The sequence below is a fragment of the Marmota flaviventris genome, chromosome 9 (assembly GCF_047511675.1).
Source record: "Marmota flaviventris isolate mMarFla1 chromosome 9, mMarFla1.hap1, whole genome shotgun sequence".
NCBI lineage: Eukaryota > Metazoa > Chordata > Mammalia > Rodentia > Sciuridae > Marmota > Marmota flaviventris.
The window spans coordinates 52749193-53325908 of NC_092506.1; the positions used below are offsets into that span (position 1 = coordinate 52749193).

Sequence of the window (576716 nt, forward strand, 5' to 3'; positions counted from 1 at the left end):
GGAAGGAAGGAAGAAAGAGGGAGGAGGGAGAGAAGAAAAAAGAAAGAGAAAGAAGAAAGGAGAGAGGAAAGGGGGGAGGGAGGGAGGGAGGAAGGAAGGAAAGAAGGAAGGGGCATGGTGCCCTCATTCAGAGCAAGTGCTTCTTTTAGCACAAAGTGTCCATGTGGGAGCTGTCTGAAAGTAGAGAACCCATCAGTTTTACTGTCCTAGGTCCAAGAGGGGCAGATGAACTTCGGTTGTTGACAGCCTCAGCTGCCTGAACATTTTGTGGCTGCTCCTCCAAGTTCTACCACTGAGCTACACGCTCAGCCTCATTTTTGCATTTTGACTGAAAGCACCAAAAGGAACATAAAAAGCAGCTCATCAACAACGAATCATGCCTAGTTTCCTTTTCATATGGTTATTATGTTGATGATTCACAGAATTCAATATCATTCAAGAAACATTTGTTGAGAGTCTACCACGTGCAAGGCATTGAGTCAGTGCCAGACTGCTAGAGGTGGAAATGTCAAGGGCAGTGTGACTTGATTTCATTAAGGTGTTCAATAAAGCATCTCATGATCCAGGGACGGCTAAGGTGGGAAAGTTGAGTGGTATAAAAATATTGAGATGATTTTGCAGCTGACTGAATAGCTGTACACACAGAGGGTTGATAAATAACTGGGTGTCCATTGATAGGAAACTGTCCATGTGAGTCATAGTCACCCCTTTATACCCTGACCTAGTCCACATTTTATATATGACTTGATTGAATAAGAAGTAAATGCAAAGTTTAGAGTAATAGCTAAAAGATAAAAGAAGGAAGATGCCAAATGATGTAAACACCAGGAAATTCAATGAGGATCACTGTAAATTTGTGTACTTAAGCTTCCAAAAAAAAAAAAAAAAAAAAAACCCAACAGTCCAGATTCATAGGGATTCCCAGCTTGGCAGCAGTTTGCACACACACATACACACAGAAAAAAAAAACTGGATTTTTAATTGAGCACAGATTCATTCTGAGGCATTAATGGAATGTGACTGATAAAAACAAAGACTAGGGCAATTCTTGACCACAGCCATAAATCTAGTGTGCAGATAAGAGGGTGGCAGTCAAATCCTGTTCCAGTCAGACCACACTGGAGTTTTGTTTTTACTTCCAGACATCCATTTCACTGTTGGAACATGGCACCCTTCACCCATCTTTGCAAAGTGAGATTTTCTTGCACCGTTTTTTTCATCCCATGTGCTGGCATACTCTCAAAAGCATTATTCTAAACTGGGACAAGTGAGCTATACAGCTATACCCTTCTTACACAGCAAGATGACTAGGCAATAATCATGTCATGAGGACCAGGTCCCTTACAGAGATTTCAATTACACTAGCTTGTTTGTGAACTAAATCTTTTATTGCAAGCCTCCTCTCCCTGGGGATCCGTAGGGGTGATTAAATGACTGGAAATGTGACCTACAGCCATTATATGTACTCCAAATTCTCTCCTCCCCCTTGTCATAAGATTCCAAGAGACCGACCTTGCCAACCTCCTCTAGAACTCTAAATTCACCTTTTCATCTGAAAACTGGAAACTCTGCTACAATTCAATGCAAAGAAGTCATCAGAATTAGATTGCAGAAGTTCCTCTTTCCCACTCCACATACTATTTCTCCTCCCTTGCCAGAGATCCAACTCAACTCTCACTTCTCCTTCTTCCCAAACCCTAGTGAGAATTGAGAGTGAGGAAAACTTTAAGGAAGAGAGCAGGATAAAAGAGAATAGAAGGAGGAAAGGAAGAGATTAACCCTGATCCCAAAGATAGGTCTTTATGTTATTGCTCCAGCATGCCATGCCTATTTCTCTTTTTTGTTCTTGTCCCCCAACCCTCTTCAATCCATTTACCTGCCCAAGGGTTAGAGAAAACCGAGGGTTATAGGGCCCACTTCATCCAAAGAGGCTGATATTAAAACTAGAACCAATCCAGAGGGAGCACCTTCCACCCAGGCAAGATGCCTGACCTCAAACCAAAGTATGGGGATATAGCTCAGTTGGTAGAGTGCTTGCCTCACATGCACAAGGCCCTGGGTTCAATACCCAGCCCCACTAAATAAACAAACAAAACAAGGTAATCTGCAGTCAAGATCTGCATACACCTTCTTCTTCCTTATCTAACAAATGGATACTGTGGTCTCTTTCACTAATGCCCTTGGAAGGGTGAGGGTTATATCCATAAGTCCAGGTTTGTGCTAAACACTGTGAATCCTTTATCTCATTCAATACCCACAGTAAATCCAGTGTTGAGGTGTATCAGTTAAGATGTCATCCATTTCAAGAAACAAAAAGCTCAATTCAAAATAACATGAACAAGGAAGAGGATCATTGGTTTACACATGTGAAGTAAAAGAAGTAGAACAGACATTAGTGGATTTCAGAGTTCAAAAACTTTGTCAAGGAGTCCTTCATCTTCCTTTGCTCCACCCTGCCATCCACAGTGAGAGGATCCATCTAGGGCTGACCCCTATTTTAGTCTCGGAGTGACCTTTCTTTGCTATTAGAACCACATCTTTTTTTTTCCTTTTAGTACTGAGGATTGAACGCCAGGGTGCTCTACCCTCTACCACTAAGCTATAACCCCAGCTATTTTTTGCATTTTTATTTTGATACAGGGTCTTGCTAAGTTACTAAGGCTGGCGTTGAATTTGTAATCCTCCCACCTCAGCTTCCCAAGTAGCTCCAATTACAGGTATGCCCATTCCTGACTAAAGAAACAAGACACCCACCCCTCAAAACAACCAGTAAACTTCTATAAGCTCATCAGCCTAATTAGGCCAGAACCCATGAGTGGGTCTACAATATTGGTTTGGAAATGGAATCATTTGAATCCCAAGCCCTCAGAAGTGGAATGGTCTATCGAGCAGAGAAGAGGATACCCTAAGTCATAGTAATCAACAACAGAAGGAGAACAGATGCTGGGGAGGCAACTGAAAAGCTCTCTTAAGTGGCTGTTATCCCGTTTTGCAGAGAAGACATCAAGCTCAGAGAGGCTATGCAACTCTGCAATGATGGAGCCAGGATTCTCAGTCTTCACTCCCCATCGGGATATCTTAAGGAATCAAACCATAGAAAAGGAAGAGTAGTCATCCCTTCGCCTTCAATATAATGCATGTAGGGAACAGGGATTTCATGAGGCTGAGATCTCAACCATTATATTGGTGCCAGGAGCCACTAAATCAACCATCCCAAAAAATTGAGGCAGTGTTGCATCTGCACATCCCCCTGGTACTGTGTCTAGCTCAGCAAATGTCTGTAAACTGAAGAGAAAAGACTATAAATGTATTGCCCATGATGGTGAGTTCTAGAGCGCTACTTTCCAAGTCCAATCTGGGTTCAGTCAGTGGTGTGGGCTAGCCTGGGAACCTTACCACAATGCATAATGTTGCACCTCCTGGGGAATGTCTTCCAGGTTCCAAAGGACAGATTTGCAAATAGACTTCTGGAGCACAGCCCCTTCCACTGCTGGGAACTGCCTTTATTGGACTTGTTTATTTGGGAGAGCTGCTCTGGACTTTCACCCAGCAGCTGCCTGGCAGGAGGTGACCTGCCTTTAGCCAACAGAGGGTGGGGTTAGCAGGAGAGTAAAGCTGATAGCCACTGCTCCGTGCTAACCGGGCACCAGGATATACCATGGGAGGGGAAGGGCAGAGTATTGAGAATCCAGAGTGCAGCTGGTCTCTGACAGAGGACCTCAATTAAGGAGAGTGAGTCTCCCCAGCCCACTTCCACTTAGTGGAAGAGAGAGAGACAAGGTTGACTCACTTGACGTGAAAGGCTTTTGCAATTTTCAAGGGCCACTGCATAAAATCTTTCCTATAAGCAGCTGCTGTTTCTCGTTCCTGTTGAGGTCTCTCACAAGGCAGCATCAGATTTTGAGTGTCATGGCCTGCCACAGCCACACTGGCCATGAAGATTTCTGTGATCTATTTTGAGCAATTTCACTGTTCATAGTTCTGGCAAACTTGTCCATTTTCTGACAATATTTAGAGTCTGAGGTAAGTGTGAAGTAGATAATGACCTTTCAAGTCATGGCACAATGTTCTTTTTAAAGCTTTAATTTCTTCCTCAGAGCATCTGCAAGGTCCTTTGACCCTTCTGCAGAGCCTCCTGGAGATTGCTCTGAGTTTCTCTCCACTCTTGTGTGCACAGGTCAGGGAAGGTGATGAACGATGGGCAGAACCTCCACGTATCTTGGGTCACGAGGCGCATCCGAGCCTATAGAAACCACTCCATTGTCTGCCGCCCTTGCAGCCTGTTCTGAGAGGCACCGCACTGACAGACTCCTCTGAGGCATTTCTTTCTCTCTGGACAATTAAGGATCATCCTCAAAACACATGTGAGAGCACACCAACTCCCCCCAGTGAGTAGTTAGGAGGACTTGGCTCACATTTCAAGCCTGCCGTGGCTGAAACAATACCATATCTGCATCTTAGCTTTAGTTGACTCACCAGAAGAGCTATTTTAAACAGAATTTGTAGCGACTAAGATTACATTTGTTCTAGGAAAAACAGACTGAAGGGACAAAAGGCTAATGCAATGTTTTTGAAATGCTCTTTTTGAGCTCATAGAAGCCCTGCTGTATTTTCTTTGCAGCATCCTAGTTACCAGGCACAACAGGAGGGGTGAGAACTGGTATCTAAAACACTCAAGAAAAGACCCTGCCTTGACACCATCCAGCAGGAGTGTGTTCCTCAGAAGCCAGGTCTGCTGAAGTAGTGATGATCTTGTCCATCTAGTCACCAGGGAGCCTAATACATACCCTTGAAAAATAGCATTGGTTGGGCTAGAGCTCTGAGTTTACCAGTCACCGATCCTACCCATGGTCATCTTCAGTTTTCTCAGCTATTACTGTCTCTACTTTCATCCCTACCCCAAAGTACAGAAGCAAATTGAGGCTCCTAGCTCCAAGTTTTTGAGCTAGGACAGGGTTTCTAGGAGGAGCAAGGAATTGACATACAAGGAATGTCCCATGCTATTCAACTCAAGTGCACAGGTAAAAACCACCTTCATTGTTCTCTTGAGAAGCTGCCTCCCTTCCACAGAACCATCAATGCCTAAGGATTGACAGGAGGGCGAGGGAAAGTGAAACCACTACCCCAACTTGTGTCACTGAGTTTTCTTTCCTACTTGGGGTCTTTCACTTCACTTCCCATTGCCTCTATTATATCAGTCCCCCAAGGGGATACTGAGATTTCTTTAGTGTTCTACAAACCCTTTTCCTAAACTCTTCTTCACTCAGCTGAGACAGGATAGATCTTTCCCAATGACTCTACAAAATGCTAAGGGAGAACAAGGGGAGATAAACAAGAAAATACTTAAGTATAAACATGGTCAAGCTTGTGTAATATATTAACAATGGTGAGATTTAAGGAATGAGACACAGAAGGGAGGAATTTTGTACATTGTAGCTTTTTTACATGATTGTTTCAACAGAGTCATATTTACTTTGTAAGTAATATACATGCATTTTGAAGAATACACAGTATTAGTTTGGGCCTTCCATGGCATTCTAGCTCTCATGGCTCATTCTACCCACACACTTTCCACTTGATTAATCCTGAAACCCTTCCTTGGCTCCTGTCTACCCTCACTCCTTCTTCAAAGGTCTTGCAGAACTTTCATGAAGAGAAATCTGTGATAAGCTTGATCATCCACTCAATATTGTGTTCCTCGTGCCAGCGGTAGTGCCAGACACTGAGTAGTAAGTCATCACATACCTTCAGTGCTTATCAGTACCTCTCAAATGCCTTTCTCCTTGATAACAGAAAAGATCAAGGGTCATTTCCTTAACACTTCATTCGGTGTCTAACTAAAAAGTCCCAGATCTAACGTTTTTTGGGGAAAAAAAGGCACTCAGAATTATATGAAAACACACGTAAGAGGCTCATTAGTCTCTGCCAATAAAAAGATCATGGTTGAAAGAATTCCTAAGTATAACAATGACAACAATGGAAAGGAACTCATTTGCATACAGATGGACCTTCCCGAAGAAGGCAAAGAGGAAAATCCCGCTTTCTGAAATTGTTGGAGCAGCAACAAGTTACTAATATAGTCAAGATGAGGCCATCTCTGTCCTCCGGGTTCCCCAATCAGATGACTAAGAAACCTTATCAGGCCCATCTCAGCTTATGACTCTCAACTCTCCTGCTCTTTACCTAGGTTTCAAGGAGCCACCAAGTCCTCCCTCTTGACGTCTAACCTGAGGTCAAGTACTCCCACTTGAGAGTGATTTAATTTGAGCTAACCTTCCCTGTCCTGGGGATTCCTCTTTCTTCATCTGCCTCAGTTTCCCCAAGGAAGACAAAGGTAAAACATTTGGAGATACCATAAAAGGACCCTCATGCCAAGGTTTAGAGACAATTTTACTGAGAAAACATGAGAGGGCGGGTTGGCCAAGGAACACCACTCATTGACACACCCTTCAAGGAACAATGTGTGCTTGGGGAATTTGCCTGCAGTTATGGCTCACATGACATCATTGACCCTTGAGGAAAAGACATCCAAACCTTCAGGCTCCTGGGCCTTGATCAGGGATCTCATTGGCCAAAGCCATCCATGTACTCCTGCCACCCCACCCCCCAAGGTCTGGGATCAGGAGTCTGTTTTTCTACTCGCTGAGTTCTACTTAGCTTATTCCAATGGATGGGGCAGGTGGAACTTGAAAGAGAGCAACCATCCATGTGGCCCAACAGTTTATGCTAGGAAATGGCAGGCAGCTGATATAGCATGATATAAACATGCATTCCCAAACCCCCCAAATTCTTCAGGGCACTTGGCTAAGACCAAAATACACAATCATCCTAAAATCATTTCAAGAATTTATTCCGAAGGAAACAGCAGGTGGCAGCAGAGTTTCATATATATATATATATTTTTTTTTTTTTTACTCTGCACTACAATGAAAAAGTATCAGGAAATAAGCTCCTCATCTCTGAGTCAGCTGGCCTAGAAATGGGTGCTCTGCCATCATTAATGTGGAAAGTATAGATTCTCTTCAGGTGGGCTCCGTGCATTTTGACAAGAGAAACTCCAAAAGTGTCCCACCCTTAAGTCAGAGGCTTGCCTGGTTCTGCAGGAGAGGCAAGAAAGACTGCAGCAGGGTGTCCAATTTCAAGGTGCTGCTTGATTGCAGTGGAAAGGCCCTCAAAGAAATGTGAGTTTGATTAAGTAGAATTATGCCTAAGAACTGAACATCAATCTCACAGCACATTTACCATCTATTAAAACATAACCCATGGCAGAAATCTGGGGACTAAGAAAGATGGGGGAAAGAAGGAAAGTTAATATGTTTCTGGTGCACCTAGTGATTTAGGCACCTCTGAAAGCTACGTCACCACCCCACAGCTGCTGTAGCTCTGGGCTAGAGAGTAGGCAGTGCCAAGACCACTCTGGTTTGGTCTCAGATGTCTTCCTTGCTTTAGTGTTATACTTGGCTCCTGACTTCAGGTTGTGGCTGGAAGATTTCCATTGCCACAGCGCAGACTTGGAGTTCAGAACCCAAGCTTTTACTGAATTGCTTTGCTGGGCAAATCCAGTTTGTCTTTAAGAAGTGACTGGTCGCTGGACATGGTGGTGCATGCCTGTAATCCCAGCTACTGGGGAGTCTAAAGTAGGAAGATTACAAGTTTGATCACAAGTATGCCAGCCTGGGCAACTTACTGAGAGAGTACCTGTCTGAAAAATAAGAAATAAAAAGGGCTGGAGATATAGGCCAATGGTAGAGTGCCCCTGGTTTCAATCCCTGGTACTGAATAATAATAAAAAAAAAAAAAAAAAGTGCCTAGTCAATTCATTTCATCCCAAATTGTGCTTTGAACTCTCAGACACAATTTAGATTGAGTCACTTCGTTTCCATCCAGGAAGTAATTCATATTCTCTCACCCCCCCTTCCCCTACCCCCACCCTCAGTACCAAGAATTGAACCCAGGGGCATTCTACCATTGAGCTACTTCCTCAGCTCTTTTTATTTCTTATTTTTTAGGTAGGTTCTTGTTAAGTTGCTGACTGGCCTTAAGCTTGTGATCTTCCTGCCTCAGCCTCCTGAGTAGCTGGTCTTACTGGTGGGTGCCACCACACCCAATCTATAATTGTCTTATTTTTTAAGGTAGGGATGCTGGAATGCAGAAGGAATGGAGGAGTTTGAGTCGTTATTTTAAAAGGTACAAAACATGTTAAGGGCAGGCGTGGGGAGACAAAATTGAAGACCTTGTTCCTAAGATCCTTCACAGATCTTGCAAACAGATGTGCTGTGGGTTTTCTTTTTGGAAGTGGCATTGACAGAAAAGTGAGTAGCTTTGGCCTTTTGTAAGTTATGTAACTGAATCCATGACACTTCAGCTACCAGTGATCAGTGAGAACATTCCTAAAAGGTACGTTGGAGGTGGGAGTTCATTTATTTACATACCATGGGGCTTCAGCCCCAAACACGTTTTATTTTGTTTTCCTCTCCTATAGGAAATATGATTTTATTCTGACAAGTTAAAGACAAACCTCACAGTTCTCAGCATGGAAAGGGCCATTTAAATTTATCTGCTAAGAAAAACATTCTGCAATTCCTTTGAATGTAATAAACGATATCTTTGGGGGCAACTTGCAGCAAATGTTCCAGAATTCATATCAACATTTAATTCTCCCTCTGTGTGTATGTTCTACACTCCCCAAATATGATGTTAAATCATTTAATGCAGAGAATTGACAGCACCAGGAAAATATTTGGATTGACTGTCTGGAGTTGCCATTATTGGCTTTAATTATGACCTACTGGCTCTTGGGTCCTGAAGCAGCCAGAAAATGAAATATGCGTGCCAAAGTATTCATTAGAATTCCCTTCTCAGTCATTGTTCAGAAAGAAAAAGTTCCCTTCTGGCTCCCATCTTCAGTATTTTAAGTGGAGTCATTAATATGCCAGATTTTTTAAAGGATCCCTCAGAAAACAAGATTATGTACATACCTAGTATTTTGTATTAAAAAACATCTTGAAAAGGGCAAAAGTCCCTTTGCTCTCATTCTATTACTGTGAAGAAAGAATGGTTTTTGCAGCCATGATGTTTGCTGGTATTCTCCACCCAGGCTTTCTCTTCCAAGCCTTTCTCTCTTGAATAGACTTGATCCTCTAAGCTTCGGGACTGGAATTTCTTGTGAAGCACAGCCTAATAGAGGAACTATTCATAAAAATGATTGAGGGGCTGGGGTTGTGGCTCAGTGATAGAGCTCTGAGTTTGATCCTCAGCACCACATAGAAATAAATAAATTAAATAAAGGTATTGTGTCCATCTGCAACTAAAAATATTTAAAAAAAAAAAAAAAACATGGTTGAATTTCTTCTGTTCTTCAATGTTTCTCTCAACCTGAATGTAAGATCTTAGAATGTTGGAGTAGAGGGGGAAGGATCTTAAAGATCATTGACTGCATGTCCTCATTCTATAAATGATGTATCTAAAGCGAAATGATCCATCTACTACCTCAGCTTTGTGTTCTGACATAGAGAAAGAGCAGATGTTTTGTTTTGTCTTTTAAATCAGGACATCCTAATTGTTACTATTAAAAAGAGTGGCCATCTAATGAGCAATAACTACACTGCCAACCAGGGAGTGTATCACATTGTATCATTCATCCTCACTACAAGCCTATAAGGTAAATATTATTATTCCCATTTCCTAGCTAATGAAACTGAGACTGAAGTTAAAGAGAGGGCCCACAATTACAGGGCTAGGAGGAGGGAGAACCCTATGCAAACTCAAGGTTGTCTAACTTCAAAACCCACGTCCTTTACTATCCCCACCCTACTGCCTGCCAAATGAACCAAGGCCACAGTATTAATCAGCTGGAATATCTTGGGCTCTCGAATAACTTTAATGTTTCAGACAACGAGGTGAGGGAAGAGTCCTCCCTAGTGATAAAGTGGAAAAGGATGCCTGTGTCCAAGCAGTCCCCACTTAGCAAAATTTGCAAAAAAGATCAAGAGGGATCATATAGATGCAACTATTTCCCACTATCTGCTTGTCATGTTGAACACGACAGTGTTCTCTGAAAGCTTTTGAAAGACTTCCCAGCTTTTAATAAAAGTTGGCTGATGTGGTGTTGACAATTTGTGTTTCATTTAATAAAAAGATGGTGGGGGGAATTTGGGACAGATGCTTATTTTGGGAAAAAATAATTGGGAGTTTTGTTGGTGTTTTTATGTCCAAGGTCATACAGGGCTGGGAGAGCAGATGTGGTATGAATTAGGGAAGTTGATCTGATTGTTGTCTACAGTGGCATAGATGATGGGGTTATTGCCTGGAAACGCTTGAGTTTTCCATTGAAACATGGTTTGGGAAAGAAACATTGACATTTTAGAAAAAAACTAATAAAGTTAAGATAAAGTTGGAATGTTACGTATAAAACTAAAGAACACAAGATGGGAACATTCCAGGGAAACATCTAAATTTGTTAACTTTGGTGCCAGTGAAAACTGTATACACTGAAATTTTACTTAACCTCAAAAAGAAAAGGCATATACCTGGGTTAGTTACAAATAACCTGCCTGGTTCCACAGTTCCCTTCTTTGCAACTGAGGTCACTCGAACCCCTCTGCAAGTAACTATGTACTTGGTCAGGGTGACTAAATAAGCATCACCTCCACATGGGTTGTATCAGTATCAAAACACCCCATTTACCAATACCCTCCTAATCCACATCAACCTTATGCCTCACCTGGGCTACTAAATAGCAGCACTCCAATGCCTGAAACAGGGCCCTGCACAGAGTAGATGGACAAACAAAAATATTGTTGACTGATTAACTTAATGAATGAATGAACAAAATCCTGTTTGTCCTGAATCAAGTGATCCCACATCCCTAACTCTATTGTATGGCTATTTCTCACTATTCTGAGACCCAGCCATGATACCATGTCCCTAGGACTGCAGCCCCACCCTGTTCTCACCAATCCCTTTGACAGATGTGTATTAGTTTATTAGGACCATCACAAACAAATAGCATGGCACTGGTGGCTTAAATGTTAGAAATGTATTGTCTCACAGTTCTGAAGGCTGGAAGTCTAAAATCAGGGTGTAGGAAGTTTGGTTTCTTTGAGGCCTCTTTCCTTGGCTTGCAGATGGTCACCTTTTCTATGAATTCTCACATGGTCTTCCTGAAGACTTTATTTTGTTTTAATTTACCCTTTAAAGGCAGTCACATTCTGAGGTACTGGGGTTGGGAGTTCAACATATGAATGGGGGTGCTCAATTCAGTCCATAATAAGCAACTCTAGTCCTCTCTCTGCATCCCAAAACTGGACTGCTTCTGAGCCTGCCTATGATTTGCTCCTAGAATGCACACTGCCCTTCTCTCTGCCATTCCCCCCACTCTCCAACCCCCAAATGGGGTCTCACAATGTCACCTAGACTGGTTTCAAATGCATAATCCTCTTGCCTCAGCACCCTGAGTGTATAGCACCCCGCCCAGCTTCTCCACCATTCTTGGTGCCCTGTCATGTCCTCCTGGATGCCAACACCCTCCAGCACGACCACCTGATATCTGATGCCTCATCCTCAGCTGGCCTTCTTTCCATCACTGTAGCTGGTCTTCTCGTTGAACACCTGCCCGCCTGGCTACAGTTAACCACCCTTCTATTTCTGTCTGTTTTACTAGATGCAACCTTATGTCTAAAGCAAAATAACATATCAATTCTTGTTCTTTGTCTCTTAGGGCCACTGAAGTGCACTTAAAAGTCAAATGGTGGTGTATGGACTGGAGGTGTGGCTCAGTGGTAGAGTGACTGCCTAACATGCATGAGACCCCAGGTTCTACCCCCAGGACCACAAAAACAAACAAATAATAATAAAGAGGAATGGCAATATGTGGGCCAAACAAAGTTGAGTGGCCTCACAAAGGTAAAATTTTACACATGATCACATATGGTATTAGGCCCCACTGACAGGGAACCGGGTTCAATTGTCTTGGAATGGACCTCATCTCAGTATTTTTTCCAAAGCTCCCTGATGGTTTTAATTGACAAAAGGAATTAAGGATCCATGCGCTAACTGGTGTCCATCAAATTGAGAGGAAAGATTACCAACTAGGCTAGAACAAAGGAGTAGCATGAGGCTGGGGGACCAAGTCAAATGTGACTTCCAAAGGTATTGGAATGTGCCTGTCCAAGTCCAGTCTCAGCTAAGACAGAGGAGGTGATTCTCCCTGCAGCTATAGCAGCCCTTTTGTGTTACAAGCCTTGCCCTTTGGTCTAAGAAATTGGGGGTGGCTTATTAGTGCCCCCCTGCCATGTCTCTGGATGGCACTCACAGTGACTCCAGCACAGGTGAATATCATTTGTGTTGGAGCATGACCTGTGGGCAGCTGTTGGTGAAAACCCCCAGCAGAGGTAGCAATAACAGTTACCATGGCCCATACAACAGTGAGACTCACTCAGGTGGCGCAAGATGAGTTCCAGGCATTTAACTGGACCAGCATGTTGCTGGACTGACCTGTCACCAGTGGCGGCTCCTCTCTGTGGGACTCTCCCTCCACTGTCCCTCCCCCTGCCCTCTACAGGCCTCCTGCCACCTCTTAGATCCCTAGAGGACTGGGTAAGAGGTCCTAGTCTGGGCTCCCTTTAGCCTCTTTCCAATGGGCAGAGCCCAACCCCTGGGGCTTCAGGCCTTCCCCCTTTTGATTCTCAAGAGCTTTTTCTTTTCTCAACAAAACCTGCTTCTCTGCAAATAAAAGGCTTTGGCTTTCAAAACTATTGTTTTTGATGTGGGCTTCAAGAGGCTATTTTAAAAATCAGAAAACTGAACACTGACTGTTTTATTCTGACTGTTTCTTTGTTTGCATCCGGTTGTACCACTCCTAATTCTCCTCAAGGCAATGCCACTGACTTACTAGGGGAAAGGTCAAGTGGAAAATGTGTAGCAAAGAAAAGCTGGAAGATTAACATTTCAAGATTCTCTCCCCACATAAGAAATAGTGCAACACCAATGGCTCCTCCCACCTGCCCCCCAAGTCCTAACCAGAGAGAGAGCCTGGAAGTCCTCACAGGTGGAATGAGGAGGAGAATCCAATCTATCTGCATAATGAAAGTTCTAAATCGCAATTATTAAAACTTTGTTTTTCTCAACAAGTCAATATCTTGAGAACAAGAGGAATGTTAGAGATATGACAATTTTATTTGGAGCCTGTTTTGAACAAACCATTGTTAAAAGACATTTTTTGAGACAATCAGGCCAATTTGATCCTGGACTGGGTATGAGCCGATACCACGGAATTGCTATTAAATGCTAAGTGTGACACATGCACTCTGGTTATGCAAGAGAATTTTGTTGTTGTTGTTGTTGTTCTTTTTCTTAACAGATGCATACTAAAATATGTGGGGATGAAATGATAGAATGGGGAAAAGAAAAGATGCGGGGCACAGGGGTACACACCTGTGATCCTAGCTACCCCAGAGACTGAGGCAGGAGGATTGCAAGTTCAAGTTTAGCCTTGGCAACTCAGCAAGACCTTGTCTCAAAATAAAAAATAAAAAGGGATGGGGGTGTGGCTCTGTGGTAGAGCATCCTAAATTCAATCCCCAGTACTGCCAAAGGAAAAAAAAAAATAAAGAAAGAAGGAAGGGGAAAAAAAGAAGGAAGGAAAGGAAAAGATAATCTGGAATAGAACAGAAAAAATAAAGTAGAAAAGAAAAAGGGCTAGGCATTTGTTGTGAAATCATAATTGTTGGATTTTAATAATGGGCATATGGAGACTCATTATATTATTATCTCTTTTATATAAGTTTGAAAAGTTTCATAATAATCTTTTAAATTGTTAAACTAGTACAGAAAAATATAGGCTGAGCAGTGGAAGAGAACAAAAGGCCAGAGATTTACTGTTCAAGAATTTATTATATTACTAATTTATAGACAGAGGAACTCTTTTTTGACATGGAGGCCTAACAAATAAAAAGAGTGGAAAAGTTCTACTGGAACCTGGGAAAATAGTCTTTTTTCCTCCTTGTCTCCCCATGAAACTTCAGAAGTAACTCAGAATATGTTTTGGACATTGAAAGATGTCCAAACTATGGTAGTGCACACCTGTAATCCCAGCAGCTCAGGAGGCTGAGGCAGGAGGATAATGAGTTCAAAGCCAGCCTCAGCAAAAGCAAAATGTTAAGCAACTCAGTGAGACCCTGTCTCTAAATAAAATACAAAATAGGACTGGGGATGTGTCTCGGTGGTCGAGAACCTGCGTTTAATCCCTGGTATCCAAAAAAAAAGAAAAGAAAGATGCCAAAGCTATAGGAATCAGAGTAGGAAAAAAGAAGCAGATAATAGACAAACATGATCCCACTTATTTTTTTTTTAAGAGAGAGAGAGAGAGAGAATTTTAATATTTATTTTTTAGTTATCGGCAGACACAACATCTTTGTTATCCAACGTGAGGATCGAACCCGGGCCGCACGTATGCTAGGCTAGCGAGCTACTGCTTGAGCCACATCCCCAGCCCCCACTTATTTTTAATTGTGTGGTCCATTAGGGAAAGTTCACACCACCAATCAATAAATGAAGATATGTCAAAATTCACTAATAACCCATCATGGATATTCAAACATATTGCTTTATTTATTTATTTAAGGCAGTGCTGGGAATTAAACCCAGAACCTTACATATACTAAGCAAGCATACTACCACTGAGCTACATTCTCAGCCCTGAATAATATTACTTTTACACCCATTAAGGTGGCAAACATCAGAAAAGAGGATCTATACTGTATTTATCAGGATTCTTCAGAGATAGGTAATTTAACATGGAAATTGCCTCATACAATTATGGAGGCTGAAAAGTTCCAAGATACACAATCTGGAGAACCAGGCAAGCCAGAAGTATGATTCAGTCTGAGTCCAAAGGCTTGAAAACCAGGGGAGCTGAGGGTGTAACTCCCAGTCTGACAGGGTGGGGGAAGGTGCTGCCAGTGTAAGTCCTAGAGTCTGAAGGTCCTAGAACTAGATCCAGTGGCTATAGGCTGGAGAAGTTGAATGTTCCAATTTAAGAAGAGAGAGGGAATTGGCCTTTCCTCTTATTGTTCCATTCCAGCTCTCAACAGATTGGATGAAGCCTGGCGAGGGCAGATCTTCTTTAATGCTGATTCAAATGCTAATCTCCTCTGCAAACACCCTCACAGACACACCCAGAAATAATGTTTTACCAGCTATCTGGGTATCTTTAAACCCAGTCAAGTTGACACATAAAATTAACCATTACACCTGCCACGTTGGCAAGGATGTGGAGAGATGGGAATACAAACTGGCACAGGCATCCTAAAAAACAACCTCACACAATTTGGCCTCATCTTATGAGGAAGGCTTCTGCACAAATGATTAAAGTTCATGATGCATTTCTTCAAAAACTTTTCATTCAGATCCATAGAGGTCACCAAACTAGACATTCATCTACACATTATTTGTAGCAGAGGCAACCCAAGTGTTCCTCATTAAAAAAGAAGAAGAGAGTAAAATGTGGTAGAATTTGTGTGTGTGTGTGTGTGTGAGTGCGAACATTAGAAAGCAACAAAAATGTCAACACAATAGATTTGTTTGTTACCAACATGTCTTGTGAAACAATACAGGTTTTACAAAATTCCATACACATAATTAGCATAGCTATCAAATATATTAGGGAGGATTCTTATGAAGAAGAGGAATGAGAATTAAAGAAGAAAAAAATAAAATGATTAAAACAGAAGACTTTCACAGACTGATAATAACTTGCCTAAACAGAACTGTGTTTAATTCAGCTCTCCCACCTGATTCCTTTTTTTTTTTTTCCCTTTCTTTCTTTCTTCTCAGTATTGGGTATAGACCCCAGGATCACTCTATCACTGAGCTGCATCCCAGCCATTTTTTTTTTTATTTTATTTTCACTCAGGTCTTGCTAAATTTCTCAGGCTGGCCTCTAATTTGTAATCTCCTCCCTCGGCCTTCGAAGTGGCTGGTATTAGGATTATAGTCATGCACCACCATGCCTAGTTCCAAGTTCCATTTTTAAAGAAGAGAAAATGTATTAAAATGTCTAAGGGGTATATAGTAAGATATTAATAGTGGTTATCTCTGAGAGTGGTGAGTGTTGTTGCTGCACTTAAAAAATATTGTATAACAAGCAAAATGTACTTTTTATTTTTAAAAATTCATCTTCCTACTCAGAATTACTTTCCTGCTGTTGGATAAATGTACAATAACCTACTAAAATCAGCTGCCTGTGTGGCCACAGTCATTTTATTGTTTTTCCAGAATGTTCCAAAATAACTCTGGAACAAGACCAGTGGGACCACCAGATAGCTATCTAGCCTCACCCTTCTTCCCATGCAAATGAAGACCAAGCCTCCAACCCAGCTTTGGCAGAAACCTCTGTGGGACTCAGGATAACAAGGCCCTCTCCTCAGCTGGGGAAAGGAGGGGCAGCACTCATAACTCTCAGAGTCAGCTCAGAACATCCTCTGAAAAACTGCCTTGAGCAGCAGTTGCCAAGACAAAAGGTCCCACCTCAAGGGTGGAAACACTATTTGCAGCTTTGTAGACACAGGTGTTCTTCCAGAGACTTAAGACCTACAGTGTGGGACAGTGTTTGGCCAGGAATAGCTCAGAAGGCCTTCCCCTCAAAAGCCAGCTCTTGAGGGCTTCAGTGTATGTTCTAACTATATTTGGCAATACAAACCAAAGAGGTCAGTGGCTTAGCTCAGGGGGAGAAAAGGCTATTCCTGAGTTATAATCCCTGCTTCAAACCAGGACCAAGAATTTAAAACTCACTTCACTTATTTATTCTGTATGCACTGAGCTTACTGTTGAAGCAATTCTTCCTCCCAGTCCTACCAGGCCTCCTGTAAACCCTATAGAACCACAGGTGTAAATCACCTACCCAAACCACCCAGTAGTAGGGGACTCATGGGGACATCTGGCTTGAGAACCTAAATATTAAAAGTTTTCCATTTTACTCCTTATGGCTCTGGAGCATCAAAATAGACCCTTGCACCTGAGTGCACATCCAGGCTCCCCCATTTATTAGTCACTGTGTGACCTTGGCTAAGTTACTTTATGTCTCTGAGGTTCAGTTGCCTTATCTACAAACAGAGATAATAACACCTACTTCACAAGGCTGCTGTGAGAACTAAATAAGATAAGGTATATAAAGTGCTTAGGAGAATATCTGACACCAAGCTCATGCTAAAAAAAGAATTGCTTTCCATTCCTCTCTGTCACTCCCCTCCAACCTTAGCTGTTTAGCTCTTAGAGGAACGGCCTGGTACCTTTGGCTGATTACAAATGGATAGTACCATCACACAGCCAGCAACAGTAGCTGCAGATAACAGCTACTTCTCAGCTGTGGACAGGTTGAATCAGTTCACAAATGACTCATCACTGTTGATAAATGATGTGTTCTTGGCATCAAGAGATACTATCCTGATAAGCTCAGCACCTTGTGGAAAAACAACAACAACAACAAACAAACAAACAAAACTCCAGAAGCCTTGCTGAATAGCTTACAAAGAAGCCTAGGATTTGATGGTGACCTTCAGCTAATCCTGACCATGTACCAGACTGGTCATAGGAGGGTCTCTGTCTCCTCAGAAATGTCTGCAGTCACAGGATTAGCAGTGGGAAGGACTCCAGCTGAGCAGCTGCCTCTCCCTTCTCAGAGCTGCACCATTTGAGCTGTACTCGCCTCAGATTCCCTGAAGTCATAAGACTCCTCAGGGAAGGCTAGATGCCTGTTCCCTGCTTACAACAGCCCCAAGCTGGTGCCCAACCTGCCTTTGGCAGCTTGGTCTGGTGGCTGAAGCTCTGCCAATGTGAGGTTTGGCTGGAGGGCCCTGTGGGGATGGGACAAACCCTGGCTGCTCAAAGAAGAGGGAAAGTGTTTAGTCTTTAGCCACTGTCTGTGAGGCTGAAGTGTTCACGGTTCTTTGCAGTTTCTGTAGCCCCTTCAGACCACCCCAAATTCACTCCTGGCACAGAAATTCCTTGATGGTGTTTTCACTCCTTCATTCATAATCCTGTACTTTCCCAGTGCCTAGCACAGAGTTCTCTCCAAGTGAATATTTATTAAGAGGTCCTTAAGGACACGATAGTCTGTGGCTGCATTCATAAACCCTTCAATTCTGGTGAACCTCACAAAACCCGTTAAGATCAACCAGGATAATAATCTGTATAAGATGGACACTCATCAACAGCCAGTTGCCAATAACTGAGGCCTGGTATAGAAATTTCATGTTCTAGGGTCTTCTTTCTCCTAAACTGAAACTGCAGCCAGTTGCAGTGTAATCCCAGCAAGTCTGTAATTCCAGTAAATCGGAGGCTAAGGAGGGTCACAAGTTCAAAGCCAACTTCATCAACTTAGTGGGACTCCATCTCAAAATAAAAATAAAATGGTCTGGAGGCATAGAGCACCCTGGGGTTCAATCCCCAGTCAAAAATAAATAAATAAAAATTGAAGAAGAAGAGGAGGAGGAGGAGAGGAAGGAAGAAAGAAAAGGAAGAAACTGCTTCAGAATCAGATTGTCTGTCGACTCAGTCCTAGGATCTACATGTTCATGTGTGTATGCATGCTGCTTCTGCAAGGAAGAGCCATTCTCAGAGGGGATCTATAATGTGTAATTGAAGCAAAAGCCCCAAAGGGAAGTAAGCCATTCTGGAAACATTTCCATCCTCCAAACCACCTTTAGACTTTCCTCAACAGGTAAATTTCTAAGATCCCTTTGAAGCTTTGAAGTGGAAAGGCTAGAGAAACTTTGTAGAAAAGACAGAATGAGGTCTTCAGGATGTTGGCTGAGACAACGGGGCAAGAAAATCAAAATCAGGTATGCCTCTTCCATAGTCATTGCCTCCCCCTACCTTCTCCTCCTGTCCTAACTGTTCCTGTGCCCCCTGTCCTAGTCACTCAATGTCTAGCATCTAGCCTCGAAACTGGGGGTAACTTCTAAGATGATAAGGCATAAAGAAAGGAGCAGGAAGGAAGGAAAGAGAGAAAGAAAGGCCAGAGAGAAGGGGGAGGTGAAAAAGGCTTCGGTAGGAGGAAGGAAGAGGAGAGCTGCAAGGGGAGGCGGAACAATGAAGGTCTCAGGCCGTCCGAGGCGCACGGTTCCGGCGGCACGTCCGTCCAGCCCGCCTGCGGCCAGCAGCTGCACGCTGCGCAGCGTGTGGGCGCTGAGTCACTGTCCCAGAACAGCAAGCCGCGGTGCAGGTCGAGGGGGGAGGGGGCTGGTTGGCATTTGCAAACTTTTTTTTTCTTCTTTCCTCTTTCATTAAGGCTGTGTGCTGACTCCCACGTAGGAGAACTTATTAAACCGCACGTACTGCCTCTTGGCTCTTGGGGCCAATCCGAGGCGGTCGGCAGGGGGCGCCACAGGCTCGCTTACGGGCCCACCAGCTTGCTGGGAGCTAGAGCGGAGAGAGGAGTAGGGTGCTGGTTCCCGAGATACACGAACATTTTGGTGGTGTAGCTTTTAATTTTGACACTCGCAGCTGCGGGAGTAAACTCCTCACTAGAAACCTCGAGACACCCAACTATCCCAGGAACGCTTTCACTCAGGGTTCCATGAGCAATTCCATAAAACTGGGCCTCGATTGCGCAAGACGGGGAGTCCAGTCTCGCCTCCCCACTAAGGCTTATCCTATCCAGCCGCTCCTGGCCGCCACGCTAGGCGGTGACCTCGGGCGTCTCCGCGAAACTGATTCGCACCCAGGACACGCGCTCTGAGCGCCCCTCATGGAGCTCGTGACAAGTAAGCTCTGTTAGGTCAGAGCTCTGACGGGTCAACTCGCACCTTCACTTCCATCCCTCCTGTCCAATACCAGCGGCTAGACCCCAAGTTTCCGAGCAATCGGGAGCAGGACCCTCCCTGCTTGGATGCGTGAATCGAGAATGAATCAGCATTGAGACAGTTTATTGGTTTGCAGTTCGCGTATCACCCATTTTATGTAAATAGATTATAGAGACACAATGTTTCCTTCTTCCACAGGCAGTAACCAGGCACTCTATTTTACACACGCACGCGCGCACTCACACACACATTCCACGAACCAAACAATGTTACACCTCGCTGAGACATTCACGTCTTAAAATAGGGGGAAGGGACAATATAATTGCTTTAAAATGCCCTTAATACAATATATAACGTACAAAAATATCTCTATATATTTGAAGTTACAAAAAAAATCTTGACAGCAACAAACTTAAATATTGATAGTTACCTCTGTATGTACAACACGCATTGCACTTTTCCTCTCTAGGTTTGTAAAGTTCAAGTAATATTGGGGCTTGCGCCCCGAAGGGTGACACCCCACGAGAAATAAGTTTGTGAGCGGGCAAAGCAGTGGCTCAGACCCCTGCTCCGAAGGTCTCAGCATTTATTTCTTAGTTTCTCCTCTCCCTGAGCCTGGCACTCCCTCGGATTCCTCTGCCCTCCCTGGGCACCCAAGTCTCATGGGGTGAAGAGAGCGCTCAGCCCCGAAGGAGAAGGGGCTCTGCAATGCCGGGGCTCGAGGCCAAACGGTGCCTTCTGGACTCCAGGTATCTGCAAGACTTTCTCAGCCTGTTCCCCGAAGTCCTCTGCTCTGGGAGGCGCCAGTGGGACGCTTGCGCGACTGTTCGATGCTGTCACGGGAGAGTGGAAAGCACTTGGTGCACCCGGGAGTCCCGAGATGCGCGTGCCTGTGGCTCGGAAGACACCAGAGTCCGGCCCTGGCCTGCCTCGAGCAAGGAACGACGGCGCCGGCGGCCATAGCCTTGGGGGCTGATCTTGCTTCTGGGGGCGACACCGTCCTTGTCCTTGTCTGTGAACTGGTAGATCTGGTGTGCCAACTTCTGCACGGTGCACGTCCCGAAACGGCAGCCAAAGCTCCGGAGGCCCTGGAAGTTATTCATACTCTGGCGGTAGCGCTTGACTCGAATGCGGGCGGCGTCCGGACTGCTGGGAAGGGGAAAGAAGGCTACTTGAGACCCCATCAAGCAGGGCTTTGGCCCCAGTCATCAGGAACGAGAGTTATTCTAGGACCCGAGGGAGTTGTAAATTGCTCCGACATCTGAGCTGCAAATCCAGTCCCTGTATGCCCAGGGCCAGGACAGAGGAAAGGGATAACTCCTCCGGCACATCCCCCTCCCTGCACGGGGCATAGTTACCTGATCTGAGGGCTGTGAGAAGCGCCCTTCACGTCCTGGGGCCGTATGAGAGTCTGGACACGCTCGGCCTTCAGGTCAGCGAGCCCGGTGGGGTAGCTGCTGGACACTCGCAGTTCCCTCTTCCCTCGACTTACAGCCCACTTATTCCATCTAGAAAACACAATCAGAGGCAATTCGGGTAAATTCAAGCGACTTCCCGCCCGTACTCATTCTCATTCACTCTTTTATTTTTTAAATTATTTACAGTGCTAGAGATCCAGGCCAGGGCCTCGAGAATGCTAAGCAAGCTCTCTATCCCTGGACTACATCCTCAGCCCTCCCACTCACTTCTAACCCCCGCGAGACCAACGATCAATTTTTCCCTCGTCTGCCAGGTATCATGACTGGGGAAGACGCTGCCAGGACTCACTTCTTTCTGAACTCCGATGCCACGTCGAGCCGAGCAGTATCGGCGCCTAGGAAGGCGAGTGAGCCCAGGAACATCAGAGCGACGGAAAACAGTTTCATTCTGGCAATGCACAGACACTGGAAAAGTAGAGAGGACGAGCATGAGCACCCTGGTCTGCTACACCTCCCAGGCGGGGCACAGCCGGAGGGCGGGGGGCCCCGGAGCGGGCAGTGTCAGCCTCTTGTTCTGCTTGGTTTAGACGCTTATCTCCCCTGGGCTCAGAGACGCCAGAGGTGTTTGCACCCGCCGATGACCCGCCCCACAGGGGAAGCAGCTGCACAGCACCAGGCTCCCAGAGGTTCCCTGCTCAATGTTTGAAACTTGGTTTGTGAAACAGAGGAGACTAGGTCTCTGGAGCTCCATCTGTATGCATGAGCGGGATTCGGATATGCGGGGTGTACCCCGCAGAGAATTACCCAAAGTGGGTTATTTTCCTCATCCAGCGCTCCCAGTTTCGGGTTTTGGCAAATGCCGCCCCCCCTCCCGCTTTAATTCGCTGGGCCTATGGCACCTACCTGCTGAAGGGGTGATTTGCCAAGTTCTTGGAGGAAAAGGTCCGAGACGTCCCTGTCAGGCAGTAGCAAAACACCGAAGTCCAAGACTGTGATGAGAAGCCAGAAGTGGTAAGGCTGAAGCTGTTCTGCCTAGTGTCACCAAGAAACCACTGAGTGGCCAGCACTGGTTCCTGCGCTTTATAAGAGCCGAGGGGGCGGGGCCTGTTCTGCCCTCGCGCCCTCCCTTTCCTCCCGCGCGCGCGCCCCAGCGCAGTGCTTTCCCTTGAGTGTGGAGTTGGGGGGACTCTTGTGCTTGTGCCCGGAGTGCTCAGAGATGGGCTCCAGGAGATTGGTGGAGAAACTGCCACAGACCTAATTCTCTGGCATGGGTACAGGTGATAAGCAGGGGCGAAGGAAGACCAGGAAAACTTTTTTGGGGGGTTGGGGGTGGGGTTCTTATCCCAGGACCTTTACAACTCAGTGCGGGGCCTTCTGGCATCGAGTTGCTAGAGCTAGAGCCGGAGGACCGTGCGCGTGGCCTGAGCCCGGGACCTGGGGAGCTGTGGCTTCAAGTGGACCGCGCCCCCTGCCGGCTCAGCGCCTGACCTAGACTCGACCCCAGACTCCCGCGGTGCCTCGGGGCAGGGTACGGATAAAGAACCCAGGAGAGAAGAGTGGGAAGCTAGCCCCCGCCCCAGAGAGCGAGAGCGGCTGAGGCCCGGAGGTTTCTGGATGGGCTACTGAGATTTCGCAATAAGGACAAAGCTCGGAAGGGCTGAATTGAGAATTGGGATTTGGAGGGGGTAGTTATCCGAAGTTTCAGAATTTACATGCCTATTTGGAAACACGGGAATAACCAAAATTAGGAAGAAAGATACCGTTTTATCTCCCTCCCACCTTTGTAATCCAATTATGCCTTATAAGGTTATAACCTGGCTGCCTTCATCCACCCATTGTAAACGTGAGGATTGACTGCCAGGGAGCACACGAACTCTTCACATATGTTAATCGCTTTACAGTTTAAAAGCACAACCACATTCCGATTTCCTTTGATCTTTATACTAACCCTTGAGTTAGGGAAGGAAGGTAACATTACTTTCCCCGTTTCACCATGTATAAAATTGAAGTTCAGAGAGGGGAAGTGTATTGGCTAAAGCGACACTAAATGTAGGAAGCAAAAGAGTCCTAACTCGATCCGGCAAGCAAGCAAGGTGCTTTGGGGCGCGGCGGCGTGGATTCTTCTAGGCTGGGGTCACCATTTCTTCAAGGGGGAGAGAAGAGTCCCAGCCCCCGCCCGAGGATATGTGCCTATTCATGATGAATCAGTTCAAACACGTTTGTCACCCATTTGTGCTATTCCCTCCCAGCTTCTCCACTTCACTTTCTTGCTTACTTTCTGGGGGCCAAATTAGGGAGGAAAGGCTCAGCCCCGTGGGGCTCCCTTTTTACATGTGGGTCTCTGATGTCCTGTCACTCACAACCCCAATCAAATGTCCTGAAGTCCAGCAACTAAATTGAGGCCCAGGGTGTGAGACCACTGACTAAATTGGCTTTTTGTCTTTGTTCCCTGACAATTCTGACATGGGCAAGTCACGGTCTCTCTTTAGTGTCCGCCTCTAGAATGTGTTCCCTGCAGATCTCCAAATCCCCCACCTCCCCTGCCATAATCAGTCTGAGATCCAGGGAACTGGATCCCCCGACCTTGTCCACAGTGTTCCTGGGCTGAGCATACTGGCTCAGCCTCCTTTTCACTCTCAGGACTGAACCATGGACATTGCACCTGGGGAAGAAATGGCGGAGACAAGGTTATTATGAGGGCTCTTGCCAGAGGGAATCACTAGACGTGAGTTCCAACTGAGAGCGGGGGACAGATTCCACGTTCTGGCACTGGTAAGGACTTGGAAAGCTCAGGGTTGGAGGGGTGGGTGCAGCGCGGCGAATTGTCCCGTTTCAGGTCGCCTGACTGGCCGCAGGACCGTCACCACAGAGACCGGCACGTCAGGCGGCTGGTCTGTCTGCACCGCAAACAGCAGGTATTACTGTTCGCTTGCTGTTTCCAGAAGCCTCCCCAGTCTAACTATTGTTTTTGTTGTTCTCTCCCATTTTCCGTCTCTTCCTTTCACTTCGTACCCAGGATCTTCTTCACACAGATCCTGTCTAAGATGATGGGCTGTCAGTCTCTAAGGATGCAACCTACCTGTCACCAGCTTCCAGCTGAGTCCGCACCAGATCAGGTTTTACTTTCATTTCCCCAGCGTGCGCCCAGGAGGTCAAGGACAGCTGGGCGTTGGCCCACTGCCAGGGAAGGTCCCGTGATCTGGACTCGTTCTTTCCAGTCCCTACCAACCCTGAGAGGTTCGGTCTGCAGAGAACTCTGCAGCTGTACCTCGTTACTTCCTCGCCATGTCCTTCAGGTAGACGGTGATGCTTTGAGGGAAACTGAACTCTAGCTTCCAGCCATGATCTTGAAACGTGCTCTTGGCTCAAACGTCTTTTTGAGCTGCAGGCGGCTTCAACAAGGAAAATAATCCAGGGGTGGAAACAGACTCGGTGGCTTGGCTCCATCAAGCTACAATGTCTGCGCCAGCGGCCTCACGTCTGTGTCAGGATTCCCACCTGAGAGCCTTGGCACGGGTCTTATCAGCCTGGGTGCTGTTTGCCTCTCAGGCAATTAGCAGGTCTGTCGCTTAAGAAAAAAGCCAATACTTTCTTTAACTCCTATATTGGCAATTCAGAGGATTTTATTAGAAAATCTGTATCTTGGAAAGTGTGTGTGCCTGAGTGGGGCAGCAGGGGTCAGATTGTCCCCCAAAACATCTTAGGGCCTAAGTCCAAAAAAGATAATGAATTTGCCAAATCTGGACATCCATCCCACCCCCCACCCGGTGGAAACTAGTTGCCTTACTTAATCATTCTTAAAGGAAAAAACAACAACAACAACATAAATGCAGCACACACACACACACACACACAAAAAAAAAAAAAAAAACACAGGAGTTCTCTTTCTGGTGATTTGTTAACACAAGAGTTTCCTCCATTCAAGTTGCAATGATTGTAGATTCCCACTGAACATGGACAGTACAAGGAAGGAAGGAAGGAAGGAAGGAAGGAAGGAAAGGAAGAAACATCTTAAATATCTTCCTGGCAGGAAAAGAGAAAGAAAAATAAAAGAAATCCTGGTTAATGAAGACCAACTAATTTTGTGTGTGTACACCAAATAATTTTGAAGGTGAGATTATAAATAAACTCCCAAAGCATTGTAATAAATGTGTATATCCTGACATGGTATGTACAAACATAAGTATACATACTGAAAGTTTGTTGAATGATGGTATTTCAGTTTCTTCTTTACATTCTCATTGAGTTTTTTAGGCCGTAAATTCAAGCATTATTCTCAATAATGTTTGGAATTTAAAAAATTGTGTGGTGGTGGTTTCTCAGTTAACACTGTGGACACAATCCCTAAAGTTAGGGTAATCACACTTAACTCTTTCAGAAAAGTAATGGGAAATAACTATTAATAAGAATAACTAAAACACAAGTAGTACACAAGTAGAGGAGTACATTGCATAGTGATTGCAGATGCCTCTTTTTTAAAAACAGGAAATTTTATGGTGCATTTAGTATTCATGTAGCTCAAAATGTCTGTAAAGTTCAGAGGTTGTTTACAACATTCTCTTGAAAACAAGTTTCAAGATGCATCCTGAAATCATAACATCAAGTGGTTTACAGAAAGGACACAATCAGCCTTGCAGATTTGGTCTCATAAGGAAAACTAAAGCAGGATATAAAGGCCAGGGAACTTTTTTGATATCTCTGACTTCTCAAAGGAACTAATAAAAATATAGATTCTTTCCATAAATGGACATATACATAAAATCAATTAAAGTATGAAACAGGCATACAAGTTCAGGAGATTGACCAAGTTGAAATCTCTGACATAATAAAAAGTACCATTTCTTTAACTTATATCTGCTTTGGAGTGGTGGGGTCAGGGAGTGCAGTTAACCTCTGCTTTTAGTGCACAATATTTTTCCGAGCATCAGCATGAAGAAAAGTATGTTTTTGGTGCTCCTTGCCCTTCTTTTTTTTTTGTGTGTGTGTGTGTGTGGTTGTTATTTTGTTTTGTTTTTGGTGCTGGGGATCAAACCCAGGACCTCACATGTGTTAGGCAAGTGCTCTACTACTGGGCTATATCTCCAAACCCATGCTTCACTTTTGTGTTTCTGCACAAAACAGACAGAAAGTCAGTCCTTGTCCATGATCAATCCAGAGGATAGATCTCTTTAAAGATTAGGGAAGTTAAATTGCTGGACAAATGAAAAAGAACACAGAGAAAGTAATAAGCATAAAAATATTATACTAAAAACATAACAGAACAAAATAAAATGACTTCAAGAGAAATTTTCTATGAATGTCCTTAATGAATGGATGATAGAAAGCATGATTAGACATTTAAGGTCACTTCTAGCCAAAGAGAATGGTGTTAAGGAGAGGTACCTGCCTACAGGTGAGGATCTTATACTATCAGATTACAAGAGAGAAGGAAATTTAATGTATGAGCCTGTATGATTTGAAAGTTTATTCATTCCTTCAACAAATATTTACTGCTCATGTATTAAGTGTACAGCATTCTGCTAAGTTCTGAACATACAGCAGCCATCAATGAAAACATCACTCTTGCCCTCAACAAACTTACAGCCTAGTAGAGAAGCCAGCTGTAATCACATACTCACAGGAATAAATACATGATTGATTATAAACTGCAGTAATGTTCCAAAGGAAAACCAATGACTCAGGTGACTTAATGTTCCAAATGGAGAAAATAGTATATGCCCAGAGATAGAAAAATTTTTAGTACATTAGGGCTGAAGATGTAGCTCAGTGGTAGAGCACTTGCAAGATCCTGGGTTCAATCCCCAGTCGGCAGAGTGGGGAGGAGAGTAAGCTGTGCTCTGTAGCAAAATTATAGCTGGGCATGATAGTGATGCCTATTATCCCAGTGATTCAGGAGGCTGAGGCACAAGGATCTCAAGTTTGAGGCCAGCAACTTAGCAATCCTGTCTGTTTGAGGTTGCAACTTAGCAACCCTGTCTCAAAATAAAATAAAAAGGGCTAGGGATGTAGCTCAGTGGTAGAGCACCCCTGCAGTTTGGTTGGAACTTACTGAGTAAGAGATAAGAGTGGTATGAAATGAAATTAAAGAGGTCATCAGGGTCAGAGTAAACAAGACCTTTTGGGAACACTGAAGATTTCACACTTTATTTATGGTTACATGGGAAGTTATTGACAAGTTTGAAGACAGGAAAGATATGATCCAATATACATTTATTTAAAAGATCATTTATTCATTTTAAAGATCATTCTGGGACTGAGGGTGTAGCTTGGTAGTAGAGCATGCTTAGCTTGTAGGAGGCCTGGGGGTCCTTCCCAGCACTGCAAAAAACAAACAAACAAACAAACAAATAAATAAATAAATAAAAGACCATTTTGATTATTGGCTATGGTAGATGAAGTAGAGAAGAATGAGAAGGGATGCCGTGCAGTAGGGGTACCCATGAGTGATTAGAGAGGGCCTAGTCCCACCATAATCTCTATTTATATCTCATGATCTGCATACACACACTTCACCTTAATTGCACCAACAGAGCTAATTTCATGGACATGCACCCTGTTCAGTTGCACAAGACCTGCACTCACAAGAGTCTGCACTTGGTTAAAAGTTTTGCTATAGCTGTTTGAAATTCTTAATAATTTTTGAACAGTAGGTCTAACATTTTCACTTTGCACTGGGCTCTGCAAATTATGTAGCCAGTCCTGCTCACTAAACATGCAATCTAGGAAAAAGCAGCCTGCAAACTCTGACAGTACCTATTTATACTGTAGTTACTAATGTCAGAGGTACTTCAAATGAATGCCAAGTTTCAATCTTTTATCTCACACATATGAAAGCAACAGTAGGACACTTTCCATCATTTATCTTTGAAGTTCTCTTTCCTGCACCTCAAACATACACTCAAGGCAGAAGTAGTGTGTTTGCTATACAAACTTAACTTTAAGAAAGGGCAATAACCAGCTTACTGTTTTTAAGTTTTACATATACAAAACCTGGAACCAGCTGGGTACAGTGGCACAGGTTTGTAATCCCAACAGCTGGGGAGGCAAAGACTGAAGGATTTCAAGTTCAAGGCAATTTTTGAGACCCTGTCTCAAAATTAAAAATCAAGAGGCCGGGGGTGTAGCACAGTGGTAGAGCAGCCCTGGCTTACTGAACTGCATTTTACATTATTTCAGAAGTATTTCAGTACAGGAGAGAAAAAGAAAAGAAAAAATAAAAGAGTCTGGAATCAATGAAGTACAGAAACCAGTTGGAAATGTATTATAATAATCTAGGTGGAAGATGATAATGGTTCAGACTACTAGGGGTGGTGTTAGGATGGGGAGAAGTATACATGTTTGGGAAGTAGGAGTAATAAGACTGAATGATAATGTGGGGCTGACAGACATGCAAGGGCAAAAATCTTTGTTTCTTGCTTAAGTAACTGAGTAGTTGGCAACAGATCAGGGAATTATTCACCACAGCTCTTAGTCTCCTTTGTTAGGGATTGTAGAGACAATTTGAAAGGACTCTAGCCCTGCCTATGGAAATTTGGTCAAATCCAACTCTCATACTGCCTCTCTGAACTGTAGTGGCTAACCACAGGAAACACTTAAAATGAATGTACAGATCAACCGCTTACCCCAACAACCCACTGTAGGAACATTGGGCTGATAAGCTTTGCTCACTAATTTTCAGCTTCATTTTGTCTTCTAAAGCAAAAAAGACGAGCATCTACTTTAGGTACTCTTCCATTATCGTTTTGCATAGCCTTGCTGCTTTTGCTAGCCTTTAGTGAAACAAATCTGGGCCTGCTTTACTCCCTCACTTTTTGGTGAAAGGTAATGGTGGTTATCTTGGGGGATGGTATGGCCTTCAGCCAGACTCAGAAATCAGGCTGCCTTGTCAGTGCTTATCAGTTTCAGCAGCTTGGCAGCTGTTGTCTGAAAAGCAAAGTACAGCTTTGGTGTATGCTAAATATGTTGACATGCATATAGGAACCCACAGTGCATTTAAATATAAACTTGGGATATTTGAAAATCCCTATGCTACGAAACAGTCATTTGCAAATGGCTAGCAGTCTACCGAAGACCTTAATAGATGAAATATAACTAAGGGTAGATAACATTTGATTCTAGGCTTGAAAGCAGTACAACTCTGATTTTTTTTTTAAAGTTAAGGGCTTAGCAGTAGAGCACTTGCCTAGCACATGTGAGGAGGCACTGGGTTCAATCCTCAGCACCGCATATGAATAAATAAAATAAAGGTATTGTATCCATCTACAACTTAAATTTTTTTTAAAAAAAAGTTAAAATAATTTAAACTAATACTTGCAAATAAAATAAGAATTTATTTAAAAGCAAAATGGGAAACTTACCACTACAAAGTTAACTCAAAATGGATCAAAGACCTAAATATAAGAACTATACAATGCTTAGATGAAAACATAGAAATAAATTTTTATAACCTTAAATTTGGCAATGGATTCTTAGATATGGCAGAAAACAAACCAAAAAAAAAAAAAAAATTGGACTTTATCTAAATTAGAAACTTCTGTGAGTTGTTGGGCTTCATGGCACATGCTTTGTAATCCCAGCAACTCAGGAAGCTGGGGCAGGAGGATTGCAAGTTCCAGGCCACCCTCAACAATTTAGCAAGACCTAAACTATTTAGGCCCTGCCTCAAAATAAAAACTAAAAAGGGTTGGAGACAAAACTCAGTGGTAAAGCATCCCAGTTCAATCTCCAATATGGGAGTGGCAGTGAAGGACGAAAAACTTTTGTAAGTTAAAGGACATTATCAAGAAAAGGAAATGATAATCTATAGAATGGGGAAAATATCTGCAAATCTTATATCTGATAGGGATTAATTAACCAGAATATGTAAATTCAACCACAAAATGACCAACAGGGCTGAGAATGTAGCTCAGTGGTGTAACACAGGAGGCCCTGGATTCAATCCCCAGCACTGAAAGGTTGAAAGGAAGAAAGAAAGAAAAGAAAAGAAAGTCAATCCCAAGTTCAAAGCCAGCCTCAGCAACTTAGTGAGGCCTTAACCAGCTCAGTGAGCCCCGTCTCAAAATAAAATATGAAAAAGGGCTAGGGATGTGGCTCAGTGATTAAGCAACCCTGGGTTAAATCCCTGGTATTACAGGAAAAAAAGGAAAGAAGGAAAAAGGAAAAGAAAAAGTCAAAGGACTTGAATAGACATATATCCAAAGACTTTGAAATGACCAACATACATATGAAAAGATGCTCAACATCATTACTCAGTAAGTCAGTAGAAAAATGTAACCACGATAAGGTACTACCTCATACCTACTAAGATGGCTATAAGAAAACAATAAACAATAAAAACAAGAAAACAACGAATGTTGACAGAGATGTAGAGAAATTAGAACCTGTGGGCATTGCTGATGGGATAAAGTGATGCAAACACAAAGTTAAACATAGGATTACCATAGAATTCAGTAATCCTACTCTTAAGAATATACCAAGAATTGAAAACAGATACTCAAACAATTATGTGTATAGGCATGTTCATAGCAGCATGATTCACAATGCCAAAAGGTAGAAATAATTCCCAAATGTCCATCAGTGGATAAACAAAATATGGTTTATGCATAAGGTGAAATGTCATTCAGTCATAAAAAGAACAAAGTGCCAATCCTTAGTAAGGTCTGATGTTGTAAGGTAGTACTGATGCTACAACATGGATAAAACTTGAAAATAATATACTAAAAAAACACTCAGACACAAAAAGTTACATACTTTTTAATTTTTTTTAAAATTTTCTGGTACTGAGTATTGAATCCAGGGGTGTTCTACCACTGAGCTACATTCCCAGACCTTTTTTTTTTTTTGACACAGGGTCTTGCTAAATTGCTCAGGCTAACCTCAAACTTGTGATTCTCCTGCCTCAACCTCCTGAATAGCTGGGGTTATAGGTGTGTGCCACCATACACAATTTATAATTCAATTTATATAAAACATCTATAATAGGAAAATCCATAGAGATAGAAAGAAAATTGGTGGCTGTCAGGACAGGAAAAGAAAATGGAGTAACTGCTTAATGGGTGGGGAGTTTTCTTTTAGGTGATGAAACGGGTTTGGAACTAGGTAGATGTAGTAGTTGTGCAACACTGAATGTATTACATGCACCTAATTGCACACTTCATTTTACCCCAATTTTTAAAAAGGAGGGTAAAATGGAGAAGGAACATAATTGTCCTTAAAATCTAAAAGGCTACATTATACAAAGATTTCTGCCACCTCTGGGTAGCTCCTCAGAGCAGACTCCAGGAAGTTACAGTAACATAACTCTGATATATTAAGGAAGAACTTTCTAACAATAGGGCTGTCCAGGAAGTAACATTACTCTTTTTTAATATTTATTTTTTAGTTGTAGTTGGACACAATATCTTTATTTTATTTTTATGTGGTGCTGAGGATTGAACCCAGGGCCTCACACTTGCTAGGCAAATGCTCTATTGCTGAGCCACAATCCAAGCCCAGTAACATCACTCTTTACTGAGAGTGATCAAGTTGGATGATGATCTCCCAGGGAAGTTATAAAGAGGATTCCATTTATGGGGTATGATGTGAAGATTTTTAAAAATTATTTTCAAGATCAATCTATTTTCCCTCTACCTCTGCAATTAAGCTGATTCAGTTTGAGGTTAGCTATTTACAAATGAGGTCCTAGACTTAAAGTATTCTTCAGTTTCAGCCTAAACTTCGCAATCTGATGAAGCATGGTACAGAAAAGGGAAATAGTCAAATAGATTAAATCTTTGGACTCTCAGTTCAGAGTTCCAGCATTTCAGCGGCCTGAAGATGACTAGGGGTGGAGGGTGGCCTGGGGTGGGCGATGAATTGCATATTTACTCACTAAAAACATTTGTTAAGCCCTTACTATATACTAGATACTTTAAGAGCTCTTATATGTAAATGTTAAGGATCAAATCCTCCTAAATTAAGAGTGAGAGATAAGCAACCACGAAGGAAGATTATTTCCAAACCAGAGAACCTCAAAACTTCAGAAGTCTATCATTTGTGCATATTTTACTAAAACTTCATGTGATATTAACAAATGACAAAGTAAGCTCATCTAAGTGACACACCAGCCAAATTCGAAATGAGGTGTAACAAAAAGGCAAATGATTTGGACAATCTCTAGACTCACTAATGCATTTTATTGCGTGCTGGTGCAGGGAACTTGGAAGTTACCACCTGCTTTAGGCTGCTGGAGCCCTGAAACCACTGAAAAGGAAGCAAGCCGAAGCAGGCGGGGATCCCCAGGGAGAGGGAGAGACCAGCACAGTTCAGGAGGATCCCGGGGAAGCCGCGTTCCTGGGTGGAATCCTGCTCCCCCGAGTGCTCCGGGGGAAGCCCAGGCTGACCGCCCCCGGCCCAACCAGCAATGAAACCCGAGGCGCCTTAAGATTGCTCAAAAGCCTCTTCCTCCCTCGCTTGCTCGTTGGCATGTTTCTAAAATTCCCATCTGCACAACACAAACAGGAAACGTGCAGCAAAAACCCTGGCGGTGCAAATTCCAAGCTTCCAGCCGAGGGCGGGAGAATCTCATCTTTGCTGGTGGTAGTAGTAAGCAGCAGAGAGAAAACTTTCGAAGGGACCCCTCAACTCTCCAAGTCCCCTCCCCCTCATAAAAAAAGAATAGACCCTCGCTTTAGGAAAAATAGGAAAGAGGTACCGCTAAGCGGCACGGAGGTCTCAAAGTCACGTCCCGCAGCTCAAGTGGCCGCTGGTGGCTGGGATACGCCCAGCCGCCCACTCCCGAGATCGCGGCAGGAGCTGCCCGCCGAGGGTGGGGGTGGGCTCGCAGCCTCGGCTCGGGGCCACGGAGCCCGTCTGGGTGGGGGTGGGGGAGGAGCGGGCGCCAGGCGCGGCGCAGGCGCAGAGCACGCCTCGGTTGTCAAACATGGCTGAAGTGCTGCCGCTGCCGCTGCTGCCGCTGCAGGGAAAATGCTGAGCCCTCCCGGGCCGGGTGGGCGGCGGCGGCGAGGGCGGCGACGGGGATCCGCTTCCCGGGCGCGGCGGCGGCGGCCATGGCCCGGCTGGCTGACTACTTCATTGTGGTAGGCTACGACCACGAGAAGCCAGGTAAGGGTGTGGGGCGGGCGCCGCCCCCGGGCCTCCTTGCCTCCGCCCCCCGGCCGCTGTCCAGTGGGCTCCGCGGGGCCGGGCGTCGCGGCTGGGAGGCGGGGAGGCCCGGGTCGGGAGGCAGCGGCGGAGCGGGCGGGCGGCGGCGGAGCGGGCGGGCGGCGGCGGGCCTTGTTGGCGCGGCCGAGCCTCGCGATGGGCATGGGGCACCCGCACGACGCAGGCGGGGATGGGGAGGCCGCGCCGGCCGGGCCCAGGTCGGGCCAGCCTCGGGCCAGGCTGGGGGCCGCGACCCTCTCTCTAGAGGCGCCGGGGGACCAGGGTAGCGCCCTTGTGCCAGCGGGATTGGGCCCTAGACCGCAGGGTTGGGAGGGCGGGAGCCGACTGTATTAAGTTCCTCAGGGATAAACTTCTGCCCTGCATCCTGAGTGAGTAACGAGTGACGCAGGGGGCTGTCTTCTCCAAAAGGAAGTGCTGAGAGTCCTGCGCGTTGTCGGGGGCATATAATAACCGCGCCTCTGAACGCGTGGTACCGGCGAAGGGGAAAGGATCTTTGAACTTTTAAACATTTCTGAGAAATGGTGCCCGTTTTTTCAGGACAGACGTGAAGGTCATTTCATTAAAGGCATCCTGCCCATCGCTGGAGATAATGATGTTTCACTTAAATGTGTGTTTTAATTGTTCTCTTCAGTCGTCATAAAATTTTCTTCAAGGAGCAATTTGGCTAATTCATTGCACTTTACATTTTAATTGATGGACTTTCACAATTTAAGAGAGTTAAAGGTCCATGCACGTTTATTTTTGTTTGCATTCCTTTGTATGACTATGTAGGTAAACAATGTGATAAAAAACTGAACTGGGGAAGCACTTTTTTCCCCCCCAGGGTAGTTCCAGCCTCACACTGACAAGGAATTTTACATATCAGTTCTATCTCCCTTCATTTTTCAGAGGAGATTCTGAGATTGTGTTTTGCTGATGGTCACAGTAGTGTCAGTAAACCATTGTTCCACCCACTCTCGATGGTCCATTGCCCTTCTCATTATTGCTGTCCTAAGAACTTCACCTCTTTTAGTGGGAATCTTTCATCTTTCACCTCTCAGTTATTTAACAGAAGGGGCTGGGCTATATTTAGAGTGTCTCCTGGTTTCAAAATTTCATTTATTTCCTAATAATTTTGCATAGTTTAGTGTCTCCTAACAAGATTAAGTGTGATAGGAGACACTTTTGTTTTTAACCTTTGTGATCTGGGATCAAATTTAGGGTCTTGCGCATTCTAGGCAAGGGCTTCACCCGGCTACAATCCCAGCCTGTTTTTAATCTTGTTTAGTTTTTAGTGACATTGTTCTGCCTCCCCTCCCCACTGGAGATTGAACCCAGAGGCACTCTACCACTGAGCTACACCCCAGTCTTTTAAATTTTTATTTTGACACAGGGTCTCAATAAATTGCTCAGGTTGGTCTGGAACTTGTATCCTCTTGCCTCAGCCTTCTAAGTAGCTAGGATTACAGGCATGTAGCACGTGCCCAACTTCCCCTCCCACCCCAACATTTTTAAACAATCATAACTTGAAGAAAAGTTGCGAGTATGGTACAAAGAATTTTTTTCCCTGCGTAATTTAGGAGGAAGCTATTGAACTAGTAATCTGTCACCCCAGTATGCTTTAGTGTGCATTTTCTCCAAAGATTATATTTTCCTACATAATCACAGTACAAGCATCAAAATAGGAAATTCATATTGATACAGTATAATATCTAGTTATTTTGTTGATTGTGCTGTTAATTTCTTTACTGGCAAAAGGATCCTTGCATAATTATGGGTTGCATTTGATATGCTTCTTTAGTCTCCTTCAATCTGGAACAGTTCCTGCCTCTTCTCTGTGACCTTGGCACTTTTAATGATTACAGTTTTGTTATTTTGTAGAATTTTCTTCATTTTAGAATTGTCCATTCTCTCGTGGTTAGATCCATATAGATTATGCAATTGGACAAGAATATCACAGAAATGATGCTCACTGCATCCAGTTAGGTGGTGCACAGTTTCACTTCATTATTGGTGATTTTCACTTTAAATATCAGTATCTGTCAGGTTTCTCCACTGTGAAGTTAATACTTAATAGTTTTTGTGAGGAGTACTGTGAAACTATGTAAATACTTGTTCCTCAACAAAATTTGATGGATTCATTTATCGACATCTATGAATTCATGGTTTTCTTGTTTATTAGTGGATTATATTCTATTACAGTTTGTTTTAATCTGTTACTTTAACAAAAATAGATTAAACTGAGCAATGTATAAATGACAGAAATTTATTTCTTAAAGTTCTAAACACTGAAAGTTCAAGATTTAGGCTCCTGCAGATTTGGTTTCCAATGAGGGTTTACTTCCTCATAGCCATGTTTTCACTTTAACCTCACATGACCTAAAGGGCAAATGAGCTTTCTGGGATCTCTTTAATAGAGGAACTAATGCCATTTATGAGGGCTCCACCCCCCTGACCTAGTACCATCACTTCCTAGTATCATCACGTTGGGGTGAATTTTTTGGGGGCGGTTATAAACATTCAGGCCATACCAATATTTATTTTGGTGTTCAAATTATTTCTCATTTGGCCAGTGATAGCCCATACAGCTGTTTTTTTTTTTTTTTTTTTTTTTTTTTATCTTTATGACATGTCCTTATCATTTTTTTAGTGTATCTTTACTTTTTGTCATAAGATATTCCTGGGCTGGTGTGGTGGCAAATGCTTGTTATCCCAGTTACTTAGGAGGCTGTGGTAGGAGGATCACAAGTTCAAGGCCAACCTTGGCAAATGAGCAAGTCTGTCTCAAAATATAAAAGTCTGGGGTGTAGCTCAGTGGTATAGGGCACCTGGGTTTAATCTGCAGTGCCACCAAAAAAAAAAAAAAAGATTTCCTGGATTATCTTTTTTTCCCCCTTGTTTCTTTGGTGAATCTCACCTAGGGGCCTCCTGCATGCTGGACCAGCACTCTACCACTGAGGCCCTGCCCCATAGCTTATCTTGTACTTCCTTGTCTTGGCCCTGGAATTAGCCATTAGCCATTTCTCTAGGGATCCCTGATTCCCTTTAATGGAGAATGAAATTTTCCAGTGCCACTGTCATATTGCTGAAAGATTGTTAATGGTTGGATCTGGGAAATATATGTATGTATCACACATACACATTTGCTTCCTTCTTTCTTCCTTTCTTCTATATGTGTTGCTGTTGTTAAATTTGCTTTTGTATGTGTTGCTGAGAATCCAACCCAGTGTCTCACACGTGCTGGGGATTGAACCCAGGGCCTTGTGCATGCGAAATAAGGACTCTACCAACTGAGCTGTACCCCCAGCCCCTCTATATTTCTTTACATAATGAAAATTGAATTCACCCTGATACCTCTGATTTTAGTTCAACACTCCAGGATCCAATCTAGTTTTCTCCTTTTTCAGGTTGTAATGTTCTTCATAGACAGCAAGTTATCTGGCTTTCTGGCTTTCATTATCCTTAATATGTTTACCTATTTGTTTGGTTTCTCCATTTAAACCAACCTTTTTATTTTTTTGCTGTGCCAGGAATTAAACCCATGGTCTCTCACACATGCTAGGCAAGCATTGCCACTGCCACCCCCCAACCCCAGCCCTATAACTGATCTTTCTTCTTCACTCCCATCCCCTTTTCCTGCTAATGCTCAGGTTCTTCATTTTATCTCTTCTTCCCTCAACTCCAGCCCTGTCATGATCCAAGAGCCCATAGTAGGATGGATGCACAGGGCCTTCCAGCATACTCTGACTTAGCACAGGGCTTTCCTAACCTACTCCCCTGCCGGGTTTCTGTTCTCTTGACTAAAGGGCTCAGGGTTCACTCTAGTTAAACTGGGCTAACTGGGCTGCACGAAATAACCACACAAGAGACACAAATACCTTTTTCTTTGGGGTTGCTGTGACGGCTCCTAGGACCTTAAGGGTCCACAGAAAGAGAGAGAGAGAGAGCACACACGCTGACCCCTTTTATTGAGGAGAAGCTATTCAAATGAGGCAAGGGGTCAGGTTTCAGGGGGCTGAGTCTATCTTCATGATGTCCACTGTCAGCAGGTTGACTGACACCTGGGTAGGCCACACCCAAGGGCACAGTAAGAGGAGGGGACACACACAAGGCACTTCCATGGAAGATTCTATCCTAAACAGGGCAAGGAGTTATATTACAAAGGAACAGGTGAGCATAGCTTCACCCATGGGGCTGTAGCAAGACACACCCATTTCTGTGACTGAGTGCCTCAGCACCCAGCTGGGGAGTAACTCAGTCACCCTTAAGGTTGGCCTCCCACACTCCCCACATTTGTCTCCCGTCTGTCTTTGTACACGCTTCTCACCTATTCAGGCTCTTACCTCCTTTGTTGGGCTGCTTCCTAGTGAAGACATCCTCTGAATGTGTCTGTACCTCAGTGCTACATACTGGTTTGATCTTTCTGCTTTGACCCATGGACTCTGACTCAATGTAGTCTGCTTTGGTCAGTTTCTTTTCACATAGATGATTTTTTTTTTTAGCTCAATTGGAATCCTACAAGCTTCTGCCCCAGGATACTCCCCTTCTCACAGCAAAGAAGATTTTTGTTTTAGTAACAAAATCTGGAAATTGTATAGATTGCATAATCTCAATAGTGAAATGTATAATTTTTTTTTCCTATTTGGGATGATTTTTTGTAGTTTATTCAAATATAATTTACGTGCAATAAATTTCACTGTTAAAACTTAAAAGTAGGGGAAAGAAGGGGGCTGGGAGGTAGGAAAGATAGTGGAATGAAATGGACATCATTACCCTAAGTACATGTATAAGACACAGAAAACAAACAAAACAAAAAACTTAAAAGTGAACTGTTCAATTTTTTTTAGTTTTTTAAAAAAATATTTTTATTAGTTGTTGGTGGACCTTTATTTTATTTATTTATTTATATGTGTTGCTGAGAATCCAACCCAGTGTCTCACACATGCTGGGCAAGTGCTCTACCACTGAGCCACAAACCCAGACCCTGTTTTTGTTTTTTAATACTAGAGATTGAACTCAGGGTTGCTTTTGATTTGTGGTTATAGTCTTCCTCTGTAAAAACTTACTGAAAGAAAATCTACTAAATCCATGTATTTATTTAAATTACAATTGAAGATTCAATCTAATTGATTCTGCAGACCTTTATTATGTAGTTTTCTTCAGGCACTAATATGATTTTATTATCCAGCTCTCTCTGAAAGTTAATCATACTACGATATGTTACCGGAATGTATACATTTAATACAAGAGTTCCTGTAATTACTAACATACTCTTTATTTTTGTTCCTAAAGTGCCTTTTCCACTCAGTTGAGGTTATTGATGTATCTATTTTAAAATTTATTGAAAGAAAAAACACTGTCTTGAAATTTGCTTTTAAAAAGTGGAAAAAAAAAAAAAGAGTTAGTATGTGCTATTCAAGTTACATAGAAAGCAGAGTACCTGACACTTAGTATTTAACAAATGTATATTGAGTGGACACACAGTTGTTAAAAATATGGAAAAAACAAAGGAGAGGGGAGATATGGTTATAAAAGGGCAACAGAAAGGGTTTTTTTTTTTGTGATGATAGAACTGGTTTGTATCTTCACTGGATGGTAGATACACGAAGTTCCATATGTGATGAAATTTTGGAGAACTAAATACCACTCATACAAACAAATGAATACGTTTGTTAGGGGAGATCCAAGTAAGAATGGTGACTTACAATAAAGTTTGTATCCTAGTGATGGTATTGTGCTATGATTTTGTAAGATGTTACAATTAAGGAAAACTAAGTAAAGGGTACATGGTTTCATTTCTGACAGCTCTTTGTGTGTATGTTTGTTTTCTCAGGGCCCTATACCATTGAGCTACGTCCCCAGCTGGTTTTTTGTTGTTGTTGTTTGTTTGTTTTGAGACAGGGTCTTGCTAAGTTGCCCAAACTGGCCTTGAACTTTTGATCCTCATGCCTCAGCCTCCCGAGTAACCAATACCAACCCCGGCTTTACAACTGTAAATCTACAATACCTCAAAATAAAAGGTTTAATTTGAAAAAAGCTATAAGGAAGATAAAAGATACTCAACTCCATATTTGTGGTGTAAGGATTTGTTGTTGTTGTTGTTGTTTTGTTACTGGGGATGGAACCAAGGTAGGCAGGTGCTTTCTGCTTCTGAGCTATATCCCCAGTGCAACATAAGGAAATTAAAAAAAAATTTTTTTTTAGTTGTTGATATACGTTAATTTTTTATTTATTCATATGTGTTGCTGAGGATCGAACCCAGTGCCTCAAACATGCTAGGTAAGCGCTCTACCACTGAGCCACAACCCCAGCCCCAGGAAATTTTTATGCTATAAAATTTCAGAAGAACATAATCTTCAGTGGTGGAATTATTACATCTTGTGTGAATATCAGTTTAACTTCATCATTCCCTTTATTATTGGACATTTACTTTTTTCCAATTTTGTGTTTTTATGATGCTGCTCTCCTGTTTAGGAAAACATAGTTTGAACCCCCTCTCCCCTTTTTTTTTTAAATAGCTGTTTGGATTTTGATAATTTGAAGTTAAGACTTTATTTTCCAGTCTTTATGTCTGCACAGAATAATTAGAAATATTTGTTTCTAGTAGTTAGTTATTTAGCCAACTATTTTTACTTTTAGTTACACTGAGATTTGTCAAAGAAAATTGATGACTATTGTATTAATTCCCTACATGCCTTTACTTTCATTTATTTTTTCCTTACTTCTGCTTTCCATTAATAAATTTAGAAATAATCTACTTATCTAGATTTTATTTAACCTAGAGTTAAGTTTGATAATCATTTGAGGTTCTTGTATTTTCAAATCAAAGTGTTCACATATATTAGAGAAAGCATTTGAAATACTTTGTAGGTACTTAATTGGTTTTATTTAAGTAGTATATTATAGGTGAGGTAGGCCAAAAGGAAAAATTATGTATAATACCTAAAATACCATGTTTTGAGACTTTTTCTTTTTTTTCCCTGAGAATTGAATCCAGGGCCTCCGTGCTTAGGCAATAGTTTTACCACTGAACTACACCCTCCCTGCCGTCCTCTCCATTTTTTTTTGTTACCATCGATTTAATCCAGGGGTACTTTCCCACTGAACCACATCCCCAACCATTTTAATTTTATTTTTGAGACAGGGTCTCACTAAATTGCTTAGGACCTCACTAAGTTGCTGCGGCTGGTCTTGTGATCCTCCTTCCTCAGCCTCCTGAGTTGCTGAGATTACAGGTCTGCCCCACCATGCCTGGCAGCCCTTATTTTTAAAATTTCATTTTGAGGTAGACTCTTGTTAAGTTGTACAGACTGATCTGGAACTTGGGATCCTTCTGCTACAGCCTCTTGAGTAACTGGGATTATAGGCATGTACCACCACAGCTGGGTTTGTGTGTGTGTGTGTGTGTGTGTGTGTATGCGATTGAACCCAGGGCTTTGTGCATATTGAGCACACACTGTACCAGTGAGTTACACCTAGGCCAGCCCCATAAGACTATCCATTTAAAAATGGATATTTGATTATTATTAAACCATTGGAATACATAGTTCAGGGTTCCTTTCTCATCCCCAATCTATATTGAAGGAGTTGGGATTTCCTGGTTATTGTTTTTTTTTAATTTAAAAATTATTATTATTTTTCAGTTGTTGATAGAACTTTATTTTATTTATTTATATGTGATGCTGAGAATTGAACCCAGTGCCTCTCACACATGCTAGGCTAGTGCTCTACCACTGAGCTACAACCCCAGCCCTGGTTATTGTTTTTCTTACAGACTGTCAAGAAATTTTGGATTAATTGATGAAAAATATTTATCACTTTATAGTCATTGTGCCAAGTGTGAGGCCAGTAAACAAATGAATAAATAGGTGAGTTTCAGAGCTGGGTATCTAGTTTCAGCTCGTGAGGAGATTCAGGAGGTAGGAGGATCACTTGAGTTCAGGAGTTCAAATGTCTTAAAAAAAAAGAAAAAGAACAATATTTTTAACTTAGTAATTAGTGGAGGAAGTCTTGAAGTAAGAAGTAATGATAAGAAGTTAGACCTATTTTCCTGAGAGAAAGAGAAGACTTCTTATGAGAGGTGATGTTTAAACCAGGTTGAGAATGATGAATAAGTCTTTGCTATATGAAAAAGAGGATAGAGATTATAGGCAGAGAGAAAAATGTGGAAGTATGTGTGTATCCTGTTACAGTAATGGAGAGTAGTGTAGTTGGAAATGGAGGTCAGCTTTGATGTTGAAGTGATTGGGATCAGGCTGTGAAAAGCTTTGTAGAATTTAGCATTGACTCTGTAGATAGTGAGGTTTTTGAAATGAATTTTTGAAAAGCAAGAATTAACCTAGAAAAGTAACTCAAATGGCAGTGAACAAGAGACAGAAAGACCAGTATCAGAATTCTGGAGCATTTACAGTGAAAATAGAAAGGAGTTTATGGATGCTAGAGAAATTTGAAAGCTCAAATTAGCAAAATTTAGTAATGAATGAGTATGAGGAGTAAAGTAGGAAGAATAGTTGAGGATAACAAAATCTCTAGCCTGAGTAATGAGTGGGTAATGATACTATAAATGCAATTAAAGCATTAAGGAGAAGGAATGAATTTGGATGAAATGCTAATCAAGATAGAGATACCATTTGGATGTTGTAAATATATGTCAGGTGGTAAAGACAGAGGTGAAGATTAGAGATTTGACAATTTTCAATAGCTAGTTGATTGTCAGATATGAAGAAAAGAATGAGATTCCTTAGGAAATGTATAGAATGAGAAGAGGAGTGACATAATAGTTGAACCCAGAGAAAAATCAATATTCAAGAGGTAGATAAAGTAGTAGCAGCCAGGAAACTGAACAACCAGGAAAGAGAACAAAGATTGTGTGGTATCATCGAAGCCCAGGGTGTGCCAAATTTTCAGGAAGATAAAATAGTAAATAAGTATGAAATGTTCTGAAGATGATGTGTATAATGAAGGCTAAAATAAGCTCATGGATTTGATAATTAGGATAATGATTTCAGAACATTATACAGTTGTCTCTTGGTATCCATGGGGAATTGGTTCCAGGACCCCTCCCCCAACTTCAGGACACCAAAATCTGAAGATACTCAAGTCCCTTATATGAAATGAATATTTGCATATAACCTACATATAACCTCCATCATCTCTAGATTACTTAAGAAATACAATGTAAATTCTGTATAAATAGTTGTTATACTATATCATTTAGGGTATACTAACAAGAAAAGTCTGTATATGTTCAGTACAGACAAAATATTTTTTTCCTGAATATTTTCAATCTGTAGTTGGTTAAATTTGCAAGTGTTGTTGAATGTGGAACCCAGAATACTTAGGGCTGACTATCAGTTTGATAAATGCATGTCCTGTGTCATGCTGCATAAATTTTATGTAGTCCAATATATTTAATTTCTTTTAAAAGTTTATTATTATTATTATTAGGTACTAGGGATTGAACCCAGGTGTGCTTTACCACCGAGCTACATTCCCAGCTTTTTTTGTTTGTTTTGTCTTTTGGTATGGGGGATTAAAGCCAGGGTCACTTAATGACTGAGCCATATCCCTAGCCCTCTTAATTAATTTATTTGTTTTGAAATAGAGTCTTGCAAAGTTGCTCAGGGCCTTGCTGATTTGCTGAGGCTGGTTTTCAACTTGCAGTTCTTCTGTCTCAGCCTCCTGAAGTCACCAGGCCTAGCACTTTTGATTTTTTTATTTTGAGACAGTGTCTTACCCAGGCTGGCCTTGAATTTGTGATCTTCCTGTGGGATCACAGGCGTGTAGCATTTCTTCTTGCTTTTACTCACATCTTGACTTCATCTCCTTATAAACTTACTTTTTCACTGATCCAGAAGCCTGGCTCTTGATTTTTTGTGCCATATTGTTTAGAATCTCTGCTTACTATTTTTCTTTTCTTTTTTGTGTGTGTTGGTGATCAAATCCAGAGTCTTGCTGCATACTAACCCCAGCCTACCACTGAGCTATACCTTCTGTCTCTGTGCATATCTGGTTTTCTTTTCTTTCTTTTAAAAATATTTCCTTTTTCTTTTCTTTCTTTCTTTTTAATTTTTTTAGATGTTGATAGAACTTTACTTTATTCATTTATCTATATGCAGTGCTGAGAATTGAACCCAGTGCTGCACACATGCTAGGCAAATGCTCTACCACTGAGCTCTAGCCCCAGCCCCTCATATCTGTTTTTCTGTTCAGCTTGACTCAACCGTTGTGGTTCTGTTGCACATTCCTGATACATGTTCCTGCATATTCCTTTGCATATTGCTTTAACTGACCTCCCTATTGCTAAACTGTTTTATATCTTACTTATTGTAGTAATACATATTTGTTACAAAAATTTCAAACATTACGAAAAGCTCCTGCCTTTTTGACTATAGTACCACTGTGACTTTGTCCCAGTGAATTTGGTTCTAAGTACCTGTATGGAAATTTTCTAGTTTCTTATTTTATTTTTTAGTACTGGGGTTGAACCCAGGGGTGCTTTACCACTGAACTACATCCCTACCCCTTTTTATTTAAAGATAAGGTCTCACTGAGTTGCTTTGGGCCTTGCTAACTTTCTGAGGATGGTCTCAACCTTGCAATCCTCCTACCTTATCCTCTGGAGTTGCTGGGATTACAGGCATGTACAACCATTCCCAGTTCTAGAACTTTTAATGAAATGAAACCCCAGTCTTTCAGAATTTACAGTGGACAGAAAGCCTCCACAAGGGAAAGGTCTGCTTAACCCCCAAACTTTAATTCTTCCATTTCTCTACTCCAGCTCATGAAGTTACTACTTTTTCTTAACATTCCCACCTAACTATCATCCTGTACCAAATAAATTTTCCCTTTATTTTCTGAGACACAGCTGAAACAAGGCTGAAATACTGAAATAAGACTTTTCTAGTTGGAAACAGTGGTACATGCCTATAATTCCAGCTAGTCAGGAGGCCCAGGCAGGAGGGAAGCAAGTTCCAGGGCAGTCTGGATAACTTAGCAAGACCCTGTCTCAAAAAAATTTACGTATATATAAACAGGGCTGGGGATGTAGCTCAGTGGTAGAGTGCCCCTCGTTTCAACCTCAGCCCTGCAAAAATAAATAAATAAATAAAATACTTTTCTAAGGGCTATAAAACACACACACACACACACACACACACACACACACACACACACCCCAACAAACAAAAGGTTTCCAAGATATAGTTTACTCCTATTGGGGCTGTGGTTTCTTAAAGGATATAGATAACCATTCCGCTTATTTTCTGGTCTACCATCATCTGATAAAAGTAATTTTTCCTTTCAACTTGTCTTACTTATTTTTATGGTATTAGGGATTGAACCCAGGACTCTTCTACCTCTGAGCTACATCCCAGCCTTTTTTATTTTTGAGATAGGATCTTGCTAAGTTGCAGAGACCTTGATATTGTGATCCTCTTTTCTCAGCCTCCTAAGTAGCTGGGATTATAGTTGTGCACCACTATGTCCAGTTTCAACTTGTCTCTCTCTCTTTTTTTACTCTTGACTTTATTTGTTCTTTTTAGATGTACATGATGGTAGAATGTATTTTGATGTATTTGTATTTGATGTATTTGATGTTGAATGTATCATGTACATACATGGAGTATGCCTTATTCTAATTAGGGTCCGATTCTTGTGGTTGAACATGATATGGAGTTACACTGGTCATTTATTCTTATCTGAATAGAGGAAAGTTATGTCCGATTCATTTTACTGTCTTTCCTATTTCTATCCCACATCCCTTCCCTTCATTCCCCTTTGTCTAATCTACTGAACTTCTATTCTTCCCTCCCCTACTTATTGTGTGTTAGCATCCCCATATCAGAGACAACAGAGAGAGCATTTGGCCTTTGTTTTTGGGGGGATTGGCTTATTTCACTTAGCATGATGGTCTCCAGTTCCATCTGTTTACTACTAAGTGCCATAATTTCATTCTTTATGGCTGATTAATATTCCCTTGTGTATATATACACCACATTTTCTTTATCCATTCATCTGTTGAAGGTAAGGTACCTAGGTTGGTTCCATAGCTATTGTGAATTCAGCTGCTATAAACATTGATGTGGCTGAGTCAGTGTAGTAGGCTGATTTTAGGTATTTGGGGTATATACCAAGGAGTGGGATAACTGGGTCAAATGGCAGTTCCATTCCAAGTTTTCTGAGAAATCTACTTTGCAGGGTGGTTGCACTAATTTGCAGTCCCACCAGTAATGTATCAACATGTCTCTTACATCTAGACCTAGGTGAGGGCTGGGCAAATAATCCATTCCTGTCAGGTCTAAGGTGACAAGAATGGATTATTTGCCTAGCCTAATCTGTCTCTTTTATGTATGATTGGTATCAGGACTGCTTCAGGAGATATTCTATTCCTTACCCTTAAACGCCAGCATCATTTGTATGCAATATTAGAAGTCTGCACAAGAAAGGATACTCACATACACTGGTGTGGGTTGGGACATCTTTGTTTTTGTACCTGTTTGCCACCCCTTGTCCTAGCATTGACAAATATTGATGTTACTTAGAAACATGGTTATAACATTCATGCATATATCAAAACACAGCTAAATAAGCATCATGTTTTTTGTTATTTTTAAAAAGAAAAACGAGTTCTATAAAGCTATGTGCTTGTGTATTTATTTTTGACATGTTATAATCTTTCCTGTTTGATTTTAATCTGAATAAATAATGATACCATTTTTCTTACTCCATAAATGTGAATGTTACTTGAAACAGTTTTAAAAAACAATGGTTTGATTCCAAAAACATCTAGATCCTAGACTGATTTAATTTGTTCAATTAGGTTGTATGATTTCTGAAAACTGTCCCATCATTTTAATTTTACTCCCTTATATAACATTTCTGTTTTTTTCCCTACTAATGATTAGACATTAATAGTTACCAAAGCACCTAATTAAAAAATCAAAACAAAATAGTCTTTTCTTCTATGTACATATTATATAGAAGCTCACTTTAGGGACTATTTTAAATGAATAATTTTAAAGAAATGGTATGTTGAAATCACTATGTTTACCAAGGGTTGTTTGTGCTTGTGGATCATGAGGTTTGAAGCTATTGAAGAAATTGTTACAAGACTCAAGGAAATTATGTGAGTAGTTGGTAACTGGCAAATAAGTAAGCATCAGCTACAGTGAATTACTTGTGTTCTCTTAAGGAGTCAAGAGTTGCTCACCTTAATTTTTAAATTTTTCTCTTGTTTATTTTGTATCTTTTTGATTTTAGCCACCCCTGGGGGTATTACCAAAGTGGCATACTGGTAACATTTTAACATATCTTTCTAGAGATTTTTATGTGCATTTATGTATAATATTTTTATCATTAGTATTTTATTTCTTACAAAACAAGTTCATAACATCTGTTCATTTATGCAGTATTTTTAAAAACAACTGCCAGATTTTTATATACTGTATATTTTATGTAGTGAAATTATTTTTTATTAACTAAGTATTTTATCATTTTAATATACAATTTAATGTTCTTACAGTAACTTTGCCAGTGAATCGCTTATGATGAGACATTTTGGTTATTTCAAAATTTCTGCAGTTGTAAATGGTGTTATGATGAATCTTAGGTAAATTTTTTAATTCATTCTCTATTTCTCTCGGTCTTTTTTTGGTACCAAGGATTGCACCAGGGATGCTTAACCACTTAGCCACATCCTCAGCCCTTTTTTATTTAGAGACAAGAGTCTCATTGAGTTGCTTATGGCCTCATTAATTTGCTGAGGCAGGCTTTAAACTTGCCATCTTCTTGCCTCAGCCTCCCGAGTCACTGGGATTACAGGCATGCGCAACTATGACTGGTTTGAATTCATTCTTAATTTCTTGGGATTAGTAAAGAGAGAGGTAGTAAAGTTTAGTAGTGGTAAAGTTAAAAGTGTGAAATGAAGCCAGGTGGTCTGGGTTTGATACCTGGTTTTGCCTCTTAATAGTCTGACCTTAGACAAGTTACTTAATTTTTTGGTCTCAGTTTCTGCATCCATAAAATGAGATAATAATAAATTGATTAGTATCAATAGTTCATTAATAATCAACAATTGATTACTGATAGTTTCTGCCTCATAGAATTGTTGCAAAGATTAAATGAGTTAATTCTTATAAAGCAATTAAATCACTGTTTGGCATACAATTATGGTGTAAATTTTAATCCCTGGAAGTGAACTCCCAAGTCAAAGATTATGTATGTTTTACAGACATATATTAATTTTATGTTCAGAAATTTTCTTTTGGGAACCTTGCCTTTTATTTTCTGTGGTCTCAGGCAAAGTGTCATTTCTAGTTACCCATACTCCCCTAGCTTTAAGTTGGGCTAATTAATTAGAGCCATCCTTGGATCTTCTTTTTTGGAACAAAGCCTAACTTTTTCTATTAGGATGACTAAGGATTCTAAGTTGAGGATGCCAAGGCAGCTTCCCTGCTGTGTTTAGAGAAGCTAGGAGAGTATTGGACACAAACTAAAGCAAAGATAGGCACAAAATGAAGATGGACACAGAACTTTGGAAACATACTTCTGGGTATAGCGTTCTGAAAGCCAAAGAACATTTAAATAGTTTAGAGGTGTATGATAAATAGTCTTCTAGAAAGATTGAGACAAATTAGTAATATAAGAATATACTCATTTCCTTAGGGGAAATTTTAATTAGGAAAAATAGTCACTTATCAGTAGAAACTGCATAGCTCCTGAAGGTGAAGATGCAAAGGGGTTAGTTCAGTGAGATCAGACTTTAAACCTAATTCAAATGCTATCTCTGAAACATAACTAATTGCTACTTATCTTTGATCATTATTGTATCCTAAAAATATTTGAAACCTGGAATCTGAGTTCTGAAAATCCTGAAGTCTTCCTTCTTGTATTTATCTAATTTATTCAAACTGAAATAGATATCTTTGCAGGTCTGGTCCATATAGATCCCAGTATTTTCTAAGTAGAGAAATTCTTGGAATTGGGGGAAACAAAATCCTTTTGGCAGAGATACTAATATTTTAGCAGAATACATACTATACAGTAAATAATAATTTATGGATTATTTATTATGTGGACAGTTGTAGGCTACTCTTTTCAGTGATTTCCCAAACAGATCTAGTTAGGAGAAAGAATTTGTGTCTTCCTTGGTAAGAAATGCCCCTGTTCTACTGATGAGACCTTTATGTAGATGTCATCTTTTTCTTGATCCTTTGTAGCTCTCTGTGTACTTTGTTAATTTACAAGGTCAGTTAGTAAGTACCATGATTTGAAGAAAACAACTTGACCTATCAAACTGTTTTCCTTCCAGAAAATATTTTATCATCATAGATTTACAATATAGATTTAAGCTGGATGTGGTGGCACATGTCTATAATTCCAGCTGCTTGGGAGACTGAGGTAGGAGGATCACAGATGGAAGGCCAACCTGGGCAATTTAGTAAGACCCTGTCTCAAAAAATAAAATAAAATATGCTGGGGTTGTAGCTCGGGAGTAGAGTACTCCTGGGTTCAATCTCCAGTACCACAGATTAAAAAGAGAGGGGGGGGGAGGGAGGGAGGGAGAAGAGGAAGAGGAAGAGGAAGAAGAAGAGAGAAGAGGGGAGGGAGGGGGGAGAGAAAGAGAAGAGAGAGGGGGAGGGGGAGAGAAAAAGATTTAAGAACTTGAAATGGAAGATAGATAACTTGTTTAAATAATTAATTAAATGGAAAATAATTTGTTTAAATAATTAATTTTGGGACAAATTTTAAGTGCAAAAACATCTGCTTGTAATTAATGACATTTGGTTGTGGATACAAATACATATTTTGTTTTTCCCAGCCTCAGCTAACCCAAGTAAGACTCAGAGAGAGAAATAAGTGTCAGAACAAACTTGGGAAATAATAAGAAGAAAATGAATTTGTAGTGGAAAGTAGCAATTAGGACTGGAGTGAATTTTACAGATATTTTGTATAATTGTCCCACACAGTCTTCTAGGGAATTTGAAAAGAATGTTACTTGTTTTCCTTTTAAGACAGATGTTTTACCAAATAACTTTAGCCTGAGTAAACCAAAATCCTCTCAAGATTAGAATTAGTAAAACTGTTTTTTCTTTTTTTCCCTTCTTTTTTTGGAAATGAGAAGTAACAACAGGATAAAATTTCACTTAGGGCAGTGAAAAACTGAATTTTGAAAATATAAATTAACCATTACCAAAAAGTTGTATTATTTCCATCTCCCCTGCCCCCATCCCAGTTCATTGCTACTATTTAGATTATGTGTTTGAAAATGTTGTAGAAAAATGAAAATTTGAAGAGTAAAGAAGTTGATAAAGATATTGTAATATGCATTAGGAGATGATTGTATTATAATAGTCTGGCTTTAATTGTGTGAAAGGTGGAACACATAATTCCAATTAATAATGGCTACTGTTTATCATATACTATGTCCCCAGACTTGATGGTCTAATTTCATTAACTTTTTACCACAACCTAATAAGATAAGTGAAGTTACTGAGACTTAAGTAATTACATTGCTTAGATATTAAGTAATTACTGAGACATTAAGTAATTTGCTGAAGGTTATATAGCTGATAATGTTGGTATCAGTAATTGATCCCGTATTGCAACTCCCTGTCAAAATATAGTTTAGTATCCCCAGATGTTTCTGTATGCTCCTTCCCATTCATTTTCTGTCCCCACCTAGAAGCAATCACTGTTCTAATTTTGTTCTGCCATACATTAATTTTGCCCACTCTAGAATATCTCATGTGTAGAATCATAGAGCTTGTTCCTTTATGTAAGACTTCTTTAACTCAGCATAATGTTTTGGAGATATATCCACATTGTTATGTCTGTCAGAAGTTTATGCCCTTTTTTAGCTGAATAATCTTCCATTGTGCAAATGAACAAAATTTACTTATCTATTCTATTGGTGGACATCTGCACTGTTTCCAGTGTTTGGCTAAAATGAATAAAACTGCTATTTATATTCTTATAAGAGTCTATGTGAAAATATATTTTCATTTCTCTTGGGGAAATACCTGCCAACTAAATTTCTAGGTCATATTTTGGTATATGGTGGAGGGTGTGGTGAAAGGAATTCAGGACATGACTCCTCACCAGGGACAAAATATAAACCCCAAAGACATCTCTCCAGTGACCTACTTTCTCCGGTCACACCCTACCTGCTCATTATCACACTTAATTCATTCAAGTGATTAGTCCACCAATAGATTACAACTCTCATAATCTAATCATTTCACCTTTGACCATTCTTTCATTGTTTTACACATAGACTTTAGGGGGACATCATGTATCCAAACCATAACATATGGATAATATCTTAGTCATATTGAAATAAAAACAAAGTAGACAATTGTATGAATATGTTGTGGGTGGTGGAGCATATTAATTAAAAAATTATGAACTTCAAAATTTTTGATATAACTTCTAAAGGTGATCTAACTAGTTTCTGTCAAGCAGGAAAACACAGACTATCCAAATCACAAGAATGATGTAGATAAATAATTTATTAATATAAGTATTCCTACCAATTAAATAACTATTTGAATATATGAAGGGAATTTAGTATGATTCAGACATTAGTAGGCCTAAAAGCAATAAATGCTAACAAGATCACTTGCCTCTGGATTTGGAATTGTTACTAAAAGGCCTCAGTAAAAATTACTTTATATTTATCGCCGTTGTATTTCTTGTTATTATAGTAGGTCTGTAGATTCATTCCAAATATAATAATCTTAGAATAAAACAAATAACTATTTTAGAAACTAGGTTTATTTTGTTGTGCTTCTAATAGTTATGTTTTGGTGTTAAAAGTATTGATGCTTTAGGTAAGGCATAGCTATTATTGATGTAACATTTTTACCCTGTTGTGGAAAAAAGATTTTGTAAGATCAAAAATACTTTTGAAGTATTTGATATTGTTAGTTCTGCAAAAAAACAAAACAAAACAAAACAAAAACACAAAGGTTGAGTGATTCCCTAAGGTTAAGGTATTGTGGCTACGGTATACTAGTACATTTTTTGAAAAGTGACATTTATCAGACTTTTCCATCCAGAAATAAGATCTTTTTTTCTTTTTTCTTAGCTATATTCTAATGACAATGTTTTTGGTTTGTTTGTTCTTTGTGTTAGGAGGATTGAACCCAGGGCTTCATGCATGCTAGGCTAATGCTCTTCCGTTGAGCTACAAGCTCAGCTCCATTTTTACATTTTGACTGAGAACACCAAAAAAAGAACAAAAGAGCAGTAGGAACCCAAGCAGCCTGTCAATGAATCATGTCTAGTTTCCTTTTCATATGGTTATTATGCTGATGATTTACAGAATTCAATTTAATTCAACAAACATTTAGCGAGAGTCTACCATGGGCAAGGTGTTGAGCCAGTGCCAGACTGACAGAGGTAGAAATATTAAAGGCAGTGTAATTTGATTTCATTAAGGCGTTCAATAAAGCTTCTCATGTTCCAGGGATGGCCAAGGTGGGGAGGTTGATAAAAGTTATTGTGAGACAGACTTGGAATGATTTCAGTCTTTCTAAATTTGCTAATGATTGTTTTGTAACCTAGCATGCAGTCTATCCTGGAGGTTGTTCAGTGTGCACTTGAAAATGTTATCTATTCTGTTGTGGTTGGGTAGAATGTTTTATATTATGTCTGTTATGTCAATTTGGTGTATAGTATTGTTTAAGTTTGCTATTTTCTTATTTTTTTTAAAGTTTTTATTTTAGTTGCAGTTGAACCCATACCTTTATTTTATTTATTTATTTTTATGTGGTGCTGAGAATCCAACCCATTGCCTCACCTGTGCTAGGCGAGCACTCTGTCATTGAGCCACAACCCCAACCCTATGTTTGCTGCTTTTGTATTGATTTTTCTGTCTGGGAGATCTATTCATTATTGTGAGCAGAGATTGAAGTCTTATTTTTGTATGGCTGCCTATTTCTGCTGTTAGATCTGTCAATATTTGCTTTCTATACTTAGGTGTGTTCTAATGTAGGATATATATATATATATATATATATATATATATATATATATATATATTTGTTCAATTTGCCCTTTTATCATTATGTATTGACTTTCTTTGTCTCTTTTGACAATTTTTGACTTAGTCTTTATCTGATGTAAGTATAGCTACTTTTGTTCTTTTTTGATTGCAATTTGCGTGGAGTATCTTTTTTCATTCTTCACTTTTAGCCTCTATGTATAGTAAAACTAAAGTGTATCTCTTTATTTTTTTATTTTTTTGGAGAGAGAGGGGGAGAGAGAGAGAGAATTTTTAATATTTATTTTTTAGCTTTCGGCAGACACAACATCTTTGTTTGTATGTGGTGCTGAGGATCAAACCCGGGCCGCATGCATGCCAGGCAAGCGCGCCACCGCTTGAGCACATCCCCAGCCCCTAAAGTGTATCTCTTTAGCATGTAGTTGAATCTTGCTTTTTTAAAAAAATCATTCACCCGTCTGTATCTTTTTTTTAACTGCCCAAATACTTTGATGTTTATTTCCTTTTGTAAAAATTTTTATTTATTTTTCATTTATATATGACAGCGGAATGCATTACAATTCTTATTACACATATAGAGCACAATTTTCCATTTAAATTTAGTGTGACTATTGACAGGTAAGGACTTACTGTTTTGTTTGTTTTTCTTTTCTTTTTTTTTTTTTAGTTGAGGATAGACATAATACCTTTATTTTATTTTTATGTGGTGCTGAGGATCAAACCTAATGTCTTATGTGTGCCAAGCAAGTGCTCTACCACTGTGCCACAGCCTCAGCCCTGGTTTTTTTTTTTTTTTTTTTTTTATGCCTGTTTTGTAGTTCTTTTGTTCCTCTTGTTCTCTCTTGCTATTTTCTTTTCAGATTTGAGTTTCTCTGGTGATATGCTTTGTTTTACTTGATGATATTTTCTGTTACATGTGTTTCCTTGTTGTCATGAATCTTGCACAAAACTTCTTAGTAGTTATATTAGTGTATTTTGAGATGATAAAAACTTCAATCTCGTACAATCTATGCTTTTACTCTTTCTGCCACCCACTTTGTTATCAATGCCCCTACTTCTATTTATATTGATATCTACCAGCAATGTTTTTGTGACTATAGATTTACGTCAGTACTTCTCTCCTTTAATTTTTATGCTTGGGTTAAAAGTCAGTGTGTGGAGCACGCCTATAATCCCAGAGGCTCAGAGGCTGACACAGGAGAATCTAGAGTTCAGAGCCAGCCTCAGCAATGGTGAGGCACTAAGCAACTCAATGAGACCTTGTCTCTAAATAAAATACAAAATAGGGCTGGAGATATGATTCAGTGGTCGAGTGCCCCTGAGTTCAATTCCAGTACCAAAGGAGAAAAAAAAAAAAGTCGGCATGTGTCAAATTTGGAGTATTGCTTATTCTGTATTTGTCAATATATTTACCTGTTCTAGTAAGATTTTATTTTAATATGCTTTGATGTTGTTGGTTAACACTCTTTTATTTCAACTTGAGGAATTCCCTGTAATATGTCTTATCAGTCAGGTTAGTGGTGATAAATTCAGTTTTTGATTGTCTGAGAAAGTCTTTATGTCTCTTCATTTTTAAATATAGCTCTATCAGCTATATTATTTTTTCATTTGCAGCTTTATTTTCCCCTTTTTTTGAGAGAGAGAGAGAGAGAGAATTTTTTTATAATTATTTTTTAGTTTTCGGTGGACACAACATCTTTGTTTGTATGTGGTGCTGAGGATCGAACCCGGGCTGCACGCATGCCAGGCGAGCGCGCTACTGCTTGAGCCACATCCCCAGCCCATTTCCCTTTTCTTTTAATACTTTAGATGTATTATCCTTCCATCTGCTGGCCTGCAAATTTTTTTCTGAGAAATCCACTGATAGTCTCCTGTGTTTCCTTATATATGATAAATTACTTTTCTTTTACTGCTTTGAAAATTCTTCTTGACTTGACAGTTCAATTATAATGTTTCTTGATATTGAACTCTTAAGAAGTTTGGAGTTTTGGGCTTCATGATTCTGGATGTCCATAGCCGCCTCTAGAATTTGGGAAATTCTAGCCATCATTTCTTTAAATAAGCTTTTACCTTTTTCTCTTTTCCTTCTGTGACTCTGTGATGCATATATTGGTTTACTTAATGATATCTAATATGTCCTGTAAATGTTCTTTATTCTTTTTCACTGTTTTTTCTTTTTCTTGTGTTTAGATAATCTTACATTACCTTTGTGTTTTCTCAGTTTTTCTGCTTGATTGATTCTGCTGTTGAAGCTGTCGATGTTTTCATTTCAATCATTTTATTTTTCAGCTTCAGATTTCTGTTTGGTTCTTTTGTTATGGTTTTTTATCTCTATATTAAACTTAGCATTTTGTTCATCTGTATTTTACTTGGTTTCATTTAGTTATATGTCCATGTCCTCTTATAAGTTTACTACAGTATTTTCCTGATTTTGTTTAATTGTCTGTCTATATTCTCTTACAGCTTACTGAACTTTAAGATGATTGTTTTGAATTCTTTTTTAGGCAGTTCATAGATTGATCGATCGAACCTTCCTTCCTTCCTCCCATCCATCTGCTCACTTAGGGCATTGTGGATGCTAATTATATCCCCTACCACTAAACTACAATCCCTCCAAACTCCTTAACCCTTTCTTTAAGGTCAATTACTGGAGCTTTATTTTTTCCTTTGGTGGTGTCATGATTCCCTGTTTTTTTTGTGTGTGTGTGTGATCTTGTTTTTGTATCTGCTCTAGAATAAGCAATAACCTCTTCTATTTTTTACAGATTGACAGATAAAACTCTTTACCAGATGTTCAGGTGAAGTGATTTTGGGTAGGCTCACTAGATGAAGGGGTGGGGGTGGGGGATTGGCAGGTCCTGTGCTGGGATGAATCAGCAGGCACATTTCATTTCTTTCCTTTGGGGGAAAATTTGTGGACCAGTTGTATCTCAGCACTCTGCTGGGAATGCTTCATTGTGAAGCTCTTCTGAAGATACTGTTGTTAGGCTGGATAATTGTTATATTTGTTTTACTATGGGGAGATGAGTACAGGAATTTCCTATTATGCCATTTTGCTGACATCACATCTCTGCTTCTCATAATTTTAATTTCTTGAAGTAGTTTTAAGAAAGTATTTCTAGTTTCATCCAGATTTGTAAATTTATTGCCTTAACATTTTTATTTTATTTTATTTTATTTGGTACCTGAGATTGAACCCAGAGATGCTTAATATTTTAAATATTTTATTTAGAGACATGGTCTTGCTGAATTGCTTAGGGCCTCACTAAGTTGCTGAGGCTGGCTTTGAACTTGTGATCATTCTGCCTCAGCCTCCTAAACTGCTGGGATTACAGGTGTGTGCCACTGTGTCTGGTGCTATGACATTGTTGATAAAATACTTTTATTATCTTTTTAAAGTCAATAGTATCTGTAATTTTTTTCTGATTTTGATTATTATTATCCTTTCTTCAAAATCTTTGTTTTGTGTTATTGGGAGCTTATCAACTTAATAGCCAATTTTTAGGTTTACGTTTCTTCTCTATTATATGATTCTTTTTTAAAATTTCATTAATTTCCTTTCCTGTCTTTATTTTCTTTTTTCTTTGGGTTTAATCTGTCATACTTTTTCCAAGTTCATAAGATAAATTTTTAGATAATTGATTTTTAATATTTATTTCTTTTTTATTATGCATTCAACACTATACATTTTCCTCTAAATACATTCTAATCTGTGATACAGATGTTAGTTTAATAGTCTGATTTATTAGTATTAATTAATTAATTAGTATATCTTTAAATGTAAAAAATTGATATTCCTTAAAAATATTCTCATATTGGGCTAGGGTTGTGGCTCATCAGTAGAGTGCTCGCCTAGCACGTGCGTGGGTTCGATCCTCAACACCACATAAAAAAATAAACATGTGAAATAAAGGTGTTGTGTCCAACTACAACTAAAAAATAAATATTAAAAAAAAAAATAAGCAGGGCTGGGGTTGTGGCTCAGTGGTAGAGAGCTCACCTCGCACGTGTGAGACCCTGGGTTCGATCCTCAGTACCACATAAAAATAAATAAACAAATAAAGATATTGTGCCCATGGAAAAATAAACAAAAGAATAACAAAAACCTTAAAGAAAATAAGCAAACAAAATAAAGGTATTGTGTCCAACTACAACTAAAAAAATAAAAAAATATTTAAAAAAATTCTCATATTCCTTAGGCAAATATTACTTATGCAAAAATATCAAAATTATGGATTTAACAAAATTTTCTCATGTAATTAAACATTTGTTGCAAACTTAAATACTTTTAAACATTGAAATAAAACAATAAAATTTCATAATCAGTATTCTTTTAAATTGTCTAAACAGATTAAACAGGAAAAAGATCATACCATATTTGTAAATGAGTATTCCAAATCTTTGTATCATTTAATATCATGAATTTAACTTTCTTATCCTTCTTGTAATATAGTCCTACTCTTGTAATATTTCTACTTTTTTAGGTATAATTTAACCAGATATAATTATATTTTGTGTTTATCTTTTCTAGCACTTAGTAATAACACTAAACTCAATGGTAAAAAGCATATAGTCTCAGACCGGCAAAGGGTACAGGTTCTGTGTTACTGTCCAGTTAAATTTTGAGTTAGGCATGAAAACTGATTTTCTAGTCTATGATAATTCAGGTTTTAGCTTTGTTCTCTATGACAGTGGTTTGTTTAATGTAGATACTATGTGTTATATCACGGTACTTTTACATCCCTATCTTTCATCTAAATTTATTGTGAAAATTTATTTTCCTTCTCAGAAATAAGACAGTTCTAAAATTTTGTTTAGCCAGACTTAACATTTTATGCTCTTGTTTTGTTCAAATGATTGTTTATCTTCTGACATGATTAGAAACTTAATGCCTATGGCATAGTAAAATTAATATGTTTATCTGAGTTTGCATTATCTGGGATATGAATTCTTAAGTCTGCATAGTTAGCTTACTTTCAGGTGATTTTGTCTTTTGTCTACTATGTTATCTTAGGTCATAATGAAGAATTTGTTTTAACTGGATACCTTGTATGATTACCCATGCCAATTTGTTGTTGAACTTACAAAGGGACTGACCTCTGATACTGATTGGTTCTTGTCAATAGTACAGTTCTTTCTTTTGGCCAGTGTTTGTTTCACTACTGATTTTGCTCATTCTCCTCTGCTTGTAAACACAGGTCAGGCACAGTGGTGCACCCCTGTAATACCAGCAATTTGGGAAGCTGACGCAGGAGGATCTCAAATTTGAGGCCAGCCTGGACAATTTAGTGAAACCCTGTCTCAAAATTAAAAATAAAAAGGCTGGGTATGTAGCTCAGTAGTAGAGTACCCTGGGTTTAGTCCTCAGTACCGCAAAAATAAAAATAAAAAAAAGATAAAAATGGACATATTTCTAGGTTTTATTTTTGTTTTGCAGTACTGGGTATTAAACTTAGGGCACTCTGCACAGAGCTCTATCCCTAGCTGTTTTTATTTTTTATTTTTATTTTGAGGCAAGGTCTTGCTAAATTACCAAGACTGATCTTAAACTTGCAATCCTCCTGCCTCAGCCTTTTGAGTAGTGAGGATTACAGGTATGCACCATTGTGACATTTATATATTTTATAAATGAACACATACTCAAAACAAAAATATCCATAACTCCACATACAGTGATTTACTTTTTTATGGATTAAAAAATCCCAACCTATTACATTTGCCATTATTGTTTATACAGTGTATTTTAACTTTTTGAGCTCTTTTCTAAATTAAAATTTCCAATTATTATTATTTAGATTTGTGTTTTTTGCCCAGTTCAAAATTTAGTCAGTAAAATTCCTTACTCGTATGTGTGTGTTTTAGTGCTAATTGTGATATTCTTCAAAGTAAAATTGTTTCCTATTTACAACAGTATATTACAGACCCATTCTTATTTTGATTCCTAATCCATGATTTAATTTCTTTGCCCAGGTTTTCTAATTGTTTCCTTCTAAATTACTAAATATCTGTTTGAATTGCTAAATATACATTATTAGGAATGAAACTTGTACTGTTTAAATTGAACATTTATTTTTGGATGTTCAGTGTTCCTTGTTATTTCTTTTATACCTTTCTGGTTATATGAGGATCATTATATTTTAAAAGAAAATCATTACCCATCTTACATGATGAATATCTAGATGAAGCAATGATTCTGGTTGCCTGTCATAGATTAATAAAGTTCTAGGGCATTGTCAATAACTCTAGAGTCTGGTTTGTGGTGGTCATAGAGGGTTATGAAGAACTAGAGAAATATTAGAAACATTATTGATGTGAAAGTATCTTTTCAAAAAAGGGAGAAGTTCATATAACCTAGGCTTGGCATTAGTGTTAGTCAAGGTTCTCAATTGTTTTTTTTTTTTTTTTTAAAGAGAGAGAGAGAGGGAATTTTTAAAAATATTTATTTATTTTTTTTAGTTTTCGGTGGACACAACATCTTTGTTTGTATGTGGTGCTGAGGATCCAACCCGGGCCACACACATGCCAGGCGAGTGTGCTACCGCTTGAGCCACATCCCCAGCCCCTCAATTGGGTTTTAAAAAATATTTTTTTAGTTATTGATGCACAAAATTTCTTTATTTTGCTTATTTATTTATTTATTTATTTATTTTTAAATGTGGTGCTGAGGCTCAAACCCAGTGCCTCACATGTGAGAGAAAGGCTCTCCACCACTGAGCTACAACCCCAGCCCTCAATTTGGTTTTAAAATAATAATATTTATGTGATAAAGAGAGTATAATTATTGTATATTCTTGAAAAAATATAAATTATCATGTATTGGATGCTTACAAATGCTGGCAGAGTAAATAACTTGATATTATTTTATTTAAATCTCATTTAAGTCTTTATGAGGAAGGTATTTCTTCCAGTGCTCATGCTTACCTGTTTCTCTCTCTCTCTTTTTTTCCCTCCACACAGAAATACTACCTCTGTAGCCCTTCTTGTGACTAATTTTAGCCAATGAAATATGAGCAAATTGATGTTTCTCATGTGGGTAGATAAGTTAAGACATATTGTATCTTTTTCTTTTACCAAGCTGTAGCCACACTGATTTTTTTTTTTTTTTTTCCCAGCAACACACCAAGCTTGTTTCCATTGTTCTTTCTATTTTTAATGTGTATGTCCTCTTCATCACAGTTCTTTTGTTATGGCTAATTAGTATTCTATTGTGTATCTGTACCACATTTTATTTATTCATTTATTCATTGGTAGATACCTTGGTTGATTTCATATATTGGCTGTTGGGAATAGTGCTGCAATAAATCATAGGAATCCAGATATCTCTTTGACATACTAATTTCCTTTCTTTTGGTATTTTGGTAGGGATTTCATTGAAACTATAGATCATTTTGGGTAGTATGGATAATTTTAAACAATATTAATTCTTCCAATTCATTTAGTTGGATTGCTAAATTATATGGTAGTTTTATTTTTAAGTTTTTGAGGATTCTCCATACTGTTTTCCATATGGCAGTATTAACATACATTCCCACAAGTGGTGTGTAAAGATTCTATTTTTCCATATCCTCATTCTCACCCATACTTGTCTTTTGTCGTGTGTGTGTGTGTGTATCTGTGTGTGTGGTTTTGAGGACTGAACCCAGGAGTGTTCTACCACTCAGCTACATCCCCAACCCTTTTTATTTTTTATTTTGACACAGGGTCTCACCAACTTGTCCAGGATGGCCTCTAACTTGGTGATCCTTTTGCCCTAGCCTCCCAAGTAAGTGGGGTTGTAGGCATGTACCACCCTACCTGGCTCTATTATTATTTTGATAATAGCAATTCTAACTGAAATTAGGTAATAATCCTATTGTGATATTGCTTTACATGTCCTGGATGACTAGTATGTTTTTATTTCCTTTGCTGTGCAGAAACTTTTAAAATTTCGTGCTATTCTATTCCATTGGTCCATGTTTCTGTTTTTAGGCCAACATCATGCTGTTTGATTACTATGCTTTGTAGCATATTTTGAAGTTGGGTAAATATGATGCCTTTGTGTTTTTGTTTTTGTTTTTATGTTTTTGTTGCTGAAGATCAAACCCAGAGATTTGTGTAAAAGTATACAAGTGCTGTGCTGCTGATCTGCCTTCTCAGCCCAAGCTTTGTTCATTTTGCTTGATTGCTTTGCTTATTTGGGGTCTTTTGATTCCATATGAATTTTAGGATTGCTTTTTCTATAAAGAATGTCATTGGTATTTTGGTAGAGATTTCATTGAAACTATAGATCTTTTGGGTAGTATGGATAATTTTTAACAATATTAATTCTTCCAATTCATGAATGTGGGATATTTTCCCATTTATTATGTCTTCTTTAATTTTTTTCACCAATGTTTCACAATTCTCAATGCCTAATATTTTATCTTGATTAAATTTGTCCCTAGGTGTCTTTTTTTTTCTTTCTATAACTATTGTAAATGGGATTTTTTTGGATTTATTTTTCAGATAGTTCACTATTTACCTATAGAGAGTCTACTGAAGTTTACATGTTGATTTTGTGTCTTGCGCTTTCCCTAAATTTATTTATTAGTTTTAACAAATTTATGGAAGTCCTCAGTAAATTTTCTTCTATATAAGATCCTGTCATCTGCAAATGGATAATTTGACACCTTCCTTTCCAATTTGAAATGTGTTTTATTTCTTTCTCTTGACTCACTTCTGTAGCATGGACTTTCAGTATTATTTTGTATAGAAATAGGCATTTTTGTCTTGATCCTGATCTTAAAGGAAATGCTTTCTCTGTTCAGCATGATGTTGGCTGTGGGTTCATTTTATATGGCCTTTATTGGGTTGAGGTACATATCTTCTTTATCTAATTTTTTGAGAATTATCCTGAAAAGATGTCGAATTTTGTTTAGTGCTTTTTCTGCATCCATGGAAAGGACCATGTGGTTTTGATACCTCTTTCTATTAATCTGATGTGTTACATTTACTAATTTGCATATATTGAACCATCCTTGCATCCCAGGATGAATCCTGCTTGATCATAGTGAAGATCTTTTTTTAATGTGCTGTTGAATTCAGTTTGCTAGTATTTTGTTGAGAATTTCCAAATAATTTCTGATCCTACCATTTGATAGAATAGAAATAACAAAGATAAGATCTAACAGTTGTAACTGCACATGAAAAAACTATGTTGTTGATGAAAATCTGGTAGCAATAAAATCCTCTTGACAAAATTCAGATCTTAAAAATTGGCTCGGAAAAAATAAACTTGGTTAAGAAAATGAAACTCAATATGGCAGAAGTTTCTCACCCCTCTCCCCTTCAAAATTCGCTATGATAGAAGTTTACCTTTTTATTTGTTTATTTTTGAGATGGGATTGTTCTCATTGCTCACGCTGGCCTTGAGCTCCTGGGTTCAAGTGATTCTCTGGCTTCAAGTCTCTCAAGTAGTTGGGACTACAAGTATGCACCGCTATGCCTGGGGATGTTTACATTCTTAAAATTTGTTTTGGATAGAAAACAAAATTAAATTAAATTGTTATTATAGAATGAGTATATTGAGGAATTGGTCTAGCAATTCCGTAAAATGAACTTATTTTTTCCCCCCTGAGATAGAGGTCTCACTGTTGTGCCCAGATAGGGCTTCAAATCTTAGGCTTAGGTAATCCTCCCACCTTAGCCTAGGATGAACATTTTTTTTTAAAAAGAAAAATGGTGTAATTATGCTATGCAGAAAATTCATCAAGTTATATCCCTTTTCATGACTACTTATGGAATAATCCAAGTGGGTATATAAATTAGTGGAGTACATGTTTATATCGAGATATTAGAATTATAATTTTGTATCTGGATTGTTAATAATAATATTGACATCAATATTAAATCATTGTGGATTTGGGGTCCTTTTGTGAAGATGGAGTTGAGGTGGCATTAGGAATGTAAAAGATTTATTAAGGAATAATGCCTGTGAAAGATTAATGAAAGTAGGATAAAGCCAAGAGAGTCTCCTCAACTTAATGCAGATCTGACAGAGTTTTAGCCAGTCCAGTTAGGGAGTTCTAGAGCAAAGATTGCTTGTGAAGGAGTCCCATGTTAGGCAGAATGGCCAGGCCCTTGTATCCCAGCTGTGCTTAGTCATGGTTGGGGGATTCTTGGGAAGATTTTGGCTTTTAATAGAGAGCTGAGGCAGAGCATAAATGCTGTAATAGCTGATTACCTTCACTGCAATTGATCCTAAATTCTTTTTTTTTGTTAGAGAGAGAGAGAGAGAGAGAGAGACAGAGAGACAGAGAGACAGAGAGACAGAGAGATAAAATTTCTTTTTTGTAGATGGACACAACACAATGCCTTTATTTTTTTTCATGTGGTGCTGAGAATCGAACCTGGGTCGCACTCTACTGCTGAGCCACAATCCCAGCCCGATCCTATATTCTTGAAAAGAGATCTGAATGACTCATTTCTTTGGCTTGCATACTAATAGTTATTTTATTTTATATTTTTGGAGAATTATCATAGTCATTCAATATATACATAATTTATACCTATGTCTAACTATATATATGTGTGTATGTATATATATCTTGTGGGCTAGGGATACGCCAAGGGATTAAGAAAAAATGAATTAGATACTTCTTAAATTTTTGTTTTATTTTTTGATGGTGCTTGGGAATTGACCCTAGGCCTCATGCAAGCTAGGGGAGTGCTTTACCACTGAGCTACTTCCTCCAATCTCTTCCCCCACTTTTCTTTCTTTTCTTTGCTTTACTTCTTTCTTTTTTTTGAGACAGGGTCTTGATAAGTTGCCCAGGCTGGTCTTGAACTTGCTATCCTTCTGCCTTATCCTCCCGAGTAAGTTTTAAAGAATCTCAAAATTCTGTAGTATAAGATTATGGATATGGATTACTCATGAGCATTGGGCAGGAGGATGATGTTTTTGGGGAGGAGGGAATTGTTGGCTGCAAAGTTGTTATGCTTTAAGATGGGGCTAGAGTAGTTCTTCCTATATAGTTGTGGTAATGATTAGAATATGATACTTATCATGTATGTGAAAAAGTTTTGGAAAACTGAATAAAAAAATGGGGAGAATTGATAGAAATAATGAGGTAACTACTTTGTTAGGGAAAATTTGAGTTGAATTTTGTGTATCAGCATGAAACTTTCAAAGTGATGACCTAGAGTAAATTGAAAGATGAAAGTCAGTAATCAAAATAGGTCTTTGTATATATAGCCAGTTAGCTTTTTTGGTTGGAAATATTTGTGTGAACCTTTTATGTTTTCAATATATTTTATATACTATACTCCTGACCCCAGGCATCTGGAGCTATCCAGATGGCAGATTTGTACTCTTGGTCACCCTGGGACTGGAGTTGGTAAATAAAAGAGCACATATTCATCACTGCCTACCGGAGAAAGTAACAAAGAAGACGACTTCTGAAGGACTTCATATTGCTACAGAGGTAGAAGAATTTAGTTTCAGAAATTTCATTGTAGGCTTGATATTTAGAAGTTAAATTTTTCTCAAATGAAAAGAACCCCCCACACACACTAAGAAAAATTCAGATAAAATAAAAATATAAACAAGAACTTCTATACTTAGATATAATTGTTAGCATTTTAGTATGTATACTTTCCAACTTCTTAAAATGGTTGTGAACCACAGATGCATAAAACATATGTTCCACCTTAAATAGTGGCTTTTAAATTGATAGCATATTATGTTATTTATGAACTTTATTTCATTAACTATGTTTTAAATATCTTTCTATGCTAATAAATAAATATACACATATATGTACGTGTGTGTGTGTGTGTATGTGTGTGTTTATATATATATATTATTTATTTATTTATTTTTCCTCCCTCTCCAGTACTGGGAAATTGAACTCAGGGCCTAGATTGTGCTAGGCAACTACTCTGACACTAAGCTATATCCCTTGCCCAGTATTAGTCACTGTATAATTTTTTTTTTGCATATAGTCCTTATTGTGGATGGGCTATAACTGGTTCATGAATATAATTCATTTAACCATTTGCCAGTGTCAAATATCAAGTGACATGTAGAGCACTTAAAAATTCTTTTAATATTATCAAACAGTATTGTGGCTTTTACATCTCTCTGTCTCTCTCTCCCTTTTTTTCACCTCCAGTACTGGGAGTTGAACCCCGGGGTGCTCTACCACTGAGCTACACCCCCAGTATGTTTTATTTTTTGTTTTGAGACAGGTTCTCACTAAGTTGCCCAAGCTAGCCTCCAACGTGTGATCCTCTTGCTTCCATCTCCTGAGTAGCTGGGGTTACAGGCATCTGTTGAAAGCTTATTTATGTTGGATGAAATTTTATACATGAAAATCCCAGTTTAAAAGACATGAATATTTTTAAAACTTCTGAAATATATTACTGATTGACCTTTATAAATTTTGCCAGTTTACTTCTAGCAGCAGGGTATGTGAATGTTTTGTTCTTTTTTTGTGGTGCTGGGAATGCACCAAGGGCTTCCTGCATGCTAAGCATGGTGTTCTACAACTGAGCTACACCCCTACCCACTATTGTTTTTCTTTTAATCTCTCAGCTGTAGATATTATATTTCAGTTTAACTTTTGCCAACCTAATAATAAATGGTGTCATATTTTAATTTACTATAAATGTTTGAATCTAAAATGATAAAATGTTACTGAGAAGTAGTAAACCAATTTCCCTTCAGATGGTAGAAGTAAGCTTCACAGAATGTTATTTTAGAACTTTCATGGTAGGATGGATGAATTACAGACTGCTTTTGAAAGAATTAGCAAAATGAAAGAAAAATTGTTCTTTCTCTTTAGAAATGATACAGTCATTGTCATGTAGAACTCTTGTAGAGATAATAAAAGAAATAAAAGTAGAACATGTATTAGGAAATACATTTCTATTTATAATAGCACAAATACAATTTTTATGACTTGTCTTTAGGAACAGAGAGTACTCCTTGTCTTGGATTCAGATGTTTACTATTTTCTCAAGAACATTCTTACACCACTTAAGATAACTTGCTTTTTTGATTGGGAATTGGGTTTTCAAAATGCTATAATATATTAAAAAATACATTTTCATTTATCTGGCATTATTTCATGTTCCATGTGGGTCTTTTTGATAGAAATAGGAATGTTTTTATTTTTTAAATGAAATTGTTAAATATTATCAGTAATATTCTCAAATTGATTCTATTTTAAGATGTTCTTAATATGGGTTAATTTGGAAGATTGCCAGTGATTTTTTTTTTCTTTTGGGTACTGGGGTTTGAATACAGGGGTGCTTTACTGCTGTGCTACATCCCCTGGCACTTTAGTTTTTAATTTTGAGACCAAGTCTCACTAAAGTTGCTGAGGCTGGCCTCAAACTTGTGTTTTTCATCCTAATTCTGAGTAATATAGAATATCAGGAACTATAAAGAAACATGTCCTTTTTGTTTTTAATAAAAATTATGTTCTTTTTATTTTTAATAAAATTACATCTGAACATTTATTTGTCATCAATTTCCTCATACATCCCTATTCCCAAAGAAAGTTAACTAAGAGGACATATATACTATCTAAAATGGAGCAATATGTGAAATCTTTGTCAACTTGAGCCCAGGTTGGGTTTTCAGTTAATAAATAAGAAATTTGTTTTAAATCATCAGTATTCTTGTTATATTGACTTTTGAGCATCCTGGAAAAACATGCAGATGTGGTCCTTGTTCTCATAGAGGTGTGTTATTCAACTATTTGTCACTGTAACCAAAATACCTGGCAAGAACAACTTAGAGGAAGAAAAAATCTTGAGCTCACTGTTTCAGAGATTTAATCTAGCATCAACCAATTTCATTGCTCTGGGCCTGAGGTGAGGTTGAACATCATGGAGGAAGGGCCTAGCAGAAGAAAGCTGTCAGTTTATGGCAGCCTCCCCAAGGGCATGCTCCCAGTGACTTACTTCCTCCAGCCATGCCCTACTTGCCTACATTCACCACCCAGTAGTTCATTTAGATTATTAATCCTTTAAATGAATTAATCCACCAATGCAGGCACAGGTCTCATAATCTAATCATTGCATCTCTGAGTGTTTCTGTATAACTCATGAGCTTTTAGGAGGACACCTCATATTCAAACCATAATATGGGGCATCAGATATTTGAAGCAATGCAAAACAAAAGCACTGTAATTACAATTTGTGATATGTACTATGAAGGAAAAAATAGCACAATATTAGAGAATAATGGAGAGACATATTGTGGACAGAGTGATCAGTATACGCACTCTGAAGAGATGTCGTATAAACAAATGTGAAAGATTAGAAGGAACTAGCCATGTAAATAGCTTCAAGAAGGACAAGGTAGGGGGAATTAATCAGTTTGAGGGAAACAGTATATGTACAAGAACTTTAGGCATAAAAGAGCTAAGAATGTTCAAGGAATGGAAAGGAAACCTCTGTGGCTGAAATATGATAGGTGAAGTTGAGACTGAAATGGAATGAATGAGGTTATAGAGGTAGGGGCTAGATCATGAAGATATTGTAAGCTTAGTAAATGAGTTTAGATTCTGTTCAACATACAGTGGGAAACCAAGGAAGGAGAGTGACAAGATCCAGTTTATTCTGAATAATGGATAAGGGGAAGGACTAGTAATTCAGGTAAGAAATGATGGTATTTTGATCTAGTATAGAGGCAGTAGAGACTGAGAGAAGCGGATAGTTTCAAGATACATTTAGGAATTGTAGCACAGGCCTGTAATCCTAGCTACTTATTTTTAGCTTTACCTTTTAATCAGGTCCTTGCTAAGTTGCCCAAGCCAGCTTCTCTCTCGTCTCTCTCTCTCCTCCTTCTATCTCTTTCTCTCTCTCCTCTCTCTCTCATGTTCAGCTTCATCTCAGGCCCAGAGCAATGGTACCAGCCAACCATGGAAGGAACCTCTGAAACTATGATCTTTCTGCCTCAGTCTCTCAAATAGCTGAGATTACGGGTTAAGTGCTACTGTGCCAGACACCCCTAGACCTCTTTTAATTTGTTATGATCTTAGTTTTCTCTACATCACTGGGCACAGGTATGTTAGAAATAAAGAGGTGCTGCAAGAAATGAAACACATGCTTGAAAGTAGGGGGGCAAGACAAACCTTTACTTCTGGCAGAAGGGCGTGCTATGTAACCTGGTTAGCAAGTGCTCCTTGGTGGGCAGTCTGCTTGCTTTTGTCTCAGACCTAACGCCTTGCTGCCCTTCACTCTGGAGGAGCTCCGGATTATAGTCTACACCATGGCTAATTTTAGAATTAGGGCAGGCAAAAGAGGGGAGGGGGTCTAAAATTTGATCCAATTAAGGCTGAATACTAGATTTTGAAAATGAACCACCAGACTTTCTGTTTCTCACAGTTATAATAGTTGCTTGAAAATCTTTTCAAATTCCAGCATCTGGCTCATCTTGAAATTAGTCTGTTTGTTGATTATTTTTTCTCTTGAAAAATAGGTCATATTTTCTAGATTGTTTTTTAGTTAAAGGAATTTTGGACTGTGTACTGGACTTTGTGAAAATGAATTTGTGGAGACTCTCAGGTCTGTTATATTCCTCCAGAGTGTGTTCATGTATTTGTTTAGCAGGTAGTTAACATGATTGGACTCAAACTGCAAACTCTATCTCTTAGGTGATAGCTCTCAGTTCAGTTCTTTTATTCTTAGCTGGATTCCTTATAATCTGTTCTTTACAACTGTGACTCAGGCGCAGCCTAGTATGTACCTAAATTTGTGTCTCTCCCTTTCTGGATGTTTTCTTTCTGAGATTCCTTTTTTAATCTTACAATATCTTTGGTCTCCCTGAACTCTATCCTACACTTCTTTAAAGTAGTAAGACTATATAATTTATCTGGATGTTTTAGGTACCTATGGTGCTGACTGGACTTGTTCTCAGGCTAAAACTTGTTTTTGATGGATTTGCCAAATAACACTCTCTTTGAATCATTGACTCTCTTCCAGTATTTGTTTGTTATGGTTACTCTTTAGGTAGCTAAAGATTTACAATTTTTGTAAATTGTTCAGAATTTAGAGTTGTTACTTTTGAAAAGATTAATTTGGTAGGTGGTTATTTAGTTATAGCAGAAGCAAAATTCTTTTTCATCACTTTTTGTGTGAGGAAATTCCATTCATTATTATGCTTCCTAATGTACATATATCTCATGCAAATTAGTTAAGAAATACCATTCTGAGGCCAGGTGTGATGGTGCATGCCTGTAATCCTAGCAACTTGGGAGGCTGAGGCAGCAGAATTATAAACTTGAGATCACCTTCAGTAATCTAACAAGAACCTGTCTCAAAAAATAAAAAGGACTAGGCATATAACTGAGTGATAAAGTTCCCCTGGATTCAATTTCCAGTACCAAAAAAAGGAGAAGAGGATTGGGGTTGTGGCTCAACAGTAGAGTGTTCTCCTAGCAACTGCGGGGCTCTGGGTTCCATCCTCAGCACCACATAAAAATAAATAAATAAATAAATAAAGGTATTATGTCCAACTACAACTAAAAAATAAATAAATAAATAAATAAAATAAAGGTATTGTGTCCAACTATAACTAAAAAATATATATTTTTAAAAAAAGGAAAAGAAAAGGTAATTTTTATTATTGCCTTGTAAATTTCCTGACTTAGAAGATTCACAGTTTCTGATCTTTTAACAGTGTAGTGGGAAGACAGTTAAATGGATCATAGTAGATTAACAAAAGGAGACGTAGTAGAGGAATAAATAGGATTCCATGAAGAGAAATTTAACCCAGTTTGGTAGGGAAGAGACAGGTAAAAAGATGAGGTTTCTGGAAGAGGGAATATCTGTGATGTATCTATGAGAAATAAAAATACTCCAGGTGAAGAATAGAATAAAAGGCTATTTACAAAAAAGAAGATTGAAAAAGAGCATATAGGGGCCTAAGAATAAATGACTTGTTAGAGGAATTACAAGTTTTGTTGTGGCTACAATAGAGGGTATATATGTGGGGAAATGTCAAAATTGGAGGCCATTCAGGTTGGACCTATTATTTAGGGCCTTGGATAGCATGCTAAGGACTTTGGACTTTATTTATTTATTTATTTATTTATTTACTTATTTATTTATTTTGAGAGAGAGAGAGAGAGAGAGAGAGAGAGAGAATGAGAGAGAATTTTCTAATATTTATCTTTTAGTTTTCGGTGGACATAACATCTTTGTTTGTATGTGGTGCTGTGGATCGAACCTGGGTCGCACGCATGCCAGGCGAGCGCGCTACCGCTTGAGCCACATCCCCAGCCCCGGACTTTGGACTTTATATTGTAGATAGTGGGACATGTTTTAAATTTGAGTGTCAAAATCAAATTTGCATGTTAGAGTGATTATTTTGGTAGCAGTGTACAGAAGAGGGAGAAATGGGAAGTAGGAACACCAAGTCATGCAAGAAATTATGAAGGCCTAAGTAAGAGGTGATAGAGAGGAGGAGATGAATCCAAGTGAGAATTTAGTAGTAAGAGCAATAGGCCTTGGAAAGAGAGTCGTTGTATGTGTTGTATTAGTTAATAAGGAGAGATTTATAATGATTGGAAATTATCCATTCTCCCAGAGATGATTAGAAAATATAGTAACATGTCTCTAGGGCTGAGAGTTTTTTCTCTCATAAATACTGTCAGGAAGCAGCAGAACTTTTGCTCCCTGGTAGAGACATCATTCATTGTGTCTGATTTGAGGCCATGAGAATTTTGCGATTTTATAGAAATCTTACTTTATAGCAACACAATTCACAATAGCTAAATTGTGGAACCAACCTAGATGCCCTTCAGTAGATGAATGGATAAAAACCAAATTTGTCATGTATATACAATGGAATATTACTCAGCAATAAAAGAATAAAATCATGGCATTTGCAGGTAAATGGGTGAAGTTGGAGGAGATAATGCTAAGTAAGTTAGCCAATCCCAAAAAACCAAATGCCAAATGTTTTCTCTGATATAAGGAAGCTGATTCATAGTGGGTTAGGGAGGGGGAGCATGGGAGGAATAGATGAACTCTAGATAGGGTAGAGGGGTGAGATATGAAAAATTGTGCTGAATATGTGTAATATAAATTGTAATGCATTCTGCTGTCTTATATAAATTTTAAAAAATTAATAAAAAAAAGAAATCTTACTTTAGTACTCAGAAGAAAATCTTCAAAGTTGTCAGTGGTTATTTGCTTTTTGTTTACTTAAGAGTCTATCACATAATAAGAATTGTAAGGCATTCCACTGCTGTTGAGTATTAAAAAAAAATAAAATCAATGAAAGATAAAAAAAAAAAGAGTCTATCACAGGGGCTGTGTTTATAGCTCAGTGGTAGAGTGCTTGCCTAGTATGTGTGAGGCATGGGGTTCGATCCTCAGCACCACATAAAAATAAATAAAGATATAAAAACACAATAACATTTTAAAAAAAGAGTATGTCACAGATTTTTAAATTTATTTTCTTCCATATTATATGCACTAGTAACTTTTATATTTAATAATTTTTTGTTTTTGTTTTAAACGAAAGAATAGGATATAAAGTTTCCCTTCTAAAAAAGGGAAGAGCCTGCCTTCCTTGCCTACCTTTAGTCCTTCATCCTCAAAGTAAACTTCTTATAAGTACCGCACGCTAACTGATTGCGCCACTGGAGCTCCCAAAGTAAACTTCTTTTTGTCTGTCTGCTCTGTTGATGGACACTTTACAGAAGAATAAAATACTGAACAACTTTAGACAGTATCTGTTGATTCTCCATTATGAAAGATGGTGAACTTAGTAAATTTAATAGCTATCTAGCTGTCTTCTCTCTTCACCTCCTGATTTCTGTTTGCTATGTGAATATTGTTAGTCTAGAGGATGGGTACTTTATTACTTTAATATCATTATATTTTTGTTTCCTGAATTATCAAATATAAAATGTCTGTTGATTACCAACTATGAAAGATAAGGAAATTGATATACTTTTTACCTGTTTTTAATGCCTGTATTATTTGTTGTGACATTAAAAAATACTGATTTAGACCTTAGTTTATTTATATAATTTATTATTTAAGATACTATGTCTGTCTTTTCCCTTTCTACTTTTAAATTCTTTTAAAATTTCTTATTCTGAATTAATTATTATTCTATACTCCTTAAATACTTCTAGTTGGACACTGTGTTAAGGTTTGAAGCATTCTATACTGGGAGAATTACTTAGTTTGTAAGGAAATAGGAGGGAGGGATGGGAGAATCATAATGCTCTTCACACAGTTAAACAGCTGTCATGTTAAAGAAGGTGTTTTACTTATTATCTCAGATGACATGAATTGGTGAGAGTACTTGGAGAAGATATTACTCATTGTACAGAAAAATTAAGTTTTTGAATTATTTAGATATAACAATCAACTGAAATAATTTCTTAGCTGCTTCTTAGCATCATTTCTTTTGTGTTTTAGAGCTGCTAAGTCCTGCTAAAGAGGATTATATAACTGCTTGAATTCCCCCCTCCCTTTGATATTTTAAAGAGTAAAATTTTAAGAAAGTATAGAAAAGTAAAACCCTTAGTTTTGGGGTAGAAAGTATCAGGAAACTTTTCTAAAAGGAGATGACATTTGAACTGGATCTTGTAAAATCTATAAGAAAACCTGATGACTGGGAAATAGGAATAAGAGGAAAGAGGAGAGAATATGTAGAAGGGACAGTGTATTCAGAAGTTGATAAGTTTGAATGGACTTGACTTGTTTTGGAATTATAAACAAGTTATTGAAACCAGCATGCTCATAAGGATATGAATGAGAATTGGCTAGGTTCACATTATTAGGAATTTTTTAATATTTATTTTTTAGTTGTAGTTGGACACAATACCTTTATTTAATTTATTTATTTTTATGTGGTGCTGAGGATCGAACTCAGGGCCTCACACATGCTAGGCGAATGCTCTACTGCTGAGCCACAACCCAGCCCACATCATTAGGAATTTGACTATTATTGCGAATATGGCAAACTTGTTAACTGGAGTAATAATGCCTTACAAATTATAGCAATGTTGGAGGAAAATGATTTGGAGTGAACAGTAGTGAAGCCAAGAATAGCAATTAGGAAAGTAATGCAGCAGTCCTTGCAAGAAATGATAAGGATCCATTGTAGTGGAGGTAGGAGTATCTTGAGGTTTAAAATCATAAGTACATGGTTATTATTAATATAGGGAATCTTCCTTTATGGAAGGCTAGATAGATATTCATGCAAAGAAGTTCCTACAAAGTGACATTTGCCTTAGTCTAGAATCAATTTCCAGTAGGCTCAAGAAACTGTATTATTGATAGGTTAAAACTCAATTTGTCTCTTGGAAAATATGAATTTTTAAAATGAAAATGAGAACTGTATCTTTCAGAAGAAAATTGTTTAATAGTCCTCCTGATCAGTATATTCTTTCCCTATAGGCTACTTTGTTTCTGGATATGATTTAGGTTCTATCCTTTGAATGCACTTTGGTTTTTTGTTTGTTTTTGGTACCAGAAATTGAACTCAGAGGCACTTGACCACTGAGCCACATCCCCAGCCCTTTTTTTGTATTTTATTTAGAGACATGGTCACTGAATTGCTTAGTGCCTTGCTGTTGCTGAGGCTGGCTTTGAACTAGAGATCCTCCTCCCTCAGCCTCCTGAGCCTCTGGGATTCCAGGTGTTCGACATCGCCCCTGGCTTCAGATGCACTTTGATTTGGAGTGGAACCATCTTGGGAGAGAGGTGGGATATAAGCTTGAGTTTTGCTGGTGTGGATCATGAGAGAGGTAGAATCCTTTGAGCTAGCAGTTTGTGTGTCAGCTTCCTAATTTAGTAATGACTTTCCAATTCTGCAGATTCTGCAGCAGCTTCCTTGTTTGCCAGCTTCCTGCAGGGATGGGACCATCTTTTGTGACTGTGGCCCAGACAGAATGGTTCTGTGGACTAATTGTGGTTTCTGGGAGCTTAGTTACTTTAGAGCTTACCTCTTCATTTTTTCCAGTGACTTTTTGGAGTATTTGATCCTTCTTTTAAGTCCCCTTTTGCTTAAATAAATCAGAGTGGATTCTGATCCTGGACCAATACAGTAATTGGTCATAACTAAAATTGATCATCTGTAGATCTTCAAGGAATATGAAAGGCTCACTGATAATCATTCTGTGGCACCTAGTGATAAAAGTTACTTAATATTTCACCTGTTGCTGGGTGTGGTGGTGCATACCTATAATCCCAGTGGCTCTGGAGGCTGAGGCAGGAGGACTATGAATTCAAAGCCAGACTCAGCAAGTTAGAGGGGTCCTAAGCAACTCAGTGAGACCCCATTTCTGAATAAAATATAAAAAAGGGCTAGGGATATGGCTCAGTGGTTAAGCGTTTCTGGGTTCAATCCCTGGTACCAAAAAAAAAAAAAGTTTTTTTACTCATGGTCACCTAAAATGAAGTACTAGTTAAAGGCAAAGCTTTGGTGGACTGAATGGTTGTGCATTTTAAGTGAAACAAGACTATAAAAAATTAGGGAGGATTATGGTTTTTGACTCATCTGCAGAATTTAAAGCAGTGGTTCTCAAACTAGACTGATTTTGCTCTCTAGGAATTATTTAGAAATGTTTGGTGAGATTCTTGGTTATCATAAATGAGGAAAGGATAGTGCTACTGAACCTAGTGCTTAGAGAGCAGAGATGCTGCTGCACAGGAACGCCATTCCAGTTATCTAACATAAAATGTCAGTAGTACTGAGTTTGAGAAACTGTTTACATAAAATGAAAGGCTCAGAATTTTTGTTTTTTCCTTTTTTGCAGTACTGAGGATTGAATCCAGAGGTGCTTTAATTCTGAACTACATCCCCAGCCCTTTTTAATTTTTGAGACAGGTCTCACCAAGTTGCCAAGGATGGCTTTGAACTTGGAGTCATCCTGCCTTAGCCTTCCAAGTAGCTGGGATTATAGGTACCTTTTAGCAAAGTGAGCTACTCTCATCAGTCAAAGTAAGAGGGTTGCTTCTGTTGGCAAGGGAGGATTGGGGAAAATTATGGATTAAGCTTGCCTGGAATTATTTAAATACTCCTAAATCTTACCATTCCAATTTTTGGAATTTCACTTTTTTTCCAGTCAGTGATCCAATGTATACCTAAGAAATCTGATAAAACTCTTGAGTTCAGTCTACTCTGTAGTTGAAAAACTTACTGGATCACACTCTGTACTTGATTTAGGCTATGACAACCCTGGTGTTAGAAAATGTGATTTTAAGCCACTCGTAAAATACCTTAGTTCTCTAACAACTTAGTCAAGAGTTTAAATCGTGGCTGCTTAGAGGTGCTATAATAATGTCACTCCTTAAAATAATAGCTCTTCTCATTTTCATTCCATCACACCTCTAGTATAGATGGAGTCAGATCCCAGAAAGTCCATGAGACCAACTTAATTGTTGAAAGACAACTTTTATACATCAAAAGAATTGCAAATGGCTGGGCACAGTGATGCATGCCTGTAATCCTAGCTGGAGGCTGAGGCAGGATGTTTGCAAGTTCAAGGTCAGCCTTAGCAACTTAGTGAGGCCCTAAGCAACACAGTGAGACTCTGTCTTAAAATAAAAATATAAAAAGGACTAGGGATGTGGCTCAGTGGTTAAGTGACCTTTGGTTCAATACCTGGTACAAAAAAAATTGCAAAATATTTTTACTAATTTATACTAACAAAAACCTAGGAAGTACATATGGAATTAGATTCTGAGACTGAGAGACCAGGAATATAATTTTAGTTTGTACTGAATTTATTAATGTAGGTTTACCAATAGCAGATTTTGGATTTGGTGGTTACTCAAGAAGCTAGGGCTGATTCTGTGTTTAATTGGTAGAAATCTGAATTCATCAGTGACATATGTTGACTAAAATTGAGATGGCAGACTTGGGAATTGAGGAATGTTGAGGTAGATTTATTATGTGCAGTTGGCTTCCTTACTCTCTAATTATGTCACCCAAGATGGATGTTCTCTACTACCTTTAAAAAAATATAGTAGTGAGGGGAATACTGGCATCTTTAAAAAATGCACCACTGGCAGTTTTACCTGGCTTTGATATGAAAGCCAGATCTGTGAAAGATTCCGCTGTTAAACTGCCTTTCTGCACTTAGTGGAATTCTGGAATGGCAGAGACAAGTAACAGAACTTAATCATCCTAGGCAGAGTGTATATGGTTAACATAGCACATGAATTGATCAAAGGTTTGGAGGACTGGCATGGAAGGGAAGCTTCCTAAAATCTTATTTGATCTGAATAACTGAACTCAAATAAAAACAAAACACATTAGATCTGATGAATGTAGGATTGATTTTAGGTCACTGCACCCAATCTCCCAATCCACATACCTTCATCACATTACAAATTTCTAGAATTCTACTTTGAAGAAAGGGGAGACAGTGTACCTTTCTTTGAGAGAAGACTTTGTGATAATATCACAAGTAGGTGCAATACATTTTCTTCATAGATTTCTGTAAAGAAAGGGACTTTGGGCCATTTACAAGTGTAATTGTGCATCAGGGAAAGGAAAATACTCACACCTTTCAGGGATTATTGAAACCTGAGCTAATGTTATTTTTAATGAGTGAAGATACCGATGTGTTTCATCAGGTTGGATGAGCTTGTGGAAATCAGTATGGACTAGAGTTTTAACTTAAATTTATTTCACATCAAGCCTTATGGAGGCCTGATGGATCTATGAATTCATCCTGTGGTTATTTCTTGTTTCCTATTGCATATATATTCAACAGTTGGGAGAATTCCTAAATTTGCTTCCATATTCAGGGATTAAGGACCATTGTGGTTAGAAGAGGCAAGTGTCTCTTGAGTTCTCCCTTTTTACCAAACCAGTTTCATTTTCTGAATTCCAGAGATTAATGCCATACAATAGACTTAGAAAGGTCCAGGTTTCATTTAACTCTCATTTTGCCTTTACAGAAGATAGATTTTTGTAAAATGCTTATCATAAGTGTCTTCTACCACTCCTGTTGTATCTAGATACAGGAATTGCATCTAGCATATCTATATGTGTGTGGTCCTTTGCTAGAAACAGAACCTGGCACCTGATGATTTGATATTGATCTATCAAATCCCTTAAAAACGTGAATCAACAGAGAACATCAGAATTAACCAACAACGTAGTGTGCATTGTCACCATGGCTAGGCCAATTTTTTAGCTCTTTGCCTTTGTGTATGTATGTATGTATATATACATGTATATATTGGGGTTTGAACCCAGGGGCAACACTGAGCCACATCCCTAGCCCTTTTTTTATTTTTTATGTTGAAACAGGTTTTCACTGAGTTGCATAGGGCCTCGCTAAGTTGCTGACACTGGCTTTGAACTTGCGATTCTCATGCCTCAGCCTCCTGAGTTTCTTGGCTTACAGGCATGTGCCACTGCACTCAGCTGTGTTTGCCCTAATTTGGTCTGTAGGGATTTTGATGATCTCATCATCCCATAAGGAGTTTATCACACTGGTCCCCCACAGTGATAACATCATACTGATTGATAGGACTTTGTGATAGAGAACTGGCACTTAAATCCTTTGTGAAGATACAGAAGATGGTAGGACGTGAAGCTCATAAAAAACTTAAGAACATGACACCTTAGTGAAGTTCTTGAGGTTACAGTATTTTGGAATAAAGCTACTACATCTTATATTCCTCACTGCCCAAAATAATACAATAACTGATAGATCTTTGGGGTTTGAAATTAGCGTGTATTACCTTCAAGTGTCCTACTACTAAAACCTCTTACTGATAACCTACAAAGCTACCTTAAGTTACTCTATGGAACTTGTAGCAGTCTCTGACAGAAGAATCATAGGACTCTTCCTTTGTAACTAAGTGTGTCTTCTTTGAAAAAGGCTATTGGCTTGCTGTTGTATCTGATAGAGAATAAATATTTAAATATACAGATACCAGCAATATGATCTACCTATGCAGGGCATGCTTAGCAGCATTCTTCCATCAAAAAGAAGTGGTATATGTGAAATTGGGCAAAATGCAAGTACTAAAAGCATACGTATATTGAACAAGATGGTCTTTCTAAACTGCTTTCACTCTTGCAACCACACACCTGTGACTTCATTCCTGGGGATTTCATTGTATTCCTTCCATTTCATTCTATTCCTAGAAGTTCTCTAATGTGTGTTGACACTCATCAGACAACAGGCAGACTCTGGTAGAAACTGCCAGCTGCCTCTTAATATCTATTCTTTTCTCCTTGTTTAGAAACAAACTTTTTGTTTGTTTGTTTGTTTGTGTGTTTTCTTCTTCCCCTTCAGCACCATTGTCACTTAACAGATACCCTTGCAATTGAGTTTGGTCAGTGATATATAAGCAAAATTTTTCTTTCAGAAATTTTCTTTAAGTAATTAATGCTCTTCTCAATTTCTATTTGAAATGTAAATATAATATTTGGATTTCTAGTAGATATATTAAATCATGAAATGAGGGCCACACTCTGTATAGTGAGATGATAAACCTGAAGAAGAAGGATCCCTGAGACCATAGGTATTCTTTTAGTTTTATTTAATATGAAAGTATCTTGTGAAAACTACTGATATTTTAGATTTCTGCATATGAAACTGAACATAATCCTGAGACATTGAATTCCTAGGTGGGAAAGGTACCATTCTCTGAGATAGGGAATGGAGTATGAAGAAAATACAGGTTTTGTAGGAATGATGGAAAATCCCACTTTTGGTCATGATTAATTGGCTGTGTTTGTGAAATACTCAATAAGGGGTGTATGTGGCCCTCATTTTCTTGACTTAATTAGTATTAATATTATAATCTTATGTTTTGAATATGTAATAGAATATATAATTATGACATTGTATAATGTTATAATAATTATATATTATATATGTAGTTATGTTACATATGATAAATTTTTAGGTGTTCCACATCTGGGACAATGGGACAGAATGGGTTAATGTGTGAGTATTTTTTTCTGCTAAATTATCAAGAAATAAAAATATTTTGTTACACAGTAGTAATATGTTTCTATAATTCCTTAGTTCACAGATAAAATATGGTAATACAGAAATTCTCATGAAAACAACTGCTGCTTTTTTACGGCCCTCTGCCCGTGTTCTTCTTTCTGCCCCATTTTTTCACCCCCATCTTGGTTTGTAAAGGTATTGATTTTTAAGGATTATACAGTAAGCATGTCTTTATGATACTCACTTTTTTGTTTCTTTTTTTTTGTTGTTGTTAATGTGGTGCTGGGGAACCAACCTAAGGCAGTAAGAATAAAGCAGGCACGCTAACTATGAGTTACATCCCTGGCCCATAATTTGATTTAGGATGACTTCAGCCAGTCTAGAAGGACACTAGTCTGGAGTTCTTTGTTGGTAGACAAGTTATTGAAACAATATAAATTGGTATAGTTTAAACTCCTATGATTTTCCTAGGAAGATAATCTTATCTGGAGGAAATTTTAATCTGCTTTTCAGGTCAGCAACCATAGTTTTATGCCCTCTTGAGGTAGATATGTAATTTTCACATGTTCTGGTGCTTTATTTACCATGCATAGAATTTTAGAGCCAGAAGGGACCTCAGATCAAAATAATATAGGTAGGAGATCAAGGCTCAGGGAGACCAAGTCTTACAGAAATTAGAGGACTTGCTTAAGGTTTAGACAAACTGCTGGGCTTGGGGTGGATGCCTGTAATCCCAGTGGCTTGGGAGACTGAGGCAGGAGGATCTCAAGTTCAAAGCTAGCCTCAGCAAAAGTGAGATCCTAAGCAACTCAGTGACACCCTGTTTCTAAATAAAATACAGAATAGGGCTGGGGATGTGGCTCAGTGGTTAGGTGCCTCTGAGTTCAATCCCTGGTACCTCCCTCAGACCCCGAAATAAAAGGTTAAGACTAACCTTAGATTTCCTATCAAGAAAATATTTTCAAAATATGGCATAGAAGTACATATGTGTGTCATAGATTGTTTTCTGTTGCTATTACTGAGTAGCATATATTGGACAGCTTATAAAGAACAAAGGTTTATTTAGCTCACAATTGTAGAGACTGGGAAGTCCAAGACCATGTTTCTGGCATTTGGTGAAGGCCTTCTTTCTATATCATAACATGGTGAACTGTAACATCACATGATGAGACTGAGTAAGTGAGCCAGAGAGAACTGACTTTTATAATAAAAGCCACTCCCATGATACCTATTAATTGGTAAGTGGGTTAATCCATTCATGAGGGCTTTGCCCTTGTGATCCAGTCACTTCCCAAAGGTCCTATTCAATACTTTTGCTCTGGGGTCCAAGTTTCCAACTTGAATTTTGGGGAGACACATTTAAGTCATAGCAATTTACAGTGCATCCTTGAGGACTTATTAGTTTGAAGATTTTAGTAGTAGGAAGTATTTATATTTTGGGGTTTTTGTTTATTTAGAATTATTATTGATATCTTTAATATAGTGATATTTTGAGAAATAGATCCTTGCACTTGGAAGAGTAACCAAGAGAGGAAGGAAAGTGGATATCATATTTACCTACGATAAGGTACAATAGTTATCTTTAAGTAGTTAAGGAACTGCTTATGGGAGGTTGAGCTTGTTTCAGCTTGTTATAGTAAGAACAGCAAATATTAATTATTATGTCTCTGGGTTTGCCCTGGAATGTTCTAGTTTCTTTCAGTAGAACAGAAGGATTAGGAGAGAGTCACAGTCCTAGATCTAGACTTAGCTGTTAGGGTCATACTCAGATTATGTTCTGTGTTGAAAGAACTTGATTCTGGCTGATGCACCTAGCACCCCCTCCATAGCATAGAACTAAAGGTTGCAAATCTGGCAAGCAGAAGCTTCAAGGATGTAGATATTTTAAGCAATCCCATATATTGTTTGAATAAGGATGGAGGATAGAAGATATTGCCCTGGGAAGATTTTTAGAGCCAGTTGACACCAAGACTCCAACCATTTAATTGGAGAAGCTTTTGAGTATCAGAATTAGTATGATTTACTTTTGCATTTGTGGTCTGCTTCTTATTTATACTCTGAGGCTTTGGGAAGATTATTGGACATCTAAGTATTTTCTTTATGAATTTTATTTTTTGTGGTGCTGGAGACTGAACTTAAGGCCTTTTGCATGCTAGGCAAGTTCTCTACCACTGAGTTATATACCCAGTTTTATTTCTTTATGTCTAAAATGGAGATTAATATTTCTGTTTTATAGGTTGTTAGGATTCAATATGTTATGCATAGTAATTGCACAGTATTGGTTGGATTTGGATCTGAGCAAAAACAAAATTGAAGTCCTAGGGAGTCTTGGGTCCTGAAAAAATATTTTAATTCACAGAAGCCCTTTCTAATAATTAGGAAATAGTGATTTAATTTTCACTGGGAGGTATTAAGAATATGAACCAACTCTTTGTGGATGTTGTAGATGGTATTCAAACATTGGAAGTATTTAAACAGTGAATTATTTTAATCATTAGGTATGAGGGACCTAATACCTAATGATTAAGTGTGGCTCTCCATCTACCTCCTTGGCCATGGTTGTGCTTGCCTTATATTATCAATAGAACTTCTATTTGATCTGGGACAGGAATGAACCTACCTGGGCTGCTGCCTTCTGCTAGCTTGGGGATTGGAGACACCAGGCCTGGATTATCTTTTTTGTTGGATAGAGAAACATAGGATGTCTTATCACTTAAGGCTGGGAGTGTAGTTCAGTGCTAGAGTGCTTGCTTAGCATGTTCAAAGCTATTGGTGAAGGTATATTTTATGTATCCATATTTTTGCATTGTTCATTGTTTTTCCTTCCTGATGTTCCAGTATTGCTTCTTTTATAAGTTCATGTCTGTCCCAACAGTTTCCTTGTTTAGGGTGAGTGACACATTTTTTAAGTTTTTCTTTATCTGTATATATCTGAATTTCTCCTTCATTCCTGGAGGATAGTTTTTCTGGAGATGGAATTCGTGGTTGACAGCTTTTTATTTTGGCATTTGAAAAATGTACAACTTATTACTGCTATGGTTTCTGATGAGAAATTTGCTGTTGTTTGAATTGGTGTTAATTTTTTAGGTAAAATGTGGTTTCTATCTGGCTTTTTAAAAGATTCTCCCCCTCCATTTTCAGTTTTCACATATTTAATAATGATGTGTTTTGGCATAGATTTGTTTTTGAGTTTATCCTGTTTGAGATTTACTCATCTTTTAAAATATTAGTTTTGTGCTTTGCCAGATTTGGGAATTTTGCAGCTATCACTTTGTAGAATACCCTTTCAATCTCATTCTCTTTCTTGTCTCCTTTTTGGGACATCAGTGATCTCAATATTGTATTTTTTGTTGTAGACCTAAGGGTTTCTCAAGGTCCTGTTTCCTTCCTTGCTTCCTTTCTTCCTTCTTTCTCCTGGGAATTCTGTTCTTTATATGTTATTTTTAGTTTGTTTCTTTCTGTTGTTCAGATTGGATATAACTGGATACCTCCTTATATCTTAAGAGTTTAGTAATTTTGTCTTATGCCACCTTTGCTGTACTATTGAAACCATCTGATGAGATTTTAATTTCCTTTAATTTTTAAGTTTTGTAATTTCCATTTGGTTTATAACTTCTATTTCTTTGCTGATATTTTCTGGTTTTTTTACTAGTTTTAGGAGAATTTGTGATTGATTGTTGATACATTTTTAACAGATGCTTTAAAATCCCTTTCAGATAATTCCCCTATCTGATTCATGTCTATTTTGGCATCAGTTGATTTTTCTTTTGTCATTTAAGTTGTGATTTTCCTGATTATTTGTATTATATAACATTCTTGACGTTTTGGCTATTATGTTAGTCATTGTGTTTAGATTTAGAACACAGTCCATGCTAATTTTGTGGACATTTTTCCATTAGCAGTTTTGATTTTCAGAGCCTTTGCATTGTTATTTTGGTCCTCTTGACCTATTTGGTACCTTGACTTATTTGGTACTTATTTTGCTCCTCTTAACTTATTTGGTACAACTTAGCTGGTGCTAAGTTGGCAGAAGGTGTTTCCCAAGTTGGGCTGTCCCATGTCTTTGATTGAGGAGGGTAATTTCAGGCCCACAGAAACAAGGAGATTTCACTGGACCAGACTGCTTTTTGTGGCATAGTCACCATTTCTGGTGCTATGCCACTGCCCTGGTGTGTTGGGAAGTATATGGGAGATTCTGACCCATGAGGACAAAGAGGCTCCCTGGGCTGCATGCTGTGATGGAGTCTATCTTGTGATGTCCCCCTCCCTCGCCCCAACCCAGTATCTCTGTGTTGGCAAGGGAATTCTCAGGCCCATAGGAACGAAGAATCTGGCTGGGTTACTTAATACAGTGGGATTCCTTTTGCTGATGTTGATCAGATACTCTGATATCTCTTGGATAGGAAGATCTTAGGCCTGTGGGGACAAAGGCTTTTCAAGCCTGGCCACTGAATGTGATAGGACTCACTGGTCACACTGCTGACTCTCTGGGAAGGGAGTCTTAGGTCCAGTGGGGAAGGAAAATTCATTCCCTGATTGCTTATTTTAGTGTGGCTCTCCATCTGCCTCCTTGGCCATGGTTGGGCTTGCCTTATATTATCAATAGAACTTCTATTTTGGGACAGAAAACAACCTACCTGGGCTGCTGCCTTCTGCTAGCTTGGGGATTGGGAGACACCAGGCCTGGTTGTCTTTTTTGTTGGATAGAGAGACATAGGATGTCTTATCACTTAAGGCTGGGGGTGTAGTTCAGTGATTGCTTAGCATGTGCAAAGCCATTGGTTTAATCTGGAGTACCACTCAAAAACAAATCCTAACAAGCTACATAAATGTTTGGGCTGGGGATATAGCTCAGTGGTAGAACATTTGCCTAGAATGCACAAGGCCCTGAATTCAATCCCCAGCGCTGAAACCACACATACACACATACAAATGCAGTGGTGTATGCTTGTAATCCCAGCAATTTGGAGGCTAAAGCAGTAAGATCACAAGTTTGAGGCCAGCCTCCATAGTATGTGAGTATAAAAAATAAAAAGGATCTTGGGGATGCAGCTCATTGGTAAAGCACCCTGGCTTAATCCCTAATACAGCCCTCCTTCCCCCCAAAAAAATCCCCCAAACAAAGAAACAAACAAGAAAACTACCACTGTGTTGTCGCTTCATTCCTGTGGTTCTAAACTAGTTCACTTTCATCTTAATCACCTTTCAGAGTCCTCCTCTTGTCACCTCCTAGGTTATTTACAGGTTTATACTTAGTGGAGAAGAGGAAAGAGAAATGAGTTTACATCATTGTCTGGACCAAAGACTTATCATTTTTTTCTTTCTTAATTCCTTTTTTGAGATGTAACTCACATGCCATCTCATCCTTTAAAAATGTAAAATGTAATAGTTTTTCATGTATTTCTAGAGTTGTGCAATCATCACCAGTATTTAAAACATTTCAGTCAAACCAGAAGAAACCCTATACCTGATAGCAGTCATTCTCCAGTTCCCCCTCTCCTAAAACTCTGGCAACCACCAATCTACTTTCTGTCTCTTTGGATTTTGCCCGTTCTGGGCATTTTGTATAAATGGTATCATCCAATAAGCTTTTATGTCTGGCTTCTTTCACTTAGTATTATGTTTTTAAGGATTATCTATGCTGTAGGATGTGTCAGTACTCTATTTTTATGTCTAAAAATAATATCTCATGTTTAGAAATACTCAGGGGTTTTTTTTTTGAGAGTTTTTTTGGGGGTATAAATGTTAATTGATAATTTTTATTTCAGTATTTTGAAGATGTTCCACTGTCTTATGACTTGCCTTGTTTATAATGAGAATTCAGTGGTCACTGTTATCTTTGTTGCTCTGTATGTAATAGATATTCTGGATCTTTTATTTCTAGCTGTTCTTCAGATTCTTCTCTTTTTATCTAAGTAATTTGATTATGATGTGTCTTGGCCAATTTGCTCCATGTATTTTTTAAAATATTTTTTTAGTTATAGATGAATGCAATATCTTTATTTTGTTTATTTATTTTTATGTGGTGCTGAGGATCGAACCCAGTGCCTCACATGTGTGAGGCAGGTGCTCTGCCACTGAGCCACAGCCCCAGCCCTGCTCCATGTATTTTTGTGTTTGGGATTTGATTTAGAGAGTTAGTATGATGAACCTACTGATCAGTAGGGTTATAGTTCTCAAGCTTGGAAAAATGGTCAGGCATAGTGACACACCCCTGAAATCCCAGTGGTTTGGGAGGCTGAGGCAGGAGGATTGCGAGTTCAAAGCCAACCTCAGCAACTTAGTAAGACCCTAAGCAATTTAGTGAGACTGTGTCTCAAAATTTTAAAAAAGGGCTGGGGAACTTTAGATAGGGCAAATGGGAGGGAAGGGAAAGGAGGGGACAAGGGGGTAGGAATGATGGTGGAATGATTTAGGCATCATTACCCTAAGTACATGTATGAAGACATGAATGGTGTGAAAATACTTTGTGCATAATTAGTGACTTGAAAAATTGTGCTCTATATGTGTAATATGAAATGATTTGCACTCTGCCATCATTTATAACAAATTGGAATAAATAAATAAATAATAAAATAAAATAAATAAATACATTATATCATTAAAAAAAAGTGCTAGGCTATAGCTCAATGGTAAATCACTCCGTGGTTCAATGCCTGGTACCAACAAAACAAAACAAAAACAAAAGCAAAAAAGTTTATTAAAATGCTATTTTCTTATTTACCTGAATACTTGTGTTACAATGTCAAAATTGCCAGAAAAATCAAAACTCACCAAAATAAGTACATCTAATTGTGTCAGTATAGACCAATTTTTTAATATATATATTTATTTTTTTTTTAGTTGTAGTTGGACACAACACCCTATCTATTTTTTTATGTGGTGCTGAGGATTGAACCCAGGGCCTCACACATGCTAGGCGAGTGCTCTACCGCTGAGCCACAACCCCAGCCCCTAGACCAATTTTGAAAAGATAGGGAAAAGAAAAACTGTTCATTCCCTGAAAAGAAAGCATGCAGAAAATCATTCTACAAAAGGCTTTCCTGTTTGAACCATTTTGCATTTAATGAAAGCAGTCTCTTTATTTAACTGAAACAAGTCTTTTTGTGGTTATTCAAAAGTGTAGGTAGGAATGTAATGTGATTTTCCTATTTTCCAGTATAATCTCCTGTTATTCAAAAGGTTTATTTGAAATGCACAAATTATTTGTTTTTCCAAGAGTTAAACTTAGCAAAGTTAACATGAAATTAAAGCATTTATCTAACATACCAATGAAGTTATTCAGATTGTGTGATTTTACTGAATTAAAATGCCTTTATTAATAGCAATGAAGAAAGTGATTGGAATGTTGTGAAAATTCTAAAGTTGGCTACCAAAAAATTTTAAAAGAAAATCTGATTGAATCTTTGTCCTGGAGGCAAAAAAAAAAAAAAAAAAAAAAAAAAAAAAAGTGGGGCAGAACCAAATGGAGGTTAGGAAAGTTCAGACCCAAGGGGTAGCTAACAGTTTTGGTATTTTGCCAAGACCTGTTTAGCATAGATTTTGACCAACAGCATTAGTACTTTTCCAAGACCTGTTTAGCATAGATTCTGACCAATAACATTGTTGGTACTTTTTCAAGGCATGTTTAGCATAAATTTTGGCCAATAACATTGATACCTTTCTAAGACTTGATTAGCACAGATTTTGATCCATGCCCCTATCCAATAGCTCTATAAGCCCCTAGACTAGTACTTTTAAGTGGTAACCTGCTGTCAGGTTCTCTCTATGCTTGCAGAAGTTCTTGTTTATTCCCACTTAAATTAAATCCTACTCCTTTCACTCTTGCCTTCCATTATTGTCCGTAAATTTGTTTGAATTTGAGACAAGAACCCAGAAAGAAATTGGCAGTGAGCTGCTTGGGTCTGCTGCAACACTGGAGGACCCAGTTGGCAATTAAGAGCTTCAACACACTACTTAATAGTATTGGAAAAGAATCCAGCTTTGCCAGCTATGTCCCTTGGAGCAGGCATCCCCTGCTGTGATTAGCTGCTAACACCAAAATAGGCTTTCTTGGCTACAGAGGTCTGCAGCAGACCCCACCCACCAGCAACAGCAGAGAATCTAGTTTCATCTCAGACTTCACTGTCACTATCAAATCTGTCCTCTAAATATGCACCAAATGTGCTCCCATCTCCAGCATCATTAATAATCACTCGGATAGCTCAAATGCTCATTATTTTTCACTGGACAATAGCAGCAGCTTCATCATGTCCCTAGTCCTATATCATTCCACTCTGAGAAAAGCTTAAGTTTCTAGCAGTATGGAAATAAATTCTGCAAAATCAAAGTTCATTATGCTAACTTCCTCAATCAGAATCATTCAATGATTTTCCATATGGCTACACAATAAAATAGTCCAGTCATTACCTTGGGGACTTCACCTTACCCAAGATGGGTTACATTGATTAAATTTACCCACCAACATACTAACTATAATTTTAAAAAGTGCAAAAAGCAGATTTATAAATCAAAATGGAAAACTTGGGTCTTGCAGTTTGAATAGTGCACTCAAGTTTGCTTATACATAGGTAAAATTCAGTTTCTTTTGATCAGCTTTCACCCTATCAAGATGAGCAAGTCAATCTGTGCACTCAAAGGGCCAGAAAGCTGATTTTTTTTTTCTAGCGTTGTGCTTTTGCTTCAGCCTTTTTCTCTGAGTTGATAGTCTCAATGAAGGAGAGAAGAATAGGTGCAAGACACCTTGCTGATGTTCTAAACAGACTGTTTTGGAATAGAGTGGAATAGAAGGAGTAGAGCCAAAGTTAGTATATATAGTTATATGTTACAATTTAGATAAGAGGTGTCCCCCAAAGCTCATGTGTGAGACAATGCAGGAATATTCAGAGGTAAAATGATTAGGTTACAAGATGTGGGGAGTCACTCCAAATGCACGCACCTTTAAGTCCTGATGCATCACTGGGATCTGAAAGATCACTGTAGTCTGGTGAAGTAGTGCCATGACTTGTGGCTCCGGCTTTTCACAAGGCATGGCCCTAAAGTAGGCCTAGGCGTCAACCAGAGGGGTTGAGATACACTCACTTGTTCCTTTGTAATCCTACACCTTTGCCCTTTTTGGGATAGAAGTTTCCATAGAACTTCCCCATGTGTGTTCCCTATATAAGAATAAAGAATTCCAAGAATAAAGAATTCCGGTGGCTGTCTCTCTTTCCAAGGACCATTAAGGTTGCAGAGCCATCTCCAGATTATTGAAAAAGTAATTCTGTATGCTTGCATGCTTTCTTTGTTGTTTTCTTGAGTTATTGGAATAGTCAGATTTTGTGAACACAGCATTAGGTTGCCAGCAAGGATAGATGGCGATAAAGAGAGCTCTAACCCAATCAGTGGATTAATATACTGATGTGGATTAACTGGGTGGTAACTATAGGTAGGTATGGTGTGGCTAGAGGAAGTAGGTCACTGGGGGCATCCCTTGGGGGTTTACATTTTGTCCCTGGTAAGCGGAGCTCTGCTTCTTGGCTGTCATGAATTGAGCAGCTTTTCTCTGCATGCCCTTCTACCATGATGCTCTGCCTCATAGGGTCAGCCAGTCATGAACTAAACCTCTGAAATCAAAAGCCAAAATAAAGTTTTCCTCCTCTAAGTTGTTCTTGTCAGGTCTTTTGGTCACAGTGATGCAAAACTGACTGAAATAGCATGTTTTAACCAAGACCTTTTTCCCTATTGAAAAATAGAACATTTCATCAGACTAATGCTGAAGTTGATGAAGGTTTTTTGGAAAATATTTTCTAGAGGAACTTTTTGAGTGATAATACAAAATTTTGATTTTCTCAATTTTTCTTTTTATTTTATTAAAATGGTTTTCACTGAGAGTTTGTCAGTATCCATCAGTCTGCTGACTTTAAATGATTGCATTTTATGATATCATAACTTAACAAAAAATAAATTAATAAAATAAAGATTGAGTAATATAAATATAGTAGGTGACAGACATAGGACCTAAATGAGTGTGTTTGAGTTGACTAACGAAGTTTAACAGGAATGTAACTTAAATCTGGAACATATTTCAAATAGGTACAAGTTAGCAAATGTTTTTACTTTAAAAAATTTACAAGTTTGATTCAAAGGTAACTGCAGTAAGAACTAATATGAAACCAAAAACACCTAATATGAAACCAGACTTCACTATTAGTAGCACACAGTTATTGAAAGTAATAGGTTCTCTTCTCTATGTAATTATCAGTCTCATCAGCTAATTTATCTCAAGTATTATATTCAGCCCAATATTACTGTGAGAAACTCATATGCTTATGCTAACATGCATTTTGTATGTATATTAAATTTTATTTTTCACTATAAGAACTCTGAAGAGGTATGTAATAAATAATAAATCATGGAGAAATAATGTTGTTTTCCCAGGATCATATAGCAAATAAATGGTGGAAATGGATTATTATATAGGTGGTCTAGATCATGAGCCCATGTTCTTTCAAAATTATCTACCGGATTCCAAGGCACATTTTGAAATATTTAGAGTTTCGCTTTACCTAGCATCAGTTACTCTATTGTCTTTTCTTGTGCAGAGTTTTAGGATATCATCATGTAAATTTGTTGTACAAAGGCAAGAAACTGATTCTTGCTCAAGCAACTTTAAGAAGAAACTGTATTGTGTTCACACCCCAGTGCTAGAAAAAGGCAGGGAGAGGAGAGAAGAGAGGAGAGGAGAGTTGAGGAGAGGAGAGGGTCTGGTCGGGTCCCAGCACCACCTCCCTGCAAAAAAAGAAAGAAAAAAAAAGCGAAACAGTATTTCAGATGTTTGAATATTTAATCTGCTTTAAGAAGAAATGACGGAAATTCTTTTGAACTCTTTCTGTTTTGCCTGGATAATAACTTATTTAATAAGCATCATATTTTTAAATAATTTTGGATCCAGAGAAAAGGCACAACTAAAGTACAGAGTGTTCTCACATCCCTCTGATCAGACTTTTAAAAAAAGAATGTCCCTTAATTTTAGTTTGTCTAATATTTTTTTTATGATTAAATCAGGGTTATTTGGGATGAGTACCACAAAAGTGATGGGCCATTTTATTGTATCATATTGAAAGGTACATGATATCAACATGACATCGCTGGTACTGTTAATCTTTATCACTTGGTTAAAGTGATGTCTGCTAGATTTCTCCACTGGAGTTGCTGTTTTTTCCTCTCTATAGTTTATTATTTGGAAGTGAGTCATTAAGTTTAGCCCATACTCAAGGGGAGTATAATTAAACCTTACCTCCTGGAGGGGCGTTAGTATTTATATTAATAAATTTATTTGCATATGTATAAGCCATATATATGTATATAAATTCTATTAATAATGTTTGTCCTTTCTTCATTAATTTGTTTATTCTATTTATATCTGTTATGGGTTTGTGTTTATTTTATACTTATTATAATCCCAGTAGACATTGTTTTATTACTTACATTGTCCTAATTTTGGCCACTGGAAAATCGGTTGACTCTTCTTCTCTTTTTTGTTTTGTTGTATTTTTATTTTTGAAACAAGGCTTCCCATTATTGCCCCGGCTGGTCTCAAATTCCTGGGTTGAAGTAATTCTCTGATGTTAGCCTCCCAAGTGTGTAAACTTTTTATGTTTTACATATAACTGTCATTTATTTATTTAAAAAATTTTTATAGTAGATGGACACAATACCTTTATTTTTATGTGGTATTGAGGATCAAACCCAGTGTCTCAGACATGCTAGGCAAACACTCTACCAACTGAGCTATAGCTCCAGCCCTGTCTTTATTTTTCATTAATTTCTATATATTATGTGAGTTATGTATCTTTTTTCTTTCTTTTTGCAAGCTATTCAATTGTTTGAGCACCATTTGTTGAAAGTATTTGTTTTTTCCTATTGTATGACCCTGGCATATTTGTTGAACATATATTAGCCACATATATTATGTTTAGGTGTGTTTCTGGAATTTTTTAATGTATGTTTTAAAAATCTGTTCTCCATCAGTACCATATTGTCTTAATTATACTGACTTTATTGTAAGTCTTGAAATTAGATAGGGGAAATCCTCTAGCTTGGTTGATATTTTTCAAATCCCTTTGGTTTAAATCTTTTTAACTCATAAATGTTTAATTAACTTCTAATTCTAAAATTAATTCTGCTGTTTTGTTTGCTTTTTGGTGCTTGTGGTTGGAAAATAGGGCCTTGTGTAGGCAAGGCAAGTGTTCTACCACTTCAGCACTCTGCCACCTACTGAAATTTTGATTAGGATTACATTGAATTTCTATATCATTTTGAAAAAATTGTTATCTTTACTGTATTGAGTCTTCAATTCATTGTGTGTGCTTTCTCAATATACTTATAACTTCTTTTTGACAGCCACTATTTCATATATAGGTATGGTATATATATATTTAATGAAATTTCAATCTAAATAGTTTATGACTTATGATCTGTTGCATATGGTATTTTACATTTTCTTTTTTTCAACTTTGAGTAAGAGTGACCCAAAATTTATTGGGTATTTTTTTAAAAATTTTATTGTTATTTTTTAAAATACATGACAACAGTGGAATGCATTACAATTCTTACTACAGATACAGAGCACAATTTTGTATTTCTGTATATAAAGTATGTTCACGCCAATTTATGCCATTATACATGTAATTTTTTTGCATTACAGTTCTTTTTTTAAAAAATATTTATTTATTTATTTTTGTTTTCGGCTGACACAACATCTTTGTTTGTATGTGGTGCTGAGGATCGAACCCGGGCTGCACGCATGCCAGGCGAGGACACTACCGCTTGAGCCGCATCCCCATCCCGCATTACAATTCTTAATACACATATATACCATAATTTTTTATATCTGTTTGTATATAAGGTATGTTGACACCCAATTCAAGTCTTCATACATGTACTTTGTATAATGATGACCATCACATTCTACCATTCTTGCTAATCCCCTTCCCTCTCCCTCTCCCTTTCCCTCCCAACCTCTTCCCTATCTAGAATTAATCTAATCCTCCCATGCTCTCCCTCCCTCCCCCACTATGAGTCACCCCCCCCCCTTATATCACAGAAAACATTTGGCATTTGTTTTTTGGGGTTTGGCCAACTTCACTTAGCATTATCTTCTCCAGCGCCATCCATTTACCTGCAGATGCCATGATTTTGGTTTTTTTTAATGCTGAGTAAAATTTCATTGTGTATATATGCCACTTTTTTTTTTTTAATCCATTCATCCACTGAAGGACATCCAGGTTGGCTACACAGTTTAGCTATTGTGAATTGTGCTGCTATAAACATTGATGTGGCTGTGTCCCTGTAGTATGATGTTTTTAAGTCCTTTGGGTATAGTCCGAGAAGAGGAATAGCTGGGTCAAATGGTGGTTCCATTCCCAGATTTCCAAGGAATCTCCATACTGCTTTCCAGATTGACTGTACCAATTTGCAGTCCCACCAGCAATGTATGAGTGTACCTTCCCCCACCATCCTCGCCAACACTGTTGTTGTTTGTCTTCATAATAGCTTCCATTCTGACTGGAGTGAGATGATATCTTAGAGTAGTTTTGATTTGCATTTCTCTGATTGCTAGAGATGATGAACATTTTTTCATATATTTGTTGATTGATTGTATATCCTCTTCTGAGAAGTTCTGTTCAGGTCCTTGGCCCATTTATTGATTGGGTTATTTGTTTTTTCGGTGCTTAGCTTTTTGAGTTCTTTATATACCCTAGAGATTAGTGCTCTATCTGATGTGTAGGGGGTAAAAATTTGCTTCCAGGATGTAGGCTCTCTGTTCACCTCACAGATTGTTTCTTTTGCTGAGAAAACACTTTTTAGTTTGAATCCAATCCATTTATTGAATTTTGTTTTTAATTCTTGTGCTATAGGAGTCTTATTAAGGAAGTTGGGGCCTAATCCCACATGATGAAGATTAGGGCCTACTTTTTCTTCTATTAGATGCAGAGTCTCTGGTTTAATTCCTAGGTCCTTGATCCATTTTGAGTTAAGTTGGTATTTTACATTTTCAATTGCTTATTGCTAGTAATAGAAATACAATCAAATTTTAATGTTGACCCTCTGAGACCTTAAACTCATTTATTCTAGGTTTTAAAATTATTTCATAGGGATTTCTAAAAAAATTGTGAATAAGGAATGTTACTTCTGCTTTTCATGTCTGTGTGTCTGTGATGTCTTTCTTTATTGCACAGGTTAGGACAGCAAGTGCAATGTCAAATAAAAATGATAGTTTACATCCCTTTTCTGAATCTTAGTGAGAAAGCCTTCAGTCTTTCTCCATTAAGTGTGATATTGGTCATATATTTTGTCTATGTGCTTTTTTTAGGCTTCTCCTTTTTATTTATTTAGTTATTTTTCTATATTTTTTATTGATATAGTATAGTTGTACATAATGGTAAGGTTTATTGTTACATATTTGTGCATACAGTAAAACAATATAACTTGGCTGATATCATTCTCTGTTATTTCCCTTTTCCCTCCCATCCTTCCCTCTCCCTTGTCTTTTCTCTTACTCTACTGATCTCCCTTCAATTTTCATGAGATCCTCCTGCACCACCTTTCTTTTTCTTTTCCCTTTCTAGCTTCCACATATAAGAGAAAATAATATGACATTAAAAAAATTCTGATTTGTTATACATGATGGCAGAATACAATTAATTTCATATTATACATATAGAGCACAATTTTTCAAGACACTGATTGTACACAAAGTATTTTCACACCATTTGTGTCTTCAAACATGTATTTAGGGTAATGATGTCTAAATCATTCCACCATCATTTCTCCCTCTTTTCCCTATCTAAAGTTCCTCCATTCCTCCCATTCTTCCCCACAATTGCCATTATACGTCTGCGTCCTCATATAAAAGAAAACATTCGGTTTTTGTTTTTTTGGGATTGGCTTGCTTCACTTAGCATTATGTTCTCCAACTTTATCCATTTACCTTCAAATGCCATGATTTTATTCTCTCTCTCTCTCTTTTTTTTTTTTAAGAGAGAGAGAGGGAGGGAGGGAGGGAGGGAGGGAATTTTTTATTATTTATTTTTTAGTTTTCTGTGGACACATCTTTTTATTTTATTTTTATGTGGTGCTTAGGATCGAACCCAGTGCCCCTCACATGCCAGGCAAGCACGCTACCACTTGAGCCACATCCCCATCCCCTTTATTCTCTTTTAATGCTGAGTAATGTTCCATTGTATATATATATACACCAAAGTTACCCTTTCCATTCATCTACCGAAGGGCATCTAGGTTGGTTCCACAATTTAGCTATTGTGAATTGTGCTGCTATACATTGATATGGCTATGTCCCTATAGTATGCTGTTTTTAAGTCCTTTGGGTATAAACTGAGGAGTGGAATAGCTGGGTCGAATGGTGGTTCCATTCCAAGTTTTCCAAGGAAATCTCCACACTGCTTTCCGGATTGGCTGTACCAATTTGCAGTTCCACCAGCAATGTGTAAATGTGCCTTTTCCCCACATTCTTGCCTACGCTTATTGTTGTTTGTATTCTTAATAGCTGCCATTCTGACTGGAGTGAGCTGAAATCTTAGAGTAGTTTTGATTTTCATTTCTCTAATTGCTAGAGATGTTGAACATTTTTTCATATGTTTGTTGATTGATTGTATGTCCTCTTCCGAGAAGTGTCTGTTCAGTTCCTCGGCCCATTTGTTGATTTAGTTTTGGGTTTTTTTGGTGTTAAGGTTTTTGAGTGCTTTATATATCCTAGAGATTAGTGCTCTATCCAATTTGCTTGTGGTAAAGATTTGCTTCCATTTTGTAGGCTCTCTCACTGATTGTTTCTTTTGTTGAAAAGAACCTTTTTATTTTGAATCCTTCCCATTTATTGATTCTTGGTTTTAATTCTTGCGCTACAGGAGTTTTATTAAGAAAGTTGGGACCTAAACCGACATGATGGAGATTTGGGCCTACTTTTTCTTCTAATAGACACAGTGTCTTTGGTTTAATTCCTAGGTCCTTGATTCACATTGAGTTGAGTTTTGTGCATGGAGAGATATAGGTTTAATTTCATTTTGTTTCATGTGGGTCTCCAGTTTTCCCAGCACCATTTATTGAAGAGGCTATCTTTTCTCCAATGAACGTTTTAGGTGCCTTTGTCACATATAACTGTAATCATTTGGGTTAGTCTCTGTGTCCTCTATTCTGTACCATTGGTCTACAAGTCTATTTTGGTGCCAATACCATGCTGCTTTAAAAAAATTATTTATTTTTATTTTATTTGATTTTTAAAATTATTTCTTACATGACAATAGTGGAGTGCATTACATTCATAATTTTTTTTGCATTACAATTCTTAATACACCTTTATACCACAATTTATCAAATCTCTGTTTGTATATATGGTATGTTGACACCAAATTCACATCTTCATACATGAATTTTGTATAATGATGACCGTCTCCTTCCACTATCCTTGACCATGCTGTTTTTGTTACTATTGCTCGGTAGTATAGTTTAAGGTCTGGTATCGTGATGCCATCTGCTTCACTCTTCTTGCTAAGGGTTGCTTTAGCTTTTCTGGGTCTCTTATTTTTCCAGATGAATTGCATGACTGCTTTTTCTGTTTCTATGAGGAATGTCATTGGGATTTTGATTAGAATTGCATTAAATCTGTATAGTGCTTTTGGTAGTATGGTCATTTTGACAATATTAATTCTACAGATCCAAGAACAAGGAAGATCTTTCCATCTTAAAAGGTCTTCTTTAATTTCTTTCTGCAGGGGCTGGGTTTTGGCTCAGTGGTAGAGCGCTTGCCTCGCATGTGAGAGACCCTGGGTTTGATCCTCAGCACCACATAAAAATAAGTAAACAAAATAAAGATATTGTGTCCATGTATAACTAAAAAAATAAAAAAATAATTTCTTTCTTCAGCATTCTGTAGTTTTCCTTGTAGAGGTCTTTCACCTCTTTCATTATGTTTATTCCCAAGTTTTTTTGTTTTTTTTTTTGAGGCTATTGTAATAGGGGTGGTTTTCCTAGTTTCTCCTTCAGAGGATCCTTTTCCTATTATGTACTTTTCCTCTTGCTGTCAGAATGCCACATTTAATATGTGATACAGATAGGAAGTACTTCCATAGCCCCTCTTGATTGATGTGATACTTTACCTGTGGGCATAAAGAAGAAATATGAATGTAGAACAGTTTTGCTTCACCATGGCTTGCTCTTCATTGTAAATGTTATCTTCTCAGAATTCTACATATAACTCGTACTGCCCATAAGATAGTTATCAAATAAAATGTTTACTGCAGATGCGAGGAAAAAGTTGAATTCATTGGGATGATTTTTCAAAAAGTGTATTAATAAATATACGCAGTTTTTAAGGCTTCCCTAAATTAGATGTGGAAATAATCAGAATATTGTTGCTTTCATCTTAGAGTAAGCTGGACAACATGTAGATATGTAAATCTATGAAGCATATAGCAAAGGGCTGAAATATGTAGCAAAGGGTGTAATCTCAATGGTAGCAAGCTTGCCTAGCACGATGGAAAGACCCTGGGTTTGATCCCCATGAACCACACATACACACACACAAAGTACAGTAAAAAACAATTTAGATCTGACATGTACTTTTCATCCCCAAATTACTCACAAGATTATATCCCCAAAGTTCAATAATAAGTTGATTCAGTCTTTGATGTCATAGGCTAACTTTATAACAATAGTTATAAAAACCTGTGGTTTTCAACCCTGGAGACATTTGGCAATGTCTGGAGACATTCTTGGTTGTAACAACTTGTTGGTGGTGGTAGGGTGCTGCTAGCATGTAGTGAGTTGAAGCTGGGGATGCCACATCCCGTAATATACAAGATAGTACTCTCTCCCCTACCCCATACACACCAAAAAATTATCCAGCCCAAATGTCAATAATCTAATGTTAAGGAACTCTGCATAGACATGGTCAAAGTTCCAGCACAGCCTAAAAAACTGTATTTAATCCTTAATAATTCTTACAAACCCTAACTGACGCTTAGCACCAACAGTACCATATCATTTATTGTTTAAAATTACTCTGTTTCCACAGAAAAGCACTCCTTAAATTTCAGGTTGGTATACTGAAGTTATTTCATTATTGGGGCACAGAGAACAGTTATTCTCATGATGTGATAGATTTCCAATACCTCTGTCTGTTTTTCTTAACTTTTCATATGTGTCAATCTTTGGCAGTCTATAGGATGGGGGATTGCCTGTTCTTTCAGTATTGTGTTTTGAAAATACTACTTTTATGTCCTTTAAAACTTAAAAATGTTTAATTGATATATCAATTTTTCAAATGTTAATTTAGAAATGAGAATAGTTTAATGAATCTTCAGTTTTTTAGCACCTTATAACTGATTCCCCCCCCCCCCCATTGGTACTGGGGATTGAATCCAGAGCCTTGCATATGCTAGGCAAGTAGTAGTACCACTGAGCTACATTCCCTAGTGCTTTTCATTTTTAAATTTTGATACAGGCCCAGGATGGCCTCGAACTTGTTATTCTTCTGCATCAGTCTCCCGAGTAGGTGGGATTTTAGGCATGTGCTTATCATACCCAGCTAACTTTGATTTTATTTACAGGCTCAGGAGAAGGTCTGGGGAAAATAATCCAGAGATTTCCGCAGAAGGACTGGGATGATACACCTTTTCCACAGGGAATTGAATTGGTAAGTTGATGTTGTATTATTATACTTTTATAATTATATTTTTCTTTTTCTGTTTACATTATTACATTTCTTATTAAATAATTTGATGATTTATCTGCAATGTAGTCTTAGAAATAATTTTCTTCCCTCCAAGATCTGTAAATATAATCCCCTTTAAATATATTGATTCTGGAATGCCTGTTATGCTATTCTTTTTTCCTACTTAAATTTATCCCTAACATTACAAGTGAAATTGATGATCTTTATTGCTCAGGAACAGAAAAATCCCTCTGATTCCTTAGTAAAAATCTTAGCCTAAGTAGTTTCAGGGATTATTTATCACTAGACAAAATTTATTTTATTATATTTCCTGGTTAGTGTTTTAGCGATCAACAAAATAAAAAAACAGACAAAAAGAAACCAAAAGTTTGTTTAATGGTGACCAGCCATGGTTTGAGTTTGGTCTTGAAATCATAAATCTAAATTCTTTTATTTTTAGCTACAGTGTTTGTAGGTTACTTTATTAATAGTGCAATTCAACTGACTTTGGGGGAGGAACAATTAGACATTTTAAAGGAACTCAGTGGTTGAATATAGTTTATGATAGCCAGGTCATTTTATCTGGTGGCAGATCCAAGGTGGTAAAACAAGGGACTAAAAAGACTTTGTAAGATGACTTTAAAGTTTGGTTCTACACAAGTTTGGTTCCATTCAAGAAAAAGAGAAGAGGGGGAGGAGAAGATTATTAATATTTTGTTTATGTACACACACACATTCAAGAAGTTTCTGTTGAAAGAATATATCAGTATAATGTGATAGAAGTGCAGGCTGCAGAGCAGATTGCCTGGGTTGAAATCCCAGTTGCATTGTATGGACTTTTGACAAGTTAATTAACTTCTTTAAATAGCAGAGTCTTCATCTGTAAAATGATAACTCATAGGGTTGTTGTAAAGATAAAGTGGAAAAGATGCATATACAATTCATAGAACAAGTGCTTAATAAATGGGGCAGATGTTATGACTCTTCTTCATCTCTTTCCACCTCACTCAGAGGAAGAATTGTTCATTCTTTTGTTAACTTGTATCAGAAAGGTCTATGAGGAATAAAATTGATGTTGAAAATTATAAATTTGCTCTTTCTAGCTGATGACTGTGCCATTCTGCTTTACTGAGGATGAAAAATATATTGCTGAACACTTAGTTTTGATGGTTATAACCCAGTCATGTAAAGAAGGCTGTGGGTTTGTAGGCCCACAGAGAGGGTAAATCTTGAATTTTTGCATTAAAAATAGGGAAGGAATGTAAGGACCCAAGGAAAAGTGACTGTTTGGAGAGCCCTTTGCATTCCTTTCTTTTCTCCCCCACATGCTTTCACATACCAGTAATTGGCCTTACCATGTAAATAAGCAGGCATTTTTATTATAATAGCTTTTAAACCTTGTTTTAGCTAACCCTTTTAGTGCTGACTGAAAAGGTAAATTTGGGGCTGGGGACATGTTGGAAAGTTTTTTGAGTTCCTTTACATCAAAATGTGGAGGACTAAAGAGGTATATCAATTTGACTGTATGAACAATGAACCACTTTCATAAGTTTCAAGAACAGACTTTATGGGGGTAGAAACAAATTATCATAGCTCTACAGCTAGGACTGAGAAAGGATACTTTTTATGTTTTGAGAGTCAAGGAAATAGATGTTTGTGATACCTCTGAGGCAAGGGAGAAACATATATTGATTTTACTACTTAGTAAATGGATATTTTTTATTTTTATTTTGTATGACAGATACTGGCATGTTCAAATGCTACAAGTGTCTGTCCAATAATGGGGTGGAGTTATGTGCTGCTGGATTAGTGAAATCGAGATGTCAAGAGGTAGATAGAATTTTTTCTCATCTAGATGACTTTTTGACTGATTCTTAGTATACCATTTAAAAAATTGGGGGGCCAGATTAATACTTAAATGATAAGTGATTTGTTGGATTATGTTGAAAATGTTCCTATTCCCCACAGTTTTTCTTCATTGATAGCAATTCTGATTCTTTTTTAAAAATTAATTTTATTTTTTATACAAATGGAGTACAACTTCTCTGGCTGTACATGATGTAGAGTCATACCATTTGTGTAATCATACCTGCACATAGGGTAATAATGTCCATCTCATTCTACCATATTCCCCCCCATAAACCCCCTCCTTTCCCTCCCCTCCACTCTGCTCAATCCAAAGTTCCTCCATCCTCACCACCCCAATTATGAATCAGCATCCACTAATCAGAGAAAACATTTGGCCTTTGGTTTTTGGGGATTGGCTTTCTTTGTTTAGCATGATATTCTTCAACTCCATCCATTTACCTGTAAATGCCATAATTTCATTCTTCTTTAAGGCCGAATAATATTCCATTGTGTGTGTGTTTGTGTGTGCATGTGTGTGTGTGTGTGTATGTGTATATATGCCACAGTTTCTTTATTCATTCATCTATTGGCAGTTCTGACTATTTATGTCTGTTGTGCTTTGTCAATACAAAATAGATTTATTTTGCATCTATTAAAGCTATTTTATTTGCATCTAATAGTTTTTTTTGTTTTTGTCTTTTCATTTATAATGTTATACTATTCTTTGATATTAGGTGTAATTTTTGCATATGAATAACAATAAGTTAAACAACTGTGGTATACTGCCGCAGTCTGGCTGGGCACAATCAGGAGCCACTTGTCAAAAGAAACTAACTTTATTTTTAGAACCACACACGCCAAACAAAACAGCCTCTCAGGAAAAACCCTCAGAGCCTCAACTGCCACCACCAGCTTTCCACAAGCCTCTCTCTCCCCCCCACAAGCTTCTTTCCACCTCCCACAATCCTCCTGCTCTTGAGGCCGATTGGCTGGGTCATGTGGGCGGAGCCAAAAAAGTCCCCCAATGAGCAGCTCCGTGGTCTGAAAGGGCAGGGAAACAGTCCAATGAGCATCACCGCAGAGGAGCCAATCAGCTAGATGTTGCTGGGGCCGAGGAGCCAATCAGCTAGATGTTGCTGGGGCCGCTGTGAGCCAATCATCAGCCGGCAGCTGGAAGTTTGCTGGGGCCCCTTCGGCTGTGGCTCTCAACATCTCCCCCTCTCTGTTTAAACAACAAGCATGTGGCTTAGGGACCGTGTCTGTTAGGCAGTCCAATTCAACATATGGTCCTTACCCGTCATCGGATGAACTGACCTCTAGGCGTCAGCCTCCTGTCTTAGGTTGGTACCACTGCAATTGGATCATACCCGTCACTGACTACCGGTCCAGCATACAGCTATACTTGTGGATAGGCCTTTGCACCAGTGTGGGGGGGTGAGGTTCTTTGCCTCACCTCTGTTGGCCCCCAAATTTTAGACCATCACTAGTAGAGGAGGATGCAAAATGCCATGACATTAAGCCAATTGAGGGCTCCTTTGAAAAATTGTACCACCGGTGACATCATCAGCAAAAATACCCCAACACTACCACAAGTCGCTGCACCAACAGATAGTTCACAATGCATACAGGTGAGCTCACAATGTGTCCAGGCAAGTTCTGCAAGCAGTTCAGTGATGGCTATTGCAGAAGCTGTAGATTGGTTTTATCTTTGACTTCACCAGCACTGGGATGAAGATAGGAATTCTGGCAATAATGGCTAAAGAAAAAATTATGTAACATTACAGAAGGCACTAAAAGAAAACAATTTTCTTAACAATTTACATTGTCTTCACCGGCACTGGGATGAAGATAGGAATTCTGGCAATAATGGCTAAAGAAAAAATTATGTAACATTACAGAAGGCACTAAAAGAAAACAATTTTCTTAACAATTTACATTGTCTTTAAGAGAATTATTAAATATAATGAAAAGGAAAGGTGAAAGTAAACAAACAGATCTGTTAACCTTCTTTTTTGTTTACATATTAAAACAATCCTCAACAGTTGTTACCCAATTTAAATTAAACCATATAAATCACGTGAAAAAAAAAATATTTGGATCCATTTTATCATGAGCGCTCATCATATATGATATATGGACATACATACATTCAAACATATAACACAAAACACAAGTGTGCACACATAATATAATACATACAACACATAACATTATAGTAAAGGCCTTATAACTTTTTACAGGTGAAATCTCCATTTCAATGTTTAAAAACTCTATAGTCAAAAAATAGAACTGATCAGCAAAACATTAACCTAGGTCTGTATGAGCTCAAAAAACAAAATAGAACTTCATGATATGGCAAAGGGCAATAATAAAATAGATATTGAAAAAAGCATCCTGGTTCTGTTGCAGATGTAAGAATAGCCAAACTGGAGTTTTGGATATCAGTTGTTATGGATTTGAGCCAAATCATCTTCTTTTTGGTCTGTAGAAATCGCTTTAGTTAATCTTTCTGGAATCCAAATCGGCTGCTGTTCTCCCTGTGGAAACACATAAACAGACCCCCGACTCCAGACAATCACTGGGTCAGGACCTTGGTTAATCTCTCTGGAATCCAAATCGGCTGCTGTTCTCCCTGTGGAAACACACAAACAGACCCCCGACTCCAGACAATTACTGGGTCAGGACCTTTCCATTGTCCTGTTAGAATATCCTTCCAAAGTACCTTGGGCTTATGTACATTTTTTGGACACATATGCCTTTCCGCAGCACTAAGTCCTGATGAATCCAAATTTAAAAAGTTTAGAGTAAAAAGGGTTATTTTAAGTTTATCTTTGGGGAATATATACCCCTTCCCAATTCCTTCTTTTTGCTTTAATAAGTACATTTTAATAGTTTGATGAGCTCTTTCAACTATGCCTTGTCCCTGTGGATTGTATGGGATTCCTGTTATATGAGTAATGCCAAATGTTGAGCAAAATTGTTTAAAAGAGGTAGAAGTATAACCAGGGGCATTATCTGTTTTTAACTGTTTTGGAACACCCACAGTGGCAAAATTTTGTAAGCAATGAGCTATAACATCTTTAGTTTTTTCTCCGGCATGAAGGGAGCCCATCAAAAATCCAGAAGAAGTATCAACTGTAACATGCAAATATTTTAATTTTCCAAATTCTGGCAAGTGTGTGACGTCCATCTGCCAAATATGGTTAGGTATCAATCCTCTAGGATTGACTCCAAGATTAATTTGTGGTAAAAAGGTCACACAATTTTGACATTGTTTTATTATTTGTCTAGCTTGTTCCTTAGTTATTTTAAAACGCTTTTGTAAAGTATTAGCATTGACATGGAACTTTTTATGAAAATTTATAGCTTCTTCTAGTGTGGAGAAAATATGTATGTCATGTGTAGTTTTATCTGCTAAATCATTGCCCAAACTAAGGGCTCCAGGCAATCCTGTATGTGCCCTGATATGTCCTATAAAGAATGGATCTTTTCTGTCCCAGATTAGACTTTGTATAGTGGAAAGCAAAGAGAAAACAGTAGAAGAAGGGGAAATCCTACCAGCATCTTCAAGAGATACTATAGCATTAACTACATACTGACTATCAGAAAATAAATTAAATACAGAATCTTTAAACATCACAAAAGCTTGTAAAACTGCATTAAGCTCTACCTTTTGAGCTGATTGTTTGGGTACTAAAAATGTAAAAGTTTGATCAGGGGTAACTACTGCTGCTGTACCATTATTTGACCCATCAGTGAATATATTTGGAGCATTCATGATAGGTGTTTTTCTTGTCATTTTTGGAAAAATTACAGGATGCAATGACCAAAAAGACAATAAAGGATTAGATGGTAAGTGGTTATCAAATGAAACATTAGATTTGCACATGATTATTGCCCAAGTATTTAACTCATTAGCTAACTCATCAATTTGATTCATAGTATATGGAGTAATAATTTTATTGGGAGAAATTCCAAACACTCCCTTTGCTGCTTTTATTCCTTTGAGTATTAATTGTCCTACAGCCTCAGGATACCTAGTAAGAATAGTGTTAGGAGAATAAGATAGATGTATCCATAATAATGGACCTTCTTGCCAAAATACTCCTGTAGGAATATTTTTTGTTGGTAGTACAATAAATAATAAAGGCAAACTTATATCAATTCTATCCAAATGCATATTTTCCATATATGTTTCAATGATTTTTAATGCCTTTCTTGCTTCAGGCGTTAACATTCGGGGTGAATTTGGATCTGATGGACCTTTTAGGATATCAAATAAAGGTCCCAACTCTCCTGTTGGTATACCTAAATAAGGCCTTATCCAATTTATGTCTCCTAATAACTTTTGAAAGTCATTAAGTGATTTGAGTTGATCTACTCGTATTTGAATTTTTGGTGGACGGACCATGGTTGAGGATAATAGAACTCCTAAATAATTAATTGGAAAATTTAATTGTACTTTATCTATTGCTATCTCTAGATTATAATTTTTTAATAAGTTTGTAAGTGTGGCATAACATTCTAGCAATGTGTTTTTATCTTTGTGTGCTAATAATACATCATCCATATAGTGAAATATTTGTAGTTCAGGATTTTGATTTCTAAGTGGCTGGATTGCTTTGTTAACATAAATTTGACACATAGTTGGGCTGTTAGCCATCCCTTGAGGGAGTACTTTCCATTCATATCTCTGATCAGGACCTTCATGATTCAGTGCAGGGATAGTAAATGCAAACTGTGGACTATCCTCAGGATGAATTGGAATTGAAAAAAAACAATCTTTAATATCTATAACTAAAACATACCAGGTTTTTGGCAAAGCAGACAACTGAGGAATCCCTGATTGAGCAGGTCCCATAATAACCATCTCATTATTAATGGCTCTTAAATCTTGCAATAATCTCCATTTACCAGATTTCTTTTTGATGACAAAAATGGGAGTATTATGGGGAGATACAGAAGGTTGTATATGTCCTTCCGCTAATTGTTGTTTGACCAGGTCATGGGCTGCTTGTATCTTTTCTTTAGTCAGGGGCCACTGAGGAACCCATACTGGTCTTTCTGATTTCCAAGTAATTTTTATTGTCTCAGTGGCCCTTTCTGAAAATCCAACCCATGTCTTTCTGTTCCTTGATCTATTTGTATTGGTGCTGCTATACCTTGTTCTTGTTTTTCTAATCTTTTTCCTTTCCTAAAACCTTGTCTAGTCATAATAGTGGGTGCATTTTGGTTGATGTTATTTGTTAATGTCAAACCTAATTGATCTAGGACATCTCGTCCCCATAAATTTACGGGAAGATGATCCAATACATATGGCTGTATAGTTCCTTCACATCCTTCAGGATCCTTCCAATCTAATACCATTGCACTTCTATGGGGATTAGTCGCCACTCCTAGGCCTCGAAGCGTTTGAGTGGCTTGTTGTAATGGCCAATGTTTTGGCCATTCTTGACGAGAGATGATGCTAAGGTCTGCACCTGTATCCAGTAGCCCATTAAATTCATGTCCTTGAATATTTAGTTTTAGCATGGGGCGAGAATCTAAATTTAAAGAAAGCATAGCCCAATCTACACCTGTGGAGCCTAATCCCTTGGAACCTCTTTCTACAGTACGACTGGAAAATTTATCATGTAGGCTGGGTATTATTAGTAACTGTGCTATTCTATCTCCTGGTGAAATTACTGATATACCCTTTGGAGAACTGGCTATAATTTTTATTTCACCTTCATAATCGGGATCAATTACCCCAGGACTTATCATAAGTCCTTTTAGAGTAGAAGAGCTGCGTCCCAATAATAAGCCTACTGTTCCTTTGGGAAGAGGTCCTTTCACCCCTGTGGGAATGATTTGAACTCCCATCTCTGGAGTTAGTACTGCTCTGGCGGAGGTGCAGATGTCCAACCCTGCGCTCCCTCTGGTTTGTCTGATGAGGGATCTGATGGACAATGTGTCCTGGGCACTACCCTGATGGGGTTGCTGGGTTCCTCCAGTGCTCCGTATATTTGTGGTTTTGGGCCCCGGAGCATTGGGCCCCCCTGTCCATTTTTTGGCAATGGAGCCCAATGCCTTTCTCCACGATATCGTGGATAAACACCTGGTCCTTGTTCGTTTTTTGATAATGGAGTACCCTCTATGGTGGTTTGAGAACGGCATTCATTAGCCCAATGTCTCCCTCTACGGCATCGTGGGCAAATACCTGGTATTCTACTCCTTTGATACCTAGTTTTGTTAAACCCTCCTCCAATGGGGCAATTCCTTTTAAAATGTCCTGTTTGTTCACAATTGTAGCATGTTCTTGGCCTGGCATCTAAAGCCTGTTTTACTGCAGCTGCCACAATTTGCCCTTGTTCATTAATGTCTCTGGCATCTAAAGCCTGTTTTACTGCAGCTGCCACGACTTGCTCTTGTTCATTAATGTCTCTACATAATTTAATATATGTGTTTAAATCTTCATGTTTCCATGGTCTAATGATATCTCTGCACCAACGATTCGCTTGCTCATAAGCCAGGTGTTTTAGTAATGGCATTGCTTGTTCTGTATTCCCAAAAATTCTGGTAGCTGTTTGAATAAGCCTATCTACAAATTCAGCATAAGGTTCATTAGCTCCTTGTATTACCTTAGATAATTGACCTTGTAAACCTCCATGTCCTTGTAAAGTCTTCCATGCCTTAATTGCATCTGCAGCAATTTGTGCGTATACGCCAGGATCATATGCAATTTGTTGCTGCTGATCCTCATAAGGTCCCTTTCCTAACAACATATCTAGATTTCTCTGAGGATAACCAGCTGCTGCATTTCGCCTAGCCGTCTCCTTGCAAAATTCCTCATTGGCAACCTTCCATAACAGGTATTGTCCTCCATTTAGCACAGCTTTACACATATTAGCCCAATCTGCTGGCGTCATGTTCAAGTTGTTAATGGATTCGACCATGCTTACAGTGAAGGGTGCTTGAGGACCATAGGTTGTTACAGCCTCTTTTAGCTGCTTCACTGTTTTGAAATTTAAAACTTGGTAAAATCGCTGCCCTCCTGCCTCAAATACAGGGCATGTTAATATTTGAGATCTTGTCTCAGGATCCCAACTATCAACTGCAGGGGTTGGGGACCTCCCAGCATATGGAGGTGGCCTTGTTAGTTGGACACTTACGCCCTCTGGTGATAGAAAGGTGTTAGTAGCAGTCTCCTGTAGAGGTGGTGCTGTTGGTTGGACACTTACACCCTCTGGTGATAGAAAGGTGTTAGTAGCAGTCTCCTGTTGTAACTTTCCCCCTGATGGCTTTTTCTGTTTTACACTTTCTTTCTCTGTCTGACTAACTTGAGAGGCCTTCTCTTTTACTTGAATCTTTTCCTCTGTCTGACTAGCTTGAGAGGCCTTCTCTTTTACTTGAATCTTTTCCTCTGTCTGACTAGCTTGAGAGGCCTTCTCTTTTACTTGAATCATTATGTCTTCTCCTTCCTCTACCATTGTCTGAACTGAAGGCTTTGGACTAAGCAAACAAGATATGAACGTCCACAATGGCAATGTGCCAACTGGCAGAGTCCCTGGGCTTTTCTTTTCTATTCTTTTTAAATCTTCACCAAGATGGTTCCATTGTGATATATTTAACAACTCCTCCTTAAAAAGCCATGGGCTACATTTTTGTATTGTATCAACGTATGCCCTGATTGTTCTTGATTTTACTGAGATGCCTCCTTCCTCTAACAATTTACTTAACACTCTTTCAGTTTGTTTTTTTACTAATTTCTGATCCCGTATTTCTACTATAATACAACCCAACAAGATAACGCCTAACAAAACTGAAACAGAGTGAAACAAAATTGGAACAACACAAAATCATTATAATAGCCTCCTGAAATGTCCATCTGTCCTTTCTCCCTATCTGTTCCTCAGATGTGAGCGGTTTTTCTTCCATCTTACACATCTCCAGGGACAGGCAACTTAAAACAAAAGTGAAACAAAATAACAAAAGAAGAATCTTAAAATGGCTACCCATCCTCTCGCCCTGCCCTCAGGGGCGAGCAGTTCACTTACCCTCAGTCGCTCCCCGTGCGAGCCACCAGATGCCGCAGTCTGGCTGGGCACAATCAGGAGCCACTTGTCAAAAGAAACTAACTTTATTTTTAGAACCACACACGCCAAACAAAACAGCCTCTCAGGAAAAACCCTCAGAGCCTCAACTGCCACCACCAGCTTTCCACAAGCCTCTCTCTCCCCCCCACAAGCTTCTTTCCACCTCCCACAATCCTCCTGCTCTTGAGGCCGATTGGCTGGGTCATGTGGGCGGAGCCAAAAAAGTCCCCCAATGAGCAGCTCCGTGGTCTGAAAGGGCAGGGAAACAGTCCAATGAGCATCACCGCAGAGGAGCCAATCAGCTAGATGTTGCTGGGGCCGAGGAGCCAATCAGCTAGATGTTGCTGGGGCCGCTGTGAGCCAATCATCAGCCGGCAGCTGGAAGTTTGCTGGGGCCCCTTCGGCTGTGGCTCTCAACAGTATACTATGTGATCCTGAGTAACTTTTTAAACTTCAAGAACCAAAGGCAGACGTAGTAAAAGTTTAGTCTTAATTGATCTGGTTTAGTCCCTAAATGGTTTGTTGATTCTAGGGTAATAATGACCCTTTTCTGAAGACATACAGAAAAAAAAAACATATCCTTTACAAGATGGATTGACTTTTACCATGTAGCATTAAGGTTAATATCTAACAGTTGTATAGCATTGATAGACTATGATATACTAACATAAATTAGATAAATGATAACATTATGTTAATTTGCAAATAAGTACACTGAGGCTTAGAAAGTTTAAATACTTTCAGCAAAGTCTAACAGGTAGAATGCAGCAGAGCTAGTATTCAAACCCAGATCTTCTGACTCTTAGTTTTAGCCAAGATGTGGGAATATTCTTGGAGTTACACATTAAACTATGTAAGCATTTGCATTTTAGTGTAAAAGCAGAAACTTTTACCCTGAAAACAGAGTTCTGTAATTTGTAAGAACTGAGATTGAAAAATGTTAAGAGAATTCTGATTCTGTTAGTCAAGTTTTCATCACTATAAAAAATGCATGACACAGGCTACTTATGAAGAAAAGAAATTTTATTTAGTTCACAGTTTTGGAGGTTTAAACTCCAAACAGTATAGCACAGGGTCTGTGGTAAGGGCTGCCTCTTGATTATATCACTTCATGGCACATATAGCCATGGGAGGAGTGCTTGCAGAAGCAACCCATTACAACTTCAACCAGGATCAGAGAGAATGAGAGGGGTCAGTGTTGTTCTTCTCATAACAACCCTCTCATGAGAAGTACTAAGGGCTTACATGAGAAATCCTCATGCCCCAGCGATTTAAGAACCTCCCATCATGACCCACCTCTTAAAGGTTCCATCACCTCCCAAAAGCAGTACCCTGTAGACTAAAGCTTCATTCACAATGAACCCTTGGGGGACACCCAAATTATATTCAAACCATAGCACTGCATTACTAAGTACAGATCAACTTTACCTGTTTATTTTATCTGAGGACAAATATGGGTTCAGAGTATAATATTTTATCGAAATTATTTTCTGTTGCCACCTCTTGTTCCCAGGCAGCATATATTTGATATCCTTAAATTCTAAATGAAAGATTATATGTTCATCCTGAAGATTAAACTTTATAATTTGTGAAAAAGGACTTTAGGCATTCATTCATAATAAATCAAATCTCAAGCTTAATTTAGAGGATGCAGAATTTATTCTTTCCGTTTTTACATAAAGAAATTGCCTTCTATTTAGAAATGGTGAACTTCAATTTGGACAGATTTTAAAAATAAAAATATGAAAATAAGCTAAACCAAACATAATGACTACTTTACCAATTCTAGGATATTTTTGTCTTTTTCTTGTGTTTTTTAGGTATACACAGAAACCACAGACAGTCATATAAATAAAGTTGCAGTTAATTTTAGTGACAGTATTTCAAAGAAAATTAAAGAATTGTTTTCCAGAAGCATTCTATGGCTAACAATCTATTTATGATCATGGGAACAAATGTTTTTATTGGCTAAGCCTTGTATGTCAGCAAAACAGTATTGTTTTGGCACTAACTCCTTTTTAGGATGCTGTCTCAGAAGTGAATATTTCATAATTCAGAAAATATGCCATAATCTTCACTGAACGACTATACTGAAGCATTAGTAACATATCTCATTTTCTTAGAACACTAAACTACTGTGATAAATACATTTTGTAGCTTGAGAAAAATAAACAGAATTTCCAGATTTGAGGTGAAAGTAATTAGTTCAGTTATTTAAATATACATTAATGATTTGAAAGTATTTAGTATGAATCCAGTCTTCTATAAGATAGCTGAGGAAGAAGAGAGAAATAAACTGGTATTCATCATTCTGCAGATATTGCTTCAGTATGAGATGCTATAGGAGAAATAAGCATAGGCACCATGTAATGCTTTAATTCTTTAAGCTGTTTAGAATGAGATGAATATAACAAATGGGATAGTAGTCATCCATTGACCTAGATATAAATTCTGTTTGGTCAGGGAACTGAGTGTAGAAAGGATGAAAGATAATTTTGTTTCTGAGGAGAAATATGCGTGAAAGGAGAATGAAAGGTTGTAAACATATTGCATGACAGAATTGACATTTACAAAGATTTTGAAAGTTTGGAGTTATGTGCCCTTTATCTAAGAAGATGAAATATAATAGGTAAACATGCAAGTTCCAGTAGGTAAATATAAAAAAACTGGCTGTACAAGTCATTACTTAGAATAAAGATGAAAAAGATGCCAGCCAGAGAGATTTGAGAAACACAAGAAGCTAGCTTTAAAAAATTATAGAAGGGACTGGGGTTGTGGCTCAGTGGTATAGAGCACTTGCCTCTCATGTGTGAGGACCTGGGTTTGATCCTCAGCACCACATAAACAAACAAACAAAAACAAATAAATAAAAGATATTGTATCCATCTACAACTAAATTTTTTTTTTTTTTTTTTAAATCATAGAAGGTATCTATGAAAGATACTGGTGGTAACATCTAGATCCTGTGTGCTGGAGTATGAGGCTAGGGGTTGAATTCAGTGTTAAATATGGTCCAGGGTTTAGTAGGAAGGACTTCTGGTTTAAAGGCTGAAAACATAACACTACTGGTATAAAATATGAAAATGTGGTTTTAAAAACATACTAAGGACTACAAAAAGGATTTTTAAAAGTCATGTTTACAACAAAGCAAGTGGGTATAAAGGGAGTTTAAGCTAGAAAGTGATAGTTGTAGCTCACATTTTTGTTTTCCACTTCCATGTTGTCATCTGGTTGAAATAATAGAACCACATTGCAGGGAACCTGGATGGAATCTACAGGGTACATCTAAAATAGTAAATCCTTTTAATATCTCCAAGGAAGAAAATAGTCTATCTTTATGATAAGCATCTCACACTCTTCCATACTCACTTAAGTTGTTAATTGTGTGTGTGTGTGTGTGTGTGTTACGGGGGAGTGAACCAAGGGCTTCACACATGCTAGTCAAGCACTCCACCAGCTAAGCTACTTCTCCAACCTCTAAGAAAATCTCTTGTTTGTATTTGTTACCTACTATCCTAGTTATTCTTCATTATAAAATGTTTCAAATGTTCCTTTTTTTGTTATCTCCATTTCTCTAAGAGACTAGTGTGGAGAAACAAAATGGAATTTAAAAACCTTGAGCAAAGTTAATTTAGTGCTTTATGATAATAACATTTTTTTCCTACACGGATGCTATCAAGTGATTGTCTATTAGTATTTTAATAAGTTATAATGTTATGATTTCTTGCCATCCACTCTCACCTCACATATCCATTTCACTTCCATTTCAGAGGACTACTCTCAAGTATATATCGTTTATGCCCTCTGCAATCTGAAATCACAGAGTTGAAGTTTAGTAATTTTTTCTGAATTGGTTGATACTAGCCATTTTAGAGTGGATAAACTTGAAAATTTTACTGTTTTATCATGATTGAACATACCCCACCCCACACCCTCCTCTTACTTACATGGAAGTTAATTAGTGGCAGTAGGGCAGATTAGGAGCGGGGGTTGCCATCTTCACACTGTGATCCTCAGGGTCATCTTGGGTACCAGCATTCAGTTTACAGAGGAGTAGGAGACAGGGAGGATGGTAAAAGTAGGTTTTATAGGATATGCCTAGAGGTGGTGTAAATCATTTCTACCCATAGTCCATTGATCAGAAGCCAGTCACTTGGCCACAGTTATCTGTAGTAGGAGGCTGGCAGACAAAGCCTAGAAGTGTGCTTAGAAGAAGACTAGAACCGATTTAGTGCAAAGAGAAAAGATCTTTCCATTATTATAAATTTTCTTGACCACTTTCTTTTTTGACATCACTAATAATAGTCTTTTTGATATAATAATTAGTAAATGTTTGGTGTTTGTTCCTATATCCTGGCACAGAGCTTCTTAAACTGTTGGAATTTACTGGCTGTGTGTGCTAATGAAGTAACTAATGGTTCAAGTGGACATAGAGAGCTTCAGGATGGGGGTTGGTCACCAGAGGAAGCAACTATGTGATTAGAAGGTTGGAACTTTTAGCCCCACTAGGTAGGGGAGAGAAAGAGATTGAGTTTAGTCTTCAACAGACAGGGATTTAATGAAACTTTTGGACATCCCCCCTCCCCCACTTCCTCCAAGGACAGGGTTCATAGAACCTTCAGGTTGATGAACACATTGATGTCCTGAAAAGGTGGCATACCCTGAAAGTGCATGAAGTCTCTGCACCACCTCTTTTCCCATCATACATTGCCCTATACATCTCTTCCACTGGACTGTTGTATCTTTTATAATAAATGAGTAAATGTATATAAAGTATTTTCTGGAGTTCTGTGAGTCATTGTAGTAAATTATTGCATCAGAGGCAGGATGTCATAGGAACGCCTGAATTTATGGGCAGAAGTATGGGTATCCTAGGTGCCCCATTATTGGCTGACTATATCTAAAGTGGGGGCAGTCTTTTGGGCCTAAGCCCTTGAGGTCTGTCTTCTCTCACAGTGGGTAGTGTCAGAATTGGATACACAATTGCTTTCAGACAACTGTGGTTGGGGCTGGAAAAACCATATATTTGGTATTAGAGAAAACTACACAGGCTTCATCATATTGTATATTTTCCCAGTTTCAGTTCCAGTTACTTTTCATTTTCCATCATTCATAAGACTTAGTTTTTAGTTTTTTTTTCTTTTCTTTTTTTTTGTGTGTGTGTTTTACTTTCTCTAGAAAATAGTGGTATCACTATTCTGCCAGTCATTTGTACTTGATTCCTAGTCATGCCTTGGTTTATTCTTCTCTGCATTTCCCATAACCTAACTGTATTGTGCTTATATGGCACAGGCAAAGCTAATCCATATTTTGGTCTCTTTTGCTAATACTAGATTTCTATTGTGGGGTGAGTTTTGGAACAGATAGCCTAGAAGGTTAAATCAAAGGTAGTTTTGGAACAGATAGCCTAGAAGGTTAAATCAAAGGTAGTTGTTGCCTAATTTCTCTTACTGCTTTTTTTCTTGTACTTGTATTCCAGTACTTAAATGTAAACTGGAATAACTATATATTATAATTTCAAATCAGAATGCTTTTGAGAATGAAAGGGAGAGAATTGGGAAAACATGTGTAAATGGGAACTATCGTGAGCAAATTGATTTGTACGAGTACTTATACATATGTTTGTATAAGGCTTTTTGTGGCAAAAGATTGGCAACTACATAAATGTCCATCCGAAGGGGACTGGTTGAATTAGTGCTGCTATAGCCATTCATCAAAACATATATCAGTGTTGAAAAGGATGACATAGAAGGAGATATACAAATGGCTAATAAGTATGTGAAAATATGCTGCTATAACTACTCATCAGGGAAATGTAAATCAAAACCACACAGAGATACCAACTCATGTCCATTAGTATAGCTGTTATCAAAACTCAGAAAATAACAAGTGTCAATGAAGGGGAAATTAGGATCCTAGGATCCTATCCAACTGTTTTGGTCTTTGTTCCTATATCTTGGCACAGAGCTCCTAAAACTGTTGGAATTTACTGGCTGTGTGTGCTAATGAAGTATGCTATGGAAAATAGTGCAGCAGTTCTTCAAAAAAAAGTTGAAAATAAAATTACCATTTGGCTCAGCAACTTCACTACTGGGAATATCTAAAAGAACTGAAAACAAGGACTTATGTAGATATTTGTACATATGTGTTCAAAGTGACATTGTTCACAGTAGTCAAAAGGTGGAGAGAAATCAATGAATGGATAAATGAAATATGGTACATACATACAATGAAATATTATTCAGCCCTAAAAAGGAAGGAATTCTGAACGTATGGTACAACATAGATGAACCTTGAGGACATTATGCTATGGAAAATAAGCCAGTTACAAAAATGCAAATACTGTATAATTTCACTGACATGAGTACATGAGGTACTTAGAGTAGTTAAATTCATATAGACAGAAAGTAGAATGAAGATTTTCAGGGGATAGGAAAAGGAAGGAATAATAAGTTGTTTAATGGGCATAGATTTTCAGTTTTGCAAGATGAAAAGAGTGCTGGAGTTTGGATGTCCAACAATGTGAATATACTTAACATTACTGAACTATACACAACATTAAGTTTTATGTTATGTATAATAAGTTTCACTGTCTGGTTTTTAGATGTACTGTAAAGCTTAATAATCCAGACCATATGGTATTGGCTTAAGGATAGATATGGAGATCCAAGGAACAGTTTAGAAGCAAGCCTATACATATATGGCAAATTGATTTTCAACTGAGTTGCCAAAGTAATTCAGTTGTGGAAAAGATAGCACAAATGATGATGAACAGCCAAATATCACTTGGAAAAAAAATTAGCCTTGACCCTTTCTTATACTATACACAAAGATTATTTTGAAATGGATCATAGACTAACTATAAAAGCCAAAACTTTAAATCTTTTAAAAGAAAATGTAGAACACTTTTGTGACCTTTTGTTAGGCCAAGATTTTCTAAATAGAGCCTTTAAAACCTGATTGAATAAAGTTTCTCTGGAGTAAAACTCTTTTTGGTGGGGGCAGGTACAGGGAATTGAACCCAGGGGTTTTTAACTACTAAGCCATATCCCCAGCCCTTTAAAAAACATTTTATTTAGATACAGGGTCTTGCTGAGTTTCTTAGGGCCTCCTTAAGTTGCTGCAGCTGACCTTGAACTCACCATCCTCCTGCCTCAGCCTCCTGAGCCCATGGGATTATAGGTGTGTCCTACCACAACTGGCTTGGAGTAAAACTCTTAAAAATAGTATATCACTATGCTGAGAAAGTAGAAAGTCAGATAGCAAGAAGCTTCATTTTGGTCTTATAGGTTTCCCTTAGGTTTATGGACTCTCAGAATATCATTTGGACCTTGTGTATTTTGCTTTTTACCTTTAATGAACAGGAGGGCAATCTAGCAACTGTTCAGCTAGGAATGCAAAGCTTTCCGAGGTGTTAAATGTTTTGCCTGATGCCAGGTCATCTTTTGCAAATCAAATTTTTGGTATTTTCAGATCTGTGGGATAATTTTGACAATAAGACTTTTTACTTGAAGTCTTGATTGCTGTGGATAGGAGCCAACCTTAGGTATTAAAAACATTATATGTGAAAGATTTTATAATATGGAAGAAAGAACATCGAAAGAACTCTGGGATTTTATGTATCTATTGGTGTGTGTGTGTGTGTGTGTGTGTGTGTATACATATAAACAATTTACTTATACAAAGCAGTAGCTTCTTAGCAGAGCATCCACTTTCTAGAATAATCTATTTTCAGAAGTATGTAGAGAATGATAGTTTTATACTAGAAGTTTTCTACCAACCCTCTCCCACCATTCTTGGTCTGATAAAATTCTTTAATGATACAGACGTCCTATTTAATATAAAATATGTCCACATATTTCTGAGTTTATTTTTGTGCAGTGTTCCCAGTTATGGATATTATTGTCATTCTTTACGATTTGGCCTAACTTAAAGTACCTTTAAACTCACAAGAATAACTTGCAGATGTGTCATTTTAAAAAGTAAAGTATTTGGTGGCCTCTAGTGGTACTTATGTGTCTATAAAAAGTTACTAATATCACCAATACATAAAATTTTAAAATTACTTAGGTGACATAAGCAAATGTGTTTATTTGTTGAAGAATTGTTTTAGTTTTTGAGAACTAAAATTTTATTAATAAGTTATAAATTTACCAGTGATGTGGCTATGTCTGTCTACTATTGTAGCAAATTATCATTTCTGGACTTCACTTACCTTCAAGAAATGCCTTGGAATTATACACGTATATCTTCATTGGAAGTATTTCAATATAGCTTATACTGAATGTTTAGTAATAGTTTACTATTGCATTGCACTCAGATGAAGGGAGACGATAGGAATGATTTCTGAAATCTTAAATAAAAGCTAAAAATAACATTAACATTACATATATTAATCATAAAGATAATAGTCCTTAGTAAAGTTTATTTAAATAGCTAATTCTGGGCTGGGGATGTGGCTCAAGCCGTAGCGCTCTGGCCTGGAATGTGTGCAGCCCGGGTTCGATCCTCAGCACCACATACAAACAAAGATGTTGTGTCTGCCAAAAACTAAAAAATAAAATAATAAATAAATAAATAGCTAATTCTGACTAGCTTAAAGCCATTTTAAGTTAAGCCAAGAATTATCTGGAATCCGGACTATATGTAGAAATTTAGATCATTTCAAAAGTTGGGAAAATTTGTATAGAGTCAATATTTAGAAAGCCAAAGAGAAAATGACAGTTTTAGGAATTAAATTTATTTAAAGTGCTGAAATTCATTTCCATTCTAAAAATAAGAAAATCTAAAGAGATTTAATAGCTTGTCCAGTCTCATATGGCTGTTTAGTAGTTGCTAAGGTGATAATAAAACCCTGGTCTTTTGACTCTCTGTTAAATTTTTTCTAACTAAAATAAAATACTCATTGAATAAGAGGAGGAAAGCTGATTTTGAAAAAAATTCCCAGCTACTTCAAATTTTTTAAAAATTGATAAGTCTTAGATTCTTACCCAGGGCCTCATGCATACTACGTGAACACTCAACTGTGAGCCACATTCTCAGCCCTCAACTAGGGATTCTTTTAGACTGATTTTGTCCTCCTTAAAATTCTTGGAAGATACTCAATTTCACATGAGTATTTACTTGCATTAATATTCTTCTACCTAGATACTGTCTGTAATTTTATCTCCTAGATCAGCCTATTGCTTATTGATGACAGTGACAACTTTGAGCAAAATGACCATGTCATTCTGGCAATTCTTCATAAAAGTGAATAATTGTTTTCTGAACATAAGAAAACACTAAGGGTGGAGCCCAGAAACTAATAATTTAAGGTCACTGGTGGTTTTTTTTAAAAAAGATCATTATATAACTGGCTTTAAAGAACTTATATTTTTTTGGGTAGTTTTCTCATTTGTCCAGAATTTTGCTTTAAAATTTACAATTATTTTGACTATTTAGGTATGATTTAATGTCACTTTATTCAGTTAGCAGGTATTTTTGAATGATTACTAGGTGTCAAGTATTGAGATGGTTCAGTTATTTAAGATAGAACTGAACCAAATAAAATTCTTTTCTTCTTAAAATTTCTACTGAGAGTAACTGGCATTGACCATAGCAAACAGGTAAATTATATAGTGTGTGATCAGTACCATAAAATAATTACTATAAAAACAAGAAAGCAATAATAGGCAGAATAGTGGCCTATTATTAATTTGTAAATAAACAAGGCAGCCAGTTGTTTGTTTCTGTTTGCTGCACAGAATCCTAGGAAAGGAGATGCAGTCGGTTAAATAGCTTTTAGCAATTTGTTTACTTTTTATATTATCGAGCAAATTAAAACTATATGCTTTTAAGCTTATTGAATTATTTAAAAAATCTTTAGTATAAAATATGGCATATGGAGTTCATAAATGATCAGTTTCTTGGCTTAAATTAGCTATTTCAGAGTTAATAGGTAGCCTATTTGTTATACAGATTTTTAAAAAATATTTGTATTCCATGTAAAGGTAGAGAAAAAGGATAGAAAATGCAGAGTCAAACTTTTGCAGTTTATCATTAAAGTAAGTTAAGTACACATATGAAACTAACTCTGTATCTGAGCAGTTGTTTAACTGGTAGGAGACTTTTCAACAGGGAATTTTATGGAAAAAATGATTCTTCATACTCTCAAGGGATTTCCCCCCAACTAATAATATACAAAATATAGCATTTGAGGATTTATCTTTTTAATACAAATCATAGATGTAATCACTCTTTTAGATTCATATAACTCTTAGTATATAATATACAGAAATATAGAAACAAGGTTAATTTATCCTTTAAGATCACTAATGTTGGATGATTCTCTCTCACTCATTTTTCCCCCCTGCCTGATAAGGATTTGTATAAAAAAGCTGACAGGAAGATTATGATGCAGCCTATGGTTATTGATAGACATTTCTTTAAAAGTCCTTCATGACACAGAGTATGAACCTTGCTTAAAATTATCACTGGGGTAATGATGAAAATGTTGTTGAGCATTAGGGTTTGGAAGAAACCTTAAAGATTTCCTGGTCAAATTCCAATCTTTTGATGATTAAATCAGTTTGTATGCAATACTCTTGCCAAGTGGTCATCTAGTTTTGGTTATTGTTAAATACTTAACAGTGATCTTTTCAACTTAAAGTATTTTCTTAGTACTTGTTACATTCTGGCCAAGGTGTTAGGTGCTAGGAATACAGATGTGGTCCAGGCTCATAAACTCATAAAAAGTAGTGTTTTCATGGTAATGATGAACTTTCTTTTGTATGTGTATTCAGCTTTATATATAGTCTTATATACATTATCTTCAAAGATCTTTTTTTCCCATGAATTTGAGAATTAACTTGATCTGTGCTAAAAGTCTAGTTGTTAGTTTGCTTGAAAGTACTATGAAATCTTTTCCCAAATGCCTGTTTGCTAGATTTGTATTAAAATACATACATACTCAAATTTCTCTAAGAGTTACAAGTCCTAAAATGTTTGGATGTGTCAAAAAGTTATAAATGTAGAGCTCTTAATGTAATTAAATTAAATTTTCTGAAACTTATACAGAGCAGAATGTAGAGTGTTATGGTCCCATTTAAGTACATTATGTGAAAGGTGAGATTTATTTTTAGATACTGTGTCTAGTTGAAGTGGTTAAGATGGGAACTTGATTCTGTGTAATGCTGGATTATTTATTTATTTATTTATTTATTTTTACTGTGACAATGTAATTTTAGCATTTCAAAAATAAATTCCAACTCTGGAAAATATTTGGACCTTATTTCTTCAGCCTTTCCAAATGATATTCCAACTCTGGAAAATCTTGGATATTGTTTCTGATTAGTTTTGTAACAGATCATATTCAAGACTGGAAATCAGTCTATTGCTAGTAGAGCCATGAGTTTTTGCTAGTGCTCTGGCAGCCAATTTTTAGAGGTATTAATTGCAGTGCTATAAGAGTATGAGAACATGGTACGGTATCTAATCCATATTATACTGGATTAATATCTGTGGTAATTTTTTTTCTTTGTGTTATGTAGGGAATAGAACTGAGGAACTTTTGTATGTTAGGCAAGCTTTCTACCATTGAACTCCTTGGGCAAGTTTCAAATACTAGTTGCCATGTATTTTATAATCTCAGATTACCCATAGCCTTTAGGTCACGTAGTAATTCCTTATTTATGGAGGCAGTTGTTTACCTAAAGACTAAAGTCATTTATTTATATTGTCAGTTACCAAGCATTGGGAAGAAGCATTTCTTCCAGATTAAAAACAGAGATTTAATTAATTAATTAATTATTTGGTGCTGAGGATTGAACCTGGTGCTTCACACATGCTAGGCAAATGCTCTACTACTGAACCACAACCTCAGCACCCCCAAACAGAAATTTTAAAAGAAAAAAAATTTAAAGGAAAAAAATAAATAAATAGGAGGAGCTAAGTTATAGGTCAGACTTCTCCATCACCTCTTTCTTTTTGCCTCTCAAGAGAAAGAACAGAAGATTTTTTGTAGTCTTTTTTTAAAAAAGTTTCAACTGTCTCAGTGACACTCAGTGGAATTAAGGAGGATTAAAGGAAGCACTGTGCTCCCTTGAAGGTTATATAAATTATGATTATGATAATTGAACTGACAGAACTCCACCCTCAAGTATAATAAGTGTTAAAAGGCTACTTGATCCAAATATCCTCCTTTCCTGTGGATTCTGTTTTCAGTGCTAAAATTTTGAAGACTCAGCATTTCATTTGAATAGAAATGTTAGTGATTTCTCTTTTGTTTACTTGAAAGTTTTGCTTATTTGTGTTTGGCATATACTGGAAGGGAAATAATAAATAGGCTAGAATGATAGACTCAATAAAATTAACTAATGGGAAAAGGCAAATTATTTTAATTATGTCCCATAAAACTGTGATCTATGCAGTTCATGTGAAAATGATCTAACTGTTTTATTAATAAGGTTGGCATGAGCTCTTAGCTTTTTAAAAAGCTCTTAGCTTTTTGACTGTGGAATATCCAGGATGTTGATAATAGGAGTGGAAAAGGAGTATTAATTAATGGGTTTGGTTGAATGGTCAAATGAATGTTGAATGTACGGAGGGACCAAAGTTATCTCACAGATTCAGATTAATGTACCCAAAAGAGTAGCAGCATCTTGACAGAGAAGTGAGAAAGTAGAAATAATTTCAGCTTTCTTCAGTTTAATTCTCTAAAAAAACTTAAGGTGTATGTAACACCTAGAAAGACAGCTTTGTAAAGTGGTTATGATCATGGACTCTAGAACCAGATTTATTAAGTCTTAGTTCTAGCTTTTCCATTTATAATTTTATAAACTTGAAGAAATTATTTAAAGGCTGTGTGTCTTTTTTCATTAGAAAAGTTTAAAAGAACTAAAAATAGTTTCTAATGTGTAAGCCTTCTGGGTTCCATCATTTGTATAGCTCCCCCATACTGTATCTCATAATCTTAATAGAATTGTTATGAAGATCAAATGAATTAATACACATAAAATATTTAGAATATTTTACATAGTAGCATTGTAAATATTAGCTATTGTTAATATTGTTGTCATGATTAAAGCATGTTTTCCAAAATAATGCTGTGATTTTAGTATAAAACCTAATAACAAAAAGGATTTTTTTCATTTATAATAATTCTGGGAAGCTTCATTTTCTTTTTTACCTGCCCTCTCAAATTTGTAGAACCAGTGTGTGCAAAATTAGTTGTGCATTTTAATTATTAAATCTTTGTTTATTTGGGGAAGTGAGAGAGTAGGTCGTTGAAAATGTGTTATTACTATAATTAAACTTTTTTTGATTATTTTGAAGTGTCATTTTGAAAATGATTATTTTCTGCTTTTTGTCACCCTCATCTAGACATGGTCCTAGCTTAAGTTCAAAGCTTTGATTTCAGCTTTCATTTTTTTCCTGTTAGTCTTTACTTCATGTCATAAGCTTTGTACTTCAGTGAATTTATCTGGTCCTTTGAATTGTTCTATACATTTTATGCTTACCTCCACTCTCAAGAATTCCCTAGTGTTCTCATGAAACCTATAGGAAGCAATTTACTTTTTCAGGGGAACTAAAATTATCCTAAAGACTTATCTGGAAAAGTGCCCACCCCCCTGCAGAAATTTGCAGATTAGTGGGATTTTTTGGGGATGGGGGTGGCGTCAGGGTAGCAGTACTGACTAAACCCAGGACCTTACATATGCTAGGTAAGCATTCTACTACTGAGTGATAAATCCAGCCCCTCAAAGGGACATTTTGAGGAAAGTTCTTAGATTCTACTTTGCATGAAGTGGAAAGGTTGAAGAACATTGCTATTTATTGAACACCATGGACTGTTTTTAAGCACTACACATAAACAGGACTGTCCCTCATTATTCTGTATGCTAACTCTTTAACTATATTTAACTATATGCTAAGGGTTTTTGAATTTGGGGATGGTGCTACTGGTATTTTGGTTCTGATAATTTAGCTACCAAAACTTGTGACTGTTGATTTTATAAAAGAAAGAGAAAATAGTGTATTTAAAATGGTTTCCCTGCAGTCATTCTCTTGCCCAACTACATTCTGGTATTCTTTGCTGAAGAAAAAGCAGTGGCACTTTAACCAGCTGCAAGGAAGAAGAGCCTTACACAGTTTTAAACCCTGAGTTCTTATTTCAGAGATACAGTAGAGAGATTACATTGAATCTGTAGTTTATTCTGGATAGTACAGATACTTCAACAAATTTTCCATTTGTGTCTTCACTCTCTTTCATTGGTGTTTTATAGTGTTCCATAAACAGACTTTTTTCATCTCCTTGGTTAAATTTATTCATAAGTGAACCTTAATTTCTTTTTCAGGTAGTTTGTTGTTAGTATATATTTGAAACACATCTGACTTTTTATATGCTGTAGTTTTACTAAATTTGTTTAATAGTTCTAACATTTTTGGTGAAGTCTTTAAATGTGTAAAATTATGTCATCAGCAAACGAAAAGGATTTTACTTCTTCCCTTCTAACTTGGATGCTTTTCATAACTTTTTCTTGTCTAATTGCTCTAGCTAGGACTTTTTAAGCCCATGTTTAATAGAAGTGGTGAGAGTTGGCATCTTTGCTTGTTCCTGATGTGTCAGCTTTTCACCAGTGAGAATGGTATTAGTGGTGGTGGGCTTGACATTTGTGGTTTTATTATGTTGAAGTACATTTCTTCTATACTTTATTTATTGAGGATATTGGATTTTGTCAAATGCCTTCTTCTTCTTCTTCTCCTTCTCCTTCTCCTCCTCCTCCTTCTCCTTCTTCTTTTTTTTTTTTTTTTTGGTACTGGGGTAGAACCCCAGGGCCTTGTGCATGCTAGGGAAGTGCCCTACCATTGATCCATATTTCTAACCCTTTGTAAATTTTATTTTGAGACAGGGTCTCATTAATTTGCCTAAGCTGGCCTCAAACTTGTGATCTTCCTGCTCAGCCTTTCAAATATAGAATTACAGACATATACCACTGAGCCTGACTTGTCAAATGCTTCTTGTGGGTTGTGATTGTGGCTTAGTGGTAGAGTGCTTGCCTTGCTTGCACGACACACTGGGTTTGATTCCCCAGCACCATATTAAAAAAAAAAGAAAGAAAGAAAGAAAAGAAAAGAAAAACTAAATAAACAAAATAAAGGAATTATGTCCATCAACAACTAAAAATATTTTAAAAAATGCTTTTTGAGTATTTATTGAAACAAACTTATATTTTAATTCTGTTAGTGTGGTATGTTACATTTATTGATTTGCATGTTGAACATCCTTCACCTCTAGGATGAATCCTACTGGACTATGACATGATCTTTTCAACACGAGTTGGTTGATAGCATTTTATTGAATATTTCTTTGTCTATGTTTATCAGAAATGTTGATCTGTAACTCTTTATTACAGTATCCTCATCTGAGAGTAAAGCTGGCCTTATAAAATGAATTTAAAAGTGTTCCCTCCTTTTCAGTTTTTTTTTTTGTGTGTGTGTGTGTGGGGGCGGTGTTTGAGAATGATTGGTATAAAATTTCAGTAGATGGGTTAGGGATATAACTCAGTGGTAGAGTGCTTGCCTAACATGCATGAAGTCCTGAGTTCAATTCCTGAGCACTATAACAACAAAATGTTGGTAGAATTTGTCAGTGAATCCATCAGGTCCTAGACTTTTCTTAGTTGGAAGATCTTTGATTATTGATTCAGTCTTATTGCTTATTATTCTTCTGCTTAGATTTTATGTTGTTTCATGATTTTATTCTAATGGATTTTTGTTTCTAGAAATTTATGCATTTCTTCTGGGTTATCCAATTTATTTTCATATACTTGTCCATAGTAGTCTCTTAAAGATTCTTTGTATTTCTGTGGTATCAGAAATCTTCCATTTTTTCTTTTATTTGAATCTTGTCACTTTTTTTCTTAGTCTATTTAAAGACTTGTCAATTTTGTTTTATCTTTTTGAAATGGTACCTGTTAGTTTCATTGATTTTTATTGTTTTACTGATTGCTATTTCATTTATTTGTTCTAAGTATGCTTGGAAAAAAATGTTTCTTCTGCTGCTGTATAAATAGTATATATGTTCTGTATATACTTGTTAGGTCCAATTCGTCTAATATGTAGTTCAAATTTAATGTTTTGACTTGCTGATTTTCTGTCTGGATGGTATGTCATCCTTGGGAGAGGAGTGTTGGAAATCTCTATTATCTAGTATTTTATTGTTGCCTATTGCTGTCTCTTTCTCCTTTCAGATTGTTAATATTTGCTTATGTATTTAGGTATTCTGATGTTTGATACATATATACTTAATAAGTACTATGCTCTTTTTATATATTGACCTCTTTATATAATGACATTTTGTCTCTTATGACAATTTTTGACATAAAGTCCAATTTGTCTGATTGATAGAAATATAGATACTCCAACTCGCTTTTGGTTTCCACTTCCCTAGAATAACTTTTGCCATTCCTTCACTTTCAGGCATGTGTGTCCTTACAGCTAATGTGAGTATCTTATGGACAGTATGTAAATTGGGTTTTATTTTTTAATCTACACTGTCATTATGTCTTTTGATTTGAGCATTTAGTCCATTTACATTTAAAGTAATTAGTGAAAGCTAAGCACTTACCGTTGCTATTTAGTTAATTGTTGTCCAAATATTTTCCAGTTCATTTGTTTCATTTCTTTTGTAACTAACTTCCCTTATGATTTGATGACTTTCTTTAGTGATATGCTTTGATTCTCCCTTCCCCACCATAGGTACAGTTGCTTTGTGGTTACCATAGAGCTTACATATATCATTAAAATTAAAATAATCTATTTCAAGCTGATAATACTTTTACTTCAATTGTGAACAAAAACTTACTTAGCCAAGTATGTTGGTATATGCATGTAATCTTATCTTCTCTGGTGGGTAAAGTAGGAGGATCACAAGTGTAAGTCCAGCTGGGCAATTTAGCTAGACCATGTCTCAAACAAACAAACAAAAAAAATTTTTTTTAAAGGAAAAGAACTGAGGGTATATCTTAGAAGTAGAGCACTTGCCTAGCATTTATAAGGCCCTGAGTTCAACCTCCACTATCTCAAAAACAAACAAAACACCTCTATACTTACATTCTACTACATACTTACTGAGTTCACAGTTTACTTCATTTTATATTTTGTATTAATAAATTATTATAGCTATTAAATATTTTTTCTTTCAATCTTCATAGTAGAGTTAAAAGTGATTTAAATACCACTATTACAATAGAACATTTTACTTTGGCTGCATATTTAACATTTACTAGGGAGTTTCATATATTTTCATGTTACCAATTAGTGTCCTTTTGATTTTGATTAAGAAACTACTTTTAATGTTTTTGTAAGAAGGGTATAATGGTGATTGAATCCTTCAGTTTTTGTTGTTGTTGTTTGTTTGTTTGATGTGATCTGGTAAAGTCTTTATCTCTCCTTCATTTCTGAAGGACATTTTTGCTAGGTAAAGTATTCTGTTTATCAGTTTTATTCTTTTAGCATTTAAATATATTCATCCCACTCTTTCCTTGCTGAAGGTTTCTGCTGAAAATTCCACTAATCCTTTGATGCAAAGTTTCCCTTTTATGTGATGAGATGTATTGCTTTTCCCTTATTGGTTTCATAATTTTTTCTTTGTCTTTCACTTTGACCGTTTGTTTACAATTTGTCTCAGTGAAATCCTCTTTGGGTTGTTTGTATCTGGGGGCATTTAAGACTCATTTACCTAAAGGTTTGGATCTCTCTGAATATTTGGGAAACTTCCAACCTTGTTTCTTTCTTTTTCCTTTTTTTTTTTTTTTTAGTTGTCAATGGACTTTTATTTTTATTTACTTATATGCAGAGCTGAGAATTGAACCCAGGGCTTCACACATGCTAGGCAGGTGCTCCACCACTGAGCCACAACCCCAGCCCCCAACTTTGTTTCTTTAACTAAACTTTCTACCACTTTCTGTATCTCTTCTGCATCTTTGATTCCATAATTTATATATTGTTTCTCTTGGTGGTATCACATTCATTCCATAAACTTTCTTTAATTCCTTTCATTCTCTTTTTTAAAACCTCTGACAAAATAATTTCAAATGACCTATTTTCAGGTTCACTGATTTTTCTGTTTCATCAAGTCTTCTATTGAAGCTCTCTGTTGCATTTTTATTTTATTAACTCTTCAGTTCTATAATTTCCTTTAAAAATGAGTTTTCTTTGTTTAACTTCTTATTTTATCCATGAATTGTCTTCCTGATTTTCTTGAATTTTCTGTGTTCTCTGTAGCTTGTCAAGTTCTCTTAAAACAATAATTTTGAATTCTTTGTCAGGCAGTTGTAGATCTTGACATATTTGGTGTTGGTTACTATAAAATTATTGTGTCCTTTTGATAATGTCACATTTGCATTTTTTCCCCATGTTCCTTGAAGTCTTGCGTGGCTATCTTACCATTTAAAGAACCAGCCACTTTCTCTAGTCCTTACTGATAGCTTCAGGAGAGAAATATCTTCATTAGTTATCCAGAATAGGGATTCAAAGGTTTCTCTCATAACCTTTTCTATAGATATTCCTATTCCATCCACCTTGTTCCCTCTTGAGGAACATTTCTTAAGATACTGTGCCTTTCTTGATCCCACAAAGACAGTCTGGGTATCAAAAACCTCTTATTTATTTCCTCTAGGGTGGTATCCTAAAATGCTCAAGTTTTTGTGTTCTCTCCTGATTCAACAGTCAAACCAGCTAACTGCTTGTTTATCTTCAAAGGTTCACATCTGATATCTGGGGAACACTTATAGGGAGCTGGCTAGTGTATAACAAGGAGTGTTAGGTATATAGAATATTTGAGCCGTCTATGGGTCTTTGGAGAGAGTTCTACCTGTCAGGTGTCCGAAGTAGCTCATAGGTGGGCCTTTTAATGGAGTCCATTATGTAATTAGTAGGATAGGGGACCATTTGTTGAGTTTCAAGTTCTGATTGCAGTGTATCTCCACCTTTCTTTCCTATTTCCAGTTTCTCCCAGTTCCTCATTTGTGCTTTTCTGTTCAGTATGCAGGGTTGTGTGAAGAAGAAGTAAACCTCTTGGTTAGCATCCTGCATAGTTGGGGAAGTCATCTGCTTTCTCACTATGCTGATGCTGTCACCTGTGGGAGGAATCATGGGCTGAAGACATCTCTCTTACACTGTCCTGCACCACCTTTAGGAGGGTAGATGCAGATAACATGAAACTTTTTGTCCTTTTCAGTGAGTGTGTTCTTGGATGTTTTGCTCCAGTGGTGTGCTGAAAGTTCTCAACTGGACTTCTGGGCTGCTCCAAAGGTATTCTTGTGTGTAGATGATTATAAAAAACATTGCGCTATGGGGAGATGATGGTTTAAAAAAAAATCCCTATTTTTCACCATATGGTGGATGTTACTTCCTTGGGTTTTTATTTACATAAAAGCTTTTCTAAGATATATTTGTTTTATAATATAATTATATAATAGAATTTTTAGAAACCAAAATGAGAACTTATAGTTTATTTAAGTTCTTCCATTTCCCTAGCTATTCTAATTTTCCTTGTCATTAGGGAAGGAGTCAGAGAGAAGAAAACTTTAAGAAAGCTCAGACTATACATAAGCTTTCCCTAGAGTTCCTGATTTTGAATGTTCTTTCCATTGGATGTGTATTGAAGAGTTGACTTATGTACCTCTAAGAGTTTCAGCAAAAAGGGAAAATCCAAATGGAACATGAAAAGGTTATTTAAATAAGTTTTGCTTACAATTAGCTGCTGATAAAATCAGATAAAGGAATTTGAGGATTTTTTGCTTTTTTGAAATTATTGTTTATTTTTAGAAAAGGAATTTAGGATTGTGATTATGGATCAGTGCTGGTTTGCAGTTATACTTCAAGAACCTACATTTAAAAACTGGGAGATATAGCTCAGTGGTGTAGTACTTGACCAGCATGCATGAATCCTGGATTGGATCCCCAGCACCAAAGAAAAATAAAAGAAGGAACCTGAATATATAGGTGATGGAATTTCAACTTGTTATATAATATCATAAAATATTTGGGTAAATATGAGAAAAATATTGTTTTTCATGAGAAATATTTCTTTTTTGGGGGAAGATAGACACAATACCTTTATTTATTTATTTTTTATGTGGGGTTAATTTTCTCTTTTCCAATTTCTTAGGGTGAAAGCTAAAGTCATTGATTTGAGATCTTTATTATTTTCTATTTTATTATTATTATTTTCTAATAAAGGTGTTTAGTGCTTTAATCTCCAAGCATTACTTTTACTGCATTTAACAAATAATAAGTTGTGTTTTAAATTTATTCAGTTAAAAATGCTTTTAGATTTCCATTTTTCATTATTATTTGCCCCATGAGTTATTTAGAAGTGTGTTTGAATTATGTGCCTTAATATTTTCGGATTTTGCAAAGACCTTTTAAAAATTGGTTCTTAATTTAATTCCATTGTGGTCAGAAAATGCATTGTGTATACTTCAAGTTGTTTTAAATTTTTGAATGCATTCTTCATGGCTCAGAATATGATCTATATTGTATGCTACTATGTATGTTTGAGGCTATTATTTTTGTTATTCTTGGTACTTATATTTATTCCCGTCTGGTTTTCCTTTAGTTTATCACTGCTTCCATTTGACTGTTACCAGAGTTGTCACCAATCTGATTCTGTCAGTCTTCTCTTCCTCGAAAAATTTCAGTGACATTGCGCCATCAGCAAATTTCATTATCTTTAACATGGGGGACAAAAGTCTTTCCTTATTTAGCTACAAGTAATCTTCCTAAGAAAGCCCCAACTAGTAGCATCATTGTTTTCCATGGCTGTTTAGATATTCTGTATTCCATCCATATTGACTTGTTTTTCTTTTCTAATAATTATGGATTTTCAGACTTTTGTGACTTTGTGCCTTTGGTCCTTTGTGACTTAGATTTCCATTTTGAATTATTCTTCCTCCTCAAATTCCCTCACTTCTCACTTTTCATCGCCCGATTCTGCTGCACTGTGGAACTTTCTTTGATTCCCTTTGTTAGAATCTATTTCATTCTTGGTTCATTGTTTATATTTTACCATATATTTTTACTTTGGGTGGCATATTTGTGTTACTGTCCCCACCTTAGTGTAGAAGTCATTTTATTTTTTAAACTAATCTTTATAGTCTTTGGAACACAGTAGGCATTTAGTATACTTTCAGATCTAGTTGTGAGAAAATTAAGACATTTTTGGGGATATTGTCTAATTAAATAAATTTAGTATCCTTAATTTAGCACCTGGATCAAGGTGTTCTGGAATAGTAAAAAATTTTAAGGTATATTTTGGAAGAAAGTGAATTCAAGATTGTAGATTCTATACTTTTTTTTTTTTTTAAATAAGCTTTCAGTCTTATGAATTCTTGGGAATGAAACAATTCTCAGCTCAGTTTTTACTAAATCTTATAGTAATTAAAGGACTGAATTTGATCATGCTATTAAAAAATAAAGAATTTGCAAAAAGAAATGAAAAATAATTTGATATCTATAAAATTTTACTATTTAGTAAAGATGACATTCAATAATTCATTAGTTTTGATGATTAGTTGGAAAATGAAATTATAAGTGATATAGAAATCATATATTATAGTAAAAATAGTGAATCCAAATACAAAGAGGAGGAAAAGTTGAAATTATGTATAAAGCTAGAAATTTATTCTGTGATATTCACAGCTGCTTGGCCCATAGTACTATATATTATATACATTATATATTTTAAATTGCATTACATTATGTTTACTTTTTGGAGTATTGGGGATTGAACCCAGAGTTCACTGGGGATCAAACCCAGAACACACTGGGGATCAAATCCTGGGCCTCACACATGCTAAGGCGAATGCTGTACCACTGAGATATATCCCTAGCCCCTATATTAAATTTAATAATTCAGTTAAATCATTATAAATTAAAATCTGCATTTCTTTTAAAACAGCTAATTTTTCATTGTAATATGTACATTTATGCTTTAATTTGAAATAAAGTTTCAGAGATGTTTATTATTTTTATGATTCCTAACTGATTACCTATTGTGAACTTCGTGATCTATGAGTGAATGAGTTATACTTTATCCAAGAAAATAAGCTCTGTATAATAACAATGTTGAATAGCCCTTTACTATTTTCAAAGATGTTTTAAATTCAGCATTTCTTTGACTTTCAACAACTTTGAGCAGAGAGGAATTAAAAATATGAATACTTGGAATCCTGCAGTCTGTCTACTTATTTTTCAATGAAAAAGAAGGATTAAGGGGGGGTGGCTAAGCAAGCAAAAAAAAAAAAAAAAAAAGTGCCAAGGGATTTTCTGTTCAGCATGACAGAACCTTTGTAGGACTCGACTATATTATGGACACCTTTAGAGGTGTAAAGTATGAGTATGTATGTGTGTGTGTTTATGTATGTATGTATACATACAGCTGAATGTAGACATTTTCAAAAGTCATGAAGTCCTTGAAAATTAAAGATCATGTATTTCAGAATATAAGATTTGATGATAAACATATGAATATGTTTTCCTCTAAGGGAAATACATGTCAACTTTTAGAATAGAAAGTTGGGAGGAACTCTTTATTATCTAGGAGTCTTACAAGAAATGCTGACTGGTGTTTCTATAATGATTTCACCCCAATTCCAGAAGGTTTAAGTCATATGTGATTATTAATTTAATACATTAGGTAACCGCTCCCGTTGTGCCTTTCTCCTTATTTGGTCATTTAATCTCCCATTTCATGCCTGTTCTTGTTTTTACATAGTTGACCTATTCATATACACCTGGTGAGGGGATGTGTACACACGTGTGTATATACACACACACACACACATAATGCTTCCATCTTAACTGCTATACTTAAAGAATATTTTTAAATAATTTTTGAACTGTTTGTTAAGCCTGAATTCCTTCATCCAGGTGTAAAATGTGGGGCATTTATTTTAAAGTAGAACTAAAACAGAGAATCAGTTATTTCTAGGTGAAGTGTTTCCAAGCCAACAGTTTAAAAACTAGGTTTTGTAGTCTATTTCCGTCAATAAAATATATTTATTACTTAAACAAAATGATTAACATTAATGTGTTTAAAACTTAATTTTTTTAAAAAAAACTTATGTCTGTTGAAATAGATTTTAAAACATTTCAGACAACTTAAAATAAATTTAAATGTTTAATTATTAAATTGATATTTAAGTACTCCCTCTTCCATCAATAATTCCTCTCTCCAATAAAAAGAATCTTTTTTTTAATTGTAGTTGGGCACAATACCTTTATTTATTGATTTATTTTTATGTGTTTATGTGGTGCTGAGGCCTGAACCCAGCGTCTTGCATGTGCTAGGCGAGCGCTGTACCGGTGAGCCACAACCCTAGCTCCCAGGAAAAAAGAATCTTTAATTTATTGATCTTAACCTTTTGTGTTAACATTTTATCATCAAATGAAAATGGTGTTCTGCCCTTAAAAAGGCAATGAGTTTTCTGTCATAAATTTTAGCCAGTTGTGCCATTCTCTCTTAATCATAAAGAATAGCTATGAAAAATGTTTGGGAGTATTATTAAGCCTAGGTGATTATGCCAGAATTATACTGTGAATTCTGAGGAGAGTAGCTAAATGACCTGTTGAATGTCCTATGTGTTATTCCCCATTTGTGCGCTAACAGAGGTCTGCTTAGGTTTTGTGGTAGGTAAATGTGCAGAATTTTTGTTAAAGGGTGGGCAGTGACAGAAAATGGATAGTTATTCTTCTATAACAATTATCTCATTTCCATGGACCACTACCAGACTGTACTTTTTAGTCTATTTTGTATTGTTATAAGAAAATAACAGAGACTGGATGTTTTAGTAAACAAAAGAGGTTTATTTTGTTGTTTGAGGCAAGGGTCTCACTATGTTTCTCAGGCTGTTCTCAGACTTTGGGGCTCAGGTAGTTCTCCAGCTTCATCTTCTTGAATGCCGGAACTATAGGTAATACCATGGTGCCTGGCTCAACATTTATTTTGATTCACAGTTTTAGAGGCTGGAAAGTCCAAGCTTGGGTCTCCACATCTGATGACAGCCTCATGCTATATTATAATATGACAGATGACATCACATGGCAGGAGCACATATGATAGCAGCCTGAGGTACATGTGGAAGAGGCCACATGGGTGGCCTCACATTATAACCTGTCTTCAGCAGGGTAATTAAACTATCTTTTTAAGTTCTACTACTTTAGTACTTTATTATTGGGGACCAGGCTTCTAGCACCTGAACCTTTGGAGGATAGACCACATCCAAATCATAACAACTTTCTCTTTAATTAGGTAGGGCTATGATACTGGCTTTTGAGAATGGAATGTAAGTGAGAATAATGAATATGACCTCTAGACCTAACTCTAAAATCTCCTAAAAACTTCCCCAAAGTCTCTCTGCTTATTGATTATCCATTTGCAGAGTATTTGGTTGGGGGAGATGTCTGAGGCCAGATATTAGACTAGATAATAGTAGATAAAATGTCATTTAATCACTAGTTGAAGACCATTTGTTCCTCTCCCAAATGGATTGGACATAATAGAGAAAAACTTTTGTTGTTTAGGACACTGAAGCTTTTTGGTTGGTTATTATAGCAGAGTGTTAACATTTTTTTTGAGATGGGTTGCTGCTGTAATGAAATCCTAAAATATGTGGTATTGGATTAAAGGTTGGGCTATGGGAACATATATAATATATTTGGGTGGCTAAAAATCCATGTCATATGATGAATATTTGCTAAAACTCTTAACCTTTGTAACTTGGAGACCATACCATGTTTCTGCCAAGTTTTAAGTCTTACAAAAAGAAATCATTACTAGTATGTGTTGGTTGTAATAGCATATATGAGTTTAGAAAAGAATTGCTCAGATTATAGGAATGAAAGAAATGGGAGCAAGAAACTCAATGCCTTGCAAAATTACAAAATGTGTTTTCTAAACTCCAAAAAATAAAAAAATAAATGGTGCTTTAAGGGGCTTTGAGCAAATAGGACCCAGTAAGACTTCCAATTGAAACAGTATCTCTGCATTGCTGCAAAGATCAGGTTAAGTCATGTAACTTTTCTCTCAAGCCTGAAAAACTTAAGTAGCTACCATTTATTTAAGGGATAGAAGAATAGTTGGGAAAAGAAGCAAAAAAATAAAGCAGATTTGAGAATGACATCTAAAAACTTTTTGGTTTGGTTATTGAAACATGGATCTGATTAGAAGTGTACTATGATTCTGATGGAATTTGGTTGCTCGAGAAACTGAAATTGATCTTGAAATTGATATTCAATGAACCCTAAAAGCCATCTTTAAGCAAGAAGGCAAGAGCCCATACTTCCCAACACCAACTTAATATGTGGCATAAGGAATTAATGGACAAGGAAGAAGGTAGAGGAAGGAGACATCAAGAACCAAGGACCATGGGCTGGGCTGGGCTGGGGCAGTAGCTCAGTGGTAGAGCACTTGTCTCATACCTGTAAGGCACTGGGCTCAATCTTTAGCACCACATAAAAGTAAATAAAAAAGATATTGTGTCCATTTATAAGCAAAAAAACAAAACAAACAAACCCCAAAGACTGGGGAGTTTCTTCCAGAAAACAAAATTGGAGCCTGATGAAGAATTTTTTCCTTTACAGCGTGTATATCCAATGGGATCTGAGAATGATGCAGATTAGTAACTACTAATATCTTCTAGTTTTTGCCTTTCTAAATGTGATTGCCTTTTTTCTTTCTCCAGAAAAGTTATGTGTTTTGTACAGGGGTATATGGGACAGATGTCTTGTGTTTTAGTGCTTAGGTTGTGGAACCATGAGACGCCACATTAGGATTTGATGAAGATGATGACATGAACTGTAGATCTTAGATTTTTGTCCTGGATGGGACTTTGAGTAATCTTTTTAGAGGATGGCTTGAATGTATTCCATATATAGGAGTAATAGTTAAAAAATGGCTATTTAGTGACTTTAATAAGGGATTATGAGAAATTAACTAGATTCTCTATGCTCTTCTTGGGCAAACAGATTATTTACATATGGCCCCTAGTATGGAGGTGATATCATGTGACTTTTCCTTATCAGTGGAATATGACTGATTAGGAAGATATTTTGAGGCAAAGGTAATGTGTCCTTTCTTTCTTTTCCCTTTTTGTGACGTTTTCTAAGCTAGGTCTTTGAAAAGTTGTTTCTTTAAATGACCATTTACAAAGTGTCTTTCTCTACCACAACCCCACCTCACAATTGTTATTGAATGAATATTAGACTTTTGTCATATAAAGACATTGATGTTTGGATTATCTCCTATAAAAATAAACTTACAATGTTCTACATAGAAAAGTATATAATATTTTATATTAATACATACACCAGTACCTAGCATAAGTGATCTATGCCAATGTCATTTGTTCAGTATTTATTTCACAACTACAACAAACTTTATTATCCACTAGTAATATGTAACAGTGAATAAGGTAGACTGTCTTTGCTTCTTAAAACACTGCTTATATAAACAGTGTTTTTTAATATAGCAAAGTATATATTATTTTATATTAATACATACATCTGCATGTTATATTAATAATGTTTTTTATGTCTTTTAGAAAATAGCATTTCTCAGTTACTTACTGTGTTCTAGACACCATGCTGAGCTCTTAACACATTATCATCTATTTTACCCCTTAAAATTTATTCATTGGAGTTAAAGTTGTTATCCCCAATTTAGGACTTAGGAATATAAAGCTTAGAACATTTATAATTAACTTGTCCTAGTAGCTGCTATTTATTGAGTTTTTATTTTTTATAATTGCTTATTTAATTTTATTCTAATGGACTTAGTGTTTTAAGAAGCAAAGATAGTCTGCTTTATTCACTGCCACATATTATTAGTGGCTAATAAAGTTTGTTGTAGTTGTGAAATAAATACTGAACAAATGTATCAGTGACATTGGCATAGATCACTTATGCTAGGTGCTGTAAAGGGACGTATAAATTATTATTATTATTATTATTATTATTTTTTTTTTTTTTAAAGAGAGAGAGACAGAGAGAGAGAGAGAGTGAGATTTTTTTTAATATTTATTTTTTAGTTTTCGGCAGACACAACATCTTTGTTTGTATGTGGTGCTGAGGATCGAACCCGGGCCGCACGCACGCCAGGCAAGCGCGCTACCGCTTGAGCCACATCCCCAGCCCCAAGGGACGTATAAATTATTAAGCTCATTGAAATTCCCTAGGGAATTTCAAATGAAAAATTATATTAAGTCCTATGACATGAATAACTATCAAATTCTAAGAATAAATTGATGGAGAATTTAAGTTTTCTTAGGAAGAATTTGTGAAGACTTCTTGGAGAAAAAACTTCAGCATGGCTGTGAAAGATAAGTGGTGTTTTTAAAAAACAGTCTTAAAGTTCTTTGACACTTCTGTAATCAAGGTATTTGTTTTTCTTATATTTTCTTGAATCTGGTTAGTCTCATTAGTTATTGAAACAAAAGAATGTAAACTTGTGAGGCAAGCTCAAGTGTTCCAGTTGTTCCCCTGTTCCCCCTGTTCCTTATAATTTTCACTTGAATTTCTGAGCCACAATGTAAAAGTCTGCCTACTCTGAGGCCACTGTCCTGTGAGGAAAGTAAGCAATGCAGAGAGGCTAAGGGTTGGCAGTCATAACCTTTTAGTCTCCTAGTCTAACTGTCAGGCATATGAGCAAACAAACAAACCTTCAGATGATTCCATCCCCTGTTATCTACATTTTCTCAAATTATCCTACCTGAGGCCCTGACGTTGTAGAGCAAAGACAAGCCATCCCCTCTTTCTGCAGTCTGAATTCCAAATCCACAGGGTTCCTGAGAATAATTAAATGGTGCTTTAAGCTACTATGTTTTGGGTTTACTTACTATATAGCACCATAACTGGATCATAAATGGACCTTGAACATGTATTAAAGAGAAAAAGTTCTGAAGTAGGATGTTAAGTTGCTTGACGCTTGGCATTTATTTTGGATTTTGAAGATTCTTAGGTTTTAACAGAAGAGAAAGCTGTAAGGGTAGTAGGGGCCAATTGTTTATGGCCCTTGGTATTTCATTAATAATTTTAAATAGACTCTTCTTTTCTGTGTGCCATGAGACCATAAAGATTTTCTAAGCATAAAAGAACATAGAAAATGAAAACTTAGGCAGGAGGATCATAAGTTTGAGCCTGGATTACTTAGCTAGACCCTATCTCAAAATAAAAAGGGCTGAGGATGTAACTCAGTGTTGGAGTGCTTGCCTAGCATGCACCAAGTTCTGGGTTTAATCCCCAGTATCAAAAAAGAAAAAAAAAAAAAAAAAAAAAGGAGGAGGAGGAAACAACTACAGAACTTTATGGAGCTTCTCTTTCTTTTATATCACCCCAACTTCCTGGAATGTGTTTAAGGTTTATTTAAGATGATATGTGTCCAACAGCAAACATTTGTCACATTTATACTTTCTACTGTGAGCATAGTTCTTGTAAATTGAGAAAAGGCTTGTGTTTGTTTTCTTCATGAAATTGTATAGAATCAGAGTAAGGGCTAATGAGAAAGTCAGTCATAATGTTATTTTCATCTCTAAATAGGGAACTAAAACTTATCTTGGCTCTGTGTACATTAAGTAATCATATTGAACATATAGCATTAATGTGGTCGAAAAGGCTTGAAGATTCAATGAAGATCGGGAAAATTATTTAGTGGATATACATATCTTTATACATTTGTTAAACTCAGTTGTTGATACCAACAAAAAACTTGCCAGGAATTAAATCTGTAAATCAATTTAAGGAGAATTGATATATTTTTTTAATTATTATTATTTTTTTAGTTGTTAGTGGACCTTTATTTTATTTCTGTATGGTGTTGAGTATCAAACCCAGTGCCTCACACATGCTAGGCAAGTGCTCTACCACTGAGCCACAACCCCAGCCCAAGAGTTGACTTCTTAATAATATTCATCTACCAGTTTATGAGCCCAGAATTTCTCTGCAATAATTTCGATCTCTGATTTCTTCATAAGTATTTTATAGTTATTCTGCAACTTTGCTTAAGTCACCATGATCTTATTTTCATTTTCTTTGGGTCTTTTAATTTTTTATTGGGTAATTTTCATTATTCTTATTTAGAAAATACTCTTGAACTTTCCGAATAATAATAGCCCATTTGTACCTGTACTATCTCGGTCAATATAATCTTTCAAATTTTTTCATCAAAATATTGTTTTGTACAGTATACATTTTGTTTCTCCCTTTGTTTTTACTTATCTTGAGTTTATTACTTACTATTTCCTGAAAAAAAAGGGGGCTCTCTAAAGGATTTGTAAATTTTTCCTTAAAGAAAGTATATTTTAATATATAAATTATGTGCCATCTAACAGTGTTTTAAAGGAAAAAGTAAGGCCAAGTACCATTATAGGAAAAAAATTGTAATTTAAAAAATACCATTTGCTCTATCATTAAAGAAATCTGACTTTGTTTTAGTGCTTTTGTGGATTATCATTGTAGAGAAGGAGTGGTGGTAACTGGTTGTACTTTTTTTAATCATATATTGTTTCACATGGGAATATATCACAGGGAACCAGAGGTTTCTCTCTGCTGTGCCTTTCTTTTATCTCATTTTACAGACAAAGACTCATATAATTAACTAAAGTATATAATATCTAATTAAATAGAATAGTAAATACAGAGGCCCAGTACACCACTATTTTATGGAGTAACCAAGGGTTGGTAAAATTAATAATAATTTGAGAAGACTCTCACGAGCCTTTTGAGTTATAGAGACAGGATATTTAATGTTTAGATATGTATTTGGTGTCTGCTTAATATTAAATACCCCTATGAATTCTGAGTACCCTAGGAGTGTTTGTGTCAATTATATGTGCTGTGATTGTATTGCCAAGTAGAACCTTTCTTTTATTTATTTTTTTCTTGTAGTAATATTGAACCTGAGTGTGCCCATCACTGAGTTACATCCCTAGTCCTTTTTATTCTTTGAGACAAGATATTGCTAAGTTGCCGGGCCTTGAGCTTGAGGTTCTCTTGAGTAGTTGGTATTATAGGTGTGCACCTTTCTTTAAATCATCATTCTCTTTGAAGATATTATAAATTATCAAGTTTTAAAATAGTAAAAATAAATTCTGAATATGAACACTTCCTCAAACTTTGACTAGTGAAATAGTGGTAATGGTTGATGGAAATCATTCTATAAGATTAATATGAAATTATTCTATAAGTTTAATATGACTTGTAGGGAAGTACTAATAGTGCTTTTGTAGTATTATTACGTATCAATTATGATATTTACCCATCAAAAGAAGTCATTTCTGTAGAGAATGGTGACTTTATGATATTTATATTAGAAGCTCTTTGCTTTGAGAAACAGCATATATAACTTTTGGAATCTTGTGAGATGGAAAATGTTTTGATTTAATATAACTAGTCTTGAAATACAAGGTTATTCTTAGAAGTTTTGGCTTTGTTTTATGTAAAAGACTTTCTACTATGAATCTAATTTTCAAATTAGTTGTGAGAGTCAGGCTTTGTATTAGTTTCACATCGCAGGAGGACCTGACAACATAGTTTCCTTAAATGTTGAAAAATATAGAACTAAACTGTATTCCCAAATTTCTAGCAGGTTTGGAAATTAATTTACTGCTAAATGGCAGAGGTATTATAAAAAATTAATTGCCTTTGTGCAGTATTTCCAGTTACAAAATTGATTATGTTCAATCTTTTTGCTAAGAGAAATTTCTAAAAGATTTAGAAATATTGTAGTTCATGTCTATGACATAAGTTACTCTTCTAATGATGATGAGTTCAGTATTTAATTCCTTTTCATAATTTTAGTATTTGTAATGAAAAAAAAATCTAGACTGACATCTTGGAGGAATGATGTTTCTAAGGAAAGTTTCAGTGTTGTAAGACTTAAGAGCTTAAAGATGGTAGTTACTCTTATTTCTGTTCTTACTAATCTGAATATTACATCCAAGGTTCTAAGAAGTCAGATTTGAATACCTTCAGGCTCAGAAACTTTATCATAGTTTCTCAATGAACACAAGTTTTGTAAAGGGTTGATGATGACTTTTTAAGGTTATGTTTGAATGATACATCAGTCAGGAATCTTGTTGGAGAACTGATTAGGTGCTTCACCATGACTTGCTTTTTGATAGGATTTCTAGTCCTATACTTTCTAGTATGTGTGAGGAAAGCTCTGAAACTCTGATATTTATCTCAGGGAAAAAGCATGTTTAATGTTTTATCAAGCAGCAACACTTCATTAGAAATCAGAGGTAAGCTACCATTTTGATGATTAGTTTGATGGATAATAACATTTATTGTCTTTTAAAAGATGATTTCTAGAATTCATCCAGATTAGTATAATTGTATTATCTAAAGGAACCACATCCTCTTCTTGTTCTAAAATCATTAGATATTTACAATCCTTTCCAGAGAAAGAGGGAGAGAGGTCCCTTGGAGAAGGAGGGGGAGGGCAAAAACAGCAAAAAGCACGAGTTGAAACTGAAAGAGATTATCTATTTGCCATCCACTTTAATCTTGATATTTTTGTTAATATCCCCATGAAGAAGCAGTCTCCATTCAGTTAGAATTATCATTTACTTAGAGACTTAAAATAACCTAGGTTCATGGGTATTAGGAAGCACTCTAATAAACCTGTTCTGAATTCAGAACATCACACTGAAGCCAAGCCCTTGTCCCAGAGTGGTGACATGGTAGACTGGAGCACAGGATAAGCACAGGCTGTGGCAGCATGGAGGCCACCATGCCAGTGTGGACCTGAGGCACAGTGAGCCAGGCCTGAGGCAAGCTGACTTGTAATGCCAAGGCAGCTCAGCCAGAGTTCTGTGCAGATGCTCACTCCACACAGTACTACAGCTCTGAAACTCCAAGCACCCAGGATCCACTGACCTCAACCTCCTGGGAAACTGGGATTGCTGGCCAACAGCAAGAAAACAGAAGTTGGGCAGACCTGAATGGAAGTTCAGACTCAAGGGTTAATCAGTAGCAGTAATACTTTTCCAAACCCCAATTGTCATAAATTATCATTGACCCAAGTGTTACATAAACCCCTAACTCTAGCACACTTATGTGACAACCTCTATTGGATTCCCTCTTACCCTGCAGGAGTTCTGTTTCTGTTCACACTTGAATAAATCTTACTCTTACACTCACTCATCCTTGTCTGTGGATTTTATTCTTAGAATTTGTTAGTTGGGAACCCAGGAAGAAGAAATTGGCAGTGAAATTCTGGTGTGTGCTGCAACACTGGAGGGCATAGCCCATCTTTAGGAGCTGTAGCATGTTTCTCAGTTACAGAGGCCTGAATTTTATGCAGATCCCAATGTCTCTGCCAGCAGAAGCAGAGACATTCTGGTTTCAACACGGCAGCCATTATGTGGTTATTCTTAGGTGTTGATATAAATCTGTATTTGGTAAAAGGAAAGTAAGCATTTTTGTTTTCCATACAATAAAGATATACATATCCCTAGGCTGAGTTTTTGTCATGTATTTGCCTTTAAATAAATGTGAATAAGAAAGGAAAAAACAGACTTTCTATACTAACAATATTTCTCTTCTGACAATAGATACATGGAAGTTTTTTTTTTAACATTAATTTCTAACTCTGTAGACACCAACAGGGTATTTTGTAATTCAGTTTAATTCTGACAGTAGCTGGGGTTAGCACAGATCCACAGGTTAGGGGCAGGGCCTTTAAGACTGCCTCCTCCATCTTCAGATGCCAGTCTGAAGATCATTACCCGTGCTTTTGACAAACTATCTATAAATTGGAGGTTCCTGGGACTTCTTCTTTAGGGTTTGATCATTTACTACAATGGCTCATATAACTCAGGGAAATACTTTACTCATGGGTACTGGTTTAATAGTATTTGGGAATAGCCAAGTTCAAGAGATAGATTGGGCAATATATGGGGGAGTTGCATGGAGTTTTCTTGCCCTCTGTAGACATGCTACCCCCAGGACCTCCTTGTGTTCACCAAAACCAGCCCTTTGTAGTTTTATGGAGGCTTCATTATGTAGGCATGATTGATAAATGAACTGGGGGTATAGATTAGTAGTACTATGTTTGCCTAGCAGCCTGGAGGCCCTGGGTTATATCCCAGGGACCAAATATTAGGACAAAAGATAGACCTTTATTTATTTACCTATCTGTCTATTTGTTTATTTATATGTGGTGCTGAGAATTGAACCCAGTGCCTCACACATGCCAGGAAAGTGCACTAACACTGATCCACAGCCATAGCTGCCCAAAGAGACTCTTATCACTCAGTAAATGACAAGGTTTCAGAAGTTCTGTGCAAGTAACTGAAGACAGATTCCAAATATATATTTCTTATTCTAAATCACAGTAATATAAGTTTAACCTCCTACTTAAATGTTCGGAGACCATTTATACATAGAAACCATTTCCCTTTTGAATCTCCCTAGAAAGTATCTGTGTCCTAGGTAACTTGTACTCTGCTAAACTGCATGCATGTGGTAGAAATAAAATGATCTGGGATTCCAGCTTGTTTTCTTTTTCTTTTTTTTTTTTGTTACTGAGTATTGAACCCAGAGGCAGTTTATGACTGGGCCACATCCCCAGGCCTTTTTATTTTTATTTTTTTAAAACTTTGAGACAGGGTCTCAGTTGCTTAGGGCCTTGCTAAGTTGCCCAAGTGGGCCTGGAATTTGTATCCTTCTGCCTCTGCTTCCCAAATTGCTGGGATTACAGGCATATGCTATTGTGCCAGACTTAAATGAGAGAGTCCAAAGGTTTAAAGAGCTGTGTGTTAGATTGAATACCACATATTCTCCTCTCCCTTCCATTACTCAGAAAGTTACAAGGGTTTTAGGAACTCTCAGTTCGAAAGCAGAAGCAGAAACCAAACATGTATGTTTCATGTATCACAGATACACAGGTCAGTGGACAAGAGTTACAAATCCAAAAGTAGCCTCAGAAAATCATCTGACTTTTGATAAAGGTGTTAAAACGAATTCTATAGAGAATAGTCTTTCTAAGAAATGAAGCTAGAGCATTTGATATTAATAGACCCCCACCTCCCCCCACCAAAAAAAAAGTCTTGACCTAAAGCTCATAGTTAGTACACAGATAATTTAGAATGGATCTTTGATCGAAGTTTAAAATGTAAAATTATAGCTGAGTACAGTGGTATACCATATGTAGTCCCAACTACTCAGGAGGCTGAGGCAGGAGAATTACAAGTGTGAGGTCCACTTGGGCAACTTAGTGGAGACCCTATCTCAAAATTAAAAAAATAAAAATAAAAAAGAACTAGAGATATAGTTCAATGGTAAAGCTTCCTTGGGTTCAATCCCCAGTCCTAGGGTGAGGGTGGGAGGGTAGCAAATAAAACTTATAAAACTTTTAGAAGGAAACATAGAGCATCTTTTAGAAGTAAACCTTGGTGAAGAATTCTTAGACATGGAACTAGGAATGTAGCTCAGTGGTAGAGTACTTGGCTAGCATGTGTGAGACCCTGATTTTGACCCCCAGTACTCTCAGGGGAAAAAAAAAAGAATTCTTAGACATGGCACAAAATATATGATTTATAAAAGAAAAATTGGTAAGTTTGCAATCACTAAAATTAATGACTTTGTTCCAATAACCCTGTGATAAAAAGGAAAAGATTGGGATAAAAGCAGACCACATACCTGACAGAAGACTTATAAATAGAATATATGAAAACTCAAATCTCAACCTTAAAACAATAATACACAAAACAATCTATTTAGAAAATGAGCATATCTGTCTCGTCAAACATTTATTATTTTTTATGGTAAAAACATTTAAAATCTTTTTTAAATGCAGCATGTTATCATTTTCTATAATCATTCTACTGTGCAGTACAACACCAGAATTTATTTCTTCTGTCTAACTTAGTATCTGTTGGCCAGGTGTGTGTGTGTGTGTGTGTGTGTGTGTATGTGTGTGTGTGTGTGTGCGCGCGCGCGCATATGAATCAAAACATCATGATACAGTATGTACAATTTTTATCTGTTCAAAAAATATAAAATAAAAATAATTTTTTATTAGTTGCTCAAGACAATACAATGATCTTGACATATCATATATTTGATTCAAATGGGGTATGAATTATTTTTCCAGTGTACAGATTGCAGGATCACATTGGTTTTTTCTTTAAAAAAAACAAAAAACAAAAAATGTGGGCAAAAGACACAAAAAGGTATTTCACCAAAAAGAATATTGGGATGGCAAATGGGTATAGAAAAGGTGTTCATCTGTAGGAAAATGCAGATTAAGACCCCAGTGTGATATCACTGCATACCTATTTGAATAGTTACAATAAAAATTAGTGTCAGTACCAAATGTTGGCAAGAATGTGGAGGTACTAAATCTCTCATACATCGCTAGTAGGTGGAAAGTAAAATAGTAAAATCACTCTAGAAAATAGTTTGGCAATTTTTAAAAATACTAACTACACACTCAGATATATTACTCAACAAATGTACTCCTGAGCATTTCTTCCAAAGAAATTAAGCCTTATTTCTACACAGAAGTCTATATATGGTTCTGTTTTCATTGGCCCCAAATTGGAAGCAACCAAAATATCCTACAGTAGTTTGGTTGAATAAACCATGGCACATCTCTACTATGGCATACTACTTAGCAATAAAAAGTAATGACCTATTGATGCACTCAACAGTTTGGATGGATCTTAGCAACATTTTTCTGAGTGAAGAAAAGCTAATCTCAAAAAGACACATACTGTATAATTTCATTTATAAAGCATTCTCAGCACAACAAAAAATATAGAGGTTTATCAACAAAGTACTGAATGCCAGAGGACTGTGGTTGGAGAGGGGGATGGGTGAAACTATAAAGGTGTGGGATTAAGAAAATTTGTTTTGTTTTGTTTTGTTTTGGAGCGGGTACCAAGGATTGAACCCAGGGACACTTAAATACTGAGCTACATCCCCAGCTACCCCCTGCCCCTTTGAGACAGAGGTTCTTTAGAACCTCGCTAAATTACTAAGACTGGCTTTGAACTTGTGATCCTTCTGTCTCAGCCTCCTAAATTGCTGGAATTACAGGTATGTGCCACCATGCCTGGCTGAATGTGGAGAATCTTTATGCTGATAGATTTTTTTAAATTATGATGTTATGACACAAATGTTATACAAGTAATAAAGTCACATAGAACTATATACAAATATTATGCCAAAGTCAGATTTCTGGTTTTGATATTATACAATAGTTATGTAAAAAGTAACTCCTAAGGAAACTAAATGAAGATTACAAGGGATCTTATACTATCTTTATAACTTGATAAGATTCTGTAATTATTTCAGAGTAAGAAATTTAAAAATAATGTTTTGCCAGAAGTATGTTGAAACTTAATGAAAAAAAATTTCCAGCTCCCTTTTAGTATATTTTATTAAAGAAGCTGTTCCTTGGTTTAAAAAAATAGGCATAGTTAATATTCTTAAGATAAAATTTTGAAAAGCCATTTTGGTATAATTCCTAGGAAATTAGAAACTAAATAATTCTTATGTCTGGGTGCACATTCTTTTGGAAGTTAGATCGTTTTCAATTAATTGCTCTCAAGAAAGTTAAAGAAGAATCTATGTAAGTTGTGAGCATTACCTTACTCATAACTCATTTTTTTTTAGCTTGACCAGTGCTTAAGCACAGTGCCTTGGCATGTGTTTAATAAATAGCTATTAATTCCTTTGAAGAGAGGAGAGAAATTACATGCAGTTAACAACAAAACTGTTTTTCTCAAGGCTTCTTACCATCAAGAATATAGCAAAAGAGCAAGAGATAGTATTTCATAGGAAGCATGACTGTTTTTTGCCTGTAGTCAACTTGTTTGGATACTATCTACATTGGTCCAGGTAGAGAGGAATTCCTGTTTTGATAGCTGAATTAAGCTAGGTAAGAAATCAAGCAGGAAAATAAACATTTATTCATATAAAATTATTTAAAAATATAGTTTAAAGATAACACAGTTATTTCCCCTGCTTGTTTTAAACTGATGAAATGTTTACAACTCTTGAAATTCACCGTCTTTTATTTTGTTGACCTTTCCCCTACAATTTGAATTTATAAATTAACAAAATTGCCAAAATATACTATTTGTCATTTTCATTCTAAGCAACAGTAGTTTGTTCAGGGCTTTGAAGTTTAGTACTGTAGTTTCATCTAATGCCACCATCATCAAAGTCTTTAACCAGAATGTGATGTACCCACTAAAGGTTCTTTTGCTTTGTTTAGCAGTGTGCTTAGGATTAGACATGTGGTAAAATAGTTGGAGACTGAAACAGATTGGTATTCTCTGGTGGCCTGTGTGAAAATGCAACCTCTGCTTTTACTGTTCAGAAGGCAGAATTGGTTTTTCTAAGGAGAGAAGGGAGTGATTGTTCATGCTATAAACTTCTGTGTAAATTCTTTGGATTCTGTAAAATATTAGCTATTTGATTCATTTATTCAGCAGTTATTTCAATGCCAAATTTGTGCAGTTATATTTCTCCCAATTTCTGTGCTAGGTGCTCTATAAGACAGACTTAATTCCTGACTTCCTGGAGTTTAGGTAGGATGATAACTAAAGAACTGGCAAACTAACAAGTGTGTGTTTAATCATATTACTTTCTAAAACTTTATACCAGTGTGTTATAGATTTACCAAAATTGAAAGTTTTATTTATAATTCAGCTTAATAGAAATTTGCTCAATCCATTTATGCTAAAGTGTGAGACACTTCTAATAGTAATACTAAAAGTTAACCATTATTGAGTGTTTATGTTCTTTTATCATTATTTAACCTTCATATGATGTTATAAAGTATAGATACTTTTATTCTTCCCATTTTGCCAGTAGGGAATGTGGGACTCAGAGAGATTAAGTAACTTACTAGCCTCACACAAATTATTTAGTGATAGAATTTATTTTTGTATTTAAGTAATGATAGGAGAGCTTAAGTTCTTAACCACCTTTGTATTCTTTTCTCTACTGTTTAGTACTATGTTAAGCCATGTAAGGCTATACATGTTTATATGACATTAATCACTTTCTCTTAAGGTTCTTTCAACCTTATGCCAGTGGATAAAGACTGTATGCTTAACTACCAAATGATGTTAATAAGTGAAATACTAATAAGTAAATTGATTCACTTTAGTATGAGCCTGTTTGAATAGGAAATAGAGATAGAAATGTCTCATGGAATTACAGTACCCGCTTATCTGTGGGTGATATATTCCAAAACCTCCAGTGGCTGCCCAAAACTTCAGATAGCGCTGAATCCTATATACAAGCACAGTGATACCACACAGTTCATCTGATAGCCAAATGACTAATGGGTGGATAGCATATACAATGTGGATAATGTGGACAATGGATGATTCATGTTCTGGGTGAGATGGTATGGGATTATAAAAGGCTGCACAAGATTTTATCATGCTACTAGGAGCAGTATACAGTTCAAAACTTATGAATTTCTTATTTCTGGAATTTTCCATTGAATATTTTATGGCCCATGGATGACCAAGGTTAAACAGAATCATGGAAGACAAAGCTGCAGGTAAGGCAGAGAACGTGCATATTTGGGAAGATTTCATGGAGGAGAACTGATCTTAGAAGAAGGGTGAAGTAGGATATGGAGGCAACAGAGAGATGTTTACAGCATGAGAAAAAGAAATAAGCATTGCAGGAATTAGTACAACTTTTTCAGGAGACTGTGAAGACAAGACTAATCTGATAGAGAAAACAGTTTGCTCATTCATTCTTTTTATTTTGACAGCCAGACACTTTGTGAGTAGAGAGGTATTTCAGATTAGTTATGTAGAATCATTAATTTCTGTTAAAAAGGAGTTTACTAATATATCTATTTTAATATTTTTGTTGTAATGAGATTTAAAAATCAAATTTACCATTTTAACTGTTTTTTAAGTATACTATTTAGAGGCATTACATAATCTTCACTGCTGTTCATCTCCAGAACTCTTTTATTATCCCATACTGAACATTTGTACTTGACTTCTCATTCCCCTCTTCCTCCAACCACTGGTAACTTCTGTTCTCCTTTATGTCTCTATGAATTTGCCTTTTTTAGGTTCTTCATATAAGCAGAATTATGCAATATCTGTACTTCTCTATTTTGCTTATTTCACTTAGCATAATGACTTCAAGACTCATTTATGGTGTAGCTAGTATTAGAATTTCATAATTTTTTTTTTTTTTTTTTTTTTGTGTGTGTATGTGGTACTGGGGATTGAACCCAGGGCCTTGTGCACGTGAGGTAAGCACTCTGCCAACTGAGCTATCCCCAGCCCAATTTCATACATTTTCAAGGCTGAATATCTCTCTATGTATATAGAGAGATATTCATATACAAAAACATTTTGTTTATCCATTCATCCTTTGTAGACATATGTAGACATTTGGGTTTTTTTTTTTTTTTTTTTTCCACCTTTTGTATATTGTGACTGCTGTGAGCAAGGTTGCACAAATATCTGAGTCACTGCTAATACTTATTTGGGATATATTATATACCCAGAAATGAAATTTTGGGATCACATAGAAATATTATGTTTAATTTTCAGAGGGGATCTATTGACTGTAATATTTTCTCAGTTGTTCATTGTTTTCATTCCTGCACATATTATATATTATAGTTAGGCCAGATTATGTGTCCCATATTTTCCAGTTCTTTGTTCTTTGTTGCTTTAGTCATCTGCCTTATTGCCTTCCCCTCCATTTTTTTAAATCTACTAATACTTTGTCCATTTATTAATATCTCCCCCCACTTTTTTGTGTGTATATGTGTTTTGTGGTGCTGGGTATTGAACACAGGGTCTTTACATGCTAGGCAAGCACTCTTATCACTGAGCTGCATATTCAGCCATTATCAAGATCTAAATATTGCTTCTTTGATAGATGGAGTTGAAAGGTGACAGTAAATTAGAAAATCAAAATATAATTGATGATCTTGGAGAGCTGACGTCATCATCGCCTGTTTTCGACTGATCGCAGCTCATTCAGCTATAGAACAGGTAATTTCAGGCTGCCATTCGCCTGCGTCTCGCAGGCACACTGCTCAGGCTCAGTGCTAAAGAACCCGCGGAAACTGCTTCTGGGAGCCTGCTCCTATCAGAACATACACCGAGCCCGGAGCGGCCGAAATCTGGCTCCCGTTCGCCTGCGTCTCACAGTCAAACTGCTCTGGCTCAGGGCTAAAGAACCCTCGGAAACTGCTTCTTGGTCCGGGTCCTGCTGAATACTGTGGAGGTAAATACCAACCGAGCCTTCATAGGCAGTGGCAACAAGATTGAGAGGGCCGGTCAGGACCCACCCGTTGCTTTGGTCACCCGGCAAAGGGAACGAAATGCTGCCATTCGCATGGGATACCAACATGGCACAGATCTGACGTCTTCAGAAAGCAGTGGAGGAGATAACGTCATTGATACCAGTGGCGACAGGTGTGTAATCCCCTAGCCCCCCTCTCCACTCAGCAGGGAAACCTCAAGGGCCCCTCCCAGCTCTCCCTTGAGCGCGATAGTCAGACTGAGGGATCCAGGAGTGGCGCGGGACCCCCGGGCTACCACTTCCACCAGCGCAGACAGCTGAGGTCTCTTGCACCAGCTCTTGGGGGCGTGGCTACCGGAGGGCAAGCAAAATACGCTGAGGGCTCTCAGCCCCAATCTCCACAACCTTAGGGGCTGAGGGATTGGCAAGCAGGGATAGGGTGCCCAGTTGTTCAAGAAGATAGGGCTCCCGTGAGCAGCAGACCTGGCGTGTAGCCAGCACTGTGGTGAGCGTCACCTGTGAACGGGGCCAGTTTAGGAAACGAATGAATCTACATTAAAGTGCAACAAAACTCATCATCTCTAGTCATAGTCTCCCATCACAAAAGTGAGACCCCAGAGTCACACAAAACCAAATAAATTTAAAGGAGTAAACAGTAACTTAGCAGTCAAACAGAGCAAGAAGTAACATAAACAGCATGAAAAAGCAAGGAAGAAAAGGAGTACAAACAATGCAGGACAGCCTAAATATACAGGAGGACCTAGAGGCATCAGAAAAATGGCCAAATAAAGAATTCAAAGAATACCTTAGACAGATGGAATGGAATCTTAGAGAGGATATGAGACAGCAAATTCAAACAATGAAAGAACTCATTGAAAATGAAATACACAAGCAAATAAAAGAAGCAAATAAGCATCTTTATCAGGAGATAGAGATTATAAAAAAATCAAACAATAATTTTAGAAATGAAGGAAACTATAACCCAAATTAAAAACTCAATTGAGAGTATCACCAACAGAGTGGAGCAAGTAGAAGCCAGAATGTCAGATAATGAAGACAAAATATATCATCTTGAAAAGAGTCTAGCCAACTCAGGAAGGCTGGTAAAAGATCACGAGAAAAACATCCAAGAGATATGGGATAATATAAAAAAATCAAACTTAAGAGCCATCGGGATAGAGGAAGGCATAGAGGCTCAAACCATGGGAATGGATAATCTGTTGAATGAAATAATTATAGAAAACTTTCCAGACATAAAAAAGGAAATGGATGTACAAATTATAGATGCATACAGGACACCGAGCATACAAAATCACAGTAGACCAACGCCAAGACACATTGTTATGAAGATATCCAATATACAGAACAAAGAGAAAATATTAAAAGCTTCAAGAGAAAGGAGGCAGATTACATTTAGGGGTAAACCAATAAGGTTAACAGTGGATTTTTCATCACAGACGCTGAAAGTGAGAAGATCCTGGAACAACATATTTCAAACTTTGAAAGACAATGGATGCCAACCAAGAATTTTATACCCAGCAAAATTAAGCTTTAGGTACGACAGCGAAATAAAAATCTTTCATGATAAACAAAAGTTAAAAGAATTTGCAGCCAGAAAACCAGCATTGCAAAGCATATTGAGCAAAACACTACACGAGGAAGAAATGAAAAACAATAACCAAAACCAACAGTGGGAAGTACCTCAGTAAGCCAGAGAGCAGGGGGAAAGCTAATCATGAGAAACAAACCAAATAAAAAAAAAAGATAAATAATCAAACATGGCTGGAAATACAAATCATATATCAATAGTAACTCTAAACATAAATGGCTTAAACTCACCAATAAAGCGACATAGGCTGGTAACATGGATTAAAAAAACAAATCCAACAATATGCTGCCTCCAGGAGACACATTTGATTGGTAAAGACATACACACGCTGAAGGTGAAAGGTTGGGAAAAAACATACTACGCACATGGTCCTCGTAAGCAAGCAGGGGTGGTCATCCTCATATTGAATAAAATCGGCTTCAAGATTAAGTTAATCAAAATGGATAAGGAAGGACATTATATACTGTTAAAAGGAACCATTCACCAACAAGACATAACAGTTATCAATATTTATGCACCAAATAATGGTGCTGCGACATTCATAAAACAAACTCTCCTCAAGTTCAAGAATCAAATAGACCACAACACAATAATTATGGGTGACTTCAACACTCCTCTCTCACCATTGGACAGATCCTCCAAACAAAAGTTGAATAAAAAAACAATAGAACTCAATATCACAATCAACAACCTAGACTTAACTGACATATATAGAATATATCAACCATCATCAAGTGGATATACTTTTTTCTCAGTAGCACATGGATCCTTCTCAAAAATAGACCATAAATTATGCCATAGGGCAACCCTCAGTAAATATAAAGGGGTGGAGATAATACCATGCATTCTATCTGATCATAATGGAATCAAACTGGAAATCAACGATAAAAGAAGGAAGGAAAAAATCATACATCTCATGGAAAATTAACAATATGTTACTGAATGATCAATGGGTTACAGAAGACATAAAGGAGGAAATCAAAAAATTCTTAGAGACAAATGAAAATACAGACACAACATATTGGAATCTATGGGACACAATGAAAGCAGTTTTAAGAGGGAAATTCATTGCCTGGAGGTCATTCCTCAAAAAAAGAAAAAACCAACAAATAAAGGAGCTCACACTTCATCTCAAAGCCCTAGAAAAGGAAGAACAAAACAACTAAAAATATAGCAGAAGGCAAGAAATAATTAAAATCCGAGCAGAAATCAACAAAATTGAAACAAAAGAAACTATTGAAAAAATTGACAAAACTAAAAGTTGGTTCTTTGAAAAAATAAATAAGATCGACAGACCCTTAGCCATGCTAACAAAGAGAAGAAGAGAGAGAACTCAAATTACTAACATACGAGATGAAAAAGGAAATATCACAACAGATGCTACAGAAATACAGAAGACAATTAGAAATTATTTTGAAACCCTATACTCCAATAAAATAGAAGATAGTGAAGACATTGATAAATTTCTTAAGTCATATGATTTGCCCAGACTGAATCAGGAGGATACACACAATTTGAACAGACCAATTTCAATGGATGAAATAGAAGAAGCAATCAAAGGACTACCAACCAAGAAAAGCCCAGGACCGGATCGGTATACAGCGGAGTTTTACAAAACCTTTAAAGAAGAATTAAAACCAATACTTTTCAAGCTATTTCAGGAAATAGAAAAAGAGGGAGAACTTCCAAATTCATTCTACGAGGCCAACATCACCCTGATTCCTAAACCAGACAAAGACACTTCAAAGAAAGAAAACTACAGACCAATATCTCTAATGAACCTAGATGCAAAAATCCTCAATAAAATTCTGGCGAATCGGATACAAAAACACATCAAAAAAATTGTGCACCATGATCAAGTAGGATTCATCCCTGGGATGCAAGGCTGGTTCAATATACGGAAATCAATAAATGTTATTCACCACATCAATAGACTCAAAGATAAGAACCATATGATCATCTCGATAGATGCAGAAAAAGCATTTGACAAAGTACAGCATCCCTTTATGTTCAAAACACTAGAAAAACTAGGGATAACAGGAACTTAACTCAACATTGTAAAAGCTGTCTATGCTAAGCCTCAGGCTAGCATCATGCTGAATGGAGAAAAATTGAAGGCATTCCCTCTAAAATCTGGAACAAGACAGGGTTGCCCCCATCACCACTTCTATTCAATATAGTCCTTGAAACACTGGCCAGAGCAATTAGACAGACGAAAGAAATTAAAGGCATAAAAATAGGAAAAGAAGAACTTAAATTATCACTATTTGCAGATGACATGATTCTATACCTAGAAGACCCAAAAGGGTCTACAAAGAAACTATTAGAGCTAATAAATGAATTCAGCAAAGTGGCAGGATATAAAATCAACACGCATAAATCAAAGGCATTCCTGTATATCAGCAACAAAACTTCTGAAATGGAAATGAGGACAACCACTCCATTCACAATATCTTCAAAAAAAAATAAAATACTTGGGAATCAACCTAACAAAAGAGGTGAAAGACTTATACAATGAAAACTACAGAACCCTAAAGAGAGAAATAGAAGAAGATCTTAGAAGATGGAAAAATATACCCTGTTCATGGATAGGCAGAACTAACATCATCAAAATGGTGATATTACCAAATTTCTCTATAGGTTCAATGCAATGCCAATCAAAATCCCAATGACATTTCTTGTAGAAATAGATAAAACAATCATGAAATTCATATGGAAAAATAAAAGACCCAGAATAGCAAAAGCAACTCTAAGCAGGAAGTGTGAGTCAGGCGGTATAGCGATACCAGATTTCAAATTATACTACAGAGCAATAGTAACAAAAACAGCATGGTACTGGTACCAAAACAGGTGGGTGGACCAATGGTACAGAATAGAGGACACAGAGAGTAATCCAAAAGTTACAACTATCTTATATTTGATAAAGGGGCTAAAAGCATGCAATGGAGGAAGGATAGCATCTTCAACAAATGGTGCTGGGAAAACTGGAAATTCATATGCAACAAAATGAAACTGAATCCCTTTCTCTCGCCATGCACAAAAGTTAACTCAAAATGGATCAAGGAGCTTGATATCAAATCAGAGACTCTGCGTCTGACAGAAGAATAAGTTGGCTCCGACCTACAGACTGTGGGGTCGGCCTCCAAATTTCTGAATAGGACACCCATAGCACAAGAGTTAATAACAAGAATCAACAAATGGGACTTACTTAAACTTAAAAGTTTTTTCTCAGCAAGAGAAACAATAAGAGAGGTAAATAGGGAGCCTACATCATGGGAACAAATTTTTACTCCTCACACTTCAGATAGAGCCCTAATATCCAGAGTATACAAAGAACTCAAAAAATTAAACAATAAGAAAACAAATAACCCAATCAACAAATGGGCCAAGGACCTGAACAGACACTTCTTAGAGGAGGACATACAATCAATCAACAAGTACATGAAAAAATGCTCACCATCTCTAGTAGTCAGAGAAATCCAAATCAAAACCACATTAAGATACCATCTCACTCCAGTGAGATTGGCAGCCATTATGAAGTCAAACAACAAGTGCTGGCGAGGATGTGGGGAAAAGGGTACACTTGTACATTGCTGGTGGGACTGCAAATTGGTGCGGCCAATTTGGAAAGCAGTATGGAGATTCCTTGGAAGGCTGGAATGGAACCACCATTTTACCCAGCTATTCCCCTTCTTGGACTATTCCCTAAAGACCTTAAAAGAGCGTGCTATAGAGACACTCCTACAACAATGTTCATAGCAGCCCAATTCACAATAGCTAGACTGTGGAACCAACCTAGATTCCCTTCAATAGGTGAATGGATAAAAAAAATGTGGCATTTATACACAATGGAGTATTACTCTGCACTAAAAAATGACAAAATCATGGAATTTGCAGGGAAATGGATGACACTAGAGCAGATTATGCTAAGTGAAGCTAGCCAATCCCTAAAAAATAAATGTCAAATGTCTTCTTTGATATAAGGAGAGCAACTAAGAACAGAATAGAGAGGAAGAGCATGAGAAGATCACCACTAAACAGGGATGAGAGGGGGGAGGGAAAGAGAGAGAGAAGGGAAATTGCATGGTAAAGGAAGGAGACCCTCATTGTTACACAAAATTACATATAAGAGGAAGTGAGGGGAAAGGGGGAAAAAACAAGAGAGAGAAATGAATTACAGTAGATGGGGTAGGGAGAGAAGACGGGAAGGGAGGGGATGGGGGGAGGGGAGGGGGGATAGTAGAGGTTAGGAAAGGCAGCAGAATACAACATACACTAGTATGGCAGTAGGTAAAAAAGTGGATGTGTAACCGATGTGAATCTGCATTATGTATATAGGGTAAAAATGGGAGTTCATAATCTGCTTGAATCAAATGTATGAAATATGATATGTCAAGAACTTTGTAATGTTTTGAACAACTAATAAAAAATATAATTGATATTAAAACTTAAAATAATAGAGGACAAAGTAGGAAAACCCCAAAGAAGCTTAAGAAGAAAACAAAGAAGATAATAGTATATGGTTTAAGATTGAGAAATGCAGTACAACCATAGTTGTATAGGATATTAAAAATAATGAGCAATAGGTTTTGTGCAGTTTTAAAGACACAGTTTTAAAATCCAGATAAGACATTTTTGTTGTTGTCTGGAGACTGATTCTCACTGTGTTTCCCAGAATGGCCTTGAACTCATGAGCTCAAGTAATCCTCCTAACTCAGCCTCCCAAATAACTGAGACTAAAGATGTGCACTACTGTGTTCAGCTGATGAGTGTAATTGTTTTTTTAAAGTACAAATTATCAGAAATTCAAGAATAGGTAGAAAATCTGAATAAACTGATAAGATGAAATTTAAAAAGCTGTTATTAACCAATTAATCAAAATTAATATCACCAGTAATAAGTCATATTGATAAAATGTACCACCTGATATGATAGTGAGAAGGTCACTTTTAGGGCATCCTTCCCCATAATTCAATCCAGGCATGGGAACACATTTAAACAAACTCAAACTTGAGGACATTCTATGGTATTTCTAACCATTACATTTTAAAACTGTCAAGTTTTATTGTTGGGGGGTACAGAACTGAGAAATTGCCACGGAGGAGACTAAGGGTTATGGCACTAAATGCAGTATGGTATCTTAAAACAGAAGAAAGGACATGAGTGGTAAACTGAGGAAATCTTGATAGAATCTGTGGTTTAATAATATTATATCAATGCCAATTTATTACTTTATTAGAGAAAACTGGGTGAAAGATATACAGGAACTCTGTACTTTATTTACAGTATTTTTATAAATCTAAAATAGAATAAGATAAAATATTTATTTAAATAACTAAGAAGAGTTGTTCAAGATCTGTTACACAAAGGGGCAGAAGACCCATGTGGTCTTACAGGTCTGCTGCTCTCTCTAGTGTAGCTTATTAAAAAGCAACTGAAAATTTTTAAATTGTTAAAACTATTTCAAAATATTGAAAATATGCCTCAGAGTGTATCTTAGTGATAGAACAATTTCTAGCATATACAAGGCCTGGTATTCTGTCTAGTACCTCAAAAATAAAATAAATGAATAAAAATAAATAATATTGAAAATATAGAAAGCAACACAGTTTATTATATAAAGGTAGTATTACTTTAGTACAGAAAACCTGAAGAAGATAGCAAAAAAAGAAAGAAAGAAAGAAAATGTAAATGTAAAAATCCGTTGCAAATTAGTTGAAAAGTTGAACTAAGCAGTTGAACTATGTAGATGTGCTATGTAGTTTTATTTTTGAAGGACAGCAGGTTAAACTGTAATGAAATATGTCAGTATAATTCATTACATATTGAAAGAATAAAACTGCATAGTATTTATAGCAAAATTGAAGTAATTTTTTTTTTACTTAAATAGAACGTACATTTTTATTTATTTTTATTATACAGAAGTGGAGATGGCCTTCTTCATTTAACAAAAAAGTTCAGAAGACTTATAGGGGAAAAAAATTGATAGTTCTATTTACAAAGAAATTAAATGCTCTGTCAATTCATAATTTTCAAATGTCAGAAACAACCCACATACAGATATAGAATGAGTATGTATCAGAACTCATTCAATCTTGAATTAATGCAGGAAACAGAAAGATTATAAATCTAGATACCAGAGCATTTAGAGAATGGAGACTTATGTATATCTGGAAACACATTTTTAAAAGGATGCCTTGAGAATGGCCAGAAGACAGATCTGGTTAATATCCTTTAACCTGTGGGTTTATGTTTTCTTTAGGAAAGGAATATAAAAGTTACATGGGGATTTCAGTGTCTGAGCTTTAATTAAATATTAAAGAAAGTTAAACAGGCATGTTCTCCTCAGGAATTACATAATCCTTTGGTGGACTTGTTAAATTACTTCCCTGATAGGACATTGACAGGGTATGCTATACTCTCCTCATTTTTTTCCCCTTATTTTCTCCTTCAAAGATGAATGTACAGAAGGCTGGGGTTGTGGCTCAGTAGTAGAGTGCTCACCTAGCATGCATGAGGCACTGGGTTCGATCCTCAGCACCACATAAAAATAAAATATAGTGTCCACCTAAAACTAAAAATAAATATTTTTTAAAAAAGATGAACATACATGAATTCAGTTTTTTAGTATTTTGTGACACTTGACCCCTGATGCCTCTTTGGATTTCAACAGGGAAAATAGGAAGAGTTTTCTTCAGTTGAGTCATGTGGTTGGAGTGGTAAGACTAGGCAGTAATGAGCTGCTTGCCTGGTGACTCATGAAATAGTCCTGGTTAAGTAGCTTCTGGCAAAAAAACACAGGAAAATGTAGACAAGGTAGAGGTGTGTTTGTATGTGTAACTGCAAAATTATATACCTGATAAGCTATACACATTTCTAAAAATATCTGTTAATATATTTAACTTTTATTTGGTAATTAAGGCTACTCCACAGGAATATCAGTTCTTGTCATCTGTTATAGTAAGTAATGCTTGCAAGGAATATATGAATGTGTAGGTATGAAGAGCTGACCTAGACTAGTGTGCTTGTTGAGACTTTATGATTCTTATCTCACCCCAATGTGAATGCATTTGTTTCACATTGGAAAGACACTTAATTGAATTTGCTGGAATTGTGTATAAAATGATTATATCTAATAACTCAGTAAGTGAAAGGGAAATCAAATGCTTTTTTTGTTTGTTTGTTTTTGGTACTGAGGATTTCACCCAGGAGTGCTTAACCACTGAGCCACATCCCCAGGTCCCCCTTTTTAAAAAATTTATTTAGGTATAGATGGACACAACACAATACCTTTATTTATTTATTTATTTTTTATGTGGTGCTGAGGATTGAACCCGGGCCCTTCCTGTGCTAGGTGAGTGCTCTACTGCTGAGCCACAATCCCAGCCCCCAGCCCTTTTAAATATTTTATTTAGAGACCGGGTCTTGCTGAGTTGCTAAGTGCCTCACTAAGTTGCTGTGGCTGGCTTTCAACTTGTGATTCTCCTGCCTCAGCCTCCTGAGTTACTGGGATTACAGGTGTGTGCCACCGTCCCCAGGGAGCTATATCCCTCTTTTAATTAATTTATTTTTATTTTGGCATAGTGCCTTGCTAAGTTGCTGAGGGTCTCACTAAGTTGCTGAGGCTGACCTCAAACTTGTGATGCTCCTATGTCAACCTCCCAGCTTGCTGGGATTATAGGCACCACACTGGAAAGTGCCTTTTAATAAAGATGTGAGATATTTAATTTTGTCCTTTACTGTTTGTTTGTTTGGCCTTCTTTCAGGACTTTGGCTGTATGCCACATGCTTGAATGTGTTGAACAAGTGAGATGTTGGAAAATTTTCATAATTCAAATGTTTAGCATATTTTCAAGGCTTGCTCTGAGTTCTAGCTCTACATTCTAAAATACATAAAAAAACCAGGTACCATGGTGCATGCCTATAATCCCAGCAACTCGGGAGCCTGAGGCAGGAGGATTGCGAGTTCAAAGCCAGCCTCAGCAATTTAGCAACTTAGTGAGACCTTGTCTCTAAATAAAATATTTAAAAAGGGCTGAGGATGTGGCTCAATGTTTGAGCACCCCTGGGCTCAATCCCCAGTACCAAAAAAATAAAATAAAATAAAATACAAAAGAAATATGTTTTATTCTATAGGTTGCCAATTAAGTGCTTGATTTGTATAAAAGCACATTTTTTATATCAATGTTGCTTGTTTTCTTTTCAAACGATGGTCATCTTTAGGTGAAGTAGGGAATTAGCTACTAGTCATCTTTAAAATTGACTGGGAGAGTACCAGCCCTTCATACTTTGCCTCATAGCTAAGGCTTAATTAAGTCTTTTCCCTGATTCTCCTTATTACCATGAGAGAGAGGTAAAAAGTCTTAGCTTATCTGAACAGTATATGTTCACCTTAAACTCTTTCTTTAGAAAGAAAGGTTTAGTGCTGGGAATTGAGCCCAGGGCCTCATGTATATTAGGTAAATGCTCTGCTACTCAGCCACATCCCCAGCCCAAACCCCTTCTTAAGAACAGAATAAGGTTGAAAGAATACTTGATAGTAAAAAGAAGCAGTTGGGGAGATTTCAAAGAAGGAAGCAATGTAGTTAATTCTCCAGGTTACCATTTATGTGCTTGGTTTGAAAGATTGGGGAGATTTTATAGAAGGAAGCAGGCTGAGTCTGAGAAGAAAGAAGCAAACCAGTTTTACCTGAAAATTTTGTGTGTTCTCTAATCGTATCTCAACCATTACCTCTCTGTACTTGCTTTATCTTTACTTCTGAGTGCTAATCCTATATCTGTCTCTGCCTGGATGATATTACTTGTATGTTGCTTAACATCACTAATCATTAGAGAAATGCAAATCAAAACCACACTGAGCTATCACTCAGTGTTAATAGCCAAACAAACAAAACAGAAAATAAGTTTATGATTAATAAACTTATTTCATTAAGTTTATTGTGTTAATTATAATATTAATACTAAAACAAGTTTTAGCAAGGATGTGGAGAAATTGGAACTACATTGTGCAGTATTGATGGGAATGTAAAGTGTGCAGCCACGTAATCCAGCAATTTCACTTCTGGATATTTTTCTAAAATAATTGAAGGTAGGATTTAAAAAAATATTTCTCATTGTAGATGGACACAATATCTTTATTTTATTTATTTGTTTTTTTATGTGGTTCTGAGGATCAAACCCAGTGCCTCACACATGCTAGTCAAGCACTCTGCCATTGAGTCACAACCCCAGCCCTGAAAGTAGGATATTAAAGATGTTTTTGAACACCCATTTTTATTGAATTGCAGCATTGTTCATAGTAGCTAAGAAGTGGAAGCAGTCCAGATGTGCATTAGTGCATGAGTGGATAAAGAAAATATGAAATATATAATGAAATATTAGCCAGCCTTAAAGAAGGAAATCCTGTCACATGCTTTAACATGGGCCAACCTTGAAAAAATTATGTGAAATAAGCCAATCACAAAAAGACAAATACTGAATAATTTTACTTACAAGAGGTATCCAAAGTAGCCAAACACATAGAAACATTAAGTAGAATGGGGTTTCCAGGGGCTAGGGGAAGGGGCAAATGGAGAGATGTTGTTCAGTGGGTATGAAGTTTCAGTTTTGCAACATAAGTTCTGGAGTTCTTTTTGTTGCACAGTAGGAAACTTGTTCAGTAGTTAACTGTGTTGAACTATATACTTAAAAATGATTATGATGGTACATTTTTGTTATTTTTTAAAAAAAATTTTGGTAGTTGTAGATGGACATCATGCCGTTATTATTTGTTTATTTTTATGTGGTGCTAAGGATCAAATCCAGTGCCTCACACGTTCTAGGCAATCACTCTGCCACTAAGCTGCAGCCCCAGCCCTAGCCCATTATGTTTTTTTTTAATATTTATTTTTTAGTTGTAGATGGACACAATATCTTTATTTTATTTATTATTTTTATGTGGTGCTGAGAATCGCACATGCGAGGGGAGCGCTCTACCGCTGAGCTATAACTCTAGCCCTGTTATGTATTTTTGACACAATTAAAAATTTAAAACAAATATTGATACTAAGGCCTAATTGCCACAATCTTCTAATGTATGTGATTTGAGATGGAGGTCTGGTATTTAATAATTTAAAAAGCCTCTCAGATGATTCCATAGTGTAAGGTCAGGCACCAGTGACCAAAAGGAGGTAGATTAAAAGCTGCTGAACAAGGCTTTATTAAAATTTGCTCCCTGCTGAGACCCTCCAGTCCAACTGAGCTGGTCTGGGGGAAGTTCCATCCAGGCTCAGCCAGGCTGGAATTTTATCTGGCTTAGGGCAGGAAGGGAGGGCTTAGGACAGGAAAGGGAGGTTTTTAGGGTCCCTCGTCCTCCTGGGGTTAGTCGGGGGATCTTGCTGAGCTTCATGTCCTTCCAGGACTAGCCAGGAGACCCCACTGATTGACAGGTGGTTATCACTACTTGTCTGTGGGCACCTGATTGGTTATTCTTTAGCCCCCCCACCCTCCACCCCATCCCCTTGGAGGGTTCCCCCCCCCCCCCCCGAGGTTGCCTGGTGTTTTGTTCCCTTAGCCACCTCAAACTGACCTAACACATAGCACAAAGAAACACTGAAATAAACATAAGAACATATGGAATTATAAGGCAAGTTAAAAGTAGATGATTTTACATGATTCCATAAGCAGTTTCATTCTAGGAGATTAAATATTCTTTGGCCCAGGTATGTATTTTTTTGTTTTTTTGTTGGGATGAACCCAGGTACTATTTATGACTATAAAGCTCTAATAAATTTTTAAAATTTTGATTCATATATTGCTAAACTCTTATTTAACGAAGCAATCATTTGTTATTTTAGTCATCAGAGTGGAATCAGAGGATCAATTTAATAAAAAAATTAATTAGATTTGTAGAAACATACTTATGGGTTCTCTAATGAATACTTTTCACCAATGTCTGTCGTATTTTGGACATCAATTCATTCAGAAATTTTACATCTACTTTTAACTCTGGAGTAGTGGCATTCATAAAATTGAGTAAACATTTATTTAGCTTAAACTTTTGCTTGATGGAAAAATTAAGTTCAGTTTGACTGTAATTGTGCTTATTGCTTATGCTTCTATTGTTTTTACCTATATGGATTTCTAAATTCTTACTTCCCGGATTTTTCTAAATGAAAATTCTCTTTAGTTTGTTCTTTATACAGGTTGAGTATCCATTATCCCAGGTTCTATGACTGGAATAATTTCACATTTCAGAGTTTTTTAAATTTTGGAATATTTGCCTAGGTTTTACTGGTTGAGCATCCCTAATCCAAAAATGTGAAATCCAAAATGCTGCGAAATGTATTTTAATTTTTACATTTTCGAATTAGGGATGCTCAATGTGTAGTTTATACATGGTAATCATCAATGGTAAACATCTGCAAAAGAGGGGAGGAGAGTACTGAGATAATTTTTCTTAAATAAAGTTTTAGAAAATATGGTACATATCAGAAACTTAGATGAAGAGGTATTCAGTAAAATATATTAATTAAGAATTCAGCTACTATTTTTATCTTCTGGGTCTAGAATTTCCACCTTAAATATATGGGCATTGTTCCGCTTTGAGTATTGCAAAATATCTACTGGCAGGATATGAACTTGGAAGAGCAGGCTGTTCTTTTTTTAGTAGCCTTTTTCCTGCAGATGTGACTTTAACAGAGGAAGATGCTCTTTTTATTTTTATTTACTTATTTTTTGTGTGTTCCAGCAGGTAATTAGCTGGAGAAAAAAAGACAACAGTCATTCACTAAACTAACTCTGGTTAATTTAGGCATAGAAGTTGTTCAACTGTTTAAAAATTTTATGATTTTGTAGTGTTCTTTTAAAATTATTAGTTTTAGGGGCTGGGATTGTGGCTCAGCAGTACAGCACTAACCTCGCACAAGCGGGGCCCTGGGTTCGATCCTCAGCACCACATAAAAATAAATAAATAAATAAAATAAAGGTATTGTGTCCAACTACCACTAAAAAATAAATATTTACAAAAAATAAAGAAAATTATTAGTTTTTAAAAAATATCTCTAGGGAAATTTTAGTACTAAATTTTAACTTGTTCAATTATTTCTGATTTGAGGGGGAACAGATTTTTTTAGCTTTTTTTCTAGAATAGGAGATGGAAAATTGATGGTAACATTTCTTTTATTTTACTTTATCATCTGTGATACTAGAAAGACAAGGTATGTGGTATGCTTATTACAGATTTGAAAAAAAATTTTTGTGAATACTTTCTCCTTAACATATGTCAGAAATATACACTTTCTGATTATCATATTTTAAGGTTTGATACTAAGCCAGAACTAAGTATCATTAAGCTAAAACAGATAGTATTTATTTAAAGGTTTTTTAAAAGTAAAGATTAATATCTTGTTGAAGGAGAGTTCAACTCAGCCTTACCTTTGTGTGTGTATAACTCTAAGTTTTGTTTTGCCTGACACTTGGCTTTTTGTGGTTTTTCTTTGTTGTACTTCAGTCCCTATTGTAATCTGGAATGCAAAGAGAACTTCCGGGAAGGACGTAAGTCTTACTTTAAAATGTACAAATAGAAATAGAGTCACAGTTATGACTAATGATAGTTGAATTCAATTTGCTTATGTTTAAATTGTCTAATGTTGTGTCTTTCAGTGAGACCAGCATTTGGCATTCAATGTTAGGGATTGTGGGTGAGGTGCAAGGAAAGGTGAATTCTAATAATGAATCAAGTCAGGAACCAAAGGAGGCTTTGTTTGTTTCTTTAAGTTGTTTTGCAATAAGATCAGTTTGTTTTAGTGAACAGCCAAGTTATAGTGACATGAGGAATTGCACGTTGCTTGTGAGATGCAGAATGACATTATAGAAACTGCCAAAATTCTTTTCATTTATCATGAATTCCAGAAGGAGAACTTTTGACCAGAAGTATCACATTCCTTTTTTTTTTCTTTTTTCTTTTTAAACTAAACACTCTTCATTCTTTAGGGAATACAGCATTCCAGTTTTACTTGAAATCCCAAATGGAATCATATTGCATGGATATAATCAGAAAAGAAATGTGTAAATAGCACCCAAGAGAGCCTTCTTAAGGCTGTTTTACCAAGTCCAAGTACATCTTTCTGTGTCTAAGCAAGTCCATAACTAATCCTTCCTTACTCTGTACCTCCCAATAATCACAGATAATTTGTATCAGAACTTCATTTCAAAGTTTATAAACTTCAGTCTGATTGGGAAAGTAAAATGTCAGTCCGTTAAAATGCAAGAAACAGAACTTTATACTGTGCCCTATTTGTGATTTTAATTTCTATGTTAAACTGAAGAACAAGTAGTACCATGGGGTTTGATAATACACCTTTTGTTTTGCTTCATCTTTTGTTAATATTGTGAAGGTAAAAATCACTAAACTGGATCTTTGACTAATTTGAATGATTTAACTCTTTGATCTGGGAATTTCCCTGAGATTTACTCTTCTTTTCAAAGTTGCTGTTTCTTTCCGCCCTTCCTTGTACAGGAGATTAAACCCAGGGCCTTCTGCACTTGTTTACATACATTGTACCACTGAGCTACACCACCAGTCCCTAAAGGCCTTATCAATTTAATAGAAACTTTCTTCTTAGTGGGGAAGAGATGGATAATGTTTTTCATATTCTCAAGACTTAAGATCTGTTAGAAAAAATAATTTAGAAAGAAAGAAATATTGCTATTGGTAATTTAGAAACTTAAACTGAAGTAGATTAAAACTTGAATTGGGCTAAAAGGGTGTTTAGGATTTTTTTCATTAGGAAGAGACTTGGGAAGTGAAGGGACCAAAGCAGGGTTATCAGAAAGATAGGGTCTTGCTTAAAGAGACTGATCTAACTGAACCACAGAGCTCAGTGGGGGAGAGTTGGGGGCCAGGGAATGGGAATTAAAACTATATAAATTTATGAAACCTGATAATACAGGGCCTTAAAACTTGTGTAGGAGTTTGTATTTGAAAGGGGGCAATAATCATTATTATAGATTCTTGAATAAGGAAGTAACATGACAAAAGCAGTGTTTTAGAAAGTTAATCAGTACTTTGTTGGGAAAGTTTAGAAGAGACTATCTTGAGGTTTTTGTTTTTTTTTTTAAATAGATGGACACAATACCTTTATTTTATTTATTTCTTTTTATGTGGTGCTGAGGATCAAACCCAGTGCCTCACATGTGTTAGGCAAGTGCTCTGCTTCTGAGCCTAACAATAACTCCTATCTTGAGTTATTCTTGATGCATAAACCTTCTCCTGGCATTGTAATTCAGCAACCAGAATTAAAGATTACACATTTTTTTACTGTATTTAATTGCCTTAACTGTATGTGATAATTAACTTTATACTTATATTCTTACTTTGTTTTAGAGCAACATAATTGTATATGTAATCTTTTAAAAAATTTGATAACTAGGGATTAAATGAGTTAAAATTTATTCACAATTGGCATTGTAAATGTAAATACTTTAACCAAAGTAACATTTAGATGAACAGATATTTTATGTGTACAATTGTATTGTGGTATTGTTATTAATCTTTCTACATTATCACCAAGTTTTTTTACATAAATTAGAAGATCTGCCTTGATTATATAAACATTAACAAGTGAAAGATAGTGAGAATTTAGAAAAAAAAAGAAGTGAGGATTGAGTTTTTTTAAAAATAATGCCTTTAGCAGTATTATGTGTCTAGTAGATAAGGAGTCTCAGTATTATATACTAATAACTGAAGCAGTAAAATAGGCAGACAGAGTTGCCTCATTTAATACCCTTACTTAGTAGGAAACAACAATAACAGCAAAGAAGAAAAGTTACTAATAAGAGAAAAGCAAACATGTGTACTAATGAACAGTTAGTATAAATGTAGTGTTTTCCTTATATGCATGTGACCCAATAGGTCTGGATCTCAGATCATTATGTCTAAAATGGAGGTTGAGTTAATCTTTCTTCCCAGGTTGGTTGTGAGGAACTAGTGAAAGACCCTCTTATTTCCCAAATATATTTAATATCATTATTACTTCTGCTGTGATTTGAATATGTACTCCAAAGTTCACGAGTTACAAACTTGATCCTCAGTGATAAGTTGTTGAGAGGTGGGGCCTAATGGGAGGTGTTTGAGTTGCGGGGGCATCACCCTCATGAACCTCATGGGTGGAGTAATGCCATTATTGAGGGAGTTTATTCATTATGATGGAAGTGCCCCCCCTTGCGCCCCCACCCCCCACCCCAGCTTGCTTTTTTACTTCTCGCTCTGTCTCTCTGTCTTCCTTACATAGGATGATGCAGTAAAAAAGCCTTTACCAGAATCTGGCACCTTGATCTTGGTCTTCTTCGTCTCTAACTTTGAGAAATAAATTCATTTATTATAAATTATTCAGTCTTTGGTATTTATTTTAGTAACACAGAACAGACTATAGCAACTTAAAACACAGAGCAATATATAGTTGTCCATTATTTAAAAGATAATTTATAGAAAAAATTATAACTGCTAATACATATATACATTCATATATGTGTATGTATATCTCTGGTATGATTTGACTATATTGTTCAGAGAAAAACATCTAAAATACTGTTATATTTGCTTGTTTACTGAAGCAACTAATTTCCTTAACATTGATGAAATAATTTATATTATAATTAGAAATAGTATAAAATAAACAGATTTATGTATATTTAAATAGTTCATACACATGAGCATACAGATGACCCTCTCCCATCATCCTGGTCTAGGACCAGTGAAATCTCTTGAGCTTGACAGAAAGAAATGTACATACATACCTTCCTGTGTGTTTTAATAGCTTCAACACAAAAGGTTCCCATGGAATAAAACCATCTTTGCTGAAGATTGTAGACATTATAACCATAGAAAAAAAACCATCATACAAGGGGATGAGCAGATACAACAAGTAAATAAATAAATAAACACAAAAGCTAGAGATAATAGAAAAAAACCTTGAGAAGACTATAAAGCAAATTTGTTTAACATGATTATAGATAAACGGCACAAAGACATAAAAAGAAATACATGTAAAAGATGTTGAAAACATGGGAAGACAAAATGTCAGGGTCCAGTTTATGTCTTATAAGGAGTTTTAGATACAGAGAATAGGGAGAATATCTGAAAGAAGATAAAGGATATAAATTTTCCATAATTAAAGAAAAACATATGAGCTCTCACATTGAGGATACATGTGAAGTTCCAAACAAAATGAATAAAAATACATCTATAGCTAGTGGTGCATGCCTTTAATCCCAGCTTCCCAGGAGGATGAGGCAGGAAATTGCAAGTTTGAAGCTAGCCTTGGCAACTTTCGGAGACCCTATCGCAAAATAAAGAATAAAAAGGGCTGGAGATGAGACTCAGTGGTAAAGCACTCTTGGGTTCTCTTCCAGTACCACCATACTCTCTTCTAGTACCACCAATCAATCAATTAACAAACAAGCAACAAATAAATAAGTTTAATGTGTGTATATATATTTACACTTTAATTTGCAGTAATGAAAGACTCACTATTCTTAGTTAATAAGAAGTTATAAAAAATGAGTATTGAAATTACACCTATTTACAATCGCTATATAATGATATGTGTGCACATTTTTTTTTTCCTGGAGAAAAGTAAACATCTCAACAAGTTGATCCAGTTTTCTGATTTGACTTTCTTTATATTTAAATAGGAGCTGTTAAGCATTTGAAAGATCTGTGGTGAGACAAATGAAATGTTTTGTGCTATAAGAACCATTTTTGCTTGTTGAGTTTTTAATATGATGGAGGTTGATTTCTGTGATATTAAATGCCTACTTTTGGACATGTATCATTGGCATTTTTAAATTATTTAAAACTTTTGAGACCATGCAGTTAGATGTATTAGTAATTTTATTAAATTTGCTATGATCATTATAGATCCATAGTTTTTGTGTATAGAAATGTATTTTAGATCTTGAAGTCATGATATTTTAGTTATAACTAAAAGTATATTTTTTCTTTAATAGTATGAAGATAAAAGTATTTATATGTTGTAAACAGTATGGCTATTGAACACTAAGAAAAATGGTAGATTATAAATTTTAAATTGATTGTTATCTATCATTTATTTTAATGTCCATTGGTAATGTAGCAACTATACATGTAGTTTAATTCACTTTGTAATAATTCAACAAATTACTTTTCTAAAGTAGTGGAAGACTCAAGATTTGTAGGATTTCCTATTTGCTATTTCTATCTAGTGTATTTTTAAGTGGTCTCAAATAAAGACAGTAAATAAATGCTTTATTTTTTCTCATATTTAAAAAATACATCTGGAAGAATAAATTCACATCTGGTTCATGGATTTCCTCCATGGAGATGATCCAAATTCAGTGTTAAGATTAGAGCTTGTACTCAAGGGTTTGCAGAATCTTGTGTGGAATTTGAAATATTTTGTTTGGAAGTAGTTGGGGAAACAATTGATTCAGATGTTTGTGTTAGGTTCTAATTTTAGATATATTTCCCTCATTAAAAATAAAAATGTTTTGTACTGCATAATATTATCAAGGTATGTGTAAACACTGTTTACATTTGACAAGATGTTTTAAGTGACCATTCTCTAATATTGATTTACAAAAGAGAGATCAATTAAATTGTTAAACTCATCAGGCCATTATCCGAATGTATTTTGTACATAGTATTGTATAGTCTGAATTATGTTGTCACATTTTGGTGACTCCAGTTAGAAGCAACAAGTCATTTTTAAAAATTCTTGTATTCTAAATATCTGCTCAAATGTTTCTGTAAGTTTATATTCTCAGAATATAATGTTGTATTCACTGATTGCCTCTCTCAGCCTCACAATGTTAACAAATGTATTTGTGTCTGAATGGAGTCCCTGGAGTAGCATAAAGTAGAAACATTTATGGATACAATCCAGGAAACATGTGAACTAAAAATAATGTTGTCAAACTTTTATGAATTATTTGTCTTATGCATTGAGACTGCCAAATCAAGCTGCTGATCATGTGAGTTAATGTCACACATTGGAACAAATGGGAGTTGCTTAATAAATTACCCTAATTTAGGAGGATGTTTGATCTTTTTCAGAAATTTCTTTTTTGGTTTTAATGTGTAATATATTTTCTATGTAACATTATACAATTTTATTTATAGATAAATATGCATCTATTTGCTTTTCATTTTTAACTTTGAACTTTCTGTGAAACAGTAAAGTGCATTTTGTATGTGTGTCTCATTTAGTGATTTCTAAACAATAGGGCAAGAATTTTTGTGTTTCAGCAGATTTTCTGGTATATTACTAAATCTTAGGTATTATAAGAGTCTTGGAAGGTGCCAACATTCGAGGGTTCCTACTTCTTTTCTCTTTATTCCTTCTTCTAATCTTTCCTCCCTCTTTAGTCATTACCAGATAAAATTTTATTCTTGGTAAATGAGAATTAAGGTGGAGACATTAATTTACTTGATGGTGTATATGCTAGCATTAAGTCTGATTTGTTCACATACGTACATTCTCTTTAAAAAGTTACTTGCTTTTACAACCTCTTTGAAGTTCTGTCCTTCCTTACTTTGTTCCACAGCAACCAAACTACTCTAGGTCTATAAATACCATTTGATATTTAACACAGTGAACTCTGTGAGTTAGTGCTTCATTGATTCATTGATTGACTCCACCAGTATTTATTGAGAGTCCCTGTAAAAGGCAATGTTCAGGGAGCTGACATTAAGCTGTTTTATTACTTTTTTCCCCTTTTGGGTAACAAAACTCTTTCTTCCTTAGGCTCTGTCATTTGTTAAATTTACAGTTCAGATGGTTCTACTTTTCTTTCTCAATTCTCATTTTTTAAAAACAACTGATAGTCAATTTATTACAATCGTTGACTTAGGCATCTACAGTGGTGACTTCAGTCTCCACTCCTGGCTCAGTATTGATGGGAGTGATCTGCTTAACAGTCTCAGAAGGACTGTGCAAGGCAATGAGTTGTTTCTGGGTTCTCATCTGGAAATGATCCTGTATCTTAAAACTGTCACTGTAAGGTATTTTTCCTATAGTGATTCTCAAACTCTTGGACATGCAAACAGGTTCTTTCACTTGGATGTTTTTGTTGTTGTTTGTTTGTTTTTCCCCTTTGCACCTTTCATCAAGTCAGCACATTCCTTCTGTAATTTCACATTGTGGCCAGTAGGGTAGTTCTTGGTGAATTACTATGTCTGGTTCCACAGTTGCCTTTCTATATCTTTAAATGTCATGGCTAATTCCATTCATTTGAAAACCCATTCTTGCAGTTTTGTTTTGAGTTTAGAATGCTTACTTAAGTCACTATCATTTTATGGTTGTATTTTGAAACTCAGATATGGAAATGATGGAGTTCTTATTGGAAAGTGTATACTTTGATAACTTTTAATGTTTATATTTATAAAGCCATTACTGTAATCAAGACAGTGTACATATCATACCTCAAAAGTTTTCTCAAAGCCCTTTCTCTTGCCTCTCTTCTAATCCCTCCCAATTCAGACAACACACCGATATTTTCTGACACTGTAGATGTAGGTTGAACAGTGACCCACCCCCCACCCCCAACAAGATATATCTATCTTTAACCTATGATTGTGACCTTATTTTGAAAAAAGGATCTTTGCACATGTAATTATTTAAGGTTCTCAAGATGCAATCATCCTGGATTAGGGCTATCCCTAAATTCAATGACAAGAATCCTTGGAAGAGAAGGACAGACAACACAAAGAGGAGATGACGCGATAGGGGTAGAGATTGGAATGATGTATTTACAAGCCAAACAATGCCAACTTTTATGGCAGCCAACAAAAGATAGGTGAGAAGCATAGAATGGGTTGTCCCTAAGAGCCTTCAGAATAAATCCGTCCTGCCAACAGCTTGATTTGGATTTCTTTAGAACTGTGACAGAATAAATTTCTATTGTTGTAAGCCACCAAGTTTGTGGTAATTTGTCTCAGCAGCCTTGTAAAACTAAGATCAGTTTATATTTTCATTGTCAGATTATAAGTATTTTGCTTTGATACTAATGTAAATAGCAAGTATATAGAAATGCATTTGATTTTTCTGTATTGACCTATCCTACCCATTCAAAAAACTCATTATTTTGATTAGCTCTGATAGATTGTGTAATATTTTCACACCAGGCCAGATATCCTTAAGCCATAATTATGTATTAGCTACCTGTTTTTGTAAAGTTTTATTGAAACATATATTCAGGGCTAGGGATGTGGCTCAAGCGGTAGCGCGCTCGCCTGGCATGCATGCGGCCCGGGTTTGATCCTCAGCACCACATACAAACAAAGATGTTGTGTCCGCCGAAAAACTAAAAAATAATATTAAAAAAAATTCTCTCTCTCTCTCTCTCTTAAAAGAAAAAAAAGAAACATATATTCATTTCTAATTGTATTGCCTGTGGATTGCAGAGTAGTATAATTGTGACAGAGACTGCAACCTGCAGCCTAAAATACTTATCATCTGCACATTTAAGGAAAAAAGTGTGCTCACTTCTGACCTAGATGATCATGTAGTCCTTTCTAGTCTGGATATCTTTTATTTCTTTTCTTGCCATTGTTGTAAGGCTTCCTGCCATTGTTGCAAATCACTACCCTTTTAACTGAAGTGAGTTCTAAGGATTTAAAAGGACTGGCATTCTTGTCTACCCTCCCTTTAATTTTTCTCTTTTTTCCCTTTTGGGAGCCAAACATTATGAACTACAACATTCAGAAGCAACTGCACCTATGGAAAAAATTAGAAGTTGACCACCCATGTCCTGGGAAAGACATACACTTAGAAAAGATCTAAGAAGACTTTAGATTATGCCTCAGACTGATCCTTGTCCCAGAGGTAGCCTACAACAATCAGATATCAAAAAAAAATATTTTAAAAACCTGCAAATTCTGTGGAAAAGTAGAGGCACTCATTTCCATAATTACCATACTATCGGATTCATATGTTCAGTTTTCAAGAAAAATTAAATCACAAGGTATACAAGGCCATGGGAAAGTATGGCCCATTCAAAGGGGGGAAAAATCAACAGAAACTGCCACTGAGAAAGACCTAATGGCAGATCTGCTACACAAAAATATTGAAATAGCTCTATTATAGATATTCAAATAATTAAAGGAAAATGTGGGAAAAGTCACAAAAATAAAGAGTGGATAAAGTGGAAATGTCAATGAAGAGGAAAAGGAAACCAAAAAGAAATTCTGGAGTTGAAAAGTATAGTAACTAAAATGAAAAATTCAATAGAGGAATTCAAACACTGATTTGAGCAGGCAGAAGATATGACTAGTGAACTTAAAGATAAGGAAAATGGAAATTATTGAAACCAATTAACAGAAAATGATTAAAGCAAAGTGAATTAAGCCTAATGGATCTGTGGAACATCATCAAGTGGACCAACATATGCATTGTGGGAATTTCAGAAGGAGAAGAGAAAGAAAAAGAGTGGAGAGAGTATTTGAAGAAATAATGGTGGAAAACCTCCTAAATTTAATGAAAGACCCAATTATAAACATCCAAAAAGCTCAACACACTCCAAGTAAGATGAATTTTAAAAGGCCTACATCAAAAAATGTATTCACACTTTTGAGAGAGAAAGAGAAAGAACCTTGAAAGCAGCAAAAGAAAAGTAATTTCTCATATAGAAGGGATCCTCAGCAACATTACCAGCAGCTTTCTCATCAGAAACTTGTAAGGCCAGAAGGCAGTAAGTTGATACATTAAAAAATGCTAAAATAGAAAAAAAAAAAAAACAAAACCCTTTTCAACCAAGAATCCTGTATCTGGAAAAACTGCCCCTTAGTAGTGAGAGAGAAATTGAGATATTGCCATATAAACAAAAGCTGATGGAGTTAATTACCTCTAGATTGTCCTGTAAGAAATGATGAAGGGAGTCATTGAGACTGAAATGAAAGGACACTACACAGTAATTTGAAGCAATAATGATCCCAATAAAGGTAAATTCATGGGCAATTATAAAAGCTAGTAGTATTATAACGGTCTATAACTCTACTTTGTATTTTCTGCATGATTTAAAAGATTAATACATTTTAAAAAATTGTCTAAAAACTAGTGTTATAACTTTAGTTTGTAATTCCACACTTTATTTATTTGTTTGTTGTTTTGGGTACTGGGATTGAATTTGGTCTCTCGACCACTGAGCCACATCCCCAGCCCTATTTTGTATTTTATTTAGAGACAGGGTCTCACTGAGTTGCTTAGCACCTTGCTGTGACTAAAGCTGGCTTTGAACTCTCAATCCTTCTGCCTCTGCCTCCTGAGCCCCTGGGATTACAGGCATGTGTCACTGTGCCCGGCCACACTTTATTTTTGACATAACTTAAAAGTAAAATAAATTCAAAACAATTTATGTTCTGGAGAACACAGTGTATAAAGATGTAATTTTTTTAACATTAATTAATTGAAAGAGTTATAAGGAGTAGAGTCTGTGTATTATTGAAATTCAGCTTGTATAAATTCAAATTAGAGTGTAGTAACATTCGAATGTTAAATGTAATTGCAACCAGGAAAAAAATAGCCATAGAAAAATAGATGTAGGGAGAAGAAAAGATGATGCACTAGAGCAAGGGTACATTTTCCATTTGCTCTGTGGCTTGCTGTGTTTAATCTCAACAGCAGGGTCTCTATGGGGTGAATTTGCAGTGTTCCAGTAGATTCTCAGCATCTTCTCACTATGTAAGGTAGGACAGAATATGAAGTACGCCAATTGGAGTTTTGTTTGGACAGACCAGATTGAAGCACCAATGTATCATTTTTTTTTAAAAGGATTCTAGCTGGGCACAGTATGCACACCTGTACTCCTAGTGGCTCAGGAGAGAGAGAGGCAGGGGGATTACAAGTTCAAAGCCAGCTTCAGCAATGTAGGCAGGCCCTAAACAACTTAGTGAGACCCTGTCTCAAATAAAAAAATGAAAAGGAGTGAGTTTGTGACTCAGTGTTTAAGTACCCCTGGGTTTAATTCCTGGTACCAAAATAATAAAATATTAAAAAATCCTTTGGCTGGCTCCTTTATCCTCTGGACCATTCCAGGTGGGTGTCCTTATTGTGTGCATATTTTAGACAAGGCTGCAGAAACAAAGCTAGTCAAAACACTTCTTAGGCCAGATTTGGTGGCTCACTCTTCAAATCCCAGTAACTCAGGAAACTGAGGCAGAAGGATTACAAGTTCGAGGCCAGCTTCAGGAATTTAGCAAGGCCCTAAGCAACTAAGTGAGACCCTGTCTCAAAATAAAAAAAATAGAAGAGGCTGGGGACATACTTCATTGGTAAAATACCTCTGGGTTAAATCCCCAGGACCAAAAAACAAGGAAAAATTTAAAAAAGCACTTCTAAGAAGATATCTTGAAGTGGTCATGCAGCATTTTTTTTTTTTTTTTTTTTTTTGGCTAGGGGAGCCTAGGAGATTATAACAAGCATTCCCAGACTGTCCCAGCAAGTGCCTGCCATAGGGTCTAGAGTGGGACTGGCAGTACAACTGAAATGAGCACAGAGAGGTTTGTGCCCAGGGTAATTCAGGCTGGAAATATGGAGGGGAGTGAGGCTCACTTTCCCTGGTGGCTCGTGAGACCAGCTGAGGAGAGTCCAGAAGTTGGACAGGTGGGCACATTTTCACTCGGGGTTTGATCCTAGGAAGATCATGTTCATGAGCAGTGGAGTATGTGATACCTGTAGAGGGTTACTTGCCCTTCCCTACAAGCAGAGTTCTTGGGAGGTTCCTGAGATCCAGATCTGCAGCAGAGATTAGTATCTGCTTGGTAATAGGAAATGTGGATCTAACCTCTCTAGAGTAGGTACTACTCCACAAAGTTCAAAAGGACAATCAGAGCTAAATATCAGCTTCTGGAGTTTCCCATTTAGAACTCTGCATCAATTTGGCTCTTGGCTGTATCAGTCTAATCCATCTGGATAAAACTCCAATTGTCAGTACTTCCTATTATGTCCTACTTTATATTGGTGAGATGGGAAGCTGAGAGCTTTATAACTAGCTTCCATTCCAGGCCACTCTAGGTGGCTGCTTGGTAAGCAACACAAAGAGGATAGGTTTTAACAACACCTAGCCCTTGATCCAAGATGTACATAGCCCAAGAAGAAGTGGAAAGAAGGGCACTATGTTATAGGCAATGAACATTCATCCTTTTCAATAGTTTTGACCACCTCAGCAGAGACAGTTCTTTCATTTTTCACTAATTTTAAGCCCCCCTTTCCTTTTTCCTGTGTGTGTATGTTTTCTTGGTATACTGATTGGTTCATGGACACACACACATACATACACATATATGTACACACACATTTTTTTCTTTAATTTATTAATTTATTTTTTTAGTTATACATGACAGCAGAATGTATTTTGACATATAATACATACATGGAATGTACATACATCAATAATATTGTCTATTCTATTCTGCTGCCCTTCCTATCCTCCCTACTCCTCCCCTCCTCTCCCATCCTTTCTCTCTATCCAATCTAATGTGACACACTTTTTTTTCTTTTTCTCGTCACAACATCATATATGTCTTCTGTATAACTATGAAGTTCTCCTTCCATCTTCCGTGCAACTCCCCTTCTCCCTCTTTTTCCCTCCCACCTCTCTTCCCTATTTAGTGGTAGTCTTCCTCCCTATCCCATTTTGAGTAATCCCCTTAACTTTTTCAACCTATTATTATTATTACTAGTACTACTACTACTACCAAGTGCACTCAACTACTGAGCCACATCCTCAGCCCTTTTTGTGTTTTATTTAGAGACAGGATCTGACTGAGTTGCTAAGGAACTTGCAAAGTTGCTGAGGCTGGCTTTGAACTTGAGATCCCCCTGCCTCAGTCTCCCCAGCTGCTGGGATTACAGGCCTGTGCCATGCCCAGCTTACCCATTATTTTATCTGATATTTTTAATTTGGTGGGTTAGGGTTTTTTAATGTGTCTTGTTTCTCTTTTGTTTTTATTTCTCTTATTACTCTTTCCCTCTTTCCTTCCTCTTCTAATAGCCAAATTTTCTTGTTTTCTCTTCCTTTTTCTCCTTATTTTTTCTTCACTTTTTTTATATCTGTCACTTTCTCTCTTTTGCTTTCCCTCTCTTCATATTTAAAACTTTCCTTAGCATTCCTATGCCAGTTTCTTTTCATTTAAGGAACTGTAGTTTTATTATCTTTTAGAACGAGTTAGTTTTGATAATATCTGCCCCTACTATCCATGGTGTTGTAGTTATCAGTATTGTGGATGGTGTAGTTGATACCTGCTGTTTACATTAATGCTGTATCTAGTTCATGGCTATTTATTGTTGCTGCGGTTGTTAATTGGTGACTCTGCCATTTCTCTTTTTGAAGCAATTAGTGTTGTAGATGTCATTGTAGCCTCTGGGCATTTATTTTAATGCTGTATGTTGGTCATTACTGTTATTGTTTTTTTTTTGTTGTTGTTGTTGTTGCTTGTTTCTCCTTTTTCTGAGAGGAGCTAATATGTGACTAGGACACTAAGAGTTCACAAAGTAGAGACTTTGCTACTGAGCTACACTCACAACTCAGCTAAGTTTTTCCTTGCTCCACACACAAACTAAATTTGCTGATGAAGCTTCAACATACTTTAACACATAAAACAGGGGAGAGAAAACCCCTAAATCAAGAACCAGGCCCCATGTGGGAACAGTTAGAGGGGAAGTTCCACATAAATCCTTATTAAGACATTAACAGATCACATTTAAAAACACACTTAAGAGGGCTGGGGTTGTAGCTCCATGCTAGAGCACTTGCCTAGCATGTGTGAGGCACTGGGTTTGATCTTCAGCACCATATAAAAATAAATAATAATAAAGATATTGTGTCCATCTGCAACTAAAAAAAAAATCAAAATAAAACAACAACAACAAAAACACATTTAAGAAATTGTACACCACAATCAAGTTGGATTCATCACAGGAATTTGTTTAATATACAAAAATCAGTAAATGTCATTGTCACATAAATGGAATCAAGTAAAAACCACATGAACATCTCAGTAGATACAGAAAAATCCTTTGACAAAGTGTAGCTACCATTCATGTTAAAACCCCCGAAGAAACTGCATATAGAAGGGACTTACCACAGCATCATAAAGACAGACAACTTCAGACTGAATGGAGAAAAACTGGAAGCATTTTCTCTAAAATCAGGAAGAAGACAGGGATATCTGCTCTCATCAATCCTATTTACTATAAGTCTTGAAACTCTAGCCAAAGCAATCAGGCAATAATAGTAAATTAAAGGGATATAAATAGTAAAAGAATAAATCAAACTGTGATGACATGCTTCTATACTTAAAAGACCCAAGAAACTCCACCAGAAGACTTCTAGAACTAATAAACAAAATTCACCAGTTGCAGGATGTTAGATCAACACAGAAAATCAATAGTTTTCCTATATTCCAATAATGGATCTCCTGAGAAAGAAGTCAAGAAAACTATTTCATTCATAAGAGCCTTAAAAAAGCTAACATACAAACAAGCAAAAAATCTTTGGGAATAAATCTAAGAAAGGGTAAGACCTCTACAATGAAAACTATAGAACACTGAAAAAAGAAATTGAACAAGACCTTAAAAGGTGTAAAGATCTCCATGTTCATGAATATGCAGACTTAGTATTGCCAAAATGGCCATATTATGAAAACAACCTATAGATTCAATGCTTTTCCCATCAAAATATCAGTGACATTTTTCACAAACTAGAAAAAACAGTTCCAGAATTCACCAAAGTCAAACCAGCAGTGAGAGTGAGGCTGGAGGAATTACCTCTTCTCAAATTATACTACTGAGCTAGTAAAAAGCAACAACAAAAATTATCATGATATTGGATTAAAAGACAAATTGAACAGATTAGAAGACACAGAAAGAAATCCACATACAATCATCTCATCCTTGACAATAGGTGCTGGGAAAACTGGATATTCATATGTAAAAGACTGAAACCAGATATCTGTCTCTTCCCCTGTACAAAAATAAACTCAAAATGTATCAAAGACCTAGGAATTATAACAGAAATAGTGAAACTACTAGAAGAAAACATAGGAGTGACACTGCAACATATTGGCATAGGCACTGATGTCCTTAAGACTCATTAGGCTTAAGAAATAAAATCAAGTATAATACATGGATGGTATCAAATTAGAAAGCTTCTGCACAGCAAAGAAAGGAAGAACATGAAGAAAGAGCCTACATAATGGGAGATCATTGCAAGTTACTCTTCTGATGTGATTAATATCTAGGAAACACAAAAACAACACCAGCAAATTAATAACCCAAACAATAAGTGTGCAAAAGATTCAAATAGACACTTCTTAAAAGAAGAAATAAAAATGATCAACAAAACCATGAAAAGATGTTCAACATCCTTAGCAGTCAGGTAAATGCAAATCAAAACTACACTCTGCTCTCACTCCAGTTAGAATGGCAGTCATCAAGAATACAAATAATAATTGCTGGCAAGAATGTGGCAGAAAAAATACATTGGTACATTATTGGTAGTACTATAAATTAGTACAACCACTTAGGAAAACAGTATGGAGATTCCTCAAAAGAGTAAGAATAGAACTACCATCTGTCCCAGCTATCCCACTCCTTGGTATTTATCCAGAAGATCTAAAATTAACATACTGTAGTGATATATGCATATCAGTATTTATAGCAGTGCAGTTCATAACAGCCAAGTCATGGAACTAGCCTAGGTGTCCATCAACAGATGATTGGGTTAAAAAATGTGGTCTAAATGCAAAATGAATTTAAAGAAAATATGGCACATATACACAATGGAATTTTGCTCAGCCATAAAGAAGAATTTTTCCAGTGAATGGATGGAACTAGAAAATCTAATGCTAAGTGAAATAAGCCAAACAGAAAGTCAAAGTCAAAAGTTTTCTATAATATGTGTGAGTGAGGTGGGGGAGGAGTGGAAAAAAGGGGAGATCTCAGGAAAATAGAAGGGAGACCAATAGGGTATAAGAAGGGGATCCAGAGGGAGGGAGGAGGGAAGGGCATTGGGAAGTACTAGGGAATTAAGTCTAACCAAATTGTGCTAGGTCCAATGTATTTTTACCACAATGAATTTATGCATGCGTATACACACATAGGTAAAATTGTAATACTAATTAAAATAACAATAACCATAGAAAGGAGAATAGCAGTAGAATAGACCAAGCCAATCTGGGGAGGGATGTGGGGAAGGAAAGTGAAGGTACTAGAGGAAGAGACTGATATGTTATGTGCATGTGCAAATATGCCATAAATGAATCCCACTATAATGCATAATTGCAATGCACCAATTTAAAAAATCTGAAAGAAAAATATCTTGAGTAAAGAAAATATAGAATATACAAAGATGGAAATAAGAAAGGAATATGAATATTTCATTACAAAAAAATCTGAAAGTGGGCATGGTAGTACATGTCTGTAATCCCACTCACTCAGGTGACTGAGGCAGAAGATCAGAAGTTTGAGGCTAGACTTGACAATTTAGTGAGACCCTGTCTCCCAGTTAAAAAGTCTAGGAATATAACTCAGTGGTAGAGTGCCCCTGGGTTCAATCCCTGGTACCAGGGTGGGGCGTAGGGAGTTAAAAGTCAGCAATTCAACATCTCTGGCAATTAGAGAAATGCAAATCAAAACTACTCTAAATTTCATCTCACTCCAGTCAGAATGGCAACTATTAAGAATACAAATAACAATAAGTGTTGGCAAGGATGTGGGGGAAAAGGCACACTCATACATTGCTGGTGGGACTGCAAATTGGTGCAGCCAATATGGAAAGCAGTATGGAGAATCCTTGGAAAACTTGGAATGGAACCACCATTTGACCCAGCTATCCCACTCCTTGGTATATACCCAAAGGACTTAAAAACAGCCTACTACAGGGACACAGCCACATCAATGTTTATAGCAGCACAATTCACAATAGCTAAACTGTGGAACCAATCTAGATGCCCTTCAGTAGATGAATGGATAAAGAAAATGTGGTATATATACACAATGGAATATTATTCAGTATTAAAAGAGAATAAAATTATTGCATTTGCAGGTAAATGGATAGAGTTGGAGAAGATAATGCTAAGTGAAGTTAGCCACTCCCCGAAACCCAAATGCCGAATGTCTTCTCTGATTTAAGGATGCTGATTCATAATGTGTTTGGGGCCGGGGCAAGGGAGGATTAGATGAACTAGAAAATAGGGCAAAGGGGAGGGAGGGGAAAGGAGGGGGAATGGGATAGGAAAGGCAATGGAATGAGTTAGACATCATTACCCTAAGTACATGTATGAAGACACTAATGGTGTGACTCTCCTTTGTGTACCACCAGAGATATGAAAAATTGTGCTCTATATGTGTAATATGAATTGTAATGCATTCTGCTGTCATATATAACAAATTAAAATTTAAAAAGAGAAGACAGTACTTCAAGAACAAGAGACAAAAAGGTATAAACTATATAGAAAATGATTAATAGAAAAATAACACAAAATAGTCTTCTTATTAGTCATTTTTTAAAAATATAAATGGATTAAATTGCCATCTATAATTTACATCTTAAAGGTCTCCTGGAGGCCCATATGGTAAAGGCTTGTCCCTAGTCCATGGTGCTATTGGGATGTCATAGAATCTTTAAGAGATGGGGCCCAGTTGGAAGTTTTCTGGTTCTGTGGGTGCTTTCCTTTGAAGGGTACATGTGACTCTTTCCTCTCATCTTTGTCTCATTTTTCCTGGCTGCTACAAGGTGAGTGGTTTGCTCCACCAGGAGTTCCCATCAAAATGTAGGGACTTGCCACAGGCCCAAAATCAATGGGGTCAACCAACCATGGACTGAAACATACCAAACTTTAAGCCACCACAACCTTTCCTGTTTTTAAGTTTATTATTTCATGTGTTTTGTTACAGTAATGGAAAGCTTGGGGTATAGCTCAGTGAGGTTTAAGCCCTAGTACTAAAAAACAAACAAACAAACAACAACAAAAACATAAAAACACACTCTTACAATAGACTCGCTTGAGATCCAAAGACACAAAAAGAATGGAAGGATGGAAGAAAATACTATATTGTAGATAGTGACCATAAGAGAGTGGAGTAGCTACATTAATATTTGACAAAATAGACTTTAAATAGAAAAGGTTATAAGAAATAAAGAAGGTCATGATGTATTAATAGAAGTTGCAATAAGCAAGAATATATAATAATTATGAACACTTATACACCTAATAAGAGGCCATCAAAATATATGAGTCAAACTGGGTGCAGTAGTATACACTTGTAATCCCATCAATGCAGGAGCTGAGGCAGGAGGATTGCAAGTTTGAGGCCTGCCTGGACCACACCCTGCCTGCCTTAATGACACACTGACTCAAAATAAAGTAAATAAAAAGGGTTGAACATGGACTTCAGTGGTAGGGCACTGTTGTGTTCAATCACCAGTACTGCCTGTCACCATATATATATATACATATATATATATATATATATATATATATATATATATATATATATTCATACTTACATAAACACACACACATATATATATAAAATAAAAAATTTTAAAAATTTTAGTGTGTGTGTGTTTGTGAAAACAGAAAATTGAAGAGAGAAATGGTTCTTCAATAAAAGTTGAAGACTTTAATACTCATTCTAAATGCATAGAATAACTGGATAGAAGATAAGCAAGAAAGCAAGATTCAACACACAGTACATCAAGTAGATTTAACTGAAATATGCAGAGCACTTTATCCAGCGTATACCATCTTTTCAGATTCACATGGAACATTTTCCAGGACTGACGGTTTTAGGCCACAAATTAAGTATCAATATATTTAAAAAGACATATCTGGACAGTGGTTGTGGCTCAGTGGTAGAGTGCTTGCCAAGCATGCATGAGGCTTTGAGTTCGATCCTGGCACCACATAAAAATAAACAAAATAAAGGTATTGTGTCCACCTATAAGTAAAAAAATATTTTTTAAAAATGAGATGTCCTACCAGGCATTTTTTTCCCAGATAGCAGAAGTAAATCTGGAAAATTCACAGATTTGTGGAAATCAAACAACATATTCTTAACCAATGGAACAAAGAAGAAGTCACAAGGAAAATTAGATAATACTTTCAGATGGATGAAAATGAAAACAGCAGACAAAAACTCATGGAATGCATTAAAAGAACTGCTAAGCAGGAAACTTAAAGCCATAGACACTTACCTTAAAAACTAAGAAGGACCTCAAACAACCAACCTAACTTTACAATTTAAGAACTAAAAGAGGGGGCTGTGGTTGTGGCTCAGTGGTAGAGTGCTCGCCTAGCATGCATGAGGCACTAGGTTTGATCCTCAGCACCACATAAAAATAATATGAAGATATTGTGTCCACCTAAAACTAATATATATATATATATATATATATATATATATATATATATATAAAATTTTTTTAAAGAACTAAAAGAGGAGATAGAGCAGGAAGAGGAGGACCAAACCCAAAGTTAGCAATAGGATGGAAATAAAGATTGGAGTGAAGGTAGACAAATGAGAGAGGAGAAAATCACACATAACAAAAGTTGATCTTTTAAAGGACAAGAAAATTGATTAAACCTTTAGTTAGATGGATTAAGAAAAATGTTAAGACTTACTAAAGTCAGAAATCAAAGTTGGAACATTACCACTGATTCTTCAGAAATAAAGTTCAAAGGAGAAGACAAGAACAGTTTTATACCAACAGATTGAATAGCTCATATGAGATGGACTAATTCATAAAACCAAACCCACCAAGACAAAGTCATGAAGAAGCAGAAAATCTGAATAAACCTGTAACTAGTAAAGAAATTGAATTGGTACTAAGAATCTTTCTTTGAAATGAAATCTTTTCATTTGAAATGAAATGGAAAGGCACTCAAACTGAAAGCTTCACTGGTGAGATCTATAAAATATTTAAAAAACTAATACATATTGTTCTCAAACTTTTCCAGAATGTTCAGTTAGAGGAAACTCTTCCTAACTCATTCTATCATGTTGGTATCAAAGACTGTATAACAAAACTACATACTAATGAAGATTGATGCAAAAATATTCAACAAAATACTAGCAAACAAATTTAGTAGCACATTAAAATGATTATATACCATGCCAAGTGGGATTTATTCTTGTAAGACAAGTTTGCTCCAATGTACAAAAACAGATCAATGTAATATCACAGTAATGGAATTAAAGGGTAAGAAAACCTCATAATTTTCTCAATTTTTACAGAAAAAGCGTGAGACAAAATTCAAAAAACTTTTATGGTAAAAACCACATAACAAATCATTGTGTCTAGATAAGATACTTGATATGATTTTAGTAGTCTTGAGTTTGTTAAAACTTGGTTTTATAGGCCAACGTATAGCCCAGAGAATATTCCATATGTGCTTGAAAATATTCTTGTGCCTTTGGATGGACAGTCCGATATCTATTTGTTAAGCCCATTTGGTCTAATTGTTGTTCACATCCGTGTTTACTTGCTGATACGTTGTCCAGATGATCTATTCATTGCTGAATATAGGATATTGAAGTGTTCTACTGTTATATTGTTGTTCTCTGTTTCTTCCTTCAAATCCATCAATGTTTGCTTTATAATTTTGTGCTCTGATGTTGGGTATTGGGTGCATAGATATTTACAATTGTTATGTTCTGTTTTATTATATGTCATCGTGTACTGAACTTGTTTGTTGCTATAGTTGTTTACTTAAAGTCTTTTTTGTCTGTGTTTCCTTAAAGCCTGAAAGCGAAGCAATAGAACAAAGATATTCCTTGCAAATGGAAACCAAAAGAGTTGAGTAGCTATATTTTATCAGACAAGACAGACTTTAAGTCAAAAGCTGTTCTTTTTGTCTCTTTAAATGCATATAGTCTGCTTTTTTTAATAGCAAGGTTCTGGTCTGTGTGTTAGACTCCTTGGTTCTCTCAAAGAAACTCGTCTCTGTGTTAAAATTGTTTCTGTAGAGGGATGATAGCTGAAAATTCCTATTCCTCCATCTTGGTGCCAAAAGTCCCGTTTTCTTGCCTTTACTACAATCTTGGGGTAAAAAATTATATACAGTGTATTTGGCCCAAATCCCAAATGATCAAACAGTTGCATTTTGACACATCATACATAAATGGAATATTATGCAAAATCAAACAGTTGTACCCCACTTGTGAGAATGACCCAGAAACCACTTTAAAAATTAGCAATAAGGGTAAATTGAGTGTGTAGCTGATGTCATATTTGAGAGAAACAGAAGAATCTTTGATAATGCCTATGTTTTGGGACCTAGATACATTGTATGTTTGGAGTAATTTCGTTTGGACTCTATTGAAATGAAAATTCCAAATGCAGATGCTAAATGGGTAACTTGGATTTGTGAGTCTGTGTTAGTAGATTAAAAATTATGTTATACAAACACATACATACATATATACACACATGTAAATAAATAAAACTTTAAAGCCTTGAAACTGAATAATCTAGAGAGTATTTCTAGAGTAGAGGGACTTGAAGTCATGCAGTTTTAATGTACTCCAATCCAACATTTAGAGTTTTGGTAAAATAGACCAAGAAGGAATTATCAGTGAGCTATTTGCAAGATCAGATGTCAGTGGTATCAAGGAATTCTGGCAAGGAAAGTGTTACAGGAAAGAGCAAGTAGTAAGTCCTATTAATAGTTTCTCAAAGAGCAAGTTAAAGGTAGAAGAGTCCTAAGTTTTCTGAGGAATCTCCATATTGCTTCCCATAGTGGTTGCACCAATTTGCAGTCCCACCAGCAATGTATGAGTATACCTTTCCCCCCATATCCTCACCAACATTTATTGTTGCTTGTATTCTTGATAATTTCCATTCTGACTGGAGTGAGATGAAATCTTTGAGTAGTTTTGATTTGCATTTCTCTAATTGCTAGTGATGTTGGAACATTTTTTCATATATTTGTTGATAGATTATATTCCTTCTTCTGTGAAGTGTCTTTTCAGTTCCTTAGCCCATTTATTGATTGGGTTATCTGTGTTTTTGGTGTGGGGTTTTTAAAATATCTTGGAGATTAATGCTCTATCTGAGGTAAAGATCTTCTCCCATTCTGTAGGTTCTCTCTTCATATTATTGATTATTTCCTTTGCTGAGTTTGAATCTATTTTTTTTAGTTTGACTCTATCCCATTTGACCCAGCTATTCCACTCTTTGGACTTAAAATCAGCATACTACAGTGATGGAACCACATTAATGTTTATGACAGCTTAATTTACAATAGCTAAACTATGGAACCATTCTAGGTGCCCTTCAACAGATAAATGGATAAAGAAAATGTGGTATATATACACAATGGACTATTACTCAGCCTTAAACCAAGAATGAAATTATGGCATTTGGCATTAAATGGGTGGAAATGGAGAATATCATGCTAAGTGAAATAAGCCAATCCCAAAGAACCAAAGCCCAAATGTTTGTTTCTGATATGCTGATGCTAATTCACAATGGGCGGGGGGTGCTAGGGAAGAAGAGAAGTACTTTGGATTAAGCAGAGGGGAGCAAAGGGAGGGGAGGATATATGAGAACAAGAAGGATAATCAAATGAATCAGACATTATGAACCTATGTGCATATATGATTACACAACTAGTGTAGTTCTACCTCATATACAACCAGTTGTATTCCATTTATGTATGATGTGTCAAAATGCATTCTGTTGTCATTTATAACTAATTAGAACAAATAAAAAAAATGGAAGAGCCAAATATTCTGGACTTTGCTTGTTATTAGGGTTTAGGCAAGTTAATTTCCTTAATTCTTAATTTCTTAACCAGAAAAAAAAATTGTGAGAATTTCTTCTAACTTTTTCTCTTATGGGTTTAAAATATTTTACATATTTATTTTGTTCTGTTGTTTCTGCCTGAATAAACAGGCACTTGGATAGAAAGTAATACCATTCCATTACCCATTTTTTAGCTGTTTAATCTAGAACCTAGTTGGGTCACTGTGTCAGCTCATTTGTGCTGGAATGACAAAGTAACACAGACTGAGCAATTTATAAAGAACGTTTTTTGTTTGTTTGTTTGTTTGTTTTTCTCATAGTTTTGGAGGTTAAGAAATTCAAGATCAAGGTGCCAGCAAGTTTGCTGTGCAGTGAGGGCATAGTCTCTGTTTCCAGGATGCTATCTTACTGCTGCATTCTCCAGAGAGGACAAATGTTTTGCTTTCACATCATTGGAAGGGTGAACTTGCCCCTCAAGCCCTTCTATATGGTTGTCAGTCCCATTCATAAAGGCCTTCAAGACCTAATCCTCTAGGCAAGTGCTTTATTACTAATCCCCTCCTCATGGCTCCACTGCTTAATACTATTACATTGGTTATTAAATTTTAACACGTGAATTTTGGGGGACAGTCAGATGATAGCAGTCAGAGTAGTGAGTTCTAGAGAGGGCTTTGTTGACTGAATGCTATTAATGTGCTGATTAATTTCTCCTTTCTTCATTCTGTAGGCTTCTTTTATATAAATATCCATTTTTTTCCCAATTTTAATTGATGCTGCCTGTAGTAGTATCTGGAAAATATGAATCATAAACTCTACATGGTGGAAAGCAAATTGTTTTGTACCTTATGAAAGAATTTTCTTCTTTCCCTTAAACCTTATGAAAAGAAATAGTGGACTTTATTGCTAGGCCATGAAAAAGTTCAGCATTACTATGAATGGTGTAATTCTGAGCTGCCTTTTGATTCTAGCAGAAAAGCAATACTTGTAAAGAATTTACATCTTTTATGAGATTCCTTGAATACTTTGTTCCAGATCTTAGGCAGTTCCTTTATTTTATACTTACATAATGACTTTCTTCTATTGTGAGAAGTATGATTATAAACATAGTATTTTAAAATGTTTTGTACAATAAATACCAAGTTAGATTTTTAGTTAATTTAGATTTTGAATAACTGATTCCTGAAAAATATAATGGATATTAAGGCCTTTTTGCTTGTTCCATTGCTTTTCTTTTAACAGAACTTTGATATAAGGTTAATCAAATTAAATATCGAAATACACATTTCCAGGAGAAATATTTTGTTTTATTATATACTAAATCTTACATGCTAAAAATGGAAAATTCTGATTCACCTGAATTTTTGAATCCAAGTATATATAAGTCATTTTGTTTGGAACCTTTGCTAATACAATATATACATTAGACTTGGCAATAAATGATCAGACATTTAGAAAAATGTAATTATCTGGCCTAAGGAAATTTCTAACATTTATTTGGCCAAATACTTTTAGAAACATGGCAAGATCAGTTTATAAGGTCTCCTTTTTGTTGAATCAACGTGGAATGAGAGATTTGTAATTATTAGGTGCTAGGGCATTCTATAACTCCTCTTCAGTTTACTTTTGAATTAGTTCACTATTTAATCAACTGAAGCAATAGTAGGTTAAAATAAAGATAACAATTATTTGTTCAGATATTTCCTTCTGATCTTAACCCGATACCCTCCAACCTCCTGCCCTAACTCTTCATGACTATTTTATTTAGGACATTTTGTTCAACTGTGTATAATACTGTTCTTTAAATCTAGAATCAGATAATACTAACTTTTTTTTAATCTTTCTGTCTAGTGCTTTGTTCTCTCAGATAAGAATTTGCATTCTTTTCTAATCCTTATGTAACTTTCTTTTAAACCATTGACAAAAGTTATCATTTGCTGTGGAACATGACATTTTATCAAATATACCATATACTTTTATTTTCTTATATTATGCCTTTTTTTTTTGAGCTGGTAGTAACTGGGTTTTCAAAAAAGTGAGCCTGTGGAGTTTAATGATGTTCCTTTATTTAGGGCATAAATGTATAATATTTTCATAGTTGGCTGTGAAAGTGCTGAATTGGGGTTTAACATCTGTTTTTTTTTTTTAACATTTTTTAGTTGCAGATGGGCACAATACCTTTATTTATTTATCTTTATGTAGTGCTGAGGATCAAACTAGGGCCTCACACATACTAGACGAGCGCTCTACTATTGAGCCACAACCCCAGTCCTAAAATCTGTTTTGATTAAACTGTTTTTATATTTTGTATCTTAAATTCATGGTATCTTACAGTCTCTGAAAATTTTTAGTGCTCAGTTCTTATTTAAGGAATTGTCATTTAGGTGTTAGTAAAACACATTCTATTACTTCATCATTAACATTATCTTGCATTTAAACATTTGTAAAGTGACTTAAAGGTTCTATCATTGAACCACTTAAAACCCCAAAGTAATAGCTTTAGCAACTCCAATTCTCTTTATGTCTCAGCTGGCCATTGCTATGCTGTTTAAAAATGGGAGTGCAATGAGGAGGCACATACCTGTAATCCCAGAAACTCAGTAGGCTGAGGCAGGAGGATCACAAGTTTAAGGTTAGCCTCAGCAACTTAGCAAGGCCCAAAGCAACTTAGGAGACACTGTCTCAAAATAAAAAATAAAAAACTGAGCCCCCTGGGTTCAGTTCCTAGTATATACATACATAGATAAATGGGAATACATAGGCAAACCTAGTTTTCAGCAGTATGTAATAGGATTACTTTCTTTTTGATGGATGATGAGTCTTATTAATGAGGCTTATTAATGATTCTCCCACCACACCAATCCCCATCCTCACCCCTGAAAATTGTATGAAATTGATACAAATATCTATATATATTAATATATAGATTTGGGAGAAATTTTTATTGTATGCAGGCATACACCCATAGAATCATATATCTATTTGTTGATAATGATTCTAAATGAAAGTGAGAAATTTCAGGTGTTATTTTGAATAAAAAGTTAAAATATTTATAAGAATTTTTAGAAAAAGCCTAGAAGTACCTATATTAGCTAATGTGTGACCAGATACTCTTGTTTATATTTTCTAATGCTTTTTAAATTTGTTTTGTTTTGATTTTGGGGGTACTAGATGGAACCCATGTCTTCATGCATGCTAGGAAAGTGCTTTATTACTAAACCACATCCTAGCCCCTCTCATGCTTTTAAATTTTTATGTTATGTGACCATAACTGAATGAAGTTGTCTAAGTTGTATCAACATAACTACTATGTGTAATTTGTAATTTAGGTATGACATATTGGTTTTATTTACTTATTTTCATATAGTTTATCAAGATTTTACTCTACCACAAAATGTCAGAAGTTAGTATTTACTGAGTATACTCAATGGTATTTGTGGGTAATTTTTTATACTTAGGAAAAAGGAACATTTTCAAAATATTGTTTTTGAAACAATCATAATTTGATGAGAGAATAGAAGTTATCTACCCATGATTTTATTGAATTTAAAAACTATTAGAATTGTTATTACGTTAACTATTATAGGTAGTTCTAGTACATATCATATGTGAGAATTAGTTTGTAAAGTTAGCATATAGGCACCCCCTCAGGGGATATTGGGACCCTGGTCCCTTCTTCCTTTTTTTCTTCCTGGAAGCCATGAGGTGAACAGAACTCCATCATACACTCCTGCCAATGTGATGTACTGTTTTGCCACAAGCCCAAAATAATCAGGCCAAATGATCATAAACTGAAACTTCTGGGAATGTGAGCTAAAGTTAACCTTTCCACCTTTAAATTGTTCATCTCAGGTATTTTGTCAGAGAGATGGAAAGATGACTAACACAGATGATAATTCTATTTTTAGCTTTTTGAAGAGCTGTCATACTGTTTTCCTTAGTGTATACCATTTTACAGTCTCACCAACAATGCACAATAGTTTGTGGTGGGGCCCTGGAACCAAATCTTTGACAGGGGTACTATATTTCATTTTACAAATACCACATTTTCTTTACCTGTTTATCCATTGATGGACACTCAGATCAATTTTGTATCTTGTCTATTTTGAATAATGCTGCAATGAACATGAAGATGCAGATATCTCTTAAAAATAAAAGATGGAGTTATCCCTTATGAAAAAATCTTGTAGTACCAAGGCTATCTTAAGAAATTTGATAAATTTTCTATAATATGATAAGTTATCTATAAATTATTGGAAATTATCTATATAGGGATAATATGCAATTAAATCTTACTTCTAAAATATCTGGTTTTTTTAATGTTGGAAGAAATTGATTTTGTTTTCCTAGCTGAGTACCAGATGAATTTATTAATGTATTTAGTGCATCCAGTCACATTAATTGAATATTATGTTCATAGTTTAAATACTTGGAGTATACATAGAGAAAATGTATTCTTATTTTCTGCCTAAAAGGCATTTTGAACTGAGGCCAACTATATGGATAATATGCTTTTTAAAAAAAATCTTATGCTCACTATAATCTTATAACCACTATAATCTTATGCTCACTTATAATCTCTATAAATGAAGTATCAGGTATAATTGCCACACTACATTTGTGGTGTTCTCTCAATCTACCATTATTCAGTCTCCTGTAGTTTAATTCTTGAATTTAAGTGCATGTGTTTCATGCCCTTCTCGTTATCATTAATTTTTTTGTTTTTTATTTTCCTTTCAGGTCACCCTTTTTCATTTTTATCACAGGTAGAAATTGTGGCTTCTTTACAAATAACAAGTTCACTCAAAACTGCCGGAGTTAATTTTCTAAAATATTAGAAAAAACATGTCTGTGTGATAAATAGTATAATAGAATTATACAATTACAGGATAGCATAGGATAGGATATGATTAATGCTGTGCTACTTTCTTATGATTGTATGGGAAAATGAGATTCTACTTTAGGGCAGTTTAAAGTTTTTTACTTAAAATTTCATTCTTCAGCTGATCACAACCACATATAGGCTACAAAGATGGCAACTGAAGCCTAAAACTTACACAACTCTCTCTTATTTAAAATAAGATATCTTAAAACTAAATGCAGCAATAAAAATGTTCTCTTTTCTAGGAAAAATTAAAATCATATAGTTTATATTATCTCCAATAAAAAAAATTGGGTATAGGGCTGGGTATAGCTCAGTGGGTAGAGTGTCTTTCATGCATTAGGGCCTGGGTTTAATCCCAAGCACCAAAACAACGAACAAACAAACAAAAAAAGATGTGTATTAGTTATAATTTTGGTTGACAAATGATAGCTCTTTCTAGGACTCTACTCTTACTGTTGTCTGGGGAATAATTGTTTTAATTTCTGTCTATTAAAATTACTAACTTTGCTTTTGCTCTGTTTTTGTATGTGATTGGAAAGTTATTTTCTCCAGATCATATTTGAAATCAATTTCTTCGGTAGTTGAATTTAATTGTCTTTGATAGTCTAGAAATTTTTAATTTCACATTTCTTAAAAATTGGATTATGATGATTAAATTGTATAATACATATAAATTGAGTTAAACTTTTACTTGACTACTCCAAAGTGAACCAATACCTTCTGGACCTGTTCCAGGAAAGAGAAATCATGGAAGCAAAACCCCAAAACTCCCTAGAATTCTACCAAGTACTAAAATTTCATCAGAACTGACAGTTTTCTTGGTTTTAGATTATTTCATGTTTCATTTAACATAGCTCCTTCTGCAACAGACCACAAAAGTATGCTGTAGGTCATCTAGAAAGTATAGAATTATTTTGAAACAAAAGTAGCAAGTAATTGTTGAATGCCTGCCATGTCCATAATGCTAATATTTTTTTTATAGGAAAAAAGAATAATCCCTCCGCTCTGCCACAGTCCTCCCCCCAAAGTTATCTGTGTTGGCAAATATTAAACAATAAATTTTGTATTTATTATCTTCACGGGACAGTACTTCTCAGTGCTTAACTTATGGAAACATTCATTTCAGTTCATTGGGTCTTCAAAGAATACTTCTTTATTTACTGAATTATAACAAGCAAAATGGATACTTTCTCTTGGCTCATAGCCATTGCTGTGATAAATCTGCTTATAAGAAATTGAATACAGATTATGGTGCATGGCACAGTAAATTATATATAGAAAGAGATATATAAAATAGAGATATATAAAATAACAAAGCAGAGAACTGATACTTTTTGAAATACACAGACTAGTTTATAGGAAAGTTACCGGGTGTGGTGACTCATGCCTATAATCTCAGTGACTTGGGAGGCTGAGGCAGGAGGATTGCAAGCTTGAAGTCAGCCTCAACAATTTAGTGAAACCCTGTCTCAAAATAAAAAGTAGAAGGGGCTAGAGATGTTGCTCAGTGGTAGAGTGCTCCTGGGTTCAATCCCTAGTACTGAGGGTCGGGGGAAGCTTATAGAACAGTTTTTGTCATATTTTTTTTTTCTGGAAATTTCTTCTTTCTGTTATCTTCTTTAAAATCTATTGTTTGTATCATCAATTTGCACCCAATGAATGTTGCTTTGTATTATATTTACCTTTGGATAGTATTATTCTTAATTTTTATTTAATTTGTAGAATACTGTTTTGAGTTTAGTAGGTGCTTGGTAATACTTAGTAGTTCTATCAGTCTTCAGAAGGTATGCCAAAGATTTTACCATAATTATTTTCTACCTAGAATTTTCTTATATTTTGATGTGTGAGAATTGCAGTAGTATAAAATTTGTGTTTTATAGTTGATGCTCCTTGTTCATAGCTTCTCAAAAAAAAAAAAAAAGGATATATTTGATTTAGTGTACCTACTTAACTCTTGGAATTTAGGAAGCTGGGAATTATCTTTTTGATTATTTAATTATACCAGGTTCTGATAGTTTCATTTGCTAATTTTTCATGGTAAACTTGTGTCCATTATATAGATATGTGTCATCTCTACCTGTCTACTCTCAGCACTGTTTATATACATTATTTTTTTTTAAATATGCATAACAAAACATTTATCATTTTAACAATTTTTAAGTGAATAACTCAGAGGAATTAGGTATATTGTAATTACTGTACAACTATCACAACTATCTATCTCCAGAGCTTTTTCATCATTCCTTAACAGAAACTCTGTATCCATTAAACACTAACTCTACATTCCTCTCACCCTGTTCCCTAGTAACTACTATTCTATTTTATGTCTATGAATTTGACTGTTCTAGATTCCTTATGTAAGTAATCAGACAGTATTTGTTCTTTTGTGTCTGGCTTTTTTCACCAATATAATGCCTTCAAAGTTCATCCAGGTCATAACATGTATAAGAATTTCATGCCATTTTAAAACTAAATAATACCCTGTTGTATATTTATGCCAGTTTCTTTACTTGTTCATCTGTGGAAGGACATTTGGCTTGTTTCTATTTTCTGGCTATTCTATGTAGTACTTCTGTAAACATTGGTATATTCAAATTTTTTTTTTTTTTTTTTTTTGTGGGGAGGGTGTTGCTGGAGATTGAACTTGGGGCTTAGGCATGCTGGGAAAACACTATACACCTCCAGCCCCTACTCTTTTGATTCCTGAGTATTTGCATTTTTCCCCATTTCTTCCCACTTTTTTTCTAGTTAATACAATTATTTTATATTAACATTTTTGTATGTATGTTTTGTATATACATATGTATAGATTTTTAAAGGCATTTTTTGTTTTGTTCTTGTACTTGGAACTATACCCAGAGGGGCTTGACCACTAAGCCATACTTCTAACTCTTTTTATTTATTTATTTTTTAAATTTTGAAACAGGGTCTTGCTAAGTTACTTAGGGCCTTGATAAGTTGCTGAGGCTGGCCTCAAACTGGCAATCCTCTTTCCTCTTGCCTCGGCCTTCTGAGTCACTGGAATTATAGGCATGTGCCACCACTCCAGCTTTACATATTTTGAAATTTCTCCAGATACCTTTAGCTTTATCTTGGTCTGGCTATGAGCCAGAATTTCTTCAGAAGTTGACTTTATTCTCTTTAATATACATAGCTTTTTACAAGTTTAACTTAGAGAACAATTATATTTCTTTCATTTTCAAGAGTTTTGGTACCCGAATGCTCTCTATTATACACATTTCCTTAAAAGGAATATTCGATAAAATATTCTGGGTTCCATTGGAAGTGATTTTAATTAATATAAATCCTGAAATAAAGGAAGTGTGGTTGAGCTAAGACTCGAAAGATTTTATAGTACCTTGATAAGCAGAGAATGTTGCACTTAGTCAACGAAGAAGTATTTCAAAAGGTACAGAATCAAGAAACAGTAAAGTTTTCTTAGTGTATAAATTGATTAGGCCAAAAAGTACAATGAGAGAGTGTTGAGAGCCACAGCCGAAGGGGCCCCAGCAAACTTCCAGCTGCCAGCTAATGATTGGCTCACAGCGGCCCCAGCAACTTCTAGCTGCCAACTGATTGGCTCCTCTGCGGTGATGCTCATTGGGCTGTTTCCCTGCCCTTTCAGACCACGGAGTTGCTCATTGGGGGACTTTTTTGACTCTGCCCATGCAACCCAGCCAATCAGCCTCAAGAGCAGGAGGAGTTGGGGAGGTGGAGAGGCTTGTGGGAAGCCGGTGGTGGCAGTTGGGCTCTGAAGGTTTTTCCTGAGGAGCTGTTTTGTTTGGCGTGTGTGGTTCTAAAAATAAAGTTCGTTTCTTTTGACAAGTGGCTCCTGAATTGTGCCCAGCCAGACTGCGGCATTTGGTGGCCCATATGGGGAACGAACCCGCGACCTTGGCGTTATCAGCACCAAGTTCTTCTCCCCCTCTCTGTTTAAACAACAAGCATGTGGCTTAGGGACTGTGCCTGCCTTAGGTTGTCCAATAGTACATATGGTCCTTACCCATTATCGGATGAGCTGACCTCAAGGCGTCAGCCTCCTGTCTTAGGTTGGTACCATTGCAATTGGATCTTACCCATCACTGACTACCGGTCCAGTATACAGCCACACCTGTGGATAGGTCTTTGTACCAGCGGGGGGTGAGGTTCTTTGCCTCACCTCTGTTGGCCCCCAAATTTTAGCTGAGCGACCATGACAAGGAGAAGGGAGGAAGATACACCAAGCCAATTGATGGCTCCTTTTGGAAAAATTGTACCACCGATGACATCATCAGCAAAAATAAGCCAACACTACCACAAGTCGCTGCACCAACAGATAGTTCACAATGCATACAGGTGAATTCACAATGCATACAAGTGATACATAGTCCAGGCAAGTTCTGCAAGCAGTTCAGTGATGGCTATTGCAGAAGCTGTAGATTGGTTTTATCTTTGTCTTCACCAGCACTGGGATGAAGATAGGAATTCTGGCAATAATGGTTAAAGAAAAAATTATGTAACATTCCAGATGGCACTAAAAGAAAACAATTTTCTTAGACTGCTGGGCACAATTCAGGAGCCACTTGTCAAAAGAAAAGAACTTTATTTTTAGAACCACACACGCCAAACAAAACAGCTCCTCAGGAAAAACCTTCAGAGCCCAACTGCCACCACCGGCTTCCCACAAGCCTCTCCACCTCCCCCACTCCTCCTGCTCTTGAGGCCAATTGGCTGGGTCGTGTGGGCGGAGCCAAAAATGTCCCCCAATGAGCAGCTCCGTGGTCTGAAAGGGCAGGGAAACAGCCCAATGAGCATCACCGCAGAGGAGCCAATCAGTTGGCAGCTAGAAGTTGCTGGGGCCGCTGTGAGCCAATCATTAGCTGGCAGCTGGAAGTTTGCTGGCAGCTGGAAGTTTGCTGGGGCCCCTTTGGCTGTGGCTCTCAACATGAGAGAAATCTGGAAAATATGTTAAGGCCAAATCGTGAAAGTTTTTTAATGTTAATCAATGGAATTTAGTTTCTTTTATTCTGTAACTTTTTTATTTTGGGACCTGGAATGAGTAACAAAATTTGTGAAGCTAAGAATGCTGAGTACTAGCAGACACTATGAAGTGGATTTACAGTTTAAGGAAATGTGAGAGATTATGAGATGAGAATGTAAGGGCTAGGAATGAATAGAGATTCAAAGTTTGATATCATAAAGATAGAACAACCCCCAATAATAATGAGTCTTAACATTAGGCCTTGCTGGTGAATAATTGAAGAGGAGCAATAGCAGAAAATGATTTCAGCATATGAATTTATTAACTGAATAAATATTTTCATTTATTGTGTTCCAGACAGTTCCCAATCTACTATAATTAGTAGATGAGTAGAATAGTTTTAAGAGTTTTGCTTTGTAAGCATACTTATATATTTATAATTTTTTTAATTCCTTAAAAGGCTGTGGGTTAATTTTTCAAGTAATCAGAAAAAAAGATCAGCTAGTTTATTATTTTTTTTTTATTTTTTGTGGTAGTTAATTTTTTTAAAACAATATTAGGCCAGTCACAGTGGTGCAGACCTATAATTCAAGTGAGTCAGGAGGCTGAGGAAGGATTGCAAGTCCAAGGCCAGCCTGAGCAACTTAGCAAGACCGTGTCTCAAAATAAAAAGTAAAAAAGAATTTAAAAAAAGCTCACTGATAGTGTACCCCTGGGTTTAATCCCCATTACTGTAAAAAGAAAAATAAAAAACCTTACTAGTTATTACAGTGATTTCAGTAGAGTGTCATTTAAAATTTAATTGGAGGAATTCTGTTATAAATTGATGTCACTTAACATTTACAAAAATCATAGTGCTATATAATTTCACTGTTGAAGGGGATTGTTTTTAGACCTCAAAGTTCTAAGACATTTTTTAACATACATTGTTTCCTTTCCATTTTTTTGCACATTTAAAGTGTACAGTTTGAGTTTTGTGGAATTCTTAGCACAATGAAGAAAATGAATGTACATCTATCACCCTCTGTTATGGTTTGGATGTGAGATGTTCCCTAAAAGCTCACATTGAGACAATGCAAGGTTCAGAGGAGAAATTATTGATTGGGAGAGTCTTAACCCAATTAATGAATTAGTCCCTGGATAGGAATTAACTGGTAACTGAAGTAGTAGGGTGTGGCTGGAGGAGGTAGGAATTAGGACATGGCTTTGGGGTATATATTTGTATCTGACAAGTGGAGATCTCTTTCTGCTTCTTGCCCATTGTGTGAGCTGCTTCCCTCTGCCACACTCTTCTGTCATGATGTCTGCCTCACCTCCAACCCATAGGAATGGAGCTGGCCTTCTATAGACTAAGACCTCTGATACCATGAGCCCTAAAATAAACTTTTCTTCCTAAAATTGTTCTGGTCAGATATTTTAGTCACAGCAGCAAACAAGCTGAGTAGAACAACATCCAAAGCTTTCCTTTCTCCTTTCTCTGCCTTGTAGTCTTATACTGTCATAGATTGGTTTGCATTTTCTAGAATATTTAATAGTAATAGAATCTTTCAGTATGTATTTTTTGAGATCTGTTTTCTTTATAAGCATTATTGAGTTCATATTTATTGTTTCATGTATCATTATAAATCAAGTCTTTTATGGCGAAGTTCCACCATAGTTTATTCAGTTCACCTATTGATGGACATTGGATTGTTTCCACCATTATTTCATTTCTATAAGGTAAATTGGATCATATCATAGGATTTTGTTTAACGTTTTTAAAAAAATATTCTTAGTTGTAAATGGACACAATACCTTTATTTTATTTATTTTTATGTGGTGCTAAGGATCAAACCCAGTGCCTCACACGAACTAGGCCAGTGCTCTACCCCTAAGCTACAACTCCAGCCCATATGTTTAACCTTTTAAGAAAACTGTCCATCTACTTTTCAAATACACATTAGTAGTTTGCATTCTTTTTAGCAGTATATAAGATTTCCTGTTCTGCTATATCCTGGCCAACACTCGTCCAAATCAGTTTTCTGAATTCTAACCATTCTAATAAGTGTGTACTGGTGCTTTATTGTGGTTATTAGCCATCTGAAGTGTTCTTTGGTGAAATCTCTGTTAGAATGTTTTGTTCATTTAAAATGAGTTATTTCCTTATTTTTGAGTTATAAGAAAGTTTTTATATAGTTTGTGCACATCAATACTTATAAATCTTACTCCCAATTTTCTTCTATTAGTTTTTTTCTTTTTTTAATTGATTTTATTTTTAAATACATGATAGTGGAATGCATTATAATTCTTATTTACACATATAGAGCACAATTTTTCATATCTCTGTATATAAAGTATGTTCACACCAGTTCATGTCTTTATACATGTACTCTGGATAATGATGACCATCACATTCCACCTCTCTCTTGTACTCCTACCCCTCTGCCTATCTAGAGTTCATCTATTCCTCCCATGCTCCCCCTTTCTACCCCACTATGAGTCAGTCACCTTATATCAGAGGAAACATTTGGCATTTGTCTTTTTGGGATTGGCTGACTTCATTTAGCATTATCTTCTCCATCTCCTCCATTTACCTGCAAATGCCATGATTTTATTCTCTTTTATTGCTGAGTAATATTCCATTGTGTATATATGCCACATTTATTTTTATCCATTCCTCTACTGAAGGGCATCTAGGTTGGTTCCACAGTTTAGCTATTGTGAATTGTGCTGCTATAAACATTGATGTGGCTGTGTCTTTGTAGTATGCTGTTTTTAAGTCCTTTGGTGTTGAGGGCCACAGCCAAGTCAGAATGATGCCTGGTTTTTTGCCAGAAGTAATGGTTGAGAGGCGAGCCATTAAGATGATGCTGGATTGAAAGAGGTTGTGTATTCAATTGTATATAGACCCCTGCTGTCTGCCTCTGGCGCCTGCTACTTTGGAGTTCTCGCAGGGATTCCTGGGGAGTTCGCGTTGGTTGGTGAAGTTCCGGTGGAGGGAGTTCCGGTTGGTGTGCCTAGGAGGGCTGCGTGGGTGGCGTTCTCGGGAGTTTGGAAAATAAAGTTTGTTCCTGCTTGAGTGACTCCTGATTTGTGCCCAGCCAGACTGCGGCACTTTGGGTATAGACCAAGGAGTGGTATAGCTGGGTGAAGTAGTGGTTCCATTCCCAGTTTTCTAAGGAATCTCTATACTGCTTTCCATATTGGCTGCACCAATTTGCAGTCCCACTACCAAAGTAAGAGTGTACCTTTTTTCCCCACATCCTCGCCAACACTTATTGTTGTTTGTCTTCATAGTAGCTACCATTAAGAATGAGATGATATTCTTAATCAATAAATGGGATGGACTCAAACTAAAAAGTTTCTTCTCAGCAAAAGAAACAATCTCTGAGGTTAATAGAGAGCCTGCATCTTGGGAGCAAATTTTTACCCCTCAGATAGAGCCCTAATCTCTAGGGTATATAAAGAATTCCAAAAGTTAAGCACCAAAAAACCCCAAATAACCCAATAAATAAATGGGCCAAGGACCTGAACAGACACTTCTCGGAAGAGGATATCCAATCAATCAACAAATATATGAAAAAATGTTTATCATCTTTAGCAATTAGAAAAAGGCAAATCAAAACTTGTAGTAGTTTTATAGTTACAGCTTTTATGTTTAGTCCTGTGATCCATTTCAACTTAATTTTTATATATTGTACAAATTATAGTTTAGGGATCATTTTTTTTGGACATGAATGTTGGATAAATAATCTAATACCTTATGTTGAGAAAATATTCTTTTTCTATTGAATTGCCTTTGTGAAAACAAAGTGTTCACATAAATACACATCTATTTCTGGACTTGATCCTGTGTATGTCTTTTAGCCAATATTGCTTTCTCTTGATTGCTCTATTTCTGTGGTAATAGTTGCTATAGTTCATTTACTGACATTTCTTTCTTTGTTGCTTTATACTTTTCTGCATTTATATCTTGCATATATTTAAAACAATTTCTTAAATTATCAGTGGACCTTTATTTTTTATTTATGTGTGATGCTGAGAATCGAACCCAGTGCCTCACACATGCTAGACAAGTGCTCTACCACTGAGCCACAACCCCAGCCCTTTGTTAGATTTTTATTCCTAAATAATTCATGTTTTCTAATGCACTTGTTAATAAATGGTACTTTAAAAATATTGTCCTCACATTCTGCAGTCATCTGAGTAATAAGCTCACTAATTAGTTCTATTTTTTTTTTTTGTAGATTCTTTGGAATTTTCTATGTAGAAAGTCATATCACCCACAAGTAGAGTAGATTGTTTCATTTCTTCTTTCCCAATCCTCTATGCCTCTTTCTTGGCTTCTTGCACTTACTGTACCTCTACTACAAAGTTAAATAGTAGTTTTTGCTTATCCCATAGGTGAGTGAGTACAAAAGAATTCATGTTTATCATCATATTATTATTTTTATGTGTGGTACTTAGGATTGAACTCAAGCTTAGCTACATCCTCATCTCTTTTTTGTTTTAATTTTTGAGATAGGGTTTTACTAAGTTATTGAGGCTGATCTTGAACTTTCGATCCTCCTGCCTGAGCCTCAGCCTCTAGAGTTGCTGGTATTAACAGCTGTTGATATTGTGCTCAGGTATTGATAATAACTTTAAATTTTGGATTGACACCTTTTTTGTTTTAGTGAGATTTTCTTCTAGTTTTAGTTTTCTGAGAGGTTTTATAAGTGAATGTCAGGTTTTTGTCAAATGCTTTTTTTCTGTCTAACTGATCATATGGTATACTTCAGCCTCTGAATATCGTGAATTACACTTATCAGTTCTCAAATATTGAACCAGACTTGCATTCCTTGGGTACATCCACTTGGAGTGGATTGCTGATTATACTTTGTTAATGTTTGCTTGGGAATTTGTAATGTTTGTTTATGAGACAGATTGTTCTGCAGTTTTCTTGTGTTGTCTTTTTTTGGTTTTAGCTTTAAGGCAGTACTCACCTCAAAAAAAAAAAGTTTGGAAGTATTTCTTCCCTTTTTATTTCCCTAAATTTTTAATATTATGTCTTCCTTATTTAAGTTTGCTCATGAGGCTCTATGGCCTATGATTTTTTTTTTTTTTGGTAGAAATTTTAAAACCAGTAATTCATAGCTATATAATCAATTAAGATATCTGTCTATTCATGAATGTCTTTCAAAATTTTTGTCTTTGAAAGAATTAAATTGTTTGAAATGCTCCCATATTATAATTTTAGTATGTGTAGGGCCTCTGGTGTTATCTTCTTTTTACTCTTTTTTTTTTTTTTTTTTTTAATTTTTTATTGTTGGCTGTTCAAAACATTACATAGTTCTTGATATATCATATTTCACAATTTGATTCAAGTGGGTTATGAGCTCCCATTTTTACCCCATATACAGATTGCAGAATCACATCAGTTACACATCCATTGATTTACATATTGCCATACTAGTGTCTGTTGTATTCTGCTGTCTTTCCTATCCTCTACTATCCCCCTCCCCTCCCCTCCCCTCCCCTCCCCTCCCCTCTTCTCTCTCTGCCCCCTTTACTGACATTCGTTTGTCCCCCTTGTATTATTTTTCCCCTTCCCCTCACTTCCTCTTGTATGTACTTTTGTATACCTCTGAGGGTCTCCTTCCATTTCCATGCATTTTCCCTTCTCTCTCCCTTTCCCTCCCACCTCTCATCCCTGTTTAATGTTAATCTTCTTCTCATGCTCTTCGACCCTACTCTGTTCTTAGCTACTCTCCTTATATCAAAGAAGACATTTGACATTTGTTTCTTAGGGATTGGCTAGCTTCACTTAGCATAATCTGCTCTAATGCCATCCATTTCCCTGTAAATTCTATGATTTTGTCATTTTTTAATGCAGAGTAATACTCCATTGTGTATAAATGCCACATTTTTTTTATCCATTCATCCATTGAAGGGCATCTAGGTTGGTTCCACAGTCTAGCTATTGTGAATTGTGCTGCTATGAACATCGATGTAGCAGTGTCCCTGTAGCATGCTCTTTTTAGGTCTTTAGGGAATAGACCGAGAAGGGGAATAGCTGGGTCAAATGGTGGCTCCATTCCCAGCTTTCCAAGAAATCTCCATACTGCTTTCCAAATTGGCTGCACCAATTTGCAGTCCCACCAGCAATGTACAAGTGTACCCTTTTCCCCACATCCTCGCCAGCACTTGTTGTTGTTTGACTTCATAATGGCTGCCAATCTAACTGGAGTGAGATGGTATCTTAGGGTGGTTTTGATTTGCATTTCTCTGACTGCTAGAGATGGTGAGCATTTTTTCATGTACTTGTTGATTGACTGTATGTCCTCCTCTGACAAGTGTCTGTTCAGGTCCTTGGCCCATTTGTTGATTGGGTTGTTTGTTCTCTTATTGTCTAATTTTTTGAGCTCTTTGTATACTCTGGATATTAGGGCTCTATCTGAGGTGTGAGGAGTAAAGATTTGTTCCCAGGATGTAGGCTCTCTATTTACCTCTCTTATTGTATCTTTTGCTGAGAAAAAACTTTTTAGTTTGAGTAAGTCCCATTTGTTGATTCTAGTTATTAACTTTTGTGCTATGGGTGTCCTATTGAGGAATTTGGAGCCCGACCCCACCGACTGTAGATCGTAGCCAACTTTTTCTTCTATCAGACGGCGCGTCTCTGATTTGATATCAAGCTCCTTGATCCATTTTGAATTCACTTTTGTGCATGGCGAGAGAAAGGGATTCAGTTTCATTTTGTTGCATATGGATTTCCAGTTTTCCCAGCACCATTTGTTGAAGATGCTATCCTTCCTCCATTGCATGCTTTTAGCCCCTTTATCAAATATAAGATAGTTGTAGTTTTGTGGATTGGTTTCTGTGTCCTCTATTCTGTACCATTGGTCCACCCGCCTGTTTTGGTACCAGTACCATGCTGTTTTTGTTACTATTGCTCTGTAATATAGTTTGAAGTCTGGTATCGCTATACCGCCTGATTCACACTTCCTGCTTAGCATTGTTTTTGCTATTCTGGGTCTTTTATTTTTCCATATGAATTTCATGATTGCTTTCTCTATTTCTACAAGAAATGCCGTTGGGATTTTGATTGGCATTGCATTAAACCTATAGAGAACTTTTGGTAATATCGCCATTTTGATGATGTTAGTTCTGCCTATCCATGAACAGGGTATATTTTTCCATCTTCTAAGATCTTCTTCTATTTCTCTCTTTAGGGTTCTGTAGTTTTCATTGTATAAGTCTTTCACCTCTTTTGTTAGGTTGATTCCCAAGTATTTTATTTTTTTTGAAGATATTGTGAATGGAGTGGTTGTCCTCATTTCCATTTCAGAGGATTTGTCGCTGATATACAGGAATGCCTTTGATTTATGCGTGTTGATTTTATATCCTGCCACTTTGCTGAATTCATTTATTAGCTCTAATAGTTTCTTTGTAGACCCTTTTGGGTCTGCTAGGTATAGAATCATGTCATCTGCAAATAGTGATAATTTAAGTTCTTCTTTTCCTATTTTGATGCCTTTAATTTCTTTCGTCTGTCTAATTGCTCTGGCCAGTGTTTCGAGAACTATGTTGAACAGAAGTGGTGAGAGAGGGCATCCCTGTCTTGTTCCAGATTTTAGAGGGAATGCCTTCAATTTTTCTCCATTCAGAATGATGCTAGCCTGAGGCTTAGCATAGATTGCTTTTACAATATTGAGGTATGTTCCTGTTATCCCTAGTTTTTCTAGAGTTTTGAACATAAAGGGATGCTGTACTTTGTCGAATGCTTTTTCCGCATCTATCGAGATGATCATATGGTTCTTATTTTTAAGTCTATTGATGTGGTGAATAACATTTATTGATTTCCTTATATTGAACCAGCCTTGCATCCCAGGGATGAATCCTACTTGATCATGGTGCACAATTTTTTTGATGTGCCTTTGTATCCGAGTGGCCAGAATTTTATTGAGGATTTTTGCATCTAGGTTCATTAGAGATATTGGTCTGTAGTTTTCTTTCTTTGAAGTGTCTTTGTCTGGTTTGGGTATCAGGGTGATGTTGGCCTCGTAGAATGAATTTGGAAGTTCTCCCTCTTTTTCTATTTCCCGAAGTAGCTTGAAAAGTATTGGTATTAGTTCCTCTTTAAAGGTTTTGTAAAACTCTGCTGTATACCCATCCGGTCCTGGGCTTTTCTTAGTTGGTAGTCTTTTGATGGTTTCTTCTATATCCTCAATTGATATTGGTCTGTTTAGGTTGTCTATATCCTCCTGACTCAATCTGGGCAGATCATATGACTTAAGAAATTTATCTATGCCTTCACTATCTTCTAATTTATTGGAGTATAAGGATTCAAAATAATTTTTGATTATCTTCTGTATTTCTGAAGTGTCTGTTGTGATATTGCCTCTTTCATCCCGTATGTTAGTGATTTGAGTTCTCTCTCTTCTTCTCTTCGCTAGCATGGCTAAGGGTCTGTCGATTTTGTTTATTTTTTCAAAGAACCAACTTTTAGTTTTGTCAATTTTTTCAATTGTTTCTTTTGTTTCGATTTCATTGATTTCAGCTCTGATTTTAATTATTTCTTGCCTTCTACTTCTTTTGCTGTTGTTTTGCTCTTCTTTTTCTAGGATTTTGAGATGAAGTATGAGATCATTTATTTGTTGGTTTTTTCTTTTTTTAAGGAATGAACTCCAAGCAATGAATTTTCCTCTTAGAACTGCTTTCAATGTGTCCCATAGATTCCGATATGTTGTGTCCGTGTTTTCATTAATCTCTAAGAATTTTTTAATTTCCTCCTTGATGTCTTCTATAACCCATTGATCATTCAGTAACCTATTGTTCATTCTCCAAGTGATATATTCTTTTTCCTTCCTTCTTTTATCATTGATTTTCAGTTCCATTCCATTATGATCAGATAGGATGCATGGTATTATCTCTACTCCTTTGTATTGTCTAAGAGTTTCCCTGTGACATAATATATGATCTATTTTTGAGAAGGATCCATGTGCTGCTGAGAAAAAAGTGTAACTGTTTGATGTTGGGTGGTATATTCTATATATGTCAATTAAATCTAGGTTATTAATTGTGTTATTGAGTTCTATAGTTTCCTTATTCAACTTTTGTTTGGAAGATCTGTCCAGTGGTGAGAGAGGTGTGTTGAAGTCTCCCATGATTATTGTATGGTGGTCTATTAGACTCTTGAACTTGAGAAGAGTTTGTTTGATGAACATAGCTGCACCATTGTTTGGGGCATTTATATTTATGATTGTTATGTCTTGTTGGTGTATGGTTCCCTTGAGCAGTATGTAGTGTCCCTCTTTATCCCTTTTGATTAACTTTGGCTTAAAATCTATTTTATTTGATATGAGTATGGATACTCCTGCTTGTTTCCGAAGTCCATATGAGTGATATGATTTTTCCCAACCTTTCACCTTCAGCCTATGTATGTCTTTTCCTATCAAATGCGTCTCCTGTAGGCAGCATATTGTTGGGTCTTGTTTTGTGATCCATTCTACTAGCCTGTGTCTCTTAATTGGTGAGTTTAAGCCATTAACATTTAGGGTTATTATTGAGATATGGGTTGTTCTTCCAGCCATATTTGTTTATTTATGTTACTAAACATGGTTTGTTTTCCACTTTGATTATTTTCCCCCCTTTAGTGTCCTACCTCCCACTGTTGGTTTTCATTGTTATTTTCCATTTCCTCTTCCTGTAATGTTTTGCCAAGGATGTTTTGAAGAGATGGTTTTCTAGCTGCAAATTCTTTTAACTTTTGTTTATCGTGGAAGGTTTTAATTTCATCTTCCATCCTGAAGCTTAATTTCGCTGGAAACACAATTCTTGGTTGGAACCCATTTTCTTTCAGTGTTTGAAATATGTTATTCCAGGATCTTCTAGCTTTCAGAGTCTCTGTTGATAGATCAGCTGTTATCCTGATTGGCTTACCCCTAAATGTGATCTGCTTCCTTTCTCTTGTAGCTTTTAAAATTCTCTCCTTGTTCTGTATGTTGGGCATCTTCATTATAATGTGTCTAGGTGTGGGTCTCTTATGATTTTGCACATTCGGCGTCCTGTAGGCTTCTAGGATTTGGGGTTCTGTCTCATTCTTCAAATCTGGGAAGTTTTCTCGAATTATTTCATTGAATAGATTGCTCATTCCTTTGGTTTGAAACTCTGTTCCTTCCTGTATCCCAATGACTCTTAAATTTGGTCTCTTGATGTTATCCCATATTTCTTGGATGTTCTGCTCATGGTTTCTTAACAGTCTTGCTGAGCTGTCTATGTTCTTTTCAAGTTGATATACTTTATCTTCATTGTCTGATGTTCTGTCTTCTAAGTGTTCTACTCTGCTGGTAGTATTCTCAATTGAGTTTTTAAGTTGGCTTATTGCTTCCTGCATTTCTAGGATTTCTGTTTGTTTGTTTTTTATAACCTCTATTTCCCTGTATAGTTGATCTTTTGCTTCTTGGATTTGTTTATGTAATTCATTGTTGAAGTGATCTTTCATTGTCTGATTTTGCTGTCTGATGTCTTCCTTGAGACTCCAGATCATCTGAAGCATGTATATCCTGAATTCTTCATCTGACATTCCATCAGCTGCAGCTATTACCTCTTCTAAAGTTGAGTTGACCTGCAATGCTTGTGGTCCTTTCTTTCCTTGTCTCTTCATACTGTTCGCGTTCCTTTCTTCTTGGTGAAACTGTTGTGCTATTGAATTTTCCCCCTATATATTTATATTGGTCTTGTATAGTTGCAAAGTCTCCCTCGCAGGCACGGGCGGCGGCTCTGCCCCTCCGCCAATTGGGGCAATGTGCCTACCACGCCGGCAGGCCGCTGGGCCTGCTCTGCCAGTCGGTAGCAGGTCCGCCGTCCTTGCAGGCGCGGGCGGCGGCTCTGTCCCTCTGCGGGCCGCTAGGCTTGTTCTGTCGGTGGTCGCAGTTCTGCCTACTTTGCAGGCGCAGGCAGCGGCACTGCCCCTCTGCAGGCCTCTGGGGCTGTACTACCAGTGGGTCGCAGGTCCGCCTACTTTGCAGGCGTGGGGGGGGGGGCGGCTCTACCCTTCCTCAGGCCACTGGGCCTGTTCTGTCTCTCGGTTGCAGGTCTGACCTGTTCTGATGGTGGTCTCAGTTCCGACTACCTTGCAGGCGCGGGGGGGAGGGGGCGGCTCTGCCTCCCAGCAGGCCGCTGCTCCTCTTCTGCCGGTGGGTCGCAGGCCCGCCTACCTTGCAGGAGTGATTGGAAGCTCTGTCCCGCCGCGGGCCACTGGGCCTTTTCTGTCGGTGGTCACCCTTCCCCTACCTGGCAGGCGAGGGGGGTGGGGGGCGGCTCTGCCCCTCAGCAGGCCGCTGGGCCTGCTCTGTCTTTGGTCCCAGTTCCCTCTACTATGCCGGCGCAGGGGCAGGGGGCGGCTCAACCTCTCAGCAGGCGACTGCTCCTCTTCTGCCGGTGGGTCGCAGGCCCGCCTACCTTGCAGGAGTGATTGGAAGCTCTGTCCCGCCCTGGGCCACTGGGCCTTTTCTGTCGGTGGTCACCCTTCCCCTACCTGGCAGGCGAGGGGGGTGGGGGGCGGCTCTGCCCCTCAGCAGGCCGCTGGGCCTGCTCTGTGTTTGGTCCCAGTTCCCTCTACTATGCCGGCGCAGGGGGAGGGGGCGGCTCAGCCTCTCAGCAGGCGGCTGCTCCTCTTCTGCCAGTGGGTCGCAGGCCCGCCTACCTTGCAGGAGTGATTGGAGGCTCTGTCCCGCCCTGGGCCACTGGGCCTTTTCTGTCGGTGGTCACCCTTCCCCTACCTGGCAGGCGAGGGGGGTGGGGGGCGGCTCTGCCCCTCAGCAGGCCGCTGGGCCTGCTCTGTCTTTGGTCCCAGTTCCCTCTACTATGCTGGCGCAGGGGGAGGGGGCGGCTCAGCCTCTCAGCAGGCGGCTGCTCCTCTTCTGCCAGTGGGTCGCAGGCCCGCCTACCTTGCAGGAGTGATTGGAAGCTCTGTCCCGCCCTGGGCCACTGGGCCTTTTCTGTCGGTGGTCACCCTTCCCCTACCTGGCAGGCGAGGGGGGTGGGGGGCGGCTCTGCCCCTCAGCAGGCCGCTGGGCCTGCTCTGTGATTGGTCCCAGTTCCGTCTACTATGCCAGCGCAGGGGGAGGGGGCGGCTCAGCCTCTCAGCAGGCGGCTGCTCCTCTTCTGCCAGTGGGTCGCAGGCCCGCCTACCTTGCAGGAGTGATTGGAAGCTCTGTCCCGCCCTGGGCCACTGGGCCTTTTCTGTCGGTGGTCACCCTTCCCCTACCTGGCAGGCGAGGGGGGTGGGGGGCGGCTCTGCCCCTCAGCAGGCCGCTGGGCCTGCTCTCTTCTTTTTACTCTTGATATAGAAAATTTGTGTCTTTTTTCTTCTTTTCCTTTGGTCAGCCTTGCTCTAGAGGTTTGTAAATGTTATTGAACTTCTCAGAGAACCAACTTTTAGTTGCATTGGTTTTTTTCCTACCCCCAATTATTTTTCTGGGTTTTTTTTGTTTGTTTGTTTTTCCTCTTTTTTTTTTTTTGGAGGGGGGGTACCAGGAATTGAACCCCAGGGGCACTCAACCACTGAGCCACATCCCTAGCCCTTTTTTGGAGGGTCTCACTGAGTTGCTTAGAACCTTTCTATTGTTGATGCTGGCTTTGAACTCTGCATCCTCCTGCCCCAGCCTCCTGAACTATTGGGATTACAGGCTGTACTACTGCACCCAGCCGTTTTTTCCTCTCTTATTTTTGTTTTTTCCTTTTACTTATTTTTTTTCTGTTTCTGATCAACATAATCTGTTGGATATCTGAAAGAAAGCTTTAGCAAATCTTTGAAGTTTTCTCTCTGAGGACTTCTTTCTGGTACTTTGTCCAGTAAGCACTACCTGCTTTGGTCTGTCTGGAGTGTTTTGTTTTTAAGGTAGTACTACAAATTCAACCCAGGACTTTGCCGATGCTAAGCATACGCTACACCACTGAGCTATATCCAGCCCTTTGCCTTTGTCTTCCTGGATCTCTGTCTTCTCAATTCATGGAGTCTATATTTTTCCCCACTCTCTGCTGTGACCTTTAAACTCTGAAGAAGCTGAGGCAATCCTTTGAGTTGCCTAATTTATTACCCATTTTTCTTGAATTATTGCCCTTTATTACCTGATGTCTACTATCTTGAAAACTGTTATTTCATATATTTTGTCCAGGTTGTTTTGTTAAAATGTCTTTCTGGTTGGAGATTAAATAAATCAGTTCCTGTTTTTCAGTGTGTTTTTTCTTGTCTCCCTATCTAAAAGTGGTAAGCTCTTGAGGGAGACTCAGCTGACCCAACTGGACTACTAAATCTTTAGTTTTATAAGATTGTATAAATTTGAATTACTGGTAAGATACTGAGGTAGGGAGAAATTTATGGGAAAATCACAGATTAAGAAACAATTTAAAGAAATTGTTTCTTGATGATGACTCCAAATATCCAGTTTCTTGTTAATCTGAAGATTTATTTTTCTTTTGTTCTAAAAAATTTCCAGCAATGGTTTCTTCATCATTTCTTTTAGTTTCCTTTTATCAAATTCATATTACATAAGAATTGGAGCCTCCCAATCTATCTTACATGTCTGTGAACTACAGTTTCAATTAAATACTTTTTCTGACTGTGTGCTGGATTTTTTTTTTCATTGGGGCATGTTAATTATACAGAATGATGAGTTTCATTGTGGTGTATTTGTACATATATAAAATTGTAATATGATCATCTTTACTCCCCAATGCCTCCTCTACTTTCCCCTCCTCCCTTATGCTGAGATTTTGGTGAATGTATCAGCCCTTTCTTGTAACTTAGACAGTGGAATGAATCTGACATAATTTTCCTATGTACATGTATGAATACACCACAGTGAATCCCACCATCGTGTACATCCACATGATTGGCGTCCTGATTAGAATAAGATATATTCCATGCTTGTACAATTATATCAAAATGGATTCTGTGATCATGTATAATTAAAAAGAACCAATTTTAAAAAAAGAATTCATTCTCTCTTCAGCTCTAACTGGAGAAAAAGTTTATCTCATCTAGTGATTAAAAACATTGTGCTGTATTTTTCATTTTTAAGTTTCCTAATTGGGTTCACTTCATATCTACATTTCTCTTCCTGCTTTTCTTTTCATCATTTCTTGTTCTTTTTCATTTTACCTGAACTTATCCCTTTTAACATTCATTTTATGTGAACTTATTTTTATAGTTATTGTTATTTAAATCTATACAATTATTGAATAAGTTAAAAATTCTGATGATTAATTTTTCTGGTTGTAATTTTTTGGATTATATTACTTCCATGTGATTTGTTTTTTTCCCTAGTGCTAGAGATCAAACATAGGGCCTCCAGGCATTCTGCCATGGAGCTGCACTCACCACCTCTCTACATGATTTTCACTATGGGTTTGCTGGCTCATTTCAGTATGGGTATTGTCTTTCTGCTGTTGTTTTCTCTCCCCTTCCTCCCTTCCTGCTCTTATTTGTCTTTAGGAATTGTTACCTTTCATTTTGTTATTGCCCTCTTCTTCTATCCAACCCAGAACCATTTCTTAAAATAAATTTCTCTGCAAACAACAGGCCTGAGTCTTTAACAATTTCTTTTCTGAAAATAAAAAATTCTGTTTTACAGTTTGTCATTGGAGATGTTTATTTTGGGTTATTATTTTCAAATGTTTTATATGTCCCGGCCATGTATTTGATGTAGTGTCAGTGATCGATAGTTAACTATCTACTATTCCTGACTTGAAGTTCTATTCTTAGATTAGTAGATTTTAGAATAAGTATGACTGGTTTAACTCCTCCTGATTCTAAATGGTCAAGGAAAACGCAGGATTACAAATCTAATATTCTTTTGTTTGTCTTCTGCGATAGAATATGTAAGTAGTATCTTTTAATAGAGTATTGCTTACTGGTAATTGCTTTGTTTTACTCTGAATTCTGTAAGTTCTCCATGAATTTCTGTTCCTCAAGTCTTACAAGCACTGTAATATAATCAAAGGGCTGTTAAAAATCCAGATCTGAGGTCCTGGAGCTTAACTGAGTCAATCTGTGTACAGTATTCAATATATTAGAATTCCAGTTTCTTCCTTTATAAAGCAGGTGTAATATCTATATATACCAGCTATATGTACCATTGTGGACATTGTAGAAGGTAACAGAGTGAAATTCAACAGAGTTTTATTTAGCACATATTTGGAGAGAGACATTTCATTTTAGAGTCTAAGGAAATAAAAATTGATAAAGCATAGCTCTTTCGTAATTTATAATATAATGATGCAAACAGCCTGTTTTATAAGAAGTTGAAATGCAGCATGGAGTATGACAAACCTTCAAATATAGATACAAACAATGAATTAAGAAGACATCCCGAAAAGCAATTTATACTTAAGGAAATGAGCAAAAATTTCACCGAGGAATCATTCTTTGATCAAAAGCCCTGTGGTATTGCCAGTGTACTATATAAATGTAAGGTGTGCTACTATTTTCTTTTATATATCCAAGTTATATTTCTTTTATATTATCCAAGTTAAGACTACAAGCAAGAAATCTCTTTTTTCAGATGGGTAAACTTATGTTTAAAATTATATGTATGTGATATTTTTAAAAGACTGTGGTCTTGGATACATAGTTCTTTTGGATAGTTCTTTCTTTGTTTTTCTATTTGCTGTGTCTGATCTTTTAAAAAAAATCTTGTAGTTGTATGCCTTTATTTTATTTGTTTATTTTTTTTATTTGGTGCTAAGGATCAAACCCAGTGCCTCACATATACTAGGCAAGTACTCTGCCACTGAGGCCCAGCCCCAGCCCCAGCCCCAGCCCCAGCCCTAGCCCCAGCCCCATCGGTCTGATCTTGCTATTAAATCTTCTTTCTTCTTGGGTCCTGATGCTTGGCTCTAGGCAGCACACTCTTCTAGGATGGCACTCAGTAAATAACTGATTTCAATGTTTCATTTTCAAGGGAAAGGTTTTCATATGTTTTATTGTTGATAATGTAATATTGAAAAGAAGATTTTCTCCTCCAGGCTGCTTTTCAAATATTGTTAACTCTGAAGTTCCAAGGAAACACCCATTTTGCTATTATCCAGATACATTTAGACTCAGCTTTTGCAGTAGAACATTTTGTTCCATTTGCAGTAATTTTTTTTGTCAAGGGACAAAGATAAACAGCTTAAACAGATAACCATCTCTGGTTGCTGCTTCTAATAATAATATTTAGCAGCCAGTGAATACTCTGCAAGTGCCTTTCTCAGAAAGGCTCCATTAAGTAAATAAGCAGTAAATATTCTGTGATTGATAGATGATAGAATTTAAAGTTAACCAACTGCCCATATCAGAATAAAACATTTTTTTTTTATTTTGGTAAACAGTACTCATCTTGTTTAGATAGGTCTTACCAAAAACAGTGTTAGCATTTTATACCAAACATATTTTTATGACGCTCAGAAGAGCTAAAACTAACAGTTTTAAACTGCTTGAATAATATTTTATCAGTTTTCTTTAGATATATATCTTTATTTCCAAATCACAAGGTATACTTTATCTGTGTTTTGAAAAAGTTATATAGCATTGTGCTGTATTCTGATCAGTTAGTATTTACAATAAAACAGCTTATTTTTTTCCTTTCAAATCAATCATACCTTGGGTTGATACTTGGAAAGTTATTTTCATTTAAATCTTGGATGTTAAAGGATGATTTTGTTTCAAGTGTTTTGTGAGGCTTATGTACTTAATGTTTGGGTGGTTTCTATATCAGGTATCATTGTAATTTGAAATGTTATTTCCTTTGAAAACTTTGTAACACCAGTAACTAAGGGATGTAATCATTTCTTTTATCCTTGCTTAAGTCTGCAGAAGAGATAGTTACTATATACCATATATATATTTCAAGTTAAGATATTTTCTCAACTTATTTTATGTTTCATTAACAACCATGCATCATCGGAACTGACAAGTCACTCCAGACAATAAACTGCTACAGGTCAGGAATTTCATCTTTTTTATTGTATTTTAGTTCCTAAAACAGGGTTGATATATAGTATAACTTAACAAACTAATTGAACTAATTACTATCAGCCCCTGACTCATCATCAGCACTCTCATTGGTTATATAAATGTTATACATAGGTTCTGGATCTTCTCGAAAAAATGGCACTCTTTTTACTATATTAAGTCTCAGGCTTAGAGGTTTCTTCTGTTCCATTATATAATAATAACACTAACATCAGAGAAGATAATACAGATTGCTAGTGCATTGTAGTATCACTGTGTGACTGGTTTAAGCTTCTATAGTAGTTTAGATATCAGGCAGTATGTTAAACAGTTTACTTGCATGTTGTCATTTAATCTTGAATGCAAATATATGAGATATTTAGGGTTCCAGAAAAAATGAGACTCGGAGAAATTAGGTAACTTCTCTAAAAATCATAACCTGAATTAGGGGTCAACTCAGAACCAAGTTCTTTATTGTCTTGTGAAAAAGGACATGAGATTATCAAGTGTAGCTTTCTTCATGAATCTCTTTATCATTATATCTGATAAATTGCCATCTAGTTTCTGGTTTATTATGTCCAATAACTAGTTCTCATTCTCTAGGAGACAAATTAATTTTATTGTTTGACAACTTTTATTATTAAAAGTTTCTCCTGCAGTTGACAATGCATGCAGTTCAGTGGTAGAGTCGTTGTCTAGCATGCACAAGGTTCTGGGCTTCATCTCTAGAACCACAAAAACAAACAGGTTTTTAATGTTATGGATACATTGATAAAATCTTTATGTAACTTTGTTTTTCAGGGCTATACAAGGTCTACCACTGAATGCCAACCCCAGCTTCTATTTTTCTACAGCTTTTAAATTATTAGGTCTTAACAAGCCCTTCTAGAAACACAGAGGATAGTCTCAATCTATCCTTACCAATATTGGTTATATTTAGCAAATTATATTTGTATGTTTTTTATGCACATACACAGTATTTGCTTGATTATGAGCAAGAAATCTCTTCTTTCAGATAGGTAAACTTATGTTTAAAATTATATATATATATATATATGATATTTTTAAAAGACTCCAGAGAGCTTAACAGATATACTTTAATTTTTTAAAATTCTGTATCTAGTCTACACCTAAATATCTATAACTAATAAAAAGAAATAGGTAATAGAATTTAGTGCAGATGTCCTCCAACTTTGGAACTGGGAATTGAATTCAGGGGTGCTTTACTACTGAGCTATATCCCTAGCCCTTTTTTACATTGATACAGGGTCTCCTTAAGTTCCTGAGGCTCGCTTTAAACTTTGCAGTTCTCCTGTCTTAGCCTCCTGCATTGCTGGGATTACAGGCACATGACACCATGCCTGGCCTGTGCAAATATTTTTAATCAGCCTAGGTGAAAACAGGAAACATTGATTACTAGAAGGTAAAAGGAATTGTAATGTGAGGAGTAATATTTTGCCATCACAGACTGAGATATTAAAATCTGCAGAATGAAAAATCAAGCACAAATCACAAGTGAGAGTTTTATAGAATTAAAAAAACATTTTGTTTCTGATTTTTGTCTCTTATCTTCCTTTGCCAGTCTAATTAGTTTGTTTTTAGTCCCTTTCTAGGTTGTTGTTACCTTGATGTTGATGGGAACTGCCTGTGTTTTGGAAATAAATAAAGATATATATATCTAAAGAAAACTGATAAAATATGATTCAAGCAGTTTAAAACTGTTAGTTTTAGCTCTAGATGTGTTTTGCGAACCCCTCATTTTTTATAGATGGGCCTTTGTTACAAGAATATTGATTATGTCTTTCAAAGCAATGTTTTTAATATTTACTGTGTATCATATAGATGAGTGCTTTAACAGTAAGCATTGGGCAAAAAAAAAAGGTGAAAAAATAAGCATTGGGCAAGGTATAATTATATACTATAGTCCTCTCCTTTAGTTTCTTTTCATTAAAAAGAGAAAAGTTAAAGCATCAAATTAGAAAATAGTGAATCCTCAGGTACTCTTGATCCAGGTACAATAATCATTCACTCTGGGTCACTTTTTTTTCTTCTTTTTGTTACTGGGGATTGAACCCAGGGTTGCTTAACCACTGAGCCACACACCCAGCCCTTTTTATATTTTATTTTCAGACAGGGTCTTCCTAAGTTGCTGGGGCTGGCTTTAAACTCAGACTCCTCCTGCCTCAGCCTCTCTCAAGCTGCTGGCATTACAGGTGTATGCCATTTCACCCAGCCCTACTTTATTTCTCTTAAAGTAACATTATTGGGAATTTGCTGTGTTCTAGGTACTGTTTTCAGCACTTTCATATTCACAGCAACCCTAAGAAAAAGGTTCTATAATTGACCCCATAGAATAATGTGATAACAGCTTCTCAGACTACATTATGTATAGGCCTTTTGAAGGAGTCAGTTGACAGCAAGATTCCATTTTTTAAAGATTATGGTAATAGAATTATGGGTAGAAAAGCCCCCAAATGATAGCATTCCTTCTATGTCTTATCCAAAAGTCAGTAAAATTCCAATGTTTATAAAATCTATCAGAAGGCATGACATATTAAGAAGAACTCATCTTATTTCCTCTATTGAAGCACTAAATTTTAAATAAATTCTTTAAAAACTAAGGAATTTGTATGACTATTTATTTGTTCATTTCAGTTCTTTAGAGAATTAGAAATGTATCTGTAATTTTCTAAGACATTATAACTTAGTGTTTCTAACTATTAAAAGGCAGTGAGCTTCAAGAAGTAAGCAAGTTGGCTGATTCTAAAAGATTTTGAAATGTCAACCCTTTGTCCTATCTAGAATCTTAATTGTCTCAAAATATACAAAGTCTTGATATGATTCATTTTTAGATGCTGTTTGTAAAATTTTGGTTTTAGTAACTACGATTTTAACAAATTTCTATCTTAGAAGATATAAGATAGATGAAATGCTGTATATTAAAAATCAAAGCTAAATATTTTCATATGGTAAAACACTGACAGTGAATATAGGTGTGAGAATAAAAGGGTTTCATTGTACCATTCAGATTATGTCTGAATATTAATATATTCATGTACATGTGTATGTATAAAGCATGCAACAATATTTGGAAGGAAATCCACAAAGCCATTACTAATATAGCTGGAGGTGAAGAATAGGGTGGCCATATTGTTGGGTTATCTAAGAGTTAGAATTCCTACAGTGATCTAATTTTCTTGTTTCTCTTCAGTTTTCCCTTTAGGGTACCTAATAGAACATTGTTTCAATTCCTTTGTTTATCATTTTTTATTATATCTCTCTTATTCTGTAAATGTTCTTGGGTTTATGATTCCCTGTCACCAATGTCCGCCACCCCCCCCCCCCCCCCCCCCCCGTGGTGCTTGGAATTTAACCCAAGGACTCAAGCATGCTAGGCAAGTGCTCTACCACTGAGCTGCACCCCAACCCCCTAAACTCCTCAATGTTCTTTATTTTATTTTATGAGAGAGAGAGAGAATATTTTTTTTAATATTTATTTTTTAGTTTTCGGCGGACACAACATCTTTGTTTGTATGTGGTGCTGAGGATCGAACCCAGGCGCACGCATGCCAGGCGAGCTTGCTACCGCTTGAGCCACATCCCCAGTGCAATGTTCTTCATTTTTATTCACTCTCCTGTGTTTGAAGTTTTCTGCTGCCTCTAGCATTAACTTAAGGCCACTTAGTTCCCTTTTTTGTTTGTTTCGCCTTCCCCTCATATTTGGTGACATTCTTACATACATGGTGCCTCCATTCCTTACGTTTTCCAGGAATTTGTAGTGTAAATCAGTTTTCTGGCTTCCAAAAATCTTAATATTTTAAACTTGTTGTTTTCTTCTTTGCTGTTTATTTGCAGTTTTTATTTTTAAATGCAATTTTAATGGGTTTTCAGAACATCTTAGAGTTAAAACTTTTGATCTGCCATGCTTAATCAGAAGTCATTAATAACTTTTCTTTTGTATTATTCATCTTGGAATTGTTTTACATTTGTAATTGGTTTGCAGTTGTTTTTGGTTTTTTTTCTTCTGTTTCAAAGCTTGATATTAGAAGCTATTCTAAATGTTCATTTTTCCTCTCTGGATTTTCTCTTGACAATTTTATATTTAAAACCTTATGTAGGAAGGGCAGCAGAATAGAATAGACATTATGATTGCTGTATGTTTATAGGTGACTCTATGACTAGTGTGATTCTGCTTTCTGTACAATTAGAAAAATGCGAAATTATACCCCAATGATTCAAATGTTAAAAAAAAACTTATATATAGGGCTCTTCATGAGACTGATATATTAAAATGTTAAAAGTGAGAAGGTAAGTTGGCTTATCCTGTGTTTTTGACAACATAGGAAGATTATGAGTAGGATTCTTTTTCTAATTGCTTATTGTCAGTATCAAAGGAAACTATTAATTTAAATTTTATCTATCTACCTAACTAAATAAAATCTAATTTAGTATTTTGTCAGTTTACGTGGATTTTCTAGGTAGACAATCATATTGTCCTATACATATTGAAAGTTATATTGTAATAATGAGGACAATGCAATATTATATAGTAGTAATAAAATACCTGGATATAAATTTTTACCAAGACCAAGGTAGGTGACCCATTGAAATTAAGCTGCATTTTATTTAAGTATATAATTAAAATATATTTAACTATATTTAAGTGTACATCATCAAAAGCTACCCATTAAAATTAAGCACATAAGTGAAACCAAATAACAAAATATTTCAGAGTTTCTTAGACTCTTAAATTGACTTCTCTTCGAAGTTCTTATACCTACTATATTTCCTTTGAACTTTTGAAAAATACATATATAAAGTATAGAGGACATCTGACACTCACCTAGCTTAGCTTGACTCAATTTCATCTCCTAAAGTTTCTGTTGCTTTATTTCACAAATTTATTCTTCTGTGGTCAGAATATAGTTCAGAATGTTCTTTTTCATTATTTCTTTTTTTAATTCCCTCTAGAAGTATACCAGCAAAACAAAATAATCTTGGGGTTGCTTAACATTAAAAAGGAATTTATAGGTAATTAAACATTTTTGTGCTAACCTGTACATATTCTGTAAAGCCAGTTATATTCCCCTAAAATATTTATAAATATTTATATGAAGATAAAATAATATTCCTTAATAATATCCATGCTTATTTTAGCATTAGTTGTAAAAACTGTAATGGCTAAGTTATGATATTTTTATGTAACTTACATGATGGTACAATACTCATTAAAAATACTTTTGCTAATCAGGCATGGAGATGCACACCTGTAATCTCAGCTACTTGGGATGCTGAGGCAGGAGTATCCCAAATTCAATCCAACCTGGGTAATTTAGGGGGACCCTGGCTTGAAATAAAAAATAAAAAGGGGTGGGGATGTAGCTTAGTGATAGAGTGCTTGCTTATCATGTACAAAGCAATGGGTTCAATCTTCAGCACTCAAATAAATAAATAAGAATTTTTGTTAAATATGTGTAAATAGATGGAAAATTCTTGGGTGTTACAGAAAGTTAAGAAAAGGGATTCATAAATGTATATGTGATTTGCCTCCTCTTATATAAAAAATATATAAAATTAGTGATGTGGCTGAGGAAGAGTACTTACCTAGCATGCTCAAGGCCCTGAGTTCCATTGTCAGTACCATTTAAAAACAAAAACACCATATACACATACATATGCACACCCTCTGGTTGCAAGGAAATGCAACGTGTTATAAAATTTAGTTCATGTTATTTAAATTTTTTCTGCCATTAATTTACATGAAGATAAAATAATACCCATAAGATGATTTATAATGATAATTCAGCAATTAAAAGAACTTATTTTTCTAAAGATGCAGAGAGTTGTATTCTAGTCCTGTCAGTGTCACCTACTAGCTACATGAATTTAATATCACATAACCTTGATTTCATTGTTTATAAAATGAGTCTTATGAGATACGATTATATATAAGGTATTTTAAAATATGAGATCTTTTTATATTTGTGCTTATCTTTTTTTCACAGATTAGTGGCCTGATCCATATATTTGGGCAATTAAATAGACAAATAACTAAAGTTGGTGTAGTGCATTAAGGTGTTGAGTCAAGCAGTCTAGCTGTTCTGCCCTATAACCTTGAAGTACCATTTGCCAAGTATATCAAGGTCTTAAAGAAAACTGAAGATGCACAAAAATAACATCCTGAAAAGAAATACTTCTCTTGGCTATTCCCAGATATGTTGTAAAAATTTTATGCATGATCTGTGTGAAATAATGATGTGAAGGTAGAGGGAGTTGTGAAAAACACAAGTTGTTGCATACACAGTGGTGGATGCATGAAAACAACATTATTTCTCAGCTTCCGTGGTGTGTTCATAGATAATGCTTTTCAAACAGATGTGTTTTCTCATCTGTTTGAAGAGGGCGAAATGTAAATTCATTAATTATGACAATGAATTCTAAACATTTTGGGTTCTGCACCTGTGATAGCATTTTCCTCCTGTTTGCCAATAAAGACACTGGGGAGAACAAAATCCTGATTTTATCCTGTTTGTTTAATGCTTATCATTCTGCTTACTGTCTTTTAGTGACTACTCTGTTAACAGCTGTCTAAACATTCTTTCACATTCCTGTCAGAAATATGATTCCAGCCAGGTTCAGGAATTGTAGTGACCACTCCTGTATTGAAATTACTTCTTCAAAACATTTTTAGTTAAGGATTGACATGACTGAACCAGCTAGCATTATTACATTTAAAATCCAATCCTATGGGAGGTACTTCTCATTCAATAGTGGGGTCATATTCTAATACCCAAATTCTTTTATTGCTTAATCATATGTATAATACAGTGAATTCTGAAAATAGATAACAGATTAGGACCATTTCTTTTCATGCTTTGAAAAAACATCTTTGTAAATTCAATTGTGTATACTGTTGTTTATTTTCTGAATATTGTATATTAATGTAGTTCATTTGAGAGTACAGAGTGCAATAATTCCTATGAAGTATGACTCTGGTATACTTTTAAATGCATAGTATAAAATAATTCCTTTTTTATAGTTGTTATTTTATGCTTGAAATTAGGGATATCATGTGTGACCAGTGTCTAGGTAACTCTCTTAACAAATATTTCTGTGAAAATTTCATAAAAAGTATCTGACCAAGTCAACCATGAATTAGCATTACCATTACTCTCTTAGTTGTGGTCATATTAAATTGAGCTATGAAGAACTTATTGAATCGACAAATGATCCTTGAAAATTCCCAAAAGTTTTAAGGTTACTACTTTTAAAAAAAAATCACAGAATTATTGTTATAATGTAAATTATGGTTATAATGTAACAGAGGGAATTGAGGCTGTTTAAGTAACTAAGGTTAAACTCTTGCATTCTTCTGCATGTTATATGTTTCTTATTTTCTACTAGAATAAGAAATTTTTATAAGTCTTTTTAGGGGCACATGTAATTTTTTAGTTTAAAAGTTATATGATAAAACATGGATTAGTAAATTATAATTTATGCATATGGATATATGTCTTGGGAAATATTAAAGGTGGCTATTATCTAAAGAACCTTCTACCGGGGCTGGGGATGTGGCTCAAGGGGTAGCACGCTCGCCTGGCATGCGTGCGGCCTGGGTTTGATCCTCAGCACCACATACAAAGAAAGATGTTGTGTCAACCGATAACTAAAAAATAAATATTAAAATTCTCTCTCTCCCTCTCCCTCTCTCTCTCTCTTAAAAAAAAAATAAAGAAACTTCTACCATGTCACCATCAAGAGATCATTTAATATAGTCGCATTAATGCTATGGATGGTTTTCATTTTTCTGGTAAATTTTTCTTATATTCTCTGTATTTGCAAAGCATTGAGAAAAGTGGTCACATTAACACTTGCTTTTTCCTAGTTTTGGGTGACAAAATATCATATTGTTCATCTCAGTAACGTATCTATTTGCTTATAAAATGTTATTTTGTTATTTATGAATTCTTCTTTGTGGTAGGTAACTTCAGTTTGAGAAGTCAAATACATTTGATAGAATTAGAACTAAAATACAGAGATTTAGATTTTCCTTCTTGAGAACCTGTAGTTTCATTTTGTGAAAATAATGTAGTCATCATTCTCTAGTGTATAGCTTTTAGGACCATTTACTAAGCTCAATGATCAGCTAATGATCATGAATGGCAAATGTCTATGAGAAAGGGATTATTCACTATTAATTCACAGAACTGATTTACTTTGTATCAGAGATGCAGTTTGTTGAATAAGTAATAGTAGTAGAATTGTTATTGCCAGTTGTATCATATTGTTTTATTAACAAGCTCAGATACTTCATTCCTGGTTCTGTAATTAACTTTAGATAATGATATACCTTCCCAGTGACTTGGGAGGCTGTGGCAGGAGAATCACAAGTTCAAGGCCAGCCTTGACAACTTAATAAAACTCTGTCTCTCTTTTTTTTTTTTTTTTTAAAGGGCTGGAAATATAGCTCAGCCATAGAATCCCCCCCTAGGTTCAATCCCCAGTAACACCACCACCACTACTGCCAAACACACACACACACACACACACACACACACACAGAGAGAGAGAGAGAGAGAGAGAGAGAGAGAGAGAATAAAATATGACTAATTTAGGAAAGAAGTTCGTTGAAAATAAAAAGATTTTTGAAAGACGTTTCTGGGTATGTTGTAATCTAATAGAATTCCCTGGTTCTATAAAAGTATTTTACCTTTTTGCTACCCAGAAATATTGTTTAAGCCAAGGTTAGTTACATGTTAGCACTCATTCTCACTAAAAGAGCAGTTTGCAGCTGGGCATGGTGGCACACAGCCTGTAATTCCAGGAACTCAGGAGGCAGAGGCAGGGGTATCACAAGATTGAGGCCAGCCCCAGTAACTTACTAAGGCCCTAAGCATATTGGGGAGACTCTGTCTGAAAAATTTAAAAAGTTATAAAAAAAAAAGTTGGGGATGTGGCTTAGTGGTTAAGCATCCCTGGTTTCAATCCCTGCTACCAAAAAATAAATAAATAAATAAAGGCAATTAATCACTTTTTAGCCTCAGTACCCTTTATATGTTCACAGATCATTAAGGACTACCAGTAAGTATTGCTTATATGGTTTTATCTGCTCATACATTAAAATTTGAAACTAAATTTTTTAAAATAAACTTATTCATTAAAAATTACATGTTAATATAAATGTGATATTTATGAAACTAGGTATATTTTCCAAAGTAAATGAAAAATATACTCTTTTACCTAAGAGAGTGGCTTTAAAAATATTTTTCTAAATATCTTGTATATTTGATATAATCAGAGGTATCTGGAATCTCATACCTGGTTCTGCTCTTGTGATTTTCTTCTTTTTTTACTTTAAAGTATATGAAGAAAATCAGAGAAGGGAAGAGTATTTAATAATCTTTTTGAATAATTAAGGATATTTTTCTTTGAATACTGTGCCAACATAGAACAAATAGTTTTTCTAAAAGTTAGTTGGAAGGTGGAATCTGTAAACACACGTTTTCATATTATGTTGTACTATATTGGTCTACCTATTGAATAGATTGAATAGATTTTTTTATCCATGCATGATTTGATAATACCATGCATTGATCATTTGGCAAATATGAATTCAATGAGTTATATAGGTCCTCCAGACATTGACATGTCATTAAATAATATTTAAAACATTACATTTGTTAATATTGCCATAATTTTTGTCTGGAAAATTTTAAAGTATTGCAAACTTTTCAGGCCCATGGTGGTGTTGGAAAGCTCAAGTTTTATCATTGGTAACAAATATTTGGTATTTGTGCCAGATACTGGCAGCAGATCTTTGTCTTGAAGTTACAGGCCTAATTAATTTTTTTTGAAAAAATGTCTGCCAAATACATGTCTGTATAAGCATATTTTGTCTGATACTCTCAAGTAAAAAATGATGTTCTTTAAAAAAAACATTCTAATTCAGTTCATAGTTTAAACCACCACACACATTTTTTTTTTCTAGACAACTATCCTATTTCCACATGTAGCATAAGTGCTTTGTACATACTATTTGATACATTGAAGAAGTTGTGGTCAAATGTGTCAAAATGAAATTTAAATATTTATTGCTTTCCCAAGGCTTTCTTAACTAAAACTGACATTATTATTATTATTATTATTATTATTATTATTATTATTATTATTATTTTATTTGTAAATGTGCAGCTGTGAAGAATAGAGTAACTACCAGTATAATTTGGTGCTACTGTTTAGATTCTGTTAAGACACAGAAATTTTACCTATTGTTGCTTTTGCCCAACCAATATAAATGTCAACAGGTGAAAGAAGCAGTGAACATCTTAGTATTATTATGAAAATAGTTTTGACTTCAGGAAACTTCTGCAATTCTGTTTACTACACTATACTGGAATGTGAAGGGCTTGCAGTGATCACAAGCCTGAGGTAAAATGATATAGAATTTAGTATAGGTGGATTCTTGAGAGAGAAATAAGTACATAAAGACAATGTTAGGAACTTCTCTGTATCAGATTAGTAGATAAGAGACAGAGGAGGAAAGGTTACTGTTATTGTTGTTGTTATTTATAATAAAAATAGTTTTGGTATATAGGACAGGAACTGCCCAAACTCTTTGGTTTGGAGGGAGCTAGAGAAACTGGGAATTTTCAGAGAAGACTTTGTAAAATGAATGGTATTTCAATGCTCAAAAAGTATTTGTTAAGTGAATTACTACTTTAAAATAAAGATTCAGTAGGAATGTTTTCATTTATTTGCTAATTAAGGTATCTTTAAGCCTTTCATGCCATTTCTTCATGTGTTGGCTATCCTGGTTTTTTGCCTCTTCTTATAAACTTTAGAATCAGGTTTTTGATAATATACAAAATACTTGCTGGGATTTTTATTTGGCTTGCATTGAATTTACAAATCAAAGTGGGAAGAACTGAAATTTATCAATATTGTCTTCCTATCCATGAACCTATAATATATTTTTGTTTATTTAACTCTTTTTTTGTTGTTCTTTTTAGATACCCATGACAGTAGAGTGTATTTTGACATATATACATAGAGTATAACTTATTGTAATAGGGTTCCATTCTTGTGCTTGTACATGATGTGGAGTTTCACTGGTGGTGTATTCATACATGAACATAGGAAGTTATGTCAGATTCATTCTGTCTTTCCTATTCTATCCCCCATTCCTTCCTTTTATACTTTGTACTTTATCTCCAACTAATCTTATTCCATGATTTGTTCTAATATTTGGCATAAAGTTCTTAATTTTGGTGCTATGTTCGTGCATATGAGAACCTTGGTCTGAGATATGGCATCACAGAGTGCCATCTGTGGAACATATAGGTGTCTTTGTAAAATATATATGCATTTTTGTGGAAGTTTTCTACATTATGAATTTGTACATGAATTTTTTTAAAAATGTGGCTAAAATGACATGCCACATCGGACAGAAATTTTTGAAGATAGAGGAAACTTTTAACAAAGTTTAAAAGAGGAAACTTTTAAAAAATTATTTCTTGGATGTTAATGAATAAATTTTCATTATACTTCATAATGTGACATTTTTTCCCCCTATTCCATTTAGTTTTGTCAGCCTGGTGGATGGCAGCTATCCAGAGAGAGGAAACAGCCAACGTTCTTTGTGGTGGTCCTAACAGACATTGACTCAGATCGACATTACTGCTCATGCCTAACCTTCTATGAGGCAGAGATCAATCTCCAGGTACAGAATATTTTCTAGCCAAAGTGTAGTCAGAGGGAAAACATACCTGCCACATTTGTTTTTTATAAAACTGCAAGTTTGAGTTTTATGGTCTACTTTAAAAATCATGAGGAACTTCTTATATTTTTGCATTTAATGTTGAGTAGGAGAGCAACAAGGTAAAGTTTTTTAAGAGTTTGATTATCTCTGATAAAAATATTTACCATAATCTGAATATTTCTAAGAATAGCTTATCCATGAATTGGTTTCTTAAGAGTAATATTCTCTTGTGGTGAACTTTTGATTTTTCCTTCCCAGTCCACCAAGGGGATCTTTCATAGAACATAAGAACATTTAATCCAAATGTTTATCACAATGCTTGACATTATTGTTATAGCTCCTAAGTAAATGTTAACTCATTCTTATTAGTGGTAATATTAGCAACATAATCGGTCCAAAATTCATAGGCTACAGTTATAGAAATTTAAAATAAACTTCTCTTTCAAAGTATTGTTTGAGATTCTTAGTTTTAACCTTTGACTGGATGTACTTTCTCTAACTTATGAAAAGATTTATGATAAAGTATAGAACAACTTATGGCATTTCAATGATTGAGTTTGCGAGATGAGGGACAAGTACAAAACCAATTCTGGATATGAAAAATAGTTCACTTGGTGCTGCTTTCGTAGAAACCACACTCTTTCCATGTTTTATGACCTGGCTCTTATGGTGCTGGATATAAGATTGGTATAACTGTCACCATACTTTCCCCAGAAAATCCCGTCTTCCATATGCAGTCATTGTCTCACACTGCTGACTTCTAGTTGTAAGTCCAAAATGTAAATCCAAAATGTTTCCTTGGTGGAGGTCAGATTGCTTTCTGAACCAACCTCTCTGAAAGTGAGTCAGAAGAACATAGGGTCTTTTATAGTTGTTTGGTTTGCTTTCCATGCTGTGTAATACAAGAAGGAAATTAAAGGTATTTGGTGATATTGGATGAGTGAATTTGCTTTATTTGCTGCAGCTTCTGCTACATAGAGATGAATATAAACCACCACTGAGGAAAGATGGGCTTGTTTTCTGAAATGGCTTCCCAGAGCAGTAGTTGTAGTTTCAATTATGTTTATTAAACTCTTAAGATCTGAATTTTCTGAATGTAGAAATCTGATTTTTCAATACAATAAGAGATAGATCACCTATCATGACACAGGTTTAAATTATGCAAGTTCATTAGATTTATGTATTAAAACAAATATAGAAGCTTATGTATTTACAGTGAATTAAAAAGTTGCATAGAGGGGTTAGGGTTGTGGCTCAGTGGAAGAGCACTTGCCTAGCATGTGTGAGACACTGGGTTCAATCTTCAGCACCACATGAAAAAAATAAAATAAAATAAAGTTGTGTTTATCTACTGCTGAAATATTTTTTATATTAAAAGTTGCATAGGTGCTGGGGTTGTGGCTCAGTGGTAAAGCACTCACCTCGCATGTGTCGGGCCCTGGGTTCTATCCTCAGCTCCACATAAAAATAAATAAAATAAAGGTATTGTGTCCAACTACAACTAAAAAATAAATATATATTTTTAAAAAGTTACATAGAACAAAATGTGCATTATCACAGGACTAGGATTGTGGCTCAGTGGTAGAGTGCTTGCCTCGCATGTGTGAGAGCCTGGGTTCAATCCTCAGCACCACATATAAATAAATTAAATAAAGGTAATGTTTTCATCTACAACTTTAAAAAAAAGTGCATTATCTGCATTATTAGCACATTCTATGTTGTCGGACCTTTGTGGGAAACTCACAATCTGAAGGTTTTTAATTATGAAATCAATCCAATACTTGATGTGAAGTATTTAACAACTGTTAGCATATTGCTTCTGTTTAAAGTAAGGATTTTGTTGTCAATGGGAACAGAAAATTTAGAAATCTTTCATTCTTCTGTCCTAGTGTTTATTTTTTTTATTTTTTTATATAGCATTTTTATTGAATAAATTAAGAACTTATAACAGATTTTAGAACAAAAACAAAACAGAAAATAGTATCCTGTATAAAATGGAATACTAATAATTAATACTATTCATGCTATTAATTCATAACTTACAAATTGCTACAACAGAATATTTGTTGATAATGAAAATTACTGAAGGTAATTTAACTAAAAAATTCTGTTTACTCATGCAATAAATGATAGTATAATTTTTATTATTCGTAAATTTATCTGTATAACTATTTGTATAAAAATTTAGTATCATATTCATTTATTTATTTTTAATTGGTGAATAAAGTTTTATACACATATGCAGTGAAACCATGAGGTTCTTATATAAGTCTACTTTGTGAAGTGTATAAATCAAACTATTTAACATATTCATTGCCTCACATATTTTTCTTTTGTGAAAACATTAAAAATATGCCCATTTAATAGTATTTAATTAATTAATTTACTTATTTATTTTAAAATTTTGATTTGTTATATATGACAACAGAATGCATTACAATTTTTATTACACATATAGAGCACACTTTTTCGTATCTCTGGTTGTACACAAAGTAGAGTCACATCCTTCATGTCTTCTTACAAGTACTTAGAGTAATGATGACTCCTCGCATTCCACCATGTTTCCTACCCCTATATCCCGTCTTTTCCCCTTCCTCTCCTTTCCCCCTTTGCCCTATCTAGAGTTCATTTAATCCTCCCATCCCTACCCCCACAGCATATTGTGGATCAACATCCTTTAATCAGAGAAATCATTCAGCATTTGGATTTTGGGGATTGACTAATTTGCCAATGATATGATTCTATACCTAGAAGACTGAAAAAGTTCCACCAGAAAACTTCTAGAACTAGTGAATGAATTCAGCAAAGTAGTAGGATACAAAATGAACACACATAAATCCAAGGCATTTCTGTATATCAGTAACAAATCCTCTGAAAGGGAAATGAGGAAAACTACCCCATTTACAATAACATTAAAAAAAAAAGAGAATAAACTTAACAAAAAGGTGAAAGACCTCTACAAGGAAAGCTACAAAATGCTACAGAAAAAATTAAAGAAGACCTTATAAGATGGAAAGATCTACCTTGTTCTTGGATATGCAGAATTAATATTATCAAAAGGACCATACTACCAAAAGCACTATACAGATTTAATGCAGTTCTAATCAAACTCCCAATGACATTCCTCATAGAAATAGAAAAAACAGTCATGAAATTTATCGGGAAAAATAAGAGACCCAGAAAAGCTAAAGCAACCGTTAGTAAGAAGAGTGAAGCAGGTGGCATCACTATACCAGACCTTAAACTATGCTACCGGGCAGTAGTAACAAAAACAGCATGGTATTCCAATGGTACAGAATAGAAGACACAGACACTAACCCACAAAATTACAATGATCTTATATTAGACAAAGGTGACAAAAACATGCACTGGAGAAAAGACAGCATCTTCAACAAATGGTGCTGGGAAAACTGGAAATCCATATGCAACAAAATGAAATTAAACCCCTATTTCTCACCATGCACAAAACTCAACATGGATCAAGGACCTAGGAATTAAGCCAGAGACACTGCGTCTAATAGAAGAAAAAGTAGGCCCTAATCTCCATCTGTGGGATTAGACTCAACTTCCTCAATAAGACTCCTACAGCACAAGAATTAATATCCTAGTATTTAGATGCCAATAAATAGATGATCAAATTCCTGTTTTTGTCCAATTCAGTCTAAATAAGGAGGGATTATCTCTTAACCTTAAACTTTTCAGTGTATATTTTGAAGGAACATAAACAGAACAGTTACAAATCTCAGGAAATTTAACATTGATATAATACTTTAATCTACTATACATATTCCATTTTTGTCTATTACCTAATAATTTTTTTGCAGGGGGGCAAGTCTTGCTATGTTGCCAATTCTGGTTTCAAACTCCTGGGTCCAAGTGATCTGCTTACTTCAGTCTCAGAGTAGCTGAGACTGTAGTCATGGACTATTATGCCTGACCTAAAAATATTCTTTGTAGTCAGTCTCCTCCTGTATTTTTTTTTCCAAAGCAAGTCAACATGCCTCCCAAAAATTGCATTTAATTATCATTTCTCTTTTCCTCTTTTCATCTGGAATAGTTGTTTAGACTCTTTGTTCTGTAACATTTTTTAAATAATATAATTTCTGTCCTCCTTTTTAATAAGATGTTTTTTATTTAGTATTTTCTGACGTCTCTCATTAGATCCGGGTTATGCTTCAATAGGTGGAAATGCTACACAAGTGTGTTCCTTCTATGTGTGTCCTTCTAAGTGTACATATTTGGAGGTACACACTGTGTATCTTTCCTTCACTAATGATGTTAATTTTGGTAACCCAGTCAAGTCATTGTCAGATTTCTCCACTGTATAGTTGCTTCTCCCTCCCCCCCATTTGCTGCTAATAAGCAACCTATAGGAAGACACTGAAAGATTGTACAAATATTCTACCACTCATCACTCATGCTCTCTAGATTTAGCATTTACCCATGATTCTTATCTATGCCAGGTTTTTGTATGGTTGCAAAATAATTATTTTTTTAACTCCATTCCAGTCAGCAGTTGACATTTCACTATAAGTAAGAGCTTTTCATTCTTGAGTGAGTTGTAGACTTTTAGATTCCAATTGTTATGCTTCTTTCCCCTTTACTTCAGTAATATATAATCCATTAATTTTCTTTAAAAATCATCTTGTACATATTATCCTGTATTGAACAGTGGGTACCTCTCAAGCTAGGCTGGTTCCTGTATTTTTTTTCAATAAGGCCCCATCTCTTCTTTAAACTTTCTATCCTAACAAAGCTGAACTAGGCTCATCTTATTCATTTTCAGCTCAAACCTTGAAATCATCCATTTCTTCAAGGAACCTTGGCTTCTTTGAATATCGAATGATAGTGGAAACCAAGATCTGAGTTTTTGTATATTTTGAAGGAGTGTTTTAAAAAATTATTTTTCTTTTGACATATAGTATTTTCCTACTTGTCATTTTAAGTGGAATAAATATTATAATTTAATTTGTCTTCAACTTACCAAAGTTTTAAGTTTGATTCACATGAGTTCTTCCAAGATTTCTGAAAATTTAAATAAATTGTGAGAATTTTGGCTTCTTTGTAGCTACTAGCCAGAATTTTAAGACTGCTTTTCTATGTTGGAAACAGAAAGTTTAATGTCTTTTGAGTTTGGTCCAATTGAGGGTAAAACAACGAGGTAGAATTTGGAAAAAATTTAAATAAATTAAAACCCAGAAGATATTCCTTTCTAGGTCGTCAGCAAGGTTGTTCTCATTTTTGGCATGAACTATTTAGCTATGTTCTTTTTAAAAAATGTGGTTTTCTTTTATTTTTGGATCATATCATCAGTTCAAAATAGATCTTTTAATTCTTGTTGTGAATTACTTCATATCACATATTCTGTGACACATTGTTTGGAAGCTGAAAAAGGAGGAACTTAGGGATGTACACCATCCAGAGAATAATTGTGCAACTTTAAAAATGTTGGCTTGATTACCTTTTCCAAGATACAGTAATACTGTCAGTAATCACAAGCAAACTTTGGCATTAAACTTTTGATAACATATTTCTAAAATTATTCAACTAGGGAATATGATACTAGATTTTTAAAATAGTAGTCAATAAAATATGACAGATTTGGTATGGGCTTTAATGGCTTAGATAAAATATACAATAGACTTAAGTTTTTTGTTTGTATCTTTTAAAAAGTGCTTTAATGTGATATATCAGCAAATTGTCATCAAAGAAATTGGGGGAAATAAATGATCATAATGTGGGGAGGTAAGAGGAAGAATAAAGAGGGAAGAGACAAAGAAGGCATAAGATATACTTCTTTATTTTAGTGGGTTTGAATTCTGGTTCAGGAGACAAAAATCAAAACTGATATACAAAATATCTCAAAGTACCATATGCTAAGTATTATTTAATCAAATATATAATAATTGAAGGCTGGGCAACTGGAATAAGTCTTCCAGAGTTTAAAAGATTGAGTAGACATTTAAAACATAAGAGATAATACTTAGAAAAAGGGAAAGATAAAGGGTAATCCAGACAAAAACTATGGATAGGAACAGAGATTTTAGAGCTTATGATAAATTAAAGACTTATCCTATTCTGAATACTATGTTAAAAGTTAAATAACACTTTTATTCCATTTTATTTAATTCATGTGTATGTTATTTTATTCTCACAAGAACATAATTTGATAGGTTCCTATTATATAGATAAGACTAAACGATAATATCCAGGGACATTCTATTTAATAAGTCAATGAGCTTGACTATGTTTACCTCTGAAGACCAAATACTAAAACATACACTATAACACTAAAAGTTATATCAGTGTGTTATTTGTTCAAGAAAAGACCAATTATGGGAACAGAAAAGGTGGTTGAGAATCTCTCTGGTGTGTATGAAAAAATCAGTATCCTACAATGGAAACTACATTTCAACAAGTATTAAATAGTGAACTATTTGAAAAAAAAATAAATGTTGATAATAGTGTATAATAATTCCATGCTCAAGGAATTAACTGGAAATTGAAGTAATAAAATGGATTTCTTAACTAATCCTTATATGGGAAAACTTGGAATCCCAGAAGAAATCACTTATAGAAAATTTAAAAGATTTATCTGAAGTACAACCTAGTACCACACCCTTAATCAAAGTTAACTGTGCTCATTATAGAAAATTTACAGAGTATCAGGAGAAAAGTAAGGGAACAGAAAAAAATTGACTGCTTTCTTCAAATGATAAAGATTTTTAAAAAACTGAAATGGCTATGCCCTAATTCATCATGCATATATTTAATCAGTCTCCTAATAGGCAATTGTTTCCCATTTTGTCAGCATTATAAATAACATTGTGATGAATGTCATCAGAAAAATTTTGGTTTCCTCAACAGGGTTTAGTCAACAATAATCTATCTTATGGAACTAGAAATTAAGAATAGTTAAGTGTAGGAACTGGGTTTTCTGATAATATAATCAACATTATACTTGATTACATTCTATACCTTAGACCTAATTCTTAAACCTTATTCAGCAAACAGGGTCTATGAAAAATTAGTGTAAGTTACATTGATTAAGACACAGAAAAAAATTGGGAGACTTCTGCATGCTGAATTTATTCTATTGTTTGTTTAATAATTTGCAACACATGCAAATACCCACATGGGTTGTCCTTATAGTACACATGGTGAAGATTATGCTTAGTCCTCAATCCCTTTTAAAAAATGGGTTGGTTGGTAAACAGGACGTTGAATGTCTCCTTTATCCTCCTCAGAGAAGTGTTTTGTAGGGCAAAACTATCATTGAATTAATTATAATTATTTAATGTCATATTCAGACTAGGGAAGGTTGAACTAAGAATTGCATGTTGTTATGACTATTTTAATTAAACATGGGAAAGATTATTATATTTGAATATAGTTAAGGGAAAAATGTCAAGTTCTTTTTACTGAGATATTTTTCTCTAAATCATCTTCTTTGAACTAATACCATATTATTTGTGTGTGTGTGTATATATATATATATATATATATATATATATATATATATATATATATATATATATATAAATGAAGTATTCTAAATGAGAAGACTCACTTTCTAATGCCAGTTGTGCCTTAAATAAGCTTTGTAAACCTTAGCAACTTATTTTATCTTTGGGCATGGTTGCTAGTTTGTAAAATGACATGTATCTAAAAACCTTCTATTACTATATTTTAATTATTCTGTTATATCTGATTTTAAATACATATTTTATTGTTCATAATAGACAAGTCATCTCATATGAATAAGGTGTGCATTTTTAAGATGATTGTGCTTCATAGAATTTACAGCATGATATCTGTTTATAAGTAAATGTTTGATTTCTTTATGAAATGTTTGACTATGTCATGTTTCTTTGTCATTAAAAAAGGTTTTGGCCTGTATTTCTCATGAAAACAAAGCTGAAATATTGATCTTTGTGTCCAGTTTATTATAAACTTCTCCATCAGGAATTCCAAGGAAGTGTATTTTATTTAATTAAAAAACTGGTGAACTTTTAAAGATCTTAATCGCTTATCAAACAATATTAATGTATTGTTTTGTCTTAGGAAAATAATTTCACACTTTATTGTTTTGTTTTTTTTCACTAATTTTATCAGGTAGCAAAAAGAACTTTAAAAGCGTTTATTGACTATGGTGGTTCACAAAATTATATTCTTAAATTTAATAGAGCCAAATTTTAAGGTGATTAACCTTGTTAGAAAGAGAATAAACATGAAGTTTACTTGCTGTTTCCCTACCTCTTGCAAAAGTTTGCACTCATTTCTTTTCCTTGAAATATGAAGATTAGCTTAATAGTATTTCTCATAATTTTTACTTTTTTCTTAAGTGGTGCTGGGTATCGCACTATAGGAGTCTTATTAAGGAAGTTGGGGCCTAATACCACATGATGGAGATTAGGGCCTACTTTTTCTTCTGTTAGACATAGAGTCTGTGGCTTAATTCCTAGGTCCTTGATCCACGTTAAATTAAGTTTTGTGCATGGTGAGAGATAGGGGTTTAATTTCATTTTGTTGCATATGGATTTCCAGTTTTCCCAGCACCATTTGTTGAAGATGCTGTCTTTTCTCCAGTGCATGTTTTTGTCACCTTTGTCTAATATAAGATCATTGTAATTTTGTGGGTTAGTGTCTGTGTCCTCTATTCTGTACCATTGGTTCACCAGTCTGTTTGGTGCCAATACCATGCTGTTTTTGTTACTATTGCTCTGTAGTATAGTTTAAGCTCATGCTACCTGCTTCACTCTTCCTGCTAAGGATTGATTTAGTTTTTCTGGGTCTCTGATTTTTCCAGATGAATCTCATCACTGCTTTTTCTATTTCTATGAGGAATATCACTGGGATTTTGACCATAATTGCATTAAATCTGTATAGTGCTTTTGGAAGTGTGGTCATTTTGATAATATTAATTCTGCCTATCACCACTTCTATTCAACATAGTTATTAAAACACTGGCCAGAGCAATTAGACAAATGAAAGGAATTAAAGGGATATGTATAGGAAAAGAATTTAAATTAGCACTATTTGCTGAAGATATGATTTTATACCTGGAAGACCCAAAAAACTCCACCAGAAAACTTGTAGAACTAGTAAATGAATTTAGCAAATTAGCAGGACATAAAATCAACACCCATAAATAAAAGGCATTTCTGTACATCAGTGACAAATACTCTGAGAAGGAAATGAGGAAAACTACCTCATTCACAATAACCTCAAAAAAAAAAAAAATAAGATACTTGGGAATCAACTTAACAAAAGAGGTGAAAGATCCATACAATGAAAATGATAGAACCCTAAAGAGAGAAATCAAATAAGACCTTAGAAGATTGAAGGATATACCCTGCTCATGGATAGGCAGAATTAATATTATTAAAATGGCCTTACTCCCAAAAGCACTTTACAGATTTAATGCAATTCCCATCAAAATTCCAATGACATTCCTTGCAGAAATAGAAAACACAATCATGAAATTCATTTGGAAAAATAAGAGACCCAGAATAGCTAAGGTAATTCTAAGCAGGATGAGTGAAACAGGTGGTATAGCGATACCAGATTTTAAATTATACTACAGAGGAATAGTAACAAAAACAGCATGGTACTGGTACCAAAACAGGCTTATAGACCAATGGTACAGAATAGAGGACACAGAGACAAATCTACAAAATTACAACTACCTTATATTAGACAAAGGTGCTAAAAGCATGCAATGGAGAAAGGATAGCGTCTTCAACAAATGGTGCTGGGAGAACTGGAAATCCATATGCAACAAAATGAAATTGAATCCGTTTCTCTCACCATGCACAAAAGTTAACTCAAAATGGATCAAGGAGCTAGGAATCAAACCAGAGACTCTGCGTCTAATAGAAGATAAAGTTGGCCCCAATCTTCATCACGTGGGGGCAGGCCCCAAATTCCTTTTTTTTTCGTTAATTTTTATTGTTGATTGTTCAAAACATTACATAGTTCTTGACAAATCATATTTCACACTTTGATTCAAGTGGGTTATGAACTCCCATTTTTACCCCGTATACAGATTGCAGCATCACATCGGTTACACATCCACTGTTTTACATATTGCTATACTAGTGTCTGTTGTATTCTGCTGCCTTTCCTATCCTCTACTATCCCCCATCCCCTCCCCTCCCTTCTTCTCTCTCTACCCCATCTACTGTAATTCATTTCTCCCCCTTGTTTTTTTCCCCTTTCCCCTCACTTCCTCTTGTATGTAATTTTGTATAACAATGAGGGTCTCCTTCCATTTCCATGCAATTTCCCTTCTCTTTCCTTTTCCCTCCCACCTCTCACCCTGTTTAATGTTAATCTTCTTCTCATGCTCTTCCTCCCAACTCTGTTCTTAGTTACTCTCCTTATATCAAAGAAAACATTTGGCATTTGTTTTTTAGGGATTGGCTAGCTTCACTTAGCATAATCTGTTCTAATGCCATCCATTTCCCTGCAAATTCTATGATTTTGTCATTTTTTAATGCAGAGTAATACTCCATTGTGTATAACTGCCACATTTTTTTTTTTCCAGATTTTTTTCAGCATGTTATATTTTTTATTTTGAGATAATTATAGATCACATATAGTTGTAAGAACTAACACAGAAAGATGTTGTATACTCTTTTTCTAGTTTTCCCAAATGGTAACATCTTGCAAACCATGCTACAATATCACAACCAGAATGTTCACATTGATGTACAAAATAAGGAACTTGAGCTGATGGATTCTTAAATATCGTCTACTCCCTTGTCCATGATTCTGAATTAAAGAGTCTAACTGTGAGATTTAGGCTGCCTGAGTGTCAGGATCATATCATGGAAACAGTGCTTCTCTTGTTTTTTCATTTACATGTGTCTGTCTTATTCAGAACATGAAACAGTAGACATTTTCTCTCCCTACTTTTCATTTTCTCATTTGGCATATTCTATCTAGTCCTGGGACATCATTAGAAGAAAAACTGGATGAAAATTCCTGATGCAGTAAGACCCACATTTAACTATATTGCATTAAAGCTTGTCACAAGAAACTCCATGGTCTATTTCCGTGAACAAGAGTGAAACTTTAATTTTTTTTTTTTTTTTTTTATTGTTGGCTGTTCAAAACATTACATAGTTCTTGATATATCATATTTCACAATTTGATTCAAGTGGGTTATGAGCTCCCATTTTTACCCCATATACAGATTGCAGAATCACATCAGTTACACATCCATTGATTTACATATTGCCATACTAGTGTCTGTTGTATTCTGCTGTCTTTCCTATCCTCTACTATCCCCCCTCCCCTCCCCTCCCCTCCCCTCCCCTCCCCTCCCCTCTTCTCTCTCTGCCCCCTTTACTGACATTCGTTTGTCCCCCTTGTATTATTTTTCCCCTTCCCCTCACTTCCTCTTGTATGTACTTTTGTATACCTCTGAGGGTCTCCTTCCATTTCCATGCATTTTCCCTTCTCTCTCCCTTTCCCTCCCACCTCTCATCCCTGTTTAATGTTAATCTTCTTCTCATGCTCTTCGACCCTACTCTGTTCTTAGCTACTCTCCTTATATCAAAGAAGACATTTGACATTTGTTTTTTAGGGATTGGCTAGCTTCACTTAGCATAATCTGCTCTAATGCCATCCATTTCCCTGTAAATTCTATGATTTTGTCATTTTTTAATGCAGAGTAATACTCCATTGTGTATAAATGCCACATTTTTTTTTATCCATTCATCCATTGAAGGGCATCTAGGTTGGTTCCACAGTCTAGCTATTGTGAATTGTGCTGCTATGAACATCGATGTAGCAGTGTCCCTGTAGCATGCTCTTTTTAGGTCTTTAGGGAATAGACCGAGAAGGGGAATAGCTGGGTCAAATGGTGGCTCCATTCCCAGCTTTCCAAGAAATCTCCATACTGCTTTCCAAATTGGCTGCACCAATTTGCAGTCCCACCAGCAATGTACAAGTGTACCCTTTTCCCCACATCCTCGCCAGCACTTGTTGTTGTGTGACTTCATAATGGCTGCCAGTCTTACTGGAGTGAGATGGTATCTTAGGGTGGTTTTGATTTGCATTTCTCTGACTGCTAGAGATGGTGAGCATTTTTTCATGTACTTATTGATTGATTGTATGTCCTCCTCTGAGAAGTGTCTGTTCAGGTCCTTGGCCCATTTGTTGATTGGGTTATTCGTTTTCTTGTGGTTTAATTTTTGAGTTCTTTGTATACTCTGGATATTAGGGCTCTATCTGAAGTGTGAGGAGTAAAGATTTGTTCCCAGGATGTAGGCTCCCTATTTACCTCTCTTCTTATTGTTTCTTTTGCTGAGAAAAAAACTTTTTAGTTTGAGTAAGTCCCATTTGTTGATTCTAGTTATTAACTCTTGTGCTATGGGTGTCCTATTGAGGAATTTGGAGCCCGACCCCACAGTATGTAGATCGTAGCCAACTTTTTCTTGTATCAGAAGCTGTGTCTCTGATTTGATATCAAGCTCCTTGATCCATTTTGAGTTAACTTTTGTGCATGGCGAGAGAAAGAGATTCAGTTTCATTTTGTTGCATATGGATTTCCAGTTTTCCCAGCAACATTTGTTGAAGATGCTATCCTTCCTCCATTTCATGCTTTTAGCCCCTTTATCAAATATAAGATAGTTGTAGTTTTGTGGATTGGTTTCTGTGTCCTCTATTCTGTACCATTGGTCCATCCGCCTGTTTTGGTACCAGTACCATGCTGTTTTTGTTACTATTGCTCTGTAGTATAGTTTGAAGTCTGGTATCGCTATACTGCCTGATTCACACTTCCTGCTTAGAGTTGTTTTTGGTATTCTGGGTCTTTTATTTTTCCATATGAATTTCATAATTGCTTTATCTATTTCTACAAGAAATGCCGTTGGGATTTTGATTGGCATTGCATTAAACCTATAGAGAACTTTTGGTAATATCGCCATTTTGCTGATGTTAGTTCTGCCTATCCATGAACAGGGTATATTTTTCCATCTTCTAAGATCTTCTTCTATTTCTCTCTTTAGGGTTCTGTAGTTTTCATTGTATAAGTCTTTCACCTCTTTTGTTAGGTTGATTCCCAAGTATTTTATTTTATTTTTTTGAGGATATTGTGAATGGAGTGGTTGTCCTCATTTCCATTTCAGTGGATTTGTCGCTGATATACAGGAATGCCTTTGCTTTATGCGTGTTGATTTTATACCTGCCACTTTGCTGAATTCATTTATTAGCTCTAATAGTTTTTTTGTAGACCCTTTTGGGTCTGCTAGGTATAGAATCATGTCACCTGCAAATAGTAATAATTTAAGTTCTTCTTTTCCTATTTTTATGCCTTTAATTTCTTTCTTCTAATTGCTCTGGCCAGTGTTTCGAGAACTATGTTGAACAGAAGTGGTGAGAGTGGGCATCCCTGTCTTGTTCCAGATTTTAGAGGCGAATGCCTTCAATTTTTCTCCATTCAGAATGATGCTAGCCTGAGGCTTAGCATAGATTGCTTTTACAATATTGAGGTATGTACCTGTTATCCCTAGTTTTTCTAGAGTTTTGAACATAAAGGCATGCTGTACTTTGTCGAATGCTTTTTCTGCATTTATCCAGATGATCATTTGGTTCTTATTTATAAGTCTATTGATGTGGTGAATAACATTTATTGATTTCCGTATATTGAACCAGCCTTGCATCGCAGGGATGAATCCTACTTGGTCATGGCGCACAATTTTTTTGATGTGTTTTTGTATCCGATTCGCCAGAATTTTATTGAGGATTTTGGCATCTAGGTTCATTAGAGATATTGGTCTGTAGTTTTCTTTCTTTGAAGTGTCTTTGTCTGGTTTAGGAATCAGGGTGATGTTGGCCTCGTAGAATGAATTTGGAAGTTCTCCCTCTTTTTCTATTTCCTGAAATAGCTTGAAAAGTATTGGTATTAGTTCCTCTTTAAAGGTTTTGTAAAACTGTGCTGTATACCCATCCGGTCCTGGGCTTTTCTTAGTTGGTAGTCTTTTGATGGTTTCTTCTATTTCCTCAATTGATATTGGTCTGTTTAGGTTGTCTATATCCTCCTGACTCAAACTGGGCAGATCATATGACTTAAGAAATTTATCGATGCCTTTACTATCTTCTATTTTATTGGAGTATAAGGATTCAAAATAATTTCTGATTATCTTCTGTATTTCTGAAGTGTCTGTTGTGATATTGCCTTTTTCATCCTGTATGCTAGTAATTTGAGTTCTCTCTCTTCTTCTCTTCGCTAGCATGGCTAAGGGTCTGTCGATTTTATTTATTTTTTCAAAGAACCAACTTTTAGTTTTATCAATTTTTTCAATTGTTTCTTTTGTTTCGATTTCATTAATTTCAGCTCTGATTTTCATTATTTCTTGCCTTCTACTTCTTTTGCTGTTGTTTTGCTCTTCTTTTTCTAGGATTTTGAGATGAAGTATGACATCATTTATTTGTTGTTTTTTTCTTTTTTTAAGGAATGAACTCCAAGCAATGAATTTTCCTCTTAGAACTGCTTTCAATGTGTCCCATAGATTCCGATATGTTGTGTCTGTGTTTTCATTTATCTCTAAGAATTTTTTAATTTCCTCCTTCATGTCTTCTATAACCCATTGATCATTCAGTAACCTATTGTTCATTCTCCAAGTGATGCATGATTTTTCCTTCCTTCTTTTATCATTGATTTTCAGTTTCATTCCATCATGATCAGATAAGATGCATGGTATTATCTCTACTCCTTTATATTGTCTAAGAGTTGCCCTGTGACATAATATATGATCTATTTTTGAGAAGGATCCGTGTGCTGCTGAGAAAAAAGTGTAACTGCTTGATGTTGGGTGGTATATTCTATATATGTCGATTAAGTCTAGGTTATTAATTGTGTTGTTGAGTTCTATAGTTTCCTTATTCAACTTTTGTTTGGAAGATCTGTCCAGTGGTGAGAGAGGTGTGTTGAAGTCTCCCATGATTATTGTATGGTGGTCTGTTAGACTCTTGAACTTGAGAAGAGTTTGTTTGATGAACATAGCTGCACCATTGTTTGGGGCATATATATTTATGATTGTTATGTCTTGTTGGTGTATGGTTCCCTTGAGCAGTATGTAGTGTCCCTCTTTATCCCTTTTGATTAACTTTGGCTTGAAATCTATTTTATTTGATATGAGTATGGACACTCCTGCTTGTTTCCGAAGTCCATATGAGTGATATGATTTTTCCCAACCTTTCACCTTCAGCCTATGTATGTCTTTTCCTATCAAATGCGTCTCCTGTAGGCAGCATATTGTTGGGTTTTGTTTTGTGATCCATTCTACTAGCCTGTGTCTCTTAATTGGTGAGTTTAAGCCATTAACATTTAGGGTTATTATTGAGATATGGGTTGTTCTTCCAGCCATATTTGTTTATTTATGTTACTAAACATGGTTTGTTTTCCTCTTTGATTATTTTACCCCCTTTACTGTAGTACCTCCCACTGTTGGTTTTCATTGTTATTTTCCATTTCCTCTCCTGTACTGTTTTGCCGAGGATTTTTTGGAGAGATGGTTTTCTAGTTGCAAATTCTTTTAACTTTTGTTTATCTTGGAAGGTTTTAATTTCATCTTCCATCCTGAAGCTTAATTTTGCTGGATACACAATTCTTGGTTGGAACCCATTTTCTTTCAATGTTTGAAATATGTTATTCCAGTATCTTCTAGCTTTCAGAGTCTATGTTAAAAGATCAGCTGTTATCCTGATTGGTTTACCCCTAAATGTAATCTGCTTCCTTTCTCTTGTAGCTTTTAAAATTCTCTTCTTATTCTGTATGTTGGGCATCTTCATTATAATGTGTCTAGGTGTGGATCTCTTATGATTTTGCACATTCGGTGTCCTGTAGGCTTCTAGGATTTGGGATTCTGTCTCATTCTTCAAGTCTGGGAAGTTTTCTCGTATTATTTCATTGAATAGTTGCTCATTCCTTTGGATTGGACCTCTATACCTTCCTGTATCCCAATGACTCTTAAGTTTGGTCTCTTTATGTTATCCCATATTTCTTGGATGTTCTGCTCATGGTTTCTTAACAGTCTTGCTGAGCTGTCTATGTTCTTTTCAAGTGGAAATACTTTATCTTCATTGTCTGATGTTCTATCTTCTAAGTGTTCTACTCTGCTGGTAGTATTCTCAATTGAGTTTTTAAGTTGGTTTATTGCTTCCTGCATTTCTAGGATTTCTGTTTGTTTGTTTTTTATAACCTCTATCTCCCTGTATAGTTGATCTTTTGCTTCTTGGATTTGTTTATGTAATTCATTGTTGAAGTGATCTTTCATTGTCTGATTTTGCTGTCTAATGTCTTCCTTGAGAGTCCAGATCATCTGAAGCATGTATATCCTGAATTCTTTATCTGAGATTCCATCTGCTACAGATATTACCTCTTCTAATGTTGAGTTGACCTGCATTGCTTGTGGTCCTTTCTTTCCTTGTCTCTTCATACTGTTCGCGTTTCTTTCTGCTTGGTGAAACTGTTGAGTTATTGAATTTTCCCCCTATATATTTATATTGCTCTTGTATAGTTGCAAAGTCTCCCTTGCAGGCGCGGGCGGCGGCTCTGCCTCTCCTCCAGTTGGGGCAATGTGGCTACCACGCCGGCAGGCCGCTGGGCCTGTTCTGCCGGTCGGTAGCAGGTCTGCCTACCTTGCAAGCGCGGGTGGCGGCTCTGCCACTCTGCGGGACGCTGGGCCTGTTCTGTCGGTGGCCGCAGTTCCACCTACTTTGCAGGCGCGGGCAGCTGCTCTGCCCCTCTGCAGGCCGCTGGGCCGGTTCTGCCGGTGGGTCGCAGGTCTGCCTACCTTGCAGGCGCCCAAATTCCTTAATAAGACACCTATATCTCAAGAATTTAAACCAAGAATCAACAAATGGGACGAATTCAAACTAAAAAGTATTTTCTCAGCAAGAGAAATAATAAGTGAGGTGAATAGGGAACCTACATCCTGGGAACAAATTTTTACCCCTCAAACATCAGAGCTCTAATCTCTAGAGTATACAAAGAACTCAAAAAGTTAAACAACAAAAACAAATAACCCAATCAACAGATGGGCCAAGGACAGACACTTCTCAGAAGATGATATACAATCAATCAACAAATACATGAAAAAATGCTCACCATCTCTAGCAGTCAGAGAAATGCAAATTAAAACTACTCTATGATACCATCTCACTCCAATAAGAATGGCAGCCATTATGAAGTCAAACAACAATAAGTGCTGGTGAGGATGTGGGGCGGGGGCATGGTGGGGTGGGGTGGGGAAGGTACACTCATACATTGCTGGTGGGACTGCAAATTGGTGCAGCCAATTTGGAAAGCGGTATGGAGATTCCTTGGAAAGCTGGGAATGGAACCACCATTTGACCCAGCTATTCCCCTTCTCGGACTACACCCAAAAGACCTAAAAAGAGCATACTACAGGGACACAGCCACATCAATGTTTATAGCAGCACAATTCACAATAGCTAGACTGTGGAACCAACCTAGATGTCCTTCAATAGATGAATGGATAAAAAAATGTGGCATTTATACACAATGGAATATTACTCAGCATTAAAAAATAACAAGATCATGACATTTGCAGGGAAATGGATGGCATTAGAGCAGATTATGCTAAGTGAAGTTAGCTAATCCCTAAAAAACTAATGCTGAATATCTTCTCTGATGTAAGTAGGGGCGGGGACTCAAAATGGGATAGGGAGGAAGAGCATGAGAAGAAAATTACCACTTAAGAGGTAAGAGAGGTGGGAGGGAAAATGAGGGAGTAGGGGATTTGCACGGAAGATGGAAGGAGACCCTCATTTTATACAGAATACATGTATGATCTTGTGAGGAGAAAAAAAAAAGTGTGTCACATTAGATTGGGTAGAGAGAAGTGATGGGAGGGGAAGGGTGGGGAAGGGGGGATAGGAAGGGCAGCAGAATAAAATAGACATTATTATTGCTGTATGTATATAGGTGATTTTATGACCAATGTGATTCTGCAACCTGTACAATCAGAAAAATGAGAAATTTTACCCCATTTGATTCAAATGTATGAATTGTCAAGATCATTATACTGACATGTTTAGCTAATAAAATAAATAATAATAAAATAAAAATAAAGAACAATCAGAATTAATGAATTAATCATCATATACTGGAGAATTGGAATTGTGAAATGTTTCTGCAATGTAGACATTTTAGAAAATTATTTTTCAGAGGGGAGTGACAGGAAGGGATGGGTGTGTGGGTAGGAATAATAATAAAATGAATCCAACATTATTATCCTATGTGCTTATATGATTATGTGACCTGTGTAACTCTACATCATGTCCAAGCAGATGAATGAAAGTATACTCTTTTTATGTATGATGTGTCACAATTAGAAAAATATATATATACATATAGTAGATCTTCCTAATTTGTCTGGTGAGAATGGAGAACATGCATGCCAACATAACTTCTTAGGTCTGCTTAGTTCCCTGGCTTACATACCTTGTCTTTTCAAATCTTGCCTTACTTTGTGAAATATGAGATTTAATAAAAGTAGAATAATCTGTTTCTGAAACAAACATTGAGTTTACCTATGCTCATATGATATAGAACATATGAACATATACATACTTGTTCAACACTTTTTGTATACTAGACTAGTGTAAGACAACCTTTTCCAGTATGTGTTCCAGAGGGCAAGAAGTCTGGAGTAAAGAGGAAAAATACTATATGCTATATACCTCATTTGCTTGAAGTTACACAGATAATATCTGCATATCAAAGTCTGAGAAATCCTGCAGTAAAGAAACCTTTTATTTTTATAAAACTTGGTTTACGTTATTGTTTCCGAAATTTGTGGGATAAGTAATGTCTATAAGCTTCCAGGAGAAAACACTTTGGAAATCGCTGCCTTGTAAGTATTAAAAACACCGCTAGTAGCAGCAAAATAAACTTACGAACTATATGCCTCTAACATAGGAAACTTTATGGGTGAATAAAAAATTGCCCTATAATTGAATTTGTCCTGCCTCTGAATACTGTATAGCCTAGTTGCTACGCTCTTGAAGGTACATATCTGTAGCATATTTTCTTTGCTAGAGGTAAACTCAATTTTAGGTAAACTCAAAATGAAGTGGCTTGATTTATCTGAAGACTTGTTAACCTAAAACTTATATTCCTTATGAAGTCATTATTTTACAGACCAATGCAAAGATAAAACAGGTTTTCCCATGTGACCATGCCATTGTGATTAAAAGATTATTTGGCAAGAAACGAGACAGCTTTTCTGGGGGAATTTTAAACCATAAAGAATTTTGTAACTACTAAAACTCCTATATTTCCAATTCTGGAAATTTTTAAAGCCCTTAAATTGTTTTACTGAGGCAACTTCTCCAAAATGGTACAGTGTAATAAATTATATTTCAAAAAGAAAACTTAGAACTGAAAATTTTTTTAAAGATAGAGAGGAGAGAGAGAGAGAGAGAGAGAGAGAGAGAGAGAGAGAGAGAATTTTTTAATACTTATTTTTCAGTGGTCACAACATCTTTATTTTTTTTAATAAAAAAATTTTTTAATTTATTTTTTAATGTGGTGCTGAGGATCGAACCCAGTGCCCCACGCATGCCAGGCAATCGCCTTACTGCTTTAGCCACATCCCCAGCCCATAGAACTGAAAGTTTTTACTTTCAGTATTCCTTTTATCCTTTCTTTAAAAACTGAGTGCTTAACAGAATGTTATGGGAAGAATTTTAGTGTGAAAGAGTACTTGTTGAAAAATGAACATAACACAGAAGATGTTAGTTGCAACAATTCTTGTGAGAATAGAAGAGACAGGACTTAGCAGCTGGTTTAATGTAAGAATCAAGCATCAAAATGAAATGATTATGAAGTTGAAGTATTTATTCAACCTGAGTGGTTGATAAGATAAACTTTCTAAAGCTAGTGCCTGTCTGCTTGGAAAAATCATCACATAAAATCACTCTCTAGGGCTTGGGGTTGTGGCTCGGTGGTAAAGCGCTTTCCTAGCATGTGCAAGGCCCTGGGTTCCATCCTCAGCAACACATAAAAATAAATAAAATAAAGGTATTGTGTCCATCTACAATTAAAAAAAAATCACCCTCTAGTACTTTCAGCATTTTATTTCAAACATGTTTGAAAGGTAATAGCACTTTGGGGGCAGATCAATATGGTGCGTTACTCTTGTAGCCCATATATGGAAGCACTGGGACTATCAACTCTACCAATATGAACTACACAGAGGCTCGGAATCTCTCTAGCAGATGTAGTTCACTGTAACAATTGTAGTCAAAGATACTCCAAAGGAGCAAGATGTGGCATGTGGTTATGATATGAATCAGAGATAAGGTGACCTTTGAAGTCAGTGTGAGATAATTCAGTAAACAGCATGTAGAGTAAATTTGTATTTAATTGGGTCTACTAAAAGCCAAGAATAATCTTAGAAGAAGGGTTTATAAATATTACTAAACTGGATAATAAGTAAAAATGATTTATACTATAAAATATTAAATTTCAAAGCATTATCTTAACATCTCTTAAATTCATTGACTGTTTTGAATTTCCCTGCTTATTTTTAAGTTTTTCACATATTTTCAATGCAAAAGCCTGCCACTGTAAAACATACATCAAATAAAGCCAGTATCATTATGTAATTATTATATAAAACAATCTGGCAACTATGTAGAAGAGACAGTAGTACACTTATATGATAAATCCTTTCTGGAAAATTTTGATTCAAAACATCACCTTATCATCTCCTGGAACAAACTTTATTTTATCTAACAACTTTCTGGGTTGTTTCTTTTATCACAACACTATAATTTTGCTTTGAAAAGTAGGAGCATGAATTTTTCTCTTATATTTTAGACATTGTATTCTTGTAGGAGAATTATTAGAAACAAAAATAATTTTAGGATTTACAAGTAAAAGTCAACATCTATAATAAAAAGTAATATAAAAGTGAAATTATTTTTACTTAATATTGAGTTATAGTGTATTGGACCTTTTTTTAAAATAACTATTCCTTTTTGTGGAGTGTTTAAAGAGCAGCTTTAAGAAATGACAAGATGTTCTATTTTGTTTTGGTCAAAGTAGGCTAATGGTTATTTATTGAAATGGTCATCTGCTCTTCAGGCTGTCTTTTAATGGTACTCTAGGGCATTTATCAGTCTCATAAAAATGTGGGTAAGTTTATCTCTTCCAGGAATTTCAGTCATCCTTTTGTCATGTTGAGTTTGTTTGTAATCCATGAAGAATATGATTCATTAAGTGTGGAAATCTTTGGTTAATTCATACTCATCACATTTTTATTATTTCTAAGGATTCCAGAAAACAACCAACCTAATTTTAGTTTTTGATTTGTAACAAATGAAAATCTTTCAAGAGTAGATGGGCCTTATTATATATACAGAAAGTTATCTTTGGTTATGTATATTCTATGAACAGTTAAGTCTTGGTTATATTGCATTCTATTCAAGACTAAATAGATTCTAAAGGAAAATGAAAATATAGTTATTGGCCTCAGTAAGTAAGGAGAAAAAGACTTCCCTTGGTAAAATATGCAGAGAACTATTCCAAGAAAAGTATTCCTACATTTATGCACTGAACAAATAGTAAGTATCAGTGGTGAACCCAGTCTCTATTTAGGAAGTCAGAAGTCACTATTTTTTTAGAGAGAGAGAGAGAATTTTTTAATATTTATTTTTTAGTTTTTGGTGGACACAACATCTTTATTTGTATGTGGTGCTGAGGATCGAACCCGGGCCGCACGCATGCCAGGCGAGCGCGCTACCGCTTGAGCCACATCTCCAGCCCCCAGAAGTCACTGTTGAACAACAACAACAACAACAAAAAACAGAAGTCCCATCTTTTAGGGAACATATTCTAGTGGGGGAAACAGACAAATCAAAACCCAAGATAAATAAAATGGATAATATGTTGTTTAGTGATGAGTACCATGGAGAAAAATAAAGAAGGAAAATAGGATATCAGAGTTTTAGGGCATTGCATTTTCCAGTCCATTGGTCACCAAAGTCTCATCAGAGCAAAAGTCTAAATGAAGGAGATGAGGGACATAACCATTAAGATATCAGAAAAAAGTATTCAGGCAAAGAACAAGCAAGTCCATAAATTTGTAGATGGGTACATGCCTGATGTGTTTGTAGGCAGCAAGGAAACAAAGAAGAGTTAAAGAATAAAGTAAGTTAATGTGACTGCTGGGGTTGTGGCTCAGTGGTAGAGCACTTGCCCCTGGGTTCGATTCTTAGCGCCCCATTAAGATAAATAAAATAAAGGCATTTCATCCAACTACAACTAAAAAATAAATATTTTTTAAAAAGAAGAATAAAGGAAATGAAGGGAGGCTGTTGTAATAATCCAGACAAAAGATAGTGGTAGCTCCAAGTATTGTGGTAGCAATGGAGGTGGTGAGAAATCAGGATTTCTTGACAGTTGGATATGGTCTATGAAAGAGGGAAATCAGGACTTTTGGTTTGCCTAGTGAAAAAAAGAATTGCCATTAATTGATGGACAGCTGAAGGAGGATAAGTTTAGGGAGAAAGATTGGAGCTATGTTTTGGATGTTTGTGATGTCTGCTTATCATTAACTGGAGGCAGCTAGATATAGCATTTTGAGGAAAGGTTGGCAGAAGAAATATATATAAGCAAGTCTTATATATTGGTGAATGATGCTGGAAAGTAAGAGAAAGAAAAAAAATAGGAAAGAAGGGCTTCAGGGAGGAAAGTAAATGTTAAGATGGACCTTTGATTCGTATAAAGGAGTAAGAAAGTAATTCTATTTAGGGAAAATGTCCGAGAATCTTAGAGCATCTAGTACTAAATCTGAATGCTTTACTGCCTTGCCCCTTACATTTCATAAAACTTTCACTGTGATTGGTACTATTGAACAACAGGTACACGGCAAATATTTGTTGAGTCAAAAATGAGAGTAGTATTTTTCCAAGTTTATTGATCAGTATTGAGTCATTAAAACTTAGGGGATTTTTTGTTTATTTATGGATTTTTGTTTTCATTTTTTAGTACTGGGCAATGAACCCAGGGCTTGCTGTGCAAGGGAGGCAAGCACACCAACCACTGAGCTACTTTCCCATCTGGAAATAGATTTTTTTAATTGTTGTTTTATTATTGTTTAGGACTTTCTTTTTTATTGAGTTAAAATCTACCTGCGATTTACCATTTTAGCCATTTATAAACATGCATTTCTATGGCATTAAGTACATTCTGAAACTTATTTTCTGCACAAACATGTTCTCTCAAAATATTAACACTGTTGTTTATGTGCAAAAGCAATTTAGAGCTCATTGCTCTTTACTCCCAAGAGCACTGAATATTCTGTAAGCCTTAGAATTCTCATTTGAAAGATTGGGCCAAGCTGAAAAATAAAAGCAAAAATGAATGCCTTATTTCTAAAAAAGATTTTTTTCTTCTCTTGAAAGCTGACGTCCCATTTATGTGAAAGTCATTTTTAATTGTTTGGGTACTACTTAAAATAATTTCAACTCGTCTTATTCAGTTTTTATTACTGACATCTGAAAAAGGAAATGCAGAAGGCCAACACACAGACCTATAATCCCAGCTACTTGGGAGGCTGAGGAAGGAGGATTGCTGGAGCTCAGGCGTAATAGACCAGTCAGGGAGACTGAAGACCCTGTCTTAGGGAGGGAGGGAGGGAGGAAGGAAGGAGAATCTGGAGCTTTTCAAAAATGAAATAACTATCTCTTACTTTATAATTTCTTTGTGAATTATATAAACTATATTTTGTAATTAATTTTGGATTCTTATAAATTATTTGGAAGGTGTGTGCAACATCTAACTTTTATGAATAATGAACTAAGAAAATTCTGTTGATTGCAATGTTGCTTTTTCTAGGGAACAAAGAAGGAAGAGATTGAAGGTGAAGAGGAAGTAGCTGGTTTAATTCAGCCTGCAGAAGTATTTGCTCCCAAAAGCCTGGTGTTGGTATCCAGATTAGATTATCCAGAAATTTTTAGGGTAAAGAACTCCTAGTTATTGTTATTAATTTATATCATTGAGTAAAATCTGTTTTGAATGAACCATGGCAACAAGTTATTTGTATCAAAAATATTGTTAGATTGATTTAGTGATTCATCGATTAGAGTGAACAGAATAAATAAATTCATGTTGGATCAAAGGAATACCTGAGTAAGTTAATGTGACTGCACTTCTAAGGATATAATGTTTGTTTAAAACAGGTTCCACGTTAATCAAGCAAAAATGTAGAAATCCTAAGGAAATAATTTGTTTATCTGTAGAAAATTTAAAATGCATTAATAATTTAACAACCTTGTATATGTTTATTCAGTTTATTAGGAGTTGAGTTGAAATAAGTAAAATTACTTGATATTTCAGTTAATTTTGATCATACTACTGCCAGTGCACCTTTAAAGTATTGTTTCCAGATTTTTTAGATACTCAGAATTTTCAAATGTAAGAAGAAAATTTAATCTTTAATAAATATGTATAGTAATATGTAACTTCTGAAAAACTCTTCCAGAAGGTGAGATTATATATTCTACAAAAATTAACTTAGTGTTAAGATTTCAGTGACAATCAGTAACTCCTAATTATTAACTTTTTGGTCACACATTTCAGTAAATTGAAAGATTTATAAAGATCACATTTTAATCTTTCATTTTACCACCTACTTTCTGCTGAACTTAAAGTGTTAATTATATCTTGCCTATAGAATACAACTGACACTAGGATTGCTATATGTATACACATGGATGTATAACCAATGTGATCCTGCAATCTGTACATGTGGAAAAAATGAGAATTCATACCCTATTTGAATCAAATGTATGATATGTCAAGATCATTGTATTGTCTTGAGCAACTAATAAAAAAATTCTTATACATTAAAATTTCCATTGAATAAATGTTCTGGATTAATAATGAATATAAAGCAAGACAAAATCTCTAAATTTTATCTTGAAATCTGGAGTTTCACAAAGTAAGTTGAAATAACTAGTTAAAACAGTATGGCAAAAACAGTGTTAGCCCTGCAAATTGTCTAGAGTAGTTATCTGAGTATAGATAAGACACCTGTTTTATAAATTGGGCTTTCTGCTTTCTGTAAACTCATGCCAGAAGCTCATTTAGAGGTTCTGGTCCTAGAAGGAAATTTAATAAACTTTAATAATATTTGCTGCTTAAATTTATTTCACATTCATTGTAGACTATACCTTACTTGGTTTAAAGAAAAGTTTTTGTAGAAGCTAATGTCATGACTATTTGTTTCTTGAACTTTTTCCATGACGTAACTACATGTATCTTTCCCTTTGCAGGCTTGCCTGGGTTTGATCTATACTGTGTATGTGGATAGTTTGAATGTCTCCTTGGAAAGTCTCATTGCAAACCTTTGTGCCTGCCTTGTTCCAGCAGCTGGAGGGTCTCAGGTAAATAGAATAGAAGGAAGATGGAGACTGTTCCACTTTCCCTCCAGTTAATTTAGTTTTTGAAGAAAGGAAAAGAAAGAAGTCTTCAAATATTTTTATTTTAATGAGCATCCGAGTTTAGTTAAGCATTGTCTCTATAGTCTCCTCCTAAATACTCAGGATTTCATTATTTTCTTAGGCCATGAGGTAATTTTAACACAGGGTTCACCTTTCACATAGTATAATTATTAGTCAGATTTTGTGTAACTTGAACTCTAGTTTATATTTTGGGGGGCATATAGTTTTTAGGCTGAACTCTTAAATATGCTCTTTCTACCTTTCTTACTTTTGTGTATAACTCATTATTAACTTAAAGAACGTTTGAGTTAATAATCTTTGTAATATTATAACTACTTCTGCATAGATTTCTTTAGTCTGTATGTCTTGAGATTTTTTTCTATGTCTCTGAAGTAGAATTTTAACAGTTATGATTTATTTATTACATTTATTACCATGCTTTTTTTTTTGGGGGGGGTACTGGGGATTGAACCAAATCACATCCCCAGCCTCTTTTTTAATTTTGAGACAGGGTCTCCTAAATTGCATAGAGCCTTTCTGAGTTACTAAGGCAGGCTTTGAACCTGCAATCTTCCTGCCTCAGTCTCCCAAGCCGCTGGGATTATAGGTGTGCACCACCAAGCCCAGCAGCAACCATACATTTCAAAGAATAAACCTTGGGTTATGGAATGTAGCTCAGTGGTAGAGTGTGTGCTTAGCATGCATGAGGCCCCAGATTCAATCCCCAGCATCCAAACAAAAAGAATATACTCTTTTCCTTAAACCCTAAAAATTATTAGTTGAACATTTATTTTTGCTGCTGCTTATATATTATTGGGGAAACCTGCTAAAAATCACACTGTTTGTGCTCAGTCTGATTAAGATGTTATGTATAGTGAAATTGGAATCCTTTTTTCCTTACTTGCCCTTTGTCTTTTAATTGTCCTCTGTCTTTTCCTGGTATCTTTTGTCTTAAATTGTCTCCCTCTTTTTGTCCCCCTCCTACTCTCTTCTTCATCTCCATTATAAGGGCAGAATATTAAATGGGAGTTTGGTCACAGATGGCCTAAACTTTAAAGAAGCAGAATTGTCTTATGACAACAACTAAAGTTGTTGTTAAGAAAGATTACAAAGAGACATACAGAAAATTTTTGAATGAAATTTGTATTCATAATCTTGATTGTGCTGATGGTTTTTCGGGTGCTGATGTGTGTCAGAATGTACAAAAAAAACAAGTATGATTATTCCAAACACTTTTATTTTTTAGTCAGTGATGATTGTCAGTGATATTTCTGTCTCATTTTTACTACATTTGAACTTTTAACAATTTTCTCATACCATTTTTAGTTATACACAAAGTATCTTGAATGTTTTAATTTATATGTTATTGCCCTTTGCATCTATTAATTGGCTCTTATGTGGTCATTTGCTCTAAAATTGAACTTCAGGGGGATTTTTATTTTTAGAAAATATCAGAAATCAATTTGTATTTGTGTGTTTCTCCAATTCTGCAGAAGCTGTTTTCCTTGGGTGCAGGAGATAGACAGCTGATTCAGACTCCTTTACACGATAGTCTTCCTGTCACAGGCACTAGTGTGGCTCTTCTGTTCCAGCAGTTAGGTATGTCTTTTCTCCCATTTTCAACGTCTTCTTATAGAAGCCCATGAAGAAGATTTTTTTTTTAAGTTTATATCATCTGACATTAATCAATAATATATAAAACAAACTATTAAATATTTCCCTGCTTGCAAGTGGGACAGGAGAAGAGTATAGAGCTTGCTTCCCAAGTACTGGTCTTGGGGGAGGCTGCCTGAGGGACTTGTTTCTGTGTCACTTCATTGGTAGCGTAAGAACTGGCATGTGTGGATATCTGGAAGCATCTGAGAACAATAAAGAGCATAGGGGGATTCTTGCTATGGCTTACATAGCTTTGTGCCTTTGTAAAAATTCACACAATTTGAGGCTTTTACCTCAAGAGGAAGAAAGAGGCATATCCAGTGTTCAAGCTTTTCAGAGATTTACTTGAGTATTGGAGAAGATACAGAAGAATTGGAACCATTATTCATTGCTATTAGGAATGTTAAGTGGCATAGTTACCTGGAACATGGTTTTACTTTTTTTTTTTTAAAGCTAAACCATATGATCTTTCTACTCCTAGGTATTTACCTAAGAAAAATGTACATGTCCTTAAAAGTATTTGCACGTGAATGTTCATAGTCATTTTCTTTGTGGTAGTAGAAAATTGGAAACAAGTTCAAAGTTCACCAGTGGTAATGGATAATTAAGAATGGAAATAGATATAAAAAAATCTGCAGTGTATCCATTCAATGAAATGCCAATGCAAAGGAAAGAATGAATTATTAATATATGCAGCCACATAGTATAACCTGAAAATAATTATGTTGATTGAAAACCACCAGACAAAACAGAATTCATACTTTACAAGTCAGTCTCTGTTCTAAAATGTACAGTCTAATCTGTGGTGACAGAAACAGGTCTCTGGTTGCCTTGTAAATAGAAAGAGAAAAATTACAAAGGGACATACAGAAAATTTTTGAATGAAATTTGTATTCGTAATCTTGATTGTACTGATGGGTTTTCGGGTATTGATGTGTGTCAGAATATATAAATTCTATCCAGATGTGATGATGCATGCCTGCAATCCCAGCAATTTGGGAGACCAAGGCAGGTGGAATCCAAGTTTGAGGCTAGACTCAGCAATTTAAGGCCCTGTCTCAAAATAAAAAAGATGAAGGGCTGGGGATATAGGTCAGGGGTAGAGTGCCACAGCACCCCTCCTCCCATAAAAGTATCAAAAAATTCTAAAAGAAAAGTGAAAACATACTCATTCAAAAACTTGTATATGAATATCCTTAGCAACATTAATACATAATAGGCAAAAATGGAAACAAGCCAGACATGGTGGCTCATGTTTGTAATTCTAGCAGTATAGGAGGTTGGAGAATTACAAGTTCAAATTCAGCTTCAGCAACTTAATGAGACTCTGTTTCAAAACAAAAAATAAAAAGGGCTGGGATAAACAATATCCACACATTTGAAACTTATTTAGCCATAAAAAGTAATGAAGTATTTTTGACACCTATTATCATGTTCATGAATCTTGAAAACATGTCAAGTGAAAGAAGCCAAATATAAAGACCACATATTATATGATTCTATATGAAATGTCCAGAATGGGCAAATCTATATAGACAGAAAGTAGACTAGTAGTTACCAGGGGCTGGAATAAGGAGGCAATGGAAATGACTGCTAATGGGTACAGGATTTTTATTGGGCAGTGAAATTGTTTTAGGTTAGATATTAATGATGGTTTATAATTTAGTTAGTTTTGTTCCCCCATACCTCCCTTTCTTTCCCCCTTCATTCCCCACTAAGGAGCCATCCCAAAGAGGCTTGATCTAAGCCAGGAGCTGTGGCACACACCTGTAATCCCAGCAACTCAGGAGGCTGAGGCAGGAGGATCAAGAGTTCAAAGCCACCTCAGCAAAAGCAAGGCACTAAGCAACTCTAAATAAAATACAAAATAGGGCTGGGGATGTGGCTCAGTGGTTGAGTGCCCCTGAGTTCAATCATCAGCACCCTCTCCCTAAAAAAAGAGGCTTGATCTAAGATGGTATTATAATTGCAGTTGAAACCCAGCCAATATTTTGAATTGCTTGAATACTTAATATTGAAAAGGATTTGTCACCTAAGAATATGACAGGGAACCAGTTTGTTATCTTGAAAACTTATCAATAAAAGAAAAAAGTCATGGTAACCTAATAGTAGATGAGGATAATTGTATTATAATTAATAAATGTGGAAAATGATGGAGTATCATCATTTTCAGCTCTCAATAAATGAAGATCTAAGCATCAACATGTGTGATCTAAGCATCATAAAAAGAAATTAACAGATATTAAGTGCCTATTCTTGCTACACACTACACAAGGAATTACCAGAATCTCATGACAAGAAATGACAGAAGGTAGAAGACCACATTGCATTGTACCAAAGAATTTAATTATCAAAACTATCATTCAACTGCCCTGGGTTTTGTTGTTGTTGTTTTCCCTTCTCTAATTCATTTTGCCCTGGGTTTTTTAACAAATAAATTATAAAGAAAAAAATGGAAGAAGAACCTCTAGTATAAAAGAGCTTTAAAAGATACACAGTCTTTTAAATAGAGTAAGACTGAACTGTAGTGCCTAAGAATGTACTTTTGGATAATAAAACTGCCTGTAGGAAATTTTAGGAAAGTGGTTAAGCACAAGTCTACTTATGGCAACAGAGGGGTTATGATTGGGAAGCAATTGAAAGAGGCTTTTGGAGTTGGTGACAGAGTTCTATTTCTTGATATAGTGTTTATAAGATAATTCATTAAGTCATTAATTTGGTGTGCTTTTCTGTGTCTCTTTTATTTTAGAACAAAAACTTAAACTGTAAAACTGCTTCTTTATGTGTAACTTTCCTTAAATTAACAGAAACTTTTAAAATACAATGGTTTAGCTATTGTGAATTGTGCTTCCATAAACATTGATGTGACTGCATCATTTTAGTATACTGATTTAAAATCTTTTGGACATATACTGAGGAGTGGAATAGCTGGTGCATTTGGTGGTTTCACTCTTAGTTTTTTGAGGGATCTTTGTACTACTTTCCAGAGTGGTTGTACTGATTTGTAGTTCTACCAACAATATAGGAGTATACCTTTCCCCCATGTCTTTGCCAACCTTTATTCTTATTTATGGTCTTAATAATTGCCATTCTGACTGGAGTGAGATGAACTCTCAAAGTAACTTTGATTTGCATTTCTGTGATTGCTACAGATGTTGAACATTTTTTCATGTATGTGTTGACCATTTGTGTGATCAACCTAGGGGCCTTTGACAGATGAATGGATAAAGAAAATATAGTATATACACAAAATGATGTATGATTCAGCCATAAGGAAGAATAACATCATGGCATTTGCCATTAAATGGATGAAACTGGAGACTGTAATATTAAGTGAAATAAGCCAGTCCTAAAAGTGAAGTGTCAAATGTTCTCTCTGTTATGTGGAAGCTAATTCAAAATAAGTGGGGGAGGGAATAAAAAAAATACAATGGCTTCAGATTTTATCCTTCTCATATTACAGAGATTCTAAAGGTAGGCAGTCTAGGGCTGGTATATATTAATTCCTGGGTATCTTTCAAATGGTGTGGAAAGTCTATCCTGTGCTTTCCCCCTTTTTATCTATAAGAAGTTTCCCCTTATGAGATGATGAGTTTCAAGAGCTACTGTCTTATTATGTGTCTACTATCTGGCACAGTGCTTTAGGCACAAAAGTCATCAATATTTATTGAATAAATAAATGAATATGCTCACCATGAAAAATGGTAATCATATCTCATAAGTATTTTGGAGACTGGGGATAAAGCTCAATAGTAGAATTCTTGCCTGGCATGCACACGGCCCTGGGGTCAATCCCAAGTACTGCAAAAACCAACCAAACAAACAAAAAATCGGTACAAATGAAGAGTGCCAGAATACAAGATGATTGTTCATTTGAAGATCAAATTTAGTTATTTTACTCTCTAGTATTTTGAACTTAATTATCCTTTTGAGATATATATATATATATATATATATATATTTTTTTTTTTTTTTCTAAATTCTTTTTTAGAGAAAGACTAGAAAAAAGATGAGGAAGGAAGACAGAAAGAAAGATGAATCACTATATGCAGAGTTTTATTTTTCCAAAGCGTGTGGTGATGCTAATTCTGGCTAGGTCATTCTCTTATCACCATTTTTGGTTAGGCTGTTCATTGTTGAAGGCCAATATTAGACCATTATCAGAGTACGCCTCCTGGGTTTAGGGTAAAGTGGTAGTGGTGGAATTTACCAAGCCCAAAAAAGGAAGCAGATAAGACTTCAGTATTCTTTTGTAGCCTTGACTTGTTTTCCTATGAAAAGTCTAAATGTAGAGATAGCATTTCCTTTGTTCTTCTCTCTTAGAATTGTTATGATAATCATTTTTTTTTCACAATTTGAAAAGTTTTTGTGTTTGCCTGAAACAGCTATGTGGAATACTACTATTCTGAGCCTCACTCCCCATAATTTTCTGTTAATCTTCTTCATCTCTTGCTTACCATCTTGTTTGTTTTCTTGTTGAAGCCTGTGTAAAGTGTTTTTGATTGCCTAAAGATTTGTGTTTTAAGTACAATAAACAGTATTTTAATGTTATTAAGTTTGTATTCACAGGAATTGGTTTTTATAGCCCCTCTGATACTTTAATCTAATCCATACCCATTTAACTTCAGTATCCCTCCCTGACCTAAATGATTTTGTAAGATTCTCTTGATATCCTTTGTCATGTCTGGTCATCTATAATTTGGACTTTAATTGCAAACACACTAGTTTTCGAATACTTATTCTCCAGTTTTTACAGTATACTCTTTATTAGACATTTTTAAAATCACTGACAAAAATGGTCTGGGCCTTCATCTATCATCACTCTATTTCCATAGTTATATCATATTAGTCTTTGTACCATCTGGGTTGATTCTTTTGTGTATGCTTACTTTGTTTTTGTGTGGCCATATAATTTTAGCCAGTTCTTCATTAGCTACCATTGGGCCAGTAATTCTCCAGTAATTCTCTGTGATACTAAATACATATTATTTTGAAATTATTAAAATAGCCTGAAGTGGGTTTTTTTTTTTTTTTGCATTTTTACCTTCAAACATTATTTCTACTTTGTACATAAAAATCCTTAAAATATTGATTGCAGCAGTACCTTTCTATTCAAAAAGTTATTTCTGCTTTTAAATATTTTAATGTAAAATCTTTGATATTTTCACATTTGTCTTCCTCTGAAAAAACTTCTATCTATAATACTATGTAATTATTTAAGTGTTATGTACCTACGTACTTTTGGCACTGGAGTTATAGCTCAGTGGTACAACATTTGCCTAACATGTGTAAGGCACTGGGTTCAATCCTCAGCACCACCAAAAAAATAAATAAATAAAATAAAGGTATGTATCTATCTACAACTAAAAAATATTTAAAAATAATATGTACCTAAAATAGAAAGATGAAAATATGCTAGAAGTTAACAGGAAAGCTTAGGATTCCAAAAACTATTTACCTTAAAATTAGTACTTTTTTAAGAAGCATAAGTTGATTGGTAAGTTTCTGAACCATTTGATTAATGTTTCAATTGGAGAATGTTTTTTGTCTTTTTTTCCTTAAAGGGTCAAAATCTAGTTCCTGGACAACATTTATATGTTGTCTGAATTTTCTCGCTTGTTCAGATAGCATTATTACTTGTTTTAGTCTTATTGTCATTTATAATGGGAAAAAATGAAGTAGCAATTCTCTTAATAATAATTAAGTTTGTATTCACAGGAATTGGCTTTTATAACCCCTCTGATACTATATGAATTATGGTTATGAAAAGATACTTTGGGAATTTGACTGCACAAGAATTTAAGATTATCACTATGAGTGGCATATTGTTCCCTAGGTAGAAAAGATGGAAATAGGAAATTTGGTTTACTATATCTATGATAATTATTTTTTGACAGCTTGAATATCAGCTAATATTCTTTAGGGATTTGAAACAAATTAAATCTTCTTGCTAGCCCATTGTGCAGCACTTTATTGAAGAAACTGCATATCATGTGTACTCTATTCCAGAAGCCTAGGGATCTCTAAAGAAGACTGTTCAATTTAATTTCTTAGAATAAACACCACAAAGTCTCTATTGAACTCCCCTTCTTATATAATGGCAGAAGTATAGTTTTTACAAAGCCTATTACCATGTGCCAGTTCCTGTACTAGTCACTAGGAATATAAATATGAACAAATCATAGCTCTTATTCCAGATGTACTTTTAGCCTAGTAGAGAAGCAAGTAGTCTTTTTAAATTATAGTATGTTATAACTAATGCAATAATGGAGAACTCTTACTAGCTATAAAATTGTAAGAGGAGTATCTCAGAAGAAAAATAATGCAAAAGAGCAGGAAGTAATGAAAAGCCTTTAATGGAATAATAAGATGTTTGATGAAGTCTCTCAATCCAGCCATAGGAAATAGAATGTTATTAAGAAATTGATGGGAGGAATGGAGGAACATTGAATAGGGAAGGGAAGGGAAGAAAGGGGAAGGGACATGGGGGTAGGAAAGATGGTGGAATAAGAGAGACATCATTACTCCAGGTACATGTATGAAGACACGAATAGTGTGACTCTACTTTGTGTACAACCAGAGAAATGAAAACTTGTGTTCCATTTGTGTACTATGAACTGAAGTGCATTCTGCTGTCATGTATAACAAATTAATTAATTGATTGATTTTTAAAAAAGAAACTGATTACTTGGCTAGGAATGTAGCTTAGTGATAGAGTGCTTTCCTAGCATGTTCCAGGGGCCTGGGTTCAATCCCCATTACCAGAAAGGAAAAAGAAAAAGAAAAAAAAGAGCCTGCTTCAGATTTCTTTATATTTATCTCTTCAATTAAGCAGTTTATGATATATCTCAGTAGTTTAACATGATTCAATAATAGAGGAAGGAAGGAAAGGGACAAAAAAAAAGGAAGACATTTTAATTGAAAGAGTTATTTCTGCCCAGGACATTACCCTCTTATTCATTTCTTACATAATTCTCCAATTAGTCTATCTTATCCTTCTCCAGTGTTTGTTACTCAGGTTCCTTTGCTTCCTGATTTAGAATTAAAATTAGATAAAAACCTGGTCAATCAGAATGGGCACAGACTAGGAATCTGGGCAATCTGGTATGATTAGCCTAGACCTCCCCTCAGACCCCAAAAAAGCAGTTACTATGTACAAGAAAGAACTAAATATACTATACCTGTTTTAGATTTTTAGTTGAGTTGTTCTTTTAACAATTGCTGTTTGGGAAATATTTAGATCTTGGATTTTTTTTTTTTTTTAAGATCTTGGATTTTATGTGACCATATATATATTTGGCAATTGACTTCTTATATTTAAAGATTCCCAAATTGCTAAGCTCTATTTATATGTGCATTATATCTTTCTTTCTTTCTTTCTTTTTTCTGTGTGTGTGTGTGGGGGGGTGGTATTGGGGCTTAAACCCAGGGTTGCTCTACCATTGAGCTATGTCCCCAGCGCTTTTAAAATTTTTTAATTTTTGAGACAAAGCCTCAAATTTGCAATCCTCCTACCTCAGCTTCCTGAGTAGCTGGAATTATAGGCATACATCACCATGCCTAGCACATATATTTAATTAATGTCACACTTCAGCCTTTGTTCATAACCATTAAACAATACCTCCTTTCAGTTGCTTAGTTCAGCTACGCTTCTTTTTTTGTAAATTTTCTTGTAGTTGTAGACAGACAGAATGCCTTTTTTTTTTATTGTATATGGTGCTAAGGATCGAACCCAGTGCCTCACACATGCTAGGCAAGTGCTCTGCCACTGAGCTACAGGCCAACCCCACAGCTACACTTCTTTTTTTTTTTTTAACTTAGCTTTGCCACATATGTGGAAATAGCAGGCTAACTTTATAGCAAATAGTACACATTGCCTCTTAATGATAATTATGAAAGTATATTTAAATCTTTAGTTGATCTGTGAATGCGATTCATCACATTAATAGACTTACAGATAGGAATCATATGATCATCTCAATAGATGCAGAAAAAGCATTTGACAAAATACAGCACCCCTTTATGTTCAAAACACTAGCAAAACTAGGGATAACAGGAACATATCTCAACACCATAAAGGCTATCAATGCTAAGCCCCAGGCCAACATCATTATAAATGGAGAAAAGTTGAAGGCATTCCTCTCAAAACTGGAACAAGAGAGGGATTCCCTCTTTCACCACTTCTATTTAACAGAGTTCTTGAAACACTGGCCAGAGCAATTAGACAGACGAAAGAAATTAAAGGGATACGCATAGGAAAAGAAGAACTCAAATTGGCACTATTCTATACCTGGAAGACCCTAAAAGTTTCACCAGAAAATTTCTAGAACTAGTAAATGAATTCAACAAAGTAGCAGAATATAAAATCAACACCCATAAATCAAAGGCATTTCTGTGTATCAGTGACAAATCCTCAGAAAGGGAAATGAGAAAAACTACCCCATTTTCAATAGCCTCAAAAAGAAAAAGTACTTGGAAATCAACTTGATGAAAGAGGTGAAAGATCTATATAACGAAAATTACAGAGCATTAAAGAAAGAAATCAAAGAAGACCTTAGAAGATGGAAAGATCTACCTTGCTCTTGGAGAGGCAGAATTAATATTATCATAATGACCATACTTCAAAAGCACTATACAGATTTAATGCAATTCCAATCAAAATTCCAATGACATTCCTCATAGAAATGGAAAATGCAATCATGAAATTTATCTGGAAAATAAGAGACCCAGAATAGCTAAAGCAATCCTTAGCAGGAAGAATGAAGCAGGTTGCATCACTATACCAGACCTTAAACTATACTGCAGAGCAATAGTAACAAAATCAGCATGGTATTGGCACCAAAACAGACTGGTAGACCAGTGGTACAAAATAGAGGACACAGAGACTAACTCATAAAACTACAATTATATTAGACAAAGGCGCCAAGAACATGCATTGGAGAAAAGATAGCCTTTTCAACAAATGGTGCTGGGAAAACTGGAAATCCTTATGCAACAAAATGAAATTAAACCCCTATCTCTTACCACGCACAAAACTCAACTCAAAATGGATCAAGTATTTAGGAATACAACCAGAGACCCTGTGTCTAATAGAAGAAAAAGTAGGCCCTTATCTCCATCATGTGGGATTAGGCCCCAACTTCCTTAATAAGACTCCTATGGCACAAGAATTAAATGAATGTAGTGATATTATCTTTGTTTGCTGCTATATTCTAGGGTATGGCATATAGTAGATGTTCAATAAATATTGGTTGAATGAAGGAGAAATCTCCTCTTTCATCACTTGTATTAAGCCATGACCAGCAAGTTCTACATTGTATTCTCTGTCATGGATTGACCAAAAAGAACTATTACAGATTGTGCAAGACCTTCTGAAAAATATCCTGAATTAAAAGCACGGTATTTTCTTTCTCACTTCACCCATTTGAGTGCTGAAATATAGTGTTCTGTTTGTGCTATTTGTAACTATTGTATGTTCTATTTGTAACTATTATTCAGTAAAGATGAGAATTCTGGGGAAAAAGTAGTTTTTTCCCTTTCTTTCAAAACAGGAAATAAATACATTTGTCAGTGTTTGAGGCAATGAATTTTAGCACTCTAACCCTCAAGAAAATTGAGATCAGGAAGTAATTTTTCAGAATTTTTTTTACTATTTGAGCAATCAGCAGGATGTGTGTGTGTTCCATTGTAGTGAAATCTGTAGTAATTATCACAGGAATGTTTTTCATATTGTCTTCTCTACTGTTATTGTGCAGCTCTGGATGGATGGCTACTGAAGACTAGAAAAACAATTCAAGGTTATAGAGAAAGCTGATTATGACTTGAGAGATTGAATTTCTGGTTAACTGTAGCCATAAACACAATGACAGACATTGTTACTTAGGAATAAAAAACATCAATGCAATTTCTTAAAGTTTCAGAGTAATAATTTTGTAGAATTTAAATCATGTGACATTTAAGAATATGAATTTATATAGTAACTCAATTAGGCATGGGATAATTCTTACGTATTACACTATTGATTTTTTAAGCACTAGAATATTATCCCTAATGCATTTTAAAATTGACATTTATCCTATGTTAGTAAGTATATTTTTCCCTTTGATAATATAAGCTGATTATTAAATATTACCAATCTAATTAGGGTAGAGTGCCCTTACAAATGCATGCCTGCCTTCTTCACAGTTTAGTTGATACTAAATGATGTTAGGAATTTTATATGTGAATGGGTTATTTTTGTTTGGGGGTGGACAGAGTTCAATTAGGAACAAATTCCCTCCTAAAGTCTTCATGAAGAAAAGTCTGGACTATTACTTATGGCATACAAATTCCTCATGAACTTGTCCTTGGCAGAATTACTTTTAAGTCTGTTAATGCCTTTTGTTCCCACAGTCCTCTGTTTCCTTAAACATGACCTTTTGTCAACACTGAATGCTAATGTTGTCCAACTAATGTTTATTCTTCAAAATCTAGCTCAAGGGTCCAGTTGCTTTAGGTAGATGCTACATCATGTAGGCCCAGTATATTCACAACGGCCTTCAAAGATGAAGGAGGGGGGCATAGGAATCAGTGTCAGAGTCATATGATTCAAGAAAACTCAACTGGCCATTGTCAACTTTGAAGATGGAAGATAGCCGCATGCTGAGGAATGTGAAGGGCCCCTATAAACTGGGAAAATTCAATTTTAGTTGGAATTCTGACCTTCAGAACTGAAAGATGTTTTAAGTCACCAAGTCTGTGGTAACTATGATAGCAGGCATAAGAATCTAATATATCCACAAAAAATATAACTTTTTATAAGTAGTTTAATTCATAAGAGATTACTAAGTTATTACAGAGAGTCCCCACATACACATACCCACCTTCCCCCAACAATAGTTTACATAATCATTACATTATAAAAACCAGGAATTGACATTTGGAAAAATACTTGTTTAAATTAATTTTTTAAATTTAGGCATGACAGCGGGATGCATTACAATTTTTTAAAAATTTGTAGCGATTTTTATTTATTTATTTTTAATTTATATATGACAGCAGAATGCATTACAATTCTTATTACACATATAAAGCACACTTTCTCATATCTCTGGTTGTATACAAAGTATATTCACACCAGTTTGTACATGTACTTTGGATAATAATGTCCATCACATTCCACCATCGTTTCTAACCCCATGCCCTCTCCCTTCCCCTTCCACTCCTCTGCCCTATCTAGAGTTCATCTATTCCTCCCATGCTCCCTCTCCCTACCCCACTATGAATCAGTCTCCTTATATCAGAGAAAACATTCAGCATTTGGTTATTTGGGATTGGCTAACTTCACTAGCATTATCTTCTCTAACTCCATCCATTTACCTGCAAATGCCAGGGTTCTATTCTCTTTTATTGCTGAGTAATATTCTATTGTGTATATATGCCACATTTTTTAAATCCTTTCTTCTATTGAAGGGTATCTAGATTGGTTCCACAGTTTAGGTATTGTGAATTGTTCTGCTATAAATATTGATGTGGCTGTGTCCCTGTAGTATGCTATTTTTAAGTCATTTGGGTATAGACCAAGGAGAGGGATAGCTGGGTCACATGGTGGTTCCATTCCCATTTTTTCAAGAAATCTCCATGCTGCTTTCCATATTCCAAATTGGCTGCACCAATTTGCAGTCCCACCAGCAATGTATGAGTATACCTTTTTCCTCACATCCTTGCCAACACTTATTGTTGTTTGTATTCATAATAGCTACCACTCTGACAGGGATGAGATGAAATCTTAGAGTAGTTTTGATTTGCATTTCTCTAATTGATAGAGATGTTGAACACTTTTTCATATATTTGTTGATTGATATCTGAGAAGTGTCTGTTCAGGTCCTTGGCCCATTTATTGATTCAGTTATTTGTTTTTTTGGTGCTTAGCTTTTTGAGTTCTTTATAGACTCTACAGATTAGTAAAATGCTTTTAATTCAGGAAGGGAGTGACACTTTTCTGAGTATACCTTGATGTATATTTTGATTTCTGGAAGCATGCTTTATGTCTTAAGTAACCAGAAACAAAATAAGATCAATCTAATAGATGGGAAGAAAGGAGAAAAAACATACCATCTTAAAACTAAAAGCATATGGAAACAACTCTACTGTCATTCAAGTGAATGACATAACCACACTATAGAGTAGGAAAAAACTAATCAAAATAATTTATAACACAGTGTATTAGTTACCTAGTATTACTACAGTAAAATAACCTGCAGAAACTAATTTATAAAGATGAAAGTTTTATTTAACATTATAGTTTTGGAGGTTCAAAATACAAAAGGTACAGCATAGGCTTGGCTGAGGCTGAATCTTTACTTTGACACTTCACAGGGCTGATGACAGTGGTGGCTGCACATACATATAGGAGTAAGTGTTCACAACTTGAACTAGGAACAAAGAGTGAGAAGACAGGAAGGGTCCCCTAATACCTTTGAGTAGCACTCTCCCAGTGCTAAGGACCTTTCCAGTAGGCTCCATCTCCTAATAGTGCCTCCTTGCAGATGAAGACTCATTCATGAACTTTTGGGGAATACTCAAACTACAGTACTCATTAATTGAGTATGAAAGTTCAGTTTTGGACAAGTTTGAGGAAAGAATTACAAACAGTGAACTTTTTTAAAAAAGTATTTTTAAAATTAGTTCTAATTAGTTATACATGGAAAACACTGAATTCTTTTGAGTTTGAATTGCTGAAATAATTCTGAAATTGTTTTGTATGTAATAATGGAATTTGGCAGATGAATAAGTATTGGTGTTATTAAGATACAGGGTTCCTCAGTGGAAGAAGAGACATACAAATATGAATTGAAATAGAGGAAATAAGGATGGACTGGATTTGAAAGTAATGGTGTTTCTGAAATATATGTGCCTTTATACATTTATTATGTTTATGTATTTATGTGTGTGTGTGTGTGTGTGTATACAGGCATATATTTCCTAGTTCTCTCTATATGTAGAAATAGTCTAGAAACAAAGACACTCACATAGAAGTGACCTAATATATACTCTAGTATATATAACATCTAGAATCTTGGTCTTTAATACCATTCTCTAGAGAAATGATTGATTTAGAACTGAGGCAGGGGAGGTACATGAGCCAATATTATTTTGTTAAACTAGAAAGTAAGTAACTATTCAGAAGAAAGAGGAAAAAAGAGTTCAGATCTCAAGGGCATAGGAACTATGTTCAAAGAGCTTCTACTGTTTAAATGTAGGCCATGGTTATCATCAAAAATAATTAAGGGCAGAAATACTTGGTGGGGGGAAGTAATACTTATAGGAGAGAAATAAGAATCCATGAGTTTGTGCTGTTAAGTAAGTAGGGGAGAAGTGCTAGATTTGGAAAATAATTCTGTAGTCATCATAGTAAAGACTTCTAGAAAAGGTCAATAAATGCTAACTCTAAGCAGACTTTTTGGTAAAGAACAGGATTACTTACATGGTTTTACAGTGTCATGCTATAAACGGCTTAAATGGAAAACACCATTAGTTGTAAGGAAAAATATTAGGTATACATTGGAGAAATTGGACAGCCTTTAGATAAGATTTTTGAGATCAAAATTGGTATCATCAAGGACAGTACTTCTGATTGTGGCAGTATGAAGAATTTAACAAATCCCCCACCCCTGCCATGAACCAGTACAGAATTAGACAGAATTGTCTATAACTATTTCATGTTTCAGAAAATTGTCCAAAAGCAAAGGATAAACTCAGAAACATCTATTAGTGTTAGAACAGCAGGAACCTGTAGCAGTAAAGAAAAAGCCAAACAACAAAAAAGATTTCAGGTATACTAAATGAGTAGCAAAATGATAAGACACGTATTTTCTTCTTTTTTAAATTTTTAAAATTGTTAATACATCTATATTTTACTTATTTATTTATATGTTCTGAGAATCGAACCCAGTGCCTTACACATGTCACAAATGTGAACACTCCAGTCAAAAGATAGAGGTATTAGACTGGATTAAAAATGGAATACCCACTGCTTTTGTATGGCTCATGAATTAAAGATGATCTTCAGTCTTCTAAAGAAAAGAAAAGGTATTCCATCAGTGAACAGTCTGAAAAGGAAATTAAGACAATTCCAAAGAATAAAATAACCTGGGAATAAACTTAACCAAGGGTGTGAAAAACTTGTACATTGGAAACTATAAGTCATTACATAAAGAAATTAAAGAAGACCCATGCCATGCACATGGATTGGAAGATTCTATATTGTTAAGATATCAGTCCTGCCCAAAGCAACCTGCAGATTCAATGCACTTCCTGACAAAATTCCAAAGAACGTTTTTTTTTTTTGGTAGAAATGGGAAAAGATGATTCTCAGATTTCTATGAACTGTTCAAAGTTCTCTTAAGAGCCAAAGCAATATTAAAAAATAATAGTTTGAGGACTCACTTCCTGATTTCAAAATTGATTTTCACAATGTGCCAAAACCATTAAATGGGGGGAAAATAGTTACTTCAACAAATGATAATGGAAAAATTGGATTTAATGAGTTTTTACCCTTACCTTAGACCATATACAAAAAATTAGCTCAAAATGAATCATTGACCTACATATAATACTTACTACCATAAATTCTTAGAAAAAAACACAAAAGTAAAACCTCATGACCTTGAATTGACAATTTATTCATAGATATGGCATGATAAACAAATATATATATATATACACATATATATGTATATATGTATATATCATCAAAAATAATAAAAACTTATGTGCATCAAATGATATTATCAAGAAAAAAAGGCAACCTTTAGAGCAATTTCACCTCAGATATATATCCAAAAGAATTGAAAACAGGTACTCAAACAAGAGGATCTACATGCATGTTCATACTATTCACTGAAGACAAAAAGTAGAAGACATACATGCAGAATATATAATTCAACAACAGAAATACAAAAAAAATTAAAAATTGAACTAGGGACTTGAATAGATATTTCTCCTCTAAGATATACAAATAATCAACAATCACATGAAAAGATGCTCAATATCATTAGTCATTAGGGAAATGCAAATCAAAACCACAGTGAGAAGGCTAGGATATAGGTCAGTGCTGGAACTTCTTCCCTGCATGCACAGGGCCCTGAAACTCATTTCCAGCACTGCAAATACAATCACAACAAGCAACAGCAAATGACTGACAATGAGAGACCACTTCATACCTACCAGGATAAGTATGATTTAAAAGGAAATATGAAAACAGCTGTGTTATCAAGGATGTGGAAAAATTGGAACCCTCACATATTGCTGTGGGAATATAAAATAGTTTGGCACCTGTATAATATAGTTTCTCAAAAGTTTAAACGTAAAATTATCATACAGTCTTGCAATTTCACCTCAGATATATATCCAAAAGAATTGAAAACAGGTACTCAAACAAGAGGATGTACATGCATGTTCATACTATTCACTGTAGACAAAAAGTAGAAATAGTCCTGGTGTCCATCAAGGAATGAATGGATAAACAAAATGTGGTATAAACATACAAAAGTAAGCTCATCAGCCATACAAGGAAATAAAGGGTTGATACATGTTACACAGCAAAGATGAACCTTGAAAATTTAAGTGGAAAACACCATCAGATGTAAAAGGTTACATATTGTATGAATCTATTTTTGTGAAATTTCAAAAACGTAAATTTATAGAGAATACAGATTAGTGATGACTAAGAACATTTTGTGGTGGAAATGCAGAGCCTCTGGTTACTGGATCTAGGGTTTCTTTCTTGGCCAATGAAAATGTCTTACAACTGGATAAAGGTGGTAGTTTTACAACATTGTGAATGTATTACGTGCCACTGAGTTGTTCACCTTTAGCAACTTAATTTTATATTACGTGACTTTTAACTCAAAACTTTTTTTAAAAAAAAAGAAAAGTTGTAGAAGTTCCCTCTCTTGAATGAGACTAAGGAAACATAAAAACTAAATGAAATATCTGATCCTAGAATGAATTTTGAAGAAAAAGTCTCTTAAAGAATATTTATTGGTTTGGTCATGGTAGTGCATACCTATAATCTTGGAGACCTGGAATCCTGAGGCAGAAGATTGCAAGTTTAAAGCCAACCTTAGCAATTTAGCAAAGCCCTGTCTCAATCTAAAAGGGATGGGGATATAGCTCAGTGGTAAAGCACCTCTGAGTCCAATCCCTAGTACCACACACACACAAAAAATTGGGTCACATGTTTTTCAAATTTAAGACTTTAATGGGCCAGTAACTTAGTGGGGTCTCACAAAGGATATTTTAATGAATTGTGGTAATCTACAACAGAAGATATCTTGTTTTATCATAATAAGAGTAATCATTTTTCAGGAAAGTTTGTTACTGATTATGTTTATATTCATATACATATTTACATTAGTGTGCATACATACATACACACGTGTACATGTATGGATGTATGTATGCATATTGGATTATATTATAAATATATTTTTATGTATAATATCCCAAATCCATAAAAGCTAGTGCCTATTGTCTTAGGCAATAAAATACAGACTAATGTTCAGTTTTTAATCATAAAAAAAAATTGGGTCAGTTGACAAAGTTGGAGTATAAATGGGAGATTAAATTTAAAATATTGTTTATGGTTGTTAAATTTTCTAAAGGCAATAACTCTACTCTGGTTGTAAAAGAGAATGTCTTTATTCTTAGGAATATACACTGAAGTGTCTAGGAGCAAATGTCATGATGTATGCAACTTACACTCAAATGCCTTAGACGAAGTGTCCTCTAGCATGTGGTTACAAATATTGAAGCAAATTGAACAAAATTTTAATAATAGGTTAAACACAATACATTCTATATGGATGCTTGATCTGTGTACTACTCAGACTTAATACTTTTCTATAAGTTTTAAATTGTTTCCAAAGACATATTTTTTTTAAATCTTTGTATTCCTAATGTACCTTAATACATATAAAATATACTGTGTATTTCTGTTCTTTTCAGAGATAAAGACCATGCTGAGTTTGATGTTTGTTAGTCCCAGACATATTTTTATACTTTCCATGTTTATATATATTTAAGCCATATACAGTAGAGTTTTGCATGGTTTTTACATTACATAATACTATGTAATCATTATGCACCTTACTTTCCTCACTAACAATTACATTTGAGGAAATTATTCATGGTAATGTATGCTGTGATCACTTACTCATTTTCACTGCTACATAGGAACACCAAAAGTCTTGTGGTTTTATTTAAGTATTTTCTGTAGTGCTGGCTTAGTAGTCCTGAATTCTTTTACTTTGTACTTATCTTGGAAGGTTCTTATTTTTGCTTCAATTCTGAAGAATAGCTTTGTTGATACAGCAATCTTGGATGACATCATTCCAAACCCTCCTGAATTTTAAAGTGTGCTGAGAAATTAGAAATAATTCTCAATTGCCTTGCCCTTAAATGTGACCAGACATTGTTCTCTTGAGGCCTTTAAAATTCTATCCTCGTTCTGAAACCTTTGAAATTTACTCTCATGTTTTTTAAGATATGCATTTTTATTGACTGTAGTTACCCTGCTGTACAATAGATCTCAGAATCTTATTTTTCTCATCTAACTAAAACTTTCTATCCTTTGATCACCATCTCCCCATTTCCCTGCTCCCTTCTCCCAAAAAAGAGGAAATACTATCATTTATTGTTATAGATGAACGTGGAAGACACTATTTTAAATAAAATAAGCCTGGAACAGAAAGTCCAATACTGCATGATCCCACTTATATGCAAAATTTGATGCCTTTTTGTGAAAGCTTTAAAGTCTTTTGATAGTGACTCACTGCACTATTCAGATGCTTTTCAGTTTAGTGAAACAGACTTGAGTGCCAGCTTTGTAGTAGTTATGTGCTAGGCAGAAGGGTTCAGCAGTATGTAAGGCCCAGTGTAGTTTTTGAGTAACTCAAATTTTAACAAAGAGAACATCAGACAAACAGAACATGAGCAAAGAAAGCAGAAATAGAAGGTGAAAGAAGAGTTCTGAGAGCTAGATAAGTTTCATATTGATCACATAATACTGAGGCTGGAAGGATGAGATGATTTTGGTATAGAGTGCAGACTTAATTTTGTATGTGTTTTCAGACATTTTTAGCATCAGAACCCTAATGGCAAGAACCACAATAATTACAATAATAATGTCATAACTTACATGTTGCATACTTATGTGTTATTTCATACATTTTCAGCTAATATGCATTGATAATTTATCAAGGTACTATGCTGAGAACTTATGCATTACCTCATTTCTTATGCATAGCAACCTTATGAGATAGGTATTTGAGGGGTTTTTTCCTTTTCATTTTACTTTCTGAGGTTCAGTGAGATTAGTATATAAAACAAGTTGAAAGCAAAGCTTCATTTGCTAAGTTGTTTGTGTGGAATAGAATACATTTGAAAACCACTGCCCAAAAGAATAGGAAGATATCAAAGGTTTGAGAAGTAAAAGTTTCATAATCAGTATTTTACTTCTATTATTCTAGACACTGTATGAAGTTGAAGGAAATAAAGACTGGATTAGGAAAACTAGTTATGAAACTTTTACATTAGTCTGGATTAGAGAATATTAAAATTAAGATTTCATCTCACTCTAGTCAGATGGCAGTTATCAAGAATACCAGCAATATTAAGTGTTGGCGAAGAGGGAAGGAAAAAGGTTCACTAAGACATTGCTGGTGGGATTTCACATTGGTGCAGCCACTCTGGAAAGCAGTATGGAGAGTCCTCAGAAAACTTGGAATGGGACCATTATTTGTTTCCCAGCTATTCCAATTTAAAATCAGCATCTACAGTGATGCAGCCACATCCATATTTAAGCTCAATTCACAATAGCTAAACTATGGAACCAGCCTAGATGCCCTTCAACAGGTGAATGGATAAAGAAAATGTGATATATAAACACAGTGGAATATTACTCAGCCTTAAAGAAGAATGAAATTATGGCATTTCAGGTAAATGGATGGATCTGCAGAATATCACGCTAAACAAAATAAGCCAAACCTCCAAAACCAAAGGCCGAATGTTTTCTCTGATAAGCGGATGCTACTCCATAATGTGGGAGTGGGTAGGGAAGATTGAAGGAACTTTGGATTGGACAGAGGGGGAGAGGAGGGGAGGGGTTGTTGGGGTGGGAAGAACAGTCAAATGAGGCAAACATTATTATCCTATATAAATGTATGATTACACGGCCAGTGTGACCTTGCACCATGTACAGCCAGAGGAATGAAAAGTTGTACTCCATTTGTGTATAATGTGTCAAAATGCATTCTACTGTCATGTATGACTAATTAGAACAATTTTTTTAAAAAAATTTGAACTAAAGGTTTTCACATATTCCATGGAATAAGTTGGAATTGATTAAAGGGAATAGCAGCTAATGGTGGACCAAGAAGAAATTTGCACATGTTACATGAAGGAGTAAGCTATGGCAAAGAGAAATACAGGAAATAGTGCACCTTGAAAAAAGGAAAGAGACTCCTTGATTTAATGGAACTGTGTTATTAAGGTTAAAGTGATATACAAAACACGATTTGGGTCAGTAATAAAAAGAAAAAGTAAGAAATGGTGTACTTAATTTAACTTCATCTTGGTAATTATGCATGGTATATTTTCTAGAGTCGCCACTTTTAGAAATTACAAGAGTAAAATTTAATTAAGAGTGCTTATAAAATTCCACACTAGTAGAGGGACTATAAAAAAGGCAATAGAAATAAAAAGAGGCATAACAAATAAATAGCATGAAATAAGCTACTGTGTGTATAGCTATCTTTATATAGTGTGTATGTCAATACTTGTAATTAGTAATTCAATTAGATCACCTAATTAAGAGACAAAGTTTATTAGACTGGATTTAAAAATATATCAGAGGCTAGGGGTGTAGCTTAGTGGTAGAGTGCTTGCCTAGCAAATGTGAAGCCCTGGGTTTATTCCCTAGCACTGGGAAAAAAAAAAAGCCATTTACAAGAATTAGAAGAAAAATTGAAATAAAAGGTGGAAAAAGATATACCAGGCAAATTGCAAAAGCAATAAAGCTGATGCAATTATATAATTGTGGTGTCACTTAATGACAGGAATACAGTCTGAGGAGTGCTTTGTTAGGCAGTTTCATCATTGTTTGAATATCATTAAGTATATATACCTGCACAAAACTAGGGAGAGAGGGAGAGGGAGGAGGAAAGAAACAATAGTTTATTATACCTAGGGCCATAATAAATAAACAGTAGAGATTAAATCAAGCACAAGAGAAAATGATAAAAGCAAAAGACACAGTAAATACAGGATGTATGAGGCTGCTGCAAGCGTAACATGGCTTACTATTTTTTAATTAGTAAATTATACACTAATAAAAAGTATGTTATAATAAATACGTGAGCCTCTTATAGTCATTTATTTTTATTATCAAGTTTTATATACTGTACCTAATTGAATGCTATACTTTTAATATGACTAGCAGCATGGAAGATTTGTTTTTGCCAGCATGATCACAAATATGTGAGTGATGTATTGTGTTACAGTGTTAGGACAGTTACAGTGTCACTAGGTAATAGGAATTTATAACATCTGTTATAATCTTAGGGGACTATTGTTGAATATTCAGTCCATAAATGACCAAAAAATCATTATGAAGCACAAGACTATATTAATATTAGACAAGTAGACTTGAGAGGGGAAAACATTAGAATAATGTCAACATCTAACACATGAACTTTAGTACAACCTTGGAGATGAATTTGGAAAGAAAATAATTGTGTATTTCCAAACAATTAATATGTTCAGTGAGTGTTGTTACACTGATTTGAAGAATAAAGACAAAACTAAAAGTCTGAGAAAACAAACACTCATAGTTTATGTAGAATTTATAGTTTAACCAAATATTTTCCTTCAGATAGCCCACAAATATTGACTTTTTCTATGTTATTTCAAGTCTAAGATTGTTGGCAACACAAATATAATTAAATGCATTTGGTAAGCCTTTGCTCTTGTATTTTCAGGAATTCAAAATGTCCTCAGCCTCTTTTGTGCAGTCCTTACAGAAAATAAGGTTCTCTTCCATTCTGCAAGTTTCCAGAGACTTAGTGATGCCTGTAGAGCCCTGGAATCATTAATGTTTCCTCTTAAATATAGGTGAGGTTTTTGCTTAATAATTTTATTTATTCCCAAATTATGCATTAGTTATTGATAAGTCAAAATGTCATGATACAATGATTTTTAATTACTCAGTCATATTTTATAGTTCTACCATATCAAGAGTCATGATTCTAATAAAATGTAGCCTAGAAATTGGGCTTTTCCATGTTGTCCCTTACTGAGTATTGGTTAACTTAGTGGGGAAAAAAACCTAATTTTTAATTTGAATGGTATTGTTACTAACATTTAATTCTCTTTGAATGCAGTTTGTGATAAAAGTCTTTAGTCACGGTTGTTTGATATTGAAGGATTATTGTTAATTTTTAGAAGTTATAATGGTACTGTTGTTCTATTAATAAAGAATCCTTGTCTTGCTGGGTACATTTGGCAGAAATTTAGCCACAAGCTACTTGGGAGACGGAAGCAGGAAGATCACCCATTAAGGCTACTCTGGGCAACTTATTAGCAAGACCCTGTCTCAAAAACTAAAAGGCTGGGGATTGAGCTCAGTGATAAAGCAGTCCTGGGCTTAGTCCCCAATACCCCCAAAAAAGTCCTTATTTAGATACCTACTCAAGTATTTAGATGTAAATATCTGGGGTTTTCTTCAAAATAATATAGTAAGGAAGAGAACAAAAGTATGTAGAAATATATATGATTGTGCATTGGTAATGGCCAAAACTTGATTGGATACATGGGGCTTCATTATAAATTTTTTCCTGTCTCTGTATTTTTCAGGAGTATGTTTGAATTTCCTATAATAAAAAGAAAAAAAATATATAGGCAGTGATGCCAAGTAAAAATTTTAAGACTATCTCCAGAATTTCTTTAAAATTTTTTTTCTATGTACTTTTATTTACCTTATAGATAAAATAGAATGTTCTTGGTGTGTACGTGTGTGTGTGTGTGTGTGTGTGTGTGTATGTGTGTGTGTATGTAAAAGAGAGAGAGCATGCCATTCTGACTGAATGCAAACATTAAGTATTGAAAGTGAAATTTGAATGAGTAGATTACATAGACAAATCATTACTTAGTCTTGAGAGAAGAGGTTCCATCAGTGTTACTCTGGATTGTCAAGTTTCTATTTAAGGAAAAATCTTTTCAAAAAATACTAACAGACCTAAAGAGACTACTTAATTAAGAGGAAGAAGGGATAAGGAAATTTGCCTTGGTTCCATTTACTTTGTGTCCTGTTATGTTTAATAATATCTTAAAGATTTTTTTTAAATTGTTTCTTTTACAATTTTTTTTTTTAATTTTAATATTTATTTTTTAGTTTTTGGCAGACACAACATCTTTGTTTGTATGTGGTGCTGAGGATCGAACCCGGGCCGCACGCATGCCAGGCGAGCGCGCTACCGCTTGAGCCACATCCCCAGCCCCTCTTTTACAATTTTAAGAAGCATGACACCATTGATAATTTCTAAATATAGTTCATCTAAATTTCATGCAACATAAAAAGTGAAAGAAAATGTGTTTATGTTGTGGAAAAACAAATGTATGACACATGTTTTTATTATTTCCAGTTATCCTTATATTCCCATTCTCCCAGCTCAACTACTGGAAGTTCTGAGTTCCCCAACACCTTTTATTATTGGAGTACATTCTATTTTTAAAACTGATATCCATGAACTTGTAAGTATTCATCTATTCATTGTTAAAATTTCTAGTTATTGATTTCAGAAGCCTTTTATATTTCTTTTAGTCCTGTAACATTTTAGCTAATTACTATTTGCAGATCTGTTGCATTATCAACAGTGAGAAGAACATCATTGAAGAGTCAAAATATATTAATTTTGCCTTATTGCATATATAGGAGAGTTTACAAAGGAATTCGTAAATATATTTAAATACCACTCTGAATATATTATTTGTGTTTTTATATATGAGAAAAGAAGATAATTTATTTATTAATTAATATTTTATTTATACTTATTAGAGCTTAATTTATTCATATTTAAAGTGAGACATATAACACTGAATGGCTGATAACTAACAAAGTAAAAGTATTCACAGAAGAGTTTAGTTTAAGTGGAACCAAGTTTGGTATGATCCCCCATCAAATTTTTGTATTCTTAATTCCATATGAATAGAAATACCAAAGAGGGAAAAAGCAGTTCTAGAACAATGTATTTAGTTCTGGATATTGAACTTTAAGAGGGACTAACAAGATAAAGCACTTCAGAAGAGGATATCCAGGATTGTCAAGAGTTTAGAAAACTATATTGTATGCTAAAATAAGGAAATGTTTAAGATAATCTGATACCATTCAATAGCTAAAAATAAACATTTAGGTAACTTTCATAGGTCACTTAAATATAAGCCATTTCTATATAAGCATTTGTTAAGCCACTTCAGTTTAAGCATTTCTGATAAAGTTGTGCAGTAATGGAATGGGTTTCCTTATGTGAGATGAAGAGTATACTTTCAAATTCTAAGTGGAATGTAAGGAAGGTTTATATGACAGTTTTTAAAGAAAGAAGAAAAGATTTACTGACAAGTTTAGATTACATTTGTGATTCACAGATCTTTAAGACTTTGTTATTCTACTTCTGTTTTATTTTCAAATGCTAGCAAGTAAATGAGCTCTGTTGAAATTTACACAGTAATTAAATTGTAATTATAATCAAATTAGAGATATGATTTAAATAAATAGAAGATTATTCAGCATTATAAACAAGACCCTCATTCATATAGGAATTATTCTTCCTAACCTTGTATGTTGATATCTAGTTCCTATTTAACTTTAGTATCACCATATAAAAAGAGAAATAAATCAGTAAAACCTAATCACTACTAAATAGAAAAATATCCATATAGTTTATAGATAATTTTATTACTACTAAATATAAGTAGTCACTGGAAATAGGACAAAGCAAATGTTACTAAATGTAAGATCTTAAATTTTTAATGAACAAATTAGAATGAATTACAATCACATTATCAGTGAAACAACTTCACTAATTTTGGTTAGTTTCCTTCCCATATCTTTATGTTTAAGTATTTTTCACTTATAAAATGGTTAAAAATTAGGTTTTTGCATAAGCACCTAAATGTTACCCTTTTAATATACTTTTTTTTTAAAAGAGAGAGAGAGAGAGAGAGAATTTTTTAGTATTTATTTTTCAGTTTTCGGTGGACACGACATCTTTATTTTTATGTGGTGCTGAGGATCGAACCCCGTGCATGCCAGGCAAGCGTGTTACTGCTTGAGCCACATCCCCAGCCCTTAATATACTTTTTATGTACCTTTTTATGTTGGTTAACTCTTATAATAAATATTAATTTATTTAGGATATATCTAAACTACTACAATAAAGCATCAAAATGCAATGGCTTGGACAAAATAAAATTTTATTTAACATTTGCAGCAGTCCATAGACATGTTCCATTATGCCAGGCCAGTTTGCTCTTTTAAGTCATTTAAAATCCAAGCTTCCTTCCTTGTTTCTCTACCAGAATCCTCTCAGGCATTGTCATAATCTGAATACTTGAGGCTAGGTTGCTGCCAGTTCATAGTTTCAGCCTATGGAAAGAGGACAGGGCATAAGAGAGCCTTAAATACCTCGTTTTGAGGGCTGGGGGTACACGTGTCATTTCTCATGTACCATAGGCAGAAATTTAGCTACAAACAACACCTAATTTCAAAGGAAGCTTAGAAACAGAGCGTAGCTGAGAAGCCATGGATCCAGAACTCTACTGTAGACAGCCAGGCGTCCCTTCCATAGTCAATTCTTCTCATTTTGAATTCATCAAGGCCATGTTAATTTGCTTAACAACAAATATACTTTATTAATTATGGGTTAATATTTTTTCATCTCTTTCAGTTAGATGTAATCATAGCGGATTTGGATGGTGGCACTATCAAAATTCCTGAATGTATTCATCTCTCTTCCCTCCCAGAGCCACTTCTACATCAGACTCAAGCAGCTCTTTCTTTGGTATGATATTTTTTAATAGTAAATTTTTCCTCATCTAAATCTGAAACAATTGGAATTAAAATTCATTGTCAGTGTAATTTAAGGAGAGTTATGTTTTTGAAACATGAATGTATTCCCTTCCAGTTTTTGGAATAGAATTCTTCATTTGCCAGGTAATTATCTAAGGACTATACTTTGAATACTAATTGAATATTCTATGTTCATTTCTTCACCCAGCATATTTATTCAGTAGCTATTATATACCATATACTGTGTTAAGATATTGGAAATGCCCATGTGAACACAACGATAAGACTGCCTCAAAACCCCTGATTCCCCTAACATCCCCCATTATAAGTTAATTTCTGTTTCCTAATGTCTGTTCTGGCATCTCATTCCTCTATGGTAGATGTGCTACCTGCAAAACAGGGTAATATTGCCTTGACAATGTTTTTAGGTTAGTAGAGAAAGATAAGACTTTTGAAACATTAAATATTCAATATACTATGCAGTCAAGTTCTAAATGAATCTTATGGCCAGGGCTTTTCACACTGAAACAAACTTAATTTTCTTATAGTTACATTATTTTACTTACGTTGATTTTTAAAAATACACTATTTTATTCTATTGACAGTCCTTTCGGTGATTATTTATCCATGATCAGTAAATCAAAAGTTAGAAATTCTGCATTCTGGCCAGTGGCTCATGCCTGTTATCCCAGCAGCTCTGGAGGCTGAGGCATGAGGATCATAAATTCAAAGCCAAGCTGAGCAGCTTAGTGAAGCCCAAAGCAACTCAGCAAGACCCAGTCCCTAAATAAAATATAAACAAAGTCTGAGGTTCTGGCTCAGTGGTTAAGTGCCCATGAATTCAATCCCCAATACAAAAAAAAAGAAAGAAAGAAATTCTGCATTCCTTTTCAAGATGTTAGTAGAACTAAGGCCTTCATATTCTTAATAATATTCCAATCTGCTGTTTTCCTTAAATAGAAACTTAGAAGTCAGGTGTTTACCAGGAGGGATTTTATTTTCAGAAAATTTGCAATTTGATATTATTGAATAAATTGCATCTCATTTCTAGACCTATTTCATGGTCTTTATCTATAGGATGAATGTCTTACACAGAGATAAGTACATGTCTATTTCCCAAAGTGAAACCAGGAGATGATTTTGGATGGGATATAGTCAACCTTTTTAAATTATAATAATTATAGTTTATTATAATGTATATTTAAAATATCATACAAAACCTGTGATTTCACAGATAATGTCATCTAAGAAAATCTAGGTTTTTAAAGGTGAGTTGATTTAAATGAAAATATTAACCATATAAATGCACAGATGGCATATTAATATAATAACACCTGAAAAAGTAGTATTTGAGTGATTCAGGAAAGTTTATTATTTCTAGAAATTTTTTAATGATTAAATCATTTTGTGAACATTTGACAGTGATGCTAATGATTTTTTCAGGGATTAAATATCAAAATTAACAATAATAAGAATTTTAGTTTTGAGACAGTGACTTCATAGAAATTTTGCTGCTTACTGGTATACTTTACCCTACAACACCCGTGCCACCAAATTTGATTAATGTTTAAAATCATTTTTGGTAAAACTGAGTATACCTGCTGTTATAGTCATCAAGCACAATGATGAATTATGTACCACAGTGTATAGCACTATATACTATGAATAAGAGATAAGAACATAGTGTACTGTCAAATTAGGACCAAAAAGATATCATATTTGATGGACCATATGGGAGCTTCAACATGTAAGTATATGAGCTTCATTTGGTTAGTAAATAATTGTAATCAAATGTCAATGCAGTACTTCAACAGTATAATAACCATGGATGATTTTAATAGATAACAAAACATTATCATAATGTAGTAGTGACTGAGTGATTTGTTTATAATTATTGTCAGTAGTTGATTTTAAGGGTAGTTTCAAGTCTTGATCTAACTATTCCATGAAAGAAAACCTTAGTATTTGAAAATGATTCTGCAAAGACAAAACATTGTTATACACTGATAAAGTATAATTTTTTTTTCTCTGTGCAAGTCCTTCATGGACCCTTCTTTGCGTCCTCCTCTCCAACATGCTTTACTTCAAAGCCTAACTCATACTTTAATCCTCTTATTCTTTTTAACTTTCCCCAGGTTGAATTAGTTATACTTTATATTTCATATGTTATAATATTTATATACTTAATAAGATTCTTCACATTGTATTATACTTTCCCATTCTGGACTACAAAGTTTAAAAGCTTATTCTCTTTCTCCTCAGTACTTTAGTTAATTTAGTTTTTAATTTTACTATGAAACATAAAAACAAATACCTGTTTTCTAAAATCCGTCTACATTGATAAAAAGCTCTGCCCCAGATTATTCTCTTCCCAGTAGTAACTAATATTTTATAGTTTGGTGTATATTCTTTGAGAACTTTCCATTCTCATTTTTTTTTTTTTTGTATATCAGCATGTACATGTCTGTGTACATCTAGGGTTCATTTTATAAGATCATATTATGAGGATTTTTTTTAGAATGGGTTTTCTCTTGGAGATCTTTCCACAAAAGTACATGAGAGGGCTGGGATTGTGGCTCAGTGGTAGAGTGCTTGTCTCGCATGTGTGAGGCACTAGGTTCTATCCTCAGCACCACATAAAGATAAATAAATAAAGATATTGTGTCCATCTATAACTAAAAAAATGAGCTACCTCAGCTAACTGAATTATAGTTTTGTATTTCATGGAGGGAATATAACATATTTTCTGTAATAACATTTCATGTTAATGCCATAAGGCGATTAAGGATCTTATTGATTTTAAGATATTTTTTATAACAAAGCTTTTTTGTTTTAGATTTTACACCCAGATTTGGAAGTAGCAGATCATGCTTTTCCTCCTCCACGAACAGCTTTATCTCACTCAAAAATGCTGGTAAGAAGTTAAATATTTAAATTTGGTATTTTTTCAAGAGACCTATATTTCTGTTTGTAGAATTGTTAAAGAAACTGAGTGAAGTTAGAGTTAGATGTAAAAAGTACCCCCAAAATACCTAAATCAGAAAATAGAAAAAACACTACCAACTGTCCTTGTGTTCTGCTCTAGAAGGTGCTAATGGCCCTGTAGGAAAGGGGCTATGAATGTTGCTGGAGGAGACCAGTTAAGTATAGGACAAAAATTGGAACCTGGTTTCTAGCTTGGAAAACTGCCAGATTGAAAGGGTCAGGGCAAGTATTTTTAACAGGAGGAAGCTTACAAAAGTGAAAACAGTGAATGTTATCATCAGAGAGAATAAATTGAAGAGTAAGTGAATAAGAGAGTTCTAATTCAAAGTCATAAAGTGGAGAGTGATAACAGAGGCCCCTTTTTATTTTTTTCCAGTTAGTTTCTTAGAGATAAAATTCATGGCCTAATAGGAGCCTCATAGAACTAGACAACTTTGACAACTACATTCATGACCTCCATTTCCTTATCAATTAAATAAATCTATAACTTTTCTTACGGTTTTAAAACCATGGTTCTATTAAAATGTAGATCATCAAAGCAGATTTTTAAATCACACTTTATTAAAATAACAATAGATTTTTATAAGTTAGATAAATTTTGGGAGGATTTTATAAGCTTTTAAAATTTAGTCTCTTGAGGCTTTTTCCCCCTTTTATATGCATTCTTTTGGTGGGCATAGAAGTCAAAGGACTTGGGAGATATGCCCTCCTTTAACATGGTACAAGAGAATAATGCATTATTTTTTTTTTCTCTAGAGGAAAATTGGACATACTAAGGCAAGTTTGGTTTGATTTAGTATGAAGAACTATTTAACAGCCTAAACTACCCAAAGATGGGAAACACAGACAGATTTAGTCTTTCCAGAGTTCTTTTTCATCTTTTTGACAAGTTTTTTTTTTAAAGAAATTAAATTACCTAATGTATTTCTTATATTTTCAGGATAAAGAAGTACGAGCAGTTTTCCTTAGACTATTTGCACAACTTTTCCAAGGATATAGATCATGCCTACAACTTATAAGAATTCATGCGGAGCCTGTAATACATTTTCACAAAGTAAGATACAGTACCAAATTACATCCTTCAAAAAGCAGACTCTGATTTAAATTTTTAAATCTAGTTCATTTTTTTCCAGCCATATTTTTTTACTTTAATTTATCAAATGTGACTAAAAAACCTCTGCTTTGAGTGCTTAGATGACAATTTTGTTGTTGTTGTTGTTTTGTAGTTGTATATGCACAGCATGCCTTTATTGTATTTATTTTTATGTGGTGCTAAGGATTGAACCCAGTGCCTCACACATGCTACACAAGCACTCTGCCACTGAGCTATAGCCCCAGCCAATTTTTTTTTTCAGTTGTTGATAGATCTTTATTTTATTTATTTATATGTGGTGCTGAGAATTGAACACAGTGCCTCGCACATGCTAGGCAAGTACATTATCGCTAAGCCACAGCCTCAGCCACTAGCCCTGACAATTTTTAATAATAGTAAGTTACTGACAATATTTTGCTTTAGAGCATGTTAACTTTAAATTTTTTTTAAGTTGATTGTTAGTTTCTGATTTTTCCTCCTGTTATATAGACAGATTTATTTTTTTATTTCAGGTATTAGACAAAAACCCTTTTTGAAAGAAATATATTTTATAGCAATGCATTGTTATTCATGGAGGCATTTATACAGACTTTGATCATTACATTGTAATTTTATTTTGACCATTTTTTCATTACCAAGTAATAAATTATCATTTCTCATTTTCTTTCTTTACAGACAGCTTTCTTGGGGCAGCGTGGTTTGGTTGAGAATGATTTCCTCACTAAAGTACTCAATGGAATGGCATTTGCAGGTTTTGTTTCAGAAAGAGGCCCACCCTATAGATCCTGTGATCTCTTTGATGAGGTATAATTCTTATAAAATGAATACATTATTTATAGAAGGAATTAGTATAGTAGTTAAAACTAGAGAAGCATTTTTAACCTTTGTTCAACATGTTATCAATTAAACATAATATAATCCAAATATTATTTATTATTATGCTTATAATCTTCATTTATGGTTAGAAAAATGTAAGTATAGGATGTCTCAGAAGTACATAAAAATTTTGAACAACTGAATTTTCAATAGTTGATTAAAATCTTTTTGAAAATTTGACAGGGATGGTATTAGTAGAACTCTTACTTGTAGGGAATAATACAGTGATTCCTCTATCAGTCTGCTAGAGAGAAAGGTCTAATGGATGCATAGATGCAAACTGTATTTACATTTAATCAGTACCATGGAGCCATAGTTTATCATTATGGCATTCTTATTAACCAACAATCAACATTTGTCTAGCTCCCTCTGGAGATGGTAAATATGTGAAAAACAGATTTCGTTTCTATTTTCAAGGAATTAGCCATATAAAAGGAGAAATCGAGCCAGTGTGACTCACAATAAAGATGCTGTTTTATAAACAATGAGTATTATTCCCACTTCAGTTTCTGGAAAGAGCACTATATTGGAACCAATAAATCTAAAAGTTCCTTGAAGTCTGTAAAAGAAAACAACCTGAACTCAAAACCATAGAGAATATAGTAGTGGTCATATTTTGCTCCTGGAAGTTTTATGTAGAGAATATAGGAATCAAAGATTTAAAGATTCTTCATTCGTAGGAGAAGAGTCCTTTAGTCTTTGTAAAGATAGGTAAGAATCAAAGAAATGAATGTTTCAGTTCTGAATATGAAGACCTGTACCAAATGCTTTCGTTAATAAAAACGTGCAAAGATTTAGGAGAGATTTTCCTGGTGTGGGTAATTCTTTCTTTCTTCCTTCTTTTCTTTTTTTTTTTCTTTTTAGTTGTAAAAAGACATAATACCTTCATTTATTCATTCATTTATTTATTTATTTTTATGAGATGCTGAAGATTGAACCCAGTGCCACACATGTGCTAGGCAAGTGCTCTACCACTGAGCTACAACTCTAGCCCCAATTCTTTATAATCAATTATTGGGTATTGCTTCTTTACTGCTAACATGTATTATGACTGACCATTGCTTATACAAACATTTATATCAGCCTTTAGATTCTGAACTAAACAACTGACACATAATGTCTAATGAAGTTAAATTAAATGTCCTCCAAGGTCCTTTCTCGTTCTTAAATTTTGTTAGTCTCTGAAGCTTTATTAATGGTAACCTTGGTGTATGTACTCTTTTTCTCTTCTGTCCAAATTTTCCTTACTTATTCCACTTGATTTATCACAACTAAAAAGGCAGATTTATTACTCGAAGAAAACTTGCTTACCACTGCCTCTATTTTTGTAGGTCCTCCTCTGGCCTCTACTTTTTACTCAGCCATGACCTCCTGTTCTTCATTTTCAGCCCTTATCTCAACACCTCCTTCACAATTTCCAAAACTCATTGACTGTAGGAACTACTAAACTGCATTTGTGTTAGTCAGCTTTTTGTTTCTGTGTCTTACCCCTATACTCCTATCAAATAGGCATCCAAGATTTATGAAAAAGTTTGCCTTTGATTAACAGTCTTTCTGAATTCTGGCCTAGTATAGGTAAAGCTATAGTTTTATATGTGTGTATGCACCTGTGAGTCTATTAGTTTCTAGAAGAAAGAATCTATATTGTTCCTTTTCTTTTTTATCTTCCATCTGTTTTTTTCCATCAGCATTCTTTCCTCCACTCTAAGTATGTGTTACATACTTAGACAGTTCTCCCAGTAAATTTTGTTAATAGGGAAATGGACTATCATCATGTTCTTCTATTTTAATTTAGAGATGAGGAAATTGAAGCCTAGAAATTTTAAATGATTTGTCTTAGATCAAACTGTCAGCAGAGGAAGGACTAAAGTCTGAATACCTTGACATAAACATTGGTTCTTTTATTGTGAGTTGGAAATATTTGGAGACTTTATGACTTCCTGAATTTCTCTGAGTAAGAGAATTCTCTTGCAAACAACCTTTGGAATTATAGGATCTCTCAGTTTCAGAAATTACTTTTCTCAAGAAGAAATCGGGCCCTAAATCATTGAGGAGGGTCCACCAGGCAATCCATGAATTCAGTAGCCCTTTATAATCCAGCATAGTGGTGAAACCAAGTAAAAATCTGCAATATTTTGTTTTAAAAATAATATATGTTTTTTGTTTTGCAAATTGTATAAAATTAGCACATAAATTTTTAATTCAGCATATTTTGGAGTTGATGTTCTACCATTTGATTCTTTTTCCAAGTTGGTAGCTTTTGAAGTAGAAAGAATTAAACTAGAAGAAAATAACCCATTGAAGATTATAAAGCATGTCAGAGAACTTGCTGAGCAACTGTTCAAAAATGTAAGTAAGTATATTTATTTAGATAGTGATTAATTTTAAAAGTATTAATAAAATATTTCCTTTGTAAAACTAAAAAGTTTAATATTTCTGGTGGTAATCTGTTTGCTCTGGACTATAGATTACAATATATTATAGTTGATACTCTATGTCGAAATAGCACATTTTCACCATGTTTTTCCTGTCCATTACTATTATGAAACATCTTAGTAACAATTTTTCTACTTATCATTTGCCCTCATTGTGATTTTCATTTTGATCTCATTTTTAAGACATAAAGAAAAGATTAAATGTATTGGAGATCAGAAGTATGTCAAATGGCATTGACTGATGTGCTCTACTTCAGTGTAGTACAGAGATTGTCAGCTAAATGATGAACATTATTTGAGTTGCGTTGTTTTGAATAGATAATGGAGGCTGAAAGAAGGAAAGCAAAATGACTGGTGACCACAAAAACCCAAAGGTGAAAATATTTCCTGGATAGAGGAAATGCAGTAAACCAAAAGATTAAGATGTGGTTAGGCATAAATTAACTGTGAAGTGACAGGGAACTTGAATGCTTGTGAAATAATGGATTTTGGCTAATAGTGATGGCAATTCCCTTGCTTGTGCAGCTTTGAGTCCTTTTGCTAAGAAAAGTAAAGTAAGTAGGTACTTCTTTGGTACTTCAAAGAGAAGTAGTGGGAAGATATATTCTTAAAGAAATATAGTTAAGAAGGACTTGGGGATCAATATCCAGGCCCCAGTAAGTGTTGTTTAATTCAGTTGTTTGGGCATTGAGTCATCAGTCACTACTTTTACATATTAATTTGAAATCTGAGAAGCAACTGGATAAAAGCAGGAATATTAAAATTTCATGACATATTATTCAATTGTCTTCCTTTCCTTTCCCCTTTTCTTTTCCTTTTCCTTTTCCTGTAATGAGAATTGAACCCAGGGGGATTTTCACATACTACAAACCCATTCTACTCCTAAACTATATCCCCAGTCCCATTCAGTTCTTTCTAAATTTCAAGTTTTACATTCAAAATCTGACCTTTCTTTGAGGGAAAGAGTACTTTAAAAAACAGATAATAAAAGCAAAGCTCAAAGGTTCTATATATGAGCAAACAAATCCTTTTATGAGTTTTCCTCATCTAAATCTTGCTTAATATTTGAAAATTTTATTTTAAGTCCTGTTTTATCAGTTGCTAGTGATTCACTATAAATTTGGCAATATATATGCTTTGCCTAGCATATAAAAGGAATGTTAATATCACTAAAAATGCAGAAATCATTAGGCATAGCATTCTTGTGCCTGTCAAAAGATTAATTTCCATGTTAAATTACTTAACACAGCGATACTTTGACTGTTTTTTGTAGATTATAAGTTGTTTTACTAAGAAGCAATATTTCATATTCCTAAATGTTACATCATAACATATTGGTTTAGCAAAAGCATAACTAAATGGTTTTCCTGACACTTTATATGCCAGAATCTGTTTCATGCATTTATTAACTGAACACATTTTTAGTTGTTTATAACTATGTCCAATATAATAAATGTATTTCTTCCTTAGAAACTGAAACTTAAAAAAAATTAAAAGAATTCTTTTAAGAGGAAAACTTGTGTTCTGTGGTAGTCTTTGTTATTTATGATGGATGTGTAGAACTAATATGTAGCCAAATGTCAAGAGAAATTTCTGGTTTTCCATTATAATAATAAATATTGAGTGGTTAGTGTAGTGTACCAGGTATGGAATTAAGCACTTTAAATACATCATCTCTAATGCTTACAACACTATAAAGTAGGTGTCATTATCCCCATTTTACTTCAGTATTTGGTCCTAGGCTACTAAGGGTTGGAATCCAGATTTTTTTTTTTATTGGTTGTTCAAAACATTACAAAGCTCTTGACATATCATATTTCATACGGAATCCAGATTTTAAATTCAAGAATTTTCATCTGGGGCTGGGGATGTGGCTCAAGCGGTAGCGCGCTCGCCTGGCATGCGTGCGGCCCGGGTTCGATCCTCAACATCACATACAAACAAAGATGTTGTGTACGCCAAAAACTGAAAAATAAATATGGAAATTCTTTCTCCCTCTCTCTCTCTAAAAAAAATAAAAAAGATTTATTAAAAAAAAAAAAAGAATTTTCATCTAATTCTTATCTTTAATCTGTCAGCTTGACTTACCTTAAATTTGAGAAAATAATGATCTTTCCAATACATGTCACAACGTATTTTGACATACATTCTCCCTTGACCTTAGAAATGACCCTCTGAGATAAATAGGGCTGGTATTGAATATATGAGAAAACTGAAAATTAATTAGTTTTTTTTTTCCTTGTCCCAGGTAAGAATGATTTATTATTGGATTTCAGAGAAGAACAAATGTCAAATGGGAATTAGTTAAGTCAAATCGTACTGATCCCTGATTAACTAGATTTTTATTTTTAGGTCTTTTACAACTATTCCAGAATTTCAAAGTGTTATAGCCAGTTAGTGAATAGAGTTTGGGTTTTGGTGTAGGTTTGTCTCCATTACATGAGTGCTCAATGCATACAAAGGCATGTGCCAGCCTGCTTTATTGTAAAGACAGATTTTTTTTTCTTTTCATTCTAGTACTGAAATTTTATGATACATATATTTACATTAAACCAGTACATAACTGAAAATTGCAATAAAATGAATATGCAGCCAGGCGAAGTGTTGTATACCTATAATCCCTGCAGCTTGGGAGGCTGAGACAGGAGGACCTTATGTTCAAAGCCAGCCTGCAATGACCAGGCATTAAGCAACTCAGTGAGGTCCTGTCTCTAAATAAAATACAAAATAGGGTTGGTGATGCAGCTCAATCCTTGGTACCAAAAAGAAAAAAAAAAAATCCCAGTAGTTATACATTATTAAAGGCGAATAAAAATACTACACATTTCTTTAAAAATGACACTTCTAAAGAAATGATAATGAGTTATTTATTCTACTACTGTATAAAAGACTGGTTAGGTAAGAGCTCTTCAACTATGCTTTATATTTCATGATTCCTGGGACTTTGTCCCCAGTATATTTCATTTAATGTAATTAGTTACATTTATTCAATATGTACTTAGTAAGAACCTACTAGTGCCAGGAATTCTCTAGGTGCATGATTTTCCTAATACCTTTCAGAAAAGAATACATATACATATGAGAAAGAGAGAGAGCGTGCGCAAGAGAGCGGGCACGCGCAAGAGAGAGAGCGCGCGCACATACTCATACAAGGATCACAGTATCCCCTTCAAAGGCACACCTCTAATGACCTAATTCTTCCATCAAGCCCCACACCCTAAAGGTCCCACCAGCTCCCAATAACAGCACAGGCTAGTGACTGAGACTTAAATACATGGACCTTTGGGGAACATTCAAGATTCAAATTATAGTAGTGATAAAGTTGCTTTTTTGGGTTGATGCCAGTTCAAGATATCCATATGGTTCTATTTCTAACTAGTCAAGTTTTTTTAAATCACATTTCTAAAATTTCCTTTTGGTAAGCAAGAACCAACCATATAATTTGGCTATTTCCTATTATCAGGTTAAAATTGAGACCTGGTGATCCATTTAAATGTTTGTAAATACTTTATTGTACTGAAGTCTGGTATGTGTATCTAGCTTTTCTCCTTCACCTCCCTTTAAAGAACCTCAAAAAATCTAGATTTTCTAGTTTCTTCTCACCACTGAGGTTTTGCCAATGTGAGTATCCAAATTATAACTGGAGCAGCTGCTCTTCTATCTTTCAGAAGCTTCCTGAATTATTATTTAAAAAAAAAAAAAGAATTTGCGAACTTTGGTGCAGTGGAAAGGTGGAATAAAGGAGAAGGAAAGAACTAAATCCATTAGAGACAAGTTATATAAGTAGTGTCAGAATTTATACAATGAAGATTTTTGGCAACACATTTATATATTTTTTTCTGTTCCTATTAATTACGCTGAGTACTGCCCACTTTGGCTTTCAGAATCTCCCATGTTTACATGAGCACACATTTAGCTACTTATCTGCCTCATACGTATGCTCCTTACATACACTTATAAAGGACTACTGATGGTATGCAAAATGAGAGCATTAAAAGGCCAAGATAAGAATTGTATAAATTTTCCTTCCAGTACATTAAGCAATCAGTGGGACATATTTGTTTTGTTTTGTTTGTTTTGTAGTTGTAGATGGACAATATGCCTTTATTTTATTTGTTTATTTTTATGTGGTGCTGAGGATCAAGCCCAGTGCCCCACGCATGCTAGGCAAGCGCTCTGCCACAAAGCTACACCCCAGCCTCAGTTGGACATACTTTTAATCTAGTACAATCTTTCTAAATGGCTTTGCATCTGCAATATTACATAAATATTTGCTAAAGTATGTAATTTGTCTGAAAGTTTTGTTAAATGTTAAAAGAAAATTGGAAGACATTTTCATATAAACATGATATTTCTAATTGAGGTTTATATATATTTCATTGCCTGGCATTGAATCAAATAGGTGTTAAAATCAAAATGGCATCCTAACACCACCAAAAAAACCCCAAAATCATATTTGTACTTTTTTCCAAGCATGAATAAAGGGATTTTTTTTCATTAAAGGAAGTAAAATATTGTAAGTACCTATAGTTTAGAAAGTCAAGACATAGACATAAACAACTTACTTGATTATGATAATGAAATAAGTACCCTAAACCAAACTTTAGACCTATCCATCCCATCTAGTTTGTTCATTTGTGTCAAGTTTCTTGTGATTTAATTTATCCATAGTAAAATTAACTTTCTTCAGTACATTTTTGTAGGTTTTCACAGATGCATGTTGTCATGCAACCATTAGCACCATAATGAGTACATAGAACATTTCTGTCACCCCAGAAAGTTAATATCCTTGCTGGCAACCATTTGTCTGTTCTGTCTCTGTAGTTTTGCCTTTTCCATAATATCATTATGTAGGGTGGGTTTTTTTTATAGTTGGCTTTATTAATTTAATATAATTTATTTCACATTCATCCATGTTACTGCATGTATTTATGGTTAATTACTTTCTATTCCTGAGTAGTATTTTATTATATGGATATAACAAAGTTTTATTTTATCAATAAAACTACCATAAACATGTAGGTTTTTGTGTGAATGTAAGTTTTCATTTGTCTTTGATAAATATTTATGAGTGGGATGCTGGAGTATATGGATATGACATTTAACTTTATAAGAAACTGTCAAACTCTTTTTTCAAGTATCTTTATTATTTTGCATTCTCACAGCAATATATGAGGATTCCAGTTTGCTCTACATCTTCACCAGCACTTGGTATTATCAGTTTTTGTTGTTTGTTTTTGTTTTAATCATTCTAATAGGTGTGTGGTAGTATTTCATGGTGCTTTAAATTTGCATTTCAGCAGGCAAAGGAGAATATAGGTCTCTTAGCTCATCATTGTATGCTCCCTTGGTGCTTGTGACAGAATTACTTGTCCTAGAATAGAGAATCTCCATCTGGAGTCTTGAGTGAGAGTATGACTCTCAGCACCGGGCAAACCTCCTCTGCCCCACCTCATGAAATGTGACAATGTCTGGAGACATTTTTTATTGTTGTAGCTGGAGGGGATGTGCTACTGTTAGCTAGTGGGTATAGGCCAGAGATGCTTCTCAACATTTACAATGCACAAAACACTCCAACCCCACTCCAATCTTAGAATTATCAAGATCAAACGTCAGTAGTGCAGAGGTTAAGAAACAAATGCTTCTTTAGGACAGTCAACACACTAGATATACTAAATACAAATTTATTTGCATTTAAGGATAAGACATTAATTCAGCTGGGTGATCATTGAAAGGCCTATGAGGTAGCAAATTTGTTGATGTTTCATTACATTGTATACACTGCCAGGCAACTGGAAAGAGTCCAGTTACATTTTGACAGTGTTTTAATGATTTACTCCAGTGTTAGTATTATCTTCAACTCTTTGAAAGGATGTGTAAAATTTACTAACCCACATAGCTCTAGGTGTAATTGTACATGCTAAGTCATTTAAAACATCTGAATTAATCTGGGAAATTTGGTAACCTCTAACAAGCTCACACTAATTTGTCATTCACTGCTAAGACCAATGTGAAGAAAGATTTTTTTTTCTCCATTTGACTGTTGCCTACTTTGAAATTTCTGGGGGGCTAGGGGTTTTTGCTTTATTTGGCTTTGTTTGGCTTTTATTTGGAGCATATTCTCAGCCCTACACATTCACAGCTAGTCTGCTAAAGGGAAAGAAAAATGAAAAATCATTGAATTTCCCATCACTGTACTTTACTCTTTTTTTAATTTTTATTTTTAATTGTAGATGGATATGATACCTTTATTTTATTTATTTATTTTTATGTGGTGCTGAGGATTTGAACCCAGTGCCTTACACATGCTAGGTGTGTGAGTGCTGAGCTACAATTCCAGTCCCTGTACTGTACTCTTAATCTGGATTACAGAGACCATTCTTGAAAATCATTATCCAAAATTCTGTCTTAATGATAGTTCATTTTCACCTATAATCTCAGTGATTTACAACCCTGAGGTAGGGGGTTAGAAGTTCAAATCCAGGCTTGGCAATTTAGCAAGATCCTGTCTCAAAAATAAATAAATAAATAAATAAATAAAAGAAAGAAAAGGGTTTGGGAATGTGACTCAGTAGTGCAACTTCCCTGGATTCAATCCTCAGAAACCACCACATACACACACACACACAAAAGATAGTGTATTGTGCCAGGCTTTCTTGGGTACCTCATTTTGGTGGCCTTGGACAAAATTGTTCCTGGGTTTATTATAAGTGTTTTGTTCTCTAAATTTTTGGTTATTACTTTGTATTTGCATTTCTTTGGCATCAAAAGTTTTAAAAATTGGCTACTACTTTGTACTGTTGAAAAAGAAGGGATTTCCTTTTTTCAACAAGGAAGTTCAACAAAGTTGGGCTAGTTTTTAATGAGCTTACTCACTTTCAAGGGACCAGTCCAGATTCATTTGGAGCTACAAATAAGAGGAGATATTCCTAAGAATATGTAGAGTTTGATGAACAATAACCTGATTTCCCTCTCATTGACATCTTCTCAAGAAGTCTTTGGGGGGAACTGGGGTTTGTAGCTCAGTGGTAGAGCACTTGCCTCACATATGTGAGGCACAGGATTTGATCCTCAGCACCACATAAAAAATAAACACATAAAATAAAGGTATTGTGCCCATCTACAACTAAAAATATTAAAAAAGAAAAGAAAAAGAAGAAGTAGTTTTTTGGGGACCAAGTTAGTTTTAAGTTGGCAAATGCAATCCTTTACATTTATCATGCAGACCATTAGAGGGCAGCAGTGCACAGACACAGCCAGAAAACCAAACATGAGATTTGAGGGCATCTTTTTTTGAATCTTCTAAAAACAATTGGAATTACCATAATTTAGCAGATTTAACCTATGGTCTGTATTTTAGTGTAGAATTTTTATACAACTACAAGTTGCCTCAACTTTGAACTTTAACAATTTTAATTGGCTTGTTATTCTGATTGTGTATGAATTTGTTTTGTAGTATTTCTGATTGCATATGGAAAGGCTGTTAATAACATAGTACCATCAAAGGTGATATATATTTAAACTCTTACTGGGTACTACTACTAATATTACTGTTGTCGTTATTATTAAAATATAAGTAGCTGATGATGTGATGAGACTCTTGGTAGGAAGGAATGCTTTTAATTTCAGAAGTATGATGCCATGCCAAAGAATATGCAATGAGTAAGTATTTTTCAAATAAATTCAATCTAGATTTTTAGAAAACAGCTTTTAGTTTTATTCTGGGAAGGGGAAAGAGAGACACTGTATCTGTGTTGGAAGAGCTTTCCTGTAACAGCTTGCAACAATCCTCACAAGAACCTTATGAAGTAGCTACCACAGTATTATCTTCAGTACATGTGAGGAAGCTAAAACACAATGGGGTAAGTGAATTGACACTGTACCAGCTCATAATAATAGAAAGCAGCCAAGCTGGAATTTGAACCAAGGCATTCTGAAATCAGAGACATGAACTAGAAGTGGACTACCTTTCTCCCTGAATTGTAATGACATCTGTTTCTATCACATTTTCACGTCTAATCTTATTTCTGAGCTCTTTGGTTATTCTGTTTGTTCATTTAGCCCTTCACTAATGTTAATTGTTGTACTTTGTTAATTCTTTTTATATAAGTTTTATATAAATTTTGATATATGGAAAGCTTGACTCTCCTCTTACTTTTATTCAGAATTTCCTTGACTAATTTTGCATCTTTGTTCTTCCCTATTAAGTTCAGGACTAATTTGTCATATTGCATAGCAAACTCTTTAGGAATTTTGCCTACAAGTGTTATATGCAATCTTAACTTTCTGAATCACCCTAAGTCATTTTTGGAACAAGATATAAGGTAGACAGATAAAATATAAGTATAAAAGATATTGGCATAATTAAGGAGATTTCTACTTTTATGTTTTCATGTTTTAAAACTTATAGTGAATATTGTTTTTATGGTAAACATTTGAATTTTGATTATTTTTATTATAAAAATAGGTATAAATTAGATAGAAGTAGTAGAGAATATACTTTAAATGATTCGTGCCTCAAGGTCAACATGAATTACCTTTCCAGCCTAGAGAAAAATCTGCCCAATATGTTTTAGGAAATTATTAATTACAGTTTTTGATAATATATGGGTAGTAATTGTGTCTAATGAACAGAGAACAAATGTACCATTTTTTGGATAGAACAATTTCAGTTACAAACCAGTGGTGTTTGAAGATTTTTCAACATATGCTTTAGAAAAAATAACCACTGGAGTAAGAATTTACTTATTTATTTTTCCCTGTCTTTGCAAATGATGTAGAGTGTTAGTAAAAAGCATTCATGAGGGCTACTTTGGTATGAACAAATTTTGTATCTGATTTTATCTTATCAGGAATCTTGTAAGATAACCTAAGTACATATCTTAGGCAAAGTTATTTGTCCAGCATCATATAATGAGTAAAGCAAAAACTAGAATCCAGACCTTTTACACTTAAGGCAATCTTATTTTCATTATATTGCTGATATTTCCTTACTGTATCATCTGCCCTAGTCCAGCCAAAAAGAATTGTGGTGAGCAGTTCTAATAAAGGATGACAGTTGGCCATTTTTAACTGTCAGGAGGATGTATGGGTAATATATTGAGTTTAATCTACAACATGATTACAGATTCAGTGGGAATAGGCACTTTCTGGTTTTAAAAGATAACTAATGCTTAGCTAATTGGCTTAAGAAGGGTTGTAAAGCAACCTTCTCTAGAGAACTTTATAGAAAGGCTGAATTCCATTCTGTCTATAGTATTTGAAATATAATTCCACTTAACTAGGTGCCAAATAAAAGTTCATGCCAGTCTTAAATCTTTTAAAATATTAGCTGATAGGGTTTGGGGATATAGCTCAGTGGATGTATGCCTGAGGCCCAGCACCAAAAACAATAACAATAATAAAAATTAATTAGCTGACACATTTAATTAAATTATTGCAATTTTGATGTGTGTTTCATCTTTTGTACCACTCATCAGAATTCAGTAGGAAATCATTTAGAATACCTCCTACATGCAGACAGTTTCTTGATGTAACCAGTGTACAGCAGAAGACAAAAGAATATATATTGTTTTAATTGAATGAAACACCTGCCCTCATGGAGCTGCATTTTAGTGAGAGAAGAATAAATAAGTTAAATAAAATTCTTAGTGATAAGCACTAAAGAGAAAAATATAATAAGGAATAAGCAATGTATTTGGGGGAGAGTATAATTTTTAAAAGGATGGCAAGAAAAGATGGCATTTGAGCAAAGAAATGCACTCCAAACAGAAGGAACAATTAAGTGCAAAGGCCTTGAGGCAGGAACAAGAAGGTCTGTGCATTTGGAGCAGAATGAATGAAGGCAAAAAATTGTGTAGAAAGGCCAGATCCTATAGGACCCTGTAAATAAGAACTTTTGAGTTTTACTCTGATTGAGATGTAGAATCATTTGAATGAAAAGAGGAGTTATGTGACAAATCGACATACTTTTTAACTGGATCACTCTGTCTACAGAGTTGATGGAGGGAATAAGGGTGGAAGCAATGAGACCAGGTAGGAGACGATTATATTGTTATAGTAGGAGAGGTATTGGAATGAAACAAGGTGTCAATGAAAGATGGAAAGATTATAAACATATTTGTAAAGTAAAGTCCGCAAGTTTGCAACGGAATGGATAACTGGATATTAGAGAAAGGCATTAAAGATGACACAAAGCTATTCACATGAGTGATTAGAAAAAAATAAACATAACACTTACTGAACTGGGGAATACTAAAGAATGCAGATTTAGAGATAGGTAAAGATTAAGAGCACCATTTTAGACATACAGTGAAGATTTTATTTTAAATCCAAGGGCTACTTCATCTGGATAATTCATTAGATTGGTATATAGTTCAGGAGAGAGCTTGATTGGAAGTAAGAATTTGTAACTTATAGGGTGTTTTATGATTAACAGATAGGAGATTGCAAGTGATCACCAAAGAGGTAAGTTTTAATAGAAAAGAGAGTCAGGGACTGAACCCTGAGGTATTCACATTGTTAATAGATTAAGGTCATAGACAAAGAAGTAGCAAAAAGACCCAGAAATCAAGTAAAGAAAATGTTTGTGGAAGACGAAGACAAGTTACCAGGTGTCTCAGATGCTGCCAATAGATCATGGAAGAAGTTTGGTTCTGATACTCTGTGTTTTTGGCATATATATGTATATATATATGAATGTATATAGTATAATCACTGATCTGTCTGATTTCAGTATGTGTCCCTCTGTGCTCCTCTGCCCTTTCTGACTATCTGCCATTGTTATTTTAACTTTTAAATAATTTACTATTTTGATGTTGCAGGAGAATCCAAATCCTCATATGGCATTTCAGAAAGTTCCACGCCCAACAGAAGGATCTCATTTGCGAGTTCATATTCTTCCTTTCCCCAAAATTAATGAAGCTCAGGTTCAGGAATTAATACAGGAAAATCTTGCTAAGAACCAGAATGCACCTCCTGCTACACGAATGGAGAAGAAATGTGTTGTGCCAGCAGGTCCACCTGTTGGTATGTATTTGTCTGTTTTAAAAGTAAATTTTTTATCAAGATACAAGACACAAAAAAAGAAAAGTATATTATTTGATGAATTTTCACAAAGTGAACAAAGTCACATAAGTAGAATCAGAACATTATCAACACTGAGAAACTCTCTTCTATTCACTGCTCTCACAAAGGATAATCATTAAACTATGCTACCACTTTAAAATCTTTTCTTTTTATGAAATAGCTTTTTTTGAGATACAATTCACATATCATAAATTCTCCCATTTAAAGTCTGCAATTCAGTGGTTTTTTTAGTATATTCACAGAATTGTTCAACCATTACCATTAGTTTGAGAACATTTTTATAAGCCAAATAGAATATCTTGTACCTACTAGTAATTTCCCATTTACTCACCAAATCACCTCCTTTCCAGATTTAGGCAAATAATCTGTCTTCTGTCTTCATAAATTTGCCTCTTCTGGCCATTTTTATAAATAGAATTTTATAAATAGAATATGCTATTTGATCTTTTGTGACTAACTTCCTTCGTTTGCATAATATTTTCAAGGTTTATCTTTGTTTTAGCTTGTATCAGTTCATCATTGATTTTTCATAACTGTATAATATTCTATGGTAGTCTTTAGATATGTGGGAGGTGAACAGATTGTGCCTTTAGATTCTAAAAAATAGCCATATATACAAGTCTTTCTTTTTGGCTTCATTTATTTGACTTTTTGTCTTCATTAATACTTCATTTGCACAAAAATATGGTATAGTTCTTTGTGAAAATATCCTTTTTTTTTTTTTTTTTGTACCAAGTTTTGAACCCAGGGTCTCTTAACCACATCCCCAGCCCTTCTTTGTGTTTTATTTAGAGACAAGGTCTCACTGAGTTGCTTAGGGCCTCACTAAGTTGCTGAGGCTGGCTTTGAACTCAAGATCCTCCTTAGCCTCTCGAGCTGCTGGGATTACAAGTGTGTGCCATCACGCCTGGAAAAATATCCTTTTTATTTTATTACAGTATTTTTTTTACAAATACTGCTTTCATTTATATCTTTCTAATATTCTTTTAATAAACTAAATATATTTGGATAACTTTAAAGATTAGAATTTTTCAATTCTGTGTTAAAAGAAAATTTGCAGAAATTAGAAGTGACTTTCTGCCAGACATGGAGTATATGCCTGTAATCCCAGCTACTTGGGAGGCTGAGGCAAGGGGATTGCAGGTTCAAGACCAGCCAGGCAACTTAATAAGACCTAGTCTCAAAATAAAATAATAAAAAGGGCTGGCAGCATAGCTCAGTGGTAGAACATGTGTCTAACATGTGGGAATCCTGAGTTCAATCCCCAGTACTGGGGGGAAAAATGACTTTCCTGAGCCAGAATAGCCATACATTGGCCATAATCATTTCTTTACTTTTTTTTTTTTTAACACTACTTCTTCCCTTCAAGTCCCATATGCACAAATTTGTAGTATCTAATTTTTTTGGTATATACTTTTTCCTTGGTAATATTTTAAGACTGCTTTTTCTGTTGGTATTCCTCTTGTACATTACCTATTTTTGTTGTTGTCCCGTACCCCAAATATTCCATATCAGAACAGTTAGTTTACGATTGAAATTTAAAATAGTTGTTTACCTTTACAGTATAATTTGCTTAAGAGTTAAGTGTAACGTGAAAAATCTATCCTGTGGAATTATCCATTAGTCTAACATTTCAAAATGTGAAAATGTAATCAAATAATGAATTGGAATACCTTCAGTTCCATATAACAAGAGAAAAAAAATTCTGAATGTTGTTTATAAGTCTTTTTTTTTTCCCCCATACCCGGGATTGAACCCAGAGGTACTTAAGCCACATCCCCAGCTTCTTTTCAGCTTTTTTAAATTTTGAAATAGGATCTCATGAAGTTGCTAAGGCTATCCTTGAACTTGAAACTTTCCGCCTCAGCCTCCTGAATCTTTGGGATTCAGGATGTACCACAGGCATGCACCACCATGCCCAGCATGTTAACAGTCTAGAAGTAATATTCCCCTTGCTTTTGTAATTGCCAAAGAAGTTTAATTCAGTTGTATTTTCTTTATATTTCTTTACTAGTTTCAATAATGGATAAGGTGACAACAGTTTTCAACAGTGCACAGAGACTGGAAGTTGTTAGAAACTGTATCTCATTCATATTTGAAAATAAAACTTTGGAGACTGAGAAGGTAATAAAATGCCATTTTCCCAAGTAAATATTTATCATCTCCTGTTTAGATTTACATGTTAAAGTAACTGGTCTTTCCTCTGATTCTATCCCTTTTCCTACTAAAATGTCCTTTCATTATTATAATCCCTTTAAATGAGTAGTGATTAAGATTTTAAACTGTAGTATAATGCTAATTATATGGCTATAAGAAAAATATTGATGATAATTTTTCCCTGATATTTTAAAACATTGTCCTGAAAACATTATTCTATATTTTAAATATAATTTTATTTATTGTAGAATGTAGCTAGATTTTATAATGGATTAAAGAAGCCTGTACTAAACTTTAAATGACTACTCAGCCCTTTTATGTTTGAGGACTTTGTTTCCATTTCTTCTTATGGTTGAAATGTTGCAGATTTCACTTCTCTGCTTTCAGCTTTCACCTACTGTTTCTTATACCTGCCTATAACATTATTATACCCTCTTATACTTGGACTTTTTCCCTTTCCTTTTTATTTGCTCCTTTGTTCTGTTCTTTAGGTTTCCCAAATCAAATAAGCTTGTTATGACTTTGCCTTACATGGAAAACTGGAAGAGGCATTCTTGAGTTTCTTGTGAAGAAGTCAAAGAGTTTTAATGCATAAACCTAGAGATATCTGTTGAAGTTTTTCTGAGTTTTTTTTTACTTATTTTCATATTGAAATGAGGAGAAGAGATTGTAAAACTATCTAGTCATCCACTAATATTGAGTAGTGATAAAATAGCTGACCAATTTAAAAGTATGAAATTGTTTGTGGGGTTTTTGTATGTTTGGTTGGTTGGTATTGGTACCAGGGATTGAACTCAGGGGCACTCGACAACTGAGCCACACCTCCAGCCCTATTTTTTGTAGTTTATTTAGAGATAGGGTCTCACTGAGTTGCTTAGTGCCTCAAAGTTGCTCAGGCTGGCTTTGAACTTGCAATTCTCCTGTCTCAGCCTCCCAAGCCCCTGGGATTACAGGGGTACACCACTGCGCCCCGCTTGTGGGTTTTTTAAAAATCTGTCATCATAATTTTTCCTTCTATTCTTACTATGGATACTTGGCCAGTTATAGAAAGTATCTATCTGTATGTAGCTTTGTGTTGTGTTCTGAAGCAATCGTCAGTTTGGTAACTAACATCTTGTTAAGTCTCAGGGAAAAAATTAATGTTTTTTCAATTTACCACATAAGCTCATTCTGCTTATTTTTCATGCTGGCTTACAAATAAATAGAACTATAAACCTATCTATTTATTAATCATCTTTCTAGTAAATCACTTCTTCCCTAGGAATTTCATTTTACTAATAACTTTGTTAAATAGTTGATAGGATGCATTTGAATTTTCAGTGTTAGTGTTTGAAAGATTTTGGTTTTTTCATTTTGTTTTTTCCCTGTGGTACTTTTTGGTCACTTGTGTCCCTCTTGTCCTTAGACCCTTCCTGCCGCGCTGAGAGCCCTTAAAGGAAAAGCAGCAAGACAGTGTCTCACTGATGAACTGGGCTTGCATGTACAGCAAAACCGGGCAATATTGGACCATCAACAGTTTGACTATATAATAAGGATGATGAATTGTACTTTACAGGTAATTTTTAGTCCTTCCAGATTATTCCTCTTATTTGAGGATACTTCCCACCACCCCACAGGAGATTAGTAATTACCAACGTATTAAATTCTTGAAACTGCTACAGCTAATAGGATGAAGACCCAATATTCATACCATTTCTTTCAGAAGCTTGTACTCATTACTTGACATAAATATTAAGATTCTCTATTTATTTTTTGTTTATCTTGAAAAATATCATTTTATTAGTTTTGTAATATAAGCAAGCTCTGTGAAAATGGAATGTTATCTTTAAAGCACTGAGTTATATATTACTTAATATCTATAGTCACATCAACCCTTTTCAGTCAGTTTTTAGGTAAGGCAGAGGGCAATTAATGATGGATAATCCAAATGATAAATGAGTTAGTTATTAAGCACTTTGTAAGTGTAGAGCACAAAAGAAAAAGTTTATAGTGAGCTTCAAAACATATCATATCTTAAAGAGAGAAACTTTGAAGACCCAAATTAGGAGAAGCAAATACTCTGGTTTCCTTATTAGGTATTCTGTAACATTCACATCCTGTTCTCTATTGCTGATGCAAAAATCCTTTTTCAAAGAGAAAATTTAATGAAATATGGAGAGTTCAAAAGTATCTGTGGGACCCAGATAAAATAAACAAAATAATGTATGTTAAACATTATACACATATCAGAAAGAAAGAATTATAGGGTATAATTAGTTTAAAAATTATGAATGAAAGAGGGCCTAAGTAAATAAAATTTACCATGTCTATGGATTGAAAGTCTTCTATAATAAAGATATCAGTTCTCCTCAAAATAATCTAAAGAGAAAGTGCAGTTCCTATCAGAATCCCAAGTAGATGAGCAAAAGCCTTATAATTACCAACATGCTGCTGAAGAAAAACAACTAAACATAAGAATTTGCCTTTTCAGCTATTAAAAATTTTGCTTAAGTTTATAGTAATTAAGACAGTGTGGAATTTGTACAGTCATAATTAAATTGACCAATAGAACAGTATAGAGAGCCCCAAAACTGATAGATTCATATGTGGAAATGTGGTTTAAGAGGCTTGGCATCTTAGACTAGTGGTAAAGTGATAGAGCAATTCATTAAATAGTGATGAGAAGTTTGGATGAGTGCATACACATAATATATCATTGATACAACGATTGTACATATATCTCACAGCATATACAAAAATCAATTCCACATGGATTGAAAACTTAATATGAAGAGCCAAAAAAGCTAATCTGAAAGCCTAAACTGTTCAAAACACAGTACAAGAAATAACGTTATGACTCTGAGGGAGGGAAGGATTTTTTAAACACATCACAAATGGTGCTATTCTTAAAAGAAACACTTAATACATTTGACTTCATAGTGTTCATGAAAAAATATACCATAGATAAAAAATACAAACCAGAATGAGAGATGTTTGTAAAACATATAACTGTCCAATGGTTTGTACTGAGGTTACAAGAACTCCTACAAATCAATTAAAAAAAAAAAAAAAAAGGAAGAAAAACCTAATTTTAAAATGGGCAGAAGATTAAAGAAACCCACTTGGTTAAAAAGTGTATGAAAATCATCTGTAATGATCTATATCAGTAAGTGAAGAAATACCTTTTATTTTGTCCTGGAAACTGAACTCAGGTGCACTCTACCACCGAGCTACATCTCCAGCCCTTTTTATTTTTTGAGACTGCATCCCATCAAGGTGCAGAGGATCTCACCAAGTTAGTGAGGCTGGCCTAGAATCTTGTGATCCTCCACCTCAGCCTTCAGAATTGTTGGGATTACAGGTATTGCTCACCTAAAAATAGCAAGATAGGCTTTTACAATTCACTGTTTGACAAAAATTTTTAAATTTGTTGTTATTAATTATTGGCAAAGTTTTGAAACAAATAGAACATATAAACTGTATTAGTGAATGTATAAGTTGATGTAACCACTTTAGAAAATTTTATGAGCTATAAGAAAATAAATAAGATCATTTGTCATTTTCTAATAAAACTGCCTATGTGGCATAATCTGTGACCCAGAGACTCCTTCCCTAGAGGAGCTCTTGCCTATATACACCAAGAAGCATGCACAAAAGTGTTCATAGCAGCATTGTTTTAAATAGCAGAAAACTCGAAACAACTCATAATGCCAATCAGCATAAGAATGAATAAGTAAATTATGATATCTTCTTATAATAGGAGATTATTTAGCAGACAATAAGTGAATTGTAATTACAAGTGATAATGTTGACAAACCTTAAAGAAGATAATTTTGTGCAGAAATAAAAATAGCTCAATTACAACATGGTTCCACTTTATAAAATTGAAAAATACATATTATTTAGAGAGATTTAATTTAGTGATACTTATGTGGTAAAAATATAAAGAAAATCATAGTAATAAGAAGCAAAATATTTAAGAAAATTACCTTTGGGACATAGAGAGGAAGGGTGGTGAACATGGGGCTCTCTAACAGTGAGGGTAATATTTTATTTTTGATATTAGGTATATAGGTGCTCATTGTATCACTATTCTTTATAACTTTATAACATACATATTTTATGTCTTAGGGTACTCCTCTTAGTTTTTTTGCATGACATATTTATCTTCCCAAACTCATTCCAAAGGATATCTTTCTTATAAATTCTTACTTAAATATTTGTAGTGATCTAGTCCACAATGAAAAATGTAATCTTGTAAGAAGCACTGTGTAGTTTGTGTAAGTGATTTGACAAAATAAGAAATGGATCACCTTTACTGGAAATACATTCTTCCTTAAGAGTATAAGATACTTGATATTAGAGTTTATAACAGCAAAAAATCCAAACAACCTAAGTATTTACCATTTGGATATTGATTTATTTAATTAACATACAACTCTTCTTTAGAATACTGTTTGATTACTAAATAGAAACAACTTTATATATGTACTGATGTGGCAAAACTTGTTATATATATGCAGGAAGGCATAAAGGAAGTTAAAATAGATACAATATGATTCTGTTTTTGATCTACACTTACATATATATATGAATGTAGATGATAGTAAAAATCTAGACAGATATTTACACTAAATTCTTAATAGTGGTTATTTCTGAGATATGGATTACAAAAAATTTGATTTCCAACGTAAACACTTCTCTGTCTGAAACACACATAACTATATTATGCAAAATTAATTACCAGCATATATTAATTTATTATTGTTAATATACTAGTTAGCATATACTAATTAATTACTGTTATTATAGAGAATAAGAAATTGGGTTAACAGATCAAGGTCTCCAGATACCCTAAAATTAGGCAGTTCCATGATTGCCTAATTATTGTATTAAAACTATAAAAACTATTTTAGGAGCTTTTATCCATTAGTGCTTTCATTACTGTTTATTAATAAAAGAACAAAGTTTTAAGATCTTCTCAAAATTTAGCACGTAGAGTTTAGTAGGTCACTTGTATAACAGTAGATTCTCTTAGGCTACAGATATTTTTCTTTCTTGTTTGAATAATCATATTTCTGGAAAAGAAAAAGTATGTGAACATTTTTTGCTGCTTTCAAATACACTTGGATTGATGGGTATTTAATATTCTATAATTTAGTATTTCATATATACATAAAAAATCCTGTGCTACATCAAGCACCTGCTATTTAAGTCCTTCCCAGTTATGAATGGACTTGCATGTGATATTCTTTTCTTAATAATGAGTTTTTTATCACCAACTTGGGATTTATTAGTATTCATATTCCTGTTGCAAGAACATACTTATGGGGATTTAACATGACATTCTGAACATTTTTTTGCAAAAGCATAAAGGTTCAAGGCAGAGAGGCAAAAACATCTGTGTTCATGTTTTTAGAAAGAAATATTAAATGAGCTAATTTTTAAGTATTGATTCAAAAATCTCAGTAAATTTTTACTTTTCATGACCTAGAAGTTATTCTGTCTTTCCCGTCCTCAAGAGAGAATTAAAATGGAACATGAGTCCTGCCAAAGGCTATTTTGTTTATCAGGTTTATTCACTGCCAAGAAAACTTTTTACAGCATTGTTTTATAGAGGTTATAGATTAATTCAACTACACATCATGTCATTTCAAAGAACTGATCATATTTTATTATTTTTTAATTACCAAAAATCTCGCCCATAAATTCATGATCTTAACTCTCCATTTTACCAGATACACAAAGTCTTTTATTGTATCAACCTCTTAGCTAATGTCTTTTAAAAATAAATTATAATTTGAAAATCTAGTGAAGGCCTCCATTTTAAGCATCATGATAAACTGCATGCTCTGAGGAATCCTCTTATTAATGTAGAAATAGATTTTAGAAAATTGCAAACACACACAAATCATGATTTTGATACATTGTTTCCAAGAAGAAAAGAAAGTCAGTCTCTAAATATACCCTCCCTAGAGGAAAGACAATTAGGAAAAATCAAGTCCTGTGCAATGAGTTATTGGTAAAACCAGATTTATGAACAAAATTAAGCCTTGAAAAGCTGGTTGAACTGGAAAGTTTTACATTTCAAGCTAGAACACTGAAAAAGAATAAAGTAGTCCCTATTCAGTAGCATGCCCTCCACCTTTGCCCCCAGAAGAAGCAATTGTGAATCATTTTTGGAATAATGCATCCCTAGTTTAGGTAGTCAGGATGCCCATAGATTAAATTCAATAAAGTATTGATTTGCAATTTTAAAATGACCAAATGCCAAGGAAATGAGTCAAGAAGGAATTAGTGTCAAAAGAAACAAACAACAGCAAATTTAGACCTCCAAAGACTATATTTATAGGAATTATCCAATTTGAATAAATAGTAATTGGAGTTATTAAATAAATAAGCCAGGCACAATGGCACAAACCTGTAATTCCAGCAACTCTAAAGACTGAGATAGGAAGATCACAAGTTCAAGGCCATTCTGTACAATTGGGCCAGACTCTGTCTCAAATTTTTTTTAAATAAATAAAAAGGGATAGGGATGTAATCAGTGGTAGAAGACTTGCCTAGTACGTGTGAGGCCCTAGGTTCAATCCTCAGTAGTGGAGGGGGTGTGGTTTGAACACAAATTGAGCAAATAACAGGAGATTAACAATAATGGTCACGTAAAGTTAAATTATATAATCACTAAAAGCAAAAACTGAATGTGGAAGACTTAGTATTGTTCTCTATAAATTGAACTATAGATTAAATTAGTTTAAATCAAAATTGCAAGTGAATTTTTTTTAAAAATTGACAAAAGTGATTCTAGAATTTATATGGGAGTACATAGGACTGAGAATGCCCAAAGCACTTTTGAAAAAGAACAAAATTGGAGGATCTGATTTTAAAAATCTGTCAACCCACAATAATCAGAACATTGTTGTATTGACCTAAGTAAATATCAACAAATAGGTGAGTGGTAAAGAATACTAAGAAACAGCCCCACATTTATGGCATTTTTGACAAAGTCATCAAAATAATGCAATAGGGAAAGGAAGGTTTTTTTAAGGTTTTTTTTTTTTCCCCCTTATAAATAGCATTGAAATAGCTAGCCAGGCAAACATTAACTCTATCAGCAAACAAGAATAACTTGAAATAGAGCATAGACATAAAATGTAAAACCACACTTTTACTAATTTAATTGTTTGGTGGGGTGGGAATGGAACCCAGGGCCTTATTGCATATTAAGCAGATTCTCTAAGCTATAACTCTAAACTCCCATAAAACTTAGAGGAAAATATAGAATAGTTTCATGATTTAGAAATGAACAATTTCCTATATCATAGAAAGCAATAGAAAAAAATTAAAAATTGTAACTAGATTTTATCATAATTAAAACTTAAACTTATCAAAAGATACCATTGAGAAAAACAAACAAGCGAAACTAGAAAAAAATGTCCAAAGTATATATCTGACAAAAAAACTGGTATCATGTTCATCTGAAGAACTTCCTACTAAAACCAAGGGATGGGGTGTATCTTAGTGGTAGAGCATTTGCCTAGCATGAACAGAGGCCCTAGGTTTGTTTGCCAGCACTTAAAAAGGGGGGAAAAAAGATGAAGAAGAAGAGGAGGAGGAGGCCAGGCATGGTGGTACATATCTGTAATCTTAGTGACTGGGAGGCTAAAGCAAGAGGATTGAAAGTTCAAGGTCAGCAATTAAACCATCTCAAAATAAAAAGGATCAAGGATACAGCTCAGGGGTAAAGCTCCCCTAGAGTTCAGTCCCCAGGACCAAAAAAGATATAATCCTAGTTCTCAAGGAGTTCAACAATCTAGAAGAAAAGTTTCATGGATTAACTAATATAATTGGATAAGTGCTGACAGAGATCTAAAGAAAATACTGTGAAATATGAAAGGTCTTATGGGGCTTCCGGATTGGAGTGGAAAGGATATAGTTACAGAAGGCATTTGTCAATCAAGAACTAGGACAGAGTGTTGCTGATAGATGAAGCTGCTAGAAAACAGAAGTATGGAAAGGGCCTGTATTTTTGAAAACTAGAGAATATTTTCATGTCATTGAGTATGAAAATGCAATTGTAGAAGAGAGGAGAGAAATACTCGACAGAGTAACTTCTATTAAAGTGAACAGATTGCATACATGCATTTAATCTGCACACCTCCCAAACCCCACTAAAATAATAAGATTTGTCTTTAAATGCATAAATCCATAGGAAAGGAAGAAGAGGAGACAGAAGACAGCATTTTGGAAAGTAGAAAACTGAAGGATAAGTATTTTTACTTAGAAGACCCAAGAAAGCCTTTCCCAGTTGGCAGTGGGAAAAACTTTAAAGCATCCCAGTTTACAGAATCCCAAAGGACTCTAGGATTAGATATCCAAATATCTCTAAAGCAGGAGGATACGGTTGGGCTAGAACATTAAAATCAAGGATTGGTCAAGTCTCTGAGATGTAGTGAATGAAGTCCCCTCCCAAATCTTTTCCTAATGTTGTGTAAATAGCCAGTTGCCTTTCCTTTCTTTTGGCAGGAATTGGATATTTATTTGTTTATGTAATTATTTTCAAGAAAGAGAATATCACAGGGGTAGGGAATAACTGGGTCTGGTGAGAGAAATTCTATCTTGCTGCAAACAAAGGGTTTAAGTAAATGCCAGATACATATTAAGATTGCCAGCAGGCTTTCCCTCTTCAGTTCCCAGAACTCTGGCAGCCTTCCCTCAAGGCAAAGGATTAGAAGATTGTTCACTGAGAAATGTGACCAGCCTAAGAGAAACTTTATTAAAGACACTAACCTTAGGAGTTTCTTAATAACAGCAGCTCTGCCGGGTCATGCTATAATGACCCTCCCAGCTTTGTCCATGTACACGTTCTGTTCTTTTGCCATTCATTGGTTTACTTCTCCTTGTGATGGACAACCTAAACAAAAGGGACCTTTAAACAAAGGTAGTGCCTTCTTCCCACCTTTGTTCCCCAACTCTACTCCCATTCTCCACATCCCCATGTTAAGAATCATCTAGTCACAATCTTAACTCTTCTGTATTCTTTCTTCTTGTGTACCTATGTGACTCTGGACTGCTTTAGATAATCTAAGCCTTTTTTTGGCCCTGAAAGTGAGTCAACCACAATCACCATTATGCTCTAGAAAATGGCTCAAGAAATTACCTGATTTTCCCAAATCACACAGCTAGTAAATTGATGAGCTGAGTTCAAATCCAGGATTTTTTTTTTTTTTAAATAAACCCTGTGCTTTTACCTGACTGATACTATGTTCTTCAAAAACTATGCCAGTAGGTGCTCTATAGTTAGATTTAAATTTAGATCAGGAATCTGTACTCTGGACACTTGTGAATCTTTATTTTTACTTCTTCAAATAACAATTGCTATTGAAAAACTCCAGGATTAATTGAATTAAAACAGAGATCTTGTTTGTATTGTTCATCTTGTTATACCCAACATCCAGCATAGCACTTCACATACAGAAAACATTCAGATATTTGAATCATGAATGATTACCATAACTTCATGGAAGTAGTAGTTATTGAAATAAGAAGCTACTTTTCTATGGTACTTATCAAGGAACTAACTTTGGCTGTCAATGAATTTGAGTTTCAGATGTAGGAGAAAGTTTATTAAATAAGATATTCTAACATCTGAAAGATTTACTGCCGCTCTTTTGTTACTATCACTCAACCAAGTGATTGATAAAACCTCATTTTATAAAACCTCATTTATAAATGTAGTGGAAACTTTTCAGTTCCCATTTTAACTGTGATTGATAGCTTTTGATGATGGCCATTACCACCTCTGCAAAACCCTCTTCCCTTATTTTTTTATTTTTTTTTCCCTAATTTTTCCACTTCCTTCTAATCGCATTTTCAGTATTTTTTTTTATATTTTCGTAATTTCTCCCATCCTTAAAATGGTGATCATTTGCATCTTTGGATTGATGTCTCAGTCTAAGAGTCACCCTGGGAAATTTTATTCATCTACATTACCATTTCTGATATATGCCTTCCAAATCTGTATCACAAACCCAAATTTACCTCCTGAATTCCAGAACTGAATATCCCAATAGTTACTGTTTATCTTTGCTTGAATGTCCCAAAGCTATTTTGATGTCAGCATGTTCCAACTTAAATACTAGCTGAGTCTCCAGTTACCTTCCCAAACTACTTCCTCCTTAATTCCTAGTTCAACAAATGGCACTAATAAGCAAAAACACAGGAATAGTTTCTATCTCTTCATATTACCCTATATCTGCCCAATCACTGAGTCCTATAGATTGCACTTTTCTAAATGTATGTATGTAGATGCTCCATTGTTTAAGGCATAAATATTTATGATTGGTATGTCTTATTGATTTGTAAGTCCCTTAAGCCATAAAATTCCTTCTTTGTCCCTTCTGTTTACTCTGGCTTGAAGTCCACTTTATCTAATATGAGGATAGATACCCCTGTTTGTTTATGAGATCCATATGAATGATATTTTTCCCATCCTTTTACCTTCAATCTGTAGATATCTTTGCCTATGAGGCGAGTCTCTTGGAGATAGCATATTGTTGGGTCTTGTTTTTTAATCAAATCTGCCAGCCCATGTCTTTTGATTGATGAGCTTAGGCCATTTATATTCAATGTTATTATTGAGAAATAATTTTTATTCCCTGTCATTTTGATTTATTTTTAATTTAAAATTAGTTTCTCCTTTGATTGACTATTCTTCGAGTGTAGCTCTTCCCGTTGCTGGTTTTCACTTTTATTTTTCATGAAATATCTTATTGAGTATGTTTTGTAGTACAGGCTTTAATTGTGAATTCTTTTGTTTATCATGAAAGATCTTTAGTTCATTGTCAATTCTTTTTTTTAATTTTTTTTTTTTTTAGTTGTAGTTGGACACAATACCTTTATTTTATTTATTTTTATGTGGTGCTGAGGATCGAGCCCAGGGCCTCACACGTGCTAGGCGAGCGCTCCACTGCTGAGCCACAACCCCAGCCCCTCATTGTCAATTCTTAAGCTTGATTTTGCTGGGCATAGTATTCTTGGATGTCATCCATTTTCTTTCAGAGCTTATTCCAAGACCTCCTAGCTTTGAGGGTCTGAGTTGAGAAATCAGCTGAGATCCAGATTGATTTACCTTGAAAAGTGACCTGTCGCTTTTCTCTGGGAGCCTTTAAAATTCTATCCTTATTCTGAGGTACTTTCATGATAATGTGCCTTGGTGTGGGTCTGTTGTAATTTTTGTATATTTAGGGTCCTGTAAGCCTCCCATATTTGATTTTCCATTTCATTCTTTATGTTGGAGAAATTTTCTGAAATTATTTCATTGAAAGATTATGCATTCCTTTGATTGTATCTCTAAGCCTTCATCTATTCAGATAAATCTTAAATTATATCTTTTCATGTTATCCCATATTTCTTGGAAGTGCTGTTCATGGTCTTGTGACATCTTTTCTCCACAGTCAGCTTTGTTTTCGAGATTATATATTTTGTCTTCATTTCCTGAAATTCTGTCTTCCAGGTAATCTAATCTGTTGTTGATATTTTCCATTGAATTTTTTTTGTTTGTTTGCTTGTATGTTGTTTATTTATTCTTCATTTTGAGAATTTCTGCTTGATTTTTTTTAATCTGTATCTCTTTAATAAAGAGATCTTTCACTTCCTGTGTTTTCTGTCTCTAATTTCACTCCTTTCATCATCTCTTACCTTACAGATCAGTTTAACTATATACATTGTAAACTTTTTCTCTGGCATTTCTTCCACTGTAGTGTCGATGGATTCTGTTATTGGAATATGTTGGTTTGTTTGGGGCAGTTTCTTCCCTTGGTTTTTTATGTTGTTTGTGTATATACCCATATAACAGTATGGATCTTAAGCAATAGTGTTTCTACCCTGTGGACTTACAGTGTCCTTGAAGGTTTCCAATACCTCACCATTTATGGGAGACAAATAATAACAACAACCAATATATAGCATTAAACCAAATAGTTCCTGCTGTGATGTCTACAATGTTAATTGTCCCAATAAACAGAAATTATACAGTCAATTATTGCCTACAATAAAAACAGTAAGTTTGAAAAAGGGTTTACAATTTCTAATGGTGAACAGGGAGGGAACAGAAGTGATATAGGATGTGATAATTATGAGGAAGGAGGAGACAAGATATAAGTAAAAAATTAAAGGAAGAGTAAAAGAAAGAACAATAGACATTGGTTGTTAGAAGAAAAGTGAGAAAGAGAATCAAGGAAGACAGCTGAGAGAAAACTATATAAAGTAAAATTTTAAAAAGTAAAAATAAACAAATATAAAACAAAACTGAAATATACTCATATAACATTATAGTCATCAAAAAACTGATCCATGAAAAATAACTGGATTCAAAAATGCTAGAAATGAGAAAAAAAATATGAGTATGTATAAATGCCCAAGGACCATTAATGTCAGAATTGAACAGAGAAAAGAAGAAGAAAATCTCAATGAAAAGTTAAAGAATTGTTTTCATTGAAGTTAAAAAGATTCTCAGCTTCTCTTATTCACAGTGTTAGGTGGGGTCATCTGGAGTGTGATGCCCCACCCTCCAGGTGGATTTTTGGAGTAAGAGAGGTAATCCCCTAAGCAGAATTCTTAGAGGCAGGGGTAAGCTTAGGTGGACTCCAGGATCCTTGCTGAATGCTAATTTTTCTGGAGATTTTAAATCAACACACCTCCAGGAACCAGCCAGTCTGTGCTGGAAGACTGCACCCCAGGATCTCCCCTGAGTTCCACTCATGTGATAATGGAGCTGTTTCTTAGTCCTCTACATCACCTGCAGACCCCCCATTTCCTAGTCTTGGGTTCAGTCTCTAAACTCAATCTCTCCTGCCCCTGCCCATTCAAATTCCCAGCCAGGTGCATCTCTCCAAGCTGGTCCTGCAAGCAGCCAGATTGGAGGGGGAAAGTGAGAGCCAGGTGGGTTTCTATGACCAGTAGTCCCCTGTTTAAATCTCTCTCCACATTTGATTTTCTCCTGATCACTTAGGCACTCTATGTCATGCAGTGTGAGTTTGCTAGGCCTGTATTTTGGGACCAAGTGGGGTTTGCCAAGAATCGTCTTCCCCAACTGCTGCTCTGGTGCCTTGGATGCAAAATAGTTTCTCCTCTGTCCTCCGTACACAGGTAGGAGATATTTGGCTTCTTTTCCACACAAGGGTATTGTTCAGTGTGCTCTTCGGTTTAGTCAGGCACAGTCTTTGATCTCTAAACTCTCTGTACCCAGACAGACACATCTCAGGCCTCCTGAAAAATGTGGGATCCTTTAATTCCCTTATTCCTCTGTTGTGGGCCAATCATTCAGAAAACACTCTTTAGCAGAGAGTCTTTAGCTGGCCCATGACTGCCCCTCAGCAAGACATATTCCATGATACAGTGCCCACCTTTGTATATATAAGCCATTTAAAGATAAAAACCACTTCCCCTTTGCATAGGGGTTCTGCAATTACACAGAGCTGGCAAGCTCAGTTAATTAGCAAGCTTAGTTACAGAAGCTAATATTAGTGATTAGGTGAATCACTATAGTGTTGCAAGTGTCTGTAGCAAGCGTGAGGACTTTATATTAGGCATAGAGTTGACATTTGCAGTAGGGCAGGGGTTGCAACAATTAAAGTTTCTTAATTAGGTTAACTACCCACTCTAATCAAGATGATCCCTTTTTTTTTTTTTTTTTTTTTAAGAGAGAGAGAGAATTTTTTAATATTTACTTTTTAGTTTTCGGTGGACACAACATCTTTATTTTATTTTTATGTGGTGCTGAGGATTGAACCCTACGCCCTGCGCATGCCAGGCGAGCGCGTTGCCGCTTGAGCCACATCCCCAGCCCAAGATGGTTCCTTTTTAAAATGGAGTTACTTTGGCTAAGTTCTTTAACTTATGATCAGAATAGCTTATTATCCTATAATTTTACCTTATTTATTGATAGCCTATAATCTATAGGGTGCTTACTGAATAAGCTAGGTCATAGCATCCCTTACTAATTTTAAGAACATATAATCAAATCCTTGATTTACAATTTGTCCTCAGTACATAATGGATTATAATGAATAAGGAGGATCATTAGTTTAACAGATTGGACTTTCTGTTAAATTAACTTAATTACACGATTTAAGATAAAGAGTCCAATAAGTAGTCCCAAGAGGATTAATACCAATGGGCCAGGTACTGCGAAATATGTTGTTTTAGCAGCTCAGACCTTACAACAATTTTTGGACCCACACTAGCCTCCATTTTGTGATTTGACCTGATTACCTATTGACATTGATTGTATTTCCCCCTCTAATTTTAGGAATCTCCTCCTGCTGTAAGGAAAAGGGCCATGATCACTCTTGCTGCTTTTGTGGGGCAAGCAGTTTGGATTCCCTTTTTAGAAATTGGGTCAATCAAGGGGTCCATGATGAAAGTCTGGTACAGGAAAAACAGGTTGTAAATTTACCTGGGGGTGGATGCTTCTATGAGAGAAACAAAAAGACATGAGTACTGAAATGAGATTAATACAAAATAAATATTGCATCATCTGGAACCTGTCGATGAATATTATGAAGATATAGAAATTAATAATCTCTCAGCACCAGGTGCAAGAACTGAGAAATTATCCCTATTACAAGGCCTAACAAAGCTTTATAAGGCCTTTATTTGGGATGTAAACCTTTAATATTGCCTGAGTTATCAGGAATGTAAGCACAACACTTAATTAAGTTACTTAATGTCATCTGATTTTTAAAAAATATCTTTTTATTGGCATGCTTTTCTACTTAGTAGAGATCCCTTTATCTTTGTTACTTAGGACTAGAGAATCATACTAGCAAATATTGATTAAGCCTACTTGTGTAGGAGGTTAGGAAGATCTGTAGGCCTTAAACTGACTAAAAATTTCTGTCTCTGGCAGTTTCTCTTGGTCTTACTTATACTTGGGTGGGGGGAACTAACACAAATTTGCATCTTAAATTACATTAAATGTCCAAGAATTGTATTGTTTTGGTTTTAACTGTTTTTGCTAGGTGTTTAAGATCAAAATGGTCAAATGGACCTTACCTATTGTTAAGAGTTCCTTTGGGGGGACACTCTTGCAGAACTTGTGAGCAGCCTTTTAGTTCCACTAGTGCCACTAGTTCCACTAGTTCCACTAGTGACTAGGATGGGTCGAGGTCTCACTAACCATGTGGCTTCCCTTGAAAGCATCAGGAATGTCTCCCCTTTCCAACCACCCTCCTCTTTTGTAGCATGCACACTGACTGGCTTTCCATTCTCTAGTGGTCTCATTAGCCTCCTGATCAGGAGGTTATAAGGCCCAGAGTTGCAAAGTTCTTCCCCTTGTTCCCTGGGTTTAAGGTGACTCAGGGCAAGAGCCAAATATTGGTTAATCTTAATATTTAAGCCTTGGCTTTAAACACCCATCAAGTCAGTCTTACTAGTCTTAAAGTAAGAGTACTGGGTTTTAATATTTATAACTTTTCATTATTTTTACCTCCTTTATTTACTATCTTTCTGTAGATGATGGCCTAATATCTCGAATTAACTTAGATTGTTATAAGGAATTAACAGCAGTAGTTACAGTTTACAAGGAAAACTCAAAACTAAATTAACAAGAGTAAAAACATATTTAGTTTGTACATAATCTTGAACCTTGGCTGAGTTATATTTATATCCCTTGTTTGAGATCACAGTAATCTTTACAATAAAATCAATCTTTTGTACACAACTTTAAATGAGCTGAAGTCTGGCCTATTTTGGAACCATTTTAACATGTAATATGGTGGGAGGCAGAGCCTTAGCTCAGGTAAGGTAGAGCTCTTCATAAATCTTAGGTAAAGTGTTTCAGTTTTGAAGCTGGTCTTTGCCTCTTTCTGTGATAATTTTCCTTGTCATGTGGAAAAGTGGCAAAATGTTTTACAATATTAAACGTTAAATAGATCAGGCTCTTATCTTTTAGAAATACCTTTAAATAAATCCCCAATAAAATTTGCCATCCTTGTAAGTCTAAAATTACCATTACAAACAACTTTAGTTAGAAAATACCAACCAGCTTGATGAAATGTTTTCTTAAACTTTTTACTTTAAAGACTTGTATACCTGGAAGATATGAACACATTATATAAAGAAGTGTAATAGTACCACAATTATATTGATGTTTTATATTAACCAAGTTTAGCTTTTAAAGAAAATTTAGACTCTGTAATGTAGTATAATACTCTAAAATAACAGTTGTCGTTTAACCAGAGTTGTACAAACTTTAATTTCTTTAAGACTAGTTGCTCTAGAAAAATAAAACTTAACAAACACAATGTTAGGAGTAAATAAATGTTTTAAGAAATCCTTGTCATTTTAACAGATTAAATTTTGGTTTCTCAAGTACATTAATATTTGACCTTAGGGGGAAAACCTTGAATACATATATAACCAACTTAGTTACACACAAACCTTTTAAAATTTACCCTTCGTTTATATAGACCTTTTTATCACCTAATTAGACCCTCTTGTTGTTTACTTAGATGTATTACCACATAAAGACTATTTTTACACAGACATTTTTTTACTAAATATATTTTTATATCTGAACCTTTTAATTTTCTTTTTATCTCTCAACCACTTTTTTATACTCTGAAATAACCCTTATAAATTTTTGAATTTAGAAAAATTACTCCATTTTAAAACAAAGTAATTTTAAACTCCTTTTTTTAAATTTACCAATTTATGAAAACACCAATAATATTTGAGTATATTACCTTAAGGAATTGTTAAGAGTACTTGATTTTGTATTTAACAGTATTTTAACTTTGTAGATTAATCAGATGTCTCTAACAAACACATTTATGATTAATCCCATATATGTTAAATCTAATTTACTTATTTTTAAAAACCAAGATATCAGACATGTGCATTGAACAGCATTTCTTTACTGTTAAAGAAAAATCCTAGAAACAAAAGATATTAGACATTTTATAGACATTAACATTTTATTAACAACTGACCACCTAGAGAAGCTTATGAGTAAGTAACTTTAAAGATATTTTTATTTTTATTTGTTTAGCCAATTTAAATTGAACTCTTTGAATCACATGAACCAAAGGTATTCAGACCCATTTTTTAATTTTAATTTATGAGCTCATTATGCCAATTTTGGTACCAAACATATGTAGACATGGCAATATACAAAACAAACAAACAAAGGCCTTTTTCTGGAATTCCTGAAATTGGGACAGGACACATTGAAGGGGTTTACAGGAAGAACAGGAGGTGGACTGACTTTGACTCATAATAACCAGACAAAGACAAATCAGTATCCTAAACACACAAGTAAGGAACCAAAGACAGATTTAATTGACAGAAGATCAGACCTGTACCAGTGGACTGAGCAATGTCTCACCACAGCCCCTGGAGTCAGGAAATAATGCTGAATCCAGCTTTCCCTGAATATCCCCTTAAGCAGACCAGACTTACTTTCCCCTGGGGAAGAACAGGTAACTCTCAGGAAAGCAATTTGTGAGTTGTCAGGAGCCAATGAGGGAGAACCTGGGGCTGAGGAATGTCTCTCAGAGGCCTTCCCCAAGGTTGTCTCCTACTCACCAGACCTCGTGGGTGTCACTGAGGAATCTCCTGGCTGCAAGAAAAATGGATCTCACTGGGGCCTCCAAATGTTGTGGGCAGATAGCTCAGAAAACACTCTCAGTCTGAATTTTGTCCAAATTGGAGAGTCTTTATTAGCCAGCTGGCAACTATACCCTGAACAGCATCTTGCTGAGGAGCAGTTGCCAGCTGGCAAATAAAGATTCTCCAATTTGGACAAAATTTGGAATGAGAGTGTTTTCTGAGTGATGGGCCCACAACACCTCCACTTTGCTTGTGGAGAGACTGCTCTGGCTCATGCCTCCAGCCATGTTGGTGGCCATGTCACTTGGAATTTCTTCCTTATTTTATTATATCCAACCTCCTGAGTTTCTGTTCTGTTTTGAATGTTCAGTTTTAAATTCCAGTAAAGTCTCCCCACTCCCTCCCTTTTTTGTTGTTTTCTTTTGTTGTTGTTGTTTTGTTTACCTACTTTGCCAAGAAGTTGCCTATGTTCTTTCTTGGTTTTACACCAGGGAGCAACCAGAAAAGTTACCTCTCTATTTTGCCATCTTGAAACCTCCTCCCCCAATACCGACTTCTTAACTGGTCACTCTACCTCCATCCTAACTTCCTAATCAGTATCCTAATTTAACATAAGAGGTTGTGAACTCAGTTTATTTTGAAACTAAGTTACCTATAAATAGACTTTGTGTGTAGTAGACATCTCAACCCTATAGCTACTGGATCTTTCCTGATGTGTCTTTAGAGCACTCACAGAAGTGTTCTGGTCCCTTTCCTGAACTTTGAGGAAGAAATTTAAATTGATCTTTCTTCATATTCTCTAGCACACTACAAAACAATGGATTAGCTTCATTTTTCTTATTTGAACTAACATTTTATGGTAACAACTATTTGGTTATCTATAGGCACTTGATTATAGTTGTCTCTAGGTGATACTTTAAGTAATGATTTTGTCTTTACATACTCTGGAGTACCCCTTTCTCATTAACTTCTGGTAAAAGACTTATTGATGCTTTTGAATCCAATCAAATCAAATAACTAATTTCATATTCTCATCCTTAGATTTGTTTTTCCCTAAAACAACTGCAACAGGTCAGGAAAACATTTAAGTAATAGTCTTCACTTTCTGCAAGTGTATTCTATTTTACCTACCTTGGTAACTCATGTGTAAGTGTACAGAAAAAACCAACAATGGTTTCTAAATATTGTGGGCAATAAAATAATTGATTTTGCAAATGAAATTTAAAATAGTATGTTTTAGTCACCTTTTTTGCTTCTGTGACTTAAAGAATGTCCAGCACAATTGTTGGGGAGGAAAAGTTTATCTGGAGGCTTATAGTTTCAGAGGTCTTAGTACATAGAAGGCTGGCTCCATTCCTTGTGGCTCAAGATGAGGTAGAACATAATAGCTAAGAGTGTGGCAGAGGGAAGTAGCTCACATGTTGATCAAGAAACAGAGTGAGGGACTGGGGCTGTAGTTCAGTGGCTGAGCGCTCACCTCACATGAGTGAGGCACTGGGTTCAATCCTCAGTACCACATACAAAAATAAATAAAACAAGGATATTTAAAAAGAAAGAAACAGAGTGAGACTCCACTATACAGGTACAAAATATATACCCCAAAGTCACACCACCAATTCCCACCTCCTCCAGCCTCACCCTATCACTTTATTTACCACTCAGTCCTTGTCATGGGATTAAGTCACTGATTGGGTTAAGACTCTCACAACCCAATCATTTCTCCTCTGAACCTTCTTGCATTGTCTCACACACGAGCTTTTGGGGGACACTTCACATCCAAACCATAATAGTATTTTAACCTAGTATGTCAAATTTCATTGAGTCTTTATTATATTTTTATGAGGGACATTTAAAGGAAAGGTAACAGAATATTAGCAATTGCATATTTGACATTCTCTCTGTTGACTATTTCAGAACAATCCATGGTATATAGTAGTTTTCGTTTTTGCTGAAGCAAAAATTTGAGTTGTACATATAATGCTAGTAAAACACTTACATAGTGTATAAATTTTGCTAATCAATATTCATCCCACATCTCAATTTGACATTGTTTTCTAGTAGTCATTGTGACTCACGAAGTTCTATTTTTAAAATATATATATTTGTGACATATGTATTTTTTTAGCTTCCATTTTTTTTTAATTTTTATTATTGGTTGTTCAAAACATTACATAGTTCTTGACATATCATATTTCATACATTTGATTCAAGTGGGTTATGAACTCCCATTTTTACCCCGTATAAAGATTGCAGAATCACATCGGTTACACATCCACTGTTTTACATATTGCCATACTAGTGTCTGATGTGTTCTGCTGCCTTTCCTATCCTCTACTATCCCCCCTCCCCTCCCCTCCCCTCCCCTCTTCTCTCTCTACCCCATCTAGTATAAGAACCTATCTCAAAATTAAAAGAGCTGGAGATAAAGTTCAGTGGTAGAGCATTCCCAGATTCAATCCCCCTACCACCACAAAAAAAAGGTAAGCCAGGCATAGTGATCCATTGGTCCATGTCTGTGATCCCAGCAACTCAGGAGACTGAGGAAGAAGGATTGCAAGTTTGAGGCCAACCTCAGCATCTTAGTGCAGACTCTCTCAAAATAAAAAAATAAAAAAGGCTGGGGATATAACTCTGTGGTAAAGTCCCATGGGTTCTCTCCCTAGTTTGGTTTATTTGCCTTATTTTGACCTTCCTATAACTGGAATCATCCTGTTTATGTATTGATACAATAAGTGTAGATTGAACGCTGCTCATAACACTCACCATGTCAATGTATGTGGTCATTGCTTTTTATTATTATTTATTTATTTTTTATTCCAGGAATTGAACTCAGGGGTGCTTAAATCCTGAGCCATATACCCAACCTTTTTTATTTTTATTTTTTTTATTTTGAGACAGTGTCTTGCTAAATTGCATAGGGCCTTAGTGTTGCTTAAGCTGATCTTGAACTTGCTATCCTCCTGCCTCAGCTTCCTGAATCACTAGGATTACAGGTGTACACTACCACACCCAGTCATATTTTATTTTTTAATTTTCCCTAATGGATAAGTCCATTCTGCTATTAAAGGATATATCATTGCCTGAGCAATGAAAGCAGTGGTATTACTAAACAGTATTATAATAACCATTCCTAATACATGTCTTCTCATGCACTTATGCAAGAGTTTCTCTTGGATAAATACATGAGAATGAAATCTCTGAGTCAAAAATATGTAGAACTTCAACTGTACTAGGTTATAGCAAATTGTTTTCCTGAATGGTTTTACAAATTCATATTTTTACAGAGTGTATAAGAGCTTCTATTACTTTATATCCCTGCCAACTTTTGGTTTTAAAATTCTGAATTTTAAAACTGCCAGTCTTGTGATTATGAAAAGGTGTATCATTACTGTTAATTTGCATTTCCCTCATGACTACTGAGTTAGAATAATATTTCCTATTTATGGTTTTGCATATTTTCTACAGAAGGAAAGGCATGTTTGCTTCTTTTGCCCTTTGTCTTTTGCATATCTCTTTTTCCATTAATTTATGAGTTTTTACTGTGTTCTGAATGCCAATCTTTTGATAATTGTACATGTTGAATCCATAGATTAATGTAGGAAGAATTGACATTTTTGCAGGACTTCCTATCCATAAATGATACTTTTTTTCTTAGTGTATATAGGCCTTTAATATCTCTAATAACATTTTATGATTTTCATGACATTTTTTAATTTATTTCAAGTTACCCTATTTTTTGTTGATGCTATTATAAGTGTTGTCCTTCAAAATTACACATTTGAATGCTGGGATATAACTCAGTAATAGAACACATGCCCTGGGTTCAGTCCCCAGAACCAATAAATTCATTAATTAAAAGCAAAAAATTGCTGTTTTAGATTTATAGAAATATAATAAACTTATGTATTAAAATTATAAACTTCCTTAATTCTAATAATTTGCCCCAATATTTTTTCATTTCTTAATGTCAGCAATCATATTATTCAGTATTAGTAATACTTTCATTTTCTAAACTTTATATGTTTTCTTTTTTCTTGGCAAGGACCTATAGTATAATATCAAACAGAAGTGATAGTACCTTTCTTTTGAAGTTTAATCATTGAACTTTATCTTTGTTTAAAATTTTTTTTGGTAGAGATCCAATTTCAGGTTAGAAATCTCTCTTTTATCCTAGTTTAACAGTTTTTGTCATACTAGGTATTAAATTTTTTATTGATTTTTTTAAAAATAAATGACAGAAGAATGCATTACAATTCTTATTACACATATAGAGCACAATTTTTTATATCTCTGGTTGTATAGAAAGTATGTTGACACCAATTCTTGTCTTCATACATGTACTTTGGATAATGATGTCTATCACATTCCACCATCCTTGCTAATCTCCTGCCTCCTCCCTTCCCTCCCACCCCTCTGCCCTATCTAGTATTCATCTAATTCCTCCCATGCTCCCCCTCCCTACCACACTATGAGTCAGCCTCCTTATATCAGAGAAAACATTCAGCATTTGGTTTTTTGGGATTGGCTAACTCTAGGTATTCAATTTTATCAAATTCTTTTTTTTGCAGCTTTCTATTTTGAGGTACACTTGTTTTCAAGGATTAGTGGGCTTGACAGGCTAGGATCAGTCTGTATTGTCTTAACCATTCTTGACTGAAATTTGAGCAAAGTTAAACAAGTATCAAAAAATGAAATACAGAGTATTCCTTTCTATCTCTTCTGTAAAAGATTTAGTGCTAGACTGAAATTGTGTTCTTTGAAAGTTTGTTAGATCTCAATAGTACAACCATTTGAATCTACTGTTTTCTTTGTGAGAATATTTTTAATTTCTAATTATATACTATTCAGATTTTAATTCATTCTAGAGTTCAGTTTGGTAATTTGTTCCCTAGAAATTTATCTATTGTTGATTTTTTTTCTTTTTTAAAATTAGTTTTGTTCATTTTTCTATTCTACAAACCTTGTACCTTTGTTTCTTTGTTTTGTGTTTAATTTCTGCTCTTTGTTTTCTTTCAGCTATTTTTCATTTTGTTCTTTTACTTTTAACTTCTTAAGTTACAGGTTCAAGAGGTTCCAAACTTCCTAAGTCAGAGAATTGTTAATGTCGTAGCAGTTTCTTTTCATACAAAATTTTACTTCATTAGTCTCTCTTATTTTTAAGCCCCCCATGAGTTTTTATGATTAAAAAGTAATATATGATCTTTACAGCAAATTTAGAAAATGTAAAAAAGTATTAGGAAAAAAATCCATTATCATTCGTTTGTTCAAAATTTCTACATAGAATCATTTTTTTTATTCCACATTTTTATTGGTATATTATACTTGTACATAATGATGGGACTTGTTATATTTTCCTACATGCCCACAATATAACAATTTGGCCAATATCTCCCCAGCACTGATCACAGTATCACTTTCCCCTTCCCTCTCTACCTCCAACCTCTTGGTCCTTTTCCTCTATTATGTTGTTCTCCATTTCAATTTTCATGAAATTTGCACCTCCCCTCACCCCACACCGTGACCTTTCTTTCTCTTTTTCCTCTCTAGCTTCCACATATGAGAGAAAACACATAACCCTTGACCTTCTGACTTATTTCACTTAACATGATGGGGTTCCTGCAAATGCAAATTTCATTTTTCTTTATGGCTGAATAAAACTTCGTGTGTGTGTGTATGTGTGTCACATTTTCTTTATCTATTCATCCTTTGATGGACACCTACACTGATTCCCTAGTTTGGCTATGGTGAATTATATGTTTCAGCAATTTTTTCTTGATGTCACTATGGTCAAAGAAATACCTGATAGTTTATGCACAGCTGTAAACTGTGTGTGAACTAAAATGATGTTGAAGCCATTGGGTTGGAAAGCCTCGTATTGGGAACTTCCAGCAGCAACCCCACTGTTTGAGAATGCCTGGTTCGTGTGGCTCATTTGCCTAGCACATGTGAGGCCCTGGGTTTGATTCTCAGCACTGCATATAAATAAATAAAATAAAGGTCTATTGACAACTAAAAAAATATTAGAAGAAAAAATATTTAAAAACAAAAAATATCACGTTTTGGTCTTTGAATCTGCTAGGCGTTCATACTTTTGAAGCTCAGGCTGATATCTTCTTTTATCTATGAATGATTTTATATAAAACACTTTATTAACATGGTTCTGACCTACCTCCTTGTTTTTTAGCCTGGAGAGGCTGACATTTTTTAGTTGTTCTGGGAGAAGTTTAGTGCCCCAACTTGATGTCCCCTACCATAAATTTTCTTAATCATTATTACATAATAGCAACCAGAAGTCCAGGGAAAGGGCAGTTGTGAGAAAAAAACAGAAAGAACTGAATAGTTTCTGTTACTTTGGAACTCCAAGACCCAGATAGTAAGGGTATTATACTCTAATACAGCATTACTTCCATGACATGAGGAAGTAGATACGTGTTTGAAATGTGACCAGTCTAAACTGAGATGTGCTTGTATTGTGAAATACACAGTGAACTTTTTCAAACTACAACTTAGTGTGAAAAAAAAGTGTAAAATATCTCATTGATGATGGTTATATTGATTTGAAGGTGGAATGATCATATTTCAGCTGTATTGGGTTAGATAAAATATATTATTAGAATTAGTTTTACCTGTTTTTCTTTTACTTTTTTTTTAAACAGGGTCTACTAGAAAAAAAATTGAATTCACACTTTATAAAGCTCACATCATGTTTCAATCAGGCATTGTTCTAGAATCCCATGCTCAAAACTCAACCCAAGACACTGGTCTTGCTTAATTTTACCTACATTCAGTTTTATTTGACCTGATAGAAAATTTTGGGTGGTTGGTGGGGTGACATATAGAATAATTGAAAACAATGGCAAATCCCTTACACAGATTTAGGAAAATTTACTTTTTAATTAATGGAGCTAGCATAAAACCTTCTAGACTTTTGATTCTACGTCTTCCTCACACTTTAATGAAGTCCACTTAGCTTGGATCTCATTGCATTATTTGGCTGGCATTTTCAGGGACCAGGAATTAGGAATGTGCTTTTAAAAGGGTGAAGAAAAGCAATTAAGTACAAATAAGCCAGTAAGGTAGTTCATTTCTCCTTATTCTTCCTACTTCCCTCCTCCTGCAGTTTACAATACGATTTCCATTTGCCAGGAAGAAACTGATTAGAAAATGGTGAAGATCTGCAACCTGTTTTAGAGTCAAGAAAACATAACTTTTCATTTTTTTAAGGTCACTTACTCAAACAACTTTTGACAGGCTCAGAATTACACAACTATAGTAAATAGTGACCATTGTGTTCCTGTGTACTAAGAATTGCATTTGGACTAAAATATTCTAGCCATGTTTTTAAAGAGTCTCATCTCCCACTAAAGTCTGTTTCACTGTAGCCAAAATAGTGTCTACTGGATTTAAATTGCTTATACTGTCCATTGTGGACCTCAGTTCTGGCCTTAATCTCATGGTGGTGGTGGTAATTAGAGTATGTTTCAAAGCAGGTTTTGCCATTTAAGGAATGCCTTTTCTATCAATAATACATCAGAAAGTTGTTCAGCCAAGGTTTTGGCCACTGCCATGGTCTCTTGAGACACATTTCTTTAGAGATGAAGTAATGTAATTTTAAGGACACTCTTTCCTAATGTCTGTCATGAGCACATATTGAGCCTAACATTGTGTTCTGTAAACTGAATGCAACTAGCTTCTGGAATTCACTCTTGTATCCAGAATATTTGCAAAGAATATCTGCCTAGATAACCACAAAAAAAGAGGCATTCCCTTTCTTGATATTTTAATTGTATGAGTTGAAATAAAAAATAGAATTTCAAAGGGTTTAGACAATTGAGAAATAAAAATAAAGGTCAGGAGGCTCAGTGGTAGACCACTTGTCTGGCATGCATGAGGTCCTGGGTTTGATCACTAGCATTTAAAAAAATTTAATTAAAAATAAAAACTGAAATAACATAAAGGTCATTACAGATAATTGAGTCTATACTCTTTTCTAGATATAGAAAGTAAGGTCCACTGAGACTCAGTGATTTGTTCAAGGTCAGAGCATCAGATAGTATCATGCTAGGGTTAAGAATATAGATCTTATATTCAATTCTGCATTTTTCCAGTCTACTACAGAAGGTCTTTAAACAATAATAGCGTATGATCTATAAAATAATAGAATTTTTTGAGATTATTTAAAAGAAACAAAGTTTAATTCACATTAATAAAGATAAACTTTTTTTTTTTTGGTGGTGCTGGGGATTGAACCCAGGGCCTTGTGCAAGTGAGGCAAGCACTCTACCAACCAAGCTATATCCCCAACCTCTGAATAAAGCAGTGTCTCTTCTATGTAATTAGCCGTACAACCCTTTGGACCATAAATATTTACTATAATTATATCTTCTTTTTGGATTTTTCCCTTTACCAGTATGGAGTGACCTTCTTTGTCTCTCATGATTAATTTTGACTTGAATTCTGATTTGTTGAGTATGTGAGTAGCTACTCCTGCGTGTTTTCAGGCTCCATTTACACCATATATTAATTTCCGTCTGTTAACTTTCAACCTTTGCTGAAAGGAGAGTCTCTTGCAAACAACATATAGTTGGGTCTTATTTTTTAACCCATCTGCCAGTTTATGTCTTTTAATTGGAGAATTGAGACCACTTGTTTATATTTAATGTTATAATAGAGAGATTTTTATTAATTCCTGCCATTTTGATTTATTTTTCAATGTTTATTTTGGTCCTTTTTCTAATTTACCTAGGTACTTTTCAAATAAGATTTGTCCATTTGTGAGTTCCAGGGTTTGTTTTTTATTTCTTTTGTGTGGAGTATTTTTTTTTAATTTTTTTAGTTGTAGTTGGACACAATACCTTTACTTTATTTGTTTTTATTTTTATGTGGTGCTGAGGATCGAACCCAGCGCCTCACACTTGCTATGCAGGCGCTTTACCGCTGAGCCACAACCTCAGCCCCCAAGTATGTATGTATGTATATATATATATTAGTTGTCAATAGACCTTTATTTTATTTATTTATTTTTATGTGATGCTGAAGATCAACCCCAGTGCCTCACACGTGCTAGGTAAGCACTCTACCACTAACCCACAACCCCAGCCCTTGTGTATTTTTTAAAGTAAGTTATGCATTGCTGGCTTGTTAGTAGAATTCTTTTTATTTTCTCCTCTTGGAAGGTCTTTTATTTCTATCCTTTGATTTTGTAGGATAGCTTTGCTGGGTACAACAATCTTGGTTGGCAGTTATTTTCTTTCAGTACTTGGGACACATTTCAAGTAGAGTTTGTGCTGAGAAATCAGAAATAATTCTGATTGGTTTGACTTTAAATATGATCTATATTTTTCCCTTGATGTTTTCAAATTCTATCTTTGCTGTGTATGTTACACATTTTAACTATAATGAGTCATAGAGATGTTCTTTTTTGATCTTGTCTATGTGGGGCCAGTATCTGAATATCCACCCCATTCTCAAGGTTTAAAATTTTTTCTGTTATTATGTCTTGGAAGAGATTATCCATTTCATTAGCCTACAACTCACAACCCCCTTCAATTTCAGTGACTCTTTAATCTGCTCTCTTAATTTTATCCCAGAGTTCTTGTATATTTTGATCATGGTTACTTATTTTCTTTTATTTAATACTGTCTGAATGTTCAAGGTTAGACACTTTTTAAAATATATTTTTAGTTGTAAATGGACACAATATCTTTATTTTACTTATTTATTTTTATGTGTTGCTGAGGATCGAACTCAGTACCTCACACATGCTAGGCAAGTGTTCTACCACTGAGCCACAACCCCAGCCCTCAAGGCTAGACACTTTTGTTTTCCAGCTCTGAGATTTTGTATTTAGTATGGTCTGTTAGACTTTCAACTGAACATTTTCCTTGATCACTTTTGTCTTTCATTTCCAAGATTTCTATTTTATTCTTTTTCAGTACTTCTATCTCCTTTTTGAATTTCTCATTTATATCCTATATTGACATTCAGTTGTTTTTCTGTGTTCTCATGGAATTCATCAATCATTTTATAATCATTCTATTGAATTGTCTAATATTTCATCCATTTCATTATCTTCGGAATCTGTTGCTGGTGAATCATGATCTTAAGAGCCATTGTGTTACACTGTTTGTTCATTTTGCTTGTATTGCTATGTTGGGTTTTATGCATCTTGTTGAGATGGACCTTTTTAGGACACTGCCTTCTCTTGCCAAGGTGTCCTAGAGTCATCTAAATTGAGATTCCCCTCATAAGTGTGGTATTTATAGCCTTTGTGTTAATTCTCTCTTTTGACATAGGAGTGGATTCTGTGAGACCTGGGACCTATCCCCATCTGTTACTAGTTGGGGCCTAGTCATTGGTTTGGGTTTTTGTCTCTTCTGTTTTTATGTTAAAGTATAACTAAAGTTTGAGTAATTTGTGTGTACAAAAAGGTACATTGTCAAAATTTTGACTGATCAACAGAGTCTTTACCCAGTGCACTTGTAGTGTCTATAAATTTCCAGTACCTCACAGCAAATGATGAAATAATAACAACAATTGATGCAAACAATATGCAGCATTAAAATAAATACCTGGTGCTTACTATGATATCTACAATACTAGTTTCCACAAAAATAAGAATGGTGAGGTCAGCAGTTGCCAACAGCAGAAACAATAATATGAACTAGATCTGACATTAAAGTTAACAGGTGTGAACTATATCATCTACAGCAGTAATAATTGAAACAACATGAATGGTGAGGGCAGGAGTTATATAAACCAAATAGTTCTAAAAGATGATAAAAATACAGTTCATTAAGAGAAAAAGAAAATATGACAGACAGGTAGAAGAGTCTAGAATTTTCAAAACATGGACAGAGAATGCGGAAGAGTTGTAGCGAGTGATGGTTATAAAGGAGGAGGAGAAAAATAGGAAGAACAATGTAAAGGGAGAGAGAGAAAAAATAAGAGATTTGGTCTGTTAGCTGGAAAAGAAAGGCAAGAAAGAGAAGCAAACAAACAAAATAAACCAACCAAAACCCAAGCCCTCAAAAGAGAAGGCAAGGTAAAATAGCTACATTAAAAATTGCTTAAAATGGGAGGGGGGGGAATACATATATTTCACAAGCCAATCAGTATGGCAGAATACTGAGGGGGGGGGGGAATTCTTAATCATCTCTGCTGAGGTGGTCAGAACAGTCAATGGGAATTGATGGTCTCTGCCTATACCCAACTGCTCTTCTTTCCTGCTTCTTCTTGGCCTGCATTCTGGAGGGATTGTTAGGGGCTGATTCTTAACCCATTCCATTTTTGTGTTGTTCTCTGAGCTGGCAGTTGGAATGGCCTAAAACTAAGTTGGTTAAAATAGCTCTCAGCTTTCCTTCTCACCAGTATAAGGTAAGATGAACTGGGAAATACTGTCCATTGGAGTTCTATCCAGACAGACAGAGTAGGACTGCTGCAGTATTTTGTGGGGGGAGTCCTGGAGGATGGGGCTTAGGTCTAATCAGGCCTTAGAGGCTTTGCAGGGTAGCATCTCCTCTGGAGAGATTAAGATCTATAAACCCCTAGGGCCAGGCAGATGCTGATCTCTACTGGGGGTTTGGATTTCAGGAGCCTACCACGAATTTTACTTACAGGGTGGGAGAGCCCATCCTCCACACACACTCTGCTACCCACAAACACAGCCTTCCCAGATTTTAGTTCCTAAGTGTATTCATACCCACCTGTTCAGATTCCCAGCGCTCTTCAACCAGTCACATGAACCATCTGACTCAAAGGGAAAGCAACTTGGATTCCCTTGTATTTCTGACTCTAATTCCCCTGGGTACAATCTTCTTTATGCCTGTTTCACTCATGTTCTTCCAGGTACACCCTATACCATGTTACTATACCAACTAACACTCATGTTAGTTGCTTGCTAGGGCAATAAAGCTTGGCAGTATATGCTATGATCTCCTGGCTCCCTCAACAGCAGCTGCAGTGTGTCCTCTTCAAGATGGCTCCTGCCTCAGTTTTTTGTTTGCCAGTTGAAATACAGAACACTTTTCAAACACCAGTTCACTGTGCATTCTCAGGATCAGCTAAGTTCAGACTGCTTTTCTGAACTACAGGTGTTTCTGAAATACAGGTTTTTCTATACCAAATATTTCCATTGTGTTTCTCTATGTTATCCTGCACCTCTGTGGTGAACCAGCATTGCTGCTGCAGCAGGCCACTGCCACAACTAGCTTGGATTCATTGCACTCTTTCTTGTTCTTTGTTCAATGCACCAAAATTTTATTATACATGTTTACCTTGGTGTAATTTGATGGGGCTTAATTGACAGAGGCCAATGTTAATCTAAAATTGATATCTAAATAGTGATTGATAGTGGTGTGAAAGTGATGATGGTGTTGAGAGTGATGACTAATGACAGTGATAGTGGTGATGATGTATTCTTGATTCTTTGCATCAAAATTGTTTCTGGCATTTGGTAGTCACATATACAAATGCATGTATAAATGTTTAAATTACATTCTAAGCCACTCACACATATGAATTAAATTTATGATGTTCTCTTATTATTTTTTTATTGCAGATAATAAAAAATGTAGTAAGCTTTTAATTTTTTTATTGTGTTTGGAAAAACTCATCCAGTATATTGGATACAGCTGTAATTCACTTGTTTTCATTTTATATAGTATTCCATTGTATCACTATATATTTTATTCATTCAGCCAAATAGGAACATTTGGGTGTTTCTAGGCTTTGATTTTTTTAAAACAGTGCTGTTAAGAACACTGTTGCTATATAATCTTAATATATGTGTATATAAGTTGTAGAGATTATACCTCCTAGGTCATGGGATATGTATATGTACAACTTTATTAAATGAAGTCAAATGCTTTTTTCTTATTCATTCCCAATAGAAACTAACTATTTTATGTCCCCATCAGCACTTCTTTTGTCACTTAATTTTTTCCAGTGTGGTGGCTGTATACTGCTGTCTCTTTGTGTTTGTAATTTGCATTTACTACTGCAGTTGTACTCTTTCATGTTTATTGAACATTCTGGTTTTCTCTTTTTTGAAGCACCTATTTACATTTTTAATCCAACTTTTCCTGATTTATTTCTTTCATCTCTGTTTTAGAGTAATTCTTTATATATTTTGGATATTTGTCCACTATATGTTAGAAATATTCTATTATGGCTTGTATTTTAATTATTTATGTTGACTTTTAAAATTAATTTTCTGAATTTTAATATTGAATTTTTTAATCTTTATATGACTGTGATTTTTTGTATCTTAAGAATTATTCTTGTGTGGACTTGGAAGTAGCCCAGCCATGAAGCACATGCCTAGCATGTGCAAAGCCTTTAGTTTGATTCCCAGTATTGAAAAAAAAAAAGAAAGAAAGAAAGAAAAGAAATACTTCCCTAACCAAACTCATGAACACATTATTTTATATTATTATTTATCTCTAATATACTTAGAACTAGTTTTTGTTTTTATTTTGAAAGACTACAGTTTTGTTTTTTGTGTGTGTGCCCAGTTGTCTCAGCACCATTTATTAAAACCACTAATTACTATTTTTTCTTTAATCTTCCATGCCACTTCTGTCAGAAGTAGCATGATTTTTAATGGGAAGACCTAGATCTAGAATTATGCCAATAATTAATAAAGATTCTGAGATATGACTGTTAATAAGATAACTTCTGAAAGAGAACATATAGAGTACAGCTGTTTACAACTTAATCTCTTCATATATTTGAGTGTTTTTACTACAAGAACCTTAAGATAGGTTATAAGTCATGTTTTATTATCTTCCCTCAAAGAGGCGGGGAAAAATATAAAACCAACATAACAGAAAGCAGAAGCCCTCCAAAATAAATGGTGGGAATAAAGTGAGTTCTTTAGCACAAAAATATTATATATTTGAGAAGTGTTTTTATTTTTTAAAATTGCCACTATTCTGTCATGAGAACAAACTGTGCCATTAACATAGACCAAACACATTTGTGTCTTCCTACAGTGTCAGAATTTATTGAATAACGATAAATTCACAAGCTACACCACTTTCAGTTGCTATTCATTCACAGGTACTTGTGGGTCACCTGAAAGTCATAAACTGGGCAATCACAGGTTCTTTTATTCTAGTCTTAATTGCTAATATCTATAACATTCAATACTTAACACAATGATATTATATAGAAAGGCTAAGAAAGGGTTAAAGTGGCCATAGGAGGTCTCGAGGCTAAATTGGAAGCAAAGGCAGAGAACAAATACAAAAGCAAGAATCGTTGCAAGTAATTAGTTACAATTATGAACCAGCTGAAGGACTTTAATATTTAGAGCATAGAGCCATTAAGGCATGGAACTTATTCTAGACCAGAGTCCAGACTAGTGGCAGTTTTAGAGTGTCAGCCTGAAGTAGGCCATGTGTCATTGTTGTCACAAACAGAAGAAACCACATTGAACTGAAGCCCGGGGACAGCAAATTATAGGTAGTGTAGTTTCTGGTCTCATTCCAAGGTCTTTGATCCATTTTAAGTTGATTTTTTGCAAGGTAAGAGATAACAATCTAGTTTCATTCTTCTATCTATGGAAGACCAGTTGTCACAGCACCATTTGTATAAAAGGCTATCTTTTCTCCAGTGTATGTTTTTGTGGGCCTGATTTTTCTGACATGGGTTTGATGCAGTCCTGAATCCATGTGCTTTTGATTTAATTGGATAAATTCGCATATGGTTATTTTTATTAGCAAAATTAATTTTTTATCAACTTGTGCTGTATGGTTGTGCTAGGCAGATGTTGATTGTTGACTTCTATAAACAAGGTTTAGGGTCGTTTTACCTCAGCATTTATATTCAGAATAGAGAAACTCATGGTAAACCACTGCTTTACAAAATGCAGTAACTCAGGCACAGTCTGAAAATAAATGTTCTGTACATTCACGGAGTAACACAGAGCAGGGCACAGTCTGTTCTGTATATTTATACTTTATTTTTTTGATTTAACTCTATTTGGTGAAATAACTTTCACTTCCTTTTTTGAGAAATTATTTTTTAATATTTTTATTTGTTCTAATTAGTTATACATGACAGTAGAATGCATTTTGACAGGTAATTCATAAACGGAGTATAATTTCTCACTCTTCTGGTTGTACATGATGTAGAATCACACCGGTCATGTAGTCATATGTGTACCTAGGGTAATAATGTCAGATTCATTCTACCATGCTTCCTACCCCATATCCTTCCCCTCACCTTTGGTGCTAAGGATCGAACTCAATGCCTCACCTGTGCCAGGCAAGTGCTCTACCACTAAGCTACAACCCCAGCCCAAGAAATCATTATTTTGTTTAGTAATATTCATTGAATATCTATTGTGTATGACATGATCCTTGATCTGAAAAGGGCATGTGACTTATTAGGGAAGCCATGCAGTTATTTAATACAAGGTAAGGAGCAATAACAGACGGGAGATAATGAAGAAATGGCATTTGGAAGGTAGCGGAGCAGCAGCCGTAAGCATGTTATTTACCATGTGCTGCTTAGACATTTATGAGGTCACCTCCACCAAGTACATATGGAATATCTATAAAGAGCACCTTATCTCTTTGGTGCTCACTCTTCACAGGCTTTAGAGTCCTTTTCCTCCTACTGTGGGTCAGCTTCTGTGTATAAACTCCCAAAGAGGTACCAACATGCGACTTCACTGAATCTCTGCTTTTGTAAATTTAAGTGTTTTGTTGTTGTTGTTGTTTTGTTTTGTGTTTTTACTGTTGCTGGAAGTGTTCTACCTACTACTCACAATAAAGGCAGATATGTGACCCTCCCCCCGCAAAAAAAAAAAGAAAGAGAGGCATCAAGACTAAAAATTGAAATAAAGGGAAGATTTGAATATTGAGAGATGAAGGAAGGCTTATCAAATAGAAGAGTAAGGGGTGGGAGTTGTGGCTCAGTGGTAGAGTGCTTGCCTAGCACATGTGAGGCACTGGGTTCAATTCTCAGCACTACATGTAAGTAAATAAATAAAATAAAGGTCCATCAAAAACTAATAAAAGTATTTTTAAAAAATACACAAATAAAGCAAAGACGGGAGTTAGAAAAGCATGTTTCTCTCCTGTATCTCTCTGTCTGGAATGTAAACTCTGCCATAACCAGGACTTTGACTTGCCCACTACCTTATATATAACACCTAAAATAGTAGTTAGCACATGGTAGGAGCTCAGTATTTGCTGGATGGTTGAATATGTCCCAATACTGGCTCTTTATTCACACTATTGACAGAGTGATCATTCTAAACAACAAATTGGGTGCAGTTATACTTCAGTTTAATAAATTTCTTTCACATTATTAGCAAAAATTCTAAGAAAATGTTAACATTTAGGTGACTATAAAAATTTTATTGATATTCAGGAAGTTATAAATATGATAGAAAACTATTGAGAAACCCAGTCCTCTACATATTGGGAGGTAACCATGAAGGATGTGCTTTCAGTGATTAGTACACATGTATAGACTCTATAGTACTTTGTCTGCATGGACCGTATAGAAATGTTAATTCAAGTTCCAAAGGGACAGTGCATTTTGTGGCACAATTTCCAGAAATACGTCCATTAGTATAGTTTGTATGCTATTTAAGAACATACTCCATATCTTTAAAAAATCTGTTTGAACAGGGTGTTTTTAGTACATTCTAGATATTACCAGGAATGAGTGATAATGTTTTCCTTTGGTAATCAAAATCAGTTACTTTGAATCAATAACAAGGATTTTGAAACAAGTTCATGAATTATTCTGTATGTCTTATGAAGTGAAAATAGTTTTATTTATTGCCCCAGATAATTTTAGCAGATCAAATAAATGAAACTATGACTAGTGAATTTTAAATAATAAATATGATGTTGGTGAATTATATCAAACATTCAAGAAAAAGTTGATATAGCATGACAAAATCTCAGTAGACATTGATGTAGATGGAGAAAGAAAGGATATAAGTTCTTATTGGATAGTTTTACCAGTATTTTCTCCTACTATATGGTTTGTACTTTGATTTTCAACTTTGTGTGGGGTGTATATGTATATGTATATTTGTATTGAGAATTGAATCCAAGACCTTGCATATGCTAGGTAAGTGCTCTACCCCAGAAACACATCCACAGGTCAACAGTGTCTTTTGTAGAGCACAGTTTAAAATTTGATTAAGTCCAATTTATTACTTTTTTCTTTATGGCTTTAAATCTGTGCCTTACCCATGGCTCACAAAATTTTTCCCATTTTCTTCTGAAGTTTTATAACATAAGCTCTTACATTTAGGTCTCCGGTTTGAGTTAATTTTTATAAATGGTATGAGGTAATAGTTGAGTTTTATTTTCTTCTATGTGAATATCCTGTTGTTCCAGCACCATCTATAGAAAAGACTATCTTTACACCATTGAATTATGATAACGCCTTTCTTAAAAATCAGCTGTCTCTGTATACCTTGTTTCTCCCCTCCCTATTTTGTTCATTCATAGATGTATAAATTTAAACTCTCCTGAGCATATTATTCATAAATTATTGGAATATTTTCTATCTTGCCTGAATTATATCTTTCCACAGATGTCATTTTAGAATTAATTCAATACCCTAACACATTTGAGAGGCAAGAGAACAAAGAGGTTTAAAGCAAAAATAGTAGAGTAAGACTACTTAATTTGAAATTTTAACTTTGCAATTTGTGGCTATAATCTCAGGCAAATAATTTAACCTTCAGAGGCTCAGTCCCTTCATCAACAAAATGGATATAATTATAGTGTCTAGCCTACAGAAGTTTATGAAGATAAAATGAGCAGGCATGGTGGTGCATGCCTATAATCTCAGCAACTTGGGAGGCTGATACAGGAGGATTGCAAGTTTAAGGCCAGCCTCAACAACTTAGCAAGACCCTGAACAACTTCAAAAAGGGGGCTGGGGATGTAGCTCAGTGGTAAAGCATCCATCAGAAGAAGAAGGAGGAGGAGGAGGAGGAGGAGGAGGGGGAGAGGGAGGGGGAGGGGGAGGAGAAGGGGAGTTGTTTATAAAGATATAAATGAAATGATTTACGTAACTTCATATTTAGAGTATGTCTGATATTTACTAAGCACTCAATAAATGTTAGATATGATTACCATATACCAGATATAGTGCTCTAGTTTCCATGCAAATAAAATTGAAACAGACAGTCAATTCAAAGAACTTAAACCATATCTTGATATTATTTGTCAAGGCCAGCATTCGCCTTCTATCTTAGCAAGTGTTATGGTGCCTATAGTGTTCAAAATTGCAATACATCCACTATGATTATATAATTTTATTTAATGTTAAAATATATTCTGAGGATAAAACTGTAATAAAAATTCTTTTGCCTATTGTGTATGTAGCATTGTACTTGGGAAAAAGTAGAGAAATATGGGGCCACACCATATGGAAGTACCATGGAAGGAAAAGAAAAGTGTATATGACAAAGCAATTCATGAACAGTCTTCTTAGGGATACTAATGTAATAGGAATAAGTATAATGTGGAATAGAAGATGATAAATAAAACTGCTAACTAAACTGCAGCTTGTAGCAGGAAGAATATGATCCCATGATGTTGAGGTGGGTTCATACCACAGTCAACACTATGAAAGGTTTACAAGCCTGGCAAAAGAGTTTGGTCATTATCCTTGTAACAGTAAGAACATGACTGAGATTTTTAACAGAAGAGTGAAGAAGTATTTTTGGTTTTTATTTTTGTTCATAAGTAGAAAATACAAATGTTTTCAATGTCTCGGACAATTCAAAACATTTTTGCATGAGCTTTGTCTAATTAAATTCTAAAGGAAAGTCAGTTCTGTAACACGTTGTACCTTTCTATCTCATTTTTTTTAATGTTTAAATATAACTTTTTTAGAAATTCCAAAGTTCTATGAAATAGGAATCTTGGCTATAACATTTCAAAAGTATGTAGGTTAAAGGTATGAAGTAATTGAGGATAATGAGAAAGTAAGATTACAGGGCTCACACTTCGATTTTAGCAAGAAAATTAAAGGTAAATTACACAGCAAAGTTCAGAATGAAACATGTATAAGTGTACAAGTCCTTGCAAGTTTATAAATTACTTGGTATGTTTGTAACTACAATGCTATTATGTAGCCAAAGCACAGGGGACTTCAGGAAATGTACTTATGGACAGATCCCCAACAGATAACTGCAGTCTTCTGGAATGCAATTGCTTTGTCAATAGTTAAAGTCTTATTGTTTTAAAATTTTTCCATCTTTCAACCTAATTAGCTTAGAATGTCTCTAACGTGATTTGCAAAGAATTTCATATTTATATTTTGCAATCAGTGTTTGACTGGTGCACAGGTTTTAGACATGCACTACAATGTGTAAACGTTTTGTAAGATAATAAATAGCTCTTTCTAGTCTAAATGTTTTATGATTGCTTAGTCCCTGCTAATTGGTCATGGATTGAAATCTCCCATTGTTTAATTTTTTTAATTTGTGGGAGATTTTTATAAATGAGTATGTGGGGCTTCATATCACAGCTGTTGTCATTTAAAGTTTGGACAGCATCATTACAAATGAAGCCCTGCTGTGAAATCAAAGTCAAAAGGCATCTTGGCATCCCAACCATTTCCTTGGGAGAAGATTACAGTTCAAGTCTGTTGAATTTTATTGCCTTGGGCCTCGTGACAGTCTTCAGAAACATGCAAGGCATTTCTGTTAAGGAAATTCAGATGTGCTAGGACACAGATGACATTCTTGTGCATAGCAGTGTCCTAAGGGGGTGAGGAATGAATATCCACAGTTTTTGCTGTGTTCTGGGATTGTTTTCTAAAATCTATGGAAATGTTGTAGAACCATCAGTGTAGGAAAAGGTATGGTGTTTTCTGCATGCCCTGACAGTATTTTAAAATAAAAAAACTGTAAACATGACTGACATAATGACTATCTTCACATCATCTCCCCCGTCCCCATGGTGCTGGGGATTGAACCCAGGTCCTTGGCCTACTAGCCAAAAAGTTGTATTTCAGATGATGTTATCATTCTCCTTGAAGGAGGTTCTTTTATTAATTGATATTTCTTTTCTCCTCCAGTCCTGTCTGTAACACATGTGCCAGAGAGACATTACTCAGGTATCTGAAGCTAGTATTTTTCAATTTAAAACCAAAGACAACTTGATCCAACTTAAAATCTATACACCCATTAATCAGATTTCAACAACAGTTTCCACAGAGACATCAAGAAGGTCATGGTTGTCCCTCAAATTGTGAGTCCCATTCAGCCATGAATCTGTCTCAGTCATTTAAAATGTGTTCTTAGTTGTCATCTGTTTTCCCTCTTGGGATACTTTCCTGAGTTCTTTAACTACAACATGCCTGGCACATAGTAGGTACTCATTAAATATTGGTAAATGAATGAAAATTGTTATTCAAAGGTTGATCCTTTAATTTACTCTCAACACTCATTCTGGAAATCTAAGACCCAACAATATCATTAGTTTCTACTAATCTTTTGACTTTGAGACATTCTAAAAAGGCATGACTTATTCAACAGCTTGCCATAAATATTGATACTGCTTCTTATTTGCTACAGCAAAAATGCTGTCGAGCCAGGCATGGTGACATGCATCTATAGTTTCAGCTACTTGGGAGACTGAGACAGGAAGATCACTTGAGCCCAACAGTTTCAGGCCAGCCTGAGAAACCTAAGGAGATCCATATCATTTAAAAAAAAAAAAAAAAAAAGTTGTCAAATCACTTAAGAGTTTAAAAAGGAGACAGACAAGTAAGTAAATAATTACATTATTGTGTGAGATCCTAAATTGTTCCTTGCCTTAGTGATAATAACATTTATTGAGTTCACTGTACCAGGCATAATTTTAAGTACTTTACATGCATTTTTATTTCTAACCTAATTACACTGTGGTCTGATCACTGTAACTATGATATTAATCTTTTGAAGTTTACTAATACTTATTTATGGCAAAATATGAATTCAGTTTTTCTAAATTCATCCAGTTGGTAGCATTGGCATGCAGAATACAGTAGATCAAAGAGGATTTTGTATACATTGTGTGTGTGTGTGTGTATGTCCATTAGCTCCAACTTTTGAAATAGTTCTTTAAATTTTTTGTAAGATTCCAAAGTTTTCTACCTGTTTGACTTGTCAGCTACTAAAACTGATATATTAAAATTTTTCTGCACAATTACGAATATATTTTTCTTTCAGTTTTGCTTTATATATTTTGAGGCTAATTTATTAAGTTTATACACGTTTAAAATGGTTACATCTTTCTAGTAAATTGAGCTATTTACCATTATGTAATGCTTCTTTTTATCTCTAGGAGTGCTTTCTGCTTTTTTTTTAAAACAACATATCCTTGGATTCTTGTTTTTGATTCAGTGACAGTCTTTGTGTTTTAAAAAGAACACTGGATCCATTTGCGCTATTATTTTATTTTTATTTATTCTTTTCTAATTATTTCTATGGGTTTCTTTTTCTCTTATTTCTTATTTGCCTTTGGATTGTGTGTGCTTGTGATTGTCATTGTTTTTCTAGAAAGCATTTCATTTTTTTTACCTCAATTGAAATGGAAGTTATAAACCTATTTCTATTTTGTTGGTGGTGATATAATCTTTTTCTTTTTTATTTTTTTTCTTTTTTATTACTGGGGATGGAACCCAAGGTCATTTTACCACTGAGCTACATCCCCAGCCCTTATTATTTTTCATTTTGAAACAAGGTCTCACTAAGTTGCTTAGGGCCTTACTAAGTTGCTGAGGATGGCTTTGAACCTGCAATCCTTCTGCTTCAGCCTTCTGAGTTACAGGAATTACAGGCATGAGTCACCAAGCTCAGCAGATAATGCATAATTTTTTTAAAGATTATTTAACTTATTAAAATCCAACTTCAGTCTATTTCCTTACCAAATACTGAAAAATCATGGTCTGTGCTACCATAATTGTATGTATTATTTATATCTTAATTTTATTTAACACCCCCCCAAAAGATGTTGTTGACATTGATTAATAGAGTCAAAGTGTGTTTTAGCTAGATGTGGTAGTGCATGCCTCTAGTACCAGCACTCAAGAGGCTGACGAAGGAGGATTACTTGAGCCCATGTGTTTGAGACTAGCCTCGGCAACATTGTGAGACCACATTAAAAAAAAATAATAAGCTTCTTTCCTCTCATGTTATATTTGCTGATATTGTCAAGGATCCTGCTTTCAATACAAATTCTACATATTTGCTTTTTACGAAAATAAGATGTTTCCAAGCCATAACCCTGATTTAGAAATGAACACAATGTTGACTTCCAGGTAATATCCCAAAGACCTTATTCTGAACTTTCTTTTTCATCTCTCTTGTTCATGGGGGCTGGGGTTATGGCTCAGAGGTAGAGCACTCACATGTGCGAGGCCCTGGGTTCGATCCTCAAGACCACATAAATATAAATAAATAAAATAAAGATATTGTGTTCAACTACAACTAAAAAATAAATATTAAAAAAAAAAGCTTATATCCTCTACTGCATTTTTCCCCTTGGCATATTTGGGATCCCCTCTAATTCTCAAAGCATCAAAGGATTGCAAAGGATTGGATAAAATCTTAGCATTCATTCGGTTCTGCCCACTTTTCAAGTGGCTGATTAACCATTTTTTCTTTTTTAATCTACTCAACTGTACCCTAATCATGTCAGAAGCCACCAATGGCCTCTTATATTTATCTTGACTTTTTCTCAAACTTTAACAAATTTCCTATGAAGCATTCAAAACTACTGGTCTTTCTTCTCCTGACATCTATGATACTGCTGTCTCCTAATTCTCTTTCCCCATCTTGATTTTCCATTACTTCATCTTTGTAAATATGTATGTTTCCAAAGTTTCTATTTTTAGCTCCCTTTTCTCATTACTCTTTTGCATATATACCTTAATCCATTCACTTACTCATTTATACAATAAACATTAGTCAATATAATGAATTAATTGGAAGTATTCTATCTAGTATAGTATAGGAAATTTGAGCCTCTCTTTTAGTTATTTTTTTTTTAATTGGTCAGAGAATATGAGCAAATGAAAATGATTTTTTAATTACAGATTTCTCTTATTTTAGTACTCATTGGAGTTGAATATACAATGCATTCTAAAACTTTTTCAGACTAACAATGCATGAAATTCAATCGAGAACTCTTTTAGCGGATCTTAGTACCAAATGTACTCATGCCAGGCAAGATTTGCTTTAAGGTAGATGGACACTTTTAGGCCATGACTTATGAAAGAAAGCTTCCTTTTGTCCTCAGGGATGTACTACGCCCTCCCTGTTCTCATTGCTGGCCCTGCCAAGCCCCATTAGTATTTTGAAATAGGCCAAAGCTGTCTGTGATATGTTTCCACTTTGCCTTTTGACTCTTTCTTCTGCATTCTAGAACCCTTGTCCCTGATAGTATCAGTGCACTTATGCAGCTCTAAGCCTCCTACTGTTCTCCAGTTCAGGTGTCTTCTCTCCCACCTTCCCTCCTTCACACTCCAAACTTACTATTGGAAGCCAAAAAAAAAACTCGTATCCTGGGGGGGGGGGGGGGCGGGGCTGGGGTTGTGGCTCAGCGGTAGAGCACTCACATGTGCGAGGCCCTGGGTTCGATCCTCAAGACCTCATAAATATAGATAAATAAAATAAAGATATTGTGTTCAACTACAACTAAAAAATTAATATTAAAAAAAAAAGCTCGTATCCTCTACTGCAAGAATAGGATGAAAACAACCAAGAACAAAAGGCAATGTCTAGAGGAAAAAGCATCACACTGATAAGTGGATAAATCTAGATTCTAGCTGTGGCTCTGTGGCTGACTTCTAAGCTTCATTTCTGTCATTTGGAAAGTGGAGAAATTGCACTGGAATAATTGATATCTAAGGTACCAGCTCTTTAAAGTTTAAAGGTAGTTCACACGAATATGAATAACTGATGAATGAGGGATTTGCATTCTGATGAAAATAGCTACATTGTTTAAGGTTGGAGCTTTAATCGTTATATCTAACCCTCTTGGTAGGTGTTAGTTCAGCTTTTGCTACGCTTAGGTACTGTTCCAAGTCCTGCCTCTTTATGGCTCACTTTGTGTTTCACTGCCAATCAGGAAGGACTGATTAGTATCACTATACAAATATTCACCTGGTATAATGGCCCTGAGGTTCATCCGTGTCATAGCATGTGTCAAATTTTTAAGGCTGAGTAATATTCCATCCTATGTGCAAATGTTATGTGCACACACCACATATATGGAGTGTCCACTCCCTCACCTGTTTGCATTCAGTTCTTATTTTTAGTTCTTTTGGGTATATACCCAGAAGTAGATATGCTAGAGCATATAGTTATTGCATTTGTCTATATATATTCTGTTTTCTCATTCTGTAGTTTTGTTGTTTATTTGTTTTGAAGACCTGCTGTACTTTCTTCCACAGCAGCTGCACCATTTTACATTCCCACTGAGATTTTTCTGTCTATATCATTCCCCAAAATTTTACCCAATGGGTTTTAGATTCAGTGATATTTCTTGCCTGATCAATAATAACAAGATACCCTTTTTATATAACACTAAGAAGAAGAAATACTTTGAGTCTGTTATAAATGCATTCCAATCTCAGAGATGATAAAATCTGAGATGAAAAATCTTAGACTCAATGAAATGCAGTAGGTAAATCTGCTATTTAAAAAACCCTCTAAATTTTTTGTGTATAAATTATACAAACTTTAACTGTCATTATAATAAATGAAGGTAGCAATAGTATATAAAAATGATGTCCTCCTCAAATGTATTTCTACTACATTTTTCTAAAATAATATACTTCAGGGAGAGTATCCTACCCCTCCTCCAACTTAGCTACTATGCCTTAGTGACAATTTGGAATAAAAGTAAAAACCTCACAGAACATTAAATAGTATATCCCCCTATTTTGGTTTCCATATATTTGTGATTTCTGGTGAATATCCCATAATTTTCATTTGTCTTTGTTTCTTTTTAAGGATTGTTCAAGTTTAGAAGAATATAACATTGCAGCAGCATTACTCCCTTTGACCAGTGCTTTCTATAGGGTAAGTCTCATTGGTCTATATATAAACTTGTTATGATTTGTATGAGTGTATCCAGTTTGATTCCTCATGGAACTAAATAAATCCTGTCCTCTTAGTATACCTAAGACATAACCATGGTTATATTTATTATAACATTTATTGCATGCTATGTATAGGAAAAGTTACATGGAACACTAAATCATCTCCTAATGCAACACCTGCACCCATTTTACCCTGTTTTCTTTTTCCTTATAACACCTGAAATTGTATTATATATTTATTTGTTTACAAGTTTTTCCCTTGACCGCAGAAAGTAAATTCCATGAGACTAGGATATTGTCTCTTGTCTTTGCCACTATATCCTAATGCTACACAGTAAATAGTTATTAAATGAATGAATGAATGACATAATTAGAGTTTAATGTAGTTGGCAATTTCTGTCAACCTTCTGAGAATTTTCTGGACTGTCCAAAGTGATTTTTAAAATTCTGTCATTATAACTTTAACACAAATATATTAGCTCTTACAGCAAACAAACCCAGCAAGTTCTCTTTATTGTTACATCCTATAAAGAACTAAATAACTACATTCTGAACCATGCATTTAATACATCCTTCTGAAATGTGTAATAGGAGATATTAAATCTGTGACAACAGAGTGACTCACTGTTGATCCATATGCAGAGTCAGCTTTATAAGGCAGTAAGTTAACAAGTTTGGCCAAATGCCATGCTGTTTTTCAGTATTATCAAACTTAATAATACCGTGCTATGTTCTAGAGGTGGGTTTATAGATATGATTGTTTTTGTCTTAGTTTTTTGGTTTGGTTTTCAGGTAAACCAGTCAAGGCCCAATGGACAGCCAGAAACTTATCAGTAATTCAAGCAGATAGCTTTTAATATAAGGAGCTATTAAGTAGTAATGATTAATTACTAAAAGATACAGAGAATCTAAAGAATATAGGAATAGAATTTGGGGAGCAGCTACTATCTCTAGAGCTCCAGAAGAGTACCTAAGAGAGAAATAAACTTGGAAAGTGCCTCCTCACCTCTGAGCTGATTCACAGATCTTTTTGGAAAGGTATTACTGTGGCCAGTGATGGCTTAGACATTCACTGAGGTACCACAGAGCAAGACTGGCAAGCAGAAAACTGCCTGCCACAAGACATACTGGGAAACCACCTACTAGGGTACTAGTGAAATTAAATAGAATGCCACCAGTTGGGATAGTACTAAAACTTCTTCAGTAGCAAACACCTGTAGGTGTCCCACATACAACTAATAGGTGATGCCACAGGAATAAAAAGGAAAAAGCACACCAGAACCAGGAAGAGAAGCCAGTTTCTACTGCAGTGTCCCTGTGCGCTTTTTACTGACAAAGCTTAATATCATGCCCAGTGACAAAGGAAATGTTTATAAGGCCCAGGTTTAAGATCAGAAAGAATAGAAAAGAGGGATGGCTTTGGAACAAAGAGTGCATTGATAATTGGTTCAGAAGAGTTAGGGAAGGCAGATCACACTGATTTTTAAATATTTTCGAAATATATATCTTACAGAAAATTATTTCTTGTGCAATGTGGATTTTTTTATATTTATTTTTTCACTGTAGTTGGACACAATATCTTTATTTATTTATTTATTTTTATGTGGTGCTGAGGATCAAACCAGGGCCTCGCATGTGCTAGGCAAGCGCTCTAATGCTGAGTCATAATCCCAGCCCCATAGTGGATTTTTTAATTCAGGAAGTAGATATAAATTGCATTAATCTGGCCACAAATTGCAAATGAGCCATCCTCATAACTGTCTAGCCAGTATAAACTCTTGGGACTTGCACAGCATTACTTCAGAGAATGGTCTCAGTTGTTTCTTACTTTTAAAATATTTTAGTAACATACTCATTTTTTTTTTCAATGCAATAAAAGTTTATTGAGCATCTGGATATACAAAGTTACTATGCTGGGCAATATCATGGACAGCAACATAAATAAAACATCAACATGGCCTTAGGAACTTGTATTGTACTCTTTTTAAATTTTTTATTTGTTTTAATTAGTTATACATGACAGTAGAATGCATTTATGCAATTGGATATATCATACATAGATGGGATATAATTTTATTTTTTTGAGTGTACATCTTGCAGAATCATATTGGTCATGTAGTCACGTATATACATACAGTAATAATGTTTGTTTCATTCTACTATTTTTATCCCCACATCCCCTCTCCTTCCCTCCCATCACTTCCCTCTACCTAATCTAAGGTAATGCTATTCTTCCCTAATGCCCCCGGCCTTATTTTGAATTAGCATCTTCATGTAACTCCAACCATTTACTGGCAAATGCCATAATTTCACTCTTTTTTAAAGCTGAGTAATATTCCATTGAGTATATATACCACATTTTCTTTATCCATTCATCTATTGAGGGACACCTAGGTTGGTTCCATAGTCTAGCTATTGTGAATTGAGCTGCTATGAACAATGATGTGGCTGTATCACTATATATGCTGATTTTAAGTCCTTTGGGTATAAACCAAGGAATGGGATAGTTGGGTCAAATGGTGGTTCCATTCCCAGTTTTCTGAGGAATCTCCATACTGCTTTCCATATTGGCTGCACCAATTTGCAGTCCCACCAGCAATGTATGAGTGTACATTTTTCACCACATCCTCGCCGACATTTATTGTTGCCTGTATTCTTGATGATTGCCATTCTGATAGGAATGAGATGAAATCTTAAGAGTAGTTTTGATTTGCATTTCTCTAATTGCTAGAGATGTTGAACACTTACTCATATATTTGTTGATCACTTGTACTTGTTCTTTGTGAAGTGTCTGTTTAGTTCCTTAGCCCGTTTATTGATTGGGTTATTTGGGGGGGGGGGGTTTGGTGTTAAGTTTTTTTTGAGTTCTTTATATATCCTAGAGATAAATGCTTTATCAGAGGTGCATGTAAAGATTTTCTCCCAATCTGCAGGCTCTCTCCTCACATTATTAATTGTTTCCTTTGCTGAGAAGAAGCTTTTTAATTTGAATCCATTCCATTTATTGATTCTTGATTTTACTTCTTGAGTTTTAAGAGTCTTATTAAAGAAGTTGGATCCTAGGCTGACGTGGTAAAGATTTGAGCCTATTCTTTCTCCTGTTAGATGCAGGATCTCTGTTCTAGTGCCTAAGTCTTTGATCCACTTTGAGTTGATTTTTGTGCGGTTGAGAGATAGAGGTTTGCTACATATGGATTTCCAGTTGTGCCAGCACCATTTGTTGAATAGGCTATCTTTTCTCCAGTGAATGTTTTTGGCACCCTTGTCTATTATGAGATAACTGTATTTATGTGGGTTTGTCTCATGTGTTCTCTATTCTGTACAATTCGTCTACAAGTCTATTTTGATACCAATATCATGCTGTTTTTGTTATTATAGCTCTGTAGTATAGGTTAAGGTCTGGTATTGTGTTGCCTATTGCTTCACTTTTCTTGCTAATGATTGCTTTAGCTATTCTGGATCTCTTATTTTTTCAAATAAATTTCATGATTGCTTTTTTCTATTTCTATGAAGAATGTCATTGGGATTTTAATAGGAATTGCATTAAATCTGTATAATACTTTTGGTAGTATGGCCATTTTGACAGTATTAATTCTGCCTATCCAAGAGCATGGGAGATGGTTTCATCTTCTGAGGTTTTCTTCAATTTCTTTCTTTAGTGTTCTGTGGTTTTCATTATAGAGGTCTTTCACCTCTTTTGTTTGATTGATTCCCAGGTATTTTATTTATTTATTTATTTGCAGCTATTGTGAATGGAGTAGTTTTCCTAATTTCTCTTTCAGTGAATTCACCACTGATATATAGGAATGTTTGATTTATGGGTATTGATTTTGTATCCTGCTATAAGATGAAGAAGGAAATATCACAACAGACATGTCTGAAATACAGAAGATAATTAGAAACTATTTTGAAAATTTATACTCTAAAAAACAGAAAATATCAAAGACATCAACAAATTTCTAGAGACATATGACCTACCCAAACTGAATGAGGAGGTCACACATGATTTGAACAAATCAATTTCAAGTAATGAAATAGAAAATGCCATCAAAAGCCTACCAACCAAGAAAAGCCCAGGGTCAGATGGATTCTCAGCCGAGTTCTACAAGACTTTCAAAAAAGAATTAACACCAATATTCCTCAAAGTATTCCATGAAATAGAAAAGGAGGAAACCCTTCCAAACTCATTCTATGAGGCTAATATCACTTTTAGACTAAAACCAGACAAAGACACATCAAAGAAAGAAAACTTCAGACCGATATCCCTGATGAACATAGATGCAAAAATTCTCAATAAAATTCTGGCAAATCGCATACAAAAACATATTTAAAACATACTGCACCACGATCAAGTGGGATTCATCCCAGGGCTGCAGGGGGTTGGTTCAACATACAGAAATCAATAAATGTAATTCATCATAGTAATAGTCTTAAAAACAAGAATCATATGATCATCTCAATAGATGAAGAAAAAGCATTTGACAAAATACAGCACACCTTCGTGTTCAAAACACTAGAAAAACTAGGAACATACCACAACATTGTAACAGCTGTATATGTTAAACCCAAGGCCAGCATCATTCTAAATGGAGAAAAATTGAAAGCAATCCCTCTAAAAACTGGAACAAGACAGGGATGCCCTCTTTCACCACTTCTATTCAACATCATCCTTAAAACTCTAATCAGGGCAATTAGACAAAACGAAGAAACTAAAGGGATACAAATAGGTTAAGAAGAACTCAAACTATCACTATTTGCTTATGATATAATTCTATATCTATAAGATCCAAAAAAAATTCTACCAGAAAACTTGATACTCTTTTTTAATTACAGCAAATTATTTTTTAAAAAAATCAAACTAGTTGAGAGGAAATGCTTTCAGTTTTTCTCCATTCAGTATATGGCTTTGAGTTTGTCATCTATAGCCTTTATGGTATTGAGGTAAGTTTCTTCTATCTGTAGTTTCTCCAGTGTTTTTAACATGACTGGGTGCTGAATTTTGTCAAAGGCTTTTTCTGCATCTGTTGAGATGATCATGTGATTTTTGTCCTTTATTTTTGTCCTTGTGATGAATTACATCTATTGATTTACATATATGGAACCAACCTTGTATCCCTAGAATGAATCCAACTTGGTTATGGTGTACATTCTTGTTAATGTGTTTTTAAATGCTGTTTGCTACTATTTTATTAAGAATTTTTTTAGCTATGCTCAACAAGGACATTGGTCTGCAGTTTTCTTTCCTTGGCATGTCTTTATCTGGTTTTGTTATCAGAGTTATACTGATATTGAATGAATTTGACTGTTCCTTACCTTTCTGTTTCATGGGATAATTTGAGGAGAGTTGGTGTTAGTTATTTAAAGTTCTGGTATAACTCAGCCAAGAATCCATCTGGTCCTGGGCTTTTCTTTGTGGGAAGGCATTTTATTACTGCTTCATATTATTTTATTATTGCTTGATATTGGTATGTTTGGGTTTTCTATATTCTCATGATTTAATTTGGGTAGGTCATATGTGTTTAGGAATTTATCAATATCTTCTAGATTTTCCAGTTTATTGGCTTGTAAGTTTTCAAAATAGCCAGAGTGCCACAAACCAGATGGATTTTCTTAAATATACATGGTTAGGAAATTCAGGTAGTATAGAAAAATACAAAATGCAAAGCAAAAGCTCCCTTTCCTAGCACTAACCCATCTCCTCTAAATAGTCAGTTTCCTTTGGGGAATGGAAGGAGTTATAAATTATTGCATATCCAGATAAAAACTGTTCTTTTTTTTAAGGAAAGGATTAAACCATTGACACTATTTTTTCCACTTTGTTTTTTTTTAATATGTGTGTGTGTGTGTATTTTAGTTGTAGTAGGACACAATACCTTTATTTACTTTTTTACGTGATGCTGAAGATCAAACCCAGTGCCTTGCATGTGTTAGGCTAGCGCTGTACCACTGAGTCACAACCGCAGCCCCTAACCTTGTTTTTTTATTCAGTTAGGAGTACATACTGGATATACTTCCACAATAATACATAGACTTGTTTTTATTGTTTTGTGTTTTGCAGTGCTAGAGATCAAACCCAGGTCTTGTACATGCTAGACAAGCACTCTACCACTGAATTACATTCCCATCCCTACTCAATTGTTTTTAATGATTGTATATATTTTTTCTTTTTGCAGTTCTGGTGTATACATACTTACTATTCTTGTAAAAGTAGTATATTTCATTGGTCCAAACAAAAAGTGATACTTATCTTTTAGAACTCTACTTAGTATAAAAGTTTCCAAGAGTTTCCATTTGGAACATTACCTATCTTAGCTCCTTAGGAATCTGTAGTACAATAACCATCCACAGATTTAGGGGTTTTTTTTCCCCCCTAGATTGAAAGTTAATAGTTCCTTTTCACTTTTCTTCAGTTTTAGTAAGTTATGTGTAATTAATGCTAACTTAACTCTTATGAAGGCTTCTTTGGCAGTGGTACCTTATTAATAGCTTTAAGAGTTTAAACTCCCCCTCCCCCCGCGCCGGCAAGGTAGACGGAACTGTGACCACCCACAGAACAGGCCCAGCGGCCTGCTGAGGGGCATAGCCGCCCCCCTTCCCCCGCGCCTGCCAGGTAGGTGGAACTGTGACCACCAATGGAAAAGGCCCAGTGGCCCGCGGAGGGGCAGAGCTGCCAACCACACCGGCAAGGTAGGCGGGCCTGCGACCCACCGGCAAAACAGGCGCAGCGGCCTGCTGAGAGGCAGAGCCGCCCCCTAGCCCACACCCCCCGCGCCTGCCAGGTAGGCGGAACTGTGACCACCGACAGAAAAGGCCCAGTGGCCCGTGGAGGGGCAGAGCTGCCAACCACTCCTGCAAGGTAGGCGGGCCTGCGACCCACCGGCAGAACAAGAGCAGCGGCCTGCTGAGAGGCAGAGCCGCCCCCTCCCCCCACGCCGGCAAGGTAGACGGAACTGTGACCACCCACAGAACAGGCCCAGCAGCCTGCTGAGGGGCAGAGCCGCCCCCCACCCCCGCGCCTGACAGGTAGGCGGAACTGTGACCACCGACAGAAAAGGCCCAGTGGCCCGCGGAGGGGCAGAGCTGCCAACCACACCTGCAAGGTAGGCGGGCTTGCGACCCACCGGCACAACAGGAGCAGCGCTCTGCTGAGAGGCAGAGCCGCCCCCCCCCCCCCGCGCCTGCAAGGTAGGCGGAACTGTGACCACCAACAGAACAGGCCAGACCTGCAACCGACAGACAGAACAGGCCCAGTGGCCTGCGGAAGGGTAGAGCCGCGCCCCCCCCCCCCCCCGCGCCTGCAAGGTAGGCGGACCTGCGACCCACCGGCAGAACAGCCCCAGAGGCCTGCAGAGGGGCAGTGCCTCTGCCTACGCCTGCAAAGTAGGCAGAACTGCGACCACCAACAGAACAAGCCTAGCGGCCCGCAGAGGGACAGAGCCACTGCCCGCAACTGCAAGGTAGGCGGACCTGCTACCAACCAGCAGAACAGGCCCAGCGGCCTACCGGCGTGGTAGGCACATTGCCCCAATTGGAGGAGGGGCAGAGCCGCCGCCCGCGCCTGCGAGGGAGACTTTGCAACTATACAAGACCAATATAAATATATAGGGGGAAAATTCAATAGTACAACAGTTTCACCAAGCAGAAAGAAACGCGAACAGTATGAAGAGACAAGGAAAGAAAGGACCACAAGCAATGCAGGTCAACTCAACGTTAGAAGAGGTAATAGCTGCAGCAGATGGAATGTCAGATAAAGAATTCAGGATATACATGCTTCAGATGATCTGGAGTCTCAAGGAAGACATCAGACAGCAAAATCAGACAATGAAAGATCACTTCAACAATGAATTACATAAACAAATCCAAGAAGCAAAAGATCAACTATACAGGGAGATAGAGGTTAAAAAAAACAAACAGAAATCCTAGAAATGCAGGAAGCAATAAACCAACTTAAAAACTCAATTGAGAATACTACCAGCAGAGTAGAACACTTAGAAGATAGAACATCAGACAATGAAGTATTTCAACTTGAAAAGAACATAGACAGCTCAGCAAGACTGTTAAGAAACCATGAGCAGAACATGCAAGAAATATGGGATAACATCAAGAGACCAAATTTAAGAGTCATTGGGATACAGGAAGGGACAGAGTTTCAAACCAAAGGAATGAGCAATCTATTCAATGAAATAATACGAGAAAACTTCCCAGACTTGAAGAATGAGACAGAATCCCAAATCCTAGAAGCCTACAGGACACCGAATGTGCAAAATCATAAGAGATCCACACCTAGACACATTATAATGAAGATGCCCAACATACAGAATCAGGAGAGAATTTTAAAAGCTACAAGAGAAAGGAAGCAGATTACATTTAGGGGTAAGCCAATCAGGATAACAGCTGATCTTTCAACACAGACTCTGAAAGCTAGAAGATCCTGGAATAACATATTTCAAACACTGAAAGAAAATGGGTTCCAACCAAGAATTGTGTTTCCAGCGAAATTAAGCTTCAGGATGGAAGATGAAATTAAAACCTTCCACGATAAACAAAAGTTAAAAGAATTTGCAACTAGAAAACCATCTCTTCAAAACATCCTCGGCAAAACATTACAGGAAGAGGAAATGGAAAATAACAATGAAAACCAACAGTGGGAGGTAGGACAGTAAAGCGGGGAAATAATCAAAGAGGAAAACAAACCATGTTTAGTAACATAAATAAACAAATATGGCTGGAAGAACAACCCATATCTCAATAATGACCCTAAATGTTAATGGCTTAAACTCACCAATTAAGAGACACAGGCTAGTAGAATGGATCACAAAACAAAACCCAACAATATGCTGCCTACAGGAGACGCATTTGATAGGAAAAGACATACATAGGCTGAAGGTGAAAGGTTGGGAAAAATCATATCACTTATATGGACTTTGGAAACAAGCAGGTGTGTCCATACTCATATCAAATAAAATAGATTTCAAGCCAAAGTTAATCAAAAGGGATAAAGAGGGACACTACATACTGCTCAAGGGAACCATACACCAACAAGACATAACAATCATAAATATATATGCCCCAAACAATGGTGCAGCTATGTTCATCAAACAAACTCTTCTCAAGTTCGAGAGTCTAATAGACCACCATACAATAATCATGGGAGACTTCAACACACCTCTCTCACCAATGGACAGATCTTCCAAACAAAAGTTGAATAAGGAAACTATAGAACTCAATAACACAATTAATAACCTAGACTTAATTGACATATATAGAATATACTACCCAACATCAAGCAGTTACACTTTTTTCTCAGCAGCACATGGATCCTTCTCAAAACTAGATCACATATTATGTCACAGGGCAACTCTTAGACAATATAAAGGAGTAGAGATAATACCATGCATCTTATCTGATCATAATGGAATGAAACTGAAAATCAACAATAAAAGAAGGAAGGAAAAAGCATACATCACTTGGACAATGAACAATAGGTTACTGAATGATCAATGGGTTATAGAAGACATCAAGGAGGAAATTAAAAAATTCTTAGAGATAAATGAAAACACAGACACAACATATCGGAATCTATGGGACACATTGAAAGCAGTTCTAAGAGGAAAATTCATTGCGTGGAGTTCATTCCTTAAAAAAAGAAAAAACCAACAAATAAATGATCTCATACTTCATCTCAAAATCCTAGAAAAAGAAGAGCAAAACAACAGCAAAAGAAGTAGAAGGCAAGAAATAATGAAAATCAGAGCTGAAATTAATGAAATCGAAACAAAAGAAACAATTGAAAAAATTGACAAAACTAAAAGTTGGTTCTTTGAAAAAATAAACAAAATCACATACCCTTAGCCATGCTAACGAAGAGAAGAAGAGAGAGAACTCAAATTACTAGCATACGGGATGAAAAAGGCAATATCACAACAGACACTTCAGAAATACAGAAGATAATCAAAAATTATTTTGAATCCTTATACTCCAATAAATTAGAAGATAGTGAAGGCATAGATAAATTTCTTAAGTCATATGATCTGCCCAGATTGAGTCAGGAGGATATAGACAACCTAAACAGACCAATATCAATTGAGGAAATAGAAGAAACCATCAAAAGACTATCAACTAAGAAAAGCCCAGGACCGGATGGGTATACAGCAGAGTTTTACAAAACCTTTAAAGAGGAACTAATACCAATACTTTTCAAGCTACTTCAGGAAATAGAAAAAGAGGGAGAACTTCCAAATTCATTCTACGAGGCCAACATCACCCTGATACCTAAACCAGACAAAGACACTTCAAAGAAAGAAAACTACAGACCAATATCTCTAATGAACCTAGATGCCAAAATCCTCAATAAAATTCTGGCGAATCGGATACAAAAACATATCAAAAAAATTGTGCACCATGATCAAGTAGGATTCATTCCTGGGATGCAAGGCTGGTTCAATATACGGAAATCAATAAATGTTATTCACCACATCAATAGACTTATAAATAAGAACCAAATGATCATCTCGATAAATGCAGAAAAAGCATTCGACAAAGTACAGCATGCCTTTATGTTCAAAACTCTAGAAAAACTAGGGATAACAGGAACATACCTCAATATTGTAAAAGCTATCTATGCTAAGCCTCAGGCTAGCATCATTCTGAACGGAGAAAAATTGAAGGCATTCCCTCTAAAATCTGGAACAAGACAGGGATGCCCACTCTCACCACTTCTGTTCAACATAGTTCTCGAAACACTGACCAGAGCAATTAGACAGATGAAAGAAATTAAAGGCATAAAAATAGGAAAAGAAGAACTTAAATTATCACTATTTGTGGATGATATGATACTATATCTAACAGACCCAAAAGGGTCTACAAAGAAACTACTAGAGCTAATAAATGAATTCAGCAAAGTGGCAGGATATAAAATCAATACACATAAATCAAAGGCATTCCTGTATATCAGCGACAATTCTTCTGAAATGGAAATGAGGACAACCACTCCATTCACAATATCCTCAAAAAAAAATAAAATACTTGGGAATCAACCTAACAAAAGAGGTGAAAGACTTATACAATGAAAACTACAGAACCCTAAAGAGAGAAATAGAAGAAGATCTTAGAAGATGGAAAAATATACCCTGTTCATGGATAGGCAGAACTAACATCAGCAAAATGGCGATATTACCAAAAGTTCTCTATAGGTTTAATGCAATGCCAATCAAAATCCCAACGGCATTTCTTGTAGAAATAGAGAAAGCAATCATGAAATTCATATGGAAAAATAAAAGACCCAGAATAGCAAAAACAATGCTAAGCAGGAAGTGTGAATCAGGCGGTATAGCGATACCAGACTTCAAACTATACTACAGAGCAATAGTAACAAAAACAGCATGGTACTGGTACCAAAACAGGCGGATGGACCAATGGTACAGAATAGAAGACACAGAAACCAATCCACAAAACTACAACTATCTTATATTTGATAAAGGGGCTAAAAGCATGCAATGGAGGAAGGATAGCATCTTCAACAAATGGTGCTGGGAAAACTGGAAATCCATATGCAACAAAATGAAACTGAATCCCTTTCTCTCGCCATGCACAAAAGTTAATTCAAAATGGATCAAGGAGCTTGATATCAAATCAGAGACACGCCGTCTGATAGAAGAAAAAGTTGGCTACGATCTACATACTGTGGGGTCGGGCTCCAAATTCCTCAATAGGACACCCATAGCACAAAAGTTAATAACTAGAATCAACAAATGGGACTTACTCAAACTAAAAAGTTTTTTCTCAGCAAAAGAAACAATAAGAGAGGTAAATAGGGAGCCTACATCCTGGGAACAAATCTTTACTCCTCACACTTAAGATAGAACCCTAATATCCAGAGTATACAAAGAACTCAAAAAATTAGACAATAAAATAACAAACAACCCAATCAACAAATGGGCCAAGGACCTGAACAGACACTTCAGAGGAGGACATACAATCAATCAACAAGTACATGAAAAAATGCTCACCATCTCTAGCAGTCAGAGAAATGCAAATCAAAACCACCCTAAGATACCATCTCACTCCAGTAAGATTGGCAGCCATTATGAAGTCAAACAACAACAAGTGCTTGCGAGGATGTGGGGAAAAGGGTACACTTGTACATTGCTGGTGGGACTGGAAATTGGTGCAGCCAATTTGGAAAGCAGTATGGAGATTTCTTGGAAAGCTGGGAATGGAGCCACCATTTGACCCAGCTATTCCCCTCTCAGTCTATTCCCTAAAGACCTAAAAAGAGCATGCTACAGGGACACTGCTACATCGATGTTCATAGCAGCACAATTCACAATAGCAAGACTGTGGAACCAACCTAGATGCCCTTCAATAGATGAATGGATTAAAAAAATGTGGCATTTATACACAATGGAGTATTACTCTGCATTAAAAAATGACAAAATCATAGAATTTACAGGGAAATGGATGGCATTAGAGCAGATTATGCTAAGTGAAGCTAGCCAATCCCTAAAAAACAAATGCCAAATGTCTTCTTTGATATAAGGAGAGTAACTAAGAACAGAGTAGGGTCGAAGAGCATGAGAAGAAGATTAACATTAAACAGGGATGAGAGGTGGGAGGGAAAGGGAGAGAGAAGGGAAATTGCATGGAAATGGAAGGAGACCCTCAGGGTTATACAAAAGTACATACAAGAGGAAGTGAGGGGAAAGGGAAAAATAATGAAAGGGGGACAAATGAATGACAGTAGAGGGGGCAGAGAGAGAAGAGGGGAGGGGAGGGGAGGGGAGGGGGGATAGTAGAGGATAGGAAAGGCAGCAGAACACAACAGACACTAGTATGGCAATATGTAAATCAATGGATGTGTAACTGATGTGATTCTGCAATCTGTATATGGGGTAAAAATGGGAGCTCATAACCCACTTGAATCAAAGTGTGAAATATGATATATCAAGAACTATGTAATGTTTTGAACAACCAACAATAAAAAATTTTAAAAAAAGTTTAAACTATAGTATTTTCACATGAAAAATAATGTAATCTTTTATATTTATATGTGCTTATTTTTACATTGTTCTTTAATTTCCAATTTACAAACATTTATTAGATCTGCCAAGCCTTGGTCTGTGCCTGATGCAGAGTCACAGTTCAGTAACATGCTTCTTACCCTCAAGAAACACACCAATGGCCTCTCTATCCATTAATCAGCTATTAACAGTAGAGGATCATTTACAAATGAATAACATTGGGCTACTCTTTTTTTAAGTTATTTTTCTTTAAATGTTGTTAAATTAAGAGCCAGAGTATGTCTAACTATTACATTTTAAAAGAAAAAATTTATAAAACCCAATAGGGCAGGATAGAACAAAACTAGGATATATTACATCAGGTAAGATAGATGAAGTTTCCTGCTAATCTATGAAATTATGACAAATCCCTCCCATTACTTTTTTGAGGCACATCTGTTGGTTATTGATATTCAAAATGACTCCCAGGAGAGCTAATATTCTCCTTTGATACTATCATTATAGTTTATTTTTGCCCTGGGAAGAAAAATAAATACCTTATTTACCTTAAATTCAAGCACCCTGAAGCGAAACCTTCACAAATTCCAAAGATCTCCCATGTGTACATAGCACTTTGAAGAAGTTTTGTTGATCAAAATAGACCCTTACTTAAGAATGACAGCATTATTCAGGGAATAATTCTCAGTAAAAACAGATTTTTCTTCAGAATTCTCACTTCATTCAGCGTGTCAAAACTTCCTTTCCAATATTCAGACATTTGAAAGACTTGTTTTTATTAACAGATTTATGAAGTATAATTTACATACCATAAAATTCACCTATTTTAAGTGTACATGTCATGATTTTAGTATACTTACAGACTAGTACAACTACCACCATAATCTGATTGTAGACATTTTGTCATTCCCCCCAAAACCCTCCTCATGCCCCTTTATAGTCACTTCCCTTTCCCAGGCAACATAATCTGCTTTCTGACTTTATAAATTTGCCTTTGGGAGTATTTCATATAAATGGAATAATATATTATATGTTCTTAGGTGTCTGGCTTCTTTCACTATGCATAATGGTTGTGGGATTCACCCATGTTGTTAGGTGATTTCTTTAGGACTCTTAAATAATAATTAACATACCCAGAACATTAAACCTTCTATATTATTTGAAGTATATCTAATTCAGTATGTAATACATAGTTAATCTTCTTGGTACATTTTATGTAAAGCATGATTTCTCAGTATGAATAAATATAAATTTTACATTTCTATCTAAGTGATTTTACAGTTCTTTAATTTCTTTATTGCTCAATTTAATTTCAGCTTATACATTCTGTGAGTATACACTAGCTAGTCCAAGTGCAAATAAAATTCTTAGGCCTCGATGTTATTTTCAGTTCAAAATATTAATAGCTCAAGGCAAGTAAATTCAGTGGGTATGATAGAAAAATCTTTCAAAAGGTATTTGTATAAGACTAACTCACCTAAATTTGGTGTCAACATACCTTGTATACAGTCAGGGAATAAATAAATCGTGATAAATCGTGGTATAAAGGTGTATTAAGAATTGTAATGCAAAAAAAAAAAAAAAACTTACCTAACAGTCAGAAAAGCAGAAAGTAAATGTTAAATAAAGCATGAAGAGCCACCAAATCACCTAAGCAGTGATCTTTCTGCCACCACCAAACTCTGCCAGTAATTCTTTCTCAAACTACTGTCCACCACAATGAATAAACTAAAAATCTGCTTTTTTTTTTCACATCAAAGCCTGTCGTTATTTCCGTGTACGTCTACCTACCTAATAGAACATGGTAGAAAACAGAGACTCAGAGGATAGTGATAGGAATAATAATGAGAACTAATATTTATTGAATTTTTACCATGTACCAGATGCTACATTTGACTTTGTAGTATCTAACCCACCTCAGTGAAGTGTTGTTCCTATTTTAAGGTAAAGGAAATATGGCTTAGGAAGAATCTGTACCACATAACTAGTAAGTGCCAGAGCCAAAACTTCTCTGTTCTGTCTAAACTGTTCTGTCTGATCCCAAATCTTATGTTTTTGTTAGTTTTTTTTTTTAACTAAAATAGCTTTCTCCAGATGAATCCCAGTTAAATGCAGCATACCTTCAAGAATTTTTTTTGTTGTTGTTTTTTTTGCCTGGAGATATTAAATTGGCATCACTCCTACCCTCTCATTTCCCCAGACATTTTCACATGTATATCCAGCAAGGATGCTTCAATTAAGCTTTGGTTTGGAGGGGGCAAGGATGGGAAATGATGATTAATATGGATGATTTCAACAGTCATCACATAGTATTATTTATAAGTCTCCAATTTCTACATATTTCTAACAGAAAACATATTAACTTTCAAAATGACACCAAATACATTTTTTAAATTTCTCAGATGATTTAGAAGTTACTTAAATACTGACCTTGCCTCTTAGCCATTAATATGGACCCTTGTCCTATTATACATATGACAGTTTGTAGGTAATTCTAGCTGCTGGAATTCAAATAACCCTGCCTTCTTAGTTTTATGATTGCTGCTAGAAGAAAAATCTTATAGTAATATGAAAAACAGACATTTTATTAATCATTTTTAATTAGCAAATGATATCAGAGGTTATTGAAAACCTACAAAATAAGAAAAGAACTTTGTTTTTCTCAGGCTTCTTGGCCTAGATAGATTGCATTTCCCATCATGGGTATCAAAAGATTTTATTTTTGGCCAAAAGAAAGGGGAGAATGATAAAGGGTATCAAATCTGATATAAAATTGAATATTAGGGGCTTGGGCTGGGGCTGTAGCCCAGTGGTAGAATACTTGCCTAGCATGTGGAGGCACTGGATTTGATCCTTAGCACCACATAAAAATAAACAAGTAAAATAAAGGCACTCTGTCCATCTACAACTATAAAAAAAAATTTTAATTGAATATTAATTTTTAAATAATGTATCAGAAAAACATCTGAGAGTAAAGACAGGCATCAATACTATCTGAATCTAAATTTGGCTTGGAAGAGATATTAATGTGTTTATTACAGCAGATGCCTCCAACAAGGAAGAATTTTAAAATAGCAAGAGAATTAGTGTCTTGCTTTTATTTCCTCCCTTTATTTTCTTCTTGGTCTTTAGGTCAATTTAACATTCCTTCCTCCTCATCTTCCTCCTCCCTTTCAGCACAACTTCTCCTGTGTCTCTCAGTGGTTTTTTTTTTTTTTTTTCAAGTTTTAAAACACTGCTTTTTTTTTAAGTACTCCTGAAAAACCTCTGCCACTAAGAAACTGTGAATTATAATCAGTTCAGAACTACAATTTTCTTAAGATTAGTTTATATTCACTGTTTAAACTAGTTATATAGACTAACTATGAGGTAATTTGCTTATTAACTTCAGAACAGATGCTAATTATTGTTTTTTAGTGAATAAATAACAGTATTTTTAATTTTATTAAATTTATTGTTTTTATTAACATTGGTATTTATTAATTTTTAATTTAGAATATTTTTCTGAACTTTTGTAGTTCTTTCCCGTGATGGTCAAATGTTTGGGAAATTTTGTTCATTTTTCTGAAAATGAAGCAACCTGCTATGATTCTGGTTCTTCCTCTGTTCCAAAAGAAATTTAGTACCATTCAGTTCCATAGACACTAAACTACTACCATGTCCCAAGCGTTAGGAATACAAAGGTGAACAAGTTGAGGTCTTCACCCTTGAAGAATACAGACACTTTCAAAGAAGATACTTAATAAAATAAATTACAATATAAGTAATCTAAAAGAGATATAATCTAAGCACCATAAGAATATATTAATTCCTGGTGAACTGAGAAACACAACAAAGAAGTTGTGAGATTTGTGCCCATGAAAAATGCATTTGTCTTATGATACTGAGGTAAAGAGTGAATGAAGAATAGGGAGATACAAATATTATAGGTAGAGAAAAGACTATGAATCCCTTAATGGGAATTGTTATTGAAGATGGAAGCCTAACGAAAGATAATCTATGGCCAGACTGTGAATAACCTTGTGTACCATAATAGGGAATTTAAATGTTGTATAAACAACAAGGATTTTACTTCTACTCTCTGTGATTAAAAAAAAAAAAAGGTTTAAATAAATCAATAGCACAAATAAGATGTGAAGGAAGATGTTTACTTATAAATGTAAAGTTATAGATTAGAAACTTGGAAAAAACCTGTAGACAAACGGAAAAAAAGAGAGAATGAAACCAAATCAATAAATGGACAAAGAAACGGAACAAACACTTCTCAAAAGAAGAAATACAAATGGTTAATAAACACATGAAAAAATGTTCAACATCTGAGGGGCTATAGCTCAGTGGTAGAGCACTTGCCTATCATGCATGAGGCACTGGGTTTAATCCTCAGCACCATATAAAAATGAACAAATAAAATAAAGGCATTCTGTCCATCTGAACTACAAAAAAAAAATTTAAAACTACACTGAGATTTCACTAACTCTAGTCAGAATGCCAATTATCAAAACTACGAATAACAATAAATGTTGGAGAGGATGTGGGGAAAAGTATACATTCATACATTATTGCTGGGACTACAAATTGGTGCAACCAATCTAGAAAGCAGTATGGAGATTCCTAAAAAAAAAAAAAAAAAAAAATAGGAATGGAACCTTCATTTGACCCCGCTATCCCACTCCTCAGTATATATCCAAAGGATTTAAAATCAACGTAAACAGTTATTCAGCCGCATCAATGTTTATGGCAGCATAATTCACAGTAGCTAAGTTATGGAGCCAACCTAGTTGCCCTTCAACAGATGATGGATAAAGAAATTGTGGTATATATATTCAATGGAGTGTTACTCAGCCATAAAGAAGAATGACTTTATGATATTTGCTAGTAAATGGATGGATCTGGAGACTATCATGCTAAATAAGCCAATCCCCCAAACCAAAGGTCAGATGGTCTCTCTGATATGTGGAAACTAACCCACAATAAGGGGGTGGGGAGAAAGAATAGAAGTTCAGTGGATTAGACAAAGGGGAATGAAGGGAAAGCAGAAGGGATAGGAAAAGGAAAGACGGTGGAATGAATCTGACAATTTTCCTGTGTACATATATGAATATACAACAGTGAATCCCACCATCCTGTACATCCACAAGACTGTGGTCCTAATTAGAATTAAATATATTCCATGCTTGTATAATTATATCAAAATGGATTCGACTGTCATGTATAACTAAAAAAAAAAAAGATATAGCACAAGAGAATCACATGCAAAAGATAAGTGAATTTGTAAAATTTCTACTTTGGAATAGAAGTTAAAAGAAAATTGCTAATTTGAACAATCTTTTAGTAGATTGTTTAGTACCATTAAAAATCAACTGGTTGGGCTGGGATTGTGGCTCAGCGGTAGAGCGCTCGCCTAGCATGTGCAAGGCCCTGGGTTCGATCCTCAGCACCATATAAAAATAAATAAAGATATTGTGAAAAAAATCAACTGGTCATTTATTTTGCAAGAAAACAGTGAGAAAAGAAATACAGTTATGACTAAAGCCAAGACTCTAATTTCTTCTATAGTAGCATGGAATTTGATTTACTCCATTGGTCCCTCCAGGTATATTTTCTTTTTATGAGATAGAGACAGACAGATAAAAGGACTGTGTGTTAACCAAAAAACACATACTCTCCTCTCCCTAATTCTGAGACAGTAGGAGGTGAGGGTAAAGGTAGCACTGGAGGCCTCCCACTTGCTAAAAAGTTGAACAGAAAGATAGGTGGTTGTCCTGCAAGGCTTGATTCCTTTCTGATTTTACCTCACTGTAGTGCACCCAGAGTCCTGGATGCTGCTGCAGAAGGATTGAAGGGCAGAAGGATTTCTCGATGATCTAGAATCAAGAGACTTGTCTATTATGAACTTTAATCCTTTGGCCTGGATCTATAACTCTTAGCCCTACTCCTGATGCTTTTTAAAGACAAACAGATTCAAAGCTCCTTATCAAACAACAGCTGGCACCAAAATCTTTGGGGCTAAGGCCTGGATACCAATGTCTTAAAAATTCCCCAGTTATTGGAAATAGAAGTATTTAAGGATCTTGAAACCCTGAGAGTTTGTCTTTCACTTTTGTGTCAATGCTGATAACGTAATATAGTTTAATGACATGCTTCACTGGTGTAAACTGGTTATAAAGACAGTACTTTCTAGATGGGCAGTGGTGTGTGTGTGTGTGTGTGTGTGTGTGGAGATTTTAAGGTTCAAAAAATAACTTAGTACCTTTTTTGTTTTTCAAATCAATAAATTTAGAATTCTGAAAGATAGGTTAATGAAAATGAGGCTCTTTTCATTTTTTGCACCTATTGATTCATATAAAAACTATTCATTTCTCTCTGTGTTCAGAACTCTTTGGAGACAAAATGAGGAACCTCAACATGAAAGATATGGCCTCTGCTTTTGAAGAATTTGTGATTTACTATACTAGAATTGAAGTAGGGAAAAATACTCATAAAATGGAATAGTAAGGACTAGGGACATAGTTCCATGGTAGAGCACTTGCCTAACATGCATGAGGCCCTGGGTTTGATTTCTTGTACTATAAAAAAATAATAATAATACCACCTATCATTGACTTAAGCACTTCCCAGGTACTTGGATGGTGTACTAAGTTCTTTACATGTACTAGTGCATTTAATCCTCACAATCATTACCTTGAGAGGTAGTCTGAGTTCAGAACCCATACTCTTGCCAGTGAATCCATATAGCTAGTGAAAAATAATCAAATGGTTGGGTTTTTTTATTCTTTTTTAGTCATATATGATAGTAGAGTCTATTTTGACATATTTATACAAACATGGAATATATCTTATTCTAATTAAGATCCCAGTCTTGTGGATATGGGTGATATTGAGCCACTGTGGTGTATTCATATATATACATCGAAAAGTCATGTTACATTCATCTACTTCATCCATTCATCAGTGGAAGGGTACCTAGGTTGGCTCTATGGCTTAGCTATTGTGAATTGTGCTGCTATAAACATTGGTGTGCCTGAGTCACTATAATATGTTGATTTTAAATACACACACACACACACACACACACACACACTGAGGAAAGGGATAACTGGGTCAAATGGTGCTTTCATTCCTGTTCTTTTGAGGAATCTCCATACTGTTTTCCAGAGAGGTTTCACCAATTTGCAGTCCCACTGATAATGTGTGAGTGTACCCTTTTCCCCATATCCTCTCTAACATTTATTGTTAACTTGTATTCTTTACAGTTGCCACCAAGTGGTTGGTATATATATGATTGTAGATTGAGACAATACATTTATTTATTTATTTTTATGTGGTGCTGAGGATAGAACCCAGTGTCTCACAAGTGCTCTAACAACCTCGGTCCTAAATGGTTGTTTTTAAACCACTAAGTTTTGGCTCTATTTTTACACATCAGTAGATAAATACAAATGCTAGCATATAATTAGGTACAATGGAAGTATTAGCTAATATCATTATTGGCATTATGTAGATCTTTGAAGCCCAGGTTGTGAAGTTCATATATGATCAATAGGGAGCTATTATAGGTAATTGGCCAAGACAACCAACATTGTAATTTTTATTAACTTTGTAATGGAGTCCAGCTTAAAGAAATTATTGATCAGTACAAGAAAATTTAATTTTCAAGCCCTGTATTCAGAAAAACAGAACATCATATACAGAAGTGCTAATCAATGATCCCATGCTAAATTATTTTACATATTACAAATATCTATGGAAGTTATGCATAGATAACTTCTGTGGCTCAGAATATTATATCATTATTTATAATTATTGTGTCATGATTCATAATTTTTCCTCAATGTTATAATCAAATTTTACTAGCTTCATCCCAATACCTGTGAATTTCATAGGAATTTTTCTATAAAATAACAATAAAAGTAACATTCAAAATACTCAAAGTTAACAAATAGTGAATAGATTTGCTTTTATTCCAACAGGCCCTAGGATACTTTTTCTGAAATAGTCTCTGGCTTCTGTTTGCAATTTTGCTATCTCTCAAGTTAAAGAGACATTTATATTAAACCAGAATTCTTGTCTATTTACTAAGTAATTGATTTCCCAATTGCGTCTTTGATGGCTTGACTCACTGTGTTGTAAAGATCTGTGGTATTACAAGGAAGGCTGTGGAAAAACAACACATTTTTGCTTTGTTATTTTCCTTACAAAAACAAGTTCATTTGTTTAATTGGGGGAGGTGGGAAGAATTGTATAAACTATACTTGACCAGATCAAAATCTGTTCTCTTTTCCATCCAAGAAAATTAACTAAGGCTGACATGACTTCTGGGAAGAGCATTGCAGCTGACATCTGGGTGTGCCCCATGCCAAAGTGTTATCATTAGAAATCAGCCCAACAGGAGTGTTATTTGAATCCTCTAGAAAGATTGATTTTAAATTAATAAACTAAAATTTTATAGCATAACTCTATAGTTAAAAGCAACAAGATGCTGTGTAACAATGAGTAGTTTACTTATCCTTCCATAAATAATCTGTTTAAGTGGTCTTATATCAATGTTTTAAACTTTGTGTGTGAGAGTACATTTTAGAATTACCATCCAGCCCCCAGAATAGTGCTCAATACCATTTGTACTCCAAAAAACGCTCACAGTTGTAGGGTAATTTATTCTTAGGTGCCAGTGCTTTGCCAAGAACCTTTTGTCCGCATGCAAATCTTATGTAAACATTGCTTCAATTCATTTATATCTTTTGTCATCTGGTGAAAAAATGAGATTCTAGATCCAAAAATACTTAAGGATTGCTTACAGTAATGCTACAGAAAGATAAAGGAACCCTTTGTGTTAATGATTGGCACGTGTATTACCTTTAAAAATCACCACTGACCCCATGTTTTGTTTTTCTATAGCGAGTACTTGCTAAAGACTTGTGTAGACAGTAAAAGGGTTAAGGTACACATCTCTGCAAATGAATATAAATGAATTATAGACATTCCTTTTTCCTTACACTTAAATTTGAAAATCATACTTCTTGCAATTCAGGTCACTGATTAAAATGTCAAAAAGGGTAAAATTTTATAAAAGATCACTTGATACCTCCTTTTAGGGTAGCATTAATCTATTTAGTCAGTAGATAGGGAAAATATGATGAAAAAGATAATTTGGAATCAAGTCACAGAATGCCTAAAATGTCATGTTAAGGAGTTTAGACTAATATTATCCTCTCGTCACTAAGTAGTATACAATGAGCAGGACAGTGACATGATTGTATTTCAGAAATTTAAAACAATACAGAAGAGGATCGGGAGGATTGAGAAGTTGTAGCAGCAGAGGCTCTTAGTAAGCTACCATAACAGACAAGTGAAAATGAGGGGGTTTAGGGAGAGACAACATCAGAGAGGTACAAAATGCCTAGTGAGTCCAAACAAATAATGCAAATAAGTCAAGCAGGCCAAAGGAAGAGTAGACATTACTACCTAAAGGGCAGCCACTGCTCAGCTGTAGCAGTTGTTAACAATACAAGAACGTTGTTACACATCTTTCAATTTTTCAAGAGAAACAGGAAATTTAGATTTTTATGTTAAATCTCTTCATTTGTAAAGGTTGGTTTCATTTTTTAAAATCCTATGCAGCCAAAGCAAAACGTATCTGCAGCCACCTGTAGCTAATAGGATGCCCGCTTTACAACCTCTAGCTTTTAGATTCTGGTTGTAAATTTCTGTTGTACATTATAGTGGGAAGTCAGAAAGATCTGTATTTGAACTTTGACTTATCTCAGATCTTAAACAAATGTCTGAAATGAAGATAACTAAACATGAAATTATAAAGCACCCAGCTTAGTGAATGGCATATATAGTAAGTACACAATATTTGTTAAACGAAATACAGGACATGAATTCAAATACAAATTGAACCTCTGCTTTATCAGTCACTGACTATACATTGAAGTGTAAGAAGCCTCAGAGCTTAGTCAAGGTCCTATAGTGGATAAATGGCAAGACTGTGTTGACTCAAGTTAACACTCTTAAATACTGTCCTATACTACCTGTTACCTGGCATTATATTCTGTCTCACAAGCTATCTGCAACTCCAGCTACAGCTGGAAGCAAAAGTCTTTAATAACTTTCATCCCCGGGGAAGGTAGAAGCAAAACCTTAATAAGCATACTTTCTGCTTAGCTTCCTCTCTGTTAAACAGCTTTTCCTATACTAACCCTAAAGTTATGATAGCAGCAAAGGTAATAAATAGCCCTTCACAGTGCTAAACATCTTGACCCAAATCAACAGTGGGCAAGAACTGTTCTTGTCAAGAAGTGAGCTCTAGTCCTATGGGTTTTTCTTTTTCTTCTTCTTTTTTTTTTTTTTTTTCAAGTTCCTCTGCCTCCTTGGGGCCCCTCAAGGGTCCTCCTGGTCCATTACTGGGGAAGGGAGTCAAAAGGCACACTTGATTCTGTTGATTTTCAGTAGGCTTTTAATATTTTCATTTAGGGGAGGAACTCTCTGGCTTTAGGATAGAAATTAGAAACCTTTGGTGAGGTACAACCTGATAAAGTAGTTGAAAAGAAAAAAGAATATGCAAAACTTGCTGTCTTTATATTATCATTGTCCCATAAAGACATATTGCTGTCTTTATGGGTAACAAAAGTGAAGATAATAAACTACTATCCCTAAAGAGAACTTTATAGATTGTTATTCTTATTTAATTTTGCTTATGCAGCACTGTTTCCTTTGTATTAATCAGCATTTTTAACATTTTTGAAAAGTCATAGACTTGATGGGGATTTGTGGAGGAGCTGCTGAATTACAGAAGAAAATGAATTATGTGGTACTATAAATATTACAGCAGAAAATGAATTATGTGGTACTATAAATACTCAATTCAGTGACTCAGCAAATTCCCTTTATGTCTAAAGTACAAATATTTTGTATCTACTTCATGAGACCTGTTTTTAATTTCTGCACCTTTGTAGTTGTCCTTATTTGTCACTGTTATATTTTCACATTACATGAAAAATATAAAGAGAGAGCACTTTCAGAGGGAGGTTTAAGTTTTGGGGAAATGAAAGCAAAGGAAACCATGCTTTAATATGATGGTGGGGATTACCATGAAGAAGTCAAAGAACCATCTGGAATGTCTGTGAGAAATTTGTTGTTTTTATTATACTCTTGAGTGACCTTTCCAACTAATAAAATTAGATTTAGAATTGTAATTTTATAAGCAAACCTCTAGAAAATATATAACTAACCTTTTAGAATTTGACAAGCAATCTGTGTACCTCCAGTTCCTGGAAGGAGTAAAAGGATTAAGGCACACATCTCTAAGAGTGGACACTGATAAATTATAAAGATTTCCTGGACTGGGGCTGTAGCTCGGGAGTAGCATGCATGTTTAGCATGTATGAGGCCCTGGGTTTGATCCCCAGAACCACAAGTTTTTTGCTTTGTTTTGTTTTTTTTAATCATTAAAAAAGAAAAAAAGATTTCTTTTTCTTTCACTTAAATTTGTAATCCAAACCAATGACAAATATGTTTAAAAGGGCAGAATTTTGTAGCAGAACACTTGACATTTCCTATTAGGGTACCAGTCTACTCAGCTGTTATTATACTTCCAATACAAAATGTAAGTTATGTTAGGCAGATTTTCAGAGTTGATGCTGAGACGTGCACAACATGGTCTCTATACTCAAAAGCTATTGAGCAACTAAGTATACACAATTTTTTTTCATTTATTTATGTTTAATTAACAGTTTTGCATTCAGCTTTTAAATCTAAAAAATTGTTAGCACTTCCATAAATATTTATTATCATCTCTTAATGACTATGCACAAAATAGAAACAGTATCAAAACTGGTTTTACACAACACATTTTTTTCTTTTTTAATGGACACAATGCATTTTTTTTTTAATGTGGTGCTGAGAACCATATCCAGTGCTTCACACATGCTAGGCAAGTGCTCTACCCTGAGCTACAACCCCAGCCCAACAACACATTTTTTTTCTATAAAACAATAGAGTATTATTTATTAAAAATAAAAAAAAAAACCTCTGTACCTTGGTAATTTTTGTTTTAATACAAATATTAATATTCATTATTACATTGGCAACTAAAAGCTATTAAATGCCATTTTATCTTGTATTATCCTGAGAAAGGTTCTAACATTGCATTTGCATTTCAGCACATTCTTGAGCAAACAGAGTCCTAAATGTAGTACAAAATAGAATGTAATAATTGTTATAGGCGTATAGACAGAGATATACATAAGATACTGTTTTACTCTGCTTGGACTACCATAACAAAATACTATAGGCTGGGTGGCTGAAACAACAAAAATTTATGTTCTCCGAGTTCTGGAAGCTAAAAGTCCAAGGTGAAGGTTCTGGCGATTTCTGTTTCTGGTGAGGTTTCCCTTTTTGGCTTATAGACAGCTGCCTTATTGCTATGCCAATTGGAAAGAGAGATTTAAAGTGGAAGAAACAACTTGACCAGTGTCATGGCAGTGAAGAAGCAGCTGCATTCAGCTGCATTTACCTGCATTCAGCTCTTTTACCTACAATATAATATCTGCATGATACAATAACTCAGGAAGTCAAGAAAGGAAGGATTGGACCATAGTACTTAGTATCTTATGAAACACTAATTTCTGGTTTCATTACTAATCTAATTATGTGGCCTTGGTTATGTTCCTTTACTTCTGTTTCTTCATCCCCATGCATCAGTGAAAAAATAAATCAATTCTCTGATGTTTCTTCTAAATCTGAGTCTATTCTTCAAAACAAGCAGCTGATTTAACAAGCACTATATGTTTGTGTGTGCCTGAATATTTTCACTTTTGTGCCCTCACCAGCAGATGTGCAACTTCAATAAATGTTTGATGATAGGCAGAAAAGTCTGCCACTTATGTAAGTTTCATTTAAACTCCTCCCACCATCCATGATTGGGAAACTTATTCGGCATATCCTAAGCACCCAAAATGGGTATCCCAGGGAAGAATGAACAAGTCAGTTGAGGAAGTATATGACTTTCCCCTTCTTCACAGGCCCTCAAATTTTCTCCTGTTTTTGACTTTCAATTTCCCTCGTGACTTGACTGCTCCCTCTATGGAACCTTAATCTCAAAGCCTTCTTTCATGTTTAATTATGGACAACTGGTTAAAGTTATCACCAAGCACATAGTAATATTTGATTCTTGGTAAAAATTAGACCTTAAATTATACAAATGAAACACAAATAGTAAACTTTCAGATATTAGTAAGTAGAAGAGCTGGAGCTGTAGAAGGGAGGGAGAGTTTGTGGCATTCCTAAAAGCCTTAGAAGTGGAAAATGATCCCCTAGAGCTTGAAAACCATTTCCAGTCCTAAAACAGTTTGATGTAGCATTACAGGCATTCGTTCTTAGCACTGGACCTGTCTTGGTTATTTTCAACCAGGCAATTACCACTGTTTGCCTATTTTCTAGAGTTCTAGGCATAATTGTTGGCTTACTCATACAAACACTTGGATAACTTTAACATAGTCTTTATAAGTAGATAATTCTTCCCCCTGGAAAATGACTACTATGTGTACAGCTTATTCCTCATACTCAAGGCTCAGTTGTAATGAATCTTTCCAAAATAAATAAGAAGCAGTAGAATTAAAATTGAAGATATTGTCCTCAAAACAGGGACATATTTCTCAGGAAATATATTTTCTTTCCTCACTTTATAAAGTCAGCTTACGACAATACTAAGTCTTTCTTCTCAAAAATAGATTGACTTACATCTGTCAGATGTACATGCCGATTAAGAAGGTGTATCTTCATAATAAACATAGGTTTAGGAGCTTAGGTGACTTACCTTATTTCAAGGCCCACTGCCCATATTTACTGCTCTGTGGCCTCCACTTTGCATAGGCACCACCTCATTGAACCACACTGACTTGTCAGTCACTCATTCTCTCAAGGCACAGCTTCAAAATAAAACCTTTAAGAAAATGTAGCAACTGAAGTAATAGTTACAGCAAAAATGCACCCATGGTTGATGTGCCATGGATACAACCTGCAGTTGAGTCTTTATTTGGTCATTGACGAGAGTCTTAAGTTTTTGAGTCAAAACATCATGAAATTTGGAAAATTGGGCTTCAGGTTGTTATGATTTTGTTGTTTATGGGAAATCCTTTTAAGACCCTGCTTTTTGTAACAATTTTTTTAGGTCTATAGAAAAGTTGAGTAGATAAAATCTAAGGAAGGAAGAAATGTACTACCAATTTGTAATTCAATAGTACTGTGATTACTGCTTTTATCTAGTAAAAAGCAGGAAATAGTAAAGGGAATCAGTTCATTCTTCTTCCTTTTACTATTATTTGTTTGGTAATAAAAATTCAAAATTAAAATCAGAGCTTGCTAATTATGTTTTTCCTCCAGATTCTTGTCATTAAAATAGTCTCTAAGATACTTAGAATATTTAAGTGTTAAAGTTTAATCAATAGTAACATATTAAATACAGCACATTTGGAGTTAGATGGTAATAGTCAGCTTTCTAGGTGCCTGTCTGCCTCACTGCCCATTAGATTCCTTAAACTATAAACTGTTCCTCTACCTAGGCAGCTGCTTCTATTTTCCAAAGATGTCCGTGAGCTTTCTGATGTTGTACTATGTCCTTGTACAACTGTTATTGCCCCCAATACGTCTATGAGCCCTTGGCTGCTTCTACTATCTACTAAATATATATTAAGTATTATATACTGTGCTGAGAGTTTTATTTATTGGTTTTCCCATCTTCATAAGGCAGAACTACTCTGAAATGAAGTTAGCACAGTACAATGTAATCTTAGTTTTGCCTTCATAGTATGTCTTCTAAATTGTCAGACTGTGTTGAAAGATTACACCTACTATTTGTGGCTTTATGCTAATTTTTTTCTGTACTAATCCATTTTCTTTAAACTTTTTTGACAAACTGCATCAATTATTTTTTAATGATTGCTTCTGCTCACTGAAAAGACTCCCTAAGTTCTAAAAAGGCCATTTTTTGTACTTAGAAAGAGGAATCCAAGAATCTTTGGCATCACCAAAGTCATTTTTAGGGTACCTTATTTATTTATTTGTCTGTTTGTTTATTGGTACTCAGAATTGAGCCCAGGAACACTTAACACTGAGCCACATCTCCAGCTCTTTTTATGTTTTATTCTGACACAGGTTCTCACAAAGTTGCTTAGGGCCTTGTTAAATTGCTGAGATTGGCTTTGAATCATCCTCCTGCCCCAGCCTCCGAATCGCTGGGATTACAGGCATATGTCACCATACCCAAGGTGCCTAATTTATTATTTTAATCTAGAAACAGTTTTCAGTTCCATCAGCAGAGAAATAAGAGTTACTTTAGAATGTATGCTGTTTTAAATAAACATATAGCCTCTTTGTATTTGTTATTCCATCTCTGAAATTTCCCTTGCCAATGGGACTTGGGTATCAATCCCTCTTCCATACTTACTTGTTATCTCACTACCTTATTATGAATTTGCAACTCTCCCAACTAACATCTAGTTGATAGTTTCCTTAGAAAATTGCCTTTGCTTCAAGAGGAATTATGTGCATACTAATGAACAAGGAGAAACAGGGTAGTTTCTCCTTGTTCATTAGTATGCACATCTACTTAGCACAGTAAAATTTTCAGAAACAGCCACTTGTGAGTTAGATTTCAGTTAACGGGCATTCCCTTGACCCATCAGCCTGTCCCGTATTGGGGATTGAACCCAGGACTTCAAGCATAAGCCCTCCACAATTGGGTTTTGTTTTTGTTTTTGATGGGGGAAGACAGGATCTGTCTAAGTTGCCCAGGCTGGCCAGTCGTCCTGCCATAGCTTCTTAAGTAGGTAGAATTACAGGCATGTGCCACCATGTCCAGCAGAATATGCATTTCTTTATCAAAATATATCCTAATCTCAATTCTATGAGATAGAGGCCAAATCAAATAATTTCAATATCAGCAAAACTTTACAATGTTCTGTTAACATTTTAATTACTCTAAGGTTAAAACCTAAACATTTCATTTTAAACCACATAGTTGGAAATTGATTTTGATCCAGTTTCCTGTCTTAATAGATACAGTAAAAATAAGCTCAATCAACTAAACTTCTCACATGAGGGTTTTTCAGGGCTTTAGATTTGTAAATTCTCACCTAGGAGCAAAGATCCAGGAAATAAAGGTTCAATAGATGGTGCTGAATCTTGGCCAAGTCTATATACCCTGGCAGGTTTGAAGTGAATTTGTTATATTTCTGCAATTTTTAAGGTGCTAAGGGTAAATATTCTAGCTAGACAGTGAAAAATTCTACCTGACATACAGAAGTATTTCCAAGCCACTTAAGGACCCATATATTTCGTAAGAATCAAATTCTAATTTGATAAAAGAACTTGAAACATTTGCTCAAGGTTATTATAATAAAAGTTGACCTATTCACTAACTTAATCTAAACATTTTCTTATCTCCACTGGTAAAACAAATTTGATAAGAACATTCTTCTTCGAGAGGTAAATAATAAAGGTTATCTTATTTTCTGTTTAATTTTTATTCCATATATAATAATCTCATTTTAAAATATTTTGATAATCAAAACCAACATTTGTAGACATAGAGTCTAGCTATAAATGTAGTAATAAGGAAAACGTGTGCTTAGATGATGTACTATTGATATTGAGAACTGATAACATTGTCTTTCTCCACAAAAGGAAGACTTTGCAACTATACAAGAGCAGTATAAATATATAGGGGGAAAATTTAATAACACAACAGTTTCACAAAGCAGAAAGAAATGTGAGCAGTATGAAAAGACAAGGAAAGAAAGGACCACAAGCAATGCAGGTCAACTCAACGTTAGAAGAGGTAATATCTGCAGCAGATGGAATGTCAGATAAAGAATTCAGGATATACATGCTTCAGATGATCTGGAGTCTCAAGGAAGACATTAGACAGCAAAATCAGACAATGAAAGATCACTTCGACAATGAATTACATAAACAAATCCAAGAAGCAAAAGATCAACTATACAGGGAGATAGAGGTTATAAAAAACAAATAGAAATCCTAGAAATGCAGGAAGCAATAAACCAAATTAAAAACTCAAATGAGAGTACTACCAGCAGAGTAGAACACTTAGAAGATAGAACATCAGACAATGAAGACAAAGTATTTCAACTTGAAAAGAACATAGACAGCTCAGCAAGACTTTTAAGAAACCATGAGCAGAACATCCAAGAAATATGGGATAACATAAAGAGACCAAACTTAAGAGTTATTGGGATACAGGAAGGTATAGAGGTCCAAACCAAAGTAATGAGCAATCTGTTCGACGAAATAATACGAGAAAACTTCCCAGACTTGAAGAATGAAACGGAATCCCAAATCCTAGAAGCCTACAGGACGCCGAATGTGCAAAATCATAAGAGATCCACACCTAGACACATTATAATGAAGATGCCCAACATACAGAATAAGGAGAGAATTTTAAAAGCTACAAGAGAAAGGAAGCAGATTATATTTAGGGGTAAACCAATCAGGATAACAGCTGATCTTTCAACACAGACTGAAAGCTAGAAGATCCTGGAACAACATATTTCAAATGCTGAAAGAAAATGGGTTCCAACCAAGAATTGTGTATCCAGCGAAATTAAGCTTCAGGATGGAAGATGAAATTAAAACCTTCCATGATAAACAAAAGTTAAAAGAATTTACAGCTAGAAAACCAGCTCTTCACAACATCCTCAGCAAAACATTACAGGAAGAGGAAATGGAAAATAACAATGAAAACCAACAGCAGGAGGTAGTACAGTAAAGAGAAAAAATAATCAAAGAGGAAAAACAAACCATGTTAAGTAACATAAATAAACAAATATGGCTGGAAGAACAATCCATATCTCAATAATAACCCTAAATGTTAATGGCTTAAATTTACCAATCAAGAGACACAGGCTAGTAGAATGGATCAAAAAAAAAAAAAAAAAAAGATCCAACAATATGCTGCCTACAGGAGACACATTTGATAGGAAAAGACATACATAGACTGAATGTGAAAGGTTGGGAAAAATCACATCACTCATATAGACCTCGGAAACAAGCAGGAATGTCCATACTCATATCAAATTAAATAGATTTCAAGCCAAAGTTAATCAAAAGGGATAAAGAGGGACACTACATACTGCTCAAGGGAACCATACACCAACAAGACATAACAATCATAAATATATATGCCCCAAACAGTGGTGCAGCTATGTTCATCAAACAAACTCTTCTCAAGTTCAAGAGTCTAATAGACCACCATACAATAATTATGGGAGACTTCAACACACCTCTCTCACCAATGGACAGATCTTCCAAACAAAAGTTGAATAAAGAAACTATAGAAATCAATAATACAATTAATAACCTAGACTTAATTGACATATATAGAATATACCACCCAACATCTAGCAGTTACACTATTTTCTCAGCAGCACATGGATCCTTCTCAAAAACAGATCATATATTATGTCACAGGGCAACTCTTAGAAATTATAAAGGAGTAGAGATAATACCATGCATCCTATCTGATCATAATGGAATGAAACTGGAAATCAACGATAAAAGAAGGAAGGAAAAATCATGCATCACTTGGAGAATGAACAGTAGGTTACTGAATGATCAATGGGTTATATAGAAGACATCAAGGAGGAAATTAAAAAATTCTTAGAGATAAATGAAAACACAGACACAACATATCGGAATCTATGGGACACAATGAAAGCAGTTCTAAGAGGAAAATTCATTGCTTGGAGTTCATTCCTTAAAAAAAGAAAAAAACAACAAATAAATGATCTCACACTTCATCTCAAAACCCTAGAAAAAAAAGAGCAAAACAACAGCAAAAGTAGTAGAAGGCAAGAAATAATTAAAATCAGAGCTGAAATCAATGAAATTGAAACAATTGAAATAATTGACGAAACTAAAAGTTGGTTCTTTGAAAAAATAAATAAGATCGACAGACCCTTAGCCATGCTAACGAAGAGAAGAAGAGAGATAACTCAAATTACTAGCATACGGGATGAAAAAGGCAATATCACAACAGACACTTCAGAAATACAGAAGATAATTGGAAATTATTTTGAATCCTTATACTCCAATAAAATAGAAGATAGTGAAGGCATCGATAAATTTCTTAAGTCACATGATCTGCCCAGATTGAGTCAGGAGGATATACACAACCTAAACAGACCAATATCAATTGAGGAAATAGAAGAAGCCATCAAAAGACTACCAACTAAGAAAAGCCCAGGACCTGATGGGTATACAGAAGAGTTTTACAAAACCTTTAAAGAAGAACTAATACCAATACTTTTCAAGCTATTTTAGGAAATAGAAAAAGAGGGAGAACTTCCAAATTCATTCTACGAGGCCAACATCACCCTGATTCCTAAACCAGACAAAGACACTTCAAAGAAAGAAAACTACAGACCAATATCTCTAATGAACATAGATGCAAAAATCCTCAATAAAATTCTGGCAAATCAGATCCAGAAACATATCAAAAAGATTGTGCACCATGATCAAGTAGGATTCATCCCTGGGATGCAAGGCTGGTTCAATATACGGAAATCAATAAATGTTATTCACCACATCAATAGACTTAAAGATAAGAACCATATGATCATCTCGATAGATGCAGAAAAAGCATTTGACAAAGTACAGCATGCCTTTATGTTCAAAACTCTAGAAAAACTAGGGATAACAGGAACATACCTCAATATTGTAAAAGCTATCTATGCTAAGCCTCAGGCTAGCATCATTCTGAACGGAGAAAAATTGAAGGCATTCCCTCTAAAATCTGGAACAAGACAGGGATACCCACTCTCACCACTTCTGTTCAACATAGTTCTCGAAACACTGACCAGAGCAATTAGACAGATGAAAGAAATTAAAGGCATAAAAATAGGAAAAGAAGAACTTAAATTATCACTATTTGTGGATGATATGATACTATATCTAACAGACCCAAAAGGGTCTACAAAGAAACCACTAGAGCTAATAAATGAATTCAGCAAAGTGGCAGGATATAAAATCAACACACATAAATCAAAGGCATTCCTGTATATCAGCGACAATTCTTCTGAAATGGAAATGAGGACAACCACTCCATTCACAATATCCTCAAAAAAATATAAAATACTTGGGAATCAACCTAACAAAAGAGGTGAAAGACTTATACAATGAAAACTACAGAACCCTAAAGAGAGAAATAGAAGAAGATCTTAGCATATGGAAAAAAATAAAAGACCCAGAATAGCAAAAACAATTCTAAGCAGGAAGTGTGAATCAGGCGGTATAGCGATACCAGACTTCAAACTATACTACAGAGCAATAGTAACAAAAACAGCATGGTACTGGTACCAAAACAGGCGGGTGGACCAATGGTACAGAATAGAGGACACAGAGACCAATCCACAAAATTACAACTATCTTATATTTGATAAAGGGGCTAAAAGCATGCAATGAAGGAAGGATAGCATCTTCAACAAATGGTGCTGGGGAAACTGGAAATCCATATGCAACAAAATGAAACTGAATCTCTTTCTCTCACCATGCACAAAAGTTAACTCAAAATGGATCAAAGAGCTTGATATCAAATCAGATACTCTGCGTCTGATAGAAGAAAAAGTTGGCTCCAATCTACATATTGTGGGGTCGGGCTCCAAATTCCTTAATAGGACACCCATAGCACAAGAGTTAATAACTAGAATCAACAAATGGGACTTACTCAAACTAAAAAGTTTTTTCTCAGCAAAAGAAACAATAAGAGAGGTAAATAGGGAGCCTACACCCTGGGAACAAATTTTTACTCCTCACACTTCAGTTAGAGCCCTAATATCCAGAGTATATAAAGAACTCAAAAAATTAAACAATAAGAAAACAAATAACCCAATCAACAAATGGGCCAAGGACCTGAACAGACACTTCTTAGAGGAGGACATACAATCAATCAACAAGTACATGAAAAATGCTCACCATCTCCAGCAGTCAGAGAAATGCAAATCAAAACCACCCTAAGATACCATCTCACTCCAGTAAGATTGGCAGCCATTATGAAGTCAAACAACAAGTGCTGGCAAGGATGTGGGGAAAAGGGTACACTTGTACATTGCTGGTGGGACTGCAAATTGGTGCGGCCAATTTGGAAAGCAGTATGGAGATTTCTTGGAAAGCTGGGAATGGAACCACCATTTGACCCAGCTATTCCCCTTCTTGGTCTATTCCCTGAAGACCTAAAAAGAGCATACTACAGAGATACTGCTACATCGATGTTCATAGCAGCACAATTCACAATAGCTAGACTGTGGAACCAACCTAGATGCCGTTCAATAGATGAATGGATAAAAAAAATGTGGCATTTATACACAATGGAGTATTACTCTGCACTAAAAAATGACAAAATCATGGAATTTGCAGGGAAATGGATGGCATTAGAGCAGATTATGCCAAGTGAAGCTAGCCAATCCCTAAAAAACAAATGCCAAATGTCTTCTTTGATATAAGGAGAACAGAGCAGGGAGGAAGAGCATGAGAAGAAGATTAACATTAAACAGGGACGAGAGGTGGGATGGAAAGGGAGAGAGAAGGGAAATTGCATGGAAATGGAAGGAGACCCTCATTGTTATACAAAATTACATATAAGAGGAAGTGAGGGGAAAGGGAAAAAAAACAAGGGGGAGAAATGAATTACAGTAGATGGGGTAGAGAGAGAAGATGGGAGGGAAGGGGAGGGGAGGGGGGATAGTAGAGGATAGGAAAGGCAGCAGAACACATCAGACACTAGTATGGCAATATGTAAAAAAGTGGATGTGTAACCGATGTGATTCTGCAATCTGTATATGGGGTAAAAATGGGAGTTCATAACCCACTTGAATCAAATGTGTGAAATATGATATGTCAAGAACTATGTAATGTTTTGAACAACCAATAATAAAAATTAAAAAAAAGAACATTCTTCTTCGAGAGGTAAATAATAAAGGTTATCTTATTTTCTGTTTAATTTTTATTCCATATATAATAATCTCATTTTAAAATATTATATGTATTATATATATATGTTAATTTTAGAAATTAAAAAAATATATAGCTTATCACAATAATAGCAGTCCCAGCCCTACTTCCAGAAATCTATGTACTTTCCAGGGACAACCATGTTGAACATGTTGAACTCTTTAGATATTTCTTTTGGTATTTGGGTTAGCATTTCTAACTAATAAGCTTTCCCGGCTATTTCTTAATTTTACAATGTTAGACATTATGAAGTGACTTGAATTGTAAAGGTTTGGGTCTCTTACATTATCACCACATCTGCCCATCCTCTTACAAATTTCTCCCTCCTTTCATTCCACACAGTAACACATCCCACCTTGTCAGTCTGACATTAAGTCTGATTTCTACTCTTTTGTTTGTGACCCATTTTATCTCTATGCTCCCTTATAGAATTGCCCTTTATGGATTAAATGTTCATAATGTCATGCCTTATGCATAACATTATGTAGGCATAACATCATTAGGTAGGCATTAGTTGGATCTTTCAAACTGAAAAATCTATGACCTTAGGTTCTGCAAAATGCTAATAAGAATATTCATTTATTTGATTATTTTCTCCTCTTAATTTTCTCTGCTTCTCTTTAGAATTCCTACTAATTGGATACTTACTAAATTTTTTTAGATTTATCCATGTTGTTCCATGTGTCAATAGTTCATTCCTTTTTATTATTGAATAGTAATCCATTATATAGATATACCACAGTTTGGCAATCCATTAACCTGTTGGTAGAAATTTGAATTGTTTCCAGATTTTAGCTATTTCAAATAAGGGTACTATGAATAGTTATATACAAAATTTCTATAGATATGCATTTCACTTTTTTTTTTTGGATGAATACCTGGAAATGGAATGTCTATATCTAATGATAGGTGTATGTTTAACTCCTTAAGAAATGGCCAACCTTTTCTCCAAAGAGCTAACATTTTCTATTCCTTCCAAAAGTATGAGACTTCTGGTTCCTCCGCATCTTCATGTTAGTGTTTTAGCTATTGTTAATTTATCTTCATGTTAATTTTAGCTATTCCAATAGACAGGAAGTAATATGTTGTTGTGATTTTCATTTGTATCTTCCTAATGACCAATAATAATGAGTTTCATTGCGGGCGCTTATTTGCTATCCATATGTCATCTCTGGTGAAGTGTCTATTCATATATTTTGCCCGTCTTTTTTAACTGGTTGGTTGTTTCTCTACTTGAGTTTTAAGAGTTTATTACATGGTTTGCATACAAGTTGTTTAATAAATATGGGATTTTCTATTATTATCCTAAAATAGTGTCTTTTTATTCTCAAGTTTCTTTAAAAAATCAGAAGTCTTTGCCTAGTCAGAGGTCATAAAGCTTGTTGTTGTTGTTGTATTTTCTTCTAGAACTGTTACATTTGAGTCTATGATTCTTTTTTGAGTTAATTTTCATATATGATATTATATATCACCAATGATCCAATTGTTCTGACACCATTGATTGCAAAGATTATCCTTTCCCTCCTGAATTGCTTTTGCATCTTTGTCAAGATATTTATCCATATACAGTGGCATCTATTTCTGAACTCTTTTTTGTTGTTATTCCATTGATTTTTTTATATCAGTCTTAAGTATCATAGATTTATAATAAGTCATGAAACCAGATAATGTCATCACTCTTTGTTTTCCTTTTTCAGAATGCTTTTGGCTATTCTCTGAACTTAAGAGTTTCTGTGTGAATTGCAAAATGAGTTTTTCTATGTCTGTAAGGGCAAGAAGCTTGTGGGGTTTACATTGAATTTTTAGATTGATTTAGGGAAAATTAACAATTAAGCAACATTGAGTGTTTCAGTCCATGAATAAAATCAATCTCTCCATTTGTTTAGGTCTTTAGTTTCTTCCAACAGTACTTTAGAGTTTTTAGTGTCCACGTTTTGTCAGATTAACCTCTATAGTAATTAAATTTTTGATGCTATTGTTAACGTTATTATTTTTTAAAGATGGTATTTTCAAAATTTTTATTTTCATTTCTAGTTAAAGAAATATTTTTATATTATTCAAGTATCCCAAAATCTTTTTAAATTCATCCTAGTATTTTTTTATAGATTTTGGCAGATTTTCTATGTGGACAATTTACATTACCTACAAAAACAGACAATTTTATTTCTTCCTTTCCAACATGGATACTTTGTATTTTTTTCTTGCCTTATTTCTCTGACTAGAACCCCTAGTACAATGTACAGTGCTGAGCAGACAGCAAGAATGGACATCCCTGTACTTTTTACAATCTCCATGGAAGATGTTAAGTCTTTCCTCATTAATTTAATGTTTAACTGTAGGATTTTCATAGATGCCTTTAAAGGTTGAGAAAATCTCTTATTATTTATAGATAACAAGAGTTTAGGAAGAATTTTGTTAAATGCTTTTTCTGTATTTTGTTTGGTCAGTTTTTAAATGTCTTTTATTCCTAATTAACACATAATTGTACATAATTATAGGGTACAAGTGTGACCTTCAAACCCTCTCTGCATTACTAAAATAGTCTTATGATTTTTCTTTCTTAGTTGGGGCAGATTTTGTTAACTGATTTTGAATATTAAATCTGCCCAGCAGAACTTCCACTGTTGGTGGTAATGTAAATTAGTACAACCATGATGGACAATAGTATGTTGTTCCTCAGAAAACCAGAAATAGAACTACTGTTTGATCCAACCAATCCTACAACAGGTATATCTCGAAAGGAATTAAAATCAGTATGTCAAAGAAACATCTGCACTCACGGGTTTATTCCAGTATTGTTCCCAATATCAAGATATGGAGTCAGTGTTGGTGACTATCAACAGATGAGTAGATGAAGAAAGTGTCTTATATATACACAATAAAATATTATTTGGTGAAAAAAAGAAAGAATGAAATTTTGTCATTTGCAGCAAATGCATGTGACTGGAGAACATTACTTTAAGTGAAATAAGCTAGACACAGAAAGATAAATACTATGTTTTCTTTCTTTTTTTTTTTTTTTTTTTTTTTGTACCAGGGATTGAACACAAAGGTACTTAGCCACTGAGCTACATCCCCGGCCCGTTTTATTTTTTATTTTGAGAAAAGTTCTCAGTAATTTGCTTGGGGACTCACTAAATGGCTGAGGCTGACTTTAAACTCCTGCCTCAGCCTCCCAAGCCACTGGGTCACAGGCATGTGCCACCACACCCAGCATATGTTTTCACTTCTGTGTGAAAGCTAAAAGGTTGACCTGAAAGAAGCAGAAATTAAAATAGTGGTCACCAGAACCTGGGAAGAGTGTGGAGGAGGTTGGAAGAAGAGGAGGACTTCAGTGAGTACCGGGGTGCAGCTGGATAGGAACAATAATTTCTAATGTTCATAGCAGGATGACTATGGTTGACAACAATTAATTGAATATTTCTAGTAAGTAGAAAAGAGGATTTTGAATGTTCCTAATACAAAGAAATGATAAATGCCTAAAGTGATATATATACCAGTAACCCTGACCCAATCATTACATATTGAGTACATACATTGAAATATCACACTGTACCTCATAAATATGCACAGTTCTCTCTCATATGTGGAAGTTAGAGATAAAAATATTTATAAAAGGGACTTCATGAAAATAGAAAGGAAACCAGTAGAATAGAGGAGGGGAGGGAACAAGGAAGAAACTTGAAAACTAAATTTATCAAATTATGTCACATGCCTGTATAATTATGTCACAGTAAATCCCACTATTGTGTAGAATCTTAATGCCCAATAAAAATATTTTTTTAAAAAAACCTGTCCTGCATTTCTAAGTTACACTTCACTTGGTTGTGATATATTATTTTAATATATTGCTACATTCAAGTTGCTAAAATTTTGTTTTGAATTTTTACGTCTATGTTCATGAAGCATATTGGTCATTTTTATAATATCATTTTATTGTTTTAATGCTAATTAGAATAAGACTGGCCTTAGAGAATGAGTTGGGAAGTATTCTCTCCTCTTTAATTATTTGGAAGAATTTATATTGAATTGGTATTTTTTTCTTTTTTATTTGTTTGTTGAAAAGGTACTAGGGACTGAACTCAGGGGTGCTCTCCCACTGAATTATATCCCCAGCCCATTTTTTTGTTGTTTGTTTTGTTTTGTTTTGTTGTTTGAGGCAGGGTCTTGCTAAGTTGCTCAGGCTGGCCTCAAACTTGTGATCCTCCTGCCTCAGGCTCCTGAGTAGGTACCTTTGTTACCACACCCAACTTTAATTTTCATTTTAATTGAGACAGTATTTGTACATCTTTATGGGGTACATTATGGTCATTATGTGGAAACATTGTATAATAATCATATCAAGGTAATAAGCATTTCCATTTCTTCAAAGATTAATCATTTTTATTTATTGATTTTCATATTCTACTTTTCTAGTAATTTTGAAATATATCATAGATTATTTTAATAAATAGTTACCCTACTGTGTTATAGAAAAACCAAAACTAATTCCTCCTTTCTAAATTTTCAGTGACCCTTATTGACTTTCTTTCTGTTCCCCATCTCTTTTTGTTGATTACATTCTCCTAATCAGGTCTTTTATCCTCCTAGTTTATAGTACAATCCTAAACACAATTATTAATTTTTATCTCTCACCACGTGGGATATAATTCTTATATTCCTGTATAGATAATAGACACTTTGTAGACAAGTATCTTATGGTGCATGACATTAAGATAATGAAAATCACAAGTCTCCACTTATGAGTAGATTTAGAGGTGGATTGTTTCTAAATGTAGGTTTAAAAATAGCTTAAATTAAATCAAATATATTTTTTAATTCTTGAGTTCATAAAAATATTAATTTAAGAAAAACAAAACTAATGCTCCTCCATTGTGGTAAAAAATAATATATAATTCATTGTTTGTAACTTCTTATTGGTAGTAAACTCAAAGGCAAAGTATATGTCAGATGACACTGCTAGAATGTTTCCACCAGACTAGTGGAAACTCAGTAGGACAAATGATCCTGTTTCTTCAGAAAATAAAGTACAAGTGGGAAAAGAATCTATAGAATAAAACTGATCTTAGGGATAAACAAACTAATGTTATAATGTAGCTTTATTTAGATCCTATCTAAATTGAACAAACTGATTGTAAAAATAACAACAAAAAAATAGAGGAGAATTATATTTATAAAGCAACTGCAAATTTGAACACCAAGTCAATATTTAATATAAAAGAATTCTTGTTAATTTTTTTAAAAGTGTATTGCAAAATAAATCTACATGAATAATTTATTACTGGAAAATTAACCCCAAAATGCTTAATGGTACACATAACAATGGTAATTATCATATTTGGGGAGCCCCCCTCTCAAGTACTTCCAGGCCCTATTAAGTGGTACCAAAACAATAATTAAAAGCTGATAGTTAGCCAGGCATGGCACACACCTGTAATCCCAGAGGCTCGGGAGGCTGAGGCAGGAGGATCATGAATTCAAAGCTAGCCTCACAACTTAGCAAGGTCCAATGCAACTTAGTGAGACCCTGTCTCAAAATTAAAATATAAAAAGAACTGTGGATGTGACTCCATGAGTAAGCACCCCGGGTTTAATCTCCAGTACCCACCCACCCCAAAAAAAGTTGATCGTTGACTTGTATCATAATATTCATTTACCATTATTTATTATAGTCAAAAGTTAGAAACAAGCCAACTGAAAACAAGGAAAAACTATATATTCATACAGTGAAATCCCATACTGTAGTTTCATTGTACAGTAGTCCAAAACTAGACTCCAGCCAAACTGTCTAGGTTTGAATTCCAGTTCTGGCTCTACCACTTTATAGAAGTGTTCTATGAATGAGCAGATTACTTAACTTCTTAGTGTCTCATCTTTAAAAAGCTGGGCTTAGTGGCTCAAGCCTATAGTTCCATCTACTTGGGAGGCCGGGGTGGGAGTATTACTTGAGACCACAGGTTTGAAACCAGCCTAAGCAATACAGGAATATCTCATTACAAAAATAAAGACCAGGGGCTGGGGATGTGGCTCAAGGGGTAATTCGCTCGCCTGGCAAGCACGGGGCGCTGGGTTCAATCCTCAGCACCACATAAAAATAAAATAAAGATGTTGTGTGCACCGAAAACTAAAAAATAAATGTTAAAAAGTTTTCTCTCTCCCTCTCTTCTCTCTCTCTCTCTCTTTAATAAAAAATAAATAAAAATAAAGACCAGAGGAAATAATAGTACTTATCTCAATGGGTCATAAGATTTCTGTAAGGTTTAAATGAGTTTATAAATATTGGTAGTAAAAAAAATCTCCACAAATTTAAGATAGTCTCTGCATTCTACATTATTCTTTAAGATCATCACATATTTATGAAAGGAGTCCTGCTTTCCATCCTGAAATCTAGTGTCTCTCTGAGTCCCCCAAAAGGAAACTCAGGTCTGCGTGGCAAACATGTAGCCAGATAAGATTTAGACAGGCACTTTGTACTTACATCTAAACCTTTCCCTTGACAATCTATCTGGTCTCTCAGATGATTTCTGTCCATTTGTTTGGATTTTAATCTGGCCTGCTGTTTGGTGAGGCCCATAAATTTATTCTCCACATCCTGCCCCATGCTGGGTTTCCTTTGAAAGCTTTGTAGAAAATGAATGGCATTCCTTAATCTAGTACTTTCAGGGCTATTTTTTCTAGATAAGGAAGGAAATCAACACATTCTTAAATATCTCATAAAACTGCATGACAAAATAGCACTTGTTTCTTTAGGACAGAATCATAAGAATTATTATGAAGTATAAAATAAATATTAGTGCCAGAATTGAAGGGAAAAGGAGATGTCATTTGACATCAGCATTCCCTACCACTACTCTCAGTATGAATTGAATCTCATCTTTGTATAAAATAAAATATCATGAAGCTAGCAATATATACCAGTTTGAAAAAACATCTTGGAAACATTTTTGCTTAAAGCAAAAGAAGTGATTAAAGTTGGGAGATAGTTTTATCCATAGGTGCTTTTTTTCTCTATTTAAAAACACTATTATTTTGGCCAGGTGTGGTGGCGCACGAGAGGCAAAGGCAGGAGGCAGGAGGATTGGGAGTTCAAAGCTAGCCTCAGCAATTTAGCGAGGCACTAAGCAACTCAGTGAGATCCTGTCTCTAATAAAATACAAAATAGGGCAAAGGATGTGGCTCAGTGGTAGAGTGCCCCTGAGTTCAATCCCTGGTACCAAAAAAGAAAAAGAAAAAAAAAAAAAACCTACTATTTTCACAGATTATACTGAATCAGAAACCCTAAAAAGTCTCATTTCATCTTTCCCTCCATAATTATATTACAATTTTGTTTTGTGGGAAAGTATCCTAATTTTTATATCTTACAGAATTTTTGTATTCCAGTGTAATGGAAAATCATATTTCTGTTCCCATCTCATCAGGCATTCTTGGACAAATCCATTCTTTATAGGGTTTCTCAAATGTGCAGTGAAGACATGCAATATTCAACTTTTGCAGTCTGCTTTGCAGCCCAACCAGACTGAAAAGTTCCATTTTTACAATTTCTGTCTGAGGGAATCTAGGTAGAATGAGGTGCTACTGCCCTCTGCTGGTCCTGAGAACACACCTGCCTATTCAGTGCAGTGGCCCTGCCCATTCTAACACAGGGCCCCAGAGTCCTTGCCCACAGTTGAACAAACAGCAGGAAATCACAAAGAAAGGCAGATTTCATGTTTGGGAAAATAATAATTTTTTAGCATCTGGAAAATTGTGATTTCTTGTACATATATCAGATACCATAGCCACTCATGACTGTCTTGCCACTGAAAGTATTTATCCTATAATCATTTCACCTGGCTATAATCCTCATCTAGTAAACAAGCTGAGTGTTCTGACCGTTTTGGATCACTGTTACTCTCTTTTGCACCATTTTTCTACTTGAAACATATAGAGTCCATAGATTTACAGAAGCTTTTGCATATTCATTTTAGTTTTTGAATACACAGGAAGATAATGTCAATGAATATGTGCCACAGATAGGGAGTGTGCAGCATCAGTGAGGAAAATGCCAAAGGAGAAAAGAAGGGCTTCATTAGACTCTCAGAGTCCTGTAGAGCTTTGTCAATTTTTTATTAAGAGATTTATAATTCATAAGTTTTTTGGTGTGTGATTTTCCTTTAAAAAATAAACTGATAGGATCCTAAGGAAACTAATGAGGATTTGTTAAGAGCTCAGTTTTCCTGAGCTTGACTATATTAATGTAATTTCAAGACTCCAGAGTTTTTGGAGCTGCTGTTCTGTACACTGTGCAATTCATCTGTATTAAAAGGTGCTGCTACCCAGGCTGAAGATATACCTCTATAATGGAGAGTTTCCCTAGCATGTGCAAGGCTGTGGGTCCAGAGAAAGAAAGGAAGGAATAGAGGGAGGGAAGGAGGAGAATAGAAAAGAAAGAAATAGTACTACCTCTGATTCTTCTTATGGGAAAGGCAGTTAAGAATTATGTTTTTATCTTATTTGAACTTCTTGTCTTTAAAATCTTTTTCAGAGTAGGCCTATGCAATGCTACTAAAGCAATGGTCAGTTCTTAGAGTGAAGGACTAAACTGTGAGTGGTAGTCCACATCTCAATTATCTTCGTGCTGATGTATAAGGAACGTGTGACTTGCTGTTGTGGCTTCTGCTTATATACTTTCAGCACCAAACATTTGTCCATGATTTTCCATGGGTAGAGAGTAGCTGTTCCTCAAGCACTTTGGTCTCAGGGAACTGCTGAATTTTGCTTCATGGTCATCCCTATTTACCGTTAAATAACAGGGAGAATAGGGGTGGAAGTTCACCTCAGCAGCACTACAAAGAGCCTCTGAGAAGCAAAACCACAGCTACCTTGCTTCCAATTATACAAGTACTACTTTTTTTAATTATTTTGTTGTTGTTTATATGTGGTGCTGAGAATGGAACCCAGTGCCTCACACATACTAGGCAAGCACTCTACCACTGAGCTACAACACCAACCCCACAAGTACTACCTTTTTTCCATTTTATTCTTTTTAATTTGGTTTAATTATAAATTAACAAATTACAGTTGTATATATTTATAGAGTACAATTTGATGTAAGGATTTGTACATACAGTAAAATAATTAAATCAAGTAGTCAACATATCCATCTTCTAAAATGCTTATCATGTTTTGTGGCTGAGAACATTTAAAATATACTGTCTTAGTAATTTTGAAATTTACACTATATTCTTATTTACAGTATTCACCAAGCTGCACAATGTTATCTCAAAGGAAAATAATCTAACTCTCTTGGTCTAATTGGAGCTTTTTTTTATTCTAATCAGTTATATATGACAACAGAATGCTCTTCAATTCATTTTACACAAATGGAGCACAATTTTTCACTTCTCTGGTTATACACAATGTAGGGTACCCCATTCCTGCAATCATGCATGTACCTAGGGTAATGATGTCTATCTCATTCCACCATCTTTCCTACTCCATGCCCACTCCCCTCCCCTCCCTTCCTCTTTGCCCAATCCAAAGTTCCTCCAATTGTCCCATCCCCCCCCCATTATGTATTAGCATCCACTTATCAGAGAAAACATTCCACCTTTGGATTTGGCGGATTGGCTTACTTTTCTTAGCAGGATATTCTCCAACTCCATCCATTTGCCTGAAAATGCCATAATTTTAATGCTACTCTTTTAATGCTAAGTAGTATTCCCTTGTGTATATATACCACAGTTTTTTTAATCTATTCATCTATAGAAGGTCTTTTAAGTTGGTTCCACAGTTTGGCTATTGTGAATTGTGCTGCTATAAACATTGATGTGACTGCATCACTGTAGAATGCTATTTTTAAGTCCTTTGGGTATAGACCAAGGAGTGAGACAGTTGAGTCAAATGGTGGTTCCATTGCATGTTTTCCAAGGAATCTCCATACTGCTTTCCAGATTGGTTGCACCAATTTGTAGACCCGCCAGCAATGTATGAGTGTGCCTTTTCCCCCACACTCTCGCCAACCCTTATTATTGCTTATATTCTTGATAACTGCCATTCTGACTGGAGTGAGATGAAATCTTAGAGTAGTTTTAATTTATATTTCTTTAATTACTAAAGATGTTGGACATCTTTTCATGTATTTGTTGATTGATTATATATCTTCTTATAAGAAGTATCTGTTCAATTCCTTAGCCCATTTATTGATTGGGTGGGTTGTTTGTTTTGGTGTTAAGTTTTTTGAGTTCTTTATATATCTTGGAGATTAATGCTCTATATGATGTGTGTGTAGTAAAAATTTGCTCCCATTCTATAGATTCTCTCTTGGCGTCATTGATTGTTTCTTTTGCTAAGAAGCTTTTTAGTTTGAATTCATCCCATTTATTGGTTCTTGATTTTATTTCTTGCTCTTTAGGAGTCTTGTTAAGGAAGTTGGGGCTTAATCACTCATGATGAAGATTTGGGCCTGCTTTTTCTTCTATTAGGTATAGGGTCTGTGGTCTAGTTCCTAGGTCCTTGATCTACTTTGACTTGAGTTTTGTGCATGGTCAGAGGGATTTAATTTCATTTTGTTACATATGGATTTCCAGTTTTCCCAGCACCATTTGTTGAAGAGGCTATCCTTTCTCTAATGTATATTTTTGGTGGCTTTGTCTGGTATGAGATAACTGTATTTATGTGGGTTTGTCTCTGTGACTTCTATTCTGTTCCGTTGGTCTACCTGTCTATTTTGGTGCCAATACAATGCTGTTTTTGTTACTGTATCTTTGTAGTATAGTTTAAGGTCTGGTATTGTGATGCATCCTGCTTCACTCTTCTTGCTAAGGAATGCTTTTCCTATTCTGGGTCTCTTATTTTTCCAAATGAATTTCATGATTGCTTTTTCTTTTTCTATAAGGAATGATGTTGGAATTTTAAGTGATATCACATTGAATCTGTACAGCACTTTTGGTAGTGTAGCCATTTTGACAACATTAATTCTGCCTATCCAAGAGCATGGGAGATCTTTTCATCTTCTAAGGTCTTCTTCAATTTCTTTCTTTAGTGTTCTGTAGTTTTCGATGTAGAGGTCTTTCACCTCTTTTGTTAAATTGATTCCCAACTGTTTCATTTTATGTGTTTTTTTGAGACTACTGTGAATGGAGTGGTTTTCCTAATTTCTCTTTAAGAGGATTCATCACTGATGTATAGAAATGCATTTGATTTATGGGTATTAATTTTATATCCTACTACTTTGCTGAATTCATTTATTCTAGAATTTTTCTGGTGGAACTTTTTGGATCCTCTAAGTATAGAATCATATCATCTGCAAATAGTGATTGTTTGAGTTCTTCTTTTCCTGTTCATATTTCTTTAATTTCTTTCATCTTTCTCTGCCTTTGATGTTAGGGCTCAGTTCCTATTCCAGCTTTAGTTTTAGTATACTCTGTAACAAAAAGGAAATTAGCATATATTAAGCATATAATTTTTCCAAGTATTTTTTACATCTGCTATGTATCTCTAAGTAGCAACCAACTTTTGCTACCTAATTGTTTTCTATAAAACATTAATAATAATCCTTAGTGTCTAACATTTCAGAAAAGAATTTTTTCAGTTGCTTCAAAAAAAAAAATTTTTCCAAAACTTTTAGTTTTACTCACAGAAAACAGATTCTAAAGAATAAAATGGACCCCCCCACACACAAAAAAAATGCCTATTGAAAATCTAGTCTGCTATTTTCTAAGAAATAATGATAAAAAAATTTTTCTAATTATTTATACACAGTACTGAGAATTGAACCCAGTGCCTTACACATGTGAAGCAAGCATTCTACCACTGAACCACAACCCTAGACCTGAATAAAAATTTTTGAAGCACCTTTAACTTTTAGAAGCGAAAGCAATAGCTATGGAAAGATAACTCAAATCATTTACTGAAATTTTTTTTTTTTTTTTTTTTTTTTTTTTTTTTTTGGTACTGGGGATTTAAACCCAGGGGCACCTAACCATTGAGCTACATCTTCAGCCCTCTTTTTAAAATATTTTTTATAGAGGGAGTCCAATATCACCCTGATTCCAAAATAGAAAACTTCAGACTAATATCTCTAATGAATATAGAAAATCCTCAATAAAATTTTGGCAAATTGAATACAAAAACAATATCAAAAAGATTGTGCACCATGATCAAGTAGGATTTATCTCAGGGATGCAAGGTTGGGTCAACATACGGAAATCAATAAATGTAATTCATCACATCAATAGACTTAAAAATAAGAACCATATGATCATCTCAATAGACATAGAAAAAGCATTTGACAAAATACAGTACCCCTTTATGTTCAAAACACTAGAAAAACTAGGGATAACAGGAACTTATCTCAACATTGTAAAGGCTATCTATGCTAAGCCTCAGGCCAACATCATTCTAAATGGAGAAAAGCTGAAGGCATTCCCTCTAAAATCTGGAACAAGACAGGGATGACCTCTCTCACCACTTCTGTAGTTCTTGAAACACTGGCCAGAGCAATTAGACAGACAAAAGAAATTAAAGGAATAACTATAGGAAAGGAAGAACTTAAACTAGCACTATTTGCTGATGATATGATTCTATACCTAGAAGACCCAAAAAACTCCACCAGGAAACTTCTAGAACTAGTAAATGAATCCAGCAAAGTGGCAGGATATAAAATCAAAACCCATAAATCAAAGGCATTTCTGTATATCAGTGACAAATCCTCTGAAAAGGAAATGAGGAAAACTACCCCATTCACAGTAATCTCAAAAAATAAAAAAATAAAAAATACTTGGGAATCAACTTAACAAAAGAAGTGAAAGATCTATACAATGAAAACTACAAAACCCTAAAGAGAGAAATAGAAGAAGCCCTTAGAAGATGGAAAGATCTACCTTGCTCATGGATAGACAGAATCAATATTGTTTAAATGACCATACTACCAAAAGCACTATACAGATTCAATGCAGTTCCAATCAAAATACCAATGGCATTCCTCATAGAAATAGAAAAAGCAATCGTGAAATTCATCTGGAACAATAAGAGTCCCAGAATAGCTAAAGCAATTCTAAGCAGGAAGAGTGAAACAGGTGGTATCGCTATACCAGACCTTAAACTATACTACAGAGCAATAGTAACAAAAACAACATGGTACTGGCACCAAATAAGGCTGGTAGACCAATGGTACAGAATAGAGGACACAGAGACTAACCCACAAAATTACAACTATCTTATATTAGACAAACGTTCCAAAAGCATGCACTGGAGAAAGGATAGCATCTTCAACAAGTGGTGCTGGGAAAACTGGAAATACATATGCACAAAATGAAATTGAATTCCCTATCTGTCACCATGCACAAAAGTTAACTCAAAATGGATCAAGGATCTAGGAATTAAACCAGAGACTCTGTGTCTAGTAGAAGAAAAAGTAGGCCCTAATCTTCATCACACGGGGCTAGGCCCCAACTTCCTTAATAAGACGCCTATAGCACAAGAATTAAACCAAGAATCCACAAATGGGACGGATTCAAACTAAAAAGTTTTTTCTCAGCAAAAGATATAATCTGTGAGGTGAACAGGGAGCCTATATCCTAGGAACAAATTTTTACCCCTCACACATCAGATAGAGCACTAATCTCTAGGGTATATAAAGAACTCAAAAACTTAACACCAAAAAAACAAACAACCCAATCAATAAATGGACCAAGGACCTGAACAGACACTTCTCATAAAAGGATATACAATCCAATCAACAAATATACGAAAAAATGCTCATCAGTCTCTAGCAATCAGAGAAATGCAAATCAGAACTACTCTAAGATACCATCTCACTCCAGTAAGAATGGCAGCTATTATGAAGACAAACCACAAGTGTTGGTGAGGATGTGGGGATGTGAGGATATGCAGGTGGGACTGCAAATTAGTGCAGCCAATTTGGAAAGCAGTATGGAGATTCCTTGGAAATCTGGGAATGGAACCACCATCTGACCCAGCTATTCCTCTTCTCGGACTATACCCAAAGGACCTAAAAACAGCATATTACAGGGACACAGCCACATCAATGTTTATAGCAGCACAATTCACAATAGAAACTGTGGAGCCAACCTAGATGTCCTTCAGTGGATGAATGGATAAAAAAATGTGGCATGTATACACAATGGAATTTTCCTAGCATTAGAAAAGATTAAGATCATGGCATTTGCAGGTAAATGGATGGCATTAGAGAAGATTATGCTAAGTGAAGTTAGCCAATCCAAAAAAAACAAATGCCGAATATTTTCTCTGATATAAGGGGGGGGTGATTCAAAGTGGGGTAGGCAGGGAGAGCATGGGAGGAAGATTACCTCTAGATAGGGAAGAGGGGTGGGAGAGAAAGGGAGGGGGAAGAGGGGTGGGAGAGAAAGGGAGGGGAAAGGGGAATAGCAAGGATGGTGGAAGGTGATGGCCATCATTATACAAAATACATGTATGAAGATGTGAATTTGGTGTCAACATACCTTATATACAAACAGAGATATGATAGATTGTGGTATAAAGGTGTACTAAGAATTGTAATGCAAAAAAAAAAAAAGAGAGAGAGAGAGTTCATGTATAATGGCGTAATTTGGCATGAACATACTTTATATACAGAGTTATGAAAAATCATGCTGTGAATGCATAATTATGAATGTAATGCATTCCACTATTGTCATGTATGTAAGAAATTAATAAAAAATATTTTTTATTTAGAGGCAGGATCTCACTAAGTTGCTGGCTTCAAATTTGCGATCCTCTTGCCTCGTCCTCCTTGGCTGCTAAGATTGCAGGCATGTGCCACTGTGCCTGGTGTGAATTCTTTTTAAAAACACAGCACTAGGGTTATAGCTCTTGCCAAGCATGCATAAGGCCCTGCACTCAACCCTCAATATCACCAAAAAATAATTTTAAGTACGTAAAGTATTATCAGAAGTTTCAAGACAAAATATTAACTTTTGAGAAACACAGTCCTAAGTGAGGAGGGGGCATAGTAGTGCAGATTGGCAAATAATTTATTTTCTAATTTGTTTTCAGTTGTTTTTGGAAGACCATTTGGTATAATGAAAAGGTCAGGGGCTTTGGAACCAAACTTTAGGCCTGAAACCCTGTTCCATTACTTACATGATTGCTATATGGCCTTAGGCAATCATGTAACCTTCCCCAACCTACTGTTTTCTCTTCCTTAAGTTGTGGATATTAATGTTCATCTTACAAAATTTTTAGTATTAAACTAGATATATAAATATATATGAAGTACCTACCAAGTACCTGCAGTTAGTTTTCCTTCCCTCTGAAAATTACCTTTATTTATTTATTTGTTTGTTTGTTTGTTTATTTATGTATTTATTTTGGAGTTGCGGGGGATACTGGGAATTAAACCCAGACTATATGAATTACATCCCCATCCCTTTTTATTTTGAGAAAGCATCTCACTAAATTGTTCAGGGTGACCTCAGGCTTGCAATCCTCCAGCCTCTGCCTCCTAAGCAGCTGGGATTATAGGTGGCATACTGCTATTAATTACCTCTTAAGTATACCCTAATGCTAAAGCCCAGCAAAAACTCCAGGAAGGAATGGTTACTTTCCCATACTCAGATTTAGTTACTAGAAAATTCCCTTGAAACCCAGAAAAGTCTTCTTGGGAGTATGCAAGCCAAACAGCAAGCAGCCAGTTGAGAACGTAGTGGGCTGGAGTGAACAGTAGTGAGAGAATAATTCCGTGAGCCACGAATTCAAGATTTGCCCTCATTCTGTGTGTAAAACTAAAGTTTCATATATTCTCTATGTAGTATCTTTGATTTTTAACTGTTACTAAATGCCCATTTTGATAGGTTAAGTAGGTAAACTGAGACCCTAAAAAATTTGATAACAAGCTCAAGTTTGCCAGTTAAAAGTGAGTAGGATGCTGATTGCTAAACCTTTGGAGAAATCCTTTGACAATCTCTCCAGTTGACTGTGGCACCTGTGAACTTCTGAACTGTTTACAACTCTTGCAACCACATGGTGATAAATATTGTGTGTTCTTACAGAAACTAGCCCCTGGAGTCAGCCAGTTTGCCTACACCTGTGTGCAGGACCACCCCATTTGGACAAATCAGCAGTTTTGGGAGACAACTTTTTATAATGCAGTGCAAGAACAGGTTCGCTCCCTATATCTCTCAGCAAAGGAAGACAATCATGCCTTACATCTGAAGCAAAAGGTAAGAGAAAAGAAGGGTACTTATATGAGGCTAGAATTTTGATATTTAAGAATACTTACACAGATATTCCAAATCTAGTCATTTCCTACTACTGTATATTGGGTTTACTTTAGATACCCTGTGGTATCTTCTTTTTTGTTGATTTTGGCATATTTTTCCATAATAACTTCCCTACAATCATCTTAATCATATTTTAATAAATAAGAATTCTTTGGAAACAATTATAGGAAAGTGAAAAGAAAGAACAAACCTAAAGTATAACTGTATGCAACTTGCTTTCTTGAAGAAATGTCAAATTAAATTTAATTTATTCTAGCTTGTGGTCCAGTGGCAGAGTGCTTCCCTAGCATTTGCAAAGGTCCTGGGCTTGATCCCAAGCACCACAAAAGAAAGGGAGGAGGTGAGATGGCAGCAAAGAAGAAAATAGTTAATTTACTCTAAAATATATGTAAAATTAAATATGCCAGCAATAAATTTAGGTTTTCTGTTAGGAATATTTTGTATGTTTCTGTATATCCCAATAGCATATAATTTTTTCAAGAACAAATTTAAAAAATTGTTTTTAATTTGAAAAAGTAGTTTAAATAGTTTGAAATTTTAAAATTTACTAGCTTTCTGGTATCATACAAGTCATGTTACCTCTGTATGCCTTATTTTCTCATTCATAAAATTAATAAATATGATTATTGTAAGATTTCAATATTTAGTACTTGTTAAAACTCATTGAAGAGTACCTGGCACATAGTAAATAATAAGTGGTTTTATTTGTTTATTTGTGGTACTAGGGGTCAAATTTAGGACCTCATGCACATGCTAGTCAAACACTGTACCATTGAAGTACATCTCCAGCTCTAAAAAATAAGCATTAGAAGTTATCATCCTCATGAATTTGAACTTAAAGCAGCCTAAAAATTAACTAATTATCAATTTTTATTCACTTAAGAGTAATTTTTAGTTCTACTTGCTGGGCAAGTACATCACTGCTGATCCTTTCGATCATTTTTCATTTTAAGTTAGCTTTATACAATATAAAATAAATTTTTTTGGTATTTTAACAGACCCTACCAGTAGTATTCAAATATTTCTGTGCCTTATATTATTTTAAATATAGTATTTGTCAATTATTTAATATAAGAACAAACAGCATTGACATCTGCCTGGTATGCCACATTGTTCTTCACGACCTATAAGGTGCTATGCAAATGTCAATCACCGTTGTTATCACTTAACTCTTCAGCCAACTAGGAATACCCTCTTAAAAATCCTACTGTTAGGACTAGGATATAGCTGCAGTGTGTGCCTAGCATGCACAAGGCCTTGGGTTCAATCCCCAGCTCACATCACACATACAAAAAAAATCCTACTTTCACCTACCAACTCATGTGTATAATAATGTTTGACTCCCACAATTACCAGGAAATCTAGCTATATTTTTTGTGACCTTAGTTAATCTATCATCATCTCCCAAAGAGCAGAAGAAGAAACATATTATCATACTATTAGCAAATGTTACTGGAAGAACTGTGAGTCAGAATTTATTGTAACTAGTAGCTTAAAAGAAATCAAGCCATAGAGATAAATAAATACAATGAAATTTTAACAATGAGAAATATCCATCTGTGTTTTGCTTCTGCTGCCTTAAGTCTGTTTCTGAGATTCTAAAGACTAGGTTTTGTTCTGTAGTAATTGTTATATTTTATGTTTTCATTTCTGCTGCTATTGATATGTAATAGAAGATGTTTTCTTAATTTTTAGATAATCCATTTTTTTGATTTTTAAATATTTTCTTGATATTTTTGTCAAAAATAATGAATGCTTATAAAATATATAGAAACATATAGAATATTCCTAAGAGAAGACCTAGATTTAAAATATCATTCTGGTTTTTAAAGCTCATATGAAGTGATGGATGTTCTTCTTTGGCTTGTGTTGCTCTGTTTTCTAGGATAAGCTTCCTGATGACCAATATCAGGAGAAGACAGCAATGGACCTGGCAGCCGAGCAGCTACGCCTTTGGCCAACTCTGAGCAAATCAACTCAGCAGGAGCTAGTGCAACATGAGGAGAGCACTGTCTTTAGTCAGGCCATTCACTTTGCAAACCTCATGGTCAACTTGTTAGTTCCACTGGACACAAGTAAAAACAAGCTCCTGCGAGCATCAGCACCTGGCGACTGGGAGAGTGGGAGCAACAGTATTGTCACAAACAGGTACTGGAAAGTAAAAGCACAGAGACCCTCCTTCTGTTTTTTTTTTTGGGGGGGCAGTCTTGGCTTAGCAGAAAGTGTAAAGTATTTTGGACAAATATTATTGTTACTATTTCAAAAATTAACCATTTTTCCCCATCTTCAGCTCAGCTTTTCTCTACTGAAATACCTTTACTTCATTCTACTATTCTTAACCTTCTCCCACATACTCTTCTCTTCCATGATCTAATTTTCCTAAAGTTTTACCCACTACTGATCCAGCCCTTCAGTTAAATTCTGCTAAAGCAATTTATAGAAAGCAACCTGAAAAATTACTAGTAGCTCTTGCTTACCAAAGTGATTATTGGCTTCTCAGCCCTCCTTTACCTCAGCTTATCTGTGGAATATACCTAATCGTGTGCTCAACCGTGCCTTCCCCTCTACTCTCCAGTGACTTCCCATACCACTGAGAATAAAACCCAAAGTCTTTATCATGGCCTTCAGGACCTAACAGGACCCTGATTATAGCTTTGACCTTCTTTCCTATCATTCTTCTGTCAACCAGCCTGCTAATACTTGGTTTACCTACTCATACTAGTTCCAGATGCTCCAAGCATAGTACTACCTTAGGGCCTTTGTACTTTTTATTTCCTTATACTTTCTCTGAAATAGCTACAAGAATCACACTCTTATTTAGGTTTTAGATCAAATGTCATCTACCAAGAGACTCTCCTGACTTCCCTATCTCAAGTATCACCTCTAACATTCCATCTCCACCTTGCTTTTATTATTCTTTCATGATATTTTCTACAACCTGATTTATTTTCTTGTATTTTCTTATTGCATATCTCTTGTCTATTTTGTTCAATGCTATATCTCAGCTTCTTTGCAATATAGTAAATACTCATTAATATTTTGTTGAGCAGATGATTAAATGAATGAATAAGTGAACTAATCAACTAAGCAGTGGTAAAATTCTACCCTTTTTGATCTTCATTGCTAGATGTTGCAACATCCTGGTGGTTCTTCTAGCTCTCCTAAATTCCTCTTCTCAGGCTCTTTCAGGCAGTTCCTCTTCTCTTTCCATTCTCAGTCCTGCTATTGCTCTTCACATTCTGTTGGAAAGCTCACTCACAGTCCTAACTCTTTGGCCCTGAACTCTGAATCTTCCTATCCAGATAATTTTTTTTTTTTTCCTCAAAAACATTTCAGAGGGCTGTGGTTGTGGCTCAGTGTTCACCTAGCACACATAAGGCTCTAGGTTCAATGCTCAGCACCACATAAAAATAAAATAAAGGTATTGTGTCCACCTACAACTAAAATATATATATATTTAAACACACACACACACACACACACACAAACACACACATACACATACACACACACACTTCAGAATTTCTGCTCTCCCAGGCTAGACAGTGTGGATCCAGAATTTACATATACAGTCATCTGCTCAGACCTCTTATTTCATCCTGTAAGGTTCTAGTTCATCCTTTGGTTATTTTATGTGAACAACCTAGCTTAGGCCTTATTACTTCAAGCCATAATTATTATAATAGTTTCTTAGTTGTTTCATTTTTTTCCTTCTTCTCCTTCAGTATTTATCTCATTGTTTCATTCCTCTCTTTCTGTAATTACTACCACAAGAATCTTCCTGAAATGATGCTTCCACATTCCTTTACTGTTCATAATCTTACAGATTATTTTATCAATTCTGGACTCACCTGCTTGATTTTTAAGATCTTCCTTAGTGTGTACCAGCTTTATCTCTCAGTGCTATTCAAGTTGATCTCCACTATGACTGTCAATAACTGTATTTTCCTTTTTCTTTAAAGATGTCATTAGATGATCATGATCTTTCAAAGTCTGCATAGTGAGTAGATAAGGCATCTAAGTTCTTTAATGGTTTGGGATAATGTGATGGCCATATTCTCTGCTAAGCTTTACTTTAATAGTTTTCAACTGATGTGGTTGGTTTTGGAAGAAAGAAGTGAGTAGGTTAGAACAGACAAATGAGTCTTTTCTGTGATTAATAGTCAATTTGTTGAATAGTGGGAGATGAAATAATTAACAAGGTCATGGATTGAGCTTTCATATCTGCTTCATTTCAAGTTTGTTCCCCTTTCTTGCATGATTTTTTTTGCATACAGAAGAATAATGGTTTCAGGGTGGCCCAACGGGTTGTGACTCACTCAGAGAAGTGCCAGCAAAAGAAAGGGTCATAGGATAGTTTGGTTCTTCCTTATGAAAAAATATGCAAGTTGCTAAAAGAAGTTCTTTTACTCATCCTTCTAGGGTACATGTTCCCCAGTTGCCAAAGATAGCCACATTACTTTGTCTGGTTCTGTGTAGTAATTAACTTAAGAGAACAAGTTATTTTGGAAGATTCAGGCAATAGATAGTAACTGAGACAGTTCTCTGTTAATTTTTTTTGTGGTTCCTGAGTTCTTTTTTTGGAGAGTCACAGAAGGTATTCCCTACAGAAACAAATCTGGGTCCAAAGGATAATGCTAGACAGTAGTTTCCAAAAGTAGGCAAGTAGAACATCATGTTTTACTACTGTCTTTTATATAGAAGTCATGGAGTTGAGTGAACCCCTTCCTACTTCTAGCAAGTTTCAGTTGCTCTGTAAATCAACTTATATAGTTGTCATTTGTTGAATTTGAGTACTGACCATGACTTCTGCCTTTGATTTTCCTAGTATTGCAGGAAGTGTAGCTGAGAGCTATGATACAGAGAGTGGGTTTGAAGATTCGGAGAACAATGATATTGCCAACTCTGTTGTGCGGTTCATTACTCGATTTATTGACAAGGTTTGTACAGAAAGTGGAGTTACTCAGGATCACATCAAGAGCCTTCATTGCATGATACCAGGTAATCACTTTGCAAATATTAAAAATTAAGAATATTGGAGATAATTGAATTCAGGATATTACCTGTAATACCTGTCTACAAGTAATTTGGCCATGTTATTTATCTTCTGGTTTTTTAATATCTTTAAATTGTGATAGCATATATATGAAACATAAAATTTGCAATCTTAACCATTTTTTTAATTTTTTTTAGTTGTAGATGAACACAATGCCTTTATTTAGTTTATTTAGTTTTATGTGGTGCTGAAGATTGGATCCAGTGCCTCACACATGTTAGGCAAATGCTCTACCGCTGAGCCACAGCCCCAACCTCTTAACCACTTTTAACTATATAATCCAGTGGCATTAATTGTGTTCACAATGTTGTGAAACCATCACCACTATTTCCAAACCTTTTTCATTACCCCAAGTAGACACGACAGTAAACAACAACTTTCTGTTTCCCCACTCCCCAGTCCTCCATAATATCTAATTTACTTTCTATCTCCATGAATTTGTCAATTCTAGATATCTTCTATAAGTGGAATCATACAATATTTCAACCTTTGTGTCTGGCTTATTTCATTTATTTAATGAATTTTGTTCATTTAACATTTTCAATATTTGCGCATATATCAGAACTTCCATCCCCTTTTAATGGCTACATGATATTCTATTTATGGATTTGCCAAATTTGTTTACCCATGAATATTCACATACAAGTATCTTTGTTTTCAATTCTTTGGAGTATCCACTTTAGAATAGAATTGCGGGGTCATATGGTAGTTCTGTTTAACTTTTGAGGAACCACCAAACTTTGATTAGTTTTAAATTCGAAAATAGCTTTGATTGGTCTTTATTCCACTTGTGCGCTCTTTCATTTTGAATACTCTGACTCATCCTAGGAATTGTAGCTATGCATATTGAGACCCTAGAAGCAGTGCATCGGGAAAGTAGAAGACTTCCACCTATACAGAAGGTAATTATTCCAGACTACATGCCTTCATCTCTTCTCAAAATCTGCAGCAATAGTTGTGTTCCATAAATTACCTTCTCCAAACCTCTTACAAATGCAATTCTGATGATACATTAACTCTCAGAGGAGTTTGTCATGTAGAACCTTATAAAAAGGATAAAGTAGGAATAGTATCCTTTCTTGGATTCAATAAAAGAACACTAGTAACCTCTTTTGAATCTTTATAAGGGAACAGAATTATGAATAATCCTAACTTCCAAACCCAACCCAAGATTTTATGCCCTGCCTACTTCTCCCCTACCCACCTCCCTCCAAAAAAAAAAGAATTTAAGCAATTATCATAAAAGCAGTCAGTTCCCAAGTCTGGCTGTACATCACAAGCAGCTTGGAAGTCTATTAAAAATTCAGAGTCCTGAACTCAACTCAGCCTCCAGGAATCAGAGTACCCTGGGACATGGCCTGGAAATCTGTATTTTAACAAGCTTCCCAGATGATTATTTTGCAGTTAGCTTGATACTAATCTGAGGACTAGGGTTCAGGACCCTCTTGCCTATGAAACAGAACTATTAAAAATAAATTCAAAGAGAGACCAGAAGACAGATAGGAAAAATAATTGTATCAGAAAATTCAGACACAATACTCATTAATAGTTACATTTACATTTATATTTAGCTTTAAGCCTCCTAGAGCCAGCAAAAAGCATAGTGTTATTTTATATAATTTTTATCACTTAGTAAAATATAAATGTATTAGACATTTAGGAGAGATTTCTTTTTTCTGTGTTCTGATCTCTTCAGAAGAATGGAACATATAATTCCTCATAAAAAGGATACTGAGTCCAAATTTCTCAAGGTGTATAAATGTTTATTATTTGGCCAAGAATAGGTCTTTTTTAAAACATCCATATGTGTGTGTGTGTGTGTGTATTTTTTTTAAGTTGTAGATGGACACAATAACTTTATTTTATGTGGTGCTGAGGACAGAACCCAGTGCCTCAAATGTGCGAGGCAAGTGCTCTACCACTAAGCCACAACCCCAGCCTCTAAAACATCCATTTTTTAAATATTTGTTAAGTAATAATGCTCTTCGTATAAAATTTAAATGTGAAAGAAGCATACATTGTTCAAAGTGAAAGTCCCCCAGTCCTCCCTATCCTATTCCTACCTCCACCATTAACCATTAAACTACCACCTTTAACAAGTTGGTTCATATTCTTATTTTTTTCTTTTCGAAAATGGGATTATAATATGCAACTGATTTGTAGCTTGCTTTTCTTAATGTTACAGGGACTAGGGATGTAAATCAGTTGGTTGAGTGCTTTCCTAGAACATGCAAGGCTCTAAGTTTATTCCCCAGCACTACAAAAAACAAAAATAATGTATGTATTCTGGTCATCTTTATTTTAATACATAGAGAGCTCTGTCATTTCTGTTAAGTAGAAAAATGATCCATTGAATGGATCTGTCAAACATGTGACTTATTTCCCAGTGATTTTACTGTGAACAAGCAATGCTGGAAAGACTTGACAATTGGATACAGAAACTTAACTTCTGCCTCTTCCCTAATCTGTTTTCTCATTTGGCTACCTAGGAAATCTGGTTCAAAGTTTTTAGGTCTGTACATAAAAAGATAACCTTGGTCTAAGTGTTAGAAAACCCTAAGATTTGTGTTTAAAATACTTTCACTGTTGTTAGCCCAAGATTCTTAGACCTGCTCTACTGCCAGGAGAAGAAATTGTATGTGAAGGTCTTAGAGTCCTGCTGGATCCTGATGGCAGAGAAGAAGCTACTGGAGGTCTTCTTGGAGGCCCTCAGCTCCTGCCAGCAGAAGGAGCCTTGTTCCTCACCACATACAGAATTCTCTTCAGAGGGACGCCCCATGACCAGCTAGGTATGACTCATACATTGTCAGATCATGTTTTTTGTTCATTTGTGTGGTGTTAGGGATTGAACCCAGGGCTTTGCACATGTTAGACAACACTCTACCACTGAGCTACATCCCCAGCTTGCTATCAGAACATGAATGTTTATGTGGCACAGTAGGTTTTCATTCTGTGCAGTGATTGCAGATCATTTCAAATCTAGAATAAGATTTTGGCCATACAGGTATTTTGGGAGGATGCTTTTGTCTGTCATAGTTAATGATAATTTAGGTAATAAATTTTTATTTGAAAAATAAAGGGTATCTTCTAACCAGTAAATCAAGGGTTCATTTGCTGAGGCAATTATAATTGTATGGGGTGAGTATTATGACCTAGAAATATTTACAATATCTAGATTCTTAATGTGTACACTGCTGATTGGCCCCAGCTTTTTGACTCCTATGGTCAACTATAAAGCTGTGATCGTTTTTGTGGAAAGATGAGCTAAACAACATAGGATTGTCTGGTACACTCTAATCCACTTCAGTCTTATCCCATTTCAGTTACTCTTGCTTCCCTCTTAGCAGAAAACTTCTCTTCTACTCATGAAACTCTCATAACGTCTATTTCTATTTTCTACTACTCTATATAGCCTTTTTTATTAGAAAGGAATAGGAAGATCTCTCCATAATTAATCTACATTATCTTCTTTAAAATCACTGTAGTCTCTACATAAAATTTCTTATTAATTGGAAAAATGCCTAAGGTTTAGGGCAAAACTTTTAGACTCAAAGTGAGAAAGCTCAGGTCTGGATTGCTTTTGACTAATCTTGATAGCTTAAGTCAGTGACCTAACCTCTCTTGACTTCATTTTCCTCTTTTATAAAATTAGGGAATTGGGGGCTGGGGTGGTGGCTCAGTGGTAGAGCACTTGCCTGGCATGTGTGAGGCCCTGAGTTCAATCCTCAGCATTGCATATAAATAAATAGATAGATAGATAGATAGATAGATAAATGTCCATTGACAACTAAAAATATATATATTTTAAAAATTAGTGAATTGACTTTCGTTGATGATAATTTGGTGGTTCTCAACCTTAGCTGTTTATTTGAAAAAAAAAAAATTACCAATTTCTAAGACTGGGGATGTAGTACTTGCTCAACACGTGTGAAGCCCTGAGTTAAATCCCCAGCATCCCCACCCCCCCCCAAAAAAAAAATATATATATATGTATACACATGTGTGTGTGTGTGTGTGTGTGTATTTGTAGGCCCAACCCTCCAACAATTAAAGAGTAGAAATGGAGAGACTGCAGGTATTTCTTCTGTTTTTGTTGTTCTTGTTGTTATTGTTTGGGGGTTTTTGTTTGTTTGTTTGTTTGTTTGTTTTGTGGTTCTAGAGATTGAACCATGGTCCTTTACCACTCACTCAGCTATATTCCCATACCTTTTTATTTCTTTGATTTTGAGACAGAGTCTTGCTAAGTTGCTAAGGCCAGCCTAAAACTTCGAATTCTCCTGAGTAGATGTGATTATAGGCATGTGCCACCACCTGGAATATCTATGTATTTCTTAATCCTCACAAGTGATTGTGATAAATATTGAGGATTGAGAACCCTTTTGTGTTAAATGGCCACTAAAATTTCTTCTTTGTCTGAAATTATTCATTCAGTAGCATTTGACGATCATGCACTACATATGTACTGTGTATTTTGTTGCAATGAAATTCAGACATAAAAAACATAGAGTCATTAAAATCTTAATCACCCCTTTAAAGGCTCTGCCTTTATATACAGTCACATTCTGAAGTATTCAGAGTGTCAGAAAATGAATTTTGGAAATACACAGTTCAGCCTCTAATTGTATTACTGATTTATCCAACAATACTATAAGAGAGAGTCATTCCTTATTTTACCTCTGAAATGTACCCTTCTTTAAATCTTTACAGTTGCATTATTCCTAAGCTGGATAGAATCAAGATGGTTTAGTATATTGGTCATAAAAGATTATTTACCACATAATGAGCAAAAAGCTCATAAGTTTCAAAAAAGATAAGTCTATAGGAATAGTTGTGCTTATTTTGAAAAAGTGAAAAATAAAGCAAAATTTCTTAGCCCTGTTGGCATGTTGCTGTTCCTAAATTACATTTAAATGCAAACATATTTTTTTAGATATTTTTATTAGTTGTTGATGGACTTTTATTTCATTAATTTATATATGGTGCTGAGAATTGAACCCAGTGCCTCATGTATTCTAGGCAGGCGCTCTACCACTGAACCACAACCGCAGCCCACAAACATATATTTTTTTTAATTTTTATTGTTGGTTGTTCAAGAAACTAAATATTGAGTACCGATTGAGTATCCTATGTTTAACCTTTGAGTTTAAGCTTCATATAAAAGGATAATCAGAGTTTTTCATTTTAAGGATTGACAGATCCAGGAAATGAGAAATTCTGATGATGATAATAAGTTTATGTTTATAAACCCAGAAGTGTGGCACACACCTATAATCCCAGTCACTGAGGAAACTGAGGCAGGAAGACTGCAAGTTAAATAACCTATCGCAAAATTTAAAAAGGTCTGGGGATGCAGCTTAGTGGTGAAGTGTACCTAGGGTCAATGCCTAGTGGTGGGGGTTGGGGCCAGGGGCAGTGGAGGACATTCAGGTTTTTAAGTCAAATAAACCTAGTTTAAATCTTATCCCTTCTTTCTTTCTAGCTGTGAGAACTTATTTATTATTCAGTACTGTTCTTATAATGTTACCTATTCCTGTTCCACTGCTTATAATGCCCTCCTTCTTCCCTCTACAAATCCAAATTCTACTCTCTATTCAAAGCTCACTTTCACTTCCACTTCTTACAAGAATCATTCTCTATTTATCTAGCATTCAAAAATCATCTCCTTTTCTGAAATATTTCAATCCTTGAATAGTCGATTCCCTCAAACCTAGGAGCTAATCACACATTATTATATTCTGCATGTGACTTTCCTCCTTTAGGGAAGTAGGAGCTGCCCAAGCAGAATTTGTGAGTGCTACTTCTTTTCTAGGCCCTCATCTTCATAACCTAATGGTTGATATTTTCCTATTCTTGCTATAATATTTAAACTTCTAAAACTCTTAGGCTTAAGTCTAATCTATCTTCCAAAGACATATATTCATAATATAGCAGCCTTTGCCACATATTGAAACTTTAAAACCTGTTCTCTTTTACTTTATCCTTACAATAAATATCTTGGATGTCTTTTCAATAATTACAAATACTTAAAACTAACTGATCTTGTGTAACACATAGTTCATAGGGGAGATAGAAGTGCTATTGCTGAGTCTGTGTCCTATCATCCTACAGTTGGTGAACAAACAGTTGTACGAAGCTTTCCCATTGCCTCTATCACTAAGGAGAAGAAGATCACAATGCAGAACCAGCTACAGCAGAACATGCAAGAAGGACTACAGATTACATCAGCAACTTTTCAGGTATAGTTCATACTCCTTGTCTGAAATGCTTGGAACAAGATGTGTTTCAGATTCTGAAAGGTTTTAGATTTGAGGATATTGGCATGGCCTTTACCAATTGAGCATCCCTAATTCAAAAATATAAAATCTAAATCATTCTGAAATTGAAAATTTTTTGAGCATTGAAGTTTCAAATTTTGGAGTGGTTCAATTTCTTATTTATGGTTTAGTTATGCTCAACCTATATTAAGAAAAGAAACCATTCTTCTAGTATTTAAAAATTTTTTCTGAGTGGGCATGTTGGCACATGCCTGAAATCCCAGCAGCTCAGGAGGCAGAAGCAGGAGAATAGCAAGTTCAAAGCCAGCTTCAGCAACTAAGCAAGGCCCTAAGCAACTTAGCAGACCCTGTCTCAAAATTTTAAAAAGGGCTATGGATGTGGTCAGTGGTTTAAATGCCCCTGGGCTCAATCCTTGGTAATATATAAATATATATCAACCTAGTGATATTGTAGCTACTTTCTGTGGTCGTGGAGTCAGAATGTCTGGGAAAGTAAATCTTCAGATGACTAAACTCATGAATAGTTTCATCCTTCGATTCATGAGTCCCTGGCCAGCCTAGAGTATCAACAGATTATCAAATTTTAGTGTTCTTTGAAACTCAGACACATGAGGGCTCTTTTTCTCTGACAAGTTATATCTCAATTCTTTAGATAAAAATCAATTCCTCTAGCATCTGTTTCAGAAAGAAATTCCCTATGGCTGGCTCTTCTATGGAAGAGGTAAAACTCTTGAGAAGTATAACTTGGGCTAATGTACTGTTGGTACTAACTGCGTAATCCCTGATAATGCAAGGGTTTTTTCCAGGGGACTCTGAACATACCAAAACATAGAACTACTGATAACAAACCAATTCCTAGAAGAAGCAATCTTTTCTTAGTTTTTCTTTTTTTTTTCCCAAAGTTCACAATCTATATATCTTTTGTTTTTCCTATTCTTCCTGCCTTGTCTTTGACTTTGCAGATTTCCAATGATTCCAATTCTTACCTCATTTCTTCTAGACAAGGAACCCTCCCCTGTACCTTCTATGCTCATCTCATGAACTGTGAAGCTGTTGATATTTAGACTCCAGACCTTCTTACGTCACCAAGAGTACTAACTATCCCAGCTGCCAAAGAACACTATACTCAAATAATGCCTGTCTATTCTGGTTAAGATTATAATCAAACTGATTTTTTTTTCCCTAGATTTGATGTATCCCTAGGTACAAAGGGACATTATTAGGTCAAATTCCCTATCTAGAACCAGCAGTTAAAAAATAAAAAGGGCATGCTTGCTACTTCAGACATTACAAGTTTATTCCTCATCCCATGGTAGAAAAGATAGTCTTAAAGAAACCCAACTTCAAAAATCTGATTTTCCTTGCCAGTTAACCATACATGACAAGGTAACTTTTCTGGGCCTTTTTTCACTTTCAAAATTAAAAGCCTGTATTGTACATTATCAAGAGTTCCTACAGTCTCCAAAGTCTTGCCATTTAGTTTTGTTATTTTTTTTCTGTATGTTTTGTTTGTTTTGTTTTAGTAATTTGGGGGGAGTTGTCTGGAAATAGTACTTCTGATATGTTTAATCTCTTTTGTCTCTAGTTGATTAAAGTAGCATTTGATGAAGAAGTCAGTCCGGAAGTAGTAGAGATCTTTAAGAAACAACTAATGAAGTTCCGTTATCCTCAGTCCATCTTTAGCACCTTCGCTTTTGCTGCTGGACAAACTACCCCACAAATAATTTTACCCAAACAGAAGGAAAAGAACACTTCCTTTCGGTAAGAATAAAGACTGGTCTCTTAATTTCAACCCTCCGTAACTGATTGTCAGAGGAAGTACTTTATGTCCAGGTGTAAAATGATTGCTCTTTTTAATTTCTGTCAAGACCATTGGGCCAAGCTCAAGAAGCTATGGAACAGCAGCATTGATATGGGTAACAAGTTTGAAGATCTTAAAAACTATAAGAGGCTTTGACATCCATTGCTCATGATGCATTTTTATGACATGAAATTCTGTTTTCTCTTTTTTTTCATATTAATCTTTAACTGCCTTTGAACAGTAGCCCTTGCATCTTTTATTAATATCCAGACTGAGTGGACAGTTTTGTTTTTTGATCTAGAAACAGGAGTTTTTATTTTTCTTTTTTCTTTTTTTTTGTAACTTTATTTTGAATAATTTCAAACTTATAGAAAATTGACAACAGTAGTTCAAAGAATTCTTTACCCAGATTAACCAGTGGTTTATATTTTCATTATATTTATTCTGTGTGTGTGTGTGTGTGTGTGCGTGTTTGTACATTCATAAAATCACTTCAGGTGTAACTTAATGGGTGGTGGTGGTGGTAGTTTGAGGGTTTTTGTGTTTTGTTTTGATACTGGGGATTGAATCCAAGGGTTCTTTACCACTGAGCTATATACCCAGTCCCTTTTTATTTTGAAACAGGGGTTTGCTAAATTTCTGAAACTGGTCTCAATCTTGCAATCCTCCTGCCTCAACCTCCTGAGTCACTGAGATTATAGGCATATACCACAGTGCCCAGCTTAAGGATATTTTTTGAAAAATTTTTCCCAGCTAGGGTGACAACATTTTTATTTTTTCATACTAAAGGCAATTCTTAAAATTTTTAAATTGCTGTATCTTTCTTAAAGCTGATAAAACAGCTACATACGTATGATTTATATATATTATATACACACTCAACAGCTATGTATTTATAACACATATTATATATAAATTTTTTAACCACTATGTTAACATACAAAATGCCCTTATCCTTGAACATCAATATACATTTTCTAAGAGAAAAAAATCATTATCTCAACCTAGATATAGTAAACAACCAAAAAATTTGTCCAGGTGCAGTGACGCATACCTTTAATCCCAACAACTCAGGAGGCTGCAGCAGAAGGATCATAAATTTGGGGCCAGACTCAGCAACTTAGAGACCCTTCTTAAAATAAAAAATGAAAAGAGCTGGGGATGTAGCTCAATGGTAGAGTGCCCCTAGGTTCAATCCCCTGCACTGCCCAAAAAACAAAAAAGGAAAGAAATGTAATTAATGTAAAACTTTTACCTAACATACAGTCTGTATCCAAGAGTGTAATGACTCTTCTTTATTGCTATTTTGTTTTTTTGTTTGTTTTTGTTTTCTGATTCAGAATCCAATCTAGGATCAAGCATTGCATTTAATTGTCATATGAATCCTTATTTTCTGACAAAAATTTTTAGAAATCAATACTGAAATTTTCATCAATTTTAACTCTTAGAAAATAACAATTGATTTAAAATTCCCTACCGTTAGTGATAAAATATAGAACCTGATTTTTTACTTCACTCACCATTAATAACCTAAAATATGGGCATCTGCTGGCACAAATTACATATTAGAATGAGCTTTGCAGGCTTTTTGCCTGAAAGTTAAGTAGATTGGAGATATGGAAGATTTGAGGTTCCCAGCAGTATGTCATTTTCCCAAATGCATAACTAGCCACCAGTATTACATATTACCTGGTAAGTGAAGGGGACCATAGATAGCATGAACAGTTTCCTAAGGATTTATAACAGTAAGTAAAGCATTTTATCTTAGCACTGCAGGGTCACACAGACAATCCTGCCTATGATCTTTGTTACGCTAGCCCTCAGTGGAAGAAGCAATGCTTGGCATAGTGTTTTAGAAATGCTATACAGGGGCTGGAGTTGTAACTCAGTGGAAGAGTACTTGCCTAACACATGTGAGGCACTGGGTTCAATTCTCAGCACCACATATAAATAAATAAAATATAGATCCATCAACAACTAAAAAATATTTTTAAAAAAGAAATACTATACAAACTCAGAAATATGTGCATGTGTGTATGTGTGTGTGTGTGTGTGTGTATATATATTATATGAGTTTCAGAAATATGTAACTGTATCAAGCCTGTTGTACCAGCTCAAGAGATATATAACAATTTAAAATTTTAAGAATTGAGCCAAGCATGGTGGCACATGCCTATAATCCCAGCAGCTCAGGAGGCTGAGGCAGGAAGATCACAAGTTCAAAGCCAGCTTCAGCAACTTAGCAAGGCCCTAAGCAATTCTAAATAAAATACAAAAAACGGCTGGAGATGTAGCTCAATGGTTGAGTGCCCCTGAGTTCAATCCCTGGTACACGCCCCCCCCCCAAAAAAAAATTGCCTGTGTGTATGAAAAAAAAGCTCTAGCTGGAAAAAAAAATTCAGAAATACCATTGAGTTTAGGTTATACCTGAAAAAAATTGCAATACCAGTATTTTATGATTCCCAACAGTTATCTTAAGCATGTTTCATTTCATAATCTCCAGGTTTGCACTGCAAGTAACTAAAATGGTCTGGTAAATCTATTTGACAATAAAAGAATCCTTATCATTTTCACAGAACGACAAGAAAATACAAAAAAAAAGAATTCTTTATCAGAGAAGAACATAATCAAGAACAATCTTACTTAAAATCTTCTTCTCTATCTGATTAATGAGGAAATTGCTTCTTTAGTTAATTCACTAGAGTATAAATACTCTGGATTTTCTATCAGCAAGAAAGGGAAAGCTATTTGAATAAATAAAATATTTTTAGGTCCAAATAACTTACATCTTAGTTTCTCTCTAATTAAAGCTGATTCTGAAAAGAATATTCAAGTTTCTGTTTCTTTCTTTTCTCCTCTCAAAAGGGGAGCATTCTTATATCTTATAAAGCCTACAGCTTTATAAGATAAAACTACATGTGAGGTAGGACATCACATGTACACACTTAAAGCATTTAGGAGATAAGTCATGGAGACAGTCATGCTAAGTGAAATAAGTAAATCCCAAAAAACCAAAGGTTGAATATTTTTGCTGGTATTTGGAAGCTAACCCACAATGGGTGGGGGGCAAGGCAAAGTTCAGTAGATTACACAAAAGGGGAATGTAGGGAAGGAGGGAGATAGGAAAAAGAAAGATAGTGGAATGAATCTGACATAATTTTTCTATTACATATATGAATATACCACAGTGAATCTCACTATCATGTACATCCATAAGAATGGGGTCCTAATTAGAAGAAGATATATTTCATGCTTGTATAATTATATCCAAATGGATTCTTCTGTCATTTATAATTAAAAATAACCAATCTTAAAAAAAAAAAAAGGAAAAGAAGCCCAAAGTGCTGCCAACTGTAATTGTCATATGACCTCAAAAAATGTCTTAATTGGCAGAGAAGGGGTCAGGTTGGCTTTCCAAGTAGGGAGACTTCTGCAAGCATAATTTTGTGGGACTTTGGTGGCATGGAGAATCAGAATGGGTTCAGGCTGTACTTAACCAAAAAAGGCTACCCCAGGGAGTTTAGATTTAGGTGATAAGCAGTTTTTTGCCTAAGTGTCCTCCTGATGACAGTGGAGTCTTATATGAAGTTTGTCTACTGCCACATCTAAAGAAGGAGAAGCTTAACAAAAGTATGTATAATACAGTAGACTGTACGTATGGCTGTGGGAACAGAGAAGAAAAAATTTGAGCTATGTGGGTGTCAAAACTATAAGTGTACCTTTATATTAAATTGACATTCTCCTTGATTTTATTACTTGTAGCACTTTCTCAAAAACAATTGTGAAAGGTGCCAAAAGGGCAGGGAAAATGACAATTGGGCGGCAGTATTTATTGAAGAGGAGGACAGGAACAATTGTGGAAGAGAGAGTAAATCGTCCTGGATGGAATGAAGAAGATGATGTATCTGGTATGTTAAGAACCATTTTTCATGATTTAGTTTTTTTATTCTTATTTGAATAAGAAATGACAATGTAGTTGCACTTAACCTTTTTAATTTTTTTAATTAATTTTTTATTTGTTTTAACTAGTTATACATGACAGTAGAATGCACTTATATATTTTGATATATCATACATACATGGGATATAATTTCTCATTTTTCTGGGTATACATATTGTATAATCATATTGGTCATACAGTCACATATATACATAAAGTAATAATGTCTGTTTCGTTCTATCATCTTTTTTATCCTCACATCATCTGCCTTCCCCTTCTTTCACTTCCCTCTACCTAATCTAAGGTAACACTATTCTTTTTTTTTTTGCCTTTATACATGTACTTTGTTTTTTGTTGTTGTTGTTGTTTTGTATTACAGTTCTTTTTTTTCCCCTTATACCATCTCTTTTCTTTTTGATTTTATTATTTTTTTAAATATACAACAACAGTGGAATGCATTACAATTCTTATTACACATATAGAGCACAATTTTTTGTATCTCTGTATATAAAGTATGTTCACGCCAATTTATGGCATTATATATGTACTTTTTTTCATTACAATTCTTAAAAAACATATATATATATACCACAATTTTTATATCTCTGTTTGTATATAAAGTACGTTGACACCCAATTCAAGTCTTCATACATGTACTTTGTATAATGATGTCCATCACATTCCACCATCCTTGCTAATCCCCTGCCCACTCCCTTTCCCTTCCACCCCTCTGCCCTATCTAGAATTTATCTATTCCTCCCATGCTTTCCCACCCTACCTCACTATGAGTCAACCTCCTTATATCAGAAAAAATATTCAGCATTTGTTTTTTTAGCATTATATTCTCCAACACCATCCATTTATCTGCAAATTGCATGATTTTGTTCTTTTTTAATGCTGAGTAAAATTCCATTGTGTGTATATGCCACTTTTTTTTTTGATCCATTCATCCACTGAAGGACATCTAGGTTGGCGCCACAATTTAGCTATTGTGAATTGTGCTGCTATAAACATTGATGTGGCTATGTCCCTGTAGTATGCTGTTTTTAAATCCTTTGGGTATAGTCCGAGGAAAAGAATAGCCAGATCAAATGGTGGTTCTATATCCAGTTTTTCAAGGAATCTCCATACTGCTTTCCAAATTGGCTGCACCAATTTGCAGTCCCACCAGCAACATATGAGTGTGCCTTTTTCCCAACATCCTCGCCAACACTTATTGTTGTTTGTCTTCATAATAGCTGCCATTCTGACTGGAGTGAGATGATATCTTAGAGTGGTTTTGATTTGCATTTCTCTGACTGCTAGAGATGATGAGCATTTTTTTATACATTTGTTGATTTATTGTATATCCTCTTCTGAGAAGTGTCTGTTCAGGTCCTTGGCCCATTTGTTGATTGGGTCATTTATTTTTTGGTGCTTAGCTTTTTGAGTTCTTTATATACCCTAGAGATTAGTGCTCTATTTGTTGTGTGAGGGATAAAGATTTGCTCCCAGGATGTAGACTCTCTGTTCACCTCACAGATTGTTTCTTTTGCTGAGAAGACACTTTTTAGTTTGATTCCATCACATTTGTTGATTCTTGGTTTTAATTCTTGTACTATAGAAGTCTTATTAAGGAAGTTGGGGCCTAATCCCACATGATGAAGATTAGGGCCTACTTTTTCTTCTATTAGATGCAGATTCTCTGGTTTAATTCCTAGGTCCTTGGTCCATTTTGAGTTAAGTTTTGTGTATGGTGAAAGATAGGGGTTTAATTTCATTTTGTTGCATATGGATTTCCAGTTTTCCCAGCACCATTTGTTGAAAATGCTATCTTTTCTCCAGTGCGTGTTTTTGGCACCTTTGTCTAATATAAGATAATTGTAATTTTGTGGGTTAGTTTCTGTGTCCTCTGTTCTGTACCATTGGTCTACTAGCCTATTTTGGTGCCAATACCATGCTGTTTTTGTTACTGTTGCTTTGTAGTATAGTTTAAGATCTGGTATAGAGATACCACCTGTTTCACTCTTCCTACTAAGGATTGCTTTAGCTATTCTGGGTCTCTTATTTTCCCAGATGAGTTTCATGATTGCTTTTTCTATTTCTATGAAGAATGCCATTGGGATTTTGATCGGAATTGCATTAAATCTGTATAGTGCTTTTGGTAGTGTGGTCATTTTGATAATATTTATTCTGCCTATCCAAGAGCAAGGTAGATCTTTCCATCTTCTAAGGTCTTCTTTGATTTCTCGTTTAGGGTTCTATAGTTTTCACTGTAAAAATCTTTCACCTCTTTCATTAAGTTGATTCCCAAATATCTTTTTTTTTTTTTTTTTTGAGGTTATTGTGAATGGGGTAGTTTTCCTCATTTCCTTTTCAGAGGATTTGTCACTGATATACAGAAATACCTTTGATTTATGGGTGTTGATTTTATATCCTGCCACTTTGCTGAATTCATTTACTAGTTCTAGAAGTTTTCTGGTGGAGTTTTTTGGGTCTTTTAGATATAGAATCACATCATCAGCAAATAGTGCTAATTTAAGTTCTTCTTTTCCTATACACATCCCTTTGATTTCTTCTGTCTGTCTAATTGCTCTGGCCAGTGTTTCAAGAACCATGTTGAATAGAAGTGGTGAAAGAGGGCATCCCTGTCTTGTTCCAGTTTTTAGAGGGAATGCCTTCAATTTTTCTCCATATAAAATGATGTTGGCCTGAGACTTAGCATAGATAGCCTTTCTGATGTTGAGATATGTTTCTGTCATCCTTAGTTTTTCTAGTATTTTTAACATAAAGGGATGCTGTATTTTGTCAAATGCTTTTTCTGTGTCTATTGAGATGATCATATGGTTCTTATCTTTAAGTCTATTGATGTGATGAATTACATTTATTGATTTCTGTATGTTGACCCAACCTTGCATCCCTAGGTTGAATCCCACTTGATCATGGTGCACAATCTTTTTGATATGTTTTTGTATTCGATTTGCCAGTATGTTATTGAGAATTTTTGCAACTATATTCATTAGAGATGTTGGTCTGAAGTTTTCTTTCTTTGATGTGTCTTTGCCTGGTTTTGGGATCAGGATGATATTGGCCTCATAGAATGAGTTTGGAATTACTGCCTCTTTTTCTATTTCCAGAAGTAAATTGAAGAGTATTGGTATTAGTTCTTCTTTAAAGGTCGTGTAGAAATCGGCTGTGTATCCATCCAGTCCTGGGCTTTTCTTGATTGGTAAGCTTCTGATGGCTTCTTCTATTTCCTCACTTGATATTGGTCTGTTTAAGTTATGTATATCTTCCTGACTCAATCTGTGCAAATCGTATGACTTAAGAAATTTGTCGATGCCTTCAAAGTCTTCTATTTTATTGGAGTATAAGTTTTCAAAATAATTTCTAATTATCCTCTGTATTTCTGTAGTGTCTGTTGTGATATTACCTTTTTCATCATGTATGCTGGTAATTTGAGTTCTCTCTCTCCTTCGTTAACATGGCTAAGGGTTTGTCAATTTTATTTATTTTTTTAAAGAACCAACTTTTTGTTTTGTCAATTTTTTCAGTTGTTTCTTTTGTTTTGATTTCATTGATTTCAGCTCTAATTTTAATTATTTCTTGCCTTCTACTGCTTTTGCTGCTAGTTTATTCTTTTTCTAGGGCTTTGAGATGTAGTGTGAGGTCATTTATTTGTTGACTTTTTCTTCTTTTAAGGAATGAACCCCATGCAACGAATTTACCTCTTAGTACTGCTTTCATAGTGTCCCAGAGATTTTCATATGTTTTGTCTATGTTCTTATTTACCTCTAGGAATTTTTTTAATCTCCTCCTTGATGTCTTCTGTAACCCATTTTTAATTCAGTAGCATATTTAGTCTCCAGGTGATGGAGAAATTTTTATTTTTTATTTTGTCATTGATTTCTAATTTCATTCCATTATGATAAAATCATAGTACTATATCTACTTTTTTGTATTTGCTAAGAGTTGCTTTGTGGCATAGTATATGGTCTATTTTAGAGAAGGATCCATGTGCTGCTGAGAAAAATGTGTTTCCGCTTGATGCAGGTTGAAATATTCTATATATGTCAGTTAAGTCTAAGTTATTGATTATGTTATTGAGTTCTATAGTTTCTTTATTCAACTTTTGTTTGGAACATCTATCCAGTGGTGAGAGAGGTGTGTTAACATCACCCAAGATTATTGTGTTGTGGGCTGGGGATGTGGCTCAAGTGGTAGCGTGCTCGCCTGGCATGCGCGCGGCCCGGGTTCGATCCTCAGCACCACATACAAACAAAGATGTTGTGTCTGCCGAAAACTAAAAAAAATAAATAAATATTAAAAAATTCTCTCTCTCTGTCTCTCTCTCTGTGTCTTTAAAAAAAAAAAAAAAACGATTATTGTGTTGGGGTCAATTTGACTCTTGAACTTGAGAAGAGTTTGTTTGATGAACATAGCTGCACCATAGTTTGGGGCAAATATATTAATGATTGTTGTGTCTTGTTGGTGTATGGTTACCTTGAGCAGTACGTAATGTCCATCTTCATCTCTTTGATTAACCTTGGCTTTAAGTCTACTTTATTTGATATGAGTATGGAAACCCCTACTTGCTTCCACAGTCCATGTGAGTGGTATGATTTTTCCCAGCCTTTCACCTTCAATATGTGTATGTCTTTTCCTATCAGATAAGTCTCCTGGAGGCAGCATATTGTTGGGTCTATTTTTTAATCAATCTGCTATGTCTTTTGATTGGTGAGTTTAAGCCATTAACATTTAGAGTTATTATTGAGACATGGTTTGTATTTCCAGCCATATTTGTTTATTTTTGTTATTTTACTTGAATTGGTTTTCCTCTTTGATTAGTTTTTCCTTTAGTGTCCTACCTTCCTCTGCTGATTTTCATTGCTGTTTTTCATTTCCTCCTCATGAAATATTTTGCCAAGGATGTTTTGTAGTGTCAGTTTTCTAGCTATATAGTTTTCTTTTAACTTTTGTTTATCATGAAAGGTTTTTATTTCATCTTCAAATCTAAAGCTTAATTTTGCTGGATACAAGATTCTTGGTTGGCACCCATTATCTTTCAGAACTTGGTATATATATATGTTGTTCCAGGATCTTTTAGCTTTAAGGATATGTGTTGAAAAATCTGCCGTTATCCTAGTTGATTTTCCCTTGTACGTAATTTGATTCCTTTTTCTTGTGGCTTTTTTTTTTTCCTCTCTCTCCTTATTCTTTATGTTGAGCATTTTCATTATAATGTGCCTTGGTATGGGTCTGTTGTGATTTTGTACATTCGGAGTCATGTAGACTTCTTGAATTTGGATTTCCAATTCATTCTTCATGTTTGGAAAGTTTTCTGATATTATTTCATTGAATAGTTTGTTCATTCCTTTGGTTTGGACCTCTGTGCCTTCCTCTATCCCAGTAACTCTTAAATTTGGTCTTTTTATGTTATCCCATATTTCTTGAATGTTCTGCTCGTGGTTTCTTATCATTTTCACTGTGTGGGTCTATGTTCTTTTCAAGATTATTTACTTGATCTTCATTGTCTGATGTCCTATCTTCTAAGTGGTCTTCTCTGTGATACATTTCATTTTTAATTTGGTTTATTATTTCTTTCCTTTCAAGGATTTCTGTTTGGGTTTTTTGTATAACCTCTATCTCCCTGTTGAGGTGATCTTTTACATCTTGGATTTGTTTGTGTAGCTCATTGTTAAAGTGATCTTTCACTGCCTGTATTTGTTCTCTTATGTCTTCTTTGAGATCCCAGAACATTTTAACCATATGTATTTTGAAATCTTTCTCTGTCATTTTTTTCTGCTATAGCTTCCAATTCTTCTAATGTCTTGATTTGTTTGTGGTACTTTCTTCCCTTGTCTTTTCGTGTTGCTCATGTGTCTTCCTTTCCAGCTCTGTGGATCTGGTGTGTTATTGTTTTTACCCTATAGATTTGTAGTGCTCTTGTAGGCTACCAAGATCTCTCCTTTGTGGGAAAGGACAATGTTAACAGACCAATATCAACAATACATCACCTGCTCAAATGGCGATCCGATCTGATAGCCATGTCCACCACAAAATGGCGAGGAAGGTTTTCCAACATGGAGTTGTTCTGCTTTCACTACCGGGGTGACTGGTGATGTAGGGGGAGCTGGGCCATGACCTTGTGCTGTGGGTAGGTAGCAGCCAAGTGACCTGTGTGGGAGTGGCACACAGTCTGGAGTTCTGCAGAGGTGCTGATAGGTGTTTCTGCTTAGCTGCTCGTGAGCCGTGCATGAGCTAGAACTGTGGGCTTTAGGTCCGGAGTCTGGAGACGAGTTACTCGAGCTCAGAGGCTCTGATTTCTGCGCGGGTAGTCGCAGCCCTGGTGATTTCTGCAAAAATCCACTGGCCCCTGGAAATCCAATCTGGGAACTGCCCCCACCTAATATGGCCAGAATGTTGAGCCAAGATGGCAGCGGTTTGATTTCAGCACTGGGGTGTCTGGTGAGGTTGGGGGAACTAGGTGATGGCGTTGTACTGTGGGTAGGTAGCAGGTGGGAGCAGAGCGAAGTCTTGGCGATCTGCAGATGTGTTGATAGGTGATTCTGCTAAGGCAATCGTTGGGTCTTGCATGAACTGGAACTTCGGGCTTTGGGTCCTGCTCGAACACTGAGGCCCCAGAGTCCTGCGCGGGGTCACAACGTGATTTCTGCAGAGAGTAGCTGTATAGGGATTCTCGAACATTCTCAGAGATGCAGTATTCCGACTAGGTGAGATCTGGATCACAGAGCAACACAGAATGCTGCCTCCCTCAGGTCCACCATCTTGAAACTCTTGCACTTAACCTTTGATGTACAAAAATCTAGATCTTATGAGAAGACTGAAAATACCAAGTTATCAGAACTGGAAAAAATATAATCATTTTCCTCATATTCTGTTATTTAGATAATATTTTATTAAATTATACTTCTTTACTAAATTTATACATTGACATTTTCATGTGGGTCTTATAAAAAGGAGTTAGAAGGAAACTCCACTGCATAGAAAATTTGGGTACAGGGTACTCCACTGTGCTTTATTCTAACATAATAAGAATAAGGAAGTAAAGATATTAAATATTCAAAGTTAAAGATTGGGCTTTTGATAAAAATATTTGTGAGTCCTCTTAATCAAAAGGGAGACCTAAGATGAAGGAATTCTTAGGTGATAATAAAAAATATCTGCTAAATATTTTAAAAAATTCACAGGCTGGGGCTGGGACTCAGTGGTAGAGTGCTTGCCTCGCACACACGAGGCCCTGGGTTTGATCCTTAGCACCACATATATAAAAATTTAAAAATAAAATAGATAAAAAATATTTTTAAAAAAAGAATATAGTTGAGGTAGCCAATATAATGCTTAGTTGGGAAAACAGAAGAAAGCCAGTAGCCAAATATCATATTGACTGATTTTTTTTCCTGTGTAACCCAATATCTATATACTATGGAATTAATACTACAAAGAATCTGATCTAATGTGGGAGGGATGTCATTACATGATTTTCCTATCAAAATTTTAGATCCACTTAGTGATTATACAGTAACTACTACCTGTAACAGTAACGACACATTTTAAAAGAAACCTTGTTTTTAGGGATAGCTCTGGTCTCCCTAAAAGGTCTCCATTTCAGTTTACTGGGATAAAGAACTTATGTAGTTTTGTGTGTCTGAATACATGCCCTCCCTATATGAGAAGGTGTGCTTACGTTCTTCCTCTGGAAGCAATGTAAAGATCCATCATTTCATTACTGAAGTGACCATTTGATGGAACCCTGTCCTTCTCACAGTCATATGTAAATCCATAAAAAATTACTGTTGCCCATCCTGATGATTTTTCTAATTCAAAGATTTTATGATTTCATGGAACGAAAAACATTCTGTTAACTGGGCACAATGGTTTGCACCTATAGTCCCAAACATTGAGGAGACCAAGACAGGAGGATGGTTCAGCCCAGGAGTTCAAGGTCAACATAGGCAATATAGTAAGACCCTGTCTCAAAAAACAAACAAATAAACAAAGAAGTATTATTCTATGATAATGATTCCATGAAAAAACCAAATTATGTAATGCTCTTTGCTCCTCTGAAAATTAAAGGCCAACACAAAACTAGCACTTGATTATCTTCCATTGCAAAGTTCACAGATTGAAACACAAAGTCTTATTTTTTCAAGGGTAGCTGTTGGTTTTCATCTTTTTTTCTTTTTAATTTTAATGGAAGAAAGCCATCTCTTTTCTTTACACACTGGTACTTTGAGTGTATTTCCATAACCTTCAAAAGTTTTATTTGACATCTCTCCCTTTAAAAACAAACAGAAAAGTAAAGTAGGATACTTTGAGTATATTTCCATAACCTTCAAAAGTTTTATTTGACATCTCTCCCTTTAAAAACAAACAGAAAAGTAAAGTAGGATAGTTATTAACATGGATTTTTATCTTTTTTTTTCTTTCTTTTTTTTTTTTTTTTTTTTAGAACATACAGTGTCAGTTAGGAATATCTTTTGTTTTTAATCCTCCCTTAAGATACTTGATTATTGAGTAAATTCTTTCACATCTAAAATCGTAAAGAGGCCTGTAACCATGATTGCAAAACTGTGAGGGAGTTTTTCATGTACACCACATCATCCAACAAAATAAAAAAATATTTTCAGAAAAGAACTATAACTTCTTTATACCACTCTAAGGGGGGAAAAAAAGGTTCTTCCCTCTAGTGAGCTTCTGCTTACTCTAGAAATTTCTAATAAAATTTATGCTCTGAAAAGTAAACTGAAACCCAAATGATGAATTTAGGTAATGATCTTTCCTACTAAAGATAAACTTACTGACATGACAGTTAACTTCTGACAACATTTGGGTATTTTTATAGTTATATATAGAAATCACTGCAGTTTGGCATTAATGAGAAGATTGATTAAAAATAGAAAAATATTGGCAATTAATTCAGAATTATTATTTTTAGAAATTACTTAAATGCTATTATTCCTCTGACATTTTCTAGTTAACTGAATTACTACTATTCGTTTCTTGACTGTCCACTGCTATTTTAATTCATGTTTATTTATAATTCCTCATAGAAGTTACATGGTTTAATTTATGATATACATAATACCTAAGCTCTAATGTAAAGATTCTTTTCAAAATTAAGTTTGAATCCTAGCTGAGTGCAGTGGCAGCAATTTGGGAGGCTGAGGCAGGAGGATTGTGAGTTCAAAGCCAGCCTCAGCAACTTAGTGAGGCCCTAAGCAACTCAGTGAGACCCTGTCTCAAAATAAAATACAAAAAAGGGCTGAAGATGTGGCTCAGTTAAGCACCACTGGTTCAATCCCAAGTACAAAAAAAAATTAATAATAATAATAAATTTTGAATTTTTTACTTTGAGTTAATTATTTCTTCAAACCCTGTTGTTGCCATTATAGTTTCAGATGATAGTGAACTCCCGACAAGTACCTTGAAGGCTTCGGAGAAGTCTACAATGGAACAGTTGGTGGAAAAAGCTTGTTTCAGAGACTATCAGCGTTTAGGTTTGGGAACCATAAGTGGCAGCTCCTCCCGATCAAAACCGGAGTATTTCCGAATCACTGCCTCCAACAGGATGTATTCACTGTGCCGGAGGTAAGTATCACTGGGCTCCAAAAAGAAACCTTTCCTTTCTTCCTGTTTGAGTCATCAATGGGCTGTTTACATCCGTAATCCAGAGATAAATAAAAGTGCCAGAAAAGAGATATAAATATTTTAGAGATACTTTTTATGCAGAATGAAAAAGCATATCATTGGTATTCTTAAAACACGTGTATCACCAAAAAGTGCTATGCTAGGTCAGACAGTGAAAGCCAAAGTGTTTATCTCCTCTATGGATATCCTTTATGTCTCTCTTCTCAGTTTGGTTTTTTTCTAGCATGCACAAAGATAACATGAAGCAAGGGGCTGGGGTTGTGGCTCAGTGGTAGAGCACTTGCCTAGCACGTGTGAGGCACTGGGTTTGATTCTCAGCACCACTTGTAAATAAATAAATAAAATAAAGGTCCATCAAAAACTAGTAAAAATATTTTTTTAAAAAAATATAACATGAAGAAAGAAAAGGATGTGCTCAGACACATGAGCAAAGTAAAGTGAAGTCTGCTACAGGCCTGGGATCCCAAAACCTTTTCTGTAAAAGGCCAGATAAAATAATTTCAGGTTTTTGAACTATAAAGTCTTTCATTGCAGCCCCTTAGCTCTGCGACAGAAGTGACATTAAAGAATGAGTGGATATGACTGGCTTTGGCCCACAGTCTGTAATTTGCTGACCCAGGTGTAGGCACGACTTTTGTATGCTGTCTAATTAGAATATTTATTAAATTATATTAATAATATAAATGAACACATTTTTTTCTATTCTTGTTGCCTCTTGCTGCTTTTCAAATGTTAGGCTCTGTTTCATTCTTTACTATATGTAAATATATATTCTCTAAAACTATATTCCACCATTCTACAAGTTCAGTCACTTTCATCTCCTGGTAAGTCGTTTTCTTTTATGTATGTATATATTCCTGCTTGGATTAAATAGCTTCAAAGCCACTTTGTAAATTTTAAGCCTTGTACATATTTTAGAAAATTGTCTTCATGTTACTATTAGTTTCAGCCCTGCTGCTCCAAAAGAACTATAGGTATGTCATTTTAAATGGCAACTTAAGTGTACAAATACCAGTGTGACAATTGAGAAACTAATTGAGAATATAATTTGAGATTGTGGACAAAAAAACATTTTGCATGAAGTACTAAAAAGTTGGGACTGAATATGCAGCAATTTTTCTGAGATTCTTATTTCTCTTTGTAGATAGGTATTAGTAGTGTTGTCAGGATGTGATGTCCTGATGATTGGGAAACTTGCTATCAGGATTATGCTCACCAGTGAGAAAAGAGATTTTATTTATTATTTTAGTCTGTCAGAAGCAAAGTAAAATCTTCATAGACAATTTATTAGAAGACCTGTTATAAAAACATTTACGGTAGTGTAAAATATATATCTATCAAATTGTTAGAATGAAATAGAATAACAAAGAAATCATAAGAATGCATGAAAGGAAAGAAAAGGAAACATAGGACAAACAGAATACAGGTAATAAGATGGTGAATTTATATCAATAATTGTAAATATTTCAATATTTCAATATTTACATTAAAGAAACATAAAACCTTTAATAAAAGCTGTTATACAAACATCAAAGTATAAAGCTTTACTTTAAAGTATAAAGCATTACTAGGAATAAAGAAGATTAACAAAAGATTCATTTCACACACAGAAATTCATTAAGACTAAGAAGAGTTTATTTCTTTACAGAAATACAGAATTGGCTTAACATTGAAAGTAAGCCTCCGAAAGATCAGTAGAATAGAGGGAAGGGAGCAATGGGTGGGGTGAGAGGAGAGGAAGGAGAGGTGCTGAGGACTAAATTAGAACAAGATACATTCCATGCTTTTATAATTATGTAAAAATGAATTCTACTATCATATCTAACTAAAAATAACCAATAAATAAAAAGAAAGTGAGCCTGGAGATGTGACTCAATAGTAGAGTGGTTACCTGCCATGCACAAGGGCCTGGGTTTCTCCCTAGCAAGAAAAGTCAAGGGAGAAGGAGATAAAGAGGCAGATCAGTCAGTGTATCTGACTGTATTTGGTACTTTAACAAAATTAAAGAGAAAAAATATGTGATAAGGTTTTATATATAGGAAAACATTTTATAAGATGTAATATACACTTATGATTTTTTAAAAAGAACTGAATAAAATCAGACATGAAGGGATAGCTCCTTAATCTGTCTTATAAACCTTACAGCAAAATTTACTTAATGGTAAAAAGCTTTTCCTCTGAGATCAGATGACAAGGATGCTCTCTATCACCACTTCTATTCAGTGTTGCATTTGAGGTCCTGGGGAGTGAAAAAAGAACTAGAAAAATAAATGATAAAAGGATAAAGGTTGAAGAAAAAAAATAAAGTTGTCATTAATCACAGGTGACCCGAATGTACATGTAGAAAATCTGAAGAAATCTAGAGGTAAAGTAGGTTACTGGTATAAAGTCATTCTATTAGTCATGTATGTATCCAAACCAAACCATTGAAAAATGAAATTTTAAGATGATGCTATTTGATATTTTAATGATGCTGTTTTACTGATACTATTTACAGTTGCACTAAGAAGCATCAAATACTTAGGAATAAATCCAATGAAAAATGTGCAACACCTCTATATGGAACACTCACAATAATATTGAGGATCATTACAGCTGTAAATAAATAGATATTTCATGTTTTAGATTCAAATATTCAATATTTTCATAATTGTAAGTTCTCCTAAAATTGGTCTATAGATCCAATGAAATCACAACTAGAATCCTAGCAAAAGGTTTTTGGAAATTGAAAAGGTGATTCTAAGAGTTATGTAAGAATGCAGAAGGCCAGGAGTAGTAAGGATAGCCTTACAGTATAGTACTACAGTATATCAAGACTTTTTGTAAAGCTTCAGTAATTAAGATATTATGCAATTAGCACAAGGATGGACAAACAGACCAGTGGAACAAAAGAAGGAATATAGCAATAGCCCAACATTTGTCTTGGTTTAGGGTAAAAGTTGCACTTAAGAGCAGTGAATGGAAAGTTGTCAATATATGGTGCTGGAGATATAGATATAGATATGGATTAATCTTTATCCCAAGCTTATAATGTAAACAAAATCAATTCCCATTAACCTGTAGATCTTCATATGAAAAATTAAAAGTTCCTGTCTGGCTGCAGTGGCACACACCAGTAATCCTAGAGGCTCAGGAGGTTGAGGCAAGAGTATTGCAAGTTCAAAGCCAGCCTCAGCAAGTTAGCTAGTCCCTAAGCAGCTTAGCAAGACTGTCTCAAAATAAAAAGGGCTGGGGATGTGTCTCAGTGGTTAAGTGCCCCTGAGTTCAATCCCTGGTACAAAAAAAAAATTAAAATTAAATTAAAAAGTCCTAAAAAATAGAAGAATATCTTTATGACCTTGAGGTATAGAAAGATGCCTTAGGACAGGAAAAGCATTATCCATAAAGAATTGATAAATTAAGGAGTGTTGTACACTAGATTAAAAGGTGATTCTAAGAATAAGAATTCTAAGAATAAAAGGCAATAAAAATGTCAGGAGACTTGAACAAACACAAAAGAGAATATTTTGGTAGTAAAAAAAAATAGTATCTGAAAAGACACTCAACTTACTAATCTTCAGATAACTAAAAATTAAAATCCCAGTGAAATAACTATATAAACCTGCCAAAATGGCCAAAATTTAAGACTGACAATACACAGTGATAGTAAAGATGTTGAGCAATTAGACTCTCACTTATTACTGTTGGGACTGTAAATTGGGTAAACAACTTCAGAAAGTTACCTGGTAGCATCTACTAAACATTGAAGCAGCTACTGAACATGTTCATAACCTATTACCCAAAAATTCTCTCTTAGATAGAGTAGAATTTGTAACAGAAATACACATGTGCTCCCAACAGATGTCTATAAGAATGTTCATGGCAATGTCATTGTTATTATTACTACATGTTTGGGGGGAGTGGTTTCTGGGGTTTTTGGTTGGGGTTTTTGTGGGGTTTGTTGCTGTGAATTGAACTCAAGGCCTCATGCATAAGTATGCACTCTACCACTGAGCTACACCCCCAACTCCTGCAACATTATTCTTAACAAAATCAATATATTTTCACAAACTGCACAAAAATCAACATAAGGACAGAAAAATAAATAGTAATATACTATACAGGAATGAAAATGAATAAATTATATCTTTATATAGTAATATGGGTGGATTTCACAATATTAAGCAAAAGAAGCCAGAACAAGAGAACAAATTCCATTGATTTCTTTTATCTGGAATTCAGAAATCTATCCATATTGTTAGCAATCAGGAAAGGTAATCTTTAAGGAAGAGAAACAGTGATTGGGATGAAACACAGGGGGTCTTCTTAGATGCTGATAATGGTTCATTTTTTGACATAGGTGGTAGTGGCATGAGTTTCATTTTTGTGTTAACCGTTCGTGTTTTGAGCACTTGTGTGAGCTATTCCTTGTTTTAAAAATTTCCACGGCAGCTTTTGAAGCCCAGTCTATCCCGTGAGGCTTATTACTCTTGAGCCTACATCTGAAGGCTCTAGGGGAAGTTTGATAGAGTGGTAGCAGGGTAATTGGTATATTTCATTACTAAATGAGAACTGTTACTAAGAGTACTCTAATGATCTTCAGTCTTACCACTCTTTGCCCCAGCACCAGGAGCTATCAAGCTGTCACTCCAGCATGTGTGGGAGCAGGAGAGCCTTGGATCCTATATGTAGCACAGCATGGTCTGTGGTACTCAGGTCCAGTGGAAGGAATGGACAGCCCTATTACAGGAGGCAAGGAGTGAAGGAGTGTGCTTGTTCTGTCTCTGTTACTAAGGCAGCCATTACACATTATTCCCTTTACCTAACATACATTATCATGGTATATAGAAGCAAGTTAGGGGAGAACAGACATTAAAATGGTACTAGAAATAAAGAGTTCTAATAATGGAAGTGCTTTTTCAGTCCTCCTGAATGATTAATGGTGTCAACAGCATAGTCTTCTCAACAGTTTTTGGTATGAATAAAATACAGGTTACAACTTCCTAGAATACCAGAGTACTAGGAGTGCTAGGCTTTTAAAAGGTGGGGTAAGTTTTAATTTGGCATTCACTAAAGTAGTTGAAGGCTGTGATTTTCATGACTGTAAACTGGATTATATCAAGCTAAATAATTAGAATTTTTAGGAATGATATTGGTGGTGGTCATACAACAGTGTAAATATACTTTATACTACTGATTTGTACACTTTAAAAAAAAGATAACATGGTGAATTTTATGTAGTTATATTTTACCACCACAAAAAAATCACCAAATAAATAAATAAATAAAAGATGCTAGATTAGTGGTTGTGAATGTATAAAATCCCTTTAGTGTAATATTTCTAAATAAAGAAATGGCTCTGAAGCCTGCTTATCTTCTTACACTTACTAATCTGTAAAACAAGGTATTCTTACATTTTTTATTTCCGCAACATCATATCCTACAACTTTATGAGCTAATCTTTTTAAAGTACATATCAACATGTAATGTTAATAAAATATTTAAACTCATTGTGATGTTTGAACATTTCATTCTCATACAAAAATCATTTAGTTTTGATTTTTAATCATTTCACCATCTCAGGCAGGCTAATTATTGGTGTGCTTTGTTCTCTGTTGTCATTTCAGTAATCTGTAAGTTGTTGATAATTTGACTTGTCATTCACATAAAGTTGACATTAATTCACTAATCTTACAATTTTTATTTCAAGTTGAGGAAAAGTAGTGTATGAGGACAGGGAAATATTCAGCTCCATAGAAACCTTTTAAATATTATGTAATTTTTGTTGTTGTGAAGTACAAATTCTTTTTGAAAACCATAGGAATGTCAAATAAAGGGGTGGAAATCATTTTTCCAAGTTGCATATAAGTAAAATATCTTTTTACATAGTTTTTTAAAAATAAAAAAGGCCCATGTATTTTATATTCACATTACTACAAAATATTAACCCTGGTATATGAGAATAGGAAAAAACCCTGAAATTTTAAACTTTTCAAATACTATATATAAAATTTCCTTAGTCTTTTTTTACCATATGTGTATATCACTTTTTATTCTTAGAAATCTTTTCTCTTTTTCTAATTAATTATACATGACAATAGAATGCATTTTGACACACTGTAGACAAATGGAGCACAACTTCTCCTTCCTCTGGCTGTACATGGAACAGAATAAATATTATATAATATTATTTTTATTTTCTAAACGTAGGTTATTCACAAAAGTCTGTAGTATCATTGTATGAGGCTCATTTAAAAAAAAAGAAAGAAAGAAAAGAAAAACTACAGACTGGTGGGTGAGGGTGAATGAGTTAGCTGTTTTCATATTTTCTTCTCAGCCCCAGAAGAATCAAGGAGTTGAAATGAAGTTTCATGTTTAAAATATGCCTTACCCCTTCAACCAGTGTGTTTTTGAATCTTAGAAAATTACTGTGCTAGTATGCTATTCATACTCTTGTATCTTCTGTCTCCCCCCACCCATTTCTTTCTTCCTCTCCAACCCAAACACTCCCTTTCTCCCTTCCACATCCCTAAAGCTATCCTGGCCTTTTAGTTGTACCTCAAGCTGTACAGGACAGTAGTTTACCAAGAGTAGCCCGCTGCTATCGACACAATCGCCTGCCTGTTGTATGTTGGAAGAACTCAAGAAGTGGTACTCTGCTCCTCCGATCTGGAGGATTCCATGGGAAGGGAGTTGTTGGTCTTTTCAAATCTCAGAACTCCCCTCAGGCCGGTAAGCATCTCTCTAGAGCACAATTTTGACCCTTTTACTAAATGTATTCCTAAAAATAAGCTGTTAAAAAATCTGGGTGTGGCAGTGTACACCTATAGTCCCAGCTACTTGGGGGGCAAAGGCAAAAAGATCACTGGAGTTTGGGGGCCAGCCTGGGCAACTTAGCTTTCTCAAAAAAAGAAAAGTAGAAAAGTGAAAACCTGCAAATGCCAGCCATGCCCTTTCATCAAGCCTGTCTCACATCAGCTCTCCCACTGTGCTGCTATGTACATCTCATACAGCCGAAGTAAGAATCGTATCTGGCAGTGTGGGCTCCACCTTGAATTTTACATCTTAATATATCTGGCTTACCTTTGATTTTAATGAAAATTAGTATAGTAAAGTCTAATTAGGCTATTTTCATTCCAGCAAACCAGAGCATCCACTGATACAAACTAGATTGTATCAACAATTTTCCTTTCTGCTGAGAAGCATCCAAATATATTTAACAGCTTGAGAGGCAAGTAGAGATTCTGACCTAGGTGATATGAGATTTCCTATCTATCCCTACAACACACACACACACACACACACACACACACAAATGCAAAACAGCAGCAGCAGCAATCTAACAACCAAAATGCTGCCTTAGGAGCTCTTAGAGCTTTTTTTAGAAAACTAGGGAAATAAGTGCTTCTGTCCCTTTTGGGGATAATATTGTGAGTACTGTGTCTAAAGTCAGAGTTACATTTGGCTTACTTTACTCAGCTTCTGCCTCATAATAGATGTTCAATAAGGTAAACCATGGGCCACTAAGATATCAGATCCAATTGGGGATGACAGCATTCTTCCCCCCTTTGGAAATGAAATAAATTCAAAATCTATGGTTGAGCAGATAGAACCATGTGCTTTTTACAGTTTCTCTTTTATTATCCTTTTCCTTCCTAAAAGTTGGCCAGTGTATCCTTGATCATTTGGTTGACTGAGGTCAACATACACATAATGCTATATTCAGCCAGGCTTAGTCTCAGCACAGATATAAAAAGGCAGTTGACTTGTACCAGTTTCTGCTCTAAGGAATCTTCCCAAGCCACATAGTAGGTATAATAGAAAATAAGCATATGTAAGTTACATAAAGTATCATTTCAGGAATACTGGTGACCATCTCACTAAGCTTGTAGTTGAAAAAAACAGTGAGGCTTATTCCACAGGTTTTTGGGGGGGGGGGGTTGTTTTAGTTTGGTTTTGGTACTAGGGATTGAACCCAGGGATACTCTACCACAGAGCTATATCTCCAGTACTTTTTTATTTTTTATTTTGAGACACAGTGTCACTAAATTGCTGAGGCTGGCCTCAAACTTGCCACCCTCAGCTGGGATTAAAGGAGTGTACCACCACATCTGGTTTGATTTCTTTTTTTAATATTTATTTTTTAGTTGTAGTTGGACAAAATGTCTTTATTTTATTTATTTTTATGTGGTGCTGAGGATCAAACCCAGGGCCTTGCATGTGCTAGGCAAGTGCTGTACCACTGAGCCACAGTCCCAGCCCCTGGTTTGATTTTTTTTAATATTAATTTACTGAATTCACACATTTGCTCACATTTTAATGTATTTGAAATTTGGATACATCTTAGAATGGATGTAATGAGAAAGAAATAGTATAGTTTAAATGGCAGTGTTGTTTTTTTTTTTTCATGGTACTTAAAATGACAATGTGTCATATCCTTGTTGTCATATTAGAATGTACAAAGTACAACCTTGGGGGCTGGAGTTGTAGCTTATAATGGAACACTTGCCTACCACATGTGAGGGACTTGGTTCGACCCTCAGCACCACATAAAAATAAATAAAATAAAGGCATGTGTTTTAAAAAAAGGATAATCATAGCATCAGAGTTGGTTTAGACTGTCAATTATTTTCTGTACAGGTTATAAAGAAAATTCGTGCATAAGTGACTGAGCCAATCTCATTGATTCTGTTTAGCTCCACACAAACCAGGCTAATATTCCCTCCAACTCAAATTTGTTCTCACAGTTGTTTTTAATCTGTGTATATTTTTGCCTCCCCACTCCCCATTTTTAAATTTACTTTATTTTGTATTTATTTACTTTTGCAGAACTAGGAATTGAGCTCAGGGCCTCATAGATGGTAGGCAAGTACTCTACCACTGAGCTACATCCTCAACCCCTTACTTTTTTGAGACAGGGTCTCACTAAGTTGCCCAGGCTGACCTCAAACTTGTAGTCCAGAGTCTCAGCCTCTAAGATTACAGGTATACACCACTATTCCCAGCTTTCCCTTTTAAAAAGACCAAGGAATCTGTTAGTTGCTCTTATCTTCTCTCCATTTTCCTCCACTCTTCCCTTAAGCCCTTGCAACCTCATATACCCTGTTAGACCTGCATGGCAAAGTTGGAATAAAGCTGTGGTATTAGGAAATTCCTGCTTCTGCCCATTCTGGGATGCCAAGGAAATCCACTCTGTCCTCTGCTCCCAAAAAATAGCATGAACAGGATGTTGAAGGAGATTATCAAGGAAATGTTGTTTGTGAATCTTCATTTTGAGTTACTTGGGTAATGAGAAGCTACACCAGTGCTTAGAAGGATAGCCCTGTGCTGGTTTTCCATACCTGGACTCTGTCTGGGAGGATGATGAAGCAATTGAGAAGTAGGTGTGGTGAAACCATAATCATGGGATTAGCCATTTAATTGATTGGGGCTTTAAGTGGGGCTGGTTTCTATATTTGGGTGTGGTAACACAAGACTATGTAGAGAAAGTATAAGCAAATATATGTAGAAGCTTGTTTTATTAACATAGAGACAGTTTGTTTTATCCAATATCTTTTCCTTTTATAGCTCCTACCTCCTCTTTAGAATCTTCCAGTAGCATAGAACAAGAAAAGTACTTGCAAGCCTTACTGAATGCAGTTTCTGTCCATCAGAAACTCAGAGGCAACAACACCCTTACTGTCAGGCCAGCACTTGCCCTGTCTCCAGGTAAGAGTCATTAATACTTTTCTCTTTGATAACTACTTTGAAAGGTCAGATTGTTCCTAGTGTTAGTCTCTTCAATTACTTGCACTGTTCCTTCCACATGACCTCTTAAAAGTTTTAACCTGGAGGGTCTTTTACTTAGAATGCAAGATTATCACTATTAATATTTAGTAAATGGTAACCATATTTAGAGATTCAGTTATTCCCTTTTTAAAATAGTATAGGAAAGGGAATAGGGAAAATAAAGTCATCCCTTCTTATTCCAGAATCTTCACCCAAACTTTATAATATTATGAGATTGAATGTATAAACTGAACATCAATTCATTAAATGTGTGTTTATTGCAATTATGTGTAAGTTTGAAATTCCCAAAATTTCCATAGCCTTTTATGATTTTGCAGTACAGTTTGTTTTCTCTATATTTGGATGAAGACATTAAGACTTGTACTAATATTCTGTTTCAGTCATCATGTGATGGAACCCCAAAGGGTTCATGTAGAGGTAACCCTAATGTGTTAGACACAGGAGCATGTGACTTGAGAAGTTGGTCTCTGGCTTAATCAGCTGTTTGAATTAGCTCAACATAAGCAGAAAGTGGCTTTTCTTGTAAAGTAACACCATGCATGCCTTGCTTCATTTATCATTAAATTCTCTGATTGCACTTGCCAAACCTAATTCCCTGTAATCTTGCAAATGTGTGTTATCTTTGATGAAATAATAACATTGCCTTGTTATCTCTAATAAAGCTTTGGGTACTTAAAAAGTACAATGTTTGGCAGCAATTAGACATGCTACACATAAAAGATAAATTTTGTCATTTGAGTAATGTTAACCCAAACGACATGGTTTTTGTTCTTCTTTTTGGCTGACTTTAGGGACTGAAAGGAGGACTTCAAGAATGTCCACTGTGCTTAAGCAGGTAGTGCCAGGACATTTGGATGTAAACCCATCCAATAGCTTTTCTCGAGGAGGTTAGTAAGATTGATTTTATAACTGAGCACTGATACAAGGTTAAAAGCAGAAAACATTTTTCTAGATAGTAGAGTTTTAAAAATCAACTAATTATGGTTCAAATGGTTCTCAGTTATCTTCTAAATGAATACTAAGAATTTATTAAGTTTGTTACTGTTAGTATGATGACAAAAGAGTTTAGACTCATGGGATAATATGCATAATCATTGCTGGTGTCTTCATATTGAAGAGTCTGGGAGCATAAGGGGCTGAGGGTAATATGTCTAAGTGGGGAATTAGCTCTGGGAATGCTCCAGGCTTACAGGGTAGAGAAGTCACCTCTCTGTTGCTGTGACAAAATACCTGAGATAAACAACTTTTAAGGAGGGAAGATTTATTTTGGCTCACAGTTTCAGAGGTTTTAGTCCATGGTCACTCGGCCCTGTTGCCTTTGGGGCTGTGGTAAGGCAGAACATCATGGTGGAAGTGCATGGTAGAGGAAACTGCTCACCTCGTGGCAACAGGAAACCAAAAGAAAGGGAATGAGGTCCCAATAGTCCCTTCACGGGCATGCCCCAGTGACCTTACCTTTTTCCATTAGGCTCACTTTCTAAAGTGTCTACCATCTTCCATTAGCACCCCAGATTGGTAACCAAGCTTTCAATACCTGGGGGACATTTGAGATCTGTGCCATAACAACTGACCACAGAATTATAAACATATACGGAAAAGTGATACCAGACCCTAAGCTATGCCTCCAAAGAGGAGGATAAGATGCAATGAGATCATGTTTTCTTTTTTTTCTCCCTAGGCTATAGCTATTAGAATGAAAAAATAGAAGAAAAAAAAAATAGTGGCTCTTTTAAGCTCCAAACAGTGGTTCACTTTGGTCTCTGAAAGCTCACGTGAGATTCTTTCACTCTGCAGAGGAAATTCCAGGCCAGTTTTCTTGAATATAAAATCCTCCTGCTTCACAGTGCTGTTATACAATCTTAGACTCTTCCTCTTATTCCCATATAATGCTTAATCTCCTTGAAAACATACTAACTAGATGAACTTGGTTCTGCTTAAAAATCATCAATAATAGGTAACTCATTTTCCCCCAAATAGCCCTTTGCCTATGATAGCAACTCTAGTTAAAAAGTTCTTTCTTATTTGATCTAAATATCTACCACGTAACTTACATGTTGACCCTAGGTCTGAACTCTGAAATTAGAAACCAAGTCTAATTGATCACATCAGCTCTTCAGACTTAAAAACTCTTCTCTTGTTTTCTAAAAACTTTAAATTATGTAGTCCATTCATCATCCTCATCCATCTGTGGATTATCCACAAAATCAAAACAGAACTCTAAATGTTCTTGCTACCTAAAGTTACATTAACTATGGGGAGAATCCCATAAGATTAACCCAGGTTGGGATTAATAGCACTTGAAATCTCTGTCTGCTTTGCATGTGTTATTGTTCTTAGTATACTGGCATTGAGGGTTGCTCTTTGACCCTAAGTTACTATAGCTATACCTACAAAATATCATCTTTGGTGACTACTTCAGACTTTTGGATCCCAACTCTGCCTACTAGCATATTAAATGTTTTTACAAACCCATTCTCATATATAGATTTGATCACTGTTATCATGTGATTTATTGCTTTAAACAAAAATGTTGACTAGGGTTGGGGTTGGGGCTCAAGTGGTAGAGCGCTCACCTAGCACGCATGAAGCACTGGGTTTGATCCTCAGCAACAAACACATAAAAATAAAATAAAGATATTATGTCCACCTAAAACTAAAAAATAAATATTAAAAAGAAATGTTGACTAAGGACAAAGGCCTATAGCAAAATAATATAAGTCTCTGGAGAAAGAGGTTGGTCTTTATTGGCTATGAATCTTTCTACTAAAATTTACCTGGCCCATCCATGTATTTCTAATTCTCTGGTAATCTTTTCCTCCCCCACCTTCTCTTTTTTTCCTCAGTACTAATAATTAATTGGACCCAGGGCCTTGTACATGGCAAGCCAGCACTCACCACTTAGCTATATCCCCAGCTCAGCCTTTTTTTTTCTTTTCTTTTTTTTTTTTTCTTGAGACAGGGTCTTGCTAAATTGCTGAGCAGAGGAGGCTGGACTTCAAACTTGCAATCCTTCTGCTTCAGCCTCCTGAGTAGCTGGGATTATAGGCAGGCACTGCCACACCAGACTCTGCTAATCTCTTTAACTGAAGATCTGTTAATCTTTTGAAATATTATCTGCATCACAAAAATTTATGGTTGTTTTGGCATGACTTGAGAGTTTACTAATAATCTATTATAGATTTAATTTAGGATAAATATAAACTCTTTATCTTACAAAGTTTACTTTTTTTTCCCTTTTGAAAATCATGTACATCTCCTGATAATCATACTAGATACTTTTTTACCTACATCATTAGAACTTTCTGTAATTTCAGGATTTCTGAAGAGCTTTCACCTATTTTAAGTTTTCTTAGGTCACTGTATTAATTTCCTACAGCTATCATAGCAAAGTACCACAAATTAGGTGACATGTCATTTCACAATTCTGGAGGTTAGAAGTTCAAGATCAAGGTGTCATCAGGTGTTTCTTCTGAGGACAGTGAAGGAGAATCTGTCTCATGTCTGTCTCCTAGCTTCTGGACATTTGCAGGCAATATTTGACATTCCTTGGCTTTTAGAAGCATCACCTAAATCTATGTCTTCATTTTCACAAGGATTTCTCCCTTTGTGTATGTCTCTAAATTTCCCCTTTTTATATGCATACCAGTCATATTGAATTAGGGTCCACCCTACTTCAGTATGACCTCATCTTAATTAATGATATCTGCAGCAGTCCTATTTCCAAATGAGGTCACATTCTGAGGTGCTAGGGATTAGTGCTTTAATATATTTCAATCATAATAGTAATAAATGGCTTTTTTCTTTTTTTAATATTTTTTTAGTTGTAGTTGGACACAATACATTTATTTTATTTTATGTGGTGCTGAGGATCAAACCCAGGGCCCCACATGTGCTAGGCAAATATTCTACCACTGAGCCTCAACCCCAGCCCCATAAATGGCTATTTTCTGACCCATTGTTGTAGTTTAAGATAAAACTTCATACTCTCCATCACTATTTTCTCAGCGAATTTGAGCTTAAAATTTAGTAGTTACTTTCTCCTTAGGTTCCTGGTATCTCTGTTGGTTCAAGATTGCAGTTCCCTTATTGCTTCATTTGCAACCTGTACGGGTTGAGTACCTTTTATCCCAAATCCCAAATGCTTGGGACCAGAAGTGCTTCATATTTTGGAGGGTTTTTTAGATTGTTTTTTGTTGTTGTTTTTGTTGTTTGTTTTTTGTTTCATTTTGGAATATTTGAAAGGACTTTACTGTTTGAGCATCCCTAATCCAAAATCAGAAACTTTCTGAGCATGTCAGCCCTCAAAAATTTTATAATTTTGGAGCATTTTGGATTTCAGATTTTCAAATTAGGGATACTCAATCAGTATTTTCAGAAAGGCAAGCTAGGAAATTTTCCATTCATCTTTTGGAAGAATTCCAGATCCAGCAGATGTCTAGTTAGTTGAAGCTCTCCCATGCAACACCCTGCTCTTGTATTTAGCCTTTGTTAAATTTTAACAAGAACATGTTATCTATTCCTGTGTTTGGCTAAGTGGCCTATGTACAAATTTTAACTTATTTCTCCTTTTATGTTTTTACCTAAGACTCCTAGATTTTCTATCTGTTTCAACTACAATATCTTCTTTTTTATATTGGCCTCAGGCTCATGGCTTCCTTCATACAAAAGGATGCCCACTAGTGGTTATATTCTTATCATGAATCCATTCTTTGCTAGTCACAAAGGTACCTAAAAGGCTGTTCTAACTTCTTTGGATTACATCTATTTTATTTGTTTGTGACACATTCTGTGCATGTCTGAGGCTATAGTTATTATTTCTGACACCCTTCCCAAATGTTTTCTGCTGAAAAAATTACCGTGAACTTAAGGTATTTCCTTGTCACAATTTTTTTGCTCCTAACCAAGTACTTATCCTTCTGGCATCTTAAGCTTAATGCAGATCTCATCCTTTCCTCCATCTCTTAAGTCTTCACTCCCCAAGCCTCTTAGATCTTCCAGTGTCCCAAGGACTAATCAAAAGAAGTACTGCTGTTTCCTGACAACTTCAACATCCTCTGTGATCCCTAGAGCTGCATTTTCTCTCTTCTGGGTCTGGTTCAAGCAAGGTCTCAAAAGATTCCCTATTACATGAACATCACAGATGATCCAGAGCAAGACCAGTTATAGATGCCTCCATGCCCTATAAGCAGTTCATTTCTTTATACCTACCTACAAGTACAGATATCCAAAGAGCTGAATACCACTTCCCCAGAAATTTCAATTTACCCTGTATGGGAAGAGCCTGCTATTTCATAATTCTCCCTCTTAACCTTTTCCTTTTTTCTCTCCTATTTTCACTGTTTTTTTTTCATTCTGTTCATTATTATATATTCTTAATTCTTTGTTTTCTTCTTATGATATGTATACTGTGTTCCTTTCCTGCTCTGATGAGTCAGAGATTGACTGCCACCTTTTTTCAATTAGGGTGATCCCTTTGCATTCAGCATGCTTGTTGGTGAGCTCATAAGACAGGGGCTTATATCCCTTTTTTAAAAGAGCCACTTAAAAATGAAGATGTTAATTACATCACTTTTCATTTAAAGTTAAAAGAGCTTTTGAATTCCCTGGAGAAAGCATATATACAACTTGGAAATTGCATTCTTGAGTAGAAAAATACCATGAGAAAATTGGTAATGCCTCTTAAATACCAAAATTTAATAGAGAAGTAGCCATGAAGGCAGCTTTTTGATTTTCCATCTTTTTCATCTGCATGTATTATTTTATCCTTGAAGTAACCTCCAGGATAGGTGTTTCAAGAGGCTGAGAGAGATTAAGTGACTTTGCCAAGGTCACACAGAAAACAACTGGTACTAGAATTAGCTCAGTATTGTACCATTTCCGTGCAGCATTTACTGAATTTATCTTGTGTCATGCACTTGGCTAGGTGTAAGGTTACATTATCCTACCCCTCCCCCACCTCTAACCTAGACATCTCTTTTCCTTCTCTCCTTTGTGTGGTCTAAACAGGGTAGAGAGAAAACACCAGTGCTTAGAGAACACTCCTGCTCTGAACAACAGTGTATTCCCATGAGGGAAAGGAACTGCATTATTTCTTCTTTGAAGCAGTCCCCTCAGCCAGTCCCTACTAGACAGGACCAGGACCACATAATTGCTCAGATCACAATATGTTAAGAGTTCATTCCAGTTACATTCAAATCAAAACTGCAGCCCCACTACTGTGATATTAAGCAATTTAGGAAACATCTTGATTTCCAGCCCTCATCTGTGAAGTGGAGATAATAAATAATAATTAGCTTTAAGGTAGTTACATGAAATAATACTTGTAAAACATTTAACATAGTAATTAGCTTATAGTAGTACTCTAGTAAATATTAGCTACTGTTATTGCCATTGCCTAATAATCTGCTGAAAGGGGAAGAAATTCTACTTTTGCTTTTAAACTGCAATGAGCTTCAGCCAGGCACAGTGGTGCATTCTTATAATCCTACTGGCTCAGGAGGATGAGGCAGGAGGATCACAAGTTCAAAGCCAGCCTCAGCAATTTAGTAAGACCCTATATCTAAATAAAATATGAAAAGCGGCTAGGGATGTGAAAACTTCAGTGAGCTTCACTGAAGGCCAATAACTTTGAAACTTTTTATCATAACTCACAAATAAAGAAATACATTTTCTATCTATATGGGTACATATTCATTTTATATCACAATTCAGGTGATATTAAGCCACAATGCAAAACGCATATATACTAAAACAAGTTTCATGGAGCAATGTTTATCTTTACCTCATGCAGTGCATATAGTATTTTCAATTATAATGTTTCACTTTAAAAAAGAAAAATACCGATTTGACTTACTACAGTGATTTCACAGGCCACTAAGAGGGAATCCTGCAGTTTGAAAAAAACATTAGTCTAGACCCTTGATTGGTGTTAAATGTTCAGGTCATCTAGGAATCACTTGGAAAATATAAGTATCCCTTATCACCACCAATGCAGTACTGATTCCTGCGGTTAAATGACTTCCAGATGGGACTCCAGTTCTCAAAATCTTCTACTGGCCCCGTATCAATACAGGCCATTTTATCATTGCTGATTTTATGCTAAGTAAATAAGCACTTGTCAGTTTTTAATTAATGACTCTTTAAGAACATGCTTAGTGTTTTCTGTTCAATACTCCTCTTTTCACTTTTTCAGTGCAAATAATTGAGTTGATATAGTAGAGACTGATAACAGTCCACAATATGTTGATTTGCAAAACAAAGTCATCAACTGCTTTGAGTGCTTATATGTTGGACTCTCAGCATGCATACATGAATAAACATGTTAGGTCCCTGCCTTTGCAAGAACACAATCTTGTAGAATAAAAGAATAAACAGATAATTATAATTTAAATGTGATCTGAGTTTAAACAGAACTGCTTACAACTCCAGAAAGTCAGGAATGCCTTTCAGAGGAGTTAACCTTGTACCTGAATCTTAAGGGATAATATCAGTTAAAGAAATGGGAGAAATTATAGCAGTCAGAGAGACTAGCATAAGAAAGTATGATGTGCTGAGGGACTAGTATCTTGGAATCAGAAACTGCTCAGACTTGACTTCACTGTAATCATGTAGTGTCCCACATTCCAGTAGGAGCACTTTGGCAGAAAGAATAGAAGTCAGACAGCATGTAGGAGGCCCTGTGCTTTTTCCATGCAGTCCTAGGCCCTTGTTCTGTCTGTCCTGTAGTCACTTCCTTTGTATCATTAGCTAGCACTTCTGCAGTCCTTATCTTCTGACTTCCTTTGGTCACTAAAGCCGTGTTCTGCTTTCAAAGGAGTGAGATAGAAATGAAAATCACTTTGAATAATATTTCTTTTATCATATTATTATGTTATATTTTATGCAATTTGCATTTTATAGCTTAATAATGCTGCTATTAAAGCTAGTAACACTGAATAAATACAGAATAATTTCCCTTAATTGACTTGAGCCATTTCTTTGCTCAGTTGATGGTGACTGATCACCATTTTTGTTATTACCAGGTAAAGTTTGTGATCTTAACAAAACTTCATGGGGGAAAAAAAAAAACAATATTACTCAAATTACAAAAGTATTATCTCTACTACTGCTGATCATTTTGGTGCCAATAGGAATTTTAAGAGAAGTCATTACTTCAGTCACCACAAGCTGTCTTATTAGTAGTATTAGTCATTGTCACAGGATCATGAATTCTTGCTGCTTATAACTATATTTATTTATGGAAAATAAACATAATTTCTACATGAAAAGAACAGAAGAAAGATAATGTGGCAATGTTTAATGCTTTGCTGCAAAAACATGATCTTAGTTAACCCAAATGGTTGCTAGAGCTTTCCTGGTATGATGACATTTCTCAAAGAATACATCACACAGCATTTGCCAATCAATCTCCTTCAAAACTAGGGCCAGTGTATCCCCTACGTTTACATACACATTTCAAATTCCTTAATTTTATTCCATAAGCTTGTTTCTGACTGAATGACAATCTTCAAAAGCTTAATCCATTTGGTATAATTTTTTAGTGGCACTCTCTGCTGTGCTGTCCATTTCATTGCGCTTACAGCATTTATAAACAGGTGCTGAAATTTCATTTAACAGGCACTCAATTCATCTTTTTGGTGACTATGCAGCTTTTTGTTAATTAAATAGTTTAATTTAATCGTATTTACATTTTTCCCATTTGTTAACTTAATCTTAAAAATTACATAGACTGTTCTTCCCTTACTCAACCTGCTGTCATGCTTGCTGCTGTATACATTTCATTTCTCCTCTGACTTTAATCTTACCAACCAGTGCATGGGTACAGAGATAATTGTTTACTCAGTCAGATTCCAAATCTTCAGCTAAGGGAAGAGTCCATAATCAAGGTACTGTATTATGTGTCCTAATGTGTCACGCTTTCAAGTCATCTTCATATGAAAGTATGTCACAAGTGACTTTTTCACGTTTGTCAAATTATATCCTTTATTCTCATTCACATTCTGAATTTGTGATTCCATTTACATAAAAACATACTTGCTATAATATGAAAGAAAAGCTTATAGATTATATATAAAGATACATTCATATTAAGGACTCCTGACCCCATAAATACTGATAGCAAAGCAGATGTGACATTATCATGGTGATTTCTAGTCACCTAGAAATACAGTTTGATTTGTCATTGAGAAAAGATTAAAGGTTCTCAAACAGTCTTTCCAGACCTGGAGAAGAAACCCCACTTTTAGAGATGTCCTCCACTTGTGACTTGTCACTGGGATGAACTCAGTGCGTGCTACAGGCATTTATGAGGGGCTCTGTTGTTTTGAAGGTTTGGCAGTTCTTGTCAGAATGGAGGATTAGCCTGTGTGTTTGGATATTCAATGTTTATGGTTTCTCTTATATAGAGAGAACCTTGATTTTTCTAATTAATATAAGGTCAATTTTTATCACAAAAATCTTGTAGCTATTTAACTTGGCCTTTCTCTTAGAAGACATCTACTTCCTAAGATTCAATGAAATGCATATTATTGAATGTACAACATTATTTTTCATACACTGAAAAACCTACAGTATAATCTATACTTATTTAAAGTTACATTATTTAGACATGGTATACAAATGTGAGTTCTAAATCCAACCTTTAATTTTAGATTTAGTAAGTTTCTAGTTTACATATTAACCTAGATTTCTTGTTAAGTAAACAGACAGTAGAATGTTTCTCCCCTCTTTCATGAGCCCTGAAATGTTGAGTTCCTCAGTGTTCTCCCTTCTAGGCTTCATTATTGCCTCCTGTCTGCATTTTGTTTCCAGTGTCAGTGCACTCTTTCTACTTGTGATTTTAATGTTATTTATAAATACTGAATTTATATCAGCATATAAAAATAGGATGTGACTACTTAAGTCCTTCTGAGTCTAAAATAAATGTTATTTTGAATAATGCTAATTTTGCAAAAATAAATGCCAAATGACCATTGTGATTCATAAATAACTCACTATTACCTCTAAAACTGTGGCTCTGAAGCATGCATCTGTTTCTTTACTCAATGGCATTCCCACATTAGATTATCTCATTCAATTCTTTTGACTTTTGTGAAGGTGTATGGGCAAGTCTTCGCTCCAGCACTCGTTTGATCAGCTCTCCAACATCCTTCATTGATGTTGGGGCCCGGCTGGCAGGCAAGGATCATTCAGCCTCCTTCAGTAACAGCACCTACCTACAAAACCAGCTATTGAAACGCCAAGCAGCCCTTTATATATTTGGTGAAAAGTCACAACTAAGGGTAAAATTTTTTTTTCTCACTTAGAAAATTTATGGATATACTAAGGCAGTTTATAGAACTTGTCACAAGCCAACTTTTTTGGAAAAAATTTTATAGTATGATTTCTAATCTGTAGTTAATAATCTCAAAAAATAATTCTCTCTTTATGTTTATATATATGTATATATATATATATATATACACACACACACACATATCTATACATTTATATGTATATAGATATATATGTGCTTATTTATTGGCCATGAAAATAAATATGTATTCATAATATCTAAAAAATCAACCTATATATCAGGAAATATTAGGAAGCATTCATTCAAAAAAGAAATAAGGCTTATTCAGGCTATATTTTCCATTATCTTGAGTCAGTTTCCAAAGGAATCAGTGTCTGTGGCAAAACAGATGTTTTATTATTATAAACCTATCAATACAGAAAACTACAGAAATGCAGAGAGAATGGACTAGGGTTGTGGCTCAGAGGTAGAGCGCTTGCCTAGTATGTGTAAGGCCCTGGATTTGATCCTCAGAACCACATAAAAAAATATAATAAAATATATTGTGTCCACCTATAACTAAAAAATAAATTCTTAAAAAAAAAAGCAGAGAGAAGGGTAGAAGGAGACTATTCCACTGCACATGAAGACAAGGGAAGGCCAAGGCTAGGTTTTCTAAGTAATTTTTTCAAACTTTTTGAGGTCATATTTATAGAAACACAAATCTTAAAATATGTCAGAAAATTCAAAATATTAGATGCTAATTGGTTTCATTCTTTTTGGAAGGGGTGAGCACTTGGGATTGAACCCAGGACCTCACGCGTGATAAGAAGCACTCTGCCACTGGCTATATGTCGCAGACCCATATTCTCACTATTTTTCTGCTAAAGAGTTTCCCTATGCTGCAATCTCAAAGTAAAGATAGTCTACCTCTAAAAGCAATAGGAATTCTTCAAGTTTAATGTTTCCATTAATCATTATATATAATCATAAATCATTAGAAAATAAATTTTATCTCTATTGACAAGTGTATAGGAAATGAAAGTATTTGTTTCAGAAATCCCCTCAAAGTTTAGCATTGGACCTACTCAGACTTTTGGCTGAACCATAGAGCAGAGACTGAGCAAGATGCTCTCAACAGGATCCCACATGCTCAGGTGTAAAGATGCCAGTGACTGCGTCATCTCTTCTGTAGCATGCTGGCATTGCTAGCTCTTTTTCCACTACCTGGACTGCTGCAATCACTTAGTCACTGACCTTTAGGGTAGAGGGCACAAAACTGCTGGGTAATGCTCAATTTTTAAATCTGCATAAATGTTTTCTAACTCAACAGATAATTTTATATCAAGAAAATGGTTGGAATTTTCATCAGCAATCCAAGGTTCCCTACACAGCTTCCTTGGCACCAGTGTCCTTTCCAGAGTACAGGTTTCCACCCTTCAGCACATTTAACATTTTCCAAACTTTGACTTCTGAATGCTCTCCTTCTCTATTCCCTGTCTATACTAGTTCTCAAATTAGCTGTGTGATCATGCATATTTGAGTAAGAAAGATGGACTCTTGGGACCCTTTCTTTCTACCTTCCCTCCTTTTACTTGCTTCCTTCCTTTCTGTCATCAATAAAGTATTCTAATTTAAAAAAAATTCCAGCCAGATTTATTGGCACACTCCTGTAATCCCAGGGATTCAGGAGGCTGAGGCAGGAGGATTGCAAGTTCAAGGCCAGCCTCAGCAAATTAGCAACTGTCTAAGCAACTTTAGCAAGATCCTGTCTCAAAACAAAAAGGGCTAGGGATGTAGCTTAGTGGTAGAGCATTCCTGGGTTCAATCCCCAGAACCAAAAAAAAATTAATTGGTTAATTAATTTAAAAAATAAAAGTACCAGGGATGTGACCCAGAGATAGAATGTTCCAGGGTTCAATCCCCAATACGACAAAAATAAAAAATAACCAAATTCCACCATCATGGCACAAGAGTTGCTAAAAAGGGCTGGGATGGAATTCAGTGGTAGAGCCACCCTGGTTTTTGTTTGTTTGTTTTTTCCTTTTTTTTTTGGGGGGGGGGGGTCCCAGGAATTGAACTCAGGGGCACTCGACTACTGAGTCACATCCCCGACCCAATTTTGTATTTTATTTAGAAACAGCATCTCGCTTTTTCTGAGGCTGCCCTTGAACTTGCAATCCTCCTGCTTCAGCCTCTCAAGCCACTGAGATTACAGGCGTGCACCACTGTACTCGGCAAACTTTTTTTTCTTGATGCATATTAGAAATGCTGTTTCCTGGGCTGAGATTATAAGCTCAGTGGTAGAGCACTTACCTAACACATCTGAGGCACTGGGTTCAATCCTCAACATGACATAAATATAAACAAATAAAATAAAGGTATTGTTTCTGTCTACAGCTAAATATATATATATATATATATGAAATATCATATATATATAAGCATATATATATATGCTATTTCCTAATATCATGATAATATTTTCCTTTAAAAATTTAAAAAATAATTGAAAGAGCCCATATATGTCGCTAGGTTCTTTATCTTAAGCCTTAACATCATATTTCCATGTTGTATAATAGTTTTTGTTTTTTGCAATTCTGGAATTGAACCGAGGGGCTTGTGCATGCAGACAAGTGTTCTATCACTAAGCTACATTCATACTTCTTTTTTTTTTCTTTTCTTCTTTTTTTTTTTTTTTTTTTTAGTTATAGATGAACAAATACCTTTATTTTGTTTATTTATTTTTATGTGGTGCTGAGGATCAGATCCAGGGCCCTGTACATGCTAGGCAAGTGCTCTACCACTGAGCCACAATCTCAGTCCCTCATAGCTCTTTTTCATAATTATTTCAGTCCCTACTTAACATCCAATATTTTTTGATATATAGGTTTCTTTCTTTATCCTCTGTATTCAAAATTGGTCACATTTTCTAGCATATAGAGGTGTTTTGTTATTTTTTATTGATATATAATTTAGTAGGGTTTTTTCCGTATATTTTGATTTTTCTTTAGAGTTCCTAAAAATATAGTTATTAAGACAAAGAAGCCGGGTGTGGTGTTGCTTGTCTATAGTCCTAGCAACTCAGGAGTCTGAGATAGGAGCATCACAAATTCAAGGCCAGCCTGGGCAACTTAGTGAAACCCTATCTCAGAATAAAAAATAAATAAAATGGGCTGGGATGGAGTTCAGTGGTAGAGCCTCTCTGGGTTCTTGGTTCAATCCCCAGTACTAGAGCCAGTGGGGGAGACAGACTCAGACTTTTTTTTTTTTTTTTTTTTTTGATGCATATTAGAAATCCTATTTCCTAATATCATAATAATATTGTCCTTTAAAATTTGGGGGATTTTTGTTTCCTTTCAAAAATTTAATAGGCCTTAAAAAAAACTAGTCAATATAAAACATTGTTCCTTGGCAGTGGGGTTTTTTTAATTGTAAAATATATATAAAAAATTTACTATCCTAATCATTTTTAAGTGTACAATTTGGCATTAAGTATATTCACATTGTTGTACAACCAGTCTCCAGTAGCAGTTCTACTTCTTTTTAAAAAGAAGTGACCCAATTAAATAATTTGAGCACAATGTAAAGAAAATGGAAAGAATCTGAGAAAATTAATTCATTCTTTGGCATGAGAAGTTAGAGGGTTTTGGGAGGGAGTAAGGGCAAGGTACCAGGAATTGAACCCAGCAGCACTTAACCACTAAGCCACATTCCCTGCCCTTTTTATGTTTTACTTTGAGACAGGGTCTTGCTAAGTTGCTTAGGGTCTCAATAAATTGCCAAAGCTGGCTTTGAACTCAGATCCTCCTGCCTCAGCTTTCTAAATGGCTGAGATTACAGGCATGTATCACTGAAGTTGGCAAGTTAGAGAACTTTTAAATTTTCTTTAGAACTCAGCAACTAGACTATCAAAATGAAATACGCCAATGGGTCAGCGTAGCATTCTTTAATTACAAATGCAACGTTCATGGGCTGGGGATGTGGCTCAAGCGGTAGCGCGCTCGCCTGGCAAGCGTGCGGCCCGGGTTCGATCCTCAGCACCACATACAAAGATGTTGTGTCCACTGAAAACTAAAAAAATAAATAAATAAATAAATATTAAAAAAAAAAAAAAAACAAATGCAACGTTCATACTTCACCCAGAATAAATTCCATGTGGATTAAAGATAAAAATGAAAAAGGACTCAAACATAGGTGATACCTGTTTCATATTGAGTTATGAAAAAAAATAGTATCCCAAAGCTGAAAACCAACAATGTTTTATTGTTTTATTTTCATGTTTTATTGCATATACTTTCTTAGTTGTATACTTTTTTAAAGTAACCATAATGTTAGAAGATTCAGTGCAATGAGATAGTGATTTTTATTTTTCACAAGGTTTATTTCTACTTTTTTCATTTTCATAATGAATAACGTTTTACATGCATAATAAATTAATACCTGGATGTCTACATAATTTAACTTATACAGTTAGGGAACCCCACAGTACAATACCTTTCCATCACAATGTGCATCTTGGGAAAGCCAAATTTATACTGTTGGATTAGCCATGCTGTCCATGTGTCATTAGCTCTCTAGGTTCATGACCTCAGAATTGGTTATATTGGTGTTATCAGCTGCATCAAATTCCTAACAGTAGTCTCTTCAAATTTCTAGAGTGACAGCATCCCTAAGCTAAATAGTCTTCCTCTAGAAAGGACTAGATTTGCCATTCCAGAAGAACCACTAGACCTTTCACTCTGCTGACATATGAGCCACACAAGTTTGACCTTCTTGACCCCTTGCAACCTCTATAACTGTTCAGCCTCAACTAACTTTCATCAGCATTACCCTGTTGAAAACTTTGATCTTTTACTTATAATATTTCATCTGCCTAATTCTCTGTCTCTTTATCCACAGAGCTTCAAGGTAGAATTTGCTTTAAATTGTGAGTTTGTTCCTGTTGAATTTCATGAAATCCGACAACTGAAAGCCAGTTTTAAAAAGCTAATGAGAGCTTGTATCCCAAGCACCATTCCTACTGACTCAGAAGTAACCTTCCTGAAGGCTCTGGGTGACTCTGAGTGGTTCCCTCAGGTGGGTAGCTTGACTTATAACTCAAAAAGAAGCTGAGTAGATGTGCCAAACCAATATTTGAGAAAAAAAAAATATTTCTTTCCTCACCCCACTCCTTATTCTCCCCCTTTGTTGTGAGCTATCTGAAAAGGCCTTTCAATTTCAGGAAACAGTATGAAATAGAAGGTGAGGAATAGAATTCCTTGATCACTGGTTTTTATCTCTGTGTAATTGCAAGTGTGGTATCTGTAAGATGCTAAGGAGGAGAAAATTATTTTATGTGAGATTTTTTTTTCATTTTTTTTAGAGAGAGAGAGAGAATTTTTAATATTTATTTTTTAGTTTTAGGTAGACACAACATCTTTATTTTTATGTGGTGCTGAGGATCAAACCCAGCGCCCCGCGCATGCCAGGCAAGCGCGCTACCGCTTGAGCCACATCCCCAGCCCCATGTGGGAAATTTTTATGTAGAATAAATTTAATCAGCATATATTTACAGGGCTCCTGCTCTGTTGTCAAGACAGTGAGGATCCAGGACAGAAGGCAATTTCTGAATAACTCCAAGAGCCTTTTCCTCTTGCTTTTTCACCTTCCATTTATCTTTGCCTACTACATGTCTCTAGATTTTAGATTCACCCCCACACCAGCCACATAAGACACATTGGATGCCCTACACTTCAAAGTCATACTTATATATCCATTATTCAGCCAAGTCAACCATTGAATATTTTTAATTGTACCTTTATTGAAAAATTAAGGGGAAATTGATATGACAGCACAGTACACCCACATTTCTTCCAAACCACACAAAGAAAGATATTTATGACATGCATATTTTAGACATGGATACAGACATTTGGCAAAAAGCAATATAACCTTCAGCTTTGTCTTTAGGCCCTGATGCTATGTCCATTATCCCTTCTCATCCTGAAGGAATTTTCAGGTTTTTTGTTTCCTGCCCCCATTTACCTACAAGGATCTTGCCTCTCTTGAGAAGGAAAAAAAAGTTGTTTTCCATAGTACTTTGGACTATGAAAAGCAAAGAAGCCAAGAAACAATGTTGGTACTAAAGGAAGGTACTTTGAATATAGAGAGACAGTGACAGATGCAATTGGTTGTAAATACATATCAGAGTATGTTATGTTCATTTCCCTTAAGGCAATTCGGTATATGTACCCTGGCTACCCAAGGAAGAAGCTGGACCAATGCTTTCTTCCGTCTCTATCTAGGAGTCCCAGCCCCAAACCATCCCTTCCACTCAACTACCTACTCTACTTCTTGCTGGAAAGTAGATCTGTACTAGAAATTAGAGACTAAAGACAGTGGAAGATATTGCCCCATCCAGGATAGTGACATTTAAAAAGTTAACTGTTGCAGCAAACACTAGGTTCAAGAGAATTCAGGTTTAGTGCTAACTGTGTTGTAGGAACAGCAAGTAAGGAGCCTCCCACTGCTGGGTAGGGCACATGTCTTGCTCCTGTGCTTAAAAACAGCCTCACTGTTTAAAATATAGGTTATTTTAGAACAGTTGGATTCACACTGCAAATTAGGTCATATTATGCTTAAAATGTTTTTTAAAACTACAGTCTTATTCATTTGGTTTTCATAGCTATGTGCTGTGCTCATACCCTAATTAATTGTTTCTGAAGGACTTAAAACACTGAATACAAGTTTCTTTCTCATGTATGTATAATTCACTTACTATAAAATTTGGGTTTTTTAGGGGCTGAGGTTGTGGCTCATATAGCACATGTGGGGCCCTGGGTTCGATTCTCAGCAACACATAAAAATAAATAAATAGGGCTGGGATTGTGGCTTAGCCGTAGAGCACTCGCCTAGCACGGGCGGGACCCGGGTTTGATCCTCAGCACCACATAAAAATAAAGGCATTGTGTTGTGTCCATCTACACCAATAAATAAATAAATGTTTAAAAAATAAATAAATAAACAAAATAAAGGTATTGATTGTGTCCAACTACTTCTAAAAAATAAATGTTAAAAAAAATTTCCTCCTTTTAAACTGGTACAAAGCAGTACTTTTTTAATTCCAAGAGCATCTGAAATAGAACTTACTATATCATGGAAAAACAAATTTTCAGTTGGGTAACTATTGAGAAGGCCACTTAGAATCTGTCTTTTTGACTTTATGGAATTATGGTTTTTCTACTTTTGGAGGAATTATATAAGGCCATTTTCTTTCTTTTTTTTTTTTTTTTTTTTAGTATTTATTTGCGGGGGTGGGGTGTTGTTGGACACAATACCTTTATTTTATTTATTTATTTTTATGTGGTGCTGAGTATCAAACCCAGGGCCTCACACGTGCTAGACGAGCACTCTACCACTGAGCTACGACCCTAGCACAAGGCCATTTTCTTATGTATTGTCTGAACACCCTATTTTAAAATGTGTCTACCTTTAAAATGTGTCAATGTTTAATCTTGATTTAGCAAGAACTTTAAGTATTTAAAACATTATATGAGCCAAGCACAGTGGAACACACCTGTAATCCCAGCAACTTGGGAGGCTGAGGCAGGAGGATCCAAGTTCAAGGCCAGCTTTAGCAACTTAGCAAGGCCCTAAGCAACTTAGTGAGACACTGTCTCAAAATAAAAAGAGCTGGGGATGGGGCTCAGTGGTTAAATGCCACTAGGTTCAATCTCTGGTATGAAAAAAAAATTATGTGGTTTTTTTTTTGTTTGTTTGTTTGTTTTTGTCCAATCCTTCATGCCTAATTTGTATTTTTATCAAGTCTCTCTGTCTTCTGTGCCCAGAAAGGCTTGGTCTAATTGCAGCCTCCTGTCTTATCTCTTAGCTTCACAGAATAATGCAGCTGGCTGTGGTAGTATCAGAAGTACTCGAGAATGGTTCCTCAGTTTTGGTCTGTTTGGAAGAAGGCTGGGACATCACTGCCCAAGTAACTATTACACATATTCTCAGATATTGTGTTTTATATTTGTATTTAAATTTTCAGACAAATATTTTGTATAATGACTTATGTTTTTATGTACAGAAAAGGTTCCATGTTAAACACCACCTTGTATCCGTCAGGAAGCTCTGTGCCATGAGCTGTCAACTCCTCCATTACCTGGAGCTCTGGCTTAGGGCATCAGGCTCCTATATTCACAGATGCACCCTGCAAACTTGCTCTTGACCAGCAATTTGGGACATGGACCATCCTTCCTGGATTTTGTTCATCCTTTTTCTGGTTCTTCTTAAGCCCCTCCCTTACTCCAGAATGAAAATTATGAATATAAACCACATGAAGATTAACCTGTGCCTGCCCAAAAGAAAAGGTTTTAACTAATCCCCTGACCTCATTAATTAATCTAGAAAATGACCACAATCTGCAAATTGGCAAATTCAGAATAAAAATCTTAATTCCTTGAAAGAAAACATGTAGCCAAAATAAATTTGTGTTTTCTTTTTACTGGAAAGCTTGTGGAATTCATTTGATTTACCATCCTGGAGCAGTTAGTGAATAAATTTGCTCTACAGGTAACTTTGCTTATGAATTAGCTGTTTAAAAAGGAAATGCTTTATCTTAGCACTTCAGAACTGAAATTAATGAAATATCCATCCTGTTTGTGCCCTAGGTGACATCCCTTGTGCAGTTACTCAGTGATCCCTTTTATAGGACACTTGAAGGCTTTCGGATGCTGGTTGAAAAAGAGTGGCTCTCTTTTGGTCATAAATTCAGTCAGCGGAGCAGCTTGACCCCCAGCAGTCAGGGTAGTGGTTTTGCTCCAGTCTTTTTACAATTCTTAGACTGTGTACATCAGGTAAGTAGAGCCAATTTAAATTGACTTAATATGAAGGAAAGAAAAATACTAGCATTTTTTAGCTTTGTAGTGCTGTGCCAGGTACTTTACTGTCATAACTCAACCCTAGGATATACTGAAGTCTTGGGTGGTAGAGAGACAGTGGAGTACTAGGAATTGAATCCAGAGGCACTTTACTACTGAGTTACATCTCCAGCCCTTTTTTCATTTTTAGACAGGGTCTCAGTTGCTTAGGATCTCACTAAGTTGCTGAGGCTGACCTCAAACTTGCAATCCTCCTTCCTCAGCCTCCTGAGTTGCTAGTATTACAGGTGTGTGCCACTGTGCCCAGCCTGAAATCTTCTTAAAAATGAAGAAGAAAAAGAAGCAGTTGATTCTGAAAGTAGGTCTGCTGAACTAGCTGTTGAGCTGGCCCCCAAATGAAGTAGTCAGCACTCTTAAATTACATCTCCAAAGAAGGGGAAAAAACTTGGGATCATTTGGTAGAGTTTTGAATAGAGTAGTTATAGCAAAAATTTCTAGGTAGTGACTTTCCTGAAATCCAGCCTCTATGCCCAGTTTCAAAGGGCCCTACCATGTGCCTGGGAACATCAGAGATAGAGGCTAATCTCTCAAGAAATCATGAAGGCCCAGCCAGGCAGGCTTCTAGAGTTTGAGAATACTGGCTCAGTTCTACAGGGCAACCTCATTGGGACTAATCAAGAGAACAGAGAAAAACCCAGATACATGTAATCCAGTGAAACTCAGGGTATGGAGAGGTAAGCACTATAGGTGCCCTCCTGTCTTCATCCCAGGCCCATCAATAACAGACACCTATTTGTGGGGCTTGCTCAGGATTGAGCTCAAGAATTAGATGGCACTGGATTTTCAAACAGAAAGCTAAATTTGCTTAGGAAAAAAACAGAGTTGACATTTCCAGTCTTGTTTCATCTTCACCACAACCCCAGGGGTAGATTAATAGATTTGGGCATGACTTTTTGAAATACATTGGCCTCAAGTATCTGTTAGAAGGAAAGGTAAAAGTGTTCTCACAAACCAGAAATGGAACTAGTCTCTTGACATATGGTTATGTTTTTGTTTGTTTTTATTCTATTAATAATTTGATTTTTAAATTAACAGTTTTATTGAACTTTAATTTATAATTATACAGTTTATCTATTTGAAATGTACAGTTCAGTAGTTTTTAGCATATTTGTAGAATTGTGCCACAATTACCACAATTTTGGAGTACCCATTAACAGTTGATTTTCCATTCCTGCTCACCCCCCATGTGTACACACACACATACACAACACTCTCAGAGAAAGTCATGTTTTTACTTGCTCCAATTTGCTTGTTAAAGAAATTAAAAAAAATTAAAAAAGAAAAAAGAAAGAAAGAAACAGTGTTAGAAAAGTGCCTTTAGCACTTTGAAAATGGGCAGCGTCCAGGGTTAAGAAGGAATGGGCAACATTCAGCTTCCAGTTTATTCTTTTTCCCTAACCCTCTCTGTGATTAATATAACTTAACCTTTGGAAATACATTTTATGAAAATAATAAATATATGAAGGGGCAATGCATTGTTTATATTTAGAAGGAGGGAGGGAAAAAAAGAAGAAAGAGAGGGAAATGAAGAAGGATTTATCTAAAAGCCTACCTATCTTTAAGAGACCTTTCAGTAACTGGTGTAATTCTACAGAACATATTATTTTGATTCCATTAAAATGGTTTTGACAAGAGTGCAACAAGATGGAAAACGCTTATTGTATGACTCAGGAGGAAAATCCAGAATACTAGAACATTATAACCAAACAACTTTGGGAAAAGCAGAAAAGTATAAAGACAAAAGGAACACAAAAATTAATAATCCAATCACTCAGGGAACTACTATTAATATGAATGTTTTCTTCCAGTCATTTTTTGGATCATGTATATACATATATACACAAACATGTATTTTAGTAAAATTTTAAAAAAAGAGAGAGAGAGAGAGAAAAGACCTGTTAAATAATTTTAATCCATCTGCTCAAGCAGCATCTGGGGGCATTGATAACACAGTTGAATTTATACTTCTAAACTCTTTGCAGCTAATGGTATCTTTGTTTTCTGTTTGAATATTATTAGCCTTTTTCATATTCCTTTGGCAAATAGATGAGGGAGAAATTTGGAGACCATTCAGTATTCTTAGAACCTTTCCCTGATCTCCCTTATTTATATTCCTGATGAGTCTTATACAGACTTCTTTGGTAGCATCTGTAAGACTAAAAAATAATGTATTTATTTGTATACATGTCTTGTCTTCTACTTAGACTGAGAAGTCTTGTGTACAGGGACTTTGTCATTAGTTTTCACACCTCTAGTATCTTACACAGCATAATTTCAGTCTCTGGAATATAACAAACAGTAAATAGGTATTATCAGTATATTAATGCAATTTTACAAGTTCTCTTCATATTTTTAACACCCTTGATCAAGACCATCTAGAATATCCTAAGTCAGATTGTTAATGTAGTCTTCTGAAAGCTCAGGTACTATTATTCCCCGGGGCAAAAATCTTCAGGGCAAACAAAAACCTTCAATGGGTTCACATTTCCTAAAGGATCATTCTTCCTCATATCCAGTTTAAATATAATAATGAAGTCAATACCTCATCAAGATTTCCCTTGAAATTCTTCAGAAGGTTTTTTATTTGAGGCTTAGATTCTGAATAAGTACACACAATCCATTTTTACCCTTGCCTTGAGATCATATCATTGATAAATCAGTTGAACACTAGATGAAACCATCAACTTTCTTTTAGGGTCTTTGTCTTAATAAGCTGTTTATAATTAAAGAGAATGTAGGAACAGAAACCGAATAAGGAAATATCAGAGTCACATCTCCCATAAATCTGACTCGGAGGCATAAAGTCATTGAGAAGAATAGCAGGTGGAAGTATCCATATAGACTTTTTATTGTAATAAGAATCAGACGGGGTGGGGTGGGACTGGGGTTGTGGCTTAGTGGTAGCAAGCTTGCCTAGCATGTGTGAGACACTGGGTTAGATTCTCAGCACCTCATACAAATAAATTAAAAAAAAATAAAGGTCCATCAACCACTAAAAAATATTTTTTAAAAAAAGAATTAGACTAAATCCATTTTGGCTTTTGTGTGTGTGTGTGTGTACATATGTGTGGTGCTGGGGATTGAACTCAGGGCTTGTGCATGCAAGGCAAGCACTCTTACCAACTGAGCTATAACCCCAGCCCCAAAAGCTCAGTTTTTATAAATAAATGTTTCATAAGCAATATTGGATTTCAGTTCCAATTGTACTGAATTAAATATTTTTATAATCAAAATTAATTTTTAAAAAATTTGCCTGAACCCTCCTTTGACTTGGTACCTCATACATACTAACTTGGGTGCATGACAAGTCATGACAAAAGGAGTATGTGATCTTAATTGCAGTATTTTAAGGATGCCTGGCTGCAATAGTTATCAGCTTTGGTTAGGCAAATTATTTTGTGCTGAAGAGGGATTGTTTATTCATTTGAAAACAGAGGAACCTAAGAAGTCTATGCTTAACAAATAGTGCAGACTTAATTATAAGGTAGTGTTTCATCATTGCTTACATACTGGTCTCAGGCATTAGAAAATGCCTTCTTTGAATACCTTTCAAGTGAACACTAGTGCTTTACATGATTCTGGCTTCTGCCAGATAATTCACGTTAGTGTGTCCTCAGTCTCTCAGGGACACAAAAAATGGAGCCAAGTCCAACAATATTAAAAAATAATAAGTTCAGAATTACACTGCAGCAAGCGAAACTGTCCTTGGGTAGAATGGGTTCCCAGCTTGTTAACCATTTCTAACATGCTGAATGCCAAAAGGCAATCCATGGACATGTGCGTAGACTTGTCCATTAGTACTAATAAAGTTACAAAGAAAACAGATGAAGCACTGATCTTAAATTAGAACTGCCTCATCATATAAAAAGCCATTGTTTATGCCAGTATATCCAGGTGTCAGATGAATTTTAAATGCTAGATCACTATTTCATAATAGCAACATCTGGCAGATTTTTTTGTTGCTTCTAAAAGAAATTGGCTTAGCTCAAAAGATATCATTACAGGATGCTTCCTTTCTTAAAACAGTATGGCCAAATCTTTCAAAAGGAAAATATATCCAGAATATAAAAAATGAAGTTTTTACCTAAATTTTTTTTAAATACAATATCAAAGGGGAAAATGTGTATAATATGAATGGAAACATGAAGTGAGTAAGCAATCTCTTTATTTTAACATTCAAGTGTATCTTTGAGAGCATCCTAGAACTTTTGCTGTTTCCTACAAAACAACAGTTTTGACTTGCCTGAAAAGTTTATTCAGTTTGTAAATTGGCTCCCTCTAGCCTGGCTTGGTGATGTGATTTCTGTATGCCAGCACTGTACAAGGTCCTACTCCAAAGACAAAAGCTCTTTGCCTTTTGAGTATGGAAGTCTTCCTTATGAGCTCATGTTTAAGCAGCTAAGCTGCTCCATAGAGATTGTTGCTCTAAAATTTATCCATTCATACTGGCCAAGTAGCTGCAGCCGATGGATGTACAATATATTCAAGTGTTCCTGGCATTTGCCTGATTCCCATTCAACTGAAAACTGGCACTATTTTCGTAATCTAAGTAATCCAAAAGCAATTTTGTGCCCAATTAATGTTAAATCTTTTTTTTTCAATTATATTCTTTATTTTTTACTTCTTTGAATATCTGACTTAGCTATATTGGGGTATCTAGATTTGCCATCTTATATTTTAAAGAAACAAGAAAGCAAAAGCAAAGTTAAAATTTCTTTCTGAATTTCATATATATTTTTAATAATCATCTTATTATTTTAAATTAGGTAAACCTTTCTGCTACAATTAGAGGCAAAATATAGATTTTGGTATTTAAATGTAATTACGATTGAGTCTAGAGATTGTTAATATAAATCTTACCAAAAGAATTACAACATTATGCCAATTTACACTGTAGGAATTCTGAGGCACCTACATATGTTTTTGTGGACATGATTAATAATGTTGGCACTGCAAAATGGTGTAGAAAGTTTTATCTTTTTGATAAATTGTGTTAAGAAAATAGCATTGTTATAAAAAAATAAATCTGATCCAAGCACAAAAATTCAGGTAGATTTTAGACCTTAATTTTAGAAGTTACAATATAGTACAATAGATGGAGGGGAAAGATGGCGGCGAGGGGAGTGCATTGCCCCCGTGTGCTGCTTCACTGTGTGGGAGTATGACAAGTCAGGACGGCTAAAGGATATCTTGTTAGGAATTTCCAGCAATAGTGGGGTGCTCCGGAACCTGGAGGAAGGATTTCCATCGCATGAGGATCAGCTACGGGGACTCAAACGCGAGAGGTTTGTCGCACTGCTTATTCAGCAAATCGGCCCGAGGCTAGAATCTGCAGCGTGCGCTGGGATAGAGACGCAGGGTTACAGCGCTGCAGTTTCTGCCAGCCGCGCAAGCACCGTACTCAGGGCTGAATTCTGGGTTCGAGACGGGGGAAGGAAGCGGTCCATCTCGGTTCTCCACACCGGTCAGACCACAGAGGAGGCCAGCAGCCACCATGTTGGTAAACTGACGTCACCACCGCTGTTTTCGACTGACCGCAGCTCATTCAGCCATAGAACAGGTAATTTCAGGCTGCAATTCGCCTGCGGCTTGCAGACAGATTGCTAGGGCTCAGCGCCTGGGTGCTTCTTAGAACCCGATCTTATCGGAGTGAATACCCAGCGCGGGGCGGCCGAGTTCCGGCTCCCGGAACCGCCCTGGCCCAGGGCTGCTGAGCCCGCGGAGGCTGCTTCTTGGACCCTGCGCCTACCAGAGCATACAACAAGCACTAAGCAGCCGAATTACAGCTCCCGGAACTGAGCCCGCGGGGACTGCTTCTTGGAGCTTACATTTATAGGAGCTTACACCGAGCACGGAGTGGCCGAGTTCCGGCTCCCAGAACTTCCCTGGCCCGGGGCTAGGAGCCCGCGGAAACTGCTTCTCGGTCCGGGTCCTGCTGAGGGCCGGTCAGGACTCACCCGGTGCTTTGGTTGCCCAGCAAGGGGAACGAAATGCTGCCATTCGCATAGGATACCAACATGGCAGAGATCTGATGTCTGCAGAAAGCGGCGGAGGAGGGAACTTCATCAATACCAGTGGTGACATAAGCAGTTGGTCTCCTGGTAGGGGGGGTGAGGCACAGTCACCCGAGTCTCCTCAATTTGTCGTCGAGCCAGAGGGAAGGAGCCGGGCCGCCGCCAGCGCCCGGAGCAGGCCCGGCGGCTCGCCAGCGTGGTGACCGCGTGACCCCAATTGGAGAGGGGGCGGAGCGGAGCCGCCACCCGCAACCACAAGGTGGGCAGACCCGCGACCCAGTGGTACATGGGCGTGGTAGGAGGGACAGGGCAGAGCCGCGGTTCGCGCTGTGACGAATGAGCGTGCAAGGTAAACAGACCTGTGACAGCCTGGCAGGTCAGGCCCAGTGGCCTGCCAGTGTGGTACACACGTCACCCCAACTGGAGTAGGGGCAGAGCAGATCCTTCTCCCACGCCCGGATCAGGCCCTGCCGGTGTGGTGGTCACGTGACCCCAATCGGGGGCGGAGCAGAACCGCCACCCGTGCCCGCAGGGTGAGCAGACCAGTGATCAACCTGTAGATCAGGCCCAGGGGTCCGCAGGCGTGGTAGGAGGGGCAGGGCAGATCCGCCGCCCGCGCCTCCAAGGTAGGCAGACCTACAACAGACCTGCGGATCAGGCCCAGGAGCCTGCCGGCGTGGTACAAACACCACCCTAATTGGAGTAGTGGCAGAGCAGAGTCGCCGCCTGTGCCAGGAACAGGCCCAGTGTCCTGCAGGCGGGGTAGTCACGACACCCCAATTGGAGTAGGGGCAGAGCAGAGCCTCCACCCGTGCCCGAAAGGTGGGCAGATCTGCGACCGACCAGCGGGACAGGCCCAGTGGCCTGCCGGTACGACAGACACGTCATCCCATTTGCAGTAGGGGCAGAGTAGAGCCGCCACCCGCGCCTGCAGGGTAGGCAAACCTGCAACCGACCGGCGGATCAGGCCCAGTGGCCTGCCGGCGTGGTACACTCGTCACCCCAATTGGAGTAGGGGCAGAACAGAGCCGCCGCCAGCTCCCAGAACAGGCCCAGTGACCTGCCGGCGTGGTAGCCACGACACCCCAATTGGAATAAGGAGAGAGCAGAGCCGCCGCCCGCACCTGCAGGAAAGATACGCAAGCAGTATGAAAAGACAAGGAAAGAAAGGACCACAAGCAATGCAGGTCAACGCAACTTTAGAAGAGGTAACAGCTGCAGCAGATGGAATGTCAGATAAAGAATTCAGGATATACATGCTTCAGATGATCTGGAGTATCAAGGAAGACATTAAACAGCAAAATCAGACAATGAAAGATCACTTCGACAACGAATTACGCAAACAAATCCAGGAAGCAAAGGATCAACTATACAGGGAGATAGAGGTTATAAAAAACAAACAAACAGAAATCCTAGAAATGCAGGAAGCAATAAACCAACTTAAAAACTCAATGGAGAATACTACCAGCAGAGTAGAACACTTAGAAGATAGAACATCAGACAATGAAGACAAAGTATTTCAACTGGAAAAGAACATAGACAGCTCAGCAAGACTGTTAAGAAACCATGAGCAGAACATCCAAGAAATATGGGATAACATTAAGAGACCAAATTTAAGAGTCATTGGGATACAGGAAGGTACAGAGCTCCAAACCAAAGGAATGAGAAGTCTATTCAATGAAATAATACAAGAAAACTTCCCAGACTTGAAGAATGAGACAGAATCCCAAATCCTAGAAGCCTACAGGACGCCGAATGTGCAAAATCATAAGAGATCCACACCTAGACACATTATAATGAAGATGCCCAACATACAGAATAAGGAGAGAATTTTAAAAGCTACAAGAGAAAGGAAGCAGATTACATTTAGGGGTAAGCCAATCAGGATAACAGCTGATCTGTCAACACAGACTCTGAAAGCTAGAAGATCCTGGAATAACATATTTCAAACACTGAAAGAAAATGGGTTCCAACCAAGAATTGTGTATCCAGCGAAATTAAGCTTCAGGATGGAGGATGAAATTAAAACCTTCCACGATAAACAAAAGTTTAAAGAATTCGCAGCTAGAAAACCATCTCTTCAAAACATCCTCGCCAAAGCATTACAGGAAGAGGAAATGGAAAATAACAATGAAAACCAACAGTGGGAGGTAGGACAGTAAAGGGGGGGGGATAATCAAAGAGGAAAACAAACCATGTTTAGTAACAGAAATAAACAAATATGGCTGGAAGAACAACCCATATCTCAATAATAACCCTAAATGTTAATGGCTTAAACTCACCAATTAAGAGACACAGGCTAGTAGAATGGATCACAAAACAAGACCCAACAATATGCTGCCTACAGGAGACGCATTTGATAGGAAAGGACATACATAGGCTGAAGGTGAAAGGTTGGGAAAAATCATATCACTCATATGGACTTCGGAAACAAGCAGGAGTGTCCATACTCATATCAAATAAAATAGATTTCAAGCCAAAGTTAATCAAAAGAGATAAAGAGGGACACTACATACTGCTTAAGGGAACCATACACCAACAAGACATAACAATCATAAATATTTATGCCCCAAACAATGGTGCAGCTATATTCGTCAAACAAACTCTTCTCAAGTTCAAGAGTCTAATAGACCACCATACCATAATCATGGGAGACTTCAACACACCTCTCTCGCCACTGGACAGATCTTCCAAACAAAAGTTGAATAAGGAAACTATAGAACTCAATAACACTATTAATAACCTAGACCTAATTGACATATATAGAATATACCACCCAACATCAAGCAGTTACACTTTTTTCTCAGCAGCACATGGATCCTTCTCAAAAATACATCATATATTATGTCACAGGGCAACTCTTAGACAATATAAAGGAGTAGAGATAATACCATGCATCTTATCTGATCATCATGGAATGAAACTGAAAATCAACGATAAAAGAAGGAAGGAAAAAGCATACATCACTTGGAGAATGAACAATAGGTTACTGAACGATCAATGGGTTATAGAAGACATCAAGAAGGAAATCAAAAAATTCTTAGAGATAAATGAAAACACAGACACAACATATCGGAATCTATGGGACACATTGAAAGCAGTTCTAAGAGGAAAATTCATTGCTTGGAGTTCATTCCTTAAAAAAAGAAAAAACCAACAAATAAATGATCTCATACTTCATCTCAAAATCCTTGAAAATGAAGAGCAAAACAACAGCAAAAGAAGTAGAAGGCAAGAAATAATTAAAATCAGAGCTGAAATTAATGAAATCGAAACAAAAGAAACAATTGAAAAAATTGACAAAACTAAAAGTTGGTTCTTTGAAAAAATAAACAAAATCGACAGACCCTTAGCGATGCTAGCGAAGAGAAGAAGAGAGAGAACTCAAATTACTAGCATACGGGATGAAAAAGGCAATATCACAACAGACACTTCAGAAATACAGAAGATAATCAAAAACTATTTTGAATCCTTATACTCCAATAAATTAGAAGATAGTGAAGGCATCGATAAATTTCTTAAGTCATATGATCTGCCCAGATTGAGTCAGGAGGATATAGAAAACCTAAACAGACCAATATCAATTGAGGAAATAGAAGAAACCATAAAAAGACTACCAACTAAGAAAAGCCCAGGTCCAGATGGGTATACAGCAGAATTTTACAAAACCTTTAAAGAAGAACTAATACCAATACTTTTCAAGCTACTTCAGGAAATAGAAAAGGAGGGAGAACTTCCAAATTCATTCTGTGAGGCCAACATCACCCTGATACCTAAACCAGACAAAGACACTTCAAAGAAAGAAAACTACAGACCAATATCTCTAATGAACCTAGATGCAAAAATCCTCAATAAAATTCTGGCGAATCGGATACAAAAACATATCAAAAAAATTGTACACCATGATCAAGTAGGATTCATCCCTGGGATGCAAGGCTGGTTCAATATACGGAAATCAATAAATGTTATTCACCACATCAATAGACTTAAAAATAAGAACCATATGATCATCTCGATAGATGCGGAAAAAGCATTTGACAAAGTACAGCATCCCTTTATGTTCAAAACTCTAGAAAAACTAGGGATAACAGGAACATACCTCAATATTGTAAAAGCAATCTATGCTAAGCCTCAGGCTAGCATCATTCTGAATGGAGAAAAACTGAAGGCATTCCCTCTAAAATCTGGAACTAGACAGGGATGCCCTCTCTCTCCACTTCTGTTCAACATAGTTCTCGAAACACTGGCCAGAGCAATTAGACAGATGAAAGAAATTAAAGGCATAAAAATAGGAAAAGAAGAACTTAAATTATCACTATTTGCAGATGATATGATTCTATACCTAGCAGACCCAAAAGGCTCTACAAAGAAACTATTAGAGCTAATAAATGAATTCAGCAAAGTGGCAGGATATAAAATCAACACACATAAATCAAAGGCATTCCTGTATATCAGCGACAAATCCTCTGAATTGGAAATGAGGACAACCACTCCATTCAAAATATCTTCAAAAAAAATAAAATACTTGGGAATCAACCTAACAAAAGAGGTGAAAGACTTATACACTGAAAACTACAGAACCCTAAAGAGAGAAATAGAAGATCTTAGAAGATGGAAAAATATACCCTGTTCATGGATAGGCAGAACTAACATCATCAAAATGGCGATATTACCAAAAGTTCTCTATAGGTTTAATGCAATGCCAATCAAAATCCCAACGGCATTTCTTGTAGAAATAGAGAAAGCAATCATGAAATTCATATGGAAAAATAAAAGACCCAGAATAGCAAAAACAATGCTAAGCAGGAAGTGTGAATCAGGCGGTATAGCGATACCAGACTTCAAACTATACTACAGAGCAATAGTAACAAAAACAGCATGGTACTGGTACCAAAACAGGCGGGTGGACCAATGGTACAGAATAGAGGACACAGAAACCAATCCACAAAACTACAACTATCTTATATTTGATAAAGGGGCTAAAAGCATGCAATGGAGGAAGGATAGCATCTTCAACAAATGGTGCTGGGAAAACTGGAAATCCATATGCAACAAAATGAAACTGAATCCCTTTCTCTCGCCATGCACAAAAGTGAATTCAAAATGGATCAAGGAGCTTGATATCAAATCAGAGACGCGCCGTCTGATAGAAGAAAAAGTTGGCTACGATCTACAGTCGGTGGGGTCGGGCTCCAAATTCCTCAATAGGACACCCATAGCACAAAAGTTAATAACTAGAATCAACAAATGGGACTTACTCAAACTAAAAAGTTTTTTCTCAGCAAAAGAAACAATAAGAGAGGTAAATAGGGAGCCTACACCCTGGGAACAAATCTTTACTCCTCACACTTCAGATAGAGCCCTAATATCCAGAGTATACAAAGAACTCAGAAAATTAGACAATAAGAAAACAAACAACCCAATCAACAAATGGGCCAAGGACCTGAACAGACACTTCTCAGGGGAGGACATACAGTCAATCAACAAGTACATGAAAAAATGCTCAACATCTCTAGCTGTCAGAGAAATGCAAATCAAAACCACCCTAAGATACCATCTCACTCCAGTAAGATTGTCAGCCATTAGGAAGTCAAACAACAACAAGTGCTGGCGAGGATGTGGGGAAAAGGGTACACTTGTACATTGCTGGTGGGACTGCAGATTGGTGCAGCCAATTTGGAAAGCAGTATGGAGATTTCTTGGAAAGCTGGGAATGGAGCCACCATTTGACCCAGCTATTCCCCTTCTTGGTCTATTCCCTAAAGACCTAAAAAGAGCATGCTACAGGGACAATATAGTACAATAGTTTTCTGAACACATTATTCATTTCCCTGTCATACTTCTACACTGGCATGACTTGTCTAAACCTGTCTTGACCATAGCTTGTTGGTGATGCAAACTTTTACATAAACTGTACTACTGTAAGCCACAGGCCAACCATAGGCTTCTAGGGTCTGCTCATAAATAGGTGAGAATGGTTGGTTGCATTTTGAATTAAGACTCTAAGAATATATCACTTAGCAAGTGATTTGCTCCTACTTATATCCCATTGATTAACTTCTAGAAAGAAAATTAAATCAGGTTCAATTTAAAAGTTGTTTTCTTATTCATGCTTCATATGTAGGTGCCTCAGAATTCCTACAATATAGTGTGAAATCTTAATCTGTGAAATAACAAATTTAATATTAGCTAATTATTTTTCTTTAGTGCATTGAACCATACCCACAGTTTTCCACATATTGGTACCATTCTACATAGTGTCTCTTATAGCTTAATATTTCTAATACCTCAAAGCAGAGTCCTGTTTTATCATATGTTATTCCCCAAACATTAATCTTTCCTGGGATTAGAGTCATAGCTTCTTTTCATGAGCCTTTTTAAATTTTACAAAAACTTGGGCTGGAATTGTGGCTCAGTGGTAGAGCGCTTGCCTCACACCCTTGAGGCAATGGGTTTGATCCTCAGCACCACATAAAAATAAATAAATAAAATAAAGATATTGTGTTCATCTATAACTAAAAAAATATTTTAAAGTAAATAAATAAATTTTACAAAAACTTAATGGCACATGAGCAAAAAAATAAGACCCTATAAATTCATGATTTTCCAAATTCCATTTTAGATTCACTTCTTATATAAAAACTGGCAGATTTCACTCCATATTGGAAAATAAAACTAAAATGCCTCACACAGTTTAGTCTTTTAAATCTGTTCTTTTCTCTCTCTCTCTCTCTCTCTCTCTCTCTCTCTCTCTCTCTCTCTCTCTCTGTCTTCAGCAAGATAAATAGAAAATTATTTTTGAACAACAGAATCCAGATGGTGCCTCAGAGATGCCTAAAACTCTATTCAGCATCTTAGGGAAATGCTTATGTAGAATTAATTTACTGGGGGCTGGCAATATAGCTCAGTTGATAGAGAGCATGCCTTGCATGCACAAAGTCCTGGATTCAATCCCCAGCACTACACACACATACACAAAAAAAGAATTCATTTTCTGGCTTAGATGCCTGTCATTCCCAACTTTTAATAATGATAAGATTAAATTTATTTGAAACTCACTTACATTAGGCCCTAGAAATCTTGTGGTCAATAGTAAAGAAAAGTAATGAAACCAAAAGCTCTTCTATCAGATCAATAAAATTGATAAGCCTCTAGCCAGTCTGACTAAAGAAAAAGAAAGAAAGAGAATACAAATTGCCAATTTTGAAAATGAGAAAGATGACATCTCCACAACTTTATGTCAAAAACTAACAATTTAGATAAAACAGACAAATTCCTTGAAAGATATAAACTATCCAAATTACTCCAGAAAAAAGACATAACTTGAATAGGCCTATATCTGTTAAGAAAGTTGAAACTGTAATTAAAATCTTTGCACAATGAAAAGTCCAAGACCAGGTTCAGTGATAAATTCTACTAAGCATTCAAAAAAGAAATACTAGCACTTCTACAAAGTCTCTTCCCTGAAAATGGAAGCAAAGATAATACGTCCCAACTTAGTCCATAAGGCCAGCATTACCTAGGACCTGACAAAGACAGTAAAAGAAAACTGTAGATCAGTGTCCCCGATGATCATAGACACATTCAGATTTTCTAAACAAAATGTTAGCAAATCAAATCAAATAGTATATAAAAAGGATAATATGCCACAGTTAAGTGGGGTTTATCCCAGGAATGCAAGGTTGATTTTATATTCAAAGTCAATAAATGTACTTAAACTTAAAAAGAAGAAAAAAGCATATGGTCATCTCATTAGTTACAGAAAAACATTTCACAAAATATAACATCTGTTTCTTAAACAAAATTTTTCAGGAAATTAGGAATAGAGGGGAATTTCCTCAAAGTAATAGAGAATATGTATTTTTAAAAATCTACAGCTAATATTACAATAAAACAATGAATGCTTTTCCCTGAGATCAGAAAGAAGATATTGATGTCTGCTTTACCATTTCTATTCAACATTGTATTGAAGGTCCTAACCAAGCACTAAGGCAAGAAAAATAATAATAATAAAAGACATCTACATTGAGAAGAAAATCAGACTGTCTTTATTCATAGGCAGCATCATTATCTATGAAATCTACAAGAAAAAAAATTATTAGAATCAGTGAGCATAACAAGGCTATAGTACATAATCAGTATGCAAAAATCAATTATATTTCCACATACTGGCAATGACTCATTGAAATTTAAAAATCAGTACCATGGAACTTGAGATGAAGCTTAGTGGTAGAGCACTTGCCAAGCACTTGCCTAACACATGTGAGACCCATTCACTCCCCAGCAGCACCAGAAAGAAAAAAGGTATCATTTACAATAGCATCAGAAAAACATAGAATAATATAACAAAATATGTTAAGGACCTGGACACTGAAAATTACAAAACATCCCTGAAATAAATTAAAAATATTTAAATCAAAAGATATCTCTTTTTCATGGGGTAGAAGATACAACATTATTAAAATGTCACTTCTCCACAGTAGGGTTTATCTAAGCAATCTGTGTAGTCCCAGTGTCTCAAAAAAGCTATTTATAGAAATTGGCAAGCTAGTTCTAAAATCCACATGGGAATAAAGAAGACCTAGGATAGCCAAAACAACTTTGAAAAACAATAAAATTAAAGGACTAGCACTATCTGATTATAAAGTTTTAGTAATCAAAATTTTGATCATTGGTGTAAATTAGATAGATTGATGAAACAGTTTGTCCAGAAATGGACTCAACACATATCTGTGAACTGTTACTTTGTCAAAGATATAAAAGCAATCAGTGAAGAAAGGATATCTTTTCAATAAATGGTATCCTAACAACTGGATTTCCAAGGGGTGAGGGGGATTCCCCTAGCACCTTATGAAAATTTATTCAAAAATACCATAAAACTTCTAGAAGAAAAATAGGAAGAAACCTTTGTAACCTAGGGATAAGCAAAAATATAAGAGAACAAATTGATAAATGGGACTGTGAAAGTTAAAAACGTATTCTTTAGAAATCACTTAAGAAAATGAAAAGACAAATCACAGAGTGGGAGAAAACATTTGCAAAGCTATATCTGCCAAAGGACTGTGTTCAGAATATATAAAAAATTCTCAAAACTCATTAAGAAAACAATCAAGAGCAAGAGCACGCGCTTGCGCGTGCTTGTATTCTCTCTCCTTCTCTCCAAATGAGCAAAGCATGACTTAATAAAAATGGACTAATGAGAAATAAACACATGAAAATATTTGACATTGTTCTTTTGTTAGGAAATAAAAATTGTAACAGAATTCCACCACACATCTATTCTTCTTAATGAATGAAAATTTTAAAACTGACCAAAGTTTTTTTCAGGGGTATGAAGAATTGACCATAATACTACCATTAAGAATTATAAAATAATGGAACTATTTTAGAACAGTTTGGCCTTTTCTTTGAAAGTTAAACATACACCAACCATACTAATCAGTCTTTTGTACATAACTCTTCTTAGCAGTTTTATTTATAATAGCCAAAAATCTGCCAGGCACCGTGGTGCACACCTGTAATCCCAGAAGCTCAGGAGGCTGAGGCAGGAGGATTGTGAGTTCAAAGCCAGCCTCAGCAACATAGCAAGGCCCTAAGCAACTCAGCGAGACCCTGTCTCTAAATAAAATATAAAAAGGGCTGTGGATGTGGTTCAATCCCCAGTACCAATTAAAAAAAAAAAAGCCAAAAATCTGGGGGAAAAAAAACAATGTCCACCAACAGGAGAATGAATAAATAAATTGTGGTATATCTATGCAGTAGAATGTTACTCAGAAATAAAAAGGAATGCATTATTGATAACCCAGCAATGTGATTGGATCCTGCATAATTATTCCTAGTAAAATGAGGCAGACAAAAAGAATCCATACTTTCAATTCCATTTATATAAAGTTTGAGTGCAGACCTACCTACAGTGGCAAAATCAAACCAGTGTTTGGTTGCCTAGGGAGTGGGAGTACAAGAAGAGGCAAAAGGGACACAAGGAAGTTTTTTTGATTGTGTTGATTGTGTTGTGTCTATGTATGTCAAACTTTATCAGATTGTACAAAGTAATTACAGTCACTTATACCTCATTAATACTATTTACTACTAAAACAGAATCTTGTGGTAAACAAACCTCTAAACTCTTAATCACCCACCCATATATCATAAGACCTTAGAGAAAATTGTCTCTGGTCTAATCTCCTTTATTCTATTAAAATAATACTAAATAATCAGTGCAGTTCCAGCATCAGCATATTATGGACTGTGCCTTTTTGGATACCACCTGGTATGGTACAGCAGAAGAGTACATTTGTCCCACTTGACAAGGAAGAAAAGAAGCCAATGTACTAGACAAACTGAGTGCCTAGGATATTGGATTAAACAGACACAGTGATTTTTCTTGCTTACTGAAAATCCAGTCACCAGATTTCATTTTATGAATTCAATCAGCTCTTCATTTCTCCCTGCATTATGGTAGAAAGACATCTCAAAAAATTTCTTATTTCTTAATATCACATTCCAAATGTGGTATCTGGGTACTAATCAACCCAGCATCCAGGCACATCTGACTTATTTTTTCCACTGGAGAAATTCTTACATGCTTTTTACTTCAACTGTTGCTAAAGAGTGAAAAACAAAGTTGATCTGCATCTTCTTTTCCATTTCTAGTAGACTGGGCCATGAACCTCAGTTTAGGGGCAGATTTTTCTTTTTATCTCTTTTTCAATCCCAGGCAGTTAGCAACTGCAGGCTCCCCTGTGGCACACACACAAGAACAAACACTTATCCCTTGATGCTAAGTACCAATTCCAATCCTAGAAGGGGCAGTACCAGAGGCTTCAGAAAAGTGACCTCTCTGACATAATTATGGAGGGCAGGGTTTGTGGTGAGGCCAATCCTCAGTATAGTGGTCTGTGAAAGAGGTTTTTTTCTACTTGTAGAGGAGGCTTGTGGTCCTAACATGATCCCTGAAATGCCTATAGGTTCATCTTAAGGTCACATTCATTATCGTTTCCATTCTACTTTACTTCAGAAGTGAGTTTTCAAAATTATATTCCTGAGCATATTAACTATCAGAACCAACAAGAAAAGACACAGTTGTGAAGCAAGAGGTTTCTATGGAAATAATCATTGAGAAAAGTGTTATTTGGGGCTTAGTTTAAAAAGGTTTTATAAGTGTTTCTAGAACTAATTGTAGACTAGGTCAATAGAAAAAAAAAACCCTGAACTCTTCTTCCCCAGAAATGATCTGAGGGCTGGCTTTAACTGCAGGTTTATTCCAGGCACTGTGGGGGCAATTGTCCTTTAAGTGCACCCTGCCTGAGTTTACTGTAGATTTCTCCTCTCAGATGATTGGCAGCCAAGTACCATCTTCAGTTGCCCTGTCTCCTTATCTTTCTGGGCTGCCACTATCTGATCATCCCCCTCTCCATCATGTGTACACTGGCTCCATGGAAGATGACCATTGATTGCAAACAAGGAGCTCAAACAAGAAAGCTTTATATTACAATAAAGGATAGGTTAGGGGGAGACTTGAGTCTGGGCACCTCTTAAGGAAGTGAACACCAGAGAACTAGGCCAAGTGGAATTCTAACCCAGGGCTATCTTCTAGTGTACCTGTATATCAATAGGGGCAAGCATTTGAATGAGAATTATGTATTAAAGGATATGGTTGACAGTTGATACAAACATCTAACAAAGCAAGGAAAGAAAATATTTTGTGTTTATTTTTCCTTTATGGAAATAGAAGAAAGTATTACTAATTCTAATAACCACTTTTTTTTATTTTTATGCCCAGAGATAATGCTGCAAGGCAATAATGTTGAACCTTAAATGTGTCAGATTGACTTAAGTTTTATTTAATTATAACCACAAACTCTTCAAGTGTACTTAGACTTTATAATTGTTGCTCATATACCATAATCACAGGAAACCCATGGTATCTAATCCCTTCATTTTCACTGGTGAGAAAACTGAATACAGATGTTTATAATTCTAACAGTCTAGAGGATGACACACTACCCAACCATGGAGAACCAGGCCGGGAAACAGCCTCACTGTATGCAGGCCTGTTGCCTAGGTTGCAGACTCTCTAATCTTCCTAAAAACCAATTTATTTTACATTGCTTACATTAATCTAAAATTTTAGATTAATGAAAAAGCCAATAGGAAAATTTTATAAAAAAAAAAATATTTTGCTCATCACAGAAAACTAGGTTTTAAAATGCCTACTGTTCTGTTGGACAATCAACATATTATACACATGGCTGCTCATCTCAGCTGATTGCATGTGGGTCTGTATGGCCAAATTAAACATGGAGAGGAAAGCTAACATTTATTCATTTGAAATAGCTCTTAAGCAAGAACAATTATGATTGGAACTTAACCAATTTCAGATGATCATGAGAGATTGCTTGAACATTGCAGCAGCAAGATCACCCAGTGGACCAGGGAGTGTCACAAGGTCATTATCCTGCCTTCTGCCAATATAAGAAGGCTCCATAGCATCTGAATATAGCTGGTCTAAAATATGCTATAGACATGCGGTGACCCAGTGACTTCCAAACATTGCTTTGCCCTCTCCCTCTCATATCTTTCCTTTGTCCTTGTTCCTGTGTCCAGTGACCTTGCTGCCTAATTTACAAATGAAAAATAAAGTTAAAAGGCATAAGCTCCTCCCCCTTCCTTTGGCATATGAACATACCTTTACCTACTCCCCCATCCCTCCTTGTTTCTAAGGTTGTTCCTATATCTGAGCCTCTTCATTCTTGCTTTTCCAGGGCCTTACTCTCTTGGTTATTATATTAACTCTTTCTCTAAAATTGTTCTCTCTACTGGCTCCTTCCAAGTTGCACATGTTTTGTTGTTGTTGTTGTTGTTGTAATTGTTTTTTGTTTTTGTTCTTGTTTTTTGTCTAGAAAATATCTCTTACTTTCCCCTTAAGCCACCACTTTCTCTTCCCAGTTCTCTCATTACCAAAATTCTGAAGTACAGTTTTTCTTACATTTCACACTATAACACCACAAATGCCTGGAAAGCAAGAACTCTAACTTACATTACTTTCTGTCAGCATTGCTTCTCATGGTGTAGTGTGGGAAGTGGACACAGACTTGAAACATAACAAATCACGATTCCCATTTGGACTCAGTAGTTACTATTGAGTAACTTAATCTTGCTGATCCCAAGCCTCCTCAAATGTAAAATGATAGCAGTAATGCCTGTCCTACAATGGTGCAAAAAGTAAATAAGATTTTTTATAAAACCTTTCATATGGTGGCTGGCATATAGTAGATGCCCAGAAGAGCACCTGCTTCCCATCTCTACCCATAGTGGAGATTCATTTATTGAATGAATAACCCAATGATGATCTCAGCAGGCATTTGTTTTTTGTTTTATTTGATTCTTACTCTTCTTGCCTTGTTTCAGGTTCACAACCAGTATCCAGCTGAGTTTGAATTCAATCTCTATTACTTAAAGTTCTTGGCCTTCCACTATGTGTCTAATCGTTTTAAGACATTTCTCCTGGATTCTGACTATGAAAGATTAGAGCATGGTACGTATTTATATGTCCTTGTTCTATCCGTTTTATTAGTTTTGCATGTTTTTAATGAAAACTCTAAACCAGGAATGGTGGCACACACCTGTAATCCCAGCGGCTCGGGAGGTTGAGACAGGAGGATCATATGAGTTCAAAGCCAGCCTCAGCAATGGTGAGGCACTAAGCAACTCAATGAGACTCTGTCTCTAATAAAACACAGAATAGGGCTGGGCATGTGGCTCAGTGGTTGAGTGCCCCTGATCTCAATCCCTGGTGCCCCCGCCCCCCAAAAAAACCTCTAATGATGTAAGTACTCCCAAATGAGACAGTTAAGAGTTACGATTTTACTACAAACTATCAATGTAGAGTGGATATGAACAACTGCAAGATTCTGAGATTGTGGTCTGTGTTAGTTCTTAAGAACAGCAGATGCTCATTCCTCTGTAGCACCTTTGTAAAGTTAAATCTGCTTACTATTTTGATACCTCTAAGTGATACCATGTTAGGAAAAATGTTTGACTCAGTTTTTTCTTCCAATGGTACACTTTGATAGGAAGGGTTACATGACCTGTTTGAATAACAGCTAACACTGGGAACTCTGAAACAAATAAACCAGGGTTAAATTCCATTGCTGCCAATTACCAGCTGTGTATTTTGGGGGAATTGGGTATGTCTCTGAGCTTCAGCTTCTTCATCATTAAAATGGGGACAGTTATAGCCCACCCTTTAGGACCATGATGATAACATGAGGAAATAGTTGTAAATGTCTTAGCACAGTCACTAGCACATAGTAAGCACTCATCAAATTTTAAATGTCACTATCATTACTATAATTTGTAACAGTTATAGTAGTAGCACAAAGTAGATTCTGAAAGCCCCAGTGAAAACATTTCCCAAGGGGATTTTATATTCTTCTTTTGTTGTTATGGAGCCAGGAAAAATACACATGACTAAAAAAAAAAGGCGATATTCAGTACATTAGATGTACTAGAATATTCACAAAGAGGACTCTTAGTGACAAAATATTTACTGATGTTCTCAGTTTAAAATCTGAAATTATGAAATACTGTTTTCCAGGGTGTGCTTATTACAGTTGTCTAGTATGATATTTCATACTTTTGGTAAGGGAGACAACACTGGTCAGACCACTTCCCATCCTGTTTATACTTTCAGACCTTTGTTGACTCATAGAATTGCCATTCCTCACATCACAATAAGAAACAAAATTTCTTAAGAACCGTGTCTTAGAAAGATATTCATTACAGCTAGTTAACAGCTGCATGGGGCCTGGTCTTTAAGCCAATTGATCTGTGTGACTGAGGGGGTCACCAGTCACTCAGATTGTCACTGAAAGGAACAACATATTTTAATATTGTTGTGAGTAAAGTACAGTTGTACAGAATAGTTTGTTTTGATTTTTGGTTTTTTAAATAAGGTAGTTTGTTTTGTTAAATTAAGCTTAGTAGCATATTACCTTTAGCCACATGCAGATGTGGCCAAAACCTTCTTCTGTGGATTATGACTCTCTTCATTAAAAAAGCAACAAAGCCTACTGTACTGGTTCTCAGAGTCAACTGAACATTAGAATCACCTGGGAAACTTTTAAAACTCCCAGTGTCCAGGCAGCACTTCCCAACAGTTGAATCAGAATCTATGATGATGGAGACTGGACACCAACAGCTTTTTAAAGCTCCCATGTGCTGCTAAGGTTGGGAACAACCACTGGCCCAGTGAGGAGAATGCCAAACTAAGGCAGAAAATGATTGGGGAAACTACTTCATCTCACCTTAAAAGACCGCTCTCCAACCCCTCAGTTTCCTCTTCTAGAAACTGGTCAAGGATATTTGCTTTCCTGTCACACAGAAAAAGATTAATAAATAAAATGAAGTGAATAGAAATTTGATATGTATTGAAAGATGATCATAGTTGTTTGATATGATAATTTTGTGTCCTAGATATGTTTTCTCTTAAGACACATAATTGCATTTAGAATCCTAGAGTGATTATTGAAGGGTCCTTAAAGTTCATTTGCCCAGTCATCTCTCTGAATAGATGGGCTACCCAATAGCCACTCACCTAATTAGCATCAAAGAAGCCTGGTTTTATGTCTCCAGTCCAGACTGGGCTACCTACTTTGGAGGCTGTTCCTGCTGTGTTTGGGTGGATGCACTAATTATCAAGCCTACACGGTAAAACATCATTTAGGAACAGCTGTGGCAACTACCTCCACATCCAAGATCAACAATTAGAGAGTAAGGCATCTCAGCCAGAGCTGGAGGAATTCATCAGTCATAATACTTAAGATTTCATCAGAAAAGCCTGAACACCATGAACTCTCCTGTGTCCCAGAAGGGTAATTTGTTGATTATTATATACTGGATTATAAAATTATAATTTGATAGGATCTGACACTAGTGCCTGATGCTTCAAATTGTTCTTTTCTTTCTTTCTTTTGTTTTGTTTTTGATGTTGATGGACCTTTATTTTATTCATTTATTTAAATGTGATGCTGAGAATCAAACCCAGTGCCTCACAGATGCAAGGCAAGTGCTCTACCACTGAGCCACAACTCCAGCCTTCAAAAACTCAAGAATCTTAAGATGTTCCCTATATAGTGCACATGCTGCCCTAAGACAGTCATCTGGAAGGCCAGATCTCACACCTTCTCTTCCAGTTTCAGCTCATTTTCCTCCTATCTACATCAGTATCCAAAGTCTATTCCACCTGGAGCTAACTGCCCCACAGCCCTTCAATATAATCCTTGCCTCCTCCCAAATGGAGCTGTGAAGGGACCTTAAAAGTTCACTCTCCAACCCATAGAGTAGTCTGAATTTTGAACACTGGACTAACTTGGAGAACTCCCAAAATGAATAATATCTGGGGACTGTCGCAAAGATCCTGATATAATTGAACTGGAGTAGACTAGAGCGTTGGGGTTTTTTCTTTTTTTTTAAGCCCCTGATTTTTCTAATGTGTGACGAAGATTGAGAACTACTCCACTGGACCCTGCATTTATAAGATAGAGGGGAGAGAAAAAAATTAGAGAAGAAAACATTCATTAGTTTTGGAGGCCCCATGTATTATAGGATTTCACATAGCCTTGGACTTGAGGCATTCTTTTCTGATAAACTGGTAAAATGCTTGTTGACTTTTGACTGAGTCATTTCATTCAAAGCAAGACAGCACTGCTGAGACACCCTTCCTGGACCTTTACAGAAATCCCTCCTGTCTCACCCTGACACATCTTCCTCCTTGGTTTTTGGGGAGTTTTTTGTTTGTTTTTAGGGGGTTTTTTGTTTGTTTGTTTGTTTGTTTAAAGGCTCATGTGAGCAATCAAGTGACTTTTGAAAGGTACAAAAGTGAAGTAGTACCCTGAGTTCTGCTTTCAGGTTACCTAGTGATATAGAACATGACCTTCTGTCATCCCAAGTCTCTGTGACCATAATTTGCATATATATAAACTACTAACATTTTAAATGGCTTTGTTAATAAACAGCCAACAACTTTAAAAGGAAAAATAAAATTATGTTTTTAACAAAGTTTCATCAGATAAATTCATAAGGTCTTCCATTTTCTATTAAAAAATGTATAGAATGTCTCCTGGCAGGACCTCTATGACTATAGATGCAGATTTTACAACATAGAGTGAAGGAGAATAACTTCCTAGGAAAACCTTGCCTATGTTTTCCTTCCACTTTGATTTGTTCTCATATAGCTGTGAAGTTCCTTTCATCTTTAGTTTTCAGTTATCTTCTAAGGTTTCTGCACATATGTTGCTGTTTTTAGAGTCATAAGAAGTGTTTCACTTTTTCATCTCTCAATGCATCACACTTTAGGCAAAAGTTAATGTATTTAACTTTAATTTTGTTGGATTTTTTTTTTTTAATTTACAGGAACTTTATTTGATGATAAAGGAGACAAGCATGCCAAGAAAGGAATTTGTATTTGGGAGTGTATTGATAGAATGCACAAGAAGAGTCCCATTTTTTTTAACTATTTATATTCACCAGTGGAAATAGAGGTAAAGTAAGAAATCATTTGTGTTTCATTTTCTAAATATTTTGTGTTAAAGTTTTCCTTCGTTTTAGTGTATATAAATTTTTATAAATATTTGACAAGGTTTCATGCCAAAAGCTATTTTAGTTTGGGTTTGGGTTATGATGGAAATGGAGAATGAATGCTAAATTCTTGCCACAAAAATTAGGATCTGGCCCCTAAAGTCTAGAAAGGATGTCAGAATCAAAGAAAGGCAAATTCTCTTAGGTGGTTTAGGCTGAAAAATCTAAAAGCTTCAGGAAAAGCTTTCCAAGTCCATCTTACCAAACCCATGGAAATACTCCTTTGTGATACAGAGATTTTTGGTGCCCAATGCAAGAAGGATGACGTATCTCAGGACAACAGTGTTTTGTTGTGTGCATCTGTATGATAAGGCTCTAAGATGGAACAGGAGCATTTGATAGGCAGTACTATCCTTATTTAGGAGCAAAAGAAGTCCCTTCCCTGGGTGCCCTGCATTAGAATCCCAGTTGTACCCTCCTCCCCTCCCAATTACCTTGGAGTACAAGAAACCAAGGCACATCTCTCCTCATCTAAGCCATGCTCTGGGTACCTTGAAATTCCCAAATTCAAGGAGTTTGGCTACTCACCAGGCTACTTTTCCCAGTCTAGGCCCAAGGTTGATGTGAGAAGTAGCTCCTCAGCAGAGGGAAGACAGAGTCTGTACATAAACATTCATGCAAGGCCAGGATGGGAGGAAAAGCTTAAGCCAAGGACTGGGAGCAGAGGCTAGATCCCCCAGTGCTACCACTTCCTAGGGTACAATTCATCTTGATGTATGACTTTTAATGTTCAGGTGAATGATACTTGAAACTCCATTTACATGCTTGCCCAGGCCCCTGCAAATGTTAGAAAGCTTGGGGTACTTTGGTCAATATGAAACTATATTTCAGAATTTTCTTTAAACAGGCCCTGAAGCCCAATGTAAACATCTCCAGCCTCAAGAAGTGGGACTACTACACAGAGGAGACCCTGTCCACAGGGCCTTCATATGATTGGATGATGCTGACTCCCAAGCACTTCCCCTCTGAAGAGTCTGATTTGGCTGGAGGAGCGGGGCCCCAGAGCCAAAGGAGAACAGTGTGGCCATGCTATGATGATGTCAGCATCATTCAGCCGGATGCTCTCACCAGACTTTTTAGTGTAAGTCAGCTGTGTGCAGGCACACAGGGCTCACCCTGGGAACACACGGGGCCTTAGGAACCAAGCAAAGCAAAGGCTGGCTCATAAACTTCTGAGCATGGCTTTCCTGGTGTCATAGGTAGCACTCCAAAAATCTGAAGAAACCAGACTTGCTCCCCTATGTCAGTGGGGTACAGGCTTAACCAATGAAAAGATTTTCAATAAAAGTCAGCTTCCTGCATTTCAAGGAAGCAGTTGACCAAAAGGAGTGATTTGCTCCTTCTGAGAGCAGCTGTTTTAGCTGCCCAAGCATCCTGAGTCAGGCCTAGGCTATGGCTTTTGTGGGTGCTTTACTTCCTCTGGTCAGAAGTGTGGGTAGCTGATGGCCTGATGGGACTGCTGCCAACTACCTTCTGCAGGGAAAATTCTGGAGCACAGCCATCCTGGCAGTAGCTACCCTGAGGAATGGTTTTGAGTCCTCATGTGGTCCAGACGGTTCCTAAAGAGTGCTCTCCCTCTGGTTTTCTGGGCAGGTACAGTATGCAGCAGTGATAGCACTGTACCAGACCCCTATCAGAAGGAAATCAGTCTCTTTGGGCATTTCTTGGTTCATTCTTTTCACATCTACTTTGAGTCATCAGAGTTGAGGGGCTCCTCTGTCAAGGACAGACTTCACATCTATCTCAGCCATTAGGGTTAGGACACAGGCCCAGTGCTTGACCATTTATTTTGCCCATCAGATTTCTCATGGGTTGCCCAAAGATGAAGGTGAATAGGATATATATTTTATCTCTTGCTATTTAAGCCTGTATTTAAAAAAATAACCTGATTATGAGTCCTGATAGATCATCTTCATCACAGTGAATCATACCAACTCATGCGCCTACCACTCTTCCTGGCTTGGGAAACCTCTGAGGCCCCACATATATGACTTTTTTTTAACTGTCCTCTGCCATGCTGCTCATCTGGGCCCAATACAGAGGAAATATGGCTCTGGGGCACATCCTGACTTCTATGAAGTACTGATCTGTCAGAAAACTTCATTTATTTGCAGGAAATTGAAAAATTAGAGCATAAATTGAACCAAACCCCTGAGAAATGGCAGCAGCTGTGGGAAAAAGTAACCATGGACCTTAAAGAAGATGCAAGAATAGACCGGGTGAGTTGGCAGAGCCCCTGAGGAGCTAATTCTTAGCTTTTGAGGGTACTAGGTCAGGTGGGACCCACTGCCCTGCCAAGGGGACTCTGGATTTATGGCCAGAGGGAAGATGGAAAAGGGAGGGGTCATGCCCTGGGGGTCCAGGGCAGAAAGTTCCAAATGACTGAATACTTCCTGAGTATCTCACCATACCACAGTGACATAATACTTAATGTTTCAGGGCACTGAATCCAGGGAAAATTACTGGGTTCTTTTCTATCCCGGTGTCATTGTGGTTTCAATTGATCTTCTACCACATGAGGGAGGAGGGGAATGCCAAGGCCATGTTTGCTCCAGAGAAATAAGCATAGAAAATGAAAATATTTTAAAATGACAAAATAAGCTGCTTTCTGTTCCTCACACTTCCTTTTCTGTTTCTGATTTAAGAAGCATTTATCATAGAAATGTTTTTAAACCAAATACTCTGTTTTCTGCTTCTCACATCCCATTTCCTGTTTCTGATTTAAGAAACATTTATCAGGCACATAATATGTGCAAGGGACTGTGCTTAGTAGCAGACACATTCACATCCTGTCCAGTCCACAGTGAGGAGGGTCCTACCTCATACATGAGGAAGCAGGCAGAGATCTCACAGCTAGTAATTGGTAGTAACACCATTCAAATTCACATCAGATTGATTCCAAACATATCAGAAAGGAAATTAGAACAGATGAGTATTCACAAGAGCATTTCAGAAAGGAGAGGTCAAGAGGAGTGGAGTGAGAAGAAAACCTTTGGTAAGGAGGGACCCTCCAGGCTCTGTCTCGAGCCTCAGCACTTAGGTGCTGATAGCACATAAGCCATGGGCAATGCCTTTATGCTTTTTTCCTCAGAAAGATAGTTTCTTTATATTTTTCTGATTATTAAAGTAAGGTATTTTTTAAATAAGTCACAGCAAGTTATAAAACAGAAGATGAAAATCACCCATAATTTATAACTTGAAATAAACCACTGTGCTCTCCCAACTGTTTCATCATTCTAAGCCCACAGACAAAAGCGATTGACTTTTACATACTGTTTTTTAACCTGCCTTCTTTTTTACTTAATGTTGGCATACGTGTCCTCTATTTGCCACCATGTATAAGTCAGCAGCATCATTTTAGTGACTGTCTAGAACATCATGTACAGAAATAACATTTTAACTGGTCCCTTGATAATGGATATTAGAGAGTTTACAGTTTTTATTTTTAAACAGCCCCAAGATAAGTGTCTTTGTACATACATCATTGCTCATAGTCCAGTTTTTTCTCTTGAGATAAATTTGCATAAGTGAAATGATCAGGTCAGTTGCTTAAAGTCTCTATAAAGCTTTCTTAGCACCTGTTCCTTTGTTTTCAGCCCCAAAGATACCCATCAGGGTCCCCAGGAATTGTGTCTACGAACCTACCTTCCTATCAGAAGAGGCCTGTGTTGCACCTCTCGGACAGTAGCATGGGCGAAGAGCATAATGCCAGCATCTCCCCATCCAATGGGGTGGAGCGAAGGGCAGCCACCCTCTACAGCCAGTACACCTCCAAGAACGATGAGAACAGGTGATGTGCTGAGCTCTGCTGAGTCTGCTAAGACTCCCCTTGCTGCCCTAAGCTAATCCACAGGCCTCTGTGACAGCCTGTGCACTACAGCCTTTTGTAAACTTGAAACAGATTAGCTTGAATTCTTTTTTTTTTTTTCCTAAATGCTTTAGATGGTTCTTTGAAGAGGAAAAAAATGAACCTTACAACTAAAAATAATGCCAAGAGGTTATAGTTATTTGTGGTTGGTTCCTGATTGTTATTATCTCATGTCTGCCAGAGCTTTTGAGGGAATGTGTGTTAGTCAGCACTTTTTTTTGTGGCACACATAAGAAATCCAGCTCATGCTAGCTGAAGCAAAAGGAATTTACTCACAGAACCTAGGACAGCCAAAGGCATGCTGGTTTCTTACACAGTGTCTTCAGGCTCTGTCTGTTTCCAACTGTGCTTTTCTCTCTGTGTTACACTAATCCCAGCATAGCACAGAAGGTGGCTGTTAACAGTTCCTAACCTCACAACTGTGATGAGCCCAGCAGAAAAAGGCAGTCCCTCCCCAAAGGTCTAGTACCAAATTCCAGGGAGAATTCTGACTGTCCTTTTTGTGGATCACATAGAGGAAATAGAGACCTAGCAAAAACAATAGATGTCTCCTTTACCACATTTTCTAAGTAAAAAATCAAAATTACTTTGTTGTCATTTCTCCTAGGTCCTTTGAGGGAACACTTTACAAAAGAGGGGCCTTGTTGAAAGGTTGGAAACCACGTTGGTTTGTTTTGGATGTAACAAAACATCAGGTAATACTGTTAACGCCAGAAGAAATTACTTCTGTGGGGCTGGTCTCAATCCCTGGCTATTATTTGGCTCTCAACAAACAGATACATTCCTCATGTACAGATTGCTGTCCTAGAGTCTCTCAGATGCAGCCTGGGGGCTCCTCCAGGGCCCCTGATTTCCCTAGTAACCTTCTGAGGGAAATTCCAAAGTAGAGGCACATTCACTCAGAGGCAATGAATTGAGTCCAGAGCACTCAGAGAGCACAACTCTTTTTAATGCTTGAAAATCTCCTGTGTCCGCCCTTAAAGCCCAGGTCAGGAAGCACTGAGGTCTCAGCCTGTTGCATGTGTACCATATGCACAAATAGGCCTGTGCGTGTGCCACAGAATTCAGATATCTTTCATCCTCACAGCAAACATCTAGCCATGACTGAGGGTGTTAAGTTACTCAGGAGATGTTTACTGCACCCCACTTCTGTGCCCATCACTGTACTGGTTACTGAAGAAGGCATTGCTATCCCTCAAAGATGGTAGCAACAGGAGAGGGGAGGGGAGGGGAAGAGGAGGCCCTACCCAAACCTGGAATTCACAGTGGTCAGGTATTAGACTTGATCTTGCTGACCACATTAGGGAACCTTCTTCCATTGTTAGATTCTTAGCTGTTATTCTCATAACTAAAGATTATTAGCTTTAGTGTCATAATCTTTGCTCCAGGGGTTTCAAAGGAGAGAGATCCATACTCAAACCTCCCACCTCTCCTCTCTGCACCTTTTATTACTGAGAGCTATGTGGCCTCTCCTTATGACCAAAGGCCAGACAGCCTGAGGCAAAGGGTCGGTGCTCATTCTCACCTATTCATCCAGGCAGACTTCGCGAAAGTACTGAACTATTACCCTCTAATGCTCCCATGGGATCTGCAGCTAGAAGATGATTATATTTGGGGCCCACTTTTTCCTCTGCTCAAGGGGTTTCGCAAAAGTTACAGAGTCTTTATTTGATAACTTATTCTCACATATACAAATGGAAGCCCCCTTAGGGAGACTGTACTTTAAAGGTGTCTCTGAAATCATAAGCCTACACTGTGCAGAAGAGTCCATTAAATCACTAAATACAACATAGGAGAATGTTACAATTTTTCCATAATTTAAAATTACACCAAATTATACTTGCATTCTTACCAATATTTTGGATTTCTTTAACATGAAAGGTAAATAGTTTTTCCATTTAGCTCTGCTCATACCACTTCTGAGTGGAGAGACAGAAAAGTCTGAGGCCAGAACAGCAGTGACAGAAACAGCAGACACATTCCTGTCATGCACAGTGAAATCCACGGGCTGTATTTCACCAGCAGGCTCTTTAACTTTTAAAATATTTTTTTCTTTCTTTCTTATTCCAAAACCAATGCATGTGTTATTACACCAAATTCAGATATTTCATAAAGATCCAAAAGTCCCCAATGCAATCAAGTGTTAAGCTGTTGTGTTCTACAGAAATTATTTTATATCTATATGCCGTTTGGCAAACTTGCTTTTTAAAAATAATGTATCTTGAACAATTTTTCTACCAGTTTATAATAGAAGTCTTCCTTGTTCTTTTTGGAAAGCCATCTAGCATATTCTATTTTATTAGTGGTTATTATTTAATCAACCAAGGTTCCACTGAAAGAAAAGGACCTCTTTTCTGATGCTAAGCTAATGAATGCAGTGGGGAAGAAAAGCCCTTTATTTCTGTGTCTGTAGGATAACTTTGTAGAGCTGGGAAAGATGTTCAACAGACACAGACATTTTCAGTTTTAGTTGATATTGCCAAATCGTTTTCCACAAAGATTTCTAACAAATTATATACCCATTAACAGCATTCAAGAGACCTCATTGTCTTGCTGGGTATTATCAGCCATTTTTAATATTTTTCAATCCAAATGAAAAGTGAAATCTTAGTCATTTCATTTACTTTTCTCTGATCAGCAAAGTTGGTTATCTTTTCAGATGTTTATAGGTCTTTGACTTTCTTCTCTGACTTGCCTTTTTTTGTACTAGCATAGGACACTAAACCCCTTTGTTATATGTTGTATATTTCTTAATGGTTGTTAGCTCACTATTTTTTATATGTAACATATTTACCTGCTCAAATTTCAAAGAAGTTCATGTATCTTGTGCCCACTTCCTTCTCCCAGCACTGGTTCTTCCTAGAGTCAATCAGTGTGCATTTTTTTTGCAGATAAAAGCACAAGACAGAGAAAACAATCAGATACATTTTGGAAAGCCATGCCATTTTCCCTTTCTATGTCTTTCACATCCTATCTGATTCCCTTTGATTCTAGCTGCGATACTACGACTCAGGTGAAGACACGAGTTGTAAAGGCCACATTGACCTGGCAGAAGTAGAAATGGTCATCCCTGCTGGCCCCAGCATGGGAGCCCCAAAGCACACGAGTGACAAGGCCTTCTTTGATGTAAGTTGATCTTATTTCTCTTTTGGTGATTCAGCCTGCACATCATTCCATTGGCCTTCAAGACACTATGGGGCCCCCAGAGCAGTTGGTGGTGACTGCAGAGGAGTAACAGACCTTGGCTGTGGGGAGTACTGAATTTGAAATCAGCACTGTGAACCCAAGCCTGATCTCTCTGAGCTGTCCATGCATCTCAGATCCACACAGGGAAGCCAACAAACTCTTTCAAAATGCTGTTGTTAGTCATCTCAGTAACCCTCACTTTCAAGGACAGATGCCGCTTCCTCCATATCCAGTGGTCTTTCAGCTTGAACCTCCACAGAAGGCTGTCCTTGGTCACACATGATAATTGTCTGCCCTAATATCTTCAGGGGCCTGAAGGTGGGCCTTAGGGCATTTTATGGGCCACAGGACAGAAGGCGACTTGTCTAATCCCTGGAGTCAAGCAAGTCTTCATAAAAAGCAGAGGTCATATTCCAGGGTCCCGATCAGGCCAGGAGACCATTTCCTTGTCTCTTGGCTTCCATTATGGCCCCAATTGAAGAAAAGGACACAAAGGCCAACTTCATAATAAGGATGACTCTTGGGCTTTCCCCCTGAGCTCCCTCACCTATACTACATTGGTGTGATATGTGAGAGAGGCCAGAGACTCCAGCCAGTTCTGATCCTTACCCCCAGTCAAAGGTGGCCCCAGGAATGCATACAGTCTCTCTTGTGTCCCCAGTACCTATCTATTAACATCCCCTGTGACTTTGGGAACTAGAAAAGTAAAGAGACCATAAAGGCAGTGACAGTGTGGTAATGGAGAAAGAAAAAATAGAGGTGCTGGGGCAGTATGGAAAGGAAGGTTACAGGGATTGATTTGCCACTTGCCAAAGCCATAAAACAACCCTGCCCTTCATCTCTGGTTATCTGTCATTTGGTTTTTTAGCTCAAGACCAGCAAGCGTGTGTATAATTTCTGTGCCCAGGATGGACAGAGTGCCCAGCAATGGATGGACAGGATCCAGAGCTGTATCTCTGATGCCTGATACGTTGGTCAACCCAAGAAAAAAGAGGAGAGGAATTCCGGCTGCCAGATAGAAAAAAGGCATGAATCCTTGAAGAGCAGGCAGCGAGTCATCCCAGGGCATGGCCTTCTCCTGCCTGGTCTTACCCAGGTCCTCCTTACAGCAGTTACTACGTCCATTTCACCTGAATGGGTGTGTCACACAGCCTGGTCAAGAGCACCAGGCCCTTCCTATGTCTTGCACTGAATTGTTCTAACAGGGTCTTAGTGGTTAGGGATCAGAAGAATTCTCCTGAACCTGCTCTCATCCATCCCCTAGGCAAAATGGCCACCACCTATTTGAGTCCTTTATGAAGGTCCTTTTTGTTCTCCAAGGTCATAATTTCCTTGGAGAACTCTTTAATAAGCAAAAATCAAAACCCTCCAAAGATCATCTTACATCCTACATAGAGTAGGTTTCCCATCAAGACACCTACTCTTATGCCTGACCTTTGAGATGCTCAGTTCTCTGGTGCTACCAAAAGGTGCTTCCTTGGTCCTTGCTCTGCCATTGAGGTTCCCAGTGAGAGACATTATTGATCATTAACAGGCAAAGAGGGAGCTCACAGGATTATCCTGATAGAAAAAGCTTGCCCAGGGAATGATGCAGCGATGACCAGGCCAATGCAGGAAATGCTGCTTCCAAAACACAGAATCCTCTAGACTAGAGGTGGTCCAAGGATGCAGGGCCTGTGTTCCTGTGTGTTCTTCTGCTCCCTGACAGCTTCTTACACAAAATAACATGCAGAAAGCTGCATGCACTAACCCACAAACCCTTGCACTGAGCTCCTAATTAAGTGAAGATGTTGGAAAGATGGCAGCCAGCTACTTAGAGCCACACACCCCTGACAAGCACATGCTGCGGCAGGGCTGACACCCACACAGCACTTCTGCACATGAAAATAAGAACTGCCCTTAGGTTCTCTTTATTTTGACAACCTTGTGTTTGTTCATCCTGAGACCCAAGGATCCTGTTTGCTCTTGGTGAGCAGGAACAGCCTCTGCTGCCTCAGCTGCTGTGTTCTAGGTAGCTCCATCACTGCGTTTGTTTTGAAATGTTAATATGTTAAATACCAAACTAATATTTCAAAAATATGTATATATGATTTCTATATCTTTGTTTTTCAGATAGCCTGCTTATAATTTAATATAAAATTAACTAAACTGATTCATTCATAAGATTTTAGTAATGAAAGGTTCCCTTTCTAAGAAAAAGCTACTTTGTAGGTTAAAATAAGTCAGATTTTCAAATTTAAAATTGCCTATACAGTAGGACATAGAAATGTGTTAATATATAAGAAATTGGGGAATAATAAGAATGAAGGACTTTTTTATCATACTCATTTTATAAATTTGCCACCTGTGAAAATGGTTTTGCACATTATTTGTACTTTTCTTTGTATATGAAATAATTTTTTGTACTTTGTAAAATATGGAGCCCATTGTACTTTCAGCAATTTGAGAACTGTACACAGTGCTTCTTTTGTAACTGGATTATTTTAACTTTCATGAAGGCATTACATGCCTTACGTTCACTAACCACCTTGAATTAAATTTATTTCTTAAGAAACAGCATCCTTCTTGGACTGTGAAGTGACATTTGTTCTGCAGTGCACAGCCCTCCAAAGGGAAATGTTCAGGCCTTGTCATGGAATGGAAGGTTCAAGGATAAAAAATAGCCCACTTGGGCCTTGGTTCTGCCAATGTCATTGCTACCCTTTGCTCAGGAGTAACAGATGCTGGACACACTGTCCTGAGCTTCTGGGTTCTGGACACTCTTCTGCAGTGTTTAAGAAGACACTTCAGGCCAATGTTCTCACTCCCACTGTCACCCTACCACCTGCTCTCCTGAGCTGTGAGAGACTGGAAGAGTCCCTTACCTCCTCTGGGTCACAGTCTTACCACCTATGGTAGGTGACCATTTGTGAAGATTTTCGGCATAAGCCATTGGAGTCTTGCTGGGTAGCAGACTGCTGCTTCCATCAGCAACACAAAGAGTGGTCAGGGATTTCAGTTCTGGTCGATCTTCCTCCGGCTCAGTCCTTAGAGTTCCCTCATGTAGCCAGCAGAGAGGCCCCTTCTCACCTCAGAGCTGGACCTTTAAGGAGACCTCCCTAAACCAGGCAAGAAGACCTCCAAGAGCCACAGGGGCCCAAGTCAAGGCATTGGTATCCCCCTCCTTGGGCCTTCAGGCTTCCTCAGTCTAGAGGTCACATGTGACCCAGCCAAGAAGCCCCAAGCCTCCTCCCTAATGGCCAACCCTGGGACATGCCACTGTACCCTGCTCTGTCCCTGAGGTTCAGTCAGGAGGGAAACATCTGAGATTGGGGGTTGAGCACAAGCCATATGTACAGTGTCAGTACCTGGATGCCCTTCATTCCTTGGGGCGGAGCTGAAGGGAAGGGACACTGGGTTCCAAGGAGGACAGACCCTGATTTGTGCCTTGCAACAACCTGTAGCAGGCCCCTCCCTACCTGGAAGAAATGCACAGAGCAAGAAGTATAGTTGGTGGCATGGCACCTTGATGGCCATCGATTCAGAAGCTCTCCAAATCTCTGTTCATGAGTTTTTATAACCCAATGCTCTCCATCCCCTGAAGCTGAAGAGCCCAAAATCTCCCACCCTCTATTCACTTGTTCTGTCTTTCTGGTGACCAGCCCCCATCCCAAAGCTATCGAGGGGCCCTACCCTAAATCATCTTACAGCATGAACTCAGGTGGGGTTGAAAAGGGCACATTTTAAATAACAAGACAACAGAGGAATGTTTAAGAGTTTTAGCAACTGTGTCCTAGGAGCCCAGGACAAAGACCAAATTTTTTTTTCATATACCTCATGTTTTCATAGCAATGTATACTGTAAGCACATATTTCAATACAACCATATTTCCACGGCTATCATTCTAGACAATAGATTTAGAGCAATTAGCCTGCTCTTAGCAGAGCCTGCAGTGGGAGAAGCTGGGTTCCAGTGCTGGCTCTCTTGTAATTCACTCTGTGACCTTAAACCAGTCCCTTCATTCTGCTGTGCTTTGGCCTATGAAATAAAAGACCCAGGGGTTGGGGGTGTAGCTCAGTGATAGAGCACATACAGTCCTAGATTCAATCCCCAACACATACACACAACAAAAATGAGGGACCCAGATGGTCTGTCACATTGTGATTCCAAATGTTTACCTTGACAAGGACTCAAATTCCAAACTGAGATTTAAAAGATTTGCTGGAGAAAAATAAATAAATCAGTGCTTCTCCAATGCTAATGCTCTTATAAACCATCTTGTTAAAATGAAGATTCTAGGGCCTGGAGGTGGCAGAACATGTGCTTAGCATGCACAAGGCCCTGGGTTCAATCCCCAGCAGCAACAACAACAAATGATCTTAATAATTAAGTCTGGGCTGAGACTTGACCTTCCATAGTTCTAACAAGCTCCTGGGTGATGCATTTGCTGCTAGTCAAAAGAGCACACAGGTAGTAAGAGATGTGTTAGTCTCAGTCCTCTGAGAAGCAAGTGGCAATGAGAAGGAAATGAGGGGAAGAGCAAGAGACCACAATGCAGATGTGACCCTTGGGTCACCTTCCAGGCATTCTGGTTATGTACTGCCTTTTCTGACCACAGAGCCTCTGTCAGCACTATGTTCTAGGGCCTTACAGAATGCATGATCCAAAGTATGGAATTCCACACAGCATAGCATTCAACGATGATTTATGGCTGCCACCAGGGCACTTTGGATTCTTTGTGTCCATAGGCCAACAGACATGAAGGGGAGTCACCCTACTGCCAGGAGTAACTGACCTTGATGAATCATGGGCCCTTCCATGATGGAAAGAGCCCAAGGCAGTTGGCTTCCTCAAGGAGTAGAGCCACACTAGGGGTCAGCATCGGCCTCTCTTGCCAAACCCTGGACATTCCAAGGCAGGAGTGTCTAGGTTTGCCTTGGTATGTGGGAGTCCTTGCTGGGGACCTCTGTCAGCCCAGGTTTGGTTTTCCGCCACTCCATAGGAGAGCCATTGTGCTGGTTCCCACTTGGCAGTTGATGAGGGCTAGCTAATGTCAGCAATGCAGGTCATTTTCCTCCCTTGCTTATTCACTGCTTCCTCTGTGTTGGGTGCTTTCAGGTGAGCATTAATGTGCTACAAAAACACCCAGCATGCTTTCCCCACACACCCACCTCCAGCCACACACCTCTGCCACACCACGGCTCATTTCCAGTCTTCCAGTCCCCTGACCGAACAATCAGGCAGTATAGATACCTACTGCTTTGGACACTTCTTCTTGCACACAGAGCAGACAGCCAAGCACTCTGCTCACTTCTCTACCCCAGGGGGTGAATTTCTCCTGGACAATCAGGGAGACACTGTCCATCTTCACCACATTCCCATGTACCAAGTAACCCATCAGTAAACAAGGCCCAGGCTTTTTTCTTTTCTTAGCTGGTTACACAGGACCCTCCATATGTCTTAGGTATAAGGGCTGTAGGGGACAGGCCCTGGCTACCTCCTCTGATCCTGCAAATTCAATCCCAGCTGCAGTATTTCTATCTCACAATAGACTCTGCCAGGCCCATCTGACTTTACAACTTGATGCCTCTGACAGAACTCAGCCCATAATAGACAATTTGGGGCTTCCCACTTGGTATTCCATAGACAGTGTTCTGTCACCACCAGGGACTATTTCTCAAAAGGTATATAGTCACTGGGCATGGTGGTGCACATTTGTAATCCCAGCAGCTGGGGAGGCTCAGGCAGGAGGATCATAAACTCAAAGCCAGCCTCAACAACTTAGCAAGGCCCTAAGCAACTCAGTGAGACCCTGTCTCTAAATAAAATATAAAAAGGGCTGGGTTCAATCTCCAGTACAAAAAAAAAAATTATCTAGTCCTCTGCTGCTGATGGTGCAGCCTTGCTGCAGGATCCCAAAGGCCCATGTTGTGATTTTGAGTTGGGACTCTCCATCAGCTCCCTGCTACATCTTTCCCCTTTATCACTACTGACATCTCCAACACCACAGAGTCTGCCAAATCATATGACCAACAGCAGGGCTGCTCTCACTGCAGTCTTAGGCTTCCTCAGAGCCTTTCCTGGCAGGGCACCCAGGTTTCTCTGTCACCCAGATTGACATGTTGCCTCGGACCCCAAAGGAGGTTGCCAGGCACCATGCTTTCTTCACTGTGACAAGAGATGCAAGACACGGTGATTTCTTTTATGTAGGAGGAGGTATCCCAGCATACCCGACCCCTAGGCCCTTAAAAACTTCAATACAGAGGCAGCTCCTTGAATCTCCGTGGCTTTCACACAACACACTCGACTCGATCTCCTGCATAATCGGCATGATGTCACGGCTACAGTGAATCAATGTGATGATGTGTGGGATGTCCAGAGGGTCCTCCTCTCTTTGATGGCACTGTAACAGGGGGAAGAGAGTTGACACAGCTTGAGGCAAAACTTCTGACAAACATGTTGTCCATCCCAAGTGAAGGTGAACTGTTTCTGATCCTCTTCTCTAACTGTAATAGGAAAGAACACACTTGCCAAATGGCTGCATCCACAAACCCAAAGCCTGATTCATCTTCACCAGCAATGATTCTGCCTCTGACGCAGCAGTTACAGGCAGGGCTCCCCCTTGGGTGAGCCTCAGGGGGTCTGCAGTCTTTCTCCAGGGCCCATCATTTTTCTGCAAGGGTCACACTGATAAATCAAATGGAGGACTGTTAGGGACCCCTAACCCTTCATCCTTTAAATTGTTCATGATGGCATTAATCTCTGCCACACCCTCTGGGATGAGATGTCATTATTTTTATCTACTCTAAAAGGTGGCAAGAGCCACAGGGTGAAGGAGAAGGGAGAAGAGAGTTCCAGAAGTACCCACTGGGGAGCTAGAGTCGTGGCTCAATGGCAGAGCACTTGCCTAGCACATGTGAGGCACTGGGCTGGATCCTCAGCACCACATAAAATAAATAAAACTGTGTCCATCTACAACTAAAATACATAAATACATACATATATATATATAAAGTACTGACTGTCCCCACTTGGCCTTCTCTATGAAAGCTCTTACCCAAGAGACCAGGGATTACTCCCACTGTCAAAGAGTATCAATTCCAATTAAATCCCTGGGTGCAAGGAACTTCTGGGTGAGTGTGAGTGCCTTCTCGGACCCAGTGGGCCCACAATGAGCCAGACTTCTGCTTATTACCTGGCCCCTGTACTGACCAGCTTTCTACCACTATAACAAATACCCAAGATAATCAACTCAGGAAGAGAAAAGGTTGACTTGAGCTCACTTTCAGAGATTTTGCTCCCTGTTCTATTGGCCCATGGTTTGGGGTGAGGCGGGGGTGGGTGAAAGAGCAAAACCACTCACCTCTTAGATGGAAGGAAAAGAGGGTGAGGAGGGAGCCAGCGTCCCATTCTCCCCTTCAAGAACAGGCCCCCAATGACCTGGGGGGACACTTCAAATCCAATTATAGCAGCCCTCCCGAGGGACCATGATCATGCTTTTAGCTCCAGATATTAATGTCAACTCAAACTCCGTGTCTACTAAACTTCAGGATATGAATAACTTCAGCCATTTCCCCTTTTCTAGTGAGCAATCATGCAAATCAGCTGCAGGTCCCTTTGGGGTTGGGGGGAGGAAGGGCACTGAAGAAATCATGGTAGGTACTTGCTACGATTTGGCAGGGCCCTGCCTCCTGAAGAGGGGTACATCTCTTCAGGGGGTGGTTCTCTTTCTGGAAATGAGCTTAGGTCTGGGACCTGAGCCAGGGATTGCAACTTTCCATTGTCTCTGCCTCCTGCTCTCCATTTCTGCCTTTATTTTTGTACAAGAGTCTTGGTGGATATCGGTCTAGCTTGTCCTTAGGGGCTCTGCACTCCATTAACCCTGTCTACACTTCGTGTGGGCCAAGCCCTGTGCCTTCTCCCCAGTAATGGCCAGCCTTGCCTAACATATTCCTGCAGGTGTTCTTGTTGCATGTGGTTGACCCCCGGGCCTCCCGCGTGCAAGCATTCCACCCTAAGCGAGGGCTACGTCCCCAGCCCCATCAGCCCCACCAGCCCCACCAGCCCCACCAGCCCCACCATCACTATTCATTTGCAGCCCTGGCAAGGGAGCCCAGGGCTCAAGCATGCCAGGCGAGCATTCCAGGTCTGGGCTACACCCCAGCCCTCCTCAGCTTTTTTTGATTTCCTCTCTGCTACCCCCCTGGGGGACTCAGGTATTCCCACCTCACTGAGGGCTGGCTATCACTTGTGCCAAATTTCTAAAAACCGTTCCTGCAAAGAAGGTTCCATTCCGGCTGCGGTGATAACCCTTCCATCTCCAGAAAGCAGCCTCCTGTTCATGGCTTGTGGTTTATCCAGGGCACATTTCAGCCTTAACCAAGCCCTCCCCAAGTCCAGTCCCAGGAGTACTCGCTCCCCTGGCTCCTGCAGCATCCCCGGGATTTAATTCTCACTATTCTTTCACAGTATAATCTCTTTTCTTTTTTTATTAGGCTCAGCACATCCCAAATTATTCTGGAATTCAATCCTCATTAGTGCCCTTGGCAGCCAGAAGAGGAAGTGGGGCAGCTCTGGGAGGTGCAGGGGGCTGAGGCCTTGCAGACCACTCAACACAGCACAGGCTCTTACTAGGAGAGAGGCTACTCCGTGGCTCAGAGGGCCAGGGAGTCTGCAGTGCTACATCCTTACTTCCTGTTTCAGAATTCCAGATCTTCCCCACCCCAGTCCCCTAGGGTGACTGTAGCACCAACAATTCGATCTTAGCTGCCTCTTGGCGGTGACCCCTGCTCCTCAGGGATTCTTCCAAGCCTCCGCAGAGCTCTCTGGCTCTCACACCCCTTTGAGGAGCCTCCTCATTGGCCCTCACAGACACAGAGCTCACGGTAACGAGGGGATGTTTGAAGGCGCCGTCCCCCCCATAGCTCTGCAATGCCTGCATCATCCCACCAGCCACAGCATCCCTTCCCTTGGAAATCTCCCCCAGGTCACTACTAGCGAAATATTCAGCATTCATTCTGGGGCTGCATGTGTCAACCTTCTCTGAGCGAGAAGGTTCCACATGTCCCTCTGCCACCATCCTCTCAAACCAAGAAGCAGATACCAAGATGGGATTAGGTGTACAAAAGATTCCTAAGAAATACCTGTGAGGGACGACGGGCAGAGGGGGCCCTCAGATCGCGATGTGTGAGCCCTGCGAGGCTCAGGGCAAGGGGAGGAAGCTTGTGGGGAATCAGGTAACCGTAAGATTCAAGAAAGCCACAAGACCAGCAGAGAGTCCTCGGGCCAAAGCTGTCCTTGAGGTGGGGAGGTCTGCATCTCTCAAAATAGATGTGCCTTAGCCATTGCTGGGAGCAGTCCACAGGCCACATGCAAACAGTGATGGACATCAGAGCAGCTGGGCCATAGGATGGTAATAACCCTCACAGTCTGACACCTGAGCGGTGCATTCCCAGAGCCACTCCAGAGGTCTAGGGATTTATCTCCTGTGGAGCTCTAGACCCAAAGGAACAGAAAGGTGAACATTTTCTACCCGGGGCCAATTTATACTGAAACTCCTAGCTCAATCGCTAACTTTCCGGCCTTGGATGGTTCCTAACATCTCTGAGCCTCATTTTCTTTACCTATAAATGATAAAAACTAAAATGATGTACAGATGGTCCCCAACTTAACCATGGCTCAATGTAATGTTTTTTGTTTTATCTTTTAACTTTATGATAGCACAAGAGCAATAGGAATTCAATAGAAATTGCACTTCAGACTTTGAATGTTGACCTTTTCCCAGGCTTGTGGTATATGAGTGTGTCCACACTCCACCCCAGAGCTCCAGTGCGGGATGGAACCTACTGCGAGTAGCTGATCACCCAAAGCCACACGGTGTCCACCTTCCCTGGCACCTACCTGCCCATCAGTCATTCAGTCAACACATTTATTCATGCTTGCTCTGAGCTGATTTCTGTTCTGGATATTTCTTTTCCCAGGCTGGTGATATCAGATCACTTACCAGATATACAAGAGGTTCTAGAGAGAGACCAGAGATGACCTTGGGTCTCCCCTGTCCTGTGAGGTACTGGCAGCAGCAGGGGCTCAGCTCCTAGTCAGCTCTGTGATCCTGAAGGATCTACAGCATCCTGGTTACTAACCTGGGATGGTCAGTGGGTTCGGAGTCATAAATGCATCTTGACTTACCATGTTGTCAGCTTATGATGGGTTTATCCAGAGAAATTCCCACAAGTCAGGGAGCATCTCTGTGTGAAAGTACAGAAGAGGTTCTCCAAGTGCCGGCTGAGAGGGCTTACTCAACAACTGTGCAGAAGACACCCAACTTGCTGGGCACTGACTGCTCCTCAGGACTCTCTGGATGAGTGAAATACCATTGGGGTCCCAAAGAACAACCTAGAGACAGACAATTTGTGGCAGCTAGCCTTGAAGATGAAAGGACATGAACCAAGAATGTGGTGACCTCCAGACATTGGAAAAAGTAAGAAGACAGATTCTCCTCAACAGCCCCAGGACGGAACACTGACTCCCAGAGAGACCTATTTTGGACTTCTGTTCTCCAGAACTGTATGAGAATAAATGTGGGGAGTAGGTGTTTTTTTTTGTTGTTGTTGTTGTTTTGTTTTGGTACCAGGGATTGAACTCAGGTGCACTTAAACACTGGGCCACATCCCCAGCCCTCTTTATTTTTTATGTTTTAAAGCATTTCTTTACATATTTCTTATAGTTATAATTGGACAGAATGCCTTTATTTCATTTGTTTATTTTCCTGTGGTGCTAAGGATTGAACCCAGTGCCTCTCACACTCTTGGCAAGCACTCTGCCACTGAATTACAGCCCTAGCCCTTTATTTTTCATTTTGAGACAGGGTCTAAATTGCTTAGGGCCTTGCTAAATTGCTGAGGCTGGCCTCAAACTTGTGATCCTCCTGTCTCAGCCTCTGAGTTGATGGAATTATAGGCATATCACCACACTGGGCCCCATAAATGTGCTGTTTTAAGACACTAAGTTTCTAATAACCTGTGACAACAGCATTAACAAACTCACACAGCATCATACAGATCAATCAGTCATGTGCAATGGGAAGCCCAGCAGGGCAGAAGCCCAGGATGGGAAAGCGGAGTTGGGGTGGCCTAGGAGAGATAAGATCGAGGCAGAGGGGCAGAGGTGCTGTGGAAGGTGAGGACTGCTGCAAGGCCCTGGTAGGGGGGCACCCCCAGACACAGGCACAGTCTTGCACACACGCAAAGTAACACATACAAGTGCATGAGAGAGTTCACACGTGTACGGGACACACCCTAGTGACGTCAGCACATACACAAGCGGTCTTTTGGACACATGCCCACCCATACCTGGTTTGCACCTGTTTTGGGTGACCTCTCTTAACACCAGCTGAGTTTAGAAAGTGGGAGTGGGGAGTGATGTGTTCCATGGCCCCATCACTGGCCTGTGACTGCGCAGAGGGACATTGGCACCCTGAATGCACGTGCTCCTTCCAACCCTCAGCCTCTTTACTGCGGAGTGCAGGACGGCATCTCCCCTGAGTGCGCATCTTCCAGAACCACAGAGGGCACCTTCCCAAGCTTCCCTATTCATTGTTCCCTCATTTGACATACATTGATTGATGCTTGTGCTGATGTCTGTTCTGGGCACCTGGACCCCCAAGTAAAAGTGGCAACTGACTACACCTGCAAGGTATGATTTCTAGTGTGGCCAGAGCTTGTGAGGTGTACAGGCTCTGGCCTGCACACCTACAGTCAGAGCACCTAAGAGGTCCCTCCTAGTCTAGAGGCAAGGGCTCCTGGCTCCTTTTCAGGAGAGGCCCAGGCCCAGGCCAGCCAGGCCTGTCCCTTCAGCCACAGCTGGGTCTTCCAGGAAATCCAGGCCTGGGGAAGAGGAACCAGTTGTTCGGGGCTCCGGATGAGGTTCTGTGTGATCCTGGTGAGGCCCTGACCTGCTTCCTCACCCGAAGCATGAGGCTAGGCTCATTTCTTCACAGCTCCTGCAGCTGCCACTGCGCCCCGATGCAGAACTCGGCCTAACCCAGGCCTGGGGATTGAACAACAGATGCCTGGTCCCTGTGGACAGCCCCTGACTCCAGCCGCAGCAGATCCACCTCCTCATTCCCTGCAGTCTCCAGAGGCTCAAGGTTTGGAGCAGCCCCAGCCAGAGGAATGTGAGCCATTCCCGGCATCTCCTCCCCTGCGGCCAGCCCAGAGAGGGGCTGGGGCCTCCGGGCCCTGCTGACAGGAAATTAGCTGGGCCTGGCCTTCCCCATTACCAGCTGCTCTGCTGACCCTGACCCCATGTTTTCTGAAACTTGATGCTGCAGATTTCAGAGCCTCTACTCCATTCCCCAGGAGGCCTGGCTGGGTTCTGCGTCTAGCAGGCCTCCAGCCCACATGCAGGTCTGTCTTCCTGCCCTGGAGAGGGCAGCGACCTATTGGAGCCGAAGGGGCAGGCCTGGGGCTCAGCCCAGCTGAGACCCTGAGCAGACCTGACCCCTCCTAGGATCAGTCTCCCATCTCTGAGCAGGGAGGCAGACCTAGAGTGCTGCACTGTGGTGGACGAGTTGGAGGGCAGTGGAGGGGCCATCTACAAGGCTTATGATGGTCTAGCGAGGTAGTGGTGTGGACGAGGGTGGGATGGCAGAGTGTGAAGACTCCACAGAGTCAAGGTCCAGGGTGAAGGCGGAGAGAAATCGCTGACAGTGAGGCTAAGGAGACTGAGGACCAGAGGTGTCCAACCCAGGTTCCTGAGCTACACTGCTGGCTGGATGGGGACACGGACACCATGGACATGGACATGTTCTGTACACCTGGCTGTATACCTGTACACCAAGCTGACATGGAAGGACGCCTAAGGCTGGGGTCGGGAGGGTAAAAGGTCCCCAGTGAGAGAGTGGACGTGCAGAGTCTTTCAGATGCTCCAGGGCAGAGGTCAGGCGTTTGGGGATCCAGAGAGGAATGACCAGGAGACCCACCTGAGGACAAGGACAGAACTGCGAAGAGGGAATGTATAGAGTAAGAAGAAGAGAGAGCCCCACCTGGGCCTTAAGGCCACTAATATCTAAAGGCCTAGTGAGTGGGGGAGGAACCTGGTGCAAAAGGGAACAGAAAGAGCAGCCATGTAGCAGAAGAAGCCTGTGCCATGTGAGGACTGGAGACAAGAAGCAAGTGGCCACACCTGTCATCCCAGTGACTTGGAAAGCTGAGGCAGGGAGATGGCAGGTTCTAGTCCAGCCTCAGCAACTTAGCCAGGCCCTAAGCAACTTGGCAAAACTCTGTCTCAAAAAAATGAAGCGGGCTGGGGATGTGGCTTAGTGGTTAAGCCCCCCTGCGTTCAATCCCCAGTATCAAAAAAATAGAAGAAGAGCAGCAAGGGAACTTTGAGGATGTTGAGTGCTGCGGGAAAAACTAAGATAAGAAAAACACGTACCGTGGGGACTTGCTGTCCTGGCTCAGGGGTGGGGGGGGGGGTGGCTCTTTGAGTGGAGAGAGGCACGAGGACGACAGTGGAGGGGAGGCATGTGAGAGGAGGGAGACAAGGACCTGCGTGTAGACAACTAACTCTGGAGGGATTTCGGTGTGGACAGGAGGAGAGCTGGAGCAGCCCCTGGAAGGGTGTGGACTTGAGGAGAGGGGCTTTCATTTGCTTTAAAGACCAGTGACACTTGGGTATATTCAAATGCTGAGAAGGATCCTGCTGAGATGAGAGGTTGACAATAACTGAGACAGCAGGGATGACAAATAGAAAAATATTTCTGAGAACGCAGGGGTCCGTGCTAGGGTCACTCAGCAGGGCAGTGGCTGAGCTAGAGAGAACACGCTGGTCACCCCCAGGCAGGCAGGGGAAATCCTGAGAGTCACCCCCTCTTAGTCTGGCCCAAGAGGAAAAGCTTCCCTGGGATGCTGGATTTATGGAAGGTAGGAGCTGCTTCCAGCAATTCAGAGGGCCATTGCTGAGGCACAGTGGGCACCAGGGGCTCAAAGCGAACATCTCTAACTATGCAAAGATGGCTCCTGGACACAGGTCTGGCTGTGGCCCTGCCGAATTCCTGTATACACCCCACAATCAAGGCCCAGCGCCCTCAGATGACCACACACACACACACCCACACACACACACACACACCCTTGCTGAGGGCAGGAGCTAAGAATAGCTGGCTGGACAATGGAGGGGCCACAAGGCCCTAGAGAAGGTACTATGTCTCTGAAGAAGAGCCCTGGGCTCTGGGCCTAATGCAGGCGTGGGCCCATTGCCAGTGACAGAAGTCCAGAGACCTGCAGGATAACATACCTGAGTCTAAAGGCCCCAGGTCTTTCCATCTAGCCTAGTGACTCCACCCTACCTCTCCTGGACTGGGACAATCCCAGCATCCCATGGGGCAGTGGTTCCAGAGAACAACCCCCCACAAGGAACACGGTTTTACCTGGATGTTGTGAGAAATGCAAACTATCTGGGGGTAAGGTCCAAAGACCTGTGCTAAACGAACCTTCCAGGTGACTCTGAGGCCCCACTTCCATAGGGGTCAAACCATTCACCCCTCCATTTGCCGTCCATCCATTAACCTAAAATTCACGTATCCATTTCTCAGTCCATTCTGAGTCGGTTCAGGAAGCTGTGACAGGATGCCACAGTCGACAAGGCTTATGGGAAGCGCAGATCTGTTCCTCACTGTTCTGGAGAATGGGAAATCTAACTCAAGGTGCCTGAATCCTCTGTCTGGGAGGGCCCCTTCCTGGTCTGTGGAGAGCCAGCCACCAACCACCCACTTTATTTTTTTTTTTTTCATTATTTAGAGAATACTTTATTAGTTTCTGTAATCAAACCCACGTAGATAAGACCTTACATATTTAATACAGTGCGTTACCCCTGTGCCACAAGCCCTTGTCCATGGCTCATGGGATCAGGGGCTCCTCCCTTAAACGAGAACCTGGCAATGCTGGCCCGGTGTGAGCTAAGGAGCTGCTGTGCAGCCACTGACTCGGTTGTCATCCTGCTGGACCCTTCAGGGCTCTGGACACTCTGGCCTCCTTCTCATCTCCTTCTCTACTCCACCCTCCCTGCCCACGCCTCCTAGGTCTCTTTTGGTGGTGATTCTTGCCCCAGAATAACTCTGGCTGGGCAGAGGTCAGTCCTCAAACCTCTTCTCCATTTACACTCTCTCTTCAGATGACCTCATTCACTCACATGGTCTTGAACGTCATCGAAATGGCAACAAGTCCCAAACTATAACTCCACCTCAGCCCTCTTTCCTGAATCCTAGACTCAAGTCCAACTACCCTCAACATCGCCACTGAAGGCATCATGACCTGAACCTGATAAAATTAGGTTCCTGCCCCTGCACCCCTAACATTCCCAAAAGAAGACTTTCTCTTCTTCACAAGTCCATCTTTACAGCTGCCCTAGCCAAAATCTTAAAGGTGTGTGCGCCTGAATTTTCCTTTCTTTCACACCGAAATCCCATCCTTCAGCAAATCAAACCCCCCGGCCCATGACTCTACCTTTAAAATCCATCCTAAGGGCTGGGGTTGTGGCTCAGTGGTAGAGCGCTTGCCTAGCATGTGTGAGGCACTGGGTTTGTTTCTGAGCACCACATAAAAATGAATAAATAAAATAAAGGTGTTGTGTCCATTTACAACTAAAAAAAAATTTTTTAAAAAAATCCTTCCTAAGCCAGGCACAGTGGTGCACGCCTATAACACCAGCAGCTCAGGAGGCTGAGGCAGGAGGATCTCGAGTTCAAAGCCAGCCTTACCAATGTCGAGGCACTAAGCAACTCAGTGAGACCCTGTCTCTAAATAAAATACAAAATAGGGCTGGGGATGGGGCTCAGTGGTCGAGTACCCCGAGTTCAATCCCCAGTACCAAAAAAACAACAAAAAACCCATCCTAAACTAGACCACGGAGTCCCCCACACTGCCACCCTCACCCAAGCCGCTCCCTGTCATGGGGGATGCTACAGCCTCCTGGCCACTCTCCCCATTTCAGTCTTGTCCCTTCAGCTACGCAGCACAGTGGCCAGAGAGCTCCTTTGCAGAACACACAGCCACAGTGCTCCCCTGGGGAATGCCCTCCAATCAAAGTCAAAATCCTCACCATAGTTAACAAGACCCCTCACAACCTGTCCTCTGCCACCCTTCTTGTTCATGAGGCATTAGCCACCCTGGCCTCATAGATGCTCCTGAAACGTGACAAGAGGCCTCACCTCAGGACCATGGCTCTTGCCACACCCTCTTCCTAGAGCATTCCCCCCCCATGTCCTCATGTCCTCAGGGCTCACCCCTCACTTTCTTCAGATCTCTGCTCCAACACTCCTGGTAGAGATGCCCTCTGAGCATCCACCACGCAACAGCAACCCACCCTCTCCACGCACCCCACACCCCCACGTTCTTCCTTCCAGGGCCCTCGCCACCACTGCTCACCCCAGGTCAAGCCCGTCGGCTCCTAAGGGCAGTGACTTTGTGCTGTTCACAGTGTACTTTTTAGCACATAAAAGCTTTGCAGACGTACAAACAGGCACATTAATAAGCTCATGGGACCAACCTGGGGAGGGCTGAGAGGGCGGCTGCCATGCCACAGACGGCTGGACAGTGGACAGCAGCAGAGAGGAGCAAGCAGTGGAAAGAACAGGTGTGGGAGAACTTGGGGTCCTCCAGGGACAGACAGAAGAGTCATAATCCCTGATTTCCCAGTCCCCATCTCCACTGAGGCCTGAATGTCGATGATGTCTACAAGGTGGTCCCTGTATTCCCACAATCATCCTCCCCTTTCCTGAAGATATTTGGTTCTTTTGTTCCTTGTAACAAAAATAGCCTTGACCTGAACTGCATCCTTCCAACCATCCATCCACCCATCCCTCCACCCCTATGTCTGCCCTCCCTTCATGCATACCTCTAATTATCTGTCTGCAAACCCAATAGCCCACTAGTCCCTTCACCTCTAGGCCCTCATCATCCTAGAATCCACCTGTCACCCATCGATCCATGTGACCAACTGTCCATCCACATGTCCGCCTTTTAGAACACTGAGGTAGAGTGAAGCCAGGTTAGGGTGGGTCTTGAGGTGAGTCTGAGGCAATTTGACCTGCTTCTTGTGCAGTTGGAGAGCTTTGAGCAGATTTTTGAATAGAAAATTTGTAGTCAGACCTGTATCTCAGAAAGATAACTCTGGCAGCTGTCTGCAGGATGGATTAGAGGGGGCAAGTCTAAAAGTGGGAAGACCAGTTGGGGTAATACTGCCACAGTCAGACGAGCTAGAGCAAAAGGGCTCAAGAAGATTTAAAGTAGAGACAAAGGAGCAGCCCTGGGATCAAGCCCAGGCCAGAGGGCAGGCCCTGCCCAGATGAGGGAGTCTAGCTGGGGGCTTCTGTTTTGCAACCGGCAGGTCAGCTTGGGCACTGTTTGCCCCGGCTCTCAGGTAGCACTGTGCCTCCTGCACATCAGCCCAGGGCAGGGAGTTCCTGGGAAGCCCAACCCAGAACCAGTACTCTCTGAGCCCATATGCAGAGCTCTCTGTTCTACAGTTTAAGACCCTGAGCAAATAACATTTCTAAATACACAGTCCCCCACCAACTCCAGTCTCATAGCTCAGCCCTGGCTACGGAAACCTGGGGCCTCTTTGTGAATTTTCTGCAACTTCTTAGAGGCTGGGCCTCAGGCCCAGTGAAGTCACAGTCTGGGACGCAGCCCTGGCTCCCTGCCCGCCCACGAAGGCTATATTTGGAGCAAGACAACTCCCTACAGACACAGGGCTTGGGACCCACCCTGCAGAGCCGCCTGACCAATTTTGCCAAGTATCCAAGCAGCACGGCTATCACCCGTATTTCCACTTGTTTGTCCGTTTGCACAATGGTTTATTCATTCCACAAGTATTTATTGACCCCTAGTACAATGTGGCCATCATGAGGACACACTGGGCCCACATCCGAATGTGTACATGTGGGTATCTGCGTCTAAACGGGATGGCAGGACACACTCTTGGTGCCCTCCCTAGGGTTGATTGGTTTGGTGACTCAGAATCAGGTGCACAGACGTCTGTGGTACCTGTGCGCACATGCATGCAGGCACGTGCTCTCTGAGCAGGGAGTGGTGACTCAGCTACACACGGCTTCCCCGGGCACCTGTGTGGAAGCGCCTGTGTGTGCAGGAGAGAGGCTCCCACTGCCCAGGGGGTGGAGAAGTGGCTATGACTCAGCTGCACATGGCAACCAGTAGCCCAACCAGCCTGCCTCACTTGCCAAACCAAACAGCCTATGTTGGGTGTAAATATTCTGTCATGGAGCATGCATGCTGAAAGTCCTGAGCCGGGTGACCTCAGGAGAGCGGGAGAGATTTAGCAGTCTAGGACCAATAGCGTTTGCCTCCAGGGTCCTCTGCCACTGCCCCTCCACCACAGGAAAAGGGGTCCCATATTGCTTTCCCAGCCTCTCTGGTCTGGCCACCTGGACACTCAGAGACCATCTTCTGTCCTGACTCCACCATCACCCTGTAGTCCCAGGGACACACATCTTGAACTAGGCTCAGGAGTTCAGAATTGTGGCCTTTGAGCTGCCAGCCCAACCCAATTTCTGCTGTACCAAAAACCTCTCTGTTCCACTCCTCACAATAACATTGTTCTTAATGATCCAGAAACATTTCTGAGCTCTGGGGCTCCAGACCCACTGCTTCCCCGCAGCCTTTGCCCCATCTTCACCTCTGTCCCTGCTCTCCCTGGCTGTCTCTGTCCTTATCTGTCCTGTGTCTATCTTTGTCTCTTCCTCCAGTCAGGCTGTCTGCAGCAGAGGCTTCCCAAGAGCCGAGGTGCTGACAGAGTGGGGGTGTGGAGAGGACACTCCGTGTCCCTTCTTGAGTCTTATCGAGAAAACTGAAGCCGCTGCTGGGGGCTCAAGCTGGAATTTCGCCCTAGATGACCTCGCTGGTTTGCTGGGGCCTCCTCAGGGACAACCGGGGTCAAAGGAGTCAGGAAACAGGCCCCTGCTTTCTAGCTGTTCCTCTCTCCCTCCCCCTCCCCCACCACCTCCAGCTGCAACCTCTGGAGAGGAGGGCACTCTCAGGGACAGAGCCAAAGGCTGTGGGGACTCGTGTCATGAAAGACCAGACCTCCTCGACTTTCCAAGGAAAATCCCTAGGAGCTCCAGGGACAGGGAGGCCACCCGACCCTACCTGAATGACAACCCCACATCCTGCACCGTGGGAGTGGTGGGGACGTCCCAGGGCCTGCACTGCCTGTCTGTGTCTCTTTGGGCAACTGCCTGGCTCCCTGAGCCTCCTTTTCCGCATCTGTAAAATAGGAAAATAGCGCCATTCTCTGGAATGTGAAGATAAAATGACGAATCAGCCTGGCTCCCAGCAGGCGCTCCGAGCCTGCGGCTATCTCATGGTGCAGGAACCCGGGCCACCACCTTCCGCCCTCGGAACTCCCAAGTCCAACAAAAACTCGCGGACGCGGCGCACGCCTGCCACCTGGCGGCCGCCCGCGCCGGTCCTAGCAGGTTGCTTATTCTCGTTGCTCACCTACCTTTTCTCACTTCGCCACACTGGGTAGGATTACTTTGTGATACCAATAAAGCTAAACAAGTTACTTTTTTCTTTTTTAATCACATGGGTAGGAAGAAAAGGGGCCAAATCAGCCTGACTTATGAAGGAAATTCTAGAAATATCTGGCTTCCTAATAACTGTTTGCATGAAGATTCCCAGGACTCCCCAAGAGAAACAGACTAGGACCTGAGGCACAGGGTTGATGGTCCATTTTTCACCTGTGCTGGGATTAATTTTTTTTAAGGAAAAATTGTCGCCATCCTCCTGGTAAAGTGGGGCAGATCTCCAAGTAGACCAGACAGTCTTGAGAGAAGAGTTGAGGTGTAGGTCAACCTGATTCAAGCTCAAAAGGACCCCCCTGGAGGGCTAGCTCCAGGACATATTTGCAGGCAAGACATTGACATTAGAAATGGAACATTCAAAAGCATTTGCCATGACCTACTTAGCACATGTGCTGGGTAAACAGCAATGAAATGTTGGGAGCTCAGTGCAGGGTCCCTGCAGCTGCTGAGGCAAAACAGCAAAAGCATCCCAGGGGCGAGGGATGAGCCTCGTGGAGTCTGGATGCTGAGAGAATAGCTCCTGCCACCATGAGAGAAACTGCCACGGCCACCAAGGAAGAAAACACAGGACCCCTGAACAGGGAGTAGAGGCCTGGGTCCTTGGGGGTCTAATGGGAGGTGGCAGCCAGAGTCTCTTGAGATCCCCTTTGCAGCCTCATTGGGACCTTGCAAAGAGCAGTGTGGCTAGGGAGGTGGGGTGTTCTGGGCCATTGACCTCACCCTAGGACCTCATTTCTTCAGTTACCTACTCAGACATTGGCCAAATACATGCCTTAACAGGTCACCTCAGAAGCTGCAGACCTGCCTGGGAATACAGCAAGCACCCGAGGTATTTCCCTAACTCTCCAGAAGCTGTGCATGATCAACCTACCCGTCACCTGCTGGATTTTCTCAGAACTTACCAGTCCACCAACCAAAATCCCCACTCTATGACCCAGCAGAGATGGAAAGTCCCCTTCATGTGACTCTCTGAAGAAAATGTACCCTAACAAAACATCAGATGGGGCAGGGAGTGTGCCTCGTACCGTGGAAAAATCTTAACGTGTTATGCATTCCCTCACCTATGAGGGGCAGATGGCCAGTGTCCTTCCAAGTGTGACACTCTGAGAAGGGCTTCACCTGTGTTGTACCCTTCTGAGAATGCACAACCTGCATCCAATCCACTTGGGGTGATACAATGAGGTGGAAGCAGGACTAGAACTCAGGTCTGTTTGACTCTGAAGCCCAGGCTCCTTTAGCTTAGTACTCCAAAGGCCAGACTGGGGTCAGGGAGGGAGGTGCAAGCACTGCCCGCTCTGAGAGTCCCTTCACTGTCCTGCAGCCATCTGCCAGCTAACCACAGTGAGGACTGAGGTGCTTTGGAGCTCCTCTATAATTTTTTTTTTGGATAGCCCATGTGTTCCCTGTGAACAAATATTTCAGACACAAATGCCTTCCAATCCAAGAGAGAGCTCAGTTTAGCAGCTGGGGACAATGACTCTTCTTTCGTTGTCAGGACTTCCAGGGGAGCTGGAGAACAAGTGAGCATAGAGGTGACAGCAGTGCTGGTAGCCCCCAAACCTGCCTGTGACAGACAGTCTTCCTGGGGGAGCTGGATGGCATCCCTGTGGGATGCTCTTGACTGAGCAGAGGAAGAAAAACACAGGAAGTGGCGTTCAGAGAGGCTGCTCTCTTAAACCCAGCCTGGGCTCCTGGTCAAAGCAAAAAATGTTGCCCAAAGGAGAGAGGCAGGGACGGGAATTGGGACGGGATAGAGGACTTCAGATGGGGAAGGGGGATGGGCTACAGGGCATGGGGGCTGGGCAGAGCTTTCCTCGGCCTCTCCCACAGTGCTGCTGGCCCTCCATTGGCCTGTGGACTGCTATGGAGGAGATGGCATAAACAAAGAGGAAGGCCTGCATTCCTGTGGTGGACAGCCCTGTGAGACCATAGAAAGCATCTGTGTGGTGGAAACAGGAAAAGGAGGCTGAGTCAAGCCCAGGGCTGGAATTTAGTGTCCACCACAAATGTACCCACTACCAGGGCCAAAGACTCAGCAACCCCAAAAGGGTCAATGAAAGCTGAATACAGGACTAAAAAGGGTCAAAGTTCTCCCCTGCCTGTAGGAGTGATGCATGGACATGACAATTCACTGAGCAATAAAATGATTGACATCTTAATGTAAGGAGGGGACCTGAGAGAAGGCAGGTGGTGTAAGGAGCAGCATCTTAGAAGAGGGTCAGGAATTTCAGTATGGATTTGGCATGCTACGTCCTTCTCTGCCAAGAGAAAGTCCTGGACCAGCTGATTTCTAGGGACCAGCCAGTTTTAGCATTCTACAGGCTTCAGCCAACACACTCACAAATCTTGAGTCTAAAGTTAAGACTTCTTTAAGGTCCCTCCCCTCCCAGTACTTGGGGGGGAGGCATGGGAAACCAGGGACGTTCTATCATTGAATTATATCCCCAGCCCTTTTTGAATTTTTGAGACAGGGTCTTGCTAATTTGCTGAGGCTCACCTTGAACTTGTGATCCTCCTGTTTCAGTCTCCTATATCACTGGGATTACAGGCATGCACCACTGCACCCAGAAAATGGGCTTTTTAAAAATTAATAAATTGTGATTTAGTCTTATAATGGAATGCTTTATAGCACTTGCTGTCAGCCAACAGACATCTACGTATGTAACCACCACCATTTCCAGCATGCCAGAAAGCTCCCTTGTGCCGTTTCCCACCACCACCACCACCCACCCTAGGTAACTTCTCACTACAAAATCCAGATTCATGTCTCAACTTCTGGAAAGGAATATAAGTGGAATCATATAGTGTGTGCTATCATGTGTGGCTTTTGCTCCAGAGGATGTCTGTGGGATTCTTCCATGTTGCTGCATCTCTTAATAACAGGTTCTTTTAACTGAAGTGTAGTATCCATAGGTCATTTGCCTCTGCTAATGGAGATTTGGATTGGTTATGGTTTGGGGCTATTTTAAACAAAGCTGCTATGAATTCTCTTATATAAGAGTCTTTGGTGGTCACAGGTCTCATTTCTCTGGGGTGGAACTGTTGGGCCGCAGGTAGTTGTCTTAAGCTTTAGTAGATGTTGCTGAATAGCCTCTGAAAGTTGAAAGGTGACTTTTACAGTCTTGAATTGAACATAAAGGAGTAGTGGGTGTGAGAGAGAAAACAGGTATTCCTTAAGAACACCTCAATATTCTCAAGATTGGTTCTTCCAACAAATTGTGCACACTGACTCCACACTGGCGGGAGCTGTGGTGGAGCCAGCACCTCTTTCTGGAGGCCGATCATTGTTCACCTGACCCTTGCCCCATTGGGGCAGTTGTACCTGTTGGCATTATTTTGCAGGTAAAATTAGGGCTTTGCCAGTTAGGACAAGCACCTGTGCAGTGCAGGACACCTCACTGCCCGGGCGGCAAATATTCACATTCACTCCTCACCAGCAGCAGGCAGAGCCCTCAGACCCGCCCTGCGCCTCACACTCAAAGGGGAGAACTCAGGGCCAAGGCAGCTCCTACCCTTCACACCTAAGCATCCCATATCACAGACTTTAAAACATACACAAAGCTCTTGTTTATCATGTGCATGTACAAATGTGTGACAATAAATCCCACTATTATGTAAAATTATAATGCCCCAAGAAGAAATTTGGAGAAAATAAAACTGTCACATAAAACCTACAGAGCAATTCCTTTCTGATCTCTGTTGAAAGGCCTCCGTTTCTGCCCAGTGCCCCACTCCAGGTTCTCTGCCAGCTCTCAGAATGAAGTCTCCCTTCCAGGGGGGCCCCATTTACACTGAAGGGTCAGCGACTCCCAGGACTTAGTCCTTTTTCTGCTAAAACAGAAGACCAAGGACTAAGTTATTTATGAAGAAGAGTAAGCTGTCCCTCACAGTTCTGAAAGCTGGAAAGTGGCACGACATCTGGTGAGGGGCTTCCCGCTGCATCACCCCAGGGTCAGAAGCAGGACAGGAGATGAGAGAGGGCCCAGGATGCTTTTATTACAAATTCACCCTCATGATATGGGACCCTCTCTCATGATAACACTAATCCACTCACTCGGGCAGAGTCCTTGTGGCCTGATCACATAGTGTTAAGTACCACCTGCCAATAATATCTACTAAAGCTGGGGACAAAGTTTCCATTAGAAGCACCTTGGGGGAGACATTCAGACCACAGCAGACCCAGTGGGGGAAACCCTGACTCTAAGAGACTATTGTATTCTGGATAACACAATATCCATAGAGATTTCTATAGAAAGTTGAATAAACTCTTCCAGGTGTGCTCCACTTACACCAAAGTGATCACTGTCAACGCCTAGGACTCTTCAAAGGGAAACCCTGACTCCCAAAGCCTGCTGTGTTCTAGACAACAGAACCGGCCTTTCTGCAGAGCAGGATTTCTTAATCTCATCATTACTGACACTTTAGGCCAGATAATTCAGTTACAGGGAGCTGGTGTGCACATTGTAGGAGGTTTTGCAGCATTCCTGGCCTCTCCTACTAGATGCCAGCAACACTCCTACCACCTGTGAAAACCCAAAAAAAAAAAAAAAAAAAAAAAAAATCCCTCCAGACATTGCCAATGTCCCCCAGAGGGCAAACCTGCTCCTGGTTGAGAACCACTGTTTATAAAGTGTTTATAGAAACACCAACACCAACCTCTCCTTCTCTCCCTTGCTCTAAAAGGGAAAGATCAGCTTCCCAATACGTAATCAAGCTGAACTGAGTGGGCTTGCTTCACCCATTGCAGGCGTTTTAATGTAGGCAACCACGTAAAACAAAACAAAAAACCACATTGTTTATTCTGGTGAGGGAAAAACTGAAAGGCATGGAAAGAAAATCTGAGAAAACAAAGGTAAGGGGATTTGGAGGTAAGAGCAACAATGAGGGAGAGATCATCTCTGTAAGTTCCCGCTTGTGAGCTGACACATCACCCATGGTTTCCCCACATTCGTGACTCAAAACACCAAACAAGAGGCCATAGCTAACTTCTGGGGGTCTTAACCCTAAACTCAGTGTTTTCAGGAAGTGTCCCCAAACCAAAGTCCATTTCATTATATGAAAATACACATACAGACACACAACTGTACCCCATTGTTTTATTAAACCAGACAGTTGAAAATGTATGATGTTCTGGCACATTTAATTTTCTTACTGGGTCCATTTTACTACAAAAACAAACAACAAACAAAAAAATATAAAAAACTTTTAATATATCTTAGAAAAATTAGCAAAAAAATTAAGAAAGTTGAGCACATTACATTACACAATGTTTAGATAATGATGTTTGAAAATTATATTTTGTTCCCTGTCCATACTGCAAAAAACAAAACATATTTTTAAAACTTTTTTCAGGTATAATTCCTGGAAATGATCATGTCTACGTATTAAGGAAAAGGCCTGATTATGACAAGCATTCAAACACTCCTGAAATTTTCTGTACAGTAATTACAAAAGTAAAACCAAGGGGTCTATAGGTATTTTGACAGCTGAAACCATTTTAAATATTAAGAGGAATTTGATTAATATAAAAATATCATCCCAAATAGGACTGACAGAGTTCATTTCTGTGCTGCCGTTTTATCATTGTTTAAAGGGGCTCTTCCCTCCTGGATGTAGTGCCATGGAAGCCAGGATGTCGACACTATGCAATAAATACAAACTTTTTGCACCAACCTAGGAGTGACTACTTAGTCAAGTCAAGGCCCACATGTGCCCAGAAAACAAGCAATCTTCAGGCTCGTGGCCCAGGCCACAAAGTGAGGTCCACTGGAGACAGGAATGGAGGAGCTAACCCCAGGTCATGTTTTCATTTGCAGCTATGCAACAAGCTGGATTTTAAGAAGGGACGTTCTGCAAGGATATATATGGCCTATCTCAGCACTTCCCCAAAGCAGAAATTCACACATTCCACCCACCCCATGCACAGGCTATCCAAGTCCACACTGTTTCTACTCCAGAGATGTCACATGGCTCATTGGCTTCTTTGTAAAATATCTTTTCCTCATCCGTTATGAGGGAGATTGGGGGTCCCTAGTGTGATAAATCAAACCACAAGAAAGGTTCCATTCCCATTGGTCTAATATATCTGCCAGTGACATAATAAAATAACAATACTTATAAGTGGCTCAGCAGAAAACAATACCCAAAATAGCTGTTAAATTTGGAAGGCATAATATAAAAGATATTTTAGATAAAAATCTAAATTTTATAAAGACAACTATAAGAGATCATTAAATAAAGTTATATTTTTATCAAACAGTCCTTAAGACAAGTTTCTAAAGACCATTTCATTGGCAAATATTTTCCAGTCATAAAAGATATGTGGAATTATATTCCAGTTTCCACTCATGTAAATAAATACATGCACTGAAATCTCTTAAGACCATCCACTCTAGATGTACACATCTTTTTAGAATCGCTTCCTCACTGCTGTTATGCAAGCACTTAAAGAATGCCCGAGTTCTTCTTCACGTAATGCTTGTTGGCGAGGACCAGAACCATGAGGCTGAATTCTGCCTTTGTGTGACAACTGAATTACCCTTGTTTGTTCTCCCCCCCCCCTCACTTTTCCTTCTTTTTTCAGTACTGGGGACTGAAATCAGGGGCACTCTACCACCAAGCTGCATTGCCAGCCCTTTTTATTTTTTTTATTTGGAGACAGACTAACCTCAAACTTGTGAATTTCTTGCCTCAGCTTCCTGAGTCCCTGGGGTTACAGGCACGTACCACCACACCCTGCTACCCCCATATTTATGCTTTTCAATTTTAAGCATCATGGCTTTCCATGGAGTTACTGATGTTTATAAATTAATAACTAGTGTTGGAAGGCTTGACTTCATAAATATTCTTACTCAAAAACAAATTATACATGAGAAACTTCCTCAATTTTCTTTTTGAATTAGACTCTGATCCCAATTTCCTTGCTGCACTTATTTATACTGGATATTTCTTCCCTGATACACACAGGAAGGGAAAAGGCAGAAAAGCTGCCCTCCTAATGAGAGCTATGGTTGGGCTAATACAATGACATGTTATCATCCTCATGACATTTTCCCCCCTTTATAACATTTTAAATCTAACTACACACATATGGGCAACTTCCCACTGCCCATGTGCATATAATCTGCTTTATAAATCAACAAAATAATTTTTATTTCAAATTAGCTTTTTTCTACACTCAACATAATCCTCTTACTGCATGAAGTACCCTAGTAGCACATTATTTGCTAGAGAGAAGGGGAGAGAACACCCGAGATAGAATTAGGTTGAGTATGAGCCAGGAGGATGTTTTTCTTTGAGGTGAGGGAAAGGAAATGGGATTGATACATGCCAAATGTATGATGCTTAGGGAAAGAACTATCTCAGTAGAAGCTAAGAAACCTCAATTGCCAGATCTATCCAGAAGGATGATTGAGAAATGGCAGAGACTCCATGACCTATCCATCAGAGCACCTATGGTCAAAGGCCTGCCAGTTCAACTGGCACGGATGCCAAGAAGACAGGCCAATCTCACTTAAAACACACAAAGAAGGAAACATGCTGCCAAAGGAAGAGCTGGCACCCAGTCCAAAGAGGTTCTGACTCCCCAGAGATATTGAGCACTCAGACGCCATGCTCTCAACCCTGCAGATACAGAGCTGACCATGCTCTGCCTCTCTCACAAAAGAATCTGAGCCTAATGCAATTTTCAGAAGCTGAAGTTTTCAAAGAGAGTAAATAAAGAGCTTGACAACATTGACTTTTTTTGTCCTTTTCAGAGAAGCTTGCATTTGCAGGAAGGGCTCCTTAGCACACTGACCCCATTAGAGGCACCAAGAAAAGAGTTAGAAGCAGCGAAGCCAGTTTCTTTTGTCTTTAGCATAAAGCTCTCCAGCCACACTTGGCATCTGCATAACTGAGGGGACTTCTGTCAGGAGTAGTCACTCCGTGGTCTTTTTTTCTTTCCAGTTCTTTTCTCTTTCCTCCAGTTCTGCCTGGGTAAAAGCGGCAGGTCCCCAATTAGTGATCAGGTGAGGGTTCTTTGAACCTAAAAGACAAACATGCTTTAAACACAGGTAGTATTACATTCTTCAGTTTACATTATCATTTCTCCATGGACAAAATAGTTAACTTTTCACCTTATTTCTTCTCTGAGGAACATCTAAAAAAGTCATACCATCCAAAGATGAGAAGCTGTGCATACAGGAGACTATCTGGGCCCAAGAGAAATGTACTCTAAACAGCTTAGGGCTTATACATTTGGGCCAAAAATGATTTTTAAGCACAATTCAAATACACAAATAAAACGAAATTAAAATTAATGTATGATTACTTCAAAAAACCTATTACCTGGTTCTATCAATCGAATTAATCCTTCATGATGGGCCACTTTGTCCTTCCAGCTCTTGGTCTTATTAGTTGCCATTTCTAGCTTCTTTTTAACCCCCTGAAACAAGAATGGAGTTTGGACTTTGCAGACACATAGTAAGTAGTTCGAGAATCAAATAACAACAACTAGTTACTTACTATGTGTTCATGGGTTATCTCAATAAACTCTATTAAGAAGCAGGAACTGTTGTTATCCCAGGGTACAGCAGTAGAAACCAGAGGTTAAGCAACCTGCCTAAGTCACACAGGAGGAAGTGGCAGAGCCAGGACTAAAACCCAGGCCATCCGGTACTAACGCCTACCCTTCCACCACATCCACCACTCTCAGCTCCAAATAACCATTCACTGCCTTGTTAACTAGAATAATTCTCCCTCATTAGCTGGCTCCATTTCGATAGTAACAGGTGCTGAAGGAAGGAAGCTAGCACTCAAGACACTCGTGCTGTCATCCCAGTGGGTTTTAGTGGCATCTCCCTGGAGTGACCAGTGCCTGGGAACAATTTCCCTGGGAGTTCTGCTGGCCCAGCAACTCAGCCACTTCTCTGCCACTGTGGTGTCCCCCAAGAAGGCCTGGATCACAATGCTGAGTCAGGGACCAGGAGCAAGGGACTCCTGCTGTGCTTTGCCTCAGCCTGGAGGCAGTAGCTGTTTCTTGCATCTGCCACTCTTGGTAGGTAATCCCCTGTTATAGTTTATAAGTATATATATTAAACTTTTGCTGCTCACATTACTATGTAGTTTCTGTCTCCTGAGTAGACTCTGAAGGATACACCTTATCTCTTACAAAAACTTCCTCTTTCCTTTCTACAGCTAAGATTCTTGCTACAGCTGTGTACTAACAGATAAACATTACTAAACAATTTTTTTCTGAACAATGTGTGTTTTGGAGGTGGGAGGGCCTGGGGATATAGTTCAGTTGGTAGAGTGCTTGCCTCACACGCACAAGGCCCTGGATTCAATCCCCAGCACCACCGCCCCCGCCCCCCAAAAAAGTATGTTTTAAAAAAAAAAAAATTAGTTCTAGATGGACATAATACCTTTACTTAATTAATCAATTTATTTTTATGTGGTGCTAAGGATTGAATCCAGTGCCTCACACATGCAAGGCAAGCGCTCTACCACTGAGTTACAACCCCAGCCCCCTGAACAATGTTTTTAAGGAATCAAATTCAAAAGTGTACGGTGACCAGCCCACTCACCTCATACTGCTCCAAAGCCTGCTTCCGCTCAAGCTCAAGCTGCTCCAGCTGTGCCATGGCCTCCTGAAGGGCCTGCTCCTTCATGACACGCTGGTGCTCCAACTCCTGCTTCTCTGCCTCTGTTGTCTGAATGGCCTGCTGCTGTACCAAGTGCCACTTTTCCAGTTCTGCCCTCTTGGAAGACTCTTCCTCCAACAACCTGCAATGCAAAGGAGACTCAGATCACCTCTGCCCAGGCACCACACCTAATCTAGCAGATGAGGGAAGAATTTCAGAAGAGAACATTCAAGGTCGTTCAATGTACCTCTTATGTCACAAAAAGGAGTGGAAGCCAGAGATGTTAGTGTTCACAAAGTTAGTAAACAACTCCCTATTTTACCATTTTTTGAAAAGAAAAAAAAAAAAGGAAAATAACATTTATGCAAAGCTGAATGTGTGCCAGGAACTGAGCTAAGAATCAAATCTATCTCTATCAATCCTCACAGTAAACTTAGGTGCTATTAATGTTCACATTTTAGAGTTGAAGAAAGTGAGGCACAAAGGGGAAGTGACATGCCCTTTACAACCAGTAAAGAAGACCAGGCTTTGGGTCATCCACCTGCCAGGTGCAGGGGACCAAGTTTTGAAATTTGGTTGCTACACCTTTAAATGTTTCTTCACCTAATAAAGACCTATTAGCAAGGGGAAAAAATAAAACTGATAATTAAAGTAATACAGATGAAGGGAGAAAGAGCTGACTGACACAAAGGAGAATAATAGATTCTATTCACTGAACAATTACTACATGCCAGACACTTTAACTTCATTATTGCTAATCCCCCAACAATCCTGCAAGGTATTATCCCCAAGTTATAGATAAAGCAATGGTTTACAACTATGTTGCATAGGTCATAATGGATTTCAACCTTAAGTATGTATGATTCCAAAATGTTATTTTCAATAACAGGCTACCTATTTGAGATTACCCAACTGCGTAAGTGTTTAAAAACATAAACCAGCACATAGCCCAAACCTGCACTCCAAGTGCAGATGGTATACTGAGATGCCAGGCCTGGTCAAGACACAGATCTCATAGCGAGCTACATGGTTTCAACTCACATGGCAAGTCAGTTACTACAGCATTTGCTCTTCAAGGGAAAAAGAATAACAGACCACATAGCCCTTGCCTGACCCTGACTCCTGAAGCCCCAGCTCCCACCCATGCCAACAACAGAACTCCCTCCAAGCCTTTCTCAAAGATGACCGTCCAACTGTGCTGCAATACCCTAGTCAAGGGGCCACTGACACTCTCATGAGTCAGTCAGTATATCTATGGGCAGCTTCAATCCTTAGGAAGTTCCTTCTTATACCAACATGAGCTTCCCCATCCACTATCCCTAATTCTACAAATGATCAATCTGCTCCCTCTTTGCCATGATCACCTTTCAGCACAGGAAGGTGGCTCTCCTTCCTGCTAAGAATGCCTCCCCAAGTAGACCAGATCCAGCCTAAAGATGGGGCCCAGTGTCCACATGCAATATCCTTCCTGACACACACACTAGCTCCTTTCAAGTCTCTTGGAGTAAGATGTACACAGCTGAATAAAGCATTGCAGATGTAGTCTGAACAGTGTACAGTTTATCCCCTCATTCAATCTGAATTTATTATACACCTTCCAAGTGCTCCTCTAGGAACTGGGATAAACAGTGAGCAAGACTAGAAGGGCTGTTTCTTCATTCTAATAATAAAGTATGGGAGGAAAATGGACATTTTCTGGGAGATTGTGCTGCCCAGAACCTGAACTCTGTCTCTCAGGTGTCTAGGGAATCTACCACGTTAGGAATCTTGATGAGAGGTGGAACTATCTCCCACTGTAGATGCCGCAGGCCAGAAAGCTACCTTTCTGCTCCTTGGAAACCAGGGCACAGGGAAGACAAGGGCTGAGCTTGGCTAAACAGATGCCTCTCCTGGAACTTGGACTCAGAAACTATTGACACACAGAACCCGAGACAGTGCAGAATTTACTTTGCTGGTGGCAGCAATATCTAGTGTAGAGTGGCAGCAGAAGAAATGGTACTACTGTCACCTAGTACCAATGTGTGGTGTCCTTTCTCAAGTCTGGTTTGAGCTGTAGTCCAGGTTAATGAATTTTCCCAGCCTGGTTGCTGCTAGTGTTCAAAGCCTGCCCACCTGCCTTTCTGTGGAACCGGTGAACTACTTAAGAACCTTTCAATAAATTATTTTATTGCTTCAGCTAATTCAGGCCAGTTTCTGTGGTATGCAAACAAACCCATGAATGAAGTCTAGTGCCTCACTCTCTTTTTGCATTTCAGGTTCCTCATTTATTTAATAAGAAAAGGAAAGAATAGCCAGGTGTGGTGATACACACACATAGTCCCAGCTACTTGGAAGCATGAGACAGGAGGGTCACTTGAGCCCAGGAATTTGAGGCCAGCCTGGACAATACAGCAAAACTCTGTCTCAAAAATTAAAAAAAGAATTACCATAAGAGGTGTGCTGATGAATCAAATGTGATGATGCATGTAAGGTACTTACACGGCTGCCATGTAGCAAGTGCTGAGTAAACAACAGCTCACGTTATTACTGTGAGACTATTACTTCATTTGCTCTGGACACTTCACATTTATTAAAGCTGCCTAATAGTACCTGAGGTTTTGGCAACCACATCACAGGGAAGTGAAACCCTAGATCTTTCAAATGAACTGCTATTAGGCCAGTACTTGTTCTTTGATATTTTAAACTATCTTATTAGTCTAAAACTATCACTGTAGCCTGTCAACATCTTTTTGAATGCTTATTTTGAAATTATATACATGAAGTATCTTCCCCATCTGCAAATCAGATAAAGGAACAGAAAGCATCTTATACTGTGTGCCCACAAACATTATGCTAAACACTATGCCTAAAATATCTCATTTCATCTTCACAGCCCTACAGAGTTGGCAGTTACTTTACTTTATAGATAAGGAACTGAAGGCTCAAAGTAGTGAAGCACTTCTCTAAAAGTACACAGCTACAAAGTTTCATATCTGGGAATCAGTACCCACATCTCACTCTGGAACCCAGTCCCTAACTGCCTTCAAACACATAGAAAAATATTTATAACACTTGGAAGACAGACTCTGGGTCCACAAGGCCACAGTAGGTAAAACTTCAATCCATCCATCCATTCAAAAAGTATTCCTTTGGGCACTCAGCATGTGCTAGGCACTGCACCGGTTACTAGGAATGCAGACATGACCAAGGATGCTCCTAGACCTTAGAGATCCAAAATTTCAGTGGGTAAAAGTTACAGTGGGACATGGCTCAGCCTCCAGAACTTTTCAATACTTGATTTTTCCACACATTAAAACAGTTTTCTTCTGAGTCTCCATTCAAAAGCACCTAGATAACCTTCAGGGTTACACATTAAAATTTTAATGATAAAAAAATTACAAGACCCAGATGGGGGGCTGGGGTGTGGCTTAGTGGTAGAGTACTTGCTTAGCGTATGTGAGGCACTGGATTCGATCCTCAGCACCACATAAAAATAAAAAATAAAGGTATTGTGTACACCTACAACTAAAAAATAAATATTTTTTTAAAAGACCCAGGTGGTTCAAGTCAAAGTTATTACATTTAAACAATTTACTATAAAAGCTATCTTGGAGAAACTTATGGCACTACAGAGAAAGGACCAAGTATATTAGTTCCAGGTACTTGGGAGAGTAAGGCAGGAAGGTCACTTGAATCTGAGAGTTAAAAAGTCAGCCTGGACAATATAATAAGATCCTTTTCAAAAATATATTTATCCTCAAATGTAGATATATTGTTATGACTTTCTTTGTTTTTTTCCTACCCAGGCCAATCCTGAGAAGCAAGGTGCAAATCCCCTCTGCCAATCTGACAGTCAGTCTCTGAATCAGGCCCAGTACTCAGGGACTTCATGAAAGAAAGAACCCACATCTTAAAAATGACCACTAGATGGGGCAAATTTGTCCATCTCAAGTTCCAAAAACTAAGAAGAAAAATAATTTAGAAAAAAGAAAATAATTATATTCATAAAATAGATTTTGTACACGAAGAAAAAGTTTAAATTTTGTACTGAACTTTTAGCTTACTGGTGCAGAGAGCTACATATAGTGGTTACATTTACATTTAAAATCATTTTGCTATTAAAACCACTTTGCTATTTCAAGTAGTACTTACTACAGTACTATTCTGAATGACCAAATGGAAACTGCACATGTACTCTACACTGTAGCTGCAACTCTGGCCTAAGCCCAGCCCTGTCCCTATATTAAGGGCTGTCTCTTGTCTGCAACACGAAAAAGTCAACTTCTCACCAAGCTGATCATGGATATTCTAGAGTATGATTAACAGGACTCCATCAAACATACCCACAGACTGCTCTAAAACAGATAAGGTCCTTCTTTAGCTTCCTAAGCAAGGGTTTCAGTGCCCTAGGATGAAGAGAAACACACTAGTAGGCCAAATCTCCAGAGTCTATCCAGCCTGGACAACACATAAGCTCTGTCACTGCCAGAGTGAGAGCCTCCTCCCCTTCCACCAGTATTAGCTGACCCAAGAAACCATCAGTCCAAGGCAAACATGTAAAGGCAAAGTCTGCAAACTGATATGGCACCTGGCCTGAAGTTTCCGCACCATCTCTTCATCTTGCCGGGCCTGCCTCTCATCCTCAAGAGCCTCCTGCAGCTTTAGGTACATGTCTTCCAGCTCCCGTACTCGCTGTAGATACTGTTCCAGTTCAGAGGACTTTTGGGCAACCTGTTCTTCCATCTGCTGTCTGATCTGAAGGTATAAAAGGGTCATGGTCATGCTGAAATGCAGGCTGACTTCAACTTTGGGGAAAGCCTCCCACCCCACCTCTATCCTGGGAGCTGCCCACAGTTCACCAGTGTGGTAGCCCCTGCCTTCAGTTCTTGAATTAAATATGAAAAAAATGAGAGCACAACATCCAATTCCAGCTGTAAAAGACTCCAACCCAAATGCTGTGTTCCTGCTTTGGTATATTTTTCATACTTTCCACTCCACATTTTTTTTTTTGTACTCAGGGGCGCTTATCCACTGAGCCACATCTCCAGCCCCTTTTACATTTTATTTAGAGACAGGGTCTCACTGAATTATTCAGGGTCTTGCTAAGTGGCTGAGGCTGGCTTTGAACTTACCATCCTCCTACCTTAGCCTCCCAAGCCGCTTAGACTACAGGCGTATGCCACCACGCCAGGCTGTACTCCACCTTTTGAGTCAAGTCAAAAAAAAAAAAAAAAAGTTTCCCTATATAATTTTTCTTTAAATTCCTTTCTGACAGCCACAACTTCTTTAACAACAGTCTTCACTGAAAGGAATGAATGAACTTTTGCCCACTCAGAGCAACCTGCACGTGAAAACAAATGGAGAAGGGAAACTTGGTCTGCAGGAGACTCCTCCTGCATTTGCCTACTGTCACCCCTCTTCTCCCCTCCCTAAGACACCTCTAGCCAGGGAAGAACTCCAGTAGTTAAGTCAGTACCTTAAGAAGTGTGTGGTTTCCCCACTTCTGGGTAAGAGTTTTGATCTCTGCCTTAAAGATTATCCTAAATATAACATCATAAATGTTAGCAGATGTTTTTTCAGCTTATAAAATATTTTCACTAGCAATAGCTAGTGAAAAGAGCCAGGAAAGACCATATGATAACCACTATATTTAAGAGAAAACTACAACTCAGTGAGAAGGAACAGAAAGGAAGAAAGACTAGGCCTCCACACTGTGAGTGCATGATTACCTCCCAACTACACGTCTGCCCCCTGTGCTTTCCTCTCACAACACAAACAAGCGCTTTAAATGACGACAGGAAATGTCATGAGCACATAAAGGCATAGGGCTCCGCACTTTCCCACATAGCATGGCTCAACAGAACAAGACCTATTAACCAGCTGATGATGTCCTGGAGCCACTCGGACCTTTGGGGCCTCTAGGATGAATCAGAGCTGCCAGGAGTAGCAAACCAAAATGCAGATGTTCTTGCAACTTAAGATCCCTCCTCATAGTTCATTATAGAGGAGAAATGTGATAAAATCTATGCTCACTTTTTCAAAGCTATTTATTTTCCAAATAACTTCTGAGAATGAAAATAGATATTAATAATAATTTTACCAAGAGGACAAAGATAGTCCCAGGAAAAAAATCAGGACATACAGTCACAAGCATTCAATATTCCATCCCATAAATATCTGCTTAGCAGGTCTTTAAAACAATATTCATATCTTTCACCTTTACATCTTTGGCACAGTGCTTGGAACACAGGAGGTGCTCAATAAAGGACTAACGAATGAACGAACACATAATTTCCCCAGTAATCACTGCATGTCAGTAGCAGAAGATGGCCTTTCTCCAGCCTCCCAGGCCTCCCTTTCCCCTCATCAGGCTGGCCCAGTGAACTCAGGCCATAGCTCTCCTAGCCATGGGATCCTCACCAGCTTCTCACGCTCCAGCTCTGTGCTGAACCTGGCTTGTAGCTCCACTTGAGTTTGCAGGCGTTTCTTTTCCTCTTCTGCTGCACGAGATGCTGCTTCCTCCAGTTTCTACCCAATTAAAAACCCATCCCCAGAAAAGCAGATTTGTTACAGTGGAACATTTGAGAGAAAAAGCCAAGCTTATGAGTAAAGCCAAACATTCAATAAAAATAGAATAAAGCCAGGCTCGGTGGCACATGCCTCTAACCCCAGCAGCTAGGGAGGTTGAGGCAGGAGGATCTAGAGTTCAAAGCCAGCCTCAGCAATTTAGCAAGGCATTAAGCAACTCAGTAAGACTCTGTCTTAAAATAAAATACAAAAAAGGGCTGCGGATGTGGCTCAGTGGTTGAGTGCCCATGGGTTCAATCCTCAGTACCAAAAAAAAAAAAAAAAAAAAAAGAATAAAAACTGTTAGACCCATTGGAATTCCATCCCAGCAATTTGCAACAAATTTTAACATGCAAAACAAATTTGATAAATGATGAATGAATACTGGTATGTCTGAATAATATTTTGCAGAGGAAGTTGTAGTACAGCCATTGAATTATTTTCATTTGCAATTCTTTGCACCAGGTTTGAGATCTAATCTTGCAGTTCTTTTTTTTTTTTTAATCTTTATTTATTTTATTTATTTTTACGTGATGCTGAGGATCGAAACCAGTGCCTCACATGTGTGAGGCAAGCCCCTAATCTTGAAGTTCTTTATCTTGCACATTATTCCTTAAAACTTTTACAAGAGCTCAACTGCCAGAAGAGGGGCCTGAGGAGCTCCATGGATCATTTCCCCAGTGGAAAAATAGATGATAAAAATTACTTATTAAAAAAATGGGGAAACAACCACTTAAAGTCTCTGGAAATTATCCTAAACACATAAAGAAATGGAGAACATTTATCTAAGAAAATCTACTAAGGGCTGAGAATGCAGCTCAGTGGTAGAGCACTTACTAGCATGCACAAGGCCCTGGGCTTGATCCCCAGAACCACAAAACAAAAAACAAAAAAAAAATCTACCAAATCTCAGCTAAGAACAGTGAGTCTATAGCTTTTGGGACACAACACATTCCATCTGCCCAATCTACTTCTGGCAGATGAAACTAAGATTGAAGGCTCCTCTCCTCTCAATTCACAGCCCAGGGCTGCACCAACTCCCTAGGAGGGATAGAAGCCAGTATTCCTCACCTTCCCCAGCTCTATGCTGCAGAAACTCTATTCCAGGCAAGCACGGCTAAGAGATCTGGAGCTCTCTTTCCCTCAGCCCCCACTCACAGCGGGGGCAGGTTGAGAGGACTAGACCTGATTACCCTTGTCCCAACTCATTTATGGGGCAGAAGCTTCACAAAGGGAGAGGCAAGCAACAAAGACCAAAGGCCACCTTCCCCCATCAATTGACAGGCTCATAAAGCAGGAATGCTATTCCAAGCAGAGTATACTGTTATCTCCACAAATTCCAGAATGCTGCACAGAAGTTTTGTCCAGGGAGAAAGACAGGTTTGGAAGTGACTTTATTTGAAATTGTGAAGAAGAATAAGCCTAAGGACACTTGATAACAACGGACAGTTTGGTGGTAAGGAATTAGGAGGAGGCTGGTGGCTCCATGAGAGCAACAAACTAAACTACAGACCAGTCAAAAGCCTGACAGAGAAAACCAGGGGAAGAGACAGCTTAGGCAGAGCCCTCACATGGCAAGAACAAATCTTAAGGACTAGTCTTGACTACATATAGACCTGAATTTAAATGATATTCAGACCAAAGGGCAATTTAGGCTCTAAGGTATTGTGAAAAACAGAACATTCTGTCAACCAGAAATACTGAGACCTAACAGTTTGTGATACCAACAGAGGTAGATGGCTTAACAGAGAGAGTAGAAAAAGAAACATCTAAAGAGAGCCCTGCTAAAATCGGGGTCATCTCAAGGTGACTATGTGCATGCCCAAGGCTTGCCTCTGAGAAGCACAGAGGCAACACACTGTCAGAAAACAGTCCAGGAAACAGTCTAGCCAAATCACTAAACAAATAAATGAGTCCTAAGACAGACAGTGTTAGAATCAAAATCCAGAGTTGCTATGGTTTTATAAAGTGTCCAGTTTTCTATAAAAAATTATAAGACATGAAAAAGAAACAGGAAACCATAACCCATACATGGGAAAAAATAATAACAACAACAAAAAGAAAAAGAAAACAGGAACTAGAAACTGCCTTTGAAGAGGCCTGGATGAATATCTGCCAGAAGACTTCAAAGCAGTTATAAATATGTTCAAAGAAATAAAGGAAACTATGCTTAAAGGAGTAATGGAAGGAATGATGATATCCCATCCCACAGACAATATCAATAAGAAGAAAGAAATTATAAAAAGAACCAAAAAGAGATTGTGGAATTGAAAAGTACAATAACTGAAATGAAAAATTCACTAGAAACTCAATAGTATATTTGGGCTACAAGAAGACTCCCTGAAAAATAAATCTATATAAATTATGCAATTAGAACAGAAAAAAAATGAAGAAAACTGAACACAGTCTTAGAGAAATGTGGGGCATCATCATGAACACCAACATCTGTATAGTAAAAATAGCAGAAAGAGGAGAAAGGAGTAGAAAAAAATTTTTTAAATATTTATTTTTAGTTGTAGTTGGACACAATACCTTTATTTCACTTATTTATTTTTTTATGTGGTGCTGAGGATCGAACCCAGGGTCTCACACATGCAAGGCGAGCGCGCTCTACCGCTGAGCTACAATCCCAGCCCAAGAAAAAAAAAATTTGAAGAAATAACTAAAAATTTCTCAAATTTGATGGGGCAACATTAGCCTACAAACCTGAGAAGTTCAGCAAACTCAATAGGATAAATACAAAGAGATCCACAGCCACAAACATCACAATAAACTGTTATAAGACAACCTCAGAAAAGAAAATCTTGAAAGCAGCAGAAGAAAAATTATTCCCCACACACAAGGAACCCCAGTAAACCTGACAGCTGGCTTCTCATTAGAAATATGTGACTAGTTCTGATTAAAATATTGTAAATAGGAGTGATATGGGACATCTCTAGGCAGGAGCCCTTAACTGCCAAGCCCTAGAATACTTTTCACCTTGTGGAATAACAGCAGCATTTAGCATGGCAGCTGTTCCCTCAACCTGGATTTCATACTTCTGGCCCAGAAATTCTACTTCTGAGAATTATTTTACAGAGATACCAGAACATGTATGAACATATACAAAATGGCACAGGTTCAAGATAATGCCCTACAGCACTGTCTATTAAAAGAGTAAAAACAACCCAAATGTTCCTCAATGGGGTAATCAATTAAATAAGTAATGACACAGCCATGCAATGGAATATTAAACAGCTATATGACAGAATGTCAGGCTGTCATAAAGAAGAATAAGGAAGCTCTCCTAACACTGATTTAGAGAGATCTCAAAAATACATTCAATGAAACTAAATGCAGAACATTGAGGTTAGTATGTACTTTTTTTAGAAACAGATAAGTGATTTCCAGGATTTAAAGGTGAAGACAAGGTCTAAATACAAAAGAGAAGCACAAGGGAATTCTCTGGGGGTATTAATTGTTCTATATTCTGTCCATGGCTGTTACAAGAATCCAAGCATATGTTAAAAATAATAAAAAAAAAAAACAATATACAAACTGTTAATCTTAACTGTTTGTAAATTTTTAAAAATTAAAAAGGGGGGGAAGCTTCAAAATATTGGCAAATCCTAATTAGAATAAATTATACTCCATGTATGTATAATATGTCAAAATATACTCTTGTCATTTAAATCTAAAAATAATAAAAAATACTGGCCATATTCTGTCTTAACCTTGGTAGTAGTTTCATTGGTATTAACTGTATGATAACTTACAATACATATTTTACGCTTTCCTCTTCAGGTATGGCCTATTTCATAAATTTAACAAAGTACAAGGGAACCACACCCCAGCTTCCCACCTCACCTCTACCCTCATAACATTCATTTCTAATGTATGCACAGAAGGGAGGAAAGAGTGGGTCTATATTGCAGGTGCTCAGCCTAGCCTCTCAATGAACTTGATACGGAAAATGTTTTGTAGCAGAAAGAGGCAAGATGTAAGAGTGATTTGGAGAGAAGAGCAATCAAGGAGCTGCTTTTGTAAAGTATTTGGGCTGCCTAGTAATGGCTGTTTCTAAGATGTATGATCACATAGTACCTAAGATTGTAAATGTATTTTTAGAAAATACTTATGGGTCTACTTGGTTCAGTGTACAGTGTGGCATTTCCCTGGGTTGTAAAAGGAGAAGCCCATGAGGAATGTGAGGCCTCAAACCACGAGTCACCCCTATATCCAGTGTAAAGGTATTGCAGGCAGGCGGCGGGGGTGGGGGTCTATAAGCTTATGGTTAAACAGGCTCAGTCCTGAAATGTCCCAAATAAAGACCATGCCCACACAAGGGGGACTCACTGCCACTCCTATCAGGGAACAATGTCACCCTGTGAGTGCCAACTATCCCATACACTCTGTAGTACTTGACAACCTAGCCTTGATGGAAGGAGAAGCTGACTGACTAGACTATAACTCTGACATCAAATAGTATAAAAACCTCAATCCACATTAAGAGTCTTTGGAGACACTCATAAATGTGCACGGGAGCTGGGGGGAGGGGTCCTGCAGTGGTCACCCCAAAATAGCCTTCATGTTCCCAAAAGGATGAAATTTCACATCTTTCTTTGACAAAATTAAAATGTACTCATTTTTTTAATAAATATATCTTCTTTTTCAATGAGATGTTTTTGCTGACCTGAGACCTTCATGCTATTTAGGCTGGGAAAACCAAAGAGCCTCACAAGTGATCTGGATACACTTGAGAACACAGTTCACCAAACCTCTCCTGAAAATTGTATTAGCCTACTGTTGGTGGAACCAAAGTAAGTAAGGTGGCTGTGGCTTCACATTGAAATGAAGAGTGCTCCTCCAGCCCTGAGCCCACACACACCTTCCTCACAGTCTCCAGCTCCTCCTGCTTGCTTTCATTGGCGGCCTGGAGCTCCTTCATCTGCCGCTCCAGCTCCTCTTGCTCAGCCAATAGCTTCTTTCGCATTTCTTTCCGACGCTGACGGGCTTCTTTGTGTGGTGGAGGGCTGCCCAGCTTCAACAAGTGGATAGTAGAATGAATGGCTGCAAAAGGTAGTGGAGAAAAATGGGAAACATACTTTATTCTTTACATGTCTACCATACAAGCGACACAGCAGGAAGAAAACCAGAGGACAGAAGACCCAGCATGGATTCTGATTTTGCCAGTAAGCCATGTTATAACCATGAGCAAACATCCAGTCTCTTGAAGCATGGGCTTCCTCATCTCCAAAATGAGATCATAAAATAAGAGATGATCTTTTAAGTCTCTTCTAACTCCAAAAATGCATGGTGATACACCTGTTCTGCACATATTTTAAGAACTTCTAACAATACTTTCAACTCCCTTCTCTCTACTTCTCTAAAAGTTAAATAAGAATAAGGCACAGTAAGGGCAGGGAGTCAAAGTTCCTGATGTCAGATCTGCAGCCAGCTGTATTTAGTCTGTCCCTCATCTGTGCCTGAAAACCATCTCCCTGAGATAACAGATCACATTACATTAGCTGACATTTATTGAAAATTTAGGAGTGGGGAAGTGGCTCAGGGGTAGAGGGCTTGCTTAGCATGCATGAGTCATAAGTTCGATATCTGGCACAGGAAAAAAAATTATATAATGAATGCAAATATATAATATATATAATATAATATATATAAAAATTATATAATGGAAGATGCATATATATTCAATATGCATTTCTTTTACATAAATTATCTAATTTTCATATAAACCTGATTTCTTTCCTGGAATTTTTAATTACTTAAATTTTATTTCTTGACTAATATACATTGCTTAAAATCAAAAAGCATTAAAAGACATTTTGGAAGTCTTCCACTTACTCCTATGCCCCAGGTACTGGGTTTCCTGCCTGATTAGCAACAAATGCTAACAGTTTCTTATGTATTTTTCCTGAGGTATTTTAAGCAAATGAACATGTATATACTCTTCTACTTTCTTTTGACACAAATGGTGACACAACATGCCCTTTGAGCCTCAGTGTTTTCACTTTACTTATCTGTATAAGTTATCTCAAATATCCATAACAGTGGAGCATACAAGTGGAGCACTTGCCTGGCACACTCAAGGCCCTCAGCTCAATTGCCAGTACTGCACACGCAAAAGTGTACATGAAGTACTAAACAATGAGTACTGCAAAAGTGCTCCACTGTGTAATGCTATCATAATTTGTTCAACCATTTCCCAATTAATAGACAATAGGATTGTTTGCAATCTATCACAAAAACTTCTGTAAGAATGTCATTTTGAAAATGTGTAAAGTATATCTGTCATCTAACTTCTAATCCTCACAACAACTCTGAGAAGTAGGCACTATTATTCTCTCCATTCCAAAGAAGAAGAAAGCAGCTACAGAATTAATCATTCAAGTTACATGACCCAGGAAAGTAGACTCAAGATTCCAATGCAGTGTAATTTCATTTATGTTCAAGACTATTTGGAATCCCCTTTCAGTTTAAAATAAAATCTCACATGTAATTCTTTACTAATTTGAATTAATTCCAAAGTTTATGTTCTTAAGATTATTATTCTTTTGGAAATTAATAATTGACTTGAAAATCACTTGAAGTATTTAAAAATTACTGCATTAATTCCACTTTTGTTTTATATATGACCAAAAACATAACAAGACAGTCATTTTAACATTCTTCATAGTCCTAAAAGGGGAAACTCCATGGGCTTTAAGCAGTAAATAAAACCTCAAATTTCCTATTTATAATTTCCTCCCAAGTTCATTATGCAAATTAATTAATGAAAAATTGAGAATTCATCTTAAGTTGTTTTCCTTTTGGTTACTATGTCACAAGTAGATATAACTATAAACAATAAGGAAACAATATTTTAGCATCTTTCATGAGATTAAAAAATATTTCTTAATCATCTTTATCATGGCATATAATAAAAATTGCCTTACCCTGAATCCACTCTTGTTTCTTTTTCTTATCTGAAGCACTGATTTCAAAGGTCTTATCAAAACATTTTATTATAAAGAGGCATTTCTTTCCATCTTTGTCAGGCAGAGACTAAAACAGAAAGTGTTATAAGTTCTTTAAAATTTTACTTTTTTTAAAATATATAATTTTAGTTGTAGGTGGACACAATACCTTTGTTTTATTTTTATGTGGTACTGAGGATGAAACCCAGTAGCCCCTCATGCATGCCAGGCAAGCACTCTACAACTGAGCCACAACCCTAGCCCTAAAATGTTATTAAGTATTTAAGGGCTGGGATTGTGGCTCAGTGATAGAGCGCTTGTCTAGCACGTGTAAGGCCTTGGGTTCGATCCTCAGCACCACATCAAAATAAAGGTATTGTGTCCAACTACTTCTAAAAAATAAAAATATTAAAAAAAAGTATTTAAAACTTATTTACACAAATCTGACTGAAGCTCAATGTCTGTGGAAAACACCTACAAATGCAAATTACTGATTTACTAATGCTATTCCCCTAGGTTGCATTACTTATGGTAACAATAACCCTAACTGGTATACCACGTCTGCCTGGAGAAATACAAACAACTGATGGGGATGTGGGGTTGCCATGCTTTATTTAGAAGCATAGCAACTCCTGCACCCAAGCATATTCCACCCTGTAGGAACCCTATAAGGTACACACATGGGATCATTATAAGAAGTACTGATTCCTATGACATAAAAGACTTCCGTGTCAGGATGAGTCCTATTGTACCTCCGTCTACTGTGGTTTCCTCTCCTAGCACCCAGGATGTTATTGCTGGCAATCTGTGGTTTCTTCCCTATATTCTTATGAGTAGAATGACAAAGACTACAGCAATCTTGTGATCTCTCTTCAGTTAAATCTAAACAGCCCCCTTTGTGGGCACTGCAGTCCTATATGGTAAGTATAATGGTATAATATATCTGTAACATTTCTTTCATCAAAATGCTCTATGAGTGAGAGCTCAGTTATTCTACATGTTCTTCAACAAATATAAACATAATACAAGTTAAAAACTCAAAATTTATGTTCTTGAGAATTTCACCTTTGGGGAGGGTGGGTACCAGGGATAGAACCCAGGGGCACTTAATCACTGAGTCGCATCCCTAGCCCTTTTTTTACATTTTAAAATTTTAAGACAGGGTCTCACTAAGTTGCTTAGAGACTCTCTAAGTTGCTGAGACTGGCTTTGAACTCATGTTCCTCAGGCTCCTGAGTCACTGGAATTATAGGTGTGTGCCACCGTACCCAGCTAGGATTTCACTTCTTAACAGAATTTAGTAGCTGTGAATGAAGTGTCCTGAAAGTCAAATTTTTCAAATACAATGCTTAATCTTGTTTTACTTAATATATTCAAAATGTCCCCAGATCTTTCAGTATATTCATGATTTCAAACACTGCCTTGCTTTTTTCTTTTCTTTTTTATAACTTCATTTTATTTAATAAATGATTCCTTAAATGTACAAAGGTTGAATCTCTATATACTTTGTACAAAACATTCATATCAGAAAAATCTTGTCAGCTATCTTTAATTTTTGGTTCAGAAACTATGGTGACTGTATGCCTATATTATTTTGGAAATGTGAATTTATGATTATTTCGGGCTCTAGAGACTAAAAGGGGGACGGAGAGGAAACTCCTTTGACAGCAGGGGGCAGCAGCAGGTAATCCTGCAAAGAAGTAACAGTAGACGTACCTCTACACAGCAGTTTTCATCCAAGAGAATGTCTCCTTTCTTATCTTTCAGATCCTCACTTACATAATAAGAAATTATGTTGGGTTTTAGTACAAACCAGCGTTCAGTCCAGTTTTTCCGTCTATGGCCTTTTTTCATCATGTAACCCTAGGAAAGATTAAATCTGATGTAAATGCTAAATGCTTGTGGAGTTTTTTGGTTTTGTTGATGGTGGTAGTATGTTTTTGTAGTGCTGGGGATTGAACCCAGCACCACACAAAAAAACAGGGTCTTGTGCATGGCGGGCAAGCACTCTACCAACTGAGCTATATCCCCAGCCCAATGCTTGTTTTTGTATGTGTAAAAGTTGATATTTCTTTCTTAGCAGACTCATCTACTCCACTGTCTGATCAATGATCCTAATACATAAATGTCAATGATTCTTGCCCTTTGAGAATCTATGAAGGCCAGGAGCATTACACCCAAATTCATGCAAGAACACGCAGATAAAAGTTTGCATACAATTTCAAACATTTCAGAGACAACCTCCACAAAGTGATACAGGTATCAGATTTAGAACTCTTGATGTTAAAACATTGTGAGTTTTTAAAATTCCAGGCCTCTTGAGATATCTATTGAAATATTTACAGATAAAATGAAATGTCTAGAATTTACTTCAAGAAAAACACAGAAGAGGCACGAAGTAGATAGAGTAGGATTATCCATGTGTTGTTGGGGTTGGGTGATAGGTATACAGAAGTTCATTATACTATTCTATTTCATTAAAAAATAATAAAATAAAAAAGACCCTCTAACAATAATTCTTCGTAAATTAAAGTTTCAATCAATGAAAATGTCAGAGTATCAACTTGGCCAAGTCTATCCTTTCAATCAATACTAGAGGATTTCACCCTCTAGTAGCAACCTCTCTTTGCACCTAACCTCTCACTACACAGGAAGAGGAACTCTGCTCTGCTCTGGACAAGCAGAAAAGAACTGGACCAGGAGTTAGGATACTACCTTCTAAGCTCACACTCTAAGCTCTGAACTTCCTTTCCATATATTAGCCCCAAAGGTGTATAATTCAAATTTTTACTTTAACAAATCACATATTATTATAGACTAAAGTCTTTCAGAGTTGTACAAAAAAAAAAAAATCAATGAAATTTTTAATATTAAATCTACAGATGCTGATAGGCTACAATAGACTATACCATCAAATGTATGATATTAACTTGGCTGCAAAGTTCATTTGATCATTATACTAAATTCTAATCATATAACTCGTTCGGTTTCTTAATCTTTGGACATTTAAGCAAAAGATATCTCACAGTACAATTCATTAGTAGTCCTATATCCTGCCATCTTAATGGGCCTTTAAGTCTTTAGAGACCATGTCTCATACCAAAACCTACACAAGTTAAGCATTAATTGATGTTTACTGATACACTCCATGGGGGGGGGGGCAAAGACAACAATATCACCTACTGAACAAATAAAGGAGCAAAACACGTAAATAAACAATCAGTTATTGCTTCATATAAAAATGTAATAAGTTTGAAAGATCCACTAAAAATATATACAAATTCTATGTATCAAGCATTAAGCTTCCCATGTATATATCAGATACTAGACTAGGTTTGGAGAAAACAAAGAGTAAAATAAGAAAAAATGAACTCTGTTATATGGAAGTATCATTTTCTAAAAGTAAGAATATTTTTTTAATGTTTAAAAATAATATAAAATCATGTAGAAAGTCCAATAATACAGAAAAGGAATAAAAAGGAAAACATGATTTCAAAAAAAAAAAAAAATCACACTTTCCGGAGGCAATCACTGTGAATGTTTTGGTGAATATCCTTTCAGACTACTCCACACACATATATCACATGCTACATGAAAGAGATCACAAGGTACCCCATGTTCTGCAGATTGTTGCTTTTTCACTGAACAATATGCTATGAATATCTTTCCAGATGAACGGGTATGAATATGCACATAATATGGGAAACGTAATTATTTAAATAGTTACTTTAAAATAGTAGCATCTCAATTCTTAACCATATTTCAAAACTGTACCAGTAATTCTTTTAAAATGAAAGCCTAGGGCTAGGAGTGTAACTCGGTAGAACAGAGCTTACATAGAATGCAGGGGGCACTGAGTTTGATCACCAGCACTGGGGGAAAAAATAAATGAAAGCCTAATAAAAAACTAGAAAAATAAGAGTATTATTCTTTTTTTTTAAGAATCTATAGCATTTATTTATTTATTTATTTGTTTATTCATTTTAAATTTATTTTTATTGCTTTTTTGCATTATTCTTGTTCTAAATCTACAGTTTAATGTATAATTGGCCAGGCACAATAATATATACCTATAATCCCTGCTACTCAGAAGACTGCAGCAAGAGGATCACAGTTTGAGGGTAGCCTGGCAACACTGCAAGACCCTGCCTCAAAATAATTTTTCTTTTTTTTTTTTTTAAAGGCTGGGGATGTACTTTAGTGGTAGAGCAGCCCTGGGTTCAATCCTTAGCACCACAAAATTTTTAAAAAAGAGTATGTGACTCATATCATCTTTACAGAAAAAAAATTACTACTTTATTTCAAACATGTCAAATTCTAAAGATGAGGAAAAATACATAGTTATAGGATCCTTACCTGTTTTAACACATCTAATATAAGCTCATTAAAAACTTCATTAATTGCCATAGATATCGTCTGCCGATCCATGCCTTTACTAAACTGTCCATTTCCAATAAGCTCAATAAGTTCCCACGCAGAAAGGCCATCTTTACTGTCATCAAAATTGATTTTATAATGTTCAAATTGTTCTTGTTGCCAGCCTCCTCCCATAGCTTCTGTAAGTTTCTTAAGCAGGTATTCAATCTGTGTAAAAAAAAAATTTAAAAAAATTTTTAAATTATTTCCTACTTACTAATGGTCAACTTAGAAAATATTATTTGGAGTTCCAAAAGTATATTTCTTTAAAGAAACTATTATTAGGGAAAGGGATATGGATAAAATGCCAATGGTTCTTTCTTAGCCTAGAGTAAGCAAAAGAATCAAAAGTTGATAACCAGGAGGCTGAGGCATGAAGATCACAAGTTCAAAGCCAGCCTCAGCAAAAGCAAGGCATTAAGCAATTCAGTGAGACCCTGTCTCTAAATAAAATTCAAAATAGGGCTGGGGATGTGGCTCAGTGATTGAATGCCCTTGAGTTTAATCCCCGGTACTCAGCCCCCCCAAAAAAAGTTGATGACCCTCTAATAGTGTATTTATATACAGAACTAAAGTAAACTACAAATACAAAACCACACACAAATTTATTATTGTGATCTGATTACTCTCTGTTGGCTATTTCAATGTCAGAACAATAATCTTTTTTAATTGTAGTTGGACATAATACCTTTTTTTTTTAGATGTTGATGGACCTTTATTTTACTCATTCATTTATGTGCAGTGCTGAGAATCAACCCAGCTCCTCACACATGCTAGACAAGCACTCTATCACTGAGCCACAACCCCAGCCCCAGAACAATACTCTTACTAAACTAACATACAAGAGCTAAATTAAATAAACATCTCAAAGTAGAATACAAAAGTTAACTCCCAATTTACAAATTTTCTGTGTAAACCAGTTATTTGATTCACGCTTCCTCTTTCCATTAGAATATTGGGAATAATGGCTGAATTACCAGCCTGAGCCAAAGCAGCTTACTAAATCCTGAATCACACCTATATGTAGAAAATACTACTATTGAAATAATAGCAGCTAAACAAAACAATGAGGCAGTAATACTAAATGAGACTTTGGTATCTCTTCTGGAAAGACTGGGAATCCTACAGAGCTCTCAAACTCAGCATGTTCAAAAAGGAATAAATCACCTCTTTTCAAATTGTTTCCCCTTTATTCTTGATTTCAATTGGAAGCAACAGCATTCACATGTTTATCCATAGCAGGATTCTTGTTCCTCACCCTTTACATCAAACTAGTGACAAATCTTGCTGATATTACTTTCCTAGATCAGTGTTTTCAAACTGTGGGTTATGGTCCACTATGAAATCAATTCAATGGGTGGGCAATAACCAGCAATTTGGGGGATAAAATGAAAAATACTTGTGTTCAACCACAATTAAGACAAATACTGCTTTGTAATAAGTTTTATTCTATTTATGCTGGTCATAATATAAAATGTTTCTCTTGGGCTGGGGTTGTGGCTTAGCGGTAGAGCAATCAATTGCCTTGCACGTGTGAGACCTGGGTTCGATCCTCAGCACCACATAAAAATAAATAAGTGAAATAAAGGTATTGTGTCCAACTACAACTAAAAAATAAATATTAAAAAAATAAATAAAATGTTTCTCTTCTTATGGGTTGAAATCAAAAGAAAATGAAAAACTTTGTCAAAAATATTTCTACCATTTGCCTTGCTTTGGGCCTCCTATTTGTCTTCCCTGCCTCCAATGTGGCCCCTTTTCAGTCTATATTCTGCCAAAGGGATTTTTTTAAAACAAAAACTTGAGGCTGTCACTCTCCTCTCTAAATCTTCCTTGGCTCCCTATCATCTCAAAGATAAAGGCTATGCTTTCCATCCCTGGGTAATCATCCTCCAGCCTAATTTCTCTAGCATGCCTTCCCTTAAGTCCCAATTCACCACCTCTATCACAGATCACAAGTTACAAACTTTAAAGGGCTGAATGATAAATATTTATTCATCTCTATCACATGTTCTTCTCTGTTTTTACTTTTAGCCCTTTAGAAATACAAAAAAGTAAATGCAGGGACTTTACAAAAATAGGCTATGAGCTGAGTTTGGCCAGCAAGCAGTAGTGTGTCAACACCTGCATGGATTTTAACTTGGGTACCCATTTAACATGCTGCTTCTATGCTTCTATGCCTTGTCTCCTGTCTAGAACATATTTTTCATTTTTCTACCTTTGTTAAAGTTTTGTTAGAGTTCTACATCCACCTCCAGGATATTCCTGCTCAAAGTAAGGTCTGTGCTTTGGCATCACTCAGGAGCCTGCTCAAAATGAAGATTCTCAGGTCCCACCAAAGATTCCAAATCAGAATCTGCATTTTAACAAGTAACCCAGGTATCCACACCTGCACACTAAAGTTTGAAAAGCACTGTTCTAGCAAACCTATTCTGACCAACCCTAATACAGGTCCAGCAATCCTCTTCTAGGTCACTGTACGTAACATATTGTAATGAAGTGTTTTCACTCATTTGCTTTTCTACCATTTTTTTAATTCCTTGTAGAAGGGAAGATGTCCCACTCTCATTCCCAGTTTTCAGCACAGTACCTAGAACACAGCACGTCTAAACTAATAACTGCTAAACTAAAATAAGATAAGCCTCAATTTTTTCAACTATGAAATGAGCATAACAATATGAATCATATAGAACTACTATGGGGATAAAAGGAGAAAAATACAGAGCAATTTTCACAATGCCTGGCATATAGTAGGTACTCCAATGTTGTTTCCCCTCTTCACTGAGTAGAATATTTGTCAAAAACAGAAAAAGTAAATTTTATTTGCTACAAACAGAATTATGATTTAATTTTTTCCTTATCCTTTGCACACCATTAACTTGGTTATAATGTTGTTCATAAAACAATATATTTTAATAGAAAAAGAAAGAAATACATATGTGCAAAGAAATATACATTTACAAAATATCAGAAGATTAAAAATATCAACAGTTCTTCTGATTAAATTCAATGAGATATAAACTCCTTTAGGAAAAATTATCTTATACCTTAAAACAGCACATAGTGGGTGTTCAACAAATGTTCACTTTTGGTCTTTCCCTCGCTGTATCTTGCTGAGATACATTGCCTACTGTTATGTCTATCAGATATTAAGTAGTTTCTTGGCTCTGAAGTAGAAATAACAGGGATAGACAGTGGAAGAAAGAAAAGGGAAATGGTTAATAAGGGGGATGAGCAGCGGGAGATACAGCTCAGTAGCAGAAGGTTTGCTCAGCATCTGGAGGCCCTGGGTTCAATCCCCAGTACAGAGAGGAGGAATAGTAAGAAAAAGAAAAGGACAGAAAAGATGAAGGGAACAAAAAAGATAATAGTCAATAAGAGACTGAAGAGAGCCAAAAAAGAAAATAAGAGTTAAAAGACACTAACATACACAATTGCTCAAGGTAAAATAACTTAGCGGAATTAACATGTATAAAAATTCAAGCTTAATAAAGACAGCAAAAAGTGCCCAGGCTGCCAGATTATATAACTCAGGGTTCAGGGAGTACAGACTCAACTAGAAATTTGGCAGTACAGCCAAAAGAAGCACATGTGCATGCCACGTGTGTGCACAGAATAATGGATGAGTGGGTGTGACAAGATGGTGCAGCTCACTGACCACGAGTACAAGTCAGGAAATTGCTTCATCTACCACTATGAATGAGCACAAGTCTCTCACATTCCAAGCTTCAGTTTCCTTTGCAGTATCAGAGATCTTTTATAATGTCTGCAACTCAGAAATTGCCTGTTAACAGTCAATCAGCTCTAGAGGCATCTTCCCAGGTTCACCCTAAATCTTTCCAAAGGTACCCTCCCAAGCCTAATGAGGCTCTCAGCACCCAGAATCTACCTGCTCAGCAACCCTAGTGACTCTGAACAGACAACTAATCTAGATGCACTCCTGTTGACTTTCAACACAATCACATACTTACCATAACCAAATAACTTGAGTTACTTTTGTTTCATTATAGTGGGCCAAGGAAAGACAAACATTCCCATTCTAAACTATTCAATTATACTAAATAATAAATCACATGCTGCCGTGCTAGTCTCCAGTGGCCTGCACCAATTCTGAGAGCTCATTCAATTTCAGGAAGCAGCTTACTTCCTCCTTCCAAGCAAGTTTCACCAAAAATAACAAAGAATAAACTTTTAATCTGCGTGTGATTTTCTAGGTGTTCAGCTCAAAATTTTATTCTGTTAAAAGTTCTTTCCTTGTCATCATCAAAAGGGGCATTTATAGGCTTAAAACAATTCAGGTTTTATTTCACTTAGAGCCTCTTAAAACTATTTCAGGTTTGACCTTCCATTGCATCAAGGCAATTCTTCCAAATAAGTCCACAAGAGACACATCCTGTTTTATTCTTAGTGCTGTGGGAAATGAATACTAAGTAAAAACTATACAGATACACACTTCCAGGAATATCATCTGAGGAAAATTACGGAACCAACTCAAATGGGATCCTATTTTCTGACATCTATGTGAATCATCTTAACTCTGCTTTAAGTTGTTTAAATATTGATTTAACATTCTTGACACTACTTTCTGTTAGTTTTCCATTAACTGAATCAAATGCAAATTTACTATCACTCAACATTATTCATACAAATGTCCCTATAGTATTAACTAAAATAGAAGGAAAAAAATCTTCCTTAAAAACACTCACACTGGGGCTGGGGCAATAGCTCAGTGGTAGAGTGCTTGCCTAGCACATGTGAGGCCCTGGGTTTGATCTTCAGCACCACATACAAATGAATAAATAGAATAAAGGTATTTAAAAAAATTCCTTCCTTAAAAAAAAAAAAAACACTCACACTGCTGGGGTTGTGGCTCAGAGGTAGAGTGCTCACCTGGCATGCATGAGGCACTGGGTTTGATCTTCAGCGCCACATAAAAATAAAATAAAGGTATTGTGTCCACCTAAACTTAAAAAAAAAAATAGAAACAAAAAAGAACTTATTAAAAAAAAAAAAAAAAAAAAAAAACCTCACTCACACTGAGCCAGGCATGGTGGCACAGGCCTATAATCCAAACAAATTGGGAGGCTGAGGCAGAAGGATCACAAGTTCAAAACCCGCCTCAGCAACTCAGCAAAGCACTTAGCAATTCAGCAAGATCCTGTCTCTAAATAAAATATAAAAAGGGCTGGGGGATGTGGTTCAGTAGTTAAGTGCTCCTGGGTTCAATTCCTGGTACCAAAAAAATAAAAAAATACTCGCACTGGGGGCATACTTGGTGGTGGAGTGCTTGCTTAGTATGTGTAATGCTCTGGGATGGATCCACAGTACTGAGGGGGAGTGGGGGGGTGGCGCAGACAGTAGATACATTACTGAAAGCAAGATTATTTTATAAGGCCTAAAAACTGTTGACAAGATTACAAGTTAAACCCAGATGTACACTCATTACAAATTAAACCATTTTGAAATTTATTTTTAAATATATGTTTTCACACTTTATTAAAATCTGTAAGTCTAAAACTAGGTTCAAATACAGTTTTTATAATGCTATTACATCATTTAGAAAGGAAGCAAAACCTAATGTGATGTGTTTTCCATGATGTAGTGCAACCTTGGGTTTGCTATGCCTAGCCGAAGGTGATAGATACACTAAGAGCTCAGTAAGTACAAGTCCACGCGTTTAAACCTCAGGAGCCTGGTTCAACAGCCAAAGCAGTTCCCTATTCATCTGTTCCAATGACCCTTCTTTCCCTGCATAAGCATGCCTGTCCACAGAGGAATAATCTACAATGCTAATTCTAATTCTACTTCTGGGGAGAAGAAATGCTGAGGCAATTAAAAGCCCAAAAAGTACAAACAAAAACATGACAAGGTACGCTGCCTAACTATTCTAATGAATCAAAGAGAGGCTGTTCTTTTTTCAAATGAGATGAACTGTTTTTCAGAGAGACACCAAGACATTCATTTCAGCCTTCAATGAAGTTAAGTCCTCTGAAAAGTCTGGGCTGGGCTCTGGGCTGCAGAAAGGATAGTCATGACACACATTGAGGCCCATATGGGTCCTATTCTTCAGGCCACCTGCAGCACAAGTTTTTTTAAGTTTCTTAGAGTAGTCAGGAGGCTGATGTTGTCTGGTTCCCTTCACAGATGTGGCTCAGTGATAATTTAAAGCCCATGACAAGTCTCCCACATCAAGCAAGTACTGTTACATCAAGGAATAAAATTGTCTCCTTTCTCACTAATTTCTTTTTTTTTCCTCTTTCCACATTTTTTATTAGAGCATTATAGTCACACATAATGAGGGGACCTGTTGTTACATATTTGTACATACACACAATATAACAATATAATTTGGCCAGTATCACCCCCCCCCCAGCACTTCCCTTCTTACTAATTTCTAATTCTGAAATCAGGACAAGGTCACCATAAATATTTTAGTGATGGAAAAAAAAAACAAAACATCAATGGTAAAGACCAACACCATCTCCAGTTCTAAAACACTATATATATATATATATATATATATATCTGGAATACTGAGTGTAATTATAAAATGTCTTTAAAGACAATATTGGAAATCTTATTTGAACAGTTTTTCCAATCAACAGTCAAGTTTTTAAAATACAATTGTATACCTTTTTCTACATCTATCATCACTCCATTTCCCTCATGTCTCTGTATTAAGCTAGACAATTTCCTTGGACAAATATTATATAGCATGTTATCTTTTTTATTTACCCTTTAGCCTACATACACGATTAATACATCACTACTGTTATTTAACACTAAGAAACATTCCTTCTACCACAGTGATACTGCCTTTTCCTTAATTACCAATGACCACCAATAGTTAATCCAAAAATTATCACTAATTTTTCTGTAGCCAGTAATCATCCTTCTGCTTCTTAGAACTTTTTGTTTCTTTGACAACACTCTCCCAATTCTCCTTCTATCTCACAGCCTGTTCAATTCAGCTTCCTTTACCAAATCTACTTCCTCCTCCTGCTATAGAAACAGTCCCAAGGTTCTGCCCTTGGCCCTCAAAATTCCCACTGCAATCCCTTCCCCCGTGATTTAATTTAATTTACTTCCATGGTTTCCCTACCTCTATCTCCAGCTCTGGCCTCTAATAAGCTCTAGATTGTTTACTTTCAACTGATTACATTCCACAAGGATATCCCACCTAAAATGCCAAATGTAGCACATCCATCATGTCCTCAATCTGTTGATCATCCTGTCACTTATTCTCTGTATTCCCTCTGTCACTGTCTCCTCCCACCTACACACATGCATACTTCCTCCCACCCTCCCCCAACACCTCTTTTCATGAGCACTCGTCTTGGGTCCAGGCACTATGTTAAGTGCTTCACACATGTTCAACTTTTTTCAGTCCTCACAAAGTATGCTGAAGAAAGTAGGCATCCCCATTTTAATGATGAAACCCAAACAGAGAGATTAAGTCATGTGTCACATAGCTAATAAGTAAGTAAAGTTGGGTTTCAAACCAATCAGTCTGATTTCAAAGACAAAAACACTATATTATCTCCAGTTGCCCAGGCCTGCTACCTCCCCACAGACAGGCACTATGCACTTGATCCTGTGACCCCTAGGATCCTTCCATTTGGTCTTCTTTTCCATTCTCACTGATACTACACCATAGTCATCAGTGCCACTTACCTTTTCTTAGCTTCCCATCTCTCCTTATTTTATTATTCACCTATTACTCTCTTGTTCAGAAACCATGAGTGGCTCACAGCTACCCACTGTGTACAGGAAAAAGTCAAAATTCTCCAGCCTTGTCCACCACTCTATTCTTCAATGTCATCATGTTCCACTTAGATAGGACATGTGGCATTCTTCTGTGACTGCCCAGCATCTAACTCCCTTTTTTAAAAAATTGTTTATTTAGTTGTCAATGAACTCACAGTCTCTTTATTTATTTTTATATGATGCTGGGGATTGAACCCATACAAGGCAAGCACTTTAACTCTGAGCTATAGCCTCCGCCCCCTAACTCCCTTCTTAAGCCTTGGGAATTCCCTACCTCCACAAAGTAGAAGCTGAAAATACAAATGCGCCCTTTCCAAGCCTCCTTTGTAGCTAGCACTAGTGCTTCACCAAAGCCACACCAATTAGATGCATCATGCCTGATTCTGAATTTAGACAGGATTCTATAGAGAACTCTCCCTGGTAGCAGGAGCTATGTGAGTTCCTAGGCAGCACAGTGTCCAGGCCAGAGGTATTCCACAGTTCAAGTGTAATACCTGCCCTCTGGTGGCTGCAGCCATTTTCCTGTGGCTCTTCATTGGAGTAACTGGTACAAACTAGGCTACATAGCCTCTGCACCCGATTTTTCAGTCATCATGATGTTCTATGAGCTACCCACAGTATCCTTTTAAAAAAGAAAAAAAAAATTTATTTTAAATTGTACTAAATATAAGTGTTCTTTGACACCCACATACCAAATTATAGGTATTCAAAATTTACACACATTGATTAATGTTGGTTGGTTTCCTTGGGAAGGAGACTGTGGTACAGACTTTGGGGTGACAAATTTATTGAAAGGGATCAGCATCCTTTTTAAAAAATATTTTATTTTTGGCTTACATCAGCCAAGTTGGCTGTTTCCAAGTAAGCATATTCACTGGCAATTCACTCATACTGGGTATCTTGCCCATTTCAAACATACTCTTTGCTTCTCTACCTTATATAACTACAACTATTTCTTCTATCCAGAATTATTATTCTCTGCCTTCTCCATTAATTGAAATCTTCCCCATCCTTTAGTCCAGTATAAGTTCTACTTTCCCCATAAATAAAATAGCTAATGCTTAGTGACTGCTTTCCTTAGTCTAGGCATTGTCTCATTAGATCTTCTTAAAAACACTAGAAAGAAGACAGTAGCATTATCCCTATTTTAAAGCTCAGGAAATTGCAGCAAAAATACAATAAGTAAATTGCCCAAGGTCACACAGCTAGTGAACAGAGATGGAGCTAGGAAATTTGACACTTGAACTTGTTAGGAAATGAGCATGTTACAAATTGCAGTTCATCAGCCAAATCTGACTCATCATCTATTTTTATACACCTATGATCTAAGAGTAGTTTTCACATTTTTAAATAGTTGGGGGGGGGGTCAAAATAGTATTTCACAATCCACAAAAAAATACATGAACTTCCAATTTTTTAAAAAATATTTTTATTAGTTGTTGATGGATCTTTTTTTTTTTTAATTTATATATATGCGGTGCTGAGGATTGAACCTAGTGCCTCACACTTGCTAGGCAAGTGCTCTACAACTGAGCCACAACCTCAGCCCCATGAAATTCCAATTTTAACTCAATAAATGACAGTTTTATCAAGAGACAGCCATGCACCAACTGTGACACTTTCATGCTACAACAGCAGAGCTGAGCACGTCTGGTATGGGTTTAAAAGCCCACAAAGCCTCAAATACTTAATGTATGGCCCATGACTAAAAGAGTTTAAAATATTGTTTTTAACCACTACATTATATTGCCTCTTTTTAAAAAAGACTTCCCTGATCCCTTAATTCCCCCAAGATGGAATAAAGTTTTCCCTTTGGTACATTTGCACCACATTTGCTTTTCTAAAGGGCAGTCTGTTTTTGCTTTACATTACATTTGACTTATTATTCTACTCAGTAGACTGTAAATTCCTTGAAGATAAGCAGTAACCATTACTACTTTGTATTCTCGTTGGTGCCTCACTTATTGTTGGCAGTCAGGAAAGGTTTACTGATTTAAATAAAAATATGACAGTGCAAACTTTTAAGATTTCAATTATTTTCTTAACATGAACATGAATCATAAAAGTCAGAAATTAGGGCTACAGATGCAGGTCAGTGGTAAAGTGATGGCCTAGCATGCATGAGGCCCTGGGTTCAATCCCCAAGACCAAAGGGGGGGAAAAAAATAGAGGCTAACCTAGCCTGAATGGGTAAAAATGGGCATTCTCAACCACTTCTGTGAGATGTATAAATTGGTACATATAGTCTTTCTGGAGGGCAATTTTCTCTTGTTCATGTGATGCCTTAAAAATGTTCATTTTTTAGGATTTAGAATTATTCTGCTAGAAATTTATTTTAAGGAAATAAGTAAGCTAGTAAGCAAAAAATGTACTCAGAGGAGTCAACACACTTAATGAGTTCACATTACATGCTGGGCACTGAGCTAAATCCTTAAATGCAGAATCTCACAACCCTTAGCACAAACACTATTATTAACCTTATTTCATGAATAGGGAAATTAAGACACAAGAGTAATTTTTGCAGGGTCAAGTGATTACAGATGACTTTTTTAAAATGAGAGGACTAGCTGATTTTAATTTTGCACATTATTAGTCTTCCACAAATCTACCACCGCAATGAGCGTGAATTACATGTATCAATTTTGGGGTGGTAATGTAGCACAGATACAATACTTCTATTTTTCCTATTTTCTAAGAGTTCAAGAAAAATAACCCAGAACAAAACAAGCAGATGTCCTTTTTCATTTACTTTGAGAAGTACTGTAAAAAGTCATACTCTTAGACTTTAAAACAAGAACAGTATTTATTGGCTGGGGTTATAGGTCAGTTGGTAGAGCACTTGCCCAGCACATCTGAGGCACTCGGGTTCGATCCTCAGCATCACATAAAAATAAAATAAAAGTATTGTGCCCATCTACTATAAAAAATATTTTTAAAAAAACCAAGAAAGAATAGTATTTACTTATAAAACAACCGTGAAAACAACATTCTGGATCCTCTTACCCACACAGCATCACTCAGCCAGGTGTTATGGTTTTGCCAATATGGAAGTAGACAGAAAATTACGTTGTCACTTATACTGAACAAGACTTTGGACGCAAGGATGGCATTTTAAACAGGAAAAATTCCATCCTCTCTACAAATCTCCAGAGGTTTTACATACCCTCAAATCACTTAAGTTTGGGGCTTTTCTGGAGACAAGCTGTTTTACCTCTACTCTAAAAACACTAGTCAAGGTTCTCCTTCCATATCTACATTAAATCAACACAAATACTTCCAAGTCAGATCTAATCAATGCTAAGATGGCCATGTAAAAATTCCCCAAAGCCACACCTTACCTCTTCAGGAACAATAATTAATGGATACTTGTCCTCAGATAAAAAGTTGAAAATAACCCATACTTTAAATGCATCTTCTTCTGTAATAAGCAGAGGGCTCTTTGTGAGGTTTTTTTTTACACAGAGGGTCCAACACATTCTATTGAATTCAATCTTGTCAAAGTTATCTTGGACCTAAAAAGGAATGAGAAAAAACTCCAATGAAACAGTTCAAAATAAGGGTTATATAAGCCAAGTAAAATAGAAGGAAAAGCCTACTTCAGGATTCTATGTTAATCAATTCAACTAACCAACAGCCATACCCCACATATTTGCTCTAAGTAATGCACTTTCAATTGTTCAACTGAGAACATTATGTTTATCCTGACACTGAAGCAATGTCTGTCCACATCACTAACTGGGCAGTTATTGTTTGGGTTTTTTTTCATGAATACACATTAGCTTTTATATAGATTAGCAACCTAATAAAAAGGAGGAGCTGAGAATGTCATTACTCCGTGTTAGCCACATCAGAAACCTCATCTATACCTATATGGTCAAAGAAGAGTCCATCTTTTAGAAACTCTAAAAAGATAGCCTTGTCATTCTTCACTCATTCATTTAAGCAATCAATATTCCCTCAGCATTTACTATGAGCCAAATATTATGCTATAAATTAAGGATACAAAGAAATAAGAACTTGATCTTAGAATGTGCTCTTAGAATGTACACAGTTTATTAAAGAAAACTTATGTAGCTGGGCGTGGTGGTGCACAACTTTAATCCCAACAGCTTGGAGGCTGAGGCAAGAGGATCACAAGTTCAAAGCCAGCCTCAGCAATTTAGCTAGGCCCAAAGCAACTTAGCAAGACCCTGTCTCAAAATAAAAAATAAAAAGGGTGGAAGTAATTCAATACCCAATACCAAAAACAAAACAAAACATAGGTAAAAGATGAAGTATAATGTAACAGTGTATGATTCAAAAGATTTTTTTCACTATTCAACAAGTAAAGTTCAGAGAGCAATTATTATTTGCCAGGAAAAGTGCAAAGACACCCAACATAATACTAGTCCATGTCTCCGAGGAACATAAAAACAAGTACTATGATAAACAGAGAATTCCATGGGAACACAGAAGAACTAATTCAATCTTAAGATTCAAGGGAAGATTTGCAGAATGAGTGCTATGACAACAAAGCTGAGTCCCAAAGGTCCTTCAAAAGTCCAACAAATTAAAAATGGGATGTAGGGTATTCCAGGTAGTAAAACAGAATGTGAAAAAGTCCAGAGGTAAAGACAACTATGGTTAGTTTGGAAGGACCATAGTCAGTTTAATGTGAAGGGTGCACTTGATGCTGAAGGTTGATATCAGAAAGGCTCCTTATAAACGCAGCGAACAGAAACCATCTTGAGTTCCTTTAAATAGAAAAGAAATTTATTGGAAAAACAATTGGGCAACCTCTTAGATCCAAAATGAGAGCTGGAAAATGGAGATGCTGATATCAGGTTACTACCAAGGCAGGGCAGGGAACCAGAACTATATCCAAAAACAATCACAGAAGAGTCTGGGAGAGAGGTGAGGATACCACCATTGTCCACAGGGGTTGTCACGCCCTTCTTGATTCTCTTGCCACTCTCTGCAGTGGGTCTCCACTAAGCCTGGGCCACATTCCTGTGCTCTGGCTGCCAAGAAGCAGGAAAAATGATGATCTAAACTTTTCAGCTCTCAATGTGAGACAGGTTCTGTTTCCCACCAAGACCCTACTGGATTTCCCAAACAGAAGAAAAACTTTTAAATGCTAGAAAGACCCAAAACGGCAAATGTCCACTACATGGAACATAATGAAAGGTGAAGCTAGAGAGGTAGATGAAGACTGGGTCATAAAGAGCCTGATCATTCAACTTTCTACTGATGGAGCGGGTGGACCCACAATCCTCATTTTCAAAGCCATATTTGGGGACAATATGAAAGATGTCCTTGAGGAGGCAGGAATGGCCAGCAGGACATGAGCTTTTCATTTTTAGAGAGAGATGAATAAAAAGTGCTGTGTACTCTGTAGGGAAGAAATCACTAGCTGGCTGCAGGGAGAAGCTTCTTTTGATCTCTAACTAGAATTTCTGGTTGGCAAACCAGTCCCCCCACCCCCACCCCGCAGGAGTAGGAAGATCTCCTTTTGTTTTGCCTTCAGAACCTCATCTCTGTGGCACTATTTTCCATGCCTACATCACACACAACTGACTCGATAGAGGGAAAGCAGCAAGGGCAACAGTAATTGCTGCTGCTAAAGGTAAATATCATCCCTATTTCACAAATCAGGAAATACAAGTTTGGAAAAACTGAGTACTTTTATCAGGTTCACATGGCTAGTAAATGTCAAAACCAGAGTTTCAACAAAAGCTCAAATGCCAGTTTTTTTCAAACTGCTGGCTAAACTCAATAGATGGAGACCATCTATGTCATAGAGGACACCTATGCAGAACTAGTATCAAAGGCCACTTCCACCAGCTCCACCCACACCGTGAAAACACTAAGTGGAAGATATGCCACACAGGGGAAATGACATGTTCATGAAAGCATATCTTGCTCTGAGGAACAAGAAGTGATTCTATGTGGAATATGTGGTGAATCATAGAATTCCCAAAAGGGAGGAGCTAGAAAAGTGGCTGCAAAAGCAAAGAAAGACCAAATCATGAAGGATTTAATAATTCTAACAAACAGCCTGTACAAAAACACCAGTTTAAGGGTTTTAGAACAGAAAACAAGCAGTTCATAGGCAGCCCAGGTTAGTACTTTGTAGAAAAGATGATATTTAAAGTGAACTTTAAGATATAGAGATGGTTCTAAAGGGCAGGAGAAGAAAAGCCATGAGCCAAGGCACAAAGGCAACAGGTGCCACCTGGGTATAGGGAATGGTGAGTAGCCAAGTTGGGTTGACAAGGCTGCAGGAATAAGTTAAAGGCAGATGTATGCTATGCTTTGGAATTGACTTTATTAACACAGGAGGAAATCAGCAAAGATTTTTGAGTAAAGAGCAACAATTAGTTCTATGTTTTAGGAAAATTATACAGACAAAATTACACTAGGTGGGTTTCAGTAGGTAAACGACCATATAAAGAGGAAAAAAACAAAAAGATCAGAAAATTACTGCAAAACTACCAGGCAAAAGGAATTAACAACCCCAACTAGAGTAAGATCTTGGTAAAAATGGATAGAAGGGATGAATATAAAACAGATAAGATTTGGGGACCAGATCAGTGTCTTGACAAAACAAAGGAGAGGGCTGGGGATGTAACTCAATGGTACAGTACTTGCCTGGTATGTGCAAGGTACTGGGTTCAAACTCCAGCACTGCAAACAACAACAAGGGGAGAGGGAAAGGGAAAGTATTCAGTTATGGACATCCTGAAGTTCTGCCAAGACATTTAGACACAGGTATCCAAAGACAACCAGAGAAGTGACATGCAACCTATAAGAGAGGCAGATTTATGAATCAAATGCAAAATGAAAATGACTGAAGTCACAACTGCCAATGAGATCACTGAAAGAGAACATAAGGCAAGAAAAGAAATGAGGTCAAAAATGGAACTTCAGCGGCTGGAGTTGTGGCTCAGCGGTAGAGGGCTCATCTAGCACGGGCAAAGCCCTGGGTTCAATCCTCAGCACCACGTAAAAACAAAATAAAAAGGTATTGTGTCCAACTACAACTAAAATTTAAAAAAAAAAATAGAACTTCAAGGTACACCTGAAGTTCCATTTTTACAAAGGGAGAGGAGGAAGTGTAATTATAATGAAAGAATCAAAGTGGTAGAAAACAAGAAACAATGAAAACTGTGAGAAAATAGTTAAGAAAAAAAATTTATTAATAGTGCCCAATGCCACAGAGAGGTCATAGGAAAAGGGAGTTTAAAAAAGACCACTATGGGCTGGGGATGTGGCTCAAGTGGTAGCATGCTCGCCTGGCATGCATACGGCCCGGGTTCAATCCTCAGCACCACATACAAACAAAGATGTTGTGTCCGCCGAAAACTAAAAAATAAATGTTAAAAAAAAATTCTCTGTCTCTCTTTCTCTCTCTCTCTTAAAAAAAGACCACGATTTTGCAATTCTGAGATCACTAGTTACCTCCAGACTGCAATTGGGGCCGGAAACCAATTATATTCTCCATATGTCAGATTGCCTAAAAAAGAATAGTAGCTTTTTGAACCAAGTTCACTATATCTTACTTATTTTTAATAAGCTGTCTGGCTCATTTCTTCTCTAAAGCCTAATCGACTACTTTGGTTTATTCTTGTTCAAAGGTATATTAAATGATGGAATTTACACTTTTAAAAAAGTACAATATTGCCAGGCACAGTGGCACACACCTGTAATCCCAGCAACTCAGGTAGCTGAAGCAAAAGGACAACCTCAGCAATTTAACAAGACCCTATCTCAAAATAAAAAATAAAAAGAGATGGGGTGCATGCAGTTCAGTGATAAAGTGCCCCTGGGTTCAATCCCTAGTACTATAAAAAGTACAATATCAATTCATATAAGAAAAGTCCACAGCAACCTTTATACTTGATGGTGAAAAAACAAAAGCCTTTCCTTATAAAGTTCCTCAAGGAATAAGGCAAGGGTGCCCACTCTTGCCACTTCTCAACACAGTACTGGAAGTTCTAACCAGAGCAATTACACACTAAAAGAAGTAAGAAGCATACAAGCTGGAAAGGAAGAAGTAAAATTACCTTTTTGTGTATGACACGATCTTATATGTAGTAACCCCTAAAGTTCCACACAAACACCACTAGAATAAATGAATTTAGCAAAGTTGCAGGACACAAAAATCAACCCCCCCAAATCCGTTACATTTCTATATACTTACAATGAATAAACCCAAAACAAAAATAAGAAAGTATCAGTTACTGAACAGAGACACTTCACATAAGAAGAAATACAATCAGTCAACAAATATATGAAAAAATGTTCAACAACTCTAGCAATTAGAGAAATGCAAATTAAAACTTCACTGAGATTTCCTCTCACTCCAGTCAGAATGGAAATTATCAAGAATACAAGTACCAATAAATATTGGCAACGATGTTGGGGGAAAAGTTACACTCATACATTCCTGGTAGTACCACAAACTAGTACAACCATTCTGGAAAGCAATATGGAGATTTCTTAGAAAACCTGGAATGGAACCACAATTTGACCCAATTATCCCACTCTTCAACATATATCCAAAGGACTTAAAATCAGCATACATAATGACATTGCCATATTAATATTTATAGCAGCTCAATTCACAATAGCTACATTATGGAAGCAACCTAAATGCCCTACAACAGATGACTGGATAAAAAATGTGGTATATACACACAATGGAATATTACTCAGCCATAAAGAAGAATAAAATTATGGCATTTGCTGATAAATAGATGAAACTGTAGACTATCATGCTAAGTCAAACAAGCCAATCACCCCCCAAAAAAAAAACAAAGGCCAGTTCTCTCTGATGTGTGGAGGCTAACATAATAAGTAGGGTAGGGGGATAGAAATTCATTGGATTAGACAAAGGAGGGGAATGAGGGAAGGATGGGGGATGGGAACAGGAAAGACAAAATGAATCAGACATAACTTTCTTATGTTCATATGTGAAGATACAACCAGTGAATATACAACCATATCATGTATAACCTCAAGAATGGGAAATTATACTCCATATATGTAAAATATGTTGAAATACACTCTACTGTCAAGCATATCCAAAAAGAACAGATTTTTAAAAAGAAAATATCAGTTACAATAGCATCAAAAAGAATAAAATGCTCAGGAATTAAATTAACCAAGAAGGGGAAAAGACCTATACAATGAATACTACAAAATGCTGCTGAAAGAAAGTTTAGGAGATACAAATAAATGTAAAGACAACCCACGTTGTTGGAAGACTTAATACTGTTAAGATGATCACACAACTTAAGCAATCTATAGATTCAATGCAATCCCTATCAAAACCCCAATACACTGTTTGCAGAAACAAAAACATCTGAAATTCATATGGAATCTTAAGGCACCCCAAAATAGCCAAAAAAAAATCTTGGGGGGGAAAGAAATCAAAACTGGAAGCCACATACCTCCTGACTTCAAGACATATTACAAAGCTATAGTAATCAAAACAGCATAGTACTGACAAAAAAGACAGATATATAGACCAGTGGAACAGAATAAAGAACCCAGAAATAAACCATCATGCATATGATCAAATGATCTTCAACAAGGTTGCCAAGAATACACAACAGGGAAAAGATAAGAGTCTTCAACACATAGTACCAAGAAAACTTTATATTCATATTGACAGTAAATGAAGATAGATCCTTACTTAACATCACTTACAAAAATTAACTCTGAATTTATTAAAGACCTAAATCTCAGACCTAAATCTCCTAGGAGAAAACACAGGGATTTGAATGCTTGATGACACTGAACTGGCAATGACATTCTTGGATGTGATATATTAAAAAAAAAAACAAGCAACAAAATCAAAAACAGAAATGGAACTACAACACGCTTAAAAACTTCTGTACCACAAAGGAAATAATCAACAGAGTGAAAAGGCAACCTACAGAGTGGAATAAAATATTTTTGAAAACCATATATTGGATAAGAGAGTAATATCTAAGCTGGATGCAGTTGTGAAAAACCTGTAATACCAGCAATTCAGGAGGCGGAGGCAGGAAGGTCAGTTCAAAGCCAGCCACAGCAACTTTGTGAGACTTTCAGACACTTATCGAGACCGTATCTCAAAATAAAAAATAAAAAGGACTGGGGATGTAGTTTGTGGTAGAGCACCCGTGGGTTCAATCCCCAATACCAAGAAAAAAGAAGAAGAAGTTAACATCTAGAATATACCAAGAACTCCTACAACTCAACAACATCAATAAAATCAATTTAAAAATGGACAAAGAAGAAAAATAAAAATAAAAATAAACAAAGGATCTGAATAGACATGTCTCTACAGAATATAAACAAATTTTCAACAAGCATATGAAAAGATGCTCAACACATTTATCATCAGGAAAATGCAAATTAAAGTACAATGAGGGCTGGGCTGTGGCTCAGCGGTAGAGCGCTCCCCTCGCACATGGGAGACCCTGGGTTCGATCCTCAGCACCACATATAAATAAATAAAATAAAGGTATTGTGTCCAACTACAACTAAAAAATAAATATTTTTTAAATAAATAAATAAAGATATTGTATCCATCTACAGCAAAAAAATATTAAAAAAAAAAAAACTGAAAAGAAGACCTTGAAGAGATTTGCACACCACGTTCACTGCACCATTATTTGCATTACCCAATATATGGAAGCAACCTAAATATCCATCAGAAAGATGAACAGAGAAATGTGATATATATGTAGATATATAGATACATAAATAGCCAATAGAATATTATTTGACCTTAAAAAAAGGAAATTCTGTCATTTGCTACAACACAGATGATCCTTAAGAATATTATGCTAAGTGAAATAAGCCAATCATAAAAGTTAAATAATGCATGATTTCACTTATAAGATATCTAACTAAAGTAAAAACCAAGAGAAGAATAGTGGTTGCCAGGGTCTGGGGAAGAAGGAAAAGGGGCATTATCCAATAGAGTTGGAGGCCTTCAAGGAGAAAAAAGCTTTAGGGGCTGGAGTTGAAGCTCAGTGGTAGAGTGCTTGCCTCATACGTGTGAGGCGCTGGGTTCAATTCCTAGCACTACATATAAATTAGCAAATAAAATAAAGGTCCATTAACAACTAAAAAAAAATTTTAAAAAAAGAAGAAAAAGTTCTAGAAATCTCTCTACAGCAATATGCATATAATTTAAAATACCACATATATCCTTAAAACTGTTAAAAGAGTAAATTTATGTTATGCATTTTCAAACACAATTCTTTTTTTAAAAAAATATTTATTTTTTTTAGGTATAGATGGACACAACACAATGCCTTTATTTTTATATGGTGCTGAGGATCGAACCTGGGTCCCGCCCGTGCGAAGTGAGCATTCCACCACTGAGCCACAATCCCAGCCCCTAAACACAATTCTTTCCATATATTTATTGGTGCATCATAATTATTCATAATAGTAGGGTTCATACATGCACAAAATATAACAATAAAACTAGGCCAATATCATTCTCCAGTATGCCCCATTTCCCTCTCTTCCTCCCTCCCCTGGTCCCTATCACAATTTTTTTAAGTACAAAATCCATTACTTTTCAACATTAAATAGTACATAAAGAATTAGCATTCAAGTGCTTTCACATGAGGGATTACACCAAACAAAGTAATGAAATTCCATTTGGGGTCTGCAGGATTTCATACACCATATGCTAAAACAAATAGTGATGTTCAATGCTCTAAGATAAAGGAACATATATGATGAGCTAATTTTTTAAACTGCTACCAAGTATTTGATTATTATTAAATTATATGATATTCTGGAAGGAAAAGATAAAATAGAGAAAATGCAATATGCTGATCAGAGTGCACATAGAAGGCAACTATATGTGTAGGAAAGGGAAAAGAATAAATCATCTTTGCTGTTCATGTAGTCAAGTCTGTAAAAATATCTGTCTTTGGGGCTGGGGTTGTGGCTCAGCAGCAGAGCACTCACCTAGCACATGCAAAGCATTGGGTTCGATCCTCAGCACCACATAAAAATAAATAAATAAATAAAGCTATTGTGTCCAATTACAACTAAAAAATATGTATATGTGAAAAAAAATCTCTTTGAGCTGAACTGCAGCTCAAGACCTTTATTTTAGGTCCTCTCTTTTACTATACATCTGATAATATGCAAATATTTATTAGCTGTCTACTACAAGTCAGTCAGCATATATGAGAGTCCCACATCAAATAAGACAGAGTCCCCACTTTACAGAGCTTCTAGTCACTAGGAATCTGATGTGATGAGGAATACAGTTATGTGCAATGCTACAATCAAGAAGAGTACAGGGTGCTCTGGAATATAATTCAGATGATGGGGATGGAGGCTAAATGCAAATTATGCTTACTTATGAAGGGTACATAAGGATTATTTAGGTAAAAATAGAGCAGAGTCATAAGCCAGGATTTTTCTGTTAGTGCTCTGCACTCGGCTATTGAACGGAAATGTCAAAGGGCTAGATGCTTAGGGATTGTTTCAGGAATGTGAAAAAAAAAAAAAGTGCAAGGGATTGTTTACATAAGGTCATCACTTATTTTTTACCAATTTTTAAAAGGCTCAAGAATAGTAAATTTTTGCTGGGTGCAGTGGCGCACATCTATAATCCCAGGGCTCGGAAAGCTGAGACAGGGGGATCGAGAGTTCAAAGCCAGCCTCAGCAAAGCGAGGTGCTAAGCAACTCCGTGAGACCCTATCTCTAAATAAAATACAAAATAGGGCTGGGGATGTGGCTCAGTGGTTGAATGACCCTGAGTTCAATCCCCAGTACAAAAAAAAAAAAAAAAAGGATAGCAAGTTTTTATATCTATTAGGATAGTGGCAGTTATTAAAAAAAAAAAAAGAGGAAGAAGAAAAAAAAACAAGAAAGAAGATGTGTATAAACAGTAAATGGGTGAACAAATGTGGTATGTCAACACAATGGAATATTATTCAGCCATAAAAAAGTACTGACACATGATACAACATGGATAAACCTTGAAAATATTATGTTATGTTAAAGAAGCCAGATGCAAAAGGCTACACTTTATACGATTAATAAGAAATATTCTGAACAAGCAACAGGGAGTCAGAAAGTAGATTAATGGTTGCTAGGGGGCTGGGGAAAGGCAGAATGAGACTGACTACTTATAGATATTGGATTTCTTTGGGGGATTAGAGAATTAGAGATGATGACTGTATAACACAATGATGTACTAAAATTATTGAATTATACACCTTAAAATGGGTAAGTTTTGGGCGTGAAATGGTAGGTCTGAGCTGGGGATATAGCTCAGAGGTAAAGTACTTGCCTAGCAAGCACAAGGCCCTGGTTGGTCCCCAGCACTGCAAAAAACAAACTAATAAAACAGTAAATTTTATGTTATGTCAATTATATCTCAATGGAAAAATATTAGTTTCATAAACCACTTAAACCAGAGCAAAAGTACAAAAACCAAAAAAATGGAGAAGGCAAAAGGGGAAGACTCTTACAGCCACACATACAATTCTAACCTCCAACTCTCTTCTGAGACCAAGTTCTAGATTTACTGTAGTTCACACAAAATCATGAATTCTTTAAAATAGAAGGCCATATTTTATTCACATTGCATCCTTTCTACACTGTATGCAGGTTCATTTGCTCATCTGTTCACCAAGTGCCAGTCATTGTGTTAAGACTGGACAACAGTGAATCAGCCCTCACCATCACAGGACTTACACACCACACTGTAAGCAGAATCCAACCCCAAACATCACAGCAACAGCGTAGCACCTATATGCTGAAAATTCTTAGTCCTCAGAAGGAAAAGGATAGGATGCTGTGAGAACACATCATGAGATTGTTATTAGCTCTGGAAAGGGTGGGGTGCCACCTTAGGAAACCTCCCTGAGGAAGTGACAAGCACACAAATATCAGAGGATGGACAAGAAGTGACTGCATCTTAAGGGTGGAGGAAGTCTTACAGCAAAGGAAGCAGCATATCTGAAGGCTCTGAGGCAGAAAGAGTCTGGGTAATATGAGGAACAGAGAAAGGTCAATGCTGTTGCACTGAAGTAAACAACTCAAATGCCTATCCATTGGTGAGTGTGTTAACAAAATGTGGTGAATCCGTAACAGAATATTATTTGGCTATAAAAAGGAATGAAGCACTATTACATGTTACAACATGGATAAACCTTGAAAAATGTGCTAAGTAAAAGAAGCTAGAAACAAAAGGCTCCATATTATATGACTCCATTAACATTAAATGTCCAAAATATGCAAATCCATAGATAGAAAACAGACGGTGCTATTGCTGTAAGAAGGGGGTTGTAAGAAGGGGAGTGTGACTGCTAATGAGTATGGAATTTTAGGGGGAAGGAATAGTGAAAATATTCCAAAATAGATTGTGGTAATTAATAGGTCACACAAAATAGTAACTAAACTAAAACCACTAAATTGCATGTGTCAAATAGGTAAATTATACAGTATATGAATTATATGTCAATAAAGCTTTTTTTTAAACAATATTTCTTTATAGCACTCTGACATTTACAGTGTTGATCAAAGTATTCACAGCAGCATAGTAACCCATAGTTCTCAGCATGAATCCCCTTTATTTGCTCAGAAGTGTAGAGTTCTCTGTTGATTCACAAATACAATGAAAATGTAGAGTACAACTTGGTCAATGTGCCAAATTAAAACCATATGACTTACAGCATGTCTGTAATCTAGCTATTCAGGAGGCTAAGGCAAGAGGATCATGAGTTCAAGGCCAGCCTGAGTAACCTATCAAGGCCCAGTCTCAAAAAAAAAAAGACTATATGACTTGCAAACAACAATGAAAGAAAAAATAATACAGACTACAAAGCAGAAAAACATACAAAAATATGGGTTTGCATAGTTAAGAGCATTACCACTTCATATTCAGTGATGGCTATCAGGCACACAGTGGAAGTACTCTGAGAGCTGAAGGCACAGCTATTTAACCAGCAAAAGAAACCTGAACCCACATGTTATGCAAGACCTAACTGCCACACGAGCACCAAGCATGCTAATAAAGTTCACACACCAAAGGGGAAAAGAGCATAAAAGTCTAGACTAGACTAGAAAAACACACTGCAGAAACTTCTAGTCTTAAAGGAGATGACATTAAGCCGAATGTTCTGTTTTTCTCTTGTATGCATGTTCCAAAAAACAAAACAATAAAAAAAAAAAAAAATCTGTTGGAAAGAATCAGAGTCTCCAAGTTGAAGTTGGTATGTTGCCAATGAATTACCGGTTTTAATCACATAGCAAAGACCAAGTCTTGCTCTATAGAGTCAGGGAAAAGAACTGACAATGATTTGGACCAGCAAGCTTAATCAGCCATTAAATCTCATGAAAGAATTAGACTGCCTCTTAAACATGCTGAAGCAGAACTAGTTTTCTATGTAGTTCCTTGGACTAAAAAGAAAAAAGTATTAATATACCAATTTCTTCAATTATTCACCATCTGATAATCCAGGTATGGTGTCATTTTGAAAAAAAAAAAAAAGAAGTAGAAGAAGAAAAATTCACTAAAATTTCTTCCTAGATGTTTGTGAAATTCCACTCTCTTGCTAAAGAAGGAATTTAGCAAAGATAGCATGCAGGGAAGGCAAAATATTTGATAAAAGAACAACAGACAAGTTAATCATGTAAGTTTCAGAAAAACTAAAAATAAATTCAATCAATGTGAAGAACAACAGGAATGATTATCAGGAAGTAAACACAGAAGCCAAATATAAAAATTACCTTTTATTAAAGTGAGTTTCAACAAAATTGTATGTTAGTCCCAACCCCTTCAAAATAATACTCTCAGGAGAAAGCAAAAGACCTCTAAAATAACCTGGAGACAAACTAACCAAATGGAGACTAAAGAATACCACACACTAAGAGAAAAGAATCATCCTAAAACACTTGAAAGACTCTAAGAGAACTGGATGGATGCTGCAATAGTTTGAGATTATAAGAATTTTTTTTTCCAGAAAAAGTATAAAGGGTTTAAGTGAAGTATGACCCAGCATGCAGTGGGCCACCTTCAAGAGAGAAAACAACCTGCTGTCAGACTTTTTTTTAAGTAACTCCACCCCTGTCTTCAACTAATATTTCCCTGCATAACCAAATAACTAAGAAAAAACATAATTCTGAAAGGGAGTTATTGATCCTTCAAGAGTACAGTTAAAGGGATGCTAGTGGAAAAAATAAATGGTTTAGTTCCAAAACTTATTTAATCCTTATTAGCTAGGCCATCTTAGGCTACATTTCCTCCTGCATTAAATAGAGATAATTCCAGTTCTACCTCACAGGATTAATATGAGGATCAAATGAGGCAGTACATATGAAAGCACACCTTGCAAATATCTAATCAATACTTCCTATTTTCTTTGCGTAACTAATGGCAATCTATAAGCTTTGTGTTAACATTCTTCAGTCACTATTGGTGTTTTTTTCCTCCCCAACCAAATTTCAAAACAAGGCACTAATCTTTGCACAATTTAAACCCACACCATGGAAACCTTGGCTGTCTTACTTGGATTGCAGGGCTGGCGAATTTCCACAACAGGTGGCTAAACAGTAACTCACTGTTCATCACATCCTCACTCGCTCCGTGAATAAGTTTTTCTCCAAATTAAGTGGTTCATTTTGGACTTTTGTCTCTTCCAGTTACAAAACTTTAAAATATCCAAATACTTAAACAACAAACATTTTAAAACTTAGAGTTGAAGAGGTTTAAAAAATATTTCATCATGGGAACAAAATGCAGTACTAAGGTATAGCACTTCAAGATATTAAACCAGTGAATATCCTCTCCAATGACCCGTTCCACATCACACATATTCTAGCACTAAAAATCAAAACAATTTCCAGATTTCTGAGAATTTCCCTGTATGTTCTAAATATTTTAATAAGACACAATTCTACTGTCTGTAATTTTTAAGATTAAATGCATGCACACAGAAGGTCATCAAATATTTGCTGAAGACGTATTTACTTTTTACTACAGAACAACTAATCAACGAACAAAATAGAGCAGCAAAAAAAACAAAAACAAAAAAACCTCCAGAAAATAGCATAGCATCTTACTGTGAAGATGCTTCAGATGTTCAGAAACCAACACGTTGATTAAATCTTTTAAACACTTTAAAAGGGCTCATAAAATTCACCCTGTTAAAGCACACAATTTGGCTATATATCCACAAGGCTTTACAACCATTATCACTATCTAGAACATTTTCATCATTCCCCCAAAGAAACTCCAAGCCATTAGTAGTCACTCATCATTTCAACACCCCCCAACAGTCCCTGGCAATCTATAGTCTATTTTTCATCTCTATATATTTGCCTATTTGGGACCTTTTATATAAATGGAATCATAAAATATATGAGTTTTCTAGTTTTGAGTAAATCTTCCATTTCATTATCATGTGGTTTGTTTTCTTCCTAACTAAACATGACTGTACAACATGGTAACTGTAGTTAATAACAATATACTATACACTTGAAAAACTGCTAAGAGTAGATTCTAAGTATTTTGACTATAAAATGGTAAGTATGAGATTATACACGTTACTCTGATTTCACCATTCTGCAGTATATACTACTTCAAAACATGTAATACACTATAAATATATATGGTTTTATTTGTTGAATAAAAAAAAAATCAGGGAGGAAAGCACATACACAACATATACAACATGTATACATACACAGATACACATGTATACATACACAGATATATATATACACACACACATATATATATACACACATATACATATACGCACCAAGAAAGATCAGGAAATTGTACTGTGGGGCTGATGGATAATAGATATAGATACAAAAAAGTACTCTGCAAATGAACACACTGTAATTTTGATTACTTTATTTCAAAATTTCTGAAAAATATGATGCAGCCTCTTGTGATTTTTAAAAAGAATCCTGGGGCTAGAGTTATGGCTGAGTGGTAGAGTGCTTGCCTCCCATAAGTAAGGCACTGGGTTCCATCCTCAGCACCACATAAAAATTAATTAATTAATTAACTGATTGACTGATTGATTAATTAAAGGTATAGATTCCATCTACAACTAAAAAAAATATATATAAAAAAGAATCCTGGGGCTGGGGTCTTGGCTTAGTGGTAGATTCACATGCAGGGCCCTAGGTTCAATCCTCAGCACCACATAAAAATAAAGGTATTTAAAAAAAAAAAAATCCTGACCAACATTTTGACCTTTTCCATGTTACTAACCTATTACAATAAATGGTAATTACTATATTTTGCTATTGTAAAAGGACACTAAATTACTTTTAAATTTATATATAAATAAAAATCTGAAGTCACAAAAAATATATAAATAGTTGTGGTATTTAGGTGATAGGAAAATGGAGTCTTTAAAATATATTTTATTATTTTGGGGCTGGGGTTGTGGCTCAGTGGTAGCATGCTTGCCTAGCATACGTGAGGCACTGGGTTCAATTCTCAGCACCACATACAAATAAATAAAACAAAGGTCCATCAACAACTAAAAAATATTTTTAAAAAATAAAAATAAAATATATTTTATTTTTAATTTAAAAATGTTGTCACTCTTTGAAAGGCATTTTTGATGTATATCAAAAAAGTTCATACTTAGTGTAATAAGCAGATAAAACTAAGAATTCCCTAACTTTTGATATGAATATTACTGTCATAGCTAAACTAAATGTACATGATATGGAGATGACAATGACACTAATGTATTGTTCAGTAAAAAAGATACATTGCAGAACTGCACATATGATTCTTGATATAGAAAACAAAACATCACATATAGCCAGGCATAGTGGCTCACATCTGTAAATTGCAGCAACTGGAGACTACGGCAGGAGAATCACAAGTTCAAGGCCAGCCTCAGCAATTTAGCGAGTCCCAGAGCAACTTAGCAAAACCCTGTTTCAAAATAAAAATGGGCTGGGGATGTGATTCAGTGGCTAAGTGCCCCTGGGTTCAACCCCAATACCAAAAACAAATCAATCAATAAATAGCCAAAGCTGGCTTGAAATTTGTGACCTTTCTGCCTCAGCCTCCCCAACTGCAGAGATTAGAGACATGCACTACCAAACTCAGCTTGCTTGCTTGATTTATTTATCCATCTACCTATCTATATCTTTAATGATACTGAAGATTGAACCCAGGGTGCTCTACCACTGAGCTACATACATCTTCAACCCTTTTTATTTTTTTTTTTTATTTTTGTACCAGGGATTGAACCCAAGGCGCATTTAATACCAAGCAATATCCCCAGCCCTTTTTATTTTATTTTATTTTATTTTTTGAGACAGGGTATGGCTAAATTTCTTAGGGCCTTGCTAGGTTGCTGAGGCTGGCCTTAAACTTGCGATCCTCCTGTCTTAGCCTCCAGAGCTGCTGGGATTATAGGCATATACCACCATAACCAGCTTGCATGTAATTTTAAAAAGCTCTACAAAGATATTCACCAAACTGTTAAGAATGGTTATTCCTGGAGAATGACTGGAAACATTTTTTTAATTCACTTTTTATTCTATATATTTCTGCATTATGTATTTATTTCATAGTAAATGTACTTTCACAACATTTCAATCACCAATTTTTAAAAGTATTTAAATGTACCATCAGTTTACATTATTTTACTCTTTTCATGCATTAAATTCAACACTTGGGAGAGAAGGATAGGGAAAAAGTTATCAACAGGTACTAAGTTAAAGTCAGGAGTAAGAAGTTCTGGTGCGCTATTATACAGTAGGGTGACTAGAGATAATGATAATGCACTGTATATTTCTAAAAGCTGTAAGAAGGGATTGTGAAGTTTTTACTATAAGGAAGTGATAAATATTGGAAAGATGATTTTACCCCAATTTAAACATCATATAATATATACACATAAGGAAACATCACATGATATCCCAGAAATATGTACAATTTTTGTTTTTACATATCAGTTAAAAAATACATTTCATTTAAAGTTTTAAAAAAATGCAATACTTTCACAAGGCATCAGAATAAAAGCACTTTCTAAGAAGAGAGTAAAGGAGAAAGAACTCAGAGCTGAACTAGGTTTTGGGAAATGTCTAGATTAGGAGGGAGAGAGGGACAGGATGTGATCCCATAAAGATATCTCTGAAGAACTTAGAACATGGTATGTCATGGAATCAAAAATGAGAGGCCAGACACAGTGGCACACATCTGTAATTCCAGTGACCCAAGAGGCTGAGGCAGGAGGATCACATGTTCAATGCCAGCCTCAGCAATTTAGCAAGGCCTTACGCAACTCAACAAGACCCTATCTTGAAATTTATAAAAGGCTGGGAATATGGCTCCGTGGTTAAGTGCCCTGGATTCAACTCCAGTATCAAAAAATTTTTTTTCAACACTTTTATGTATAAATTATTAATGATCAGATCCAAAGGAAAAATTGAACATGGCAGCAAATATCAATAGATTATATATGGCTTCCAAAAACATGATAGTTTTTTAGATGTTGATGGACCTTTATTTTATTTATTTATATGTGGTGCTAAGAATCGAACCCAATGCTTCACGCATGCTAGGCAAGCGCTCTACCACTGAGCCACAACCCCAGCCCCCATGATAGGTTTTTATAGCATCCTACTTAGAATATAACCCAGAGGACACATTCAGGTGGTACCCTGAAATAGCTGGGATGAAAAGTTTATTGTATAATATGTATATTATATATTGAACTCACCAAAAAGGGGCTCTGGGACCCACTTGGTACATCAAACACAAGTGAAAGCAAGAAAAGGTTAAGAATGTTACCTTTTCCAAAATGAACTTGTTTAAATATGGCATGTAACCCTGGTTGGAGACAGGCCCTTCATCATCATCCCTGAAGTGCTCCTCAAGGGCAACAGGATCATGTGGAACCTTCAGAACTGTGCACAAGTTATGGGAAAGGACCTAAGGGAAAAAAAATAGTAGTTTAAAAGCACCCACTAAATCACTATGTGACACCTCCATTGTATGAACACAACACACAGTTCCCTGCCCTAGGCAGAGAAAGACCAAGAATATACCAGCAAGCCAGGCACAATGGCATACACTTGTAATCCCAGCAACTCAGGAATGACTGAGGCAGGAGGACCGAAAATTCAAGGCCAGCCTCAGCAATTTAGCAAAGCCCTAAGCAACCAAAATAGAACATTTTTTTTTAAAGGGGGCTAAGGATGTGGCTCAGTGTCCCCTGGGTTCAATTCTCAGTACCAAAAAGAGAAAGAATAAAGCAGCAAATTCATGGTAAGTACTGCTCAGCTGCTAGCCCCCTACTTATTACACATGAATCTCTCTCATTCCTCCCCAGTTTTGGTTTACCTCAAGCAAGTCTATTTTACATTCCTATATTAGCCAGGCTCCATGCAAGGTCTATGAATACAATTCTCCTTATTGTCTTTTATAAACATTAAAAAGAAAGGGAGGAGGTAAATGGTGTTCAAAATTATGTAGATCAGCATAAGTCAAATAGAGTTTATTTAGAGAAGGAATTGGATACTGGGCAGATATAGTCAGGTGTTCTGAATAAGGAAGCTGAGCTGGACAAATCACAACTTCTCTGGGCTTCAGTTTGTTCATATATTCAACAGAAAGAACAATTAATATACAAATATACCAAATACTAACTTGTAATCTGTTAAGTGTCCAAATATCTCTAAAATTCTATGTCTTTAGGCCAAGTTTCAGCAAAAGCACAAAAGAACACAAATATAAAAGAAAGAAATCAAGAGTGTGGTTTAGAAATAGAAAAATATCTCAGGTATGGTGATTACTAGAGATAGAGCAGGGGAAAAGGGTGAGGAAAAAAAGGCAGCTGGATTTGATCAGTTCATTCTGTATGCATGTATGCAAATATCACACCAAACCCCTTTAATATGTACAATTAATATGTTTTAATAAAAATCTCTGAAGCCACTAAACTGGTTGAAAAACACTTTGTAGAACATTTGCTTTCTACAGCAAAAATCATAAGACTACTACTGGTCTTGCAATAACCTAAGTGCATACTTCAACGTTCAGGCAGTAGGATTAACAGTTTGAGCTATCTCATGAAATTCTACTTAATGAAAATTTAAAAACAAAACTTAAGTCCCTTCCATTTCGTTTGTACATTCTAAACAGGTCAAATTACATATGTAAGGCTACAATGTCTTTAACCGAGAAATTTCCTAGATGTCAAATCCCATGTCAAATCCCAGATTAAAATATACCTTATTTTTCTCAGTATTACATATTTAACTACTTAAGAAGCCACATTCATCTCAGTAAACACTTTCAATTCCATGAAGCAAGTCATTCCTTTCTGCATATACATATTTCAGTACAATTTTTAAAGATTAAAAATTTTAATCTATAAAAAGAACATTTGAATACCTTTTTTCTAAATTGGTTTTGTTTCTCAAAGCTTCGTTTAGGTGCACATCCTTTTCTACATGCTCTACTGGTTTTAAGGAAGTAAATAAAGTAAAGGAAGTAAATTTACCACTTATTATAAATGTAGTAATGAAGACTTTTCTCAGTCCCTACAAAGCAGGTTGTGTTTGCCAGTAGAACACATGAAAAGAGCACCGTAAGGATTTTAATGAAGAATCTTGCGCCACAGTCAACAAAATCCTAAAAAGGTACATATTTTTTTCCCTCTCTATTTACCTAGTAAAACCTCTCTGGTAATTACCTGCCCCTAAGAGGTTTTGTGGAGATCAATTTCAAGAATGTAAAGTGCTTAAAAATTGTAAAGTACTATTGGAAATATAAGTTTTAGAGAAATGAAGAGCATATTTCTCAGCTGAAGATAAAAGGTCATTCAAATTATAAAATCATCTGGGACTTTACTAAGTAAAAATTCCCAACCACTGGCTAATCTATGTTACATTCATAAAACATTAAAAACCATAAGGAAGCTGGCTATGTACTGATATGAAAAGATCCCCAAGATTAATTATGAGAATATATAGTATGCCATCTTTTGTGTAAAGAAAAAGGAGGAAAAGTAAATTGTGGAAGGAGTTATTAAAAAAAAAGAAAGAAAGAAACTTAACTGCAAGTAGAAGGCCTTAATTGATGGGAAACCAGAGGTAAAGACAACTTTTCACTGCATCTCCCCATCTTATTCAAAAAAATTACATATTAAAGAATGCTCTACCTAGGCTGGGGGTATAGTCCAGTGTTCAGCATGAACAAGACCCTGACCTAATCTCCAGCATAGCCCCCCACCTCCAAAAAAGTACTACCTGTTTTAAAAAAAAAAAAAAACTAACCAGGTACAGTGGTGCATACCTGTAATCCCAGATGCTCAGGAGGCTGAAGCAGCAGGATCTCAAGTTCAAAGTCAGCCTCAACAATTTAGCAAGGCCCTAAGTAATTTAGACAGACCCTCTCTCAGAACAATTTGGGCTGGGGATTTGGCTCAGTGGTTAAATGCCTCTGGGTTCATTCGCAGTACTAAAAATAAATAGATTTTTAAAAAACTGAACATATATATTTTTAATCAGCCTGCCAAGGATCACATAGCCAAATCTATGTATCTTCACAGTCTATTCTTCTACAATAACTTACTCCCTAAAGACAAAGTATAAAAGGAAGGCATAATCCACAACAATGTGCCATAATTAATGGATAAGTGAGATCTAAGGGCAACACATGAGTTTGAGAGAAATAGAAGAGAGATGTAATCTAGGGCTGTAAGGATAGCTTTTGGACAGGAATAGAGGCAACTGACCAGAAAGGGGGATAAAATGAGAAAAGTAGTTGTTTAAGGCAAAGTTCTCAGGAAACAAAAAGAAAACAACAATTTCTCCACAATTACCCTGTCCTCTGCCTTTGGGCTTCACAGATGCGCCAACTAAAGTCCTGGCAGGACCCTTGGATGCCATGTTGTCACAGTTCTCTTAAATAGAGAGTACTAGCTCGAAGAGTTAAATATATTTTTCTTGACTACAGTTAATGAGCAGAGCTGAGATCAGAACTTAGGTTTTACAATCCCTAATCCACACTCTCTAGTAATAAGGAATGTAATGCTTTCAGTTCTCCAAAGTCAATAGCAAGGCTCTCTGTAGCTGGAGGTGATTAATTTGATTCAATGATCCCACTAAAGAAGATTCAAATTTGAACTCTAGACTTCAGCACTGGGCAATTAAACAGTATTCTTGCTAAATACAAGGATGGCTGAATTCAGTTATAATTTTCTTAATCACATTTACTTGCAATCTGTGGGGAGGCAGCACATATAGTAACAAGCACCCTAGAGGAAAAGACCTGAAATCCTGTCCTGGCACAACTATGGACCACCACATATGCTCTATATGCTCACTATAAAATGAGGAGTTGGGCTATGTCCAAAATTTGGAGGAAAAAAAGCTCAACCTTTAACTGTCAACCCAAACTCAATTCAGGAGAAATGCAGAGCACTATAATTAAGATGAGTAGTCCAGCTTTGTTATAGCTTTTATCAGTAGGCCTAGAAAAAGGAAGTAGTCTTTAAACAAAATAACAAATTGAATGAGATAAAAAGAGAAACAAAATTAGTGTGTTATCTTTAAAACTTTTTACCAGATATTTATAAGCCTAGACAGAATCTCAGGTTTTTTAAATTAAAAAAAAAAAAAAGTACAAAGAAACCAAAATTTTGATGGCCAGAATTTAAATGAATAAGTTCCATAAGCTTATACCTGCAACCTGTGCTTTTTAGAGTAGACTCACACCATCAGAGTTTATGAGTTGTAAAACTGGGATTAGATGCAATTTTCTCACTCTGGTATCCTTTCCATGCTGTGCTACCTTAGTTCTCTGGAAAAACAGCCCCAACCCACACAAACATGACTCTGAATAGACAAGCACATTATGTCCAAATTGCTGGAGGGGCTGGGGCTACCCCAGTTCCATCCGTTGCTTTCCCAGCACCCAAAAAGATGACTGGTACTCTTCAGCAGAGCCAAGTTAAATCCTGTGTTAAAGAACTACACGCACATTGGGCAAGGTAGTGCATGCCTCTTGGGAGGCTGAGGCAGAAGGATCATGATTTCAAAGCCAGACTCAGCAAAAGCAAGGTGCTAAGCAACTCAGTGAGACCCTGTCTCTAAATAAAATACAAAATGGGGCTAGGAATGTGGCTCCGTGGTCCAGTGCCCCTGAGTTCAATCCCCAGTAAACCACCCCCACCCCACCCAGCCAAAAAAAAAAAAAAAAAAAAAGAACTACTCACGCCTAAAAATCTATAGAATACCACACCATTTTTTTCTCTGGGAGCCCTTGACTCCCAACACCAGCCTCTGGCAATAGCCCTTTCCCCAAATGAGGAAGCCAGAAAAACAGATCAAGACAAAAGCAATCAGAAAGAAAGAGGACTATGAGTTCTTAATTTGTAAAAGGACTGACACTAAATCACTGTAATCAGGGTGTTTGCAAGTTTCTTTAAAAAGCTGAACTTTTCCCACTTTAAATGCCTGTTCTTCCAAAGGCCATTCTTCCAGCACCCACATGATTTCTAAGCAATTTTGCTCATTCCCCTGATTTGAAGAATAAACTATTGTTACACAATAAAGATCCATATCCACGCCAGAAACTCATCTCTCCCATTCTTTCAATGGCAGTCTAGTGTTGCCCTTGCAGGGCCTCCGCTGACAAGAGATGACTAACTGGCTGCATGAGCCCTCCTACTGTGGTCTGCTGTTGTTCAGTGGTTTGCCATTTACCCTTTTTAAGCATTTTGCCCTGCTCTCATGAAAATGAAATCAAGGATAGTATATGACTAAATAGTGTTTTAACACACATGAGCTTAATGTTCACCCTCCTACCTCCCAAAGATGTCGAGATTTTAAAAGGTTCTTTGAAATGTGCCCCCCAGTCACATTGTTTCCCTGTACAGGATGTGTGTAATGGGCAAGATTTAACACTGAAAAAATGGGTGTGGGGATCTCTATTCCAACACACTTATCTGAACTAACACAATTCTGTAGAATTATGTTTACAATTCATAACGGACAATCTTTTTTTAAAATACAAAAAGTCCTCTAGATTTACAAAATTTGAAGCTAATGGCAAATTACCAAAAAATTATTCCTAACAATGAGCCAGAATGACCAATTTCCTACCACTGCTATGCCCAGCAGTAGGAGCATTGTCTACTAGAAGTCCTACCCCTTTCCACATGGAGTCATTTCCCACCTTCCTGACAACATCCTTTAGTCCTGCTTGTCACTGCTTACATTTTGCTTGCTTCCTCTTAAATTACATTTACTCTACTCATCCTCAAAAATCTCAAAGTCACTGTTACACTGCCCTATCTCAATCCCTGAATGTTAATCAATTATCACCCTAGACAATTAACAAATAAATCTTCAAGTGCTGCTTACATCATGTTATCTCCTCGACTAAAGTCATCAAAAGCCTATAGAAGTAGACGCTAAGAAAGTATCTGAGCTTCATGTTTAAGTCAATCCACATGCCAGCTCCCTTTACCTTTCTATCCTTCAGTTTTTCCTTCCCCTCTGCACCAACAGTACAAATCTAGTCAAACAAGCTTCCTCATTAAACCCCAAGCAAACCCTGTACCATGCCACTTCCTCTGCTGGGTCCTGAGCAAGGGCTCCATTTCTGCCTCACATACATGCCTTCTCACTCTGAATCCTTCACCACTCAAAACCAAAAGGGTCTCTCCCTACTGTGTTTCCCAAGCCATCTGTACGTCTTGTGTTGTACTTCCACACGTGAGAGTCAAATCCCTAAGACTAAGCCATTGTTGCATGCTCACAGCCCCTAGCATCCTGTACAGTATCCTTAAGGCTTTCAATAAATGCTAAATCAGTTCTTTCTCCTTACCTCACAGATAAAAAAGACCAGGGCCAGGGACTAGAACTCTGTCTGCTCCACAGTGATGCCCTTCTGCCTAGTCATATCCTTCAGGATTAGGTGATTCTCATAACCTCAAGGAAAACTTCACTAACCCACCTGGCCCAATAAACTCAGCATTTAATTCTGTTTCTTACACTAGTGGTATCTCAAATACCTAAATGCAGTTTGGTGAGGAAAGAAACTCTACCTACTCTTTTTCTTCTGTATCCTAAAGAACATAGAGCATGGGTTTAAGGAGGACTCAGTAGAAACATGATACTTACAGACAGATTAAGGTAGGGTATCTCATCCAAAACCATCTGTTGTGTTGTTGTCCATGGAGTATATGCCACTGAACTGGATTACATTCTAACCAAACTTTTTTTTTTTTTTTTTTGGTACTGGGGATTGAACTCATGGGTACTCGACCACCGAGCCACATCTCCAGCCCCATTTTGTATTTTATTTAGAGACAGGGTCTCAGTGAGTTGCTTAGCACCTCTCTTTTGCTGAGGCTGGCTGTGAACTCAAGATCCTCTTGCCTTAGCTTCCCAAGCCACTGGGATTACAGGCATATGCCACCAGTGAATCACTTTAATTAAATCATTTCAGACACCATCAACTTGTCCTCTTCAGAACTGAACAGAAAATACTGGTAAATTTAATCACATAAAAATTTTAGTTTCTTTTTAAGAAAGATACAGGTTCCAGCACAGTGGCACATGCCTATAATCCCAGTAATTTGGGGAGCTGAGGCAGGAGGATCACAAGTTCAAGACCAGCCTCAACAACTTAGAGAGACCCTAGGCAACTTAGCAAGACCCTGTCTCAAAAAAATAAAAGGGGGCTAAGGGTGTAGCTCAGTGGTTAAGCACCCCTAAATTCAATCCCCAGTACCTACCCCCAAAAAGATACATAAACAAAAAAGGATAAAAGCTCTGGGTGGGGGTTGTGGCTCAGCAGTAGAGCGCTCGTTTAGCACGTGTGAGGCCCTGGGTTCAATCCTCAGCACCACATAAAAATAAATAAATAAAATAAAGGCATTGTGTCCAACTACAACTAAAAAAATATATATTAAAAAAAGGATAAGAGCTTCAATACTCAAATCACTCTAGAAATCAAGGGGAAGGGAATCATTATCTGAAATCAATTTCCATGCACATATGAATTTACTGGGATGAACCCAACTACCATGTATATCCATAAAGCTCTAAAAAAAAAAAAAAGAGAGAGAGAGAAAAAGAGAGAGAGGGAATTCCCAAATACGAAAAAAAAAAATTGATTCATTATACTAGCCACATTTCAAGTACTCAACATTCACACGCAGCTAGTGGCTATCCTTTTGGACAGAGAAACCACAATACATTTCCATCTATGGGACAGTGACCCTAAGACAGTCTTGAACATATTTTCTGTGAGGAAATAATTTTATTTTTGGCCTTCCCCCAACAATCTAGCATAACTGCTTCCACCATAAGTAGCAATCATTGCTCTAAAATGATTCATCTCCAATACATTCTCCCTCTAGTTTAACTTAAGCACTTTTAAAAAATTGGAAAAATACCTTACTCACATCTAAATATATAACTAAATGAAAATTAACTTTCAGAAAAGAAGCTGAAAATGACCCACTTGCCTAAGACAAGCTATAAAACTGAGCCTGCAGATTTGTTTTGTTTGACCAGTAGTTTTTGTTGTTTTTAATTGAATTTGTGTCAAATATTAACAAATAGATTATCTTTTTAAAAAATTTAAAAAGAAAGAAAGAAAGGAAAGGAATTGCTGCCCAGCTAAAATGATAGATAGATGACAGCCTTGAGCTACCTTCAGAGTCCGCAGCCAACAGTTGAGCATCACTAATCCCCAACATGGTACTCCCCTAACAGGCAGCCTGCACCACAGCTCCTGGTATTGCCAAGAACTGTAGTATGGTTTGACAGCTGCTTTTCCCAATCCTGCTTATTCTCACATATCCACAGGAGTTTCTTCCCCAATGACATTTTTTTACTCCTAACACTGTCTCAGCATCCATTTCCTAGAGAAGCCAAGCTGGGACACACACCTTCTAGCCAAGTCATTCTCCCAGGTTTCTGGCACTTGGTAGTCTAGTTCACCCAGTCCTCTTGGACTTTTTTTTTTTTTTTTTTTTTTTAAGTACCAGGAATTGAACCCAAGGGTGCTTAACTCCTGAGCCACATCGCCAGCCCTTTTTATTTTTTATTCTTTATTTTGAGACAGGGTCTCGCTAAATTGCTGAAGGTGGCTTTGAACTTGCAATCCTACTGCCTCATCCTCCCAATCTTCTGGGATTACAGGTGTGTGCCACCATGTCCATCCTCTTAAGATATTTTTGATGCTATGATGTTCTTCAAAGATGCCATGTTAACAACAACAAAAAATTCTTCAAAGATGCCTTTAAGGGATTACATCCTACTCCTTTCCGCTTCCCAATCTGTGAACATTTCCTGAAACCTAGTTTTCAGATCTGAATTCTTTCTTTCTTCTTAGAAAGGGTTTTTTTATTCTGAAAACTTTAAGTCATCTGCATTCTAATGACTCTCCTATCTCTTTCTGATCTTGACCTCTGAAACAAGCACTGGTTTACATCACTAACCAATACTAGAGATTTCCATTCTAAATCTGTCTCACATCCAAAACCAAAGGATAACTCACTTTTTTCCCCAAAACAGGTATGCCTCCCTGATTCCAACTTTAGTATCACCATTCCCTTAACAATAAAACTATAAAATCTCTTAGTCTTGTACCTCCTTTTTTTAGTTTTCCCTCTTTCTGGATCTAATACAGCCCCAGCCAATGACAACTTCTCTCTCTACTGAGGGAGCTTTCTGTAAAAGATACTGCTGCACATTTTTTCCTTCCCAGAGTGACTAACAGAGTGATAAACATCTTCAAATTCATACGCTATTTCATGGATCAATTTTCTTCAACATCAATTTTGGTAAGAAATAAGTAAATATAATTTCTGTTGTCACACATTAAAGTTGTGCATTCTATCCATGCAAGCTTATCCACTGTTATACATATGGCCCCCACCTTATCCACTGGGATATGTTCCAAGACTCCCCCAAGAGAATGACTGAAACCGCGGATGGTACCAAACCCTGTATGTATCTTTTCCTTAAAAAAAATACCTATTATAAAATTTAAAATAAATTAGGCATTTTAACAACATACTATAATAAGAGTTATTTAAAATTTATGGCTGTGTGTGATGGCACATGCCTGTAATCTTAGCGTCTCAGAAGACTGAGGAAGTTGAGGTAGGAAAATCACAAGTTCAAAGCCAGTCCCAGCAACTTAGCGAGGCCATAAGCAATTTAGCAAAATTAAAATTAAAAATTTTTACTAAAATTTAAGAAATTTTTTTGGGCTGGGGATGTGGCTCAAGCGGTAGCGCGCTCACCTCGCATGCGCAGGGCACTGGGTTCAATCCTCAGCACCACATAAAAATAAAAAATAAAGATATTGTGTCCACCTAAAAAAACTAAAAAATAAATATTAAAAAAAATTAAGAAATTTTTAAAGGGCTGGGGATGTGGTTCAGTGGTTAAGTGCCCCTTGGTTCAATCCCCAGTATTAAAAATAATTAAATAAATATAAACCTTATGAATTATTTCTGGAATCTTCCATTTGATATTTTTGGACCACAGTTCAGAACCAAGGATAAGAGGAGAACTTCTGTATGTCTTACCAATCCCATTTAATAGATAAGCTTTTTTGGTGGTGGTACTGGAGATTGAACAATTGAACCCAGGAGCACTCTACCACTAAGCTACATCCCATCCCTTCGTTATTTATTTTTTCAATTTTGAGACAGGGTCTCACTAAATTGCCCAGGCTGCCCTTGAATTTGCAATCCTCCTGCCTTGGCCTCCTTAGTAAGATGGTATGATAGGTACACACCAGAGCACTTAATATTAAAATACAAGAAAGAAAGTTTCCCAAAGTCACCCAGGTAAAGGACCTCAGAATTCCAATCTAATCCAATCTATTAACAGTCTATTGTCCTGTTACCAAACAGCATTTCTCACATCATCAATGAGACCTGAGTCAGCTACCCAGCAGCTCCAGCTCTCAACTCCAGTGTAATCTCCAGCTATCTGGCTGAGAATCCATTACCCTATCAACAGAAAGAAGATGGGGATATGCTTCCTGGAAAGCAGATAGTGTCCCCTCCTCCCAAAGCTGCCTTTTCAGTGAAGTGTAATATCACTCAGCATTGTCCCTATGCCCAGAGCAACTTTTATAACAACGAGTGTCACTTCTGGCTGGTACACCATGCTCATACATACCACTCTTCTGGTCCAAATTACATACTGTAAAACTAATTTTTCTTAAAGAATCAAAGAGTGCACAAGGCATAGAAAAGACTAAAGATGAAAAAAAAATAGTTTTTTTAATATTACAGAAATCTACTTCTTAATCACAATATCCCCTTAAATGAAATTCAAGTATATGCAGATTTCCTCTGAAACACTTTTCCCTCAATTGCTGAGAAATGCAGTTTCAAGTACACAAAGATTAGGAGTAAAAAGAGGAATGCAAAACTGTGGCACACGTCTATAATCCTAGCTATTCAGGAGGCTGAGACAGGAGGCAAGAGGACGGATAGAGCCCAGGAAAACCTGGGCAACATAACAAGTCCCTGTTTCAAAAAAAATAAAAATAAAAAAATAAGAACTTGGATGTGAGAAGAGAAGAAGAAAATAAGGCAGAAGGTAGAGAAGAAAGTCCTTTATCTTATGAAATGCAGCCTTGGGGAAGGTAAAGGAAGCTGAGGCAAAGGGCTACCCTATGCTCAAGCTGTGGGAAGGGAGGGAACACTGACATGCAAAAGAGGGAGTGAGAAGACAAATAGAAGTTCTCTGTTGAGTTTTGATCTGCTAATTATCACTGATGGCAGAAAGGTCCTGTAAATCCATAACACTAGGAGGGAATGAGAAATACATAATTAGCGATGGCAAATGCAGCAAGTGGGAAAAAGCCACCCAAAGCCTCTCTCTCCCATCTCTAGGTCCATTACCTGTACCTCTGACTATGGTCAAACCCAAAGGAAATACAAAGAGGGAATCAGAGAAGTTTAGAGATCTGGATCATAAGATCAGAAATGCACTGGCTAACCGGACACAGTGGCACACATCTGTAATCCCAGAGGCTCAGGGGAGACTGTAAGTAAATAAAGGTCCAACAACAACTAAAAAAAAAATTTCAAGACCAGCCTCAGCAATTTAGCAAGCCCCTAAGCATCTTAGCAAGATCCTGTCTCAAAAAATAAAAAAGGACTTGGGATGGAAAGAAAAGAAAAGAAAGCAAGAAAGAAAGAAGAAATGCTTTAGCTATTAAGATGAAGGGCCAGCCAGGCATGAAGGCGAAGACCTGTAATCCCAGAGACTCAGGAGGCTGAGACAGGATTATTGCAAGTTCAAAGCCAGCCTCTACAAAAAGTGAGGCACTAAGCAACTCAGTGAGACCTTGTCTCTAAATAAAATTCAAAATAGGACTGGGATGTGGCTCAGTGGTTAAGTGCCCCTGAGTTCAATTCCTGGTACCAAAAAAAAGAGAGAGAGAGAGATAAAGGGCCAACACCAAAAAAAGTGCTTCATGGTCTACATGTTATCTTTAATAAGACACAAATTTACATATATTTCCAAAATAAACCCAAAATTTTCCAAGTTATCTCACTGAAAAGCTTCTAGCTAGCAAGAAACAGAAAACAGAAATATCACCATTTTTAAGATTTTTAAATGCCTGATGGGCTGCATACTTTGGGTGAAATGTGAAAAATATTTACAAAGATTTTATTAGTTTACTCATCACTCTGATCCCCTGACCCCATTTTTTGTTTGAGTGCTGGAGTTGAACTCAGGGACACTTCACCACTGGGCTACATCCCCAGCCTCCTAACCCTTTTTATTTTAAGACAGGGTATCACTAAATTTGCCCAGGCTGCCCTTCACCTTGCAATCCTCCTGCCTCAGTCTCCCAAGTCACTAGAATTACAATCATGTGCCACCACACTTGTCTAACCCATTTTTTAAAGAAGATTTTCTTATTCCTAAACAGAAACAACTTTTACCACAGGGGTTAACAGAAACATAACACAAAAGATTAGAGAAAAAAATGTACATGCCAAATTCATAAGAATTAACCATGTCTTTGTACATTGTGTTCCACACAATAAAAGCCCTTTTTACAATTTACTTCCCTTATATTTTTAGCTGACTACTGGCCTCACTCAATTACTTTTGTAACTAGCAAAGTTAAAACTTTTAAGGCAAAATGCCACCATGGGAACAGAATACAAGATATTATTCAAATATATGCAAACCAATTATAAGATAATGAATAAAAAAGATTTAATTGAGGGTTGGAGTTATGGCTCATTGGAAGAGCACTTGCCTAGCATGTGTGAGGCACTGAGTTCAATTCTCAGCACTGCATATAAGTAAATAAAGGTCGAACAACAACTAAAAAAAAAATATTTAAAAAACCAATTTAGCTGAGGGGCTGGAGCTGTGGCTTAGTGGCAGAGTGCTTGCTTAACATGTGTGAAGCACTGGGTTTGTTCCTTAGCACCACATTAAAAAACAAAACCAAACAAAAATAAATAAATAAATAACAGTGAAGGCATTCTGTCAAAAAAAAAAAAAAAAAAGAAAAAGATTTTATTGAAAAACTATCATTAAGAAAATAATATAGGGCTGGGGTTGTAGCTCAGTTGGTAGCCCATTTGCCTTGCATGTGTGAGGCCCTGGGTTCGATCCTCAGCACCACATAAAGACAAATAAATAAAATAAAGGTATTGTGTTTGTCTACAACTAAAAAAACTTAAAAGAAAATAATAAAGCCTCAAACTACCCACATTGTTCCTCTAAAAATTGTTTCCATTTAGATCCTCACTAGTTGTAAGCCTTTTAACACCAGAAAGGTACAATTTTTTTTAAAAAGCTGTTTCTAAAACCAGGATAAAAATGCAGAGCCAATAAGTTTATTTCAAGACACTTCCAGCCCTGACATGTAATTCACATTCCAACCACAATTGCAAAGTAAAGTTATAAGTTGCAAAAATATCACTAGAGTTTGCCATATTTAAGATGAAAACACTAACTATAAGAGAATTAACTTTAAGGCACATTGTGATCTCTGGAAGGAATATAAGAAAATGAAAATAATATTTACCCCCAAAGGGCAGGGACTAGTGTGGCTAAGGATTAGGAGAAACTTACTTTCCATTTTTGTAAATGCCCTTTTGAATGTTTTGAATTTTAAACCATGTGTATATATGAACTGTTCAAAAAGTTCCTTTTAAATATATATTTGTTTAAATAATAACTTTCATTATTCTATCTTCATGGAATTACATGTATTTCTAAGTAACATTGGAGATTTACTCTCAGCAATATCACTGAAGTACTAAATAATATGAAGATAATTTTTAAAGAGCAGAAAAAATAATTATTGCCTCTACTTCAAATAATATAACCTATACCTATTCCCATTATGACTGTTGCAGACTTATATCATAACCTAAAAGGAACAACATCTGTCCCTCCATAAAAAAAAAAAATATATTAAAAATGTATAGTTGGGTGCAGTGGTACACACTTGCAATCCCACCTACTCAGGAGGCTGACACAGGAGGATCTTAAGTTCAGGGCCAGCCTGGACAACTCAGCCAGATCCTATCTCAAAATAAAAATATAAAAGGCTGGGGGACTGGGTATGTAGCTCAATGCTTACCTAATAATGTGAGGTAAATAAATAAAATAAAGGTATTGTGTCCAATTATAACTAAAAAATAAATATTTTTTGAAAAAAGTTTCAATCTCAGTAGTTTTCAATCTCCTTTCAGTTATCAGATATAATAATAGGGTTGCATTCAAAATGAATAACACAACCTATACAGTTTGTTCTCGAAAGGAACATTCACAAATACAAATTTAAATGCAAATACAGAATGTGCTTCTAGAGGTTTCATTCCCCACGGTTAGCCTACTGACAACTACTTCAAGATCTCTATACAACTGTAAAAAAACTTAATCACTTAAGTTTAGTGGCCTTCTGTATTCCAAGCCTGCCAAACATAATAACACCAAATCAATATGACAATAAAATAATGAGTTGGCATCTATCAATCAAATTAGGTTAACAATGCCAGGCTTGATGACATTAATCCAGAGCTATTCTGGAAGTTGTAACCCCAGCTATGCAGAAAGCTAAGGCTGGAGGATTGCATGTTGAAGGACAGCTTAGGCTATTTAGGGAGATCCCGTCTCAAAATGAAAAAAGAAAGGGCTAGGGATGTAGTTCAGTGGTAGAGTACCCCTGGGTTCAATCCCCAGTAACACTCACAAAGATTATTGTATGAATGAATCAACAAATCAAGGCAAAAACTCCACTCCTAGTTAATGAAACATCAAGCTTCAGAGTTAAACACCTAAAGAATACTCAGAAGGCTAAAGGAAGGGAACTTCAAAATCAAAGTCAGCCTAAGGAACTTGGCAAAACCCTGTCTCAAAGTAAAAATGTAAAAGGACAGGGGATATAGCTCTATGGTAGAGCACCCTGGGTTTAATTCTCAGTACAGAAGGAGGAGGAAGAGCAGGAGGAGGAGGCGAAACTTACACAAATTTTAAAATATTTTCAATTCCACAAACATTTGCAAGATGAACATGAATGAATTAATCATTAATCTCAAATTCTCTTATGTAGACAAGGGAGACAGAAAATACAACTGCACAGATGTGTTAACAACACCTTGTGATTGAAAGCTGTGAACTGGGGGGTTTTTATACTTCCTCCCAAGCCTGCTGTCAAGAATCCCCTGGGGGGCTGGGGCTATAGCTCAGCGGTAGAGTGCTTGCCTAGCACATGTGAGACCCTGGGTTCGATCCTCAGCACCACATACTACTGAATAAATAGAATAAATGTATTTAAAAAAAAAATCATCTGGGACCCGGTGTGGTGGTGCATGACGACCGGGGAGACTGAGGCAGGAGGACTGCCACGTTCGAAGCCAGCCTCAGCAATCTAGCAAGGCTCTACATAATTTGAGACACCATCTCAAAATTAAAATATTTTTTTAAAAAGGGCTAGAGATGGGGGCTAGGGTTGTGGCTCCGTGGTAGAGTACTCGGCTAGTATGCATGAGGCCCTGAGTTTGAGCCTCAGCACCACATAAAGATATTGTGTCAACCTAAAACTCAAAAATAAATATTTAAAAAAAAAGGGTTGGAGATGTAGCTCAGTGGTTAAGCACCTATGGGTTCAATCCCCAGTACCAAAAAAGGAAAGGAAAAAAGAATCCCCTAAGCACTGTTTCTATAAACAGCAAGAAAGACAATTTTAAATGCAATACAACAAAAATAATAGAACATTTATGTCATCAATTGGCAGCAGCTTGAATTTCTTCCAAAGATGGACATTTGTGTCCTTTATTCTTATTTATTTACTCACTTTTTATGTAGTGCTGAGGACCAAACTCCATGAGGTAAGCGTTCTACCACTGATCTACAACCCCAGCCCTAATGTCATAAATTGGAAAAGAAAGAAAGAAAACACTGACCCAAAGTGTAAAAATCTTGGCTCCACACTTAACTACTTAAAACGGTGACTTTGGACAAATCACTAAACATCTCAGAAGCTTCATCTATCAATCATATCTACAAACCTGAGGGGTGATCTGGGAAAAAAAGAATAAACTATTCTCTTAAGATCTTTAAAATAGAAATGCTGATAGAAAGCAAAAAAAAACAACATTGATGGTTTTCAATGTATGTAAATTAATAAACATGACAGTTGTAACAAAGCAGAGAGTGTAAAGCAAAATATATGGTGATATAGTTCCTATATTCCTCTTAAAGTGGTTTTATGAATTCTGAATAGATTATGAAACTTTAGGTAAGTATGTTGTTAACTTCTACAGCAACCACAAAAAAAAACTAAACAAAGATTAATTAAAAACTCAGCATTAAAATGGAATAATAGGGGCTGGATTTGTATTGTAGCTCAGTGGTAGAGTATGTGCCTAGCATGTGTGAGGCATTAGGTTCAATCCTCAGCACGGCATAAAAACAAATAAATAAAATAAAAGTTATTGTGTCCATTCATGACTAAAAATATTTTTTAAAAAGGAATAATAAAATATACTCCAATAATATAAGGTAAAGAGAAACGGAAAAAACAAACCAAATAACAATATGGTAGCCCTACATCAATAATCACATTAAGTGGAAATAATCTAAATATATCAATTAAAAGACAGTTGTCAGAATGGATGAAAAACAAGACCCGGCAACATACTATCTAAAACAAATCCACTTTAAATATAGTGGTTGTAAATGTAAAAACAGTAAAAAGTAAAAGGCAACTCTATTCATAATCACCAAAAACTGCAAATAACACAAATCTTGGAGGGTGAACAGGTAAACAGTGGTACATCCATACAATGGAATGTTACTTAGCGATAACAAGGTAAAACAAAGTGACTAAAGGAAGCCCATTCCAAAAGTTACATATTGTAGGATCCAATAGAAAAGACAAAACTATAGCAACTAAAACAGACCAGTGGTTACCAGCTGTTGGGGTGGGGGTGGGGCAACATGAGAACTAATGATGTAACTATGAAGTCTGGTTGTAATAGTGATAGGATTCAATTTTTACACGTGTTAAAATATAGAGCTGTACACCAAAAAAGTCGATTTCACTGTGTGCTAATGTTTTTTAAAAAATAAAATTAAAAACATGTGTTTGAGCTGCAAACCATGATTCGATGAATGAGTAAAAGAGAGGCTGGCAAAAGGAAGACAAGGGAGAATGCTAAGTCCTACTGGCATAAAAAGCCACTACTCAAAAGAACTTCCTGATCACTGCACAAAATATACAAAGCAAACCCAATCTTCAGAAATTTATTCTCAGAACAGGCTAACTACTCATTCAGATCCAAAATGTGTATATTTGAAAATGCCAGTGAATGGATCCTCTTGTCTGTTTCCATATTTTACACTTTGAAGAAGCTGCCAATTTCTCCTGGCTGAGTGCCACTTTCCTTGCTTGGGGTTACTCAATTTACAAGTATCCCTTTATGTATACCTTACACTCTTAGTGAGGAGGTCTTTGGCAGCCACAAAAACGAAGGCAAAAGCAATAGCTTTTGCAAGATGCCAGAAAGAATCAGTACTCCCCACCCGGAACAAAGTCCCCCCAGCGGGTCAGAACACACCCTCTCGGCTAGTTCCAGATCTGAGGACGCTGGGTGGGGAGGTCTTCACAAGTTAGAAAGCTTGCCTCACCGCCCAAGCCTCCCAAAGACGACCAGTGGAGGCTGGGCTCTGGTTTTCCCCCTCCCTGAACTTGCCCTGGCGGCGCAGGTGCAGCTGGTCGTTTGGAGGACTGCCCCGTGTGGAGCTGTGGGTTGCAGAGGGCCCTGCCCAGCGACCCTGGGCAAGTCCCGTCCTTTTGCCAAGTAAGGTGGAAACTCTGGGAAAGTCGTGTAAAGGACCCTACCCACCACCATCTCAGAGTCCAGAACTTTCCGAGTCCCTCGCCCAACAGGGAATCGGACTCGCCCCACCCAGCTCACTGGGAGCCCCATGGGAACTAACACGCCCGCCCGACGGCTCTCCCCGAAGGCGAAAAGGAAGCAGAAAAAGCCAAATCCCGGTCTCGGCCCACGCCGCCACGCGGAGGCCTCTCGGTCGCACCCGGCCCGCCCCTCCTAGCCGCGGCCGCCCGCCGGGTCCTGCTTCCACCCCGGAGGTGGCGAGGGCGCCCACCTTGAGCTGGGATTTGGAAACTTTGCCGCTGTGGTCCAAGTCCAGCGCGGTGAAGGCGTGCCAGATGGCCTTAAGCAGCTCGTCCTTCAAGCCCCCCATGGCTGCTGCCCTACTGCCCGAACTGCCCCACACCTCCCCGCCTGCGCGTCGGCCCCTCAGCTACTCTGACGCCCCTCCGCCGCAGCCTCCCGCCCGGGGTCACCTGACCGCAACAGGCCCCGCCCCCCGGCCCCGACGGCCCCGCCCACTCCGCCGACTGCCTGGGGCTGGGCTGCCAGGCTGGCACGTCTGCTGACCCGCCCGGATGGGAGTTGGACGGTAAACACCCTCCCGAATCTCTGTAGTTGGTTCCCAGGACAGTTTAGGCCATTTTCAGTGCTTTCATACAAAACAATGCGCCCACCCGGAGGAAAAATGCGAGAGGTGAGATGAGTGAGCAGCCTATCCAGCCCGGCTTGTGTCCCGCACTGAAAAGGGGAGCCCTGGTCCTGCCCAGGATGGTGTCACTGTCTGGGGAGGTCAAACAAGGCCCCAAAAGGCCTTGGAAAGAGCTTCAAATGCTAGTTGCGTCCAAAATTAGGAAGGATACAGGAGGGGAAGCAGGGAAGGTCCTCTAATGGAAGTTGGTTCATTCTTATTATTATGCAATTGCATATTGATGTCTACCCTGTAGTGGGCTCTGGGAGCCATAGAGATGGGTTTTAAGGTGGGTTAAGAAGTCAATGGGTCACTGCCCCTACTAGAAGAAAAAATAGGTCCAAATCTATCCCGACAAGGTTCCTAAAGCACAAGAAGTAAAATTAAAAAATCAATAAATGGGATTTTATCAAACTAAAAAGCTTCTTCACAACATAGGAAACAATCGAGAACACGAAGAGAGAGCCTACAGAATGAGAGAAACTCTTTACTACCTACACCTCATATAGAGCATTAAGCCCCCAGGATATATAAAAAAAATCAACACCAAAAAAAAAAGAGAGAGAGAGAGAGAGAGAGAGAGAGAAAAAAACCCAATCAATAAATGGGCAAAGGAACTGAACACTTTGCAGAAGAAATATGAATGGTCAACAAATATGTGAAAAAATGTGCAACACCACTAGCAATTAGAGAAATGCAAATTAAAACTACACTGAGATTTCATCTCACTCCAGTCAAAATGGCAATTATCAAGAATACAAGTAACAATAAATGTTGACAACAATGTAGGAAAAAACATACACTCATATATGGCTGGTGGGACTGCAAAATTGTGCAACCGCTCTTGAAAGCAGTAAGGAGATTCCTCTGAAAACCTAGAATGGAACCACCATTTGACCCAGTTACCCACTCCTAGGCATATACCCAAAGGACTTAAAATCAGCATACTATAATGTTGTGGCCATACATCAATGTTCTTAGCAGCTCAATTCACAATAATTAAACTATGGAACCAACCTAGGTGCCCTTCAACAGATGAATGGATAAAGAAAATGTGATACATATACACGATGGAATATTACTCAGCTATGAAGAAGAATTGAATTATGGCATTAGCCAGTAAATGGATGGAACTGGAGGCTGTTGTGCTAAGTAAAATAAGCCTCAAAAACCAAAGGCCAAATGTTCTCTCTGATACCTAGATGATGAATCACAATGGGGAGGGGAGGAGTAGAGGTTCACCAGATTGGGGAGGGCATGGGGAGAAAGAAGGGCGGTTGGGAATGCAAAAGACAGTAGAATGAATCGGACATAACTTTCCTATGTTCATATATAAATACACAACAGTGTAACTCCATATCATGTACGATCACAAGAATGGGAAGTTATATTCCATGCATGTATATCAAAATACAGTCTACTGTCACGTATAAGTAAAAAGAAAAAATTTAATGGGTCAGGCAACATTTTCTTGCTAACTCCCAGCTGTTGACAGTCAATTCACATCTTAGGAAGGGTTTGACTGGTGTAATGCTCTTTCTGGTGTTTCTGTGCTTGCCTAGTAGGAAATCTGGGAGGACCACAGCAAATCACGCCACCCATTTTACTAATCTGAATGGGATGGCCACTTAAAAGAATATTCAAACCTAGGAGAGTGTCCTTATGAATGTAGCCATTCAATTCATACCTGTTAACAATAGTCACTTGAGCTCTTTGATTCTCTTAGATTCTCCACATATAAAATAAGCAGGTTGTACCAGACGTTTGAGGTTTCTCCCCATGCTAGCATCCTAAGATAATTATTGCCAGTGACTCCTATCTGATTTAATTACCAAAAACACTGCCTCCTCTCCAGTAAACAAATCTGAGCAATATGGAAGGAAGAAAAACTGCCAGGAGTTTTTAAAAAGAAATGTGATTTTCTCTTTTTAAAATTCCTTAATGCTGGGCTGGGAATATAGCTCAGTTGGTAGAATGCTTGCCTTGCATGCACAAGATCCTGGGTTCAATCCCCTGCACCACAAACAAGCAAACAAAATTCCTTAATGCCACCAGGTTCATTGGCACACATTTGTAACCCAAGAGATTTGGGAGCTGAGGTAGGAAATTGCAAGTTCCTGGCCAGCCTAAGTGATGTAGCAAAATCTTGTATCAAAATAAAAAATAAAGACTGGGGATGAAACTCAGTGATAAAGTGCCCCTGGGTTCAATCCCCCATATCAAAAATAAATTAAAAAAAAAACAAAATTCCTTAATGCACACATATATACTGTATTGTAAAAAAAAAAAAAAAAGGAAAAGATTATTACAAGAAAAGAGGATTTGAAAAGAGCAGAAAAAGAAGGAAATGTGAAATGTGTCAATGAGTTTAAGGTCAAAGGGAGCAGAGAAAAAGATGGCCCAATAGAAGAGAAGGGGCAAGCAAAGAGACAGTCAGCCCCTCACTGTGACATCCCTGGAGGTACTAACCCACTTCATCAGGTCAGGACATTTCTTGGCCTGCCAGCTCTGATGTCTCTTCTTTTCTTCCCCAACTCCAGCCAAAGTCTACCAGTCGTCAAAAACACCTATTTTAACTTCTCATTTCTTCATGCTAACTCAATTTACCCCAGGTAGTGATAAAAAAGAAATCCTCCTACTTCTCAAAGTTCAGCTTAACCACTAGATGACACTCCTCCTTCTCTCTGTGTCAGAAAGCACTAAATGTATTTCAAAACCTTTTTTAATCACAGGGATTTCCGAACTACTTTTTCCATAATCCCTGTATTTAAAAATCCAAACAAAAAAAATTTTTTTTGGTACCAGGGATTGAACTCAGGGGCACTCAACCACTGAGCCACCTCCCCAGCTCTTTTTTTGTATTTTATTTAGAGACAGGGTCTCAGTGAGTTGTCTAGTGTCTCACCATTGCTGAGACTGGCTTTGAACTTTCAATCCTCCTGTCTCACCCTTCCAAGCCGCTGAGATTACAGGCATATGCTACCATGCCCAGCCCAAAAAAATTTTAAAGCAGTTTGATATCATGGAAAGAGCAAAGCTTTTTTTTCTAATTTTTTTTTTTTTAGAATTTGATGAACCTTTATTTTACTCATTTATTTATATGTGCTGCTGAGATTTGAACCCAGTGCCTCACACGTGCCAGGCAAGCACTGTACTACTGAGCCACAACCCCAGCTCCCAGAGTTTTTGAATCTAACAGATTATATTGGTTTTGTTTTGCTGTGTCACCAATTAATCTAAAATGAGCATCTTAAAAAATAATAAACATGGGGCTGAGGTTGTGGCTCAGCAGTAGAGTGCTCGCCTGGCACGTGCAAGGCCCTGGGTTCAATCCTCAGCACCACATTAAATAATTAATTAATTAATTAAAGATATTACAGATAATAATTAATAATAAGCATTATATCATATTTTCTGTGATCATTATGTGAAACTATGCTGGTGCTAGAGAATCTGCATTCAAGATACTTTGTTCCTGCCACAGTGGTGCACAACTATAATCCCAGAGACTTTCAAAACCAGCCTCAGCAATTTAGGGAGGCCCTAAGAAATTTAGCAAGACCCTGTCTCAAAATAAAAAACATAAAGGACTGGTTCAGCCAGGTGCAGTGGCACATGCCTGTAATCCCAGCGGCCCGGAAGACTGAGACAGGAGCAAAGCCAGCCTCAGCAATGGCGAGGTGCTTAGCAGCTCAGTGAGACCTGTCTCTAAAAAAATACAAAATAGGGCTGGGATGGGGATCAGTGGCCCAATGCCCATGAGTTCAATTCCTGGTACCTAAAAAAATTAAAAAGTACCAAAGATTCAGCATCTTGTTACTCCACATGTCCTGCAATACAAATGCTCTGAAGAAACAGTATCCTGAGGGGCTGGGGGTATAGCTCAGTTGGTGGAGCGCTTATCTTGCATAGCCCAAGGCCCTGGGTTCAATCCCCAGCACCAAAAAAAAAAAAAAAAAGAAAAACAGCATACTAAGAAAAACAAGACTAAGACTATAGGAAATGCCAAATTTTTGTCCAAGAGAATGAAGGAAGCCAAAGAAAAACACCAGGAACAGGTTGCTGAGATGTAGACTGTCCTCTCTGAGAGCTTCAAAAATAAGAATTTTCAAAAGTAACAAATAGTAATCCCAGCAACTCAGGAGGCTGAGACAATTGCAAGTTTGAGGCCAGCCTCAGCAATCTGGCAAGGCCCTAAGCAACTTGGCAAAACCCTATCTCAAAATAAAAAGTAAAAAGATTTGGGGATGTAGTTCAGTGGTAAAGTGCCCCAGGGTTCAATCCCCAGAATAATAATAATAATAATAACAACAAGAAGAACAACAACAACAATATAAATAAATAAAATCAGATCTTTAAAAAAGAAGAAAACAGGCATGGTGTTGCACACCATGAAAGTGAAATGTGACTTGGGAGACTGAGGCAGGAGATGGCAAGTTCAAGGCCAATCTCAGAAATTTATCTAGGCCCTAAGAAACTTACCAAGAACTTGACTCAAGAATTTTTAAAAAGGCGCTGGGGGTGTGGCTCAAGCCGTAAGGCGCTCGCCTGGCATGCGCGGGGCATTGGGTTCGATCCTCAGCACCACATAAAATAAAATAAAGATGTTGTGTCCGCTGAAAACTGAAAAATAAATATTAAAAAGTTCTCCCTCCCTCCCTCTCTCTCTCTCTTTAAAAAAAAATTTTTTTTTTAAAGGACTAGGGATATGGGCTGTGACTGAAGCGCAGTGGCAGAGTGCTTACCTAGCATGTGTAAGGCACAAGGTTCAATCCTTAGCATTGCATAAAAAAACTAAACAAATAAAGGTATGTTGTCCACCTACAACAATAAAAAAAAATAAAAAACAAAATTAAAAAAGGACTAGGGATAGATAGAACTCAGTAGTAAAGCACCCCTGGGTTCAATCCTCAGTACCACAAAAAAAAAAAAAAAAGAAGAAGAAGAAGAAAGAAGAAACCAGGCATAGTGGTGCATGCCTGTAATCCCAGCTGCTAGGGAGGCTGAGGAGGATTTCAAGTTCAAGACTGGCCTCAGCAACTTAGGGAAAACCTGTCTCAAAATAAAAGATAAAAGAGGAAAGGGTAGGCTAGGGACATGGCTTAGTGGTAGAGCACTTGCCTAGCATGCACAAGACCCCACGTTCAATCACCAGCACCATAAAAAAAAAAAAGAAGAAAATAAAATAGAAAGGGCTGAGAATATAATTCAGTGGCATAACACCCCTGGATTCAGTCCTAGTACCATAAAACGAAGGAAGAGGAAGAAGAGAAAGAATTGTTTAATTTTCAACCATAATTTAGAGGGAGTATAAATAAGCCAAGATTGGAATAAAGGTGATTCCAATCCCTAGTCTCTCCCAGCAAAAGACTCTCACAGCAGGAAATGACTTAACAGTAGAGATTAAATCCAGCACGTTTCAAGTAAAGTATGGTCTCTAGGTAAAAATAATATCAGGTGTTCTCTTAACTTAGAGAATAGCTGTAAAATTGAAGAATATTCTTCATAGATACTCCCAACTTAACAAAAAGACTCCAATAATTTATTTATTTTTAGTTTTCGGCGGACACAACATCTTTGTATGTGGTGCTGAGGATCGAACCTGAGCCGCATGCATGCCACGCAAGCACGCTACAGCTTGAGCCACATCTCCAGCCCAAGACTCCAATAATTTTAAGAGCATTATCTCTTGATTCCAAGTCCAAGAAAGAAAGGGGATTATCTTTGACACTTTAAGGCATGGCTTTTGTCTGGTAGAGTAAACCTTAATACTGTGAATAGAAACCCCACAATATTTTTAAGAGACTTGTAAAAGCACGAGCAACTTGAACTGAAGAGAAAAGAGTTCAAAGTGAAAAGAGGGCTCAGAATATCAACTTTACATAAGAAAGAAGCAGACTGAAAAATTCATTTGCAAACATAGCTTTTTTTTTTTTTTTTTGGTACCAGGAATTGAATGCAGGAGTCTTTAACCACTCAGCCACATCCCCAGCCCATTTTATTTATTTTAGTTGTAGTTGGACACATACCTTTATTCATTTATTTATGTATATGTGGTGCTGAGGATAAAATCCAGGGCCTCACATATGCTAGGCAAGTGCTCTACCGCTGAGCAACAGCACCGGCCTTTATTTTTTATTTTGAGACAGGGGCTCGCTAACTTGCTTAGGACTCACTAAGTTGCTCAGGCTAGCCTTGAATTTGTGACTCTCCTGCCTCAGTCTCCGAGACACTGTTACTACAGGTGTGTGCCACCAGCACACAGGCTATTTCTTATTAAATAAGAAAACGAAATGCTGAGCCAAGAGCCAAGAATCATGGAACTATTCCCATAAAGCAAGATCGGGCCTTAGAAACTTGTCTAGATGGAGTTCAGAATTTCTATGGACTAGTAATTGCTAATGGTTCACATCCTTACTCGCTCCATCCTTTTTAATGGGAATGTTTATTCTAGTTTTACTGTCCTTTATCATCATTACCATTGGCTAGTGTACAAAAAAAAAAGAAAAAGAAAGGTTGACAGGTCTGACTGCTTATCCTTAGAAAGGTCTGTTTAAACAGTTGGCCTTTGGCTGGTGAAATAAGACTTAGATTCAGGGAAGGTTCCTACTAGTAACTAAAAGAAGCAGCTCTCTATGCCTAAGTTGTTTGTATGAACAGTAAAGTTTCTGCTGAACCTTCAGGTTTCATTGTGCCTTCCTTCCTTCCGGATGACTACAATTTGGGTCCATGTCAGACAGAAGCTACCTACAAGACAAACCCTCAATAAAAAAAATAAAAGAACAATAAAATCCTGGGACATTGAATCTCTAATGAGTTTCCCTGGTTGGCAACATTTCACATGTATTTTCCCAACTGATTGCTGGGGGAATTAAGCATATCTTGTGTGACTTCGCTGGGAAAAGATTTTGGAAACATGTGCCTGATTTTTTCTGGATATCGCCCCAATGTGGCTTTTCCCTTTGCTGATTTTGCTCTTTATCCTTTTGTTTTTAATAAATCTTAACCATGAGTATAAACATGTGCTGAGTCCTATGAACTTACTAGAGAATCATTGAACCTGGAGTGCTCTTGGGGACACCAACACAGGCAGAAATGGGACAAATAACTTATCTGTTTAATTTACAGTCCTCTACATCGAGGTGCCTTATTCATACCTGACCCTAATTTATATGAGATCCTGTACTTCAAGCCAGTTCTATGAAAAAAATCTGACTTGTGGTGGCTAGGATGGGTGGGGCCTGTTGGTGGATAATCCACAAGGTGGCTGCTGTTCCATCCTTCCCTATGGGCACATACTGCTCCTCATATCAAAATGTAAAGTCTAATTCCTCTTTCTTTGGATTGGGGCTGGACATGGTGATTTGTCTGACCAATG

At 36.6% G+C, this 576716-nt stretch overlaps 3 protein-coding genes across 4 annotated transcripts; 1 reads left to right on the plus strand and 2 right to left on the minus strand.

The window, feature by feature from the left end:
- Positions 1-19923: 19923 nt before the first annotated feature.
- On the minus strand, positions 19924-22261 carry Adm (adrenomedullin). Of its 2 annotated transcripts, none has more exons than XM_071617133.1 (4): positions 22124-22261; positions 21570-21685; positions 21161-21310; positions 19924-20948 (listed from the first exon to the last, which is right to left on the minus strand). In XM_071617133.1, exons 2-4 carry the CDS (start codon positions 21665-21667, stop codon positions 20639-20641), a joined length of 558 nt encoding a protein of 185 aa, XP_071473234.1. In that variant the 5' UTR covers positions 21668-21685; positions 22124-22261; the 3' UTR covers positions 19924-20638. The 2 variants fall into 2 exon arrangements, with proteins under 2 accessions (XP_071473234.1, XP_027798216.1); XM_027942415.2 differs by having other exon boundaries at positions 19924-20951.
- A 10868-nt stretch (positions 22262-33129) lies between these two features.
- On the plus strand, positions 33130-477946 carry Sbf2 (SET binding factor 2). Its single transcript, XM_027942390.2, has 40 exons — positions 33130-33322; positions 96898-96983; positions 221974-222111; positions 246035-246157; positions 247474-247584; positions 249135-249240; positions 270318-270450; positions 271980-272088; positions 274281-274394; positions 277239-277316; positions 278328-278441; positions 279156-279284; positions 281607-281705; positions 292615-292819; positions 294894-295003; positions 296442-296591; positions 337623-337691; positions 388764-388934; positions 390880-391142; positions 393823-393995; positions 394879-394952; positions 396644-396839; positions 400159-400286; positions 401911-402086; positions 405889-406034; positions 415462-415657; positions 422232-422428; positions 425264-425404; positions 435581-435765; positions 440661-440837; positions 443629-443730; positions 444410-444595; positions 464104-464230; positions 468109-468236; positions 469181-469414; positions 470448-470552; positions 471930-472123; positions 472809-472896; positions 475196-475327; positions 476256-477946. Exons 1-40 carry the CDS (start codon positions 33268-33270, stop codon positions 476352-476354), a joined length of 5547 nt encoding a protein of 1848 aa, XP_027798191.1. The 5' UTR covers positions 33130-33267; the 3' UTR covers positions 476355-477946.
- Positions 477947-500051: 22105 nt separating this feature from the next.
- On the minus strand, positions 500052-569090 carry Swap70 (switching B cell complex subunit SWAP70). Its single transcript, XM_027942383.2, has 12 exons — positions 568922-569090; positions 551067-551207; positions 533610-533783; positions 522445-522672; positions 519805-519951; positions 518068-518176; positions 516003-516184; positions 510992-511099; positions 509160-509326; positions 504536-504734; positions 503298-503394; positions 500052-502995 (listed from the first exon to the last, which is right to left on the minus strand). Exons 1-12 carry the CDS (start codon positions 569018-569020, stop codon positions 502889-502891), a joined length of 1758 nt encoding a protein of 585 aa, XP_027798184.1. The 5' UTR covers positions 569021-569090; the 3' UTR covers positions 500052-502888.
- Between the last annotated feature and the right edge of the window lie 7626 nt (positions 569091-576716).

Bases quoted from the DNA above. Each gene is read 5' to 3' on its own strand.
- Sbf2 (XM_027942390.2), top strand. From the start codon at position 33,268: ATGGCCCGGCTGGCTGACTACTTCATTGTGGTAGGCTACGACCACGAG. The intron at 96,984-221,973 runs GTAAGTTGATGT...TATTCCATTTAG, and splicing joins TTCCACAGGGAATTGAATTG to TTTTGTCAGCCTGGTGGATG. The intron at 277,317-278,327 runs GTAAGAAGTTAA...TTATATTTTCAG, and splicing joins TATCTCACTCAAAAATGCTG to GATAAAGAAGTACGAGCAGT.
- Adm (XM_027942415.2), bottom strand. From the start codon at position 21,667: ATGAAACTGTTTTCCGTCGCTCTGATGTTCCTGGGCTCACTCGCCTTC. The intron at 21,311-21,569 runs GTGAGTCCTGGC...TGTGTTTTCTAG, and splicing joins GCATCGGAGTTCAGAAAGAA to ATGGAATAAGTGGGCTGTAA. The intron at 20,952-21,160 runs GTAACTATGCCC...TCCCCTTCCCAG, and splicing joins TCTCACAGCCCTCAGATCAG to CAGTCCGGACGCCGCCCGCA.
- Swap70 (XM_027942383.2), bottom strand. From the start codon at position 569,020: ATGGGGGGCTTGAAGGACGAGCTGCTTAAGGCCATCTGGCACGCCTTC. The intron at 516,185-518,067 runs GTAAGGCAATTT...TACCTTTTGCAG, and splicing joins GAAACAAGAGTGGATTCAGG to CCATTCATTCTACTATCCAC. The intron at 503,395-504,535 runs GTGAGTGGGCTG...TTCTTGTTTCAG, and splicing joins AGGCTTTGGAGCAGTATGAG to GGGGTTAAAAAGAAGCTAGA.